Genomic DNA, 576,716 nt, shown 5'->3' with positions numbered 1-576,716 from the left:
ACTTGTAGCGCTTCCAGATGCAGTAAATGGCCCGAGTGTGAGTCAAAGTTTGAAACTTTTGATGCCGCAAACTCCAGGTGCAGCGATGCAACAGGTACTAGTGCCCAATACAAGTAACATCTTGTTTCAGGGATTGACAGCTCAGCAATTGAGTGAATGGTTGGACAGTTTAAATACACCTCCAAATACATCCAAAGGTTAAGAGCAGATAAATCGAGTAAGGTTAGCTACAGAACTAACAGAGCTAGTTGGGGGAACAATGGGAGTGAACAGGTTAGAATCCTACACAGAAAAAGACCTGAGGTACTTGTGTCCAACGATTACAAGGGAGGTGAGTAAGATAAATCAGAAATTGGCAGATCTGGCAGAAAAACATGATATTGAGATTGAGAAAACAAAGGTCAGCAGGAATGAAGGCTCATTTAAAAGAATTGTTGCAGAGTGCTCAGTACTGGGGAGCCTTAGAGAAATGGGAAGGTAGACGGGCAAAGAAGAAGGATAAACAGAAACGAGACTCACAAGAAGGGTCTGAAATTGTTCAGAAGGAAAAGGATCCAGTAAAAATTATACCAATGAGAGAAATTCCATGAGGGCAGTTTGTTCATGTCCTGTGGCACAGGAGCGATATAATGTCTTTCACAAATGGTTACCCAAAACTGAGAGAGAAACCGGTTGAGTGGTATAAGCAGTCAGACAGGTTTGTGAAACTCTCTAAATGTCTGTGGGAAGACTTGAATACATTGTTGGAAATAGTGGTTCTGGCTGATTTGTGGGTTGAATGCAGGAGGGCAGTGGATTAGCCGACAAGTGAACCGGAAAGGAATGGAGTTACAGGTGCACCCTCACCTGAGGTAATGACACATTATTATAAGGTGATTGAGTTCCTGAATATGAGAATTTCTCCTAAAAATCTTGATTGGCAGAGAAATGACAGAGCAGGGTAAGAAACTAAGAAGTCAATACACACCTACTATGAGAGATTGCTGAAAGCATTTAAAGAGTACAGCGGTAAGGAAGCAATTGAGCCGAAAGACATGTTGCATTTTGTGTTCAGATTCATCGAAGGGTTGAGACCAGAGGTAGGACAGATGATTAAAAGTAATTTGATTTGTTGGCAAGCGAAGCTGATTGATGAAGTGTTGCAGTATTCAAAATACTGTAGTGATGAGATTGAATTGATTGTTCCAATGTACACCTGAATGATGTGGGCTTAAGCCTTGTACTGTTCATGTCTGCATGGCAATGATCAAGGCCCCATGACCCAACCATTTTCCAAGACATCACAGGCGGGGATTAGGTCACGCTGTTTTGAGTTGAGATTGGGCAGATTACAGAAATAGGAGGCTGAAGGCCCTTTGCAAAGGAAGAAAAGAGGGTGAATCATTCAGTGACCATGTGGTCTGGCATCAAAGAGTAATGACACTTGAGTCACAAGTTGGAATTTTATGACTCTGTGACCTTGGGCCTCATGCAGTAATCACACAGACTACACATAAGACAATTGTAAGGAAGCATGCAATTTGCAGCATGTTATTTACAGCAGCTAACAGCTTCAATGCTGAACCACTGCTTCCTACTAAACCAGTGCTCCTGCGCTGATTGCAGTTAGACCAACCATGTTAGGACACAAAAGTCCTCTGCATGTTAATGGACATGCACCCATGCCCCAACTGTTTAACCATACTGATGGCTGGACCCTTAATGTTGATTTTTGTTGTCGTAGGCAAACACAGATTATGCATGTGCATCGTGACATAGGCCTGTCTCACAGATTGGTGCCTTGTTGGATCTTGAGGGGCACCCAAAGTGCTTTCTCCATAGTGTTAGAATGCTACTGCTTTTGCCAGGAGCTAAGTAAAATGAGTGTGATGGTGGCAGCATACCATGGAAGATCATTGTCAATGTGCAGGACTGAGGTGGTAACCCATGTAGGCCAGGAAAGGGCCACCATGAACATTGCCATTTAAAAGACTGCCCAGTGGTAAATGACGAAGATTTGTGTGGTAGCGGTGTGCCAACCCTGTATTCCAGGATATGCTGCTGTGGGAAAGACTGACATAGGTAAGGGGTGACCCTGTATGCCAGAAGGGCCACCGTAGAGAACTTCCTCATGCTGATGGGCTGGAGCCCGTGAACAGTGATTTGTTGTGGCCCCATTTGTCAGAGGAGGTTATCAGGAGCTTCAGGAGTGAGGATGCAGTAGAAGCATTGTCAACCAGGCAAGGGACCCAGGAGAGGATTGTCTTAGCCACACCCCATTGAGAACAAAGTATTACTTAGACCGCAGGAGATGCCGCAGGAAACCTCTGGGCACTGCATGAGCATGACCATCAGTGAGAGATCCTGCAGCCGCCGAGTCCAGTCACCTAGTCTGTTGTCGCCTGACTTACCTTAACTGGATTGCAGCCACTGAAACCTCTTGCAGACCAGACACACTCCAGAACTCTGAACGCTTCCCTCCTGCTGACGTGGGTAAGACTTGTTTCAGGTCTGTCTGCCCACGGGAAACTTGCTGTTAGTTGAAGTCCGGAAGTGCTGGGACACTATTTACTTTAAGTTAGAGTCATAGTGGACTCTTGAGATTCAGAATACATGTGAAGCTTATCCTGGATGTTGCCAATGATGAATGGGGAATAACCACAATTGCTAACTTGAGGAGTGAGTTGGACATGGACCCGCCAATGAAACACAGGAGCCCCGACCTCTGGGGAGGACTGTGGAATTGTTTGTGAATATCGTATTATTCCTTTGTGTGGATAGGGGTAGAAATACAATTCTTTCCTTTTTTAATAAAAGGAAGTATTGGGCTGGGCAATGACTTATTGCTGCAGCTGTGCACATTTTGAGTTCTGAGCCCTGATTCACTAATCTGTATCGATATCCCGCCCTTCTCCCCCAGGGAGTCTTGGACTGCTTGTTCAAACTTACTACTAAGAGTCAAGTGCAGAAGCAGTAGCTGTCTAGTTGCTCAGAATCCATATTAGGCTGGGCCAAGAAACATCAGGAGTAAAAGTCCTCAACCAAGACAGTTGGGTGCAGCAACCACTGCTTGCCCTTTGGTCCTCTGAACAGGGTTCTGACAAACCACAAGAGAGGACACAATTTCCAACCCACTCTATTCACTGATCCTCAGACCTGCACTGAGACTTCAAAGCTGCCCTTCTTCCCAACATAGTTAAAAATGTGTGCTTCATATTTTCTCCCGTGCTCCTCCCAACAGCTAGCCCACTGGCCACCTAGTGACCTCTGTACCATAAAATAAAGGTGAGCATTGAAGACATAAGCAAATTAGCTAAAGTATCAATTGGTTCACCATATTTAGCAGTGTAATACACTAAACTTAAACAATTCTGCAACAAAAAAGTCTTTAACATGCAAAAGTGTTACATTTCAGTGCATTCAATTACATCTTCTGTTGCGTAACATTTATTAGAGCTAATAGTTTCTAAACAAGAAACATACATGCTCAGTAATGAACCATTAGACCATTCAAATTGTCATGTTCATCTTTTATGTGGTCTATGGTATTATAATGGAGAAACATTATAATCTATTGAAATATCTATAAGAGGCATTAATGTATACCACACATCCTGAAATGTATTTGTGGTACTTTCAATTGTGACAGTAAAGGGCAAGGATGATGTGCAATCCTGCACTAGATCGGTATCTCTGTCTTGTTCACTTAGGGGTAATTTCAGAATGATCGTGGAGCAGTAAAGGCTGGATACACCAAGTTGGTCTTAACTATCCACAAGTTTACATTCAGACTTAGCCACTGAAGTGGAAGTCAAAATCCTTCAGTTGGGCAAGGTCGAAGTGTAAGGCTTGCAAGGGTCCCTCAGAGCTGGATAAATAGTTGTCAAACTCCCATGGAATCCACTGGCTTTGGCACCAAAAGTTTAGTGTGGGACAAAGCTAGATGTCATTGGGAACAAAACTGATTTGCTGGACAGATAGATCTGCCACCTCAACCCAGTCCAATAATTAACCCTCAAGCCTAGTCGCTTTTTGAGTTCTCAAAATTCTCCTTCTGGGCATAACTGAAAGCTGTAATACTCCTTTTTATAGCAGGGCCTTCTAATATAGGGGAAGACTTCACAGAAGAACAGATGTTGCCTGACTCTCTAAAATCACTTCCCTATTTAGATGACGTCTCTTGCCCTCTGTCATGCTTCCAACTGGTTGTCCCTCCTGCTTCTGCAAAAGAATCTATAGGGCCCTGGGAAATTATGGGGACAGTCTCACTTGGCATCTCCAAGTCAAAATTGTTCATCATGCAATAATCTAATTGTAAACAAATAAAACATGCATGGAAGATGATGGCATTGTTTCAAAACGTGGGCATAATTCACATTTACATTTATCTTTAAACATTTAAAAAAGCCTGACATTTACTAACTAAGAACATATTATTGCAGAACAAAGAAACATATGTTCTTTATTTACAGTTTACACTTTTTAAAACTGGAGAAACGTGTCTATCCAAAATTCACAGATCAAAAGACAAAATATTTGGCTAAAGCAAAACTCAAGATTCATCAAGATTCTCCTACTGCAAAACAGAAGCTTGGATTCTTGTCAATTTAGATGATAAAACATCCAGGAAAAAACTCTGAGGGGCATATTTATACTTTTTGGTGCAAACTGCGCTAACGCAGAAAATGTTTACTGCCGGCTTGCATCATTCCAAAGCGCCAGCCAGACGCAAAATTTATGGGATGCCGCAAGCCGGCGCTAAGTTTTTGCTAGTGTTGATAAAAAAGACACTAGCCGGCTGGGGGTGGGGGTGGTGGTGGAATTAGAGGAGATGGAGGTTGAGCGTCAAAGAATGATGGTAGGCTGGTTAGAGGTAAAAAAAATGCCTCTAACTAACCTAGCGTCATTTCCTGACGCACAACCATCCATAACACATGACTCCTGTCTTATAAAAGACAGGAGTCATGCCCACCACCCCAATGGCCAGCACAAGGGACCAGTGTCCCCTGGGCATGGCAATTGCACCCAGTGCCATGCAGGGGGCCCCATGTCATGGCCCTCAAAGCCACTTAAATTTATTTTACAAATACTTACCGATACTTATCCTACTTACCTGGGATGGGGTCCCATCCTCTGGTGTCCCTTTAGTGTGGGTCCGGGTGTTCATGGGCCTGGGGGTGGGGGTGGGCAACTGTGGCCCATTCCATGGGGTTTACCCATGGAAACGGGTGCACAGGTCCCCTAATGCCTGGTCTGACCCGAGCGTTAAATAATGTCACTAAGCAAGCTTAGCACAATTATGTGGGCCCACCTCCCACCCGTGCATCATTTTAGCATGGGGGATAAATATGGCGCTATTGGCTAAGCATAATTTTTTGGATGGTAACGCCTACCTTGCATCTCATTGACGCAAGGTGGGTTCACACATCCAAAAAGTGGCGCTAACTCCAATATTTTGATGCTAGACGTTTCTAGCGTCAAAATATATATAAAGTTTGCGCCGCATTTGTGTGAAAAACAATTAAGCAATGGCGGCACAAACAAAGAATAATTATGCTACTAAGGGTCTCATCTACCAGAAAGTGGTGCAGCGTGGCGCTGCACCAAATTTGGCAGCTTCAGAAATGCTGGGATGTGCCAACATTTAAGAAAATACAGCACACCCCTGTGTTTTCCCTAGTGATTGTGCTAAATTTAGCTGCCTAGTGCCAACGCAGGCACCCTTGCACTATAGTGCAAGGGTGTCTGCATTGCAGAGAATGATTATTTATGTGCAGGAAGGTGTCCCTTCCTGCACATAAACAATCGATAATGGTGATTTGTTACTTCTATGTGTACTGTTGTATGCGGCACACATATAAGTACCAAATCGTCATTATTTAATGATTGTTCATGTGCAGGAAGGGACACCTTCCTGCACATAAACCATCATTCATGGTCTTTTGCTCTTTCTATGTGTGCGGCACTATGCACCCTAGGATGGTATTATTTTTTGGCACTGCTTCAGGTTTAAAAATCCTCGTAAATCTGGGGCAGCGTCAAAATGCAATGGGTGTTGCAGTTGAATGCCCATAGCATACCCTTTCACCCAAAGTGTTGCGTGTAAAGGGGCCGTATTTGCAAAGCGGCTTTAACCCACAAAAATTGGCCTAATGCCACTTTGTAAATATGGGGCAGAGCACTGCGCCACCGGAACATCAGCAAAAGTTATGTTCCAATGGCGCAATGCCCTTGTAAGTGAGGGCCTAGAATCTTTAACCTTCAACAAAAAATATACTCTATGCAAAACGCAACTAGTGCTGGAATGCATTTAATTGAGGTGAGACACTATAGCTTGACTTCAAACCTTGTAGAGAGGCTTGAGGAAATTCCAGTTAATTATGCATACACTCTGATCACTTCCATGGGCCATATTTGATATGATCCATTTTGAATGTTAGTGCCATTATTACAAAATACATCCTGTATCCCAGTAAGTTTAGCATAACAAGAATATGCACCTTTTAGATATAAATGTATTCCCAGTTTTTATAGCACAAACAATACACCAGAGGGTGACAGACCACTTTATGGCATGATTAATAGGCTAGAAAAACTCATACCACACTAACAGTAAACAGCACATTTGAAACATACATTAAACAATTAACATATATCAACACATCAATAATAATACTGCATGCATACACATTTTGAAGTTGATGAAATAGAGGCAGATTCCAAGATAACATACAAATTAACCAGGAAGGAAATTAGCGCACAGAACTACATTCTGTCTTAAAATAATAGAACCACATGTGAAAACGCAGTTGAAAGAGAAACTATGGGGGTTATTACAACTTTGGAGGAGGTGTTAATCCGTCCCAAAAGTGACGGTAAAGTGACGAATATACCACCAGCCGTATTACGAGTTCCATAGGATATAATCGACTCGTAATACGGCTGGTGGTATATCCGTCACTTTACCGTCACTTTTGGGACGGATTAACACCTCCTCCAAAGTTGTAATAACCCCCTCTGTCAGTTGTTTATCAGTGTCTTGGAGGAGGAATTAAAGTTAAATTATGGGAAATTGATTTTCATATCTTCGGGCTGTTCCTGAGATTCTTTACTCCATGAAGTCAATTCTTTCTATGAGAAAAGAATCAGAGTTCCAATGTGAGTGGCTTCCCTCCGAGATGCTAAAGGCCCGTTTCACACAGATACTTATGTGCAGTAAAGTTACAAGTGCAGATTCTCCAACTAAGGTTTTAACACACAGCTAAGAGAAGTCAGTGTTGATTTTATATACCCTTACAATAGACTTAACATGAACACGTAAATGTAGTTGTCTGTTGACAAAGTTTAAATAACTCAGTGCATTTCTACATAGACTACATTCTAACCAATCCAGCTACCCAAGCCACAATTGAATAGAGGTAGAGCTTTGAGAAGGAAAGATGAGAAACTATTATATTTTGAGGGGTCTTAACTTGAGGAGATGAAAAGACATCAAATGCTCAATGTTGTGCAAAATCTGTTGCATAAGTGGCTGTCCTCCAGGAAGGAAAGCTAAGATAATGCTGAGGAGTACCGAGCATACACAATTGGAGATGTTGGAGTGCATGAGAGAGTTAAGAACTTCCACGTAGACACTGAAAACAGTTGTAGACAAAAATCTTGTGATACACCTGTCCAAGGGAAGAGGCGATTGTGGAGTAACATTAAACATTACATGGACATGTCAGGCCTTGTTTGTAAGTGGATATCCAACCAAGAACCTTGTATTTTTTTTTATCCTTCACATTAGTAAGGAAAGTGCTGTAGCTCACTTTATCAAATGCTGCTGAAACTTCTAGGTGGAGCAGAAAAGACAGCTGTTATACATGACGAGAAGGAGAAGGAAATCATCCACGAACTGAAGAACAAAGGTTTCCTAACTACATCCAAAGCTGAAACTGGATTGTAGGTCATACAGGAGTTCAAATCCCATAACAAATTGTTTCAAGTTCTTCACTACACAGCTCCCCTAAATTAATATAGAAATAAAGATCCATCATTGGGCAAAAGTTATTTAGGTCTTCAGGATTGCTTTGTGGCTCTTCATAAGTGGAGTAACCCTCTAGTTCCTCTGTGAGAGTTTGTAGACTTAAAAATAATATATTCAGAGTATCTGAGTCATACCATAAGACTTACTTCATCAAGAGTGTGTACTTTGACTGATAGGTGTGAAAACAGATGATAGAATGATCAGACAAGTCAAATGGAGAAAAGACATCTATTTTCAACATGCCTTCTCCATTATCATTAACCACCACTATCTCTCCATCCATTTATAATAACAGAGAATGTCTTTCACTCTAGAAATTGCAAGCAGTTTGAGACTCATAATCATCAATAAATACTTTATTAAGTTTCAAATTGTTAAAACCATTAATATCGAATACAGATAAAAACAACCAAATACATACAAAGTTATCAAAATCAATCAGATGGAAATACAGATAAAAATCAGCAAAGAGCATAGAAAATTATTACAAAAACAATATATCACAAGTCACTAATCATGGGATTGCTAAATATGATGCACAGTTTAAAAACAAACAACAGAGCAACAATTCTGGATGTTGTTAAGTAACTGTAAGATCTTTGCATAAAATGTCTTCTAACTAAGAATATCCTTAAAAAACGAAGTCTCTGTTGTTTGTAGATTTAAGAAAACAAAATAAAGTCCATAGGGTCATGTTTAGAAGTTGAGTCAAAAGGCAAGGAGCACGATCCACATCAAAGGACCGTCCCTTAAGTACGCTCAATAAAATACATATATATATATACAAGCAGGGGCCGAAAAAAAGTGGGGGTGAAAAAAGTTGTGTTTCCACTGTTAATTCAATTACGAACTTTAGACACGTCTACAGCCCGAACCTGTGGATGAAATTCACCAAATTTGGCAGACAAGTAGCTTTCGGTATGCAGATCACGCTTTGCTTATTTAGTGTAAATCTGTTCAGTAGTTTTTGAGATAATAAAGGGATAATACATTTTTATATCTTTGGTCGCAATGACGTCACGAAAATAAAATACATATATAAATATACAAGCAGGGGCAGAAAAAAAGTGGGGGTGAAAAAAGTTGTGTTTCCATTGTTAATTCAATTAGGACCTTTAGACACGTCTACAGCCCGAACCTCTGGATGAAATTCACCAAATTTGGCAGACAAGTAGCTTTTGGTATGCAGATCACGCTTTGCTTATTTGGTGTAAATCTTTTCAGTAGTTTTTGAGATAATAAAGGGATAATACATTTTTATATCTTTGGTCGCAATGACGTCACGAAAATTTCACAAATAACTTGCAAAATGTGTATATTTTTTCAGGAATATGTGTGTGAAAAGAAGCATTGCAATTGGCTGACCGTAACCTAATTAAAAAGTTGTGGCTCCCGTTTTATTTCATGGGACAGGGTCCCCCGGGGCAGAAATCCAAATTGAAACTGGCATAATGGGTCAGGGTGAAGGTACCATGACCCCAGGAGTGTGATATAGGTGTGTTTTAGGGGCAAATTATGGGTTTAAAATTATTTTGTGTTACCATGCATGATATTTGGGAACATTCACAAATTGTTATGAATTATTCGCAAATATTGAAAAATTAAAAAGAAAAACCACAGACTCATTCATACACTAGTTAATTAACTCATACAAGCGCTCAGAGACTCGTGCGCCCACTCACTCACCCACTCAGAAACTCATGCATTCACTCACACCCACAGGCTCACGCACCCACTTTCAGGCCCACTCAAACACTCACACACCCACTCACAGATCCACTGACAGATATAGGCCCTGTGGCCAACCTTTGCTTCCCATGGACAAAGGATGTGCATGGTGTGGGGTTAGGTGGTTGTAATGGCTTGGCTGCAAGGCCTTTCTGCAGGCCAGGCCATGCGCCCAACCCCCACTGCACACGTCGAAGGCCGTGTGCAGCAGGGGTTGTAACAACATACAGCAATCAAAATTGCTTTACGTTAAAAACCTATAGAAATTCACTGAAAATAACAAAGGTTACAGAGATGTTATAGTTATGTTCTGAAGTTACTGTACAATACCATAGAAATTCAGCAGTTATAGTTAGAGGTATTTGAAGTAACTAAAACTCACACACTAAATTAACTATAACTCGTGCCATGCACAGCTAATGACTCCAGATATTATATCATTGACAAGGGCTTTTATGGCATCTTTGATATTATCACTGCAACATTTGCAATTAAATTATTGATAAGAAAACTGTGCATGGCACGGTTGCGAGCTATAATTACCTTAGTTACTTAAATGAACACTAACTATAACTACTGAATTTCTATGGTTTTGTACAAGTGAATTCAGAACCTAAGTATAACTTCACTGTTACCTTTGTTTTTTTCTGTGAATATATATATATATATATATACATATATATATATACATAATCTTCAACAGATGGAACAATAACCATCCGACGGCTGCACCAATCCTATTAGTTAACTCCCGACCATTTGAACAAAGTCATATTCAACAATGCCGAATTCAATTGCATCAAATTTATTTCATGTAATGGTTTCACAGAGTCCTGCAATGAAATGTCAACGCGCTCCGGCAGAAAGCCTTCTACTGGACAAATCCGGCCAACATGCCGGCACCATTTATATACAAGTTAAAATCCATCATTTATTTTCATAGCATTCTAATGTGAACTACTACAGCGGCCATCTTAAAACATGCAAGAACCTAAAGTTTTAACTCTGCAATCTTAACATAAATTGCTTTCAATGGTTTAGACATAGAGGCATCATATATACCATATATATTTCATAAATATATAATACATATCCTTAATTGGATGTGATAAAAATCCTTAATTAGATGTAATACAAATAAAGTTATATGTTTAATACATGTTTTAGACCAGTGTCATCAATTTTTCTGATCACCAACCATCACTCTAATTAATCAAATATTTATGGGATATATTATCCAATGTTGGTTTTTGTATATAATATGAATATAAATATTTCAAATATTGCAATTATTATAAATATTACAAAATGCTATAAAATATTATAAATAGTTAGTTATAAAAAATTAATTGGTACATATGAACCAATTAGCAAAATAGCTATTGTTCTATGATTCAATGTAAAAATGACATCCAGTGTGGTTATAATTTGCAATAAATAAGATCTTATTCATTATTGAATTCAAAATGTAAAACCAATTATAAAATGTAAATTATATCTCATATACATAACTAAATACAATATCAAGCTAGACCCCATTGGAATTTAATCTTCTGTGTAGTTTACATCTTCAATGTCAACCTATACTTTAACCCCTATGCGTAATCGGTGAATTCATTGGACCATAAATTTACCTTATTCTATCATGATATATTGCATGGATATCCAGAAAGCAATAAATTTGTTTTATAGATTAAATCTTCTCTATTTTGATCTATATTATAGGTTTCCTAATTTATGCATGTATTCAAAATAGAATTAAAAAGAGGCCACAGACTAAAGTGCAAAGTACTGATTAAACAAATATATTTGGAGACACATACATATTCCTAAGGTTTCTGCAAAATCACTTATATCATTTATAACATTAAAATCACCCCTTGTAAATGGCAGTTATAGAGATAGTGTTGTATCCACAGTTATATATGAACAAAGTTCACAACACTCTAGATCCCTCTACTATTATTAAGTGAATACAATAAACGTTCTGTATTTTATCTAAGATGGACATAAAGTTCAGCATCAAGATTATGTCCCCAAGGAGATTCAGAACCCAGTAGTAGAATTATCTTCGATTCCATTTGTCTAAGCTCCAATGTTCTTTGTCCAGTGTTATTTTTAATAGATTTAATACCATAAAATGATAATGTGCTGGAATCCCCTTTATGTGTATCCCAAAAATGTTTGGCCACGGAATATGTTCTATCTAGATTTTTAATGGCTCTAAAATGTTGTACAAATCTGACCTTTAACTTGTGGATAGTGCTGCCAACGTATTTTTTGTGACATCCACATTCAACAACATAAACCACAAATTCAGTGTCACACGTAATACGATCCTTGATATCACAATAGCGACCATCAAAAGTTTGATATCTTTCCATATTTTGTGCATACTTGCAAGCCTTACAATGGCCACATTTCCAAAATCCCAAACTTTTTTGCTCAACCAGGATGTACTTTCTTTCGTAGAGAAAAAACTTCTAGTTAAATGATCCCCTAGTGAGCGAGCCTTACGGAAAGTTATGGACGGATGTGGACCAATACTGTCCCTGATAATGGGATCATTCTGCAGGATGTGCCAATTCTTCTGAAGTATGGTTTTCAAGGAATCATGTTGTTGATTATATTGCAAACATATTCTAGGAGACGATTGTTTCATCTCACAAGTTGTTGTTGAAGAGTAACTCATCTCTGCTTTTATTTTTGACTCTATTCTGTGCACCCACCAACATTTTAAGAGGATAACCTCTATTTAAAAATCTTTCCATCATGGTCCTAACTTCCAAATCAAAACTACTCTCATCTGAACATATTCTGCGAGCCCGCAGAAACTGGCTATATGGTATACTCCATTTTAGTGTTGTGGGATGCCCACTGTTAGCATGTAGGATAGAATTACATGCTGTGGGTTTGCGATATATGGTGGTCTCTAGATGATCATTCCTCACTTCTAGTAAGAAATCTAAGAATTCAATAGTCTCTCTACTAAAAGTGGCTTCCAAATGGATGTTAAATTGGTTATTATTTAGTGTGTTTATGTATTTCAAAAATAACTGATCAGTACCATCCCAAATAATAAACAGATCATCAATATAACACACCCACAGCACGACTCTATCCATATAGATATTGTTATTTTCAGACCATGCTACCTCTTTCTCCCACCAGCCCATATATAAATTGGCATACATGGGAGCCGTCCCTTGTATTTGTAAAAAACAGTCATTATCAAATAGAAACAGGTTATGGGTTAAACAAAATTGTAGCATGGATAAAAGCATATTAGTGTACTCAAGAAATTCAATAGGTCGTGTTTGTAAAAAATATCTACATGCTTGTAACCCATATTGATGTTTGATAGAGGTATACAAAGAGGCCACATCCATGGTGACCATTAGATAATCTTTATGCCATAGAATATTATGTATCTTAGCCAGAAAATCATTAATGTCACGTAGATATGATGGTAATTCAGTGACAAAGGTGCACAGAAACAGGTCTAGATATCATAAGGTATTTTCAAGCAGCGATTGGTTCATGCTAACTATAGGTCTGCCTGGGGGATGTAATTTATTCTTATGGATTTTGGGCAGAAAGTAAATACATGGAATTTTGGGATGGTCAATCTTCAAATATATGAAGTCATCATAGTCCATAAGTTGTTTGGTGTACCATTCATTAAGCATCTCATGATATGTCACTTGATATTGAGTTATAGGGTTGATCCGCAGCTTGACATAATGATCTGTATTCAACAATTGTCGGTAAGCTTCTTTGGTGTAATCACATGTGTCCATGATAACGATGTTACCGCCCTTATCAGAGGGCTTCATAATAATGGACGTGTTGGATCTCAGTATATTTAAATCTTTCCAGTCTTTCTGAGTAAAATTTGGTCTATTTGTTGTTTTAGATGGACCTTTGGTGTGGAATTTATGAATGTCGCTAATTACTAGCTCATGGAATGTATCAATCAAATTTCCACTCGGTACTGGAGGATTAAATCTGCTCGACAATTTCAAATGACTGGTATCATGAAGATTCGTGACAAATCCCATCTCATTAAGTGTGGAAGTGTTGGTGTTAGTATCATCATAGGTCAAGCATCCAAGTTCATTGCTCTCCTTAGCTAGATCATTAATGGCAATCAATTGTGTACTATCGGCAATATTAAATCCTGAGACTGGAGCCCTTCTGTTCACATTATCTGCAAATAGATTTTTATCCTTGTTAGAAAAATGTTTGATTAAACGTAATTTGCGAACAAATTTAAAGAGCTCAATTCGTGTACCAACATAGTCCCATTGGATATTAGGACAGAAGCTTAAGCCTAGATCAAGTATGCGTATTTGATTGTCTGTAAATGTACTGTGAGAAATGTTTACAACAGTACTCTTATACATATATACATACTATATACATAGATAGATAGATAGATAGATAGATAGATAGATAGATAGATAGATAGATAGATAGATAGATAGATAGATAGATAGCAGAGTCAAACAAAATATCAAGATAAAAAAATGTTTTGACCGTGCGAAGAATGTTACCTTTGCAAGAATGAGCTCTGCATTTAGGGTTTTTGGGTCTTAGATTCGAGTCATAGTTTGTGATTTAACAGAACTAATGGTGAGATCCAGTGAGTTCATATATTTGTTAAATATATCCAATAAAATTTGAAGTTCTCGGGATGTCCAAAAAAATTAAAACAGTGGCCTCAGCATGTAGCAAAGCTGGGATATACCTGCCGCCTGCCATGGGCAATATTGTGTCTCCCTGCAGCTCAAACCTGTTCCAACTTATTCATGTAGAAGGTAAATAAAAAAGGGGCATAATTCACCCTTGCCTGACCCCCTACTAAGTAAAAAGGGCTCAGTGAATTCTCCCTTCAGTCGATATCTTACAGAAGTGTTTAGGGTAAGGTGCAAATCATGCAGGAAAAGAATAACATTTTTGTCAAACCCCAAACCCACCATTTCCACCATTTTAGACTGCAATATGTCTCCATTGAGCAGATGAAATTCAGGGCTTGGGGCCGTAAAGACAAAATGTATTGCTCCTGATCTGGTCTCAGACTACTTGCTAATTATAAGATACAAGATCAGGCACTGATCTACTCTTCCCTTTCCTGGTCTGAAGCCATACTGAACTTCAGAAAGCACATGGCGATCTTTGGCTAAGGTAATTAATCTGGAGAGTACCATTTTCCCTAACACCTTAACCTCTGACTCTATCAGAGAGACTGGGTGATATCACTGAGGGTCATTTCTGGAGCCCTTTTTTAACACAAAAACAATAACTGATTTGGTCCATGACGCAGGAAGTTTGTGTGCCTAAGGGCCTCATTAAGTATAATGGTAAGCAGAGGGGCTCACAAAAAACATTGGCCTTAAATACGTCCATCAGTGCCCCATCAGGGTACAGACCTTTATGCTAGAGAGAGCAGGAATTATATCTTTGACTTCATCCTTCTCAAACAAAAGTAGAAACCATTGTGAGGTGGCTAGAAAGAAAGTGTGGTCAACCTTCCCAGTTTCTTGAAGGCAAATTACATTACATCTCCTCATTAGAGACAGCCAGGAAGTATCATACGTAATGCCTGTGATGCCTGAAATTTTCCAGGAAAGGATGCCAAGTGTAGCTGAGGAGTAGTTGAATGGATAGTGCTCTCCAAAGCCGATGGGGCCTGGGCAGATGTAGAGGATGTTGACAAAGAAGAAAGTCAATCATTAGCCAAGATTGCTCAGGGATTCAAAGGCATTCACTGTAGGTACATTGAATGTAACCCTGCTTGAATGAGCTGGATGAATTTAATGGGAAGCACTACTAAATGCTGCAGAAACATGGCCAACATCACCAGCACTCACATGTAGAGGTTTATAATCGTAAGTCCAGAGGAAGAGGCAATGTGCCAGAGTAGGTCTGTGCTGTGATAGAAAGTCCTTTAAGATCCGACTCACAAGGAAAGCATTGTTGATATTGATGACTATAACATGCCCGTTCAAAGTCTTTGGTCTCCTGCCCAACCATGAGACCAGTCTAACCATGTTGATGAGATTAAAAAGTGATGGCAAAAAGCCCAATTGTCCATGAAGCCAGTAAACAACCTTATTTCTTAACTGGTAACTACAATCTGTGGTCCCAGCCTTAAAGATGGGGACATTGGCCAAAACAACATCAAGTGGGGCAGCTGCCGGAGGGATAGCTAATCACAAATGATCAGTATCAGTGACCGTCATCCCCCTTTGTACACAGAACACCATCTCAGTGGGTGTTCACCTCGTGCTGTCTTGTACACAGACAGTGTTCAGTCACTCGGGGGACGGAACAGACACCAGTGCAATTGACTTTACCTTTTGATCCCTGTGCCTTGTGTCAAAAACATCAGAAAGATGCTTAGGCCCCAGATGAGAGGGGCTGAAAACAAGGGTGGGTGCAGCTACGAAGACCGCATTATTTCTGGGTGCCACAGTGCTAGCAGGAGAGATGTAAGGGGCTTTAATAGGTTTCTCAAGAACCCTTTCTAAATTGGACAAGTATGACATTGCTTGAAAGTTTTGACTATGTGATTTTCATAGTTCAACATCAGATTACACAGTTATGTATAGCATGCCAGGTCAGAGAAACAATCAGCTCTGGAGTCCAGAGGTAATACCTTAGTATGAGCCACAGCCTTATCTCTCCTCTTTCATTTAGGTAAAGTACCAATATCATGAGTGGAGTCAAAAGGCTGCAGAGTAATCAGATCAAGAGTTTTTACAGCACAGGAAGCCTGGGGATTAATGATGTACCAGATGGAACAATTGAAGAGTTCTTTGGAAGGGAGGCAATGGGGGGCGAGAGGCTTTGGGAGTACCAGCAGCAGAGACAATGATACTAACAGCCAACCCAAGTTCCTCCTCAACAGTGGTAATCTCCTTTGTAATGGCCTCCATCACAGGCCCAGGAAAAGTCAAAATATTTGATCCACTGTGAGCCCTCTTGCAGGTGAAGATTTACGATTGCCGAATAAATAGCTGACAAAATCCTCCATGACAGGTTGTTAAGAAGAGAAAGAACTTAGCTTAAAAATGGTGGAGATTGAGTCCCTCATTTCTTCAGAGACAAGAAAGAGGGCCCAACCCAGCCTCATCCAGGTGCAGACTGACAGAGACAGGTCTGCTCTTGGCCAGTTCCCAGGTGCATCCTGCATGTGTCCCATTCTGCGGGCAAGGTGTTGGCACTTTATGCACATGTTGAAGGGCCCTCATTCCAGGCTAAGCAGCAGGTAATTAATAGGCCTTTGAGTCCCTGGGAATTCACCATCTTTGCATTCTGCGCTGCAGGCAAGGTGTTGGTACTTATGCACATGTAGAAGTGCTCCACCTCCAGGCTAAGCAGCAGGGATTATAGGCCTTTGAGTTCTGCCTAGCCCCAGGAATTCACCATCATTGCATCCCCTTGAGACTCATTCCAGAGAGTATCCTTAGTTGTCACTGTGTATTTTTTGTTTTTTTTTCCTAATTATTTATCCTTTCGTTGGAAAATTGCACAACAATTTGACAGTACTTAGCTTAGTATATGCTAGTAGGCAGACAATAACTGCCCAACACTAATCTCCAGTTAACTCCATCTTCCCCGGAATGGTGCAAGATGTACCATGTTTTATTAGGGTGACTTAAGCTCTGTTTCATATGCTTCTAATTGATTTCCTTTTCATTACCTGTGAAGAATATGAAAGGTTACACTGATTTCAGTCACAAAAATGAGCATATAAAGTTGTTTGTCTTCGTTGTTCCAATGGCATTGTAAACGCCGACACGATGATCATCAGATAATCATTTAGACACAAAAAAGTATTTTCTCTCCTCCAGAAAAATGTATCTGATCATTTCTGTTACTGAAAAACAGCAGTTAAGAACTGTTATCATTTCATTCAATATTTGTCAATTATTGCACTTTTTGCATTATTCTGTGTAGTTTGGAGAACCGATTAATACAGATGATGCCTGGCCCATCTTCAAGCTAGGAGTCTATCAAGTCAAGGATATTTAATTTGATACCGCTATCACTTAGTATCATTTTGTCTGCTCAGTTCAATTGCAAGCACAATGAGTGAATCTTGGCAGTGTGTGGTCACTTTTGACTTTGTTACTGGTTTTGATATAATATGCAATTGAGGGGGTATACAGTTATAGTTTCTATATGTTTTTGTTTGCTCTTCCATTGATTACACATCACATAATGTAGTCCACTTATGGTTGCAACATGCCTTCATGTCATCAGGGACAACATAATCAAGCAATGCTTTTCTTTTATCAATATATTCAATTCTTCCTTTTAACTTCAGCTGAACCAATAGAACTCAAGATATACATTACATTAGTTTTATTTTAAAAATTATCAGTTGAAATGTGGTCCTCCACTAACTTTGAGCTCTTATGGAGAACTGTGGCCCGAGTTCTGCACTTACCTTAATATTCTCCCCAGTCTTTTGCACCATGTCACTGTCTGCATGTGTGTGTGTGTATGTACTTTCTGCTTTGACCATGCCCTCCACTGTTCTCCCTAGACTTACAAAGCATCTTCATGGATGTATTTCTTTGCTGGCGTCTCAATGAGGTACACATTATATAACAACTAACTCAGGTGCCAAAATTGGCAGCGCCGAGCTCTGTCATTTTCACAACGCAGGGATGCACCATATTTAATTGAATACGGCGCACCCCTGTGTTGTTGTCTGCACTGGTGCTAAATTAAGCTGTCTGTGCCAATGCAGCACCCACTGAATGCCTCTTCCACACAAAGAGCTGCTTGTGAAAGGGCTGTATTTGTAACTTGTAAATACGGCGCAGGGCATAGCGTCACCGGAGCGTCACTAAAAGTGAGCCTCGGGTGGCGCTAGGGGCTCTTAAATATGCCCCTCAGTTTTCCAACTCACCCTTCTGCCAACCCTTTCAGGAATAATCTGTGATGCAGTAGACATTCATTATTAGAACTCAAAGTGTGTCTTGCTGTCTCAGACACTACTTTCTGACCTGCTACGGCACACTCAACACACCATATTATATAAGTGGAAACCTTTACAAAATAATTTTACTACCTTTGGCCACTTTTTTCATCATGTTAAATAAATAAAAACAAAAACTGTCGCCGTCATTATGAAAGATTTTCCACCACTGATCCAGAAATGGCTCAGAACTCTCAAATAGTTTATCATGTAACCAATTGTAATCACCTATGCCAAACGAATGGGCTTCACATAATCAAATTCCAAGAATGTTACAGCAGAGCTCAGTGCTAAGTTCACATGAATGAAAGCCTGCAGCCCGAAGTTCTTTGAACAACGCTAAAGAAGTTCCACGTGGCTATGTCTGCCGACCTTAAAAATCTTTTTTTTAAATTTGTTAACTTAAGTGGATGTTACACTCTAGTAAACATCTAATTCTGTTAACAGGAGTCCACTGTCAAAGATATTGCCAGCGCACCCAAATATTCCTTCTGCATTATTTAACTTAACTAATTTATTTGCTTTCATGTTTGCAAAATATCACCGACCTGAACCTTATAAGCTTCATTTACAACCCTCTTCTCCACCTTTTTCTCTTTGCATATATTTAGCTTGTCCTTTTTACCTACCAAAATGTAAAGGAAATAAAAACTGCGCAGGAGAAATTAATTTACTTTCTCAAAAGAAAGAATGCATACTTTGTGTTACTGGACTGAGGCGGTTGAGCTCATGACCACACTCGTTTTATCATTTCTATACAGCATGATGTAGTTTATATGTCCTGACACGTGCAAAAAGAAAATTAAAACTGAAATGTTCCATAGCCTACACTTGTAAAATGGAAAGGTTTCTTAATTTGAGGCCTGCCACACGGTAAAGTCGAATACAGTAACAGCGTGTGAGTGCATTTTAAAGTAGTACGCTTTAGCCAAGCAAAATAGTTCTTACTCATGCATGCAGTAGCCTTGCAGTGGCGCCTTCTGTGTAATTAAACCATGACTTTTCCGAATGCTCCCCGTGAAGAGTGTCAAGAGCATGACATTACCTTAAACGTTGCGAGAGTCTAGTTTGTTCTCTGTTCCTTAATTAGAAATGGGATAAGAGCCCAGCATGTTGTCATTACTCTGACAGGTTTACAGTGGTTTTCAAACTACTAGGAAAACCGTTGAAATACTAGAGAATTATAATAGTATTTCTTTAGAACCCGTATTTGCCATTTGCAGTAGACTCACGCTGGGCATTTTCCCATTTAAAAGCTTAAGAGACTCAGATGATCCAGAAAATACATGTAGGATCTGCCAAATTACATGTGGAACACTGTGATGTTAAACATACTGTACACAAATCATACGCATACAAAGTCTAGTTGCAGCCAATTCCCATGCAAGGTGTGCTACTGGAAAACCACATGCCTGACAATAAAATCCACAGATTTCACAAAAATATAAAATACTTATCTCTATACTGTATAAGTTCCATGTGTGTTAAGCAGAGGGTGGTCACAATAATTTAAAATAAATTATTTCAGTAAATAATAACAGAAGAATAAGCAGAAGAAGTAGCAGCATACCAGTCAATCAAGATCTCGCTCAATGTAAGCTGTTTGAATAAATCTAGTTATCACTACTTCTGCCTGATTTAGGAAGTCAGCCAATGCCTTTCAGAAGTGTATGGTATTGGATACCTTGAGTCAATACATTACAGAAGGATCTCTAAACAGACCTAATGCATTTCACCTTCATTATTTTCATGGATATTGAGAGAAATCAGATTGTTACATAATAACTCAGAACAGTAAGTTTATAATCAAAATATTTAGTTTACAAAATAATGTTATACAATTGTACATGTCTAGAAAGTAACACTGGAATGTTTCTCAAGGATTGATGAAGATTTCCATCATACACAATGAGAATAAAAACAACAGATGTCTATAATGTAACTCAGATCCCTGATTTGGAAAATATCCTGTTGGTGGTAGCTATGAAAATACACTTATACATGGGGTAATAGCCCTTTATACCACCTCCCTATTCTGAGTAACATGGATGAGCTAAGAGGAGAGATATGTAAAACATGACCATACCAAAATTACAGGTTTACCCATCACCCTCTCACTCTTCCTTAGTGCACCTTCACCATCGTAGATCAATGAGGAAAGTCACACTTGATGTCAGACAGGTACTAAAGTCCATATTTATGGGTAGCTGGTGTAGGGCAGCACTGCAAGTCTTTTTACTGTGCTGACCTACGCCAATGTGAAAGGGCAGGATTGGACTGTATTTGTGAAATATGGTGGATTCCTGTCCTTTCTCCATGCTCTAGCGAACAATTAACTGCCTAGTACCAATTTAGGCACCCTTGACCCAACCTAGAGAGGCGCTTTCCTCTTTCCATGCGTGCTGGAAAATGCAGCACACATAGAAAGAGGAAAAAATTGAGGACAGACGAAAATATTTCTTCTCGTTATGCCTGCTTTGGAGTTGCCCCAGGTTTATGTGTTTGAATAAATCTGGGATAGCAGTATAATCTATGGGTGTTCCATGGGAAAACCCACAACAACGCCCTTGGAATACCTCCCTGGCGCAGAGTAAGACAACGCAGCAACTTGCACTGCTTTGTCTTACTCCATATCTTTGAGGCCTTGCAAAGCCATGGTTGAGAGGCTTGTGCCTCCAGAGGGTCAAAAATGTGACTTTGCAGTGGTGCAAACTTCTCATAAATATGCCCCTATGTTACAAATCCCTCTGATCAATTTTTATCTGGCAACCTAATCCTATGTAAAAAAAGAAAATTTTCGAATGGACAAAAAATTGCCTTAAATTCCTTGATTGATGACCGAGCCACACATAGGACAGGTGTCTCTAGGTGGATGGTCACTCCCGTCATCTTGAGTAACAGCATGTGAAATTGCCTAATATTTTCTTTGCATAGTATCTCTACGTTTTGCAAGAACTAAGCATAGCATACTATACACAAGTAGGCTTCTTTATGAAGTTTTTATGAGAGTATTTATTTTGCAATTCTTTTCATTTTATGAGATTCCATTTTTCACACTCCATCTGCATGTGAAATCAAAAAGATGAACGTAAAAAATGTTTTGCAGCAAGAGAAAATTATGTGTTCATCTATATGTTTCCTTTAAGTCATGTTTAGAATGTTGAAAGAGTCAAACAGTAGTCCTGAGTCTAAGCAGATAGATTTTATGTGCATGATTTTTTAGATCAAGTGGGATGTCACATTCAATAATTTTTAAGAGTATGAAGCTAGAAGTAGGGATTTAGGACCCTTTCACACTGTTTTATGTTCATTGCATTTTCATACTTTGTATGCAATAGCGATCCGAAATACATGAAATGGCACATAAAAATGAAAATCTTTTATGAAAATTATGATACTTGGCAAATTGATTTTGACATATAAACATTTTGGAGATTTATAGACAGTATTCTCACCCCCAACAATTTATACATTTTCCATGACTTCCACACCAGACTCAATGAACATAGGCCAAGAGAACATAGAACTCCCACAGTTTTAGTTTAATAGTGTCACAGAGAATTCAGGATAGTGATTTATGAATATGGGACAGACTTCTGAACATGGTGTTGCAGCCGAAGAAAGCCCCCAAACCAAGTGTTTTTGACAATTATTATTTTGTTGAATCATTTGTGACGCATTAGGAAGATGTAGCTGATATGCTTTGACAGATGGAAAATGAAAAAATTATAGACAGTGTGTCAGTTGACTAGAGTATATAAAAAAAGTAAAGGAAGGGTCTAGAGGATTTTGTATTGTGATACTAACATGATCCATGAATCAAACGTTCAGGTTCTTTTGTAGCAGCAATTTATTTAAGAGCAAATTCATGAGTTCATGTTTTCTAGAACCTGGAATTCAGCTGTTTACAAAATTTAATATTTCAAAAACATCCGATCTCTTTTAAAGATCCTTGCATCTAAGCAAAAAGATCTACCGAAATCCAATTACACCCTTGTTCTTGTCACTTGCTGCTTGTGTGAAATGCTATTTGCATCAGTACAAGCATGATAGAATCTGATTTAGCATTACTTGTGCTTTGTTTCTGTGATACAAAGTGAAGAAAATTTACCACATTTCAAATTTAAAAGAAGTGACTACATTTGAAGCACAATCATTTTGTCCCATTTTTAGGTCGAGTCTACCAGAGTGTGCCGCTGGCTTGTTGCAAACCACCTATTGTGGGCTTACCAAGAATTTACAGGGACTTAGAACTACTCACCAATTGCTTACCCTTATAATTGTCTTTATTATCACTCTCATTTTCTTGCTTCCTATTCAATGGCTTTTTTTGTCCCAATTTCGCCATTGTGTGTTTGTTCCTTTGCTGCAGCATAGCCTCTTTACTAACTCTGTGATTGACTGATTTCTATCCTTCAACTGCTCACTTTTAGCCAACTACTTTTGTTTTTTTGTTAAGCACTCTGTAAGAGTGCATGTGTTTTTGAGCTGTCTCCCCACTATGCTTCTTTTCTGCCATGCTCCTTGTTTCTCTCTTGCACATTTTTCTACATTCACCCTACACTCCTTGTTGCTCTCTCTAGTGTGCTTCTCCTCGCACTCTGTGTTTTTCTATCCTTTTTATTCTCTAGCCCCTTTCATTCATGTTGCTCCTTTTCTCATGCGATGCTTTCCCCCTCCACTGCCCGCCTTTAGTTTAATTTAATTTCTCCCCTCCTGCATATTCCACATTGATCCCCCCATTCGCTCTTCCTTGGAGGCCTAAGTCCCCCACAGACCTATTACTTTTTTAAAAACGTTTTAACAAGGTCAGCAGCTGATATTTGCAGCAAGGCCACCCAGCAGTGTATTAAGTACTCTCAAGCTAAAATAATTATTTTATTTTATTTATCAAACCACGTGGCATCAATCATTTTGAGTAGGTGAAAAAACAAATCAAAGAAAATGGTTCTGGCATTGTGACAAGGATGTGCGCATGCATGGTGACATAGGTGTGTTTTCATCATCATTCATGTGTGCATCAGCACCATGCCTGCAATCACTTCATAACACTTTTTTATCACTTTTTTCATTTTGTTACTCTGGGTGTGGCACAGTTATGTAAAAGTCATGGGTTTACCAAATGGTTGTTTTACCCGTGTTGCTCATGGATCACGATTTCACTGTTAAAATCACGAGACACACGTTTTTCCTTGTTTAGGAAGCTTTTAGTGAGATGGGAAAAATGTGTTTACGTTCAAGTATAAAAATGTTTAACATACAGTGTCAGACCTTCTCCAGTAAGCTACTGTTCTTAAAGCCCAATGTGCTAACAGAAATGCAGATTGTTTTTACTTAATAAATAACACTGTAAGCCTTAATCATTGTGTGGTAGAATGTGAAACACAACTATAAATTGGCTGATGTCCCATTGCCCATACACGTACTTTCTCTGCCTAATTTAAAGTTGGAGAAACTACTGAGTATTTAGTAACAGAGCCACTGTTAGCTCCACCACTGAAAACTTTAGCCACCTGTGACAGGGATTCCAGCTTTAGGATGCTGGAAGGCCATCCTAATTTATGAGTGGCATTCCCATTCTGATTATCCTGCCTGTGTCTGCTGTGCTAGGCATGCTGGTTCCAGGCAGGAAAAATCAGAAATTACCATTGTACATTGGGAGAAAACCTCCAATGTCTCAGTGTCATTGTAATTCTACTTCTGTGAAACAAAACCAGTTTTGAGCAAGCTGCTATAACACCCCACCTATCATTACATTTCACTTAAAGTGCTCCTCCATATTGTCGGAAACACTTTCACTGATAATTTATTGCCAGCAAGGCAGAGACCTTTAAATATGGCAGACAGCCTTAAAGAAGGGTGGCAGAGGTGATACCTCTGCCACACGTTCATCTTTGAGGCCTGCCACACAAAGAATAAGTTATGCATGAGTTAAGTAGGTTAAAGAGAGCGCCATCTTCATTTGGAAGATCTACAATACTACTATCTACTTTGTGTATGAGAAGAATTCAAATGTGAGTTCAGGTAGAATTAACTCAGTAATCATGAGAAGGATTAAACATTTGACAAAGTTAGAAAAGAATAGGAGCAAACTCTCGTTCTTGAGCTTCTTCATCAGGGGCTGTATGGAAAATGCCAATATTAGTCACATCTTTTGAATAGTTAGATTGAGAAGGAAAAATGTTGTATTAAATTAAAGAGTGATACTTAAAATAACAGAAAGTCTAGCATTTTCACTTGAAAGAAAAAAATTTAACAGGTTCATATTAACACTATTTTCAAAATAACTTTCAATAACAGTTTATAGCCATAGATTACCCCCTTTGATGTGTGTGTTGGTCAACTGCTGACACTCACAACCCCTCCACAGTGCATCTGTCAGCCATTGACCGACATTGGAGAGGGATTTAAAGGTATTTCCGATGCTTGCACTGGAGGTTTCCTTTAATATTGTTCAAGGGTGGGGCTGAATTTGAATCTTTTCTCCTCTGCCCCCACTCATTGCCCTGTCTATTTGTGACATTAGCGTGCCTGAGGCGAGCTGACAATACAAACCCCCACTGGAGCACAGAAACAGCAGGTAAGAAAACTTCTCTTGTGTCCGGTGGTGTTTTCTCTCTCCTCGATGCCTCCCCAAGTTTGAGGGAGGAATTGGTGAAAAGCAAAGAGTCTCCCCATTTTAGTGATGCCTTTCACAAGCCAATTTCTGCTTATGGATCACAGATGCCCTGCGGTACATGAGACACCAGGAACTTTTTGGGGAATCAATCACCTTGGCACAAGGGCAGACCCCCACGGCCATAATTTTTTATCTAAGAAGTTTGTTTTCTCTGGGGGCACAATCACACCCTCAGAAGAAATCTTTATACATAAATGATTGAGTGGGGGGTCAGCCCTTTCTGCATATGGCGCGACCCCGAATGGCATACATTTTTATGGCCACAGGTATGTCCGCTTTCTCTGGGGCTTGGGGTTGCACCCCACAAGGGAAAGCAAAGATCTCCATGGTCACAAAAATGAAAATGACATTGTGTAATGTAACTGGTGGTCATGTGAAGTGCACCAATACTTTCAGACTGAGTTAGCATTAGATAAAAAAAAATATGGGGATTGACCCCTTTTATAAATGGGCCAATGCCAGGGGGCATATTTTTTGGGCTATAGAGATGTTTGCCAACCCCTGGGGAAGCAATTGCTCCTTCCATCCCCTCAACCCCAGGGAAAACAAATGGCTTCATGGCCCAAAAAAATAAAAAAGAGTTTGTGTAATGTAACTATTGGTCATGTAAAGCACACCAACACCTTTGTATTGAGTTTGCACTATATAAAAAAAAGAAATATGGGAATCTTCCCATTTTACATGTGGGGGACCCCTGGACAGGAATATTTTTTTGGTCATGGAGGTGTTTGCTTTCCTCTGGGGGTGCAACTGCACCCCCCAGGGGAAAATAAACATTTCCATGGCTAAACAAATTAAAATGAGCTTCTGCGGTGTAACTTGTGGTCATATAAAGCACAATAATACCTTCAAGTTGAAGTTTGGGCTATCTAAAAATTATGAAAACAACACCATGATGGTTGGCCCTTTCTGCATATGGGCAGAAATCAATGGAACATATTTTTTTGGGCCATGTCAGTGTTTATTTTCCCCTGGAGTGCGCAGTTGCACCCTCCAGGGAAAAACAAAGATCATCATAACCAAAAACAATTATATGACCTTGTGTAATGTAACTGGTGGTCATGTAAAGCACTCTAATACCTTCGGGCTGAGTTTGCACTATACAAAAATTTGAAAAAAAAGTACTACAGGGGTTGGCCCTTTCTGCATTTGGATCGATCCCCAGGGGCATGTTTTTTGGCCATGGAGGTGTTTGCTTTCCCCTGGGGGTGTGCTTGCATCCCACCCCCAGAGGAAAACAAACATCTCCATGGCCAAGAAATTAGAATTACCATGTGCAAAGTAACTGGTGGGTACATCAAGCACCAATACCTTCAGGCTGAGTTTGAGCTATATACAAAAAATTCTAAAAAAGTAACTATGGAGTTGGCCCTTGCTGCACATGGTCCTGCCCCACGGGCATATTTTTATTTGGTCATAGAGATGGTGGTCATGTAAAGTTCACCAATACCTCTGGATTGAGCTTTCGCTATAAAAGGCTTTGAATGGAGAAAAAGCAGTATAGTGTATGATGGATGGCCCTTCTGACATATGGGTCACCCCCCTCGACTGGGGGCATATACTTTTTTTTTAATGAGCGTGAAAGTACACATTTCCCAGTCAAATGTTAGGAGGTTGGCCCTCCTGATACACAGGTTGACCCTCTTTGGGCCCTTACGATCCCCCAGTAATTAAGTCTTGCATTAGCCATGACAAAATAAGCACCAGCAAATAGGTCTGGTGAATGTTGCCAGCCTTTTGGTTTGGCTTTGCAAGTGGTTGCTTATGTATGTTAATTTGCTAATGGGAACACTTTATGTAGTGCCCCAGCCTAGTTTTTGTCCCTGCCTAACTCTGATATGTATTTGAATAAGTTCATTTCAGGGTCTGGCCTTATAAAACTTTACAAAAAACACAACAGTTCATCAGTACAAGCCTGATAAAAATAAACACATATAGGGTACTAATATATAAGACAATTCCTAAAACAATTACAGTAAAGTGTATTCAATATGTGAAAAAAGGTCATACTGGAAAATAGTGAATTAGTTAGCAGTACTAAGGGCAATTAATTGGAAGTCGTAATGATAAGCCCAATCTCTTTCTTTGAAGCCAGACTGAATTCAATTAATGGCTAAACCAAAAATTATAAATGGGCTAGTATCTGTCTGGAAAATTCGAAGAGCAACTTCAAAATGTCTCATGCCAAAACCTAATACAAGTCCTCCTTGGTCTGTTATGAGCTGGACAGAAAAAAAGCACATATTCAATATCCTCAATTACATCGTTGCAGGAATTACAAATTCGGGATTTGATTGGATCACATTTCCAGTTGCAAGTAAACTTGCTTATCTGTAACATGCCCAACCTGAATTTTATAAACAGTGTGCGGGGCTGGCATAGTTAAATTGTATCCATATATGGTTCCATGGTATTTATTGGGCAGAAACATGTCTGTCAAATGCCCTGAGTTAGAACTACTTAGATAAAAATTAATCTTGTCATTCTAGAATGCCTCTTTTACAATAACTGTGGTACTTTTATTGGTTGATGTATGATCACTCCAGTAAATACTCAATACCAAACCATTCTTTTTTATGATTTAATGTGAGACCTTGGGAATTAGGTGTACCTCTCCCAGGTAAAAGATTTCTTCTGTGGTGGACCTGTAATGAGATAACTCTAGGGTTGACCACAGTCTTACCTAAAAAGCAGAGGTTTTACAAAAGCTAAATCTCCAATCCTTTGAATCCTCTATCAAAAAATAAGGGAATCATGGGAGGGGAGTACTCTGGAGCAGACTAAATTAAGATCTTAAAAAATGGTTTTCTAAAGAGGTCGGCCCCATAATGTTCGCCAACACCTAACCTCCAAATTTCTATCCCATAGAGGGATGCAATTTGTGCCTTGCACGATATACTTCAATGGCTGGGGAAACAGATTTGGGGAATGCGGCCTAGGATCTATTAAAGACCACAGAAGCTCTATGTAATAGGGTCAGTTCAATTCCCTCCAGTTATGAGATTTATCTATTCTGACACCCAGATAATCAAAATTTTCAACTACTTACAAGGTCAGCCTCTACATTCAAAATACACCTCTATAGGACCTAGTTGAGTAAACACCATAATCTTGGTCTTCAAGGTGTTCCTGGAAATCACAAAAATCTGCCAAATTATTAAGCAGATTCTGCAGTCCAGCCCGAATGCAGTAGCTAAAAAAAGTGTCATCTGCTAATAGAAGAGCTGGGACAGGAGAGGTACCCAATTCGGAAGAGTCATGTACACAAGAGTTAAGGTGTTTGATAACATTGTTTATGTACAATGAAAACAAGGGTGGGGCCACCACACAGTCTTGACACACCCCGTGCTCAACAGTGTGCAATCTGTGAGTTCACCCCTCACTGCAAATGGACAAAGCTTTCCGTATGGGGTCTAATGACAGTAACTAGCCCTGCAGGGTTGACTTCCATTGAAGCAAGGGTGGGCCTTGGCCATTGTCTAGTAACTAAATAATTTAGAACTAGCAAAAATAATTTGAATAGTTCCAAATTATACCTGGCCAAATTGTCATGAAGGCCAGGTATAAGTGGTCCTTAGAAAGCCTTAGAGTCTTCCATGCAATAAAGTTCCTATGAGAGATCTGATCAATCATACTCACCTTGGGGAGGAATCCTGCCTGGAAAGGGCATTTTTTTTGTTTATTTGTATCTCACCTAAAATGTTCTCTGATTGATGCCAGTCCCATAACAAATGAACAGTGGCTAGAGTGGGCTCACCCCTTGTACTTTGAAGTTTTCTGGGGTATTGTGTTTGTGGCAAGGTGAAGGAATACTTTAAGCCTTATTACAATTTTGCAGGACGGAAAAGCCTGACCACCAAAATCCCGACGGGGAGGTTGCTGCCACTGTGGCTGCCTCGCTGTCGGACCCTTTATGAGTTTCAAGCTGGGTCAGAGGTTGGAAACCTCAGTTTCAGCCCACTGGCCCTGCAGGAAACAGCCTACAGCTGTGTCTCTGGCTCGCAATAGAGGCAGCAGCAATGCTGTAGTGCGCAGGGTTCACAAGCACCTTCGCTATGTTCACTGTCTGCAAAGCAGACAGTGAAAATTGTGACGGTTCTGGCTCACAGAGAACGAAGTCGTAATCCCAAGGGCAGCGCTGCTTGAAGCACTGCCCTGCAGATTAGGACCGCCATGACTGCCAGACTTCTGAGACAACTAATCCTGGCAGTTCTGACGGTCCAACTGCAGCACAATCGCCTTGGTTGTAATATGGTGCTTGGAATTCCGCATTGGCGGCTGTCCAACCACCACCACAAACCTGGCAGTCATGAGACTGCCAGGTTCGTAATTAGGCCCTTTGTGTTTTTAGAGTCTTGGGAGAAACTGCATCAATCAGATAAGTGTTGTTTTTCTTTTGTACTGTCACACACACCTACCCATCGAGAAGCATTTTTACACTTTATCACACACATCTCAGTTGCACACACCCACAGATTTATTTAGAACCATACAATTCCTTCTATTAGGGAGAAACTTTTTTTTGTTTTTTGAAAGAAGGTTTCAGACAGTGGAGGACTGTTGTCCAGGCCCTAACTCGAGTTATGGAGGACAATTTAGTGCAGCTCCAAATTCCACAGTTCACTAGTGATGTTGGATGTAAAGTTGATGCAGCCAATTCTTTGCTGATTGACTGCACCCATCTGTTTTTGGATGTTGATAACCTTGGGCAAACTTTGCAGCTAACAATTTTGTGTGTCTAGGGCACACTTGTAGACTCCTTCTTCACTTGAATTGAAGGCATTTATGAACCTTAAGCTCAAAATGCACAAACCAAGCTTGCAGTCCTACTGGTAACACCCATCTTTGTACCGTACATGAGCAGAAATTGTTTTTTGCTAATGCAGTGTATATTACAATTCAATGACAATTCTACTGCATTGCCCCAAGATCATCCAGACCTTGACAGTTTGTACAAAGTTCTGCCTGTCATGGAACATTTGTCTTGCAGGTTTTCAGAGATTTATATTCCTAAAAAGAATACAGCCATTGATGTGTTCTTGATCCTGTACAAAGGGTACCTACTGTTTAAACAGTACATTGAGAGCAAAAGAGATCATATGGTATCAAGTGTACATGCTGTGTGAGAGCTCTACTGGCTATGTAAAAAACATGACTGTTTATAGAATGAAGGACTCCACTCTAAACTCTGTAGGTGTCCATCCTATGCTAGGAGTCACAAGAAATATTGTATGGAAGTTTATCCAGCCATTCCTTCACAAAGGTTAAAACCTTTATGTGAACAACTTCTATAAAGGAATAGAGCTGTTCAGTGAGCTGTACAAAACTAGCACTGTGGCATGCAGTCAGTTTGTTGTCACCACAAAGGATTCCCACAGGGGCTTGTTTGTAAGAATCTCCAAAAATCCCAGAGCAATGAGTTGTGCTCCAATACACTGCTCACATTCAAGTTCTCTGAGTGGCATAGTGTGTACATGTTCACTACGACTTATGATGAGACCATTTCCCCTGTCATTGGTTGTGGCCAGATGGCAAAAGATCACAAGACCACCTATATGCTTGATTACAAAAAGCACATGGGAACTATGACCAGGTTCTTCAGCCATACAATTTGAGTCATAAACCTTATATTTGGTATAAGAAGCCGTTTACCCATCTGATCCAAATGGCACAATACAATATGTGTGTTGTCTATCATCAGACTGCCACAGGAAAATGTATTCTTTCTTTGACTTTCAGTTGACCGTCACTTAATGTCTTACTGCTTTAGAAGCAGCAGCCTCCACTTCGTATGATCTGGAGGACATGGCAAGGCTGCAGGATCAACACTTAGCCAACCACATTCCTACAGCAGCTAAAAAGCCATGACCATTTAATCACTGAAGTGTCTGCTCTAAGCAAGGAAAGAGACAGGAGAGTTGTTACTGTCCCCAGTGCTCATCTCAGCCAGCCCTGCTTTTCCTGCTTGCTTTATGTCGTACCATACAGAAGTGAAGTACTGGGAAATTAACTGAGGTGGAGCTGCCACAATATATGCCTTTCAAAGGCTATCCATGGATACCTTCCTTCCATGGGCCACTACTTTACTGGCAAGCAGCTGTAGAAATATTTTTTTATTCTACTTGAGGAAATTGTGGACTTACTTATGGCCTGCTCGAGGACTTTATCAGCCATCAGAGGGTAGTAGGTATTCTGTTAGCTGAATGACAAGTGCATTATGGGCACCACAATCAAAATAATGGTAGACGAGCCATAAGCCATGTTGTCATGGAGTTCCCTGTGGGTCAAAAAAGTAGTCTTGCCTAGTTTTTGAAGTGCTCCTTAGGGAACTTAGGTGGTCTTTCCCAGCACATTTGCCATAGTATCAAAAGTAGATATGCTTACTCAGTTTGAGAATGCATGCCTTGCATGGCAGTCTCAGTCACCTCCAATTTGAATTCACAAACTCACAGGAGTTGGGTTTAGCACAGTGAGTGCACTGGAGGCGCTTGAAAGACACATTTTCTTGCAACGTAGGGTATTAGTAAAGGTTCATTTGGCAAGTACACAGGATTAATCAGGACTTTCAAGGGGACAGAGGCATGAATAGGAGGGGAAAGCTTAGGATAGTTGTGCTTTAACATGGATCTCACAAAGGTAGAAGCAAAGAATCGAAGTAGTACACATACACATGCCATCACTTCATCTTCACAAATGGGCTCAAACCCATCAGCACTACCCTCACCTTGATATTGAAATATTCCCTCATTCAACTAGGCTGAAGGCCCCAAGACATACATAATACAACAGGCAGCCTACTCCCTCATTTTCCCACCTCATACACACCCTGCACTAAAAACAACTTCATTGGCTCCCCATCCATATCCTTCAAACTCCTGACACACATATTCATAGCCTTGCAAAATACTGGCTCAGCATACCTCAAAACTGCCTCAGATTTTTTAAACCTTCTAGAGATCTTTGCTCAGCTGGACTCATAATCACACACATCCCATGCACATGCAGCACCAGAACTGAGAGAAGTGACTTCTCCTAATTTGCTCTGAAAGGGCAGAATTACCTGCCCGACACATATGCACTGTCTCTAAAGTTATTGCATTCTACACAAAGGTGAACACTAGGATCTTAAATTAGGTAAACCCATGGATCAGCCCTGAATTATCCTGGGTCAGCGATAGGACACCCCCCTGAATGATATTGTGCTTTATGAACACATAATAGATGACAGAGAACTCTGCACCCAATGCTACATTTAAGAGTGAGATCTGTCCTTCTTGCCTTGTTCATCTCCCATCAAAATATAGTAGAAGTTCAGTTTGCCATATGAAAAGTGTATTAAAATCAGAGCACTGCACTTAACATTTCACAGGACCTATGCCAGGTTCTCATTTGCTACCCTGTCTGTCAAACACTATTGCTCTTTGAAGAAAGGATGTACTGTTTAAGGAACTTAGGTATCCTTTCCTTTCCCAGCATGTTTGCCTTAGCTTCAAAGGTAGATATGCCCTCTCATTTTGAGGACAATGCACCTTGCATGGCTCTCACTAGGTTATTTTATTTGTGAGCCCTTGTGAACATCAGTTTGGCTAAAAACACACATTTTTCTCACATTTCTGTAACGTTCTGGAATCTGTGAGGACCCACAAATTTATTGTAGAACATTCTGGAGTCTGTGGGGAGTCATACATTTCCTATCACCCATCAATCCTCAAAGCCTCTCAATAGCAATGCTACCTCCTTTGTGTGGGTAGGTCTAGTGCCTGTGACAGTAAAGGGCTCCATAAGGTAACATCACAGTTTTTGCACTGAAAATGCACCCTTATTTTGGAAATGAGCAGCTGTGGCTTTTGGCCCCTAGCTGAGCCAGCAATTTGGCAAACTGTTAGAAATGGCAATCAATTTATACCCTGTTCATGTAGGGCCCCACACTCTAGTCATGTAAGGGACGTACACAGCTCAGATAACTACCAGCTCACCCCCTTGTTAGTTTGGCACAAGAATTCAAGCTTGTCTCAGAGGCATGTGCGAAGTATTTGTACAACCACACACAGTAACACAATGAAAACACCACAAAAGAACACCAGACCAGTTTAGACAAATAGCTAGTGTTTATTTAAATCAAACAAAACCAAAATGACAAAAATCCAACATACACAAGTAAATATATCAAACTTTAAGTTAAAAAGAGTCTTAATCAATAGAAATGAATGAATGCATTGCGCCAAAAGTAAAGCCGCAAGGGCGAGCGTGCATCGGAAGAGCTAGAAATGTGGCAATTTCCAGACAAGCAGCCTCGGGTCCGTGTGGTGATGTTGAAGATATTGTCGGCCAGGGACGATGCGCGGAAAATCTGGACGCACGGCATCAATGAATCTGTGCTGAACTGGCGATGCGCTGTTTTCACTGGTGCTGTGTCGAGTTTTCAGCCATGGTGCAGGCGCTGAATCAATTTTTCTGCTGCACGGCTCCAGTGCATGGATTTTCACCTTGAGTTCACCAACTTCTACTTTCAAGGGCCTAGAGACTGAATGTGGCACCACTTGGCAGGGTAGAGGTCTCAGCAAGAGAACCCAGATGCTGACAGATGAAACAGGAGGGAAAGCTCATTCCAAGCCCATGGAGCAACTTCACAAGCAGGATTTCAGAAAGCAAATTCCAGTTTTTCCCTCTTAAGGAAGAAACAGCAGCAGCAGGCCAGCATAGCAATGCAACAGGCAGAGTGGCAAATCCTCCTCAAGCATCAAGCTCTTCTCCTAGGCAGAGGTTCTTCTTGATCCAGAAGTAATCTAAAGTTGTGGGGTCAGCAGTCCAATATTATACTCATGTCTGGAAAACTTCAAAGGAAAGTCTTTGTAGAGAAAGAGACCGTGCCTCTTTCTTGTCCTGCCACAGACAAACACTAGGGGGTTGGGGATTATATTGGAAGGGGACAGACACACCCTTTCAAGTATAGGTGACAGCTCCTCCCTCCCACTCTAGCCCAGGAAGACTCATCAGGAAATGCAAGACACACCTCAGCTCCCTTTGTGTCCCTGTCTAGAGGGAATACATAAACGGCCCACCTGTCAGTCTGGCACAGACGTGTATTCAGTAGCCAGACAGAACCACAGAATGGTTAAGCAAAAGTGACATTTTCAAACTTACAATCTAAAAAACAAGTTCACTAAAAGATGCATTTTTAAATTGTGAGTTCAGGGACCCCAAACTCCATATCTCTATTTGCTCCAAATGGGAAATTACACTTAGAATGTGTTTCTAGGCAAGCCCCATGTTAACCTATGGGAGAGATAAGCCTTGCAATAGTGAAAAACAAATTTAGCAGTATTTCACTATTAGGACATGTAAAGCACACAAGTACATGCCCTACCTTTTAAATACACTGCACCCTGTCCATGGTGTACATTGGGCCTACCTTATGGGTGACTTACATGTAGGAAAAGGAATGGTTTGGGCCTGGCAAGTCTGCATAATTGCCAGGTCGAACTGGCAGTTAAAAACTGCACACACAGACACAGCAGTGGCAGGTCTGAGATCTGTTTAAAGGGATATTCATGTGGGTGGCACTATCAGTGCTGCAGACATACTAGTAGCATTTGATGTACAGGCCCTGGGCACCTCTAGTGCACTTTACTAGGGAATTACTATCAATCATGAAAAAGTCAATTACCAATCTAATTTAGACAGAGCACACTTGCATTTTAGCACTGGAGCAGTGGGAAAGTACCCAGAGTATCAGAACCAGCAAAAACGAATGACCGCACAGGATCCAAAAACAGGAGGTCAGAAGCAAAGAGTACAGGGAAACCACACCAAGAGCTGCCAGGACTTACACAAAAATTAAGCAAACCTGCACAATTTTAAAAACTAGAGTACCTGGGAAATCCAGTGATGAATGGCTTATCTGGCGTTCACTAGGTAATTTTACCCAGAAGCCTCTGCAAACCTCAAACTTTGAAGCACATATTTTCCTCACATTTCTGTGATGGAAAGTCCTGCAATCTGTGGAGACCCACAAATTTTCTACTACCATGAGTCTCCATGGTGGTAGGAAGAACGGTACCCCACTGATAAGAACGATACCCCACTGGTGTGAGTGGCCCATGAGGCCATGACACAAAAGGCCCAAAAGCACTCCTCTGAAACGTAGCTGTGGTATTTGGGGCTGTGCTGTGGTGCCATCCAGCAAACCTAGGAACCATTGACATTTTTGAAAACTAGACAACCAGGGTGGTGTGCTTTGCATGGATCCCCAAGGTTTTCATACCCACTATGCCCTACAAATCTCAACCTTTTCTTGAAATGATGCATTTTCCTTACATATCTGTGATGGAAATCACAAAATTCCTACCACCCAGTGTTACCCCACTTAATGATAAAAATGTCTGCCCCACTTGTGTGGCTGGGCTTAGTGCCTGCGACAAGAAAGGATCAAACCTAGGTAAATGGGAGTCCTGACCAAATTCCAGATAATGAGTCTTGCGATAAAAATACTACCTCACTTGTGTGGGTAGGCCTACAAATAACAAGATTCTATGGTCTGAGATAGATTCAAACTTTAAAAGAGAGACATCATTAGTTGGGTCAAGTTGCTACCGTTTTCTTGTTTCCCTGATGACAGCCTAAGGAGTGAAAGGATGTTTTATTAGGTGGCATCTGATTCATTAATTGTGGGACTGCATAAACCCAAATATTCGCAGAGTGTCTAAGAATTTGTGTTTGTCCTATGAGTGTGAATCATTGTACATAATATCAGTATTGCTGTTGAAATATATGTTATATGTTAGTGAATGTTTGGCTCAATTATTTTTTTACTTACACTGTGCTGTCACTTGGAGCATCTGTATTGATTTCGCAGTTGGATAGACTAGTTGGCTATTGTACTCATATTTTGACCCATTGTCACTCAATATAAAATAATGACTACTAGCGAAATTGTGTTGAAACTTGCCCAATTGAATTATGCTGTCGTCACATTTCAAATGATTCCTAGGGGTACACTGTTTTCTATGAACTACACTCAGTCATGTTACCTAGGACAGGCTGCAGGCACAAAATGGCAAAGGGTAGGAAAATACTACCTTTCTAAGAGTGGCACCTTCAAAATTTTAATTTAAAATCTGACATTACAATTAAGGAGGATTTTTTATTAAAATGTAATAGATACCAAACATGAAATGCTCAGTTGTTCCCAATCAAAGGTTATCAATTATTAGATGAAAAAGGCAGCCCAATGTTATCCTATAGGACAAGTTAGACTCACAGTAGTGAAAGATGAATTTGAGAGTTTTTCAATTCCAGGACATGTAAAAATGAAACGTACATGTTTAACCTCTTAATTACAATGCACCTTGCTCTATGGGCTACCTAAGGCCTACCTTAGGTCCAAGTCAAATTGGCGATTGCAAATAAAACTGCATTCAAGCTCTAATGGCAGGCATTGAAATGTTTGAAGAGACTACCTAAGTTAGTGGGAGGCTATTAGTGACATTTAATTTACAGGCCTTGGGGATAATGTATACCCCACTACAGTGGACTTAGGCATAAATTAAATAGGTCAATAAGGTGTAAGCCAATTTTACCATGTTTATGGGAGTGGGCACAAGCACTTTAGCAATGGTTAGCAGTGGTAAAGTCCCAAGCCAAAGAAAAATGTGTTTGGCAAAATTGGAGGTAAATAGGCAAAATGTTTGGAGGAAGACACCCCTAAGGCTGACCATTAGTTGGTGCCATTTCTAGGGAAAAAACAGACACTTTTATCCTTAGCATTTTTTTCCTATTTTTCAAAAAAACTCAAAATGTAGCTACATTTTGCCTGTTTTCTTGGTCGTCTCCAGTGTAATTCACAAACCCTGGTCACCTTTAAAATCCCCAGGATGTTGGAAAAAAAGGAAACAGATTTGGCTTGAATATTCTATTTGGGCAGAAAGTTGTGGGGGGCCTAAGCCCAAACTATGCCAAATAGCCAAAACAGGGCTCAGCTCTAGAGGCAAAGAACCAGGAGTTAAGGGGTTAATAAGCATTATTACCTAAAGCAAACCCATCCATTTCTGCAAGAACTAAAAATAAAAAATACATAAAAATGTCATCATAATATTAGATAATCAGACAAACTACCGACAACCTTTTTGTTCAGAAACCCATCCCCAGTTAGCCCAGTCAAATCCCATCATCAACGGAACCCTTGTGAGTTCCGAACTTCAATATGTTCTTACCCACCCAACATGTCATGTGTCTAAGCACCAGGTTAACCCTGCCATGCTTGTGGTCACAAATAGCAAAGCCTTATCAATAAAAAAGAAAACACAAATGGCAGCAATTGGTGCTTGATGTCCTTCAATGTGCTTGTTTGGTATTCTGAGTACTGCACCTCAGCTCACTAAGCATATTTATACTACGTTCGCGCTGAATTAGCATCATTTATTTAGGCGCTAACTCAGCGCAAACTAAACTCCATATTTATATTTTGACTCTAGACCAGTCTAGCATCAAAATATAGGAGTTAACATCATTTATTGGATGCGTGAAGCCACCTTGCATTAATGAGATGCAAGGTAGGTGTTCACATCCAAAAAATAGCCTAAGCCCCTAGTGCCATATTTATCCATCCATGCAAAAAAGACACACAGGTAGGAGGCAGACCTAAAAAATGGCGTTAACCCTGTTTTGTGTCAAATCTTAATGCCTGGGTCTGACCAGGTGTTAAAATAAAGCACTACATAAACCATTATATAAGGAAAACTCACCAAAGGAACATTTACTACCTCCAGGACAACATGGAAGTTGTACTGCTCCAGCTAGGCACATGCCACAGACGTGCGCAACAGCAGTTGTTCCCTCCATCTTGACAACAGCAACTCCAAACACCACAACAGCACCCATAAAAGCAGCACAGAAGGCAGGAGAGGATATCTCGGCCTCAGTGAGCAAGATATCATCAGGATTTACCATCTCATCTGGGAGTCCATTCTGCGCCTGCTGAACCACATTGCACCAGACATCACAGCCAGGCTGCAAACTCCCTACAGCATACCACTCATCACAAAGCTCCTCACTGGTTTACACATGCTGGCGTCTGTATCTTTTCAGACAACAGAGGCACTAGTGGTTAGTGTCTCACAGCCATCAATATCAGTTTACCTGCCTAAGGTCCTATTTGCCATCATCCACCTCATACCCCCACAACATCTGCTTCCTAAACACCCAGCAACTGCAGCAGGAGACCATGCAAGGATTCTATCTGATTGCTGGGTTTATCCATGGGCTGGGTAAAATGGACTGCATCCGTGTGCAACTGGGCCACCTGCAGCTACGGAACACATCTACAGGAACCTAAAACACAGAAATTCCATAAATATGCAGGCCATTGTAAACCACTGTGGGCTCTTCTCCAACATATCAGCCAAGTACCCCGGCAGCGTCCATGCTGCTTATACATTCCAGAAATCCTCCATCAACCAGCAGTTCCAGGATGGACAATATGGCAATGGCCTACTTGTCGCTAAGTCAACCAACCAAGCAATACACACACAACACACCAACCCTATAGGAAAAACAAAATCTACACCACAACAAAGACGCATGGGTATGGGACCACAGACTTACTGGAAACAACACGTGCAACATGCTGCAGTACACAACAATGATTGGACATCACAAACGCAGACACCACATGTACCTAACACAGCCACACCACGTGAAGGACAGGAAGAGATATGTACGCTTTACATACAGAAGAAGACCACAAACCACTACAAGTGTCCACTGGTTGACTACTAAGTATACTTCACACACATTAGACCAAACCAACAATAGCTCTGCCATGTCAATGGCCTATTGCATGAGCATGGAAATAAAGTTACACTTAGGCACATCCCCACCTCATTCAAGGTATGCAAGATTCAGGCACAGTCCACATCAAATCACACCCAAGTGGTGTGAACCACAAGTACATCCCATTTACACATGGCTAACATACTATAGGCTGCACACACATCTGTCAAATGCATAGACTTGCACACATTAGAAGACTAATGTACCTGCCATTATAGACAATTAGGCAGAATCATGAGAAATGGTGACACAACTACTCAACTGACACTTCACTTGCCCCTCTTAGTGACACATAACCCCATCATGCCTCTACTGTAGACTAACAATAGTACACCATGGTGCAGATTCACTGCCAAATTGGAATGTACATGAATGACATAGTAGACCCCTGTAGGAGTATGGAGGACATGACTGACCATACAAGCACTGTACTAAGTGACCCGACAGAAATATAGCAGGTCCCCCTCTTAAAGTTTGCACTGTGCATGTGTAGTAATTCTGGCAGAAAATCAAATTACTGTGAAGATAGGACATACACTGGTACCAAATGTGATCATAATGCCAAAATATGACCCTTGGACACCTGGACACTCAGCATGAGTTTGTTGACCAGCAGAGGTCACTTGTAAAACTTCCACCTCAGTAAGACCGCCATTGTGGTCTAAACCCTGCCCGCCCAATTAGGAGTTCACTGCTTGGCCTGTCAGTGGAAACATCATTTTCCATATGCCGAGCCAGCTGGAAAGAGGCCCAAAACATTGCAGCCAGTTTGTAAGTGATCCAACTGCAATGTGGTGCTGTGGTGGGTGCAGCAGCACCGGTAGTGGTTATTATGGCATGTAATCTATGCATTGGAAAGCGCTACAGGACTGTCCATGTGGGACCCGGCACTGCCAATGTCAAGGGCAGGGCCATCCAGGGGACACCTGACCCGCCATGCAAAGGCTGGCAGAATAAGGAGTCCAAATACAGAGGCAGTGCTGCTTGCAGCGCTGCCCTGGCAGATTAAGACTCCTGGGACTGCCAGGCATTTGGCTGGTGGAAACCAGCCAATGTTGGCGGTTCGAACATGGTGGGTCCACCACAGTCATAATGTGGGGGTCATACTGCCACAACCGCAGCTGTCCAACTGCCACTGTGAGTCTGGCATACTTGAGAACACCAGATATGTAATAAGGGGCAAGATAGTTGACACAGCTATCATCTGCCACTAGGGCCCACTAAGTGTTGCACTGCATGCATAATGCCACATGCTGACATCAACGGAATAGGCTGGCTTTGTAGGGCAACTATGCTGGCCACACATTAGGCACCATTGTGCTGCAAGGAGGTGGTAGCCTTCATCTAATTTGTGAACCCGGCCACTTAAATGGACTACACATAACATGTAACATACATGATGAGCACACGTATTGCAATCCAGATTGTCACATACAAGTCCTTGAGGCAGTACCCAAGAATGACATGTAGATCAAAACATTCAAAATTTCCCATTTCACGACACCTGGAACATACACAACACCACAAACACCTCTGAGTCACCACTCAAATGGCAACCAACCACTGCCATGGAATATGCATGGTCCCTCTTAACTCTACACTAAATTTCTCCTTCTTATCTTTGCAGCTGACCAAGGTTATGACATACAGCTGTGGGTCATGACCCCATTTGCTAATCCAGATACCAATGGACAGCGTGCCTACAATGAAGCACACTGGAAGACAAGCAATGTGGTGGAGAGGAGCTTTAGTCTCCTGTATGCATCCCCGCTGGTATGCAAGATCATACTGGTATGTGCTATCCTGCACAACATGTGTGTCAGAAACAATATCCCCTGGGATGGACAAGTAGATGTCCACAGTGAGGAGGAAGAGGATGATGGGGATGAGGACCTTGAGGGGGACCTACCAAACACAGAGGCAGGAGTCCGCAGGAGAGAGACAATTGTTGGTAATTTCTTTGCATAGTCAACCAATAAAGTACTCTGTAAACACCCCAATTAAATTTTGTTCAACAACACAAATCTTGGTCTCCTCATTGTCTAATGCATATATTTTTGAAATGTGACTCTAACCTCAGGGAGTGTGTCACAAACACACAAAACAACAAGTATGGTATACAAATATTTGGTGATGTAGGGAGTCCTACTGATTCCAACTCACATATCAGTGACAGCCTAATCCCTAGCATGTGACTTCTGAAGGACAAGATGTATGCACCACTACATATACTGTTACATCACACAACACCATCCCTAACAGGTAGCATGCCAGGGGGCCACACATAAGGTAGGGGCTGTTAGGAAATTGAAGTAAAGTAATGTCAGAACTGAATACTGTCACAGCATTATGTGAGAGCAGCTTGGCCTGCACTGTACATGTGTGTCAAGGGGGATATCATAGGAAATGTTGCTCATTCAGTAATTGCCCATGGTAATTAGTCAATTTTGGAAGCTGAGCCTGCACAGTGTGTCTATGGGAATATGTACTGGCATTACAATTGTCCGCATCCCTGACACATGGAGGACTGTAAATCATGTATGGCAAATACACATTGTCTGGGGAATGGTCAATGGCTTGGCAGTAAAATGAAGCAGCTAAGGGTACTGAATCCATATACAAACACATTACAGATTGTATGGATCATGATTTACAATAAGAGAATGCATCTGCCAAATGATAGTCTAGCTGGAAGGTAGGCAGAGTGTGTGACACACCCATCTACATAGGATGCACAATGGCCACACAAACAGGCTTGATTCGCACATGCCCACTGCTAATAATACATACATGTTGACAAATGTATGGGTGTCCATCCTAGGTAGCAACAGGTATGCCATTGTTCACAGCGAATGACCTGTGTCTGAATGTCGACACAGTATGCCTCGTACAACAACATAACACAGCACATAGCAATACTAACAACTCATTGTCACTTACATGACAGCTCCATTGCATGGTACCAAATATAACTAATGTAATGACCTCCGATTTCTCAATCATGTGTGGCATGTGTGTATATCTGCAGCATTCTCCCATACAGTCAGGGACTCACATCACACTGAGTGGGAGTAGACATAGCCATATTGTCAGAATCTGGCAAAGGATGAATACAGCACTAAGGAGATTATACATCTCAACATCAGTCAGTCATGGTAAGAGTCAGCTAGGCTGTGGCATGCTGGGAAAATTGCATTACCATGTTCAATGGTGGATGTGGATGAACATCTCTGAGATACCCAGAACTTTGTGCTGATACAACATGCCATGTCACGTGGAGACTACTCAAGTGCTGTGCCATGTGCAATGTCATGTGTGTCTGACACTCATTCCATCTCACTAATGATACCAATGGGACAATGACAACTGAGTTGAGAATTGTAGGAGGAGAGAATATTTTCATGTAATACAAGTCATATGTAGTATCACTGGACAATGTAGCTGTAGAAGATGTGTACAAGGTGCTAGCAGACAAAAGACTGGGAGCTATTGAGGACACAAAGATACCTCACCAGTCTTGGTAGAAAAAAGGGATAATGACCAGACAAACACCAAAACAGACACTGTTAGGCACCAATGTCTACATGTCAAACTCTAACTGATGCACAGAAAGGGTGAGCATGTCAGTACATGATTATGACATGTGTGCCACCACCATACCATGGTAATTGCCCTTCGCATGGTACCAGAACAGGAGACAGTCACATACAATTCAATCTTAACCATATCATTTGTCCAACCTTTAAGTCATGGCAGTCATGCAACCCCAAGCAGCGTGAACATTGACACATCTTTTAAATCCTAAACATCCATACATGTCCCACATGTCTAAGCACACAATCTCTGTACCTGAGAGGAGAAGGCTGACATCTTGTACTGCATTGGAATTCATCACAACCAAGGCTGTATGTCCACAATTGTGCATGTCTCCATCCACTAGGGAGTGTTCACAGGCTTAAAATTAGATATCATAAATGGTAGAGATGCCAGCTCAATAAACCCACGCACCACTTCTCTGACAACATCATTTATGATAATGTCAGATGCTCAATGCACGTGCACAGAGGGCAGAGTGAAATGGACCACCATCAGCCTGCACCTCCACATGCAAACATGGTTTTGTGTTGCCACACACACTCACATAGTGATGGAGATGGGTAGGCCTGCTACCTATGCTACACTGCAATACAGTGGTATGGCATTGTATGTGACAGTCATGACTGAGATTATGTTGACAGTACATAATACACAAATGGAGGCAGGCAGACAGATCCCATAGATCTCAGCAAACATGTACTACCATAATGGGACAGCCATGGAAATGTGAATGGATTGACTATAAAAGCTATTGAAGCAGCAACATAATGGCATAGGTGTCAGAAAACCTGTGAGATTATGAATGTACCTATAAATTATGCACTGACATACAGTACATATGTGCCAGTGATGTGACAACACAGGCAACAGTGAAAAGGACAACTTCTGTCTATGCAGGGAGATGTCAATGTGAGGTGGCATATCCCCTGACACAGCAATGTTGTGATGTATGACACAAACAGCATTACATATGTCCATACAGACACATGGAATAATGCATTCTCCACCAACATAAGTGTCCATAACATCGGCAGCAACTAAGAAGCATTAGAAAATACATAGCATATGTGTAGCTGGCCTATAACTAGGTAATTAAGACAAGTAACCAATGAGTAGGCACACATGCACCCTCAACTTGACAGGGGATAGGTGATGTCAATGCAGTCCCAGTCCACTGCATAATATCATAGTATTTGATATAATGGTTGACATATGCCTTAGCATGTGAATGACACAGGGCCATTATAACAATATGTATGTAGGTATGTAGACATATATTACCCACAGACATAATGATGTACTCCAACTGCTACTCACTAGTCATACACAAATGTGAACACATAGCACACTTGTGCCAACATACATATCGACACAGTGTAGGACACATGAGCATATGCCCTAATCATGAGTGAGTGCCTACAGCTGCGTTATGGTAACACGTATTGGTTGCACATACCAATGACAGCACAATTACATTCATGCATAGACTTGCACATGTAGTCAAAAAAACATATACCACATAGTAGTACAGGCAATGTAACATGTGAAATCACTCAGGGTGCATTCAAGGGCTTCAATGGAATAAATTACGCTATTCTGATATGTGTATAAAAAATGATGCTAATGCATCAACACCACACGCAACATTGCGAAAAAGACACCTTGGCCCTGAGTGGCAATTCAATGTTACCATTACGCTCAGAGCAGCATGTAGGAAAATCGTCGCACAACTCCCATGTGTCAAAAAAATATACACATGAAGCAAAAAAAGAGATGCATACATCCAGGAAGTGATGTACAAGGACATCTTGTCTGAAAACATGGTACAGGAAGTGTAGTATCACTTTCACTTCACAGTCTGTTCCCCATTGACTCTGTGTGGTTGCGTTTTGAAGGTGATGATGGATTAGTGGTGTGTTTGGAGGTCTTGTTGTGTCCCTTGTGCTGTGTCCTGTGGTTTTGTAGTATAAATTATAAACTTACTTCTCATTTGTATTATTGTCATTATTATTGTCATTGTATTGTGGGTTGTCTGTTTGGGGTAGTTTAGTTGTTGAAGTAGTTTTGGGAGTTTGGGGTAGGTTTTGGGTTTAAGTTTCCTTTCTCATATATACATAAATTTTTTCACATACTGTACCCTTTTGTTATGTCTGGGAAGGGTAGGATGAGAGAATGACTTCGGATGAACTGGGGGGGTTCATCTGGTTGGTAGGCCCTTACCTGCCCCTCATGTTGAAACTGGATGGCAGGGTGATCCTGGGCTACCCCAGAGAGGCAAGGCATCTGCGGAGGGACAAGGTTGTGTAGCATCTAGGGAGGATCTTCCAAACTGGACGCAATGAGCACCAGCTCAAACATCGGTGGGCATATCTGGTGGCAGGGGAGCAGGATCTGCTGGAAAATTTGGGGATCGAAATTGGCGGAACTCTTGGTAAGTCACCCATTGCCATTCAATTGGCTGCATGTAGCATTTGACTGACAATAGCAGATAAGTTGGAGTGCTGCTTTTAATGTTTGTGAACATGTTGCATGCAACCTGTATGAGGAGTGTCTGCCCCAATTGAGGCCTGCAGATCAAATACCTTAAAAGTTAGACCATGCAGGACACATGTATGATGAACCCTGCATAACCATCACAAAGGGGCATTAGTGAGTGCCCCAAGCACAACCTTTGAGCTGCCATAGTGTTATGTGATTGACTGTAATGCGGCGCTGACCAACCATTTTGCCCAAGTAGTCAGTATAAAGTGACACAATTCCTGCATTGCACCACTTTTGCAAGGCTTGACACACATCATGACTATGACAGCAACAATGTATGCAAGGGGGCCGTTCTGGCGCAAAGGGGGCCTCCATATTAGCAAAGAAAAGTCAATGAGACTGCTGCACCCCATGTGTGGCAGATTTCCTAATGCCTGCTCTTTGCTGCCGTTAAACATAAGCTCCCATAATGATCAATGGGCCCCTTGATGCGTAGCAGGACTCGGGTATATGAATAATGAGGCTAATCCTGCAAAGTGCCACACTGCTGTCACACATTTCTGACCCTACTCCCCCTAACTACCACCATAGTGCACAGTCTATTGGAGACGGTGCACACATGGTGGTATCAAGAGTGCGCTAGGGCCCGCACTTTAACAGGCCCAGCACTAGGTGCTGCGCCACTTTCATATCTTTGGCCCCAAGTGTTGTTGTGCATGCACAGCGCAGCTTTTTCAATTATACATTTAGGAATTACGTATGTGCATTAAAAAGGCATGAAAGGGTGTGTAACAATGAGTTAGGTAGAGCAAAATACAGGCCTCAGTGTCACACAGAAAGTATGAATTCCAAACACTCTATAGGGCTGCTGAGTGTAGGTGTGAATTCTGTGCATGGAAATGCTTGAGAAGGGCCTGTGTACTCTGCAGGTGGGTCCATGATCTGTAGCAGCTTCTGCTGAATGCACCATTGGCCTTCACATGTAAATGTGATGTTGGACCACACTGCCAGTATGCTGTCACTTGACAATGACTGCACAACCACATGGATGTGAGTAAGGGGTGTGCAAAGGCCCACAAGGACAGTATGGATGCAATAGGTGCGGCAATACTGTAGTGCTATAGGCCTCTTCATGTGATTTTGCAAGGCCATGTTATGGGGCCTGACCATGTACAGGGTCCAAACTACTGGCAGCTCCATTTGACCTGTGCATTTTATACCAGAGTCAGTATTGTACATTTAACTATGTTGTCCATTTGCATTAAGTAGGATTTACACTAAGCAATGTTCTACATACATGTCTTACAGGTGGACCTGCCCCTTACACCATCAGAGGAGTGGTGAGATTTGAAGACCCCGATGCATCCAATAAGTGCCTATTTGTGGTTCCTGTTACCCACTCCAGGGTTTGGTGGGAGTCAGTCAGAAGAATGGAATGCAATGAGTGATGTTATCTGGACCAATGATAAGAAATCATAGGAGGATGGATGGTGACATCATGGGGACGCTATGCCCTGCACCGTGTGTACATGGTGGCCTTAGTACACATTTTGTGGCTTCACATCAACTTGTCAATACGGCCCCTTCACATGCAGTACTTTGTGTGAAAGGAGTGTGCAATGGTTGCACATTTCCTAACATTAGAGGCTGTAACAAATCCTTCAAACACACCAAGGTGTGGTTTAACAGGCCACAACAGGCTTACATATATGTTGATGTGCCTTCCATACTTTGCTCTTTCAATGGGTGAGGCATTTGGCAGCACACATCAAACGTGCAGAGTCCCTTTGTAGAATGTGTCTGTGTTGGAAGGTATCCCTCCATGCACAAAGACTATCTCCCCCTCAACGCAGCCAGCTAAGCACTATGGGGTAAAGGTAGCTGGTTCAAGGCCTCGAAGCAAGATTATTGCCTGTGTTTGCACAACCTTACTCATATCAAGGTACCATCAGTTGTACATGTGGCCACAGCATGGGAAATGCAGCTGGAACCCAGTTATGTAGGCTCAGGCTGGGTTTTATACATGGACAGATGATGGTAGATGTACTACAACATAGAATACCAGCTTTGAAGTTGGCAGCGCCCCTTGATGGGTGCTCAGGCCTTGGGATATCACCAAAGTTGTTGAGCTGATGGATTGCATACACAACCCCCCGTCAGCTCAGGGAGACAGGAAATCCATACATGTTGAGACATCTGATGATCAAAGTGTAGAAGAGAGTGATGTTTGCCCGTCTATAGTCGGTTCTTATCAGCTGTGGCCTGTCATTATTTAGAATGGATTGACGTCATCCCAATGACATGTACAAGATACTGGTGCTGTATGATGTAAACTGAGGCACATGAGGTGCAAAACAAATTTTATGAGACATGTGTGTAGGACTGTATGTGTACTCAGTTGTAGCAGTGCATGTTACAAATCTGTACATACTCCACCTAAGGCTGATACTGATGGTTGCTTGTCCTCATTTTTCAGCTGCCAACATGACCAATGAGGAACAACGTCAGTTCAACGGCAGGTAACAAATGTACCGCCACTTCCTGGAGGTGCACACAGGTTATCAACACATGGCATGCCGTTTCCATTCGGAGAAGGCAACTGGGGAATGGCAGGAATTCCCACACAGGAGACCCACTCAACCACCCAAATCAAAAGATGGAGCAGGCCCATCATCACAGCAGTGGCTCCCAGCTGCACCTACCCCATCCACCTCTGCAGAACAGGTCGCCACCCCTACACGAGTTTTGTCACCACCAGCTTCTGCTTCCTCACAATTGGACATGGACTTACACCGGGATGTGACTCTCATAGTACAGCATTTAGACAGGTTAGAGGAGGCACTGGCAGAGGACCAGAAAGTCCTCAAATACATCACGAAAAAGATTAAGAGATCACACAAGAGAACATACACTCTGATGGGCCATCTCCCAGTACCTTTCCCTCCCTTTTAAAGTTGCACCATATTTAATTTTGGGTTTTATATAGTTAGTGGTAGGTCAGTGTAGTGTAGTCATTAGTTAAGATAAATGTGGGTTGTTGGGTAGGAGGTCATGTTGGGGGTTTGTATGTGTTTCAATATAAAAAAATAAAAAAGTAAAACGATTTTAAAAATTAAAAAACACAAATAAATAATTGTTGTCCTACTTGTTTCTTGTTTCTTAAGGGGGTGGGGGGCCAATGTTTATAGTGTGGTGTTCTATGTGTAAGTTACGTTTAGCTCTCTCTGTCAGCACCTGGAGTCTCTGGAGAGACTCCTGCTCCGACAAGTGGTGCCATATCCAGTCCCTGGGCCCTTGAAAGGAAAGCTGGTGGAAATCCAAGGAAATCAACTTCGGACGACTCCGGACCGAAGCCGCTGCTGAATCCGGTAATGCTGCTTGCACCCAACGCCGTGACCTTTGCTGGAACGCGACGCTCTTCGCAGGCCCGACGCCGCTGCAGCCCCGCTGAAATCCGCGACTCCGTGGAAGTCGCCGCACCACGTCGTGACCGACTCCGCTCGAAGTGCACGGATTCAACGTTTCGCACAGACGCCGCAATCCCAGACTTCGCGCATCGGCTTGTTTTCACTCTTCACCAAAGGTACTGTACTTGGGGGTCTACACGACTCCTTTTCCGGCGCCGCTGGTGTCGGCTTGTTGGGAACGACTCCGTCACGACGCCGTGTTAACATCTCATCGAAGCATTTTTGTTTCTAAGCGCTATTTTTTAGTTTAATCTTTCAAAATTCATAACTTGACTTGTGTATGTCGGATTTTTGTCGTTTTGGTCTTGTTTTGTTTAGATAAATATTTCCTATTTTTCTAAACTGGTGTTGTGTCATTTTGTAGTGTTTTCATTAAGTTACTGTGTGTGTTGGTACAAATACTTTACACCTAGTGCTCTGAAGTTAAGCCTACTGCTCTGCCAAGCTACCAAGGGGATAAGCAGGGGTTAGCTGAGGGCAATTCTCTTTTACCCTGACTAGAGTGAGTGTCCTTGCTTGAACAGGGGGTAACCTAACTGTCAACAAAAGACCCCCTTTCTAACATTGGTGATCAGCGTTTGGGATTTGGACTTGTATTTGTACTTGACATACAGTAATTAAGTGTACACTACTGTTTGAGTTCAGACCACTACGTGACCACATACTACTAGTCTTGTGATTTAAATTTTTTTCTATTTGGACTGTTTTTGCTCTGCATTCAGTTTCTTTTTTCGCTAATCCGGTGATTGACTTTTCTGGAACTTCATTTGAGAACTTGCTTTTCTGCATTTGGAACTTTGCACTCTTTTAACCCTTTATCATGTCTCTACTTGGAGATGCATCAGTTGAAGCTGTTTTTGACCTGAAGCAATTGGATAGTTATAACAAGGCTCAGCTAAAGCAGTTTTGTAAAAATGTTGGTTGTCCCATTAAGAGCTCTTCCAAGAAGGATGAGCTGAAAAAGGCGCTGAGGGCCTGGGTGAGAACCAGAAGCACTGGAGGGCACACTGAGGATGAGGAGGAGGATGAGGATGAGGAGGGAGAGCAATCAGTACATAATGGTATAGTGAGGGACCTGTTATTCCCAGGGAGAGAGTCTCCAGGGCAAGTAGCAGTGTGTCCTCCAAGGGTCTGACACCTGAAGAGTTACAGGACAGACAAGCAGAAAGGGAGTACCAATTGGAGCTGAAAAAGCTCAGTCTAGAGATGGAACAGAGAAGGCTGGCCATTGAGGAAAGGAAGTTAGCAATGGCTCATGAGCTCAGTTTAAAAGAGATAGATCAGAGGAGTCAGCCCAGTAGGGATGGTGGTAGCAATCCTACAGTGCAGCCTGAGAGAAGGGTACACATCCCAGAAGACCTTGTGAGGAATTATAAGAGGGTGGATGATATCTACTTGTGGTTCAAGGGTTATGAGTCAGCTCTCCACATGACCCTGGTCCCTGAAGCTCATTGGGGGGCAGCCCTGTGGAAGCATTTTGAGGAAGAGGGGAGGGACACAGTGACAGCCTTAGGGGATGCTCAGAGTCTCACCTACCCTGTCATGAAGGAGGCCTTACTCACCAGGTATGGTCTCACCTCTGAGCAGTACAAGGAGAAGTTTAGATCCTACAAAAGAAAGGAATCCCAAACATGGTTGGAATGTGTTGATTCTTTTTGCAGGTCACTGGATGGTTGGGTGAAGGGCAGTAAGGTAAACACGTATGAGGGGCTTTGCAATTTAATTGCTTGGGAGCACTTGTACAGTTTATGTTTTCCAGAGCTGCGCCAGCACCTCATTGACAGCAAGCTGACTGACCCAGGAAGCTTGCGCAGGAAGCGGACCGCTGGGAGAGCACCAGGGTCCAAAAGAGGTATGGGGGAGACCACACCAAGGGTGGGCAGGGTCCCTCTCAGAAGAAAGGGGGGTAAGGGCAAACAGGGGGAGTTCTCTAAAGGGCCCCAAACTGATTCCCAGGGTAAGGATTCCCAACCCCCCAGTGAAAAGAAGCCATGGTTGTCCAAAGGGAAGCCAGCGGCAGGTGGTCCCCCACGTAAGTGCTATGCATTTGACCAGGTGGGTCATGTGAGGGGGGACACCAAATGTCCCAAAAGTACACCAGCACCCACTGGTGCACTGTCCCAGGGTTTGGCCAGTGTAGCGCTTGGGGAGGAGTTGGTGTCAGGTGGGTGGGAACCAGCAGAAATGGCCCTTGTCTCACTAGGGGACAGTGAGATGGTCCAGAGAAACCTAGTGCCTGTTAACACTAAGAAGTACAGGCAATGGGTGACCATCAATGGACAGAGGGTGGAGGCTCTGAGAGACACAGGAGCCAGTGTGACTACAGTAAGGAGTCACCTGGTGTCTGAAGAGCAGATTGATCCCCTGGTACTTCACCAAGTAGTTGCAGTAGACAACTCTGAGCGCCTCTGCAGAGTGGCGCAGGTTCCCTTTGAATGGGGGGGGTCTCAGGTTCCTGGAAAGTAGCTGTGAGTCCAACCATGCCTGTTGATTGTTTGCTAGGCAACGACCTGGAGGATTCCCCTTGGAAGGAGGTGGAACACAGATCTCACTTGGAGATATTGGGTCTGCCTGGGTGGGCATGCGTATCCACCCGGTCTATGGCAGCCAATCAGGGTAGTCAAGAGACCCTGGAGCCTGAAACAGTGGCCCAGGGGACCGCCAAAGAGAGGAAGGGAAGGGGGCACGGGAAACCGGCCCCAGAAGTTCCCACGGTCCGGGAGGAGGCAGAGCCTGAGGGTGATGCCCCGGAGCCTACAGGGGAACAGGTGGCTGAACTGGGGGAGGTCCCTGAGCTGTCGCAGTGGCAGCAGGAAGGGGGGCCCACCAGGGAAGCATTCTGTGCAGAACAGAAGTCACGCCCTACTTTGGAGGGTTTGCGTCAGCAGTCGGCAGACCAGGCGGCTGGCAAGGAGCCAGGATCACACCTGATTTATTGGGAGGATGACCTCCTGTATAGCGAGCCTAAGGTTCCTGAGCCTGGGTCAGCCCGTGTGCTGGTGGTACCCCAGTGCTTCAGGGCCTTCCTACTGGGGTTGGCTCATGATGTGCCTTTAGCTGGACATTTGGGGCAGGACAAGACCTTTGAGAGGCTTGTCACCCACTTTTACTGGCTCCTTATGCGCAGGCACTCAAATGCACATTGCAGGTCTTGTCAGACTTGTCAGGCAAGTGGCAAGAGTGGGAGGAAATGTAAAGCTCCCCTCCAGCCTTTGCCTTTTGTCAGTACTCCCTTTGAACGGGTAGGAATTGACATTGTGGGGCCTCTGGATCCCAAGACAGCCATGGGCAAAAGGTTCATCCTGGTCTTGGTGGACCATGCCACACGGTACCCAGAAGCCATTCCTCTAAGGACGGTCACTGCCCCCGTGGTGGGACGTGCCTTGATGGGAGTTTTTACCTGCATGGGGTTCCCCAAGGAAGTGGTATCTGATAGAGGAACAAACTTCATATCCACTTATATGAAGTCTCTGTGGAAGGTGTGTGGGGTAACCTACAAGTTCACCACCCCTTACCACCCCCAAAGTAATGGTCTGGTTGAGAGATTCAACCGCACCTTGAAAGGCATGATTCAGGGCCTGTCAGAGCCCTTGAGGCGTAAGTGGGACGTCCTCTTGCCATGCCTTCTGTTCGCTTACAGGGAGGTGCCTCAAAAGGGACTTGGCTTTAGCCCCTTTGAGCTCATCTATGGCCACCCTGTGAGGGGACCGCTCAGTCTGGTGAAGGAGGATTTGTAGAAAGCTCCTAGTAAACCACACCAGGATGTATTTAGCTACATGCTGGCACTAAGAAACCATACTGCCCGCTTCTGGAGTCTCGCTCAGGAGAACCTGGAAGCAAGCCAGGAGGATATGAAATGGTGGTACGACCAGAATGCCACTCTGGTTGAGTTTCAGCCTGGACAAAAAGTGTGGGTCATGGCACCAGTGGAGCCTAGGGCTCTCCAAGATGAGTGGACTGGGCCTTTTGAGGTGGTGGAAAGAAAGAGCGAGGTCACCTATCTGGTAGACTTGCAATCCCCCAGGAACCCTTTGAGGGTCCTACATGTCAACCGCCTCAAACCACACTTTGAGCGAACTGAGCTATCCATGCTCCTAGCGACAGATGACGGGGTGGAGGAAGAGAGTGAGCCTCTTCCTGACCTCCTGCTGGCAGGAGAGAAAGATGGGTTTGTGGAGGGAGTGATCCTCTCCCCCTCCCTGACTGAGGAACAGCAGAGGGACTGTCGCCACGTGTTGGGACAGTTCGCCTCGCTGTTTTCCCTGATCCCAGGAGTCACACACCTGTGCACACATGATGTGGACACTGGGGACAGTGCACCTGTTAAACATAAGGTTTACAGGGTGACTGACAGGGTCAGGGCTTGCATTAAGGAGGAAGTCTCCAAAATGTTAACCCTAGGGGTTATTGAGCACTCCAGCAGTCCTTGGGCCAGCCCAGTGGTATTGGTCCCAAAGGCTGCTGCTCCTGGTGCCACTCCGGAACTTAGGTTCTGTGTGGACTACCGGGGTCTCAATGCGGTCAGCAAGACTTATGCACATCACATCCCCCGAGCTGATGAGCTCATTGATCGGTTAGGAGCTGCCAAGTACCTCAGTACGTTTGATTTAACATCTGGGTACTGGCAGATTGCCCTAACTGAGGGGTCAAAGGAGAGGTCAGCATTCTCTACCCCAGATGGGCACTTCCACTTCAATGTGATGCCCTTTGGGATGAAGAATGCCCCTGCCAACTTTCAGAGGTTGGTCAACCAGGTGTTGGCAGGACTGGATGAGTTCAGTGCCGCCTACCTGGATGACATTGCTGTGTTTAGTTCCACATGGGAGGAACACCTGCAACACCTCTGGAGAGTGTTAGAGGCCCTGCAGAAGGCAGGCCTCACTATTAAGGCGAGCAAGTGCCAAATAGGGCAGGGTTCTGTGGTGTACTTAGGACACCAGGTGGGGAGTGGCCAGGTGGCACCCCTACAGCCTAAGATTGACACGATTCTGGCTTGAGAGCCTCCCAAGACCCAGACTGAAGTGAGAGCCTTTTTAGGTCTCACAGGATATTACAGGAGGTTTGTTAAGGGAGATGGTACCATTGTTACCCCCTTAACTGAGTTGACTTCTAAGAAGCAACCCAAGAAAGTGATCTGGACAGAGGCTTGCTAGAACGCTTTTAATGCCCTGAAGGCTGCCATGTGCACAGCACCTGTCTACTCCAAGGAGTTTGTTGTGCAAACAGACGCCTCAGAGCATGGTATTGGAGCAGTACTCTCACAGCTTAATGAAGAGGGCCTAGATCAACCCATAGCCTTCATTAGCAGGAGGTTACTACCCAGGGAACGTAGGTGGAGTGCCATAGAACGAGAAGCGTTTGCTGTGGTCTGGGAACTGAAGAAGCTAAGACCCTACTTGTTTGGGACTCACTTCCGAGTTCAGACCGACCACAGGCCCCTCAGATGGTTAATGCAGATGAGGGGTGAGAATCCAAAACTGTTGAGGTGGTCCATTTCCCTACAGGGGATGAACTTTACGGTGGAACACCGTCCTGGTACAGAGCACGCCAATGCTGATGGTTTGTCCAGGTTCTTCCGCCTTAGTGATGAGAACTCCCATGAGGTTGGGTAGTTGCTCCCCACTTTTAGCTGGGGGGACACATGTTAGACTTTTCATCCTTGGCGTGGTCTCCCTTAACTTTTTGCCTCTGTCCCCCAGGTTGTTGATGTGTGCTGGACTCTGATTTTACTGTTTTTGTTACTCTGGGCACTTTACCACTGCTAACCAGTGCTTAAGTGCAAGTGCTCCTGTTTAAAATGTGTACGTAATTGGTTCTCCATGATTGGCATATTTGTTTTAGTGTTAAGTCCCTAGTAAAGTGCACTAGAGGTGCCCAGGGCCTGTAAATCAAATGTTACTAGTGGGCCTGCAGCACTGGTTGTGCCACCCACACAAGTAACCCTGTAATCATGTCTCAGACCTGTCACTGCAGTGTCTATGTGTGTAATATTACCCTGTAAATTCGACTTGGCAAGTGTACCCACTTGCCAGGTCTAAACCTTCCCTTTTCTTACATGTAAGGCACCCCTAAGGTAGGCCCTAGTTAGCCCCAATGGCAGGGTGCAGTGTATGGATAAGGTAGGACATATAGTAATGTGGTTTATATGTTCTGACAGTGAAATACTGCCAACTTAGTTTTTCACTGTTGCAAGGTCTGTCTCTCTCATAGGATAATATGGGGGCTACCTTTAAAAATGATTAAAGTGTAGATTCCCCTAGAGAGTAGATGGACCTGTTGAGTTTGGGGTCCCTGAACAATTTAAAAATACATCTTTTAGTTAAGTTGATTTTAAGATTGTGCATTTGAAAATGCCACTTTTAGAAAGTGAGCATTTTCTTGCTTAAACCATTCTGTGACTCTGCCTTGTTTGTGGATTCCCTGTCTGGGTCAGTTTGACAGTTGGGTTGTTTTTCACCTCGCACTAGACAGTGACACAAAGGGAGCTGGGGTGTAACCTGCATTTCCTGATTAGCCATCTCTGCTAGGAGGGAGGGGTGGAGTGGTCACTCTCATCTGAAAGGACTGTGCCTGCCTCTGACAATGCAGACTCCAACCCCCTGGTGTGTGTCTGAGGCCTTGCCTGGGCAAGGCAGGATTTCACAAGTAGGTGTGAGTCCCCTTTGACGAAAGGTGACTTCAAAGACTAAAATGGGTATAAGAAGGGCACCCAAATCTACAGACTTTAGAAACACTTCTGGAACTAAGAGGAACCTCTGCCTGGAGAAGAGCTGATAGCTGAGGAAGAAGTGCTGCCCTGCCTGTGTCTGTGCTTTGTGGAGCTTTCCTGCAGTGCTGCTTCTGCCAGAGTAAGAGGGCCAAGACTGGACTTTGTGTGCCTTCCATCTTTTGAAGAAATCTCCAAGGGATTGAGTTAGAGCTTGCCTCCTGTTGTTTGAAGTCTCAGGGACAGCAAAGACTTCTCTCTGCCAGCACCTGGAGTCTCTGGAGAGACTCCTGCTCCGACAAGTGGTGCCCTATCCAGTCCCTGGGCCCTTGAAAGGAAAGCTGGTGGAAATCCAAGGAAATCGACTTCGGACGACTCCGGACCGGCGCCGCTGCTGAATCCGGTAACGCCGCCTGTACCCGAAGCCGTGACCTTCGCTGGAACGCGATGCTCTTTGCAGGCCCGACGCCGCTGCAGCCCCGCTAAAGTCTGCGACTCCGTGGAAGTCGCCGCACCATGTCGTGACCGACGCCGCTTGAAGTGCACGGATTCAACGTTTCGCACAGACGCCGCGATCCCCGACTTCGCGCATCGGCTTGTTTTCACTCTTCACCAAAGGTACTGTACTTGGGGCTCTACACGACTCCGTGTCCGGCGCCGCTGGTGTCGGCTTGTTGGGAACGACTCCGTCACGATGCCGTGTTAACATCTCATCGAAGCATTTTTGTTTCTAAGCGCTATTTTTTAGTTTAATCTTTAAAAATTCATAACTTGACTTGTTATGTCAGATTTTTGTCGTTTTGGTCTTGTTTTGTTTAGATAAATATTTCCTATTTTGCTAAACTGGTGTTGTGTCATTTTGTAGTGTTTTCATTAAGTTACTGTGTGTTTGGTACAAATACTTTACACCTAGCGCTCTGAAGTTAAGCCTACTGCTCTTCCAAGCTACCAAGGGGATAATCAGGGGTTAGCTGAGGGTGATTCTCTTTTACCCTGACTAGAGTGAGTGTCCTTGCTTGAACAGGGGGTAACCTGACTGTCAACCAAAGACCCCATTTCTAACAATACGTTAGATAGTTTAGTTGTATGATAAGTATAGTTAGTATAGGTTAGTTTAGTCTAGGGTAGGTCTTAGGGGGTCATTCCGACCCCGGCGGTCCTTGCGGGAGCACCGCCAACAGGCTGGCGGTGCCCCGCAGGGCATTCTGACCGCGGCGGTTTGGCCGCGGTCAGAACAGGAAAACCGGCGGTCTCCCGCCGGTTTTCCGATGCCCTCAGGAATCCTCCATGGCGGCGCAGCTTGCTACGCCGCCATGGGGATTCCGACACCCCATACCGCCATCCTGTTCCTGGCGGTTCACCCGCCAGGAACAGGATGGCGGTATGGGGTGTCATGGGGCCCCTGGGGGCCCCTGCAGTGCCCATGCCAATGGCATGGGCACTGCAGGGGCCCCCATAAGAGGGCCCCACAAAGAATTTCAGTGTCTGCTCAGCAGACACTGAAATTCGCGACGGGTGCAACTGCACCCGTCGCACCTTCCCACTCCGCCGGCTCCATTCGGAGCCGGCTTCCTCGTGGGAAGGGGTTTCCCGCTGGGCTGGCGGGAGGCCTTCTGGCGGTCGCCCGCCAGCCCAGCGGGAAAGCCAGAATGGCCTCCGCGGTCTTTCGACCGCAGAGCGGCCATATGGCGGTTCCCTCCAGGCGGGCGGCTCCTGCCGCCCGCCGGGGTCTGAATGACCCCCTTAGTGTTTTTTTTAGTAGATCCATTTTATAATAAATATCCTGTTATCATTGCAACCAGTTTGTGTAATTAGTGTGGATCTCAAGGTTCTCCCCATGTGTATACTGGCTAAATTGGGGAAATGGCCTATGGAATCCATCCTGCCTACGAAAGCCTCATTTACTATGTGTACTCACTATAGACAACGGAGCTGTCACATTGATTAGAACATCACATCTACTAGTGCAGGTGGGTCTGGTACTTCAGCTGTTAATGTTGTGGTCATGCATAGGAATGTCAGGAACTGTGGCACATCTGACAACAGCCTCAGTTGGAACTCTATCCTGCAAAACTGACCGGTGGCCATCACTAATGAGGTTAGCTACCTCTGTATCACACCAATGAGTACTTCTGGTACTTCCCGCTGACAATATTGCCCTAGAATTGTTTTTCAGCCATACCTGCCATATATGGTGAGGGTACCATATATGTGTTCATCATTTGTGACATACTCAGTGAATTGTTTGTAGGTGATGGGACCAGCATACACATTTGTCATGTTAGGAACCTTGTGTGTAGCTTTGAGCCCCCACGGTCCTGCAGTCTTGTACTGACATTCTGTGACCATTGACATGGATTCACACATTACAATAATTTAGCAGAGTTGATTGTGTAGTAGGTGTTTATTTACAGGTGGAAGTGTTGTATTGTGATATTTACAATATCCAGGTCAGTGACCCTGTTTGTGAAATCCATACATTTGTGACACAAAAGAAGTCCAGGGTTGAGGGACATATCCAGAAATGTGCTTTAGCATCGTGTCAGTCAATGTGGAGGAACAAAAGTTGCCAATTGGTAAGTGAGAGGCAATGATAGTCCATAGCAGACAGGTCACAAGTGTGACTGGTGGGGTCCTTGGTGAGGGAAAGTATCAGCTGAGTGTCGTCGGCGTAGGAGGTGATGTTGATGTTGTGTTTGCGTACGATGTCAGCGAGGGGGCTCATGTAGACATTGAAGAGAGTCGGGCTGAGCGAGGAGCCTTGTGGGACGCCGCAGATGATCTCAGTGGGGTCTGAGCGGAAAGGTGGGAGGTAGACTCTTTGGGAGCGGTTGGAGAGGAAGGAGGTGATCCAGTCCAGGGCCTGTCCTTGGATCCCGGTGGAGCGGAGGCGGGATATTAGGGTTTGGTGGCAGACGGTGTCGAAGGCAGCCGAGAGGTCGAGGAGGATGAGGGCGACTGTTTCTCCATTGTCCATCAGAGTTCTGATGTCGTCTGTGACTGAGATGAGGGCGGTTTCTGTGCTGTGATTGGCTCGGAATCCGGACTGAGAGGGGTCAAGTAGGTTGTTGTCTTCCAGGAAGTTGGTAAGTTGCTTGTTGACGGTCTTCTCTATGACTTTGGCAGGGAAGGGGAGGAGCGAGATGGGGCGGAAGTTCTTCAGGTCGCTGGGGTCCGCCGTAGGTTTCTTCAGTAGGGCGTTGACTTCTGCATGTTTCCAGCTCTCGGGGAAGGTGGCAGAAGCAAACGAGCTGTTGATGATGGTCTGGAGATGCGGGGCGATGATGTCGTTGGCTTTGTTGAAGATGAAGTGTGGGCAGGGGTCAGAGGGGGCACCGGAGTGGATGGAGTTCATGGTGGCATTGGTCTCTTCCGTGTTGATGTGAGTTCAGGCGTTGAGGGTGATGGCTGGGGTTGTAGGTTCTGTGGTGGTTGGCTGGGTCTGGTGTCCGAAGCTGTTGTGTAGGTCGGTGATCTTACGATGGAAGAAGGTGGCGAGGGAGTTGCAGAGGTCTTGTGAGGGCGTGATGGCGTTGGCGTTAGGGTTGGAGAGCTCTTTGACAATGTTGAAGAGTTCTTTGCTGTTGTGAGTGTTCTTGTCCAGTCTGTCTGTGAAGGAATTTCTTTTGGTGGCGCGGATCAGTTGGTGGTGTTCGCGGGTAGCGTTCTTGAGGGCAGACATGTTATCTGCGGTGTGGTCCTTGCGCCAGGCTTTCTTGAGGGTGCAGCAGGTTTTTTTTAGATTCCCTGAGGGTGTCTGTGAACCAGAGAGGTTTCTTGGTGTTGGTCTGTCTTGGGAGGCGTCTGAGGGGAGCGAGGTTGTCTGCGCAGTTGGTGATCCAGTGCGTGAGGCTGAGGGCTGCGTCGTTGGGGTCGGTGGAGAAGGTGGGTTGGTTGTCGCTGAGAGTGGAGAGAAGCTGTTCCGCGTGGATTTTGTTCCAATGTCGGTGTGGGATGGATTGTGTGCGGAGGTGGCGAGTCTCGCGTTGGAAGGTGAAGTGGACACATCTGTGGTCGGTCCAGTGTATTACGGAGGAGTGGCTGAAGGATACGTGGTTGCTGGCGGAGAAGATGGGGTTGAGCGTGTGTCCGGCGATGTGGGTGGGGGTGTTCACCAGTTGCTTGATCTGTTGCACCTCTTCATCTTCCGATGTGTGTGGTGTCTCCTGTGCCATTGGTGGTGGTGGTGGTGAGGTAGAGGGGGCCACACACACTTCACTTCACTGTTTGAAGATGTGGAATCCCAATTCCCAGCAGCTGTCATTTGTGGAAGAAAAAATGGCATCACTACAGCAAGGAGGAACTGCTGGTTTTTCAGAATAGCAGCCACATCCCAGTGGTAGGCAGCTGTGCCTGCCCTGAGGGAGGCCACTTCAGACTGAATGGAGTCCAGCTTTTTGTCTGTCATGTTGCTGCCAGTTTGGGAGGGCAGTTGTTGTGGCCTCTCCCTAATGGCAGCAGCTATGTCCGTCAGACACTGCTGGACTCCAAGCAGTGGGGAGTGTGTGTCTCATTTGGCAGCTGTGTGTTCATTAGCTGTCACAAGGCACGTGTGCATTCCCTCCAGGCTGGCTGCCACGGTCTCCATCCCCACCTGCAACTGGTTGGCCAGCTCCTTCAGGGCTTGTACCATTGTCCTCTGAAAGCTTGTCTCTGGGTCCTCGGAGTCCCAAGCTGTGTGGGTGCTGGCAGGTTGTAATATATGGGTGTGGGGTGGGTCATCTGGGATGGCTACTACATTGGATGTCCTCCTTTCAACTGGAGGTGGTGTATGGAGGGATACCAGGACTTCCTGGATGGTCTCTTGGCAGATGGTTGTCAGCTGGTCATCCAGGTCATCGGAGAACTCCAGGACAGGCAGATCAGCAGGAGAGCCATCATCATCTGCAGTGAGATGGTGTAAAATCGTCACTGATTTGCTATTGGTGATTCAGTGACAACTTGCAGCTCACACACTGTTCTTGTACATTATGGCTGCAATTGCTCAGCCCTTTGCCCCACCTGATTGTCACGTCATGCGAAGCTAGGTGGTGCAATTGGATGCGTCAGATTTACAAGCTGTGAGGTATTTCCTTTTGGTGGCTTGTCGCCATCTTGTTATTGTGGCCCCTTCCTATGCGTCCATTTGCATGGTTGGGCCTTGCAATGGGTGTTGCAGTGGTCAGGCCACAGCAGCACACATTGCAATTTGTCCCTGTCCCAATTTTCCATGTTTTTTATACGCCAGAGCCACACCAAAACCGTACCAAACCCCAGGGATGGCCTTACCAAGGTGCTACATTGTTGTTTGCTTTGCTTACTCCTCATGTTGATGTATGTGCACGTATGCTACATTGCACAGCACACATGGACCTAGAAGACTGCCCTTTCAGTTTCTGGTTGTGCAGGGAGGTGCTCCCTCCTGCACAACTATGGTCTCCCCCTCAACTTAGCCATCCTTGCACTATGGTGCAAGAGATGCAGCATTGTGGCAGTGCAGACAATTTGACACTAGCACCGGGTGGACCCAGGGGTGCGCAGCATGGGTTTCATTTGTTGATGTGAACATCATTTTCTACATGAAATAGCCAGTTGACTACTGTTGAACTTAGATCAGGGCTTCAAGCTAGTTTGATGGAGATTTTGCAGTCAATTGTACTGGTGCATACATGGTCCCTCATTACAAGTCTGACAGTCCTATGACCACCAGACTGCCATTGGCTATATGAGCACCGCCAACAGCACAGGTGGAAGTGACACATGTTGTTCATGGGGTAGGCCCCATTGACCAATAGCCTGGAGCTGGCAGGTTTCTGGCAGCTCACAGACTCGCAATACCACCTGTCTTGTGACACCAGACCAGTATTACAATCAGCGCTACCCTCCAGGTGTGTTCCCGCTTTTCCGACAGCCTTTGCATAGCAGTCAACCCCAATGCAAAGGTTGGTGGTTATATGGTGTGGTGTGTCCCTGGGTGCCCCTGCACAGCCCATGCACCTAGCATGGGCAGTGAAGGGGGCCCCATGCCCAGGCCCTTTGCGCTTTCCACTGCCTGATTAGCAGTGACAGTTGCAGAATGTGTTGTCACACCCAATACACCCCAAGATTGGCGCAGACTCCATTTGATCCATCAACAATGTTGTGATAACTGCCCCACAGAGCTGACATGAGGATACAGATTTGCACCTGCCATCCCAGTGTGTTGCTCATACTGCCAACCGCAGAGGGTACACTGACTAGCAGTCTTACTAACACCAGACTTGCCCATGCACCACCCCCACCCGTCAATGTGAAATTGTACACCATGATGTTCACAGACTTACACCATATGTTGTGTTTGTGTGATTGTTTCTCCATTCCTATGTGGCTCACATGGTTGTGTCAGAGAAGTGGGCTCAGCCTGTATGTGTAGTGACCTACAGATTGCAATCTGAAGTTCTTATTTTCTCAGTTCTGAACAGCGTCAATATGTGTGGCTCCACACTACACTGGGTTGTGCCATGTTTCCTGTTATACAGGACCACCCTGCAATTCCCCCAGCAGCTGACCAGATTACTTTTCCCTGGATCCAGACAGCCATCCTTACTGCATGATGGAGAAGTGGCTGCCTTTTAAGGATGTGTTGTTTATGTGAGGCAGGGTGGTGCTTTCTGCACATGTCTGAGTAATGTTAGCTAAAAAGCCTTTTTAATGTGTGCTGTAAGATGCAGCACACATATGCTTCAGCAATGGGACAAGGCAGTTACAAAGGGTTACTACAAGTGAAACCACCATGACGTAAACCCAGAAATGGTATTGACTGACTTCCTTGTCTCTGGTGTCTTAGTTGTCTTGGTAGGGTTTGCTTTACTATATGCAAGGGATGTTGTGATGACACACCCACAAGCACAGTAATTAGATGTGCCTTCAATCCTATGTGCTGCATATGTACATGTTGGTATGTAGTCCTGGTGATTGACATATGTCCAGTTTGTGTATGTGTTGTGGTGCATGGAACATTCAAGGTGTGTGTACATGTGTTGCTTATGTTTGAATGGTGCAACTTGGTTCATGGGCAATGTGTCCCTCTGCACTCCTTACACATGCATTGTGTGTGTCCTATGTGCCTCCTCCTTCTTGCATTTGTTACATTTGCATTTATATTTCGCATGCTACTTACCCTGCATTTGTGGTGGTTCCTGTTAGTCTGTGCTATCCTCTCCTGCGATTCCAGTGACCCATTCCTCCAAGATGACGCTGCAACCATCTCCTCCATTTCATCCAGGTCCTCTTGTGGTGCTGGATTTCCACCTCCAACTTGCATTGCTGCCTTTTTGTTCCTTGCCATCTTCTCCTTAGTCCTTCACTCACTATCGTTCCACCGTTTTCTTCCACTCGGTTACAATTTTCCTCACCTCTACCACACTGTAAATGTTGTCAATTGTTTCCTGCCATAGTGCCTCTCTCCTACCAATTGACAATTTGGAGGTTACAAATAGCTGCTGCTGATGCTCTGTCACCTCTCTCACAAGTATTTCATGCTCCTCCTCACTAAACTGACACTTGCGCTTTTTCTTCTCCTTCCCCTGGGTCTTCTGTGTGTCATCCTGGCTAGTTCCTGGCTGTTAGGTGTCTCTCCTAGCCTGTTGGTTCCATTTTCCCTCTCCTTAGCAATGTTTTCTGCATTAGCATCTAAAGTTGATGCAAATGCGGACTCAAAATGGTGCATATCCGTTTGCAACATATTGACGTCCCGAAAGACAAGTTAGAGTCAATTTTGCAGCGTTAATATCAGTTTGCTTTACGACAGGGTGCAAGGGTTAACGTCAAACTCTTTGACTCTAACGAGTTTTTAGCACCATCCTGCGTCATAGTATAAATATGATGCCCGGGTGGCGCTAAAAAATGGCACATGCCAGCGCTAAACTTTTTGACGCAAAACTGCATTGGCACAGTTTTACGTCAAAAAAGTTTAAATAATGGCCTAAGAATCCACTGCTAAGCAACGCTTGCTTCAGGACAGAGGTCGGATTGAATCATTGTGTGATTTAATATTCTAGAAAGCGTCCCCAAACGTATTCAAACTGTAACACATAGTAATTCAGTCTATAAATAAGTCTTTCAAACTAAGCCTTTTTAAACATGTCACACACATACCTCCCGATAGCGAATGCTTCCCATATCTGCAAGTGGGACACTGGGTACTCCAGGGTGAGATAAAAGAAGGGGTTCCGGACTGCTAAAACCAATTGATACACGCTCAAAAGCACAGACCACAATAAACACACATCACCCGTCAATGAAAAAAAAAGGATAGACAACCGTTCTCAACCCAAGTTGCTGCCGCAGATGAAGTAGGAAAAAAGAACTAGAGAGGGATTTGACTGACAAAGAGTGGAGTATATTTTATGACAGAACTTGTATAGCTGCTTAAAGTTGCCACATAAAAGAAACCCTGCACGAGCTGATGCCGTACTGGAATCAAACCACCAAGAACCTGGCGGAATGGGATAAGCATGGAGACAGGAGCTGTTGGAGGGGGTATAAATTGCCTGGTCCTTTAGCAATGTCCAAAATTAGGAAAGTACTGGAACGTATTCTCAGAGCAGTAGAAATAACGCCTGTATCTAGCGATAGACTCAGTGATTGCCCTGATGGAACTGAGAGAGAGTAATTTAAATATTATATATCTAGATGTGAAATGCTTACAATTAACAAAGCCGCATTAATAGTTATAAAATATTATTCATTCTGAAATGTATTCTAACATACCTATAAACGTGAAGAATTATTACATGCATAAACTAATGTCGACTGTAAGAAATAATTGCTTGTACTATGATCAGTTGAATACGTTAACATCTACGAAGATTGTATTTATTAGCATCCATAAGTCTTAAGTTAGCGTGAGTCGAAAACTAGCTGTGTAACTCTCATATTAAAGCATATTTTTCTGTTTCTCCAGTGTGCTGACTCGCAAAAGGCCATGACCCAGCAATTGTTCTTTTCTCCGTTTTATGTAACATTGCTAGTTTTTCTCATCCGCATGCTAGCTGCTTTAGTATAAAGTTATACGCTTTGCAACAAAATATGGACACTTTCAAGGACATTGAACCACGGAAAAGAGAACTCTTGACCCGATGAGTGTGCCAGAGAATGAAGTAACCCCGGATGTGCCACCTACGAAAAACGTCAATTATGAAGACCAATCAAAATGTTATAATCTATCTCGAAATGACAAATGCATTACTTAATGTATAATTTGATAGGTTACAGATAGTGGGGTGTAGTGACTATCCAATAGAATTTTGGGGGAATGTATTATGAAAAAGGGATAAAAACCCATGACACAGGAGACTTGGGGTATTAGGTAGGGAATGATATTGATTGCATCCAGAAACTCTGTCACTCTATTTGGTGACTTGAGACTTAGACAAAACCATCCTCACCCTTAGTCGCTCCATTACACTTTCCTCCTTATGAGGAAAGTGTCCCCTGCCCTTAGACTAGATAGACTGACGGCGATCTAACTGATGTCCTGAAGACGAAGACTGATCCTGTATGCTGACCTATCCTGAGGAGGGTAATTATGACTGTAACTATTGAAATTCGTTTATTTGCTTTTCCTTTCTAGGTACCAACTGCTGTGTATTTTTGATTAGAGACCTTAGTTAGATGTTTTCCAAATTGATGTTCTAAATTGTTTTGCATGAAGCCCAACATGCTGATGCTAATTAGTGTCTAGATGAGGCATTCACCTTGACTGACGTAACTGACGTGACTGACGTGGTGCTATGCTGAACTAAGACATATATGAGGTCCTATGCATTTTGACTTGTTTACCTTCATATTACTATCTTATGTTTGTGATCTTTGTATAGTTGAAACCTTATCATAGTTGCCACATTGTGACTATGTTCTTTTGCTTCTTGGTTTTGAGATTAATACATCTGCTATTAGATTGTAATCAATAGGGAATAAAATTCACAAAACTTCAATAAGGTGTGGTTATTCATGACTGAAAGGTCATGGTTGCGTCAACGATCTTAACTAATGTCTACATTGAGATATATTGTGGTGATATATGTTGACAATATTATTGATATATTGCTTGATATATTGATCAGTTACCTCATCTTACGGTGTCTCACCACTGGGTCCAAAGATTCATCGGCCTAAAACGAGTCCTAAAATGTATAAATTAACATAGAAGGACGCGTTAACAGTTCTGGTAGCAGAGCGACGGTTTGGCCCTTGGGGGCCCTAGGACGGAGTTTCATTGTTTAATTTGTTTTTCTGTGATAATGCAATTTGGAGATATGATGGGTTGCTAAGTTCCCCATGGCTTTCCCGGGAATGTTCTCGGCGCCATAGTGTGCGTGGTTAGGGTCTTTGCGCTTGCCTAAGCTTATGCATCTTGCAGGTGGTTGTGAAAAATGTGTGTGTATTTAGGCCAAATTAAGTGTTGTTTAGCAGGAGTGGGCGTACTCCACAGTATGAGAGTAGGGAAGTTTGTGTACTTCATGTGAATGTAGCGCTTGTTGCTCAAAATTATCCATGTGGTTGGTTGTTGTGTACGGACCTGTTGAGGTCTAAGACTCCGGAGTATGATGATAAATGTGGTTCATGTTGTAATCTGTGCGGTTTAGTAGGTCAATCGGGCGTGGTTGACAAGTCGAGTTTGAGTTATAATGCATGTATGAAACCTTCGATGGAGATTTGACAAATTCTAAAGTGCACTAGAAGGAGTCATTGACAAGTCGAGAGTAGAATTTGCGGGTCGAATTCTGCTTGCGTATGCGGGAACTGAGAAGGAGAGAGTAGCGGCCGAGGCTTCAAGTGAAATCTCTGTAAAGTTCTGAAGCGAATGTGTTACCCTTCCTGTAGTAAACCAGCAAATTTGTGTTGTCATTTTAAGGTGCTCGCAATAATTTGCATTAGTTTGTGTGAGTTGTAAGGGTCAGTGAAGAGCAGACAAGCCGCATGACTTTGTCAGCTGCAGTGTGTGTGAGTGTGACATCAGTGGTGCCGCGCTGAGATAGGTCAGATGTCGAGAGGGGTCGCGCACGGATTGGCTGCCGTCCGTGAGAGGCAATAGGTTGAGAAAGGGCAGGTGAAGAGTGTCCTGGGAAGTAAGCCATATCTGATTGAATACAAGTATAAGAGATCGCAAAAATGAATTTTGTCAAAGCATTTAAGAGTGCTTTAAAGGGAGATGTGTATATTGTTGCAACCAATGGAGAACCCACAACACCTGAGGGTACTCCGGCTTATACGGTTATGGAAGAGAAAGGTGTCACACCTTGTTTATGGATGAAACAGTGGCGCAAATTAACAGAAAAAGAAGGATGTTTAGCATTTCCAGAGCATGGGAGGTTTAATCCAAAGGTACTAGAAAATCTGAGGTGGATGTTAAGTACACAGAAGCCACCTCCGAGACCGGCACAATACGAGGCTTTGGCGATTTGGGACTTGATGGCCCTTAAACATAGACAAGAAAGGTTTCAGAGAAGGCTGAGAAGGGCAGAAAAATAATATGCAGAGGCTAGGTGGGACAACGAGAGCAAAATGTGGAGAAGGGGAATCGTAGATGGGTTGAAGTTATTCCCAGCAATAACCCAGGGAGAAGAGACACAGGGAAATAAAGCCTCCTGTAAAACCGACAAAGATTCAGGCAAAACTAAAGAAAATAAAAGGTCCTGGGAAGAGGAAGATGATTCAGATGATGAGGAATTTATGGATAGATTGTTACATGATCGTCCGCCACCATATGCGGTGAGTGACAATACTCCAAGTACTAGCTTGGATCCTGGGAACCAGACGCAGGAAAAGGGAGTTACTGATACAGTACAGACTAGTGATACAGCTTTGATACAGAATGGTGTCAGTGTACCCACTGCACCAGACTTGCCGATACAGTTGCAGCCTCCACCGCAGATAAAGAGAATCTACCCTGATGTTCCAGTGCTTGAGACTACTACAAACTTGATAGTGCCGTCAGACCCGATATACACAAAGCCAAAGTTAATACAGATTGAATCGACTCCAAAGCTAATGTCTCAACCACCACAGTTGATACCAGGGTATAACCCTATAGCGGGACCACCGTTAGTACCTGTACCGGGTACACTGGAGCAGACCTATGGTGTTGAGGCCCCAAGAAGTCTGGGTCCAGGTCCGGCACCTGCCGCTATATCGTTACCCCTTACTGTTGGTCCCCCCGTACCATTGTATGCGCAAGGTAAATCAGGGATGTGTGATCAGGGAGTGATGACTCAGGAAGCGATAAGAGGAGGGCCTATGAGAACACCCCAGATAATGGCCCCTGGAGAACAAGTAAATGAGCCACTGAGACCCTTAATGGACCTTAGTCCAGTAGGGGCACCTCTCGAAGCGATGCGTCAAGCAGGATTAGGAGTTTTAACTCCCCAAACCATGAGCACAAATACCTCACACACCCCAATGATACATGCAGGGAATATTTCACTGCAGGGTTTTACAGTACAGCAGTTAAATGAGTGGTTAGAGAAAACTTGTACCTCACAAAAGACTGCAATGACTACCATTGAACCTGAGAAAGAAAAACAAGATGAATACTTGAATTTTGTATGACTAGGGGCAGAAGCTGCCGAGTTAGTGGAAGGAACAATGGGAGTAAATAGGTTGGAATCATACACTGAGGCAGAATTGATGTACTTATGCCCCAAGATTACCAAAGAGGTAGGCAAAGTACATCAGAGATTAGCGAATTTGGCAGATAAATATAATATTGATATCGGAAAACACTAAGCATTTGAAAAGAAGTTACAGATTAGAATTTGACTCCAAAGATTTTGAACACATGAGATCTGCAGGCATGAAGGCACATCTGAGAGAAATGTTGCAAAGTGCACAAATTTGGGGTGCATTGGAGAAATGGGAAGGCCGATGGGCAAAGAAAAGAGATAAGGGAAAGGGAGACAGTCCAGGGTCCAATGAAGTTAGGACGTCACCTGACTTGGGATCGGTAAAAATCTTACCTATGAGAGAGACAGCTGGTGGTGTTTTAGTACATGTGCCGTGGTCTAGAGGAGCTATTTTATCTTTTACGAACGATTATCCTAGATTAAGAGAGAAGCCGATTGAGTGGTATCAACAAACGGACAGGTTCGTGAAACTTGCAAAGTGTCTCTGGGAAGACTTGCATACTTTATTTGAGATCATTGTTCCGCCTGATTTGTGGCTCGAGTGCAAGAGAGGGGTAGATTGGCCAACGAAGGAGCCGGCAAGAGATAAGGTGACTGGAGCACCTTCAGAAGAGGTGATGAAATATTATCATAAAGTAATTGAGTTCTTGAAACAAAAGGTTTTCGCCGAAGGTGACCGATTGGCAGAAAATCGACCGGACCTCTCAAGAGGTTAAGGAGTCAATACATGCTTATTACGAGAGATTATTGAAAGCGTTCAAACATTACAGTGGTACTGAGACTATCGAACCGAAGGACATGAATCACCTTGTGTTTAGATTCGTTGAAGGGTTGAGACCAGAGGTTAGCCAAATGATTAAGAATCATTTGATTTGTTGGCAAGCTAAACCGATTGATGAGGTGTTGCAGTATGCTAAATACTGTAGTGACGAAATTGAGTTGAAGCAGAAAAAGTTGAAAGAAAAGGTGATGGTGATGCAGATAAGGGCTGCACAGGCAGGAATACAGGGAAATGGAGTTCAGCAGATGATACAACAACAACCGCAAATGAATGGTGTGTTTCAGGCACAGCCGAGAGGCAGAGGTCGAGGGTTTGTGAACCGTGGTTCGGACATGAATAATGTTGTTATACAAAATGACGGTCAAGGAGTGAAAAAGATGTCACCATGTCACGCGTGCGGGGGCGTGGGGCATTGGAAACGGAAGTGTCCGAATATGGTGCAGGATGGTGCAGTTCAGCAGAGCATTAATGTTGGTACATTACAAAATTCACGAGGTCCAAAAGTGAGACATCAAAACCCGAATTTTCAGAATAATTTGGTACATATGCAAGGGGTACAGCCCATGCAGCAGATGCAAATGCCGCGTTTTCAGTCAGTACAAATGCAACCAGTACAGCAGCAGATTCCTATGGTGCCTAGACAGCAAATGCAATTACCAATGGCTCCGATGGGACAGCAACAGGTGATGCTTACTCAGCAGGTCCCAGGCCAGGTAACCAATCAAAATAACACTGTACAACAATTCCCATTAAGAGGTGAAAATGGCATGAATGAGGATTGGTCAGATGATAGCTCAGACAGTGAGGAGTGCAGGCTTGCAGCATCCCTAGAGGTGGATCAGAGAGGCCCATATGTAGAGGGAAAAGTAATGGGCTATAAGGTTTCATTTTTGGTCGACACAGGAGCTACACGCTCTACATTTCGAAGTGCAGAAGTCCCGAGATTACCTCTCTCAGGGCGTACTATACGAGTGGTTGGAGTAGCAAATCAGTACCTGACTAACCCGATTACAGATCTGGTGCAGGTTGAAATTGGCAACTTTCAAGGGCTGCATAGATTTGTTGTATGCGATTCAAGTCCAGTATCCTTACTAGGAAGGGACTTACTGTGTAAGACAAAATGTTCAATTACCTGTTCCAACGATGGAATAGAAGTACAGACAAATAGTGACGATGAGGGAGATGAGAGTCAATTCATAGAGGAAGGAGGAGAGACAAATGAAGACTACCCTTTGATTACTTTGTTCCCAATGCATACTTTGATCGACCTACCTGTCGAACTACAAGGGACCGTGATAGAGAAAGTGTGGGATTTGACTGGGAAAGAAGTAGGATTGCTAAAAGGAGTAGAACCAGTCAAGGTTCAGATAAAACCGAATGCAGCGTTCCCACAAGTGTCACAATACCACATGACCCAAGACGTCCTCATTGAGGTGTCACAAATAATTGAGGATTTTCTCAGACAGGGAGTCCTGAAAGAAGTCTTGAGCAGTCCATGTAACTCTCCCATAATGGTTTTAAAGAAGCCCTGTGGAAAAGTTTGAATTGTGCAGGATTTGAGGAAAATAAATGAAATTGTGATAAAATGCTGCCCTGTGGTACCTAACCCAGCGGTAATAATGTTCCAAGTTCCCTGCGATGCTGAATGGTTTACTGTGGTAGACCTATCACAAGCATTCTTTTCGATACCTCTTCATGAGGACAGCCAATTTTTGTTCAGTTTCAAATTTTTGGACAAGGTGTACAGTTGGTGCAGAATTCCTCAAGGGTTCTCAGAGTCACCATCCATCTTCAATCAAATATTGAAGAAGGACTTGGAACCGCTTGTGCTGCCTTTTAATTCGACTCTTGTGCAGTACATTGATGATTTGCTAATTGCATCCAAAACCAGAGACAGTTGTAAATATGATACCATTGCATTATTGAATCATTTGGGAAAGAATGGACACAAGGTGTCACCCAGAAAGTTACAATACTGTCAAAAAGAAGTGAAATACCTGGGACATTTGATTGAGAAAGGGTCTCAAAGAATATCAAAGGAAAGAATAACAGCTGTTTTGCAGATGAATCCCCCAACAACAAAAAGAGATGTCAGGATGTTTTTGGGAATGGTGGGCTACTGTCGTCAGTGGATACCCAACTTCTCAATCATCTCAAAGCCTTTAATACAACTGACAGGAAAAGAAGTCAAGGATGAGCCATACACAATAACTCTGACAAAAGAAGAGCTTGAATCAGTTGTAGAATTAAAAGAATGCATGTGCAGGGCACCAGCATTGGGAATGCCTGACTATGAGAAACCTTTTCTGTTGTTTTGTCATGAACGTGATGCTTGTTCTTTGTCTGTTTTAACACAGGTCCACGGAGATGCAAATCGCCCTGTAGCATATTTTTCAGCTACCTTGGACCCTGTCGCAGCAGCCTTACCGGGTTGTTTGCGGGCAGTTGCAGCAGTTGGTCAAAGCCTTTCACAATGTGAAGGCATAATCATGGGATACCCTCTGACAGTAATGGTTCCACATTCAGTTGAAATTCTGTTGACACGAACTAAGACACAACACATGACAAATGCACGTCTCACTAGATATGAGACGTAACTCTCCCATAATGGTTTTAAAGAAGCCCTGTGGAAAAGTTTGAATTGTGCAGGATTTGAGGAAAATAAATGAAATTGTGATAAAATGCTGCCCTGTGGTACCTAACCCAGCGGTAATAATGTTCCAAGTTCCCTGCGATGCTGAATGGTTTACTGTGGTAGACCTATCACAAGCATTCTTTTCGATACCTCTTCATGAGGACAGCCAATTTTTGTTCAGTTTCAAATTTTTGGACAAGGTGTACAGTTGGTGCAGAATTCCTCAAGGGTTCTCAGAGTCACCATCCATCTTCAATCAAATATTGAAGAAGGACTTGGAACCGCTTGTGCTGCCTTTTAATTCGACTCTTGTGCAGTACATTGATGATTTGCTAATTGCATCCAAAACCAGAGACAGTTGTAAATATGATACCATTGCATTATTGAATCATTTGGGAAAGAATGGACACAAGGTGTCACCCAGAAAGTTACAATACTGTCAAAAAGAAGTGAAATACCTGGGACATTTGATTGAGAAAGGGTCTCAAAGAATATCAAAGGAAAGAATAACAGCTGTTTTGCAGATGAATCCCCCAACAACAAAAAGAGATGTCAGGATGTTTTTGGGAATGGTGGGCTACTGTCGTCAGTGGATACCCAACTTCTCAATCATCTCAAAGCCTTTAAAACAACTGACAGGAAAAGAAGTCAAGGATGAGCCATACACAATAACTCTGACAAAAGAAGAGCTTGAATCAGTTGTAGAATTAAAAGAATGCATGTGCAGGGCACCAGCATTGGGAATGCCTGACTATGAGAAACCTTTTCTGTTGTTTTGTCATGAACGTGATGCTTGTTCTTTGTCTGTTTTAACACAGGTCCACGGAGATGCAAATCGCCCTGTAGCATATTTTTCAGCTACCTTGGACCCTGTCGCAGCAGCCTTACCGGGTTGTTTGCGGGCAGTTGCAGCAGTTGGTCAAAGCCTTTCACAATGTGAAGGCATAATCATGGGATACCCTCTGACAGTAATGGTTCCACATTCAGTTGAAATTCTGTTGACACGAACTAAGACACAACACATGACAAATGCACGTCTCACTAGATATGAGACGTAACTCTCCCATAATGGGTTTAAAGAAGCCCTGAGGAAAAGTTCGAATTGTGCAGGATTTGAGGAAAACAAATGAAATTGTGATAAAATGCTGCCCTGTGGTACCTAACCCAGTGGTAATAATGTTCCAAGTTCCCTGCGATGCTGAATGGTTTACTGTGGTAGACCTATCACAAGCATTCTTTTCGATACCTCTTCATGAGGACAGGCAATTTTTGTTCAGTTTCAAATTTTTGGACAAGGTGTACAGTTGGTGCAGAATTCCTCAAGGGTTCTCAGAATCACCATCCATCTTCAATCAAATATTGAAGAAGGACTTGGAACCGCTTGTGCTGCCTTTTAATTCGACTCTTGTGCAGTACATTGATGATTTGCTAATTGCATCCAAAACCAGAGACAGTTGTAAATATGATACCATTGCATTATTGAATCATTTGGGAAAGAATGGACACAAGGTGTCACCCAGAAAGTTACAATACTGTCAAAAAGAAGTGAAATACCTGGGACATTTGATTGAGAAAGGGTCTCAAAGAATATCAAAGGAAAGAATAACAGCTGTTTTGCAGATGAATCCCCCAACAACAAAAAGAGATGTCACGATGTTTTTGGAAATGGTGGGCTACTGTCGTCAGTGGATACCCAACTTCTCAATCATCTCAAAGCCTTTAATAAAACTGACAGGAAAAGAAGTCAAGGATGAGCCATACACAATAACTCTGACAAAAGAAGAGCTTGAATCATTTGTAGAATTAAAAGAATGCATGTGCAGGGCACCAGCATTGGGAATGTCTGACTATGAGAAACCTTTTCTGTTGTTTTGTCATGAACGTGATGCTTGTTCTTTGTCTGTTTTATCACAGGTCCACGGAGATGCAAATCGCCCTGTAGCATATTTTTCAGCTACCATGGACCCTGTCGCAGCAGCCTTACCGGGTTGTTTGCGGGCAGTTGCAGCAGTTGGTCAAAGCCTTTCACAATGTGAAGGCATAGTCATGGGATACCCTCTGACAGTAATGGTTCCACATTCAGTTGAAATTCTGTTGACACGAACTAAGACACAACACATGACAAATGCACGTCTCACTAGATATGAGACGATTATACTGGGGTCACCAAATGTCACAATAAAGAGATGCACTGTGCTGAACCCGGCAACCTTACTTCCCAATGAAAATACTGAAATCAAAGATGGGGAAGAATTTGAACATGATGGTCTTGAAGTGACTGAACTCTGTACCAAACCTCGCCCAGACATACAGGATACCCAGTTAAAAGAAAATGACTGCATTATGTTTGTTGATGGGTCCTGTCTAAGAGATTCAGCAGGAACATTGAGAGCCGGTTACGCAGTATGTACCATAACTGGCATTGTCGAAGCCTCCTGGCTCGAGAAAGTGTTTTCTGCACAAGTGGCAGAATTAATAGCTCTTACTAAGGCATGCCACGCAGCTGTAAATTTGAAAGTCACTATCTATACTGACAGCAGATATGGATTTGGAATTGTGCATGATTTTGGCCAACTCTGGTCACAGAGGGGTTTCATGACCTCCTCTAGTTCTCCTGTGAAAAACGGTGAACAAATAAGAGATTTGTTACATGCGATTCAGTTACCTCTCGAAGTTGCCGTGGTGAAGTGCAGTGCTCACACCAGATCACAAGATTTTGGGGGTCATTCTAACTCTGGCGGGCGGCGGAGGCCGCCCGCCAGAGTTCCCCCCTCCAGAATACCGCACCGCGGTCGTAAGACCGCTGCGCTGATTCTGGGTGTTCCACTGGGCTGGCGGGTGACCGCCAAAAGGCCGCCCGCCAGCCCAGTGGAAAACAACCTTCCCATGAGGACGCCGGCTCTGAATGGAGCCGGCGGAGTGGGAAGGTGCGACGGGTGCAGTTGCACCCGTCGCGAATTTCACTGTCTGCAATGCAGACAGTGAAATTCAAAGTGGGGCCCTCTTACGGGGACCCCTGCAGTGCCCATGCCATTGGCATTGGCACTACAGGGGCCTCCAGGGGCCCCACGACACCCCATACCGCCATCCTGTTCCTGGCGGCAGAGCCGCCAGGAACAGGATGGCGGTATGGGGGGTCAGAATCCCCATGGCGGCGCAGCGAGCTGCGCCGCCATGGAGGATTCTTTTGGGCAGCGGAAAACCGGCGGGAGACCGCCGGTTTTCCTCTTCTGACCGCGGCCAAACCGCCGCTGTCAGAATGCCCTGCGGGGCACCGTTAGCCTGTTGGCGGTGCTCCCGCCAACCCTGGCCCCGGCGGTCCATGACCGCCGGGGTCAGAATGACCCCCTTTGTGTCTATGGGAAACAGCTATGCAGATCAAGTCGCAAGATTTTGTGCATTGAACTGTATATCGTTTAAAGAGCAGTGGGAATTGTTACCACAAACTGAAAATGACACAAGTTTAAGTCTAGCATTACGAGTGGTTGATACCTTAGACGAACTGAAAACATTACAAAGTCGTGCTAGCAAAGAAGAAAAACGTTCCTGGCAGAGAATGCAATGTGTACAAAGAGCAGATGATCTATGGGTTTCAGAAGAGGGGAAATTGGTTCTGCCAAATAGTCTTTTATCACAGTTTGCCCGGCTCTATCATGGCCTGGCACATCTGGGAAGAGATGCCATGATCAGGTCCTTTAAGATTGATTGGTTCAATCCAAAATTCAGACATGCCGCAGAAATCACTTGCCACAGGTGCGTCATCTGTCAACAGATGAATGCTGGAAAAGGAACTGTGGTAACTTTGAGCCATATTGGGAGAGCTGGAGGTCCATTCAACAAAATGCAAATGGATTTTATCGAAATGCCTGTTTGTGGAGGATTGAAGTACGTGTTGGTGATTGTGTGTGTTTTCAGTCATTGAATTGAGGCATATCCCACACGTAGGAATGACAGTCTTACAGTTGCAAAACTACTACTCAGGGAGCTGATACCAAGATTCGGGTTTCTGGTTTCTATAGAATCAGATAGGGGGAGACACTTCGACAATGAGGTGATTAAACTCCTGTGTGCCGCACTCAACATTGAACAAAAGCTGCATTGTAGCTATCGCCCTGAAGCATCAGGACTAGTAGAACAGATGAATGGTACTTTAAAATCAAGAATGGCAAAAATGTGTGCAGCTACAAACATGAAGTGGCCAGACGCCTTACCCCTAGTGCTGATGACTATGAGAAATACCCCAGACAAGAAGACAGGATTATCTCCCCACAAAATTCTCATGGGCAGAGCTATGAGATTACCAGCAGTACCTACAAATGCACTAGTGAATATTACAGATGATATGGTGTTGGATTACTGCAAAGGTTTGGCTGATGTAATTCGCTCTTTTTCTCACCAGGTGGAAGCTAACACGTTGCCACCGATTGGCGATCCAGGTCTCTCTCTGCAAGCTGGAGATTGGGTGGTTGTCAAGAAACACGTGAGAAAATCGTGTCTTGAGCCGCGTTGGAAGGGGCGGTATCAAGTAATATTGACGACTACCACTGCTGTGAAGTGTGCCGGGGTTCCCAACTGGATACATGCCAGTCACCCGAAAAAGGTAACGTGTCCTGTTGAGGAGGAACTTGAAGTTTCCGGTACAGCAACTTCAGGAAGAGAAGTCTCAGAGTCAGGGATCAGTCAAGAAGTAACTGAGACTACTGAAGAGCCCACTGAGAACAGCCTCGTCCCTCAAACTGTCAATGAGTTCGAGAGAGGTGACAGAGTGCCTATCTCAGTCGAGGCAGCAGGAGAACTAAACCAAGGAGAAGTTCTCCCAGAAGTAGACGAGTACAGGTTAGAGTCCGAACCCAACATAGAACCAGAAGACGAAAGAGAAGGAGAAACTGTAGATACAAATCAAAACGTGTCAGAGTCTCCCGAACCAGTTGCAGGTCCGTCAAGAGGAAACACCATATCACAAGAGGAGGGTGCTGTCCAACATCCTGAAGGAAAACATCGAACCAAGACACATAGAGGCGATAATTGGCCAGACAAGTCACATCCTAAAATAAGAGAGGTATCGAATGACACAATAATAGAAGAAACTGATACTTCACAAGCAGATGATCTGAGTGAAGGAGAACAACAAGGTGAACGAAGGTTAAAAAGAAAAAGAATAGCGAACAGAAGATATACAGGTCCTGAATGGGCATATGCTACAACATCTGAATGGCAACAAGAATTCCTAGCATTCTGTTTTGATCGAGAAGTACCAGGCCAGTATTACGGTACCTGAACAAAACTCAAGGAAGACTTGGCGAAGTCTGAAAAATTTTGAAAACTAAAAAGAAAGAAACTTTAGAAACTACTGGAAGTGACACTAAAACCGGACTTGACTTTTAAAGAAACCTGATTACGACAAGCTGCTAACCTGAATTGACGAAAAGGGTCCTGGAGTGAGTGAAGACGATGTAATATACGCAGAGTTTATCATCAAGTTGATTGTTGATCTGCTATACTGATTCTATACAAACATGGCTTACAATAGAAATAGTAGCAAAGGGAGTAGGGTGTGTGGTTGGTTAGGTCTTATAATAGGTGTTGTATGTGCAGTAATGATTGTGGGAGTGATTGTGGGAATGCCATGGAGAGAGAAAGAAACTATTAATGCAACTTCGAAACCTGAAACTACCACTACTAAACTATCACCGTGGGAGAGATTTGAGCAAGATGCAAGACATATGCATGAGGGAACTAATGCAAAAGGGGAACTTTCTACTAATGTCTTCTATCGCTTAATTAATGAATATGTGGAAACTATGGATGCGAAAGATTGTAATGTATGTACTAAAATTCCTTCGTCTGTACAGGAGGGAGTTACTTATCATAGTCTCCCTCTTACTTATGGAATTAGTTGCAGCTTGCTATTAACAATATTCTATAATCAAGAGCATGTGCAATACTTTTATTCAAACTTGGATGTTGTGTTTTCTTTTGTGCCTGTGATTGAATTCCTAAATAGATTAGCAAAAGAGCATGATATAAAAATTGTTAGAGGATTCTTTGAGCCAACACTTACATTTGGAACTGCTTATGCACATCGCAACAATTTGACTTGCTTATTGTCTCCTGTAGAGAAAAGCTTTTTAGATCACACAGATGATAGACGCAAAGCATTGAAAGAAAGATTAGAAAAAGGACTAGAAAAACATACTTATGCAAATGATTATGCTTACACTGCAATCAAAACGCAAGGCAAATTAGCTATAGATGCATTACACGTAGGTAGGCTCGGTGTATATAGACCAAAATCTGATCAAGACAATTTGTTTGTGGGTACGAGTGAATGCAGACATGTGTTTTTGTTTCAGAGTAAATGGACCTTTATGTTAAATGGACAAGATCCAGCGATCCCTGGAATCTATTATATCTGTGGACTAAATGCTTATTACCGTCTCCCTAAGGGATGGTATGGGACATGTTATTTGGGAATAGTATTCCCAAAGATATACCAAATTGATGACTTAAAACAAATACCTAAAACGTCTGAATTACAACATTCTAGACAAAAATGAGAATCAGTGGCGGCTGTCATTGGTGATATATTTGGAGCCATAATCCCATCAGTAGGGGTTATCTTGAATTCTATGAAAATTCAAAAGTTGTCTACTATAGTGGATAACATGCTGACAAATTTTACAGGAGCCATACTCCTAATGGATACTGAACTTGCTGCAGAAAGAGCTATGACTCTTCAAAATCGGCTTGCTTTAGACATTCTTTTAGTAAAGAGTGGATGTGTCTGCAAAATGTTTAATGAGCGTCATTGTTGCTCATTCATACCAGATAACAGTAAGAAAATTAGAAGCATACTTACTAACCTTACCAGAGATAGTACAGACTTGAAGGATCTGAAAGAACCTGGTGTTTGGGAGAAATTTGGGAAAGGAATTGCCCGAGTGGGAAGCTGGTTTACCAACATTTGGAATGGGGTACTTGCAAAAATTATGATGGGTCTATTAATTGTTTTGGTTTGTCTATTAGGATTATGGGGGGCATGTAAAATCAATGACAAAGTAAAAAGAAGTTGGACTAAAAGAGCCCGACGAAATGAAGAAAGTGAAAGAGAGAAAATGTTCAATGAAATATGGGAAAGTTCTCATAAAGGGCAAGATGTTGAAATGAGTATTATGCGGAAGGTGAAAAATTAAGAAAATAAAATTGTGTGATGACGAGCGTCATCAGAGGAGGGACTGAGAGAGCGTAATTTAAATATTATATATCTAGATGTGAAATGCTTACAATTAACAAAGCCGCATTAATAGTTATAAAATATTATTCATTTTGAAATGTATTCTAACATACCTATAAACGTGAAGAATTATTACATGCATAAACTAATGTCGACTGTAAGAAATAATTGCTTGTACTATGATCAATTGAATACCTTAACATCTACGAAGATTGTATTTATTAGCATCCATAAGTTTTAAGTTAGCGTGAGTCGAAAACTAGCTGGGTAACTCTCATATTAAAGCATATTTTTCTGTTTCTCCAGTGTGCTGACTCGCAAAATGCCATGACCCAGCAATTGTTCTTTTCTCCGTTTTATGTAACATTGATAGTTTTTCTCATCCGCATGCTAGCTGCTTTAGTATAAAGTTATACGCTTTGCAACAAAATATGAACACTTTCAAGGACATTGAACCACGGAAGAGAGAACTCTTGACCCGATGAGTGTGCCAGAGAATGAAGTAACCCCGGATGTGCCACCTACGAAAAACGACAATTATGAAGACCAATCAAAATGTTATAATCTATCTCGAAATGACAAATGCATTACTTAATGTATAATTTGATAGGTTACAGATAGTGGGGTGTAGTGACTAGCCAATAGAATTTTGGGGGAATGTATTATGAAAAAGGGATAAAAACCCATGACACAGGAGACTCTGGGTATTAGGTAGGGAATGATATTGATTGCATCCAGAAACTCTGTCACTCTATTTGGTGACTTGAGACTTAGACAAAACCATCCTCACCCTTAGTCGCTCCATTACACTTTCCTCCTTATGAGGGAAGTGTCCCCTGCCCTTAGACTAGATAGACTGACGGCGATCTAACTGATGTCCTGAAGACGAAGACTGATCCTGTATGCTGACCTATCCTGAGGAGGGTAATTATGACTGTAACTATTGAAATTCGTTTATTTGCTTTTCCTTTCTAGGTACCAACTGCTGTGTATTTTTGATTAGAGACCTTAGTTAGATGTTTTCCAAATTGATGTTCTAAATTGTTTTGCATGAAGCCCAACATGCTGATGCTAATTAGTGTCTAGATGAGGCATTCACCTTGACTGACGTAACTGACGTGACTGACGTGGTGCTATGCTGAACTAAGACATATATGAGGTCCTATGCATTTTGACTTGTTTACCTTCATATTACTATCTTATGTTTGTGATCTTTGTATAGTTGAAACCTTATCATAGTTGCCGCATTGTGACTATGTTCTTTTGCTTCTTGGTTTTGAGATTAATACATCTGCTATTAGATTGTAATCAATAGGGAATAAAATTCACAAAACTTCAATAAGGTGTGGTTATTCATGACTGAAAGGTCATGGTTGCGTCAACGATCTTAACTAATGTCTACATTGAGATATATTGTGGTGATATATGTTGACAATATTATTGATATATTGCTTGATATATTGATCAGTTACCTCGTCTTACGGGACGAGTTAACAGAACTATCTCTGTCAGGCGGAGATCATCATTGCTATCCGAGCCAGAGAATACTGCTGAGTCAGAGAACCTCGCTATCTTGAAGTGTTCTAGATTATTCCAGCCCAACATTCAATACTACTTCCAAGTAGGGGGAAAGAGGATACATTAGGATCAGCACAGCAACTACGAAAAGGATTGGTGAAGGTGAGGACAACCAAAATGCATACCATTGTCTCAACACGGCCATTAGCACCTTCATAATAAACCATATAGATAGGGTCAAACTGCCCTATAGGGCAACCAGGCAGTGCCTGATGTACTGGTCTCACAGATCAGTGTGTTGGGCAGTTTTTTGCAGTTAATGAGCATGTTTTATGGCCAGTTGGGCCGTTTTTCCTGCTGCTTTCAATGATATTGCTACAAGCAATGCCTGCGGCAAACACAAATGCAGGCAGTCTCCCATACTTTGCTGCCCAAGTTTAAAACTAAATCTGATTTGCAAAAGTGGGCCAGTTTCTCAACTATCTTGTTCGCTAATGGTGACCATATTTAATATAGTGCCCGGGCCTATTTTTTGTTCCAGCCCGACCCTGCATTTGGATAATGATAGCTGTTCCTTTTACTGACAACTTTCAAAGCACCTTGCATGCCATTGGTTGTAGGCGATGGAATGTGTTCGAAAATGAAGTGAACAGATTTGAAACTAAACATGTCACACATCCATGTTTCATATGGGCGTAAAGATTTTGTCCTCCGATGTCACAAAATACCTATTTTTGGTACTGCTAAGAATACCATATTCTGATGAGGAAGGCAAAGTTAAGAAAAACAGGAAGATAGTTTAGCAGTGCCATCCTTGCATTCTGGATTACTTCGTATCTATACTTTTAACTTCAGACCAGATTCTGGGCCATTAATAAGGCAACGAAGGTCAGTCCCACAGAATATGTACTATATTACTTCTTTGTTCATTACGTCTCCAGCAGGCCAAGGTAAAGTGGAATCTGTCATCTGAAACCAGTCAGGGCACTAGGGTTGCGTGAAATTCAAATAATCTGCTTTCACTTAAGTGTGTGAAATTTGGAAAAATATGCAAAATTACAGGTAACTATGCATAAATAAATCTGTCATTTAGTGCTATATATTGGTGTAAAATTAGGCTAAATTACACATAACTAGTAGTAATTGAATGTTTTTTGTATATTGTATTTATTAACTAGTGTTTTTGCTTGTGCTTTTATGGTTACAATTGAAACTAATAAAGTCTATTTGATTGACACGTAACTATGAGAAAGCAGAATCATAATTTAGTGCTTAATATTAATGTGAAATGTGTCCTTTTCGTTAATTTTTGACTCAAGGAGACATTTTATGCTACATAAATAGCATGCAAAACACAATCACTGAACAACAGTGACTCGTGTTCTGATTGTTCGTGCAGTTCACATGGTAAATATTTGCCATGAATGGTGTAATGATGCACTTTTGGGTTCTATGAGGGACCATTGTTGTTGGTGTAAGATCTTGTAATACCCAAATTTTAATCTTGCCTTGCTGAGCCCTCTATTGTGGTGTTCAAGAATGTCATTCAAATTGTATTATTGGAATTGAGTCTTGAGTTGATTTTCCACCATTGCCTTAGCGTGGACATCTTTGGCAAGGAACATAAATTATCAGTAAGAATCGAAGAGGGTGGGTAAACGTTATCATACAATAGACTATGAACTCAGCACCTTCCTTAGACACTGACACAGTTGGGTACATCTACAGATCTGTGAATTGGGAAGGTCAAACGCTAATCTCATGTTGTAAAATGTTTAGAGACCTTTGTTAAAGAGTATGCTGTCAATTTTCTCAATGCCTCTGTTCATTGATTGTTTCAAACATATTGCTCTGCCCCAATAAGAATCCCAGCATTTTGCTCGATATATGCCAACACATATACCCTGTGCATTATTCCCAGGTATTTCTGGGCCTGGTGCCATGTGTCACCAATTTTTCTTAATGAAAAAGGTCTGTGAGCAAGTCTACATGTGACCTTTTTGTGCTTTGCTGAAAAATGTGACCACATTCTTATTTTCCTTGGTTTTCTACAGGTCAAAACTAACCTTTAAATCAGCACTTTTTGTAGTCCCTAGGTCAATGAACCCATATTGCAAAATGTTATTTATTGTGGTAAATAGTTTTGAAACATGAAATCTATTGAGAGTTTGGGAACCTTGTTACATACCACAAAAGTCCAGAGCACTTGGTTAATAGATCTCCAATTCATTTGCTACAAGATTCAACCATTCTAACTCCCAAAGCCTACCCACTGTATAATGATATTATGGGCAGGGTATCTCACTGTTGCATAATACCCTTTGATTTTCTCACCTATAAATCCTGATTAAATAACTCTTACTCTAGATCTTCAACCTGGAAGTGTCACTTTCCAATAAACAAAGTCAGAATTGCTAACTCTTCATCCACATTAAATGTTCCTCTAGCACTGAATTATACATGTCTTTTGACAGACATATATTTTTCTAGGTCGTATTTGCTGTATGTAGTCATTGAGTAAGCAGGAATGAAAGGAAGACAGAAACTTCAGATGCTACAAAATCAAAAAGACAGATTCCTCCTCTAACCCTCCGTCTTAGGAAATCAGAGCCCTGAAATAACTGAATTGGCTCTGGATGAACCAGAGTATTAAATTCAAGGTTTTGTGTAAAATGCTCAAAGCCTACAGGGGTAAGAGACCAGGAAATAGACAGTGGTTAGTCCTCTATTATATCCAGGATTAAAATGTGTGGGCCAGGAATACAGTCTTGATTCCCAGCATATCAACCATATCTAGAAATACAGAGTAAAGAGTAGATCATATATCTGTAACTATACCAGCCAATATCTGAGAAACCAATCTAAACTATCAATTTTCACAACTGCTTTAAAGATCAGACTTTTCAAGGTCAACTTAAACAACCATCAATTGAACTCAAGGGGCCCTATTCTATTGGACCAGGCCCAGATCCTCTACAATCGCAGGCCCCCAGCTAATCCTAACTGCACACAAATTCTAACCGGGAGACCTTTCAGGATTTAAAAGCCTCCCTTGCCTTACATGTCCCACAGTGAGCAATAGCCTCTGACTTGCCTTTTTCCTGTTTCAACTTAGCTGAACACCGCAGCTCTGGCTGCCCTTTGATGAAGTTCCTCCTATCCCTGGAGGTAGTTTAGAACTCGCCTGCCAGGCAGGTGTCAGGAGCTGGGTAATACAGTCATTTCAGACCAGTGTTGGGAAACATCTGATAGTTCCACAGGTTTCAAAAAACCGTTTGAAGACAACTATCTTGATCAGACGTTTTGAAAGTTACATGTCTGCTAGGAGCAAGGTTCCTTTTCACATAATAAATTCCTCTATTTCAGAAAACGTGTAACTAAACCTTTGTGTGGCCTGCTATGGAGGTATGGAATTTCTCCATGGTGTTTTATTATGTTGGGAACATTCTTGCCTTCCTTTCAGCAATAAGGATTTTCACTTCTGTTTCTATTCAATCCGAGGGTGCTGGAATCTGAGTTATATAGGGTGAGATTATATAGATTGCAGGTTTTAGATTCTACAATTTTAGATTTAAAAGTCACCCTCATTTTAGAAATATCTAGCTCATAATGGGGACTTACTTTGTGGGTATCGCTTTTGCATTTTTTTTATGTTATGCTTAGCACTTGGATCCCCATGTCAGCTTTAAGTGCACTTTATAAAAGCCTAAAGAATACAATTAATTCAATGCATTAACTAATACTGTGGCATCCAGTCATGGGAATGTGTATGTATTCCCAAACCAGAGGAGAAGAGTCGGTCCAAGCGGAACTTACATTCAAACACGGAGTGCTTGAGCCCTACTGGAATTCTAACATGGCATTTTATCAGGCCTGTCTCCAGCTCTGAACTGGAACTGAATCCTTGGAGCCTTGCCAGATGCAGTGAACTCGGAGCACAGCCACCTGTCCTTTGTGTGATACTATTTTTCTGCATGAGTAAGACGATGCCTAAATAAACCTAACTTAACCCAGCAAGCATGTGTATGTTTTTAAACATGTCACAAATTCAGACATGCATGACTGAAGGGAGCACCTGGTTATTTACATATTTTCAGATATGCTATATGTTCTTTGCAGAAGGGATTTATTTTTCTGAACCATAGGTCACTGGCTACAGTTTATCTTAATTTGTTGCTAGTAAACAGTTTTTTTTTGTTTTGCATCATGGAACAGTCTGAAAATGGACTTATTGACTTATTAAACAATTCAAGGAATTAAACAATTAAAGTTCCGCCAGTACTCCCAAATAAATAAAATGTAATGAAATAAGCAGTAGGTCGCACCAGACAATAAGTTTATTTTTTCAGGCAGGTCCTGCTAAATCACTTGCCTTATAAAGGTGCACATTTCAAATAGTATCAGTGATGTGTACTTCACATGTGGAACATTGTCCCTTCCAATACTTTCTCAGTCTTATTTTTGCTACTTAACTTTAAAAGTGTGCATTGGTTTTCTAAAAGTCAATGATGCACACAAAGGTGTAGACATTTTAAAAGGACGTTTTCCAACATATATGGGATAAAGAAGCCTCTGCCATACATTATAAGAATATTGCAAGTCACTGAAAAGTTATGTAACCATATACAGAAACGAGGCCAAGCCCCTTCAAAAGGTCATAGAAGTCATGGCGATCTTGCAATATCCTATAATATAGGGCAAAGGATGTTTTGTTCCTTATAGTACATAGTCAAAGCATTACCCTTTGAACAAAAGGCCTAAATCCTACTTCATATGAGCGAATACAGCTGCAAATGCAATCAATAAATGAAAGAAGAATTAAGCAGACCAATATACTAGGATGTTGTTGTAAACACATATGGAGTTTAACTAAGCCACTTTCAAGAACATCTATATTTCACAACTTGAGATAACTTTCACCGATTCCTGCTTTCGTGTGAGGAACTATAGCTATGCAAATAATAAACACGCTGTTATAAACAGCTCTTTTCTGCTATTGGACAGTAATTTCTGGTAAACCGTTCAGAAGATCGGATAAGCGACTGCTTATTTTTACAGTTTATATATTAGTTGCAATTTTCCTCATTCTCATTCTCTTCACACTGGCTGATGGCTCTGATAACCAGCACTGTGACTTCACACATGTTTTATATCTGAGTAGCTCCGTCATTTTCTTATAACAGATAACTAGTAATGTTGCGACTATACTGAGATAAGAACAACAGAGACAGTTTATGTACAGGGATTACAGAATCCTATGTATTGTAATGGGATATTTGATTTTGCTGTTATTTAGCAGGTCATTGTTTGTGACTCCCTGTGATTGGCTACAAACACCAGAATGGTGGCCTGCAGGGAGCAGAAGACCACCATCCCACATTTACATTCCGGAAATTAAACCATTAGATACTCCTTTTGAGGTCACCTGTCACAATTCTCAGATGGGAAGCTGTCCAGTGGTACACCTTCCTCTTTCTGTACGGGATACCACCTCTTTTGAGGTGTCAATAACTGTTTTGAGGCATGTTGCTGGGTGAGACCTTATTCCCTCTTTCCCTGTGTTTAGGATCTAATAATACCCTGCCCTGCCTATAGGGATATGGGTAGGAGGAAAGTCAATCCTCCCTTCGAAAAATTTAGATTGCCCGGTATTGGCCCAGGGTCTATTGCAAATTATTTGACTACAGTTATGGGGGGGGAATTAATTCTGAAATCAGACGAGTGGAAGGACAAATAGACTCTGCTAGAGGCAATCTTTAACCCCAACTGTGCAAGTGTTAAGCTCATGTGCCCAATGCATAAATTCATAGAGATATGATAAAGCCACAGAAGCTGCAGAATATTCTAGGGACAAGTGGGGGAGTGGGGATTCACACACCTGCAGTTAGGAATCCCTGTGTATGTACAGACCAAGGGCTAGATTCAATTGTCAGGCACAGTGAGGTCCCAAGGGCACCTTTGCTCAAAAACAGGATGCAAGACCATATGGCAGAAATTGGAGAAACAAAAGGTGGGGCATGAAAAACTGACTAAAAAGGTTGAATTTGAAAGTACTAGAAAAAAAAATGTTCTGGGAAATCAGTTGGGAAGAAGTTGCCTGTGATGGAACCCAGTATACCAAGGTGCTGTTGTAATTGGTTGTCATTTTGTAAGATAACTTAAAAGGGTATTGTGCAACTATATTCAGGAAATTAAAAAAGATTGAAGATAAAATAAGTGGAATCAAATGCCTTGACTAACAGGCAAATCGATCTCCAGATCCCTCTTCCAGCCATTCTGCCCTACAGCTCCTACCTGCACTTTCTTCACATACCTCTAAACAAACAGAACTTTAATCTAAATTGAACTATTTTCCCATTATTGGCTTATTGATGGCTGGGAATAGATCTGCCACACTCCAAAGTAGTCAATTTAATCCAGATGAGGATCCAAGAATGACTTCCCCGAACATCCCCCAGAATGCACACCATATACGTTGATCCTGAAAGATGTCCCATTCCTATCTACTGCTAACAAGGAAGATTTTATTGCATTAAAAAAGACAGCCTTTTGGCTTAAATCTAAGGCAAAGATAAGTGTTTCTTTGTTGAGACATTCATGGAAAGGAAACTCCAGAAATCTGTATCATTGTAAATTTGAAAAATCTCACTATTGTAAAGCACCTTCTAAAGCATTTTTTATAGCTTGTAATCTTCACAGGACATTATTGAAGCCTTGCCTTTAGGGTAGTTTTACAGACCACTTCCACCCACTATATTAAATGTTGATTATCCCACGGCTCAGAGCACTTTTAATATTGAGACAAGAAACAGTTTTGAGGTTATATCCTCTTTGGATAGCCAGGATTGACTCTTTACTGATCCTGTTTCCAGGCAGTGTGAGGATCTGTGTCCAATGGGAATGGAGAAGACATCAGTTAATCTGATCAACAAAAGGTCTGCCACTGGGGCCCTATTCTACATTATCACTAAAACAAATAATATTGTCAAGATGCTTTTGTGGAACATAGCAGGTATTCTTAGAAAGCTATTTAACTCTGACTGGTTAGCAGTGATTTTGATATAATCTGTGTGAAAAACTCCTGGTCAGCTGATGCATCCAGTATCCAGGTCGCTATTTATTTTTCTTCAAATCATCATATTGGCACCACCAGCAACGTGTTAGGCAAAAGGTGAGGTGAGGTGGCGTCCTTTATAAAATCTGCAGGACACTCCTGTCCCCCACCAAGGTGCAAGTGGGGTGTGGTGGCACTTCTGTGTGACTATTGCGACACCATTCCTTTTCCTTCAGGTACATTGGAGAGGCTGAAGAACTAAGTTACTACAGTTATCTGACGCTCACAGTTCACTTGCCACTACTCTGAGCGGTCAGTGAGGTCCTGAGTGCCAGACCAAACCAATTTCCTGCTGCCTTTGTCCATCGTCTGTTATTCTGCGCAATGAGGACTGGCAAGATCCGCAGTGCATCAAAACCTGTTAAAAAATGTTGGCCAAAGGTAAAGGCCATTCCCACACATCGATTGGCCTAGCAAGTGCACATCAGACACTTCCAAGCCAGTGCCCAAAAAACAGAGGACGGAAAAGATTACTGACTTCCTTAAGCCTCCCACAGGAACTCCTGCTCACGTTCGCTTATCAGTCAGCATGTTGGCTGAGATTTGCCCTCCATCGCCAGAAAAGGCACCTTTAATCCAAAATGGGCCAAAGCAACTGGAAATCCTTGCTGATGTGCACGTATCTAACAAAGATATGTGCTCGATGGGGGTCACCCTACAGCACCATTGAGGGAAACAATATTATCCTCCAGCATGTCTCTCCACAGAGCTCTCTTAATTTCCCATGTGAACCATACCAAGCAAACCCCTTCACAAGAAAATCTCTGGATTCCTCTGCCTTATGGCAAGACCTCTTACTGAGCCCATTCAAGTGCAGCCAAGAAGGCCCCATTGTGCTTTCTCCATTAAAGATCGTAGGGCCAAATAAACCTGACCAATCTAATTTCTGTTTTCCAGGGAGTGTAAAATGTAAAGGTAGGCCAGAGCTTAACACAGATTCATCCCCTCATAAGGACCATAGCAATGAGGCATCTCTCTTCAAACTCGGCAGCAAGTTGGGGACCTCAGCACAGATTCCATCACCTCAGCAGGCCCTCTCAAAGTATGTTAGGATGACCCCCAATGTCCAGGAGGCCTTAATGACATGGGGCACAATGCATTAGTGCCACTGCCTGTCTGGGCACCTTTGTTAACTTCAATGGAGGTGATATCCTCTGCCCTTAACTATCACTCAGAAAAGCTTGACCTCCAAGCCGACATCCTCAGTTCCCTCGTCACTCATATTGTCGGCATGGATCACAAATTGCAAGATCTTACAACCTTATCAAACAGGTGCAGAAAGACCCTGACACAGCATACCATTCTTGCAATGTTCCCCTGTTTTGGATCATCAAACTACTTTGTTATCCTTTGTGGTTGAAATCTTGGCTGTCGTCAAGCTCTCAAAATCCTCTTTGGCATCAGACCCTGTCACAAAATCTGACAATGAGAACCTTAAGCAGGCAAACTATGGAGCAAGTCAGCACGGGAGGGTGAAGGACATTTTTGATCAGAAATTAACTCTTGAGTCCTGCCATGGTGCAGTGCCGGATGCAGGAAAAGAAGATGATGGGTCTCCTAAGCAAGGAAACACTGAGATTTTACTAGACTCTCTGGTCTATAGTCTTTCACAGATCTCCCTTTTGAGGTTCCAGGATGGAACCACCCAAAAAGCAAAACCATCTATGACCAAGAGAGAGCGCAAACGCCTCAGGAAGGCCAAGAACAACAGGGAGAATAAAGAAATAGCTCCTATACTATCGCCCCTAGGATGCTCACAGTCTTCAAAGGAGCACAATGACCTACTGAAACTACAGCCACTGTCCCCACTCTTCCAACAAAAAGAACCACACAACCTTTTGCAATCTAAAGAGCTCACATCACCACAGCCCATCTAAACTGAAAGGTCAAACATGGCTCACGCAGCTCCTGACAGTACAGACTTGCCAGTAGACACAGTTCCACCGTCACCCAAGGACTTAAATGTAGAGGAACAGAGTAAGGTGCCTCCTCATAACAGCTCTAAGGACCAGGGCAACCAACAAATGGGCCTTATCCCAAGGCAGGTCCTCTTTATTCAGCTTCATGTAGCAACCCACCCCTCCGGCCCGGCTAAGGTTCAGTCTTGTAACCCCAGCCAAATTCAACATCACCTTATTACCCCACGCCGTGCAGCCATGGTAGGCCATTCACTGAAGTAGTCACTCCTGAATACACTTGAGACCTGTTAGTAAACTATGGCGCGGAACCGCCAATTCAATGTTTATGTCAGTTTCCTTAGATTTTCGCTCAGGCCTAAGACAAAGATCTGCCTTCCGCTTTGGCCAAAGATCAGCTCTCTAACCTAGACCAAGTCCAGCAGCACACAAATTCCCTCTGCAATGCAGTTTTGGCAAACCATTTGAATCCTGACAGTCATTTCTGAACATCCCCATGACTTGTCAGTGAACAACGGCCTGAAACTGCTTTCTTGTCCCCCATGTAACACCCCATGGAATAATCCTGCTTACAGCCACCAGGAGGACCATAAATGGTACAGACCAGTTTGGAGGCAGAAACACTGAGGACTGAGATGATTCCCCACTATAAGTCCAGAGGAGGGCACAACATCTTAAATAGGGTGGCCATCTTAAATCTGGTCCAGGCCAATGCTAATCTCAACCACCTTCAATCAGATCAAATCGAGCATATTCAATATAAGGCCAATTCAGCATCACCAGGAAAAGAAACAATGGTGGTCACCTGGTCTGATAGTAGGACTGCCGCACTAGTATGGCAAAACAGGAACAGTTTTGTAAGATGGGGCATCGAACTGACAATGACTCTATTAGACCCCTATCAGAATCCCTTTCATCCAAAACAGAGTCCATTCACGAGGAGTAACAACCAGAGCACCGGGATGCTAAGGGGACCAATTGGCCTGCTCAAACTGTCTCCTAATACTCCCCTGAATTTTATGATTCAACAAACAATGACTCCAGGTGCACCAAGTTACATGAGGCAAATATATTTAGCTAACAAACCACGTGCCTTGGGAGGGGACAAGATGGAGGAGTGAATCTCAAGCAGCCACGACCCCAGCTTATGAACTCTGTGCACTTGGAACATAAATGGCCTAAGCAATAAGGTGGAAGAGGAAGATTTCATCAACCATCTGTTAAAATGAGACATAGTGCTCTTGCAGAAAACATGGTCAGAGCAGCTGACTCCCATCACAGGCTTTAAAGAATATCACCTAGCTGCCAAGAAACTAACAAAGGAAGGTAGAGCAGCAGGTGGAATGCCAACATACGTTGGATCGCATCTATTATGGTAACATGCTCCGATTGATTTGGCTCTTTCATGGGCACAATGTGTTAAATTTACTGCTCTAATTACCTCACATTTAGACCATAGGCCCTGCCTCTCACTGCGTAATGTGTATATATCCGAACAAAAAAGGCAAAACGGGGAACCTTGAAGTTTTAAATGATCTAGTTAAATATTTATAACACACGTTTCACCATGCAAGGTTGGTCCTATCGCAGGACTTCAATATGCACCTATTAGGAAGTAACACCAATTATAATCAATCTTCACTGTTGAGTGTGAATAATAAAATACCCCCGATAAAAACATGATCCCACAAAAATGATCGGCTTGGGAAAGAATGCATCACGGCTTGGGAACGCAGGGGTCTGTACACACTCAACAGCTGACTCCCTCAAGACCAACCAGCAGCCTTTTCCAGAATCATAAACAGGTCCTCTTCCGCCCTGGATTATACCTTTGTTGACTTGGAGTTACTTTGAATGGTCACTCACTACAGTATCCTGGACAGAGTAGACAGTGACCATTCCGACCAACACATCGAACTGCTGTTAAATTTTCCCAAAGTGTCTTATGCTAACGATCTTTTGACTGCGCCAACGGCCTATAATATAAGGCGTTTGACATGGAAAGGAGTAGATACTGAGTCCTTAATTAGTTTCATATTCAAATTTGTATGACAGTATTACCCTGTTTATGATCTGCATTTAATACACTTCTGGGAGACTTAACTACAACACTCCAGAGTTGCTTTGCAGCAATCAGGGAAGAAAAATCGCAAAACCATCAAGGGAGGAGCCACATGGTTTACCAATGCCCTTCGGCTGGAAAAAAGAAAACTATACAAGGCTGTCAGAAAGCTCCAGCAGCATTACCCAACTGTCGGCCACGATTCCAGACAACATATTGTAGCCCTTAGACTACAAAAGAAGAACAATATCTGGTCTGGGGAAACGGCCTTACCAGACCCAAGTTTGGTTGAAGCTTCTTCACGCATGCAAAACAAAGAATAACCCAAGCTTTTGGGCTGAAATTAATCCCCTTGCAAACATTAGAACCAGGCATCATCATGCAGGAATTATGGAAACAGAATGGTCAACTTTTATTAAGGCAGCATTATCCGGGGACCAGGAAGTAAGAAACACACTGCCTGCCCCGCCTAGTGTGGAACGTGCTTCTTCAACTTTAATCTCAATCCCCAATGGAACACATTGGCTGCCCAAAGCACAACTGTAATTAACCCTCAAGAAGTTGAGATCAGATAGGGCTCCCAGCCGGACTGGTCTTCCCAACCCTTTATTCAAGGAAGCCCAACCCTTCTATGCATCGATCCTTACCCCACTGTTCAATCCGGCTTTTTCCACCAACGTTATACCACTGTCATGGAAAGGCAGCATTTTGCATCCCATACAGAGAGCTGGTTTGAGATCAGACCCAACAAACTATCGCTTAATTGCCATGCTACATGTGGAAGTCAAGATCTTTGCCTCTAACCTACTAATATACTTGGAAGTGTGGACTTCTGCTTTCAATATCATCCCAAAAGCAGAGACGGGTTTTAGGGCAGGAATTAATACCTTGATCAATCTTTTAGCGGTCTCTCTTCTTGATGAATCAGCCAAGAGAAAACACATACCACTTTATGCCTGTTTCGTTGACTTAAAGGCCACCTTTGATAAGGTGATCAGAAACCTACACACAGATACCTGGGTTCAGGGTTGACATTGGAAAAAGCAATGGAATCACCCAGAAGAACCCTACGCATAATGGCCTACAACAGGGATGCATGCTCGATCTGGCCTTATTTAACAGCTACATGGTAGACCTTAACTCCAGATTAGCAGAAGTGGCAAGTGGCCCCCCTAAACTAGTGAACAAACAATACACAGATGACATATCTCTTATAGGAGGGCTTTATACAGGCTGGTGACCTCTAGGAACTTGGTCTTTGCAAGGGACTAGAGGCCCTAAGATACCCCTTGCTCCCACACTTATAAAGAAAATGACCACTGTAGCGCTGTTAGAAATGGGGTCTCTAGTTGGCAGTCGGTTTGCACTGTGTCCAAGTAGGAACCCTCACTATAGTCAGGATAAGGGAGATACCCACTCAGATAAACCTGGCTGACCCCCTTGGTAGCTTGGCATGAGTAGTCAGGCTTATCTCAGAACCAATGTGTAAAGCATTTGCACATAAAACACAGTAATAAGTGAAAACACTAGTTGCAGTAAAACAGCCAATATTTATCTATATAAAAGAAGACCACATATGATAAAAATCCAACATACAATAATAAAAATATGAATTCTGCAAGATTTACTCAAAAATACAGTTCCTGGAAGTTGATAGCTCCACCTGGGGCTATCACGGCATTGTGATCAACAAAACCAACAGTTCAGGCCGGCTGCAGTGTCATGGGCCAGCTAAGGTGTTGGCATTACCTTGGATTTTCAGGGCGTCGTGATCCTCGTGGTGAGCTCCAGAGAGAGGCGTTACTGGTATGGCTGTGTCGGTTCCAGAGTCGGTGCAGGAGTCGTTGGGCCCTTGAAGTTCACATGTGTTGCAGATCGAACTCCGGGCTGATGTGGTCAGGTGTGCCGGCGTGGATGGCGTCGGGGCTGTGGTGTGAAGCGGGACGATGCGATGTGTGGGGCCCACAGGTCACAGTGTAAGCAGCACTCAGTGATGGCCTCCAGCTACGTTTGTGAAACCAGGGCTGCGGAGTGAAGTGGGGCAGTGCAACGTGCGGTGTCCACAAGTCACGGTGCAGGCGCGGTGTCTTCGTAGGGGAAGCAATGTTGGTAGAACCAAGCCAGCGGTGCGGGATGGGACGGTGCTTAGTGACCCTCACGAGCACTGTCCACAGGCCACAGTGCAGGCAGGGATGCCTTGTGATGACACTGGAGTCGATGGTGCTGGCATCGGGGAACCGGGGCTGCGGTGCGGGATGGGACGGTGCTTTGTGCTTTTCACGAGCGGTGTCCACAGGCCACGGTGCAGGCAGCGGCACTGGTGTCAGCCCGAGCGGCATCGTCGGGGAGGCCCAGACTGCGTTGTGAGCAGGTGATGCCAGAGTGCGGGGTCCACAGGTTGCAGTGAGAGCAGCGGCTCAGTGAAGTTGTCTGATGTCGGCGTCAGTTAGACCAGGGTCGCAGTGTGAAGCGGGGCAATGCGACTCCATGTGGCGTCGGCAGGTCACAGTGCAGGGCAGAGACGTCGTTGGCGGCATTACAGTGGTTTCTCCTCTTGAACAGCACAAAACACACAGTTCCCAGTGCTGCAGGTGGAGGAAACTGAAGTCCTTGGTGTCCCTGAGACTTCCAAACGGAGGCAAGCTTTACTCCAAGCGCTTGAAGAACTTTCTCAAGCAGGACACACAGTCAAAGTTCACATTTTGCACTCTTTTCAGGCAGAAGCAGTCACTGCAGGCCAGTCCAGCAAAGCAGCACAGCAAAGGGACAGTACTCCTCCTCCAGCTCTTCTCTTTGGCTGAGGTTCTTCCTGATTCCAGAAAGATCATAAAAGTCTGGGGATTTGGGTCTTCTTCTTATACACTGTTCTGCCTTTGAAGTTGGCAAACTTCAAAGCAAAGTTTCAAGTGTTTGCATGATCCTTCCTTGTCCAAGCCAGGCCCCAGACGCACACACCAGGGGGACAGAGAATGCATTGTGTGAGGCAGGCACAGTCATTTCAGGTGTGAACAACCACTCCTCCCTCCCCTCTAGCTCAGATGGCTCATCAGGATATGCAGGCTACACCCTGCCCCTTTTGTGTCACTGTCTAGAGAAGAGGTGTGAACAGCCCAACTGTCAAACTGACCCAGACAAGGAGTCCACAAACAGGCAGAGTCACAGAATGGTTTAAGCAAGAAAATGCCTACTTTCTAAAAGTGACATTTTCAAACAGACAATTTATAAACCGACTTCAATAAAAGATGTATTTTTACATTGTGAGTTCAGAGACCCTAAACTCCATATTTTTATCTACTCTCAAGGGGAATTTGCGCTTTAAGGATATTTAAAGACAGCCCACATGTTAACCTGTGAGAGAGATAGGCCTTGCACAGTGAAAACCAAATTTGGCAGTATTTCACTGTTAGGAGATGTAAAACACACTAGTATATGTCCTACCTTAGACATACACTGCACCCTGCCCCTGGGGCTACCTATGGCCTACCTTAGGGGTGCCTGACATGTATTAAAAGGGAAGGTTTAGGCCTGGCAAGTGGGTACACTTGCCAAGTCGAATTGGCAGTTTAAAACTGCACACACAGACACTGAAGTGGCAGGTCTGAGCCATGGTTACAGGGCTACTAATGTGGGTGGCACAACCAGTGCTGCAAGCCTGCTAGTAGCATTTGATTTACAGGCCCTGGGCTGCTCACTAGTGCACTTTAATAGGGACTTACCAGTAAATCAAATATGCCAATCATGGATAAACCAATCAAAAGTACAATTTCTATAGGGAGCACTTGCACTTTAGCACTGATTTGCAGTGGTAAAGTGCGCAGAGACAATAAACCAGCAAAAACAGACCTGAAAAAATAGGAGGAAGAAGGCAAAAAAATTGGGGATAACCCTGCAAAAAGGGCCATTTCCAAAAAGCACAATAGTTTTTTATGATTTTCTCATATGATTTTATACCTCTACAAGACTATGACATTGTTGCAAGCTGTGTTGGTGATCATAATCCACAGAGTGCTTCTTCCTCCTTGAATTTGTCTGACAATTATAGCGGAGCAGCTGGTCAGGAACTAGTCTAAACAAAGAACAAGGGTGCCAGAATTAAATGAGAAAACGTTGATAAGGAATGTTTTTGAAAGAGCTGGTACAAGATCGTCAATATACTTTTAGGATTGTTTGATCTCTCGTGATGTGGATGTGCAGAATATCATTAAAACTTTTAATCTAGTTTCTTCCTCAATCTCATCAAGGTTGTGCATTAATAAGGCAGCTAAGCACAAGTGTACCCAGGGCTGGTATAATCATGTTTGCACTGCCATCAACAAACATCTGAAATCAGTCATTTCTAGACCTCCATGCTCCAAGGAAGATATCATTTCTGTCAAAAAGCTCAATAAGAAAATCCTTGCTAATAGGAAAGCAAGATCAGAGCCAAAGCCTGGGAGGACCTGGAAATGGCAGGGAAGCTAAGGGATAGTGCAGCCATTTGGAAAGTGGTCAATTATCCTTTTTTTCCAATCATCAACGATGTTGATCAAATCCCTTATTCCTGTTAAGACCTGGATCAATCACCTCTCCAAGTCCATATCTAACATTCCAAGCCGTGCAGAAACATGCTGTGAACAAGAGGCTTTATTTCAATTCAATCAGTGTATAAGAGTGCAACACGTAATCACGATGGGCCCGTCAGGTAAAGCTCTGGGCCCAGATGTAGTCCCTGTGAACATACATAAGGAAGATAGTTCAATCTTGGCCCCAGTATTAACAGCCATTATTAAAGGAGTTATTCTAGGACATTCAGTCCCACCCTGGAAAGTAACAGTAGTTGTCCTGAATAGAAACAAAGAACTGGAATCGTCCTAGTTGCTACTGTCCCATTTCTCCTTTAGATAGCTCACTTAAGAGTTTACGCAGAATTTTAGATTCCAAACTGAAATCTTAGGTGGATGATAAACAGATTCCATCTAGGATACAGTTTGGCTTTCATCCTGGAATGGGCACTGTGCAACAAGCCCTCATTTTTCAACTGATCTTAGGGAAGTATGTCAAGGCCAGGAGTGGGTACATTCACTTAGCATTTATGGACCTCTCCTGTGCCCGTGACTTGTTCATTTGTTCAAAACTATGGTGCATTTTGGGAACATAGACGATATGGCGAGAGCTATCCTTTAGTTTAGATATGTTAAATCTATTTTCAATATCTGGGAGACTCAGGAACTTTTTTCCAACCCTGATATCATCAATGCAGACTCTAAATGAGAAGTTAAAACATATTTTTAATTGATGTGCTCAAATACTTTGTAGTGACTTCAAAGCATTGTAGTGCAGGTCAAATTCTACCCTCACAAATTCAGACTCAGGTCCTCAGTTTTTTCTATGTCTTTTTACGAACACCAAGGGAGAGTTTTTTATTAGATTTAGTTTTAACATCATTCACTTTTAAGTGGCCTTTCCAACACAAGGTTTATGGGTTCCTTTACTTCCAAGTCGCCCTTGTGATACTGCATCTAAACTATGCACTTTGTACTTCATGCTTTTTTACCCTTTGTATACATGCTCATTGACTCACTTTTTACTTCCGGTTTTCTGAGAAGCTAATATCAAATATTATAACCCTGTTTTTCCTTTTTTGCAACAACTTGGCTCTGCTTACATATGCTTTGCTGTTGTTCATTTTATAAGACATTCACTGGCAATTAGGAAGAGCTATGGGGTCTTGTTCTGAGAGCATTTATCAGTACTTTGGATATTATTAATTTTATGTAAATGAATTGTCTTATTGATGCATTTTATGTGTGTTTAAACTTTGCTTTTATGGCTTTTTAGGGCCAAAAAAGATTATGACTTACTGACTGCCTGAACTGCTTGATGATTTGCAGCCACAATTTCAGTCGGAAACCATTGATACTTCTCTTTGTCATATGCAGCTAGGAGGAATGAGTCACAAAATCCCTCTTGTGATACTGCAAGGTTTTTTCTATTCATAAAGGCTTTATCTGGATGAAAAACACTGATTTTGCAAATCAGAGGATTTGCGACTACAACATCAGGCCCAAAACACCTTGTGGTCCTAAATCTTCATAATTGTGTACAGGTACTTGTATCTGGTCAATGACAGGCTCTGGTCGTGTGCATTACACATTCTTGTTTATAATCTGCTGAACACTGAATACATTCTCCAACAACTTGCAGGGCGAAAATCAATTTCCTACTGCATTTTTAGACCAAGTCTCCATCCAATCAACTGAACATCCTAGATTATATATTAGGGGGCAGTGCTTAGTGAATGATGTAGGATAAAACAGATATGACAATACCTTGACTATGTTTCATATAAACGCTTATTAGATAATGCTGTAGTGCACGTTTGATATATTGCAATGATAATGCTTTCTTATTAGGTTATTCAACATTTACTTGGTGTTTAACCATATCAGCATTGCAAAAGTGAGCATCTTTAAACTTTAAAAAGCATTAAGGTAGGGTTGCTAGCGCGTCTGACCTAAATAAGTAGACTTACAAGGGGACGCAAATAGGTTGATGAACCTTTTAACTCGCAATTAAGATGATCCCACCATAATTCCAGTGTATGCAAATCAATAATCAATAACCAATACACAATATGAATAATCAACAATGATCAATGACATTAATAATCAATAGAGTCAGTAATTGTCACACACCATGACCTTTCAGTCATGAATAACCACACCTTTTAGTAAAAGTTAGAACATGCTAAAGTCATGGAGATTAATTTCAAAATCAAATGAAATACATGCAAAAAAAATACTGGCTGTCCAAAGTGGCGGAAGAAACGCAATCTAATCAAAGCTTGAACTACAACACATTCTAAGGTTATGGTGCAAATTAATAACAAGGTCAATTGCATCAATGTGATCACATACATTCGAGTTCAGCAGAGAAATTCATCAAGCATTATTCCCTATTAGCAGAATTTCATTAGTTAGGATCCTTAACTAACACCAGATTAGCATCAGTATGTTGGGCTTCATGTAAAACAATTTAGTAACACAAACTTGGAAAAACATCTAACTATGGCTCTATCAAAACAGTGGAGTTGGTACCTAGAAAGAAAAAGCAAATATGCATAACAGACACATAGGGGGTCATTCTGACCCCGGCGGTCCTTGACCGCCGGGGCCAGGGTCGGCGGGAGCACCGCCAACAGGCTGGCGGTGCCCCGCAGGGCATTCTGACCGCGGCGGTATGGCTGCGCCGCCATGGGGATTCAGACACCCCATACCGCCATCCTGTTCCTGGCGGTTCGCCCGCCAGGAACAGGATGGCGGTATGGGGTGTCGTGGGGCCCCTGGGGGCCCCTGCAGTGCCCATGCCAATGGCATGGGCACTGCAGTGGCCCCCGTAAGAGGGCTCCACAAAGAATTTCAGTGTCTGCTGTGCAGACACTGAAATTCGCGACGGGTGCAACTGCACCCGTCGCACCTTCCCACTCCGCCGGCTCCATTCGGAGCCGGCTTCCTCGTGGGAAGGGGTTTCCCGCTGGGCTGGCGGGCTGCCTCCTGGCGGTCGCCCGCCAGCCCAGCGGGAAACACAGAATAACCGCAGCGGTCTTCTGACCGCGGTGCGGTATTCTGGAGGGGGGAACTCTGGCGGGCGGCCTCCGCCGCCCGCCAGAGTTAGAATGACCCCCATAGATACGAGTTATACCTCTCCTCAATTGGATCAGCAACACAAGATAGTCTTCGTCATCAGGACATCAATCGATCAGCAAGGCATCAGGGTTCAGCATCAAAGTTCAGAAAACGCAAAGCCTTTATGCATTAAAGTTAAACACGTCTCTTGTCAAGACGCATAAGAAAATATTGACCTTTCGGTCAACAAGAAAATGAGCAATGAGTCCATAGCAAATGCTTAAGGCAAAAATGCAAAATGCAGAATGCTGAGTTCCTCTCAATGCAGTCTCGTTAAATTAAAATCACTAAAACTATTCCCCAAATCCCTATTGGTCAAGGGATCGCATGTTCGTGCTTTGTCCAATAAAACTAAAACTCAAAATCTATGAATTCTACCATTACTCCGTTCACATGTCGTTGATTGGTTGTCCTGCAATGTCCTCATCATCCGGCTTGTCAGGTGACAATATTGTTGGAGCTTCTACTCCAGTCAGTGTCTCCATTGTTCTCCTCCTGAGAAAGTCAGTCTTACACCCATTACTCACATAATGTTACATTTAGCAAGAACAGCATCTTCTAGCAGTCGGTTCTCATGAGAAAGGATTTCAGCTATGAGCCCATTTAAATAATACAATGTAAGATCACAGTTTAGCTCTCTAGGACAGCCATTTATTAAATGTTTAGAAATACAGCTTGACATGAGGCCTAGCAAGAAGGCCAAGACCTTCGCTAAATTAAGGCCTACAATTAATAAAGAATACACATAATGCATAACCTTTAATATGACATATTACTATGTTAGTCAAACATATATTCAACATTTCATAGCATTAGACTATTAATACATTGGCGGCCATTCATCGTAATCACATTTTCAAATGTGTGCATTATTTTTCTACGTTACTATATTTTCTACACAAACCCATTACTCAGAATACATTAAAACTCATGAATAATTTTTATTAAAACACCTGCGCTACAAGGGTCATTGTTTAAACTTTGGACTGATCCGTTAAATGTGATAAATATGGAGATTAAAGTCAATTTGTTCCCTGTTGTATGCAGATGAACTGGCTGAAGAGCAAATCTGGGCGGCCTTCCACGGACGTAAATTTGATGTTTCAGAAACTGTAATTCCACTTGAAGACTTTTTTATTAGAGACTGGAACATAAGCATTTATTGCAGGGTGTGGTCTAACAAAACTAACTGGTGTTTCTCTGCTCTACTGAAAAAAAAATTAACCACCACAGTTTGTCCGAATGCAGTGATCACTTTACTCTCCTGGCATGTTTTTGTTGTTACACAATGATAATATCACCATTCACGGATCTCAAAAAAGCATGTCTCTCCTATCAAGGTTATAGTCACAAATGAGGCATGCACATCTTTGATGGAAAATAATCTTTTGAAAATAGGTTTGATAGCTCTTCCAGATTTTCTACTACATTTAATTTATTGTGTTACTTTTGTCAGAATTGATCATTCTTCACCGCTACCACAAAAATGTGCAGATACTGGTTTGTTGCAAACTTTAGCTAACTGCCAGAACTAGAGCAGCCTACAGTAGGAAGAACAATGGTGTTCATCAAGTCTGGACATCGGGAACTGCTCCCTCTGCCTTTCTATTTTTCTTTGATTCAAGGCCAACTAAAAAAAAAAAAATGTTGTCTTCCATGGTGGCATTTTTGTTATGGCTTCCAAATCATTGTAGTGACTGTTTATCTGCTAGTTGGAGTGTAACAGTGCACTGAACGTCAGTATTAAACTGGTTAGTTGGTTCGATGCAAAGGACACATTTAAGAAAAATCGTTCTGATTAAATTGTTATTATAACAATCAAATATCAGATAAAAAGGAAAGCACTAAATAAAATTGCAGTAACACTTCAGTTCAACTCATATTGTTTCGGCAAAATGTTGGAAATTGACTTAAAAAAAGGTTCGTTTCTTGCAGTCCTGAAAGACACAAATAATACCAATGTAAGTGTGTCATATTATTTCTACACCATAAATAAGATCTCCACAAGATTGCTTCTAGTAGGTGGCTAGCTTGAGAGACAGATTCTTCCAACCCACTCAAGGGGCTGGTGACTAGGCCCGACTGAAAGTTCAGCTCTGAACTTCTTCCAGAAGACTGATTGGTACGTTTTTTTCTAATTAAAAACGGCAGTGCATTGAAAGAATATGGCTTCCTCGACCACTACCTTCTACCACCTGTTTTACCCTTCTTCTTCTAGAGATTGAGTAGTTTAAGCTCTGTTGATAATTATAAAGAGAGATAGCTTAAAGGCTGTCACTGAGTTGGTTTCTTGTTGTGCTGTTGAGTGCATCTTGGTGAGCCAGTCAAAGGACCTAGATGTCAGTCCTGCTACTTACTTGCACCAATATTTGATTGAAGCGGCCCTCCTACTCGGACCATAGATTGCTCTTGCAGCTGCATTTTGAATATCCTTCAACAAACAAATAGCTCTCCAGTAAAACTTAATACTGAACTGCTAAAATCCAGTGGCCGGAAAAACAGTACTGATAAGAATCTCCTTCCTTGTAGGTTCTTATTAGAGTAAGATGTAAATTCTTTATTAAGTGGGACCTTTAGTTTGAACTCAATGTTCTTTCAGATACTAATTTTCCTTCGAAACATTATGTTCATAAAAGGGCTTGCACGTTTTTCACCAAGTAAGGTGAAGAACAGGGTGTCACAATATATCCAGACAGACATATGAAATGCTCTGGGAATTGTTGATCTAAGCACTGTCATGGCTGGTTTGAGAGCCAACCAGCAAACGAGTATCCAGATTCTAATGTTTCAGAGACCACTCATGGATCATCATGAGCCCAGTCCCTCCCCTCTCTATCTTCACTAGCACCTGGGTGTCTTTAGGATGCATCTGGAAATCCAGTTGTAATAATCTGATGACGCAGACTGGTTGCAATGTAAACCTACTGAAAGTAGATATGAAGGAATAAACTATTGCAGTTCTCCACAAATCAAGTGATTAATGAAGGACCCAAATCATATGTGTGGTGCTTGGCCTTCAGAAAATGGGTTCATTCAAGGAGCATCATGCCACAGAAGCCCAACAAGTCAAGAACACTCTGACGGAGCCAGCAGTTCTAAAGGTGCTTAGACTTCTGAGCACCCCTTTTTTAAATGCCCATTTAAATCTCTCCATAATGTCATTTTCACCTGTTTCTGATTCAGTGCCTAAATGGAAACGATAGAATACTATTCAATATGTTCCCTGTATACAGTACAGAAAGTCAGAAATCTCTGAAACTGCTTATGCCCGATCCCTTTCAATTGTTTTTAGCAAGAATGGGTGTTGATAAGTCACCCTGAAAGTATGGAGATTGGGCCTTATTAAGAGAAGAGAATAACATTACTTAATAATTTTAAGGAAACAGTGACAAAGCCATTTTAGGGTGACAGTTTCATGACTTTAAAGACAGTTGGAGACATGGAGACTGGATGCAGCGGCTGGGCAAGAATCGGTATCTATCCTGCACAACCTTTTCGAAAGTGGCCCGTCTATATAGTAGAAACTAGAGAACAACACAAGGAAGAATGTATGAGTAACACATATATAATATAGCTATTTCTTAGTCTATAAAGAACCATTATCCAATTGCATTGTGTTCTGCATTTAATGCTCTGGTGCAAACCACAGCATGTGCCTGCAGAAGACCTAAGCACATCATATGATGTTTCTCAATCATGGCAGTTGCTTATTTTTCTATATTAAACATTACTATCCTTTGGGGAGGTGTTTTTTGAGCATTGGGAGCTTGATATTTGATGCCTGAAGTTTAGTTTTCATATTCATAGATACGTCATAAAGGTAGTGATTTTATAGTAGTTCAGAGAGATTTTATATGAAAAATGGTGAAACAATTCTCAAAAAATGGTCTCTCATATTACATTACTAATGATGAGGGCATTGTCTAATAATAGGTTTGAGAATTAATATAATAATGGTGTCTTCAAATTTTGAGTAGAGAGGAACTTCTGGGGAACCTGTTCTTTTTTTAATAAGAGTATAGAATGAGAATACTTTGGCTTCTCAGAAGCATAAACTGGCCTTGTTGCCTCTCTGGGCTGCCAGCTTTCATCGTCTATCAAATCAAACCAAATCAAATCAATGTTTATTAAGCACAATTACTCACCCATACGGGTCTCAAGGCACTAAGCGGGTTTGTCCTCTGAGATTCAGTTGAAGAGCCAGGTTTTAAAGTCCTTCCTGAATTGGGGATAGCCATGGTGACTGCCTGAGGTGCAGGGGCAGGGTGTTCCAGCTCATGCCCTGAGGTAGGCAAACGATCTTCCACCAGCCGAGGTCTTCCATATGCGGGGTACGATGGCTAGTGCTTGTTGAGCAGAGAGGTCTGTGGGGAGTAGAAGGCGATGTGGTGTTATGGGGGTCCAATGCCATTGAAGGCCTTGTAAGCTTGAACGACGAGCTTGAAATGAACTCTCTTCTCAATAGGGAGCCAGTGGAGGTCTCTTAGGTGAATGGAGATCTGTTCATGGCGGGTAATGTCCAGGATGAGTCTGGCGGAGGCGTTTTGGATGTGCGGTCATTTCTTGAGGTTCTTTTGGGTGGGCCGTCATAGAGGGCGTTGCCATAGTGGAGTCCAGGTATGTGGCAGTCCTTTGGGATCCATTTGTAGATCTTCCGGAGAAGTCGGAGTGTGTGAAAGCAGGAGAATGCGACTGAGTTGACTTGGAGCGTTATGGTGAGTGATGAGTAAAGGATGAAGCTAAAGATGCGTACATGATTTTTTGGGGTGGAGAGGGCCAAGGGTCAATGGCCACCAGGAGTCATCCTGGGCTGATGTGGATGGTCCCAGGATGAAGAACTCGGTCTTGTCTGAGTTGAACTTGAGGCAGCTGTCCTTCATCCAAGAGGCGATGGCTTCCATCCCATTGTAGAAATTCTTCTTGGCGGTAGTGGGGTTTTTGTTCTATAAGATGATCAGCTGGGTATCCCCGGTGAAGGAGAGGATGTTCAGTCCATGGTCCCTGACGATGAATGCAAGAGGGGCCATGTATACGTTGATGAGTGTGGGGCTCAGGGAGGTGCCCTGTGGCACTCCACAGCTGATCTCCGTAGGTTCTGACAGGCAAAGCGGGAGTCTGACTCTCTGTGTTTGGCCCATAGGGAAAGTGCGTATCTATTCTAGGGCCTCTCCACGGATGCCAGCTGCCTGGAGCAGAAGGTGAGGTGTGGGACCAAGTCAAAGGCTGCCGATAGGTCAAGTAGAAAGAGGACTGCTGTATGGTCACAGTCGAGGAGCAAGCAGATGTCATCTGTGGCAGCAAGGAGGGCAGACTCCATGCTGTGTTTGGTCCTGAAGCATGATTGAGAGGTGTCCAGGATATTGTTGTCCTCGATGTACTTACGGAGCTGAGCATTGATGGCCTTTTCAATGACCTTGGCTGGGAAAGGCAGTAGAGAGATGGGGGGTAATTCTTGAGGTCCACGGGGATCGGCTGTGGGTTTCTTCAAGAGCGGTTGGATCTCTGCGTGCTTCCTGTCCACTGGGAAATTGGCTGTCTCTATGGAACCGTTGAGGGTATGTCGGAGCTCAGGTGCAATTAATGGGTTGGCCTTGTTGAAAATGTGGTGAGGACAGGGGTCCGTAGGGGCTTCAGAGTGGATGCTGCTCATGATGGTGAGAGTCTTGTCTGTGGTGAGGGTGGTCCAGCGGTCTATGGTCTGTGGTGGTTTGATGGTACAGATCTGAGGGTTGTTGGAGGGCTTGGGGGTGTCTTGGGATCAGAAGCTGTCATATCTGTTTTTAATTTTCCAGTGAAGAAGTTGGCTAGCCTGTCACAGCGGTCTTGAGATGGAGGGATGCTTGCAATTTCTGATTGGGGTTGGCAAGCTCTTTGGACATGGCAAAGAGCTCTTTGGTATTGTGAGCAGTAGCGCTGATGTGGTCCTGCAAGGCGCCTTTCCTGGTGACTCTGATGAGATAGAGGAGGGATTTGGTGGCCGCTTTGAAAGACTTGAAGTCTTCCAGGGACTTGCTGTTCCTCCATTTTTTCTCTAGCCATGTGCATGTGCGTCTGGATGCCTGGAATACAGGGGAGAACCAGCTGGCCTTTTTGTGGTGATTTTTAGCTGAGGTCTTGCGGAGAGGTGCTAGGCTGTTTGCACATTTGGAGATCCATTGGTGGAAGTTCCGTACTGAGATGTTAGCATCTGCTGTGAGGGGTGACAAGTTGTTTTAGACCTATTGTGAGAAGGTTGTTGGGCAGGGAAGCGGTGTTGGTGTTGACACTGTTGTCAATATGGTAGTTGAGGTTGCCAACAAGGAAGTAGTTTGAGGAGGTGAGAGCATGAGGGGAAATTATGTTGATGATGGAGTCACTGAAGGCTGGACGGGCCAGGTGGCCTGCAGATTAGGGTACCATGGAAAGTTGACTTGGGTGTGGCATGTATCTGGAAATGGAGGTGCTCCATGAGGGAAGAGTGGGTTTGTGTATGATGGCCAGGCTGCTGCTTGGGCTAGAAGGCCAGTCTCTGTGAAAGGTCGTAGAGCTAGGGATCGTGGCGCTGGGTGAGTTCCAGGCGCAGATGGGTGCAGAAGGGCTTCAGGAATGTTCAAAGTATTTATACCCCTTAAAATGCTAAACTAGTGTTAATTATTACTATGGAAGATTATCCAATAGGGACCTCCTAAAATGTAGCATATTGCCAGTTTTTATATGTTTCCATGTTCATTTATAATCACCACATTTCTCTTACTGTCACTTGTATAAATTTCACATATCATTTGCATTAGATTGACTTAAAAAGTATTGTGAATTCAGATTTATTGTGTGTGCTCTCTTGGGTAAAAGGACGGAGAAAGCTCACTTTAAATCCAGATTTACTGATAGGTATTATTCGTACATTCTTAACTCAAACTTTCTGCAGGTAAGTTCAGAAGAGATTTGTGGAACAATACCTGTCTGTGTATCTTGGTTTAATGATACATTTGCATACCTGTGATTATCCTTGGAATAAGGGAATTATTCTAGTTGTGGCCAGGATTTACCCCTGACATGCAGTACAGTGCCATGTCGTAGCAACATTGTAAACAATTGTGTCCCACTGTTGTTATATCACAACACTGTCTTCCTTTGTATTCCCTCATCGTGCCCTGAGTCTTCAGATACCAAACAAGGCAGCAGAGTAGGCGCCTGACACTCTAACTTGCCATTTGCTGACCCTCCCTTGTCTCCATTGACCTGAAGGAGGCAGGAGAACACGGATAGTGCTCTTCCTCTGAAAACTGCAACATTCTTTCCTAATACAAAATGGTAGAACAAAAATGGACAGATAAAATGATGTTCACTGATGAGAGGCTATCAAAGAGCTGCTGCCAGTGCAGCACCCACACTCCACTCTCAAAGTGAGAGCAGATGTCCACAGCTTTGACCAAGGTCCTCTTGGGGAGAAACATCCACATAATTAACAGTTATCCATTTTAGATTCAACTCATGCTGGAAGAAATTGTTTACATAATATAATTTACTCGCAGTAGCAATTTTTTTAATTATATTGATTCATCTTACATAGCTGAAATGACATCTCCACCATCCCTTTTGAGAGTGCAGGGTCAGAAGTTAGCATATTTGAACATTGCATTTGATATTAATAGCAAGATATAATACATTTCAAATTGTTTTCACAAGACACAAAGTATAAATAATGCTAAATTCAGTTGCAACTCCAATATTTCACAGGGCCAGACTTGAAACCAAAATAAGTAGTGGCGAACATGTTCAAACGAGACCCACACTGCAGGTCGCCATGACTAGAAGCTGACCATGCGGACAAGGTTTGGATATGTCAGCCCCTTCCTGCTTCGAAACCAGCACATTCCCTGTAGTACACCAGGGAAATATTCGAGTTCCAGAACAACCATGCCGCTGCATTTAAAATATTCTGCAACTACCAAATGGTTCCCCATTGAAACTCAATATTGACCTTGTGTAAGTCAGTGGCCAGATGAGACATTGCTGAAAAGACACATCAGTTGAAATAAATAGCATTACAAGTGTACAAACTGGTGGTGAATTCGATGGTACCCACAGCAGAAAAAAAATATATATGTATTTTGGGAAATAATTGTCCAGCAGGTGTGTGGTCAAAGGTCGCGAAAGATGAAAACAAAACAACAAATGGCAGCCCATCAAAAAGATGGTACGAAAGACAACAGAAAGAACACTCACTGATGTCACAGCAGCTTACAAAAGAAAAATCACAATACAGTGCTATGTTTCTCTCACCCATAAGTTGTAACATAGCATTAATACAGGCACAGAAGGCCACTCTATCGCCATCGCTAAGTAGCAACATATCACTGATAATATCAACACAGAATGCCACATATAAATACTGTATAGATGTAGATTTGCCAACCACAGAATAGAGTACTGCACTACACTGTGAACACATGTAGTGATCTTCACTGATGGTGTCTGCGGTGTCTCCCATTTTACATTGCTTGTTTTCCTAGGGACAGAGAGAAATGTGTCCAATTGGCAGAAGAAGGGCGGTACTGTAGCATAAACACACAACATGCTTTCCTTATGCAATGTTCCCTCCAGGAGAGCAGAGAGGGTGATAATCATACACATAATGTCCATCATCATCCCAGACCAACACACCACAAGTTACAAACCAAGAAGTACTCCTTTCTAAATCATCCTCCTGTTACTCAAAAAACTTGTAATTACATGCTCGTTTAAGATCTGTTGGTTTGTTCAGACAACATTCGTAACCAGTTCCATATATCATTAAATGTAGGAAAAGTCTACATTTAAAATTCACATGGAAAAAAAGGAAGCAAACACACACACACACAAACAAAATGTGAAACGGTGAATCAAATATAAAATATTAGAAGATTAAATTATTTCTTGTTCACCGCAACAGTTGAGTACCTCCTGCACATTATATCTTGATTTCATTCTTGTTACTCTTGTTACGAATTAGTAAAATAGTCACATTCTTTGGATATATATCCTTTCTCGATTATTTCCACTTTGCCTTATTTCAAATTCTCTGCCTGTGGACCATTTTATAGCACAGAAGAAAGCAAAGATCTCTTCGGACTAATTTGCCGATTCTTATCAAAATAGGGACGAAGTCTGATCTTTCTACCTCTGCATAATACCGATGTTCATGGATCCCCAGTGCTAAACTTAGGCAATCATGCACACTCCTTCTTTTTTACTTGCCTACTAACGTACCTTGGCTGCACGATGAAGCGCAGTCCAATCCCCCATTTTCCCGCTCTAAAGTTCTTGCTGGTCTATTTGAATCACTATTTCCTCTTCCATCCTCTTAAAGATAATATCAATACTTCTGAGATTGGCAGCCGTTGTAGATTTGTCCCTTTTATACATTCTTCGCCCAAACACTTTGGCCCTAGTTCTCATCTTACAATCGTCAACCGGCCGAGAGGGCGGGAGCGCATGGACTGTACTGAATGGCTCAGCAATTACAACTCCCTCTCCGCTGGTCCACTGTCTTTGGTCAGAAACAGTTACACGTAAGATTCTGGCCTTAGAGCTCCCTTGGTTGATTTACTAACATATCTTCTTCCTGCATCTTAATCACACAAACAGATGGTATCTGCTTTAAGACAGTTTATTGCTGATGTTTTAAGGATGTTCTGAGTAGAGTGATGGTGCTTTACATTATCTTTTCTGCTACAAAATAGCGTTTCCTCATGTCAAAAGTGTATTTAAATCCGTCTCTCATAGTGAGATAGGTGTGACTGGGGCCAAGGTGAGGAGGTGGGAACCCACCGATTTATAAAAGCTATATGAAAAAAGTTGAGCCTCGTACTTCTGCCCTCAATGAGCACCAAATACGATTTTTGATTTCCTCGGAGGCAAATCTTTAAATGGCGTTCACAATGGCAGAACTATGAAGAGTGCACAAGTTGCGGATTAAAGTATTCAACGCTGCACAAAAATAAAATCAGGCTGCAGCACAGACTGTAAACACAAAGCTACAGCAAGATCTTTCAAATTAAAGGTCTGACCCTTAGTTTCTGACACATATTGTCAACCATTTACAAAAGGAAATTTGATAACATACACTTTAGAATAAAATGCATCGACCTACTTCCTAAAGGCATGGACGTGTTGTTTTTGTTTCGTAGAAACAGTGGAGCCAGTTGACTGAAAACAGGTCAATATAGATTTCTAAGTATATGCAATAAAAACCTGATTGATACCATTCTGGCTCTGTACTGCTCCTTTGGAGCAAAACTGTATCTAAAGGAGCTTCTTCACTAGGAAGGTGATGAACGTTACCTTTGTATACATTGCCACCTGGATTTAAACCATTTATTGAGGCAAGTCCAATAGACTTTTTTGAGATATAAAAACCGTGTTTAAGGTGAGACGATGACGCAGGAGTAAGGAAGTAGACTATCGAGTGGCCGCCAAGCAGTAGGAAAGAATTAGGAAGGCTGGTGCTGGCAAATATGTTTTTGACTTCTCTTCTGTTACTAGATAGCGCTTTTATATCACAATATTATCATTTAAGCCCCCTGAAAGGTACACGGATGGCTTTATGCGTGAAATACCCCATCATAGGTTGTGAGAACTACAACATCGCCAATATCTTATCTACCTACTGGTGACCACCACTAGATTATATATATATATATATATATATATATAGCTGTTTCCCATAACTACCCAGTGTAGAGCATATATATATATATATATATATATATATATATATATATATATATATATATATATATATATATACCACACTGGGTAGTTATGGGAAACAGCCATTACAACGCAGCTGTTACCCTGACTAGCCTGACTAGCCTGACTAGCCATTACAACAATTAACCTTGTAATGGTATGCTTGTTAAGGGCTACGCCTGGTAATACTGATGAAGGCTATCAGCATCGTTAGAGGAAATGGAAAGATCCTTCTGCTTCCTCAGAACAAACTGCACTGTGCCTTATGAGTGAAGGAAAGGGGGATTGGGCCTGGGGGTGGAGGGGTACTGTTCTAGGGAGAGGCAGGGTGTGGGAGTAGGTTTTAGGGTGGGGGGACGGTTTTCAGGCTTGGAGCAGGGGGCACCATTAGTTTAATGTTTTGTGCGTGGGGGTGGGTGGGTTCTGTTCTAGGGAGGGGGCAGGGGTAGTGGGTTAGGTTTTAGGACTGGGGATGGTTTTCAGGCTTGGGGTGGGGGGAACCATCAATTTATTGCTATGTCCACAGAGGGTGTACTGTTTTAGGGAAGAGGATGGGGAGTCAGGGTTAGGTTTTAGGGTGGGGGGACGGTTTTCAGACTTGGGGTGGGGACACCATCAGTTTAGCACTATGTCTACAGGAGGTGGGGTGGGATGGACACTGTTTTAGGGTGGGACAGAGGGTGGGAGGTTAGATTTAAGGTAGGGGACGGTTTTTGGGCTTAGGGCGGGGGATAGGACTGTACTAATTTAGGGTTAAGGGCGAGGGATGGTATTTTTTTTAATGACTGGGGGTATCGCACTGAGACCTTTACCACGCATATGCCTTTAAAACACATGCTTTTATAACGTAATTCGCTGTAGAGGTATGTGTGAAGAAAGATATGTGCAGTAATGATAGTCTCGTTATAACGCATGTGTGGTAATAAAAAAAAACATTTTTTGTTTTGCTAGTATATTTGGCACCGTTTGATGAATCGTCATGAAATATTCCAAGAAAATGTTATGCTCACTTCAGCATCTGTCTGGAAAGTTTCAGGGTGATCTGACAAGCGAGGGCACAGAAAGGGGCGGATCCCGAAACTCTTTTTTCCAATTCATTTTTCCATAGGGATTTGGAACAGCGATAGCACTGGACTGAATTACACCAAATTTGGAAGAAAGGTAATTCTTGGTACAGAAAGAGAACTTTTTGTTATTTGATGTAAAACCATGGAGTAGTTTTTGAGAAATTAAACAAAATGCAAATGTGTATATCTAGGGATGTGAAGAATTTACAACCCCTCTGATCTCATGCTGAGATCTGATTGGCTGTCAGCACTTCAATAAAGAAGTGTTGGCAGCCATATTGGAATTCGGCTTGAACCGAGTCCCAGACAAAAATGTAATAGGAAGAAAAGGGGCCAGGGTACAGACACCCTGACCCTTAGCTCTGGTGGCGGGGTCCCAGAGGTATTTTATTTTTTGAATTTATGGCAGGAGTCAGGGCAGATCAGCAGATCCACTGAAATTTTGTTTTAAAAAAATGAAGCACGGGCTCCCACGCTTAGTCTTTTTTAAGCCCCCAGATTAACCAAGTCCTGGGGCATTGTTTATTTGTAATGGGAGAAGCACCCCCATAACCCTGGGGACCACCACCTCCCTGGGGCGATGCAGAAAATATGTGTGGGGGAGGCTGCGTGTCCCGGGGACCACCACCTCTACAGGGCTAAAAGTTTTATTTGTGTGGGGGAGGCACTTCGGCCTCCCCCACAGCTGTGGGCTATAATAAAAATAATGATAGGGGGTCCTTTTGGGACCTCCATGCCCCAGGGACCATCACCTCCCTGGGGCATTATTCATAGAACAGGGGCCGTGTGGCCCTTCTAAAGGAGACACTGATGGCCAGGGGATTGCCACCCCTCAGGGCAGGCTCCTGCTATGTCCTGGGGTGCCCACAATCTGGGACATAGCTGTTTGCTTTTGCTTGGTGGGAGGAAAAGCAAACATAACTCTAATTTCAGACAGCGGGACCTGTCAAACAGGTCCCGCTGCCAGAAAGCAGAGTTTTGACCTGTCATCCCTGCATGCAGATATGTGTGCAGGGAAGAGAGATGAAAACTTTGCTCCAGCAAGCAGGGAGCTGCTATACAAAGCAGCTCCTTAGTCGCTGGAGCAATTCCGGCTCACGCAGGAGGTGGTAACCGGCTGGGACCTCCGGGGAGGTCTTGAGACTCCTCCTCAGTCCCAGATAGCCCACAAAGGGCAAAAAAAAAAAATCAGGTGGGATTGCAAGGCAGGCCTTGAGACTTCCCCCCGCAGTGGCATATAGCCTACACAGGGCAGGAAAAAATGAAGAAAAAAATATATTTATAGTGCAATGGTGAAGGTCACAGACCTTCACTCTGAGAGTTGAGGTTTCGACCTTCAGGTGTATCCATAGCCAATTCCATCCTTTAATTGCCTTTGAATTTCAAATGTTTAAGGCTCATACTGAAAGGTGATCCTACTCTTTCTAATTGACAAATACATTTTTCTTTTCAGTTTGTGCAGAAATATCTTATTCTAAGTATATCATTTATCAATGCCTAAAAAACTCTCTATCTCTCTCAGACTCACTCTCTATCTCTCTCTCCTTTTCAATCTCTTTCTCCCACTCACACACCCATTCAGATCTTACGCAGCCACTCACAGACCCACTCAGACACTCACACACCCACTCACAAACCCACTCAGACCCTCATGCACCCACTCACAGCCCCACTCATACACTAAGGCATTCACTCACAGACCCACTCCGATGCTCACGCACCCATTCCCAGACCCACTCAGAATCTCACACACCCACTCACAGTCGGGGGATGTGGAAGAAGGCAGGCCACTGAGTCAAAACAAGGGTGACCAAGACTACCGCTGGTGGGGGAGATCAAAAGAAAGAGGCTAAAAAGCACACCCTCACGGGAAAGATGGGAACCAAAATAAAAACAAAGAATCTTCTTCAATCCCCAAAAACCGTATCCAGTAGGGTGGGTCTTGAGACATCTCACAAAAGTAGGTACCAAGGAAAAAACTGATACCCTCATGCACCCACTCACTGCGGCAAACTGCTGCCGTGCACGGCCAAAGGCAGTGCGCAGCAGTGGTTGATTAACATATAGGTGGTCATTCTGACCCTGGCGGTCTTTGACCGCCAGGGCGGAGGACCGCGGGAGCACCGCCGACAGGCCGGCGGTGCTCCAATGGGGATTCCGACCGCGGCGGTAAAGCCGCGGTCGGACCGGCACCACTGGCGGGGTCCCGCCAGTGTACCGCGGCCCCATTGAATCCTCCGCGGCGGCGCAGCTTGCTGCACCGCCGCGGGGATTCCGACCCCCCCTACCGCCATCCAGATCCCGGCGGTCGGACCGCCGAGATCCGGATGGCGGTAGGGGGGGTCGCGGGGCCCCTGGGGGCCCCTGCAGTGCCCATGCCACTGGCATGGGCATTGCAGGGGCCCCCGTAAGAGGGCCCCTACATGTATTTCACTGTCTGCTGCGCAGACAGTGAAATACGCGACGGGTGCAACTGCACCCGTCGCACAGCTTCCACTCCGCCGGCTCGATTCCGAGCCGGCTTCATCGTGGAAGCCTCTTTCCCGCTGGGCTGGCTGGCGGTCTGAAGGCGACCGCCCGCCAGCCCAGCGGGAAAGTCAGAATTACCGCCGCGGTCTTTCGACCGCGGAACGGTAACCTGACGGCGGGACTTTGGCGGGCGGCCTCCGCCGCCCGCCAAGCTCAGAATGAGGGCCATAGTAATGAAAATTACTATACATTAAAAAAAACACTGAAATTCACAAAAAAAGGTTACAGGGACATTATAGTTAGGAAAGAGGCTAAAAAAACACAGAAATTTACTTAAAAAGCCAAAAGTTACAGGGGTATTAAAGGTAGGCTCACATTTTAAAAGTATGAAACAATAGAAATTCACCAGTTATAGTTAGAATTGTCTCAAGTAACTAAAACTCGTACCCTAAGGTGACTATAACTTGAACCCCACCATGCACTGCTAATTACCCCACAAATTACGTCACTCATGACATCTTTGATAACATCATTGGTAATATCAATGTAATATTTGCAGTAAAAGTTTTGATGAAAAAACTGTGCAATGGCGGTGGCGCAAGCTATAGTTACCTCAGGGCATGAGTCCCCGTCCTCATGGTATGAGATATGAAACATAATCTAATAGAAGGGGTCTTGGTAGAGTTACCTTGACTCTATGGGTGCAATATAGGGGTCTGGAAGAGACCCTTGATGGACAAGAAACTGCTCTAAAACTATTATTTGTCCACATGTGCAGATCCGTCGCGGGGCTCAGACCCAGACACTCACACACCCATTCACAGACCCACACACTCACATACCCAGTCACAGACTCACTGAGACAATCACAAACCCACACAGATACCCACACCCGCAGTCATAGACCCACTCAACCACTCAAACACACACTCACAGACACACAAAGACTTTAACACACCCACTCACAGACCCACTGAGACACTCACACAGTCTCAGACCCACTGGGACACTCAAACATCCAGTCACAGACCCAAACAGACACTCACACACCCAGTCACAGACCCACACAGACACTCAACACCCAGTCACAAACCCACTTCAAAACTCACACACCCACTCACAGACACACACAGACACTCACACACCTACTCACAGACCCACACAGACACTCTCACTCCCACTCACAAATCCACTCAGACACTAACACACCCGCTCACAGACCCACACAGACACTCACACTCCCAACCACAGACCTATTCAGTGTAGAGAGCTGGGAAGTGGTTGCACTACCCCCCCACACACTTTTTTCCCAGAACATAATGTGGTTTCAAACTGTAAGTTCCCTTGGCACCAGCTAAACAGTTTCCCAGGACCAAATCTCTTCCTAAAAACTGTGATTGCCACTTCACTCACCCTTATAAGTCCCTAGTAAATTGTACCCCTAGTACCTATTGCGTGGGTACCGAAGAGGGCCCTACAGAGCTGCAGCACCAATAGTGTCATTCTGAAAGGTCCCCCCATCAGGCTCATGCAACTGCCATTTCAAGAGCATAACAAGGCATGCCCAAAGTTGCAAACTCAACATGGCACTCATCATGGGAGCCATGTCCAATAACACTGCATGCAATATAGGTAAGTCAACCCTCTGGCAGTCCTTACAGCCCTAAGGCAGGGTACCCCTTAATGGATGTGAGGGCATACGTGCATGAGCAGATATGCTCCTACTGTGCTTTTGCCAATACTGAGACATAGTAAGTGTACATAGAAACCATAGTAAATGCATGTTCTGTACACTGGTCACTACAGGTTTCTCAGCTACATAATGGCCTCTCTGAACCCTGGGTTATTTAGTATCAAAATAACTCCGAATAATAAACCCTTACTGATGCCAGTGTGGAATGTATTATAAAATGTGCCCAGAGGGCACCTTAGAGGTGCCCCGAGTAAAACCTAACACCCCTGGCATGGTTGCTGACAGGTCTTAGCCAACCTGTCACCACAAGACACAATTGTGGACTCCTGGGGTGAGAGCATTTGCTCTCAGGAGCCAAAAGACAAAGCCTTTCTTGGGCAGAGGTGTCACACCACCTCTCACAGGCAGGCAACCTGCTCCAGTGGTCAACTTTAAAGGCCTTGGCACCTTTGCAATCTGACCCCTACTTCGGCTGCTAGCAGCAGAAGGCTGACCAACAGTTCTACCTCCAATTTAGGCTGGAAAACCAGTAGGAAACTTAGCAAGGATAGGGGGAGTGGCCACCCTCAGCCCGCACTACCTCTCCGGTGTGGCAGGTGAGGTCACCATTCTATTTCTTTTTCTCCATTTTGGATAGTAGGAAAAATATCCAATCAGGCTCAGGGATGTGTCCCCTTTCCACAGGAAGTGGTCAATTAGTGGTGAAGTCACCCTAAGGTAGGTGGCCCATTGACCCCTACCAGATACTCCCACTAGCGTCCCCTAAATTCAGTATTTAGAGGGCATCCCCTGATCAAGATCTCAGATTCAACGGACACAAGAAGGCCAGGACAAAGAATACCCAAGGCATGAGAACTGAAATCCTACTTGTAGGAGGCTAGCTCTCTATACAGTCCTCCCTGGCCCTGCAGCACCAAACCAACTGTGCCGTAGGGATCCTAACCCCGTACAACCTCTACATTCCAACGGGACCCATCGGGCTTACCACTTTGTTTTCAAGTTGTCCCCTTCTCCATATGGCAGCAGCTCCAAGACATTCAGCCGCTACTCCCGCTTTAATCAGGAACCACCTGAACTTCTCTGACTGGCTCACAGGACATCTCGATGACCTCGACCTAAAAATAGAAGGTGACACTTGTGAGAACATTGCCTGATTTTATATGCATTTTTACATTTTTTTCCCATAAATTCCAATGGTGCGTAATTATGCACAAAAATACTATTTTTGCTAAACGTTGAAAAATCATGAAAAAATAAGTACTTACTGTAAATTAATGATCTTGGTCTTAAAAATTTTATAAAAATCTGTAGAATTTTTGTAAACTGGTCTTGAGTTATTCTTCCGACTGTGTGTGTCCACATTTATTGATGCTGTGAGTACAAAAAATGCTTAGCACAAGATAAGCCTAACTGCTCGCCCACACTACCACAAAAACAAAGCATTAGGTGGTCGTCTTTTTACCTCTGGATACCAAAGTGAGGTTGCTTGGACTCTGTGCACAGGGAACACCATTTTCGTACTAGATAGAGAGCCAGCCTCCTTCATTTGGTGGATTGGATGAGCGGTGGGATCTAAAACTACATTTGATACCACTTCATCAAAAAGTGATCACATGAATAACTCGAAAAAATTGTGTTGCTAATTTTTTACAATTGAGATGTTTTTTTTTTAATTGTTAAATTAATTGCTAGGGCCCTGGTTAGGTCCCTGAAATAATAACTAGAGATTTAAAAGACTTTAATTTAGTTAGGACTTAGAAAAAGATTCAATAGTTGTTAAAAAGTCCCCAACTTTAGTAAGATAAAATGTCTGATGAAGAGAACCAGGTTCAGGAGCTTAGCTTGACCTTACCCCTTAGATGGAGTATAACTATACCCAGCTAAGGGTTCTCTGCAAAGCATGCCAAATTCACACTGGTTCTCATGCTACCACACAAAACCTTAGAAGGCTTGTGGCAGAATATGAGACTGAAAATCCAGTGGAAGAAAGAGAATCCTCAGGAAATCAAGAAATCTCAAAAAGAAGCTGAGGATGAGGTTTGATCCTCTGCCTCAGAAGTAGGAGCCCCCTAGGAGGAGGACCTGGCTCTAGAAAGGTTGACCAGATGATTGGCTTTCGAAGATCAGCTTTTCAAAATAGAAATTAAAAGAAGAGAGTTGGGCTTGGGCCCGATCTCTGGTGGCAGCATACAAATAACTAGGGAGAAATCTGTTAACCTAAAACTCCCCAAAGGAGTTGCCCACCTGACACAGAAGGTGATGGCATCATCAAATGGTTTTCTGCCTATGAGAGAACCTGCATAGCCAGCGAAGTAGGTAGGAAACATTTGGGGTCTCTATTGTGAGAACTGTTCTCAGGTATATGTAGGAATAGACTCCTGACATTGAATGAGGCAGATGTTAAGTCTTAAGACCTCATGAAGGCTACCTTGATTGAGGTTGCTGGACTTACCACTGAAGAATACAGAATAAAATTCGGGGAGACTCCAAAAACCCAGAGTCAGTCCTGGGTGGAATATGTAGACTTTTCAGCAAAAATGCTGGGTGGATTGTTAGAAGGTAGCCAGGTACACGATTATGATGGGCTTTACAATGTAATTCTGAAAGAACATCTGTTGAGTAATTATTACAATGAGAAACTATACCAGTTCCTGGGATACCTAATTCCACTCTCTCCTCTAGAGATGGGGAAGAAGGCAGGCCACTGGGTCAAAACAAGGGTGACCAAGACTACCACTGGTGGGGGAGATCAAAAGAAAGAGGCCAAAAAGACCCCCCCACGAGAAAGATGGGAACCAAAATAAAAACGAAGAATCTTCTTCAAGCCCCAAAAACCGTATCCAGTAGGGTGGGTCTTGAGACATCTCACAAAAGTAGGTACTGGGATAGCACTAACTAACTGGGATACCACTAACTCATGGTGCTCTGACTGTAAGAAGACAGGGCACCAAACAAAGGACATGGCCTGTCCTAAAAACAAACCCAATAGTAAGCCCCCAGAGGTTCCAGTCTAGCCATAGGGAAAGATTCCTCAGATGAGGAGGTCCTCTTAGCTTTTCACTGGAAGGTGGGGCCAACAAGTGAGTTGCAATTTCCAGAGGGAAATAAAAACTTCCACCACCTACTGATGAATGGAATTGCTGCCACTGCCCTGAGAGATACCTGTGCCAGTCACACTGTTGTGCATGACAGGCTGGTACCCTCAAACCAGTATATCCCAGAAGAGACTGCCAGGGGAAGGGTTATTCCAGGGGAGGTCACTGTCAGATCTGTGGCTTTAGTGCCCCTAGAAATAGCAAGGTCCCTCAGCTGGAGAAGGGTGGTAGTCAGTACAGACCTCCCCCTTGATCGTATCCTTTGGAAATTACCTCCCAGAGTATTGTCAGAGCCCAAAAGGGCAGCTGGTCCAGTGCCAGCCATCTTCCACGGATTCTGGAAGTGCTGTCTCTGTAGTGAGAGCAAGGAGGCCCCAAAAGTGAAAGGGTGGATAACTTTTAGTCTAAGTTCCTGTGAGCAAAAGAGATTCTGCTGCAGTGAGGAAGAACTCCAAAGTTGGCACTGGTGAAGCCCAGTCTGTCCCTCAAGAAGCCCTGACGCGTCAGGGAACAATTAAGCTTGTGTTGGTGGCTCCTCAGCTAAAAGAAAAGAATGGAAGAAGGGTGCTTGCTACAGGATGTAGTAACCCCTCACTCTAACACAGAAGACAGGTGCCCAGAACCTGTCTAAGAAGCCTGTAAGTTAAACCTCTACCTGTCAGTGAGGAGCTAAAAGTATGGTTCTGTACACCGACAGCTATGAGTGGCCTCTGCTGGGTGTTAGCTTTTATAGCTGCACTATCCTTGGCATGGTGGTCAAACCCCATGTCAAATAGCAAGTTAGACCCCTGACCCTGTTGGTAAAGGTGGGGTTACTTAATTTGTGGGTAACCTCTTTGGGTAAGTTGGGGGTTGCCCTGGCTAATATAGGGCTAGCAGAGGTGGACACCTCTCTGTAGGAGTGTGGTTCACTATATGGTGTAAACAAAAGACATTCACCAAGCAGAGAGTCCAAGTAACCCCACTTTGGTATTCACAGGTAAAGCACAAACCACCTAATGCTCTGTTTTTGTGGTAGTGTGGGTGAACAGTTAAGCTTATCTTGGAGATGTGCTGAGCATTAGTTGCACTCTCAGTATCAATAACTGTGGACACACACTCAGAAGAATGGATCGAAACCAATTTACAAAAATACTTCAGATTTTTATAAAAATGTTAAGACCAATATCGTCAATATATATAAGTACTTCTTTTGTTATGGTTTTTAAAAAGTTAGCAAAAACTGTCTTTTTGTGCGCAATAACGCACTGTAGGAATAAATGGGAAAAACTTTAAAAATGGATATACAATCAGGCAACACTCTCACAAGTGTCACCTTCTATTTTTAGGCCTGAGGTTGTTGAGATGTCCTGTGGGCCAGCTGGAGAAGTTTGGGCAGTTCCTGGTTCAAGCGGGAGCAGAGGCTGTAGGTCTTTGAACTGGGGCACAGCGGATAAGGGGACCACTTGGAAACACATTGCACAGGTGGACTTAGAGGTAAGTCCAGTGGGTCTCTTTGCAAGGGGTTAGGGACTCATAGAGCACAGCTGGTTTGGCATTGCAGGGGCCGGAGTGGACGGGTGTAGTGCAGATTGGTCAGCCAAGAGTCATGCGTCAGGGAGCCTTCACTCTGAGGGACTGGAGGTGCTCTGAGGGTTTTTAGAGTCCTTCGGGTTTTCAGGCAACACCTCAGTGGCGATTGTCGAGTTCTTTGAACAGCAGGCAGGGTGAGGTGCCTTTTTCTTCTTGCAGGGGGACTTCTGTTCTCGTACCTCAGGTCTTCTTTGTTCCTGGTCTTCTTGTGTCCATTGAATCTGATCTGCAGGTCTAGGGATGCCCACTAAATACTATATTTACTGGGTGTTAGAGGGAATACGTGGTAGTGGCCAATGGGCCGCCTACCTTAGTGTGGCTACACCCACTATGTGACCACTTCCTGTGGGAAGGGGTCACATCCCTAACCCTGATTTGGATATTTTCCTGCCATCCAAGATGGAGGAAAATTAAATGGAGGCTGCCAGTCCTGAGGGTTGGTGCAGGCTGAGGGAGGCCACTCCTCCTATTCTGACTATGTTTCCCTGCCAGCTTTGCAGCTCAAAGTGGGGGAAACATGTTGGGTGGCCATCTGCAGCTAGCAGCCCTTGAATGGCTCAGATTTAAAAGGCAGCAAGGTCTTTGAAGCTGACCGCTGGTGCAGGATGCCTGCCTAGGGAAGAGGTGTAACACCCCCACCCAGCAAAGGCTTTGTGTTCTGGCTTCTGAAACCAAAGGCTCTCACCCTAGGAGTACAGACGTGTGTCTGGTGGTGGCAGGCTGGCTAAGACCAGTCAGCAACTATGCAAGGGCTGGTAGGTTTGGCATGGGGCACCTCTAAGATGCCCTGTAGGTACATGCTATTATACATCTGGCACTGGTGTCTGTGTGGGGTTAGTATTCTGACTTGTTTGATACCAAACAACCCAGTATTCAGAGAGGCCATCATGTGACCAGTGTCCAGCACATTTATTTGCTGTGCTTTCCCTGTAAATGTACTGTGTCTTAAGGTTTTGTAAAGACACCTACTTGCTAATGCACATATATGCCATCACATGCATTATAGTGCACCCTGTCTTGGGGCTGTAAGGTCTGCCAGAGGGGTAACCTACTGTTCAAAATGGGGTCTCTGGTTGGCAGTCAGGTTATCCCCTGTCCAAGGAAGGACCCTCACTCTAGTCAGTGTAAAGGAGAATCACACTCAGTTAATCCCCGCTCACCCCCTTGGTAGCATGGCACAAGCAGGCAGGCTTAACTTCAGAGTCTAGGTGTAAAATATTTGTACCAACACACACAGTAACTCAGTGAAAACACTGCAAAATGACACAATGCAGGTTTAGAAAAATAGGAAATATTTATCTAAACAAAACAAGACCAAAACGACACAAATCCAATATGCACAAGTCAAGTTATTGATTTTAAAAGCTAAAGAGTCTTAGGCCATCATTCCGGGTGACGGAAGCACCGCCAACAGGCTGGCGGTGCTTCCTTGCCCATTCTGACCGCGGCGGTAAAGCCGCGGTCAGAAAACCGGGTCCGGCGGTTTCCCGACGGATTTCCCCCGGCTGGGCGAATCCGCCATGGCGGCGCCCCCTTACCGCCATCCTGTTTCTGGCGGTTTTTACCGCCAGGAACAGGATGGCGGGAACGGGTGTGCAGGGGCCCCCTAACAGGGCCCCAGCATGCTTTTCACTGTCTGCCTAGCAGACAGTGAAAAGCGAGACGGGTGCAACTGCACCCGTCTCACACCTGCAACGCCGCCGGCTCCATTCGGAGCCGGCTTCAGTGTTGCAGGCCCCTTTCCCGCTGGGCCGGCGGGCGCTACCTTAGGTAGCGCCCGCCGGCCCAGCGGGAAAGTTGGAATGGCCCCAGCGGTCTTTTGACCGCGGGGCGGCCAAATGGCGGTTCCCTCCAGGCGGCCGGCAACCGCCGCCTGCCGGGGTCAGAATGACCCCCTTAGATCCTTGAGAAAACAGTAAAAACACTGTTAGTATTGAAAACTACCTGGGTAGTGTCAAAATAACACTCACGGTCGATTGTGCATCGAAAAAGGTTAGCGATGCGTTGATTCCTCACCCGCAAGCGAGACCATGCGTTGTTTCTCCTTCTCCGGTCGGCGTAAGTCGGTTTTCCTCTCCGGAGGAGATCAATGCGTCGATCCAGGCAAGCACTCGGATCCAGGCAGGCGTTGCATCTTTTTTCCTCACCCAGCGAGGTTTGTGTCGAAAATCCTGCTGCAAAACCGCGCTATGTGGGTTGCAACGTTATTAGCCTCCGTCAGCGGGTGTTGTGCGTCGTTTCTCCAGCTACATGCTTTTCCAGCTGCGATGCCGGTGGAGCACCGATTTCTGCCGCCAAGCCGGCGGTGTGTCATTTTTCATCCACGTCTCAGAAGGTGCATCAATATTTTCCCCACACGGCGGTCTGGGCCTGGATTTTCAGTCTTGGTCTGCCAGCTTCACCTTCTAAGGCCCCAGGAACTGGATAGGACATCACTTGGCAGGGCAGGAGTCTCAGCAGAGAGTCCAGGTGCTGGCAGAAGTCTTTGATGGCCCTGAGACTTCAACAACAGGAGGCAAGCTCAAGACAAGCCCTTGGAGATTTCTTCACAAGCAGGAATGCACAACAAAGCCCAGTCTTTGTCCTCTTGCACAGGAGGGCAGGCACAGCCCTTTCAGCTGACAGTGACCACTCCTCCCCTCCCTCCTAGCACAGATAGCTCATAAGGATATGAAGGCTACACCCCAGCTCCCTTTGTGTCACTGTCTAGAGAGAGGGGCAAACAACCCAACTGTCAAACTGACCTAGACAGGGAATCCAGAAACAGGCAGTGTCACAGAATGGTTTAAGTGAGAAAATGCCTACTTTCCAAAGTGGCATTTTCAAACACACAATCTCAAAACCAACTTTACTAAAATATGTATTTTTAAGTTGTGAGTTCAGAGACCCCAAACTCCACATGTCTATCTGCTCCCAAAGGGAATATACACTTTAATCATATTTAGAGGTAGCCCACATGTTAACCTATGAGAGGAATAGGCCTTGCAACAGTGAAAAATGAATTTGGCAGTATTTCACTGTCAGGACATATAAAACACATCAGTATATGTCCTCCCTTAAACATACACTGCAGCCTGCCTATGGGGCTACCTAGGGCCTAACTTATGGGTGTCTTACATGTAAGAAAAAGGAAGGTTTAGGCCTGGCAAGTAGGAACACTTGCCAATTCGAACTGGCAGTTTAAAGGTACACACACAGACACTGCAGTGGCAGGTCTGAGACATGATTACAGGGCTACTAATGTTGGTGGCACAACCAGTGCTGCAGGCCGACTAGTAGCATTTGATTTACAGGCCCTGGACACCTCTAGTGCACTTTACTATGGACTTACTAGTAAATCAAATATGCCAATCATGGATAAACCAATTAATAATACAATTTATGCAGAGAGCATATGCATTTTAGCACTAATTAGCAGTGGTTAAGTGCTCAGAGTTCAAAAGCCAACAAAAACAGGTCAGAAAAAATAGGAGGCAGGAGGCAAAAAGATTGGAGATGACCCTGCAAAAGGAAAAAAGTCCAACACCTACCTATAGTGCATGATGTGTTAGTGGGCATAGCACTCTTGGTGAGTGCCATGTTAAGTTTGCAACTTTTAAATACCCTTGTAATGCACTTGAAATGGCAGTGTGCATGAGGCTGGGATGGGGCCTCTCAGAGTTGCACAATTGGTGCTGCAGCTCTGGAGGTCCCTCTCCAGTACCAATTCCCTATGCACCGGGATACCATTTACTATGGACTTACAGTGTTGGCTGAATTACCAATGTATAGTACAGTTTTCAGGAAAGAGATCTGACCATGGGAACCTGTTTGCCACATCATTTTCCATGCAAAGTTGGGGGGCTACTGTGTCAAAAGAAGTCCTTTCTTACAGTCTCATCCCAAGGAAAGGAAAAAAGCAAATGGAAAACTTTCTGATTGTGGTCCTAACACTGTTGAGGTGGGTCACCTTTCCAAAGGAAGTGACCTGGACAGTAGGATGTGAGGCAGAGTAGGCCCTGCAACCATACTGGCTTCTCCCTTGCTCTTCTTCACTGTACAGACTAGGAAGACTCTACCAGATTTGGCTGAATCTCCTGGCATATTGGCTGGGTGTGTACGATGCAGGGTTCTGATTCAGTGCCCACTCCATTTTGCCTGGAACATGATGTATTTTCAAACTGTATGTGCCTTAGGCCCCTGCTGAACAGGTTTCCAGGGCCAGAACTCTTCCCTCAAAAACTGTACTGTGATTGGCACTCCATCCACCCTTGTATGACCATTGTAAATGGTGCCCCCAGCACCTAGGGCACTGAAGTGGGCAACTAGAGCTGCAGAACCAATTGTGTCACTCTGAGAGGCCCCCATGCCAGCCCAATGCACACTGCCATTGCAAGTGCATGACAAGGTGTACCCAAAGTTGGAAACTCAACATGGCACTCATCATGGGTGCCATTTCTGCTAACACTTCAAGCAATATAGGTAAGTCACCCCTCTGGAAGGCCTTACAGCCCTAAGGCAGGGTGCACTATAATGCATGTGAGGGCATGTGTGCACGATGTGGATATGCCCCTACTGTGTCTTTGCCAATTTTTAGACAAAGTAAGTGTACAGGGAAGCCATAATAAACACATGTGCTGGACACTGGTGACTATGAGTTCCCCTGCTACATGATGGCCTCTGGGTTATTTGGTATCAAACAACTCAGATTAATAAACCCTCACTGATGCCATTGTGGGATTTATTATAAAATGTACATAGAGGGTACCTTAGAGGTGCCCCTGAAAAACCTAACAGCCCTGGCATGGTTGCTGACTGGTCTTAGCCAGCCTGCCACCACCAGACACAATTCTGGACTCCTGCGGTGACAGCCTTTGCTCTCAGAAGCCAGAAGACAAAGCCTTTGCTGGGAGGAGGTGTTGCACCTCTTCCCCCAAGCAGACACCCTGCCCCGGATGTCAGTTTCAAGGGCCTTTCTGACTTTGAAATCTGACCCCCTCCTCCACTGCTAGCAGCAGAAGGCAGCCCAATGGTTCTACTCCCACTTTAGGTGATAAACCAGCAGAGAACTTAACAAGAATAGGGGGAGTGGCCACCCTCAGCCGGCACTGTCCCTCACGTCTGGCAGGCGAGATGATCATTCCATTTCATTTTCCTCCATCATGGATGGTAGGAAAAATAGCCACTCAGGATCAGGGATGTGTCCCCTTCCAACAGGAAGTGGTCCCATAGTTGCTGTAACCACCCTAAGGTAGATGGTCCATTGGCACCTACCAGGTACCCCCCTCTAACACCTCCTAAATGCAGTATTTGATGGACATTCCCTGACCAAGAACCTAGATTTGACAGACACAAGAAGACCTGGACAAAGAAGACCAGGTGCACGAGAACTGAAGTCCTGCTGCACAGAGAAAAATGCACTAAAGCCTGCCTGCTGTTTCAAGGACTAGACAGTTGCTGCTGAGGTGTCACTTGGAAACCTAAAGGACTCTCCAAAACCCGAAGCACCTTCAGGCTTCTGAAAATTTCCAAGAACCTCCCTTGGAGTGATTACTTTTCTGCACCCTGCATGCAAGGAACCCATGAAGTCCTGTTTACTGACCTGCTGCTGATCAATGACTCAGACACAGCAGTCGGCCAAAAACTGCACAACAGCTTCAGAGGGCCAGACCTGCCACCATGCCAAGTTTGGTGACACTAGTACTCTCTAGGGCTATGTCGCACCAGTACCCAGGGTGCCAGACCCTCAACATTTGACACCCAGAAGCAGAGTCCACTCTGGACCTTCCAAAGCACAGAATCAAGCACCAATAGAGGGACCTGAGATATACCCCCTGAGTGGCCTTAAATACCTACAATCCACCCTCAACGCTGCCTGCCCCTGACCGCGAGAAGTCCAAGATGCACAACGCCTGGCTGACCTATCTGCACTGCTGCGAGCCTCCCTGGCCCCTGTGCCGACAAACCAGCTGTGCTATTGTGGTCTGCAAGCCCTTGCAACCTCACACTCTCCAAGGGGACCCAGGGGATTTACCTTTAAGTCCCTCTGAGCAGTGTATTTCCAAGTGGCCCCCTTCTCCTCTATGCGATACCTCCAAGACCTTCAGCTGCAGCTCCCGCTTGAACCAGGAACCGCCTGAACTTCTCCTGCTGGACTCTTGGTCCTGTTCATGACCTCGACCTGAAAACAAAGGCTGACACTTGTGAGAGCATTGCCTTATTTCATATGTATTTTTTTAATTTCTCCCATTGATTCCTAAGATGCATAATTACTCACAAAAATAGTAAATTTTATAAACATTGAAAAATCATAATTAATAAAAGTACTTACTATAGGATGACGATAATGGTCTTATTAATTTTATAAAAATCTATATTATTTTTGTTAATTGGTCTTGAGTTATTCTTCCGAGTGTGTGTCTTCATTTATTTATACTGTGAGTACGACAAGTGCTTAGCACATCTCCTGGATTAACCTAACTGCTCACCCACACTACCATAAAAACAGAGCATTATGTGATCTGATTTTTACTTTAGGATACCAAAGAGGGATTGCTTAGACTCTCTGCACAGTGCATGTCATTTCATAAGCTATAAAGAGAGCCAGCCTTCTACACCCAGACACTCACACACCCAGTCACAGACCCACAAAGACACTCACAAACCCACTCACAGACCCACACAGACACTCACACCCCAGTCACAGACCCACTCAGACACGTACACTCCCAGTTACAGACCCACATAGACACTCACACGCCCACTCATAGACCCACTCAGACACTCAAACACCCAGTCATAGACCCACTGAGACACTTACACACCCAGTAAAAAACCTACACAGACACTCACACACACAGTCACAGACTCACACAGACACTCACACACCTAGTCACACTCAGACGCTCACAGATTTAGTCACAAAATCACTCAGACACTTTCACACCCACTCACAGACCCACACAAACACACACACACAGTCACAGATTGACACACACAGACATTCACATCCCCAGTCACAGACACACTCAGACACTCACACACCTAGTTACAGACCCACATAGACACTTATGCAAACACTCAAAGACCCACTCAGACACTCACACATCCACCCACAGACCTACTGAGACACTAACAAACTCACTTACAGACCCTCACAGACCCACACAGCAGACACACCCCAGCCACATTCCCACACAGACACTCATACACCCAGTCACAAACCCACACAGACACTCACATGCCCAGTTACAGACCCATTCAGACACTCACACACCCAGTCACAGACACTCACACACCCAGTCACAGACCCACACAGGCACTCACACACCCAGTCATAGACCCACACAGACACCCACACAGAGTCACAGGCCCACTCAGACACTCACAAACCTAGTCATAGACCCACACAAACACTCACACACCTGCTCACAGACCCACTCAAACACTCACACATCTACTCACAGACTAACACAGACACTCACACGCCAAGTCACAAACCAACTCAGACACTCGCACACTTGCTTCCAGAAATGCAGACACACACTCACTGAGAGATCCATGTAAACACTTGCACACCTATTGACAGACCAATTCAGACACTCATGGATCTACTTACAGAGCCACTTGTGTACTGACAAACACACTCACAGACCCACTTAGACACACACACCCACTCTTAGATTCACACAGACGCTCAATGTTAGAACTGTCACCCTTTTTGTGGTTTCCCCTCACTTTTTTCCCTCTGACCTCCTGTTTCTCCTAAATCATGTTTGCTGGCTTTTAGGATTCTGTGCACTTTACCACTTCTGACCAGTGCTAAGTTGCAGATGCTCTGTACTCTAAAACATGGTGCCTTGGGCTCATTCACAATCGACATATTTAATTTACTTGTAAGTCCCTAGTAAAGTGCATTAGATATCCCCAGGGCCTGTAAATTGAATGCTACTATTAGGCCTGCAACACTGATTGCACCACCCACTACAGTAGCCTTCAAACATGTCTCAGGCCTGCCACTGCAGAGCCTGTGTGTGCTGTTTTAAACTGTCATTTTGACCTGGCAAGTGTGCGCATTTGCCAGGCCCAGACCTTCCTTTTTATTACATATAAGCCACCTCTAAGGTAGGCCCTGGCTACCCTCAAGGGCAGGGTCCAGTGTAGCATGCCCAGGTAGTGAAAAACTCTTAAATTCTTTTTCCACTGCTGCAAGGCCTATCTCGTCCATAGGTTAACATCGCGACAGCCTTCAATTATCTTTTTAAATGTAATATACAATTAGAAGAAGATAGAAATATGGAGTTTAGTGTCTCTGGACTCGTTATTTAAAATCACAACTCATGGTGAAATTAGATTTTAAATTGTTCGTCTGAAAATGCAATTTTTAGAAAGTTGGCATTTTCTTACTTCAGCCATTCTGTGCCTTAACCTCTCTCAGAATACACATCTGGGCTGGGCTGTGTGACCGCTACACTTTGTGAATTCCCTCTAGACAGCCACAAACACAGGACACTCAGCTGCATCTTCATTCTTTTGCATACTGATGGGTCTTCCTGGACAGAGGGAAAGGGAGGGATTGGCACACTTCAATAGATGATTTCCTGTCTCCACACAAAGGACTAATTACCCCATACTGATAGCCTGGTAGACAGGGCTAGAATGAAAGGGACACTTCAGAGAGCGTCTTTGAAGTTTTACCTACATCAAAGACCATTTTTGGTATAAGTACTGGACCCTAACCTCACCAGATCAGTTCACTTTGGGGCCCTTTGGAGACTCTGCCACTAAGAGGAGCTGTGCCACTATGCCAATGCTTTGCTCTGATGGCCTGCTACATGCTGATTGCTGTGCTGCCAAACACTTACACTCCTAATGACAGACTGACACTCACACAGCCCCGCACAGAGCCATTTGGACACTGAAACACCCACTCAAAGATCCACTCAAGGACACCCACGCCCACTCATAGATTCACACAGACAGTCACACACTCACTAAGAGACCTACAGAGACACTTGTGCATCTACTTACAAACACACTCTGACACTTACAAACTCATACTGTAAGTGACACAGCCATTCAAGCAATTACACATCAACTGAAATATCCTTAAGTATTGCTGGTGTGTATTAAATCATTGATTTTGGTTTGTGAATCCGCCTTAGATCCACACATTTGAAGGAGATTTTAAAAAAGGAATTGAAAACATAAAGGAACTTATCTTTGGTAAAAAGATTGTCTCTGAAAAGAGTTGTTGTGTTTATGATCTGTAGGTGATAACTACACATAAAACAGGATGCAATCTTTCAGGTTCTCGAGGAACACCCTATTGCTGCCTTCTGTCAAATGAACTTCATCATTTCTATATACCATCCATATCAAAGAGTAAATTATTGTGGTGTATAGAGCCCATGTCTTGGTCTCTGGGGGGATGCAGAAACAGGGTTATTTACATGATTTCTGGATTTGTCTATCTGTGGAAAGAATTTAGTTGAACTATTTCACTTCTGCCTTTGGCAAATGTTAGAGAACACCAAGGCAGTGTGTGGGAAAAGTGTCATAAATTTACCAAATGTGTTATTCAAAAGGATTTCTGGTCCAACCCCAGTAACTGTGTCTAGGACATTGCCACCAAAGTGCACAATAATGAGGTTTGGATGCTGGCAATCAATAATGCATTCTACCAAAAGCATAAGTTGATGTCACTTTAACCCTCTCTGGCCAACCCAAGTAAAATTCACATTAGATAAAGCCAGGTCTCTGTCAATGCCACTCTTTCTAGCACGTTCTCTGGCCCACAACACAAATTTGTAGTGCACAATCCACACTCTGAGCTTTTTGAAGGAAAGCTGTAGTAACACATAAAAGAAGGCTGCAGCTGAATGAGACAGATTTAAAATGAAAGACAGGTAAAGTGGAGGATATCACCTAAAAGTTAGAAGATCATTTTTGACTATATGGTGTAAATATGCTGATGGCTAAAACTAGGTAGTGATACTGAGATAAAAGTAAGTATATGTGGGATTAGCTTTGGAGAAATTAAACAGTAATGATGTTTGGCATATGCTTATAATTCCACACACTCAACTACACCTGCTAAACTTAGTTTTGAAGCTGGTATGCTGTTCCCAGAGAGTTTTCTAAATTTTTGACCTAGTGCTAGCAGAGAATGTTTCAAACTTGGTCACCATGGAAACAAAGCTACAACTGCATGGGAAAGGGAACAAAAAAGACTAGACTGTTCACATGAAAGGAGGGTCGTATTAAAATAAATGCTGAATACGGAATGTTTGGGTTCAAAGTTTTCCAAAACAACTCAAAAGAGAGTGAGAAGGGACCACTACCTGCTTACCTTCCCATGTCATAAACCAAGCCCAACAAAAGCAGGAGTTCAAAAATCAGATTTTATATCCCTGTCAGAATCGCATGTTCTTTTTAACAGGCCTCTCAAGCACCGACCTAGCTGGTGGCAAACGTCATCATTGGAGTCCCACTCCGGGTGCCTAGCGCCTCTGGGGTGTGCTTCTATGCCTGATTACAGCAGAGCAGGTTCCAGGTTTTAGTGTACCTGAATTCTGAAATGTGCAAACAACTTTGAGGAATATGTGGTATTTAAAATTGTCTAGAATGTGCCCTTAGACCAATCCCTTTACTTTATTATTTTTGCCCTCTGATATGTTTTAAAAAATGTGATGTGATTGGAGTAATCATGTACCCCTACATCTAGAATACGGCTGAGCATTGCAGCAGATACACCGATCCGCCAAAAACCCTATCAATCTGGGCTTCTTTACAGGAGTCTTATTAAGGGCTAGAAAAACCTAACCATTCAGAAGTAATATAACAAAGGTGAAATATGAAAGGAAGATTGTGATTTGTTTTCTATATGGATGTTACTAAAAGCAAAGTTGGAAAGGTTGCTATTAATGGTTCCTTTGTATGAGAGTGGTACGTCATTCTTGTGCTTCAATGTTCACATTTTCAGTGACACAATTCTAACTGATACTGACACAAAATAAATTACAGATCAGCAAACTCACTCAACAGGTATGTGAATTAAGGTGTATTATTAAAATGAAAATATATTTGAAGGCGTATGTATGTATATAAGGTGAAAGAAAGTGTGTAGGATAAAAGGGCAGGTGTATGATGATATTAAGGAACACATACATTAATTCACCTACAAATGCAGCCACTGACATAGCTATTTAGAAAACCATGAAGCCACTCAGTGTGCAAGTGAGAGAGTGGCAGAGAAATTTCAATATTCAATCAGAGAAGTACAAATTACTTATATATGTTGTCTAACACACTTATGTGCACATACAGTTAATTACTACAACAACAAGTAACAAATCAATACAGATACTTGTATAGGCATTAAGTGATGTAAATAGTCAATAAGACGGTGAGTTATTCATTAATATAGTCTGATATATATTCAGTCATACACCCACAGAAGCACAGATACAGTCTCACAGATGTATACTCAAGTACAAACACACCTAGTCACCCATGTTTGCTGTAACTCATAGATACATATTTATCATGTATGCATACATTCTGATGGTCTTACGGTGTATATTACACAGAGTCTAACCACCACACTGTAACACTGAGTTACAGTTCAAGAAAACTGCTTATTTACTAACCACTGATATAAGCAGATAGTAACTAGGTGACTGAGAAAAACAGAAATAAAACCAGTGACATACACATTAAATGATGCATACATCAATGTACATATTTATTCATACTCCCATGCAGGTAGTATCAGATTAACGGAGAGACATATGTAGCTATACATGAAATGAGGCGTCACTGAGTGACAAACAGATGTATATAACCATACACTTCACTTAGGTAGACATCCTGTTGCATACTCATGCAGTTACCGATATATATATGTGTGTGCATATATATATATATATATATATATATATATATATATATATATATATATATATATATATATATATATATATATAAATATATATATATATGTATATATATATTTACTAAAACATAAGGCCATTTATAAAGCCAATCACACAGCGACAGAAGCATTTATAGATCCAGTAACACATCTACAGAGCACTTATGTATATGTCAGTAAGAGAGGTACTTGAATACAGAGTTAGATATTCCTACTGCAAATGCTGGAAGACTATTGTATGTCAGTGGTCAAGCTGGTACTGATAAATGCTTTTTAATAGAAGTTCTCACTGCTTTCCTAAAGAAAACTACAGAGTGTAATTTGTCATGAGTAGTAACAGCACCCACTGGAGTAGCTGCACACAACAATACTTTAACTTACACCAGTCAAAGGACATTCTGTGTTCAAGACACTTCTTCATGATGAAACTCAGAATACTTTGTGAAGTATTGGAAATGTAAGCATTTGGTTAAACTTTTAATACAAAGAACTACTTAGGAATATGCAACAAGCAACTGACATTGAATGTGCAAATATTTTCAAGAATATTACCAGGAGAGATAGCCAGGTCCTTGGGGATAGGGTCCCCAGGGGTCAAAATCATCCCAGGGAGAGGAGTCGCTCAGCCCCCTCTCAAAAAAAAGTAAACACATATTAAGGCCAGGCCCTGGGGATAGGGTGCCTGAGCATGAAATCAGCCCAGGGAAGGGGGAAATACATTTTAAGACCAGGGCCTGGGTGATGGGGTCCTTGGGACCAAAATTGGCCTGAGGGGCCATGTGCCCCCATCGCAAATAAAAAATAAAACAATTTAAAAGTGGGCCCCAGGGGGTGGGATCCCCAGGGTCAAAATCAGCCCACGGAGGGGGGCGTGCATCCACCTCCCCCACTGAATAATGGTGGGTCCCAGGGGATGGGGTCATGGGGCCAAATTCATCCAGGGGAAGAGACCCCCTCCTAGGCACTGACAATTTACACAACAAGGTAGTACTTACTAACTAACCAGTATAAAGTTCTCCATTTGGGTAGACATGTTTTTCAAAACTGTGGAATCCTTTTGGATAAACGAGCAGGTGAGCTTCCATCCTGGCCATTATGCTTATTTCACAGAAATGAAACCTCAACAGAAAGCACTTATATATATAAACATAGCAGTTACCCCAGCTGAAGCTCCCGTTCTGGAAAGGACAAATCATCCTAACCCCTGGGCTTGGTGAAGGCAAAGCTAGTGTGTTTACTTGGTGATTTCATTTTGAAAAACGGTCTGAAATCCTTCTTGGAGGTGAATGCATCTTTGATCTATTGGAGAGCAATCTGTTTGCGTCTGTGATGAGTGGGTTCTTCCTTGTTCTCTCCTGGTAGAGCAGTGACCATGGTTCTCCCTTTAAATTGCTATGAGTATGCAAATGTGCAAATCACCTGGAAGCTCTGCCCTCTTGGCCCCACACTGCCTGCCTTAGTAGTAAGCAAAGGTATTCCCACATTTTGCCCAACGATAGACAGCTTACAAAAAGGGCCCCCAGTGCGTTTGCCACCAGTTTTGGTAACACGTTCTTGATGCCAAGGAATATGAGGACATTTCCATAGAACAAGGAAGCATTTACCTCACATAGATAAAAGGAAGGACCCTGGTTTGGTGGAGAGTCACATCTTCGTAGTCTTGTTGGGCTCTCTATAGGAGTATCATGTTATCATAGAATTCTGGAGAAAGATGCATGAGGAACAATAATATTTCCAAACGCACACAAGGTCCATGGTGACATTTCCTTGTGCTCCATTATGCAGCTGTAGTGTAGAATACACACTGGACCTTTACCCAAGGAGGCAGAAAGAACTCAATTTGGATAGATATTTTTTGCAAAGCTATGGCATCTTGATGGATAAAAGGGCAGGTAAGGTTATTTTGTGGCTGAGTCACTCACACAGCTACTTACACACACAGACAGACACTCACACACTTACTCACAGATGCACAGAGTCACTCACTCAGACACTCATGCACCCACTCACAGACCCACTCAGAGGCTCATGAACTCACTGACAGACCCACTCAGACACTCATGCACCTACTCATAGACCCACTTAGACACTCATGCAACCACTAACAGAAACACTCAGACATTCACTCACCCACTCACAGAACCTCTCAGACATTCACACACTCTCTCACAGACCCACTCAGGCTCACAACCCCACTCACAGAGCCACTCAGAGAGCCATGCACTCACTCACAGATGACCTCAGAGACACATGTACCCACTCACATAACTACTCAGACACTCACTCACTCACTCACAGACCCACTTAGACACTCACACACCCATTCACAGACCCACAAAGAGACTCATGCACCCACTCACAGAACCACTCAGAGACTCATACACTCACTCACAGACCCACTCAGAGACTCACACACCCACTCAGACACTCATGCACTCACCCACAGACCCACTCACAGGCACATGCACTCACTCACTGACCCACTCAGACACTCATGCACCCACTCACAGAGACACTCTCAAACCCAGAGACTCCCTCTCACACACGGACAGTCTCACACCCACTCTCACACCCACATAGAGCCTCTCACACTTACTCTCACACCCAGACAGACACTGTCACACCCACTCTCACACCCATCAGATGGCCATACACTGATCAGAGTCAAACCATTTAATCAGTTTTCAAGGGAAAGCAATCTAACTATATGTAACTGGTGAAAGCTGTCTAGCTCTAAACACTGACCAAAAACTGGCCCTGTGTGTGAGCCTCCAAGGATTATAGAATCCCCTAATTGTATGTGCTAAGTTGCTTAGTTTAGTCCTGAGGTCCAATTCATGTCTATGATGGTCTTCTTCTCTCTAAAGCAAACTCCTACCTAATTATAGAATTTTCTTCGATCAACCGTGCTGTACCCAGTGTGTCAGTGCTTCTGTTTCTCAACTCTCCTTCCAAAAATAAGTACATTAAATTTGACGAATTTTACCACAAATTATGTTTTGCTGTTGCAGTATTGTCTAATATCATTTTGTTATCTGATTACATTTGTGCACTTTTGATCTCCAGTTTTGGTGGTAAGGTGTTTCTTTCATAAGATGAACCCCCATATCATCTTCTAGCGGCTATCTTTAAGGTCACTATTGGGATACATTTGCAATGAAACTTCATTAATCTGCTCTAGGTTTACCCGCAGCCATGTCTCACAACAGAGGGTCTCGATCCCTCGCAACTACCTAGGTGCTATTCCTGTCAAAGCCACCTAATTCTACTCTATATTCCAAATGACAAACTTATGTAGTCTTGCTTTGAGTGCTCCAAATGAACAAGTGGTCATTATTTACAATGCCATACTTATGGGTCCCTTTTTTTAAAAATGTGTGTAAAATAGGTATTTGCCATGACACTAGCAGCATCTCAACAATCAGTTGATAATGGTGTTCTGGATTCAACTAATGGGAGGAGTACTCAGGCCCATATTTATACTTTTTGACGCAAAACTGCGTTGGCGCAGTTTAGCGCCGGCTAACGCCATTCTGAAGCGCCATGCTGGCGCCGTATTTATTGAATGACGTTAGCCGGCGTTAGCCACCGGCGCCGTCTGGTGTGCGTTAAAAAAAATCGACATACACCAGGCAGCGCCGGCGTAGGGGGATATGGAGCTTGGGCGTCAAGAAATGGGGCAAGTCAGGTTGAGGCAATTTTTTCGCCTCAACCCGATTTGCAACATTTTTTTTCACTCCCAACCCCCATAGAAATGACTCCTGTCTTAGCAAAGACAGGAGTCATGCCCCCTTGCCCAATGGCCATGCCCAGGGGACTTCTGTCCCCTGGGCATGGTCATTGGGCATAGTGGCATGTAGGGGGGCACAAATCAGGCCCCCCTATGCCACAATTTTTTTTTACAAAAAACACTTACCTGAACTTACCTTAATGTCCCTGGGATGGGTCCCTCCAGCCTTGGGTGTCCTCCTGGGGTGGGCATGGGTGACAGGGGGTGTCCCTGGGGGCATGGGGGGGCACCTGTGGGCTCCTTCAGAGCCCACAGGTCCCTTAACGCCTGCCTTTTGCAGACGCTAAAAAACGGCGCAAAAGCGGCCGTACGTCATTTTTTTGACCCGCCCACTCCCGGGCGTGATTTTTGCCCGGGAGTATAAATCCCACGCACATGCCTCGGAGTCGATTTTTTAGACGGGAACGCCTACCTTGCATATAATTAACGCAAAGTAGGTGTCCACGCTAAAAAATTACGCTAACTCCATGGACTTTGGCGCTAGACGCGTCTAACGCCAAAGTATAAATATGGAGTTAGTTTTGCGTCGAAATTGCGTCAAAAAAAATGACGCAATTCCAGCGCAAACGGAGTATAAATATGCCCCTCAGAGACTGATACTAATGCCAAAGTAGTTCCTCATTGCACTCATCTGATTGGCCAGTTCAACTCTAGGTTTTTCTATTTCAATCTGAATTTTTTACTCGTTGGATTTCATATACCTCTTCCTTTGTAGACAAATACAAGTAGGGAGACAAATCACCATTGTGATTGGAAGGAGTTTGTTCAAAGCCTGGCAGATACAGGATATCTAGCAAAAGTTGGTGCATGTTGCATCACCCTAGTTAGGGTGTACGGCCACGTATACACTACAAAGTGCATGTTGTTAATGTATGGTCAAAGCCTCTTCCTTTCCCTGTCCGAGTTATTAGCGCCAGTAAGTTTTTCTTCATATTTTATTGCACTTTTACTCAATACCCACTGATATCGATGCTTTGTGGAGGACAAAGTGGAAGAACCCACCTTATCAAATGCCACTATGTATTCGTTGACATTGCATGTTGCTCTTTTTCGCCCAGGTCCCAACACACATCTGGGCAATCGAGATGCCATTACCCGCCTTCATCCGATGAACGAAACAATTTGAAAATATCCTATGTTGTGTTTGAAAACCTGAAGACCATGGTGGCTGCTACTGACAGCTGTTAAAGACAGGAAACATTGCAAGAATGAAATGTTAACGCGATACTCTGAGACCAGCCAGAGCCCTCATTTCTCTCACCTCCTGACACTGTAGTGTCGGAAAGAAGATCCCCCTACTTCCTGCTATCAATGCCTAAGTGAGATTGATAGTTAACATTGGTCGGGTCGTGTAAAGACAACAAAAACGTTTTGTTTCCCGTGTCCTAAATGATGCAGGTACACAGTCTGAAAACATGACATACCAGTCGTTGTTCATGTTGTAATTAGTTCACATCAATAGGTGTTTTTAGAAAAAGGTTGCCTTTTAGTGCGGATCGGAATGTGAAGACAAGGGTTACTTTGCCACTGGTCACACTCACCAATCAGAAATCTGCATGATACAGTGAGGTCAGGTTCTGTAGATTAGCCGGACACCATATCTGATGGTTGCTTCTTCAAAAGTGGTCCTGCATTTGAAAGGATATGAGATTATTGCTTCTGTCTCAAAGAAAAGGAAACTCAGCATATTTCATATGATTATTATATGCACATATCTAGGTAGAGCAATAACGTGTTACCTGCTTGGAACACAGCCAAATACTATTTTTTATGAAGTTTGTTTCTGGTTTGCCCTTTATGTTTTCACGAGCTTGGGCATCGATCTAAATGTTTTTACTGTTGCAAGAACAGAATCGCAGCATGCTCGTGCACCTTTTGACTTTTCATATATCTGCAACTCAATAATTAGTTATCGTGGGTCTACTTCGTATGTGTAAGAAGTGTAGGAGTATTATGTTAAGGGTTAAACTATGCAAATAGAAATGGGATACATGAAAGGCAGCAATATCTCTTAACAGCAACAAAGAATTCGGTAATATCACATGATAGGCGTGTGACATCACTTAAGAGCTAAAGTTGCAACTCCAAGAAACTCTTCAAGAATCTCCAACGCCCTAGTAAGATATTAGAAGTATATTTTTCTGGATTTGCCTTCAGTTTACCTTTCAGTCATCGGGGGCATGTTGCGTGTAATTTAGTTTACAACTAGTGCTTTTTAAGTTGTCAGTAATATTCAGTAATAAAGTATTCTTGATGCCTCTCCACCGCCCCTCTCGGTTCTTGTAGTTGGGAGAATGGCTATGCTACTCAGCAGAGCTGACACAGATGAGGGCAAATTACTAAGGGAATTCGCCCTTATTTATACTTTTTTAATTCCGCATTTGCATCATTTTTTGACGCAAAAGCGAGGCAAACTTACAAAATACAATTGTATTTTGTAAGTTTGCGTCGCTTTTGCGTTAAAAAGCATCACAAATGCAGCGCTAAATAAGTTTAAATATGGGATTTAGTGTCCATCTGCTCCAGCCTTAACCGGCAGGACCTAGTGCCTCACATGGGCACTACTAACTAGAAGAACCATACCAGGTCACTGGCATGTCAGCCAGCTCACCAGAGCATTCAAGCCTTGAAGAAGGGGCACAAGCAGCGCACTGAGATATCTGCATTCAGCTCAATGGAACTCTCACTGGGCAACGTGCCGGCACTTAGACGGGAGAAGGTCTACAAGGTGAGTCAAGATCACTCATCCTAGACACCAGTTCTGACATCTCAGGGTACCCATGTGTTGCAAAATAGCAGGTGTTCCAGCTGCCAATTTAAGAAGTCTCCAGTTTATCAATGACTAAGAAGCTGATTGGTTGAATAAACTCTGCTGTAATTCAAATAAATGATTGACACAAAGCAAGGATAGTGCAGAAGCAGGCACATCACCTCACCCAGCTACCTCTACCAGGTCATTATCATCAGCTCAACACCAAAGCTCTCAAGCATGGTTCATTATAAACAATATTTGTAATGGGGCACAAATGAGAGCTTTGTAGATGCGGCTGAAGGTTTATCACCTTGACTGTGTGTGGGTTAAAAAGCATTTTCAATTAAAAAGAATAATTTTACCTACCTACTGCCTTGGTGATCTTCTCCACTCCTGGCACTCCATGATTTAAAGTGCGGGACCCCAGCGTCAACTCCCTTTCTGCTTTCATGTTGCTGGTAATATTAACCAGGATGAGTGAAGTGCCAAGATTGGTTGAAGCAGGCTGGCTCGGCGCTTATTCAGGCACCAGGGTCTGTGCCAGCTCTCCACCCAGCTGCCTAATAAAGGTCAGGTGGAGAGGTTTAAAGTGTGCATGTCAGGCTGGTCGTCACAACACAACCAGCCAAACTCACATGTGCACTTTAATCAGGAGTAGACACTACTCCTCCCTTCTGCTGTCAATCAGTGGCAATGGCCCACCCCCTCACTCAGCTCTGTCTGGCCACAACTAAAAATAAAATAGTTGTATTACCATTTTATTTTTCATGTTTGCTGCACTCGCAGCAAGGGGCGGATGTTCTGTGTCTTAATGGAGAAACCATTTCTACTAGAATATAGGAAAAAGACAGGTAGGTATATCATTTTACCTTATATAGCAATATAATTAATTACATGTAGACAATGAAGCCTAAAATAATACAACTTAAAGAAAATATATCATTGTAAATGTAGTAAAATTGTAAAAATAAGAATATTTGCTATAAAACAATTAAACATTATTCAAACCATTAATCAAAATAAATTACATGAAAATGTTTATTAACAATACAAATGCCATAAACATATAACAAACACATGTAGCAAACTATATTGGAAAAAATAGATCAAATGAATTAAAATAAAACCTTTCATGTAATGTAATTTAGCAAATAATTTAACAAATATTTAAAAAAATCTTTAAAAATTATAATAAATATTTCCACTTATATCTAAGCAACATAGGGAATGTACTGGAATTTTTATGTGCCAGATTTACTATCCTCCACTCCACTCTTGGCAACAGCGGAAAAGTATTGGACTCTGGTCTTTTGAAAGTAAAAACAAAACATTTAAATATCGATGAAAAATAAACATAAATACAATAATAAATTGATTAATTAAACACAAAGCAAAATTAACTTTACAAAATACAATTTTATATTACATAGAGGAAACAAATAAGTTTAAGAAACAATATTAGATATATTTTAAACTTAAATACTTCCTTCCCTTTTTCCCTAAAAACACAAAATGACAATGCAAATTAATTCAAAGAATATAAAAATGAAAAATTATTAACATAAAATTAATCAATGAAAACTTTGAATTAGAACAATTAAAAATATAAGATCATTAACACGTCATAAAATAAAATTATCAATTAGTAATCAAAATTCAACAAATTCAAAGACCATTAATCGATTATTAAATGTACATAATTATGAATTCCCTAGAAACCTAACATCCAACTAATAAATTAAAAATGTCTACTTAAACTTGAAAAATAACTTACACTGTAGATAAAACTCACAAATGATAATAACAGAAATAAATCATAAATATTACTATAGTAATAATATCTTGTAATAGTAAAATAAATAGTATGTATGAAACAAGCCAAACATGTTATTTTATCCAGCTATTTGAAATAAAACAATACGATAGGCAACTACATATTACAAAACGTATTAAATACATAAAACAATATTCTTCTTCTTGATATTATGGCCCCTGATATTTTTTATATCATGGTATTCTGGCCACCATATTTGTGTCTCACAATATTTTGTAATGAAGATTTTGGTAAAACACATCTACACATATGTGCCTGTCACCATAATTTACTTTGGGTTTTATTTTCATTACAATCAAGTTTTCCTTTCAAACGAATGAATACCTTTTTGGGACTTTTTCTGTTTCAAACAAGTTCCGTGTACTATTGGTTCTAAAAAGAGAAATGCTTGAAACGTAGGTAGCTTTCACAAACCTCTGTCTAGGCCTGTAATTATGCCAGATGCCTAAATGTTGTCTACTTTTTAATGATAAGTTGCAAGGCATTGTTATCCTATCTTGCAAGTGATTGTTCTTGTGCTCCTTTACTACTAATAGTTTCGTATTGGTTGCCTTTTGATGCTCACATCAAATTGGACTAAACAGTTCCATCTTGTAGGGTTAGCATGTCAGTATGGAATTCTAGAAAATGTGTGTTGGCATTTCCCACCATGTCACAATGCCACCTATTGATGCCTACACCTTTTAGGGTTGAGCCTCTGAAAGCAGGTGCTAACTCATGCATATCGCTAGTGAGACACTGTTGTAGCTAGAAAAGGACTTGGATCCCATCTGTTGCTTACCATTTGTTGGCTTGCATGGCACTCTATTTTACAGCCTTGCAATTTGTCACTGGAGGCCGTCATTTCTTCCATTCCTGTCCATGGAGCAGGGACCAAGCACTGATTGATTCAACTTACTATTGCCCATCCACTGCTCCGGATTTGATTGAGGTACCATATCGTTCTTTTAACTTCCAGTGTCCTGCAAGCCGAAGGTGATTGACTAGAAAAAATTTGCCCAGCTGGACAAATAAAATTGCCACATTGTATTTTCTATAGTTAACATTTTTTTATTTTGCAAAGTCTCCTTTTATCACTTTGCACTCATATTTTGCTTTTGCTCGTGGACACTGTTCTCAAAAGATGACTATTATCGTGTTCTAAATACTGCAAAGTGACATTGTTTCTTTAAGTGTAATTTTCTAAATTATACTTTAACACATAATCATACAGTACAACATAACCCACCTCACTCCAATCCAATTCTCCACTCTCCAATCCAATCCACCCCACCCCACTCCATCCCAATCCATCATACACCAATACACCTAACCCACCGACGCCAATCTGCCTCCTTCAATCGAAAACAATCTGCCCCACTCAAATCCACATCAATCTGCCCCACCCCAATCTAAAACAATCTGCCCCATTCCATTCCAAAACAATCTGCCGTGCTTCTATCTGTCAAGTTCCAATCCAAAAGAATTTGCCCCACTCTAATACAAAACAATCTGCCCCATTCCAATCTGCCCACTCCAGTCCAAAGCAATATGCCCTACGCCAATTCACTCCACTCTAATCCAAATCTATCTGCCCCACTCTAATCTAAAACATTCTGCCCCACTTAAATCCAAAACAATGTCAAATCCACCCTACTCCCACCCCACCCCACCCCAATACACCACACTCCAATCTGTCCTACTCCAATCCACCCCACTCCCACCCACAACAATCTGCCTCACTCCAAATCAATATGCCCCACTCCCGTCTGCCCAACTGCATTCCACAAATCTGACCAACTACAATCCAAAACAATATGCCCCACTACATTCCAAACAATCTGCTCCTACCAATCTGACCCTGTACAAACCAAAACAATCTGCCCAATCCAATCTATCCAACTCCAATTCAAACCAATCTCCCCCACTCCAGTCAAAAACAACCTTCCCCATTCTAATCTAAACAATCTGCCCCATTCCAATCCCAAACAATCTGCACCCTCCAATCCAAAACAATCTGCCCCACTCAAAGTCCCCACTCCAATTCAATCTGCCCCTCTCTACTCAACCCCACTCCAAACAAGCTAATCTCACACCAATCCACCCCACACTGCCTCACCCCAATCCACCCAACTCCAATCTGCCCCACTCTGATCTGCCCCACTCCAAACCAAAACATTCTGCCCTACTCCATTCTAAAGCAATGTGCCCCACTTCAATCCAAAACAATTTGCACCACTCCAATCAAAACAATACGTCCCACTCCAGACTGCCTCACCACAGTCCTAAAAAACTACCCACTACAATCCAAAACAATCTGCCCCACTACAATATTTCCCAGTACAAGGCAAAACAATCTGCCCCAATCCAATCTGCCCCATTCCAATCCAAAACATTCTGCCCCAATCCAACCTGCCCTGCTCCAATCCAAAACAATCTGCCCCACTCCAGTCGAGAACCATCTACCCCACTCTAATCTAAAACAGTCTGCCATACTCCTAACTGCCACACTCCAGTCCAAACCAATCTGCCCCCCTCCAATGCAAAACAATCTGCCCCACTCCAATACCCCACTCCAATCCAATCTGCCCCACTCCAATCCAATCTACCATACTCCAATCCAGTCCACCCCATGCCAATCCACCCCACTCCACCCCACAACATCCATCCCACTCCAATCCGCCCAACTCCAATCTGCCCCACTCCAATTCAAAATAATCTGCCCCACTCCAATCCAAAACAATCTGCCCCACTCCTATCCAAATCAATCTCCCCCACTCTAATCTGTCCTACTCCAATCCAAAACAATCCGCCCTACTCCATTCCAAAACAATCTGCCTCACTCCAGCCCAAATCAATCTTCCCCACTCCAATCCAAAACAATATGCCTCACTCCAGTCTACCCCATTACAATCCTGAACAACCTACCCCACTGCAATCTGTTCCGGTCAAACCAAAACAATCTGCCTCACTCCAATCTGCCCCATTCCAATCCAAAACAATCTGCCCACTGCAATCCATGGCAATCTGCATCATTTCGAGCTGCCACATTCCAATTCAAAACAATCAGCCCCACTCCAGTCCAGAACGCCCTGTCCCACTCCAATCTGCCCCACTCCAATACAAAACATCCTGTTCACTCCAATCCAAAGAAATGTGCCCCACTCCAATCTGCCCCACTCTAATCCAAAACAATCAGCCCCACTCCAGTCCAAAACAATCTGCCCACTCTCCATTACAGAACAATCTGCCCCACTCCAATCAAAACCATTCTGCACCACTCCAATCCAAAACAATCTGCCCCACTCCAGTCCACAACATTCTGCCCCATTCCAATCTGAAACAATCTTCTCCACTCCAGTTCATACAAATCTGATCCTCTCCAGTCTGTCCCACTCCAATCAAATCCAATCTGCCCCAAACCAATCTGTGCCACTCCAATCCAGAACAATCTGTCACTCGCCTGTCCAAAACAATCTGTCCACTCCAATCTGCCCCACTGCAAACCAAAACAATCTGCCCCAATCATATCCAAAACAATCTGCCCCACTCCAATCCACCCCACTCCAGACCACTTGCACCAATTCAGTCCACCCCACCCCAATCCAATCCACCCCAGTCCATCCCACTTCAACCCACTCCATCCCAATTCACCCATTCCAATCCCCCACAATCCACCCCACACCAATCCAATCTACCCCAATCTACCCCACTCCAACCCAATCCAATGTATCCCACTCCAATTTACCACAATCAAAGCCACTCCAGTCCAACCCACCCCACAACAATCCAACCCACCCATCTCCAGTCAAACCCACCCTATTCCAATCCAACCTACCCCACTCCAAACCACTACATCCCAATCCAACCCACCCCACTTCAATCCAACCCATTTCAACCCAACCCACCCAACTCCAATCTAACCCACCCAATCCAATCTAATCCAATCCACCCACTCCAATCCTCCCATCTCACCTCAGTCCATCCCATGTCAATCCAATCCACCTTAATCTACTGCAATCCAATCCAGTTCACCTTGATCCACCCCACTCCATACCAGTCCATCACACACCACCTTAATCCGCCCTGCTCCAATTCCATTCACCCCACTCCACACCAATCCACTGCACTCCACACCAAGGTAACCCACCCCACTCCAATCCAATTCATTCCAACTCCAGTCCAATCTATCCCACTCTAATCCAATCCACCTCACCCCACTCCAATCTACACCATCAAGTCCACCTCACCTTATTTCAACTACTAAACTCCATTCCACTCCACCCCATCCACCCCACCCTACTCCAATCCACCAATCCAGTCCACCTCACCTCAATCCAACCCACCCCAGTCCATCCCACTTAAAACTCACTCCGTCCCAATTCACCAATTCCAATCCCCTACAATCCACCGCACACCAATCCAATCTACCCCAATCTACCCCACTCCAATCCAATCCAATGTATCCCACTCCAATTTACCACAATCAAAGCCACTCCAGTCCAACCCACCCCACAACAATCCAACCCACCCGTCTCCTGTCAAACCCACCCTATTCCAAGCCAACATACCCCACTCCAAACCACTACATCCCAATCCAACCCACCCCACTTTAATCCAACCCATTTCAATCCAACCCACCCAACTACAATCTAACCCACCCAATCCAATCTAATCCAATCCACCCACTCCAATCCACCCATCTCACCTCAGTCCATCCCATGTCAATCCAATCCACCTTAATCTGCTGCAATCCAATCCAGTTCACCTTGATCCACCCCACTCCATTCCAGTCCATCACACACCACCTTTATCCACCCCGCTCCAATTCCATTCACCCCACTCCACACCAATCCAATCCACTGCACTCCACACTAATGTAACCCACCCCACTCCAATCCAATTCATTCCAACTCCAGTCCAATCTATCCCACTCCAATCCAATCCACCTCACCCCACTCCAATCCACCCCACTCCAATCCACACCATCAAGTCCACCTCATCTTATTTCAGCAACTCAACTGCAATCCACTCCACCCCATCCACCCCACCCTAATCCAATTCACCTCACCCCATTCTACTCCAATCCGCCACACTCTAATGCAATCCTACCCACTCTACTTTAATTCCCTACTCTACTCCAATCCACCCCACTCTACTTCAATCCACCCCACTCTACTCCAATCCACCCCTCTCTACTCCAATCCACCGAACTACACATCACTTCACTCTACTCCAATCCACCTCACTTCACCCCAGTCCACCCCAATCCAATTCACACTACCCCAGTTCAGCCCACCCCCACTCCAATCTAGCCCAATCACATCTACCATACTCCAGTCCATCCCACTCCAATCCAGTTCCTCTTAATACACCCCACTCCAGTCCAATACAGTCCACCTTAATCTCCCCCACTCCTGTCCAATCCACCCCAATCGACACCACTCCAAACTCTAAACCACCTTATCTAACCCACCCCAACCCACACCAATCCTATCCATCCCACACCAGTCCAATACACCCCACACCAATCCAATCCACCACAAATCAATCAAACCCATTCCTATCCAATCCACCCCTCAATCTAATTCACCCCACTCCATTCCCATCCACCCTCAAATCCAGTACATTCCATTCCAATCCACCCCACCCCACTTCAATCCATCCCATCCTACCACATTCCAATCCACCCCCCATTCCAGCCCACCTCAATCCAATCCACTCAATACAATCCACCCCAGTCCAGTCAAGCCCATACCAGTCCACCTCAGTCCAGGCCACCTCACTCAATCTATTCCACATCACTCTAATCCACCCCACTTGGCTCCAGTCCAGTCAAATCTGCCCCACTCCAGTCCACTCCAGTCTTCCCATTCCAGTCCAGTTTAATCCACCCTTCTCAATTCCACCTCACACAAGTCCAATCCACTCCATTCCAATCGACTCCACTCCGGTCTGACCCACCCAACTTCAGTCTAACTCACTCAACTCCATTCCACCCCACCTCACTGTAATCCGCCCCACTCCAGTCTAATTCACCCCACTCCAATCCACCCCATCTCAGTGCAATCCACCCCACTCCAGTAAACTCCACCCCAATCCAACCTACCTCACCCCACCCCAATCCAATACACCCGACTCCAATCCAATACACCACACTCCAGTCAACCCCACTCCACCCCAATTCAGTGTAGGCAACCCCTCTCCCAACCACCCCCTTCACTCCGCCACACTCTACTGAAATCCACCCACTTTAGTCCAATCCACCCCACTCTGGTTCAATCCAACCCATTCTACCTAATCCAATCCACCCCACTCAACTTCATTCCAATCCACTTCACAATCCACTCCAATCAAATCCACCTGACTCCTCTCCACCCCAAGCAAATCAAATTAATCCAATTTATCCCACTCCAGTCCACTCCAATTCTTCCCACTCTAATCCAGTCTAATCCACCCCACTCAAAACCATCCCATCCAATCCACCTCAACCAATCTAATCCACCCCTCCCTATTCCTATCACTTCACTCAAATGTTCCCACCTCCACCCCCACCCCAATCCACCTTAGTCCATTTCAATCCACACCACACCACTGCAATTCACCTTACTCTACTTCTATCCAATCCACCCCACCCCACTCTACTTCAATCCACCCCACTACCCCAGTCCACTTGAAACGACTCCACCCTATTACAACCCATGGCACGTCACACCACAATACTCGCTACGCTCCTCCTCTCAACTCCACAACACTCTGCTCCCCCACTCCACTCTACAACACCCTGCTCCTATTAAATTAGTTGTGATTATGGTGATGGTTTTTCAGGTACAGAACTAAAAGGAATACTCCCCATCAATCAACTTAGGGTCCCACTCTATTGTGCAAACAGTTCAATTGCCTGTCATGCTGATAAGAACTATAATGATGATACACAAGTATGAACACCTCAGTCAACACATCCCCAGTGCAGAAGGTTGAGATGTTTCTCAGAAAGTTTCATATGAGCAGACCAGAGAAAAGCAAGGCAGAAACTGAACATCTCCATTTTGGTCATTGCAGCAGAGGTTTCAGATAATGACAGTCTAGAAGAGAGGTCTTCAAACTGTGTGGTGAGCTTTCCTGGGGAGACATGGATGTGTTCCCATGGGGGTGCAAATGGCTCTGCAATTACCAGTAAAAGAAGACAGCCTGGAAGCGGGAAAGGCACATTTCTAAGCTATCTTCATTTACATGCAGCAGTTAAAGTCCGTAACAAAAGTGTGAGAATAGTACTATTGAGTGGCATGGGACAGGATCAGTGAGTGTGAAGACACGCCCAAAGACATGACTAAAAAGAAGAAATTTTTATTTTTTATTTTTATTTTTTATTTTTTTTTCACCTTTTGGTAACTGCATAGAAAAACACACACTCACCTCAAATTAACAATACGTGCAACTGAAACCAATCATAGGGAAAGATACTCTTTTACCTTTTGAAATCTCAGTTGGCTAATGTGATCACTGCAGATGTCTTTGTGTGTGACCATAGAATCACAGAAATAGATTCTGATTGGTGCAGTGAGAAACAGTGACTTGTGTATAGCGCTACCAGGCCCCAGTCTGTGACAGAAAACACTGTGAATGTAATTATTTTACATTTGTATTTTACTGTATAAAATAGGCTGCTGCAAAATAATACTTAAGATAAAACAAGTGTTTTAAAAGTATACATTTTAGTGATTAGCATTCAGACTATACTTGGTGTAAATATTTTAATGCTTCTGCTTTTAATGGACACATATATTGCCTCTCAAAAAGAAGGACTTTTTGTCACCATGAAGTTGAGTGACTCAATTAATTAAAATCTACAGTGGCTTCAAAGCAGCCTTTATATTTGCTGATTAACCATAGTACACATTCATGTTTCTCTCAGGTAGTGGGCACCTTGGTGAGAAGGCATTTTTCTTCTTTAGTTCTCTACTATCGTCTTCACAGCACAGGAGCCACCCACATCCCCACCCTCTGTGAGTGGGCACTGGACCCCAGTTATGGCAGCCTAGAAAGATTTTAAATCCAGAATGCACATTCTTGGTTTTTCGTAGTAGTCATATTCTTGTATGGTTCAGAAAGAACTGTACAAAGGGTCTTGAATGAGCAAAGATGTTGTGAATGAGCAATCACATCCTAGTTGACTTTATTGCTCACTTCAGTTCACATTTTGGACATGTCTAAAATAAGAGCTACTTCTTCCAATGAGCTGTACATGCAATCTATGAAGGTGTTGGTGAGCATGCTGGGCAATTCAAATCCTACTTTGTTTCTACGACGATGAAAGTAAGAAAACGAGTGCCCTTGGCAGAAGGATTTAGAGGTTATGGGAATGTCCTTGGGGAGCTTGCTTTGCATTTTATCACTACAGCTTCTAGAGTCAAGGTGCTGTCCTCAGTCAAGTTATTTTATAGACTTTATTTTTTTACATGGCTTCAGTAATAATAAATGTTCCAATGTTGTTTTTTTCAGGCAGCAGAGATGGCAAATACTCCTGTCCCTGTGACAGTTCAACGTTTTAGCCAAGAACAAAGAGTGATCAAAGGATAGGTGGCAAAGTCCATGCCCCAGGTGAGTTTCAATTAGGCATTGATTCAAAGTTTTGAAATGGATTCTAAATTCCCCTCATCCTTTCAAGCAGCCATGAGACTGTTCTTATTGATCTATGGAGCCTGGGAATGATGACAACTTACAAAATAAAATGATACCCAATTCAGAGTAGTCGACAAAACCTCATTGTACATGCCCAATAATGTTGATTGTCCTTTGGGCAATCAAGTGACACTTTATTACAGAAGTAATGAAAATTAGCTACATGAAGATTAGTCTTTCAATCATTATTATATTGTGACAATATTTCGGAGGATTAATAAGAACACAGGGCCAGATGTAGCAAAGATATTTACCTATTCTGTGTCTATGGGAAAATGTGTTCGTACTTATGGCCCAAAGTGTTTGGTGATCAGTGATCCAAAGTACTTGTCATGTATGCCAAGGGAACCTATAACTTTAACAAGGCATTCGAAAACTCAGACTTGTTTTAGTAGGTAAAGATTACAGTTCCGGAGTTGTTTTCGGTACTGCACATGTAAGATATCCTCCAGTTCTGGTGACAGTTCATACTTTCAATTGACAAAATGAGGCCCATATTCATACATTTTTAGCGCCGCATTTGTGCCGCTTTTTGACGAAAAAGCGGTGCAAACTTACAAAATACAACTGTATTTTGTACGTTTGCGCCGCTTTTGCGTAAAAAAATGACACAAATGCAGTGCTAAAAAAGTATAAATATGGGCCTGAATCTTCAGGGACAAACTGCAACTCCTTTAAGGAGGGTATTTTCAGTAAGGTAATGTTAGAAATGGGGTTTTTGGTTGGCAGTAAGGTTGCCCTCTGTCCAAGCAAGAACCCTCACTCTAGTCAGGGTAAGTCACACACAATCCAAAATTAGCCTGTGCCTACCCTCTGGTAGCTTGGCACGAGCAGTCAGGCTTAACTTAGAAGGCAAAGTGTAAAGTATTTGTGCAATAAATCATAGAATACCACCATATAGCACCACAAAAATACACCACACAGTGTTTAGAAAAATATATAATATTTATCAGGATAATTGTAGGTCAAAACGAATAAAGTTGCAATGTAAATTTGTAGATATATCACTGAAAAGTGATATAAAGTGTCTTAAGTCTTTAAAAAGCAAACAAAGTCTCTTTCAAGCACAAAGTACCTGGTTTGGAGTGGAAAATCTCCTCAGAGGGCCACAGAAGAAGAGATACGTTGAAAAATGGTGTGTGCGTCGATTTCTCCCCAGCACACACGGACTTGCGTCGTTATTTTTCACGCGGGGAAGTCGTGCGTTGTTTTCCGGCGCTCGGACAGTCTCTTTCTATGGATCGCGGGGATTACCAGATGTCCCGGGTCTCTGCGGGGATTTTCCTGCTTGTCTTCTGGCTGCGCGTCGTTCTGCAGGGCTGCGCGTCGAAGTTTCGATCTCACGGCAGGTGTCGCGTCGATTTCTCCTCTGGAAGTCGGGCGGCGTTGTCGTTGCGAGGCCGTGCGTCGAAGTTCCGGTCGTCCCGAAGGCGTTGCGGCGATCAGCGTCGGTGTGCGGCGTTTTTCTCGCCACGGAACAAGCTGTGTGTCAAAAATATCGGTGCACGGAGCATCCAAGTGAAAAAGAGAAGTCTTTTTGGTCCTGAGGCTTCAGGGAACAGGAGGCAAGCTATATCCAAGCCCTTGGAGAGCACTTTCACAGCCAGACAAGAGTTCAGCAAGGCAGCAGGTCAACAGCAAGGCAGCAGTCCTTTTGTAGAAAGCAGACAGGTGAGTCCTTTGAGCAGCCAGGCAGTTCTTCTTGGCAGGATGTAGTTTCTGGTTCAGGTTTATTCTCCAGCAAGTGTCTGATGAGGTAGGGCAGAGGCCCTGTTTTATACCCAAACGTGCCTTTGAAGTGGGGGAGACTTCAAAGAGTGGCTAAGAAATGCACCAGGTCCCCTTTCAGTTCAATCCTGTCTACCAGGGTCCCAGTAGGGGGTGTGGCAGTCCTTTGTGTGAGAGCAGGCCCTCCACCCTCCCAGCCCAGGAAGACCCATTCAAAATGCAGATGTATGCAAGTGAGGCTGAGTACCCTGTGTTTGGGGTGTGACTGAGTGAATGCACAAGGAGCTGTCAACCAAGCCCAGCCAGACGTGGATTGTAAGGCACAGAAAGATTTAAGTGCAAAGAAATTCTCACTTTCTAAAAGTGGCATTTCTAGAATAGTAATATTAAATCCGACTTCACCATTCAGCAGGATTTTGTATTACCATTCTGGCCATACTAAATATGACCTTCCTGCTCCTTTCAGATCAGCAGCTGCCACTTCAACAATGTATGAGGGCAGCCCCAATGTTAGCCTATGAAGGGAGCAGGCCTCACAGTAGTGTAAACACGAATTTAGGAGTTTTACACTACCAGGACATATAGCTACACAGGTACATGTCCTGCCTTTTACCTACACAGCACCCTGCTCTAGGGGTTACCTAGGGCAACATTAGGGGTGACTTATATGTAGAAAAAGGGGAGTTCTAGGCTTGGCAAGTACTTTAAAATGCCAAGTCGAAGTGGCAGTGAAACTGCACACACAGGCCTTGCAATGGCAAGTCTGAGACAAGGTTAAGGGGGCTACTTAAGTGGGTGGCACAACCAGTGCTGCAGGTCCACTAGTAGCCTTTAATCTACAGGCCCTAGGCACATATAGTGCACATTACTAAAGACTTATAAGTAAATTAAATAGTCCAATCAGGTATGATCCAAAGTTACCATGTTTAAAAGGGGAGAGAGCATATGCACTTTAGCACTGGTTAGCAGTGGTAAAGTGCGCAGAGTCTAAAGGCCAGGAAAAATGAGGTCAGAAAAAGAGAAGGAGGAAGGCAAAAAGTTTGGGGATGACCCTGTCAAAAAGCCAGGTCCAACATGACCCCCTTCCAGCCTAAAGCCAGGGTAGACTAATCAACACTCTGATGGACTTCCCTGCTTAAGGCGATAGAACATGGACAATGGCCCACTACTGCAGGGGCACTCGCCAGTTCTACACCTTTCTGAACTCAGTGAGGCTTCTTTGTCTATACTCTCGGGGCGACTGATCTGGCCCATGGGGAACCCTTCTCATCACCTGAGGACCCCATCTGTAAAGCTCCTAACTTTAATTTGCTTACAGATGCATCCCAGTATGCAGACAGTACCACCATGGCCAACAAAGTGATGTGGCCCATTCCATTCCTTGGGTCTGACTTCTGCCCCCAACCCAGGGAAAACTCTGCCCATAAGGACAGAAACCAACAGATGCCACTGACAGTTGTCAGTGTTATGAGCCTGGCCCCCGACCATCCACTGCTAGGTGGAGACCCTGAGGGGGGCCGTTGGCTGAACTTCTCCTCCAACTGGGGGGCTGGTAGGGATTCCAAGGGATTCCTGTAGCATCCCAGAATGGGGGGCAGTAACCCCAGGGGTCTTGCACCCCTTCTCCACTCTCACCAGGTCAGGGGCGGGTCCCTGATACTGGTCCCTCAGCCCAGGGTCTGTACCCTGAGGCTGAACAGAGGACAGGGGTGAATCCTTCCGCACCGTGCCTTCCCATCTGGGCTTACATACCCTCCTCTGGGGAGTGGTACTGCCAGACATCTGAACTGTTAGGGCACCCTTGGGGGTCGACCCTCAGCTCTCCTGACACTAAGGGAAACTCATTCCCCAGAATGCAGTCAATGGGCAGCTGGGGATTAACTATGACCTGCCTCTGGGTCACCTCCCCACCCCACTCTAGGGACACCCGGGCCATGGGGCGGAAGAAATCTTCCCCAATGGCTGGAGTCACTCTACACACCTGTCCGGTGTACTGCTCTGGTGACACTAGTCTCTCCACAATCATGGTAAGACTAGCCCCTGTGTCTCTCAGAGTGGTGACTGGGACCCCATTCACTCCCACCTAGTGGAAGTGACGACTCCCACCCTCAGGGATCACCAGTTTACCCTCTGAGTCCACCTCCCAACTAAAGGAGATGAAGGCATGGTCTACGACCTGCCCCTTAGGACTACATTCCCCTAAGGCCACATGGGCCACCCCTGTAGAGGTCCCAATATTGGGTGAGTTCTTTGGACAGACAGAGTCCTCCTTCCTGTGTCCTAGCTGGGAACACTCAAAGCAGCGGGGTTGGGAATGGGATGCTTTGGGCCACTGCCCACCAGAACCCCCACCCTGTTTCTCAGATGGGGTATGGGAACCCTTTCCTCCCCCCTTACTCTGGGACTCGTCTGGGTCATCTCTAACCTCCCCCTCACTTTCTTGGGGGGAACCGGAACTACCCTTCTCGGGGTCACTCCCAGATACCTTTTTGGACACTCTGGTGCTTGCCCAGAGGTCCGCCTCCTCAGCAAGCTTCCTGGGATCAGTCAGCTTACTGTCTACCAAGTACTGGCGCAACTCTGTAAAAGTAGTATTGAGCATATGCTCTCTCAGAATCAGGTCATATAACCCTTTATAATTATCTACTTTGTTGCCCCGCACCCATCCATTCAGTGCCTTACTGGAAAAGTCAAAGAAATCTACCCAGGTTTTTGTGGCTTGTTTGGTGCTGTCCCTGAACCTCTGACGGTATCCCTCAGGGGTCAGCCCAAACTTGGCAAGTAAAGTGGCTTTCTGAAGTGGGTATGTGTTTTGATCAGGTTGATCCAATGTGAGAAGTGTGTCACTCCCCAATGGCGGCACATAACCCCACATAGCTATCCCCATTGCCGTTCAGGAACCTCGTGAGCCCTTAGTGCAACTTCATAAGCAGCTAACCATTTATCTATGTCATCTCCCACCACAAAACTGGGCACCACATTCTTGGGTATACGAACCTTCTTTTCTCCAGCAGGTCCTGTCAGTATGCTGCCACCATTATTGCTGGATTCAGACTGTCTCGCCTTGATCTCCAGCTCCTTGAGACTCAGTTCATGAGCCAACAATAGTTTCTTTTCAGCCAAAGCTCTTTCAGCTTCCACCTGTTTGGCTGCTCTTTCAGCTTCCGCTTGTTTGGCTGCCCTTTCAGCTTCAGCTTGTTTGGCTTCTCTTTCAGCTTCAATTTGTTTGGCTTCTCTCTCAGCCCTTCTTTCCTCCTGTTGAGCCTCAATTTTCAGTTTTGCCATTTGCAATTGGAACTCCCTTTCCTCTCTCCTTTCCTCTGCGGTCAGGCTTTGCACAGAGACACTGCTCCCTGGTCTGGAAGGGGGCACAATTGCAGTGGTAACATCATCCACAGATAGCAACAAATCCTCTGAGGGGCCATTTTCTGGCTCCTCTTCCTCATCATCCTCTTCTAAATGGGCTTCTGCCCAGGCCCTCAGCGCCACTTGAAAGTCCTCCTTTTTGGAGGCCCCTTGGGTGGGTACCCTCATTGCCCTGCAGAACCCTCTTAATTGTTTGACCGTATATGTATCCAACAGGACTAGATCAAATTCTCCCATTTGAGACCCCGTCAGAGACATGTTGAGTGAGGATTTAGTTTTTGAAAATTGTCAGGAAAAAAAGAAAAACTAATTTTGCAAAAAGAGATAAAAATCAAGTTGACCTTCAACTGTGGGTAGGTAGTGAATACTTAGCTACTAGGAAGGCTAAAAAAAAACCTCCTCCATATTTCTTAGGTGCTCAAGGCATGCACAACTGGAATTATGACACACTACATGCCCCAGAACAAAACAAAACTCTCTAGAGATGGTCAGTGGTTCCTTGTATTTCAGAATCTTCTTAACCTGTTAGATGCGGGCGCTGCACAAACACAAGTCCTATCCTCACCGCTGATCACCAATGTTAGAAATGGGGTTTTTGGTTGGCAGTCAGGTTGCCCTCTGTCCAAGCAAGAACCCTCACTCTAGTCAGGGTAAGTCTCACACAATCCAAAATTAGCCTGTGCCCACCCTCTGGTAGCTAGGCACGAGCAGTCAGGCTTAACTTAGAAGGCAATGTGTAAAGTATTTGTGCAATAAATCATACAATACCACCATATAGCACCACAAAAATACACCACACAGTGTTTAGAAAAATATATAATATTTATCAGGATAATTGTAGGTCAAAACAAATAAAGTTGCAATGTAAATTTGTAGATATATCACTGAAAAGTGATATAAAGTGTCTTAAGTCTTTAAAAGCAAACAAAGTCTCTTTCAAGCACAAAGTACCTGGTTTGGAGTGGAAAATCTCCTCAGAGGGCCACAGAAGAAGAGATACGTTGAAAATGGTGTGTGCGTCGATTTCTCCCCAGCACACATGGACTTGCGTCGTTATTTTTCACGCGGGGAAGTCGTGCGTCGTTTTCTGGCGCGCGGACAGTCTCTTTCTGTGGATCGCGGGGATTACCAGATGTCCCGGGTCTCCGTGTGGATTTTCCTGCTTGTTTTCTGGCTGCGCGTCGTTCTGCGGGGCTGCGCGTCGAAGTTTCGATCTCACGGCAGGCGTCGCGTCGATTTCTCCTCTGGCAGTCGGGCGGCGTTTTCCTTGCGAGGCCGTGCGTCGAAGTTCCGGTCGTCCCAAAGGTGTTGCGTCGATCAGCGTCGGTGTGTGGCATTTTTCTTGCAGCGGTACAAGCTGTGCGTCGAAAATTTCGGCGCACAGAGAGTCCAAATGAAAAAGAGAAGTCTTTTTGGTCCTGAGACTTCAGGGAACAGGAGGCAAGCTCTATCCAAGCCCTTGGAGAGCACTTTCACAGCCAGACAAGAGTTCAGCAAGGCAGCAGGTCAACAGCAAGGCAGCAGTCCTTTGTAGAAAGCAGACAGGTGAGTCCTTTGAGCAGCCAGGCAGTTCTTCTTGGCAGGATGTAGTTTCTGGTTCAGGTTTCTACTCCAGCAAGTGTCCGATGAGGTAGGGCAGAGGCCCTGTTTTATACCCAAATGTGCCTTTGAAGTGGGGGAGACTTCAAAGAGTGGCTAAGAAGTGCATCAGGTCCCCTTTCAGTTCAATCCTGTCTGCCAGGGTCCCAGTAGGGGGTGTGGCAGTCCTTTGTGTGAGGGCAGGCCCTCCACCCTCCCAGCCCAGGAAGACCCATTCAAAATGCAGATGTATGCAAGTGAGGCTGAGTACCCTGTGTTTGGGGTGTGTCTGAGTGAATGCACAAGAAGCTGTCAACCAAGCCCAGCCAGACGTGGATTGTAAGGCACAGAAAGATTTAAGTGCAAAGAAATGCTCCCTTTCTAAAAGTGGCATTTCTAGAATAGTAAAATTAAATCCGACTTCACCAGTCAGCAAGATTTTGTATTACCATTCTGGCCATACTAAATATGACCTTCCTGCTCCTTTCAGATCAGCAGCTGCCACTTCAACAATGTATGAGGGCAGCCCCAATGTTAGCCTATGAAGGGAGCATGCCTCACAGTAGTGTAAACACAAATTTAGGAGTTTTACACTACCAGGAAATAACTACACAGGTACATGTCCTGCCTTTTACCTACACAGCACCCTGCTCTAGGGGTTACCAAGGGCAACATTAGGGGTGACTTATATGTAGAAAAAGGGGAGTTCTAGGCTTGGCAAGTACTTTAAAATGCCAAGTCGAAGTGGCAGTGAAACTGCACACACAGGCCTTGCAATGGCAAGCCTGAGACAAGGTTAAGGGGGCTACTTAAGTGGGTGGCACAACCAGTGCTGCAGGTCCACTAGTAGCCTTTAATCTACAGGCCCTAGGCACATATAGTGCACGTTACTAGGGACTTATAAGTAAATTAAATAGTCCAATCAGGTATGATCCAAAGTTACCATGTTTAAAAAGGGAGAGCATATGCACTTCAGCACTGGTTAGCAGTGGTAAAGTGTGCAGAGTCTAAAGGCCAGCAAAAATGAGGTCAGAAAAAGAGAAGGAGGAAGGCAAAAAGTTTGGGGATGACCCTGTCAAAAAGCCAGGTCCAACAGGTAACAAATCTAAATTTGGGATTGAGACAAAAATGTATTTCACTTTTACATACCATGAGATCACTGTTTATTTCTGGAACCAACAAAATATCCACATGGAGCAGAGAGACTTACTCTTTCAGCGGGCCCTGGCAGGAGACTTTGTTGAACCTTAGTGGCTGGAATGGTACTTAGTCCAAAAACCTGCATCATTTCTTGGGCGGGCCCAGATGCGCTAGTTAAGCATGGCCGCTTCCCTGTGGCAGGTAATGCACAGAGCTGAGATGTTCAGCGGGTCCTGACAGAGGACTTTACTGGACCTTAGTGGCTGGGATGAAACTTACTCCCTCAGCCTGCATTACTTCTTGGGCGGGCCAAGACATACTAGTGAAGTGCAGCTGCTTTTCCGCAGCGTGGAATGCATAGAGCAAAGATACTTACCTGTTCAGTGGGCCCTGGCAGGACACTTTGTTGGACCTTAGTGGCTGGGGTGGGACTTTGTACCCCGGCCTGCATCACTTCTCTTGTGGACCTAGACATGCTAGCTATGAGCAGCCATTTCCAAGCAGTGTGGGATGCATGAGGGATGTGCCCAGGCTTGCACCCTGGGGATTACCGGGCCAAGATGGCTCGTTTTAGCCCGTCATAGGTCGTTAGAGGCTGGGCTAGGCCCCATCTCTTGGCTTGTGGTATTGGACTTTGTGGTAGCTTAATACTGGCAGTGTGAACTCTTGAAGCGTGAACCCTTGAACTCGATTATTGATTTTTGTTTTTGTTAGGTTTAAGTCCCTGGCTTGGGTGTGGTTTGCGGTCTGCAATTTATATCTTCAATTTAGGTCAAACTGGAAACTTCAGTATCTTGTTATTCACAAGTGGGACTATGGGGGACTGTTGGGAACAAAAGATTACACAAGCAGGGAGCACAGACTTGCAAAAAATCATCCCTGCTCAACAATTGACAATTTCTTGAAAAGGACTGTTGACCTGGTGGCAAATTAAAATAACCTTGTCGAGCAGCGCCTCTCACTGACAACAGATAATCTTTTGACCTCCCTTTTGACATCTCTGTCAGATTTGCCCAGGCCAATAGACGTTTCATCCCCTGAGCTTCCGGCACAGGCTTATGATCAACCTAATGGGCTTCAGGGGCCTAGTGATGGGGGTTGGGGTCACCCCTCCTTGTTCAGCATGAAGCTTGTAGTACCAGGGAGGACTCAGACTGTGCTAAATTTGCTGGCGGCAGAGAGACCACCTAAGTGGCGTAAAAGATTGCCCAAATCAAATTCAAGCAAAACTAAACAGGTGCAAGCATTAGGTGGACAGCCTGTTGCAGTACAAACTCCCCCTTCCTTAGCTGACCAATGGGACCTTTTAAGGAATCATTTAACTGATTTATTGAATGTTAAAATGCAGCCTATATACAAGTGTATTGCTGACATTGGAGCCTCTCTAACAAAAATTAACTTAATTAATCAGCTCAGAAGGAGGCAATGCAAATCAGGAAGGGGTGGTAACATTGGCTAATTCTGCTACTGTGATCGAGCCTCAGCCCCCAGCTCTTGTGGCTTCATGTCCCACTGCAGAATCAGTCCATCAGATATCAATGCAACAGGCGCAGGAATCCCAAGAGCTAAGTAGCAAGAGTTTAAGGGTGGCCCCTAGTCCTCTAATTGAGGCCAAAAGTTCTATAGATACCAAGTGCCATCCTCAATCTGTATCTCAAAGGGTAGGACCCTCAGCTCCTGGATCAAATGAGGGTCCTCAAAGAAATAGTAATACCAGGGCCGTAAACCTTTTACCTGTTATTGATCTTCCCCGGCATCATGACCTTATGTCGTAATACTGGCTAATGTACCCTGGTTATCCACAGGTTCTTTAGAATTGACAGAATCCCTTAAGAATAAGGTCCTGTTTTGGCTAAAACAAATGGTAAACCGTCAGCGCGACCTGTCTAGCGAGAGCTTCTTCTTAAAGAGTGTGGGTAGTATTGGTCCCTTAGAAAAAACTATCCAGGTGACACAGTGATTGTGAATTTTCGTAAACCTGTCATAGTAGGGGGCATTTTAACTCAAGCTCGGATTGGGATCATAAGATCATGTCCTTTGAAGATATTATCGCTTGGGCACTTTTATAGGCATTTGCACCCAGCTACTGTAAGGGATAACTGCGTGAAGGGCTCAATCTGCACTCAGGACAGCCCCCCATCACATTTTTGGTTGCCACGCTGGAACCGCTTCACAGTTTTATCTGAGCTATGACTAAATACTCACTCCAACTAGGAGAGACTATTAGGCCATTAAGATCATTAGGTCAGGGTGTGACTACTTTAGATTTTAAACCTCTTTCCCAAGATTTTTATATACTTCATTCTGACATGTTAACATCTAATGAGGCTCGTCAGAGTGTGTTCCTCTTGTCTTGGAACATTGTGGGGATCCGAAATAAATTGCAAAATGAGGACTGGCTGAATTTTATCAAGAACTATGACTTGATTTGCTTTCAGGAAACGCAGGCCTTCGAAATATATATATATATATTATTGGTCTCAAATCCTTCTGTATAAACACGATCCCGTCTGTTGCTGGCAGAAGGAAGGGGGTTTAGAAATCCTCATGGCAAATTCAGTAAAAAATATGGAAGTTAAACTTTTACAGTAACCGTTGTTCCAAATTATAAATCTTTGTTTACCCAGTCAGTTCAGCATTGTTTTAATTCATTTCTATTTTAATGTTTTTTTTGGCCCATCCTGTTTATATTATTGAGGAGTTGGACAAGCTATTCACACAGTATGTTGATAAGGGATACATTTTTAGCTCAATTGTGTGGGTGGGCAATTTTAATATCTCTAAATGCCCCCATGACGGGAACATATCTGTGGATTTATTGATGTTTAGGAGGTTGACATGGGCCATTTCATTCATATGCTTTAAGGTGAAGCTCTTAACCAGTTGATTTTATCTTTAAATTTCATTTTTTCATCTGACAATCAACCTTTTTTTGAGGACAGTTTACCCAGCGGGCTTACGTGTCACATTTCGGAACAGGAGTGGGTTGATCATTATCCCATAGGTTTTAATCAAGAGGAGGAGGAGGAGAGGGAAGGACATGAATGTGGGTATAATTTTTATGGCGAATGGGTGGCTGATCTTGCAGGCTTGGCCTCAATACCTTGAGCTATGAGGAGCGTCGCAAATGGTAAGGCCCCTGGGCCAGATGGGGTTCCAGTTGACCTGTATAAACTAACTTGGAGTTCTGGCCCCTATGGTGACAAATGTTTTGAGAGCAGCAGTGAAGGGAGACCTGGTTGTCTCTTGAAAAGAAGCAATAATTGTCCCTATCAATAAAAAATGCAATCAGAAATCACCAGCTTGTTATCACCCAATATCATTGATCGACTCGAAGATGAAGATTCTACGTAGGGTCATTCTGGGAAAGCTAGAATCCTGGGCAGAGGAGAATTCATTTTTTAGCCCTGTGCAATATGGTTTTCGACCAGTTATAGGGACCTCAGAACAAGCCTTGAATCTTACACTCATTTTGGGTAAATATGTGAAGGCCAGGAGAGGTGTATTGCACATGGCTTTTATAGAACTCTCTTGTGCCTTCGATATGGTAGACAGGGAACTGCTGTGGGACATGATGAAGCATGCAGGCATTGAGACCCCACAACTAGTCCTTATTAGGCAACTCGACCAGGGCTCCCCTATGTGACTCTGCTACATCTTAAATGGAGATTATATGGACCCCATCAGGGTGATTAGGGGAGTTAGACAGGGCTGTACACTTGCCCCTTTTCTTTTTTTATTCTATATAAAGTCTCTAGATGTAGCACTATGCAAATGTACTGAAGACACCCCTAAAATTGGAAACCAGCTAGTGCTGATATTGCTGTACGCAGATGATGTGGTCCTTTTGGCATGTACAGCAAATGGCCTTCAAAAACATTTAGATGGTTTTAATGATTTTATGTGTATTCTTCAATTCAAGGTAAATCATGGAGAGTCTTTTGTAATGTAATTGTGGTCGAAAACATGTTTACAACTAAAACATTTAATATTGGGGGGAGGTAGATGGAGAAAACACCCATTTTTAATTTCTTGGGCATTTTATTTGATGTAAATGGGAGAGATTACTAACCCACAAGGCACACAAAATGGAGGCGGTGGCTGATGCCATATTTAGGTTCGTGAAAGACTTAGGGCAGAAGCCGGTGCAGGATTTGCTTCAGCTCATAAAAGTAAATGTTTGGCTGTTGGCACTTACGGTGCTGGCGTTTAGGGCTATGTTGCACCTAGCACACTTCCGACCATAGAAAACAGTTTTTTGTGCAGATTTGTAACTACCCCCAGAGCTACCCTGATCTTTATCGTACATGCTGAATTAGGAGTGGGGTATATACATGACTGCATCATTCTGGCCCCTTTACTTTTATGGCTAAAGATATGTAATACTTTCAAGCCCATTTTTCCAGGAAAGTGCTGATTGACTGTTTACGGCAGGATAATATGGTGCTAATCCTATGGCTGGCTTATTTTAAAACTACCTTTCACAGTCTTGCCTGTGGATATTTATTTGATGATCCTGGATGTATTGTTGCTAACTCTAAAGCAAAATTGAAGGAGCTTTACGAATCTGTTAGGGAGAAAACTAGATTTGAGGGCATTCTAGATAGGCCTTCATCCATGACTTACATGCAAATTAGTACAACATCTAGTGTGGAGCCATATTTTCTCCGGGTAAGTAAACCAGAACATAGATTTTATCTCACTAGCTTAAGGCTAAATATGGTTCACCACCTAGTGGCATTTCCAGCAGGTGGCTCCTGGCATGTTTCCTTACCACCTTGCCCTTGTGATGGGCTTACTGAACAATCTACTCAGCACTTTTTACTGTTCTGTACACTATGTCATTCTCTTAACTTGCGATTCCTGCACCCTTTATTATTAAACAAACACTTTGCATCCTATAAAGAGGGCTTAAGTTATCTTCCGAGTTTCTCCTCTGTTGACATTTGGTGTGCTGTTCTGGGATATACTATTGCTGTGTTTGCTATAAGGAAATAATATGTTGCCTTTTGGAGACCGGGCTTCTTCTTAACGTTAATTTTTGCTGCTATATATATATGCTATGATGAATTTATGTGTAATGAGTACTGTGAATGAACTGATCAGATGTTTTAGGAGTTTCAAAATTTGTTTTAATCATAGAAGGTTTCAACTTTTGATGTGTTTTGTTTTATCTTGTACTTTTATGGTCATATGTACTGACCGACTGGCTGTAAAAATACAATGTTGCATTGCAGAATAAATTGCTGCAAAACGGTACACTAGTGCATGAGCCCTCAATAAACCTGTTTATTCCCGAAAGAGACTTTACTTTCAGTTCACAAAGGTGACAAAGAATTAAACCCTATGGAATGTTGGTGAAAACATGTTAAGAATATCAGCTACCCAGAAGGTTCTCTGATTCACTAAAGTGCATTAGGCGACCTTTATCTCGTGTTACCTTGTCTATTGCTTATTTTACCAACTAATTCAAATAGAAATAATATAACTGGTTAAGTGAAACCTTATTTCTGAGGAATGGAAGATAACATTCTGCACCAAAAGCTTACATAACTTTCATTCACAAAGTTCCAGTAGCATGAGAGCTCATCGGGTCCCTGTGAGCAGTCAGGGTGTGACTTTTATGGACCTCACACTGAGTAGCAGTTTGTCTTTTATCCATCACAAAGCTCATGCGTCTAGCCTTCTGCTGGGTGATAAAGTCTTGCACGTCATTCAGCACACCTTGGTGCTAACATCTTTGGAATTAAATGAGTTATTTTAAATGTAGTTTGTGGTATGAGACAAGAAGAAGCGTCTTCGTGTCATCGTCAGATATTAATTTTCGTTTTTAACCTAATTTGAAGGAGGCAAATGTGGGAATGGAGGAATTTGAACCAGATTAAACATGGTTATTATATTTTCTTAGCACACTTTATGGATAGAAGGACCGAGCAAATGGAAAATACGCCGTAGGAAAATAGTGTAAATAAAAGCTTCTTATTTTAATAGTTGATGTTGAGTTCTGACTAGATAGGAGCTGAGTCTGATCTGAAAGATGGTAAGATAAGAACACTTAAAAAGTAAAATATTGATATTTAATAAAAACAAGTGATTAAATAGAGAAAATAAATGTGTTAATCAAATGATACGTTTCCGAATAGTGTAGAGCTCCAAGTAGCATAAAAGTTTAAGATCCTGGCTATTTGCTGCACCGGAGATTTAGTGATGTTGTGATGTAACATGGCATTCATTAAAGGAACAGTGGGAATAATTATCAAAAAAAAAAAAACCTTCAGGGGTGATTGAGAAAATCAGACGAACACATTATCCTGATTAACTGGCATGTTAATAATCAATTTAATGTATTGAACCACGAGCAAAGAGGAGCTGATGAGGGATGCATCTACAGGTGAGTGAGCATCAAAGTGATCGAGGGGTCGAAGACAGGGCCGAGGCGGTGGCTTGGCTCTGAGAGCTCGTGCACGAGCCGAGCTATATAATGTTTGGCATGTAAATATGTAACAAACATGTACATATAGTAAAAGACCCGTTGGAGCATGCTGCTTTAATGCATTAGAACATGTCAGTACATTGAGTGGCAATTAATGAGATTCTAGTGATTAACTATTCTGCCCTGCCAACGGTGCCATTAGTGAACCACGAGCAGCAGCTCCGGTGCCATGTGCCCCCCATACCGGGCCTGCCCTCCTAGTATAATATAAGGCCTAATAAACCACGTACAAGTAAGTATATGCACAGCGCACACCCTGACCCGACGTATGTCAAGTGTAAAGCTGGGATTGCACAATTTGACACAGGCAGCTGAATATCAAGAAATGCAGGAAATGGCGAAAAAGACGAAAACACTCCTCCCTCCTCGACTAAAGGAAGAGAGGGGTAGGTGAGGCTCCAGACAGGCCGGGCTCGGGTCTGGCCACTGTACACACAAAGAGGGGCCGATGAAGAGCTGCTGCAATTAAAGCAACAATGGATTGGAATGTGAGGCGAGTAATTACCAGTGCAAGAGAGTTTTGAAAGAATCCCACTCGCCATTTTTGCGCTTTAATCAAGATTTGCTGTAGCCAGGTGTCAGTCAGGTCCTAAGTGACAGCTGTCCTGTTAACCTCACAGGTTTTCAGTGGTGCCAGATGTTCCCTCACAGGGCACCACATTCACTTTCAAACATAAGTGGTCTCATTGAACATTCCTTCTCCACTGTGCAGAAGAAACCCCAGTGAGCAGTGCTCGATTTGCAAAAGAATACGTTTCGGGGTCCATGGTTTGTTCAGAAGCTTGCGGCCCGCATTATCGAAGGTCGGGCGCTGAATACCAATGCTACTTAGTCTTGATTCCAGCTCAAGGCCTCTTTAATCCACCACCAGGCACCTCTCTGCCTCTCCTCAATCTTGCAGGTTCTATTTAATCCCTAATTTCTCCTGTTCCCATTCTTTTTTCGTCTTTCTCTTCCTCCTCCATTCTCCCTGTTGTTTTTTTTTTTCTCTCTCCTGGTGGGTCAAAGTCTGCTGAGAACAAATAGGTGCCAGTCCCCAAAAATGAGTGCTGGTGGGCACCACCTGCAACCACCGGGTCAAATTAAGCAATGCCATTAAAGAAGTTACCCCTGAATACACCTGCTTCGTAATTATACAAAGGGAACTATTTTACAGTCCACTTACCAGTGTAAAAACGTACACCTTGGCACAGTAGCACTAATGTGGGTATCGAACTTTCCCAGAATCAGTGTAACAACGGCTGCTTCTAATAGCCTTACAAAAAGGCAAAATGTGTGCTATCAGTGTCTACAGAAAGATAAGGAAATGGTTAGTGATTTTAACTAACTGCCGCAAATTATACACCTGTGAGGGTGGTTTTACGGTGGTGGTGCTTCTGTTTGCTGTGAGCGGTGCCTATGTGCCAAAACCTTTATTTGCACTGATAAGTGGGGCAGGACTTTAAACCACCTCTGCAAGCTGTCAATGACTGCAGTGTGAAATAGGACATATGAACTTAGAAACACGTTTGTGTGTGTGTGTGTGGGTGGGGGGGGTGGGGTGTTTTGAGACTGATCTGATAATTTTTCTTGTCATTGTTCTGTAAATGGAAGGTGTTACTGTAGCCCATCTCAATGGGACTCTATTATGAACCTCGGATGGATGATTCGGGAGCCTGCCTAGATTACTCTCTGAACCCTGCATGTTATATATAGAACTCAGCAGCAAACACTTAAATCACTATTTCCAGCTCCTTTACACTGAGGAGTGAGGCTGTTTACTGAGCCTCTTTACTAATAGTAAGGGAGCTATTCACTGACGAGTAATGGTATGCAATGGGTCATTTCTTTGCAGAACTACAGTTCTATATAAAAGGTAGTCTTATCTGTCTGCTGGTGAGGGTCTGCAAAATGTGAAACGTGATGTGCTCTCCTGAAGGATTTATGACCTGTATTGATCAGAAGCCCCCATTCTACTCTACCATGTTCAGTACAGACAGATGCACTAGACAGTAGGGTTGAACACTAGGGCACCTCTTTAAACTGTTGAGGGGTGTACACAGGGAAGAGTTTGGTATTCGGAGGATACCAAGGTTCTCCCATTGTTTGACAAGTAGGTAGTTTAATGTATGCATTCCCTCACAAGAGTAAAGGAGATGTCCCTTGGAACAGCCTACTCACAAGCCCAAAAAGGGGTGCATATAGAAGTAGCCCTTCAGCAGTATACCTCAATGTACATATGCCTCTCGCGATCTGCAACACCATTGGCTAAATGTTGACGACCATGCAGAATGTGATGAGGGACCCCAGAGTCAACCATATCTCACAGATATTCGTTGTCTTTGGACCGAATGGGCTCCCTTTGCAGGGCTTGGGCTCCCGGGGCCGCCTGTGATGTGATGCGCGCACATTTGTGAGGTGGTTTTATAAAAGGTAGCAAAGCTGCACATTTAATGCTATTGCAGGTGACCATAGGTCCAGGGAGTACATGGTCTGCCCCGGAGCCGCGACTCTCTCTTCTGGCCTCACTATACATGTCCTGTTTGGGATGGAGGGCCGATCTAGGAAGCATTCCACCATTAAACTGTGGAATCTGACCACTTCCACTGGCTCCGCTCTCGCGTTGAGCTCGCTTCAGTATTGGATCGCTTTATACACGGTTCCTGTGCTGTATCAGCCTCAGCCATGCACACGGCAGAGGGTCAGCGCCACCCTGCGCCCTGGACGCAGGCCCGCTGGTGAAGGCGCCCCCTGCCGTCCGGCAATGCCCCAAAGTCATCTCCACAGCTCGCAGATACTCATCTCCGCCTGTGACGTGTGGTACACCAGACCAAAATAACTCCTGCATGAGGCTCACATAACGAACCTGTACTGAACACCGTGATGCTGAGTGAATCATTTATAAAACCCGGCACTGGCCTAAGTAGCAGACGACTCTCTAGGTCAACGTGGCTTTGATCCACTAGGGTAACTATCTGTAAAAGAAACGGAGATTTGGTTTGTAACAAGTTTTTTGTTTAACTCAAAACTTTAGAGCAGTTTTCACTGTGAGTTGAAATAACAGCCACGTTGTATACACGTGCACTAATGTGTCTTTCCTGGTATGTTTAAATACATTTATTTCGAGGTTGTGCGGTGAAGAAAACGATTTTTCTTCACACTGGAGCAAGTTTTACAAACGGCGACTGGCATGTATGTCACAGTTGAGCACCCTTGTACTCTCCTTCTTATATGTCTATTGTCTTCACCAAATGTTTCCTGCCCTTTCCTGATTATTTTTGTTTTTTGAAAATCTTATCAACCTTGGCCTGTTCTAAGGGGACCCGTTTTGGAATATAAGACTGCTCCTTACTTCAAACCCCCACTATCAATCTCCACAAGCGGACTCCAAATGCAGTCCCTTTCAGAACAGAAGCCCACCCACCCCCTTTGCGCAGCATCCTTTCCCCAATGTAAAGTCGCGCGCCTAGCACAATCCTTCTGGGCCGTGTTCAGAGTAGCCGTGGTTGCACACCCACCTCACTAGTGCACACGCGGCCTAAGTGCAGTCCCGCTTTCCAGTGTGTGGAAGTCACCATCTATGAAACAGCATACCTCGCGCCTGTACAAAGTGCCCAGTGGTCAGCAGCAGTCCATCTCGTGGTACAGTGAGGACATCGATACTGCCCCGGGGTCTTGTCTACACGCTGGCAAGTGGTCTACGCATCCAAGAGAGTACTACAGCAGTACACTATTGCGGGTGTTGTGCAATGCACTCCACACACTGCGATACATATAAGGGGCAGTCTTCACCATCGAGGGCTCTGTATCTTCTCTCGTCCAGAGGGAGAGAGCAGCAAACCGTGTCACCTCCTGTGGTACTCTACAATGAGAGAAAACACTGAACTAGATCTGTGCGAGGGATGTTGCCCAAGCCAGTGGCGTGATACAGGTCTCTTCCCTTCTAGGAGTCCCCTACCTCTTCCAAGGGGCCCACACTCAGCCCACTGCCAATGAATATCTATGATATATGCGAGACTCAGGTGCCCCGCTTCACATTCTGCAGGAGTCCGGGGGTCATCATTTTGCGTTACGCACTGTTCCCAGTATGAGAAATGTCTGCACAGAAAACAGTTATGCTAAACCTACCGTCACTTCCGAGCAGAGTTGTGAAGTAGTGTTTGCAAGAGACTGCGACCATCAGTCTTGGATATCGAAGAGGCATGGCATTGTAATATCCCATTTAATTGCGATTAAAAAAAACACGAGTGAAATGCGAAGTACTTCAGATGACCACAGGCGATGAGCTGCATATAAACAGTTACGCCCAGTGAAATGTCATTTGGAAGCGCCTGGCAATGTTTGACTTGGCGAGACGCTGAGTACATGTGGAGGGCGGCTGCGTGGCTCTCGGTTTCCTAACCCTGCGCTGTGGAAAGTTTGCCAAGGAAACAAGTGATTGGCTCCCACACGAGTCACTGGCTCTGCCTCGCCTCTCGCCGGCAGTGGAATCTCGCACTGTGTAATTGGAGCCCGGGACTCGCAGCACCCTGCCCCTGTTGACAGTCCGGATGAATGAGTGGATGCCCCTGTTGCGGGGGTTACACACGGCATTCCCCACAGTCTCGTCAGAGCTGCTGTGGCGAGCGCCAGTGACAGACACATCCCTTGAAGTGCGCTGAGCTGGAAGTTTAGACACACTTCAGCGCCAGGCTGTTTTTCAGTGGTCACATTTTCCTGGGACGGCTCCGGGCGCGGTCTGCGACGCAGGAGCGCCCTCTGCTTAGCTCTCTGTGCTTCTCACCGGAGGGAAGCGACAGGCGCAGGACTGATGCGAGAGATTGCTTATCTAGGATTGACTTTTATCACTTCGAGACCCATTTCCTTTTGCAACCGGTGATAGTAAGCAGGTACATTACTTTCCGTGTTTTTGTTTTCTTTTCGAAACCGTCGTTCTCTTTGGACTGACTACAAAGTTCGCTTTCCCTGTGATCTGAAAAAAGGCCAGTTTTCCACGGCGTGGACACGGGGATGGGTATTGTGCATGAGTTCATACTAACTTTTATCTTATTTTTGGAGTTATGAAAATGCTGAGAGGCGGCCGTCCTGGTGCTTTTGTATGTATGTATATTTGCCAAAGACGCACGCATTGTCGAATTCGGTCTATTTGAGGTCCTTCTACGTTCGGAAATATTTCTAATACACAATTATTTTTTGGTCCGTCAATATGTCCCACTCAGACATGATTTGTGTGCGATTTGGCTGGAGGTAAAACTGCGCCAGGCTTACCTAGACTAGAGTTGGTGGATACATTATAATTTATTGAAATATGATTTGCTGATCACGAACCTGAACAGCACCGCAGAGGTAGACTATTTTTTGCAGAATCCTGACGCATTGCTTCAAGCATTATCCTGGTGTGGCGACGCCCTGTGAAAGAAGTGCTCACTGCGGTGTGCAGGTGACATTAGCGCTTCTTCCCTTGCCTTAGCACTAACCGCCGTTTGCCATTTGCACTGTCCTCGGGGGTGATGAGTCACACGATTTTCTTGGTGGAGTCATTTTAACAAATCTATGGTTGTGGCAGAAGTTCCGAATTAAGCCTCATCATCCAGGGTGTGGGTTTTTTGACAACAGGGTATTGAAAGGCACCGTCGCATGCTCCTTTTTATCTTCCGTTGTTTAGGTTTTATAAATTGCGTGCTTTTAAAATACAGTTATAGAGCCTTCCTCTTGTGCGATCCGTATAGAACCCTGTAAATAAAAGTTAAGACGCAAGTCTGCTCTGGTTGTTTAGCTTCAGCTTGTTGATCAGCGCTATATTTAGTTAGTATAGAATGATTATTAGAATTAAACAGAGCTCTTAACGAGTTAATAGTTCAACCTTTTCACCACTGTTCTTGGTGAATTTATGTTGAATGATCGAAATACCTTTATCCCTCCCATTGCGCAAGTTAACCACCCCGTGTCCTGTCAAAAGAACTGGAGCGATCCCCAGGGTCACCACACCGTCCATTGCATCAACTGCCCCTGACAATGCTGCCTGACCAGACCCGGAGACCACTGGTCACCTCCGGGGCTAATCAAACACGTTGTGCCCGTGCAACCAGCTCACCAGGGGAATGCGGGTTCCTGCGTCTGAAGAGTAGGGTGTTTTTCTGCTGTGTGGTGATGCGGACGGTCCCGTTAATGTGCTCTTCATAGATAGGGACAGACCTGGTTTGGCAGGGACGTGATCAGAGTTTGCAGCCGGGTCGCTCCCTTTTACCTGACTGGTGGTGCAAGTGCATGTGACAGTTCTTTGACTTTTCAGGTATGTTTGTTGAAGGCTACCTCTGTCAACAGACATATATGTTACCCTGGGGCGACACAGCGTCTCATCAGAGCAGTGGTGTGCTTGTGAAATGGCGGCAGTGTGTTGCACCTCCTCAACATAAGCCATGCAGATGCACAGAGTGAATCACTGCTGTTTTAGGCCAAGCCTCAGGATAGACACTTGTCTACCTGCACCTCAGTTCAAAGGCCTTTATATCTCTGTGCACAACCAACTCAGTGGAGGCTGGCAGCTGTAGTCAAGTGGGGCCAGGGAGAAAGGTAGTTAATCAGAAACAAGCAAAGAGAACCACAGACAACAAGGCAGACCTATCTAGGCGCTAACAGCGAAAGAGGGAAAAGTAAGAGAAGCCTATGTAGATAGCTTCACACTAGATGGACATGAAGAAGCTGAAAACCTACATTGCAGCAGACACTGATCTTGTTACCAGCAGAAGTCACGGGGCAGCTTCTACCAGTGGAAGGAACATGTTATCAGGATGAAGAAGGGTGCATGAGAGTGTAAGTGGAGAGTGGCTGATGAATCAAAGGGGGACAGACAGGAATGTACAAAGGTAGCTGGGGAATGAGTTTGCAAGGGAGAGAATACAAAGAAGTGGTAGAACGAAGAAGAGGAGGGACTGAGTGGAATGAATGGGAATGAGTTAACAGCAAGGGCGGCAGTTGGGAATAAAGGGGCAATTACGTTTTTGTGGCAGCAGGAGGGGAGAACAGATAGCAATGGGTGAGAATCAGTGGGTTAAGGAGGAAGCAGAGGAAGTAGCCAGCCAAATACATGACAGAAACGTCAAGACAAGGAAAGGTGCAGTTGTTTCTGGTAAAACCAATGCACATCATTAGCCACGAGGCAAAAGTAGGGACTGTAGAAATACCAGAAAAGCTCGAGTGAAGAAGAAGACATAGGACTAAAGAGAGTCAGAACAGCAAATAACACTTAGGATGGAGAAGTAAATAAGGACATGCATTCTGCAAATAGGATATTTTGAGGAAATTGTGTATATTAAATCAAAACTGTGAAATTAAAACCCAATATTTAGTGATTTTGATAATAGAGAATGACCTGGATTGGCCACCTTTTATTAAGGCAGAGTGGAGTAAGGAGCATGCTAAGGTTATATGTGGAAAATTACACGGTATGTATAAAGTAGATAGGATAGGAAAATAAATGATTCTTACAATGAATAGCAGAATCAAAACAACTCACACTCGTGGAATGTGAAGAGGAACAGGGACTCCGAATTTAACTCACTAAAGATAAAACAATTCAGTTTACACTGCTACATTTTCTAGAACACTTGTACAGTAGGAAAATCTGGCTAACCGTCTTTCATAATTTATCATTAAGGAAGAAATAGAACCTATTTGGAGTTCAGTTTTGTGAGCATTTCATTGGTTATAGGTGTCAATGGAACAGCAGAGGAAAGGCTCAAGAAGTGGAAATCACTGTAAAAATCTATCCTTAAAACAAGAAGAATTCTTGGGATGCTCTAGTAACATAGGCAAAGGACAGGTCTAAGCTGATCCATTTCCAAAAGAAAAAATCCAGAAAGTCGAACTATGTAAGGTGTGGTAAGTGTAGGTATCCAGCTTTTCATATTGCCCTTAATACTTTTCTTAACCCATTTCTCATTGTGTTTAGATGTGACTGAAGAATAGGCTGACAAGTTGGGACGTTTGTGCTGTTCCCAGGTCTCCTCTTCCCATAGTTGATGACTTATACCATATACAGCAACCTGCCAAATGCCGGCCAGTTGAATTAGATATTCTACATCACACAAAGGTTTATGACATAAAGAGATGGTGTCATGAACTCAGACATTTCTGTCCATTCACCCCATAGGAATAGGAAGGTTGTAGGCGACTGATGAAAGTTAGTTGCAGTTTGCAACAGTAGCTGAACCGTAGGATAAGGGATGGCTAATACAGGACTGTCAGCCATGTCTCCGTGACGGGGGCTCTTTTGTTCTTTTCTAAGGGAGGGAACATCCCCATCGTTTCATGAAGAGAAGTCCTGCCAGCATATCTAATTGAATTGGCGACCAGGGAAAGGACAGAGGCAAAACAATGGATGTGACATACTGAATAATTAAGAGAAACCTTGAAACACCTCTACACTGAAGAACAGTGAATTCACTAAACAGTCTTAGGATGAGAGTCAGGTGTGTAAAATATTTTAGGAACTTGCTGATAGTTGTCAACAGAATTTCACTTAACATTTTTGGGGAGTGAGGCATAACATTCCATCGCTAAAATGTTGGAAGGCATTTAACGTTTTAAAAGCCTGTATCATTCCATGGATATGAGATTAATAGGAAATGCCTTGCACAAACAGTGAATAGGAAAGCAGGGTACATGGCAGAATCTCCTATTTCCTGAAATTTGCATTGTGACACAAAATGGGAGGATGTGCATCCAGTGGGTTTTACATTATATCCAAACTAGCGACTGCTAATGGATTGTAAACTCTTGAGGCATTGTAGGAAAACACCTTGACATTAGTTTAGATGTTCCAGATGTGTAACTTATCATTCAAACACATCACCGTCAAGGGAAATCTTTGATTTTGCCGACGCAACTATTTGATAGTTTTTTTTTAGTTCTCTGAACCTAACAACGCCAGAAAGTGCTTAATTGTAGTGCTGAATGCCACAAACAAATAAAGTAAATGTTTTTTAATGTTGTATTAAGTGCTTGATACAAATGGCCAAATGTGTTATAGGCAAACAGAACATTAGTTTAAAAGTTCTAGAAAGAGGCTTTGGTTACTATAATATTGAGCAGTAGGGTACATTTAGACATGGTGTAGACTCTAGATTTATGAGGATGGAAAACAGTTAAAAGACTGAATAACTATGACAGTACATATTTGCCATTAAGTGTGACATTGTTATGGGAGTGAAAACAAGCATGGCAATTATAGTGCGTTTTGGTAAAACAGCTCCCCCTCCACCAGATGCAGCCATAAACAGTAGAGAAGATACACAACTATTGCTCTATAAATGGAAAATCATATACTAGATATAACTTATTGGTTATTGTCTGCTACAAGCCCACTGCCCTCCTTTTTATGCCTATGCAATATTATTATACTTTGGTGTAATATTTTACAGTAAATCCCATTCGAGTGCTGGAAATGGCCATTCCTGAGTAATTTCCTGGCATGTTTGAGAGCAGCCATAAACGTTTAAGGTCGCGGGTTGTGGGTATTCTCAAACTCTTTTCCACCCTGGAAATGGTCAGATATTTACTCCTGCACAGGTAGGAGTAAATCCTCTTTCAAAATGGGAAGGGAAATACAATACTCTTAATATTGGCTGCGTCTAGACACATGGCTTTTTAATGGATTTGCCATGCAATTACACAGAAGTAGTGACAATTCTGTATGCTTAAGTGTAGGTGGGAAGACCTGCACGAATACAGAAACAATAATTTATCAAGGTTTTCCTGAAGGTTGCACGAACAACTGTGATTGGCACAACTATTTAGCATACACGTGCTGATTTATGACTTTTTTCTGAGTTTGTCCATATTTTAGGAAAAAAAAACATTGTAGTGCTCTGAATGTAATGAAAAGGTTATTCTTTATTATAGAATATGTCAAAAATATAAGCAAAGGGATACAAAATATGCAATAAGATAAGGTGACACCGCTCAAGGTACAAGTAAGAGCATGAGTGACCATTATTACCAAGGCCTGCTCTAGAGCCGGTGGTGCCCTGTGCAACAGTTGTCCCCCCCCCATGACCACCTCCTCCGATTCATTCCTTGCCACCTGGGAAATGTGCCCCTCATCTCTCCATAGCCCTCCTTTCACATACATGTGATTTGTTTTAAAGTGCCTGTAAAGGCTGGCTTTACTAATGCACTCAGCTATCCACATAAAATATATTTCTGTTCTTTGCAGCAGGCATATTAACCCTCTATGCTACTTTATGGGGAGTCAAAGCTTCCACTAGACAAAACTCCCAGCTCTCTCCTTAGCAGGAACATTAATGACAAGAGGTATCTTGACATTTTAATTGTTTCCTGAAGGCTGGCCGCACAAGGAACTTTTCAGCAGGTGCTTTTAAATCTCAAGTTTTGTAAGTCATTGCCAAACACGGTGCCTCCCTGAGGTCCGCTCCCCCAATTCAGGTCAGCACCCAGTGCGGTCGTACCGCTCGCCACAGTCATCGTTCTGTCGGTTAGCATCGTGTACATATGATGATCCACCAAGTGGACTGCAAATGGCAGAAAGCATGAACAGCAGACAGTTCCTGCCAATTGGAAGAATGATGGTCCTCCGCCCTAGCATGACTTCCCAAGGTGGAGAGATCCCACATCATGTCTCCCTAGTTCAAGGAGCCAGGATCAATTGTGACCACCAACATAGACACTGATTAAAAGGACATTCCTTAGTCAGAGAGGTGAAAAGCAACCACCACTGCAGTTGAAGATATAGGGATGGAGTTTCTTGATTAGTGCCTCAAAGACCTGAGATATGAGACACCAGTAATGATGCATTGGATTGCCAGTACAGGATGCAGAGATTGACAGACCCAAAAAGCAGTGAAGATAGATGGGGCCATGTGCCCATGTAACCACAATCACAGATGTTGTGCATTATGTGAGCAAATTAACAGGCAACAGAGTTGATTTAAACTATTCTGCCAGGTCCACAGGCAGAACATTTTTATCCAGATCACTAAAGGAGAGAGCTCCATTAAAGACCCTTTTCTTCGACAGCACCTGTTGACACTTGTGAAGGTTGAGCAGAAGTCCATGATGAGTTAAATAGGATTGAAGAACATCCAGCCCCTTCAGAGCATTGTCAAGGCAGGCAGAAGTGACTCATCCATGAATGGTAAAAGAGACCATCCCTGAAGATGGAACAGTGAAAATGAGGACACTAACTTAGTGAACATGTGAGGGACAGGTAGCAGTCCAAAAGACAATAACTAGGACAAAAAATGTTTCCTATGAACACATGCTGGAGACACCTCTGATGATTCAGCACTACAGGGGCATACAGATAGTCATCCATGAGGTCGCTGGTTGCCATGTAAGCCTCAGCCCATATCCAACCTCCCATTGAGAGGAATGATCTACTGCAGCAGAAACAACAAAAGTTGCAATTAAAGTGAGCACTAAAAATGCCAAAGGACAGAATCAGAGGAAGTGCCAGGCATCAGAAAAAGATGTATCCCCAAGTTTTCTTATATCCTTGTTAGATTCACATGGACCCATGGGAGGGAGACTCTTAAAAAGATGCAACAACCTCTGAAACCATGAGATATATATTTTGGAATACAGCTCCTGTTCCTACCGCCCCACAGACATCACGTCTCGCTTGCAGGGACAGGGAGATTTACAGGCCAAATAAGAGAATTCCTTTAAATGACAGGCTATGGCATCACTTCCCTATGGGACCAAGAGGGTTGCTACAAAACACAGTCCACAGACAATATGACCCATTAACCCACACAAATCCAAGAAACTCTTACCTGGAACAATGTTAGACTCTTATATGTGCTTCCGAGATTGTAATGCCAACTAGAGGCAGAAACAATTACCATACATGCATAGGAGCCATCATTGAAATACTGTCTTTATGTGCATGTGCAGGGCATAACCACTACTCCCCACACAAAGATCTAAAAGCAAGCACCACAAGAAGCAGGGATAATGGTAAACCTATTATTACCAGTACAGTGGGGCTACAGACAAACTCTTGTGCCCTCATGGCACTCACACAAGTGTATAGTGAGGAACACACCCCTTGCACCACAGAGACACACACATGCCATCTCCACATCACTGATGGCAGGGATCAAGTCAAAATTTCTGGAGGATGAAATTGAACCCCATTATCTTGGGCAGGAATCCCAAGGGCCATGGCGATCTAGCCCAATAGGGGCTGAAAAAAGGTGTCAAGTCTTCATCCTGTTGGAGACAGAAAATGAACAAGAGGAATACTGAGAATGCTAGTAGGGTAGGCAGGCTTGGCTTCCAGGATACTTCCAAGTTTTTTTTGTTTTATTTACTGTGCGGAGGATGATGCATTTTACCTTGTCATGGGGCCTGGCCTACTATGGATCCTGAGCACCTGGGCCAAGTACCTCTTCAGAAATTGACTCTCAGGAATAGTGTTGTCCGAGCAGTCCAAGGCTTCCTCAGGGAGAGTTTGATACAGGGGGTGAAAATAGGCTCCTAACTCAAAATACACAGAGGAGCAGCAATATATTATTGTTAAGTCAAAACCTCACTTTTAAGAAAAAACAGAGAAGCATTTCATTTTATTGCTACTGAGACATAGGAAATACAACATTGGTAAAAAACGTTGACAGTTCCCCTGAGGTCAGGGCTCTATTGTTTCTTAGGCAGTCCCATGTGTCCCACTCCCTCCTTATTCTAGAAATAGTGGTTATTTGCCATTTACTATAGGAAACATCCAGAGTAAGGACCACTAGTAGTCTGAGCCAAAAGAGTCCACTCTTACTTTATATTAAAATCAAATGTGTTCTCGCACCCATGATATATCTAGCAAGTACATTTTCCTGCGGTCAACTGGCCTGAAATCAGTCTTACCTCCCCTGCAGGATCAGAGGGACTGGAGTTCTTGAGCTTGCCGCCTCTGTGGGTGCTGGAGCCGGAGTAACTTTTTCAATTAAGTCGACTGCAAGCTGCCCAGGAGGTCTGCACTCTGCAGTCCTTAACTTCATCAACTCCAGTGACCAGATGTTCTTGGTGGCTCCTCCTAGCAGTCTTATGTCCGTCCCATGGGGGGGGGGGGAGATAAACACTGGTCCTAATGCTGATCCATGTTCTGATGGTGGCCTTGCCTCTCCAGTGATGAACCCAATCAAGTCACACTTCTTGCTGATCCCGGTGACCCATTCTGGTATACGGGGGGCACCATATCTCTGCTTCATAGAGCTTCAACCCAATCGTCAGCAGATTCCTACACAGAGACTCCTCCTGCATGTGAGGTTTCCGGCTCACGATCGCACAAGGGCTGCGGGTCACTCTGAAGTCAATCTGTCCAAGGTGGCCCCTCCTGGTGTACTGGGTAATCAGTCCCTCACTGCACAATGGCTGTGGCTGTACTGGCACAACAATGATACAGTTCACTTTGTGGTAGCCCTTCCTGGCATACAGGGTCACTGACTCTTCATTGCACACAGCCCTGTGCTGTTTGGCACAGCAATATACACAGCAGATATCCTCTGGCATACCTGGGTCACCAACTTTTCAGGCACATGGACATTGGCATACGTGGGTCACCAACTTTTCATGCACATGGACATTGGCCCACTTGGTGCAGCAGCCTTCTCCTCATACCTTGCAAAAGAAGTCCACTTAACAGGATTCCCTACTGAACCTCGCTACCTTCAATTCTTTCCTTTTCCTCACAGGGCACACTAGTATTGGCAAGCAAGCTGACACATGTGCTCAAGGCTCCAAGGCAGGTGGTCTTGAATTCTCTGGGCGATGTCCCCTCATCCAGCTGGGAGACTAGCAGGACTTGGCACCTAGTCTCAGTAGCAAGCATAAGTCTTGAAGAGCTTCTCCTCACACAACCCGTCCTTCTGCTTGGCAGTTGACAATTTTTGTGGTTTCAATTTCCCTTCTTATGGTCCATTTCCAGACATCAAATGTAATTTAATTTGAAAGTTTATGTCGGGGTCTGCTTCCTTTTGAGGTTCACACCTGGATGTCAAGTCACAGTGATATGTATATCCAAAGTCTAGCCCAGGGCCTCAGCCCTTTGCTATATGATTCTCTAATCAGACTCATCTCCTTCCTGAGATGGGCCTACGCCCCTCCTTTTTTCCTCTCTCTGAATCAAAGAGCACCTTTTAATGTGTACCGGGGGGGCGGGCTTGCCCTTCTCTAGTGTGTCCAACCCAGCTTACATGGGTGAAGCAATGCACAAATCTGTCTGGGGGGATTCCTCTACCTCATCTCTTCCTCATTTGTTCTTGTTTCACCATACAGCCATGGGTCACGCAAATTGGAAACCAGAGTAATTTACACACACTGTATCGTTTGTGTACTGCATGACTCAGGCACATATACACTTAGCACCTGCATTTAACATGCACACACTGTACAGTACTAAAACCTTCATGTATTGTACCACTCACCGGCAAACATACACCCAGCACATGCATTTAACATGCACACACTGAGCAGTAATGCAGAATCCCAGTACCTTTCACAAGCACACATACATGAAATACATGATGTAGGCATAGTGGTGAGATAGGCACACAGCAGCAAAACTATGAATGAGTGAACCTGTAGGTCTCACTCCAGAGACACAGATAAAAAGGACCTGTTCCCTCCTACTGATCAGTATACAGTATGCTGACTGCACTGTTTGTGCAGCTAAACTCCTGGTAAAAGCAACAGCCTTTCACCACTCCAAGGGCAGCGCTTTAGGCATCCAACCAGGTCAAAAAGAGCACAGTCAGTGAGCTAGGCCTATGTTATGGCATACATGCATGATCCATATTTGCCTATGACAACAAAATCAGCATTAAGGATTACATCAATACAGTCGGGGCACTAAGGACAGGGATGAACATCCATTACCGTGGGTAGGACTTTTCTGTTCCAAAAGTTGCCAAGAATAAAATAAGTCCTCCACAGAAGACCGACATTCCAGGAGACATTCCTCATCCTAAGCTTAACATTGCCTAACTTATTTTCATTGTTCCTCTTGCTGCCGGTGTAGAACACATTCTGAAGCACCTTCTTTTCTCCAATGATCACATTCTTGATTTTGCAAATTATAGAGCATAAACAAAGGTTGATATGGCAGTCGAAATGAGTGGTGGCCGATATAGAAATCAGTACAAAAATTAAAAAAAGGCAAAGGCAACCAGCCACATAACTATCCTTCTCAAATTCCTATACTTTTCACAAACTGGATCTAATTTAAGTGCAGAACAAACTAGTGCACATCATTCATCAGAAGGGCACTAACGTGCACAATATTATTATACTTTTCTTGGCAAACGCTAGTTGATTGCTGTTCATCTCATTAAGTGAGAAAGTTTTGCATGCCAAGAACTTTCTTTCAATGCATTATCTGTCAGTTAATACAGGGAGCAATTAACCTGGCAGTTAGTATGTGGGGTTATTGCTAAAGGGACAATTAGCAACCGTTCTGCATGACTTGCTCTGTGTACATTATCACATTGCAATCAATCAAAAACCCCAATAATGTTTACTGCTTTCTGGATTTATTCTGATCCTCATTTCCTCTGCCTCTGCACTTTCTTGATTGATGTTTTTACTGCTGATTGCTACTCTTTCTCTTTCTAGAAAATGTCAATCGTCGCCAGCTGCAAAACAAATACAATTATAACCCATGCGAATGTTTAAGGGGTACACGCAGGAGCTGCATGGTTTAAGACCATGCCAATAATTAGAAATATAGGAAACACGGGTTTCAATGTAACCTAAACCAAAACTGTCTGTATTCAAAGCATGCTGGCATACTTATAACCTCTGTCATTGCATTAGTTTAGCCAAAGTGGCTGTAGCCGTCCTCGAAAGGGTTGGACTGGCCTATAGGGCAATCAGGCAGTGCCCGGTGGGTTGGTCTGACAGATCAATGTATGGGCCAGTACTTAGCAGTTTGTGGGCCTGTTTTATGGCCAATTCGGACAATTTTCACTTTTGACTTCCCTATTATTACCACTAACATTACATGCAATGGCCCATACCACCAAAATACCCATATAGCGTGTTATTAAAAGTTCAAAATTGGCCTACTTTGCAAATGTGGGCCACATTTTAGCCATCTGATTGACTAAAGGGGGTCACTTTTATTTTTGTGACCAGGCCAATAATTTTGTCTCATTCCCACCCTTGTCCTGGGAAAAAAAAAAACGATGTTGGTAAAAATGCCAGACAAACTTTAGAGGGTTTCCATTCACTGCAGTTTGGGCGGTTATTTTCCTGCGGAGGTGATGGCGACGATGGGGGTATCTCTATTGGTGTAATGTTCCCCACCTATGGTACAACAAACAGATTAATAATACTAGAGGTGTAGATGAAGAATCTGCTATTTTTGTCTGATTCTCCAACGAAGCCCACCTCTTTTCAGGTCTTAGTTTTATGGAGAGAACTAGGCTCAAATTCGGTGTTTTAGATGAGCGTTAGGTATGCGATTAGTATTTATTCATTACATTGTTTTTCTGTGAATTTAAGATTACGTGTTAACACTTGCAGTAATAACCATTCTGGTGAAGTTTTAGGTGTTTAAATGTCAGCGTTTTGCTTTCAGTACAACCCTTTTAGACAGTGAAGTCAAGCAAATAATTTTAATTATTTGTAAGTTACCTGGGTCAGTCCATGGGCAATGCATGCATCCTAATTACAAATTGTTGACCATGCCGGTAAATGATAAGTAATCTATTTAACTGCTCCCACTTGTATGTAATCAGCAGTGAAAGATGACTGCACTCTAAAAAAATACTGGCAATATCAATGAGCGCAGTAATGATGTAACTCTCATTCCGTGTCTTTAAAGTTTTTTTATAAAGTACAGTTAAAGCACACCTTATGTTAAACTTGTATTTTTGTAGCACTTTGCACATATACCCACCCAGTACTTAATTTGTAAAAAATCGTAAGTACCAGGGCGAATCTCAGGAGGCATGGAAACCTGCACCATCCTTTTTTTAAAAAAAATATGTTTTTATTGTTTTATCAGCCAAATGGCAACATTCGAGTGAGTTACATAAAAAAGAAAAAGAGTTTACATTATGTTTCAGTATGCTTATTCATAGTGATTATTTTGTTTGCACATACTGCGAATCCCATACAAGTCCCCCATTACACAGCTGAAATATTACAGAGTTTATTTTACAATACGCTATAGGTTCGGCATGTGCAAAGTTATTGAAGAAACAAGAGAGAAATAACAGGAAAAAACTAGAGATAAAGGTTAGAGTGGTTCTGGCGAGCACCGGTATAGGGGGTGGGCAGAGGGGGGGGGCAGGGAGAGCCACGCGCCGGGGGCGAGAGTGGTCCCCATGAAAAGCCACGCACCATGTCTGCTCTCCCGGTCCAGTGAGAACCTGCACCATCCTTTGCCACTGCCAGGGCTGCCAGTACCAACACAACTACCAACCACTGCACTCCTACAAATGTAACAATTCAGACTATTCAAAACCACCTAAAGTTATAAGAATTATGGGGAATAGTCGGAATTTTCATTTTTATTGTAGATTCTATTATTATACACTCTTGCTGCACTCATTTCAAAATTAGATGGCTGTACCACCTTGTGGAGGATTGTCATTATTGCCGGTGTTGAGAATTAAGTGCTGGTGCTGAGTACCAGTAACCAGCGGGTCAAGTTAACCACTCTACCCACCATGTCCCTCACTCTGTTGTCCTTAGATGAGATTGATATAATTTGGCTCTCATTGTACTTGCCTAAATTATTGAATCTTTTTTAGGAATTGCTTAAAGTACGTGCCAACTGCAGCAAATAATTCATGAGTTAATGTCTGATTACCAGGGTTGCATGTAAGACATTCATTACTTTCTGCTTCGTTGTAAAAAGAAAAGGTTTAACCTGTTAGGTGCGGGCGTCGGCCACTGGCCGACGCCCACACACCCTCCCTGGTGCGGGTCACGACCAGTGGCCGACACCAGGAAGGGTATCAATAAATGGATTTATTATTTTTTTTAAACCCCCCCCGGGAGACACGGAAGCTTCCGTGTCTCCCCCCGCCCCCCCACCCGCCCCTTTGTGACGTCAGCGCGCCTCGCGGCGCGCTGACGTTGCAAAGGTGTTTTCCCCATCAAAGCAGGAAGCAGCCTTGCGGCCGCTTCCTGCTTTGATGGGGAAAACGGCCTTTCTCACGTTCGGGAAGGCCTCGTAAGAAAGGGGAGTGTCTCCCCTTTCTTACGAGGCCTTCCTGAAAGGGTTTCCTGGCCCCCGATCGCAGCACAGCTGCGATCGGGGGCCAGGAAACCCTTTCAGGAAGGCCTCGTAAGAAAGGGGAGACACTCCCCTTTCTTACGAGGCCTTCCTGAAAGTGTTTCCTGGCCCCCCGGTCGCAGCTGTGCTGCGATCGGGGGCCAGGAAACACTTTCAGGTTTCCTGGCCCCCCGATCGCAGCACAGCTGCGATCGGGGGGCCAGGAAACACTTTGAAAAGGCCTCGTAAGAAAGGGGAGACTCTCCCCTTTCTTACGAGGCCTTCTCAAACTGTTTCTGGCCCCCGATCGCAGCTGTGCTGCGATCGGGGGCCAGAAACAGTTTGAGAAGGCCTCGTAAGAAAGGGGGAGAGTCTCCCCTTTCTTACGAGGCCTTCTCAAAGTGTTTCCTGGCCCCCGATCGCAGCACAGCTGCGATCGGGGGCCAGGAAACACCACTAGACGCCAGGGATTTCACTTTGGGGGGGCGGCCCCCTCGGAAAACGGGCCGCCCCCCCCCGGGGGCATAATTAATAAAAAAAAAAAAGGTAGGTGCCCCCTGGGGGGGGGGGGGGGCGCGATCGCGCCCCCCCCCCAGGGGATTGTTGTTTTTTTTTTAAAAAAATAATTAAAAAAAAAAAAAAAATGACAGGGGGTCGCCCGTGGGCAGGGTGACCCCCTGTGGGGGCAATTTTTTTTTTAGATGTTGTAGGGTTTCCCTGGGGGCCATTTTGGCCCCCAAGGAAACCATACAACAACTAAAAAAAATAGATCTATATATAGATCTATATTTATATATCTATGTAGATAGATATATCTATGTACATAGATATATCTATAGATATATCTATGTACATAGATATATATATATATATAGAGGTAGATCTATATATACCAAAGAGATTTATAAAGTGTGCTACTCACCTGTGAGGGTCTCAAGGCGCTTGGGGGGGGGGCGGGGGGAGGGAAAGGGGCTGGGAGGTTCACTGTTCGAAAAGCCAGGTTTTGAGGCCCTTCCTGAAAAGAAGTAGGTTTTGGGTCTTGCGAAGGTGGGTTGTGAGGGCGTTCCAGGTTTTGGGTGCAAGGTAGGAGAAGGATCTGCCCCCGGTGGTGGTGTGTTTGATGCGGGGGACAGAGGCGAGAGAGAGGTCAGCTGAGCGGACGTTTCGTGTGGGGGTGTGGAAGGTGACTCTCGTTGAGGTAGGCAGGGCCTGTGTTGTGGAGTGATTTGTGTGCGAGGATGAGGATCTTGAAGGTGATCCTTTTGTCAATGGGGAGCCAGTGGAGGGATTTGAGGTGTGGAGAGATGTGTTCGTGTCGGCGGAGGTCGAGGATGAGTCGTGCTGCTGAGTTCTAGATGCGTGTAGTTTGCGCTTGAGTTTTAGAGTGGTGCCGGCGTAGAGGGCGTTTCCGTAATCAAGCCTGCTGCTGATGTGTGCGTGAGTGACAGTTTTTCTGGTCTCTGTGGGGATCCATTTGAATGTTTTTCAGTATACGGAGTGTGTTGAAACATGAGGAGGTGAGAGCGTTGATTTGTTGGGTCATCGAGAGGGAGGAGTCTAGGATGATGCTGAGGTTGCGTGCGTGGTTGGCGGGGGTGGGTGCAGGGCCTAGCGTGGTGGGCCACCATGAGGGGTCCCAGGTGTTTTTGTGTGGGCCAAAGAGGATTATTTCGGTTTTGCTTGAGTTGAGTTTCAGGTGATTGGCTGTCATATATATATCACTTTTGTCAATATGTGTGTGGTTTCCCTGGGGGGAAAAGGGTCCGACTTGTCTAGTGGCAGTTTTAGTGCCATAAAGAAGCGCAGAAGGTTTATATGCCTACTGCAAAGAGCAAATCTGTATTTTATGTAAATAGCTGAGTACATTAGCAAAGTCTATGGAGAGATGAAGGGCACTTTTGCTGGGTGGTAATGAGGGAATCCGAGGAGGAGGGAGTGGGAGCACCAATAATGATTGTTGGACTGGGCGCAGGAGGTGCTAAAGACTGTGACGAATGGTATGTGACAAGGTGTTTTTTGAGTGTCTTGAAAGTACGTGCTGATTGATGGAAGAAGCGCAGGTAAGGTGGCCTCTACTGTTGCACGTATCTCACACACCATCGATTTTGTGACTGTCTACGTAGGCTAGTGTTTTAGAGCAACAGTTTAGCCAATAGCAGAGATGGCATCTTGATGGATGACTGCTGCCTACACTCGGGTTATAGAGGACCGCTCTGACATAGGATCAGAGACTGAGACATCAGATACTGAGACAGCATCTGAGGGATAGGACAATGGCGCAGACTCTGGGAGTGATTTTTCAGTCAGAGGAGTCCCATTCGATAACTCCTCTTCCAGTACATTATGAGGGAGGTGATGAGGACAGTCCTGCTGTCCCTTCGCAAGCTGTTTGTGCAACTGGGTAATAGTGGGTTAGGTCAACCCAGAGAGCAGGTGAATGCGGCGGCAAGCAGAGAGAGAGTGCTCTCTTGGGAGCTCCCCAATTTAGTTCAGCCCCAAATTCCACCACCCAAATCATATTGTGGAGACATCAAAATTATCCATGGCAAAACAAACTGGTTTTGTAAGGCAGGCACCTGTGTTTTTGGTCCTGGATTCGGCGGCCATATAGAGAAACACACTAAACCCAAACATTTCTGGAAACTAGACATTCGGGGGAGTCCACAGAGGTGTGACTTGTGTGGCTTCCCCAAAGTTTTCTTACCCAGAATACCCTGCAAAGCTGAAATGTTGAAAAAAAACTCAATTTTTCTCGCATTTCTGTCACACAAACTACAGGAATATGCTGGGATCCACAATATTCCTACCACCCAGTGACTCCTCACCTGTCCTGATAAAAACACTACCCCACTTGAGTGCCTACACCTAGTGTCTGTGTCAGGAATGGATCACCCCAGGGTCAACAGCTGCCTCACGTAAGGACCAACATTGACCGTTGTGTGATCTATTCCTGTCGCAGGCACCAGGCCTAACCACACAAGTGAGGTATCATTTTTTCGGGAGGCTTGGGGGAACGCTGGGTGGAAGGAAATTTGTGGCTCCTCTCAGATTCCAGAACTTTCTGTCACCGAAATGTGAGGAAAACTTGTTTATTTAGCCACTTTTTGAGGTTTGCAAAGGATTCTGGGTAACAGAACCTGGTCCGAGCCCCGCAAGTCACCCCTCCTTGGATTCCCCTAGGTCTCTAGTTTTCAGAAATGCACAGGTTTGGTAGGTTTCCCTAGGTGCCGGCTGAGCTAGAGGCCAAAATCTACAGGTAGGCACTTTGCAAAAAACAGCTCTGTTTTCTGTGATGTGTCCACGTTGTGTTTTGGGGCATTTCCTGTCGCGGGCGCTAGGCCTACCCACACAAGTGAGGTATCATTTTTATCGGGAGACTTGGGGGGACGCTGGGTGGAAGGAAATTTGAGGCTCCTCTCAGATTCCAGAACTTTCTGTCACCGAAATGTGAGGAAAACTTGTTTTTTTAGCCACTTTTTGAGGTTTGCAAAGGATTCTGGGTAACAGAACCTGGTCCGAGCCCCGCAAGTCACCCCTCCTTGGATTCCCCTAGGTCTCTAGTTTTCAGAAATGTACAGGTTTGGTAGGTTTCCCTAGGTGCTGGCTGAGCTAGAGGCCAAAATCTACAGGTAGGCACTTTGCAAAAAACAGCTCTGTTTTCTGTGATGTGTCCACGTTGTGTTTTGGGGCATTTCCTGTCGCGGGCGCTAGGCCTACCCACACAAGTGAGGTATCATTTTTATCGGGAGACTTGGGGGGACGCTGGGTGGAAGGAAATTTGAGGCTCCTCTCCGATTCCAGAACTTTCTGTCACCGAAATGTGAGGAAAACTTGTTTTTTTAGCCACTTTTTGAGGTTTGCAAAGGATTCTGGGTAACAGAACCTGGTCAGAGCCCCGCGAGTCACCCCATCTTGGATTTCCCTAGGTCTCTAGTTTTCAAAAATGTACAGGTTTGGTAGGTTTCCCTAGGTGCCGGCTGAGCTAGAGGCCAAAATCTACAGGTAGGCACTTTGCAAAAAACAGCTCTGTTTTCTGTGATGTGTCCACGTTGTGTTTTGGGGCATTTCCTGTCGCGGGCGCTAGGCCTACCCACACAAGTGAGGTATCATTTTTATTGGGAGACTTGGGGGGACGCTGGGTGGAAGGAAATTTGAGGCTCCTCTCCGATTCCAGAACTTTCTGTCACCGAAATGTGAGGAAAACTTGTTTTTTTAGCCACTTTTTGAGGTTTGCAAAGGATTCTGGGTAACAGAACCTGGTCAGAGCCCCGCGAGTCACCCCATCTTGGATTCCCCTAGGTCTCTAGTTTTCAAAAATGTACAGGTTTGGTAGGTTTCCCTAGGTGTCAGCTGAGCTAGAGGCCAAAATCTACAGGTAGGCACTTTGCAAAAAACAGCTCTGTTTTCTGTGATGTGTCCACGTTGTGTTTTGGGGCATTTCCTGTCGCGGGCGCTAGGCCTACCCACACAAGTGAGGTATCATTTTTATCGGGAGACTTGGGGGGACGCTGGGTGGAAGGAAATTTGAGGCTCCTCTCAGATTCCAGAACTTTCTGTCACCGAAATGTGAGGAAAACTTGTTTTTTTAGCCACTTTTTGAGGTTTGCAAAGGATTCTGGGTAACAGAACCTGGTCAGAGCCCCGCGAGTCACCCCATCTTGGATTCCCCTAGGTCTCTAGTTTTCAAAAATGTACAGGTTTGGTAGGTTTCCCTATGTGCCGGCTGAGCTAGAGGCCATAATCCACAGGTAGGCACTTTGCAAAAAAACAGCTCTGTATTTTGTGAAAAAATGGGATGTGTCCACGTTGTGTTTTGGGGCATTTCCTGTCGCGGGCGCTAGGCCTACCCACACAAGTGAGGTATCATTTTTTTCGGGAGACTTGGGGGAACATAGAATAGCAAAACAAGTGTTATTGCCCCTTATCTTTCTCTACATTTTTTCCTTCCAAATATAAGAGAGTGTGTAAAAAAGACGTCTATTTGAGAAATGCCCTGCAATTCACATGCTAGTATGGGCACCTCGGAATTCAAAGATGTGCAAATAACCACTGCTCCTCAAAACCTTATCTTGATCCCATTTTGGAAATGCAAAGGTTTTCTTGATACCTCTTTTTCACTCCTCATATTTCAGCAAATGAATTGCTGTATACCCAGTATAGAATGAAAACCAACTGCAGGGTGCACCTCATTTATTGGCTCTGGGTACCTAGGGTTCTTGATGAACCTATAAGCCCTTTATATCCCCGCAACCAGAAGAGTCCAGCAGACAAAACGGTATATTGCTTTCAGAAATCTGACATCGCAGGAAAAAGTTACAGAGTAAAACATAAAGAAAAATGGCTGTTGTTTTCAGCTCAATTTCAATATTTTTTTATTTCAGCTGTTATTTTCTGTAGGAAAACCTTGTAGGATCTACACAAATGACCCCTTGCTGAATTCAGAATTTTGTCTAGTTTTCAGAAATGTTTAGCTTTCCGGGATCCAGCATTGGTTTCACACCCATTCCTGTCACTAACTGGAAGGAGGTTGAAAGCACCAAAAATAGTAAAAATGGGGTATGTCCCAGTAAAATGCCAAATTTGTGTTGGAAAATGTGGTTTTCTGATTCAAGTCTGCCCGTTCCTGAAAGGTGGGGAGATAGTGATTTCAGCACCAGAAACCCTTTGTTGATGGCATTTTCAGGGAAAAAACCACAAGCCTTCTTCGGCGGCCCTTTTTTCCCATTTTTTTGGAAAAAACTAAATTTTCACTGTATTTTGGCTATTTTCTTGGTCTCCTCCAGGGTAAACCACAAACTCTGGGTACCATTAGAATCCCTAGGATGTTGGAAAAAAAGGACGCAAATTTGGCGTGGTTAGCTTATGTGGACAAAAAGTTATGAAGCCCTAAGCGCGAACTACCCCAAATAGCCAAAAAAGGGCTCAGCACTGGGGGGGAAAAGGCCCAGCAGCTAAGGGGTTAATGCCTTGGGAGTCAGTAGTTAAAATGAAAACAGAGAAGTGCTGGTACGCATTATCCACAGTCCCCCTGTTCTCAAGAGAAGGGCTGGTATTCTCCCATTATATGCCTTGCAACAGGTGCAAAGAAGTGTGGGTACTCTTTCTTCTACATGAAAGAAGTGCAGGTACACCATACCAGACAGTACCTTCTCTTTTAAGGCATTGTTATCACAATCTAAAAAGGCCAAAATTCGAGTAGACCGTTACTTTTTTGTTTTATCTGTATTCAGAGTGGCCAGAAAGGTCTAATGATCGCTAATAGAAGAGGTTGGATAACATGTGCACAAGCCAAAGGCCTTAGTTCAGTGGTTCCCAGCCTGTGGTCCGGGGACCCCTGGAGGTCCGTGAAGCCTCCTCAAGGGGTCTGTGACTGCTTAGAAAATTAAATATTATTAATAGATTAGATCCTCAGCTTTCAGTAATGACTTTGTGGGGGATCCCCAGATTCCAAAAATGATTCAGTGGGGGTCACCGGGTTCCAGTAGTGATAAAGTGGGGGTCCACAGAAGTCAAAAGGTAGGGAATCACTTCCTTAGCTCACAGTGAGCTCATAGCTGAAGTGGGCTGATCCACCATGTATGTGATGGCGGGGGAAGCAAAAGGTGAATAATGGTTGAAAAGACCAGTGGATGAAGAAGGCTGTCGAAAGCCCCACTACAGATATATAAATATTATGCATTATGGAAAACACTGAGCTGTCAAGATGGCCAAGCTGGCCTTTAGGCCAAACTTTAAAAGTGCTGCACTGGAGTTGAGAAATGGGTTTCAGTACAGCTAAAGAACACTCCATGAAGGCAGTAATGAGGCAGTCACAATCTGTTCAGATCCACATTGGTAATTCGTTTGAAGTTTGAGACTGTACATCCACTTTCACGCACATCTGTATGGCTATATAGTCTACAACCGGTCCCTTCTCAAGGCGAGTGACCCTGAAAATATATGCAGGCTTTGATTTCATGCAGTGGGTGAGGGGCGGTAACAGGAAAATTGCATACATCCACTAAGGAATAAAGACAAAAATCACTTTACCTTAATGTTTTCATTTTTAAATCGGATTATGCCAGGCCCAGACTTTTAACTGATCAAACGAATGTTCTGATCGGAAGCAGATGGTGGGCGAAGACACTATGATGCAATGCTGAGTGATTTTTTTTGTAATCGAACCACCTTGTTGTTATAACCAGTTTCCAAAAAAATTGGAGTCGACATATTCCTAATAGATGACCTTTGTTTGAAAGATGACAGCAACTCTTTCATTTGATTCTTCAACAATAAAGAGGAGTTTGTGCATTCATGCACTTTTGCTCTTTTGCCTGAACATGACCTCCGAGTCAAACACTTCCGTGACAGACTTGTCTCTGTGTGCATGATTGCTGTTTCACATGCTTTTGGTGTCTCCGGATGAAACAATGTTCTCTAACCACTGTGCCCACAAAACTGAATTTATTTTTAAGGCGATAAACATCAACTTAGAACAGTCTCCCGTACATAAATATCTTTTCAATGTAGAACAATGTTGCTTCAGTGTGCATTTAAAAGTATATCTTAAGTACATCTTGAATGCTTGTTTAAGCTTGCCTAACGTTGATGTTACAGAGCAATAATTTAGCTTCTCAGTTGTTCGGCATATCTTAGTGAAGTGAACATATGTAGTAATTAATGTATTTGCATAAGGCTGAATTATTCCGCAGTTCATTAAATGTTTTTTTACCTAAAGTCATGTATGTTTCATCACTAATTGTCAAATTCAGGTAGTTCTTAAAATACAAATGTAGTTATTCTAATTTTTAAAAAAACACTTTGGTAAAATCCGTATTTTATCTGAAAAGCAACGCTTGAATATTGGTTGTATGGCAATAGCTCCTGTGCCATTGTGGGACGCATATTATTTTTTGATTTTGATATGACTTTTTAAAATAGAAAAAAACTCACAAGTGTTCCTCACCAGAGTTGTCTCCAGTGCTGGGGCTTCTTTTACAATTCGTATGTTATCAAGATGGTGTGTCATGACATCAGTCATGACATCAGCCATATGGCCAATGAAAGCCTTTAGCTAATGTTAGCTTGTAGGCTAGTGGGAGTGCTAAACTGGTATATCATCAGACTTCTCTGGCAAGGAAGAGGTTAAGCTTAGCAGTTATATTTCGAGAGGAACACACTTTAAAGTGCCTACATTCTGTAGATTGAGCAATCATTGCGTTATTAGCCACATATTTGGTAGATAGGAAGGTTCCTTTAAAATTTGATATACTAATAAATGCATTTTATATCCTGTGGCCATAGAGGAATTCACTGCATCTTTATGAAAGTTGTGTGGACAGGCATGTTAAAAAAAAGTACAGAATGCAGCCTCACTCGTTTCATGTGGATAGATGAGCCCAAGCATTGAGTAATGTCAGAGGATATCCAAGAAGGCGAGACTAGCTTCTAATGGTGTAGACTTAATACTAAAAGCTTGTCCTTCATAAAGTGCTTTATAATGTCCGTCTGTTATTTCCAACTACTGTAATAACAGCCACTACATTTGTCCAACTTAATGACACTGAATTTTCCAGCCTCCAATGGAATTAAGCCAGCCTTCCATGGACTGGCAGATCATTGCATGTTTCCAAGGTGATCTACGTGCAATATGACTTCTATTCATTGTTTCTCTTGATTGGACACTCTCTGGGATCTTTTGTATTAGATGTTCACATACCAGTTGAACCCAGTTTTGCAACCCTATTAAAGTTCTCAGTTCATAGCATTATTGACAGTAGTGCACGTATGGCAGATTCGAAACAGCGACTTTAAAAGTGCGAATGTGGTATTATTATTAGTGAGTTGCAAAAATAGCATATTTGGTTTGTGCATGATCATGTGATATTTCACAAAAGTTTTACATTACTGGGCGGGTGTAACTCGCAGAATTTTGTGTAGTGTAATCCCGTGGAATTACCTGAGAATTCTATGATATTATGTGGAATTATGCAAAAAGAGTAATTCTACATTTAGGGCTATTTTTTAGTGCAAAAACGCCCCTCATGTCCAAAATAGAAAACGAATACCGAGCGTGAGCAGACACTTGCACTTGCTAAATATGCTTTTGCAACAGGATTTTTCCCCCAAATTACACGAGGAGGATTATTCACGTATTTATCGGTAATTCTGATTGAAACAGCAATGCAGAATTTAGGAAATTACTCCGATTACTCCTGTGTAATTGACATTTTAGCACTGTGCTTAAGTGCAAAATGCATCCTTGAATACATTTTAGACTCAAGGATGCATTTCACAAAAAAATATATTCTAAAATGGCATAAGAGCAAAGAACAATAGTCCCTCCGGTTTTGATTGTTTTCTTTGTTTGAGTGGCCTGCATTAGTTAAGTCACATGGCATAATGGTGCAATTTCAGAAATTTGACAAGCATATCATGAAAATACACCAGAAAAATTTAAATTTGCCTTGCAAACGTGTTATTAAGACTGATTACATCAGCTGTGTTTGTGAAGTTAATGCTTAAAATCCACTGTACAGCAGACTGCTCTTAGCAACTTTCTTCATGCTCACTGAAGATTGTCCAACAAATTCTGCGTCCTGGAACTTCTCTTATCTAAAACGGTACACCTGACAATGTTTGTGCACAGTGACCAATTCAATTTATTGCCTTTTACAGCTGTTATCATGGCTATTTTCTTCGTGGGAGGCTAGAACATACATCATTTTATGAGACCACTCAGACTTCTTGACTGTCAGTCTTTTGTTAGTGTGTGAAATTCTGTAAGTACTTAGAATTATCCACAGCGTACAAGCTCATCTTTACAGTCTGGTCACAGCTTTGCAGCGCTCTGCCATAAAACCTGAATCATGCAAGTGCACCTGACGGAGGCCGAGCACTCTACACGTCCAAACATACATAACATAGACTGGTCTACTTCGTAAGGAGATCTTTATACATTTATTTTCATTTTTTTTAACTCTGCACCTCCCCTTGTGGTTACTTCAAAGAGCCGTACAGTTCGAGTTAATGACCAGGGTTATTGAATTGCAGGAGTCCTGTTGTCTATAAAGAGTTAACTCTATCTGATATTTCCATCTTGCCCACCATCAAGTTGGTGGTCTGAAAAAAAGCTGCTAAAAATAACGATTTTAGGAGTTCACTGAAATATAGATAGTTAGGTTCTCTTCTCCAATGTGGGTCAGCACAGCTTTGACCCCTGCACTCCTAGGCATCAGCCTCCATGCCTTTGCCACTGAAAGCCTGAACTTCTTTTATAAGTAGGGAACAAGAAACTTGCTTAAGCCAGGCGTATGCTGTCAATAACTTGTGACCAGCCCACAAATTACTACTGAGCTAAATATGATCTTTCCACGCCCTGGGCTGCTGGAGGTTTTTAATTGCCTGCACCTTGGGTTGGAACACTGATCAACTGACGACAGCAGACCTGGACCAACGAGGTCAGTGCTAGGATATAGACGAACAATTAACTTCAATATTAAGATTTTCTCAAAAGAGAATAAGTCACTCTTTCCTCTTAAAAACAATAATAAACAATATAGAGAAACATGAATACTAAAGAAAACATTATTTTTCTAACATCATTATTTTGAAATACACTTAAGAGACCACAATGCCCATTTTTATACCTTTGGTATTGAGGAAATATGTAATCACTGATATTGCCTTTGCTGATCCTAAACTGAATGTAATAGTAAGTAGTATACCAGTTTAGGTTGAGCAAAGGCAATATCAGTGCAAAGTGCCTTTGCAGTCAGTGTCAGAACAGCATGAAGATCATTGTAGGTCTTATTGAGACCATGCAGAGGACCATTTTGAAAGGGAAAGTGGGTCCTTGATGTGCACATTTGTCATCCTGCAGCTGTTGGAACTGGTCCCTCTATTCATGTATCTGTTAGTATGAGAGACTAACAGATACATGAATAGCAGCAGTACTAGAATGTTTGAGGTGCTCAAGGACTGCTTTGACCTGCAGAACAACAAGGATGTCCTAGCAGTGTGATATACACTCACCATTGCTTTGCAGGTTTTCACCTTGGGCATTGGATTATTTTCAAGAGGCTAGATTTATGGTATTGCATTCAGTTTTGAAGGTGTCTTCCTGAATGTTGTCTACACTTTTGGAGCTGTCATGGGAGGTGTAGCATCCCGTCCTTAAGGCTAACTCGTTAACATTGTGCACAGTTGTGAAATGTTCATCTAGAGCTTTGTTTGAAGTGCCCAAAGACGTACTGTTATCCACTCATTTTCCCACCATGGTGTCACACATCATAGCCTCCTTCCCACAATGCTGGGCTTAATTTTCTAGTGGCTTCAGACCATAAGATCCGTTCTAAAAGAGGCCACTCAGATTCCAGAACCCAGCATTCTCGGGTGTTCAGGGTTTCATGTGTATCTAGTGCTGATAGCAGTCAATAGGGCAAGGCAGTGATATAGAAGTGGATTCAGAAAGCAGAACTTTTATCGCTGGGCCCGCTGGGTGCTTCACAAATGGTACCCCTTTGACTCCCACTTTACATTGTTATAAGAACTGCCTTATAGGGTCACCTAAGCCATGAGGCCATGAGTTCTCTGTAATATTTGAAAACACTGAAGTCTGGAACAATATTGAGGAATTATGCAATGTCCTTAACTAATATAATTGCTTTCTGTGCAAATGAGGGAGTAGTTCTGTGTTTGTGACATGTGGCTAGGCCATGGGCGAGTTTTCTTTAAGATTAGCATGACAGCTGCTTTGTCACATCAACATATACTTTCTTAAATACAAGTATAATCTCAAATATGCTAACATCCAGGATTTCTATGTAAAAAAATAACCTCAAACTCCCTTTACATCAGTCACTGCGTTGGGCACTGCATTAGGTACACAGTCAATGCATCAGGCCCTGAGTTATTCATCCTGGCATCCACCCCCTTTATTTGCAGTCTTCGATAACAATATATTTGCATCAGGAGGTAATAATTGCGTGTAACAGACATAATCTGTGGAAGCTTTGTAAAGTATTGAGAATGGCTCTTCATCACTTAAGTCATCCAAATGTATCATCACGCTGCCAACTAAAGAGCTCCGCTCTGTCTCAAATGGTGCACAGTTTCAGTCCGCCTCCACATGAGTTTCTGCGTGTAGTATATTGTGATTTTATATAAAAACTGAGAAAAAATCAAGGATAATCCATTTAGAAACGAAGATGGAAACATCGATGGATACAATTATGGAAAACCGTAAACTGAAACAAACGAGTAAAATGTCACACAGGTGAGAAAGTGCGTGTGTCCCTGAGTGCGTAAATGTTTGTGTGACTGTATCTCGCCATGAACAGTAAAATAGATAAGCACTGTATTGTATTTCAAATGTTTTTCTATAGCTCTTACTACCCCTGATGATGTGTTAATGTGATTTTTCGGTGAATAACACTCTACTCGCGGAACGCCAGTGTTACTGATTAATCAAATTGTTTGGTATTTAATGTTTGGTCGCTAGTACTTTTCAGACGTGGTTTAAGTTAGCAGGTTTTAGATGTATTGTTCGAACTCTTAGGTATTTATGATATCATCTATATTTTTCCTTGTCCATCAGGACTATGGTTGTTCGCCCCGTGCTTTTAATCCCCACTCACTCTTTCTCCGATATTTCAGGATAGAAACTCTGACCCAACTTCACTCGCAGTCCGCCATGTTTGGGACAGTGAATTGGTAGAAATGCTGTATGTGCTGCGTTGCAAGGTGTTCTAGTCTCTTCTTTGTGTTTACAGTCGATGCTCAGTACGTTACAGATCATTTAATCAAAGGAGGGCGATGGTAGGGTCATTGTTTGTGTTGCTGTATTTTATAGGATTAGGTCCAGATAACCTCTGTGCCCTGTTAATCACCCGTCACTTTTCCCTGGATTGAAAGCAGACCCCCTCTGCTAATTGCGGGTTTACATAAATGGGTTTTCTACAGATTTGTTAGTAAATGTTGAGCGCCCCGGGAGATTTGTTTTGAGTTTGCACTGAAAGTTGTTGAAAGAAAAGGAGACAAAGGGCAATGATTCGATTTCAACTTTGTGTAAAATGTCCTGACATGTGTGCGGTTGATCAACCGTCTTTAGTTTAAATAACTGCATACAAATGGTTACATTTCAACAGTTGAGCTTCTGGGTAGAATTTACACAAAACAACATTTACATTTGCCCATGTATTACACGCCTGTGCAAAGGACAAGTATTTTTTCTTAGTCCTCTCTCAGAACATAAACCGCTATAACAACAGTGAGATTTCATTTGACTATTCATGAATGAACCAAATCTAACCAAATCATATTTGTAGACCACCTCTTAATGTATTTACACAAATTGTTTGCATTGCATTGTATCGGGGACAGTCTTGATTGAGCACTACACTGGAAAGTGTACTGACATAAATAATGAATGACCTCACTATCTGTTTATGAATTCCCTTTGCTCAAAATAAGACCACCAACCAAGATTTTATTGTGGCATAAAAAAGGAAGACATCCAACATGCTATGGCAAGCTGAAGAATGCCCCCACCGACGATAATACATACTGAGTAAGATTCCTACTTCGAGAGGTCATGAATTGCTGCATTGTGTGCATGTCGTTCTGGAGAGGCATGGATATCTGTGACCAATTACTTTAGTTTCTAGGCCTTTGCTAGGTACTGGGGAAAACACATATGAATTTGCCCCTTCGTGGATAAAACACCATTGCAATGTTTAATTTATTTTGGGATGAAGCTCTCAGTCAAACAGGAACCATCCAAGTGATGAGGCTCAATTTATGTTTATGATACAGATTAAGGGCCATGTGCACAAAGGAATTTTGCGGCCAGAAACGGGTCGATTAGCAGAATCGGGCCACTTCCACCCACAAAGATGCTCTTTCATATGTAAAATTTGTATTTAGCGACTCAGTAGTTAGAAGAGGCATGTTTATGGCGTTCCTTCCAAATTCTGAAGTGCAGTGTTATGCATGAATGTTTTGTCACCCAATTACCGATGCAAAAATACATTTTTTACTGACACCTTAAGGGTGCTGGTAACCATTTGCAAATGTCAAGGGGTCCCTAAGGGACCCCTTCTCCTTAATGAATGTTGTAATACATATTTTTTACGACCTGGCAGGGACGAATGCCTACTCCTAAAAAAATGAAACGTAAACGTTCATTTTATTTTTACACTCACATGGTGGTCTGCTGACCCCTGCAGGACACCACTGCTGTGATGGCTGCAATTCATAATGGATCACAAACTGCAGCCTACCTCATTAATATTCATTGGGTAGGTCAGTTTGTGACCCACAATGAATCACTAAATGATTGTGGTTCACACATTTGGTAACATCAATTTCCTAATTGCAGTTCACTGAAAATCGTAATTAGGAAAGCACTGTTCCTAAATTTTGTACATATGGCTTTAAATGCTTAATATCAGGCGGCATGATGGCCGAAGTCTATTCAATTGGTCACAAAAACTATGATTTTGAGTCGCTATAAAATGATTATAAAGAGACTTTGTGATATGTGATTGTGACTCAGAATGTTCTACACCAAGGTGGGCTTCTTTTTTTTATATTAATTCTGCACATTGTTCTAAGTATTTAAAAAATAAATAAATGTTTATTAACTTTTTAATATTCATACTGTACAGAGTTTAGAAAGAGCTGTATTCTGCTCGTTGTTCTGAGGAAATAGCTCCCCTTGTTTCAAAAGAGTTCTCACCTATTGCATAAAGTTTAGTAGCTTGTGAACTACCACTAAAAATAATCTGCAATTATAGTGGACCCAGCATTCTTTAAATACTGTTTTTTGCCTGGCTCGTTTGTGATACAACTAAAATGTTATGGAAGTTGATGTGTTGACTTGAAGAACTACGCAGTTTTAAAACATGCTTTCTTGGGCAAAATAATGTTCCACTGAAGGAAAGCTTAAGGTTAAATTATATATGACTCTCTGGCTCTTCTTTTCATTATGGTCCAGTTTTATTGTCTAGAATGGGGCATATGAATGAGACACTAGCTGAAAACAAAAAGTAGGCTTAAGATGTATTTCCTGGTTAAATGACTCGCCTCTTTGACATGCTGCTTTTATTATACATAATGAAACATTAATATTTGTTTAGAAACAGCGAACAAATATTTAACTGGTTCAGTAGTGAATGGGCTTTAGATAACCAGACTCAGGTCTGACATTGTTCTAAGCAGGTTTTAAAGTCGAAATACAATATACCTAGCTCTGTGCGGATGGTCTTAACCAATCTATGCTTTTTTGTTGTTTTTAAATTGCCTGGTGGAGATTTGCACTCAGTCATGCATTGTCCAAGAGTGACCCACCTAAGATCTATATTTTGAAGTTTATGGGTTTTGATAAATCTATCTCAAATCTAAATTTGAATCTGTGTTGCTAAAGAATAATCCACATGTGAACAATTATTGCTGGTGACTGAGTTTTATTATAATATGTTATTTGGTTTCGTGGTTAAATCACCATGCTTCTCCCAAAAGATCTGTTTTCGATTTTGGGATGAAATGTCCCTTTGTTGCCTGGATGGAGAGAGAGAGATCGTTCACATCCTTAGGCTGAACACAAAATTAAGCTACGCAACAATGTTGTTCCTACCCTGTTTCTATAGTGCAGAGGTCTTCAAACTGGGGGACGGGTACCCCTAGGGGGGCCTTAAGAGATCCCAAGGGGGGCACCAGCCTCTAGCCAAAAGAAGCATTATACAGAAATCAGGGCTTTGTTTTAAGCAGAAGCATGTTATTGCATCTTTAAAAAGATCTTTACAAATCTAACAGTACTTAACTGCAATGTTTAAATAGGTCTAGACATATTTAAACATTGTGATCTTTATAAAATAATTGTGAAAAATTCTGTGGGGGGCCCAATGATTTTTATTTTTCAACTGGGGGGGCGCAGCAGTAAAACGTTTGGAAACCCCTGCTATAGTGTCTTACGTTTAATGTTTATTCTAACCACTATCAAGGTGCCCTTGTAAGCACTGACCACTAATGTGTGAATATTACAGGTGCGCACATGCAAGAATACACACACATAGGCAATTATTTGAGGTGCATTAGGTCTAAATAGAACTTTGTAATGGATCTTCCGCCTTACCTGAACTACTTCCTTCAGCTAAATCAAAATGTTACAGGATGGAAGTTTCTGGCATTGTTTTTTACAGCTAAGGTTAACCTTCGTTGATTTTGTTTTGTCAACAGGGCGGTATTAAAAAACGTCTCGTCCATATTGTGTACCACTTTATTAGTGCACGTTTTCTCTTACAATATCCACATTCCCAACAATCCCATGGCATGTGGTCACCCACCACCCTATTGAGCCAAGTGGTAAGACTAAAACATTCTCACTAGAAGAGGCTGGTGTTTTTCCCTTTTAAGCTCCATCAGCTGCTGATACATCTCATAAGATCACCTACAGACCTTTATTGTAAAAAAGGCAATTAAAAGAGATTGGTCTTTCTTTCCTCTTAAGCTGCAGCTGCTCTAGGTAGACATAATAAGAAGACAAACAGACATAATTCGTGGCTTGTTGTATTTTGTATCCGAAACAAGCAGAACTCCACTAATCGAAAGAGATGGTCTGTTCTAACATCTATTGTGCTGTTAATAAAGGCATCGTGGTGTCAGAGAGACAATATTGTTTAGCACCATTAACTATTACGTTGGATAAAACAATCGTATGCTATTTAGAGTGCTTTGGAAGTGTTTTATAATGCCATATTAAATACTATGCACAAACACATTATTTCCCATCTTAAATGTCATGGTGGGCTCTTTCTAAGTATTTTTTCATGCTAATTTGATTCCACCATAACAATGCTCATTATCACTATGGTCTATGATTACAGAAAGAAGAAAAAGGATGGACCTTTCTTATTTTGTAGCAAATTGTACAGCACCATCCGGATTCCACAGTTAACATGCTTAAACAGTGAGTTTGAGTACCAGGGGTGTAACACAAGCCCCAGCAGCCACTACAATGCAAGGGGAACCAAACCTTTCTAGGGCTCCCCATTCAGTGAGATATGAGAGAAGCAGAGGCCCCTCATCACATTCTGCAGGAGTCCCATCATTTGTGTGACACTACTGTTGAGTGCACACGCTACTCATTTCCAATGTTTTGCTTGCTTAGTATGCACAGCGCTGTGCTCAACTTTTTGATGGTTGGCCACAATGGACAATCCTCCCAGCCAGTACTTTGGTTAATAATTAACAACAGCTACAGGGCCTAATGAGCAGACAAATGGTAGAGTAAGCTATAGAACAATTGTGATTATAATTACTAATTATTGACACTAGCCTAAAGCGTAACAATCAAATGTGTTTTTCGCTGAAATATATCACATTTGATTGCTTGCATTGTTAGTTGCAATCATGTCATGTTGTCAATGCAGTTCAAGAGTTGGGAAATTGAATCAACAGCACTAAAACACAATACTTTACATTTATTGCCTTGATACAACTAGTAAGGCTTAATGCACATGGACTGCGTGTGATAAGATAACAGTAAATAAATAAATAAATAAATAAATAAGCAAAATCCTGTTTGGAGTGCAGTGCATTCCTGTTTTTTTGCAACATTTGATGTTGAACCTATTGGAGGGGAAGTCAGTCTTGCTCAGCTACCCACTACTGAAGTGACTAAAACAATGAGTGAAATGAAGATGGAGGACAGCAGCTCAAATCGCTTAACACCCACTGACTCAAATTCTCATTTCAAGCAATCTGGCCAGGTGTTATTTTTCACTGCACACTTTGTCCTCATTTACCTATTTATCTTTCATTCTGGCTCCATCTTTCTTAGTGGATCTTATGCTAGTCTGTGGGATTTTAGGTTAGCATGTCTGCACTGTACTTTACAGTGATTAAATTGAGCCGGTGTTGCCGGTGGGGGGACAGCACTTATTTTTGAGGACCAGCACTTATTTCTCCACATTGAATATTTCCCCGAGACCAACAGAAGGGAAAACAAGCGAAACTAAAAGAAAGAGAAAAAGAAACACTGAAAATCCATCACAAAGGGAAAAACAGACGCCTTGTAAGAGCGGAGTAAGTGGTAAGGAAGTACCTGACAGTGAATTAAGGAGGCCTAAGATGGACTCTGGGCTGTGCATCCTTGCTGTTCGCTCTCTGACATGTTATAGCGCCGGCCAAGGGTAGCACCTTGGGCAACGGCACTTATAATTTTACATATAATGCACTGTACTCTAATACCTTCTGCCTTTTGGGTGCTATGAGCTGGAGTGCACGGGAATACATTTGGCTAACAATCAGTTTAGCTAACTCTAACATTTTTCTAAGGATCCAAGATGATGCTACCAATGGGCATGAGGTTCCCCAAAGTGAAGGCTTCGAGGCAGGAGGCACAAACATTAGTAGTGCAAAGGTCTGATGCGCCAACATAACATCGATTACAACCCAGACGTATACGAGACTGAAAATCTGAAAACTGGTAAACAGTAACAAGCAGAAAAAATAGCTGCCTATTTCATACTGTGCAACGTTTTGAAATTGCTAATGTGCCATACACCAGCTTATAGGGAATTGTGTAGAGTGTGTGGAATTACACAGAACTTTATAGCATTTATATTACCATGACAGCCACAGGTAAAGAGATTAATTTACTACCTTATTAAAATATATTCTAAGAATGAGAATTACCCTGAAAAGGTGCAACAAGATGAATAATGCTATAAAGTGTTGATTTTGTTAATGGAACTTGTTAAAAAGTCTCCATCTAGTTTTACAAGCAGGCATTATATTCTTTCAAATAGGACGACAGCTGCGTAGGTGTATAAATAACACACGAGGCAGCTATTAAAATAACCTTAGCCGCCTGGGCAATGTGGACAGTAGGAAGGTGTTTGTTCTCTTAATTTGTGCCTCTCCTGTAAAACCGGCAAAATGAAAGGAACAACCACTCAGAGGAAAAGCATAGACACTGTAAAACGCAAAACTGCCAGCAGCTTGATTTGTATGCTCCTGGTAGTTAACTAGATTGGGTTACCAACATAATAAATATTGTGTTTAGGGCTTCTTTTTGCCTTTCCTTTTGCTGTTGCTATTAGTACTCTCCTTTTTCCTATTGGTTCTTGCCGAATTCTTTGAAAATATTGCACTTGCTTTAAATGTTTCTTTTACATTTTGCTTTCAGACGAAAAATTAACTTTTATTTATTGACAGGGCTTTATATAAACGAGAAACAATAGGATTAATTTGGGGGTTACCAAACTTACTCCAACGGTGCTGACAGCTTTCGGCCAAAGGTTTGTCTCACCCAGGCTATTGCAGTCATTAGATGAGGCAAATCATGCTGTTGCGTCCACCTGGGAGAATTGCAGCTGGCAAAGCTGACCTGTCCCATAACTCTGATGCCGCTTAACACGAGGGGAAAGTTATTGGGAGGATGAATCCAAATACTTGCCAGGTTAGACACACTCTTTCCAATTCAAGACTTGTGCAGGATCCCTTTGTCCTTCAACATAATCTTTTATCACGTTCAAGACTGGCTTTAGTGTGGTGCTGACGTGAAAGGGGGGAACTGGGAGGGGGGCAAAACTTACAATTTAAAAGTACCTGCTGCTGAGTTCCTTGTGCATCCATCTTTCAGGCAGCAATAAAAATGTCAAGATAACTTTTGTGATTAATGTTCCTGCTAGAGAGAAAGAGAGATATCTTTTGTCTTCTGGCAGTTTTGACTCATAAAGTAGTTCAGGTGGTTAATATGCCTGCTGCAAAGAACAAATCTGTATTTTGTGTGGATAGGTGAGTGGATTAGTAAAGCCAGCTGTTACTAGCGCTTTAAAACAAATTAAATGTATGTGGGAGAGGGGCTATAGAGAGATGAGGGGCACTTTTGCCAGGTGGCAGTGAGCGAATGTGAAAGGGGGTCATGGGTAAGGAATCACCAAAAAAGATTGTTGCACTGGGTGCCACAAGCAGTTAAGCTGGCCCTGATGCCACCAGCACTAAAGCCCAGCCCTGATCATGTCATTCCTTCAATGTGAGACACCCTACTTAACTGAAACATTGCAGGATCACATAACCAGTTAATAAAATTAAATCTGACACCCATAATTATCTAGACATTCGCAAAGTTCTTAAATTCATTTACAAAAAATCGGAAAGCAAGGGTCACAGTTAAACAATGTCAGAAAAATGAGACGTGATAAAAACTTCCTGTATGAATGACAAACACTACTAGTGACACATTTCTTTCTGCTGTGCTAAAATAAGTCTTTTTCTCATGTTACATTCATTAGAAGAAATATTCATTTTTCTTCAACCCTTGTTATTCTTATTTTATAAAAATACTAATGATAAATGATCTAGTGATGTTCATCTGTCAGAACCAGTCATATTAGTACCACGTTGCTTATCCCTGTAACCCCTGTATTTTAATGTATGCACGTGCGTGCGGGAACACACACAGGACACCACACATACCAATACAATAGAAGCAATCAAAGATGTTCTATAGGGTGTGATGAAACAAAATAACAATACATATAAAAAATGCAAGCGACCCTCCTTAGGCACACACAAATTAACACACAATTGAAAATTCAGAACATTAACTGAAAATGTGCCTCTAACCTCAGCATATTCAAGTGAGTAAAGCAGTTAGTAATAAATAAGTTAAATGGACTAAGAATTCACCAAGAGATCAGTTTCAGTGATTGTATCCTGTTAGAAATGGGGTCTTTGGTTGGCAGTCAGGTTATCCCCTGTCCAAGCAAGGACCCCCACTCTAGTCAGGGTAAAAGAGAATCACCCTCAGCTAACCCCTGCTCACCCCCTTGGTAGCTTAGCACAAGCAGCAGGCTTAACTTCAGAGTGCTAGGTGTAAAGTATTTGTACCAACGCACACATTAACTTAATGAAAACACTACAAAATGACACAACACAGGTTTAGAAAAATAGAAAATATTTACCTAAACACAACAAGACCAAAACAATTAAAATCCACAATACACAAGTCAAGTTATCACTAAAAATGCAAAAAGAGTCTTCATGTAATTTTAAACACAACGCTAACGCTGATAGCGTGAAAATGTACCTTGGGTGCGTCAAAAATAATCCCACACGGGCGAGTGTGCGTCAAAAAGGGCTTGCGATGTGTCGATTTCATTCATGAGGAAGACCTTGCGTAGTTTCTCCTTTGGTCGGGTCAGCGTGCATCGTTTCGCCTCTCCACAGGAGAGAGATGCATCGATCCGGTCAGCACTCTCTGGTCCGGGCAGCCCGTGCTTTGTTTTTACACACCCAGCAGTGTTTGCGTCAGAAAATCAGCCACATGAGGGTCTGAAAACCACGCAGCGCGGGTTGCGATCTCACCAGCCTCTATCAGTGATTCAGTGCGTCGTTTCTCCAGCCGTGGGCGTCGATCTTCTGGTCGTGTTGCAGGTGAGTGTCGATTTTCAGCCATGAAGCCGGTGACGCATCAATTTTTCAGACACAGATCGGAGTTGCGTCGATCTTTTTCCCGCACAGCAGTCTGTGCGTGGATTTCTCACTTTTGGGCTGCCAGCTTCTCTTCTCAGGGCCCCAGGAACTGGATAGGCTCCACTTGACAGAGTAGGAATCTCTCCAGAGGCTCCAGGTGCTGGCTTTGCTGTCCGTGAGAAGTCAAACAACAGGAGGCAAGCTCTAAATCAAGCCTTTGGAGATCTTCACAAGAAGAAAGGCAACACAAAGTCCAGTCTTTGACCTCTAGCTCAGGCAGAAGCAGCAACTGCAGGATAGACTCACACAGCACAGTCACAGACAGGGCAGCTCTTCTTCCTCAGCTCTTCAGCTCTTCTCCAGGCAGAGGTTCCTCTTGGTCTCCAGAAGTGTTTAAAAGTCTGTTGTTTTTGGGTGCCCTTCTTTTATCCATTTTGCCCTTTGAAGTAGGTCTACTTCAAAGAAAAGTCTCTCTTGTTTGTGAAATCCTGCCTTGCCCAGGTAAGGCCCCAGACACACACCAGGGGGTTGTAGACTGCATTGTGTGAGGGCAGGCACAGCCCTTTCAGGTGTAAGTGACCACTCCTTCCTCCCTCCTAGCACAGATGGCTCATCAGGAAATGCAGACTACACTCCAACTCCCTTTGTGTCACTGTCTAGTGAGAGGTGCAACCAGCCCAACTGTCAAACTGACCCAGGCAGGGAATCCATAAACATGCATAGTCACAGAAATGGTTTAAGCAAGAAAATGCTTACTTTCTAAAAGTGGCATTTTCAAACACACAATCATAAAATAAACTTTACTAAAAGATGTATTTTTAAATTGTGAGCTCAGAGACCCCCAACTTCACATGTCTATCCGCTCCCAAAGGGAATATACACTTTAATCATATTTAAAGGTAGCCCCCAAGTTAACCTATGAGAGGGACAGGCCTTGCAACAATGAATTTAGCAGTATTTCACTGTCAGGATATATAAAACACCTTACTATATGTCCTACCTTAACCATACACTGCACCCTTCCCTTGGGGCTACGTATGGCCTACCGTAGGGTGCGTTGCATGCATGTTAAGGGAAGGTTTAGGCCTGGTAAGTGGATACACTTGCCAAGTCGAATTTACAGTTAAAAACTGCTCACAGAGACACTGCAGTGGCAGGTCTGAGACATGATTACAGAGCTAATTATGTGGGTGGCACAAACAGTGCTGCAGGCCCACTAGTAACATTTGATTTACAGGCCCTGGGCACCTCTAGTGCACTGTACTAGGGACTTACTAGTAAATCAAATATGCCAATCATGGATGAACCAATTATTTACACATTTAGTATAGGAGCCAATACTCTGTTTCTTTTAGATTTATCAGAAGAATTTCACACCGTTAGCAATGGAATATGTTCTAAATTTTTGCAGGTGTTAAGTATGAGCAGTTCTCTTTTGATTGGTTTGAATCATTTTAAAAGATTCACTTAGTAAAACTGGTTGCCTCATTTAAATATATAGTGCACAGGACTTCTCTTTGTCTCTGTTAATGTTTAACATGTTTGTGGGTGTGTAATTTGTAGCACCTTCCTGAAAATGGAAAATGAGCAAACAGAAATAACAAGAGGATTCAGAAGCTGTTAGATTGAAGTCAGTTCTTGGATGGAGTTTTTAAATTAAATGCTTTTAATGTGAAGTTGATGGCGTTAAGTGGTGGGTCAGGCAGAGGAATATTAGAAATTTCCCCTTATCCTTTCCTAGCCTATTGTTCTCTGGGAGAGGCTACACTCACAGGTAATTAAGAGAGACAGCCCCCCCTGCCTTTGTACTTTTGTTTTTGCGTTGCTTCTAATGGGAGACTCCTACCTCCATCTTGTATTCCTGCTCCCACTTGACAAAGACCATGATTGAATAATAGTTGTGGAAATAATAAAAGTACAGAACTGCCCAGATCAAGTCATTGAACGGAACTGCTGTAATACACAAAATCTGTCATCAAAATGGTTAGAAAGAAGATGCAGAGCTGACTAAATGCTAAGGATGGACCTAAAGGCACCCTTGCATGAAGAATATGCTACTCTGAAGGAGATGGTGCTGTGAAGGATCTTAGCCGAAATGAGTTGAAGACACCTGCAATGACTTGCTTTTCTGTTCTCAAAGTGATGCCTGGTGTCTGTGGATTGTTCACATAGTGTGAGCAATGCCTAAAGAAAGAAGACTCGATTGGATGTGACTACCACTGGGAAACTGAGTTCCAGAGACCAGCCACCACCATCCACAGTGGAAACTATAAAATACTACAAGAAGAGATCAGCAGAGGAGACCATACCACCTGGGTACTCACTAGTATGACCTGCGGAGGCCATTGAGCTTCTTTGGATAATGTATTTTTTGACTAGGCCAGAGGAAGAACCCCAGATTCACGGTCATCATGACTGCAACCACTACAACTATAGCACTGCAACCCCAGCACTGTGTCCTTTCATCTGGCCCTGACAGTGCTACAACTCTTCTGTATTGCAGGCAACGGTGCTTGATTTGCAAAGTCAGAAGTCATCAGTTGCTAGGAGTAACCTCTCACTGCCTCATTGGCCATTCAGGATGAGCTTCTGCGGGTGCTGCCGCACATGGAATCTGCTATTTGAACTGTTCCAGCAAGGGGCAGTGACATTGCAAGACAGGAGGAGCGGGAAGAGTGTACATCTATGTGGGGATTGACTACCTGTACTGTGAATGAGCTAAAGTATGGAAGGTTGCCCCACAGGGCCAAGGGCCAATATACTCTACCATTTTATACTGTCCCTGGAATTACCAAGGGTACTGTTCCCATGAGTGTCTTTGAGAAATAACTTCTGTTTGTTATGTGTAGTGATTTATGTATATGTGTTAGATGAAAGTATGATTGTAAATTGAGGTACTAGCTGGAAGGTGAATTATTGATCACTAGTTGATGCTTATTGAATTCTCAGTCTCAAACTCCATTCCACCCTCCTGAGAAAGTCTGTGACTTCCCAAATTTCCTACCCAAATTTTGAAGTGGTAAAGTTATGTACTTGGTGCTCCATTTTAGGTTCAAGATTAAGGTTAAGCTCAAGGATACCAGTGATAAAACATTCTCATTGTTACAAACTGAGTTGAGTGCCCCCCAACTGCCCGAGATGCCTGAAAAAGTCCCCAGGTCATCCCAGTAAATAATATTCTTGCAAGTGTGACTTGTATGGTGTGTATTAACAAAGAATCACCAGAAGACCCAAAAATGCCTAATAGGAATGGATTATGAATGCTCAGTATTGGTTAGTTGAAAAGACGTTGCTAAATCCCATTACTAAGTGTTAGTGTGAGCAAGGTGCTCACATTCCAAAATGGTTGCTTCAGGGTGAGGCCATAACTTTAAAAGTGGCAGAGACCGTATTGAGTATGGATTTTCAAAAGTGTCATCCTCTTTGAGACAGGCCCTCTGCTATCAGTGATGTCTATTTGGGGGGTTGCTAGGATTTTGTCTTGGGTGAGAAATAACATCTTTATGAAGGGATGTGCCACTCATTCGATGGATAGAACCCTGTCATTCTTACTGGTTAAAAATATTCTTTAAAGAGGAGCACTACACAGCCACAGGAAAAGTCTCATCACTTATCAACCTAGCTGAGTACCAAATCCCACATGAGCAAACAAATCAGCATCAAATAATTTCAAAGTGTGATATTTTGAGGAAATAGCACCTACATTGCCAAATGTCACTGCAGAAGAGATTCCTAGGTTAAATCTTACCTAATAAATCATTCATTTCCGTGCATAACAACATGTGGAATGCCCTTTCAGTGTCCAGGTTTGCAGGACTAGCTGTTCTTTCACACAAAAAAACAAAACTAAACGCTACTTACAAACTATGGGCCAGATTTACAAGAAAGTGACACGTCAGCGGTGATGCACCACTTTTAGTGTGCCCCCTGCGCCCTCTAAGGATACCATGTGTGCATCATATTTGCAGTACGGCACACCATCGCACATGTTAGGACAATAGCGTCAGTATTTATGATGCTATCATTGTACCTTTCAGGATTAGCGCCATAAATTGCAGCATTGATCCTGCAAAGCAAAGAGAGGCCCATTGAAAGTAATGGGCGCATCATTTTAATGCCTGTTCTGAGCAGGTGTTAAAAATGACACTAAAAAAGGCACTGTGAAATGTATTTTCACTGTGCTATTTTCACTGGCCTCCCTGTGGGGGAATGCCCCCCTTGCATACATTATGCCTGGCGCAGGCAAACTGTGGCGCAAGGGGTTACAAAATGGTGCAATGCATGCATGTAAATATGGCGAAGGAGAATCGCTTTGTTAATGCCACATTAGTGTACAAACAAATGACACTAGCGTGGTGCTAAAAGGCGGTAGGGCCTTGTAAATCTGTCCCTTTATGAGGTAGATATTTTTCTTTCAGCAGTCATGTAGTTGCTCATAATTCCTTCTGATTGTTTGGTATCCAAGTAATAAAGTTGTCTTAGGTCCTGGGAGGTCACTGTCTTTTGAATCTTTGGTTTTATGTTTTGGTATATTGTTATGCATATTTTGTTTGAAAGTATTATTTTTTGTGCAGAGCTATGATGCCCTGGGGACAATGTGTGCTTCAGAATTAATTTATAAATAGAAAAATAACACAGTCTTCTGTATTTCGGCAGCCCATCCTGCTTTTGGCGCAGAATGGGCTGGCATGATCCACTTATCAAACCTACATGGCTACTATCTAGCTACAGCATCCAGCAGAGTGGGGTCAGTTTGAATATTTTCACCAGGTGTATTGGATTAAAACTAAAACAAATGATGGGCTACCTTGCAGGATGTAGCAAGGAAATCCAGAGACTCCCAATACTTCCATAATTATAGATATTTAGCTGCCTGGGGACAGGAAGGGTCATGAAGACTGGGGCTGCCCCTGTGTCCAGTCCAGAACGGGGTGTTAACAATGAGGGTTGAGTAAGCAGTATATAGGAATAGGGCTGCTTCTGCAGTTGTGACCCATCGCAAGTGTGGTCATCTCTGTTTGCTTATAATTTGCTAATGGTACTCCCCCACATGTTGCTGGCCTCTATGTTATTTCCTTCTTCTTCCTAAACTATCCCTTTATTTGCTTCGTAAAAAATAATTTTAATGTAAAGCACTCAAACGAATGCCCATACAATATTATAATTTGAAGGCAGAGAATGAAGCCGTCCTTTCCCTAACAGACCTCCATAAGAATCTCTTACCACGCTTTATAGAGGCACCGCCACTGTCTGAATCTGCAAAAGCCCAGATTTCTCTAAGTTGTCATTAGGGGCAGGAAATGTCGCCAGCCTCTGGAAACACAGAGGACTCTTCAAGACGACAAACTGAAATGTTAATTTTACATAGAAACCTTTGTCGGTGCTCTTCTCTGCAGCTATGCTCGCATGTTAGTAAATCTTTTCTTTTAACACAGTCCATAGTCCGTTTTCCATGGCACGGTTTTCAAAACAATGATGAAGGAAATGTTGTTGTGGCTGCTTCCAATTTACACATTTGAAATCCTGCCAATAATTAGATTCTTTTGTTTTACGAATAATGGAAAATTAATGAAAATGTGTTTCATTGAAGTCTTAAACATGATCCATGTGTGGATGGTTACCAAGTTGACCATTGTTTTAGGGAAATCTAGTGTTCCCAATTTACAGAGTAATTGCTATAAATCAGTTTTAACACCAGGAGTTTCAAGTGTTGAAATAGTAAAGGCTTTTGGCCAAATCCTGTTTAATGGAAAATTCGTGTGGTTTTCTGTGGAGTAGTCTCCTGAACTCAAGGACGTCACTTAGGGGTCGCCAGGCCTCTTGCCCCTTGTGACCCCTGACACTACCTTTGCACCCCTGGGCTCAGAGGGGGGCAAGATCAGTGTCTGGAATAAAGCTGCAGGCCGCCCTAATGGATGTCCGTTGGGGCGTAATTCTCCTTCTTTTCTATCAAGTTTTTATTACACTAATAGTGAAGAAAAGTACATTTTTCACATTTATTGTAATAAAAATGTAGCGCAATTAGCTGAAATAGACTTTCCTCTGGCAGCTGAGGTAAGTAAAAATGCTTATAAGTGTATGCTGTTGCGTGTTTACAGGTGAGCGTATGAATATGCCACTGTGTATGTGTAAATTTGTGTGTATGTGAAAGTGAAGATCAAAGCCTGTGTGGTGTCACTTCTGCTACGGCTGGAATTTTGGTGAACTGACGTCTATGCCCGCACCGCAGAGTTGCATGAAGACCTTTGTTCCATTAGGCGGTGTGAAACATATATATAAATAACAGTGTTTACCAGCAGCAGTGTGTTCATGTCTGATAGACTCATGCAAGCATAAAAATCTGCGAACCGAACTGCAGCTCTATGTAAAACATGCTAGCTTGACAATACACTTAAGTAGGAGATTTGCTTTGACGAACACAAAAATATGACTGCGTTTTAGTTATTAGGACTTGCTTGGTTTAACTGTGAATGGTTTCCCAGTCCTAACTGTAAATCCTAATTTCGAAACACCCCATCAATTCCTAAGGTGTGTTCTTAGGAGTATGCTTTTAAACTAAAAAAAACTGTTGACAAAAAGATAATCAGAATTATCCGACGAGAAACCAGTAGAAAACAAATTTTACCTTATCATATTTGATTCTACGAAGTCAGACGCATTGAAACATGTCTGCCACAGATATAAAATACTTACAAGTCAATGGGTGGGGCGTTATTTATATTTAAAATAACCACTTCGCCCTTACCTTTCATAGATCAAATTATTTCCGACACTTTCCTCAGTCACTCGACCCTACTACAGCAATTATAGTATCAGTAACACGGGGTTTTCCACTAAATTAATGTATGATTCATTACTTGAACTAATGGGTACGTAATGAACATGCACAATGCCCCCTTAGTGAAACAATACAACGACTCTTCCTAAGAGAAAAATATGTTTAGAAACTTACTTCCATAGTGCAATTTTTTTCAGTTCACCATTTCTTCCTAACATAGTGTTTCACAATTTCTACTAAATCATAAATGTCATGTTAAATAACACATTAAGAACCCAGTGGCATGTTCAAAAGGCAGTAACATTACAACCTCGACAGAACTTTCTTACTTTTTTGTTCAGTTTTAGGAGCACTTGAAGACACATATATTTCCTCATGATCTGTCTTGTCACTTTTTATTGTGACCCTTAGTCGAAGGGATTATTATTACGTAATCCACACAGTTTAATACATGAAACAATATTGAGAGCAATAACGGCACTGCCTATGGTATAGATTAAGTGAGTTACACACTTTTATAGTTTGCACAGCAAAAAAAAAAAATCTGTCTGCGGGTTCCTGGCCAACTAAAAATACTGGTTGGATAAAAGTCTGTTTCTTTAATGGACATATCTTTGAAGATATATGGAAGGAGAACTACAAGGAGCAATACAGTACATTTACCAATTCTTAGCTATGCCACATGAAGGGCTGGTTACTGCTTCATTACTCTTCCTTGTCAGAGTCACGACACAGGAAGGGCAATTCCTCTGACGCTCTTATGATTATTATTGACATCTTTCTCTGAGGTTGGCAGTGAATCTCCTGAATGTGGGGAAGCAGGGCATCCCTTCACTTTCACCTCACTATTGTGGAACCATATTTCAAAGGCCTGCATATTGGGAGCAGACTAAGATGGTCATACCCCTGTGTTCCAAAAGTTCCTCAAGACCATTCTTTTTCCTCCATTTGGTTCCATGTCTGGTGGATCATTCCACTCATCAGTTTGAAGGAGTAAATAAGTCCGTCAACACCATCTCCTTTTCTAACGGGTCTCAGCAGGTAATTATTCCACTGGTGGCATGGGGGATACTGCCCTCGATGGATGATGAACACCTAAATCCATATTATGCTGTCTCTGTCACCAATTGTATTTGCTTTTCTGTCTGCCTCCTGAGAGCAGTTGCGATTTTGATTCTCCTCTCCTTTAGAGTGTAATTTCCTAAGGACCAAGCCCACATCTACCCCACTGCTACTTGTATGTTAGAAACTGCATTTGAAAAGATCCAACTTGATACCTTGTTGGTGGTGAGAAGTGTTGGGGCGCTCTTCAGCACATCAGTTGAGCTGTGTGTTACTCCCTCGTGCTGGACTGTGAACAGTTGACTCACTTATGGGTTTCCAAAGGGCAATATGCATGCCTGCATTTTCGTGATACTAAGGGCTTTTTTTTCTTTGAAGCTATGGATACAACACTTATCTTTCCTTGAGGTACAGAAAGATGCATAGCTTTCATAACTGCTTCAGGTGCAGTGGCACCAGAGTCCGGAAGCCCGAGTGCTCCACTGAGCCCTAATCATTGCTCTATTTTATAATTCAGACAACAGACAGAGGTTCTATTTTGTTTCTCAGACTAGGGTCCATGAAATACAGGCTTCGCTACTGGATATGGGCACTCTGCACTATATTCTTCCGTTCCTTTTGCAGATGGACCAGGTGGACCCCCTACAATGGTTGTTTGCACATGGTGAAAAAGTTTGGCAAGGGGGTCAATCCAAGGTCTGTGCTCTATTGGATTCGGGTGTGTTTACTTTTCTGCTTAGCTCGGATTAGAACTCTAATAATCAGTGAGACAATCAAGTGGCAGAAAACTACATCAGCACACAAGAAGGAACCCTCTCTCCATCTCTGGACATGCTGTCACATTCCCTTCTCTTCAGATTGCAAAAAAAACTGCATTTAATTTGGCCTTCAAATTCATTGCTTTTGTAAGATTGGCAATCAGACACTCTTGGCATGATGTTGCCTCCATTTCTTTCATTTGTCCTGAAGTTTTAGAAGGATTATGAAGTGGGTGAGTCAAATTATCTGTTTGCCTCCACACAGGTTAACCCCTTTCTATCTAATTCTTACAAATAAGTGGATGCAAGAGGATTTTTTGAGGAGTCATTCTAGTATTACTTATCTGCCACAAATATATGCACAATAACATAGACTCGGATGCTCCATGAGAGGATTTTTTATTCCTACTTCTATTTGCGGTGTGCAGGAGGGAAAAGGGGTGGGGCAGCGTGTGGCGTGGAGGGTGGAACCCCCCCCCAAATTTTTTTTTTTTAAAAATTACCTTTTTTCCCGTGCCGCACCATCCGCTCTGCTCCATCTGCTCAGGCTGCAGGCACAGGCTCCATGCCTGCCCTGCGGCCAATCCTGATGCTGCTCAAACAGTGTCAGGATTGGCTGGAAGCACCCAGCCAGGGCACTCCCAGGCAGACTGGGAGCCTGTGGAGGCTCTCTCCAGCCCGGCAGCCCTGGAGAGAACACACTGCACATGTATGTTTGGGCGGCCCGAGAAAGCCGGCCAAACATACATGCTAGGTGAGGGTGAGTGCAGCACTCCTCCTCCATCCACGTCACACCCTTGGCCCTACCCACATTTATAGAAACAACATAATAAACTCTGTTTATTATATTGTTTCTCTAAAAGTTTTGCAGTTTCTGCTGCTGGTGGGGGGTGATGCTCCTCAGCCCTAGCACAGGAGCCGCCTCTGCCTACTCCATCTAATGACCTTCCCTAAAGATGTCAGAAAAATAAGATAGTACACCTCTTACATTTGCTCAAAGGTAAGATACCACTGAGCTATTTTTACGAGATTTTGTGTTAGAAAAAGTTCATATAAAATGTCATTATATTGAGAAAGGACTGTTGCTGGTTTTTATTTCATATATGTCTGTCCTATATAAGAATAAATAAACACGAGGATACTTAGGGCATTGACAATTATGAGGATTTCCATCCATTTTGGTTAACATGTTTCAGTTTACACCTACTAGTTTACGTATCTATAGTCGTTCTTCAGGAGTCTATTGTTTAACCTCAGTACCTTCCTTTGTCAAATATTAAGCTTTAGTAAGATTCCGTATCTTCCAATCCTGTACCTACAGATGAAAGTGCAATTAATAAACTTGTAAACCTTTACAAATAGTTTAAATATATTTCATTTGCCATTACCACACTTGAAGGTCTCCACTGCTCACAGGAAAACATAGTGAAATCTTTTCTCACCAATGTTTATAGTAGTGGCGGCCGGCAGCTTTAGGAGGGAGGGGGGCAGGTGGGGCACACACACACACACTCATTCTTTCACAAACAGACACGCACGCACGCACATCCATTAACATCACTCATACCATTCAAACATGCACGCACCAAACATTCATTTTAAAACATTACACACACTCATTCTTTCACACATGCACACACACACATCCATTAACAACATTCATACCATTCAAACATGCACGCATGCATTAAACATTCATTTTAAAATATCGCACACATACACACACTTACCTTCAGCCTCCAGGACCCAGGAGGGTTGGGACTGCTGCCTTCCCTCATTGGCTGACCTGAGGTCAGCCAATGAGGGAAGGCAGCAGTACCAGCCTCGTCACAGAGTGGGATGGGGTCAGTGAGACTGCTGACCCCACCCCACTCTGTGACGCAGTGTCACTGATTGACACTCGCCCTGGGTGCTTCAGGGCTTAAATGGGTGGCGCTTTCCTCATCACCAAGGGGAGGGCCTCGAGGCACCTTTGCTGGGCAGAGGAGGTCATGCCCATAGGAGCTGTGACCTCCTCAGCCCAGCAAAGTTCAGCTCAGGCAGCCAGGAGTCTGCGCAAATCGCTCGGGTCTGCTCCTGGCTGCCTGACCTTTGCTCAGCCTGACAGACACTCTTCATGAGGGGCAAAAGGTGGGGGGGCGTGGCCCCTCCGGCCTAAAGGATGGGCCACCACTGGTGTATAGCCTAATTGGTGTCTCAGGACTGGAGGACTCAGCATCTGGGTTCAGTCCTTGATATACAGTGCGAATGTTGCAAGAAAAATGTGATGTTTTCAGTGTTTAGTCTTGAGAAACCAATTAAGCTATACAGATAGAAAGGGTATTTATTGGTGTAAGTGTAGGGATAGGGAGAAGTGTAGAGGTAGCTGTGGGTGTAAATAGTTGTGTTTGTGTGTGTGTGTGTGTGTGTGTGTGTCTTCTGCTCTGTCCGGACTCTGCAATGGCACATTTGAAAAGTCACCAGCAAAAACCTATAATGACTGTCACCAGCAAATACACTCTTAAGAGAATTGTAGATAGGTTTATTTACAACTGGGTGCCTGTGAGTGCTGCATGCAAAACGCTTCTTGTACTGTAATAACAACGTTGCATTACTGGGAGAATAAATTATCAATCTGATACAAGGTCACCAGTACTGTTTACATTAGTTCATTATATTTATCTAACTTATTTATCTTGGGATCTGGATATGTCTGGTTTGAAAACTAAGTTAAAACATGGTCTTTCCTTAACTCCATTTAAACCATGTGCTTTGAACTACTAAAAAATGAAATACTTAACCATCTGGGCTTATGTTAATTCAGTGTATTTATTGTTATGAAGATTTGCGGTGTTGTGGTTTCTTTCACTTTAACTTTTTTCTTAGTGTTTTTCTTTGTGCACTTCAGTGTTTAAAAGTAGACAATCTGCTTATGTAAATACACGATGGTTTGTAACTGTGGAGAAACAGTGTGTTTTCGTTTTTTGTCATGAAATATGAGCTCTTTATGGATTGTCACTACTCCGCAGTGTTTCATAACGTTTCTTGAAAAGCTTTCTAATTAGTCAGTTATATCCACGAATAAACGGAAAACAACATTCTCATATTAATGTTACGTTCAAATGCTTTGTTAGAATTATCATAAGAGAACAGAAGAACAAAATATTGTTTATGACAACCTCGATTCAAACAGATGCAAAAAGTTGAATTGGGTGAGCATTTAAAAACATTAGAAGCAATTGTCCTGGTGCAGTAAAAAAGCATTAACAACCCTGTGCCATTGAATCATAGTCCTTCTCTCCAAAGTCTAACATATCTCCTAGAAATATGAATCCATATTTACCACCTCCCTAGTCCACCTCCAAACATCACATTAGTCCAGTCAGGCAATGAATCAGTTTTGTATTATCTTTAATCAGCTATAGAGACTACCTTGGAACCTGTATTGCACTCACACAGGGCGGTTTTAATGTTACCTCATACAAACCGACACACTGCTTGATGTGCTTAGTTACCTTTAATTACCTTTAAACATTTCACATTAACCAGGCTCCACTAAGTCGCGGGGTTCCCACCCTAATTCCTGTGTTAATCAATGGGACCTGGAAACAAGTCAATGCATTCTACTCATTGATACTCATGCACATGACGACTGCTTGTAGGACGCTCATAGTTGTCCACACCCCAATATAATCTACATTAATGAATCCCATGTTTCATCCACCTCCCATCCGTCTTGGATTAATATCATCAGGGATTTCATAGGGTACAGTCATTCATGTCAACACCCATCAACTTTTCAAGCCTTCCCCTTTCATAACAGAGTGACAGGCAGGTGGCTGGGACTATAAATCCCACCATCCTCCTTTTGAGTCGAAGGGATTATTATTACATAATACACACAGCTAAACCCTATCTAACGACAGCGCAGTTCACTGGCAATCTCACCAATCATATGATGTATTCTACATTTTAGTGGTGTCCCTCATGCTACATGTCATCAATACGTCACGCCATATGCATTATGTTGACCAAAGTACTAATAGTTTCAATGTAGAAAGGTGCCACGAGAAATCATTTTAACTGGGCATTTGTTAGGACAATGGTGCAAGGCTTGCTGCATTGGCGCATGACAGAAAATTCAGCGCCGATGCAGGAGGCAACACAGGGGTGCCCCGTATTCTATTTAACATGGCGCATCCCTGCAGTGTGAAAATGACGGTGGGTGATGCCAAATTTGGCGCAGCGATGCACGCCGTTATTTTCCCATAAATCTGGCCCTCAGTGTTGGAAGACCTGATAATAAATGTTAGGCTGGGAGCGTACCCTGGCCTACCCTTGATAATGGGGGTTCGGCACTGGTGCAAAAGGAGTATGGCCTGTACAAAAATAAGAAATACCTGAAGAGAACACCAGGTGAGAAGGCTGGTTTATCTCAAAAGTCTGTCAAGCTCATCATTTGGGATGTCCTATGTAATGCGAATAGGCAGTCAAATATTTCCCTCTCTCTAACTCCTGCCACAACTTCCCTAGGTGAAAGTGATGCACGGTGTAATATTGCCACAGCTGACTAGGCCGCAACCATTAGAAGTGCAATAACAGTCCAGCCAATCACTCTTCGATGTGTGTCTTATCAAAAAGTGTCAGTGGTTAAATCTTTGGTCTTTATTCTTGTGTGTCTCCTCACTACGATAAAAACAAAGTGTAAGTAGTTAACTATTTGCAATGAGTTGGCATATTGCACTGCTATAAAACGTACAGCAGCGTCATCAGTACTAAAAGCTGCCTTATGCCAGGACTCCACTGTAATATCTTACCTTTTCATAGGCCCTTGGATATCATTCCTTGATGCTAGCCTTTTACCCACTGTCCCGATAACCCTTATGTATGGGATACACACTGGACATCGCCATGTACTTGAAAATACCAGTCTTTCACTAAAGTTTTGCAATATGTCCTTTCGGTCACAGTAATATTTGAATACCAACTAAAATCATAAACCCAGGAAATTCAAATGAGACCCTTCCTTTGCGGGAAGGTCGTAAAGTTCTGCAGATGCTGACAAATTATTCTAGGTGTCAACAGAAATCTTTGCCTAAATTCATCCTCCTAGGTCAGCCAGCTGTGGTACTGCCAATCAGCAGTCCATTGGGGCATGGCATACCTTATTAGGTAACTTATTTGTCAAAATATAGTAGACATTAGCATGCCATTTGACACCACACATAATATGAAGTCGTGGCGAAAAAGAAACAATGTAAAATATCTATGCTTGTTGCAAGAAGGTTCTGGCTTTATCCTGGATTCAGATTTTATTTCTTGGCTCAGGCCCTGACCTTTCTCTGGATGCGGTTGTTAAGGAAAAACAGGATAAGCCCTGTCACACAATTTAAAATATGTTACCGGTCTCTGTCTGCTTTGTTTATTATATAAAACTAAAGCAGTGGAGGTAAAGATTAGCTCGCAAACTCTAAAATATGATTTTAATGCCTATCGACTGGTTCCTTCGTTTTTATACTCGTATTTATTCCTATTTACGTAATATGATAACAACCATTTATAGCAACAATGGTAAATTACGAAATAGTTTCTTGAACATAGCATCCTAGTAATTGTTCTCTTTTTATTGTGCGAGGAATTTTCTGCTGTAGTTTATTAATAAGAAAATGATGCCAGAAATAGAAGATCAGGAATAACAATCGAGAGTAGGAAAGGTTTGAGACAGATCCTGTTTTTACATTCTAACCTAATTGTGGACATTTCCATATTGTGGTTACAAACACAACTTTAGAATATATGAAAATCATTGAGGGCTTCTGTGTTTCAAATGAAGTTCCTTCCCAATACCTTTGACGTGGTTCACTGCTCCCTTTCACACTGTAGCCATCAGGCAAAGATTATATTCCTGATGTCATTGTTTCATAAAGGCACGTGTGGAGATCCATTTGGCTCATATTTGTCTCTACCACTATCAGTTTCTACATGTTCCTACTGGTGAACGCAATAATGCATAGCATATTATCCAAAATATTTTCAGATCTATGAAGTCAATTCATGGGTTCCCATGCACAAGAAGAATGGCATAAATAGCCAGAATATCACCAATTAACTCCACTACATAAATCAAAGGGAGAAAGACAACTTCCCTGCTGTAACAAAACAAAAAGTGCTGGAGGGACCTAAACTCAAACTCGGTGCTGTCAAATGGCCATTATGCATTGAAAAGCCTCTTACAACAACTTAGGAAATTGGCTTCATGTTTGAGCCAGACCTCATGTTGAGTTTTTAGTGTCAGGATCTTGATCGGTGCTGAAAAATCAGTGCAAACGGCACCATGTGGCATGCCAAAGGATGCTCTTCTCGAGTTGATTTTGCTGCTGCTCAGGTAGATGTTCCACCTGAGTGGCAGCTTTCTCACTGTGAATGGTCACAACTACCCACGACTGTTTGCAGTGAGAAAACCTTGCCTCGTGCCCTTCTAGCACCTGAAAATCACACTAATGGATGCCAATTCTCGCTTATACTCGCCAACTTACCATTAGCGAGCCAGGTGCGAGAAAAAACTCTGCACCAACATTTGGCAGGAACTCTGCTTTGCAAGCAGATTGTGAAGTTTTCAAAAGTCCACCAATTCTGCTGGTGGAGCAGAATTTATCGCCCACTCCTATGTATTACCCTCATAACGCTGTAGATAATGGCACAACTACTGTGAGCATGTACCTGACCATTGCGTAAGGCAGAGTCTCAAGCTGCATCATATGGTGACATTTTGTACATGGTCCATTCTAAAATAGTAAGATAACTATTGCATCATATAGGTGAGGCAATGATGGAGTAATATATGTGAATCAATCTTCTTTGGCATGGGCACCAACATGCAGGCATCAGTTTCTCTGCAGTTTTCGGTATTTCTGTGGGGTCTCTTGCACTAATAGTCTATTTATGACTATCATAGTCAATATTTCCAACTGAGAGAGGCCGACAGAGTTTTATGAAACCTTAGGTATGGTGAATGTTAAGTGTTCTTTCCTCTGCATGCTTTGGCCCCTTCTGTGCTGGAGGAGATGTTGTTTTTCCTTTGAAAGTCACTTTATGCCTATTCAGTATTTTTTAGATACTTTCTGCTGCGTTCTAAAAAATCAGCTGCTCTCATACGTCTGTTCTCAGAAAATGTGTTAGACATGTTCAAATGTACTTGTATTGATTAATTACATAATTTTTTGACTTGTTTGCTTATACAGCCTTTGCAAAAGTACTGTATAAGAACCATTTCAAGAAGCGAAATGACAGTGACTTAAAAGGGCCATTGTGACTAAAGATGAGAGATCCCTAAAGCCCCTTCCGTCTAGCAATTGTTCAGGATGTATGTTTGCTGTAGCAGCTTGGACACCGTCACAGTCATGGTACCACAATGCATGTTCGCTTATACCATGTGTTGCAGTTTGTATATTGCTCCTTCGTCCTCTACTAAATTTACTTTTCAAACCAAATGTTTCATCTTTGGAATTTGCTGTAAAGGAAATAAAATGACCACATTATCCTATATATATATATATATATATATATATATATATATATATATATATATATATATATATATATATATATATATATATCTTAAAGGATGGGGTGACAGGGAAGGTCAGAAGCTGATAATCAGGTTTTCTTTCTGTTGTTCAGTGCAATGGGTTCATTTGTACTGAGCATACAGTTGACATCGTTTCATATTACCCACAGTCAATTGCCTCCTACAGAACCGTCTTTCAGCTTACATTTGTTGGATGAGGAATAAAGCCATTTTGCTCATGGTTCCTCTTAGTTCCAAAGTGGCATATCATTTGTACAGCTGTGCCCTGTCAAACTCCATTACTAACACTGACATCAAAAGGAAGCATTTATAGCTTTAGTCTTATCAGCGCTTTTAATCGTGGATACAGGCCAAACTTAAAGAATGGCGAGATTAAGTTAAAAAGTTGATAGAGCATGGTTAAAGTAACAAAAACACGTATTAAACAGGAAAAACGGTTTTATGTGTATCTTGTCAAAACATGGTTGGGTTGCATTTGTTGCACTTTTTTCGTAAGTGTTTTATTAAAACTCACAATTCTCCTATTTCTATCCGCAGAAAAGGATATATTTATTCAGCAGTTCAAACATTTATCATCATGGACACAGAAAAGCTGATGGTTTGGTGCGAACATTTCAAACCACGTCGCCTCTACACAATGCTGTCATTGCTATGGATTACGATGCTCCCGTTTGCTGAAACATTGAAGCAGAATATTCCGAGGTTAAAACTTTCATACAAAGGTATTTGCTTTTTTATTTGTATTTTAATTTAATAATTGAATGCTTACACGTATCGTTTAAAAATGCATTTTAAATCCTAAAATGTTTGATGGATAGATGATCAGCCAACGGGTAATTGTTTATTTAGTCTGGTTTTATTTCATATACCTCATGTTGTGCCAGCTTTGAGAGCATGGAGAACTCAGATGCTTCCAGTGATTTAAATATTTTGTTGCTTGTTATCATATGATTTTGATTAACCCATGTAGGCAAGCATATGCATTTATATACTTGACACCCTGGCACCTGTTTACAAACTGCGTTCTGAAGTATTTAAGTAGTATTACAGTCGTGTTACTCATGTACTGAAAAATGCTGTTCACTAAACTATGGGCAATGTTGTCCACCTCCACCACTCCTGTCTTTTCTGTGTGGAGGTCCCTACCTCGTGTACAGAGTTCTACTCACATATAGGTCTGTGCTTCAGTAATAAATGTGGGAATGACAGGGAGGAGTGGCTGAAAATGGGGAATAATTACACCTAAATAGAAGAGTGTTAAGATGTGACATGCATATACAAACACCCACCCACAAAAGTATAAGCCCATTTCTTTTAACCAACTCCACTTCTAAAGTTGCTACAGCCAAAGAGGTCCCAAAACAGTGTTAAATAGATATATGTTCTTATTGTTTTATTTCACAATTACATTTTAATGTGTTGGTAAAGAATAAAAACTAAACTATGAATATACACGTTGCACATATATTATATTTAAATACATATTAAATAAAAAAAATTGTTGTGGTTGTTTTTTTTTTTTTTTTTTTACACATTATTTAAGTCTGTGATGTAGCATTCTATTAGTTTTAGGTCTAAATTAAATATTTAGTTTAATAGACCACTTTACTTGGCAGATTTATGCACCTATATGTGAATAGTTTTGAGTAGTAATGCTATACCCGTGGGTGAAAACATGTATGTCTGCATCTAGACCTGTAGATACTCTGCCAGAAAGGAGGACTGTGGTGCTGCTGAAATTACTGCCACTCTGCTGGACTGCTGCTCTGAATGACTGCTGCCCTGCAGTGCTGATCTGCTGCCGGCAGAGGAGTAGCTTCTGGGGAGGTGTTTGGTGTGTTGTGCCCCCCCTAATAAATGTATTCTGTAGTACATAGTTGGGAATAGGTGCTTTCAGTCCAGTCAGGTTTGCAGAGGAATTTTACATGCACAACAGACCAAAACACACACACTCCTCTCTGTTTTGAAGGTATCAAAAAATGCTGGCTCTTTTGCAAAATATTTTGTTTTAAGTACTGCTAATAATCTGCACTGGTGTCCATTTCTACTGCCCCCCAAAAGCCCCCTCAAGTCCTGCTTCTCAGATACTGTATGTTAACATGAAATGCCAGGTTGATTGTTGGGAAATATGAATGTCACCCCCCAACCTTACTGACCAAGCTACTCCCCTGTTTGCCTGCTGCCCTTTTGGCTAAGTGAGAAGGACTGGACCAGCATCTGTTGAATCCAGGACCCCATATTGGCTCCTAGGGTTAGTTGGCTGACCTCCTGACTACAGCCTCATGGACATAAGGTTCCAACAAACTTGAACCCAGCACCATCTGTGAGTACTACCCTGCCAAATGGTGGCACCCAGTTCCGGACCCACAGAAGTGGACCTCAAGGTGCTCTGTCAGCCCTTCTTTGTAACCAGCATGTGGTTTTAATGGAGCTACTTTGTTTTTTATAGGACAGGTCACAAAACCGAGATGCGTGTTTTGCTTAAACATGGTATTTCAGTAGCCTTCAACATTAGCAGCTGTGACTCAATGGTATGAAATATTTATCCATGTAAAGGACATTGGAGGAGCTTTCCCTTGGCTAAGGGCGGAATTGGCAACTTTCATGTAACCTTTGGCCTCATATCACAATTATGTATTCACTGTGGGGCTACTGAAGATGTTACATACACCACAGGTAAGTCTTACCATGCCCAGAGATTTCACCTGCTTCAAGAAAGCAAATTATGTGGGTTGAATTCTGGGGAATACATACAAAAATGCTCAGGGTAATTCTGATTTTGCATGTTTTTTCCATAAAAAACTTAATCCTCATTACTCTTTCCCTTTGAAATAACCAGGACACTGGTAACAGTACATTTGTGCAGAGACTATATGAAATGTTATGGGTCACTCGTAGTGAGGACCATTCACTTTACATGATCCATCACAAGGCACATGAAAAATGTATGTTCACATGCAGACAGAAAAACTCACCTAAAGTTACCTTTTCATACACACATAGCAACACCCAGACAGACACCCCTACTTATGGATCAGTATAAACAAAGCTGTCCAGACACACATTTAAGCACACTTGCAAACGTGCGCAAATGTTAAAAGCGTATAGTCACCCATGTAGAGAGAGAGCGCAGAAGCAATCACAGACACAGTTAACAGTCATAGAGACATATGTAGTCCCAGACAACACACAGATAGATGTATGCTGAAATACAAGTGGATGAATGAATTCATTCGATTTGGTGGTTGGTTCAGTGGATACATGATTGGGAATCGTTCAATAGTTGTGGGTTCATATATGGATGATTCATTGTTCTTTTTTTCTGTTGTGACTGGATTTAATGTCGCTCTTAAATTGACAGTTTACCCAAACTTATGATGCACCATCTGTTATGAATTGTAGGGAATTTGATCTCTAAAAAATGGTGCACAAGTCGTGCCAGATTAATTTATCAATATACTTATACTCATTTTGTGCTGAACCGAAGAGCCGCTGAAAACACACGAATATTCTTTTAATCTGATTTGAGTCAAATAACAGCAGCTTAAAAATATGTATGACTTTATAGGACTATGAAAAAGAAAAACATGCACCGCTCTTCTTTTGTCTACTTGTTCTGTGAGATGCATGCAATTATAGTATATATTTGACCCTCCTTGGAGACTATTAAGGCAGGCGCCATCAAAGATACTCATCAGTGATAGGAACATCTCATAGAGTCGACCTGGGGCAAAAAATACTTCCATACACCAAAATAAAAGTGGTCTTTGTTGGTTTAGATAGCTAAAAAAAAGTGTCCCATTTTTAGGTCAACCATAGCAGCGTGCAAGCGCTGCTTTTTAACATGTTGTTATCTGTTCTGAGGTCTTTAACTATGCCCATCACTTTCATTTGTTCCTGGGCCTGCCTTTCAAAAATCCCTTGATGTTGTTGGTAAATGCCTTACATTTGTCCAGCCTTGAGGCTGATGTGTTACCTCCGTGCAGACTGATCCTGTTATATAGATTATTGCACGATCAGCCATATACTTTAGTGTGGGTGCACTACCATTTTGTTTTGTCTCTCCCCCTTGCTTCGCTCTCCATGACAGTCATGGCGCTTTGAAATTTGATGCTGCACAAACTCAGTCAGAGGTATTGGAGCGCTGTGCATGACTACCAGCTACGAGCGACAGTTCCCAGAACGCATTATGATCCTAAAGGCACGCACAGGACTTGAAAATAGAACTCATATTGATAGATCCTCATCTTGAGTCATAACATTAGGACAACAGAGCAGCTCTTCCCATTATTTGAGAAGGCTTCAGGAAGTATTTTGTGCAGTAATTAAGTTTAAGAGTAGAATTTCCTTAGAGGTCAGGGTAAGCTCTTTGATTTAAACAGTGGAAGTCTGACAAGAGCAGCATCTGCGGGGGTAAAATTCAGCTTGGGGCTTATCATGCAAGTTCAGATTGACTCCTAAATGCCTCTCAAAATTCTTGTTGCTCACGAAAAACCAGGGACACAAACTCTCCATGGGTATACAGGTAGGGATCTCAGAGAAACATAGCTGTTATGGTCAGCATTTTGTGTAACTGAGCATGCTCAAAGTTGAAGAGACCTCAACAAGATGTCTTCTTGATTCATCCCAGAAAGAGTTCTTTATCAAAGCTAAATTACCTTCCATGTGATGCTAAGCAATCTGAGTTGTGCAAATCCATCATTCTGATTGCAAAAGCGCTGCAGTGTCATAAAACAGCGCTTGGCTGCTACTGCCAACTATGTTTGTGGGAGGTTATATAAATGGAATTTACATATGCTTGCTATTGTAGGGTTCTCAAATAACAAACATTATTGCCCAACTTCAATTCCCGATATGCATTACAGACGGGGTGGGCACTTTTTCACGTACTTTTAACTCCAGCATTGTTCTGGTGGGGCAGGCATCTCAGCATGAATGTTACTGCAGCCATGCCATGTACATTTCTTCGATGAGCTGGCGCGCGTGCATATGAATATGTATTGTTTCTGTCAAAATACTCTCCTGTTTTCTCCTTTGGACAACGTGTGCGCAATTAACGGTATCTGGAAGTTGCTGTATAAACAAATCCGCCTACAGACCGTAGACTCTGCAAACTCTTAGCATGCTTACACTAGTGGAAAGAAAAATGTTAGCAGATGAAATTAACCCATGTGAGACAGACAACACATGTAGAAGTAGATTTTATTCAAAACATGCTGAATCGGTGACTTAGTCTAATGCCTTATTCGCAATTGCTTCCCTTTTCTTTAAAATAGTTTGGCACACGTGTTGACTAATGTTGTGCTTTATTTCGTGTGATCTTCAGAATTATAAAAAAAAACAGTTGACTTTCCAAGATATATTGTAGGACAAAGTTATGAAAACACAAAAACAATAGTTTCAAAAAATTCAATAGCTCTTTGAATGGCATTCTAGCAAATAATTATTTTGCACAGGTTACATAGATTGTGTTTTCTTCGCTGTTTCTCCAACCTAACAATGAAAGGAGTCTCCTTTTTTAGGTCGAGCATAGCCGCATGCAAGCACTGAGTTTCGACGTGTTTTTCTGATACAAGTTTTCATTGGGCTTACATGATGATTGTATATGTCTTATTAATCTCTCCTTACTGCAATTATGACCATGATTCACACCAACGGTTTGAACACTTGATATGTTTGGGTGACGATTCTAGTTTATTTCTCTCGATACTCCTCCATGGCTATATTGTGTCTTTTTTTGCAAATTGTGTTAGCCATCCAGCAACTCTGATGGTTTAAGATTGCTTGTTGTATTTTAGTGCCCTGCTTGTTAAGACTTATACCTGCAAGCTTAAGTTGAGCACCAGCATGTCAATCATATGCCATGCGGCTCGTGTGTTACCTTGCAGAGATCAACAAAAACACAGTATTCTGGATAACCTACCCCCTTGCTCCACAGTAAACAAACACTCCTGTTTACACAATTTATGTAAATAGAGATTAAAATAGTTTGAAGGCAGTCTGCAGACTAGTAGTGTGTTCTTGCAGCTGTCAAACCAATTCTCCCTGCCAACTAAAGTGTTAAGTAGAAAAATAGCTCTGGAATGGTTTATGTGCTCTGCAGACTATACTAATGATATATAATATAGTTCTGTTGTAGCTGCTACCTTTACACACGTTTACCAGATGATTCCATGCCACTGAAAAGCACTTCTCAATTATAATAAGTTAAAACTGTTGGGATGAAAAAGTACTCCACAAGGTAATGGACGTCTACCCTTGCCCTGACTTCCCAACTGTACTAATGTCTGGATCTCTAATGATGATTTTTGTTGTCATGGCCTAACACAGATCATGAGTCTGTGCTCCATGACATAGGCCTGTCTCACAGATTGCGATCTTGTTGGTCTAGCAGGAGTGCCTAAATTGCTACCCTGACAGAATAGAAGGGCTGCCTCCTTCACCAGGGGTTAATTAGCCTGGGTGCTGTGGTGGCAGAATACCATGTAATGATCAGTAGGAGTGAACGAATCCTTTCAACCTGTCTCACTGGAATGAGGCCTACAGGCTCACTCATTCAAATGTTCTGCTGCTGTGTGCTTAACCTACCCTCTGCTTATATCAGTTTTGTGTGTAGTGGAGTGCAGCATATGAATGGTGTATCTGTGCTGGGTGTATGTGTAACTGTAAGTGATATAGTACAGGGATGATGTAGTACTGTGCAGTGCGTGCATGGTAGATGCATGTGGGGGGGTTTATGTATGCCTGTGAGTAGTACAATACATGAAAAGTACAGTGCATTTCACTTCACAACCTCACCGCCCTCAAATCAGCCATGCGCAAACACCACCAGCTCATCCGGACCACCAAAAGATCTTTCTACAAAGAACGAATTGACAACACACAACAGCAAAGAGCTATTCAATATCATCAAGGAACTCACCAACCCCAAGTCCTGCTCCACCGACCCTCTCCATTCACAAGACCTCTGTGACTCCCTCTCCATCTTCTTCCACTGCAAGATAACAGGCATTCAAGGAAGCTTAGCAACAACGTTCCCCCACCACCACCACCGACATGGTCGACCCCATCGTACCCTGCTGCACCAACATACTGAGCACCTGGACCCCCTCCAATGATGAGGAAAGCGCCAAAACCATTAGCACCATCCACTACAGCTCCCCCGCAGACCCCTTCACTCACTACATCTTCAACAAGGCCAGCCAAATCTTCGCTGCCCAGCTCCGGACCATCAACAACAGCTCCTTCGAGACTGCCATTTTCCCGGAAAGTTGGAAACACGCCGAAGTCAACGCCTTACTCAAAAAGCCCAAAGCCGACCCCGAAGACCTCAAAAACTACTGACCTATCTCCCTACGCCCCTTCCCCGCCAAGGTCATAGAGCAGATTGTCAACAACCAACTTTCCCGCTTCCTGGAGGACAACAGCCTACTCGACATCTCCCAATCTAGATTCCACAAAAAAACACAGCACCGAGACTGCCCTCATCATCTGCACCAACGACATCAGGACCAGACTCGACAAAGGTGAAACCGTTACCCTCATCCTCCTCGACCTCTCCGCAGCCTTCAACACCATATGTCACCAAACCCTCCGCACATGCCTCTTCGATGTCGGAATTCGCCACAGGGCCCTGGACTGGCTCACCTCCTTCCTCTCCAAAAGAACACAAAGAGTCCGCCTCCCCTGTTCCGGTCAAAGGCCACCAAAACCATCTACGGATTCCCCCAGGGATCCTCACTCATCCCCACCCTCTTCAATATCTACATGGCTCCGCTCACCAACATTGTCCGATCCCACGGCCTCAACATCATTTCCTATCCAGATGACACTCAGCTTATCCTCTCCCTCACGAGCAACCCCGCAACCACCAAGAACAACCTCCACACCAGACTCCTCGCTATTGCCAACTGGATGACAGCAAGCCACCTCAAGCTGAACTCAGAAAAAAGCGAGATCATCATCTTCGGCCGCAACAAGTCAGCATGGGATGACTCCTGGTGGCCAGCCACCCTGGGGTCACCCCCAACACCCACCACCCACGTACACAACGTCGGCTTCATACTAGACTCTTCACTCTCCATGACCCACAAGTCAACTCTATCTCGTCCTCATGCTTCAACACCCTTCGAATGCCCGCAAAGACCTTCAGCTGGATTCCCGTAGAAACCAGAAGAACAGCCACTCACACCCTCGTTAGCAGCAGAATGGACTACGGCAAAGACTAGAAAAAACTCCAGCACATCCAGAACGCCTCAGCACGTCTCATCCTCAATCTCCCTTGTCACTAACACATCTATGCCCACCTCAAGGACCTCCACTGGCTACCCATTGACAAAAGGATCATCTTCAAAATCCTAATCCACGCTCACAAAGCTCTTCACGACACAGGACCGGCCTACCTCAATGATCGACTCAACTTTCACAACCCAACATGCCAGCTCCGCTCTGCCAACCTCGCCCTCGCAACAGTCCCTCGCATTCACTGTACCACAACCGGCGGCAGATCCTTCTCTCAGCTCGCAGCCAAAATCTGGAACTCACTCCCTGCCAAACTATGTATGACCCAAGACCTCCTAACCTTCAGGAAGTGCCTTAAGACCTGGCTCTTCGAGCAGTAGCACCCCGTGCCTTGAGACCCTTTCGGGTGAGTAGCGCTCTCAACAAATATATTGATTGCATTTATGTATGAGTGCCTGAATCTATGTGTGCTATGAGTGCTACAGTACATTAAAAATACAGTGCTGTGCAGTGTGTGCATGTTAAATAAATGTGCTTGTTGTATGTATGCTTATGAGCAGTACAGTAGTTGTAGTTAGAGGATACAGTACTGTGCAGTGTGTGTATGTTGTATACATGCACTGAGTGTATGTATGCCTGTGGATGGTACAATACATGGAGGGGCCTAGGTTCCATTTTGGGTGACCCAGGACTGCTGGGTGGGAAATTGGAGAAGAGGTAGAGAAATCCCTCTAGACAATTTTGTGTATTGCTGCATTTATGTAAGCTGGGTATTAAACACATTAAAGAGGGGAACACCAGGCTTCCCCATACACTACAGAGTGTTCTTTCATTTAGTGAGAGGTCACACAGAAGGGGCCTGGGTATAACTCAGGAAGGAGTTGGAGTTTATAAGAGAATACTAAAGAGTAGGGCTGGGGCTCTAGACCAATACTTTGGCACACATACCACTGTGGCTGACATTCATTTGTAAACTCTAGTCACTCCCATGGACTGTGTTGTGGGGTCACTTCTGCTTTGACAGACTGCTTTTCAGAGGAAAAGAGAACAGAGAAGTGAACACTTGAAAAGAAACTGACCTCAAACATAAAACTTCAAAGACTCAGGCGGTCATTCTGACCGCGGCGGTCGGCGGTCGCAGCCCGCCATGCGGTCACCACCAAATGGCCGCTCCGCGGTCAGGAGACCGCGGATGCCATTCTGGCTTTCCCGCTGGGCCGGCGGGCGACCGCCAAAAGGCCGCCCGCCGGTCCAGCGGGAAAGCCCCTGCCACATAGAAGCCGGCTCCGAATGGAGAGGGCGGTGTTGCAGGGGTGCGACGGGTGCAGTAGCACCCGTCGCGATTTTCAATGTCTGCAAAGCAGACAGTGAAAATCTTCATGGGGCCCTGTTAGGGGGCCCCTGCACTGCCCATGCCAGTGCCCATGCCAGTGGCATGGGCAGTGCAGGGGCCCCCAGGGGCCCCACGACACCCGTTCCCGCCATCCTGGTTCTGGCGGTGTAAACCGCCAGAAACAGGCTGGCGGGAAGGGGGTCGGAATCCCCATGGCGGCGCTGCAAGCAGCGCCGCCATGGAGGATTCCCTGGGGCAGGGAAAAACCGGCGGGAAACCGCCGGTTCCCCTTTTCTGACCGCGGCTTTACTGCCGCGGTCAGAATGGCCCTGGAAGCACCGCCAGCCTGTTGGCGGTGCTTCCGGAATGAGGGCCTCAGATCCTAAATCACATTTCATGTCTGGAAAAGGACTATAACAGGGGGAGTTTGAGGAACTTCAGATCCTTCACACCTGCCTTTGCAGGTAAAACTGATTGTGGGCCTGTCGTCCCAAGGGAAACTTGCTGCTAGTTAGTGCTGAAATGCTGGAACACAGGTGACTTTATATTACAGTCAAAGTGGGGTCTTGAGTCTCAGACTGCTGGTGGGGCATAGTCTAGATGTTACCAATAGTGAACGGGAAATAACCACTATTGCTAGAGTGAGCAGGGAGTAGGACAGGGAACCGTCAAGGAAACACTAGAAACCTGACCTCAAGTGGAGACTGTGTAATTGTTTGTGAATGCCGTATCTTTCCTTTGTATTGGTTGTGGTAGAAATAAAAAACTTCTCTTTTTTCATAAAAGTGAATATTTGGCTGGACAATGATTTATTCATGCTGCTGCATGCATTTTGAGTTGTGAGCCTGTATCCACCTCCACCCCAAGGTAGCCTTGGACTGCTCAGACCACGCTAACCCAGAGAGTCAAGAGCAGAAGATGTATTTGGCCCAGTTGCTAAGGATCTGCAGTAGTTTGAGCATAGGGACTTCAGGAGGGAAAGCCACGTGGTTGGACCCACTAGCCCCTGCATGCCACGTGGTCCTCTGAAAGGGGTTCTGCCAAATACTTTGAGGCATTGTGACATGTGTTTCAACTGAAGCAATTCGACAAATATCTTGTGATAATGATTTCTAAAAGAAAGGTCAGGAAGGAATAAGCTGTGCCACCTGTCCTCACCAACATTTACCCCTGTTCATTATATTGATATCTGCAGAATTAATGGTTGAGTTGGAACTTGCAGGATGTGACACTCTAACATACTTGCTGACACTGCACACAAATTTTACCAGCCATAGATCAGCTCGCTGAGCAATGTTTAAGCACATGGGCAAAAAGCATACTTGTAATTGGTTGTGCAGGGCAGTTACATGTTCATTGCATTTTTGAATAAGGTTTTGAAGAGGAAAATATATGCATATTACAGGCCTGGCAAATTATGTTTTTGGTGATAATCCAGATGGTCCACCTTGAAGCTTGAATATTTCGATTTGCTAGCGCTGTGCGTTTGTGTCTGAGGTTATGGATGTGCAAAACCTGTGTAATTTACTGTAGTTTAATTAAGCAAAATTATGATAAAATTATGCAACATTATGCATAATTGCCCAACATGCATCTTGCACTAGAAAATAAGCCAAACGGTCCTTTTGGGTAAAAATTTTACTTGAGAATGTAATTTCATCAAGTGCAAATCACAGTGCCTACAGTTTTGATTTCTAAACCCTGCCTTCTTCTTTATGCATTGCTTTATACAGCATTAATGTTAAAGCCAAACCTAAAAACAAGGTATTATCAGATATCTGGTGAAGACTGCTGCGAAAACAGCCATTCCACAGTATTTTATTACCTTAATAACTTGGCTTAATATTAGGGATTGAATTCCGAATGCTTGATTGCTTTGACTCAACCAGGTTATTTTTGTTACTTTTGGTTTTATTCTATGCATGTCTACTTTATATCTCTCTGCACCTTGCCTCTGTTTAAATAGTATTTTCACAGAAACGTTTCTGAATTTTACCAACCGATGTTTTTTTAAGGTTATGCAGTACTGAATTAAATTGAGAAAATTAGATAGGTATTTCCCCTGACATTACAGTTGTGATTACTGAGGGTTCTGTTGTATTTATAATCATAGTATAATGTTCTGCTACGACCCACGTCACAGTGATAGATAGAAAACTTGAATTAAAGTCGATCACCAGTAACTACCCTGGATAACTTTCCAATCCATTGCTTTTAACTCATTTGTGCCATTGGTGACAAGCACCAACTAAATGCAGATCTGTGTCGGCGCCTGTCCACAAGGGAAGGTCTAAACTGAGCACAAGAGAACATTACGTTACGCAGATACAATGTGTCAAGCATAATTTGGGTAATATTGTGTTATTCTTCTTATGCAAATTTACCAACATTAGCCAATTATGCCTCGTCGTGTAACTACACTCTGTTTCTGTTACACATTTACTACAAATCTTATCAACCGTGCCCTAGCGGCTGTTCTTCTCCGTGTTTTTGTTTTTGGAACATTTTGTAATAATATGAAATGCATTGTGACATCTAAAGTAGATGTGAGGAAGCCATTTGCTCTAAAATACAGAATCTAGGGCCATAATTACAAATACGTTTTCCCGTAGACGCAGAATGAGTAAAAACCTTTTTGACACATATGGTCCCATATTACAGTTTTACGTTTTGCTTAATTCTGCGAAAGGAATTTACGAGAAATTCGCACACCGCTAGCCTAGACCAAACTGGTTAGGAACGTGAACCTGACTAATTGATTAAATCATTCCACTCCCAATTTTGTTTCCTCGTTATGCTGTGCTATCTCGTGTTTTATTATGTCCTTTTATGTAATAGTAAGGTATGTAATTAATTCCGCAAATGTTACCTCAAGTTACCCACGACTAGGAAGGCTACAGAGTTAGAAGCCAGTTTGGGGATAATAAGAGAGAGAGAGAGAGTCAGACATTTAATTCTCAGGGAGATATAGAGAAAGACTTCCAAAGTGTTTATGTGAGCACTTCTGGCAAACCCTCAATGAATAAGAGATTGTTGAATGGCCCAAACATTGTTAGATTTCATGGTGGAACCTTCTGTTACAGAATCACGCATAACCCAATCCAAAACAAATTCGGTAATTTTTAAATCGAGTTGAAGTTGATGTTCTTGTGCACTAGAATCTAAAACCAGGCAAAATGTTTTCCAAAAATAACACTGGGAAGAAACTATTTCTTTAGTTTGTTTGCAGAGCTGACTCAACCGGAGAAACATTTACATTCTGCTTTACAGATGGATTAGAAATGGTGTGTTTTCAGGACCATACCCTGAAAAGCTGGCCTTTTCTGCATGATCAATGTCTAAACTGAGCTACCGAATAGTATGTGGAGGTATGAGCTTCCCCTATATGAGGTGAATAGGTTCCCAGCAGTGTACCAGATTAGTGTAGGCACAGAGGGACGTTCTGATTGGTTGAGGACATCCTGTCAGAATTGCTAAATCAGTAGTCCACCTTCCGTCAATTCTAGAATGGATTTTCCGGATTGACCTTTCTGAGTGGCTGCCAGGAATCGATTTATAGTGGCCCTATTCTTTCTCACTCACCCCTCTTCATGACAGGATGAGCAGATAGGCATTTGTTCATCGGTTTGGTTTGCCAACAGCTGAAGAACCCGAAAGCATTTTCAATTTCTTTTCAGGGTGCAGTAAGCAGAAGTACATTTTGGGAAAAGGTAGGTTTGGAATATGGGACATATTTCAGTTTACCATGATACAAAAAATCGCCTAGCCTTACTAGGGTACCATGCAGGGAAACCGGGTCAGCAACCATACACAGCTTTTGGTCGATGGTCTAGGAGAGGAGGAGAGTTTCCACATCCTCTTCATCAAGGTGACTGGATAGGATGCAGCTGGCACTGGACACATTTTAGGGAAAGGCATTTTTATTTTTTATTGTCAATTATCTAATTCACGGCACACTTCGTCTTTTAAAGTTTTGTCATGGTTCACTGTTTACTTTGAAACTTAAACTACTTCACATATGAATTTAATTTAATTTACTTCAATTCGTTTTTGGTCACGGTCTGTCAAATATGAGGAATGTTTTTTCGCAATACAAAATAATAGCACTGGCCCTAAGCAGACAACAAAAACATATTCAACAAGGAAAAGGTAAATTAAATCGTTAAATCATAGTGAAGTGTAAAAATTCAAACACGTTTCTAGGAAACATTGACATTTTTCTCATTCAAATTGCAATAGTAGGTAATAAAAAAGAGAACAAAAATGCTATGGAAATAAGATTTGAGACTGAATCCTTTCAGTGCATGATTTCAAAAATATGAATTTAAGGCCAAAAATATAAGAAGCTTATTAGTATTTTTCTGACTGGGGTGATTTGAGAAATGTGCAGAAACCATTAAATCTTTGGAATGAACCAACAAATAAATTGCTCACCAAACTCACATGGATTTAATTGAAATTAGAAACATATGCAGTCAGCTCATGTAGAGCTATTTGACAACTCCAAGGCTTTCATGCTGCTTGATTTATTGAAATCCACAGCACATATCTATCTTTGCTAGCTATTCAGTCGTTTAGAGAGTGGTAGCAGGTATGCCTTCTATTAGTCGAATAACCACATCAAAACACTTTCATTACTTCCTGAAATTACTTTGAAACATTTGGTTTCATGTTAACTTTCCTCTGAGTAGAGATAAAAAGCTAACTACTGAAACTTCTAGACTTCCCACATGAAGTAGCTTGAAGTGATTTCAAAGGCAAGAGAAGTAGTTATAAACTGCTTTCCAAGACACAGGTTTTAGCTTTCAGATGCGTTTAACAATATTGGTAATTGTCCGTATTATTCGTGGTGACCTTAGCGTCATGCAAAATAATTCAAACTGAGCCAATCAATGCAGCAACCCAGTGGGAGGGCTAGACAAATCACAGCTGATGGAGACCTTTTAGTTTGATCTAATAGGATATAATACTGTGAAATTGACTCCGCACAGCGAGGGTTCATTGGAGTCATACAACAGGCGTTTATAATCTTAATATAAGTGAAATAAAGTAATCTAAGCGACGGATTACCTAAAAAAAGGTGATAGACACAACCCTTAATAGATAATGTACTTTACTGTAACCCAGGTGTAACAATTACATTTTGATTAGACCACGTGGCCCTGAAATTTTTCTTTATCCACAAGTCCCGAGATCAGCACGTTTCAGCTATGTCAAAAGTTATTAGGTGTTCATAAAGACATCATTACTGATTTAGATAAAACAGGGGATATTTATTATTTTTCTTTCCCTAATGCTCTGACTTAAATGTATCGGCTGAAGTTTTCTATTACTGATTAAATAAAATCAGTAACAGCATGCAGAATGTCTTTTGAAAGGGATGTTACGGTGTTCTACTGCTTACATTTTTCAAACGCTGATGTTATAACTTAAAGGACTGTTTCTTTCACCATTCCCTATTCACATTCTTATGAGCATTTATTTTATTTGAGTCATATGGCTCAGGTTAATCCTTTTGGGGTATTTGCTAATTTGCATGTAGATATTTGGAAATCAAGGTCTCTAAAGGTAATCAATATTCTGTATGTATGTTGTATATGTATAACAAGAATGTTGGAAATTGGCTTACTGGTCGGAAGAGGTATGCACCCTGTCTAAGCAAGAACCATAATCCAGGTCTGGGTAAGTCACAAGCACACACTAAATGGACCTGTGCCCACCCCCTGGCAGCTTCTCACAAAGCAGTCAGGCCTAACTTCAGAGGCACTGTGTTAAGTAGTTGTGCAACACTTCAGATAGAAAAACTGTGAAAACACGTCACAAAAAGATATCACACCTGGTTATAAAAATAGAGTTTAATGTAGTAAGTGAAACAAGACAAAACTAACAAACATCCAATAAGTAGAACTTGAAATATGATTTTTTAAAGAATAAATTGTAAAATAGCGCTTAGATACATAAAGCGCAAACCAGGGAAATTCAGTCTTGCCGGACCAGGACAACGCCAATAATTCAAGCTGACTGGGATGGAGCGCAGGCTGGCTTCAAGGACAACACTGGGCCCATTGAACAAAAGTAAGTCAGTCCTGGTTGTATTGACATTGAAGGTGCAGGGAGCAGGCTTAAGTGATGCACCAATGCTAACCCCCATAATGGTAGTGATGTGTTGATCCTTTTCACACATTAGCAAAGATGAGTTAATTTTCTCCACGCAGCATCAGTAGTAATGCGTCTGGTCCGAGATGGAGCGGTGCTGAAGGCGATGCGCAGAGGTCGATCCACGCATGAGAAGTGATGTGTCGCCTCTGATACATGCAGTGGGGGCTGATGTGCTGGTTCCATGCCACACAACAGGGCGATGTGCTGGTTCTGATCAACAAAGTGGTGGTAATGCATTGATTTGACTGGAGCAGCACTTTATGTCCACTTCGAAGGGCCTAGGACTAGATTGGCACTACTTGACAGGGCAAGACTCACATTTGGCAGATTTCAGGTGCTGTAGCAGGTGAGTTGGAAGTCTTTTGTGTACCTGAGATTTCAGAAAACAAGAGGCAAGCCAGCAAGCCCTTCGAGTAACCTTGGTTCTGAACTGGAAAGATGGAGGTCCAGTCCGTCTCTCTCCCAGGCAAGGAGAGCAGCAGGTCAGCACAGCAGAGCATGAGTCCAGCAGAGCAGCAGCCCAGCAGAGTGACAGTCCTTTCAACAGCGCAACAGTCCTTCCTGGCAGAGTATCCACAGGTCCAGAAGTGTACTAAGTTGGTGGTGTCTGAGGTCTAGTACTTTTACCCAGTTGTGCCTTTGAAGTGAAGGAGACCTTCCCTGACTCCAGACTCACTACAGAGGGTACGCAGTCCATTGTTTGGTGACAGGACAAAGCCTGTGGATGGTCCATCAGTCACAAGTAAGCTTCCTTTGTGTGTGGCTGTCTATAGGAATGCACAAAGCCTAGCTGTTACCCACCCCAAAAGTTTATTCAGAGTTAGGCAGAAGGCACCAAATGTCTAAGGAAATAAAATGCCAACTTTATAAAAAGTGGCCTTTTCAGAATTATAATTTAAAATCTGATGTCGTCATAAGTTAATTTTAAATTGTGATTCCTGAGACACCAAACTTGGGGGTCACAGCTCGTCCCAATTGGAATTTACACATATAAATGTAATTAGGTAATCCAACCGTTATCCTATGGGACAGACAGCCCTTGTAGTAGTGAAAAATGGATTTAAGAGTTGTTTTACTACTAGGTCATATAATATTTGAAAGTACATATCCTCCTTTTCTAATGCGCCCTGCCCTTGGGCTGTCCAGGGCCTACCTTAGGGAGGGGGACATATATGTATTAAAAATGAAGTTTTGGACCTGGAAAGACAGTTTATTTGCCAGGGTGAAATGGCAGTTTAAAACTGCACACACAGGCACTTCAGTAGCAGACGTGAGACATGTCTGAAGTTCTACTGAAGTGGGTGGCACAATCAGTGCTGCAGGCCCAATAGTAGCATTTAATTTACAGGCTGCGGACAAGTGTAGTGCATTTTACTAGGGACCTATAAGGAAATTGAATATGATAATTGTGGATATGTGATTTTACCTTATTTTAAGCAGCGAGTGCATGCACTTTAGCACTGGTTATCAATAATAAGGTGCCCAGTGTCCTAAATCTGCAAAAATTAGTTCAGCAAAACAGGAGGTCCGAAGGCAAAATGTCAGGAGAGACCACACCAAGGATGCCAGGTCTAACAAAGAACCAAGCCAAAAGGACAGAGGAGCTCTGCACAAGTCAAAGCAAGCATACAGCCAATGATTGATAAGAGAGAAAGCTTGTTATTAGATTGTTTCTGCATTGTGATGTAATGTTTTTCAAAGAGAAGTGCCTTCATCTCTTTCCTAAATTGGATCAGTACTGGGGGGTCCTTATGGATATTTGAACAAATATGAAATTAACATATATGTGTGTGTGTGTGTGTGTATTTAATAAGATTTTGTGACTTTTTTCTTCCATCATATAAAAAGTTTTTCATAATTAAAATAGTAGTTGAGCATGACTCTTTTAGCTACAATAAAAATGAATGGAGTATGACAATTTAGTAAATAGTTTTCTTTTGCATGGCAATTAAGTAAAAAAACACATAATTCACCAATTATTTGTGTGATCATTAGATACACAGACTGCCATCAAATCTGTTATATTAATGTATGTGTATGTATATGTGCACAGACAGAGTTTGTTGACACCATGCCCTATAAGTATGGGGTCAAGGCTGAGGAACACCACATCCTTGAAATTAAGGGCCTCATTTACAACAAATTGGCGGCAGTTTGTTTGCTCCGCCCTGTGCCCTCCTAACAACACCATGGTGGTGCTGTATTTACAATACCATGGTGCTCGTTAGCACATCTGTGTCAGAATTTCTAATGCAATTGTGGTGCTTTGCTGTGCTATCTTCAAAAATAATGACACTGGTCCAGTAAAGCTTGAAGAGGCTCGTTTAAAACAGCCTAACATCACTCAAGGGCAGGTGTTAAAAATTTATGATAGAATGACGCAGCAAAATCTTGCGATTTCACTGCACCATTCCTGCGGGCCTCCGAGCAGGGAAGTGCATCTCTTGCATGCATTATACCTGGTGCAGGTATAATGTGATGCAAGGGTTCACAAACTGGTGCAATGGTACTTTTAACGCGTCCTTTTATGTCAATTTATTACACATTAGGACTCGTTTTAGGCCAATGAATCTTGTAACCCAGTGGAGAGACACCGTAGGACGAGATAACTGATCTATATGTCAAGCAATATATCAATAATGTCATCAATATTTACCACCACAATGCACTTTACTTTGGATAAAGACATTAATCAAATTGTCGACGCAATCATGACCTTTCAGCCATGAATAACCACACCTTTAATAGAATTTTATGAATTTTATTCCCTATTGATTACAATCTACAAGCAAAAGAGTTAATCTCAATACCATGAAGCATAATAGCATAGTCACGATATGGCAACTGTGATAAGATTTCATTAACGCAAGAATCACAAACATCAGAACATAGCACGGCGTAAACATAGATCAGAATACAGCAAATGTCATATACGTGTCAGTTCAGCATAGCGTAATGTCAGTCATTTGTCTATTTGCGTCAGTCCGAGTGAACTCCTGTCCTAACCACTGATTAGCATTAGCATGTTGGGCTTCATGCAAAACAATTTAGAACACCAATTTGGAAAACATCTAGCTATGGTCACTATCAAAATGAGCATTTGATACCTAGAAAGGATAAGCAAACAGACAAATTACAGATTGCATTGTCATAATTACCCTCCAAAGATTAGTTCAGCTCACAGGATCAGTCTTCGTCTTCAGGACATCAGTCAAACGCCATCAGTCTAAACTCGACTAAGGGACAGGGGACACTTCCCTCATAAGGAGGAGAAGTGTAGAGGGGCAGTCTATGGTTGAGGATAGTTTTAATAAGTCTCAAAGTCACCAAACAGAGTGACAGAGTTTCTGGATGAAATCAATAGCATTCCCTACCTAGTTCCTTGCGACCCTTCTGTGACATGGGTTTTTATCCCTTTTTCGTAATACATTCCCCCAAAATTCTATTGGACATTTACTATATCCCACTATCTTTAACCTATCAAATTATGCATTAGGTAATTCTAATTGTCACCCCACATTTATTCATAACATTTTGATTGGTCTTCATAATTGACGTCTTCGGAGGTGCCACATCCGGGGGTTACTTCATACCTTGGCACGTCTTCTCGGGTCAGCAGTTCCATTGTCCATGGTTTAAACATCCTTGTACATTACATTAATCTACATGTGTTTCAACTTTGTATACAAAACTTTAACTAAGGCACCAAATAGGCGGTTGAGAACGGAATTATAAAGATACATTCATCTTCCAAGTTGAAGAAAAAGAACATTTGCAGGGTCATGGCCCTTTGCGAGTCAGCACACTGGAAAACAGAAAAATGCTTTTAATATGAGAGCTAGGCAGCTAAAACCCACAGCTCACGCTAATTTAAGGCCTATAAGATTTTCAATATAGATGCAATATCATAAATGTTACTATAAACTTGATTAACCATAGCATGAACAATTCTACTCATTATTATTAGTTTGCGTATATATTGGTGGCCACACATCGTGGTCATAATTCAAGTGCACGTTTAAGCAAAATCAATATTATTGTCGTTTTCTATGCAGCATCGTTAAGCATTGATATAAGTATTTCATTTTAATATATGTATTATTTAAACTACGCTCTCTCAGTACCATTGTGCCAATTTGTAAATATGGCATGGGGTGGGGGACTGTTCTGCACCACTGTAGCTTAAAAAATAATGGCACTACAGTGGCACAATGGGCTTGTAAATGAGCCCCTAACTGTTTAGCATGGCCATCTGCTCAACCGCATTCTCTATCCTGTATGTGTCTCATATTTCACAAACGTCATGGGGAAGGAATTTTAACCCTCCTACATCTCTTGATCATATTTCTGAAGTTTTCTGTTTGGTTATGTTGACAGAATTAATTTGATCCTGCATCAGGTTAGGGCAGCACTCTTCAGGTTTATTTTGCTCATTTTCAGGTTTTGAAACATTTGTCATCTAGTGGCGCTATGATGTTTCAATGGTGCTTACTACTGTTGTAGAAATCAAGTTCAAATTGTGCATGGTTAGAAGCCAAGTATATGCAAATGAACATCAGAGTTGATTTTTGCTTAGTAGCGACAACCGTAGTTTCATATATTGCTGTCTACAGGGGCAATTCACAAGATGCTTACTTGTTGCCTCATACATGTCTTATCAAAAGGTACACTGTTCCAAAAAAGTGACACCAGTGACAAGTATGGTTCCTTCAGAAGCAAAGGCCCTCAAGTCTCATCATTAGGCTTGCTCTACACCAGACTGGTGCTGCAATGTCTGACGGGACCCCCGTTGGGGTCACTAAGCCAAACTTCTGTGCAGAACCAAAAAAGAAAAGTGGAGAGAAGAGAGTCCCTTTAATTAGTGTCAGAGAGAGTCAGTCAAGGTTAAAAACAGAAAAGTGAGTTTAAGGGAGTTGATGGCCCTTTACTCTTACAAAAAGGGGTTGAGAAAACTATTTCTAATACCACTCTAAAAGTCAACATGTTTTATGCCTTACCATGTCTACACAGGTCTAATGGTGCTTCTTCAGGACTGGAATAAAGTCTTCTCCAACAAAACTAGACAGACACAGTGTTCAATAATTGGAATACTTTTGGCACAGGTATCTTATAGTGAGACTCTACTCACAGGATTATTCAATAGGCTCCTACAAATGAACCATACCTGAAATCAAAAAATCAAAAAATCAAAAAACAAATACATTTTTAGTGTGATACTTAATAGTAACAAAATCGCAGTCCCCATTATTCTGGGAAATATAGACAATTAATGTGATATCATAAAAAACTTCTGGAACTCTACAGTATTTAGAGCATTCTCAAAGGAAGATAATCATTAGGAAAATCCTAATACATGTACACTTAAATTATTTTACATATGTATGTATGTAGAATTTACTTAAGGTAAAACCTAGCCAACATATAGCGGAGGGTTAAAAGCAAGAATAAAGTTGTGATGCATTTTTCTTCACAGCGGCAAGTCTTCAACTCTTTCCTAAACTGGAGCAGTGTTGGGATAGACCAAATGGCTATGGCCATGTAGTTCCAGATCCAGGGTGCATAGATGGAAAGGACTGCTGCCTTGTTTTTTTTCTTTTTTATACTTTCTAGTAACCAGTCTCTGTGGCGGCTCCTCTGTTATCGCGGAGGAGTTTTGCACCCCCGCGAGCAGCAGCAGCTGCAAACCTTTAACAATAAAATGATAATAAACACAGTTTATAATTGTTTTGTTGTTAAAGGAGCAGGGCCTTGGGGGATGACAGGGACAAAGGAGGAGTGCTGAGCACTTCCCTCTCAGTGCGCAATTATGTTTGGTATGTCGTCTCGGGTCTGCCAAACATACATGTGCACTCGGCTCTCTCGAACCCAGCACTGGAGAGAGTAGGCACAGGCTCCCACTTTGCCTGGGAGCACCCAGCCAGGGTGCACTTGCCAATCCTAATGCTGCTTTCATGCAGCGTTAGGATTGGCAGAAGGGAAGGCTTGGAGCCTGTGCCTCTAGTGACCAGGAAAGTGGTGCCGTGGGACAGCGAGACAGGTACATTTTTTTTAATTAAATGTTTATTTTGCTTGCCCTCCCCCACCACCGCGTGCCGCCCCGTCCCTTCACAGAGCCGCGACTGACCAGTCTGATCATGACTTGGCTGTGGGCATGCCAAGAGCCATCATGGACATTGAGCATGTCGGCAAGGTGTGCGTGGATGCTGGTCATGATGTCTTTGCAAATGATGAAGCTGGTTTTGAAGATGGTGTGGGCTGGCATGGGGAAATCATGGAGTTCGATCAGAATGGGGATAATATGATCTTATTTCTTCTGGCTTTGGAGGAGATGTGTCTAGGAGGATAGGATGTCCTTAAAGGTAGTGGTGGGTAGTAAACTCTACTCCCCCCGCAGAGTTTGCTGAGTTTTGCCACTCCGTTCTCTGCTTGAAGCATGGAGTTTGGCAAAAACTCTGCCTACCGCTGCGTGGCGGAGTTTACCTGTGCACAGCACCTACCCTTATTTTGTGACATCGATGCTTCTGGTCACCCTTTGGACATTATACAAAAGCACAGTGACAGAGCCTCAGCAACATGTGCCATACTATGCTTTAGTGGGGTGTATGCGGAGGAAATGCATCATTGTGCTTCCCAGAACGCCAGTTCAGCCCCCACTATCCAAACATGATCATACTTGAGCTGTCAGGAACGGACCTGCTGTTACGTCCATTTCAATCCAGAGCCTGAATAACCTTTCACCGCCCGTGCCTTGAAGCCCAGATCACACCACTGTGACCGTCGATACCGGACTCCAACGCCCAGGTAGAGCACCCTCAAAGAAATAATCTCCGCTCGAGTGTGTTAACAGGAGCCCGTTAATTGTCTGATGATCACGTACAAACTCATAGTCAGTGTTACATGTCTAATGAAAAGAGGAAATTATTATTTTTGTAGTGACGATGAGAGGACGGATAGCATAGTGTTCTGTTAAGGATAATATATTCCTTGTTCGTTTTGATTATGACAGCAGAATACCACTCCCTTATCTTGATGGAAACTGACTGAATAAAGCACTTTTCCCTCTGGATAGTGGTGACACCTCAGTATCTAAGTTGTGTTGATTGTTACATATTATGATGCCATAAGGTATATATAAATGTTTTCTGTTGTTGGTAATTAAACTATCTTCCCTCCTTTTTAGTGATCTGGGCATACTGTTGCACCATTTGATATTCCCATCTCTGCTTTTGAAACTTAACATGTTTTCCAAACAAAGTAAAGCCTATTTTACAGAGCATTTTATACCTCTCTGCTTGCTTGTTCTAAGTGCTGTAAAAAGGCATTCAATTAAGTTGCCTTGGTTTAACAAGCCCAGAAGGATGTATCACTGAGTTCACCATACCTGAATTAGAAACTTGTGAGGTCTTTCTAAACTTTCGAGTACAACCAAAACAAAAAATTCTAGAATGGCCGATAAAATATGTCCCCATCAGCCCATCCACACATACTGTAACAGAGCAGCAGATGTTCACTTCGCCTCAGCTGACTATGGATATTCCATTCACTGCAAGGAAGTGTCAGAAAAGACCGGAAGTCACATATTGGAACCCGATTAAATACCGATAATCTGCCCTGGGACAGCAAACAGTGAGACAGAGAACACCTGAACCCAAGACTCCCTCCTACAAGCACAGCCTTTCGATAGAAATGTATTGACAAGTACTCAGCAGAGGGTATTTACTGTGTATTATTTATTTTTCTGACAAACATGCTTTCATATATATATATATATATATATATATATATATATATATATATATATATACTGCAGTGAAACATAAACAGCAACACTAGCGAGTAGTGTGGGGGTAATGCACGAGTGCACTGTTTGAAAGCATCTTATTAGAGACAATGATATGCTTTGATGACCCCCGACTTTTGCATTTCTTCCACAAAATAATTTTACAAGAGTCAGAGTGCAGTGTTGCTTTAAACAAGCACACACATTCAGGTAAAGTGTGCACTAGCCATTAGTCACAGCCCCACACACATAAAAAACGGTTTCATCCGCTGCTTGTGTCCCAATTAATCGTGGTATTTTCTAAACTCCTATGACTGATGTACTATTTTGCATGCTCGACGCCGCTCTCAAAATACAACACATGCTTCCACCCTGTTTGTAAAGCACGCTCTGAGGCAAAGGGCCAGAAGTCTCCTATAAGGACAGTTTCGCACTACATTTCTCGGTACCACATCAGAGGCTGTCAAATATTTTAACCCTCATTCACCACTCTCCGTGAACTGAGGGATGGTCTTGGCAATGTTGTGTTCAGTCTACCTGAAACGAGGTGTTACATGTATATAAATGCATTTATAAGACTGGATTATTGAAGAGCCTCGGAGCTTAAGCTATATCGGTTATCACGATGGCCAAAACACTACAATTGTATGTAAACGCTGACATCTTGTGGCTGAAGATGGGGGCGGGCATTAGAGATTTCATCTGTATATTGATTACTTACACCATATAAAAAGTCATATGGTATTTTGGGGGCTAAGTCCTTAGTTACTTTAAGGTGGGCAGAACTCTGCAGAGTTTTTATGTTACTCCGTGGAATTCTGCAGAGTAGAACTCGCCGGGTCCTGCCCACCCCTACTTAAGAAGAGCCACTGTGGAATCTGGGAGGCCATGGAGTAGGGTGTTAGCATCATCTAGATTACAGGGTACAAGGGTCTGAATAGCAGTTCTGAACCCACTTTCTTTAAGAAACATTTTCACTTTGTTTAGTGGAGAGAATTGGTACCAGGTCATCTTTGTGCTTTTTTGGTAATGTGTTCTGTAAGGGTAAGATTGGTGTCCAAGGTGAATCCAAATGATTTCACAATTTATGAAAGTTCATCAAGGTTCATGCCATTAAGCTAGGTTTATACTATTTCTTGCACATTGTTCCTGGCAATAACCAGCATTCTGTCTTGATTAGGCTGAGCTTCAGGTGGGTGCTGGGCATTCAGGTCTTGATGATGTGCAGGCATTGTTGGAGGAGAGGATGTCTGGAGGAGAGGAGGCTTTCAAGTAAAGTTGTGTGTCATCAGTATATTGATTACCCTTGGTGCTGCTATCTGTAAGAAGGGTACCAAGGGACCCTATGTAGTGCCTGAAGATAACAGGAGTCCTAATTTAACAAAGTGGTTTTGATTAGAAATGTAGGAGGAAACTAATGATCAACACTATCACTGAATCCCATTGCATCTCTAAGATGTGGATGAGGGTTAGATGGTTGACTGTGTCAAAGGCAGTTGAAAGGTCTACCCATATTAGGAGGCAGTGATCTCTTTCATCTATGAAGAGGATGGCAAAGCGTACAATGTGTAAGGTAGCTGTCCCCATGCTGCAGCATGATCCGAAGCCAGATTTGTAGTGATACAGGAGATGGTTAGAGCCAATGTGATCTTGAAGTTGAGCACAGACACATTTTCAATGATCTTCCTGATGAAGCATAGGTGAATGTTGAGCTAGTAGTTGGTAAGGTTATCAGGGTCTAATAAAGGTGTCTTTAGAAGTCAGTGGATTCACCCATGCCACTTAAGGATCTCCTATGGTTCCCAGTGAGGGCCTGGTACCCTCCTCTTCTATCGTTAATGTCCAAGCTATTATTCTCAGGCACATGATACACAGTAAACAGGCATTCCTGTCCTACATATTCCTCCTAACTCTTTTAACTAATAATCTTTATTTCCCCCAGGCGGTCGGATTCAAGCTCCCTCAGGTGGAACCTAGGCTAACCACATTGCTTGTAAGATTTTAAAGTGGTGAGAACCTGCTACGAGGGAGTTGCTGGTCAAGAGCTTCACTCGAACTGGGCAAGACACATATAGACTCACACAAGCCCTACATTGGGAGGGGAGAATATTTGCTGAGAGAGTGTTCCAGAGTGATGAAACATAAATTGAATCTCTGTTCACCAATAATATCAGGCATAGAGGCATCTCCTGACTTTACTGCTGCAATTTAGATCTCGCTCCTGCCAAAAAACATGCCTATGTGACACAGTGGGAAAGGGAGCTGTGGGTAGAGATCTTGCAAGTGACCTGTAAAGTTATACGGCTGAGGGCTTCCAAATAAATGCATGTGCTGAAAAGGCTGTGGTGAAGAAAGCATATTTTACAATTGTGGTGGACATGCCAATTTGTTTTGCCCACCATACGTGAACTTCAATTGAATTGCAGTGCCCTGATGAAGTTAGTGCCCTGATGAAGTTCACGTATGGTGGACGAAACACGTTGGCTGTTTTTCTTTGGTATATTGAAGCAAACAAAAGCTGCATTGGAGCACCGTACTTGGATGATTCTACGTTTTCTTGAAATTTTGTTTGTGCCCCTCCATCTGTAATATATGGACACTGGACGCATTTGGTCGCACCTTTGGAGCAGCAGGGGCCTTGGTTGGGAGCACGACATAAAGAGATATATGGGACAAGGGGGAGATATGGTTGCCTTGGCTCGCTGTTCCGGTTGGATGACATTTGTAACCCCTTACAACAGTAAGCCTCACATATATAATACTCCCAAACCCCAATTTATAAGCTTAACATTGTAATGCTGGCTTTAAATAATCCCTACCTTTATAATGTTTGAAATCAAATTGCCAATACATTATAGACAATCCAACGTAAAGATGCCCAAATTACTTTGACCGAGATAAAAAATAAGAAGAACCTACACAAGTTATATAAACTTGGGATAGATGCACTTATAGCACTTTCACAACAACTATATACCCCCATATGTAAAATGAAATTGCAATGTTTTCAATACTACGTACAAGCATTGTGTGGTGTGGGCACACAGTGGTATCACAATAGTTAATCCAATATAACAAATAACATAACATATGTTCTCTCCCTTCATTATGTAAATTTATATATTTCATGTTAACTTGTTACTCAAAAATATCCTCAATCCAGCCCAAGTAGCCAACACTGTATTGAACCCCTACTCCTCACCCCAGTGCACAGATATATAGCTCCTTTGCTCCACAAGCCAGCTCTGTAACGAAAAAAGATCAAAAACTGAATTAAAACCATGCTTATTTTTTCAATATTTTCCCAACACCATCAAATGCTGAGACAAAATACAGAGAAATAATGATATCATTTCAAATGTAGATATAATTCCTCACTACTGTTCAATCCATTTGGTTCTTTAGTACCAAAGGCTATTATATACCTAGACTCCAAAGTCCTCAGTTTCTTTTCACTGTCACCTCTCCTGATACATTGTATTTTAAATCATCAACTTTCCCAGCATGTACCTCATGAATATGGTGTGCTACCGGATAAGTGTCATCTTTATTTTTGGATTGCTCTTATTTGTTGCAAAATGTGCTTATGGACTTGTAACTTGGTACTGCCTACATCGAGTTTTGGACAGCTACATTTCAATATATACAATACATACTCACTTTTACAGTTGAAATGCCCATTAATCCTATGAGCTATTCTGTCACCTACCTCTATGGTCTTAAAGTTTTCACCATTTTTACACGCCTTGCATCTCGCACATTTGACTGTTTGAGGCAAGTGTTACTCTTTTCTCTTAATCTGATAACACTTCTCACTAGTACATCTCTCCTCTCCGGTAACTAATCTGCGGGTGTTTCCTTATGATTGCCCCTATAATGAGATCAGTTCGTTAGCAGATCCCTCTTTGTGACAGCAATGTCAGCTCCCACAGGAGGTGGGGGCCTTGAGACTCCCCTGCAGACCCTAACACTGTCACTGGATGACCTGGGGGCCCCCAGGTCACTGGGGCGAGATTGGCCTGAAGAGGGAGGCCATGCAGCACCCCTCACTAATAATAATAATAATAATAATGTGTTTATATATATATATATATATATATATATATATATATATATATATATATATATATATATTTAGACTGTGCCCCAGGGGATGGGTCCCTGAGGCTGAGGTCGGCCTGGGGAGGGGGGCCACACCTTAATGAATTTTAGAAGGCCGGGCCCCAGGGATGTGATCCCCAGAGCTGAAATCGACGGGTGAGGGGGCATGTGGACCTGTAGCCAACTACCGCTGTACATGGCCAAAGGCTGTGCACTGTGTGGGGTTGAGTGGTTATGGATATTGGCTCCAGGGACTGGCCACAGGCCATGTGGCCAAGCTCCGCTGTGCACAGCCGAAGGGGTGCGCTACACAGGGTGTGTTGTTATAGGGGTTGACCTCGGGGCCAGGCCCTGGGGTCAAACCCTGCTGCGCATGGCCAAAGGCTATTCACAGTGTGGGGTTGGGTGGTTATAGTGGTTGACCGCAGGGCCTGGCCGTACACAATGCCCTGTGTCCAACTGCTGCCACACACGTCCAAAGGCTGTGCTTGGTGGTTGTTGGATTAACGTATAGTAATGAAAATTACTTCACGTTAAAAAAGCCATAGAAACTCATTTAAAAGATGAAAAGTTAGAGGGACTTTATAGTTAGGCTCACATTTTAAACATACAAAACCATAGAAATTCACCTGTTGAAGTTATATCAAGGAACTATAACTCATGCCCTAAGGTAACTATAACTCAGGCCCTCGCCATGCACTAATTACCTCACATATTATAGCATTTATGAAATGTTTGATAACATCATTTATCATATCAGTGTATTATTTGCAGTAAATGTTTGACAAAAATATGGTGCATGGCAGGGGTGCAAATTGAAATGGTCTTAGGGCACAAGTAATAGATGCTTGAGAAAACTCTAACAGGTGAATGTCTATGGTTTTGTATTTTAAAATGTCGACCTAACTCTCTCTCTCTCTCTCTCTCTCTCTCTCTCTCTCTCTCTCTCTATATATATATATATATATATATATATATATATATATATATATATATATATATATATATATCTTTCAAACAAATCCCGGAAAGCAGGTGCTTCATACAGCGGCCCTGGAAGGGCTCCGAGAGGCCCTAATATATCCTCCAACACTCCCTTAGATATCAGGAGAACCAGGACACCTCCAATGTGAAAATTTAAATTTATTTCAGCACAAACATCCAACGCGTTTCGGCAACAGCCTTACTCATGGATAAGTCATTGCTGGAGTGCTCCACCAATATATATATATAAAACATGTTCCATTTCTCACTATGTCATGTTTCATCACTGACCAGGAATCATAATCCACCCACCTTTGAAAAACTAATTAAATGTGCCATTAAATGTGCCAATTTGTATGATATTAATCATCATGTCCTTGGAACATCCTGCAGCAGAAAATGGTAGGAAGAAGATGTACCCACTGAACCCTGCCATGTACTTGGGAGAACAGCAAGAACAGTGCAGAGGTTGGACATTTGGAAAAGGTGGCTCTCAGGAGAGTGCGACATTTAGAGCGGGAAAGCACAATGCAGCAGGTTCCGTTAAAGGGTGCGGTTGGCCAGGTTTTACGCAGCTGCAAATGTCAGGTGGGCTGGTGAACCACCTCAAGGGATGGTGATGACATCTTCCAAGGGACACAAGACCTTAGAAATGCATTAACATGCCCATAAACTTTTGTTTTCTTCTTTAATCATGAATAGCAATACATTATTTGTAGCTACTGGCAGTTTAAAAGAACTATATTCGGCATCTTTGTTCGCCCATTGTTCGCCACACAGTCCATTATACGCATAACAGCCACCCAAACCATAACTCCCATAACAAATTCAGGGCTCATGAACTCACCACGGATGTGACAGAGGTAATTACAATGTTGTAAATAATCTTATATATGTAAAACATGTTTTTGGTTAAATATGTGAAGGTTTTTTACTATATTGTCGTTTTAGGTGTTACTTAATGGCCTAAAATCGTATGGTCATAAGAATTGCATTGTTGTGCGAGTTATGGCTTGATGGCTCCTGCTGCATGGCTGATGCAAATTAAAAGGTTTTTGCTAGTCTAAATTTGCAATCATAGCTATGGTTTAACTGTGGGATCAATTGCATTTAATGTCGTTGTTTTAAAAGGCTTTACAACCAATCCTAATTGGGATTTGACTTTAACATTTGCTTTTTTAAATGAAAACGCATGTGCCAAACTCACACATATGCTTTTTATTCAAATGGCAAGATTTTGTCCACGGAATATTTGTTAGGAATGTTCATCACTACATCACTTGGCAAGAAATTGGGGTCATGTTTTGCATTTCTGAAGCCTGAATCGTTGATATGACTCCTCCTTTAAGAAAGCTTGAAAGCTTTTGCTCCAAATCAAAAACGGAATATTGGGTTACTTTTAAAGTCAGTTTTCAAGAATGTTAAAGCAATGCCCTGAAAAAATTATAAAGTGCGTACAGAGTGTGCGCAGCTTGAGCTCTACAACATTGATAACGTGCCAAGGGTGCGAACAGCGTGTTTACCTAAGGGGTTCAGAACTGAGAACATTTTAACATCTGTGCTTGTCTGCAATACTGAAATGTAGTGTTCCAACTTTGACGCTGGCAAGTACGGATTATTTCAGAAAGGATAGTCTACGGTGAAATGTGGATTAAATATTTGTCTAGTTTTTAAGGTTTACTAAAAGGCTCTTTATAGCAGAGGCCTAACGATAATGTACTTGTTGAGATGAACAAGTTTTCATGCGAGCTTAGATTACTCACGTTTCTCCACACTTTGGTAAAATGGTAATAAACTAAAGCTATTTAAGCTTCAAACCTCAAAATAGAAAATTATAGACATCAAGGACAAGGCATGTAAAACGTTTGTAGTCATAAATGCTGGTGGTCACCCAGCCACTGCTGCAAATTATCGTAGCTAAATTACTTGAATCTGGCTGTTGTGGCTATGAATTGGGATAGGCCATTTAGGCTCAACAAGGGAAGATACTTATGACACCTTTGGGGATAATCATTAGTTTTTCAACTTTTACTTGTTATGTTTAAGTTCTAAACAAGTGGCACCCACTTGTGTTGAGGATGGTACAATGGACAATGAGATCACATGAAGTGGTCCTTATTTATTTGCTGGTCTGGCTTTCCCCACATGATCAGGGCTGAGCTGGCCATTTTGCTACACTTGCTTATTGAATCAATCAATCAGGAATTTGTAACGCGCACTACTCACTGTGACGTTCTCAAGGCGCTGAGAAGGGGAGGGGGGAAGAAAAGAGGGGCGGTGCTGCTACTGCTCGAACAGCCATGTCTTGAGAAGTTTCCTGAAGGTAAGGAGGTCTTTGGTGTGGTGCAGGTGGGTGGGAAGAGTGTTCCACGTTTTGGCGATGAGGTGCGAGAATGATCGGGTCGGGGTGTAGAAGGAGAGTCGTCTGTTGAGGTATTCTGGTCCGGTGTTGTGCAGTGCTTTGTGAGGAGTTTGAAGGCGATTCTCTTGTTTACTGGGAGCCAGTACAGGTTTTTCAGGTGGTCTGTGATGTGGCAGTGGCAGGGGATATCCAGGATGAGGCGTGCAGAGGTGTTCTGGATGCATTGCAGCCTCATCTGGAGATTGGCCGTGGTTCCTCCATAGAGGTCATTGCCGTAGTCCAGTTTGCTGCTTACGAGGGCTTTGGTGACTGTTCTTCTGGTTTTGGTGGGTATCCATTTGTAGATCTTTCAGAGCATGCAGAGGGTGTTCAAGCAGGAGGAGGAGATGGTGTTGACTTGCTGGGTCATGGATAGTGAGGGGTCCAAGATGAATCCTAGGTTGCGTGCGTGGTCGGTGGGAGTCGGAGCGGTTCCAAGATTGGCAGGCCACCAGGAGGGGTTGGAGCCGAAGATGAGGACTTTGGATAATGGGGAATTGAGTTTGAGGCAGCTGCTCTTCATCCATTTGGCGATGGCCTTCATGCCTTCGTGGAGGTTGGTCTTGGTGGAGTCCTTGGTGAGGGAGAGGATCAGCTGCGTGTTGTCGGCATATAAGATGATGTTGAGGTTGTGGGATCGGGCGATGTTAGCGAGCGGGCCATGTAGAAGTTGAAGAGGATCGGGCTGAGAGACGAACCGTGGGGTATGCTGCAGGTGATTTTGGTGGCCTCCGAGCAGAATGGGGGGAGGAGGACTCTCTGGGTTCTGCTGATGAGAAAGGAGGTGACCCAGTCCATGATGAGCTACAAGCTATAGGGCTGCTTTCAGAGCAGAATGAACTTTTGTGACCTAACCTTATCCCCATGGCCATAATTCTTGTTGTAGCCTTCTGCAGTCTGGGGTTGGTTTGAAAAGTATTACCTAGGTTAATTTTGGTTACTTTTGGTTTCAGTCTGGCCCTGCCCAAGGTGATGACTTGGTGGGTAAGTGTGTGCATTGGTAGTACACTGCTGGACACTTTGGGCCTTATTTACAAGTCCCTGGCGCAACTGTAGCATCAATTTTTTGTGACACTGTGGTGGCACAAGCAGTCCCCTACACTGCCCCTCATTTACAATCTTGTGCAATGGGGCCATTGAGCCTGTTTGTAAAGCCCTGCCCTACATTACACCTGCACCAGTTTTAAAGTATGTAGGGTGGCCATTCCAACATTAAAAGCCACGCAGAACTGCCAAACTGCCACAGTGAAATTTACTACATTACACTGCGCCATTCAGAGCAGACGTTAAAGTGACGCTGGGCTTTTTAACATTAGCCCCCCCCCCCTTCGAAGTGCTGTAGTAGCATCAGATTACTGACACTACTCCAGCACTGCATCACTTTTGTGCTTAAAGATGCACCAGAATTTCTGGTGCATCTGTGGAATCGTACACCATGGAATGCTGTATCATAAATACAGCACTGCCATGTCGTCATGAAGGGGTCTGGGGCTAATGCTAGAAAACTGGTGCATTGTGCCGATGCACCAGTTTCTAGTAAATGAGGCCCTTTGTTTTTTGGATTGAAGCACCAGATGTACACCTCCACAATGCAGTATAGATTTATTTCTAATCTTGGCCATTAGGACTTCTGTCCTGTAGTATGTGATGAGGACGTAGAAAACTACCCTTGTCTAAATATACTGTACCATGTTATCAACGGTCTCAGTTGAAAAACTGGACCACATTTCTTTCCTCTCTGAAATTTAGCTATCGCAATAAAAACTCATTTTGTAACATATACTAACAAAGTTCCTGTTTTAAGAAGGCGTTAGTCTGACAAGAAAAGTCAGTGCACCACTAATCACATAAGACAACAGACTATAAACATGTCTAAGGGAAAATAACTGTGGTATTTGCATCACACTTGGGGCTTTAATTTTGGGCACGTGGGTAACAAGAGCTGCTCAGAAAAAAAGCTATTAAATAAATAAAGTGTCAGCAATGTCTTCAAGTGACTGCCAGAAACCATGGTCTGTGAGTAATAAAACATGACACGGTATGTAGTAAAGATGAAATGATTGTGGCCATTGAGAGAAACACCAATCAAGGCATGCCACTGAAGCTGCTGGATGTGGCTGTTAATTGCAGCATGGAGATATTTCTGTTGAGAAATTCCTTCTTGTAAAAATAATATTTCAAACAGGACCCCTCAATATGTAAAGTGGCTGTATGTTTCAATAAACTGATTACAGGACCGCCCTGCATAATAGAAATATCGCATGCAAGGGCTGCCTTGCTTCTTCGATGTGTGTTCTAAGAGAAGTGCCCCCCAAAAACACATATCTATCTATCTATCTATCTATCTATCTATCTATCTATCTATCTATCTATCTATCTACATATGTACATATATATATATATATATATATATGAGCTCACATAATTTACTTCTTGATTTGTAATAAAAAATGAGGAGAGTGAAGGGCTATCTGCATTCCAGTGTTGTTCGTTTGATTTATTGGAGTATATGCATTCCACATAAATGTTCATGAAACTAAAAAGTTGAAAGCATTCTCTGGATTCGTAGCAAGTTGTGGCAGATTGCCATGCAAGCCCTCGGAATGGCCGTGCCATGCCTTGACGTCACCGAATCCAGGTGTCTGGAAAAAAGGATATAATGAAAAAAAAACTAGATTGTTTTATTTCTGATATTATGAGTGAAATGTATTCACAGGAACATACCTGTTCTACACCCACGTTTGCTTGTTGAATCAAGTGGAAGGAAGGTAATACATGTTACTATACCATCAAGTGATGATTTACAAAAGACATTAGCAAATGGTATTTGAGATAATTATTTCTTTGAGTTGAAGATGAGTGTTTTGAGCTGCAGGACTATCGTTCTCTGTATTCAGAACTTTCTGCAGCTTCGCCTGCTTTGATCACCCTACCTAATCATATGGCATTGGTTTTTGCTTAGCACAGATTTTAAGCTTTTCGTGGTTTACAAAGGATAGATTTCAAAAGAATAAATGAAGTAATGTTTTACGTATTTCTTGAAAAATAAGCAATTGTGAAAAGTTTCGGGGATCGAATTACAAACAAGAAAGACAAACATAGAATGTTTGCCGTTTGCAAAAGTATTTTTCAAATAATGACAGCAAGCAACAGTAACTCCCTCAACGAGACAGATGCATGAAGTCGTGGTCTTGTTTCCAGAAAAACGAAAAGAACAAATTGTCCTTGGAGGATATGGTCTACATCACAAGGAGTTCGGCTATGAGGTGGTCCATCTTTACTATTTTAATATGAGTCTGCAATCCTAGCTCAAATTTTGAGCATAAAAATTAGCTACTCCTCCGTAAAATGCTTGGCTCAGACAGTAACGGACTACTGCAAGGTGGTCAGTGCAACATGTTCCTACTTGATAAGCCATTCTCCCATCCAGGATTTTACAACCAACTTATGTCTGTAATACCCTTATTATAGCCAAAAAAAACTCCATCAATATGCAATGCACATCTGTAATATTTACATCATGTGCAAAACCATCAAAGTATAGTCAAAAAAGTGTCCATTGGCTAGCCAAACCATTCTATTTTATGAAATGAACTTTTTCAAGGAAAGAAACACACCCTATATTAGCAGATCTTAGGGCCATATTTATACTCTGTTTGCGCCGAAATTGCGTCGTTTTTTTTGACGCAATTTCGACGCAAAACTAACGCCAACTAACGCCATATTTATACTATGGCGTTAGAGGCGAATAGCGCCAAAGTTCCCGGAATGTGCGTCATTTTTTAGCGTGAACCCCTTCCTTGCGTTAATGATATGCAAGGGAGGCGTTCCCGTCTAAAAAATGACTCCCAGGCCTTTACGTGGGATTTATACTCCCGGGCAAAAGAGACGCCCGGGAGTTGGCGTGGCAAAAAACGGCGCATTTGCGCCACTTTTTAACGCCTGCTCAGGGCAGGCGTTAAGGGGCCTGTGGGCTCAAAATGAGCCCACAGGTGCCCTCCCATGCCCCCAGGGACCCCCCCTGCCACCCTTGCCCACCCCAGGAGGACACCCAAGGCTGGAGGGACCCACCCCAGGGACATTCAGGTAAGTTCAGGTAAGTTTTTTTTTTTTTTTTTTTAATAATATTTTGTGGCATAGGGGGGCCTGATTTGTGCCCCCCTACATGCCACTATGCCCAATGACCATGCCCAGGGGACAGAAGTCCCCTGGGCATGGCCATTGGGCAAGGGGGCATGACTCCTATCTTTACAATGATAGGAGTCATGTTGATGGGGGATGGGCGTCGTTAAAAAATGGCGCAAGTCGGGTTAAGACGATTTTTTCGACGTAACCTGACTTGCCCCATTTTAAGACGCCCATGCGCCATTTTCCCCCTACGCCGGCGCTGTCTGGTCTACGTGGTTTTTTCCCACGCAAACCAGGCAGCGCCGGTCTGATTGCGCCGTCTAACGCCATTCCATAAATACGGCGCCCGCATGGCGCTTCAGAATGGCGTTAGACGGCGCAAAACTTTTTGACGCTAAACTGCGTTAGCGCAGTTTAGCGTCAAAAAGTATAAATATGGGCCTTAATCTTTTAAGTTCTGCAAACCCCTAATGAATCATTACGAGAATCCGGGGGGCCTAATGAGTCATTTTTGGAATTCAAGTTCACCCAGCCAACTACATTTCTAGGATTTGAACCTAAAAACAACACACAAAAAATACAAAAACTTCCGTACACCAAACAAATGCTCAAATATTGGAATATTTGGTTTAATTCCCAATCAAATCTGGAAAAAGCTCTCAATGTTTCAATTATATTTTGTAAGTTTGCTGCGGATTTGCGTAAAAAAAATGACCAAATGCAGCTCACGAAAAATATAAATATGGGCCTTAGTTCTTTAATTGTATATACTTTATTCATCTGAATGTATTAATTGTAATCATTTTTAACTTTATAAAACAGCTGTGGGCCTCCTTAGCAGACCTCGAGTAGCCCCAGGAGTACTCTGACCCCAAGTTATGAACCACTGCCCTAGATTACTTGTCATAGTAATAGATTCAGGTCTGAAATCCTTACCGATTAAGCCTGTCATCTATACTGCCACTGACATCATCCACAATTTTCCTTAACCTCCTCTAATCTAGAATTGCTTCATCTGGCACATTGGTGTTTCGGCTATCCTAATGCTTTCTCCCAAACAGAATTAGACAAGGTGAATAGAAATTAACTTTCTTTAGGTGTGATATATTGATATCAACATACCCCATCTCCAACATGTGTAAGACATTGTACAGAGATCTGGTCATAAATCAAATCATCACAATGCAATAATATCCCAGTTTGCTCAGATACTTATCTCTTGCTCACAGTGTTTCATGTCAATCATATATCTACACATACGCCCTCAAACACAAATGTTTATCAAGATACCACTGCATTTTCACCATATTATATACATGAATGGCAAAATGCCATCCCTCACAAACTGTGACATTTACAGATCCTTGGGAGTTAGATCCCAATGTTTACTTACAGTGACGCACAAGTAGTACCAAATAAAATATAACATACAGCCTATCCTAAGGAAACTGCACTGGGTGCTTGGAGAAACAATACATAATTTCAAATGACTATTGACAATATGTAAACACTGAAATTCAACTCACCCTCTGTATGCACACAATAAATAAGCTTTCACCAGAGCAAGATTAACCACTTAGCTGCTGCCCCTTCTACACCCCCCCCCCCATGCTGAGCCCTTTTTTGGCTATTTGGGGTAGTTTGCACTTAGGTCTTCATAACTTTTTATCCACACAAGCGAGTCACGCCAAATTTGCATCCTTTTTTTCCAACATCCTAGGGATTCCAAAGGTACCCAGATTTTGTGGGTTCCCCTGGAGGAGACCAAGAAATTAGCCAAAATACAGCAAAACATGTGTTTTTTTCAAAAAATAGGAAAAAAGGGCTGCTGAAGAAGGCTTGTGGTTTTTTCCCTGAAAATGACATCAACAAAGGGTTTGTGGTGCTAAAATCACTATCTTCCCAGCTTTCAGGAACAGGCAGACTTGATTCAGAAAATCACATTTTTCAACACAATTTAGGCATTTTACTGGGACATACCCCATTTTTACTATTTTTTGTGCTTTCAGCCTCCTTCCAGTTAGAGACAGGAATGGGTATGAAACCAAGGCTGGATCGTGGAAAGCTAAACATCTCTGAAAAGTAGACAGAATTTTGAATGTAGCCAGGGGTCATTTGTGTAGATCCTACAAGGTTTTCCTACAGAAAATAACAGCTGAAATTAAAAAATATTGAAATTGAGCTGAGAAAAAACAGCCATATTTCTCCATGTTTTACTCTGTAATTTGTTCCTGCAATGTCAGATTTTTTAAAGCAATATACCATTCTGCCTGCTAGACTCTTCTGGTTGTGAGGCTATATAGGGCTTGTAGGTTCATCAAGATCCCTAGGGACCCAGAGCCAAAAAATGAGCTGCACCTTGCAATGGGTTTTCATTCTATACCGGGTATACAGCAATTAATTTGCTGAAATATAAAGAGTGTAAAATAGGTATCAAGAAAAACTTTGTATTTCCAAAACGGGCACAAGATACGTTGTTGTAAAGCAGTGGTTATTTGCACATCTCTGAATTCTGGGGTGCCCATACTAGCATGTGAATTTCAGGGCATTTCTCAAATAGATGTCTTTTTTACACACTGGCTTACATTTGGAAGGAAGAAAATGTAGAGAAAGATCAGGGGCAATAACACTTGTTCTGCTATTCTGTGTTCCCCGAAGTCTCCCGACAAAAATGGTACCTCACTTGTGTGGATAGGCCTAATGCCCACGACAGGAAACGCAACATGGACACATCACATTTTTACATTGAAAACTTACGTGTTTTTTGGAAGTGCCTAGCTGTGGATTTTGGCCTCTAGCTCAGCCGGCACCTAAGGAAACCTACCAAACCTGCGCATTTTTTAAAACTAGACACCTAGGGGAATACAATATGGGGTTACTTGTGGGGCTCTCACCAGGTTCTGTTACCCAGAATCCTTTGCAAACCTCAACATTTGGCACAAGAAAATCCTGGAATCTGAGAGGAGCCACAAACTTCTTTCCACCCAAGTTTGACAATAAAAATGGTACCTCACTTGTGTGGGTAGGCCTAGTGCCCATGACAGGAAATGCCCCAAAACGCCACATGGACACATCACATGTTGCCAAAGAAAACAGAGCTGTTTTTTGCAAAGTGCCTAGCTGTGGATTTTGGCCTCTAGCTCACCTGACACCTAAAGAAACCTACCAAACCTGTGCATTTTTGAAAACTAGACACCTAGGGGAATCCAGGATGGGGTGACTTGTGGGGCTCTCATCAGGTTCTGTTACCCAGAATCCTTTGCAAACCTCAATATTTGGCAAAAAAATACTTTTTCCTTACATTTCGGTGATAAAAAGTTCTGGAATCTGAGACGAGCCACAAATTTCCTTCCACCCAGCATTTCCCCAAGTCTCCCGATAAAAATGGTACCTCACTTGTGTGGGTAGGCCTAGTGCTCGCGACAGGAATAGATCACACAATGGTCAATGTTGATCCTTACATGAGGGCAACTGTTGACCCTGGGGTGATCCATTCCTGATGCACGCAGTAGGTACAGGCAATGAAGTGAGGTCGTGTTTTTATCAGGACAGGTGGGGAAACACTGGGTGGTAGGAATTTTGTGGATCCCAGCATACTCCTGTAGTTTGTGTGACAGAAATGCAAGACAAAATTGAGTTTTTATTCAACATTTCAGCTTTGCAGAGTATTATGGGTAAGAAAACTTAGGGGAATCCACACAAGTCACACCTCTGTTGGCTCCCCCGAATGTCTAGTTTACAGAAATGTCTGGGTTTGGTATGTTTACCTATATAGCTGCCAAAACCACAGGTAGCTCCCTTACAAAACCAGTTTGTTTTGTGATAGACAATTTTGATGTAACCACAATACAATTTGGGCTGTGGAATCTGGGGCTGAACTAAACTGGGAAACTCCCAAGAGAGCATTCTCTCTGTGCTTGCCGCCACATGCACCTGCTCCCTGGTTTGGGCTAACCTGCTATTGTCCCGTTGCACAGACTGTGCTTGCGAAGAGACAGCAGGACTGTTCTCATCACCTCCCTCATAATCACTGGAAGAGGAGTTATCGAATGGGACTCCTCCGACTGAAAAATCACTCCTAGAGTCTGCACCATTGTCCTATCCCTCAGATGTTGTCTCAGTATCTGCTGTCTCAGTCTCTGACCCCACATCAGAGCTGTCCTCTATAACCCAAGTGAGGGCTTGAGCAGCAGTCATCCAACGAGATGTCATCTCTGATACTGGCAAATCTGTTGCTATAAAACACTAGCCTACCTAGACAGTCACAAAATTGTGGGTGTGTGTGATATGCGTGCCACAGTAGAGGTCACCTTACCTTCACTTCTTCCCTCATTCAGCACGTTCTTTCAAGACACTCGAAAAGAGACACAATATTACTTCACCTTGTCACATACCAATTGTCACTGTCTTTAGAACCTCTAGCGCCCAGTCCAACAATCATTATTGGAGCTCCCACTCCCAGGACCTCCTCCTCTGATTCCCTCACTACCACCCAGCAAAAGTGCCTTAATCTCTCCATAGCCCTCCCACACATACATTTTATTTGTATTATAGCACAGGTAATGGTTGACTTTACTAATGTACTCAGCTATTTACATAAAATACTGATGTGATCTTTGCAGTAGGCATATAAACCTTCGGCACTACTTTATGGCATCAAAACTGCCACTGACAAAACTCTGATCCTTTTGTAGCAGAAACATAATCACAAGACTTACTTGACTTTTTTATTGCTGCCTAAAAGCTACAGTTGAAACGCGTCAGTTGAAATATGTGCATTGCTTTAAAGATGCAAGCTGCAACTGCAAGACAACTGCTGGTAAATATATATATATATATATATATATATATATATATATATATATATATATATATATATATATATATTACCACCAATTCTTCTGACCACAAGAAAGGTCAGGACACTTCCAGATGAATGTAAAAAGTTTTACTAACACACAGATTCTTCCTCCCAACGAGTTTCAGCCGTAGCCTCAAGGCTCTAAATTGCCTGCTAACCTAAAGCAAGGATGCACAAGATTCTGACTCTCTGTATCAACACCTCAGACTGATCAACATACCACCTAACAAATAAATAAACCACATAACTAATCAAAGCAGATCATCCAGTCTTACTACTCTCAGAATGCTGAATGATTTAAAAACCCTTGCCAAGCCTTAAACTCCCCTTTTTTATATGTATTTCATGCCTAAGGTTGTCCCTAGGTAGCCATAGGGCAGGGTGCAGTGTAATTAAAAGGTAGGACATGTACTTCTAAGTTTTACATGTCTTGATAGTGAAAACTGGCACATTTGTGGGGCCTACCCCTCTCATTGGATAACATTAGGGATTCCTTATTACATCTAATAAGCTATAATTCCTGATTGTGAGGAGGTAGAACTACCATTTTTTAATACCTATGGAATTGTAATGATAAATCCTCTTGACTGTTAAACTTGGATAATTGTTACACTTTTGAAAATGCTACTTTTAGAAAGTTTACATTCTCCTGCTCTTACCTCTATGTGCCTGCAGCCTGTCTCTGATCTCTTGTCTGTGGTGGGTGACAGCTGGGCTTTATGTATTCCCTTTAGACAACCACACACAATGGGAGCTTAGGTGTGACTTGATGGTTCCTGATGGGCCACCAGGACAGGATGAGAGAGCTGGCCACACTAATAGACTGAGTCCTGTCACACAAAAAGGGCTGCATACCTCCCTGAAGTGAGTCTGGCACTAGGACAGAAAGGGAGGACCTCTGTGCACTTCAAAGACTCCTCATGCCCATCCACTTCAGTAAACCTCTGGACCTGTGGATTCTCTGCCAGTTAGAAGGACTGCTGTGCTGCTGCGGACTGCCACTCTGCAGGACTGCTGCTCTGGAAGAACTGCTTTCTTGCTGTGCTCAACTGATGCCTGCTGCCCTCCTTGCCTGGTTGAGAAGGACTGGACCCACATCTCTTGAACCCAACACCCAGATTGACTCCAGGGGCAGGCTGACTGTTCTCCTGTTTTCTGGAGTCTCAGGGGCATAAAAAACTTCCAACCAACCCAACTGGACTCATCCTGTTGTGAGCCTGACCTGCCACGTGGTGCTACCGCAATCCTGGCCCTTTGGAGGTATCTCTTCAGGTACTGCTCCAGCAGAACCACCTCATCTCCACTGTTACATGTAAAACTGGCTCATTACCTTTGGAACCAGCACTCCTTCAGTGCAAGGCTCCAGCTTCCCTATTGAAAGCAGCCTCAATGACAACCCCTGCATTGCAGCAACTGCACTCATCGGATTAAGCACATCGCCTCTACCTCGACACAGCTAGTTCCTGCACCAGAACTCCATTACATCTCAGTTCCAATGCATCGTCACTGCTGCATGAGGACCTTCAATGCACTGCCTCGACTGAGTGGGGAAAATTGATGCAATTCCTCGACGGCGTGGTTCCAAACCACTGCAATGCTCCTGCACCAGGATTTTAAGGTACTTTGGCTTAGCAGGCCCAACTGGGTCCCTGCAGCTGGCCCATGCTGGCTCATGCAACTAGGGCTTGATCACAGGTTAATTTATGATGTCTTTTGTGACCTACCCTGACTAGGATTATGGGTCCTGCTTCATCTCTGTGCATACCTCTGTCAACCAGAAAACCCATTTCTAGCAAGCATGTACCTCTGGTACAGCCTTCAAAGAATAGTCTGCTTGGGTACTGTTCCAAAATGGGATAATAAAAAAGCAACTAACTCATAAATCTAATTAGGTGATAAACGCTTTAGGAGCAGCAGATGCCTCAAGATCTGCATCCAGTACAAAACTGAAATGCCTAATAGATTATGTGAAAGGAAACTATGTTGAATAATTTTACCTCACCATTCCTTTAAACTCTCAGGGGGTCATTTACAATATTTTGGCACAGGGCAGTGCCACAAGCTTTCTGTTGTTCTACCCTACGTCATAAGAAAAGGGCATGAATGTGTGGTATCTACTAGATAGTACATATCTCTGTCCTCTTCAACTACACTGGCACACAATGGGAGGCCATGTGCCAATGCAGGCACCCTTGCACCATAGTGCTAGGGTGTTTACGTTGTAGGAATGATTATTTTTGTGAAGGAAAACCTTCCTGCACAAAAACAGTCAATGGAGGAGTTTCTTTCCTCCTCTGTCTGTCCTCCTATGTGTGCTGCAGAACAAATGAGGAGAAATAAAGTTGTTTCTTCACGTTGCTTTTGACACATTCCTAGGTTTACAGATCCTTGTAAATCTGGGAATGCATCAAAATCCATGGGTGTTGCGTGGGAACACACACCGTAACGCCCATGGAATGTTTCATTGATGCAGATTAAGGCAAAGCAGTAGCTTGCCTTACTCCATATCTACAAGGCCATGAAAAGCCACACAAAGTGGCTTTGCGTGGCCTTGTAGATGTGGGTCTTCAGCCTGCACTGCTGATGCATCAAAAAAAGTGACATACCGATGGCGCAAGCCGTTTGTAAATAAGCCCCATAATTTTAAGGATTTCTAGTTTTTAAAAGTCTTTAGTAAAAAAGTTAGAACTTGCTCTAGATGTAGTTAAGAACATTAAATTCCAAATGAAACATAATTAAATCAACATCTGTGCCTCAAAGTCTCTCAAGATATGGAGCTGTTCTGGCTGTCAGCAGTCATATGATAATACAATGTAGCTAGCTAGCATGAACCTCATGTGGATTATTGTTCTTATTAGGTTTGTAGATGAGAATATAGGTAACTTGTGTTTTCTTGGAAGCATCTACTGTTTTGCAAATTGCTTGTTAATTTTGGAATGAAAGAAGACTTTGCTCCTCCTGTTGATACCTACGTATGGGAAACGGGGTTGGAATTATTAAAGATTCAATTATTATTATCATCACTACAAATGAGGTACCATAGATCTGTGTCGTTTTATCTCTCTCTTATTTAAATAATTTGATAAATGTTTTGTGGGCATGTACTATTCATTTTGAAACATGGTTGTAAATATGTGTGACAATTAATTAAAATTCAATTTTTAGTGTGAGGATAGTTATTATGTACTGCGTGGTAACAACCATGGAATCAGAATTCTGATATGGGCCCACCAATTATGAAATCCTTTCTCAGCACTGAATTTGCTTTCAATCGTCAAATTTCCTACATTCCTCTTTGCACGTACATGTACTTTGTGGTTCCCCTGGGCTTTGATTAAATGATACTAGCTTCCTCCTGCAGAGATGCCAATTATTGGCCTTCCTGTAGTTTGAAGAGCTTTCTGATTTTAGTATACCTATGCCAACATGAAGTATCCCCTCCCAATTGTTAGTTGGCATTGATAACTGTGGACCTGTGTATGAGTATGAACTATGGTTAACTTTTCCAAATAAGTTACTCAACATAAACTGCAGCTAGAAAAATCTTGCGAAATCCAGTTTTTTTCAGCAAACGGGGGTTTGCAACTATTGTAAATTTTTCGTAGTTGAGGGATAATTATTCAAAGTTATGATATTCAAAGATATAAATATATGAAAACTCTTTGCACTACCCGAGTATTATCTGCCTAGAAAATTCTTCATGCGGTATCCTGACTATTTTACTCCGTGCCGTTAACATCGTTGTGAGCTACTTGGTTCGATGCAGATTAAGCCTATGCACATTATATAGATCTGAAATATTCAATTCTGTCTATCTTAACTTACTTGTAGAGCACATAAGAGCACCGCATGCATATGTTCACCGCAAAGCTGTTCCTATTTTTCGCAGACCTGCTGCTATCCAACAGCTGCATTCCGTTCCCAGGCTCGGCGGAGGGGCTGCATTTTCAAACCTTGCTGCTAGATGAGGAGAGGAGCAGGCTGCTCATTGGTGCCAAGGATCATATCTTTCTGCTAGGTGTGGGTGACGGAACCCCAAATCTGAAAAAGGTTAGTTTGTTTTGCGCGGCCTGTATGCCTGTTTATTGATATCGCCTGTTTATTATTCCTGGAACTAAAATCTGTGCGAGCAAAGCTGATGATCTCTAGGAAGTCCACGTTGTTGTCCAAGCTTTTTTTGGTTTGTAATAGGAAAATAAAAATTAAGATAGTACATTATTTCGTAATATTCGTCTATCAAGAATGCAGCCTTCCGAATGCCTCTATAAATAATTGCATCTTTAAATTTATCAATTCAAACTTCACAGTCCAAGAAGGACTCCACGGACAGTATTTGTAAAATGCAGTGTCATTTGGGAACGAATATTGTAATAGCATCCGTCCTGCCTATGGTTGCCACATGCCATCAGTCTATTGCTTGAAATGAAATACTGCTGAAAGCCTACACATGCATTAATGCATCATTCCCATGGCCAACGCAAGTGGTCACTTTCAACTTGGTCACATGACAGATGCGCGTGGTTCTCAGCCAGCACCAAGATGTGATGGGTCCACCTAAAGGGAGAGCAGAGCCGAAGGCATGTCCCAGTAGCAAGTGAGTGTCGGAATGCACTATTTGTCTGCGCTGTATTTAGACTCAGCTTTGCTTTGGATGTGTGCCTTCTGGCTTAGCTCCAATCCTGCAGTGTGTGAATCAACCGCACATGTTGGTACTTCAAGGAGCTGAAGCGTGCTCTTTGTTCCATTGTAAATATTCTTTGTAAATATTGTACTACTAGATAAAAAGATAAAGAGGCCAATTCAGAGGGTAAATAGCTCATTTATTAACTCACGAAATAAATTTATAGAAACGCTCTTGCTAAAACGTATTTGGAGAAGATTTGCAGAAATCTCACGGTTAAGAAAGACACATGTGAAGATGTTTCAGGCTAGTGTAATTTCATCATTGTTTATACTTTGGCGCTAAATTCTTCTCACAGAGTGGAACGTCTGAAAAAATGATAGTCTCAATCGTTCTTAATTTCCATGGCTTCTGAATATCTAACTATTGTCATTAACATTTGAGTCTTAAGTCTTGTGCAGAGAGAGGAGAGAACGCAAATGACAGAGAGAGGCAGAATGAACTTAAAGTATTCAAAGACAGAATGAGAAAAGTGGGTAGACAGAATGAAGGCAAGCAATGCAAGGAGGAAGAGAAAGAGAGATTAAGAGAACTAGAGACAGGATTTTTTCTTCCATAGGGCTTGTTTACAAAGTTCATCATTTTTATAGCGACATTCTCCAAGCTGGCTGTCTCACTTTCTCAAAGCGTTTGGGAGTAGCCCTTTCCTAAGTCAATCTATTCTAATTTACTCAAAAAATGGCATCAACAAATCTTGAGAGTTTTCATAGGCTATGTTGTGGCTATTATGCCACACTTTTTACTTCCTGTGTAGATCATGACTAAGTTCTTGTGAATAGTACCTCTCCTCTGCTCTCCTCCAACAAAGATCAGCTTTAACTAGTAGTCGGAGAAAGCACATTGCAGCCTTCACTTGGTTGTCTGTGCCAGTGGTCTCATGAAACCCACCTCCCAAGGGGTGGGGGGTATCTCTGCATAAAACCAAGCATCATTAAGACAAGTGTCTTTTGGCGCAGAAGAACATAGTTGATCTCCTTAATAGACTGACTGCCAATATACAAATAACAATGTAAGAATGAGGTCAGTTCACATAAATAAGAAAATAAATTCCCGAAGTGCTCATCAGAAATATATGAGACGATGAACTACTTATGACACAGAACTTAAAATAAAGTGCCAGTCAAATTAGAGGGGAGATTCATATGACATGTTCACATAGTTTAAATTGTTTTTAACATAGTATAGCAAATTATGAGGCAAGGTACACATTGGTGAATGAAACAGTGTAACTAATTTTTTTCTGCAAGAGACAGTTGTTGCATTTTCATATTTGAATACCAATGGTCAAAAACATTAGCTGGCGTTGATAATGCAGAAGGCATGATACACCCGTGGAGTATCCTAAAAGCCACAAAAAGTGCCATAGTGCTCTGCTTTGCAATATCAGTCAATGAGGCACCAACAAAACAAAATAGATTTAGTGCATAAATCAAAATCATACTGAACCAAAACCTATAAAGTGCTCCTTGTATCACTCCACAACACCACGTGTCTCAATTTAAAAAAAATAAAAGTAGTAAAAGAAACCTTCTATTGTGATGCCCAAGAGCCAGAGGTAATGGTCACTTCCAATTGGTAGCCAATCTTTGTAGCAACTAATCTTCTGTACCCTGTAAACTCTATGAAATTGAACACGTTATAAAACTACATTCTTCATGGTCAGACTGGGTTAAGCCTTGGTTAGAAATCAAACGACACTGGTAAACTCCTCATCTCGTAGAACATTTTTGGCACTGTTGACATGATTCATTCATACATTCATTGAATTGTCCTCAGAAGCTGCAGTGACTTGTGACTTGTGGAAAGATTCTGAAATGGATCTTTATGTCCTTACGCAAGAGATGGCAAGAGTGAATTTGGGCTGCTGAGCTGCTCATACACAGAGCATGATGTGGAGAACCCCATTGGCTTTCATTTTCACCATCAGTGTTCAACATAGATATGCACCATCGAGCACAGGTAATGGATTAAATGAAGGTGTACTACCACATGGGCATCAACAACACCGTAATCCACATTCAATGTGAGAAGAAATTGGAAAGCACAGGGAAAGTCACTAAGGCCCATATTTATACTTTTTTAGCGGCGTATTTGCGTCATTTTTTGACGCATAAGCGGCTCAAACTTGCAAAATACAATTGTATTTTGTAAGTTTGTGCCGTTTTTGCATCAAAAAGCGGCGAGAATGCTGCGCTAAAAAAGTATATATATGGGCCTCAGTATCTTGAGTACACAAACCATCAGATGCACAATAGCTTCTTGTGTTTGAATGGATATAAGCTTAAGATCCTTGTCATTTGTGGGGCAGAGATGATTACGTTTGACTGGTTCCTTAATGATGAGCCCCATTGATCTACACCAATGAAGTAAAACTACTAATCAAGGGCAAAAAGCTTTAACAGTCTAGCTAATCACTTTAATTAAATGTGTTAATTCCTTCATAACGATGATCATTGGGTGAAGCTTATGTTATCCCTGATTTGGGCATTCTTGGAATGTGGTCTATATCATACTTCCCAAAAAAGTATCAATAGGATACAAATACTTCAGGATAAGGCAACCAGATCAAACCTGCATTTTTTTTAATCATCGGTCATATATGGAATCTGGCACCCCATACTATTCCAGCAATTACATCTCAGTCAGTACTGCTACTGTAATTCAGTAAAAGATTTTTCGAGTGCCAAAGGCATAGTCGCAGGTTCCTGGTAGTCCATATTGCTAAAGTTTGAAATTCCCTGATTTTGAACCGAAGGGCAGTATCCGAACAAGTATTGTCTGGTCTTTGCCTGAGGACCTGATTTTGAAAGGGGTAATAATAGAAAGTAAGGTACATTTTATTATTAAAAACTATGTTTCTGATGGTGATACATCTTTATCTCAGTCCAAGCGTTTATCATAATCGTAGTCCTATATACACATACAAAGTAACATTTTTTCTACAAGCATACACTCAGTGTAGAATCACCGACTAATAGTACTTTACACAGTTACAGATTTTCAAACTTATTGCATAATCTTACTTTATCTTGATACAAATATATTTTTAAGTTTATAAGGAAATCATGCTTCACCTTCTCACTCAGTGCTAGAATACGTTTTGTTAGGCAGTATCTGAATAGCCAGTGTGCAAATGTATATAATTTCAGTTGACACAATGTAGGGCAGAAATGTATCGGTTAGCATCTCCTGGATGTGACCAATCACCTTATTTGGGCAATAAATGTAGGTCTGGAGTTTTGGATAGTTATGGTTTTTGGACTATGAAGTGGACTAGGATCATATCCAAGTTTTGTTTTAACTGCGCTTAAAGCAAACCAAACGTAATTAATTTAAAGTATAACAGTTTCATATTTTGTTGGAGAACTGTATCAATTGCATTCAGATTCACAGTTTCCAGTTTCTTCTCATGTGACATTCTTTTTGACAGATTTATTGGCCTGCAGCTAGAGAAAGAGTCGAATTGTGCAAACTGGCCGGGAAAGATGCCCATGTAAGTATACCCGTGAACATGTTTTGTGATCAACCGACCTGCATTACACACTAGTCTTCTGCAAGAGGCACTTAAAAGTAATAGACAAACTGCACGAGCCACAGGAGGAGACATAAAGAACCTTTCTACTGTTATCTCCACATCGCCAGTGCGTGCCTGTTGCTGCCAAGTCGGAGTGCCTCCTGCGCTCCCAGACATTCCAGCTGCCAGCAGGACAGATGCAACGCATTGCATGTTTTGTCTTATTTAGTGTTGATATAAAATATACATAATGAGATGTCATTCACTGACAGAAACAGAGATTATTATCGCGGCAGTGCGCAAGTTTGGACTCAAGGGAACTCGTGAAAGTGAAGACAATCATTAGATCCGCATGTAACAATGTTATGAAGTACATATCTTAATTCTGACCGGTTTTAATATAACAGCAAGTTACATTGATAACTATAATGCATGCATGTGAACTCGGCATCTGATTCTGTTTTTTTGCGTTACCCGAGAGCATACGCATGCATCATATCAAATTCACATCCAAAAGCAGATGAAAAAGCTAACCCATAGACTTATATTTACTGACATTAAATAAAGGTTTGTCGAATTTCCTGTGTATCGAGGAATATATACTTACTTGGAACATACTAAATGCTGTCATTCTGCAGTAGGGTATCGAAAGTGGGAGGCTTCCTTAGGTCTCGACATATCAGATCCTCAGATACATAGCATGTATTTTCCTTTTAACTCCATCTTTCACCTTATTTGCCTTGCAAAATTAGCTAACGATATGTAGGATGGATTAAGCTCCCCTAGGTTCAACAACACTTCTGTCATTGTTTGCTGTTATCTTTAGCCGTGTCCACACAATTATCTAGTAATCCCCCCAGCCACCTTCTACCGGTAAAGAGGGGGGCATCTGATCTCTGAGTGACAGTCAACTGTGTCAGCCTGCTGTTAGGGCTTCCCATATCCCGCTGCTGGAAGGAGAGGCATATATTGGGCACGAGGGGCAAAAGGAAGAACAGCATCCCAATATGGTATCCGTAAGTGCTCTATAAATGTAATTCATCCATCCACCTACTCATCCAATGTTTATTAGCCCGTATCCTACGTCCATGTCCAGGAGAGCAGAGAGGCACAAATATTTCAAAGGTTCCTTGATTGAAACTACAAGAAGTGTATAATTTTCACTAAACGTATGCCATAAACAAGGGGCAATTGATGGGGAACAAAGCTCTTTGACTTTCTTTCAAGTGTCCTTAAATGGGATGAATCTTTAAGTGTTTGATTAATGTAGGAGACAAATTGAAGGCTAAGGTGAAATATTTTGTTTCTAGTTCTGCATTTTGAAAATTGCATGTTGGACATTTTGAACAACACTTTATGAACTTCAGACAATATATGATTTTCAGATACCGTCAGATACTGACTTCAAGGTCTTAGATTAAATTGTTTGCTTAACTTTAGGTATATATTTTAAAACGTTAACAAAAAAAGCTTTAGCTGTAAGACCAAAAGGCAGCTCAAATGAAATAATTTCATTAGAGTTTTTAGGTTTTGGATACTGCCAGCACAATTCTGTCAAGTATAATTTGCTGTATATGGTTAAATGTTGAGGTTTGTGTTCACTTGTATTATAACTAGTATTGAATATGATATTTGTTTAATAATTATAATTAGTACTGCCCAAGATATGCCAAAGGTCCATAAATAGTTGCAGATGAAGGGTTATAAGAGATTGACAACGTATCCTTATTTTGGTGTATACTTATTAATATGTCAAGATACATGAGTATTGAGGAATATATCGACTTGTTTTACATCACTAAAGACCTTACACATTCAGTAGAGGAAAGGAAATGCACTTATTCATCTAATGTTTCAAAATTGCCATCATAGAGTTAAGTTGACATGTTAAGAAGAAAATGGTGCCTAATAAATTGCAAAGGTAGTTTGACTACAATTAGATGCAAAGAAAAGACTCCCCCTCCATCCATTCAGTATTCATCCCTTACTTAGCAAACAGATATTTAGTCAAAGAGCAATGTGAAACGTTATGCGTTTAGACAAGGTACTATATCAAATATTAAATACGTAACAGAAGAGACATTACAAGCTTAAATCAATAGTATTGAAGCTTCACAAATATTCACAAAGTTGCCCCATGGTTTAGTGTCTTTTATAATTAAATACTGCTAATGGGTGCCTTATCAACAACAAATCCAAAGGCCTGATTCACAAAGAGCCTCTGCAGTTGCTCCAGATGCTCCACAGTTGTGGTGGGCTCTCCCATTGCAGTTTCTCATTGCAGAGATTCCACATGAGTGTGGAGATTCGGGGATGACTACAGAGGCTCAGTAATGACTGTGGAGGCTCTTTGTGAATCAGCTCCCAGGTTTGTTTCATTGAATTGTTAAATAAAAATCAAACATAAATGCTTGCAAATGTCATATTCAGCTGCCAAATATCATTCTTGCTGATTTTGTCATTTTGGACTAGTGCTAGATGAGAACAATAAGGTGAAATAAGTGCATTAGTGTTGCCATATACCAGAAAAGACCCTGGTCAAGATGGTACTAACAAGCCCTAGACAAGATACTAGAGAAAGTGGCCACCCACTCCAAGTTGTCACCCACCTTCTTCCTGATACAATCATCACATGTGGCCTGAATGTGCTAAGTGTCAGTCAATCTTCTATTGGATTAGACAGTATTTCACTGAGGTGCTCAGCTCTCATTTTTCTTCCCAAAATCTGGAATCCTCCACATCAAACCTCAATGGGCCACTCCATTATTTGTTCCTTTTAGGTGGTCCTGATTGCTTCTTTAGCACTTTTGAATATGCCAAATAGGAGTAGGTGATGTGTGGTAAAGATACCTGTTTCCACACAATGCAGATTTTGATTTCCCATTGTTAGCTGCTTTGAATCTTCAAAGACATACCCTGGAATACAAACAATACAAGCAATACAAACTTCTGTCTTGTGGCACAGGAGGATCCTCTACAAAAAAATACACCAGTAGATGGCTTTAGCTCTGATGTCACAGCTAGAACACACATTCCACTTCTACCTCAACGTATAGGGCTAGACTGGAAAGTCTATCACACTGAACCTGTCATCAAAACATCTGGTCCACCAAAATTTGGAACAATTGTGAGTATTGGAGTTCATAGTTTTAATACTAGCAATACTATGAATGACTTGACCTATAAAACCTCTGGAATAGTTACGTTTTTAATTCTAATGTTAGCTTCCCCTCTCATAAAGTAAGAGAAATATGCAGTCAAGCTGCAGTCCAATTTTTTAAAACTCTTCTTTATCATCCAACTACAAACGTCTAATTCTTCATCTAAATACTGAGAGGGCGGAGGTCTGGCTCTGTGACTTCACCTCCAAAGAGAACCTCCCAGATACGTGCACAGCCTCCTCTTGCACTCTGACCTATTACATCATGTCTAGGGGTGGGCAGAAGTCATAGAGTTTCACTCAATGGAATTCCGCAGAGTTCATGAAAACTCAGCGTGATTACACAGAATTCTATGAACAGGTTGGCGGAATTTGGCCAGAATTCCACATTACAAGCTTAACATGGAGTGGCCAAAGTTCCACCATCTCTGCCAACAGAGGGGAATTTATTGCCCACTGTTGCTCGTTTCACCAAATAAACCTCTTATCTGACTACAAGGACTCTGTGTGTGTGGCTTCGTTCCTACATTTTTGGCGACAAAGGCCAGCCACACTTAAAGAGGTGAGCGAGGATGCGATCGGAAGCGGACCTGTAAAATCGGTCGACACGTGCTGCGTGTTTGGTCCCTGCACGCATTTGCTCCTGGCACGCTGCAGACCTGCACTGTTTTTTTTTTTTTTCTTCTCTTTCTCGTTGGTACTCCTAGACGGTGTCACTTACCGTGAAGTCCCCATAGACTGGTTGGGTGTCTTGAGGCCCCACGTTGAGGAGCACGATGGTTGGAGCTCCTTCCCTTGTCGTGTGAGACTCACACCGGGGAGCTGGCACTCTACCAAAGGAAGGAGGAAGCAAAAACACAACTCCACGGTGATTGGAGATAGTCGGTGTGGTGGCAAGGGAAAGAACCTTAGCAACCACCCTGGGAATCACGTCTTTTGTTGTTCTTTCCTCAATGTGGCTGACATAGAGGAAAGTCCCTTAGCAACCACTTGAGAGACTACATTACAAAGGCTTTTGGAGTGTTATCTTTTAGTAATTGAAGATGTCTTCTGCCATCAACATTCCTGCTCCATTTTTGGACTACAAAATCAATCATCTGACCAATGGGAAGAATGGATAGATATTTTTGAGAACTATGTTGTAGCATTAGAGTATCAAAACTTCTCTGCGCACAGGAAAAAGGTGTTATTGACAGGTACTATTGGCAAGGAAGCTCATCATATATTTAAATATTTGCCGGAGATCTGCAATGATGATGGTCAACTGCTAGGAGATGTTTATGAAGAAGCAAAGCTACAGTTGGAGAAGAGGTTTGCTAAAGAAGAAAATATAGTAATGTCACGTTATAAATTTTACACTAGACCACAAAAAGAGGGTGAGTCGTTAGAAGACTTTGGGCCTGATTACAACTTTGGAGGAGGTGTTAATCCATCCCAAATGTGACGGATATACCACCAGCCGTATTACGAGTTCCATAGGATATAATGGACTCGTAATACGGCTGGTGGTATATCCGTCACATTTGGGACGGATTAACACCTTCCTCCAAAGTTGTAATCAGGCCCTTTATTTCTAGTCTACGTGAATTATCTGTAAAGTGCAAATTTGGTGCAATGACTGATGAGTTGATTCGTGATCAACTCATTGTGCAGTGCAGGAGCAAGAAAACCCAGGAACGCCCGTGGGCAGCTAAGAATCCCTCTCTCAAGGATGCCATTACTATTGCAAAAATAGTGGAAGAATCAGAAATTTGTATGCAAGAGATTAACAAGAAATGGAGTGGTAGCCCAGGAAGCGAAGAAGAGGTTGCAGTAGTCACAAAGAAATCAAACTCTTCTAAACAGCGTGGTGCTACATCAAGTAAACAAGGGATCAGGAGTCCAGCTTTGTCTAAATCAAAATTATGTGCAAGATGTGGGAGTTCAGCTCATACTAGGGATGCTAAATGGTGCTTCGCTGTGAATAAAGAGTGCAGGAAATGTGGTTGCAAGGGCCACTTTGCTCGGATGTGCAAGGATGTCTTCAATTCAAGAGTTGCGGTGGCGGATTTGGCAGAAGAGAACGGTGTTAGTGATTGCATCTTAGTTGTCCAGGCTCCTTTATCAGAAAGAGGAAGGGAGAACAGACCTAAAGGAATGTTTACTATTGCTGATAAGAAAGTGGAACTGATGGTGGATTTGGGATCACTATATACTATTGTACCTAAGTCACTGTGGATCGAGTTATGGCATAAAGTTCCTTTGCTACCTAAAGACATAAACCCCAGAGGATATCAAGGGGTAGAGATTGATGTGTTAGGTTATTTTATTTCTCAGATAGAGTTTGGCAATCTACGTGGCTTTGTCTGGACCACCCATTTTAGGGTGGGGGCATCAATTTGACTTGCACATTATCATTGATCCTCATTCTGACAGAAAGATTCTAGTGGTTGAGGATGAGGGTCTGGAGAAAATTCTTTAAGACGCTAAAGCCATTTTTAATGAGAAGCTAGGAGAACTAAAAAACTATGTTCATAAAATTGTACTAAAAAAAGATGCAGTCCCCATGAAACACAAAGTGAGGAAGGTGCCTCTGGTAGTTAGGAATGAGGTAAAAGAAATGTTGCAGGATATGATGGACCAAGGTATTATTGAACCGGTTGAGGCCTCTCCATGGGTCTCACCAGTCGTCATCACAAAAAAGAGTGATGGCAAGCTCCGTTTTTGTGTGGATTTACGTACCCTAAATCAATTTGTCATTACAGACTAATTTCCTCTTCCTAACATTAATGAACTCTTATCTCTACTCAAGGGTGGGAGGTACTTTTCAAAGCTGGATATGAGGAGTGCATACCTCCAGATTAAGTTACACAATGAGTCTAGAGCACTCACTGCCTTTATAACAATGGAGGGTATATTTCAGTTTATTCGGATGCCCTTTGGGTCGTCCTCGGCAGCGAGTGTGTTTCAAAGAATTATGTTGAATTTGTTTTCTGGAATGCAGAATGTAACTTACTTTCAGGATGACATATTGATTTTTGGTCAGACAGTAAGTGAACATAACACTGTTCTTAAGTAAGCTTTGAACAAATTGGGGGAGGCTGGTCTGACCTTGAGGAGAGACAAGTGTAAATTTTTGTTGGAAGAAATAGATTACTTAGGGCATACTGTTTCGGGAGAAGGTTTCAGTCCAAAAGAAGATTTTCTGAACGCCATTCGCTCCACACCCATTCCATGTAACAAAGACCAATTACGTTCTTTTATGGGGTTGATAGAGTATTATAACAAGTTTGTAGAAAATTGTGCACAAAAAACTGAAAGTTTAAAGTTATTACTGAGGAAAGGGTCAAATTTCAGGTGGGGAAGAGAACAACAACTTGCCTTCGAATCAGTCAAGAGAGACATTTGTGAGGCAGGTATTTTGTCTCCTTTTGACACTCGTCTGAAGACTGTGTTGACTGTGGATGCCAGTGCCTGTGGCCTAGGAGCAGTGCTTGCCCAAGTATGTAAAGGAAAAGAGATGACTGTAGCGTTTGCTTCCCGCTTTCTGACGGCTTGTGAGGGAACTATTCAGTGATAGAACGTGAGGCATTGGCCACTGTGTGGTCTGTGGAGCATTTCAGAACGCTTCTTTGGGGTATCGATTTTACGTTGCGCTCTGATCACAAACCGTTACTTAAAGTCATGAGTCCTGGTGGGGCAGGTAAAGGTTCTGCTAGACTAGCTAGGTTAGCAGCCAGACTACAAGAGTATCGATTTACCATGAGTTACATTCCAGGTTGGGAGAATGCTCGAACAGATTGTCTATCTAGGCTACCTTTAGACTCAGAGTGTGAAAGTAAGACATTGAGGACTGGGGCGAAGGTACATTTTCGGCGGATGAATGGACTACGTCTATGGAGAAGGATTTGGTTCTCAAAGGGGTTGTGCGAATGATTGTAGAGGGAAAAAGGAGGGACAGTACCGTTGGCCTTCGTTGAGACCCTATTTAAAAGTGTTGGATGAGTTGTCCATGGTAGACCTGAACCTAGTTATGAGAAATGACAAATTTATTCCACCAGTGGGCTTACGGAAAAAAAAATTGTATTGGCACATGAAAGCCACCTTGCCCAGACCTTGACCAAGAAGAGAGTTAGAGAGTACTTTGGTGGCCAGGTATGGACAACATGATTTCTAAGTGGGTCATAGATTGCACAACTTGTAAAGAGATTGAAAAAAGGTTGAAAGTTGGTGTACAAGGAGTTCAGGGGCATATTGATGATCCCGGTTTACCCTGGAGTACACTGTGTTTGGATTTTATAGGTCCTATGCAAAGTGTGGAGAATTTGTACAGAAATGCTGCCGTCATGGTGGATGTAAACTCAAGATGGGTAGTGGTAAAGTTTATGCAGAAAATTAGTACTAAGAGTACCATAGGAGTGTTGAAGGAAGTATTCACGGAAGAAGGTTTTCCTAGGGTTATAATAACTGATAATGGTACCCAGTTTACCTCACATGAGATGAGGAAATTCTTGGAGAGCTGTGGGATTATTTACAGGCGCACAGCCCTTTACAATCCACAAGCCAAAGGAATGGTCGAGAGAATGAATCGATTAGTGAAGGGCACCATGCTAATGGGTATTCAGAGTGGGAAAGATGTCAAAGGAATGGTGGAAGAGATGGTTTGGGCTCATCGCACTACTGTGAATAGAGCTACGGGGACTTCTCCTTTTGAGAGGATGAGGGGCAGGAAGCCATGTTTTAAGCTCATACCAGCATGGTTGACGAGTGGTGCTGTATGTGATTTGAATGGAGTGAGTAAACCTGTGAGGGAGAAAGACATAACAGAGGGTGATTGGGTTAAGATCAGGCATGGTAGAGTTGTCCGTGGCCTTTCTAAATTTTGGGGTCCTTTCAGAGTTAAGAAGGTTGGTGTAAGTCATGTGGAGTTGGAGAATGGGGATAAGTGGAATATGAGGAAAGTGGTACTCTACCAAAGGAAGGAGTAAGGGGGGAGTGTCAGGGTTGACTCTAATTCAGAGATGTACAACAGTTTTATGATGATTAGCGATGATGATTTAGTTTCTAAGTCAGATGGAAAGGGGAGAGCAGAGCATCAGTTGCTTGTTCCGGGAGTCAGAAGTTCGGAATTTGAGAACGTGAGTCCTGAGTCTGTTTCTCATGATGAGACTTTAAATAGTGGTCGCAGTCAGAGGACACGCAGACCACCATGTTATCTACAAGACTACGTACAATTTACATAAATGGGTTTTTAATCCTGTTGGGTTGCGTTTCCCCTAGGAAGATTGTATCCCTTCCTCCATTGGTACATTTAGTTACGTTTGTTTAGTTCCCTGGGTATCACCTTTATTCATCTTTATGAAAATTGTATCCCCTTCTGCATTAGTACATTTCTGTTACATTTGTATTCTGATCCCTGTGTGTTGTCTTCAGCTAAGTTTTTATTAGAGAAAATGTGAAAGGAGGAGGATGTGTAATATTCTCTGTGTTCCTTTAGCAACCCCGTTGTTAAGGAACGCAGAGAATGAGAATGTTGAGGGGCGAGTTCTGAACAAGTCAGTTGGTGTTGGCTGGCTTGGAAGGAAGTCGCGTTGCTCGTTTCACCAAATAAACCTCTTATCTCTGACTACAAGGACTCCGTGTGTGCGGCTTCGTTACTACACATATCCATGCTTTACTGCTTTCATGTCTCTTAGTGCGTACCCTGTGCCCTTGTGTGCACCGTGCTCCCCTTTTCCATTTCCTGCCCCCACCTCCTAGGCTCTCTGATGCTTGTTCATTGCTTCTGCTGATTTTTAACAGTCGTATAATGTTTGTGTATTTTATTTCTTTTGAAACAATTCTTCTTTTGCAATGAACGTTTAAATTGACTACAAGAGCATAACATTTGGACGGTCGTTTTGTCATTGAACAAAAACAAAAGTTCGTTTAAGTGAACACCCAGCGTAATAATAAATTTAGATTGAAATGTTTAATATACATTCCAAACATTGGTGTAATGGAAGAGGGCTGAAAATCTAGTCAGACATCGTAAACCAGTGCGAATAATCCCACAACATGCAAGTTACACTTAAACGCATTTCCTGGAATGCCTGTTCCAAGTATGCCATTGTTCCAACGCTGTCACAATAACATCACTCATAACATCTGCACTGCCACACACTAGGCTTACCGTGGAATTGGCAATGCATGCCCTTTTTTGAGCATTTTTCATGTTTAAAAAATAATTACCTTGGCAAGCGCTATAGAAAACACAGCCAGTACAATCACTGGTAGAGGTTGCATGTTATATGTTTTTACTGTTTTCATCCTAAATACAATGTTGAAATGCATTATATCCGCTAAATTAAGATTTGGATTTATTGTTTTCCATTCTATTTGTGATAAAGTTCTTAAATTATTGAACGTCATAAATGTTTTTCATTATAACGAGTCAGCGTGGTTTAGCACATGCCCTGTAGAAAATAGATTTAATGTATTTAACTTAGTAGTTATTAACTAATCAGTCATGTTATGTCGGTCAATCGTAGTATGCATCCAATGAGATTAAGATCAGTGATACATTATATGTATTGAATAAATGATGTTTTCCTGCTTTTGACATGCACAATTTAGTTTGTGTTCTCAAACAAACTGTCAGTGCGTAAATGCAGGTTGGCATAATGTTGTCTGAAAATGGAAATACATACAGGTTCAAATTAGAAAATGCAGATTCTTTTGAAAATTGTCTGACAACTAACTTGCTATATGAGTAAAAGAAGATGTTTTTTAGAGAGCATGATTATTTGGTGCACCCTTTTCGTTCTGATAATTTCTTAAATGTTGTTCTTACTGTAGAAAGAATGTGCAAATTTCATCAAAGTTCTTCAGCACTATAACAAGACTCACGCCTACGCCTGCGGCACGGGAGCGTTCCATCCTCTTTGTGGTTATGTCGAACTTGGAACGCAGAAAGAGGTAATTCTAACCGAGTTTCACACATTCAAAGACATGGAAAGAAAGATAAATTGCGTCACCCAAACAGAGCAGCCGTCACTTCCTATAAGCAAAAGGAAATCTATTTACGTTCATAGAGCATATAAATTTGCGTGCTCACGCATCTGAGGCCAATAAACGTAACTATGTCTTACTGCAAGCCCTCGGCCCAGAAATAGTTAATATAAAAAGATGGCTGGAAAAGATGCTTTAGAAAAGATTTATTGTGTGATAAATACATTTAGTCCAGATGTTTGATTTTAACAGGCCTGTAACCCTAGTTTCCTCGTCTTCCTGTCCTTGAATGTTTTCTGTGGACATCAATGCTGCGAGCTACACCTTTCAGGAAGGATGGGATAACTGTTTCCCTACTATCAGCACTGCCAAGAGACTTCTTGTACCTTGGTCAGAGGTTAACGGTCCAGGGGTGTGGAGCTCTCAGCCTGGGAACGCAACTTGCATGTTTAAAAGCAACACATTTAGTCAAGATAGACCAATTCGGATTTATTTGCTAAACCCTTTTTCACTCTGAAGAAAACGTGTAATTTATTGTTCTAGGTGCCATTTTATTTTCTCACTTATGTTCTTTATGCAGTTTTTATAAGACAATACCGGATATTCCTGGGCAAGAACATGTGTCAAAAACAGGGTAGCTACCACATTGACAATGATGGTCTACTGCTTCATATTTAAATCTGGACATTTTCCAATAAGGAGGCACATAATTCACACAATGATTAGCCAGACTAGTGGTGTTGTGAAGGGAAAGTCACTATTAACAGCCTCAGCAGACATCTTTCATCTGAAAACAAACTCATTTATTCACAGGAAACTCTTTTCCGGCTGGACACACACAACTTGGAGTCTGGCCGACTGAAATGCCCCTTTGACCCGCAACCACCGTTCACTTCAGTAATGACAGGTGAGGTCCGTGTTTTACTGGCAAGTATAGAGTTGGTGTCCATTCCATGTTCGCTTTACGCATATTTGAAAAACGTGATTTACTGTAAGCCGCTTAGCAATCAAACGTAACGCCTTTTTTTTAAGAATGCTTAAAAAGCTATGAACAAACATAAGGGGTGCCAGGAATGATACTGAAACACGTTAAAGAAGAAAAAGTGCTGCTTGACCTTTGTCTAAGACTTACAACATGTATTCAAATTCAAATACAAATCAGGGATTTGTAAAGCGCGGCTGGTCACCTTTGAGGGTCTCAAGGCGCTGGGGGGGTAGGAAGGGTACTGAGGATTAATGGAAGAGCCAGGTCTTGAGGTTCTTCCTGAATTATGACGGGGTGGGGGATTGCCTGTGGTGGATAGGGAGGGTGTTCCAGGTCTTGGCGGCGATGTGGGAGAAGGATCTTCTTCCAGCTGTAGTTTTCTGGATGCAGGGACGTTGGTGAGGTCCCGTCAGCGGAACGGAGTTGTCTGTCGGGAGTGTAGAAGGAGAGTCTGTGGTAGAGGTAGGCTGGTCCGGCGTCGTGTAGGGCCTTGTAGGCATGGGTCAGGAGCTTGAAGGTGATTCTCTTGTTGATAGGCAGCCAGTGTCGGTCTCTCATAAGGGCAGAGGTGTGGCTGTGTTGTGGGTGTTCTTGATGAGAGGGGCGGAAGCGTTCTTGATGCATTGTAGTCTTTTTTGTGTCTTGGCAGTAGTACTGGCATAGAGTGCATTACCGTAGTCGAGGCGGCTGCTGACGAGGGCCTGGGTGAATGTTCTTCTGGCTTAGGTAGGGATCCATTTGTAGATTTTTCAAAGCATGCGCAGGGTGTGGAAGCAACCCTATGAGATGGTGCTCACCTGTATGTGTTTCTTTTATTCTTAATTAGGACGTCTTATTAGGATAATTGTTCATCCTTCTAATTTGCATCTCCATAAGTCTTCAGGCTTCTAATTAGGAAACAAGTTCACCTTTGTCCACGGGATGTCCCCGTTCAGCAGAAGGTCTTGTTTGGCTCATAGTGTTGTGAAGTGTAACATTGTGCTCTAAATGGCTTGCCCTTTTATTTCAAGAAACTTTATCGACCTTTGTTCAATCTTTCTGCATATCTATATTCACAAATTACCCATTACATTAGTGATAAAAGATACATATTTGTGATATTTTTTAGCACTTTCTGTAGGAGAAGATATGTGTGACTCCAGTGCTAGATTCACTTACTATCGCCAGATCCAAGTATTCACATGAGGTGGCCTGATTCATGGATGGATTCATTTCACAAATCCAGGGTAGTCATTTGAGCTAAAATTACCTTTTCTGTAATCATTTCTGTAGTGATTGTTTACCTTGACAGTTTATCATATATTGACTTTCGTAGACCACTGTTGCACATTGCTGTGATAAAGAATGTATCTCCAAACCTCTTGAGCTGTGCAAATTGTGCACATTACACATTTAGATGAAAAAAATGTACAAGACCCTTTCAGTGTTAGAGTGATGCATAAATTATGCAAAACACGAACGAGAACTCTTTGAAGTTCCCAAATTTAGGTGGAGAGCAGCTCCAATAAGGAGCACTCTCCAACACCAGTGACACTCTAGATTTGCACACCTCAAATTTGTAAATGGCTTTTGTCATTTTACAGCTCGGTGAGGATGACACCCTGTCAATCTTATGCTTAAAGATTTTGCTGTACAAATGTCAAAAGACTTTGTCCCTAGCTAGCTTCGCGTGGATAGCACTGTGCTGATCCTATGCTTAATAACTTTGCTAGATAAAAAGACATTTGAGGTGAGCAAATCTAGAGTGTTGCTGGTGTAGTAGAGTGCTCCTTATTGGAGCTGCTCTCCACCTAAATTTGCGAACTACCCAGAGTTCTCGTTTGTGTTTTACACACACACACACACACATATATATATATATATATATATATATACATATATATCAATTTATATATTTTTATAAAGAAATGGCATGTGTTTACTGAGACATTAGCTTTGATATGCATTTAATTGAGCAGATGTGAATAGCAGCTAGGCTGCAACATCTTCTAAAAAACACATTCTTTAGTAAGACCAATGTACCAGAATGCAAGTGTTTTGTAGGCTGGAGATAAATTAGTGATTCACTTGTCCATAGTAAGGACAAATAGTCAACAAGGCTTCGTTTCTTGCATGATTAAATGTCCATAGATGAGGTTTATAGTATAATCATTAACATTGACGTGGTAACAACCTTAAATAAATTCTTAGTTGGAGTTTGATCTATATGTTTACGGAATGTTTCATAAAGGCCCTTTAGTATTTTCCGCATTGACACAATATCATGGCTGCACCTATAAATTATGCAGGAGGGACACTGCTTTGTACAAAAGTAACTCCAAGACATCTAGGGCCCCATTTACGAGGCCAGTGGCACAGGGCGGCGAGGCATGTGTCTTGCTGCGCCCTCCTGCACCACTGGGAAAGGGCAGAAATACCCTGCACCACTGGGAATGGGAAGAAATGCACTGTATCTACAAGATACGTCAAGTTTCTGTCCTCTCCCCCTGCACTGGTGCACAAATTGCTGCCTAGCGGCAACGCAGCCACCCTTAAGAAATACTGAAAGGATGCCTGCCCTGCATTGATGATTGTTTTGGTGCAGGAGGGGTCACGTTCCTGCACAAATACAATCACGAGGTGTTTTCCTCTTACTGTGTGTGCTGCAGATTGCAGCACACATAGTAAGAGTAAAAAAGGGGAGAAATAAAGATAATCCTCCCCGTTGGCCATTCGTATGCCAACTCTGAGGTGGTGTAGAAATCTGATACATTCCCAGACTTGTAAATTTGGGAATGCATCACATTACTTCATCTTCCATTGGTGGTGTGTGGGAACACCCTATGTAACATCCATGTAACTCCCCTTTCATGCAGTGTTATGCGTGAAAGAGTTCCGTATTTACAAGGCCACAAAAAGCCATGCAAATTGCTTTGCATGGCCTTGTTAATAGGGGCTGGCACAATGCTCCACTGGAGCATCAAAAAAGATGATGTTCTGGTGGCACAGTGTGCTTCTAGGGGCTCGTAAATGAGGTCCTTAGTGTTTCTAAAATCTTTACTGTTCTATATGAGTTTGAATATTGAGTAGATATGAGGTACCTTTGTTGACCTGCAAGAGCGATACAGTACACAGTGTATCCCAATACACTAATGTCTCTGAAATTAAATGGCTAAACAGTTGGACCTGGTTTCATAGAATGCCATAGGTAGAATGATTGCATGTATCTTTATGTATGTCCATAACATCTACACACATGGCATGGAGCAAACACTTTTCTAAGACAGTGGTTGCTGAAATGGGAAGCAAAGATGCTTAGAGCTACACCTGAGCCCTCACCTCAGATTTGGGTTGGACTGATTAATGTAATTTTGGAATAAACATCTCTTCCACATCACTACTGAACCAAGAACCAAAGGAGTAAGGTTAGGCTACTTCAGCATATTAAATATTTTATCTGCTGGGCCAGCATTACAACGCCTTATAAAGGGAGCATGCCTGTTCTTAATCATATGTAGCCAAGCACTTCTCTTTATGACTTCTACAGTTGTAAAGAGGACTGCTTGGATTTGTCACACAATGTTTTCTTTAATTCGTATTTACATATCTGGCTGCTATTTTGTTAATCCCATTTTATTCCTTATAGATCAGTATATTACTTGAAATGGCCACTTGTCAAAAGGTTAAAGTAGAGCTAAATGTAAGTAAGGTAGTAAGATTTTAAATTAACTTTAAAAAACCTTAAAAAGCCACTGAAGAAACAAAGATTAAAGGGGAGTTATAAGTAGGTTTTTAATGAAAAAATAACATGTTAAAACCAAAGAAAACACTCAAATTCACCAGTTATACTTAACTGGCTGAAGTATAGCTTGCACCGAATAGATTTCAGATGTCATCATTAATGCAATATTTGAGTTCATAAACAGTGTATCATAGCAGTGCTTCTGCCTTATGTGGAAGGGAGGTTCCCTCCAGGGCCTGGCCTGAGGCCAACTCCTTCATCTAACACACTTCTGGCAGCCAAACCCTGTGGGCATACAATGCCCCACAGTCCCACCACCCCATGTTATATTTTTGAAAACATTTTTACAGGTCTGGCACTAGTCTCGTGGGATCACCTGAGGAACAGGAGTACAGCAGGAACCCAAAATATAATATATATAAATATGTTTAATTTTGACACAAGACCCTCTCACAAGGGTGTCAAGGCATCCCTAGCCTACGCACTTATGCTCTTTTTAAATTTATTTTTCAGCACTGGCCGGCCGAGTCCCAGAGACCTGTAGTGGCGACACAAACATTTCTGGTTGTTGCCAGCAAATCAGAGTGTGTGGTTCTGTAAGACCAGTCTCGGTACAGCAAAGGTGTGTTGGCCGATAGGAAAAAAAAGGCCAATCAGAGTGCTTTATTTTTTAATTTCGATATGGTTGACGGCACTAGATATTGGTATTTGTGTAACCTTAATTTCTCAAAACCTCAATTTCTGAAAAGTTTACCAATGTCTTTCAGCCATTTTTCATAACAGGATGGAGTGGAATAGAGCAGAGTGGTGTGGCATGGCATAGAGTGGTGTGGAACAATGTAGACTGGAGTTGTGTAGGGTGTAATAGAGTGGCTTGGAGTTACGTAGCATGACTTGGTGTGTTGTAGAGTAGACTGAAGTGGAATAGAGTGAAGTGGTATAGAGTAGAGTGGTGTAAAATGGAGTGGTGTAGAGCGAAGTATGGTGGAGTGGTGTAGAGTGGAGTGCCATAGAGTGGGGTGGGGTGGTGTACAGTACAGTGGGGTAGAGTGGATTGGTGTAGAGCTGAGTAGAGTAGGGTAGCGTAGAGTGGAGTAGAGTGAAGTAGGAGAGCATAGATGGTTTTGGAGTGGCACAGAAGGGAGTAGAGTAGAGTGGCTTGGGTTGGTGTAGAATAGAGTGCATAGAGTTACATTGGGTAGAGTAGAGTGTCGTAAAGTAGAGTAACATTGGGTGGAGTGGGTAGAGTAGCACAGAGTGCTACTATGTGGAGTGGAGGGGGTTTGAAATAAAATAGAGTGGTGTAGAGTGGAGTGGTGTAAAGTGGAGGTGCATAGAGTGGCATGAAGTGGAATGGGGTAGAATTGAGTGGATAGAGTAGTGTGGACTGACACAGAGTGCAGTGGCATTGAGTAGAGTGGTGCAGAGTAGAGTGCAGTGGTATATAGTAGAGTGGTGCTGAGTAAAGTAGAGTGGCGTAGAGTGCAGTGGTGTAGAGTGCATTGGCATAGAGTGGGTCAGAGGAGAGTAGAGTGGTGTATAGTGAACTGGGATAGAGTGCAGTGAATTAGAGTGGTGTAGAGTGGAGTGTATAAGAGTGCAGTGGCATAGAGTTGAGTGCTTCAAAGTTGAGTAAATGGTGTAGAGTGCAATGGTGTAGAGTGCTGTGGTGTGGAGTAGAGTGGCCTAGAGTAGAGTAGCATAGAGTGAAGTGGTGTAGAGTGGTGCAGAGTGGAGTGGCATTTAGTGGAGTGGCATAAAGTGCAATGACATAAAATGCAGTGGCGTAGAGTAGAGTGGTAAACAGTAGAGTACAGTGACATAGAGTGCATTGGTAAACAGTAGATAGGAGTACGGTGAAGTGCAGTGGCATACAGTGCAGTGGCATAGATTAGAGTGTGGTGTCATATAGTGCAGTAGAATAGAGTGCAGTGATGTAGAGTACAGTGCCATAGATTAGAGAGGTGTAGAGTAGAGTAGTGTACAGTGCAGAGGTGTAGAGTGGTGCAAAGTAGAGTAAAATGGTGTGGAATAGAGTGGCGTACAGTGCAGTTGAAGAGTAGAGTATTGTTGAGTGCAGTTTCATAAAATGCAGTTCAGTGGTGCACAGTAGAGTGCAGTAGCATGGAGTAGAGTGGTGTGGAGTAGGGTGTCAGTGAGCAGTGCATAGGTTTCAATGCCCTAAAGTGGTGCAGAGAAGAGTGCAGTGGCACAGAGCGCCACAGTATAGAGTGCAGTGGCATAGGGTAGAGTGGTGTACAGTAGAGTGACGTAAAGTGCAATGGAATAGAGTGGCACAGAGTGCAGTGACATAGAGTGGCACAGAGTGCAGTGGCGTAGCCAGGGCCGGCTTTAGCATTGATGGCTCCCTGTGCAACAGTCTTTTTTTGGCGTCCCCACCACATGACCACCTCCTCAGGTCCCTCACTACCACCTGGCAAATGTGCCACTCATTTCTCCATAGACCCCCTTTCACATACATTAATTTGTTTTAAAGCACTTCTAAAGGCTGGCTATACTGGTCCACTCAGCTATCCACACAAAATGTAATTCTGTTCTTTGCAGCAGCCATTAAAACCCTCAACACTACTGTGTGGAGTCAAAGCTGCCCACAAACCTCCGATCTCTCTCTCTAGCAAGAACATTAATAAGAAGCGGTATCTTGACATTTTAATTGCTTCCTGAAGGCTGGACGAACAAGAGACATTTCAGGAGGTGCTTTTAAATTGCAAGTTTCGTAAGTTATTGCTAAACACAGCACCCTCCTGAGGTCAGCACCCTGTGTGGGCGCACCGCTCTCACTGCCCTAAAGCCAGCCCTGGGCGTAGCATGCAATGGCATAGGCTGCAGTGATTGATAGAAAAGCAGACTGCAGTGATTCATAGTAGAGCTGAGTTGTATAGAGTGCAGTGGCGTAGAGTAGAGTGGTGCAATGTAGAGTGCATTGGGTTAGAATACAGGGTAGGGGGTGGGAGGGAGAAGAAGCAACATGGAAGGGTATAGGTGGGTGGGAATAGAAGCTACATGAATGGGATATGGGAGACAGACAGGCGAGGAACTGAAAATCTTATTGGACAGGTGAAGCCTCTCATAAACATATGATTTTTAGTATTCATGGTAAAAAAATATCTTCAGAAGTCAATAGAAGGAATGAAAATTGGAGTATCTGCTAAAAGAAGCTAACTCAAGTGTTGAGTTTTTCCTGTCAGCAGAGGTTAACCAAAGGATGGATTGTGGTCACTGAGGCCCGTATTTATACTTTTTTGTGCTGCATTTGAGCCATTTTTTTACGCAAAAATGGCCCAAACACAAAATATAATTGTATTTTGTACATTTGCTCCACTTTTGCGTCAAAAAATGGCACAAATGAGGCACAAAAAAAGTATAAATACGGGCCTGAGTATCTGTCAGCTAAGCAAGCAGACCCTACGCATTTACTTCATGTGTGGTCATGGCATATGCATCTTTGAATTGTGCTATTGCTACCGTGAAGAGAGGCTGCCTGTTTTGTTAAAAGCAGTGTCCTCTAAGATTGTTGAGCTGCCGCATCAGAAATACTCTCAGACATAAAATACGAAATATGTTTAGGCAATCAAGCACAAAGCAGGGAAAGACGCCCTTACCTCTGTAGTGCAGTTTTAGGGCGCCACAGATTGATAATTATTTACCTTATGATTAGTCCGAGATTGGCGTACATTACAACACCGAATTGGGAGAGGAAAGTGGAAGAACATTGGAGACAGATACTCTATTATATAAAAAAAATGTATATTAGACTTTTGAGAATTCCATTTTAGGCACTAAAGTGGCTCCAGGCCAACAATTTCTGGTATAGATCTTCTGCTCCAACATTACAATGACTGACTTTCTGTTTCAACCCTCAGTGGGTGGCATATTGCAATAGCATTTAGGCACACGTTAGCACGTTACTTGGGCCTATAGCTTGGCAAGTGGGACTTTAGCAACCATTGTAGCCCCGGCCGTGGGCAACAATGCCCTAAGAGCATAAAAATCACCAGCAAGACCACAAAATGAAACATAAAGAGCCTAATGTTGTCAGATGAACAAGCAATTTGGTAATCCATGAGACATTCCTTTATGTTTATATTTGCCTTTAAATTAGAGATACACTGACATGTATTATAGCTATGCTGGTAAAAAACATGACTGGTGCAATACGTGTTTGTAGATATATAAAAATGTGTGTAATGCAGTCGCAGAATGTAACACTCAATATTATTTTTTATTTCCAGATGGGTATCTCTTTGCTGGAACAGCTTCGGACTTCCTCGGTAAAGACACGACATTCACACGTTCTAATGGACTCCCCCATGATCACCATTACATCAGAACAGACATATCGGAGCCTTACTGGCTCAATGGTAGGAGGGAAAGGCTATCATTTCCAAACTCATTTATGTTAATAGGTTGACAGAAAAACATTAAAACTCTTGTTCTGCTTTGCTCTAAAGCAGTTGGTGTCCTTGTTATTTGCCTTCTGTATGCATATTGAGTTCAAAAGAAGACGCTCTCAGTTTAGAGTTTATATAAATATTAATTACAAATGATTGAAGATAACATGGGAATGCATCACTCTTCCTGTAATGTTCTTAATGTTTTATTACAAGTCAAGTAATCTATGTCACATGTGCAGCACGTTAAAATGACAACATGGAATGCATTGATTCATCTTCAAACTTTGATCGACTGCTACCTTACTATGATATAAATGTTTAAATTTCATGCCACACATTTCCATCTAGCATGTGGCGCATATGCGACGCACAGATTTAGGCTGCGGTTGTATCTTATTGATTTTTAGGCTTTGCTGTTCTGTTGGCCGGTTAATTTTGTGTTAGACATTTTATGTTAAATGTTTATAACATGTTTATATAAAGTACAATAGAATTAGATTAGAATCAGGCATACTGCACATAAACCTGTTCTGAGGTCTATTTGTCGGTTCTTGTTCGTGCCAAGAATGTTTGGATCGAGATAATTAAAAATTAATTACATGAAATAAAATGGAAGGCGTAATGCAGATTAGCTTTAAAATGTATGGTCCAGAGGAGTCTTTTGATTTATATAGAATGATAGAGTAGAAATAGTGAATAACAGTGATATATATCACCAGTGGATTCTGAGTGATGAATAGGCAGCAAAGGGAAGCTTGAGTTGTGTATGAAGTCACTGAGAACTTCGAGGTGAAAAGCATCCCCAATACTTTTATCCATGTACATTTACGTTCAACTCCCCCACTTAGCTACCCCTAGATTCCACAGGTATGCAAGTTAGAGGAGCAAAGAGGAAGCCGTATTAAACATGACATTAACCATTCCAAGCCCTGATCCAGTGATACACCTTGTGTGCAATCACCCATCATGGCACCCTCTCACTATCCCTCTCCTCTCCTTTCAAACTAAGAAAAGAATCCCTGGCATCTTGCCACCCTTCCACACCACCTTCAATATTAATCCTCCCTTGCCCCTCATAAATATAAAAAAGACGAATTGGAATCTTGGCACTGCCCCACCACCCTCTGTACCTTACCTCCCCCACCCTGCCCAAAGTTGATACTTGCTCTCACATTGTAGGCAGAAAGCTGGCACAGTACTCACACCAAAGATGTAAGTATCGATTGTAAATGCAGCATGTTTTTTCTGAGTCATCATGGGAGAGGAGGGACCCATTGCTGAGAGTAAATGTGTCAGCTACTGCATGCAATGGGCAACCTGCATTTCCTTATCTGCCTTTGGTCTGTAGAACCCAAAAGAGACTGGTGAAGATTGTTGAAGGCAGGTGAGACCAGTAACTGACATTTTGTTCCTTTGCTTATGTCTTTGGGTGATTGAAGGGGAATTAAGCTCTTCTCTTTATGACCTAACACCTTCCCACGTTGCTGTTTCATGGCAGTGAACAAAATGGATCTTAAAACCTTGCCACAGGGCTTAGCAAATCTCCCCACTTCCATACTTAGCACCTGGGAGTTAGATTGTTGTTAGTCTGTGAAGCCCAATCAAATAATAACTTAGAGTCTCTTTTCTTACCAATCACAAAAATCATCAATTTGCCATTATTGTGTGTGTTACCATTCCAAAACACTGGAACAATGGATATAAAAATGGGTATATTGACGAGCCAGCGCTTGGATAGCTGAGGGGCTTTAAGCCCTCCTGCAAGGTTCTGATGACCTTGACTTAAATCTATGAACTGCAATTGAAAGAAAAAAGAGAACATGTTTATAATATTTTGCCATTAGCATACATCAAACATTCTACATTGGATATTAAACTTTCATAATCCCGGTGCACCTCTCCTTGTTTAACTCTATTGATTAAACAATCGACTTAAAAAGGTAATTGTTCCCCCTAAGTCAGGTTTATGTATTAAACTGTGATGTCAGTTATTCAAACATGGCATTGACTTGTCCCACAGACTAATCAAAATGACGCTCAAACTATTAAAATGTTCTGCCATTGTAACTATGGTCCCCAAATGTACAGAATATTTATATATTGCTTTATTTCAGTACCTAACAGAAGCTAGAAGTTATAACGACTTGCTTATACAAGTGAAATAAAACCGTCTCAGTGTAGTTGCTATTTTGGTAAATATATTATTTTTATATCTGCCTTAATTATGTTTTTGTCTGGTCCTTTTTACACAGTTTCTTATAAACATCAACTTATGTACGCCAAAACTTCAATATCATCATATTGTTAGTTCCTAAAATTAAATGTTGTATGTGATTTTGAATATCTGATACCTTTCAAGATAAGAGATGCTGGATGGTGTATTTCATATCTATTTACATCCTCTGAAACTATAAAATAATAGTATGTCGTCGGCCATGAACAATATAACTCATAAGCATTATTTCACTTAAGCGTCCACATTCTTACTATAAAATGTAGGCCGTTGTTTTATGTCGGCAAGCACTTCTAATGTGCTGATAAGAAATGTGGTATATGACATCAGCTAACTAGCACCTCGGTTTAACTGCCGAAATTGCCATGTTTCTATGGGTGTCTTTGAAAACTTGTCTCATTAACATGACATCACAGCAAACAAATGCCTTTTAGAGAGTGTCGGCATTGCTTGTTTTGGACCTTTTAAGCATTAAAAGGCTCTATGAGGAGTGAAAAAATGGCCTATAATTCCCTCAGAGTCGCCAGTTTAGATAATAAAGCATATTTCATTGCATGTCTAGCAGCTGCTCTTGAACCTCCCAGTGCAAGCGTTTTCTGTGAGGAATTCTTTGCTTGAAGGAACATAAGATTTGGTTACTTAAAATGTAACATGCTTCAAAACATGTTACAATCTCCAAACCCGTATATGAACACAATGACAAAAATTTGATGGATTTTGCATGGCATGACTTTGCTGTGAAATTATTTATGCACCATTCATTATATGTACATTAATCATGACTAGTGTACTCACATTCATCATCCACTGATGAGATACCCAAATCTAGTGGTGTCTGCTACAAGAGAGACCCTCCACATCTGGGGATTTGCTAATTATATGCCCTGGCAGGATGTTGCGGATGGAGCACATAAAAGTCAAAAGGTCTTGCTGCAATTTGCCCTTTTGTGAGCAAGGTCAATAAATCTAAAATATAATTTATTAACAGCAGTAAAGAGCTGAACAGATTCAATTTCAAAGACAAATGCTCCATAGTTTTCCAGAGAAAGAATACAGTCTAAACTATAAAAATAAGAAATGGCACAAATCTTTTGGTCTGGCTTTCATGCTGTTAAGCATTCAATCACTGGCATGCTGAGGTGGTGGTAGAGAGGCTGTAGCAGTGATAGTGTTGGTAATGATTGTGGTGCTGATGTTACTGGCGTGCACGGTAATGGTGAAGACATGGTGTTATTAGTGGTGGTTATGGTAATAATGATGGTGGCTTATTTACAGAGTGCACAGTCACCCAAATTCATTATGGTATCAAGATTGTCATAGAAACATAGCACCACCCTGAAAGAACAGTGCGGAAGAGCAGAACCAAGATTAGGCAAATGAATGGGTCCTTTTTAAGGATCTAAACATTAGAAATTAAATATAATTCACTTGAGTCCTGACAAACCATGAGAAAGTAGCCACTTCATTAAACAAAAAGATGATGTCTATATTCAGTGACTGTGTGTGATTCAGCATATTTTTCAGATGTTAAATAGCCCCAGATGCATTGTAATGCAATCACTTTCACAGCCAACAGAGTAATACTCACCTTGGTCCAGCAAAAGGACACTGTGAACATTTCAAGTCTAGTTCATCGTCTTTCAAGTAGCTACACTGTCGAACCAGACCTAAAACTGAGCCCAGCATAAGGCCACTAGCTGGAAAACATGTCCATATCATGGTGGGATTTGCTGGTGCAGCGCGGATCGGAGCAGCAGTTTTATATTCCTCTAAAGCAAAATTATTTAACTCAACCTTTCCCAACGATAGTGCCTTTTTCAAACTGCAAAGCTGAGACAGAGCTAACCTTGCTAAGCTTTTCAGAGCTGACCTGTCACTAAATATTGCACTAACTCAGAGAAATATTAATCGAATTCAGTCTGCAGGTGCAAAACCGCAACCTCTGCGTCAGCAAATTCCATCATGATAAGGCCTCAGATCTAGTCAGTTCTCTGACTGCAATTGGCAGGGTAGGGCTTGTAACGAAGGTGGGAGTGGTCCATACTCAAAGTTACGAGTTTTCATTTAAAATGGACAGTGTTAAAAACCTCAATTTTGAAAGTACGTTTGGAGAATTTTGTGCTTTAGGGAGCTTTCGACATAACGATATAGGAGTTTGTCTCTAAAAGGGCTTTTCTAAGTAAAATGGACATGGGTCATAACATGTTTGTGTTCAGTAAATTACTGTAGTGGGAAAACTGCTCTCTCGGCGTCGTTGATTTGTGTACTGCATATAGCATTGGCACATGAAATTGAAAGTAGAACAAGCCATTAAATGCTCCCATTGATACTCATCGCGAGATTACCGCAATACAATGCTCACCTGAAGATTCCTCAATGAACCTACACAGAAATATCACAATGTAATCAGGAAACTGCAGCGGCCCGGCAAGTTACTGTACTTTCATCAGATCACTGAAAATGTTAGAACTAAGTAAAGCTTGCGTCTGTGTTTTTTACTTGCTTTCCTGTTTTTTGTGTGTTTAGGCTATAGACTTGTGAGTGGTGCAAGCTCTTTAATCAAGCTGTTCAAAAGGTCATTGGCTCGAATAACATTTTGTACATTTCTTTATAGCGGCCAAATTTGTAGGGGCCTATTCTGTTCCCGACACTTACAATGCAGACGATGACAAGATATACTTCTTTTTCCGTGAAGCTTCACAAGAAAGCATTACATCGAACAAAGCCATATTTTCTCGAGTTGGGAGAGTTTGCAAGGTGAGACTTATTTTTAACGTAAATGACAACTGCATCATAACTTGCTCATAATGAATAGGTCTGTTATTGCTTCTCATCGACATATACTTTGAGAACTTTACCTTTGACCCAAAAGCAATGGTTGTTTCTACTTTAATGTTGTGCAAGCATTCTTAAAGCTGCTCCTATTTTCTTCTTTAAATACATCTTTCACTCTTTTTCTTAAGTGATTATACGTCATAATATGTTGAATAGATCTGTGAGTTTATTCTTCCACATAACATTGCAACAGCCATCCAAATGCACAAGTATCCCATAATTATGAACACAGTTACCCTGACCAACCTGTGGTGTAATAGTTGGACATTTGGGGCGATGTAAAGGGACCGCTGTCCGAATTCGGGAAGATACCCCCTATAGTGAAAAACTGGGCAGTCGTTTGAAACGAATGCTATGTCTTTCACTGCTGCACTCTTCCTGGTGCAGGAGTAAACCTCTGAGTACATTCCTGTACTTTGCAGAACAATTTTATTCTAATTAGGTGCACAGTCCAGGTTTGCGGCTCATGCCCACCCAATGGCAGTACACCAGGCCCGGGCTGTGATTGACTACTGTAATATGGAACCATAAAATTCCAAAAAGAGAGCATACAATAGCATGTCCATGCTTTTTCTTATTCTAGACACATAGCACATTAACATTTATTTGCCACATTTTATGAACAGTTTTAAGATTGTATTATTCCCTCTTCAGCAGCTGACAGTGTTTTGATTACTTCACCAATATTAGTTCAGATAAACTTTAATAACAAAGAACCCACAAATATCCTCAGATGAATTTTTCAAAGGCAGGTATAGCTTTGGATATTTGCTGGTCAATTGTAACCTCTGGCTAATCATATGATTATTCAGGAGAGGCACCAGTCGACCACAATAATCACCTGCATACACATTTAAAAAATACAAAGGATTGTCTTCCTCTTATGAAAGTACATGAGCAGGGCTGGCACCAGGGTTATGGGGGTAGCAGTATTCAGTGAGATGTGTGGGGACTTAAGGCAGAGACAGAAAATGCCCACCCCTATGGGATCTGTCCACCAAGCAAGGCATAAAAAAGTATTCTGACAATAAACTTCCAAAGGTATAGCTTGTTTTAGACAACAAAAATCATGTATTCAATGTACAGGGAGTTTCCTACCTGCATGTTTTGGTCACTTTGCCTTTTTCCTGCCTAAGACCATCAAGCCTTAGAACCAGACATAAAATCATTCAGTATCTCTAGGTAACTCTAAGTAGAATTCACCAAAGGGTGAGTATTATGGAAGAAATTATGTCAGCAGATGTGATTCCAAATTTAGAATTTCTTCCAGAAATTAGAGGACATTATGGGCCTCATTTTGAATTTGGTGGATGAACATTACCTCTGCCATCCTGAGAATATCAGATCCGGCATACTTGGGATGACCACTGACTCTGCAGTCATCACTATACATTGAACATAAACACCATGATGGCAACTCCTTTCTGTGGACTAAAAATCTGGTGTATAGCGGCCGTCAGTTTGGCTTACTGTGTATGAATCATTTGTCTTTTTTTGTTTGTTTTTCAAAAACAAATTCCCAAAGTGGAAGACTGTTTTTGGAGTACATGGATTACGCTTCACGAATTGTGGCCCCTGGGATATGCTTTCCTTACCTGGATCATGCAAAAGACCAACAATATACAAACCAACATATAATTCAATCACTGGATAAGGATAAAACATATTTTGTACCCTACTCATCCACTGTGACATTGATCATCCCTAGACGCCCTACATGTATTCCTTCAAATCCCCAATTTGTAGTTGCCTCTTCTAATCTTATAACTCTGTTGATTGTTGTACACTGTGGCATTTCCAATCAATTAACTTAAATCTGTCATGTATGCCCGGGGCGTGTGAGACTATGCTTGCTGTTGCAACTTAACTTAACTGTATGATCCTCTATTTGATTCTATGTATGGATGGTGGTTGGTAATTAAAGCCTCATTCCAAGACCACCTTCCTAGTGACTGTCTTGACAACAAAAGTGCTATGCCTCTTTTGTGAAAGCCCCAGAAGTCTACCAATGAACCACATGGAATCCCAAACCTTCCCATAAGGGCCCTAATCAGTGTAGCAATTTTTGGGCATAGCTTAACCCATTTTTGGAAGTTACGAACACGTAAGGTTTCAATATTTTTCTGCTGTTTGTTGAATAATTGACATTCAGTGGCTCGTGACTATTGGATCACAGTCACTCTGTAATTGTTAGGTGGTCTTAGTGGTGTTAGCAAAGAAACTATCTTTCGTAGAATTTCGTAGTCTTTTGGTGACTGGGGCTACTTAGTTGTATGCAGCTTTGCTTAGTATCATGTTCGAAAGTCCATGAATCCCTACCCCATTGTCCCTACATCGCAATCCCCTCGTTTCTGACTCCCATTGATCCTATTTCACTTTTCCAGCAGCTTGTTTTCCTGTCCCGGTGCCTATGTTCTGGCTGTTTTGGCTGAAGTACATCTATTTCTATGTCACTTCGTATTCCATTTCCAATGCTCAGTTCACTACCTCAGCAAACGTTCCTATCTCCTTTTCTTAGCGTCTATGTCCCTCCATTCGTGTGCCCACATCCACATGACTCATTGTCTGTGTTGTCTTCCTAGGTTTTTTGTCACAATGTTTTTGCCCACTGTTACAGTGTTTGTGACCCATTGTGTGTGCCACTCTCCCTGTGCCGTTTACACGGCCCCAGTGTCGGAGTTTTTGTATGCGGTAGTATGTGTTCCCAGGACTTAGTGCTATTGCTGTCATGTGTCTACCTGTTTATACACAATGCACTGTGCTCTTATGTCCTGCAGCTATACATGTTTTATCGTTAAGGGTTTCGACTGATGGGTTGATTCGGTATGGGTATGTGAAATGGCAGTTGGAATCTTTGAGTATTGTGGTTGTATCGTGTTGTGGGTTATTTAGCTGCTCGTACACAGGTGTACAATTCCCGCCTTGAGTGTGGTTCTGGGTGTTGAGGATCCCTGTATACCATGGTGCCATCTTTCCTCTTGAACTGCGCTCTGCATGTTCACATATGTGTGACTCATTTTGTGAATGGTGATTGTGGTGTCATGTGTCCTCCTGAGCATTCAGAGCTGAGAGGTGTGCAAAATGATGGTGGTGCTAGGAACTTCTGAAATTTATTTTATCTTTGCATGTTTTCGTGTTCTTTAGTGCTGTCTAATTCAGAAGAGAGAATTATGTTCCTAGTAGGTTCTGGTCTGTGCCCATGTACATTCCTATGTCCGAATGTGTTGTAAGTTCATATTTTACATCACTTGCTAAATTGACTCTGAATGGCATTATGCTACTCTTTTTGCACCAGCACTCAGTGTGTCCTCGTTGTAGTGTTTGTGATGGGGTAATCTGAGTTAGTTCTCATGTATATTGGGGGTGTGTGTGGGCATGATTTGAGAATACATTTTAAATGGTGTGTTCATGAGTGTGTGTCTGCCACGTTTGCCTGTGCTGCGTTCCTGCTTCTTTATTTTGTCTTTGGGATGTTTATTTGCAATATGTATGTACTTTTCCATCCATCTGTTTGCTTTCGTTTCATATGTTTTGTTTTGCTATATTAACTAAGAATGGGCGGAGGTCCCAGAGTTTCACTCTTCAGAATTCCGCAGAGTTATCTATAAACTCAGTGAAATTCAATAGAGTTTCGCATGTGTCAGAATGCCACCTGGTCCTATTCTGCAAGGACCTACGGCTTAGGCTTTTACCAATTACCATTCTCTTAAGTACTCGGCCATCCCCTCGCCATGCTGCTTTCTCTCCACCGCTCTGTCCCTCTGACCTGTCACTGCTCTCCCTTTCTCAGACATACTGCGTGCCCTGATCCTCAGCAATACGAGGAATCCTATTAGGCAGTGATCTCTCAGTAACACCACAATCTATTGGTTGTGTGGGGTTGTGGTGCATGCTGGCATAAGTTTAATATTCTACAAGGTATTGTCTGTCTATTGTTTCAGTATTTCTGGGTCGCAAAGAATCCAGTCCCCTGGCAGAACATATTCTGGGAGTCGGCGGCAAGTTGGATACACTCATGATGTATAACCATACCTATGATTGGAGGCTTGTCAGCAAAAAAACAAATCACACTTCCCTACACACAATTCTGACACGCTCATTGGCTGTGATGTTTCCACGTGCCTCTGCAACATTTACATATTGTCAGAAATGTCTTCACTAGTGTACCCGAAGTTTGGGGTGGATGACGTTTGTCGGAGTGGGTTAGATTTAGGTGTAATTGAGTTAGTCTTGGCTTGTATGTGAGGAATCAGCTTGAGCGGCGGGCGATATTGTCCAGGCATGCCCAGCTGTTACCTCCCACATGACGATACTGGAATGCGAAGGCTGAGTAGAGTGCAGTGAGTGATAGACTCTAGTGATGGTAGTATCCCCGGTCGGGCGAGGGTGCACCACACTAGGAGCAACAACTCAAAGAGTGCGCACTCTGCCTGGACTGTCGGCTCATGTGCAGCTGGACTTTACCTTCCAGAGTGGCATATGGTTTCTACCATGCCAGTACAAGGCAATCGTTTCCTATTCAGGTGTAGGGGTGGTTCCCCTGAGGCAGGGTTTTGCCTATTTTTTTAAAGCAATTGCAGAGTTCGCTTGAAGTACACCCACACAGACACTGCTAGTACCGCAAGCTAGCCTGTCACTCAATTTGGAACACGCTTTCCCATTACCTGCCCCAGCCTTTGCTCTGAAGTTGGATGGAGGCGGAAGCGTAGCTGAGGCAATTGAACACTCAATTTGGGGTGGGTGAGGAGCCCGGTGTGGCAAAACTCTGTGAACTCCACTAGCAAAGCGGAGTTCTCTGCCTCCCCTAATATTACCCATGTGACAGTGTGTTTTCCAGAGGTCACTGTGTTCTCAGACATTGTTCAATCAAAACAAAATTTCAATCAAATCAAATAAAATCTTTAAGATTTTCGTAGACTACCATTTGAATTTAGAACATAGACTTGTTTTAATATATGCAGTGAGCCCCATAATTCTATCTATGCGTTTTAGGAGCGTATGAAACTTGCACACATCTGAGTTAATCTTCAACACTACTGTAGTTGAACAAGTTAGTTTAGGCATTGGGTTCTATGCATATGGAAACTGTCTAGATGGTGTTAATGTGCACCTACGTGGCACCACATTAGATATAGTCTGTGCTCTCCTGTTTGGTTCCATTTAGAGCACCAATATGATTAGAATTACGGTACAGAAACGCACCATGTGGAGTTTATGTCACCCTTTGCATTTAACCAATCTACATTCAATTGAAAAGGACTTCACAATTCCAAGTAAATGTTTTTGCCCAGATGAGTATGTGTGATGAAAAAAATAAAGGTATTTTATTACATGAGATGAATTTATTTAGTGGTATTCACCATTTTGTGATGTACAGCAAGTTTGAAATGATCTCACACGAATGTTGCTCCTTAACATTGCTTTGTGGATGTCTTCTAGTACTGGTCCTGAATATATGAAGATATCGAAGTCAAGGCCAAGAACCTTTTGTATTTGAGTTTTCCACCTTTATAAACATTTAGCGAGAGAGTGGAGTACTTAGGGATGTACAACCAAGCACCTTAAGGGAGAGACTTAAAAGGGATTTCATATTAAAGGCTGTAACACATCACAATGATTCAAAATGTATCTATAGTATTAGATTAGTTAACAGATGTTATTAATGAGCAGTAGCTGATGTATGTTATAGCAATCTGTGAGATACTCTGTCCTCAAACTAAATGTTCAAATATAATTTACCTGCCTATGTCTCACACATGGAAACAGAGTTGATGGGCAACATGATAGCACAACATTCCTATTTGTTGGAAAATGTGTTACTGGTCGAGGGGGATGGAACCCTACACAAGGATGAACCAAAACCTCTATCAAACCCCAAATATACTTGCACTTTACCTTCTGGTACTTTGGCCTCAAAAGCAGTCGGACTTACCTTAGAGGCAATGTGTAAAGTACTTATGCAGCACTTCAAACAGTAATAAAGAGAAAATAGACTGAAAACAGAGCAAAAGAAAAATCCCATACCAAGTTTAAAAAACTGAGTAGAACTTACTAAAGAATTTGAGATCAATACAACACAAATCCAATCAGTATGCTGATTTAAGTGATATTAGTGCCTAAAAGCACAAAGTACCAACTGTGGTTGATTGGTCACGCTGGACCAGGACAAAGTCACAAGTTCTGGCAGATTGCTATGGAGTGCAGGCTGGATACAGGGGTCAAGTTAGGCTCGCTGAATAAGCGTACCTTAAATCCTGGTTGTGAAGCATTGCAAGATCCAGCTTTGAGGATGCATCAACAATGCTTTGTGCACTGGCAGTCCTGAATAAGTTGCAGGGCTGCAATGCAGAGTCCGTCATTGACAATGCCGTTGCAAAGGGGCTTGCGATTCAAAGGCTTGCATAGAGGATATGTCGTGCAGTGGTAATTTCTAAGGAGTCTTCTGGCTGTGATGCAACGTCTTATATCGGAAATGCTTTGGGCAGTGACAGTTCAGAAGCGGAGCTGCAAGGAGATGCATTGCGCTGTGTCACATCTGCCCATAGCACCATATTTGGGCTGGCAGAGCACATTCAGGTCCTCTTCCCGGGATCCAGGGCAAGGGTGGGGGACAAGACTCGCAGCAGGCTGAGTCCAGGTGCTGGGTTCAAGATGGTGCTACAGTTCTTCATCAGGAAGCATGGCAACAGATCAGTTCTTCCAACAGAGCAGAACAGCAGTCCTTCTAAGCCCCCCACAGGGCCGAAGGTGTACTGAAGAGTTGGGTCTGTCGGTCTATTATTTATATCTGTTGCCCACATTGAAGTAGAAGGTTCTAGAACTTTCCACCCGAGAGGTGTTTAGAATTTCCTGCCTTCCTTCTCTAGCCCCAGGTTGTCTTGGGTCACAACATATTATTGTCAAACTCCTTGTGACTGTGCTTAGGTAGAGCCATTGTGTTCTCCAAAGGCCATGCTCCTCATGAGGCGGGACATCCTGGTGTGACTATGCCAATTTATCCAATGTGGTACATCTCAGACCTGTTGTGAACTGCATGTTGTTCCTTACCCTCTTTCACACCAGTATATGGAGTCCCCATTTACTCTAAACTGTTGCTTGCTGCAAGCATCCAAAAGTAAAATTAAAACCCCATTTTCAATCCAATGCAAATATATGCATATATCAGTCTATATTAAAATTAGCCTTATTAAAGGCTGTAAAATGACTCCTATTGAAACTGTCATTTGAAAGACATAGTAAACATCAAATAATTATTTTTGTTTCAATGGATAAGATGTAGTCAAGCTATCGTCACACAGACATATTAAATTGTGTTTCAGTTGTAATCGGAAATTTGCAGATCTTGTGGACCAAAGGGACTCTTGGCCATTCTCTCAGTTAAGAACTTAACAAAAACATAATTGGTATTATTTTAATATAGAGGATATTTCTAGAGTCTTCAAGACTGGTTCAGGTACACACAGGGTTCTTTGTGACAACTGGCTGACCTTCTCAGGAGTGGTAACAGTTCCGAAAATTCCTCTTATTAACTTTCAATTTAAATTGGAGTTTTCCAATGTGCAGCAGAGTTCTCCTCCTCTTTAGACCTTTCAGCTCCAGACACTTCTACCTTTGGTAGGTAGAATCTGCAAGAGACTGACATAACCTTGAGCAAATATCTAAATTCTATGGGGTTGGGTGGGCCTTTGGGAGTACTTCATCCACATCTCAGGAGAAAGTTGATGGAAGCAAAGAATCAGGCTGGATAGGAAAGACATCTCTCCTTTTAGATAAAACAAGAACCCTTCCCAGGGAAATACAGATTACTACTTTATTTTGTAAACTTGCTTAACCTAACGTGCATTGGACTCAGCATGATGCCTTAATGGGTTCAGGCTAGCATGTAGCAGACTGTTGCCAGATATCACTTTCTGTGTGAGCAAGGAGGCCTTTACAGCTCCTTCTCCAAATGTTCATGCACAGAGACCCCCCCCCCCCCATGATACCCCCAACCCTACAGGGTCTGTCTCAAAGGTGTGCAGTCTGTCATTGTCATACTCCTTAAGATTTCCTAACTGTGAAGTGCTTGTGCACACCTTCAGGTTATGGAAAGATGGGGCCCTGTAGTGACAGTTTATAATATCAAAGGTTGTCTGATTCATTTAGCTCTTTCTTGAAGGAAATATCATAGATAAGGCATTTTGAGAATAAAGAGGGCATGTAAGTGCATTATGTCAGGCACCATTTGAGAGTCAATGTTTTTTTTTAGGTTGGACTGTCAGACTGAATAAGATAACTGATGGACCTGACAGCCTTAGGATGGTCACCCCTAACTTTTTGCCGGCCTCCCTCCAATTTTTGGACACTGGTTTTGCTGGTTTTAGGACTCTGCGCACTTTACCACTGCTAACCAGTGCTAAAGTGCATATGCTCTCTTCCTTAAAACATGGTGACCTTGGATAATATTCAATTGGCTAATTTTACTTTACTTATAAGTCCCTAGAAAAGTGCACTATATGTGCCCAGGGCCTGTAGATTAAATGCTACTAGTGGACCTGCAGCACTGATTGTGCCACCCACTTAAGTACCCCCTTAACCATGTCTCAGGCCTGCTTTGCAAGGCCTGTGTGTGCAGTTTCACTGCCAATTCGACTTGGCATTTAAACATACTTGCCACGCCTAAACCTCCCTTTTTCTACACATAAGTCACACCTCATGTAGGCCTTAGGCAACCCATACGGCAGGGTGCTGTGTAGACAAAAGTCAGGACATGTACCTGTGTAGTTTACAAGTCCTGGTAGAGTAAAACACCTAAATTCGTTTTGCACTGCCCTGAGGCCTCCTCCTTTCATAAGCTAACATTAGGGCTACCCTCTTATATTGTTTGAGTGGTAGCTTCTGATCTGAAAGGAATAACAAGGTCATATTTAGTATGGCCAGAACGGTAATACAAACTCCTGCTGACTGATGAAGTTAGATTTAATAATACTATTTTAGATACGCCACTTTTAGAAAGTGAGTATTTCTCTGCACATAAATCCTTCTGTGCCTTACAATTCATATCTGGCTAGGTTTAGTTGACAGATCCCTTGTGCATTCACTCAGACAAACCCCAAACACAGGATGCTCAGTCACACGTGCATTCATCTGCATATTGAATGGGTCTTCCTGGGCTGGGAGGGTGGAGGGTCTGACACTTACATGTCAAAGGACAGTAGCCTGCCCTCACACAAAGGACTGCCACACCCCCTACTGGGACCCTGGCAGATAGGATGGAATTGAAAGGGGACCTTGTGCACTAAGCCACTCTTTGAAGTCTCCCCCACTTCAAAGGCACATTTGGGTATTTAAACAGGGCGTCTGCCACTACCAACTCAGACACTTTTGAGGTAGACACTCTACCTTGGAGACATTTCTTGGAGAAGATAACCTAAACCAGAACCTGAAACCTGCCAAGAACTGCCTGGCTGCCCAAAGGACTCACTTGACTGCTTTTCTGAGAGGGACTGCTGCCTTACTGTTGCCCTGCTGCCTTGCTGCTCTCTGTCTTTGCTGAGAAGTGCTCTCCAAGGGCTTGGATAGAGCTTGCCTCTTGTTCCCTGAAGTCTCAGGACCTAAAAGACTTAATTCCTGCAAGAGATCTCCCTGTGCGGCAAAAATCGATGCACAGCCTGCAAGAAACAACGCACGGCCTGCATTGCAGTGAGAAAATCACCGCACATTGAACCATAATGATGCAGCCCAACTTCGTAAGGAGAAGATCGACGCAGTGCCAGCGTAACAATCGTTAATTTGATGCACGGCCCACTGGATCAACGCAAAGCCAAGCCAGAATGACGCAGCCTGACTTCCTGAGGGGAATCAACACAGAGCCTGTCGTGAGGTAGAAATTTCCATGCAACGCCCACTGGATCGACACAGCCCCTGTGACCTCATCCTGCAAGCATCGTCCTTGGGGCTTCCGAAAACCCTGCAACCCAAAGAGGATTCCAGTCTACGTGCTGGAAATCATTGCAAAGCCTGCCCTGCGTGAAAACTCAACAACGCATCATTTGCGTTGGCTGTAAAAATCGACACACACCTCCCTGTTTTCCACGCATCCCCTCCTCTGTGGTCCCTTGTGGAGAATTTGAATGCAAACCAGGTACTTTGTGCTTGCAAGAGACATTTGTTGCTTTTAAAAGACTAAAGGCACTGTATATCATTTTTACAGTGATATTTCAACATATACTTATTGAATCTTAATCGTTTTGACCTGCATCTTACCTAATAAATATTATATATTTTTCAAAACAATGTGTGGTGTATTTATGTGGTGTTCTACTGTGCTATTGCATGATGTATTGTACTAATACTTTACACATTGCCTTCTAAGTTAAGCCTGACTGCTTAGTGCCAAGGTACCAGAGGGTGGGCACAGGATAATTTGGATTGTGTGTGACTTACCCTGACTAGAGTAAGGGTCCTTGCTTGGATAGGGGGTAACCTGACTGCCAACCAAAGACGCCATTTCTAACAGTAACCTGCTATAACTTTTCTTAGGGATGTAATGTTAGTCATTTCGCATTATGAATTAGCCATTTTAAGTCAGACCGAAAGGGATTTCAGCCTAGAGCCCTGGTTTTCTATCAGTATCCTTCTCAAATATCTCTATCTTGCTTCAGACCACAGTCACTTTAAATACCAATAAAATTGCACATTATATAAATATGTTTTTGTAAAGAAAACCAGGCTGCATTTATTTTTCTCAGAAAATGTACAGAGAAAACATTCAGAACAAACACTTGAGTAAATTTCATTTATTTAAAAAATAATATGAATTTCACATAAAAATGTACAGAGCTGGACAGCTAAAAACTCTTTTCCAACCTCTATTTGTCTTGGGTTACCTGGAAGGGGGTTGATTCCTCTGTTTGAAATCAATGATTTGAGTTCCATTAAATTGGTTAGTATTAAAACTTTGAAGCATGAATCATTTTCTGGATTCACATGCTGTGCATTATTCCGCCAGCTCGTGTTGGATCCGGATTTGACTATTTTTCCCTTTTTCTTTTTTCTTTTCTTCTTTTTATGCATCCTTGCTTGGTCTGTCCCCTGTGTGATGTCAGACGGTGCCCCGAAAGTTCCTGTGCGCGGTAACCATCTTCAGTTTATTTTTTCCACCATTGGGTCTGGCAGCATAAGGAGAAGCTCTGAAGTTTTTACCAAGTGTACTGAAGAATCCAAAATAAAACAGGAGTTTTTGAAGAAAATTGTCGAAAGACAGACAGGGGAGAGCGAGAGAGAAAGGGATTCTTTTTCCCCCACATCACGGCAGGTGACTCTGACAGATTTCTCCACATGGACAGAGGATGAAGCAAGGAAGGGGTCATGGAGAACACCCCTTTTAAGTTTTGCCTGAATGCCACCGCAAATGTGCACAGTGTGATCTGCAAAAAGTCTACAACCTTTGCCTCCTGAGAGACTATGGGGACGAGGACTGTGAGGCCTGTGCCACGTTTGTGCTGAAGGCTCTTAAAGCTTGCTGAAAATGCAGAGAAGAGCATCACACAGCAGTTTTCAGCCAAAAACCACAACCATCCCTTAAGGACCTAGGCCCCTCCAGCAATGACGAGGAACAGGCCAGAGATGCACAATCAACCCATGGGGGATCAGACATAGAAATCCTCGAGGGGGACGCTGAGAAGAAAGTTAGGGGTAAAGAAATCAGCAAAGGACTCCAAGAAAACACCTGAGAAGGTAAAGAAGACCTCTGAAACCCCCACAGATGTGGTTCCCCAAAAAGAAGTCACACTAGACAGCCCGGACGCAAAATGGTGAGGGCCAGTTGTGAAACAAACAGGACCACGGATCCCAGCACAGGGAGCCCAATAAAGGCAGAACATCGAAACAGACTAAGCCCACCGTGGAGTGAGAACCCTCGAAGGAGACCCTAGACCTTCGAAGGAGGGACAGACTGCTCCAAAAAATAGGGCATCCTCGACTCAGGATGTCGAAAAGGCCTTGGAGGTGGACAAGAAAAGGCGAGGGCTGGAAGCTGAAATGGCGACACTTCTTCAGCACAAGAAGGAATTCAACGAGGAGCTGAAGGAATTCAGAACACCATGCACCCTCCACGACCAGAGACGTCAAAGAGGAAGAGACTGCCTTAGAAGCTCCTGCAACACCAGAACCACGAAGGGAAGAGACTGAGGAAGACTTCTGAGATCCCAAAGGGGAGGAAACAATGGGAGTTTTCAAGGAAGACTGGAAGGACCTTGAAACAGAAAGCCCAGAAGAGGAGGTTGACAACTACCCCTCAAGGTCTTCACCCCCGGACAACATCTCTTTCTACAATGGCCTCATCAAATGAGCTGCTGAAACATATGGAGTACCCTTGGAGGAGGAGAAAAGAGACTGATGCTTCCTCTTTGAAACCTGTATGCCTAGAAGTAAGGGAAACGTGTATCTTGCTATGTTACCTAGCACACTGGACCAGGGCAAAGAAGCTTTCAGAGAACCAGCCTCCAGTAAAGGTGTAACACCAAGAATAGAGAGGAACTACAAACCTTTTTCAAGGGATCCCAAATACATTCAAAGAAACAATGAGAAATACCCCATCATTGTCACTATGGCCAGAAGGAGGAGTAATGCCAGTACCTCCACAGGACCACCTCTTGAGAAGGAAAGCAAAAGACTGGACATGGTGGGGAGAAAAATGGAAAGAGAAGCGGCAACACAATGGGGGATAGCCAATTCTACTGCCCTCCTCAACACATATGGTCACCAACTTTGGCACAAGATGGAGGAGCTAATGTAAAAACTCCCACAGGAAGATAGGAAAGAAGCGTTTTTTCAGGAGGGGAAAAATATCACCAACATTTGTTTAAAACCAGCATTGGACCAGCAGAGAGTGCTAGCAGACAAATGTGTAGGGGCAGAGCCCTTAGAGCACATGCCTGGCTCAGGATCTCAGACTTTAAACCTGAAGTCCAGGTCTCAATTATTAATAAGCCCTTCACAGGAGAAGCCTTATTCAGAAATGAAGTAGACAAGTCCTTACAACAAATCAAGAAGGTCACAAGATGGAAAAGGCTAGGGGTGCTCTACAATACAGGAGTACTTTCAGAAGAGGAAGCACACCCATGAGACCCCCAGGAAGAGGACCTTTCCCAACAGGACAACAGCAACAAGGCCAAGGCACCACACAACAGGCTGCCAGCAATCTGGATATTAGCAATGGCAACACCCCGCAAGGCAGCCATTTTGTAGTAGAGAAAGGGCCAGAGGCCAAACCCCCAGAGGAGTTGGAGGAACCTCAAAGTGACTCAAATTCACCCTGAGACCCACACACAGCACCAATGGCAGGCAAAATAGTGTATTTCCCACAAGAATAGACAAAGATAGCAACCAACAAGGGGGTTTTAAACGTGGCACATCACGGTTACTGTATAGAACTAACAAGCCCACCAATACCAAGACCACCAAAGGGGAAGAAGTATCAGGAAAAAGAACTGATATAATTAAGAAAGGAGGTAAAAAAGCCTCTACACACACATGCAATAGAAAGAGTAGCAAAAAGGGAGTTAAACAATGAAACTACTCCCCTTACTTTCTGGTGCCAAAACAGGACCTCACACTAAGACCAGCCCTGGACGTCAGATTCATCAACAAATTAATCTACTTGCAACATTTCAAAATGACAACACTACAAGAGGTACAGGCAATCACAGAGCAAACTTGCCTTTACCAGAGATGGCAATCTCTAACAGTGGGATAGTCATGAAACTAATGGGCATGATGGCATCATGCATCCCTTTTATAGCCCATGGAAGACTCAACATGCTTTCATTCCAGGAATGGCTAGGCAACAGCTGGTCACAAGCCACTGGGAGTTATGAGGATATAGTGGTTGTAACGGAGAGAATACAGGGAGAGTTCCAATGGTGAGCATCTAAAGACATAACCAAGGGGAGACATTTCAAGACAACAACTCCATTGGTGACAATTACAACAGATGGAGTGGGGAGCACATACAGGCAACTTGAGAATTTGAGGCCAGTAGAACAAGGCAGATGCAATAAAGCACATTAACTTCCTACAGATGAAGAGAATGCTACTAGCCCTGAAAGCCTTTCAAACACAAGTAGCAGGGAAACCCATATTAATTCAAGCAGAGAATACAACAACAATGTTCTACCTGAACAAACAAGAAGGCACAAGGTATTTTACCATAAGCAAAGTAGCCCAAGAGATATGGAAATGGGCGATACCACAACGGAACAACTTACAAACAGTCCACCTTCCGGGAAAAGACGACATAGAGACAGACAGACTGTGCAGACATGAAACCAGCTCACACGAATGGCAGATAAAACAAGAAAGCGAAGAAAAAAATCTTCAGGATTTGGGACACACAAGCAATCAACATGTTCCTATCAGTAGAAAACAGAAAATGCCAACTCTTCACCTCCACGTTTCAACACCACCACCAGTCACAAGCCCTGTCAGTAAACTGGTTAGGGAGATTTGACTACACCTTTACTCCGATTCCTCTAATACCAAAAGTACTGGAGAAGGCCTGGCAACCAGAGATGAATCTCATCCTAATAGCCCCACAGTGGGTGAGACAAACCTGGTATTCAAATCTACTCGAACTGTTCAAAAGACAAATGATCATGATCAGGGTGGAGCGAGACCTGCTCACAATGAAAAAGGGGTGAGTGTTCACCTGGAACCAACAACACTCAATCCAACAGCATGGCACCTGAATACATACAATTTTGACACCTAAACCTACCATCTAAACCTACCACCTAAACCTACCACCATGGAAATACTGAAAGAGGCTAGAAATCCAACAACAAGACAATGTTATGCATCAAAATGGAAAAGGTACCTCCAAAGGTGAACAAAGAACAATACCTTGGAGACAATATCTAGACAGAAAACAGTAATAACCTATATCGATACACCTGCTGGACTTCAGGATCAACTACTCACCTCTCAAAGTACGATTGGCAGCAATTGTGGCATACACCAAGGGAGCTTTGTGTAAAAAAAAATTCAGTGCACCTGTAATAAAATGTTTCCTAGATGGATCCAAAAGAATTGCCCCCTCCAAGAAAAGCACAGACCCCAATGTGGAGCGTGAACACGGTATTAACACGGTTGATGACAAAACCATTTGAGCCTATGCACAAAGCAGAGCGTCAGGTTTACCACATTAAAAACTGCCTTTCTGATAGCAATCACAGCTCTACAAAGAGTAAGCAACCTTCAAGCGCCAATTATACAGGAACCATTCATGCAAAGTCACAAGGACAAGGTAGTCCTCGGGATAAATCAACAATTTCTACCTAAGGTGGTGATAAAAATCCATATCAACCAACGTTTCCAGTTGCCTGTATTCTTTAAGAATCCACAGACACAACTGGAAAAGACATTTAATACTCTTGATGTAATAAGAGTGCTTATATACTACCTAGAGGAAACCAAACAGCTTCACAAAAGAAACCAACTGTTAGTTTCATATGCCAAATCCAGCAAGGGGTCACCCATCAGAAATTTAACTATTGCACGATGGATCACGGAGACAATACAAACATGCTATACCTCAGCTGGCAAATATCTACCTCCTAGCCCTAAAGCACACTCAACAAGAAAGAAGGACAGAACACTAGCATTCATGGTAAATGTGCCCATAGACACTATCTGCGTAGCAGCAACATGAGCATCCCCATACACATTCACAAAGCATTACTGTGTGGACATACAAATGCTTAGGGAAGAGCAAGTGAGACAGAAGGTATTACAACATCTGTTTGTGAGCTGATCATTTCACCCCAACCAACCCAAGGAAGAGGAAACCGCTACATAATCTAATGCACAGGATGCATATCCAGAAATGATTCATGCTGCAAAACTAAATGGTTACTTACTAGTAGGAGTAGTTTTGCAGCCTGAAGACTTTTCTACATTCACATGCGGCCCACCCACCTCCCTGAAAATGAGAATGAGACAAACAGGTGGGGAAAAAGTCGTTTATAAAGATAAACTGTTTTTTAAAAAAAAGGTAAAACAGGAAAAATAAAAGAACAATAATAGAAAAGGAATCTGAAGGTTGCTACCATGCACAGGAACCTCCGGAGCAGCATCTGATGTCGCACAGGGGACAGACCAGTATCCAAATGGTGGTCGATGATGCCCAAAAAGAGGGGAAAAAAAGGGAAAAACAGACAATTCCGGGCCCAACCACTAGATGGCGGAATAATGCACAGCATGTGAATTCAGAAAACTCTTCAGGTTGCAAAACTACTCCTACTGGTAAGCAACCATTTCCTTACCATTTGTTGTTATATGAAACAATCGCTCTCTGAATATTTCTTTAAGTTCTTGTCTTTTTTGCCTGACAACTTTTCAGTCTGTGGCAGTAATAAGAATAGGCACTATGTTAACTGTGTTTTTATGGTATGCCATCTCTCGTGAAGATATCCTGTTACTGTAGCTGATGTGTGAAGCTAGCCTCTGGAGGGCTTCCTTAAACAGACCGGTCTTTAGCTTCTTGTGGAGTTCAAGAAGGGAGGAGGAGGGGTCTCTGGTGTGTTGCAGGAGGTCATTCCAGGCTTTAGGGGCAATGTATGAGAAGCTAGGACCTCCTGGTCTGCTTTTGTCTATGCATAGGGTGTGTACTACTGAGAATCTGGCAGAGCAGAGGTGCCTGGAGTGATGGTGGAACTGTACACAATTGTTCAAGCATGGAGAACCTGTGTTGTGTAGTGCTTTACACATGTGGTTAAGGAGTTAGAAGTGTGCACACTTGTGTATCAGGAACTGTTAGAAATGGGGTTTTTGGTTGGCAGATAGGTTGCCCTCTGTCCAAGCAAGAACCCTCACTCTAGTCAGGGTAAGTCACACACAATCCAAAATCAGCCTGTGCTCCCCCTCCGGTAGCTTGGCACGAGCAGTCAGGCTTAACTTAGAAGGCAATGTGTAAAGCATTTGTGCAATAAATCATACAACACCATAGTATAACACCACAAAAATACACCACACAGTGTTTAGAAAAATATAGAATATTTATCTGGATAATTGTAGGTCAAAACGATCAAAGTTGCAATACGAATTTGTAAAGATATCACTGAAAAGTGATATTAAGAGTCTTTAGGTCTTTAAAAAGCAATAAAGTGTCTTTCAAGCACAGAGTACCTGGTTTCTGGTGGGAAATCTCCTCAGAGGGCCACAGGAGAAGAGATGCGTGGAAAAAGGGGTGTGTGCGTCGTTTTCCGCTCAGCACACACAGACTTGCGTCGTTCTTTTCCACGCGGGGAAGTCGGGCGTCGTTTTCCGGCGCGCAGACAGTCTCTTTTTGTGGATCGCGAGGATTACCAGATGTCCCGGGTCTGTGCGTGGATTCTCCTGCTTATTTTCCGGCTGCGCGTCGTTCTGCGGGGCTGCGCGTCGAAGTTTCGATCTCACGGTAGGCGTCGCGTCGATTTCTCCTTGGAAGTCGGGCGGCGTTGTCCTTGCGAGGCCGTGCGTCGAAATTTTGGTCTCACGGCAGGCGTCGCGTCGATTTCTCCTTGGAAGTCGGGCGGCTTTGTCCTTGCGAGGTTGTGCGTCGAAGTCTCGATCGTCCCGAGGGCGTCGCGTTGATCAGCGTCGGTGTGCGGCGTTTTTCTCGCCGCGAGACAAGCTGTGCGTCGAAATTTTCGGCGCACGGAGCGTCCACGTGAAAGGAAGAAGTCTTTTTGGTCCTGAGACTTCAAGGAACAGGAGGCAAGCTCTATCCAAGCCCTTGGAGAGCACTTTCACAGCCAGACAAGAGTTCAGCAAGGCAGCAGGGCAACAGCAAGACAGCAGTCCTTTGGAGAAAGCAGACAGGTGAGTCCTTTGAGCAGCCAGGCAGTTCTTCTTGGCAGGATGTAGTTTCTGGTTCAGGTTTCTTCTCCAGCAAGTGTCTGATGAGGTAGGGCAGAGGCCCTGTTTTATACTAAGTTGTGCCTTTGAAGTGGGGGTGATTTCAAAGAGTCTCTAAGAAATGCACCAAGTTCCCTTTCAGCTCAATCCTGTCTGCCAGAGTCCCAGTAGGGGTGTGGCAGTCCTTTGTGTGAGGGCAGGCCCTCCACCCTCCCAGCCCAGGAAGACCCATTCAAAATGCAGATGTATGCAAGTGAGGCTGAGTACCCTGTGTTTGGGGTGTGTCTGAGTGAATGCACAAGGAGCTGTCAACTAAACCTAGCCAGACGTGGATTGAAGGGCACAACAAGTTTTTAGTGCAAAGAAATGCTCACTTTCTAAAAGTGGCATTTCTAGAATAGTAATATTAAATCCGACTTCACCAGTCAGCAGGATTTTAGATTACCATTCTGGCCATACTAAATATGACCTTCCTGCTCCTTTCAGATCAGCAGCTGCCACTTCAACAGTGTATGAGGGCAGCCCCAATGTTAGCCTATGAAGGGAGCAGGCCTCACAGTAGTGTAAAAACGAATTTAGGAGTTTTACACTACCAGGACATATAACTACACAGGTACATGTCCTGCCTTTTACCTACACAGCACCCTGCTCTAGGGGTTACCTAGGGCACACATTAGGGATGACTTATATGTAGAAAAAGGGGAGTTCTAGGCTTGGCAAGTACTTTTAAATGCCAAGTCGAAGTGGCAGTGAAACTGCACACACAGGCCTTGCAATGGCAGGCCTGAGACAAGGTTAAGGGGCTACTGAGGTGGGTGGCACAACCAGTGCTGCAGGCCCACTAGTAGCATTTAATCTACATGCCCTAGGCACATGTAGTGCACTCTAATAGGGACTTACAGGTAAATTAAATAGTCAATCATGGATAAACCAATCAATAGTACAATTTACACAGAGAGCATATGCACTTTAGCACTGGTTAGCAGTGGTAAAGTGCTCAGAGGTCAAAAGCCAACAACAACAGGTCAGAAAAAATAGGAGGAAGGAGGCAAAAAGTTTGGGGATGTCCCTGTCAAAAAGCCAGGTCCAACATGACCCCCCACCAGCCTAAAGCCAGGGGAGAACAATCACTATCCTGATGTACTTCCCTGTTTGAGGCGACAGAACAAGGACCCAGGCCCACAACAGCAGGGGCATGCTCCAGTTCTTCGCCTTCCTGACTCCCATTGGATCCCTCTGTCCATACTCTCAGGGCCCACTAAGCCCATCCATGGGGAACCTTTCTCCTTTCCTGCGGATCCCATCTGTGCAGCACCTAACCTTACTTTGCTCACAGATGTATCCCAGGAGCAGGATAGTACCCCCATGACCAACATAGTGGTGTTGCCCACTCTACCCCTGGGGTGTGACACTTGTCCCCTCCCCAGGGATAACTCTGTCCACCCGGACAGCAAGCCACAGTGATTACTGACAGCTGCCAGGGATGAGAGCCAGGCCCCAGGCCTCTCAAAGCTCTCCAACCACTGTGGCTGTGGAGAGTGGGGGGCGGTAGCCCCAGGTGCTGGGCACCCTTTAACCACTCTCCCTTCCACCAGGTCAGGGATGACAGCCTGAACCTGGTCCTCCCCTCTGGGGCTTTGTACCCTCCCTCCTGGAGCGGTACCCCCAGAGTCCAACATGGCCAGGGGGCTTACAGAAGTCGCCCTGTACCATTCCTCCACCAGTGCAGGGCTGTTAACCTGCCACTGGCCCTCCAACCTGGGGTCTGTACCTTCAGGTTGGACTAGGGCCCGGGGTGAGGCTTCCCTCCCCCTGCCCTCCCTTCTGGGGTCCAGCACCCTCCAACTAGGAGTGGCCTCCTCAGAAGACAACATGGTAGGGGCACTGTTATCAGTAGCCCCTCCCTCCAGGTCCGGGGGGACACCCTGAACCTGGTCTTCCAGCCCAGGGTCTGTACCCTCAGACTGGATCACCGCCTGGCAAACCAGGACTTCCTGGGAGGCACACCTACCCCCCACCAGGTCAGAGTTTAACCTCTGCACCTGCCCATTCAACTCAGAGTCACCACCCTGAAGTTGAACAATTGCCTGGCACGCCAGGACTTCCTGGAGGGCACACTGACCCTCCACCAGGTCAGAGCTTAACCTCTGCACCTGACCATTCAACTCAGAGTCACCACCCTGAAGTTGAACAATTGCCTGGCACACCAGGACTTCCTGGAGGGCACACTGACCCTCCACCAGGTCAGAGTTTAACCTCTGCACCTGACCATTCAACTCAGAGTCACCACCCTGAAGTTGAACAATTGCCTGGCGCACCAGGACTTTCTGGGAGGCACACCTACCTCCCACCAGGTCAGAGTTTAACCTCTGCGCCTGGTTCCCCAACCCAGGGTCACCACCCTGAGGTTGGGCAATTGCCTGGCACGCCAGGACTTTCTGGGGGGCACACCTACCCCTCACCAGGTCAGAGTTTAACCTCTGAACCTGGTCATCCAACCCAGAGTCAACACCCTGAGGTTGGACAATTGCCTGGCACAGCAGGGCTTCTTGGGAGGCACACCTACCTCCCACTAGGTCAGAGTTTAACCTCTGAACCTGGGTATCCAACCCAGAGTCAGCACTCTGAGGTTGAACAATTGCCTGGCACGCCAGGACTTTCTGGAGGGCACACTGACCCTCCACCAGGTCAGAGTTTAACCTCTGAACTGGGCCATTCAACTCAGAGTTACCACCCTGAAGTAGAACAATCGCCTGGCACGCCAGGACTTCCTGGAGGGCACACTGACCCTCCACCAGGTCAGAGTTTAACCTCGGAACCTGGTTCTCCAACCTAGGGTCACCATCCTGAGGTTGGACAACTGCCTGGTACACCAGGGCTTTCTGGGGGGCACACCTACCCCCCACCAGGTCAGAGGTTAACCTCTGAACCTGGATATCCAACCCAGAGTCACCACCCTGAGGTTGAACCATTGCCTGGCAGGCCAGGACTTTCAGGGAGGCACACCTACCTCCCACCAGGTCAGAGTTTAACCTCTGAGCCTGGTTCTCCAACCCAGGGTCACCACCCTGAGGTTGAACCATTGCCTGGTATACCAGGACTTTCTGGGGGGCACACCTACCCCCCACCAGGTCAGAGTTTGACCTCTGAACCGGGTTAGCCAACCCAGAGTCACCACCCTGAGGTTGGGCAATTGCCTGGCACCCCAGGACTTTCTGGGAGGCACACCTACCTCCCACCAGGTCAGAGTTTAACCTCTGAACCTGGCCATCCAACCCAGAGTCGACACCCTGAGGTTGTACAACTGCCTGGCACGCCAGGACTTTCTGGGGGGCACACCTACCCCCCACCAGGTCAGAGTTTGACCTCTTCACCTGGTAAGCCAACCCAGAGTCACCACCCTGAGGTTGAGCCCTTGCCTGGCATCCCAGGACTTTCTGGGGGGCACATCTACCCCCCACCAGGTCAAAGTTTAACCTCTGAACCCGGTTATCCAACCCAGAGTCACCACCCTGAGGTTGAATCTTTGCCTGGCATGCCAGGACTTCCTGGGGGGCACTCTCACCCCCCACAAGGGACACGCCGTCCCCAAGGGCCACACAAGAGTCTGGTTGGCGCAGGTCTCCCGACCTCTGCCCATCCGGCAGAGTCTGGGTTTCCCCCAAACCAGAAACGGTCTCACCTGGGTCATTCCTGGGGGGCTCTGCTCTCAGAGCTGACCCCTGACTTTCAAGATCCTCCACTGGGGTCTGCCACCCCCTCTCAACCCTATGTCTGGACTTCTGCACCCCCCCACTAGGAGTGGTACTGCCAGACACCAGAACTGTTGGGATGCTGTCTACAGTCATCCCCCCAAGTTCTTCTGACACTGCGGGGCTTCCCTCAAAAGGTGGCCCTACGGTACAGGTTAGGCTCTGAGACCTACCTGGGACACTACAATCCTCTCCCACCTCACTTGGTCGGGAATCACCTAGACCACTCCCTTCAGGAGCACCCCCAAATGCCTCTTCAGACTCTCTGGTACTCACCCAAAAGTCTGCCTCCACTGTAAGTTCCCTGGGGTCAGAGAACTCACACTCCACTTGGTGTTGGCGTAGCTCTGGAAAATAAGGACCAAACATATGCTCTCCAGCAATTACATCACTCTGCCCTTCACATGTATTAACCACAGTACCCTTCACCCAACCACCTAGTAACTCAGCCTTGGAAAAGCACTCTATATCACCCTCTTGAGACTGGTGAGACAGTTTCTGTCTGTCCCTGACACTCAACCCAAACTCTTCTGGGATGTCTCGACACTCTATATCCAGGACGTCCACCAGGGGGGAACCCTTTTCTCTGTCACTCTCTGCTAGAGTCAGTAAAGTGTCCCTCCCCCCAGTAGGAATATGACTCCCTGTGCCAGTTCCCCAATTCTTCTCAGGGACCCTGTGCATAACGGGAACTACCTCATACCCTTGAACTGCCTGGGGTGTGTCAACTCCCTTCTTCAAGTTGGGCACCACATCTCTGGGCTTGTGCCCTTCTTCAGCAGTACTAGATGCAAGATTTTTGCTGCCACCATCTGAACTGGACTCAGCCCTTCCGGCCTCCAGTTTCAGCTCTTTACAGCTCAGCTCTTGAGCTGCAATCTTTTCTTCTTCCAGGGCTAAGAGACTTGCTGCCTCAGCCCTTTCCAGCTGCTCATCTAGCTCTTCAAGACACCGCTCTAGAGCCATGAGCCATTCTTTTTTCACTGGGTCTCTTTCCTCATCTGAGTCGTCCTCCTCCTCCTCTGAGGGGTACTTAGTCATTTGGTTTCTTGCTGCCTCTCTCTCTGCCCATCTGTCTTCCTCCCAGACTATGTAGGCATGTAGCATCTCTGCTTTAGTAGATCTCTTTGCTACAGGAAGGCCACATTCTCTGCAAAGCTTCCTTAGGTCAGCCTTAGTGAGGTGGTCAGTAGGCAAAAAGAAGTAGGTAAGCGATCCCATTCTGATAGGATCTTACCAGCAAAAACCAAAATCCAAAGTCCAAAATATCAATAGTATATCCAGGAGGACATCAGAGACCAAAAGTCAAAAAAAGATTTAAAAAAATCAAGTTGACCTTCAACTGTGGGTAGGTAGTGAAATACTTAGCTACTGTATGTCACTGCACAAACACAAGTCCTATCCTCACCGCTGATCACCAATGTTAGAAATGGGGTTTTTGGTTGGCAGATAGGTTGCCCTCTGTCCAAGCAAGAACCCTCACTCTAGTCAGGGTAAGTCACACACAATCCAAAATCAGCCTGTGCTCCCCCTCCGGTAGCTTGGCACGAGCAGTCAGGCTTAACTTAGAAGGCAATGTGTAAAGCATTTGTGCAATAAATCATACAACACCATAGTATAACACCACAAAAATACACCACACAGTGTTTAGAAAAATATAGAATATTTATCTGGATAATTGTAGGTCAAAACGATCAAAGTTGCAATACGAATTTGTAAAGATATCACTGAAAAGTGATATTAAGAGTCTTTAGGTCTTTAAAAAGCAATAAAGTGTCTTTCAAGCACAGAGTACCTGGTTTCTGGTGGGAAATCTCCTCAGAGGGCCACAGGAGAAGAGATGCGTGGAAAAAGGGGTGTGTGCGTCGTTTTCCGCTCAGCACACACAGACTTGCGTCGTTCTTTTCCACGCGGGGAAGTCGGGCGTCGTTTTCCGGCGCGCAGACAGTCTCTTTTTGTGGATCGCGAGGATTACCAGATGTCCCGGGTCTGTGCGTGGATTCTCCTGCTTATTTTCCGGCTGCGCGTCGTTCTGCGGGGCTGCGCGTCGAAGTTTCGATCTCACGGTAGGCGTCGCGTCGATTTCTCCTTGGAAGTCGGGCGGCGTTGTCCTTGCGAGGCCGTGCGTCGAAATTTTGGTCTCACGGCAGGCGTCGCGTCGATTTCTCCTTGGAAGTCGGGCGGCTTTGTCCTTGCGAGGTTGTGCGTCGAAGTCTCGATCGTCCCGAGGGCGTCGCGTTGATCAGCGTCGGTGTGCGGCGTTTTTCTCGCCGCGAGACAAGCTGTGCGTCGAAATTTTCGGCGCACGGAGCGTCCACGTGAAAGGAAGAAGTCTTTTTGGTCCTGAGACTTCAAGGAACAGGAGGCAAGCTCTATCCAAGCCCTTGGAGAGCACTTTCACAGCCAGACAAGAGTTCAGCAAGGCAGCAGGGCAACAGCAAGACAGCAGTCCTTTGGAGAAAGCAGACAGGTGAGTCCTTTGAGCAGCCAGTCAGTTCTTCTTGGCAGGATGTAGTTTCTGGTTCAGGTTTCTTCTCCAGCAAGTGTCTGATGAGGTAGGGCAGAGGCCCTGTTTTATACTAAGTTGTGCCTTTGAAGTGGGGGTGATTTCAAAGAGTCTCTAAGAAATGCACCAAGTTCCCTTTCAGCTCAATCCTGTCTGCCAGAGTCCCAGTAGGGGTGTGGCAGTCCTTTGTGTGAGGGCAGGCCCTCCACCCTCCCAGCCCAGGAAGACCCATTCAAAATGCAGATGTATGCAAGTGAGGCTGAGTACCCTGTGTTTGGGGTGTGTCTGAGTGAATGCACAAGGAGCTGTCAACTAAACCTAGCCAGACGTGGATTGAAGGGCACAACAAGTTTTTAGTGCAAAGAAATGCTCACTTTCTAAAAGTGGCATTTCTAGAATAGTAATATTAAATCCGACTTCACCAGTCAGCAGGATTTTAGATTACCATTCTGGCCATACTAAATATGACCTTCCTGCTCCTTTCAGATCAGCAGCTGCCACTTCAACAGTGTATGAGGGCAGCCCCAATGTTAGCCTATGAAGGGAGCAGGCCTCACAGTAGTGTAAAAACGAATTTAGGAGTTTTACACTACCAGGACTTATAACTACACAGGTACATGTCCTGCCTTTTACCTACACAGCACCCTGCTCTAGGGGTTACCTAGGGCACACATTAGGGATGACTTATATGTAGAAAAAGGGGAGTTCTAGGCTTGGCAAGTACTTTTAAATGCCAAGTCGAAGTGGCAGTGAAACTGCACACACAGGCCTTGCAATGGCAGGCCTGAGACAAGGTTAAGGGGCTACTGAGGTGGGTGGCACAACCAGTGCTGCAGGCCCACTAGTAGCATTTAATCTACATGCCCTAGGCACATGTAGTGCACTCTAATAGGGACTTACAGGTAAATTAAATAGTCAATCATGGATAAACCAATCAATAGTACAATTTACACAGAGAGCATATGCACTTTAGCACTGGTTAGCAGTGGTAAAGTGCTCAGAGGTCAAAAGCCAACAACAACAGGTCAGAAAAAATAGGAGGAAGGAGGCAAAAAGTTTGGGGATGTCCCTGTCAAAAAGCCAGGTCCAACAGGAACCAGTGGACTTCTTTTAGGTGAGGTGTGATGGGCCTAGTGTGGGATACTGAGGGCTGGTCTGGCTCCTCCGTTCTTGATGATCTGTAGTATTTTGGTTGTCCTTAAGTCCAATCTGCTAGTGATGATGGCTTCGGTGACCATTTTCCTAGTGGTGTTCAGTAGCCACTTGATGATTGTGAAGTAATTTGAATCTGAAAAAAACACATAGTTACACTGCCAGTCACAATATTAACTTTTAGTGCAAATGTTTTCATCTATCTTCAGTTACATTTGGCAGCTTATATTTGAATTGGCTGAATAAGGATGAACCCGCTGTGCCTTGTTTTCCTGAATAGCGTTTGCCTGAACCCGTATGCGTGCCACCTCATGCACCCTGGTTCCGTGCCTTGCCATTGCTTTGCCCTCCAGCAGTTCCTTCTCTTCGTGCCAGGACTGCACTTAAGATAGTCGTTTGAATAGCTTGCTTGCGGGTGCAACGTTATAGCCACATTTTTAGAAATCGTTCTCTGTTTGAAGGTTTATTTAGTCTGTTATAGGGCAGCATTTGCAATAAGTAATGGATCGCTCCAAGATGTTTGGATTATGCGAATGGTTAAGTGCTTCTATGTGCGTAGCATGAAACTGTTCTATTTTTTTCGATACATTTTGCTTGGACATGCTTCCAAACGAGAAAGCACAACAGACATTCTTCATATTTGTCAAGATTTTTTTTTTTTTAATGAGAAATGTGCGAGCATCTTGATTTCCTAACACAGTCTCACTCAGCCCAGTTGTCCTAAAATCACCATTGTTTGAAGGCTTCCAGTTAACTTGAGCATTTTACTGCTGAATGTATTTGAGCATTCATTTCTGATTATGTTGCTTTTAAAAAGGGACGTAAAAATGAAAATGGGCATGCATTGAAAATAAAGTACATTGAAAAGTTGTTATTTTGCACTTTGGAAATATCTCATCAGTTGTGTTTTTTGTTATTTTAGATTGGATTTATAGATATGCAGTATTTCCCCTTCTATGCTCTTAGGCAAGTCTCATTAACATTATCATAAAGTTAACTATTCTAATTTCTTTTGCGAAGAATGATTTAAAAGAAGTGATTTTATTTCATTATTATTACTTTGTTTTAAATGGCTCTTCCTTCAGATTGTTATCACATGCAAACAGATGTCGTGAACAGCATTATGTCCAGTTCAATCTGTGATTTTTTAAAGCACACCTACCCCCTCTTGTGTACGCAGGTGCTTGTAGTCAGGGAAGAAAGGAAGCAAAACATGACAAAAAAACATAACGTTGAGTAAATAATTTTATAAGTATTCCCAGCCATGTAGAAGGACCTTATAATGCATGGGTGCCAGGAAGTACCAGAAAGAAAAAAAAGCTTGATTTCCTTTCTGCTCTTGCTCATTCATGGATTTCACGTAGAGTCTCTTTGGAACAATTAAGAGTTGGGAGGGTAAATGGGAAATCTCTGCTGAAGATATAGGTTCTATGCCACTTAGGCCCATATTTATACTTTTTGACGCAAACCAGCCCCAGCGCTGATTTGCGTCAAAAAAGTTACCGACGGCTAACGCCATTCCAATGCGCCAGGCGGGCACCTTATTTATGGATTGACGTTAGCCGGCGCTGTGGCCTGGTTAGAGTAAAATATCATGTCTCTAACCGGACTTGCACCATTTTGTGATGCACAACCCCCATTGAAATGACTCCTGTCTTAGGAAAGACAGGGGTCATGACTCCCTGCCCAGTGGCTATGCCCAGGGGACTTCTGTCCCTTAGAGTCTAATGGATTATGTCAATGGATTTAGATGTATGCCATAGAGACACTGAAAATAAAGTAGGCGCTTCATTAGAGGCTAACTCGGAATTGCATCTGTGCCCAAGTGAGAAGCTTGGCTGCACAGTTTGATATTAGCCGGAAAAATAGACAGGATCCTTTAGTCAGACTGAGATTTCCTCTATTCTGACGTGGAGCACACTAAAAAGGTGCAAGTTGTAACATGTCAAGTGGGAGAAATATTATGGTAGTGTCTTCCACAATATCTTTGCCTGGAAAAAACTCCTACCGAAGTAGTGGCACGTATAATAGATGACAATGAAAGGGAAGAGTCATCTATGAAACCCATCCTATATACTATATAGATTAGAATTGGACATGCGTCTCATTATCATGTTCAAAATGAAGAGGTCCATTGGTCCTCCAGTCCATCCAGCAACATGACCTCAGGTTTACTTATGTTCAGTTGGAGCGAATGTCTGCTCATCTAGTTCTGGATTCCACAATGCACTTGTGAAATATCTGAATTATCATCCACAGACAACCATCCACTACAGGCATATTAGTATAGCCTTATAATGAGATAAAGCAAGCAAGTGACTCGACATGCACAGTCAAACATCAGGGAGAATGTGAGGAAGCCTCAAATTTATGGGAACTGCATGATCAGGCATTCCAAAATCTCGTCAATCAGGCAGCTTTTAGCTCTCTGTATGTGAAAGCCTTTTGTGAAAAGTATCATTGGGCTTAGCAGTGCCCAGTCATCAGCATTGGTAGACTTTATTGTCACACATTTATGCTTGTTTCTTATTTATTGGCTTGCCTCATTGCTCTTGGGTTTGTCCTTCCCATGAAGTATATCTGTCTTTAACCATGCTTTCAGATTTTCTTGCCTGTGTTCTTTTAATATTCACATTTAGGGAACACCGTTTTAAGTTGGGCTTAGGAGCGGGCAAGCACTGTTTTTCGACATGTTTTAATATATTCTGGGGGCTTAAACCACACCCATCTCATACCCATCACTTTCATTCGTTCCTGGACCTGCCTTTCGAAAATCCCTTAATATTGTTGGTAAAAGCTTTATGTTTGTCCTGCCTTGAGGCTGGTTTTTTACCACCCTGCAGACATGTTACTTGGATTATTGCACGATCTGCCATATACTTTAGTGTGGGTGCACTATTATGTTCTTTTGTCTTTCCACTTTGCATCGCTCTCCATGACGGCCACGGCACTTTTAAGTTTCATGCAGCACAAACTCGATCAGAGGTACTGGGATAGATTATTTCCAGCTGTTTGGTGTCGCGCTGTTTATTGAATAAATGTTGTCGGCTTTTCCTCATGAAAGGTCTCCAGTTTATGCACATGTTGGCTTTGTCTCCCCTACCCCATCACACCAGTCGCCAGATACATGCAGTGCCTTGAATCTTACGAGTAACGCTGCCTCATAGTTGGCATCACTTTTGGGCGCTACACTGGAGGACTTGTCGGGACCAGTTCTGATTATTTAAATAATTGTGGCGGCAGGGTTAGTCTCTGCACAGGATAGCGATTCACTGGTTGCCCTTTTCTAATGGTGCTGTCTCATTTGCCGAACATGCGGTGAAGCGTAAACTTTAAAACTGTTTCTCCTTTGTAAAATGTTCCGCATTTCAATGCAGGTCGAAGGGAAAATACGTGTTCTATGCATAACTCCTCTTCAGGGGTAGTAAGCGCTATGTAAAGTCAACGCTTTTCCATGAATGTGGCACTGTTGTGTGTTTTATTGGACAGTTGGGCACCAGCCTTCTCTTCATATTTTGTGGTATATGTAGGTGTGTTACTTCTCTCCAAACCTCTACATTACTTTGAAGTCGAGGGATGGATAATTCCTTTCCACATCTATAGACTAAACTATCAAAAACATTCCCTGGCAAATGTGATCATCTTAATCACAAGCTTTTAGTCCAATCAAGCTGTGTTTTCTGAGATGTGAAGCAGAAGAAACACAATAGGCAAAATGGCATCATATTGAAGATGCATTTATGAAGCGCTTCGTACCTCTGACAAGGTGCTAGAGCGCATGCCGTGAAAGAGTGGCACGCTGCTTCATATGTCAGTAGCAGCCACACTGTTACAAATTAATTGCATTTAGATAGTTCTTACTACTACCCCTGACAAGGCGTTGAATGTCATACAGAATGTACTGACTGTCCAAGGCAATAGCGCTATGCAATATAAAACAACAAAAGTAAAAAAAAAAAAAAAAAATTTCAATACCAAGAGGTCTAACTTTCACAAATGCGATACTGATTGCATTGTAAATGATTGTTCTTTTTTTGTAAAACACTTCATGAAACTGTTTGTGTTTTTTTGACTCAACCCTGTGCTGCTAATCCCCGATCGAATACCCGTGCCGGTCCACTGCTTCCTCTTCACATGCCCCTCCATTTCATCACTAACCCTTGCGTTTCTTCAAAAGGATTCATTTAATGTAACATCCTTGACGGCAAGCGGTTACCATTTACTGCTGTCCCCAACAACCAATTTCTTGCATCCGTGTTGCCTCCTTATTGTTTCATCTTGGAAGCACAGAGCAATATGAATTAAAAGACTAGAGTTATGCAATCTGGAAATCATAACCACCTGTAATACTAGTATAGATAGTCGCAGTACCTTGCCGGCTCTTTCAACCTTACGAGACATGAGTAGATAATTTCTAATCCAAACAGTGCACCATGTTGATGTCCCTACATTTAGCTGTGAAGACTCTAACCTAGTACTACGCACTAAGCACTAACCAGTAAGTATTATGAGCACAAATAAAGTCGATTTAAAAAGTTGGACATTTTGATTTTCATCTACTTTTCAAACAGGTTGCTGTCTTCCATCATTCATAAATCTCACTAGGGTACACCGGAAAATCCACAGTAGATGTACATCTTTAAGAGTACTGTTAGTAGCCAAACCTTACTCACAGTTGGAAATGTCGAGTAAGGCAGATGAATACAATAATTTGAAATGTGAAGGCCTATTTCTCAAAGAAAGTTGAAATGTGGAAACTAGTTGTATCCATCGGGGAGCCCCTTCTCCAGCAACCCACAGGTTGTGGGGTTATTTTCTCCCATTCCAAACCCGAGTACACATTTACCTTTGTGCTTCACAGTGAGTATGTTCTTGTTAGGCATTAGTTTGTGGCTGCAAACTCACGAGTCAATGGGTCATCTCCGAGTTAATCAGTCTTCCTCCCATGCAATGTTGACATCCCGCTCTTTCTAGCAAATTGTCCACTTGTAATGTTAAAAATGTAATAGTCATTAATTTCTAAGGTAACTGCTAATTGCCAATTCCCACGACTAAAACATCTGATATGGCATATGGAAGTGGAGTAAATTGTAATATTATGTGTGAGGACATACATTCACCAGTACGAATTTGCATTTTGTGAACGGAAAACATGAATTTACTCAAGTAAATTGCCACCTTTTTTCTTGGGGCCCTTATTTTTTTTCTTACGGATTTTTTTTTCTCTATAGAGGAAGACTCTCCCTTTAACCCCCCCACAAAACTGGAACTGTTCTCTGCTCACCACTAGTTTATTTCACAGCTGAGAGTGGGCACGCAAATATACACAAGCTTACAGTTGTGTGGATATTCCATGAATTTTATATGGGCACACTCTCATCACTCCCCTGTTCCCACTCCTAACTCTAAATGTACAACAGTGGAAGATATGTCCTACTAGTCGACTTCCACCTTCGTAAATGTACTTTACAATTCTAATGTTCCTCGTATCACATTTATGTCAAACTGAAATTTTGAACTCAGAATTATAAGGGTCTATATTGTGCACTCGGTTTACACTGAGGTATTCAAACACCTTTGTAATTCAGGCGTAACATATTTAATGATCCTGAGTAAGGAACTCAGTAACTGTTCTTGTAATGGAGAAAAACTGGTACTAAATATTTACCTGCTAGGAACTCTTGTGAAACACAAGTTACAAACAACTCAAGATGAACAATTAAATAATAGCCTTAAAAGTGCATATTGGGTTATAGCATTTATGTTGATTTGCTCCACAGAGAAACTCCTCTGATTGTATCTCTGATCAATACTGATTTCGAGAAGCGACTAAGGCTTTGTCTTTTTGTCATTTGCAAATCAGATTAATCAATGGAGGTTCGGATGCACCAACAATAGGCATGTTTGAGTCCTTCGGAATTCAGATTGATTACTAAGTGTTTGTTTTGTTTCCCTTCATTCTCCATGGCAGAGACTGAAAGGTCATTCAGACGGAATTCACTGAAGATACACAAAGTTTGTTTACTGCCACAAAAGGGACATTCTGTTTTTAAGTAATATTGTAATACGACTAAGCAAAGCAAACATGATTTGTGTGTGGAAATAGTATATGAATGTTATTACTTGTCCTCGTTATTCCAACAATGCATATATTGTTATATAATTCACTGTTTACTTTAAAGTACACATCTAAAATGAACATGTATGTTTAATGTTCGTAAGGGAATGTGACTTCAGGTGACAATAAGGTGTAGGCCAGTTTTACCATATTTAAAAGGGGAAGTACAAGCACGTTACCATTGATTAGCAGAGGAAAAGTGCACAGAGTTCTACAAGCCAACAAACACAGTTGTCAGCAAATTAAGGCAAAAATCTGGGGCGACCTTGCAGAGAGGGCCAGGTCCAACATTCAATGACAACACACGTACAGACGTTTAATGCTATCTATTACGTTTAATTGAAAAAAAGGCAGAAGGGCATAAATTCAAATGAATAGTCTATTAATGATTACATCGCAGACAAGTCTAGTTATCATCATAAAAAAACAAGTTGTATTTTTTGTAAATTTATCAGTCTCACTTGTTAGACAATTACTTCATGGTAAAATGATTCAACCCAGTACAGATTGTCTGGATAAGATGATTATTCAAAAAAATTTCATTCTAATATGCCATATGCATACTACATTAAAACAATAGCTGAAGCAATGAGCAGCTATTGAAAGCCGGGCCAGGGGATACTAAAATGATCTCTACCGTATTCAATCATGTATTTGTGGTTTGTTAACGACTCAACTTTTTGGCAAAGTATTTTTGTAATTTATGGACCTTGTACCTCTCAGGAAATACTCTCTTTAGAAAGTATACTGCCGGGTGACATGAACTCTTCAATGTCCTTGTGCAGCATAAAATGCAATGTAAGTACCTAAACACATCCAACAAAGCCCTAATGTTTCAAGAATTTTAGGTGTTGCGGTACTCAACAACACAGACTACCTCCACTCAAGAATTCTAGCACACAGTGCCTTTGAAAACACACTTATAATTTGGCTTTCCCTACTGAAAATGCTATAATACCCCTGATGGCCTCATGCGCTCAATAAGGTACCCACAGCATATAAAGAGCTGTCGGCTCAACTGCACTCTGCATCCCACCAATATACAGAAAACACATTAGTGCCACTGAGAAATGTTCAGCCAATCACCAATCCAGAAAAAATACTCACAAGTTTCAGCACGTCTGCAGCTAGCCCTAAGACAGACAATAAACTACTAGGATATCCAAAGGCATAAAACAACTCATCCTACCACTAAGATGCTGCAGCAAAATCTCCTTTTTTCTGCAAGGTCACCCCATCTTTTACACCCTATTACACTAAACCTCTTTGTTTTGGCTTTTAGACCCTGTGCATGTTACCACAGCTAGACAGTAGTAAATGGCCTGAGCTTTCCCTCAAAAACATGAGCTATACACTAAAACTCTCCATATACCCTATTTAACTTCCCTGTGTGTCCCTTGTAAATAGTGCGTTAAATGTTAATTGTCATATGAAAGCTACTTACAGTACTAGCATATATGACAAAAATATATTTCTGTCAGAAGCACCACCGTGCTTCGGCTAGGCTGCAGTTTAAATGCACTGCAGTAACAAATGTCCAGTGCAAACTTCTTTATCATGTAGAAAAGGTCTATTTTTTGTATATGCATAGATCACCCCAGTGTCTTGTAAACCCCAAAGACACACTACATATTGAAGTTTATGTGCCCTCGCATTTGAAATAAAAGCCAAAAGCTTTTTGACTTTGTAGGCATGGCCTTTCCCTAATAGGCCTTGGTGGGATTCAAATTGTTATTTTTTACCTCTGTTTAGGAAAGAGCTAAAAATGCTTCAAATGTATTCCTTGCTTTTTAAAAAATGACTTAATGATGAAGTCATATTTTTGACAACTTAAGCAGAAAGGTAGCTTTGTAAAATGTTCTTTACAATGCCTGAGTCATAACTGTCTTAAAACCAGTTCTGCCACTCATCACACCTACAGAGCTGGAATACACATCCTTTGGCTGAAAAGTTTGGAAAAGCTTTCCTCTGGACCCAGGAAAGGTCAATGGAAGTTACCCGTTGACCACTTAGCAGAAAGTAACTATCTGGGAGTGGACAGGAACAGTTGCCAGAAAAAAGAGCAGCTTTAACATTACATCTTTTGATTAAGAAATGTCAAGGCAGTCTTCTGTTCATACTCCAGCCCATCCTAGATGGTTAGGCTCCAGAGGGAAAGCTAGTTTTGACCCTGTCAGGCAGGGGAGTGGCCAAGAGGCTAAAGACAAGGCTGCATGGTGGTTGCCTTGTCCAGGGGCTACAAGATAACTTTACAGTAATGCAAAGAGGAAGAGTTGGAAAACAAAGTTGGGAACTACATGACAGCTGTTACAATTTGGTAGTAGACCTTCTCCAATCACTGGCTAGTGCGCAGGATAAATCTGATTCCTCAACCACCACCTCATCCTCAGAACTTTCCTGGACCTGGGAAGACTCCATCTGAAGAAGTCAGTCCTGCCGGAAGAAGAATCCTGACTTCTGCCTATTGGCCCCTGCTGGAAAACAAGCTCATAGGAAGGCTTTAGGGCCCCTGAATCTTGTTGGCACTCATGGGCTTGAACTGCTGTTCAAGGTTCAGGTGGTCGTGGTTATCCTTTTCAAGGATGAAAAAAATCTGAAGGACTCCAGACTACAAAAGGCCACTGCTGAATAGAGAGAACTAGGCCCTGTAGGATACCTGGCTGAAAAGAGACCTGGTGCCCAGAAGTCTGAAGCTAATGGCTGCAGGAGTGACCAGAAGAATCATTCTCAGCAGTTGGAGAGTATGGCCTTCATTACGAACCTGGCAGTCTAATGACGGCCAGGTTTGTGGTGGTAGTCGGACCACCACCAATGCGGAGGTCCGAGCGCTACATTACGACCGCTTGGAAGCTCTGCAGTCGGACCGCCAGCACTGCCAGATTTCATTGTCCCTATGGCCTGGCAGTGTTGGTGGTCCTAAATCAAAAAGGCAGCACTGCTGTGGATTACGCCTTTCTTCTCCACTGCCGATTACATGGCGGTAGCACTGCTATGAAAAAGCTGTTGGAGAACGGGTGCAGGGCCCCCCTGGCCAGCACGGTTGCTATGATCACTGTCTGCTTTGCACACAGTAAACATTGCGAGGGTGTTGGTGCATTCTGCACACTATAGCATTGCCGTTGGTTCGATTACAAGCCGGAGACAATGCTGTAAGCTGTTTCCCCCTGGGCCAGTGGGCAGAAACTGTATTTCACGCCCGCTGTCCCAGCAGGAAACTCGTAATGAGCCCAGGGGGAAGGCAGCCACTATAGCGACAACCTCCCCATCAGCATTTTGGTGGACAGGCTTTTCCGTCTGCCGAAATTGTAATGACCACCTATGTCTGAAGGCAAACCCTTTGACTGGGACATCCCGCTGAGAGGTTTTGACCTCTGCTCCATCTCAGTTGCCCTGAAATTGTAACTTCGTACTGATCCACAGCATACTATCAGCTTTTCATCATGCTCAGCCTTTTCTTGGTGCTTTACTATAAAAAATTTGTCACTGCTTGAACATAGCACTCACGTCTCTGGAATTGCCTACTGCTAGTACCACTGGTAACAAGTGTTGGGTAGAGATTTCCTCAAAATTGTGTTTTGACCTAACCAGTAGGTTTATTGAGCTGACAGAGGTGCTGCTCTCCCAAATTAAAAAGCACATTTCTAAGAACTACATAATACAAATTCTTAACTCAGACAACCACATATCAACAAACAGGCTGAATCAATTAATGGTGTTTCCAGAGCTGGACGCAAAGGCATCGGGAAGCAGAATTCACTGCAATTCTCTACAAATGGTAGTTCATCCTACACCTGTTTGCATAACATAACATAAATAGAGACATATATGGACCACTGTGTTATTCCATGCAAGTTTTGGTCTCTCTCCTCCATGCTGGTAAAAAGTTCAAGATGGCATTTTATGTTTTATTTATCTTCATTTGCTTTTGCCTAATAATGATGTATGCCCCTCTTTGTGTCTAAAACATTTAAGTCTGTCCTACACTAAATTAATCCAAAACCGATAAGTAGCTAGCTACACCCTAAATACTGAATTGGACTAACATCAATATCTCTCACTTTGCTTACACTGTCTGTTTTGCCTGCAAACAAATATTACATTCTGTATTTACAACTTTGTTTCTAACAGAAAAATAGCATTGTACTATGAACATTTAAATGTTTTTTTAGTGTTTTCTAGGAATGTATGTCTGTCATCAGTGGGGGCTACTAAACGTATTTATCATTGAAAAGTGAAATTAAATTTGAACTTTGCCGAAAAGCGAACATAGAATGCAAAATACATACGTTATCCGATCGCTCTTTTGCAAATTGCTACCATAAAAACTGTATAACTATCGGTCATAGTAGAGAAATTTTAAATAAATATTTTTATTATATTTTCTTGGGTCTCTATAAAATGTGGTGACATAAAATATCACGACTTGAACTTTACCTGCACGTGTGTTGTATACATTCAAGATATAACATAGTAAAAACGGAGAAAAATTAATTCAGACTTTTCAGTACTTTTGTAAGTTATCGACACATACCGATAATACATGTTTAATACACTTGAAGTATGTTAATTTGTTTTTTCTAAATAATATTTATTTTTCTTATCTTAGAATGACGTAGGAGGCCAACGCAGTTTAATCAATAAATGGACAACGTTTCTTAAAGCAAGACTGGTTTGCTCAATCCCGGGATCTGATGGGGGTGACACATATTTTGATGAATTGCGTAAGTTATTAAATTGATATCCTGACTGTTTTTTAAAAGAGCCAAGCTTTTCATTATTTCCAGTCTCAGTCATAAAACATTGTAACATTCTGTTCTTTGTGCAGTCATTAATATGGAATTGCTAATTTATATGGAGCAGTAACAAGAAATCTTTATAAGTACAACAGAGTTTTCGTCTCTCTCCAAACCCCTGCTCAAGTGTGTTAGAAGTGAGTCCAGAGCCTTTTTCCATTGGATCACAATGTAGTGAAGAGAATTTCCAGGATATTTTAAAACATCTTAACCTATTCTTTCTAAGCAATAGCCTAAGCGTATTTATTATATTTGGAAGATATTAACGACAACGCTTAGTTGTATGATTCCCTGTTGTATGCTGTTGGAGATCAGTCCTTAATATTTTATGGACAGTGCCTCTGAGGCATATTAGGACGAATAATGCACAGTACAAAAATGGCAATTAAGGTATAAAATGTATTGAAAGTGTTTTGTTACTCCAAAGAACCTTATATCGCAACTACTTTTCAGTCCTGTTATACAATACATACCTATACTACAGTGCTTTATAGATGAACCACATTCAGCCATTAATTAAAACGATCTAGACCATTTATAATGGTTTTTTTTAATGGAAAACGAGCTAGTGGACGAATTCCCTATACATCTTTAAATATCTACTTTAGTACATTTTGTAATTTTGCGGAATTTCGCCGTCCAAAATATTGTCTTCTGAGATAATGGAAATATCAGACCAGCTGGTCCTAATAGTTTCATTTCGTTTTTATTACAGTGAAAAGTTTTAGAACTAGCAAGCTGGGTCTCGCCATTATTATTATCTACACTGCATTCCTCTGAGTAGGACTGCAGTTTTTAATAGAGCCGCCAGGAATCTAGTGGCTGACGTTTCCTCCACTAAGTAACTGCTCAACCACAGAGCAGATTTTGCTATCATATGAAGTTTGCTCAATGTTGCTGCGTAGTCTGTTTTTCATTTTCATACCATGGAAGTTACTGTGTATATAACTCATATTTAGTAATATTATGAACAGTAGTGTATTTAGGTTATTCAAGACTATTCATTTCAGTACCAATCCAGATCATTATCTCCCTGTAAGTATATCAGAATCAGATAAGTGAATCATCTGGAAAAAGTGGATCTACTTACAGTAGGGACATGGTTCTTCAACAGAAATACCTAGCCTGCAGTTACCTACATTTTGGGAGAAAAATCACCCCAGTTTCGATTGGACCAACATGTGTTTTTAAGGTCTTGAGTGATTAAAAAGATAGCCATGTATCTTTGGGCATAGTGGCAGTCCAGCAGTGGTAGTGGCTGGCGAGAACATGCTGCCTCACAGGAGTGCACACAATACTAGCATGTCTTGTGTTTGAAAACCGTAGTAGCCTGTATAGTAGGGACTGAGATTCATGATTAATCTCTACCAGAACACTGAAATCATTGAAACTAAGGGGAAAGCCATTTCACACTAGCAGCCTTTATGTTTAGACATGCCAAGAGCAGTTCATCTTGTGAGGGGTTCTCAGAGTGTAGCAAGGGAGGTGCACTGTTTGGGGTATAGGAAGAGTGTTGAGGTATGGTGATTGAGTGAGGCACTCATAGACTTCATTTTTGGAGATTTCCAGGGCACTAAAGTAAGCATTACTCCAAGAATCATGCACCAGCCATAATGTTGAAAAAACAACAAGCCACAACCTTGAGCCAAAGCTTATATGGTGCATATGTTAGTGATGGCTCTGGTACTAGTGATGAGACTTGGTGTAATTAATACTGTGTGCACCTGCCTTATTTTCGTTAGGTTTTCATTTTTGAAATCCTTAGAATTGCAGTTGTTAAAAATCAGGAGGTTAGTTAGCCAGTCGATAAAAGTGATAGTCAAGGAAAGGGTTACCTTAAAAGTAGGGTTAACTGATACTAATCTGTGAGAGAGAGGACTATTAGTTGTGGTGGCTGAGCGACTTCACCAAGTAATTATATCACAATTTTGTATAAAATCCAGTTAAGCTACTTTACTTTAAACCTTAGCTTTGTGCTGGTAGCTATTGTATGGTGCAATCAGGCTTCAAAGTAAACACGAGTAAAGCATTTACCAGTACCAATACAGTTAATAAGTAGAAAATATAACACAATAAAAATCCCATTCCAATTTATACAGCTATTACACATTTTAATTTTAATGAACAAAAAGACATAAAAATTGCTAAATTGGACCAGGAGAACCAGAGAAATATTTTTTATGAGTTATAGAGTTTTCTAGTATAAAGCGGCATCAGTGGGTACCTGGTCTCCCTAGACTGCGTCAAAGTCTAAAGTTAAGGCTGAGCAATATAGAGCCTGAGCCAGCTGCAGGGACCAGGTTTGTTCCAGTTAAAAGTTTACTTTCTGACTCTAGGCCTGATTTAGAAGTCTGCGGAGGGGAATACTCTGTCACAAATGTCATGGATATCCCCTCTGCCATATTACGATCCCATTCTATCCTATGGGGATCGTGATACGGTGGATGGGATAGCCATCACATTTGTGATAGAGTATTCCCTCTGTCAACTTCTAAATCAGGCCCTTATTCTTTTTCCTGGAGGAATCTTCTGTTTGGCAGGGTGGACTGCCAGCTAGATCTGATGAAATACACAATGACAGTGGGATGTTGCTTGCCATTGATCTCTGTAGGTTCCACCGCATTGGGCCTTGAAAACTTTTCTGGAAGTGGAGATGCTTTCAGTGAGGCAAATCATTAAGTTGAATCAGTCTGACAATGCAGTGTCCCGTGATGTGCTCTGGTGCTTTTAGGAAAAAGATTCTAGGTGCACACTTTTACAATCTATCTTGAGGGTCAAAGAGTATACTCTAACACCAGCTAAGGCTCCAGGACCTCTTTCGCAGCACATGATAGCATAGGACTCAGTCACCAAGAAGCCATCAGCATGGCCCAGGAAAAATTCGTTTGGAACTGAACCTGTAATAGGGGCTGTCCTTTTGGAGCTTGTACCGTTGGTGGCCACATCCCCCTAGCCATCATGTCAGAAGGAGTTCACACCTCCTCCCAAGCTAGGCCCTTTAGTTCCCTTTCCTGAAAGCAATTCATACCTCCCAGCAAGCTGCCGGTTGAGGATTATCTGGGAAAGAGATACTAGAGGCTTTAGGCACACAAATGTCAACTTTCTAATTTTTTCAAAATTGTTAACGAAAAACCAACTTTCTAATCATATTGGATGTTAATCACCTATTAATTTGAGACATTGAATCATGAGTCTAGCTATTCTCAAACTGGAGTTACACATTATAATATCAAAGTGTTATAATGCAGACCCATGCTTTTCTATGGGAGAGCTAGCCTTGTCACAGTGAAAAAATACTTTGTAGATTTTCCACTGTCAGGGTATGCAAAACTTAGGAACATATGCCCAGTATTTAAAATACCAATCACCCTGCCTATGAGCCCTTGTCTTGTAACTTAAAGAAGACTTGCCAGTATAAAAATTACATTTTAGGCCTGGTAAAACGTGTATTTTGCCAGGTCAAATTGGCAGATTTAAAACTGTCATGCTAGGCTGCAGTGGCAGACCTAGGATCATGTTTTCACTTTGTCACTGTAGTTGTGGCACAATTGGTGCTGCAGTTCACTAGCTTACAGGCCCTGGGATTTATAGGCAAGTTAAATATGCCTATCAGATATATGCCAACTGGGGTCCGAGTACCTACACAGGTTGCTGGACATCTGCACCCCACTGTTCAGCTTCAGTAAACCAGCACTAAATCTCCAAAAATAAAGCCCAGCAAGAAGTGGGAGTAATCCTGCAAAAAAGGACCTTTCCTAATACATTCCAAAGAACAGTTGCCTGACTGCTGATATAAGTGTCACTGCTGGGTATCCTTCTTGGTTGCCTTTTGCAAGGGGCCTGATGGAGTGGGCTTCCATGATGACTTTGACTTGTATGTGTCTCAGAATACAAGACATTCAGATAAACAGTCCCAAAGTAATCTCAGAATTTCCTCCCTGCCCAGGGTACAAGGGAACAAGGGTAATCCTTCATATTAGCATTTCTACTTGGTGCACGAGACAGGCAGGTGAGGCCCAATGATATCCTTTTTTCCAGGTGTGTTTACATTAAGAAGGTAATATTAAGCATTACCAGGGTCCCTCTTAGTGTGCAGGTGAGTAACAATGGATTTCTCTCCTTGGGGGTCAGGGTGTCCATGTGGCATCCATCTGGCCTACCATAGTTGCAGGAGCCCAGGAGAAAGTACCTTGTGGCTTTTGGTTTCCCGAGCCCCAGGAAAGGGAGCATGAGGGGACATTGCAAGCTCAGAGCTCGTGGGATGTGTCTCTGCCATACCTTCACCCTTTCACTCTGCCATGTTAGGTTAGAATCAGGAAGCAAATACCTCCATCCAATTTTAACATGGTGCATGTTTGTTAGGCTACTGTAGGGCGAGACAGGGAGCCCACCTTCACCTCATGCATGTATTCTAAAGGGTTGTAGAAGGCAGAGCCTTAGTAAAGAGCAACTCTTGTCTCCTTATGAAAAGGTAATGTTTTCATGTATTTTTGACAAATACCTTTTGTCTCATATAACTAGCATTATATTAGAGAGTTCATTTTGACTTCTGTGGGCAGTCCCACACATGGCACATTTACCCCACCTCTGCCACCTATCAAATCTGGAAATCCATGCCCACAGGGCCTTTTTTGTCAATGAGGCCTCTGCTAACTTGGTGCACTTTCATCTGAACTGAAATGTTAGCACTTTGTTTATTTTCAGAAGCAGTCCTCAAAAGCAAAGGCCCTGACATGAAGGGAGATTTCGTCCTGCACATGCATTCACTGAGCCTCACATGAACATGGACAATATATATATGAAGGTCCTCTGAAAATGGGCAGATGCTTTAGATGTAGATGTACGAAATTACCATTTTGTGAGTGGTGTACCCCCAGAATCTTATCCTCTGTTTTTTCGGACTGTAGAACTTGTTGCTCCAGTAGTAAAGTGCATATGCTACCCCTTTTCAAATGGCTGCATTGACACAACCCCAGTTGTCATACTTAACATACCTATACATCCCTAGTATATGGTACAGAGTGTACCCAGGGCCTGTATATTAAAAGTCACTAGTGGACTGCAGCACCTATATTACCATCTACTGCAATGGCAATGCAAACATGATTTTAGGCCTATCTTGGTAGCTTGACTAGAGTTGTTTAAAAACTGCAAATTGACCTGTCAAATTAAACCCTTTTGAGAGGTCTAAACCTTTCCTTTAAATATTAAAACGTCAAACCTAAGTAGACCTTATAGCCATAATGTATGAAGAAATTTAGTGTTAAACGTGTACTTATAGTGATTATCACTCAAAACATATTGTCAGCCTAACAAGACTGGCTGTTCCATAGAGACACATTGAGATGCACTATTAACTTTAATAATGATATCTCTGTACAGGAAACATCTGGAAAAAACATGCAAGAATGTTTCGTAATAAGTTTTTAAAAACCCAATTCACTGGCGAAGTCAGACTTTTCATAAATATTAAGAAAGAGTTAAAGTTTTCTGGCCTAAAGCTTCTGGAGGCTAATTTACATTAATCTACACCTCCAGCCCTTGTGAGTACTCAAGCTCCGAATGAGCGGTTTAAACTGCTCCCAGAGCAGATACAAAGAATTGCTTTTGGGGAGTGGTGTTTTCTGTTCCTCTGGCAGGCTGACCATTTGGGCAGTGACCAGGAACTTAATTTATTTTAAATTAACCTCCCATGTCACCTGGATCAGATGACACCAGGATAGGCCCTTTTTTGTTTCTCCAGTCAAGCCGGCAGTAATCCCTTGGGGAAGAGAGCTGTCCCAGAACTGGTTCAAAGTGACCACAGAAGAAGGGTGGCTGATTTCATTGGCTGCACCTCTGGGGTGGGCACACATGCTCTTCACAATAGCAGAAGGGTTTCAACATCTTGGATTTAGGTAGAAAGAGGCATTGTGATAGTGTAAATCCTCTGACAGGATCAACCCTTGGTGATGTACCTGCCTCACATTCCATTGCGACCTGCCTCAAATTGCGTCTAGGTCCTGGCCTACTGTGACCAGTTGACCATAGTAGACTCTTAATGCTTTTCAGTGCTATTTTGACTAGAAACTTTGAAAATTCCTATCTTGAGTTTCCCTTATTGCATTTTTGTCCTTTTGATTATGGGTGAGGGGTGGAATCTACTCTGCTGGTGGATTTCACTGAGTTTTGGCACTCCGCACTTGAAGTGGAGCACGGAGTTCGGCAATCAAAACTCTACCAGACAGTGGCGGAGCCGAGTTCACCAGAATGCCACTCACCTACCCCTGGGGTTAACGTACTAGTTCTTTACCGTGACACCACCAGCGCTCAATGTGCATGAAAGGAAAAGCTGTTTTTGACAACCCATTTGCTTGCTTGCCAGGCTAACTCATCTGGACTGTACTTGGTGTATGGCTCAAACCATTCTGGTGCAGGTGAAAAGACTCTTGGTGTGGTAGTTGTGGAGACTGTGCATTGGCGAGTGGACAGTACACATACCTGCTTGACCCTGGTCTACAGTGATGACATAGCAGGTGACCACTTGTGTCATATAGTAACATGGTGAGATTTCTGCGTAGCCTCTAACCCGTCCTCGCGCTGCTGAGATTGTATGGAGAATGGCTGACAGCTACAGGGGAGGAGGGGACGTGTGCCCAAGCAGTGCATGTACTGCCAAGTGATCTGCCAATGCTGCTGCTGCCCTAGACTGTCCTGACTCTCATATACATTTGTCATAGAAGGGGCAAAGAATTCTGAATGGAAATTGCACAACTGTTGATGTGCTGAATGCAAACCTGGGAGAAGAACGGGTCCAACTCCTCAGGTCCCTGGTGGGTGTAGGGGTTCTGGGTGGAAAATTGAGTTTTCTGCAAAGCCAGGAGGGCCCTGAAGTAATTCAGGACAGTAGCAGGCATCTGACAGCCGGATAAATAGTGAAGGGGCTCTATTTTGTATCTGACAATGACAAATTTACTAATGTTCACACATGTCTGCACTAACAGGCGGCAATCCGCCGCATGCAGAACTCTGCAGAGTTTTCAGATAACGCTGTGGAATTCCACAAAGTAGAACTCCATGAGCTGCACTCACCCCTGCTTTTGATGTCACTTTATGTATCAAAATGTGTTCTATTGTTCTAAATGGGCTTGGGATTTTTTATTGTGTTGCATTTTGACTGTATTGCTCTTTTGGTACTGAATACCTACTTTACACATGGCTTCTAATTTAAGCCTGTATTCGCTGTGCCATAGTCACTGGCGGTGTAGAGCTCAGGTTAATTTAGTGACTTTAGTGGTTCAAAGAGCAAGGATTGTGTTTATTATTTAAAGTGGGTATTCACACCCCTTAACTAAGAACCCAATTTCTTACATTAGTGACCTAGGGTCTGGTGGCAGATAAGCCTCTAGGTCAGAGGTTTCTGGCAATAGATTCAAGCCATCTTACTGGTTTTCCACCTATCTCTAAATAAGGAAGATGGCTCTAGTGAGGACTTATTTTTTGCTTTTGACTGTACTTTTCTTCAGCAACTAAGGTGGACATCATGCAACAGAAAACTTAAAAAATCTCACTATGTTCACCTCATTGATGTGCATTTGGTGCCTGACTGCTGATGTTATTTCATCATTTTACATAAATGGAGAGAGTAATGTATGATAATACCTGCTTGGATAATTCAGTGTCCCTGACATATCAGTAACTTAAGTGTCTCCTGAAACATTAGTGACTGAAATTCACAGGGTATTTCTACTTTAGTGTAAGTCAAGAAGTAACAAAGAAAATGTTATTTACAAATGTTTATCTTCAGTTTCTCATGCTGCTTTCTCAAATAGTTGAGTTTTGTAAATAGGGACATAGTTTAGTATTAGTATAAATGTAGGATTGCTTGCTCTGATCCTAGCAAAGGAAGATACATTTTTCTACTATGATCCTATTGTTCTTGGTAAGTTATTTGTTCATTAGGAAATGCATATCAGTGTGCATGTTTGATATATTTGTCCTTTCAATATGTCTTTGGATATTTTAATTGATGTAGATAAGCAAACACGTTGTTTACTTTCCCATATGTTCACTTGCAGCATGGCTACTGTTGTTGAAAGCAAAGGATATTAAAACTGTGTTTTGCAGTAAAAAAAGGAAACCATGCATTACAGTGACTGTGATTTATTCACCACCAGTACATTTACAATGATTTATATAAATATGTATTTTTTTCTACACAGAAGACGTATTCCTACTTCCAACCAAAGACGAAAAAAACCCTGTAGTGTATGGAATATTTACAACTACAAGGTATTTTATGCTTCAAAATTATACATTCAGAAATGCATTTTCATTTAATTACAATGATGCATGTATGTATGTGTACACTATTTCTATAGCTGGAACCGAGCCGAAAGGCAGTGGAGTACTGTACTTGGACAAAGTTTAGCTTATACAGGTGAGAGTAATGGAAATACAGGAGCTGTTGATTAGTAAAGCATTGTAATGTAGTGCCCTTTACAGAGGTGAGTCTTCAAAACATCCTAAACTGCACCAGTGTTGAGGCAATGTTAAGAGATTCAGATATGTTGTTCCAATTCCTGAGTGCATAGATGGAAAAGGTCAGTTTTTTTCTTTTTTACAATTCTTAGTCTTCAGTCTGATGGTGACCTGGTGGTGGGTATGTAGAGAACAACCAGAGATGGTGTGCTTGTCTCCATGATAAGCAGTAGTACTGGTTGCGATGGTTGTGTAAATGATGCAGTTGATTTTGAAGATGGTGCAGGCTGGCAAGGAAGTCAGTGGAGTTCCATCGGAGGGGTGACGGGACATGATGATATTTCTTCCACCTTCCATAATGAGATCTACTGTGGCATGTAGGATGCCCTACGGGGTGCCTGTGTGAAGTCTACGAGACCACTGAGCGGGTCATTACTACTATTAAGATGAGAGAGTACAAGGGCTTGAGCAGTAGTTCTGAACTCACTTTGTGGAAGGAGCAGTTTGACTTCTTTAGAAGACAGAGCTGGTATTATACTGTCTTTTTTTTGTCGAAGTGCTCCTTGAGGGAAAGGTTATGCTTCAGGGTAAATCCAAGTAATCTGGCATTCAGTGAGAGCTCAGGTTCAAACTCGTCAAGGTTCATGTCATTGAGCAAGGTTTGTACTCAATCTTTTTTGTTGTTCTCTGCAAATAATAATACTCTGTCTTGCTGGGCCTGAGCTTCAGGTAGGGGCTGAATATCCATTTCTAGATGATGTTCAAGCAGTGTGTGAAGCCTTGAAAATCTGAAGCAGAGGAGACTTTCAAGTAGATTGTGTGTCATCTGCAAATTGGTGAACCTTGATGTTGTTTTCTGTGAGTAGAGCCCCGAGAGACTCCATGTAATGGTTGAAGATAATAGGACAAGTATGGAATGTAAGGAGGCTACATATGTGATAGGCATTTGTTGTGACCTGGAGATTCCCATGTATGTTGGATTCTCTGCAGTACTTATATCTGTGGGATCACAATCCATCTGCAGATGATGTCATGCTGGTTTTATATAAACAAGAAGCTCACAAACTGTGTTTGTGATCACATTTGAAAATGGCTGCCCACTGTTCCATTCTTAAAGCTGAAAGGAGTACGATGTAGTTGTGAAAAAAACATTATTGTTATTATGATTATTATTATTATTATTACACATGCTTGATTCCTACAAACATGCTCCAGTGGCATATGACTTATCTGCAGGGTGTTTTTAATAGATTCCCAACAGTTCAATACTTCTTTCAAGTCAAAGTCATTACTCGGCTAGTAGTAATTATATCAGGAGAATTAAATGTAATTTCCTTTATTTTAATTCCAATATTATGATATCAGATTTGTTTATACTATTGGAAACTTACTTGATAAATATCAGTAAAAACTAATCAACATTTTATCATTAAAACATTATTTTCTTTTATTTTTAAACAACCCTAGACCAGATTTGTCTTCTGCTCTTAGGATTCCGCTATCGATAAGATGTTGAAAAAATGTTATATTTGAATAAAATCATGTACAGTAGAATTTGCATTCTGAGGTGCATGGGAATGTGTCTAGTTCTTACATAGAAGAAAGATGTGCTCAAATCGATTTAACTGTGCTCTTCTGAGGTATCTTGTCAAAGGGTAAAAATGCAAATAAAGTTGGCCAAATAATAATTTTAAAAAGTGTGTTTCAAAACTGCAATAATTATTCTATTTAGGACACATGGGCCTGAATAATTAGAAATTAATGTGATGTTTTACAGCCGACTCTCAGAAGTAATACACATTGTAATTTAATTGCCTATTGACCAAGATCAACAAATTAAAAATGCTATTTGGATGCCCATCAAGGGGCATTAGACAAATACTTTTCACAATAAGTGTGGATAAAGAGAATAAAATCACCCACCCAGAAAACAACACAGTGTATAAAATATTGTATTTAGGATGTCATTACCTTCATCACCTTCCTGTACCCACAGGCTAATTCCACAAGGGTACCTGTAACTAGTGGTAACAGAATGCCTTTGTTCTTCAAACTCTTCTTGACAATCGTCCAAATATGTAGCCTCGGGAGACTGTATTAATTTCCGGGACTCGTCCATCATATATTGATCTAGTTCCTACAAAATAAGTCACTTACAGCCCTTGGTATCATTTATTCAAAAGATAGCAGTATGTACATGAAAAGTTTAAATGATTCAAAGGCTCTTTACAACAAACTCATTTTGAACCTATTTGATGTCTAAACAGGCCAAGACAGCTGTTTGTCTGAATGTCCTCCTATATATTGTAATCTGACTGAGGGATATAGTCAGTGGTGCTGCAGTTACACTTCTCACCAGAGTGACTTTACAAATTTAAGCATGCCCATATCTCTACACAACTATTGAGTGCTCTTGCAACTGTTCACATTATTATAATTGTTGCATAAACCTCATGCTTTCTCATATTTCCTCTTCTTCACAAATACATCTAACTTAGGGTCTGATTTAGATCTCGGCTGATTGAGTACTCCATCACAAATATGATGCATATCCGCTCCACTGTATTACAATCTCCATAGGATATAATGGGATCGTAATACAGCGGCCGGGATATCAGTCACCTTTGCGACAGAGTATTCCCCTCTGGCAAAATCTACATCAGGCCCTTAGTCATTTAGGCCCATATTTAGAATTTGTTTTTGCACCGCATTTACGTGACTTTTTGACGCAAAAGCGGAACAGACTTACAAAATACAATAGTATTTTGTAAGTTTGCAACGCTTTTGCTTCAAACAATGACGCAAATGAGGCGCTAAAAAAGTATAAATATGGGCCTTAATGTCTTCTGCCTCAACAGCAAGTTGACAAATGGCCACCTTGCTTCAGCTCAGGCCAGCGGAATGACTGAAGCTGACTCCTAGTAACATATCTCCAGTCAAAGTTCTCAATACTGTCCCTCATAACACCACCTTGTTCCATCCTTGAACCAGTGTGCCCCTGTGCAGTGTCTCATAATTGATTTCTCCCCCATTCTCTCCTTGCCCTATAATCCTCCAACCCCTTGTATTTCTTGGCTGTATGGCGATGTGGGGCAGGTTTCCAGATCCAGTACATTTTACTACTGGTACTTCCTGTAGCTGAGAACTGCCACTGGTGTTGAGCTGAGGGTGACGTGGAGGAAACAGTTTCCTGACTTCAGCTAACTTCAGAGGCAAACCTTAAAACTTTATTTAGTGTTAATTCATGGAGAGGAAGAATATATTTTTTATCTTTACTTTTTTACCACAGGAGGCTAGAGCTCAGGAATTGATTAAACTGCTCGTACTGTTGCACATTTTATGCAATTCAGGTCTATTCTAGACTTAGGGGCTCATTACGAACCCAGCGGTTCAGACCGCCATGCCAGCGGCGGTGGAAAAGAACGCCACTGGCATGGCGGTCTGAAGCGCCATATAATTAACACAGGGAGGGCCGCCTGTGGTGGCCCGCCACCAGCGCAGGCTACCGCCGACAGGCAGCCTGACGATGGCGGATTACATTATCTGACAGGGCAGCACTGCAAGCATCACTGCCATCTGGATAATGTACCCTGTTTCCCCAGCCTTTCCCTGGTGGGCTCCCCCGCCAGGGAAAGGCTGGCAATAGGGGTGCTCCGGGGCCCCCGTGCAGTGCCCCGCAGCACTGAGGCATTGCCGACGGCTCCATGTGGAGCCATTTGCAATGTCCCGGCCCTTTATTCTGCTGGGCCAGTGGGCAGAAACACTGTTTCCACCCGCCAGCCCAGCAGAATGTTCATAATGCGTCCGGCGGGGTCTCAAGGGGGCTGGCGGTCTATGGAAAGACTGCCAGCATGAACACAGAGGTGTTTACCATCGTGTTCATAATGATCCCCTAAGTTTCAAACCATACTGGGTGTACATTAATCTAGGGCACTTTTCTGCTGATATCAACAAGAACATTAGAGATGGCACCATTGTGAACTCCTCACTGAAAGCGTCATGGCTAATAACTTTAGGTAATGTGCTGATAATGTGCTTCAATGCCAGTTTGAATCACAAACAAACACAGGCTACCTGTCAACAAATAAATATATAAATTAAGCCTTTAGACACGATTGGCTATAGTCTTGTGCTAAACAGCTGACACCGGTTACAGTTGCCATATAAAAATAGAGATCTATTTTCCAAGAATCCATTTTAACATAAAGCTAAATAAATAAGGGGGGAAGTATATGTAGACTTTTAATAGAGGCATTATATAGACAAAGGGAAAGCATGCAATTTGAACAAGTCCTGGTGACACTAAAGAATGGACTACAGTTGTGAAGTTTAGAAGTTTCAGTAATACATCAGGATTGCTTCGCTCTAGGGATGGAATTCTCACTATGTAACGTCACATGGACAAGTAAGCTAGATGAGAAAATGTCGAAAAAACATAATTATCTTGACCACAAATGGGTACGACATGTTTGTTGCAGTTGGATTTCTTTGTAAATCCATGGTATCACTCACCAGGTCAGTATGGCTGGAATACATCTCTGCAGTTTCAATGTGTCCTTCACTTATTCAGCTAAATAACAGTTGCCTCTATGACTTTTGACCTTTCATATCCACCAGACAAAAAAGTTATCTTCATGTATCATTATTTGTTTGATATGCTCTTTGTATTTTTATCACATTTAGCAAGCTTTGCGGAATTTAAATGAATACGTTTTTAGTAAGCGATTGAATTAGATGAGTAGGACACATTTTTCCATGTATGTAATAGTCAAAATAGAAATATTTAAAATGTAAAATGTTGCTGTCTTCATGCTTTTTACATTGAAATTACATCTTGGTTGTCTCATCGAACTTTTCAGCTCAATATTTAAAGGCTCTGCTGTGTGTGTTTATAATATGGCTGATATCAGGGCTGTTTTTAATGGGCCTTATGCACACAAAGAAAGTCCAGACCACCGATGGGTCCAGTATGAAGGAAGAATTCCATACCCTCGTCCTGGCACAGTAAGTAATATGCTTCACATTTCACGCTTGCTCCAAGAAAGCACTCTTCAAATGACATAATTTGCTGCATGTTTGATTTTTCCACCTCTTCTGAAAACATTTGTGTGCCAATATGTTGCCTAAGAAAATACTGTTGGTGATAATAGTTGAATACGAGGGCCCAGATTGACCAAATAGTCATATAGCGCAGTGCAACAGCCAAAAATGCTGATCTGCATTGTGTGAGAGGAGAGAGCCTTTATGATGTAGTGCAAGGGTGTGTGTGTGAATCTAGCATAGATTTTGTACTGGAAGGTTAGCCTTACAGTACAAAATACTATGCGCAGACACACTTTAAAACTTTTCCTACATTGTATGTGTGCTGCAAGTGCAGCACGCATGAAAAGATGAAAAAGAAAGGAGAAATAAAATAATTTCTCCTTTTAACGCATGCTTTCACATGGCCTTAACTTTTGGTGCGAAACCCTGTCTACTGTTTGTAGATAGGGTTTTGCATCAAAAGGCAACGGTGGTTGCATGGAAATGCCCATGTACCACCCATGTAGCACCCCCTTGGCACTAAGTAACCCAAAGCAGTGTTTTGCACTGCTTTGTGGTAGATTTAGGGTACTTTCCAGAGCAAAACAAGTTTTGCACTGGAAAGTTAATAGTTGAAGAAAGATTTTGTAGTGATTTTCATCCCTTTTGTGATGCCAACGTGGTGTAAAATCTTAGAAAATATACCCCTATGGATCCTATTTTACAAAGGCATTTTGGAGAATCTACAGTAGTACTCATGTAGTACGTTTTTGTATTCTTACATACCTATGTGATTGGCCCAAACATCTAGCATGATAGCAAAATGAGAATATTCAGTGAGAATTCATAGTTAACTAGGGCATGTGGAAAAAGAGTTGGATGTTTCAAGGCATATTCACAAAGAAATTTAAGAGTACATAATAGAGTATTCCTGTAATACAACTTCACATGTGCATAAGTGCTTTTATCAATCTACTCCTCTAGATATTCAATTTATGAAATAACATAAAATACAACAATAGGTTTCATTATCACTACTGCATTTATCTTAGGGCCTGATTTAGATGGAATTCTCTTGTCACAAACATGACGGATATCCCATCTGCTGTATTACGATCCCACTATATCCTATGGAGATCGTAATACGGTGGACAGGATATCCATCATGTTTGTGACTGAGTAGTTCATCTGCAGAGATCTAAATCAGGCCTTTAGTTTTTACAGTGACTGATGTTTTTATCTTTTTGCATCATAGTGTGTAGCATGAATTGCTGAGGGGTAGTTATAAATCAGACATACGAGTCAATTGGGGAAAAAAAGTGAATTTCTAGATCCTTTAAATTAGGTTACATTAGGATATGTATTAATCTAAATCGACTCCAAGGGCCTGATGTACTTGTATTCGGTTTGTAAAAAGTGATCGCACATTGCAGTCACTGCAATCATAGGAAAAGTGGTCTGCACTGCACAGTAGACCATCATCCTTATAATTGCATTCCTAAACTTAAACCCTTTCTTAAGGCAGGTTATGTTTCTTAAAGGAACCAGTGCTCCTTTTTAAATAAATAAATATACTTTTCCAACTTGAGAAACTACAGGGGAACAACGTTTTTTTAAGGCTGCCTACATGATTCCTAATAGGAAATAGACCCTGAGGGAACCACAACCCTTTGGAAATCAGCTACCACCCCATACCGGGTGTCTAACACATCAATAGTTTGCAACTGAGGCCCCAAACCTCAATTGTGAGTGGTGCCGGGCTGTAGAAATAAAGTTTGTTTGGCACTAAAATTATGTGTGACTTTGATTTTATTGATGACCAATTATTTCAGCTTACATTAAAATAAAGTATTTTTAGCTCCACAATTTTTAAATTGGTGTAATGTGGTGGTGCTTGCACTATATTTATTATGTCATTTAAAAAATATATATTTTTTGCTGCCAGGCGCTGTATAGGAAATAACAATTTTGTAGGTTCAGTAGGAATGGAAATTATAATATTCACAGTTTATTTAGAGAAAACTATACAGTTTTTCCAATTTGGTCAGAGTGCTATGTCTCATATTTGATATTATATGGATGAAGTCAGAGCCCATCCTCTGTGAGGATGAATGTCTTATTGCATGTTTCTCAAACACGCTAGATCATATTTCACTGCCTACAGAAGATGCCTCATAGCAAAATGCCCATTCTATGTCATTTCCTTAAGCTGAGGCTCCTTAATGTCCACTTCCATGTCATCTCAATTTCTCTGTTTGTCAGGCATAAAGGGCAATCCTTATTTTTTTGTCTTTTACCACCAAACAATATTTCCCAAAAAGATAGAGGAATCCAAGGAGAATGCACATGTACCACCAGATAAACAGTTCTCTTGGTGCAAATGTGTCATTGCCCATATGCCACCTTGACTCATGGGCTTTTACCCAGTAACTGAAGGACATTTTTATTCCTTCAAGAAAGATGTATGCTATTAAGGAAAAGTCTGTGTGTCTCTGTGATCTGCCTGTGAAATTAAGAGTCTACCATCAAATGAAGCTTCACTCCTGCAGAGGGCGCTTCTGGTGCCCATCATATAGACATGGTGCCCAGTCTTATCTGTCACTATTTCACAGGTTGATGGTTTGGCATTCTTCCTTTATAGACAAATAGCATTTACATGATAGTAACCCCTTCTGATTTTTTGTAAGTATTCAGGAATGGAGAAGGTTCTTCTAAATGCAAGGCAGAGAGGCCTTCAGATAGGTCATTAGTTTATTGTTTTTCCTTCCGAAAGCATGTTTATTATTTGAATGAGAGTTTGAGGTGAAGGATGACTCATATTTGGTCAATGACTTCTCTTTCTCATGCATTGTTTAAGGTATGCTAAAGAAGACCTTAGCAAAACAAAAGGATGATGAACGGAGTGTTGAAACTTTTCAAATACTCACTCCCAGTCACAGATCTTTGTTCAATCCATCGTTCTTTTGCTCACCATGCCACCCCAGTATGGACCCAGCCATATACAAATCATTCTTGACCCTGTTCCCCATGGGAACAGTCCAACCTGAATTGCCAGGCCAGGTCCTCCCCGGATCGGAAACAGGAATCCTGGGACCGGTTGCTAAAGGCAACACCCAGGGAAAAAAGAAAAAAAATAAAAAATAAATAAAATGTTAACACATTTTAGGAAATAGAGATAATTGAGTACATACATTTTGGATGAGTAGCAAGATGGCGCCCATGTAATCAGCCGTGGCATGGCTCAGTTCTTCCCCACTCCAGTGAATCTAGGAGAGACACTGAGATGCTGAGGAAATATTGCAGGAGGCACGCAGAGCTTTAAGGAGACAGGAGAATCGATGTGTGGCTGAGTCTGTGCGACCTCTCAAGTGTCTGTACAGATACCGCTACAAGAACCGCGAATATCATCTCAGAACGAGAGAGTGGAGATTTTGAGCAATAGCAGCCTCTGTCTTGTTGGAGCTGGTGCTTGTGACAGGCTCAGCGGGCCCTGTAGGCCCGGCAGCCAAGTGGCTGCCTCTGGTACTGTACAGTCTTACTAACTTGGCAGCCAGATGACGGGAAGGAATTGCCCTCCACAATGCCACCAAAAACACTGTGCAGCATCCAGTAGTGGGATCGGAGGGAGGATGGCTCATTTGGAACCTCGATTTCTGATGCTACACGCTCAAAACTAGAACATGGGGGCAGCAGCCAAGGCAGGCTAAAAGTCAGCACAAGGAAGATGGAAGCCCAGCAGGCTAGCAAAAAATCTTGAGAAGACAGAGGGAACAGAGGTAACTGGTGAGAACCAAGGTTTAGGCCTGCAACCCTCCATAGAAGACTTTGCTGTGGTGGGTGGCCAGCATTTACAATTTACACTATCTGATTCTCAGAGCCTGCAGCCCCCCATCACTTCCTGTGCCACCTGTGATGGACACACCAGCCAGCCTTGACCTGTGGCAAGCCATGTAGCAGGTACCCAACTGAGCCGCTTGGCTGGTCCAATAGCTGACATTCAAGGCCCTAGGCACCGCAGGGTCACAGTCGAGGGATGTATGCTATTCATCCTGCCCAGCGTCTGAGTCACAGGTCAGTGTGAATTCTACTGCAATAAGTAGAGAGGGGCCACTTTTAGTAAATTCAGGCATAGGAATGGTGGACCTTAATCAGATATCTGCTCCTCCCGCTTTGCCTGCCCCCATCCCTCAGACATTGACACCGCCTCTTGCAGCAGAGCCCTCATCAAGCCCGCCAATGGCCTTGCTCCCATTATCTGCTCCTACTGTTTCTGATCTTACAATTTCAGGGTTAGAAAGGGGACAATAGATACTTGAAATCCTGGGCCCCTCTAGTACAGAGATGCCGGGCCCAACTGGCGATGTCCTAACAGTTCCCTCTCTGGATAGTGACATTATTATTGGCAGCACAGGCAGTGAGATTAAGTCTGGTCCCTGTGAAGGCAGTGTTAGGAAAGGCACTGGAGGACTTAAAGCACCAGACAACTCTCTTGACCTTGGGGATTTGTTTTTTCATGGAAGGATAGCTCAGAGGCTTCTGAACCGGGAGATGTAGAGTTGGTTACTAGTTCCTCTGTCTCTGACAGCAGCAGCTCCTATAATGAGACACCCATGACTGTTAAAGGATTAAATTGCCATAAGTAGGAAAAACGCTTAATTCAACTGTCAGGCCGGGAAGAATCCAACAATGTCTGCACTTAAATGGGATTACTCAACCTTGGAACAGGTTTAGCCCGAGCTGCATCAGATTTCAACCGAGGTGGTTGAGGAGCCCCCATTAAAATCAATCTATGATACAATAAAGCAGCATCAGGAGAAAACTCCAGCATATGGTCGCAAGGCCAGAATGGCCATTAAGAAATTGCAGGCTACTGTTAGGAAAATTTCTAAGGCCTGCACAGAGATAGGGGAAAGGAGTGCTACTGTTACAGATCACACCACAATGTTAAAGACAGATCTTTCTAACATAAAAGGCCATACGGAATCTCAGGCTTTACAACTGTCTGACATCCAGTGGAAACTGGAAGACTTTGAAAATAGACAGGGACTTAAAAACCTCCTGATTCCATGCCACAATTGCTTTTTAGTCAAGTAATTAAAGAGTGCATTTCCAGAACTTTCTGTCTGGAACTGGGAGCATGAGATATAGCGAGCTCACGGATTCCCCTGATGCAATGGCCGAATCAGAGGCTGAGCCAGGATGGAGAATCTGCTAGGCCTTGGAGCATCATTGTCTTTTTTGGTAATTTCTTGCTCAGCAAAGCAGTATTTGAGAAAGTGTGACCTGATTCTAAGAAGAGATTTGATAGATATAGCTTCTTTGCTAGGCCTGATTTCAGTCATGTCAACCTGAAACACATGTGGAGGTTGAGGCAGCTAATTATGCCCTGCTAGGAAAAGGATGCAAAGGAATATCATATGAATCCGGCCCAGCTTAAAATCATCTTTGGTAATAAGACGCAGGTCTTCACCTTCAAGGTCAAGAGCAAGGAAGAAGTGTTGGTTTTAAGTAACAAGTATGCTAGAGGCCGACACTCGTTATGGTATGACAAGAACCTTTGATAATGATGGTTACATGTATTTCTCTCACTATTGGGCTATTTGGTTAGTGTGACGGTTGGTGTCTGGGGTGGGGAGGATGGGGAGTACGGGCTTCATCACTCAGGCCTTTGGTTTGATTACTTGTAGAGATTGGGGAGTAGCGGAGATAGGGGTTGGGAGCAGGGGCTAGGGACTGGTGTCAAAAGGATGAAGGGTGAAGGGTGAGGAAAGGTTGGGGCTCTGGGCTGGTGGGGTCATGTGGTGGGTCAAGTGGGGCAAAAACCACAAAAGGAGTATCTTGTATCAGATGTTTGTGCTCGGTTTGAGACAGCTGAAGCTAAATTTGTTTTGGGATGTAGTAATTAGCCTGCAGGTCTACTTTATATGTAATAATTCAACTATGGATTTTCTGCTCTAAGATTATGGATGAACCAGGTAACTGGTTTTCAATATGACAACCAGTCCTAAAATCTGTGTAGCCTCAGTTAATGTTTGTAGACTGAATGATTACAGGAAAAGGAACAGAGGGGGTCATTACGACCTCGCCGGTCTTTTTTCAAGACCGCCGAGGGACCACCCTGCGAAAGACCGCCTGTACAGGCGGTTTGCCGCTCGGCCTATTATGACCGTTGGCAGCTCTCCGTCCCTTTACGGATGGAGAGCCGCCAACAGCCATACTGGCGGGAGGCGGGGAAGTGGACAGACAACCGACAGACCAACAGAACACCACCCAGCGAATTACGTCCTGTGATTCGCCGTGGCGGTGTTCTGTTGGCGGTGTGGTGTCGGCGGAGCTGCCCCCATGGCTCCCGTCCCCTCCTGGAGGATCGACGGAACAGGTAAGTTGATCTTCCGTTAGGGGAGGGGGTGGGAGGGGTGTTGGGTGTTGTGTGCGTGCATGGGGGTGTGCGTGTGTGTATGTAGAGGGGGTGTGTGAGTGCATGTATGCTTGCAGGGGTGTTGTGTGTATGGGAATGAGTGCGTGTATGTCTGTGGGTATGTCTGTATGGATGTGTGCGTGTATGTTTGAATGTGGGTGTGCGTGTCTGACTGTGTGTGTGGATGTTGGCATGTATGTCGGGGTGTGTGCGTGTGTGTGTTGGTGGTGCCTGCATGCGTGTCGAGTGTGTGTGAGTTATGCGCTGTTGGGGGTCGGGGTGGGGAGGGGTGCCCTGCCACCTTTGGGGGTGGCAGGGGAGGTGGGGGGTGTAGGGGAAGGAGTCGGGGTGGGGAGTGAGGGAGACCACTATCAGTGCCAGGGAACGAATTCCCTGGCACTGATAGTGCTTACCGCCATGGATTTCATGGCGGTTCAAACCGCAGGAAATCCACGGCGGTAAGCCGGGTCAAAATACGGAACGGAGAACCGGCGGATGACCATGGCGGTAACCGCCATGGTCATAATCCCATGAGGGGAGACCGCCAGCCTGTTGGCGGTCTTACCGCCGGTTTTCCGCATTCCGCCAGGGTCGTAATGACCCCAGAGTGTCTTTGATGTTGAAGGTGCTTCAGGCATATGTAGTTTGTATTCAGGAGACCCGTATGGATGGGTCAAGGAGGAATCTGCTGGAATTCCCAAGCTATAGTTTGATCACTCATACTACGCAAGGTACTACTCTGCGGGGGTGACAATTTTGGCCCGTAGAAATGTCTGCATAGTTAAACGTAGCAGCACTGATAAATATGGCAGATATGCAATTGTAGAGGGCCAGCTGTTCACACACATCTTTATCATATGTTCAGTCTAACGTATGAACCTGGACGATCTGAGTATGCTCTATTTCCTGAATTTAGAGCTTGTTTTATGATCAGCCCCTATTGGTTTTTGTGGTAATCTAAATTTTTGTTTGAGCTCACAGTTTGGAGATTCTTATCTAGGAAGGAAACCCAAGTATTTCCAAGCCCTTCAACATTTATTACAGAACTACAGGTTTATAGATGTTTGGTAGAAGTTAAAGGCCCCAAAACCTGTATATACTTTTTTTCAGCCCCTCATAATGCCCATGCGTGGTTCAACTATTTTTTCACTTCTTCTGGCCTGATTAACAAAATTTTAATTGAAATATTTATGCAAGTTATAACGGATCACAATCCTCTGGTAGTCGGGATATCTGTTGTGGGTATTGTTACCCCCTTTCCAAAAGTGGACTTCTAAGAGAGGGTTACTTTCAAATGCGATGTACACTGAGTGCATGAATAGTTCGATCTCTGCATTTGCTGAGAACAATATAGATTCTGGCACTTTGGAGGATGTGTGCGATGCTTTAAACGCAAGACAAAGCGGGGAAACACTCAGTTTTAATTTAAATCTTCAAAAATCTCAATCTATACTTATCAGGGACAAATATAGGGAACTGGCTGAGCTGGAAGGATAACTCATCTTGGCAGTTGCAAAGGAGGCAAATACTCAGCAATTTCAGCATAAAATGCTGATTGGCAAATCTGCTATTAATGAAATGGCTGCAAGTAAGGGGGCAGATTTTATTTTTTTGCGAAGCAAGAATTCTATGAATATAGTGAGTGGGTGGAACATCTCTTGGCATTAAGGACCAGACAAAGGGCTAGGCCAGAGGAGATAAGGGTCAGGAGGGGGTCAGATACATACCATGCCAATGGAAATTGGAGAAGTTTTCTTTTATTTTGTATTTTTAAAGGTGTTAAGGGGATGCCTCGCTCCAGAAACTTGGGCCAATCCAATATTGTAGTATTTATAAAGAAAGGGAAGTCTCCCCTAGAACCAAGTTCATACAGCTCTATAATGTTATTTATTAGCGATGTGAAGATTTATACCAAGGTTCCAGCCACAAGGCTAAGTCGAGTCATGACCAAGATAGTCTTCCCCAGGCAGCATGGGTTTGCTCCAGGGTTGCGGGATTCCAGATCTTATCCAGCATGTCATTAGACTATTTGATATGACATGTGTATCAGATGATATAATTGCCCTATTCTTACTGCACGCCAAAAAGTCATTCGACAAGAGGTCATGGGATTATCTCTGGGCCGTATTAAAAGACAACAACATAGGAGTAGGGTTTATAAATGCTATGCGTGCTGTTTATGCTTATCCCAAGTCTAGACTTCAAAATCTGGGCGGGCTATTGGACCTAATTAGGATTACAAGAGCAACAAGATAGAAGTGTCCCTGCTCTTGCCTTTTGTTTGCCCTGTATATAGATCCAATGATAAGAAGGATTGAAGCAAACCCATTAATGAGACCTATGAGGACACAGGGTTATGACAATGAGATACAGTACGATGTGGACGACATTGATATTGTGACACCTGACCCGGAAGGGCCTCTAATTGAGCTGACAAAGGAAGCTTCAGAATTCGGTGAGCTCTCGGGGTATAATTTGAATTATAACAACACCCAAATTCTGATTAATTGGAACATTTAAATTGTTGATGATCAGATTATGGATTGTGCAATGTATCTGGGGTTATGGTTACTTCCGATCTTGGATCAGGTGGTTGTGCTCCTGTAATAGAAAACATGAGGAAGGATTTCAGGAGGCTTGATAATCACCATCTGTCCATTGTGGGAAGGGGTAACATGGTTAAAATGCTCTTTCTCCCTAATGTATTGTACCTTTTTAGTGCAATTCCCCTCTCTTCAGAAAAAAGTTGGCTTATGGTAAAAGAAGGGCTGGCCAGCAGTTTTATGTGGTCCTATGCTAAGCCCAGAAGAGCATTAAAATTCTTAATGCTTCCAAGAGAAAGAGGGGGTTGGGCAATTTCCAATTTCAAGTTCCATCAATGGGCAGCAGCCATCCAGTATAAGAAATCTCTCATTGGTGTGAAGCCAAAGGGGGGATTCATTAGTGGGGGGGGGAGCCCCCTCTGTGTATGACCTGCTGACAGGGAATAAAGCTAGAGGCTGTTTCTGAAATAGTGTTAGCTTTAGCCTTTATAAAGTAGCACATTCAAGGCCTAATTGGCTGTCTTTAAAATCTAGGTCATTATTAGACTGTACATTGGTATTGACCAACTTAATTATTGTTCCCCATGTGGAACTCTCTGCTTTTGCCCTCTTTTTTCTCTGATTCAAGCTGCAATTTTTGGGAGCTTAGCAGACTTGGGAAGCTGGGGGATTTCTACAATGTAACAAATGTAATTTCGTTTTCAGGACTGCATCCGAATATGGTATAGATAAAAGTTTTTTTTTTCAAATACCTTCAGATACATGCTTTTTTTTGTTTAACAAAAGTATGGGCTCTACCAGTCGGTCTACACATTCATTGATGGAGCTCATGTTTAACACTGTTTAATGCACTCCTAGTCAGATTTATAGTCATTTGGGAGAGCTGATGTCAGACGACTTAGACAAACAGTTGTTAACATGGCAGACAACAATAAGGGCCTTATTACAACTTTGGAGGACGGTGTTAATCCGTCCCAAATGTGACGGATATACCACCTACCATATTACGAGTTCCATAGGATACAATGGACTCGTAATACGGTAGGTGGTATATCCGTGACATTTGGGACGGATTAACACCGTCCTCCAAAGTTGTAATAAGGCCCTAAGTGTTGGCAGCATAAATTTCTATCAGTTTTTAATCTGTATCACACCCCAGCAAAAGTTTTTAGCCGGGGGGCGGGGGGTGTTATGGATGGAACTTGCTGTCCATGCTGCAGAGAGAGAGAAGTAGATCTTGAGCACATGTTCTGTTGCTGTCCGGTGCTCGTTTGTCTCTCTCTCTCTCTCTCTCTCTCTATACGTAGAGAGAGAGAGAAGCAGACCTCAAGCACATGTTCTGTGGCTGCCCTGTGCTTATTCCTCTCAAGGTTGAAGTGGCTTAATTTCTAAGGTTAGTGCTCAATTGTGAAATTGGTTTAACCCCCCCCCCCAACTGGTATTGCTGGGTATGGACGATGATATTAAAATAGGGAACTCTGGGGATATTCAGAATTTCTCTTCTTTTCAATGGCTGTACTCCGTATTTGTGTTGCTGCAGCTTGGCTCAACCCACCTTCACCCACATTTGGCCAATGGCTGGGGCGTCTGCTCTCAATAGCCAACTTGAAGATCAGCTTATGTATAAGGAAGGGTAAGAAGAGCAGGAAGAGGGGGAAGCGGATCTAGGGTAAATTGCAATGTTGGGCATGGGGATTCTCATTTGACACCCGGTAGCTTCTATCTGAAAATATCGTATTTCATGATGAATTTTAATTTATTGTAGGTCCCTCTTTGGGAGGCCTATTTGCTATTTTAAGTCTGGCAATATAGTTGCATTAATATACTGTATAATGATTAATATGTTCTGATGAGAAATTTATATGTGGCATACTGATTAAAAGTCTGGATCTCTCTTTTTCTGTCTTCTATCTATTATATTTATTTTGCTCCTCTTGTGTAGAAAATAAAGAATATAATAATAAAATAAAAGAGTACAGACATGTAATGAACTTCAGGGCTACCAAGAGTCTATTTTTCCTTTCCTGACTAGGACCAGGCAAACTTTTTTCACATAAAAAATTATGAAAACTCTACAAACCTTGAGATTTGGAGGGCATAAAATTATGTGTGATTTCTGTCCATGCAGACTGAGTTTCACACAAATTATCTCACATGAACAGAAAATCTTCAGCTAAGAAACATTCTCACCTTAAACCTGCCTTGTGTTCCTATTGGTTACAACGATTTAATGGAAAGAATTCTGTGGTGCCTCGTTGCATATGGATCTGGCATTCGGGTAAAAATTAAGAAATAGCTTTCCATGGCAGGAAGCAAATGTTCTGAAGTTGGGCATTGGTTGCAGTGTTGCCTCTCCATGTTATTTTAAAGGGCCACTAATTCTTATTCAGAGAGTTGTCCCTCGTGCCTTCTTTACTTTTTGCTAAAGAAGAGTCTCCTGAAATGAATAACAAAATCTAAATAGATACATTTTAAAGAATTTAAAGAGAATGAGATTCTTGAGTTCAGAAATAAAGTCAAATTCAATGACTCCAGAAGCATCACTTTTCCCCTCATTAATAGGGTTGGACCACTTTGTTTTAGTTTTTCATCCAATTTTCACACAATATTCTCGGACTATTTGATCATGCAATTTTGTGCGACGGGTGCCTCCGGCAAGCTGATTTGTGCAAAAAAATGCTCACAGAAGCAGTAAAGCCACAACGGCAAGAGAGTTTCTCCAATGAACCAGTCTCTTGGTGATGTCTTTGCAACTTCTAAACAGAAGTAATGAGTTGCATTCAATTATCACTTAAGACACCAGTAGGTGCAATTCATAGAATTTTGAAAAACAAATAGATATTCAGTAACCGCTAGGCTAATGCCAATCAGGAATTTAAATTTCAGTTATTTGAAGCTAGACAGCCTCATATACAGTTTTTTGGATGTCCATCATTGCAAGGCTAAAGAATCGAAGCCCCAAAGCTTGATGAAGTTAGTGTTGCACTCTGCAGTAAAAAGGTAGGTAAAACGCTGGTTCGGGATAAAGAGTTTTCACATTTGTGACCACTTAGGTATGTGTCTCTAAAAGAGGTTACATTTGTATATTGGATAAATCAAAGAAAATATTTAAGTTGTATTCACTAGAATACAACTCATTTGTAAAAGTGAGAAATATGAGCCAATTAGACAACTGAATGATCTGTCTTGTAGGGACTACTAGTACTCTCTTGTGAGGAAGCTGATTATTTGTTTGGGTGCATGGTAGTCTACAATAAGTAATAATGTCACTACTCATTAGGTCCAATAAATGTAATTCTGAATACAACACCTGGTAGCTATGGCATGAAGCAGATAGGCTTACCTAAAGAAAACAAGTAAGCACTTAGATGTACCAAAACAGTAAAAAAGTCAAAAACACAACACAATAAAAACTCCACTCCAATTGATAGAAATGGAGTATATTTTAGTTAACAAAATGACCCAAAAAATGACAAAATAATCCGATAAGGGGAAATGCAGACATACATTTTTGAAGTTTTAATTAAAAATTGTGACAACTGAAGCCAACTGGTTGCGCTAGACCAAGACAAGGATAAGTTTTGAGGCTGACTGTGATTGAGCATGGGTTGGATACACAGGTCTGCTTGGTCAAAGTTGGAAATTTACCTTCATACTGAAAACAATTGAGAGAAAGGGAAAGTCTTCAGCAGGGCAATGATAGAAGCAGAACCTGAAGATGGGCACATCAACAATGCGTTGTCGAAGGATAAGGTCTTGGTGTAGCCACAGACAAAGGTGAGAAAGTCCTGAAGTTCATGCCCAGGAGGCCGTTGAAGTTGATTGGAAGATGCTCGGTGTCAGGCCCGGTGAAGATTTCTACCTTTGGACATTTTTCTTGAAGAGGAATTTCCTCACCAAGGCAAGGCAAGGGAATGGAGCCAAAGAGGGTTTGGGGTTGCCAGTCAGCTTTGGGCCTACTGAACGGGGTTTGCTGATGTGGAGAAGAACATAGCAGAAGCTGCAGTGAAGCCAGGCCTATTGGGGATTCTCCCTCTGCTGATTGGATGGCAGGTTGGTCTTGATGTCCAGTCAGAAATTTAACAAAAAGTTTTCAAGTTCCAGGTTTTTAGGTTTAGACAGGAGAACTGCAGTCTGACACCAGCCAAAATTGCCCAGATCTAAGGTGCAGAACTTGAGGGTCAGGGCTCACTTCAACAAGAACCACCAGCAGGGTCAAGGGGAGATCCAGTTGAAACTAGTCAGCTGAGGTCTTTCAGGAAACTGAGATTCTTGAGGCTTGCGTGTCCCTGTAGCTTAACGGGATGTCAAACAACTTACCTTGGAGTCCACTTATTTCCCTAACATATAGGTGAGAGGAGGTCCAGACCTTAGGGTTCTTCTAACAGTTCTCAACAGCAAGTTATTCTTCTGCCTTCCACAGGTCCAGTGGTGTTCTGAAGAGGGTGCCCAGGGTGGCACATTTATTCATGGCACTAGCCTATGGGTGGGGAAACCCCTTGCCCCTCAATAATCAAAAAAGAAAAAGATTCCAGGGGTAACCCTACCCACATATGCACCAGTTCCTGTGTGCCCTACTGCAAACAATCACACAGTGCCATTCTCTAACAAAAATCACGATGTAAGAACCTTTCTTACCTTATACAGAGCTCCTCCGAACACCATAGAGATCTGGATATGGAAATGAGCATCCCCTCCCCTATGGTCACTCAAAACCAGTTCTGAGGGCAGTTCCTCTCCCGCTGGGATTGGTGTCTAGGTAGCCAATAGAACAAAAGAGGGGGCTGGCCAGAAGGACAAAAGTGAGGGCAGGCCAGGAAGACAAAAGAGGGAGCATGGCCTGATGTTGGCTCCATCTGTGACACAGTAGGCCTCTTTGAAGATAATTAAGATAATTAAGATTCTGGGCACTGGCAAGTTAATCATACTGTCAGAATACCCTTTCACACACAATGCATTTGCCTCACGTCTGGGAGCAAGCTCACACCTCATCAATGAGCTGTGCAGCTCATGGGTGACAGTTCATGAAAATAGGCTTCTAGATGCTTCAGGCAGGCAAAAGGATGACAGCAAGGTTGCTGGCAGCAGGCCAGTAGTCATGTTTTTCACAGTCACTCTAATGGTGGCATAAGGTGTGCTGCAATCCAATCGTGACATATAACTTACAGATCCTGGCTACACTTGGTAACGTATACTAAGGATGTATAGGTGAGTTAAATATGATAATTAGAAGCATGGCCAATTGCAACATGTTTTTAAGGGTCAGAGCACATGCACTTGGGCCTTGTTAGCAGAACTCTAGCGCACGGAGTCAAACAGACGTATCATCCCAAAAAGTGGTGATTATCATGCAAAAAGGAGCATTTTCTTACAAATCCTTTTGAGTAAGAGACTCTTTGAAAAAACATCTCTTTTTGTATGATCATTCCTCTCATGCCCCCCTCGAGTTTTTCTAATGATGCTGCTTGTTCTTCGACTATGAAATGCACTGGGCCCCGCTGACCAGGCCTGGTGCCCGTGCTCTGACCCTCAAATGTGCATGTGCAATTGAATAATCTCTGATTGGCATATTTAACTTACCTATACAATCCTAGTTTATGGTTCAAGGTGTACCCAGGGCTAGTCTGTTAATGGACTGCAGCACTTATTATATCACCTTTACAGTGACAAGGTAAAAACATGACTCTAGTTCAGCCAGTCGGGCAGCTTTAAAATACTAACCGGACATGGCAAAATAAAGTCCTTTTGCCAGACCAAGATCTTCCTTTTTCATATTTATAATATGTTAAGTCAACCCTAGGAAAGGCCTTAGAAGCCTACAAGGCTACGTGTTAGTATACATGTTATACTTTACATGTTCTTACTGTGAAAACTCAAAATTGTAATTTTCACTGTAGCAAGGCCAGTGGCCATCTTGGCTCTCATGTAATTTCACTAAGTGCTAATTTCCATTCAGCACCACCAAGTACCTAGCACTCCAAGGTATGAAATTAACCATCACATTAAATCTGAATTAATGCTGAAGTCATTTTGAAGGTAACTTTTAATGCAACTGTGACTTTAGAAAGTCACCACTCTCTTACCCCACACCTCTAGCAGCTGTGTCTGCTAAACAATAGCCATTGTCACCCAAGGTATCTGCCAAGAATTGTGAAGTGCTCCCAGGAAGGGGAACAAAGGGTCTGCTAGAAGCAGGAGGTGTATCCTCTTCCTGCCAGGATGCCTCAAGGGTGGTGGCCACAGATGGCCCAGCTTCAAAGAGGGCTACCACCCATAAGAGGCAAATATAAGTCCCATCTGTGCCAGTGTGCTCTTTTGTGTGCCTAGCTAGTTAGGCATCTCCTCCAGAGGGGGAAATTCTGTTGCGGAACCAGTTTTCCAGGTGAGATGGTTCATTACACTGAACACGCCTCAGGTCTGAGGGAAAAATGGTCCTGGATCTTGGAATTTGAATGAGGGATGCACTGCAGGATTGGTTAATGACAACCCCAAAGGAAATGATGTAAAAGTGGGTAGGCTTGCACCATGTGAAAGGAAGCCCCATTAGCTAGTGAGGCCTACCCACCCACAAATTTGAGATTGGAATAAAAGTGGCATCCCTGGCCTCCAGCCTCAGAACTCTGCTGGAATCTGTAAGAACAAAAGAAGACCTGCACTTGATGAACCTGTGGACAACAGAAAGGCTGCACCAAGGTAGACTGCACCTGCTGCACCTACTGGACCAGGATAAGACTTCAGAAAGAGAAGGGCTACTCCTGCTGCTATATGGAGATAGACCTCAGGGGATCCGAGGCTCCCACTTGTGCCTGGGATCAATTAATGTAGTCAAATTTCTAGTTGGTTAGCCTCCTGTTAAGCATGACGAACACAAAACCTGAAGAAGCAATGAACCTGCCAAGTGGCCAACTGGCCATCTCCCACTGGACTTGCTCTGGACTCTGTTCCTGTAGCCAAGAGATTGAGCCCTAGCCCCCAAGATGTCCCTCTCAGGTCCTGGAGCCTTGGCCAGTGCTAGTGGGTTCTCTTTCTCATCACATGACTGCAAGTTGTGAGCCAGAGATAAAGTGTTTGAACACAGAATCCAAGGCACATAAACTATTGTTGCCTGCTGGTTTGTGGGGAGCCTCAATTGCCATCGAAAATCAAGGTTTTTGATTTGACTAGATCCTGTTTATGACATAGGACAAGGATAAACAAGGGGCATACGTGGTACTGGTCATTATCATTCTGATAGAGAGCTTGGAGTTTTAAGTGCACTACCAAAAAGTGACCTAAGAACCAACTCAGAGCTTAGTTTTTTTAGTTAAAAAATATCTTTGAAGGCCTCACATAACTGTTGTGGTTGTTAGTTACAACTTGCAGCTGAAAAAAAACCAAAATCAGCTTGGTTCTGACGTCTTGTATGGCAACTACACTGATTATTCAAATATCACAAAATGCTCATTACCTTTAGCAAAAGTGGATTGAGGCAACATGGCTCAGCAGCCAGTTCAGAGGAAAAAAGGGGCTTTTTAGTTCACAGATACAATTTTCATGTTACTCTGTGAAACATTGGATTTATTTATCGGCTTTGATATGTTTCTATTCTATGAATGTCATGTCTCTAATATCATCTACATTAATACACAGTGTATCCTTGGTGATTAATAGTGACATCAGGTAGCTGTAGGTTATTGCACCTCTGCCTGCTGTACTACAAGGTTTTTCTACATACCTTCCACCCAAATCTGTTAAAGGAGAGTTGAGGAAGCTTCTAACTCTTAATGCTATTGTATTGACAGTTTAGGGCATGAAGATGTATGGTACGTGTGGCACAGTACTAAAGTCCCTCTTGACACGCTTGATGTTCTGGTGAGACTACTTAATAATATTCTGCTAATAAAACAATCTTAATCTTTGCTCCCAAACCTCGTGATAATACTCTTATTCCCAGCTCTATTAAACAAATCTGGATGATGTTGTAAAATCCTAAATTTAAACCTCAATGAGATCTTTGAAATCGTACATCTTAAGCTAACCTATATCTATTAGCTTGAAACCTCACTTTTTCCACTTGCACTGCACTTAATTCTCCTGCCATGCCAATAGGGTCTAAGATTTCACTGCTAATGAATATTATGCTTCTTTTCAGGCAGGTTTCATGATGCAAGCTATCATCAGTGGGGGGAATGGGCTTCAATAGTCGCATAATTAAATTGAGAGCTTTTGAACAACATCCTGTGACGTTACACTGTGTTTGCACTTCTGCCTTGATGTTCATATGCTAGTCTGACTCCTAAAGTCTTTCCCAAAGGTGAACATGATCTGAACCCAATGGCTATCCATTAAGATACTGGGGGGCATATTTATACTCCGTTTGCGGCGAATGTGCGTCAACATTTTTGACGCACAATCAGCGCAAACGTTGCCCCATATTTAAACCCTGACGCCCGAGCCCGCAGATGATAAAAATCCGTAATGTGCGTCATTTTCTGGATGCGGCAACCCGCCCTGCGTTAATGATATGCAGGGTAGGCGTTCCCGTCCAAAAAACGACGCACACAGCCGTGCGTCGTATTTATGCTTCCGGGCAAAAATGACTCTCGGCCGGGAGGCGGAGCAAAAAAATGACGCAAAGCCCGATGTGCGTCAAAATTTAACGTCTGGGTCAGGGCAGGCGTTAAAATGGGGCAAACACACCTGTATTTAATCAGAACACACAGAACAAACAACAGAGCAGCAGAGCAGCAGAGCAGCAACAGGGAGACATGGAGGTGATTTTTATCCAGCGTGCATGTAGACGCAGAGCCCTGCAGCAACAACAGCAGCTACAACAACAACAGCAGGGACCCCAAAGGCAGCGCAGAAGGCAGGAGAGGATATTCCGCCCAAAAACAACCCTGCATGGCCTCAGGGAACACGACATCATCCAGAGGTACCGGTTGAACTGGCAGGCCATTCAGCAGCTGCTGAGAAATATTGAACAGCAGTTGGCCCCAACTTTGGTGACACCCCACACAACCCAACAGAAACAAAGCTGCTTGCCGTACTTCACCTGCTGGCAAGTGGCTCGTTTCAAACAACTGGTGCCCTGGTTGGTGGAATATCACAACCATCATTCTCCGCATTTCTGCCAAAAGTACTGGATGCCATCATTCGCCTGACACCCCTCCACATCTGCTTCCCTAACACACTGCAGAAGCAGCAGGAAACAAAACAGGGGTTCCACGCCATCAGTGGCTTCCCACACGTCCATGGTGCAATCGACTGCACACACATACGCCTTGTGCCACCTGCTGCAACAGAACACCTCTACCGCAACAGGAAGCACACACATTCAATCAACGTGCAGGCCATAGTTGATCACCAAGGATTGATCAGCAACATTGTGGCTAAATATCCTGGGAGTGTACATGACGCATTCATCTTCCGTCACTCTACCATCAACCAACACTTCCAGGATGGACGGTATGGCAATGGACTACTTGTTGGTAAGTACAAAAATCCAACTTAGATACACACTGCACAGCAACCCTCTAGGACACACAACACATACACCACAATAGCAACACCTAGCCAGGAACACACTGAGGTCCTCACATCACTAGCCATGTTTCTGAGGTCACCATTGAACCTGTCACACATTGGGATTTACTCTACAGCTTAATGTGAAGACATTAATGAGTGTGGTTGCCTAAATGTCACCTTGCAAATTGTAAGTGTCACAATAACCTGTACATTAATACATTGCATAATTCTTAAGGTATGGGATGTCCAGGGTACTTTCATATGAACGTGTTAACTACACTTTCATTTTTAACTCTGCATGGAACTATCATCTCACCCCCAGTGAAGACACACGGACACCTGTATCACAAGTCACAATGCTAGGGAGGGCACACTGTACTGAAAATCCCAAAACATACTGCTGACAAACGGTTAGCTAACAAACACTCAGCCAAGGAAAAAACTCAATGCAAAAGTTTTAGCCTACAAGTTTAGGTTGTCACATTAGTACACAAAAGAGTCACAGACAACACAAGACAACTACTGCCATCAAAGGTCTGTACAAGAGTGCCTCCTACATCTACATGATCCCATTCTGTGTTTTTCTTTCAGCTGATCAGGGGTATGGCATCCAGCCTTGGCTAATGACACCATTTGAGAACCCGACTACTGCTGCAGAGCGGGCATACAACGACGCCCATAAGAGGACACGCAGCATTGTTGAGCGGACCTTTGGGATCCTCAAGTCAAGGTTCCGCTGCCTTGACATCACTGGCGGTAGCCTACTATATTCCCCAGAGATGGTCTGTAGGATCATACTCACTTGTGCCATATTGCACAATATTTGTGTAAAAAGGAACATTCCCCTCCTCGAACCAGACCCAGACATGCCTGAAGACGACGAAGAGGAGGATGCTGGCCTGCAACAGGAGGGGGAACAACCAAACACGGCTGCTGGAGTGCGTAGGTGCCAACAGATTGTAAATAATTTCTTTTCATAATTTCTCATATCACCACTTATTGCACAATTGTAAATAAACACAGATAACAAACACCACATCATGGTTTGGCCTATTCATTTCTGCCCACCTTTAGTTTGAAATTGCTGAAGAAGAATGTCGTCTCATTGAGCAATAATGACATAACACTCATCACACAAAAAATATACACCACAAATGTCTGCACAGAGGCTATGATGTTTCATGATACATTACCATCCACAGAGGCCAACAGGAGTACAAATGTGGCAATGACACATGCCTGATCCAGACACCTGAGACATTCTCTCACTCAGCACAAAAATGTAGCTCATTTGAAAGTCTCATTACACGTGTTCAGTGACAGGGTGGGACCATCCATGTGTACGTGACCATGTCCTCAATGGCTTCTCTCAATTTGTTGCCACAAACAATGCCCAATTGGAACAAGATTAGCTGCCACTAACTCATGAGGAGACCTTGAAGTTACAGTGACAACATACACCCAGACAGTTGATAGTGGATCTACATTGGACCACACATATAAACATATGCCATCCAATCAACCAAATTTTTGCAAGCAGCCGATCACAGTCGTGTCCCAGTTCTAACCTAGCAGGAAGAATGAAACATGCCACTAAACCAGGTAATGCATAAAGGGCCACATACATCAACAACCTATTTGTCATCAGCACATGAGGAACGCCGAGATTTAGCAAAAAATTTCAGTGCAAAATGGTATGTCAGATTGCTCCAAATAATCAATAGGGCAAACGTCAAATGGGCAAATGGGATTATTGAATGGCTAACAGTGAATCATACCCTATGGCCTTCCATGAGCCTGCTGCTGCAGGTTTAGCATAACAGAATAAATGAAAGCCGTGGATAAATTAGCAAATCTGGAAGGGCAAACCCTAGGGTGCTGGGGGCCTAAGTCCACCTCTACCACCCCCCAAATATACAAGAATTATGTACATGTGAAGTAAAAACATGCATAAGGCGCATGTGTGGCCTACATGTCAAATGTAAAACACATATAAGATACAAAAATCATTATTAGGACATGGTTAGCCCCATAAAAAGTGTAAGTGATAATTGCACTACCTGTTTGGACTATAGATAAATGGATTACCGTGATAAATGTGGACACATTTTTGCTAAGGAATACATCCTGGTATCCCATTCATCATTTGAAATTAGCCATCAGCAATTACCCAAAATATGTGTACAAATATGGGTAATAACCATTTTGAGCAATCATTAATATTATACTGTGAATGCCTTCTATACATCCAATAAGGGACATGTGTCATAGATAACCACAAATGTGTATCACTTAGCACCGTTTGGTCATGACAAAATTCCTTTCACAATTCGAAAAAATTAAGACATTTTTGTCAAAATGCGTCATATTTCCACACATACAGCATGGGCGTCATCATTTTTTGATGTACAGGAGTGCACAGAAAGCAGAGTAAAAAAATATCCTATTAAAAATAATAGATTAATAAGCTGCATTACATGGCCACCATATTTTCTATGATGCGTCATATTTCCACGCATACAGCATGGACGTCATAATTTTTTGACGTACAGGAGTGCACAGAATGCAGAGTCAAAAAATATCATATTAAAAATAATAGATTATTAAGCTGCATTACATGGCCACCATATTTTCTATGATGCGTCATATTTCCACGCATACAGCATGGGCGTCATAATTCTTTGACGTAGAGGAGTGCACAGAAAGCAAAGTCAAAAAATATCCTATTAAAAATAATAGATTAATAAGCTGCATTACATGGCCACCATATTTTCTATGATGCGTCATATTTCCACGCATACAGCATGGGCGTCATAATTTTTTGACGTACAGGAGTGCACAGAATGCAGAGTCAAAAAATATCCTATTAAAAATACCGTATTTATCGGCGTATAACACGCACTTTTTCTCCCGGAAAATAGGGGGCAAATGATGTGTGCGTGTTATACGCCGATATAATGTTACGTTTTTTTTTTCTGAAATGTCCTCTTAAAATGAGGTGCGTGTTATACGCCGGTGCGTGTTATACGCCGATAAATACGGTAATAGATTAATAAGCTGCATTACATGGCCACCATATTTTCTATTATGCGTCATATTTCCACGCATACAGCATGGGCGTCATAATTTTTTGACGTACAGGAGTGCACAGAATGCAGAGTCAAAAATAATTTTCATATTTGGTTCTCATATTTGCCAGCGAATTCCATTTCAACTCTAGAACTGTAAACTCAGCCTCACACAAATGTAAGGGAACAATGTAGAAATTATTTTTGACTCTGCAATATGTGCACTGTTATGCGTCAAAAAATATGACGCACAATCTGTATGCGTGAAAATATGACGCATAACGGAAAAATAAAAACGGCGGCCATTTTATGCAGGAATATAATAGGATATCCTGTTTACAGAATCTGTACTGTGAGTGTACTTTCACTTTCCCTTTGCAGTCTCAGATTTTTCTAGACTGTGTGGCCGTGTGAAAAGTGTTGTCCTGTGTTTTAGTGCTTTTGTGTCCAGTGTACCTTCTCTATTGTGCTTTTGTGATCATTGTCTTGTTGTCTAATATTGTCTGAGTCTGTTTTGTATACTTTTGTCAAATCCAGTGTTTCTTTTTTTTGTCTGTGGGAGTCTGTTCTGGTAGTTTAAATTTGGGGTTAGTTGGGCTATTTTTCTTAAGTTTTCCTTTTCCTTCACTACTCTACCTTTCCCCATTTCCCCCTTTTCCTTTTTGTTCTAAATTTTGCACCTTTGTAATTGTAAAGATGTCAGGTAGGCCACGGCTTGCCAGGATGGGTGAGAAGGAATTGGGGGGATTTATTTGGCTTGTTTGCCATTTCCTCCCACTCATGCTGGAGGCTGGGGGCAGTGTGATACAGGGGTATCACACAGAGGCATGTAAAGTCCGGTGGGGGAAGGTGCGCCATCACTTTGTCCGGGTCTACGGTAGCATGAGGAATGACCATCAACTCAAGCACCGCTGGGCTGATCTGATATCCAGGGAGCAGGATTTGCTGGACCACCTGGGAATCAGGATTGGTGGCCATGTTGGTGAGTACAAATCAATTACATGTGAATAATTGAAAGCTGTGTGGGGACATGTGATGATTGTTACCCAATCTGCTAGATAAGTAGCTGACTGTGTGTAATGCTTGTGTAATGCCTTTGTGTCAGACAAGCAACACGTTAATGCCTCTATTTGAACTCTACAGGTCATAATTGCCAGTGAAAAAGGGATGTTGAAACATCATACCTACAGATGTAGACGCCATAGCTAGACAGAAATTTGTAAAACCATTATGATGCTATAAATGAGTGGTGCCTTCACGTCAATTGAAGTTAGCTATGTTCTCCACACATATGTCACATGTGTGTCTGGTTGGTGTGTGTTGAAAATGACCACATAGCCTGTTTGAGTTTGAGGGGTCATGCAGTCCTCAAGTAACCAGCTTTTGGATGTCTCTCTGGGATGCACATGATGAGATGAATGCACCCCGATATTTTTGGGGCATACTAATGGAGGTGTATCTTTGACACCACATGACTGTCCTGGCCACTGCATGTGTGTAGTATGGTGTGTAACTGTAGCAGGAGACTCATCCAATGTAAATGTTGATTAAGAAATCTGCCATGCAGTATGAGCATGTGTCAAAGTGTTTCATTACGCAGGTCATATTCTCACATTGTCATTGTAACTGCAATTGTTTGTCAGTGCACGGAGTCTGAGTATATTCTTCCTTCCATGCTTTACAGGTGGACCTGCACCGTACACGTGGGAGAGGTGGCTCATTTTGAGGACCCCGACACCTACAGGGAGTGTGGCATGAGTGCTATTTTTATTGTTTGCTAGTGATGCATGATGGACTACTGTGTGTTCAACAGAATTCAAGGTTTGATGCGCTGCCCGTTCATTGGTATTGTTGCATTAGTGGGATTTCAAATATCACTTCAGTTTCTGTAGACCAATGCTTATCCATCTCTCAGATTTAGGGGCTGTTGGTCATTCCATTCGGCCCGCTATGGGGAGTGGGATGAGTCATGTGGAATACATTGGTTAATGTAAGAGTTGCTCTGGGACTTGACTTGGACTGAGTCTGCATTTCAGACTGACATTCTCCCAGATAGCTTCTGCAAAAGGCTTGTCTTAAATATGCAGCTTCCTAGTTGAGGATGGACTGAGTACACTGTAGGTTGGATCTTCCGGGGGCATGTACTTCCACAAGTTGAACTAGAAGTGTGTGGGACTAGAGTGCAATGGCCTAGGTGTTCATTCTACTCATGATCATGGGTGTTCTTGCTCCTTTGTGTGTGTGTTTAAATATGCCTCACTGGTAGTATGTGATGTTGGCCTAAGTCAGTGCATTTTGACATGTGTGGACCTTGGATAGGACAATGTTTGGCTTACTGCAATTTGTTGCTAGCCCTTCATTGGTGTTGTGTGTGGAGGCAAATACTTGTTGACCTTTCTATACACTCCTGGGTGTGCATTGAATCTGGGATTGTTGGTTGTTCTTCCCACCCCACCCTCAAAGACTGCCATGTGATTGGGAATAGGGTACCTAGGTCTGTAGCAGCCAGTATGTTACACATACTTGTGACCTTTTGCAACTTTGTTTAGAACCTAGTGTACACATTCGGTTATGGCACTTGAGTTCAATATTTGCAAACAACAATTTACAAATGGCATTGAGTGACGGTTGTGATAGTTATCACATAGAGTGACATATGTAGTGAAGTCAGTATGCGGAAGAGGTTCAGCCATAATGTCAGCTGCATTAGCCATTATTTGGATGAGAAGTTTAGGCAGATGTCACCCATCATGTAGAGACATGGATATGCTAGGTGTGAGATGGCCTTTTGTATGCAGGCTTCACATGTACTTCCTCTGAGACTTTCAATGAACTATGTTGTGACAATCGCTGTAACAAATACAGTACAAGTAATGTGCAATTGACCCATTGTGCTATTCCACCCAATGCATTTCCTATGGTAAATAGTTGCCATATCTCTTCACAGCTGCACACATGAGTGCCGCAGAGAGACACCAGTTTGAACGGCGTGCAATGCGATACCGGCACATCCTGCAGGTGCAGTCGGGGTTCAGGAGGATGGCCCGCAAATACCAAGCTGATCGGGCCACTGGGGCATGGTGGGCCTCACCACAGGGTGGCCCTACATTGCCCACAACAGCCACCACCACCACATCCACCAGGTCCCCCCAAGTGGCCCCAGCAACGGCGGGGACAGTTGACCCTGCCTCGTCAGCACGACCTGGACCCAGCCATTTCCAACACGCAGGACAGTCCAGTGGGCATACAACTACTGCCACACCGTCCACCTCGGCCAGCACACAGACTGCAGCAGCCCCTCCTGTAGGCCCAGCGGCATTCCTGGCATTAAGCCGTAAAATGGACAAAGTTATTTCAAAGGTGGACAAGCTAAGCCAGGATGTGGCATATATTAAGAAAAGGGTTCAGGCCTACCGAGGGCCAACCTCTAGGACTTTTTGCATGTTTTACATTTACCCTTCCCCTCTCTCCTCTTTCCTTTTTGTACTGATAGTTGGGTTTTGGGGATTAGTGTTAGGTTAGTGTAGGTTGTTAGCTTAGTTAGTGTTAGGGAGGAGGGTGGGGGTCCTTATTCTTTCTATTTTTCTTTTTTGTGTGGGTGGGTGGGGGTCAATGTTAGGATTCCTGTTTGTTATTAAAAAAAACAAAAATAAAAATAAAATAAAAAATAAAATAAAATAAAACACCAAAAAAATATATGATTGTTTAGGATAGTATAGTATGTGTGTAGGTTAGTATGTGTTGTCCTGCATGTGTCCTGTCTCATAATGGTGGGTGAGGGGTTGATGTTTAGATCGATTCGTTATATGTGTAGAGTAAGTTTAGCTTAGGTTAGTTAGGGACAGTTGTGGGTTAGGAGTAGTCAGGTTAGATTAGTGTAGGTATGACTTTTCCCTTAGTTGCCTCTGGTGTGAATACATAGGAATAAACATATAGTTAACCCTTTGCATTATGCGTTAACTGCTACTTTATCATGGCCTTGACATCAGTGTAGGTGAATGTTTTTCTATGACATTTGTGTCCTATGCTACCCACCACAGAAAATGAAGGTTTAACATGGCCGCTACCCCTGTGCTAACTTGGTAAGTATCCACCATTTGGGAGACCCACCATTGGTAGTTTACATCGATCACCAAGGATTTGTGTTGATGAGTAGGTATTCTACATCACAAAGTGTGCTTCCAGACTTGGTATTGTGGGTAATTTATTAGGTCGGACTGCAGTGTGATGTTCAGGGAGATCTTTGTAGGTGAGGTGTTGTTAACACTCTTGTCTTGTTGCCTTCATTGCTGACATAGATCATGTGTGTAATAATTCAGCATGACTTCCCTTCATGGAAGTATACTCAGAAAGGGTGATTGATGCAGTGTTTATTTGTGTTTGCTTAGATTATGCTGCATAATTTCATGTTTTAGTATTGCATGGTGCCTACATTTATCAGCCACCATTAGTTGACTTGAATTGCTATAGATGGAGCATTATTCTGTCCAATACAGCATGATTGTGTGGTTTGTCCCTTCATCAGTTATTCTCCTCAGGATGGTAAGGCTATGAGGCAATCCTGGCCACTCCACAGATGTATCAGACTACATGATGTCAGGACAGTTGTATTGACAAGCTACATGGTTGTCACACAGGCACTTTAGAGTTATCTACTGCACAGTTGATGTGTCAAATAACACAGAGACATATTAGGTGTGCAAGTGCTATTTATTGATAGGTGCTGTAGTGCAAAATGTCCATTGTCCATGTTTGCTGAGTCCGTTCTGGTGCATTCTTACATGGTGATCCTACAGAAGGGGTGTGGATGATGCTCCTGACATGCTGGGGTGATGTCACAGACAGTGCAGAGGGACAGGATTTGCCGAATAGTAGGAGAGAGACATTCACTGGCAATGGTGACAAGTCATACAGTGGTTAGCAGAACAGTCATTGAGTGTAGTTGTAGTGAGACTGGCATTTGACAAAACGTAGGACCTTGGTCAAAGTAGGCCATGGTGCAGGGACTAGTGCTTCCGGGTACTCTTCAGTGAGAATGTGATCTGTTCCATGTCTTCTTCTTCTGATGTGTGTGTTGCCTGGTTTGTCCTTGTTGTTGTTGGTTCTGAAGGGGCAACACACACCTCAGTGTTAGAAGATGTGGAGACAGACATCCTGGGGGCTGCTCCCTGTGAAGTTCTTAAGGGCAGTACTGCTGCAAGGAGGGCCTGCTGGTTTTTGAGAATAGCAGCCACATCACGATGGTAGGCAGCCAGGTCGGCCCTGAGGGGTTCAATGTTGCATTCGTGCACGCGTTGACTGGATTGCAGTTGTAGGTGTTGTGTCAACTGTATTACAGCTGTGCTGATTTCCTTCTGTGTTTTCGCAAGTTCCTGCAAGAGAGATGCTAGGGCTTGCATAGCAGCTGCCTGATCTGCAAATGACGTCATGCACGAACGCACTCCCTCAAGGCTGGCTGCCATATTTTGCATCCCCACCCGCACCTCCTTGGCCAGCTCCCGCTGTACACCAACTACAGTTCTTTCAAAGCTGGTGCCAGTGTCGTCAGAGTCCTCAGTTGTGTTGGAGCTGGCAGGTCTTACAATTGGGGTGGTGGGTGGGTCTTCTGTGATGGCTGCTTGTTCTGTGCTCCTCCTTGTGACTGAAGGTGGGGTCTGGAGGCTTTCAAGGACCTTTTGGATGGTCTCCTGGGAAATGTTTATGGGCTCGTCATCCATGTCATCAGGGAAATCAGGGACAGGCATATCGGCAGGAGATCCATGTTCCTCTGCAATGAAACAGGGTACAATTAGTGTGTCTGTGTTGTGACAATTTTGCCGTAACATGTAAGCCTTTTGATGACTTTACTTTGTGCTCTGGTTTGGTATTGGTATCTGCTGTCCTTCATATGGGCATTGTTATAGGCCTATGGCCCACCTGTGTGTCACATGTATGATATAGAGTCATCAGACTTGTCTGCCTAATCGCCTCTAGGTGTTGCTTTGTACCAATTAGGGAATAGCCATCTTTTTGTCCTACTCGTCCCTCCGTGTATATCTATTCTTATGGTGAGACCTTTCACTGGCTGTGGGTGTTGTGATTGCCCTGGCAGCACACTTGCCTCTCAGGACCTGCCCCAAAATATTTTTATTCACATTGACCTAATTGTAATTGTTATGTGTCATATCCTATGCATGGCAATGTTACGATGTGATATGGATGTAGACATTGTTGATGTTTCCAGCTGATGTTGGGTAATGTGTGTTTAATTGGATTGCACTGTTTATCGTATCAATGTCCTATTTGGTTCTCAGACTGTGCAGGTGTGTTTCAGTGACCAGTTGCATGTGTCCCCTCCTCAATGTTGTTGTCTGAGCAGTATGACATTAGTTATGTTGCCTTGTTAGCCAGGCACGTGAGGGACCCTGACATATGCAGCATGTGTGTGTCCCTAGTGCTGTGTGGCTCCTATTGCTGTTTACTTTGGCTGATGTATGTGTCAACTATGGGCATTGGCATTTGAGTGTACTGGTGCCTTTGTCTTATTTCTGGAAATAGTTGCAGATGTCATCCTCACCCCCTAATTTAGGTATGTATGTTCCATGGGGAGGTTCCTGCCATTAGCTACTATAGCTGCACAGAGATCAGAGGTGTTAGTGTCAACTGTTGTCGCAGTTACATTGCAGTTGTTGTTTTGGCTACTGGATTACTGATAGGGACCTAGTTGATGTAGGATACATTTTGACTGACGAGTGCCTGGATGAGTCCGTTCTGGTGCATTCTTACATGGTGATCCTACAGAAGGGGTGTGGATGATGCTCCTGACATGCTGGGGTGATGTCACAGACAGTGCAGAGGGACAGGATTTGCCGAATAGTAGGAGAGAGACATTCACTGGCAATGGTGACAAGTCATACAGTGGTTAGCAGAACAGTCATTGAGTGTAGTTGTAGTGAGACTGGCATTTGACAAAACGTAGGACCTTGGTCAAAGTAGGCCATGGTGCAGGGACTAGTGCTTCCGGGTACTCTTCAGTGAGAATGTGATCTGTTCCATGTCTTCTTCTTCTGATGTGTGTGTTGCCTGGTTTGTCCTTGTTGTTGTTGGTTCTGAAGGGGCAACACACACCTCAGTGTTAGAAGATGTGGAGACAGACATCCTGGGGGCTGCTCCCTGTGAAGTTCTTAAGGGCAGTACTGCTGCAAGGAGGGCCTGCTGGTTTTTGAGAATAGCAGCCACATCACGATGGTAGGCAGCCAGGTCGGCCCTGAGGGGTTCAATGTTGCATTCGTGCACGCGTTGACTGGATTGCAGTTGTAGGTGTTGTGTCAACTGTATTACAGCTGTGCTGATTTCCTTCTGTGTTTTCGCAAGTTCCTGCAAGAGAGATGCTAGGGCTTGCATAGCAGCTGCCTGATCTGCAAATGACGTCATGCACGAACGCACTCCCTCAAGGCTGGCTGCCATATTTTGCATCCCCACCCGCACCTCCTTGGCCAGCTCCCGCTGTACACCAACTACAGTTCTTTCAAAGCTGGTGCCAGTGTCGTCAGAGTCCTCAGTTGTGTTGGAGCTGGCAGGTCTTACAATTGGGGTGGTGGGTGGGTCTTCTGTGATGGCTGCTTGTTCTGTGCTCCTCCTTGTGACTGAAGGTGGGGTCTGGAGGCTTTCAAGGACCTTTTGGATGGTCTCCTGGGAAATGTTTATGGGCTCGTCATCCATGTCATCAGGGAAATCAGGGACAGGCATATCGGCAGGAGATCCATGTTCCTCTGCAATGAAACAGGGTACAATTAGTGTGTCTGTGTTGTGACAATTTTGCCGTAACATGTAAGCCTTTTGATGACTTTACTTTGTGCTCTGGTTTGGTATTGGTATCTGCTGTCCTTCATATGGGCATTGTTATAGGCCTATGGCCCACCTGTGTGTCACATGTATGATATAGAGTCATCAGACTTGTCTGCCTAATCGCCTCTAGGTGTTGCTTTGTACCAATTAGGGAATAGCCATCTTTTTGTCCTACTCGTCCCTCCGTGTATATCTATTCTTATGGTGAGACCTTTCACTGGCTGTGGGTGTTGTGATTGCCCTGGCAGCACACTTGCCTCTCAGGACCTGCCCCAAAATCTTTTTATTCACATTGACCTAATTGTAATTGTTATGTGTCATATCCTATGCATGGCAATGTTACGATGTGATATGGATGTAGACATTGTTGATGTTTCCAGCTGATGTTGGGTAATGTGTGTTTAATTGGATTGCTCTGTTTATCGTATCAATGTCCTATTTGGTTCTCAGACTGTGCAGGTGTGTTTCAGTGACCAGTTGCATGTGTCCCCTCCTCAATGTTGTTGTCTGAGCAGTATGACATTAGTTATGTTGCCTTGTTAGCCAGGCACGTGAGGGACCCTGACATATGCAGCATGTGTGTGTCCCTAGTGCTGTGTGGCTCCTATTGCTGTTTACTTTGGCTGATGTATGTGTCAACTATGGGCATTGGCATTTGAGTGTACTGGTGCCTTTGTCTTATTTCTGGAAATAGTTGCAGATGTCATCCTCACCCCCTAATTTAGGTATGTATGTTCCATGGGGAGGTTCCTGCCATTAGCTACTATAGCTGCACAGAGATCAGAGGTGTTAGTGTCAACTGTTGTCGCAGTTACATTGCAGTTGTTGTTTTGGCTACTGGATTACTGATAGGGACCTAGTTGATGTAGGATACATTTTGACTGACGAGTGCCTGGATGAGTCCGTTCTGGTGCATTCTTACATGGTGATCCTACAGAAGGGGTGTGGATGATGCTCCTGACATGCTGGGGTGATGTCACAGACAGTGCAGAGGGACAGGATTTGCCGAATAGTAGGAGAGAGACATTCACTGGCAATGGTGACAAGTCATACAGTGGTTAGCAGAACAGTCATTGAGTGTAGTTGTAGTGAGACTGGCATTTGACAAAACGTAGGACCTTGGTCAAAGTAGGCCATGGTGCAGGGACTAGTGCTTCCGGGTACTCTTCAGTGAGAATGTGATCTGTTCCATGTCTTCTTCTTCTGATGTGTGTGTTGCCTGGTTTGTCCTTGTTGTTGTTGGTTCTGAAGGGGCAACACACACCTCAGTGTTAGAAGATGTGGAGACAGACATCCTGGGGGCTGCTCCCTGTGAAGTTCTTAAGGGCAGTACTGCTGCAAGGAGGGCCTGCTGGTTTTTGAGAATAGCAGCCACATCACGATGGTAGGCAGCCAGGTCGGCCCTGAGGGGTTCAATGTTGCATTCGTGCACGCGTTGACTGGATTGCAGTTGTAGGTGTTGTGTCAACTGTATTACAGCTGTGCTGATTTCCTTCTGTGTTTTCGCAAGTTCCTGCAAGAGAGATGCTAGGGCTTGCATAGCAGCTGCCTGATCTGCAAATGACGTCATGCACGAACGCACTCCCTCAAGGCTGGCTGCCATATTTTGCATCCTCACCCGCACCTCCTTGGCCAGCTCCCGCTGTACACCAACTACAGTTCTTTCAAAGCTGGTGCCAGTGTCGTCAGAGTCCTCAGTTGTGTTGGAGCTGGCAGGTCTTACAATTGGGGTGGTGGGTGGGTCTTCTGTGATGGCTGCTTGTTCTGTGCTCCTCCTTGTGACTGAAGGTGGGGTCTGGAGGCTTTCAAGGACCTTTTGGATGGTCTCCTGGGAAATGTTTATGGGCTCGTCATCCATGTCATCAGGGAAATCAGGGACAGGCATATCAGCAGGAGATCCATGTTCCTCTGCAATGAAACAGGGTACAATTAGTGTGTCTGTGTTGTGACAATTTTGCCGTAACATGTAAGCCTTTTGATGACTTTACTTTGTGCTCTGGTTTGGTATTGGTATCTGCTGTCCTTCATATGGGCATTGTTATAGGCCTATGGCCCACCTGTGTGTCACATGTATGATATAGAGTCATCAGACTTGTCTGCCTAATCGCCTCTAGGTGTTGCTTTGTACCAATTAGGGAATAGCCATCTTTTTGTCCTACTCGTCCCTCCGTGTATATCTATTCTTATGGTGAGACCTTTCACTGGCTGTGGGTGTTGTGATTGCCCTGGCAGCACACTTGCCTCTCAGGACCTGCCCCAAAATCTTTTTATTCACATTGACCTAATTGTAATTGTTATGTGTCATATCCTATGCATGGCAATGTTACGATGTGATATGGATGTAGACATTGTTGATGTTTCCAGCTGATGTTGGGTAATGTGTGTTTAATTGGATTGCTCTGTTTATCGTATCAATGTCCTATTTGGTTCTCAGACTGTGCAGGTGTGTTTCAGTGACCAGTTGCATGTGTCCCCTCCTCAATGTTGTTGTCTGAGCAGTATGACATTAGTTATGTTGCCTTGTTAGCCAGGCACGTGAGGGACCCTGACATATGCAGCATGTGTGTGTCCCTAGTGCTGTGTGGCTCCTATTGCTGTTTACTTTGGCTGATGTATGTGTCAACTATGGGCATTGGCATTTGAGTGTACTGGTGCCTTTGTCTTATTTCTGGAAATAGTTGCAGATGTCATCCTCACCCCCTAATTTAGGTATGTATGTTCCATGGGGAGGTTCCTGCCATTAGCTACTATAGCTGCACAGAGATCAGAGGTGTTAGTGTCAACTGTTGTCGCAGTTACATTGCAGTTGTTGTTTTGGCTACTGGATTACTGATAGGGACCTAGTTGATGTAGGATACATTTTGACTGACGAGTGCCTGGATGTAAGTTTGACGTAGTGGCCTTCCCACCTGTCGCGGCTTTCCCTTAGCTCCATTGTTGTCATGACAGGATGCCCCCATGGGACTGTTGTTGGTGCTGTGTTTTGTCGTGCCCCAGCTTCTGTCTATGCTGGGCATGCCCCCCTGCCGTGCCCCTTTACCCATGCCACTTCATATATATGCTGACTTACATGCATTGTGTAGTAGGTATTCCCCACCCCGGTTGCAGTTATCATTATTGCATTATAATTCCCCATGCGACTTACCCTGCATGTGCGTTGTCTCGTGGTAGTCTGCGCTGTCCTGTCCTTGAATCCCTGTGACGATCTCCTCAGGGATGACGGCTGCGACCATCTCCTCCATGTGGTCCAGGGCCTCCTGGTGTGCTGGACTCCCACCTCCAGTCTGCAGTGCTGCCTTCCTGTTCCTGGCCATTTTTTCCTTTGTCCTACGTTTGCAGTCATGCCAGCGTTTATTACACTTGGTGACTGTTCTGCGTTCTTCAGCCACACTGTTGATCTTGTCCACAATTTGTTGCCATATGGCCTCTCTCCTGCTGATTGGCAACTTAGAGGTGATGAACAGTTGGTGCTGGTGTTCCGTCACCTCTTTAACCAGGATTTCCTGCTCCTCTGCACTGAAGCGACACTTTCTTTTTTTTCTATATATGTCTTGGTTCCTGTATGGATCATCCTGGCTGGTTCCTGGTCTGCTGTCATCTTCCTGGGGTCTGTTGTGGCATCTGGGATCCATTTTGGCTCTCCTCTGCTGAAAGGGCAGTGTTCGCGGGTAAATTTTACGCTATTGCGTCAAAAAAAATGGCGCTTTCCGGGTTGCGCTGTCGTAAATCGACCCACAGTCATTTGCGTCGCGTTAACGTTGGTTTCCTTTACGACTTGACGCCACTGTGTGCGTCACGAAATAATGACTCCCACCTGTTGGTTGCTCCGCCGTGCGTCAAAGTATAAATTTGACGTCCACACGGCGCATTGAAATGGCGTTAGCCGGCGGTAATTTTTTTGCCGCAAAACTGCGCCGGCGCAGCTTTGCGTCAAAAAGTGTAAATATGGCCCTAGACATCTCTGAGTGGTCTGAGTTGTGAGCGTTTAAGTTCCACACCCATATGTAGTGGAAAATATTGATGCCTGTTTTTAGGATAAGATGTTCAGTTGCTACACATTTGTATCGCCAGCAACATAGTTACCACGTTTCTTTTTTTCCTGCTGTAGCCTTCCAGGAGACTAACCTGCGCTGTGCTTCGGTCTATATTGCTTACAATTTAACGTTTTGGTTTCGGGTTAAATGGTTAATGACCTAAACAGCTTCAGTTCTGTTTTGTATGATGTGAACAGCAGTTCAATTGCATAGCTTAAACAAACATATGATGGACATACAACGTAAAAAGCAACATATAATTGGAGGAAAACAACTTGTGATAGTTTTTTTCTTTTGTATCTGCAAATTTAATTATAAACAAGGTGATACAATGGTCCGAAGTGTGACAATGCAGCACTCTTGTAGTTTAAATGTACGGTAATTTCAGCAGGTAGAAAGAAACAATGGCTATATATATATAAAAACCAACTGGAGGCCACACAAGTTCCAGTACTTATAGTCAATTTAAAAAATGGGAACAAGAAAGTCATAAGTATAGATGCTGTTGACAATTGGACCCACTATCAGTTATTTATATGGGGGTCCACATCAGGAAAGTGTCAATTACATTTAGCTTGTAGCAGAACAATGAGATGAAGAAAATCAAGTTAAACTTAGCAGAGCATGAGAAAACTGTTGTGGACCCAAGTGAAGGGAGTCTGCTCATCTTCTACCAAAATGAAGCAAGGTTGAAATCAATCCAAATCTAAAGAAGCATTGACACCCTCCCAGGTCTGGGTTGCAATTCTATACTAACAACACTGGACACATAATGGCTGTAGAATGCCACCCAAGTGAAGTTATGAAGTGGAAGATTTTCAAGTCAGATCACTGCCAACATAATAGTAAGAATATGGGGTCTTTCCCCAATATATTGGGCCCGTATTATACTGAACCCATTAATGCCTGGAAACAGACAGTTAAGACTGTCTCTAGCCAGATGCTATAACATGAGTGATTAAGGCCAAGTGAAATGTGTGGCCTCACCTGCCATGGACGAAGCAATTTAATAGAAGTATGTATTCATGCGGTTCTGGTAAATTCCCAAGAATACTAGAAATTTGACAAAGTTGAGCAGTGAGCACGATCAGAAAAAAAGACAGAGATGAGACCTTAAATTATGGACAAGTCAATTATGCCAAAAGACAATTTACTGAAAAGAAAATTCACCAAAAGCCAATGGCATAGCTTTTCTAAGGTAGCAAGCAACCATAACTGTCCTTCAAACGACATGTATGAGTCCACATTTGGTGTTAAAGAAAAAGAGTGATGTGGCAAACCCAGGTGATGGTACCAATGAGGCACACCACAAGTACTCTGCAAAGACAATAACCACAGTCGTAAACAAAGGGAACAGAAATTCCATCAATAGGCATCACTAGAAAAAAGGAAGGAGGTAGAAGATGGCTGAGGTGAAATGAGGTGAAGAATTAAATATTTTAAAGGGCAAGGAAAATGGGCATTCCAAAGGTTATATTGATGAGAAGGAAACGGGGACCAACCTGTATTCTATAGCTGTTTATGAGTATATTCTAAAGAAAGAAAATAAGTAATTAAATAAATACTTATTAGTGGGGCAAAAATTACCACTGTCAATAATTAAAACATACATTGAAGTTCCATAATATGGAACGAACAATATTTACATTCATTATACCATATGCGTATGTATTGAAACGTTAGTAAACATCAAAGTAATTAATCAACACCCTGACAGTCTGTCCACTTAGTGCAAGTGAGCAGTGGTATAATGAGTCTCCCATCTCTCACAGCTATTCACTGGCCTGGTCTGAATGGGGCTGTGTGAAGCATCCAGGGCCCTTGAAGACCTGGAGGCCCGCCTGGACCACAGGGGCTGCAGGGACCTGTGTTACTCCCCTGTAAATGAAGCAAACAAAGAAGCATTTGAGGATATTAAACACCTGTCAAAAACGTGCTAATGAATTTGGCAAAGAATATTAGTTTGTTGTCAACTTCAATTCAAGCCATATTTTCAGGTCCACTGCACTTCAGGAATATACCGAACCTGTTAGTACAAATGTTGTGTAAAGGACTCGCCTAAGAGGGAATAGTTTAATAGAGGACAAGAAAGTAGAGACGCGCTGCCCTCAGGGAACATAGCTGTGGAACAGCTGGACGATTTTAAGATCCACTTCAGACGTTGTAATGAAGTTCAATGGAAGTGTACCCTGATAGGGGCGATTCCTGTATGGAGGACAAATAAGTGCCTTTGTGTGGGAAGGATCCTTCATCTGTACCTGGCCAGGAAATGACACGATTAGCCTTTATATAGTCCAAAGAAAATATATGGTGTAGTAGAATTAAAAACATGGAAAATGCTTCCAAGAGGAAGAGAAGGGGGTATGCGCAAATGCACATTATTATAACCCTACACATTGTAGCCTCTTCACCTTTATGAACCCTACATCCAGGGCTCTGAAGTGGACATGGATCTAAAATTGCAGTGTTGCATTTTGCAAGCACCGCTACATGTGATGTTTGACTTTGATTGTCCCCAATGAAAACCTTTGAGAGTAATGCACAAAATTCGCAACTACTCCTTTTTCATACTTTCCAAGTACTACTATTCACAATATTGTTATAGGAGGTGTAATATTTTTTTACAGAGTTTGTTGTGGTTAGGAAAGGTCCCGTAGACATGGGCAATAAGCTGCCACAAGTTATTTTGTTTAGTAGTATGGTTATTTTATAATCGAATTAGTATGGATATTAAATACTGTGTGAATTTATTGCATTAGGGCTTATGCTGGTGCAACTGTTGTGCTGATTTTGTTCTTAGGTATCTATAGTTAGTTTCACAATATTTCCAAATGGAAAAAGTGTAATAAAATACCTTCGTATAAACAAAGGTACAATACCCTTCATATTTCCAATGCCTAGAAACTATTTAGAATGCCTTTGTTAATAGAGGTCCCTTTCTCCCACATTTACCCTCCTCCGAATGGCAACTCTGTTAGTGTTGGGTATTCTCCTTAAATTGGTTTAGCACGGATTAGTAGGCCTAACCTAAAAACAATGCCATATAACACCCACAGCCTTTGACAAATGTTGGCAGCATGGCCTAGCACACCCTGCTGACAAATGAGCCCGAAAGAGTCACCCTATGAAAGGAATGTGTATTCTGTATGATCCTTGCACTGAAGGCTTTATCTCAAAGTCACAATGCAGAGGTGCATTTATCAGGCAGTCTGTCAGCAATGATCATTATCGTGCATGTTGTGTGAAGGCCTTTCAGTGGTTGAATGAGTTTAAATGTTTGAAGATAAATTGATACTTCCCTGCATGTCTGCCCTTCTGTCTACATATCATTTGTTTAAATTCTTAGCTGTGACCAAATACAATGGTATCTCCAAAAAATAAAGAAAATGTACGAGATAATGATCTTTTGCAGCGTGTGCGCGTGTTTATAGTTGTGAGTCTAAATTTAAAGCCATGATTTCCTAGGCCTAGCACAATAGCAGTACCACTGTGCTAAAGGAGAAAAGATTGAGATGTATATTTCGGCATATTTCAAGAATTCTTTGGAGGAAGAATTTTATGTAGGAAATGACTTTACTTTTCTAATGCTACTAATAGAAATATTGTACTGCGACAGAATAATAACTTAACTATTTGATTGTAAGAGCATGACTATTATGTATGTATAATGGCGTAGTGTAATAGAATTTGCCTACCAATATAAAATTCACAAACTTTTTGCATGTTTCTTTTGAAAGAAAATTAAACGCAAATGTTTTGGTTAACTGCAAACAAAAGGATAGAATGATAACTGCATGGGGAAAAGAATGGTGAGGTGGGAAAGATTTAATATAGACTAAGGAAAGCAAATCAAAAGATGGTAGTAAGGCTGCAACACAGAGAAAGGAGTGATTTTTATAAACTTTGAAAAGGATGCTTGTGGCTTAGATACAGCTAAGAGAGAACACAATTAAATACATTGCTGAAGGCACTTCCAGAAACAATTATGAACTTTAAAATGATTGCGGGAATGGTTCGAATATTTCTTTTTGCGCCAAATTAATAACACATAACCGCCAATTAATTAGCAAATGCCAGAAGTTTTCTTAAACAAAACATTCCTAGAAATTCGTTTTAAAGACCTCAAATACTTTATAGGACTTCTTGTACATTTTTGCTGAAAATCCTAATTTGCAACAATTTCTAACGGTTATGTTACTGCAGCTCAAGCACAGACAAAGGTGGGATGGCCATAATCCAAAATATGCCATATGCAGAAAACATGCAGGTTCAGTAAGAACTGTAGGAAAAATAGTAGCAGCACAACACTCAAGAACAGGAAAAAGTACAAAATTCAACAAATTCTGGAGCACATCAGAGGTCGCCCCTATTATAGAGTCACTTTGACAGGTTCACACCAAATATAGAGGTACAGCATAGGTTCTAAATTAAATCATTTTGTATTGTCAGATGGATTACCATTTCCAATCTGCTCTCTCGCTTCGAACAAGTTAAAAAGTTGACTTTGTTTGTTACTCAGATCAGTTAAGCCTACAAATTGAATGGTTTACAGATTTGGCCCATGAAGTAATTAAATTCAATTACTTATCAGAACTCATACTACAAACCAACATGAGCCTTTTTTGTCATTTGTATACTGCGCTCAAAAGTGCTGCTTACTAGGTAACTTGTTATTCACACACTCTAACCAAACATTTACTTCAGTCTGGTCCCAACCAATCGCTGGGTCCTCCACCTTTGACCACCTGAAATCCCTGTCGTACTCCAGCCAAGCCATCCCTCCATACATATGGTGGGCTTTTAGTATTTTGTTTGCATAGCATATCATAGCAATACCTGTTTCAGGTTTCTTCTCTAGCATGACGGACATAAACACATTCAAACCAAACAACCAATTTGTAATGCTTTCTTCAATCTTTGGCTTTTTATCACTAGATGATGAAGCTTTTGAATCCTTGTCTTTTGTTTCCACATCCCTTCTCTTAGCCCTGATCAGGCTGAAAATATCCACAAATTCTCCTTTCCATATTTTTTCTTTAATGTCAGTGGCCACGTGTGCAGCTAACTTCCCCGGCCTAGATAGCAATGTGTCCCATCCCGTCCCCTCAGCAGACGCAAGTGTTTTTATGGCACTAACGCCCTGTTCATTAGCCTTACCCTGCTCTCTTTCCACCGGAATATTCTGCGACAGGAGCCCGGTGCCTGGCTGACACAAGGGCTTGGAGACATCACCTGTAAAGAAGGAACATTACGCTCTTTCGCCAGTGCCTCGACCTGGCGCTTAAGTTCTTGCACTGAATTCTGCAATGAATCACTAGCCCATGGTGTCGTAGGGGGTGGTGGGGCGGCTGTTGCATTAATATTGGTTAACATCTGTGACACCGCCAGCAAGACTTGGGTCGTTGGGTCTTGTGATGCTCCTGGGAGGGCAAGTGCGATCTGCCCCTGCTCTGAGGTTGTGCCCACCACTGGTGCCACCACCTGAGGATTGGGGGATGTTTGGACGGGTAACTCCTTAGGGGGTGCTGCCAAGGCTGCTAGAGATCACCGTATGTTGGCCAGCCTAGATTCAACCCTTAACGTCGGTCCAGGGGTTTCCGTCACCCCTCCTGCGCAAGGCGCAGGATTGACCATAGAGGGTGAAGCAGTTGCTTGAACAGGGACCCCAACAGTGACTGAATCAACCATAGTAGGGGTGGTGGTAACTGGATGTGCGGGCATGGGTTGCTGGACTGCTGTGACCTGCTTTTTATTCCTCCGTTTGACTGGAGGAAAAGCTGCGTGTGGGGCCACATGTGTTAGCCTAGGACGGGAAGGGCCTTCCCCACAGTCATCTCCCTCTGAAGGGGCATCCCCCCATCTGAGTCACCATCTCCCAATTTTTCTAAGACCAATTTTAAAAGTTGGGCCAACTCTGGATCGCTTCCCTTCCTCTTGCCCACCCTAGCCCTATTAGAAGCCATAATGTAAGAGGCCGGGAGTAAACGACAACCAGTAAGTACACACCCACACAATACCAATTTAACACAAGCCTTGTGCTGGTTCAAATAGTCCCAATATGGTACCAACACCCTGTTAACAAGGCAATTAATCTGAAAATACATTTGTGTGAAAACAACACCAATAACAACAGTGAAAGGCAAAGCTTACTAAGTTCACACGCTTGAAAATTAAACTTCAAATAACTTAGTGTTAAAACAACACCAATAGCATCAGCAAAGGCAGAGTTTTAAAACACCATATGCACACAATTAGTTTACAGTCCCCAGATGCACAAGAGAAAAAAGGTGAGCTTAATAAAAGTACAAATACTGTTGCAATAAATTACATTCCAAGCAAGCAATTAGTGTTAGGTGCAGTTTCCCAAATACAGTTTCCCAACAAAATTCTTATCAGGATCCTCAACTTAAAAAAGGTAACCCCCCAACTCATTTGTGCCGCAATTGTTTTAAATGTTTACACACAGGCTTAGGAGGACACGCGTCCAAGCCAGAAAGCAATAAAAAAAAAAAAAAAGAGGGGGTGTTAGCCCTAGCAGGTGAAAGCGCGCACAGATAAATAGTTAACTCCTAAAAACAGAGCCCAGCCACCATGCGCACACTCACCTTTAACCTAATTTCAGGGTCCGGTTACGCGCAGCACTCTTAAACAAGCAGCACCACGCTTCAATGCCTCACTGCCGTTTCCTCCAACTCCTTCAAGACGATAACCAACACGAATCTGCCCCGGCGCCGGCTCCTCCAATTCCTTCAAGAATCCAGGTGCCGAGTGTCGAGCAGGATCCGTCGCTCAACAAGAAGGCCATCCGTTCAGGCCACCGTGCCAAGAAGAAGAAGACCAAGCCTTCTGGGGGGGGGGGGCGCTTATAAGCCCCCCACTGGCGCGCTGCGTCCTAAACCGGTCCGGTTCCAACGTCGCCCCGACGCTCACCTCCTGAGGCGCTACTTCCGCCCACATGCCACGCGAGGTGCGTAGGCGGAAGCAGCTGGCCAGCCCGCGCACTACTAGTGTGGAAGGTACAGCCCCCGGCGTCCCTGACCCCTAAGGGGCCGCGCTCCCCCCCCATGTTGGGGGGCGCTTTTCCAGAGTCACCCTATGAAAGGAATGTGTATTCTGTATGATCCTTGCACTGAAGGCTTTATCTCAAAGTCACAATGCAGAGGTGCATTTATCAGGCAGTCTGTCAGCAATGATCATTATCGTGCATGTTGTGTGAAGGCCTTTCAGTGGTTGAATGAGTTTAAATGTTTGAAGATAAATTGATACTTCCCTGCATGTCTGCCCTTCTGTCTACATATCATTTATTTAAATTCTTAGCTGTGACCAAATACAATGGTACCTCCAAAAGATAAAGAAAATGTACGATCTTTTGCAGCGTGTGCGTGTGTTTATAGTTGTGAGTCTAAATTTAAAGCCATGATTTTCTAGGCCTATCACAATAGCAGCACCAATGTGCTAAAGGAGAAAAGATTGAGATGTATATTTCGGCACATATCAAGAATTGTTTGGAGGAAGAATTTTATGTAGGAAATTACTTTACTTTTCTAATGCTACTAATAGAAATATTGTACTGCGACAGAATAATAACTTAACTATTTGATTGTAAGATCATGAATATTATGTATGTATAATGCCGTAGTGTAATAGAATTTGCCTACCAATTTAAAATTCACAAACTTTTTGCATGTTCCTTTTGAAAGAAAATTAAACGAAAATGTTTTGGTTAACTGCAAACAAAAGGATAGAATGATAACTACATGGGGAACAGAATGGTGAGGTGGGAAAGATTTAATATAGACTAAGGAAAGCAAATCAAAGGATGGTAGTAAGGCTGCAACACAGAGAAAGGAGTGATTTTTATAAACTTTGAAAAGGATGTTTCTGGCTTAGATACAGCTAAGAGAGAACACAATTAAATACATTGCTGAAGGCACTTCCAGAAACAATTATGAACTTTAAAATGATTGTGGGAATGGTTTGGATATTTCTTTTTGCGCTAAATTAATAGCACGTAACAGCCAATTAATTAGAAAATGCCAGAAGATTTCTTAAACAAAACATTCCTAGAATTTTTTTTTAAAGACCTCAAATACTTTATAGGACTTCTTGTACATTTTTGCTGAAAATCCTCGTTTGCAACAATTTCTAATGGTTATGTTACTGCAGCTCATGCACAGACAAAGGTGGGATGGCCATAATCCAAAATATGCCATATGGAGAAAACATGCAGGTTCAGTAAGAACTGTAGGAAAAATAGTAGCAGCACAACACTCAAGAACAGGAAAAAGTACAAAAATCAACAAATTCTGGAGCACATCAGAGGTCGCCCCTATTATAGAGTCACTTTGACAGGTTCACACCAAATATAGAGGTACTGCATAGGTTCTAAATTAAATCATTTTGTATTGTCAGATGGATTACCATTTCCAATCTGCTCTCTCGCTTCAAACAAGTTAAAAAAGTTGGCTTTGTTTGTTACTCAGATCAGTTAAGCCTACAAATTGAATGGTTTACAGATTTGGCCCATAAAGTAATTAAATTAAATTACTTATCAGAACTCATACGACAAGTACTTTTTATTTAGGTGGTTTCTAAAGTGCTACCATGTAACCTTCTAGCCACTCCCCTTGAGTCAAAAAGGTTCCTGTAAAAGTCCTCAAGTTAGAGATTGTATTCAGCGGGCGTTATACAAGAGAGCATTCAATATTGTATTAAACTTTGTGCTGACACTTCTGATCAGCGGCCATTTTTCCAACGAATTTCAGCAGGGCACATTCAAATGCCCAGGCCTTCTAGGTCAAATAAGTTCCAATTCAAGAGAAACATCACTGAATGTATTTTTGATTCATGTCTAACAATACCTTTTAAAGATAAATGAGGTGTTTACACCTGAGTGAAGCTTGAAAGTATGGGTCATATTTACAAGTGGGTTTTACTGCTGATGCATCACTTTTTGTGATGCAACAGTGACACAGACTGTGGATCCATATCTCCAAGCCCACGCAAAGCGACTTTGCATGGCTTTTTATGGCCTTGTAGATATGGAGTAAAGTAACACAGCTCATCACTGTGTTGCCTTATGCTGCATCAAAGAGGTGTTCTGTTGGTGTTGCGGTGGGTGTTCCCATTCAACACCCATGGATTTTTACTCATTCCCCGATTTTTTAAGGATTTCTGAACCTGGGAATGGGCCAAACGCCTATGCCTCCCCTGGGGAAGCATAACAAGGAGAAATAACTTTATGTCTCCTTGTTTTGTCTTCTTTCTATGTGTGCTGCATTCTGCACACACATAGAAGGAGGAAAAAACTCCTCCATTGATAGTTTTTGTGCAGTAAGGTAACCCTTCCTGCACATAAACAATAATTCCTACAAAGCAGACACTCTTGCACCATGGTGCAAGGGTGCCTGCATTGACGCATAGCAGCCAATTGTGCTCCAGTGCAGTGGAAGAAGACAGGAGTGCACCATATCTCATAGATGAGGCCCATTCCTGCCCTTTTCCCCAAGCTTATTATGTTGGCCACTTAGACGCATTCAGTACATTCAGTGTAAAATATTTTGCTTATGGATTAGAAAATACATCAACCAAAATTTAATCTACATTTCTTTCTTCCATGCATTTGGCTATTACCTTGGAAAGTATCAAAAATTGTTTACAACCCATAATAATTGTGCAGTGTAACAACAAGGAATGGACTATTATTGTTTTTTTTTTCTGTTGTGGATTGGAAGTTTTTTCCCACCAGGTATACAATGAATAAGGTCCATCTGATTGTGCTATGTAATAACAAGGAATGGACTTTTATTGATTGTTCTGCTGTTTCAGTGGTGTATTGGAAGTATTTTTCCACCAGGTTTACAGTGAATAAGGTCAATGTTTCCATTTTAAATTTTCAACCCTGATGAAAGCCTTCCACAAATATTGGTGTATCTACATGTATGGTTACTACAATATTGTAAACCACTAACATTTATTGGGGTACTGTCAACATCTAATGGTTTGGCAATGTGTGTATTATTTCACATCAGATGCTCCTGCACATTTTACTTTGAATAATTGGACCCTTTCCCACTGTCCCTTCATCTATGACCTTTACTATTTTTATATTCTGGTTATGAGCTCAGAGGATTTGCTCTGTAATAATTGCTATTGAGTATCTTTAAATTGGAATTTTAAATAGTTTTTTCTATATACTGATATTAAAGTAAGATAAATATTAATGAACTGCTTGTTAGCAATAATCCGTTTTTCTTTACACCTATTTTGGAAACATATGCTGCTTATATATTGATTTTGGAATTATGTTACATAAGAATAAGAGATCTTAACACAGATGTGTTCAGCTCACCCTTTCCATCTTCTGATTCTCCATCTAAGATAATTTGGTTTTAACTACCTAGGCAATACCATTGATGTGATTTTAGTTTCTTAATTTCTCCTTCAGGACAATTTTGTTTATCTTAAATATTATAAAAAATCTCTGTTCAATTGTTTCTCAGAAATCATAAAAGCAGAAATACAATAATATGTTAATTGAGAACATGCAGGTGCATGTTAAAATGTTAATTAAATTAAGACAAATTACAATTTAATTGAATCACACAGGTGTATAGCATTTAAAAGAAGAAATAAAACACGCCAATGAAAAACAGACAACAGGGCAATGCAGCATGCACAGAAAATAGAGTGCTGCTTTACACTGGTAAAATTCATACAATTTAAGATTAGGCCCTGGGTCCTCTACCTGCCGGGACCTTTTTTATATGTTTAAAGGGGGGGCATGTGGCCTCCTGTCTGATCCTTATTAGGTCCTGGGGTCTCCATCACCCAGGGCCTTAAGTTTTCTGATGGGGAGGGGTCCAGTTGGCCCTCCTCCCCGAACCTCGTTAGGCTACGGGGACCACACCTCTGAGGCCCTTTTTCCGAATTAAAGGGGAAGGGAGCCAAGCGCCCCTCCTCCACGAGCCTCATAGGGCCCAGGAGAACTCATTCCCCAGGGTTTTTTTTTTAATTGAAGGGGAGGAGGGGGCCGCATGGCCCCCTCAGCCTATTAAGTCCACAGGGCCCCTAACTCCCAGGGCCTTTTTTTAATGAAAGAGGAGGGGGTCATGTGGCCTCCCTCTCCAAACCTTGTTAGGCCATAGGGACCCCATCACCCAAGCCCCTTTTTTAATTTAAATGAGAGGGGGACACAATCTTTGCCAAGACTTGTTTTGACATGGAGATCCGAATCCCAGAGCCACTCATTTAAATAAAGGGGATGCAACCACGCGTCTCCCCCTCCCAAGATGTAATGGGCCAGGGGACTATATCCCCTTGGGCCCACATTTCTACAATATGGAGGCCCTGTTGCCCACCCAGGGCAACCACATACACTTGTAAATGCTCCCATCAAAAGAGAGAAAACACAGGTTTCCTTGCCTGCACAGATGTGGGCAGGGAAACTGCTATGTCCCAGAATTGGACTCCCCGGGACATAGCATGTGCACCAGCCCTGGGGAACAGGGTCCCAGGGCCATTAATGCCTCAGGGAGGGGGCTGCACAATCTCCCTTCACATTTGTAAGAATTTCAGCCTTGGGCTGGGCTCCCCAGGGCCTTTAGAATCTTGGGGAGGGGGTCACAAGGCCCACTGTCTGGTTCAATGAGTTTGGCCCCAGGAACAGGCTCCCCAGGGCATCCTATGGCTCGGGGATGGAGGCCAAATGTACCCCTTCCCATTCACATTGTTGTCAGCCCCTGTGGTGGGCTCCTCTGGGCCTCTGATGACTTGGGGATGAGGTTGAGTGTCCCCCCTCCACATATAAAATGTTTTCAGCCCCAGATGTGGGGGAGCCATATGACCCCTATCATTAATTCAAAGCAGTCCTGCCCTCCAAATTCCTTTTTTTTAACAATCCTGTGGGAGTTCCACTCGACCACCGCAATTTTTGCCAATTCTTTTTCTTTTTCGCCTCCTGGGGGGTCCCCCTCGGTCCTCCAATTGGGCAGAGGGCTTCAACTTATCCCTACCCTGCCCCTTATATTTTTTCTTTAAACATGTTTGAGACATGGGGCTAAGTCCCCGAGATCTATTGTGGCTGCCTGCAACATTGCTCTCATGTTGCTAGCAGCTAATCAAAGCAGTCACTCGTGCGAGATTCTGACTTCCATGGGAGTGAGATGGCCCAAGAGAGGTAAAGCTCCCTGGGCCAATCAGAATGCTCTAATTTTAAATTGGTGCTCCCGCAAGAGTCTTTTGAGCCCAACAATTACATTTCAACCTTAATTTTTCAAAAATACTTTGTGGATTTACAAAAAATCACAAAAAGCTTCTGACCAAATGTTTTGTAATTCCATTCACCAGTTTTTGCTGTAGTCTTACCTAAATAAATCTATGGAAAATGCATGGGGATTTTCCACCATCTCTCCCCCATGGTAAATCCCTGCTTGCTATTCACCTCTGTTCATTGGGCCTCTTACCTTTCTACTCTCCCAATATATTGATCTTTAACAATTAAGTTCCTAAATGTTCAACACATACTTATAAATATCTCGGTGGCTCTTTCTATAAAGTGCAAACCTGCATTGTTAACCTACAGCTATCCCTTTCACAATGCAGGTACATTTCCCATTTTCTTTTCAATTTGATTCATTATTTATTTATTATAAACCATGATTTATTTTATACTACACTAACAGTCTGTGATAAACATCTTAAATTGGGTGTTATAGATAGGTTGCTGTTTTTTATTGGTAGTATTTGTACACAAAGTACGTAGGTGTTTTAGCCCACACTGAGCCGCTAGGCCCACTGCCCCACTGCTAGTACTTACTTGATACAAAATGCAATTTACAAACCTACAAGTGTAAATCTCTACCTCCAACTCTCCTAGCATATCTTTAGAGAGATCTTCACACATGTAGGTTTACTACTTAGTAGCAAATGTGGAAGAGACTGGGGGAGAAGCTGGAAAAAGGTAACTACTTACTGTTAAATTTGAGGAGTTGGGGGCAAACACCCACTGACAAATTATTAGCTACATTGCTATTCACGAAGTGCACTTTTAAATTTGCTATAGCCACAAAAGACCCACAACAGTAGATAATACTTTCCAGTTCAGATCCTGTATTCAACTATCTTAATTTTGAATTCAACATTTAATTTAAACAAATTCAATTCAAATTATTTCTATAGATTTATTTTAGAAAATTACTTTGAAAATAAAAGTGGTTTTATTTCCTTATTACATTTTAAAAAATACAAAGTTATGCATATAATTATTTACATTGATTTAATTATTTATTGCATTGTTTTTGTATCATAAAGCCATAATAAATTCATTTATTTTAACATTATTTACTTTGAGGTTCTACTTCCATGATTTTTCAGGGGGGGCGTTGTGGTATCAGTGATTGATCATGTGTTGTGCCGGACTTACTCCAGGTCTGAACCAGAGTACATTTTTTACTGTTTTGGATCCTTTTGACTGTGGTACCATCGTACTTGTAACTTTGGCTCCCCTCTTGTTCAGAGATAGAGACATGTAAGCCTACATTCTGTTGTAAACTTTCACTCTGAAATGGTGAATTGCCAAGTTGGACTAACATGCTCAGTCTTGGTTTGCTGCTTTTCAAATGATGTGTGATGGATTGTAAGAAAGCTTAGATTACATTTTAGAGAAGAAGTGACATCATTGCATTTCCCATCATCCATCTGCACAGGAAGTGAAATCACTGTTTTCCCACATATACCTTCTTTACAAGAATAAACCAAACAAGATTTATTTTCCCATCATCATCATTTTGCACACTGCACACTGCACTGCCCTATGCACGTTTCCCATTACCTACATAATGGTGGCTGAAGCAAAGACACATGACAAATGTGTGAGGTGAGTGCATCACTATCGCACCAAAGGCATTCCCATCTGTGCCTGTCCATGAATATACCATACCCTGTGCCAGGAACCCTGGTTCTCTTCCAACCATCCCCAACCCTGTTGTGCTCCTTCACTATTTCAACCCAAATGCCACTTGCCACTCTGCACCACTCATCACGGCACCTCCTGTAAGTTTACATGCACTCTTCCACTCCCTGCAGTCTCCAATCCAGGACCAACAGCACCCAGTACATACCAGTTCACAGTCACACGAACCAGCAACCCACTCATGCTCACACAGAACCACACCCACCCACACAACATGCCACACTCACACAATTGTATGCATACTCTTCAACACCCCGCTTTCGCCACCACACTGCTTGACCACACCAATGTCTCTGATCTAGACATCGCTACAGCCATCCCTAGCAGCTTCAAGATCATTAGGCAGGACCATCAGACCAAGCCCAGTGGCAAAGTCGCCATCATATCCCAAGATACCATCAGCTGCACCACCTACAAAGACAACCCCACCAGCTACATGGAACACCTCATATTCAAGATACACATCACAGCCAACTTCTGCTTGGAAGTAACCCCTTGTTTACAGATCACTTGGACCACACATAAATTTTTCTCTTGTCCAATGACATCAGCACACACATCAATACATTAACACCCTCTCCTAAGCTGACGACATGCAACAGATACTCTACTTCTCAGACAAAACCCCCAACACAAGAAACAAGTGAATCACCTGCACACTGAAGTTGCTAATTGAAAGGTCAACTATCTCAAGCTCAACAATGACAAGACAGAAGTAGTGATCTTCAGCATGGGACTTCAACTGGTGGCTGGCAAACTCTGACCTACAAGTACACCCAGCACCCATGCCAGGAACCTGGACAAGACCAAGCAATTCAACACCATCACTGCATCCTGCTTTTGCACCCTGAAAATGCCGAGGAAGATCTTCAAATGACTTCCAAACCACACCAGAAAATCCATCACTCACATCCTCATCACCAGCAATGTGGGCTATGGGAACACCCTCTACACCAGGATCACCAAGCAACTCACTAGAAGACTACAAACCATCCAGAACTCAGCAGCAAGTCTCCTCCTCAAACTCCTACACAAAACTCACATGACACCACATGTCAGGGAGCTCCACTGGCTCCCTGTAGACAAACATGCTCTTTTCAAACTCCTCACACACACACATTCAAAGCACTACACAACTTAGGCCCCACCTACTTGAACAGTTGCATCTCCTTCCACCAACCACCTAATCAGGTGTGCTTCACAGGACTTCTACTTGCACATCATACACATACACAGAACCTGACCTGATCAGGAAGATGGGGTTTCTCTTACATCACTTCTAAAGAGTGGACTATTCACCATCTCCACATCAGAGCTTCCTTCTCTGTTCTTGAATTTTACAAGAAGTTGAAGACCTGGCTTTTCAATTAACCAATCTACCCAAGGCAGGGTAAAGCACCAGGATACCCACATGGGTGATACTGCCCTTTAAAATTACCCATAACAATAGCCAAAGGTCATAGATTTACTACAAAATGTAAGACTAATTTCAAACGTGTAGATTTACCTTTGTGAATTTAATGACAAAGCCTACCTAAAACATTTAAACAAGCCCATTCACATTTTTTATTTTTTCTGCTTTAACATTGCAAATACACTAACTCTTGGTACTGATTGATAGCAGCTATTGGGTAAGAGGTATCTCCACATCTGGACTGAGTGCAGCAAAATATTATTGACCCTGAGCCAATCAAGTAAACCGACAAGTGAGGCATGGACCTCTATGGCTTCCATTGGATGTAGCCACTAGCAAACAATGTTAAGCAAATATACTTCAAGTTTGAGGAGCATGTCCCTATTAATTAGAATACTTCATAGTTCTAGTGATAATATACATACTACTTGTTTAAGATAGAGTCTCGACTTTGTGGTGCAAAATAGACACTTAGGGGTTGAGTCACGAAGTTATGCATGTTAAAATGACACACAAGCCTTTGCATATACACATTTCCCATTATATGAAAGTCCTAATTCAATGTAATTCAGCATGGAGATGGCTTAGTGTTTTGGAAAGGTCAACAGAACCTCAATATAATATTACAGTATGATGTGTTTAAAAGTTATGTGATTTTACTAGTGAATTAATTAACTAATGGTTAAAAAAACGTGTATTTGTTTTACTGTTTTTTGACAAGAACAAAATTATTTTTATGTCTCATTATAGATGACTTTAGAGTGGGCGTTGAGTCAGACCCCTGGTCATAACTGGATGGCTTTCTGGTCTCGCTTCTTGATTTGATAGCTTTCCTCCTTGTTCTTCAGTTTTTTCAAAATAGGCGCTTTTACGTCCCACAGTGTCCTGTTTGAATGAGTTCTGTCCTTTTGCTGCTCTTTAGAGAGGACACTTTGGCCTATATTTAAGAGGGTCTAGCACCATTCAAACGACCCATTAGCGCCATTTATTTTACACTAATGTGTAGTTAGATGGCCAAAAATGTTGCACCATATTTACAAAGTGGCGCAATAAATTCATTGCACCACTTTGTAACTCTTTGTCGGATCCGACTCGCAAAATGCATTTCTGCATCGCGGAGAGGCTTTTGCGCCTCGCAAACGGCGTTATTCACCGTTTGCGAGGTGCAAACCCTTTCCTAAATCTGGCCCTTAATCCCTGAATACAGTGATTTGTAAGACATTCAAGTTCCTTACTATACAATAAAGATGTTAGGGTTGTTTCAGTTCTCTGAGTGATTCCTTCATGCTCGTTTAGTTGTTATGTAAAGCTATCATTTATTTTTAGGGTGGAGCCTACGAGTGCTTGCAAATGGCTTTGAGACTGACTGTCACTGACAATTTGTTAATTCATAAAGGCATGCCTGGCATCATTTTCCTTCCTCTGTGAGGAGCAGGGATCTAGCACTAATTAATTCAACTTAATGAGTGCCCATCCGCTGCTCTTGATGTGATTGATGTACTATTTTGTTCTTTTTATCTTATAGTGCCCCGCAAACAGAAGGCTTGTGACTGGCAAAACCTTGCCAAGCAGGACAAACAAAATTGCAAAGTTTTTTTTTTTTAAAGCTAACTTTCTTATATTTTGCCAAGTCATCTTCTCTCACATTCCACTCATGTTTTCTTTTGTTTTTTCTCATGGGCACTGTTCGCAAAAAATGACAATTAACATGGTCAAAATATTGCAAATCGACAGTGGTTTCTTTATTATGTGTAATCTCTGAAATTATGCTTTAACACAATCATGCAGTACACCCAAGCCACTGCACTCAAATCCGCCCCACTACTATCCACCCTAATCCAACCCACTTTATGCCACACCAGTCCACCCCACCCCAATCCAGTCCACTCTAACCAACCCCACTTGAATCCTCCCAACCCACCACAATCTAATCTGCTCAACTCCAATTTCCCCCTCAAACTAAAAACAATCTGCACCACTCCAATACAATCTACCCCACTCAAAACAAATCAATCTGCCCGCTCAAATCTGGCCCACTCCAATCCAAAACAATTTGTCCCGCTCCAGTCAAAACAATATGCCCCACTCCAATCTGCCCAAATCCACAACAATCTGCACCACTGCAATCTGCTGCACTCCAATCCAAAACAATCTACCCCACTCCAATCTGTCCCACTGCAATCCAAAACAATCTGCCCCACTGAAATTCAAAACAATCTGCCCCACTCCATTCCACACCTCTTCAATCCAAAACAATCTATCCAACTCGAGACGCCCCACTCCAATCAAAACAATCTGCCCCACTCCAATCCAAAACAATCTGCCACACTGCAATCTGCTGCACTCTAATCGAAAACAATCTGCCAGACTCTAATCTTCCCCACTGCAATCCAAAACAATCTCTCACTACAATCCAAAACAATCTGCCCCACTTCAATCTGCCCTACTGCTATCTGCCACACTGCAATCCAAAACAATCTGTCCCACTCGTATCGCCCCACTCCAATCCAAGACAATCTGCTCCACTCCATTGCACCACACTCCAGTCTGTCCCACTCCATTCAAAAACAGTCCGCCCAACTTCAATCTGCCACACTCCAATCCAAAACAATATGCCTCACTCCAATCCACCTCACCTCAATCCAATCCACCCCAATCCACCCCACTTCATCCCAATTCACCCCACTCCCATCTAATCAACGGCACACACTAACACAATCAACCCTTCTTCAATCCGCCCTAATACAATCTGCCCCAATCCAAACCAAAATAATCTGCCCACTTCAATCCAAACCAATCTGTCCCTTTCCAATCCGGCCCACTCTGATCTGCCCCATTCCAATCTGGAACAATCTGCCAGACTCCAATTTGCCCGACTCCAATACAAAACAATCTGCCCCACTCCAATCCAAAATAATCTGCCCTACTTCAGTCCAAATCACCCTGCCCTACACTAGTCCATTTCAACCTGCCCCATTACAATGTGCCCTACTCCAATATGCCCAACTCCAGCCTGTCCCACTTTAATCCAAACAACCTGGCCCATTCCAACCTGCCCCACTACAATGCCAATCAACCCACTCCAATCCAAAACAATCTGCCCTATTCCAGTACAATCCAACTCACCTCAATCCAATCCTACCCACTCAATTCCAATTCATGCCACTGCAATTGACTCCACTACTACCAAGTCCACCTCACATCAATCCAGTCCAGCCCCCACCCCACCCCACACCAATGCAATCCACCCCAATCCATCCCAGTCCAATCTACCCCACTCCAATCCAATACCTCACACCCCGGTCCACCACACCCCAGTCCATTCCAGTCCATCCCATCCTACTTCTGTCCATTCAACCCCACAGCTGTCTGATCCACCCGACCCCAATTCAACCCACCCCTGCCCACTCCAATCCAATCCACCCCACCAATCATCCAACCCCATTCCAATCATCCCACCCGACTCCAATCCAAACCACCCAACTTCAATCCAATCCATCCCACTCTAATCAAGTCCATCACTATCCAATCCACCTCACTCCAAAGCAGTCCACCTCACTCCAATAAAATCCACTTTAATCCACCCCACTCAATCCAATCTAGTCCACATTAATCCACCCTATTCCAGTTGAATCCACCGACTCCAAACCACCTTAATCTTCAACACTTCTATTCAGTACAGCATTCTCCAATCTGTTCCACTCCAATCCACCCCACTCCAGTCCAGTTCACCCCAATCCAGTCCAATCCTCGCCAACCCAATCCAATCCACCCCACCCAAATCCCGACTACCCAACACTATCCAGTCTTCCCCAATCCAACCCACCACACTCAATCCAAATCACCCCATAACACCCTAATCCACTCCACTCATTCCAGTCTGCCCCACTCCAGCCTACCCCTCTGCATACCAAGTAAATCTACCTCACCTCAGTCCACCCCACCCCACCCCATGCCAATCCAATCTACCTCACCTCACTGTAGTCCACCCACCACAATCCAATCCAATCCACCTTCTCCTGTCCACCCCATTAACCCCACTCCGATCCATCTCACTCTACCACAATCCAGCCCATCCCAGTTCAGCCCACCACACTCTAACCCAATCCATCCACCCTACCCCACTCTAATTCACCCAATTCCAACACAATCCATTTCAATCTACCCAACTCCATTCAACTGGAATCCAATCTAAAACACCCCACTATATTCCAATCTACCTCACCCAAATCTAATCCAACCCACCTCAATCCAGGACACCCCACCCACCCCACCCCAACACACTCCAATCAACCCCACTCCAGCCCTAGCACTCCCCACTAAACTACCCACCCAATCCAATTAAATTTACGCCACTCTGATCTACCCCAGTCCCATCTACATCGCCCTATTTCAATCCACCCCACACCAATCCACCTCACTTCACTCAAGCCACCCCAATCCAATCCACCCACTCCACTCAAGCTACCCCAATTCAATCACTTCCAGTCTCCTCCATTCCAATCTACACCACTACCTTAATCCACTCTATCCCACTCCATCCTACCGCATGCATTGCACCACTTTGTAAATATGGCATGGCGTTTTTGGCCTTCAAACACCACATTAGCGTCAAGCAAATGGGCCTAACTATCTTGTAAGTGGGGAAAAGGCTTCCTGGGCAAACTGCCTTACAAAACTACTACCTCACTAACAACCAGTTAACTAACCAATGCCCTACCCCCACCCACCACCAGTATCTCATTGTATTTGAAACTCATTTCAACCTTTCAAACCTTAACTTAACCCTCCATCCTAAGACTGTAAGTATTAACTCTATGCAACAACATGTCTTAACCTTGAACTTCATGCCTACCCTTCTTTTCCTGTGTTCTCCAATGACAAGGGCACTCTCCCTTCTGTAACAACACAAAAGGATGAAGGACGGAGTGCTGACAATGCAAACACTCACCCCCAGTCACAGATCTGGGTTTAATCCATCGTTTTTTTTTCTGCCCATGCCATTCCAGTTTGGACCCAGCCATATGCAAATCAGTCTTGACCCTGTTCCCCATGGGAACAGTCCAGCCCGAACTGCCAGGCCAGGTCTTCCCTGGACTGGAAACAAGCATCCTGGGACCGGTTTCGGGGTTTCACCCCTCATCAGCCAGGCTAGCTTGAATCCAGTGGCATGGGAAGCACGGGACCCACGTCTGGGCATACCCTTCCCACTTAGGGCAACATTAGCAACACAAAAGAATGATGGACGGAGTGCTGACAATGCAAACACTCACCCCCAGTCACAGATCTGGGTTTAATCCATCGTTTTTTTGCTGCCCATGCCATTCCAGTTTGGACCCATCCATATGCAAATCAGTCTTGACCCTGTTCCTCAAAAGAACGATGGATTAAACCCAGATCTGGGACTGGGGGTGAGTGTTTGCATTGTCAGCACTCCGTCCATCATCCTTTTGTGTTGCTAAAGTTGCCCTAAGTGGGAAGGGTATGCCCAGACGTGGGCCCCTTGCTCACTGTGCCACTGGAATCAAGCTAGCCTAGCTGAAGAAGGGTGATACCCTGAAACCGGTCCCAGGATACTTGTTTCCGGTCCAGGGAGGACCTGGCCTGGCAGTTCGGGCTGGACTGTTCCCATGAGGAACAGGGTCAAGACTGATTTGCATATGGCTTGGTCCAAACTGGGGTGGCATGGTGAGCAAAAGAACAATGGATTAAACCCAGATCTGTGACTGGGGGTGAGTGTTTGTATTGTCAGCACTCCGTCCATCATCCTTTTGTGTTGCTAAAGCTGCCCTAAGTGGGAAGGGTATGCCCAGACGTGGGTCCCTTGCTCACTGTGCCAGTGGAATCAAGCTAGTCTGGCTGAAGATGGGTGATACCCTGAAACCGGTCCCAGGATGCTTGTTTCCGGTCCAGGTAGGACCTGGCCTGGCTGTTCGGGCTGGACTGTTCCCATGAGGAACAGGGTCAAGACTGATTTGCGTATGGCTGGGTCCAAACTGGGGTGGCATGGTGAGCCAAAGAACGATGGCTTAAACCCAGATCTGTGACTGGGGGTGAGTGTTTGCATTGTCAGCACTCCGTCCATCATCCTTTTGTGTTGCTAAAGTTGCCCTAAGTGGGAAGGGTATGCCCAGACGTGGGTCCCTTGCTCACTGTGCCACTGGAATCAAGCTAGCCTGGTTGAAGAAGGGTGATACCCTGAAACCGGTTCCAGAATGCTTGTTTCAGGTCCAGGGAGGGCCTGGCAGTTCGGGCTGGACTGTTCCCATGAGGAACAGGGTTGAGACTGATTTGCATAGGGCTGGGGCCAAACTGGGGTGGCATGGTGAGCAAAAGAACAATGGATTAAACCCAGATCTGTGACTGGGGGTGAGTGTTTGTATTGTCAGCACTCCGTCCATCATCCTTTTGTGTTGCTAAAGCTGCCCTAAGTGGGAAGGGTATGCCCAGACGTGGGTCCCTTGCTCACTGTGCCAGTGGAATCAAGCTAGTCTGGCTGAAGATGGGTGATACCCTGAAACCGGTCCCAGGATGCTTGTTTCCGGTCCAGGGAGGACCTGGCCTGGCTGTTCGGGCTGGACTGTTCCCATGAGGAACAGGGTCAAGACTGATTTGCGTATGGCTGGGTCCAAACTGGGGTGGCATGGTGAGCCAAAGAACGATGGCTTAAACCCAGATCTGTGACTGGGGGTGAGTGTTTGCATTGTCAGCACTCCGTCCATCATCCTTTTGTGTTGCTAAAGTTGCCCTAAGTGGGAAGGGTATGCCCAGACGTGGGTCCCTTGCTCACTGTGCCACTGGAATCAAGCTAGCCTGGTTGAAGAAGGGTGATACCCTGAAACCGGTTCCAGAATGCTTGTTTCAGGTCCAGGGAGGACCTGGCCTGGCAGTTCGGGCTGGACTGTTCCCATGAGGAACAGGGTTGAGACTGATTTGCATAGGGCTGGGGCCAAACTGGGGTGGCATGGTGAGCAAAAGAACAATGGATTAAACCCAGATCTGTGACTGGGGGTGAGTGTTTGCATTGTCAGCACTCCGTCCATCATCCTTTTGTGTTGCTAAAGTTGCCCTAAGTGGGAAGGGTATGCCCAGACGTGGGTCCCTTGCTCACTGTGCCACTGGAATCAAGCTAGTCTGGCTGAAGAAGGGTGATACCCTGAAACCGGTCCCAGGATGCTTGTTTCTGGTCCAGTGTGGACCTGGCCTGGCAGTGGTCCAGGGAGGACCTGGCCTGGCAGTGGTCCAGGGAGGACCTGGCCTGGCAGTTCAGGCTGGACTGCTCACTGTGCCACAGGAATCAAGCTAGCCTGGCTTAAGAAGGGTGATACCCTGAAACCGGTCCCAGGATACTTGTTTCCGGTCCAGGGAGGACCTGGCCTGGCAGTTCGGGCTGGACTGTTCCCATGAGGAACAGGGTCAAGACTGATTTGCATATGGCTGGGTCCAAACTGGGGTGGCATGGTGAGCAAAAGAACGATGGATTAAACCCAGATCGGTGACTGGGGGTGAGTGTTTGCATTGTCAGCACTCCGTCCATCATCCCTTTGTGTTGCTAAAGTTGCCCCAAGTGGGAAGGGTATGCCCAGACGTGGGTCCCTTGCTCACTGTGCCACTGGAATCAAGCTAGCCTGGCTGAAGAAGGGTGATACCCTGAAACCGGTCCCAGGATGCTTGTTTCCGATCTAGGGAGGACCTGGCCTGGCATTTCGGGCTGGACTGTTCCCATGAGGAATAGGGTCGAGACTGATTTGCTTATGGCTGGGTCCAAACTGGGGTGGCATGGTAAGCAAAAGAACGATGGATTAAACCCAGATCAGCACTCCGTCCATCATCCTTTTGTGTTGCTAAACTCTACCTTCTGTAACCTCCTGGAAAACTTTCCAAGGCACCGCTACCTAGAAAAAGACTGTCTACTAACTTTTTCTGCACCCCCCCCCCCCCAACGGCTGTCTTCCACAGGACTTCCAGTGTTTCTCCTGATATTCAGTACCCACACAACTACCTTCTTCAACTCCAATAGATATAGCTCCATTCCTACCCTTGAGAGGTGCATGCCATTGCTCCTGAAAAACTCAATGCTATCATACTGGACATCTCAGTGGCAAATGTGGCTGAATCCAAGCTCCCTGCAAAAATGGTTCATTGCCATGTTTATCTTCCTGCGTTCCCTTTCCACTACTACTGGCTTTGTCACACCCTTCCACTACCTGTGAGGCACAGACTTTGTCCAAATTAATAAGCAACCACAACATTGAGCCTTCAACTGTCTTAAATCTTGCTCCATAGCCCTCATCAAAAACACTCCCTTTTCCAAAACAAGGTCGTTCTCCCACTAATGGAGAACCAGCACATTTGGGCATGTTCCCCTGACTAATATAGTGTTCAGACAAGAAATACGCTCTTGCCATCTCATACCCTCTTTACCCTGCCATGTGATAGAAAACAAGTACCTGTTGAATCCCAATATGGACTCAGATTCCCTCTGAGCCTCCTGTCACACCACCCATTTGATGAAGGGATGTTCTACAATCCTGATAAATAACTTCAACCGTTGGTCCTGCAACAGAACCTGGAACAGCAACAGTGGTAAATATTTACATAGAAAACCCCTAGGTGCTGCTTTCCCCCTGCAATGAGCTCAGCTATCTCTGAAAGCAATTCAAAAACCAACACTCCAACAGCATGATGTCCTCCCTTACCCAACCGTGACCACCACTTCAGTTGCAGCACTGATCTGAAACAAATGTGTTCTGTATTCAGTCGGGGGAACCCCAAATTCGTGAGGGCCTTGCGCAGAACAGAAAGTAACTGGAAAGCAGAAACTCTAATCCGAGACTGCTGCTGAAATCTCTCCCTGACCCCTGGATCTTTGCGCAACTGACTTGTCACTCAAAGCCACCAGGCACAATTCCAATGCCGGGAACACTTGAAACATTACATTCCTCCCAGGGCTATCTTGTCTGTCCTAGTAGCTGTGCAATCTCAGCTCCAACTTGCCCTCCCTCCTTGAGCCATCCTCCCACCTCAATCCATCCTTGCTCCTGTGCACCAGCAACTTGTCCACCCTAAAGGCCCCAAAAAGTATCCAGGGCATCAAAGTAGCAAAAATGTATGCCTCTTCATCCACCCGGTATACCTGACGCAAGTGTTGAAGAATTAATCGGAAAAGATTCCTTCACAGGATAGGAGACTGTCAAGCTCTGGCCACGGAGACACAGCGTTGACTCAGGCTGCTGATTCCCATCTCCAACTGGGCACCGAGTCCTGGTCATGAGGTTCACGTGACCAGTACTGAGATGTACCGGGAAAAGGGGATTGGATGAGAGAGAAAGATGATGGTCTAACACAGGCTATCGGATAATGTGCGTTGGAGGACTTGTCCAGATGATTGGGATCCTTGGCACTTCCTGTAATTAACAGTGACTGATTATTATGACCTTTCACAGTTACTCAGTATATGTACTAATAACTCACCAAGTATAAATATATAACCACCTGTGTCAAACCCCTTCCCGTGTTTGATAATCCCTCACTCTCTAATGACCTATGGAATGCAACTGAACGAATCTTGTAACAGAAGACAACATCACTATTAGATCTATAGACTATTAGATAGGTAGCCTCCCCTATCTTTGGCCTCTGCTTCCTGTGTTGTGACTGCGTGCTGGACTTTGTTTTTGCTGGTTTTTGGTATTCTGGGCACTTTACCACTCCTGACCATTGCTAAAGTGCAAGTGCTCTCTGTGTAAATTGTATGTGTAATTGGCTTTTCCATGATTGGCATATCTGATTTACTAGTAAGTCCCTACTAAAGTGCAATAGAGGTGCCCGGGGCCTGTAAATCAAATGCAACTAGTGGGCCTGCAGGACTGATTGTGCTATCCACATGAGTTGCCTAGAAACATGGCACAGACCTGCCACTGCAGTGTCTGTGTGTGCACTTTTAAACTGGCAATTTGACCTGGCAAGTGCAATAACTTGCCAGGCCCAAAGGCTCCCTTTTCGTACATATAAGACTTCCCTAAAATAGGCCCATGGTCAGGGTGCAGTGTATGTTAAAGGCAGGACATGTACTTATGTGTTATACATTTCTTTACAGTGAAATACTGCCAAATTCGGTTTTCTCTGTTGCAGGGCCTATCTCTCCCATAGACTAACCTGGGGGCTGCCTTTAATTTTTTTTTAAGTGCAGTTTCCCATTGGGAGCAGAGATATGGGGTCTGTCAACTCAAAATTAAAAAATACACCTTTTTGGTAAAGTAGTTTTTTACATTGTCAGTGTGAAAATGCATCTTTTAGAAAGTGGGCATTTTCTTGCTTAACCATTCCATGACTCTGCCTGCTTGTGTATTCCACGTCTGGGTCAGTCTGACAGTTGGGCTATTGTGAATCCCCTCTAGACAGTGATACAAAGGAAACTGGGGTGTAGCCTGCATATCCTGCTGAGTCTCCTGGGCTAAAGTGGGGAGGGAGGAGCTGACACACCTTAAAGGGCTGTGCCTGTCCTCACACAATGCAGTCTCCAAACCCCTCATGTGTGTCTGAGACCAGGCCTTGACAAGGCAGAGACTTTCCTTTGAAGTTTGCCTACTTCAACGGCAGAAAGGAGTATAAGTAATGGACCCCAAACCCCACATTTTTAGTACACTACTGGATCAAGAGGAACCTCTGCCAAGGAGAGGAACTGAAGAGCAGGAGGAAACGTACTGCCCCTTTGCTGTATGTGCTTTGCTGGGTTGGCCTGCAGTTGCTACTTCTGTCTTAAAGATGGCAAAGACTGGAATTTGCTGTGTATCCTGCTTGTGAAGTTTCTCCAAGGGTTTGGACTGAGCTTGCCCCCTGTTCTGAAGTCTCATAGCCGTGAACGATTTCCTCTGTAAGGCACCTGGACTCTCTTGCTGAGAATTCTACCCTACCAAGTGGTGCCTTATCCAGTCCCTGACCCTTGAAAGGAGAAGCTGTTGAAAAACCAAGAAAAACCATGTGCACCGACTTTGGATGGTTCCCGAACTGATAGCGCTGCCGGATCCCGTGATGCCGCCTGCAACAGAAGCCGTGGTCCCTACTGGAGTGCGACAACCCCGACCGACACCACAGGCCTAAAGCCACTGCAGCCTCGTTGTAGTCCACGACTCCCTGAGTCCCTAAGTGCTGTGTCACCGACGTCTGTGACACCCTACTCCGCCATGGTGCCTGCAGCCTTGTGGTGTGACCACGATTCGTGAGGTCGCCCCACAGCTTCTTGACCACCAGACATCGACCTGCCAGAAGTGCAAGGAACTGATGCCACTAGTCACCTAACTATGTTAACCTAGAATTTACCAACCAAGCCACCCGTGTCCCACCACCTACCTAGAATATAGTTGAGAGGGCACGCTTTTGGCATCTACTTCTGTTCTTGGTTAGTTGACTGGGCAAGAGTCATGAGACAAACACCACAATTGTACAATATTGATATTTTTCACAATTGACAATGCAAAGGTGTTAATTGCACACCAGTATTAGATCTAACACTTCCTTGTTAGTTATTCAGTAATAACATAGCATGTGTAACATCTGTGTTAGTAGTGCTATAGTATTAATGCATACTGTTATCACAGTAATGTAAGATTAAAGCATGCATATACGTATTTCACAATCAGAGCATCAGTAGCCTTGCACATTTTGTTGTCCTGTTTTACATATCAAGCATTATGACGCAATGCACTGCAGTTTAATGCATAACCAAACATCCCATGTGTTGCAAGTTCTAAGAATCACCCTCTCAGTACCTCTCAGTACCATCTTGTCAGGAAATCCGCTCGAGAACCATTTAGGAAAACACACAAACAAGAAAATACAGGCCAAGGAATGATAAGGGCAAGAGTGGCGCTCATTCAAGAGTGGTGCTCCCAAAGAGCAAAGAACAAATGCTGCAGAAGAAATTATCCAGGTAAGAGTTAGCACTTTAAATTCTGCACGCACATCATGTTACCGCTTTTAATTTAGACTAAAGTATTGTTTTCTTTTCCCACAGATACGCTTCTTGCCTGCAAAGGCAGAAGGCTGGGACTGCAATGCACTGGGGTGCCGAGGACTCCAGGAGGGCAGGTGGTCCGCACGTGATGCTGCACCCAAAAGTATCTCTTAACAGCAAGCAGAGATTCCAGAATGGGTTTAAATAGCTGCTGGTCATGCCCACTGAATCGCAGAGGAGCAGTCTGCCCGTGCCATTCTTGAACCAGCCAGAACAAGCCCGGTGTCATGAAAGCTGGATCCCATTAACTACGACAAGCCTATGTCAAAGCAACAAGATGGTCTCAAATAAACATAGTACCTCAACAAGCATTGGACAATGTAACAACATGCTCCCCCCGTATACAAGCATTAGACACTGTAGTGGATTATCATGGTTCTAATAAGCAGAGTACTGTTAAAGAAGGGCACTTGAGCATCCTTGCCCAGTTTCCCTTCTAACGGGGCATAGTCCCACAACAATTTGCCCATAAATACAATGTCTGCCAGCTTCCCTGCAACCACCACTCATGAGGGCACTGTCTCCATCAAATCCAGTATAAACTGTACCACATCCTCTGTTCTGTGCCACCCTGGTGGCCTGCACTGTTCCCCTGATGCCAAGAACTCCAACCAAGCTTGACTATAAGCACTTCTAGTTGATTCAGCTAGTGAGCCTAAAATTGGTTATACCATCCTTTGTTGCCAACTCACTACTGCTCCTCTGGAATGGGTATCTTACATCTGTCTTCTTCCTTGGCCAGCCCACAGAATCTCTCCCACTGAAAATAAGACAGAGCATCCGTTATGTCATTTTCCACCCCCAGATCATGCTGCACTTTGAAAGAGATGTTATGCCTCTGGCAGCCCAGCATTAACACTCACAACAGCTTTAATACCTGCACATCTGTGGCCGACTGTCTGTTCAATACCTGTACTATAGTCTTTTTGTCAACCCAGAACAGCACTCTTCAGTCCACCAACTATGCTCCCCACAGGGTAATTGCCACTCCGAAAGAGAAGGGATCAAGGAACTCAATGCTACTGCCACCTGCCTTCCAATGCTTTGGCCATAGCTCCATACACCAGCGGCCTTAACAGAAAAGGCTGAAATCCATTCCTCCATACGCAACCGAAAAAATGTGTACATCCCATGCTAGATCATCCTGTGGGGCCAGAGGAATTCCATTGAAAGATTTCAAGAAAAAGGCCCACATCCTGAGGTCTTTGTTGACCCCAGCAAAGATATGTATGTGATGGTATGGCAGTGTACCCCCTTCAAGAGCCAGGCCTAATTTCCAACAGGATGTTCCCCATGCCCTGACCATCCTACAAGCAAAATTTAAATCACCCAACAGTACCTATATTTCTCTCACTTTTACCTTCTCTTTGGCCAACATGTCTACCAACAATTTTTGCATGGTCTCCTTTTTGTCCTGAGGCAGCCTTGTCTCCATCTTTTCTGCATCCAGTTCAACCCCCAATAAAGACAACACTGTTTGTGCCCACTGTTTTCTCTGGGGCAAGCAGTACACCCAGGTCACCATTGAGCTCCTAGAATCTTCCCAATGCCTGCTGGCAGTTTGCCAGGAGCCCCCACTAACAGTAAATCATCAAGATAATGAGTTACCAGACTATGGCCCATTTGCCATATAAAGAGCCACTGCAGAAAAGAACTGAAGCACTTGAAGAGCTCACATGATATAGAGCATCCCATTGGCAGGGCTTTTTCCACATACTATTTATTGTCAAATTGCATGCTTAAAGCTGAAAATCATCCGGATACACCAGAAGCAGACAGAAAGCTGGCTTCACATTGAGCCTTGTCATCTGTGCCCCATACCCTGCTGTCACAACTCAAAGACATGGCCGTGTCCACCGAGGAATAGGACACTGAAACCACATTCCTCAACCCCCCTTCTGGCCATAACAAATGCTGAATTAATCAAAACTGCTCTTACTCTTTTTTTTAGGGTTCTACACTAATAGGGAGCATAATCATGTTCTCTATTGATCAACCCTCAAATGGGCCTGCCATTCTCCCCTCCTCAATTTCTTTATCCAGTTTCTCTCGTACTGCCTTTTGGATTCTTTTGCAGAGCACAGGTTATCCATATACTTCCTCACCCGGGGGCCTTCATATCCCAACTGAAACACCTGTCAGGAACCCTCCCTCAATATCCCTGCTTTCCTGATTGATCATAGAACCACAACCAGTATGCCAGACTGTCTAATCTAACTAGATTATGAGCCTTTTGCCCCAAGTCCCTGTGCTCCATTGCCCCCACATTTGTTAAACCGATGCTTCCTTGAACTCTGTGAACTCTGATCGCATAGGCTGCAATTGCCCTGCATTCTGTCCCTTGTACCCATCACCAAAAAAGTGTACACATGCATGGTTACCTGCACAATTGGAGCACTGATGCCTGAATTTGCAGTACTCACGGATATACATTTGAACCCTTCCTTCTTGCTACCCTCTTTCCTTATGCCCTGCACGCTGTTATCCCCTACACTCACTCCACTCTTCTCTCCCTTGTCCTCCTGACCCACCCCTGCTGCCCCTATCTCTTTTGTGGGACTGCTTGCTGTAGCATCCGTACACTTACCAATGTCAGTGACGCACTTACCCCTGTGCAACCATTCCCCCGCCACACCCTGCAACCAAACCTGTGGATACCAACTCAAGATCCATGCTCACCTCAAGGCCCTCACTTGGCTCCAGGGTCAGTCCCTGTGTAGAACTTGCCACCTCACCAGTGGCCTCCTTGCTTCTGATGCCACCCTGTGCTAGGTCTGTAACACAATAGACAAAGCATTAACAATACCCCCACCCTTACCCCAGCTTCGTCCCCATCTTACACCTCACCTTCTTCTAAGCTTTCCTGATTATCTACAAGGGACACTCCCAATGTGACAACTGCCCCGACCCAACTTGGGGGTTCCTCTTTCATTCCGTGCTCTGAATGATGGTCTATCCCTAGCTGTCAGGCAACACCTGGCAGCCAAGGGGGCTCATTCAACCACATCATCCTGGAGCCAGTGGTCACCCAAGGCCTACCTGCTGTTGGAGTCAACAAGGTCATTCTGGACCTGCTTCTGCTGGCTGTGAAGGGATCCTCCACCGGGGTCCCATAAACCGTCCTGGGCCCAACCACCTCTTCACCTTGGTGTTTATGAGACACTCCAAGCTCTCCTGAGTCTGGAAAAAGGCAATGCTCTTCTACCTGTAAAAAAGAAGACAGGACTGGTGTGCTGGTGCCCCACTCCCTAACATCCCCTTTGTTGCCTTTGTCAGGGTCCCATTACAAGCCACACTATGGGGCCCTGAGCTCTGGTTTCACTACCCCCAGCCCTGGTTTTAGGGGCATTGTGTGCCCCAACTCCTGGAATCCTACAGGTGCCCCTTGCACATCTCCAGAAATTACCTCCCTGGCCTCCCCCACATCAAACCTGCGATGCTGCTAATTTTTATCAGAGGCACTGGAGGGTTCTCCCAATTGTTTTCCCTCTGCAACCATCTCCGATGTTTCCCAAATGCACTGCCCTCCGTGTGCATGAAGCCTTCAGCTCTGTCAGCGCGGGAGGCACTGCTGCGGCCTCCTGCCTGCTAAACATGCCTCTCCCTGACCCATACATGCACCTGGGGTGTGAACGGTCCACCCCATAATCTTGACAGGGAGGTGCCACTTCAGATAATGTGGTCGCCCCCTTCAATGCTGCTGCTTTGCCCTAACTGTCTCTCCCCCTGTGCAACACCAATGCAGGCCATGGGGTGTTAGGGCGACCACAGCTTGCTTTTATATAGCTCCTCCTGCCACAATGAATCCCCCACCCTCGTGCAAGACTGCCCACTGAGGAGCAGAGCAGCCCTGCTTCCTCACATGAGGTGATGCCACCCACATTTTGTGGGGAGGCAAAAACGCAAGGACTGATGTGGCCATGCAGTCAGACACCCGCCTTGTCAGACTCACTACCACATCACTCCCTACTACACTAAGGTCCATGCAATCTGATTCATAGTGCAGTCACATAGCCTCTGCCACATTATCCTCGCTGAAAGAGATTGAAGACAGAAAAAAGGAAATTCAGGCTTTCCTAAACCATCCACCATGTCACCAGAAAGAAACTAAGGTCACAAACATAGCCCAATACATAGGAAAATTGAGCTACTTTGGGCTCTCACTAATCCCAAGCCCAAAATATTGGGAAGTGGAGTCATTCTTGACTGTGCCTTCTGTCAAAAGACCCCAGGGGGCAGACCTTCCCTGCAGTCGGCTGCCCCCCAAATCCCAATTCATACAGCATCCTTGCTTAGTAAGTGGTAAATCCCTCCCAGTTCAAACGTTTGTGTGTGTCACAGGGCAGAGCACAGATGCTGTGGAAACAGTTGGAAGCATGAATACCCAAAAGTAGATAGAACAGTCCTGTTGACAGGTAAACAAAGGTATTCACAGATAGGTCCAGTTGGCGTTTCTCACCATTACATGTGCAGGATTTGAGCTATGACTGAGAGAGTGCACTTCTAGCTAGATATCTCTACCTCTAGAAGCTTTTAACAATGAGAAGAGCTGAAAATTAGCACTCTTTTGTCTTGGAAGGAGCAAGTGAAATCTGGGGTTTTAAAGGCTGTATTCATTCTACTCAGATTGACAGTTTTATATACTGTTTTAATTATTATCTTGGTCATCAGGAGTACATGGAAGCACCATCTCCACCTTTAACATGTGCCATAGCTTCTGCTCAATTGACGTTTTAGTGAGCCACCAGATGTTATTTTACTCATTTGGTGTAGTTTCACTTTTTGGCAGTGTCCCTGCCTTGAACATATAACCTTTTGGAATAATGGGACTTAGTAACTATCCTCACTGGTCGGTTTATTGATAGATGCCTTTCCTCCATTCACCAACTTTGATTGCACTTTTGCTTGTGAAGTTCATCGTTGAGCATAAACATACAGTATTAGTCACCACTCCTGTCTTTAAAAGCTACATGGCTCCTGCTTGTGTTACCAGCTTTGATTGATGATTCCGAAGGTTATTTTGCCCCTTGTAATAGTTTCACTCCATAGCCTTGCCAATTGGCCTGGGAGGCATGTGTGTGCAACATGTCATTTTTAAAAATGCATTTATAATGCATTTTTTTAAATTGCACATGCTTCCCACCAATTTGGATTTTGTGGTAATTATATTTCCTAATTGGCCAATTTGCATAAGTGAGGTATGTTTTTCTTAGTAAAGGCTTATTGTAGGTCAAAATAAAATAACGCTGAAAATCGAGTGATGACTCTGCAGTGTTCCTCCTTCTACAGCTAAATTCTTTATGAGGTTTTCGATCTCAAATGTTTATATTAATTAATTCACTTGGCAAACATAAAAAATGTTGTTTTTCACTTAAACCATAACTCATACATTTCAAATATAGATGACAGAAATGTCTGGCATGAGATATCATATATGAGACAGTTTGTTTTTGTAATGCCTGAGTATTGTACCATGATAACAGATTTATTGTGGGCGTTGTATTATGCCTACAAAAGAAACACACGTTTCTATTTTATGATCAGTCACAGTTACGGTCCAAAAAAAGCTAGATCCCTACAATTATCCAATGTTGTTTTGGATCCTAAATGTTGTTGTGGTTATACGCAAATAGAGTCACCGGAAAAATATACATATATCTTGCCTTGGTGAACTCATGTGGGCATTCTTCGAACAGAACATCATTGCCAGGCTGCGTATTTCCTTTCATGCATCTTCAAGTAAACATGGCAAGATTACTGGACAAAGCGTTTTTTTATTATGTCACATTAGCCCAAGAGATTCAAGTTCCTTTAATTTATTTGTGGCTTGATTTTTGGACCGATAATGTTGTTTTTCTTAAGAAAGATCAAACAGCTAAAGCTAAATAATTTTGGAGACATTGGGAGAGTAGTATGCCATGTGAGAAAAAGAAACGGAAAGGAAATGTTTCAATTGTAAAGTCAAAATAAAATTGAAGAGGAAATTAGACAACTCTTTTTTTTAGCTGGAAAAAATATATAGTTTGTGGATAGTTAAGGGAATACAAAATTATTGTTTCCTGGATGAAGCAAAAAAAAGTAATTGAGATGTCTGGTTATTTCGTTCATATGTTTATTTTCTCTATATCACTTGATAGAAGAATCACAAATTCTCGGGAATCTCTGTAACAGAGGACCTTTCTGACTCTGTTGATGCCCATCCTTTATTTTACTCTCCCCCATGCTAATTATCTTTATGTTATATTTGTTAATGTTCTAATGAAATCATATATTGTCAATCCCTAACAGCTCTGTCTGATAGAGTTAAAAATTAGGGGGCACATTTACAAGTCCCTTGCGTCGCCAGTGTGTCCCTTTTTTTGATGAGCCGGTGGTGCAGAGTGGAGACCCATATCTATGAGGCCAAGCAAAGCCACTTTGCATGGCTTTCAGGGCCTTGTAGGTATGGTGTAAGGGAATGCAGCACAAGTTGCTGCATTGCCTTACACTCCGTCATGGGGGGGTGTTCCATGGGTTTTGATGCGTTCCCAGATTTATGCGGCAAAGCAAACCTGAGAATGATTCAAAACCTCATGCGTGCCCAGGGCAGGCACAAAATGCAGAGAAAATTCTTTATTTCTCCTTGTTTTTCCCTCTTTCTATGTGTGCTGCATGTTGCAGCACATCGAGAAAGAGGAAAACGTTTCCATGGATTGTTTTTGTGCACTGCCACTGGGCCAAATATTCAGGTTCCTCCCGTTATGTTTTTCTCTGCAGTAGAAGACAAATAATCCATTGGGACTTTGTGGAGAAGCTGTCCGACCTTATGTAGCCCTCTTTGCTACAGTCTGCGTTCTTGCCCTGCTGGAAGAAAATGAGATCTAAAAAAGTGACTAGGTCTAAAAGTAGAAATCTTCACCGGGTGAAGCCGCAAAAAGTATTCAGCTAGTGAGAGACTTTCTCTGGGGATGAAATTCAAATTTTCCCTGCTTGGAGCGTTCTCACCAAAAGTCAATGGCTTCACCTATGACGCGGCATTGTTTGCAGAATTAGCCTGCTGCCTTCACCAGTTAAGGATTTTTCACGTCCATAGCAGAGATGATGTTTTAAGGTAAAACTTTTCACCAGAACAAACTGGTCTCTGTATATGACCCATCATGGCGGGTCTTAACTTTTGGTTTTGTCCTGGTCAAGCACAACCAGATGACCACTGTTGGTGTTTAACACTATTTGGTGCCGCTTTGAACTTTAAACTTCAAGAATTTATAATTCTGATTCTACTTATTAATTTGTTGTTATTTTATGTTATTTTTTTCTAAATTTGTTTGGGATTTTTCTTGTATTAATTTTACACTTTATCACTGCTGCCCAGAAGGACTGCACTGCTGCTTGATGGACTGCCTTTCTGTTTAACCCCTTAGCTGCTGGGCCTTCCCCCCCCCACCCCCCAGTGCTGAGCCCTTTTTTGGCTAATTGGGGTAGTTGGCGCTTAGGCCTTCATAACTTTTTGTCCACATAAGCTAACCACGCCAAATTTGCGTCCTTTTTTTCCAACATCCTAGGAATTCTAATGGTACCCAGAGTTTGTGGTTTCCCCTGGAGGAGACCAAGAAAATAGCCAAAATACAGTGAAAATTTCGTTTTTTCCAAAAAAATGGGAAAAAAGGGCTGCCGAAGAAGGCTTGTGGTTTTTTCCCTTTAAATGCCATCAACAAAGGGTTTCTGGTGCTGAAATCACTATCTTCCAACCTTTCAGGAAAGGGCAGACTTGAATCAGAAAACCACATTTATCAACACAAATTTGGCATTTTACTGGGACATACCCCATTTTTACTATTTTTGGTGCTTTCAGCCTCCTTCCAGTTAGTGACAGGAATGGGTGTGAAACCAATGCTGGATCCCGGAAAGCTAACCATTTCTGAAAACTAGACAAAATTCTGAATTCAGAAAGGGGTCATTTGTGTAGATCCTACAAGGTTTTCCAACAGAAAATAACAGCAGAAATAAAAAAATATTGAAATTGAGCTGAAAACAACAGTCATTTTTCTTTATGTTTTACTCTGTAACTTTTTCCTGCGATGTCAGATTTCCGAAAGCAATATACCGTTTTGTCTGCTGGAATCTTTTGCTTGCTGGGATATAAAGGGCTTGTAGGTTCATCAAGAACCCTAGGTACCCAGAGCCAATAAATGAGCTGCACCCTGCAGTTGGTTTTCATTCTATACTGGGTATACAGCAATTCATTTGCTGAAATATGAAGAGTGAAAAATAGGTATCAAGAAAACCTTTGCATTTCCAAAATGGGCTCAAGATAAGGTTTTGAGGAGCAGTGGTTATTTGCACATCTCTGAATTCCGGGGTGCCCATACTAGCATGTGAATTGCAGGGCATTTCTCAAATAGATGTCTTTTTTACACACTCTCTTATATTTGTAAGGAAAAAATGTAGAGAAGGATAAGGGGCAATAACACTTGTTTTGCTATTCTATGTTCCCCCAAGTCTCCCGATAAAAATGATACCTCACTTGTGTGGGTAGGCCTAGCGCCCGCGATAGGAAATGCCCCAAAACACAACGTGGACACATCCCATTTTTTTTACAGAAAACAGAGCTGTTTTTTGCAAAGTGCCTAGCTGTGGATTTTGGCCTCTAGCTCAGCCGGCACCTAGGATAACCTACCAACCCTATGCATTTTTGAAAACTAGAGACCTAGGGGAATCCAAGATGGGGGGACTTGTGGGGCTCTGACCAGGTTCTGTTACCCAGAATCCTTTGCAAACCTCAAAACGTGGCTAAAAAAACAAGTTTTCCTCACATTTCAGTGACAGAAAGTTCTGGAATCTGAGAGGAGCCACAAATTTCCTTCCACCCAGCGTTCCCCCAAGTCTCCCGATAAAAATTATACCTCACTTGTGTGGGTAGGCCTAGTGCCCGCAACAGGAAATGCCCCAAAACACAACGTGGACACATCCCATTTTTTGACAGAAAACACAGCTGTTTTTTCCAAAGTGCCTGCCTGTACATTTTGGCCTCTAGCTCAGCCGGCACCTAGGGAAACCTACCAAACCTGTGCATTTTTGAAAACTAGAGACATAGGGGAATCCAAGATGGGGTGACTTGTGGGGCTCTGACCAGGTTCTGTTACCCAGAATCCTTTGCAAACCTCAAAATTTGGCTAAAGAAACACGTTTTCCTCACATTTCGGTGACAGAAAGTTCTGGAATCTGAGAGGAGCCACAAATTTCCTTCCACCCAGAGTTTCCCCAAGTCTCCCGATAAAAATGATACCTCACTTGTGTGGGTAGGCCTAGCGCCCGCGACAGGAAATGCCCCAAAACACAACATGGACACATCACATTTTTTCATAGAAAACAGTGCCTACCTGTGGATTTTGGCCTCTAGCTCAGCCGGCACCTGGGGAAACCTAGCAAACCAGCGTATTTTTGAAAACTAGAAACCCAGGGGAATCAAAGATGAGGTGACTTGTGGGGCTCTGACCAGGTTCTGTTACCCAGAATCCTTTGCAAACCTCAAAATGTGGCTAAAATAAAACGTTTTCCTCCCATTTCGGTGCAAGAAAGTTCTGGAATCTGAGAGGAGCCACAAATTTCCTTCCACCCAACGTTCCCCCAAGTCTCCCGATAAATATGATACCTCACTTGTGTGGGTAGGCCTGGTGCCCGCAACAGGAATAGATCACACAACGGTCAATGTTAGTCCTTACGTGAGGCAGCTGTTGACACTGGGGTGATCCATTCCTGACACAAGCACTAGGTGTAGGCACTCAAGTGGGGTAGTGTTTTTATCAGGACAGGTGAGTCACTGGGTGGTAGGAATTTTGTGGATCCCAGCATATTCCTGTAGTTTGTGTGACAGAAATGCGAGAAAAATTGAGTTTTTATTCAACATTTCAGCTTTGCAGGGTATTCTGGGTAAGAAAACTTTGGGGAATCCACACAAGTCACACCTCTGTGGACTCCCCCGAATGTCTAGTTTCCGGAAATGTTTGGGTTTAGTGTGTTTCTCTATATGGCCGCCGAATCCAGGACTAAAAACACAGGTGCCTGCCTTACAAAACCAGTTTGTTTTGCCATAGATAATTTTGATGTCTCCACAATACGATTTGGGTGGTGGAATTTGGGGCTGAACTAAATTGGGGAGCTCCCAAGAGAGCACTCTCTCTCTCTCTCTGCTTGCCGCCGCATTCACCTGCTCTCTGGGTTGGGCTAACCCACTATTACCCAGTTGCACAAACAGCTTGTGAAGGTACAGCAGGACTGTCCTTATCACCTCCCTCATAATGTACTGGAAGAGGAGTTATCGAATGGGCCTCCTCCGACTGAAAAATCACTCCCAGAGTCTGCACCATTGTCCTATCTCTCAGATGCTGTCTCAGTATCTGATGTCTCAGTCTCTGATCCTATGTAAGAGCGGTCCTCTATAACCCAAGTGCAGGCAGCAGTCATCCATCAAGATGCCATCTCTGCTATTGGCTAAACTGTTGCTCTAAAACACTAGCCTACGTAGACAGTCACAAAATCAATGGTGTGTGTGAGATACGTGCAACAGTAGAGGCCACCTTACCTGCGCTTCTTCCCTCAATCAGCACGTTCTTTCAAGACACTCAAAAAACACCTTGTCACATACCATTCGTCACAGTCTTTAGCACCTCCTGCGCCCAGTCCAACAATCATCATTGGTGCTCCCACTCCCTCCTCCTCGGATTCCCTCATTACCACCCAGCAAAAGTGCCCTTCATCTCTCCATAGCCGCCCTCCACCCTTCACATACATTTCATTGGTATTATAGCGCAGGTAATGGCTGACTATACTAATGTACTCAGCTATTTACATAAAATACAGATTTGCTCTTTGCAGTAGGCATATAAACCTTCTGCGCTTCTTTATGGCACTAAAACTGCCACTAGACAAGTCTGACCCTTTTCCCCCCAGGGAAACCACACACATATTGACAAAAGTGATATATATATGACAGCCAACCACCTGAAACTCAACTCAAGCAAAACCGAAATAATCCTCTTTGGCCCACACAAAAACACCTGGGACCCCTCATGGTGGCCCACCACGCTAGGCCCTGCACCCACCCCTGCCAACCACGCACGCAACCTCGGCATCATCCTAGACTCCTCCCTCTCGCTGACCCAACAAATCAACGCTCTCACCTCCTCATGCTTCAACACACTCCGTATACTGAAAAAGCATTCAAATGGATCCCCACAGAGACCAGAAAAACTGTCACTCACGCACTCATCAGCAGCAGACTTGATTACGGAAACGCCCTCTACGCCGGCACCACTCTAAAACTCAAGCGCAAACTACACGCATCCAGAACTCAGCAGCATGACTCATCCTCGACCCCCCCGTACACGAACACATCTCTCCACACCTCAAATCCCTCCACTGGCTCCCCATTGACAAAACAATCACCTTCAAGATCCTCATCCTCCCACACAAATCACTCCACAACACAGGCCCTGCCTACCTCAACGAGAGTCACCTTCCACACCCCCAAACAAAACCTCCGCTCAGCTGACCTCTCTCTCGCCTCTGTCCCCCGCATCAAACACACCACCACCGGGGACAGATCCTTCTCCTACCTTGCACCCAAAACCTGGAACGCCCTCCCAACCCACCTTCGCAAGACCCAAAACCTACTTCTTTTCAGGAAGGGCCTCAAACAAAACCTGACTTTTCGAACAGTGAACCTCCCAGCCCCTTTCCCTCCCCCGTCCCCCCCCCAGCGCCTTGAGACCCTCACAGTGAGTAGCGCGCTTTATAAATCTCTTTGATTGATTGATATATATAGATCTATCTATATATATATATATCTATCTACATAGATATATCTATAGATATATCCATGTACATAGATACATCTACATAGATATATCTATATATATAGATCTATTTTTTTTAGTTGTTGGATGGTTTCCTTGGGGGCCAAAACGGCCCCCAGGGAAACCCTACAACATCTAAAAAAATATTGCCCCCACAGGGGGTCGCCCTGCCCACGGACGACCCCCTGTCTTTTTTTTTTTTGAAAAAAAAAAAAAATCCCCTGGGGGGGCACCTACCTTTTTTTTTTTTTTAAATGCCCCCGGGGGGGGGGGCTGGCCCATTTTAGAGGGGGCTGACCCCCCCCCAAGTGAAATCCCTTTTCATCTAGTGGTGTAAACAGTTTCAGAAGGACTCGTAAGAAAGGGGAGAGTCTCCCCTTTCTTACAAGGCCTTTTGAAAGTTTTCATGGCCCCCTGATCGCAGCTGTGATGCGATCGGGGGGCCAGGAAACCTGAAAGTGTTTCCTGGCCCCCGATCGCAGCACAGCTGCGACCGGGGGCCAGGAAACACTTTCAGGAAGGCCTCGTTTCCTGCTTCGATGGGGAAAACAACTTTGTAACGTCAGCGCGCCTCGCGGCACGCTGACGTCACAAAGGGGCGGGTGGGGGACGGGGGGAGACACGGAAGCTTCTGTGTCTCCCGGGGAAAGAAAAAAATAATAATAAATCCTCGGGTGCGACGCACCCGAGGATTTATTAATACCCTCCCTGGTGTCGGCCACTGGTCGTGACCCGCACCAGGGAGGGAGTGTGGCCGTCAGCCACTGGCCGACGCCCGCAGTAAAAAGGTTAAGGGAACACTGCCTTGCTATCTGAAGGAGGAAGATTGGACCTGCCTGCCTTAATTCCATGATACCCAGAGTGATTCCAAGGGTGAGTTGGCCCATCTTCTGTGTGGGCTACAGAAACACAACAAGCTTCCAGAGTCCCCCTTGCAACTGTCCAGCTAACCAGAACCAACTAGCCTGAGCCCTGTGGATGGCTTCTGCTAGAGTAAGTCTGCTGGAGTGTATCCTAATTACCAGGAGGTGTCCCCAGGTCCTAAACCCTTCTTTGATACTAGTGAGAACTCAACAAGTAAAGTGTGAAAATCATGAGGTTTGGATTTATTGTGACTGCAAACGGTATTCACGCCAAAACTCTGCTGTCCGTGATGACTGCCAAAAGAAGCTCCAGTGAGACCTGCTCTTTACCGTACTTGTCAATGTGAAACCTCATTGTGTGCTGCATAAATACTATATAAATAGCCTCTAAATTAAACCTGACTGCTTTTTGTGCCAACTGATTAGAGGGTTAAGCACAGGTTTATTTAGAGATTTTCGTAGTTCACTCCAACAAGGATTGTGATTATTACTTGAAATGAGTTCTCACCTCCATCAGCTAATTCTCCAATTTCTTAAAGGGAGGAATGAATGGAATAACAGCACATTGTGCATAGAAAATGTAATTCACCATCACCCCAACTTACGTGAAAATTAAGACAATGTAATATAAGCCCTCAAGGGCCCTGTGAATGATTTTACATCTATGGCCCTGTGAATGATTGCATGGTTGTATATCTATCAAAATGGAGAATGCTAACACTCAAATACGAGACTTGTGGGTTCATAGTACAATTGTAATCCCAAGATTCACCTTTACTGGGGTGTTCATTCATTCCTTTATAAAGGGACTTTGGTTGCATGCATGATCCATTCGATTAATTCTTTTTTAACCCTGCATGATGGCAGTGTACGCAAGGAAATCACAGAACTCTCTCATTGTCAAAGTGGTGTTTGCACTCTATAGAAGGTAATCTTAAAGATTCCCTTGTACCTCAATATGCAGGGATAGAATTAACCATTTCACACTGCTTGAGGCTGAGGGAATTCCTGTAGATTGCCTGGCCTACCACATATTAGCATTAATCTGCTGGGCGAATGGCTAGGAATTTCCTAAATTCCAAGTTGAAATATAAAAAGGGCCTCTGCCAGCGATGACATGGCAACCTCACTGCCACCCCAGCACAATGCTTTCTTCATGACAGGTCAGATTTGGCTGGCCAATGCTGCTAATCATTCCAGACATGGCCGGTGTTTAACAGGCCACTCCCTGTGGTTGGAATAGCACCATAGGTGCCATACCTACCCTCACCACTGACTTTTAATTAGCAGCTGAGTGGTAAATGGCAGTATCTTGTTGGAGGAAGGGTGCAGCCTCCCTCTCGCAAGGTCTAAATCAGACCCAGAGTTAGAATTCTTAAGAATATCCCATCAGTTCCAAATAGGGTGGTCACATAAGATTAAAATAGAGTGGCTAATGGTGCAAGCAGGATCTGAGCAAGAGTATATGTATCTTAGTCAGACATTGTTTAGTACACACCTTGGTAATAAGAAACTCCTGGCAATTTAAGTGAGCAAAACTATGAAATACACTTCCACTAAATTTCACACCCTATGGGCCAGATGTAGCAAGCAGTTTTGCCCATTTTGTGTCTATGGGAAAATGTGTTTGTACATATGGCCCTATATGACATACAGCTGCCTCTTTTGGGAGTGCATACACGTATATCAGCTGACATTGACTTTACCATCTTTGCTGAAGCTACAGTTTGAAAATGTGACATTTGAAAATATAAATTAACTCAATCACTTCACAAATTTGTGAGGTTTTTTTAGTTAATGGTAAGACATTATGGTCCTGATTTAAATTTTGGACATACCTATCCCACTGTCAGTTTTCTGTCAGAAAACCCATCCGCCTCCATGGCTTTCCACCCAATTTAGATGGAACATAGGTGAAAGTGCACCTAAGTCCTGCTGACTCCACCAAGAACCTCCAGCTGTCTAGGTGGCAACACTTGTAATAGGGGCTGTTAGCAGAACTCCACCACCTTTTCCACCTAGCTAATTTGGATGTGCCTTTCCACCACCTGAGTTGGTAGATTGGTGGGGAAATGGGGTACAAACCTACCTTTTTTTCCCCATTCCACTTTTGTTTTCGACTGACCATGAATGGACTTCAGTCACTGCTGCCACTGGACCACAGAGAAAATAACACCCTTCTCCCCTTCGCCCGGCTTAAAGGTAGGGAACACACATTGGCTGTGTTCACTGTGTGGTCACCACATATGAGCTCAGGACCACTGCAATCATATATTTATATGTCACAGTCATTTTTTTAAATTACTATGCCATGCATGTCGGGAGCAAATTTGTTTGGGATGTGGATGGGGACACACTAATACATGACAAATATCACACACATACAGAACTGTTATTTTGGTGTCAGTATTCTTGCCAAATTAATGCTGGCACCACATTGATGTTACATTCACACCCATCGAATATGTCCATATGTTCACATTGCAAGGCAACTTGTACCAGTGATGTTGTGCTTCCAGCTGTGCATGTGAGAGTCATTACGTCTATGTGTGTGTGCAGTTTGATCGGCTGGTTGAGGCAGAGGGAGCTGAAGTGGGTGTTGTGGTTGTGCCTGTATGTGTTCCACTTGAATGTGGTTTCCATTTTATTGTGTATGTTTGGTGTGTGTTGTGTTGCTGTGTGCAACATTCAGGTGAGTGTTGTTGTGTGGTTGTTGTTGTTGTGATGTGTGTACATTTGCTTGTGTGTGAGTGTGTTTTTGTATATGAGTGTCTAGTTGTGTCAGTTGTTGTGGCTGTGCATGGGTGCAATATCAATAATTTGTGGTGTTGTGTCATGAATTTATGACAATGTCTATTTTCGGTATGTAGATGTTGTGTGGTGTTGGAATGGTAATGATATTAGTGTGTATGTGGTTTATTGTGTTTTGTGCAGGGGGACACATATGGCTAAGGTACAGTGTGTGTATGTGTGTGTGTGTGTGTGTGTGTGTGTGAGAGACTTACCTCTATTCCATTGCCACCACCATTGTACGATGTCCATTGGGTCCAGCAACAGGCTCCCTCCATCAGCAATCAGCCACCAGTACACAGCCTGCAGGACTGTAACATCTAAGTTTGGTTGGCGGTAACCGGCCAGCCTGATGGCTAGGAAGACCAGTCCATCATGGCAGTCTGCGGCTGAGCTGCAATACATCTAAATACGGCAGATGTAACACCATTGACTTGATTGTATTTTTGGGTCCACCGCCATGGAAGATTGGCAGTGTTAATGCCAAGATCTAATTCAGGCCCTATATATTATCTATGCACATGTTATGAAGGTTGCAGTGCTAAAATGTTGACAGGGAACAGAGCCTGAAATCATTACCCAGACATTAGTGCCACATTAATTTGTGTTTTTCTGCAGTGTGATCACCCTAAGATGCAGGTTTTTTAGCATTTTATGTCAGTTTATTTAGGTGTTCAAAAGTACATTCATGAGCAACATTGGTTTATGTCAGTAATTTTAGGAGTGTCATCAACATTATGGATTGATAGATGGACTGGAACAGAACAGAGTTCTAAAAATTAGAATGTCAATGCCTTTAGTAACGTAGAGCAAGCCAGGGCTATAAGGTGCTATCCCAGGCTAACCCTAATCAATGTTATGCATTATGTTATGTTATGAGGATTTGTATAGCACGCTTATCACCCAGGGGGTATCCGGGCACTGGATGTAAACACTGCCCCTGGGGCCTTGGTATGCACAATGTGTCCCTGGTGCCAGATGCTCGCTAATCATATTGTATTCCATGATGCTGTGCATATTTCCACTTCAGTTCCGCGCCTTGTAAACTCTGCCCCCTCCCAATGTCAATGATGTTTCTCTACCTCACATAAACTTCACTATGTAGCAACCCCTATCCCTTCTGCTATAGAATACAAGCTGCTGCCCCGTGTCAAGGCCTGTGGAATAACGTGAACATCAATAAAAACAGCAAACAAATGCCTTCGTTGTAGATGTTGGCTTAACTGACGTCATGGTCCTCACAAGGAGCGCAGGTTTCTGAAATGAATCCGAGACTGACTGTAGCAAGGCACCATTCCAGACAGAGAGTTACAGAGGGGATCTCAGGAACAAGACGTTACAGTGATTGCATAGCTGCGGAATGTGAAGTGAAACCAATCCGTTAAAAAATACAGCATTTATTTGCTTCAAAAGTGGGACACGGTGTGATGTGGCCTCAGAAAAAGAATTCATTCTTGGGTTCTGAAGAAACAAATATTCCTCAAAGCAAAACTGATTGAAAACAATTCTGTGTAATGGGGTGGTCAAAGAAACAGGCTTTATAAAGCATGTATAATCAATATATTTTTTATTAAAATTTCAGATATGGGTGACAGCTTTCGATTGAAGATCAATGTTTTACCGCTCAGAATATAACACACAGACAGCAGAAATGATACACATTACTGAAATGTCGCAATCTCTGGGGCAAGACACTGATGAGTGTGATAAGATATTTTTTTCTGTGGCATTTGCAGCCATCTAGTATTAGCAGAGTATTGAACTCTAATTTTACCTCTGAAAGGGGTCTGTCATTATATGCATACATAGTACGTGTGTTACGTTAAAATAAATAACTTGGGGAAAACTACTTTTTAGAAGAAAAAAAATCTTTAGAAAAAACAATTCAGGAAATGGCTCAACTCCTAAAATCAACAGCAGCAACGAGTATCACTAATAACGAGAGACTTCAAGGCATTATTCCTTCTGATGAGCTCTCCCTTTCAGCCAGAAGGACATCTTCTCATGACATCAGCTTGTCATATTTTTGGATGCCTTTCAGGATTCTGTAGCTTTTTGCGGTTCTTTGATTTAAGATGGATTGATTCCTGGCTCACATTGTCGCACAAAAATAGTGAGAGGTTCCGCTTCCAGGCCAGTGTTCAACATTTTAGATGTCTCAAGTAAAACATCTACGGTCTCCCTCATGACCATGAGACTTCCTGGGCCGGCGGTCGACATTACTGGGCCCTCTAAAGCCAGCTGCTCAAGAAAACCGCCGCCAGGATTGTATACAGAAGAGATATAACGATAACCAATCAGTGGCGTAACAATTCTGGAGGGGGCCCCCCTACAAAAAACATTGAAGGCCCCCCTCTTGACTCACCCAGGAACTCCCAGACCATGGTGCTGCATTGAGGGAGCCCTCTGGAGCTCGCCCCCCGCACATCAGGGGCTGTGGGAGCCTTTGTTACATCCAGTGTAAATAATCCTCCTGCTGCCCTGAAATTAGAATTGGGATTGCAGGATAAGAATTTTAGGCCCGTATTCATACTTTTTAGCACCGTATTTGTGCCGCTTTTTGACGCAAAAATGGCGCAAACATACAAAATACAATTGTATTTTGTAAGATTTCGCCGATTGTGCGTCAAAAAACGACGCAAATGCTGTGCTAAAAAAGTATAAATATGGGCCTTAAAGTCTCAATATGCATCAGGGCCTTCAATGAGATTCTGATATAGGACGCCATTAAGAACGAACCACCGGTATTGCTTTGGATGTGATGGAAGTCGGTATGTCAACTAAGTAGACTACAGTCTTCCAGGAAACAAATCTTTGGAGAAAATTGTGAAATTACATATCAAGGACTTAACTATAGAAAAGCTGAGAAAAAGCAGCTTTTCTAATCAGTTAAGCAGGACCTTGAACTAACTTTGGTTGTGATGAAAGTGTTAATTTTGTAAGATTGTACTAACAGGGATCATCCTTTCCATATGTAATGTGAAGTGTTACTATTTTACAAGATAGGATATCCTTGTTTTGCTATTCCCTTGATTATGTGTGTAGTTATGTATGTACAATGCACTTTGAAGTGCAGAGCATATCACCTTAGCGTCACTTGAAAGCGCTGAATTACATTTTGATTAGTGTAATGGCTTAGACTTCTCTGTTATACAATTTGATGTTGGCCACTTAGTTACTGGTGGCTGGCCACTTAGTTACTGTTGGTGTTGATTTTCTGTGTGGCTTCTACTTTCGATATGGGTAAGTACATACGGCACATAGAGCTAAATGTATTGTTGCACTGGACAGTGAGCATCTCCGGTTCAATATATGTGACTGTGAAAATTTGAATCCTTGGTAGGCCTGGTGGTTCTGTCATATATGGCAGCTTTGCGCTTCACTGATGATGAGCTCAAGAGCAGTATCCTTCTGCATTGTGCTGACCCTATACTCAAGACATGGGCTTGTATTTCTACTTTTTTAGCGCCGCATTTGCGTAAAAAATGACGCAAATGTGGCGCTATAAAAAGTATAAATGTGGGCCATGGTTTTTTAACTTTGGGGCATATCTACAAGAAAGTGGCTCATCAGTCCTGTTGTTAGTCCAGCCCCCCTAACAACACCATGGGTGCGACGTAGTTACAATAGGGCGTACCATGGCGAATGTTAGGGCAATAGCGTTTGCACTTTGCAGGATTAGCACCAAAAATTATGGTGCTACTCCTGCAAAGTCAAGGGAGGCGCATTAAAAAACATGGTAGTGTCACTTTAACACCTGCCTCAAGCTGAAATTAAAAATTACGCTAAAAATGACAGAGTGAAAGCTTCTAACTTTCACTGCGCCATGCTGCATTCTACAGCACACAAAGAAGAATGTAAAGCCCACATGAATTGTTTTCGTGCAGGAAGTTGTCCATGGCGCTTGTAAAAAAAAGGCCCCTTATGTTTATTGCACAATGGGTAAAAATCTACTTGAAAGTTAAGCTTTCTCTGTTTTGACCCTCTTGCCATGTCAGTTAAGGTTCTCTCAATTCACGGTCACATTTCGGTTGATTGCAGCTGTGAATCTGGCATTATCTTCAAGGAATCATTCATGCACGCGCTAGTTGTGAGACCACTCAATGTGACCCACACTGGGTGCCTTTGGTTATTTTTTTGGATTCCTGAGAAGCGGTGTTGATCTGCCTAGGAAGGCTAAGCAATACATCTTGGTGAGTTGGGTAGGCAATATGAATAAACCCATACTTCAGTTTGTAATTTTGCAAGGAATAGTAACAAAGGTAACTTACACTGATAAGAAAGTTTACACTTTTGAGTAAATGTACTCTTCCCCTTGATATTCACAAACTGCACTTTTATAGTGGCTTAGACATTTGGAGAAAGTTACACCTTTATAAATACAGCACTGCACAGACCAAACACCCTCCAATAGAAAATAATGGAGATAGGGCTAAAAATAAAATCACATTGCAAATAATGTTAAATTAGATCAAAATATTTAAAATAATAACGTTTATTGATACGTTATTTTTTAAATCTGTAGCATTGGTCTTACTAGTAAAATGTAAGTTACTGCAAAAGTACAGTTTGTCTATGCTGAAAAGTAGTAAGCCTACTCAAAAGTGTAACCTTACTTAAAATTGCAGTTTGTGAATCAGGCCCTTAATCTTGCACCTTCTTTATTTACTGGAAAGCTGATTCCAAAGGGCACGGATGCTTAAACTGGTAACTGCATGTTTTTGTCCTCATACAGGCAACTGAGCCTGACTAAGTTTAAAATCAGTTGATCAAATGTAACAGAGAATATTTTATAGATTATATAATATTGAATACAAAGGTAATTCCTAAAAGAAGATAGAAATATGCCCAATCTTGAATTAATACTTTATTTCCAAGTAAAGGCAGAACTATGTAAATAACTTCCTTATATTTATGAGCAAGTAAGAGATTGTATCTAACAAACCAAGAATGCAAAAGGTAAATTCAAGCTTTAGTGCATTTATATAAACTTTGTCTGGGGGCATGGAAAGAGAGTTTGAGCCTAATTGATGAATCGAATGTTCGGACGTTTAAGAAATGAGCTCACTGTGGGCTACAAATATATGTTTCACGTGAATTCGACTTAAAACCTTTTATTTTGTATGTTCATAGCAGAACCAACAACCAAATGTGCATTTCTGTCTACCTTAAGTGGTTCCCAATGCATGTGTTTAAATATGAAACCACCAGAGGGAGCTGCAAACTCAGAAATGAGAAATGTTCCATGTGAGCGCTAGGATTATTTAGAAGTGAACGAACTTTTGATTTACATACACTAACCCTAAGCTATCCTTTGGCGTGCCTTTTCTTAAGGCAGCTTTATTATTACAGTTTTTATATTTTATTTCGTACTGTTAAAGGGACTTTGTCGTATGATTGATAAGCGTTTTCATATTGGAAGGGGGTGAAGACTATACTCATTGAGATCCGTTCAGTAAATTGCCGGAGGTAGCGGAACTGGCATCACACGCCATTTGACTTTTACTTTTTACTCACTCACATCAGACCTTCCAACGTCACCTCGTGCCACAATACGCAGGCTCCATCCCACCGTCACGCGGTGGGGAGCCGGTATCACTGTGTGCGCACAATAAGCTGAAAAAGCACTTTCCAGATAATTGTTTGGAGGTTCTACTTAGCCAATGTCCCTTACCAGGTGTGAAACCTCACCAGGACATCAGTGACAGCTCCAAAAGCTTTGCTTATGGTGTGGGGTGGAAGGGCTGTGTGGTCTTAAAGGCAGTGAATCTAAGAGCCCCGGGCTGTAATCAGCACTGTGCCTCACCCCATCTTACAGGTCTGCCACACACTTCCTCATTCTCTCACATAAACACAGTCTTACCCACAAGCATGCACACAACACACATTTAACATCATTTTTTACTCACCGCAGGTGCCAGGCAGGGTCACATTGTTCCAGTTAATTGTACTCCATTCTTGATCACACTAATAGTGAATAATGTAATATTATTATTAAAATTGTTATTCACTATTAGTATGATTAAAAAAATGACAAAAACAAGGAAAGTGGGGGCCATCGAATGTCCATAAAGAAGCGCTGCCGCTGTGTTCCTGACACAGATTTTTCACACGTCTGACGCCAGGGGTCGCACATGCAACCCCAGGCTTGCCCTAAATGACGTCCATTGCTGCGCCTAATTATGTAACCATTAACCTGCTAACAAGACACGTGTATAGGGCCATATTTATACTCCGTTTGCGCCGAAATTGCGTCGTTTTTTTTGACGCAATTTCGACGCAAAACTAACGCCAACTAACGCCATATTTATACTATGGCGTTAGAGGCGAATAGCGCCAAAGTTCCCGGAATGTGCGTCATTTTTTAGCGTGAACCCCTTCCTTGCGTTAATGATATGCAAGGGAGGCGTTCCCGTCTAAAAAATGACTCCCAGGCCTTTACGTGGTATTTATACTCCCGGGCAAAAGAGACGCCCGGGAGTTGGCGTGGCAAAAAACGGCGCATTTGCGCCACTTTTTAACGCCTGCTCAGGGCAGGCGTTAAGGGGCCTGTGGGCTCAAAATGAGCCCACAGGTGCCCTCCCATGCCCCCAGGGACCCCCCCTGCCACCCTTGCCCACCCCAGGAGGACCCCCAAGGATGGAGGGACCCACCCCAGGGACATTCAGGTAAGTTCAGGTAAGTATAATTTTTTATTTTTTATATTTTTTTTTGGTGGCATAGGGGGGCCTTATTTGTGCCCCCCTACATGCCACTATGCCCAATGACCATGCCCAGGGGACAGAAGTCCCCTGGGCATGGCCATTGGGCAAGGGGGCATGACTCCTATCTTTACAATGATAGGAGTCATGTTGATGGGGGATGGGCGTCGTTAAAAAATGGCGCAAGTCGGGTTAAGACGATTTCTTCGACGTAACCTGACTTGCCCCATTTTAAGACGCCCATGCGCCATTTTCCCCCTACGCCGGCGCTGTCTGGTCTACGTGGTTTTTTCCCACGCAAACCAGGCAGCGCCGGTCTGATTGCGCCGTCTAACGCCATTCCATAAATACGGCGCCCGCATGGCGCTTCAGAATGGCGTTAGACGGCGCAAAACTTTTTGACGCTAAACTGCGTTAGCGCAGTTTAGCGTCAAAAAGTATAAATATGGGCCATAGTTTGTTCCATGGTACTTTGGCAGATATAATCCAGTTACTCAAAACACAATAGCAAACATGTTGTTATAACCCTCTTTAGTACATTTTACAGGTGACATCCCAAATGCCATACAGTGGTGTTCTCACAATTCAAATGGTACATGGTGTATACAATGGTTTACGCATTCAATCATTTACGGAAGGAGAGTAACACCCTCATTCTGCAGCGGGTATGTTTTATGTGGGTGTCTGCTCAGAGCTGCCTCGAACTTAGCTTAAAAGTCACTACACTTGGTTGTATTTAAATTGAAAATAAAGCTCTGCTCCCTAGGCTTCTCAAATACGCACTTGCATTTTTCCTTGTGAAAGTGCTTTAGGGATATCTACACACCAAATATACCTTAAAATATTTAGACCACCCATGGGCTAGTAGAATCCAAGTGCAAGGGCCCGCCTACTAATACTGGGCTTCATGTTGTTGATTAGTAAACAATTGCATTTGGTTAACTTATTTTACCTATTTTCAAACCCATGCTTGTTTTGCGGAGTGTTGATTTTTTTTTTTCTCTGTTGAAGAAGAAAATATGTGGCCCACAGAGTATCACAAAGTGAGCCTTTTGCGTTCGTACTGAGGAAATGACATCAACTCAAGGACAGCGAATGGTGTAAAAATACTTTTACTGTACAGCATGGTAAAAATATATCATGTTCTCATTTTATGCAACATTTCCTCTTTTCAGTGTCCAAGCAAAACCTACGACCCGCTGATTAAGTCCACCAAAGACTTTCCAGATGATGTAATTAGCTTTATAAAGCACCACCCACTGATGTACAAGTCCGTGCATCCTCGCATGGGAAGGCCGGTGTTTACAAGGCTGAATGTGGACTACAAGCTGACACAGATAGCTGTGGATCATGTCATGGCAGAGGATGGTCAATATGATGTGATGTTTCTTGGAACAGGTAAAAACAAAACTCGTTTTTACTTCTACGTACTTTAAAAAACCTTAAATACATTAAATAACAGTGTTATTAGTACAGTTCAAAGAGAAATTAAGCTTTTCAATTGTGTTATGTGCATAACATGCATAAACAGATACAATTGTCAAGCAAACAGTTGCGAAACCTACGTTTGATAACATACGTGATAGCCCAAGAAACCTTACCAACCCTACTGACCCACCTCCACACTTTCTTTCTCATACTAGATCCATATCCCTCGCTTCCCTATACCTACAAGCACCATTCCGTGACGGAATGTGCTTCAACTCCTCTTTGTACAGTGGTCAGCTTCTTTGCAGCTAGATTTGCATAATACACATACGTACACTCGTTTCACCTTTAATTTTATCTTGAATCACACAGGAAGAGGTTAAGGTTTTTAGCTGAATATGAGAAGTCACTTGAAATGTGTGCAACGGATCCAAAGTGCTTCATTACAGATTCCCAGTTTGTTTTTTCCTAAACCAGGTAGACTATTGGATCTAGAGGAAATGCAACAATGCTAATTATATATGTATGAAGCCATGCAATCTACATTACGATTATCCATAGTATCTTGTAAACGTCAGTAGTTTCTTAGTAACTATATATTTTTGAGTAGTATAATTTTAGGTGCTTATTTACAAGCCCCATGGCACAGCATAGCGTTGCAGTTGACCTTGCTGCGCTGCCCTGCGCCATAGAGAAAGGACAGAAATGAGGCGTATCTACAAGATACGGCACATTACTGTCCTGTCCCCCTGTACTTGCGCACAATGGGCTGGCTAGTGCCATTGCAGGCACCGTTGCACCACGGTGCAAGGATTGTTTCTCTGCAGGAAGTGACACCATCCTGCATGAAAAAGGTCATGGCGGCTGCTGCACACTTAGAAAGAAGAAACAATTGGGGAGAAATAAAGATATTTCTCCTCCTTGGGTAAGAATTTGAAACATTCCGCGGTTAACAATGCCTTGTAAATCTAGGAATGAGCCAAAGCCCATTAGTATTGCATGGGAAAACCCACTGCAACACCCATGGAACGCCTCCCTGATGCAGAGTAAGGCAATGCAGTGAGTTGTGCTGCATTGCCTTACACCATATCTATAATGCCATGAAAAGCCAAGCAAAGTGGCGGCTTTGTGTAGCCTTGTAGATATGGCCCTTCACAATGCACCATTGGGGCGTCACAAAATGTAATGCACCAGTGGCGCAGGGGCCTTGTCAATAAGCCCCTCTGCTTTTAAGGTAAATTAGAAAAAACAACTTTGTTAGATTTTTAGTTCAACAGTTGTTTTACGGGTGCATGGATACACATCCTCTCATTATGAGTGGCCTGGAGCAGGTTCAATATTTATCATACTTGGTAAAATCCAACGCCATAAAAATCAGAAATTATTGGGCGTAATAGATTACACCTATTATATGTTCTTTCGAATAATGGGGAATTACATGCATATGTTGTTGCACACTGAACCATAATCTGAATGTCTTTGTAATTATTGGACACTTTCCCCAGTTAATTTCAGAAGGTTTTACCTTCATGCAGTTTTCTCTCCATTTCTTATAATTGCAATGGCAACCGGAATCACTACACATACTGACATTCACTGGTCCTTTCGTACTGAATGCCACAGTACCACTTCAGATGGCCATGAATATAGAGAATTAAAATCCATAGAAGATAAACAACGTACATGTTTGAGCCGTTCAGATGGTGATACACAGATCCTGCGTATTGCTTGATCATAGTCCAGCGGATCCAACCCACAACATTTCCCATACCCAAAGTAGGTCTACTCTGCAAAAAACTGTTTCACGGAAGCTCCTATTTTACATGATGCTCTCTTGCATCAAGACACTTGCAGTACATAAAATATTTTAAGAACGTGGGTGCATACAAAACACATGGTCATAAGATCTCACACCGTTTGCTGCATATCTCATGGTCTGACCACAAGTTGCTGTTTTTCTCTTATGGTTATTCACATTTATTCACCACTTTTACTCACATTTAAGTTAGAAAATGGTCACAACTGGGTATAGCTTGTTTCATGCTTGACTGGACGATGCGCTCTTCATTGCTTTGTCTGAAAAAGTAGCTGAGAATGTAGAGACTTTTCCTAAAGCCTTCAAAGCTAAAGTATTGGTTTCCCTTAGTTTTAGTTCCAAATGACAGATTAACAATGGACTTTTCCCTGATATAACATGATATAACCAAGATATCTGAAAATTAAGGCAAACATGTAGAAAATCAGAGAGAAGATGGAGGAAATCAGCAAAGATCAACCACAAAGAAACTTTCCTTGGAAACCAGTTGTATCTATTAAAGGTAACTAGTAGGGCCACAGAATATCATCTCACTCAGTTACTCTGCGGTAATCAGCACATCAGAGCTCTTTAACTTGTTTTCCTGTGCATGGAGTGCCACGCCACCTAAAGTATAGGGGGCAAGTTGGGATAATTAATGGGATCAAAACTGAGAATCTTGGGGTGAAAACTGACCTCTCTCACTCTCTGCGTTCCCCAGCACAGAATATTAGTTCTTGTGTATACCTCAATGGGGTATAAGTTCATATCTTTTTGTCAAGGTTAGTCCTGGAGGTAGAGTCTTAGCTAGATGGTTTAGTATGGGCATGCTGTGCACATTCCTCAGTATAGTGATGAAATGGAATGATCTTCCTCCTATTCTGGCACCACTCATGTAGAGGACTATTATCCAATTATACACTAATGGGATATGTGCAACCAAGCTAAAACATGCTATGGTTCTTCATTCCGTTAAAATAAAGAATTTGCCCACGTGTTGAGCAGATAAAAGTGACCAAATCTAAATCTTTAAATGTAAGTTAAAATTCTGTAAAAGGCAATATAAGATCGAAAACTACAGTATCTGCTGGATAGGCCGTTTTTGGATGACTTGCCTTCAGGTATTATTTAAATCATGATACACAGGCAGCTATTTGTAATATCTGGAAATAACTATTATGGGCAAGCAATCAGAAGCAGCCGGCATATTGTGTTGTATTCAACACGTTTGCTTTGTTGGACATTGCTGATGATCACATCCTGTTGGAGAGACTTGGCTGAGAATTGAGAAATGTTGATACTGCAATATTTGGCTTACATCTGTCCTGTGAGAGACCTCATATCAGACTGTGTTAGCATCATCTTGTATAATTCTAGAAAACAGAGCTATGGAGTCCCACCTGGATCTGATGTAGTCTTCTTCTTTTTAATATGTAAATGTTTCCATTGACAAGGAACGTTAGGATCCACAACCTTAAGTGCCTGATATATGTTGATGACACACTTATATTTGCCTACCTAGTATAGCTCCACACTGGTCCTTTAGAAATGCATTGTTAAATTCAAGAACATATGTTCAAATTTAATAAAGGGACTTGGCCCCACACTCTCACACTGCTATCTCATCTTCTCTCACATTCTCCTGGCCAGATATACTGTGGAAGGTGCCTCTTATGTGTATTATGGTCAAGAACATGGGTGTTTGCATGGTCCCCCAGCAATGTGTGTCCTGGCAAAACTTATTCAGATTTAAACAGGCTACAATTGAAAAAGGCATTGAGTCAGTATAAAAATGAAATTAAGAAAGCTAAGGAAAATTTCTATGTAACTACTATTGCTGGCACAACTAACAAGCCGAAGAAAATATTTGAGATTGTGAGAGATCGGGCAAATCCAGATTGTACTAAATAAGCAATTACACCAACTCAAACCCTGTGATGGGTTCTTTTCTAAAGAAAATGGAGTTATTGCTTCAGACTTACTGGAGCTTGAGCAACCCACAGACGAAAAGGAGGGTAGTAATGAGGGATACTCAAAAAGTGATACGGTCAATCTAGTCAAAATTGCAAAGCTGGGGGAGGAGGGATTTAGATCATTGGCCTTGAATATGTATCTTCGGGTTCCTTACTGGACCCAATATCACCAGCTATATGGAAGAATAGGACAGGGGAGCTCTTTCCCTGTCTAGTAGAAATTGGTAATCAATCTTTGAGCAACGGGGTAGTAGTGTTTGCCTGGAAGAAGGGTCTGGTCTCCTGATTATTGAAAAAAACAACAGCAGATTTACATGAGCCTAGTAACTATCGCCAAAGCTCCCTTTCCCAATAAAATATTGAAAAATAGATTAGTAAAAAACTAGCTAGCTACTGGAAAAATAATAATATCCTGGAAACCAAGCAAAAGGCCTTTACGCCAGCACACGGGACAGAGGCTACACTTAATATGTCAGTGAATGAACTAAGGATGATAGTGGTCAGTGTTCAAATCACATTGCTGATTTCACTCTATCTATCAGCTGCGATTGACACAATGAACCACCAAACACTGATCCTGAGATTGAAGGAGATAGGAGTAGGTGGTATCCTCCTGGGATTAATTGAATCCTGCCTGTCCGATAGGTCCCAAGCTATCTCCCTTTCGCCTATCTGCTCAGAATTTAGGAAACTGAATCATGGGGTACTGCAGGGCTCAGCACTGAGCTCCATTCTTTTAAATATATATTTGCGGCCACTGCTGACCCTTATTAGATCTAATGGGTTGTCGTTTGTGAAGTACGCAGACAACACACAGCTAATTTTTGCTTTGGATAAAAAAAATCCCTATCCCAGTAGCAAGGCTGCATAGCTGTTTAAGGGAGGTGAAAAGCTGGTTGAGTTTCAACTCACTGAAATCAATAGAAGAAAGACAGAACTGCTTTGCCATATCTCATCTAAAGGACAGTATCTCCTGCTGAAGGATTTCTGGCCGAGGATTGGATCAGATGACCTTAAACCTGCCCAGACAGTTTGTGACTTAGGAGTTTATTCAGACAATACATTTTCTACAGAAGCACATGCTAGCAGGACAGCCGCTACTTGCTTTGGGCTGCTTTGGAACCATTGTAAGATTGTACATTGCTACCTCAGCTGGCAAGGAAACTGGCAGAACGATTCTGAGCAGAATTGAATATTGCAATGCACTTCTGCTGGGAGCCCCCAATCATTTAATAAAGAAATTATACTGAGTTCAATCAAGTGCAGCAAAAATGGCCTTGAACAAATCGAAGTACCATTCCTCAAAGTCAGCCTTAAAAGAACTACATGGTTGCAGTTAAAGAAAGAGTAACATACAAGAGCCATGTTGATATTCCACAAATCACTGAATTCAGCAGATCAACTGGCACTGTGAAAGCTGTTCAGTTATTATAAGCCTCAAAGGCATCTGCAATCATCTGCAGCCAATTTAAACTGTGTTTCAAAATTTAGGAAAGCGAGGGCAGGGGGAAGATCAGTCCAGGCTAGGGCGGCACAACTATGGAACATATTCCCTGCTCTTTGCATTTCCCAAGATAGCTGTGGACCGCTGTAAACAGATCAAGGGCCTGATTTATGAAAAGTTAGCGCCGCTTTTACCTCATTTTTTTACGCAAATGCGGCACAAACTTACAAAATATAATTATATATTATCAGCTGCTAATTTCTAGAAATATTAGCTAGAACCCTTTTCATTGAAGATAGAGTTGCATAAATAAGATTTGCTTAAGTGGTAAATCCCTTTTACGCACAATGTTTTTGTGTACAACTCCATAGGTTGGGAAAAGATCTAGAAAATGAAGGCTAATGCATTTGCGTTCCCCAGTTGTAAACACATCCATTGGCTATTGATAAAGCATAGCATCCATCCCAATGTCGTGTATGGCCCTTCAAGCAGTAGCAGATGTTGGTAAATAGTTTCCGGGGTGTGTATATAAATATTGAACAAGAAGCAGGATATTAGATATCTTTGGAGATCATCTCACAATGCTGGACATGAAGGGGCACTACTGTCTGACCAACAATGCCCTCGGTTGTGGAAAGATCAGTGAGCAGAAGGTATTTTCTCCTATTTTTGTCCAGTTATAGAAGGATCTCTACACTAGCCTGAAAACAAAAATAGAGCTCCTCTTCTTCTCACACAACATTGATGCTTGACCAAACCCATTACCAAGGTGTTAAGCCAAATTAATCAATACAAATATTGCTGTATAATATCAATGAATTGGCTGTGATAAAAAACGAACCTGAAATGAAATGGTAGGTCCATTAATGCCTCACATATTGACAGTGTTCCAAAATCCAATTTAATATTTTGGTGCAAAATGCCATGCATCTATAACAGTGGTGGTTTGTGAACTTTGGAAGTGGTGGAGTGAAAATGTCTTCCTAAAACTTGAAAAAGTAAACTAGTGGAACGAGCGAGCCTACAGACCTTGAAGAATGTTTGGGGGTGGGTGCGGTATATCCCTATTAATATTTGAAAACTGTTAGACTTAGTATCCTTGCTGTGGTCTCCCATAAGTTTTTGCTTCAGTTTCCAAGGTTGTTGATGTGTGCTGGACTCTGTTTTTGCTATTTTTGATACTTTGGAAACTTTACCATTGCTATCCAGTGCTAAAGTGCAAATGTCTATGTAAAATGTATGTGTAATTGACTTTCCATGATTGGCATATTTGATTTACTAGTAAGTCCCTAGTACAGTGCACTAGAGGTGCCCAGGGCCTGTAAATCAAATGCTGCTAGTGGGACTGCAGCACTGGTTGTGCCACCCACATGAGAAGCCCTGTAAACAAGGATCAGACCTGCCACTGCAGTGTCTGTGTGTGCAGTTCTAAAACTGCCAATTCGACTTGGCAAGTGTACGCACTTGCCAGGCCTAAACCTTCCAGTTTTATACATGTAAGGTACCCCTAAGGTAGGCCATAGGTAGCCCCATGGGCAGGGTGCAGTGTATGTAAAAGGTGGGACATGTACTTATGTGTTTTCTATGTCCTAACAGTGAAATACTGCCAAATTCGTTTTTCACTGTTGCAAGGCCTATCTCTCTCATAGGTTAACATGGGGGCTGCCTTTAAATATTATTAAAGTGCAAATTCCCTTTGGGAGCAGATAGACATATGGAGTTTGTGGTCTCTGAACTCACAATTTAAAAATACATCTTTTAGTGAAGTTGGTTTTTAGATTGTGGGTCTGAAAATGCCACTTTTAGAAAGTAGACATTTACTTGCTTAAACCATTCTATGACTCTGCCTGTTTGTGGATTCTCTGGCTCAGTTTGACACCTCTCTCTAAACAATGACACAAAGGGAGCTGTGGTATAGCCTGCTTATCCTGAAGAGCCACCTGGTTTGGAGGGAAGGGAGGAGTGGTCACTCACACCTGAAAGGGCTGTGTCTGCCCTCACACAATGCAGTCTCCAACCCCCTGGTGTGTCTGGGGCCTGTAAACTTCACACTTGTATAGCGCACTACTCACCTGTTAGGGTCTCAAGGCGCTGTACGCATACCGCTGTGGAACCCCTCCTGGCTTTTCCCTGTGAGGAACCCACTCCTGGACAGCCCCAGGGTGAAGCCAGGCATCCAAGCGCTGTGAGGGCCGTTGTGGAGATTAAGCAAGCTATTGCCCAGAATTACAGAGTGGGACTCATTAATTGGATTAGGCACTGAGGCGAGAATTATCTGGTCCAAGGGAATTGAGCCCAAGACCTGCTGAGGTTGGAATTGAACCCTGATCCCAGGCCAGATCTCTGCATGAGGGTCTGCCGCTCTAACCACTGTGCCACACTTCTCCACTTCTCCAGGGCCTTGCCTGGGCAAGGCAGGATCTTGAAAACTACAGAGACTTCTCTTTGAAGTAGGCCTACTTCAAAGGCAGAAAGGGGTATGAGAAGATCCCCCAAAACCCCTGAAAATTAGATCACTTCTGGAATCAAGAGGAACCTCTGCCAAAGAGAAGAGCAGAAGAGCTAAGGAGAAGTGCTGCCCCTGCCTGAGACTGTGCTTTGGTCAGCTGTCCTGCAGTCACTGCTTCTGCCTGTGAAAGGGGACAAAGACTGGACTTTGTGGTATATTCCTGCTTGAGAAGAATCTTCAAGGGCTTGGACTGAACTTGTCCCCTGTGCTGAAGTCTCAGGGCCATCAAAGACTTCCCCTACAAGCACCTGGACTCTCTGCTGAGACTCCTGCCCTGACAAGTGGTGCCCTATCCAGTCCCTGGGCCCTTGAAAGGAGAAGCTGGTAAAAATCCAAGAAAACCGACTTCAGACTACTCCGGACTGCCGACGCTGCCGAATCCCGTGATGCCACCTGCAACCAACCCTGTGGTCCTCGTGGAGTGCGAGGACCCTCGCAGGCCTGACATTTCTGCAGCCCTGCCAAAGTCCGCGACTCTGTGGAAGTCGCCACACCATCTTGTGACCGCCGGATAACAACTCCGCCTGAAGTGCGCAGATTCAACATTTCGCAGAGATACTGCCTCACCTCCACTGCTGCAGAGCAAGGACCCGACCCATCTTCGTGATGTCTCTGCTCTTTTGCCCCTACAACCCTGGAACTGATGCCACCTCGGATCAAGCGATGCCACATTCCCTACTTCACGCACCAGCTTGTTTTCACATTTCACAAAGTTACTGTACCTGGGGGTCTGCATGCCTCCATACCCGGCGCCATTGGCATTGGATTGCTGGGAACTACTCCTTCATGACACCTTGTTATCACCTCATCATTTTGTGTTTCTAAGCGCTATTTTTGAGTTTAATCTTTAAAAATTCATAACTTGCCTTGTGTATGTCGGATTTTTGTCATTTTGGTCTTGTTTTGTTTAGACAAATGTTGACTATTTTTCTAAACCTGTGTTGAGTCATTTTGTGGTGTTTTACTGTATTACTGTGTGTGTTGGTACAAATACTTTACACCTTGTCTCTGAAGTTAAGCCTACCTTCTTGTGCAAGCTACCAAGGCTGTGAGCGGGGGTTAACTGAGTGTGATTCTCCTTTACCCTGACTATAGTGAGGGTCCTCGCTTGGACAGGGGGTAACCTGACTGCCAACCAAAGATCCCATTTCTAACTAAAGCAAACTGGGGAAAATTGGGTATTTATAACACAATTTACATATAATTTCTTAGAGCCCAGAAGTTCTGAAGGGGCATCTTTGTGTGCAAAGCAAGCATTATTTTTACTACTGGATCGTGAAACTCCCCAAAATCATGACAAATTGGAAGCAAAGCTGTGAACCTTGTTATGTAATTTTCATTAAATGTTAGTTGCAGCAATGTGCATTCCAGGCATTGAATAATCAAGGTATTACAAAGACACCTTGGCCATGGATTTTCAAAAGCATCTTTCTTCAAGTCTTCATCCCATCCAGTCCCTTTGAAGGAGGTTCTCAGTTGGTTGAGGCTCTACATGTAAGGGATGGTGTGAAAAAGTCAAAGGTTACACAAATCTCACAGTCACAGACCATAGATACTACAGCTGGACAATGTTACAGCCTCACACAGCTGTGTTACTGCTCACTTACAAAGAAATCCCATGATTGGAAAGCAGACAGATTACATCAATCGTAGGTGCTCACGGCTCAGACAGTACTGCTGATAACATTACCAAACATTTTCTAATAAAGATAGTAAAACGCCTCCACCCAAAAATATAAAAAAATACGCCCCCAAAGGTGATCTCATGTAGCAGTGATCAAACAATTACATACAAGTGCACATACAGTCACACAAATGCTTTGGCAAACCGAAATTCACATTCACCTGAGTTTGAGAATCATATTGAAAATGATACAGCTAATAAACAAAATAAGTTGGGTCCTAGACCAAACAGAGGTTGCTCTTACTTTACTCAGTGGTAGTCAGTCATCTCATAAAGAGCAAAAGGTAGAATGCAGTCTGGTGGCATTCCAAGCCATGCACTGCACATAGTTGTTTGCAAAAAATGCTCTATTCCACTGAGCTATAACGTCCTGCTTTCTTTTACTTTAGCTGCACCTTCCAGGACTGTTATATATTAAAATATTACCCACAAACTGTTGAGCAGGCAGCTACCCATAAAATCGACGGCAATTCTGAAAGAATCTGCAATCCCCATAGCTCTTCCACACACAGGTGGGAACTGGAGGTCTGGAACGCATCTGTTAAGGAAGGCCATTATAACTTCACAACAAGAGCCACGTGCTCCCACGCTTTCCACTCTCGCCCTTCAACTCTTTCCTGAGAAGCGCACTTGTCATGAAGAGTGGTGAGTGTATCCAGATTAGAACTCTGACAAAATTCCGAAAAGGCCCACGTTACTTCTCAGAAATCTAGTCGCGGCACAGTCTGCATAGTGTTCTGAAACGCAGTGGCAGACAACGCTGGCAATTGGGGCGCTTAGAAACGGATCACAATAAAGTTAGCACAACAAGGCAGTGTGAGACCACAGCCAGCTGCTGCAATATTCCATCAGTGCCCAAAGTCACACGAGGAGGGAGGTAGAGCGTGTGGTCACAGGGACGCCCGCACAGGTTGCAGAAAGTCTCATTAAAGACATTCTCAGGCAAGGGCTTCTGAGCTACAACGAGACGACGGGAAAACGTGCCTTGGCATGAGCTTGAGGTCTCTTCGGTTATTATCAAGTAATTCAAAATCTGTCTGCTATTATTTAAAGGCATGTACATTTGCGACTAAACCACAATAAAGCAACAAGCGCCAACCAGCCTGAAAAGCACATTTTAAATACAGAGAAAGTGACTCTTTGGGAAGCAGATTGACTTCACTCCACAACTGTTTCTTGCAACACATTACTGCTTCGGAAACTCTGACGTGGGGCTGATGTGATGGTGGACCCATGTGATGGTGGACCCACCATCGCAGAAGATTCGTCCCAGCTGGCAAAATAAGTACAAAAGTCACATCGATCCGGCATGACTGGATTGGGTGTCGCTTTTGAACTCACAGGGCCATATAATTAATCAATGACCTGTCGGCTTGTTGTACATTACCGCTCCCCCTCCACGGTGCAATGTTTCATTCCACAGTAGCAACACAGGCAGCATTTGTTACCCAGGCCATAGGCAAGCATTTTACAGACCGTGGCTCCAGCAGACCCCCATAAAGGTGCAGTCTACGCCGACAGGAATAGTAGAAAGCAGTAGCACCTGCAGTGGAGACTTTGAACGTCTGGTTACAGCACAGAAGAACCTGTCCAATGACTGAAGGGCTCAAAATAAAGCCACACACTGATTGGCCATGTATTGAAAGTACCACCCCCACGCTGATGATGTCTTAGAGGTCTATCACCTAGCACCCAAGCCCAATCCAGAATCAGCTCTCATGTTATTTATGTTTGCAAGCAACATGAAAGCAGCACTGTGGTTGGTAGGAACAGGCAAAGCAAACCCTCCAAAGAAGACCTCGGCCTTTGGCTGTAATCCTCTTGATTCCTTAGCATTGCAGCTGTTAGAGAAACCTCAAATACGCATGTCAGGCTGGCCGCAGTAAAATACCAGTCCAGCCTGACATAAACACTTCACTTTTAGTCCTCACAGACCTCCCTGCTGTCAATCAAGCCCCAATCCACCCTCAAGCAGTAAGTTACTCGACCTGCAACGCAATTAGGAGACGCAGTAAAGCAAACGTTTTAAGTTAAAGTCTGTGGGGGCTAAAGGGGAGATTGGTCAATGCCCGTTAGCCCTGAGGAGGGAACTGCCCATGATCACTAACAGTCAAATAATTCTTGTAAATGGGAGGGGGGATGCAAAAACATGAATTGTTGAAATAAGTGCACAGTCCTTGTATGAATTTTACAATTTAATCACTGAAGTTTTTCAAGAAGGTTGTCTTTTGGTATTTTCTGTAACTAGGAAAGATTGTGTTCTAATGTGGGGGGATTAAATAATGGTAAGACGTTTTACAAGGTCTGTTTTCGGCTTCTTAATAGCTCAAAAGGGAACACTGTTTACAAATGTAATTTACAAATGGTCGAATAATGAACCTTACTTGTGCTATATTGGAGTGCTTTGCATAGAAATTAAAAAGTCTCCTAACCTTCTGCTAAACTTTGCACCGTTTTCTTTTCCTTTATTAGACTACGAAAACAATTTGCAATTAGGTTGGGTAATAGAGGACAGATACAGTATTGTGGGCCATGAACAGCAGTTGCATGACATGCGTTTAGGGAAGGCGCTTTCAACGTGACAATGAAATTGACCTGCAAAGTAAAAACAAAAACAATCAGTGTGAATTTTTGTTTAAGACGAGTCATTAGATGGAATAATGTCCCTACAACTCTGATTCTTGTTGGATTTTTTCTTTTCTACAGTTTTCAGTCACAACAGAGGCTAATATTATATTTCTGTCACAAGTGATATTTAGTAATAGTGATGTAGAACAGACGTTGAAGACTGCACGCACACAGGCAAAGGCAGATGCAAGATGTGCAGACAGAAAGAAAACAGGCGGAAAAACTCTAGTGAAGAGATGCTGAGTGATTGGAATATTAGTAGGCAGACAGCTGGATGTCTGTGCCGATGAGATCCACTTTAGTGAATAGCACAAGGCCCTCAGTAGAACATGACAAGTCCTCCTGCACAGCCCAACTCATTGAGCTACAAGAGAGAGACAGCTGCAGAACCTCTTGCCGCCAGAAGGGCCGGCCCCAAATCACATTGACCAGGACAGTGCACCGAGTGGAATGAACATTTGGGGGCATATTTATACTCCGTTTGCGCCGAATTTGCGTTGTTTTTTTCAACGCAAATTCGACGCAAAACTAACTCCATATTTATACTTTGGCGTTAGACGCGTCTAGCGCCAAAGTTCATGGAGTTAGCGTCATTTTTTTGCGTGAACACCTTCCTTGCGTTAATGATATGCAAGGTAGGCGTTCCCGTCTTAAAAAATGACTCCGATGCATATGCGTCGTATTTATACTCTCGGGCAAAAATGACGCCCGGGAGTGGGCGGGTCTAAAAAACCCACATTAGCGCCGGATTTTAACGCCTAGGTCAGGGCAGGCGTTAAGGGACCTGTGGGCTTAGAATGAGCCCAGAGGTGCCTTCCCCTGCCCCTAGGGACACCCCCTGCCACCCTTGCCCACCCCAGGAGGACACCCAAGGATGGAGGGACCCACCCCAGGGACATTAAGGTAAGTTCAGGTAAGTATTTTTTTTTAATTTTTTTTGTGGCATAGGGGGGCCTGATTTGTGCCCCCCTACATGCCACTATGCCCAATGGCCATGCCCAGGGGACATAAGTCCCCTGGGCATGGCCATTGGGCAAGGGGGCATGACTCCTGTCTTTGCTAAGACAGGAGTCATTTCAATGGGGGTTGGGCGTCGTAAAAAAATGGCGCAAAACGGGTTGAGGCGATTTTTTTGCCTCAGCCTGACTTGCACCATTTTAGGACGCCCATACTCCATTTTCCCCCTACGCCGGCGCTGCCTGGTGTACGTCGTTTTTTTCCACGCACACCAGGCAGCGCCGGCAGCTAACGCCGGCTAACGTAATTGAATAAATACGGCGCCCGCATGGCGCTTCAGAATGGCGTTAGCCGGCGCAATTTTTTTTGACGCAAAACTGTGTTAGCGCAGTTTTGCGTCAAAAAGTATAAAAATGGCCCTTGGTGTTTATTGGGTGGCTGGAGGCCGTTGAGATGTGATGGCAGGAGATGTGAGGAAGGTGAGAGGAGGGCGCAAGATTCACGGGGTGCTCAGAATTATACTGACGTACATTAAGGACTGATTACAAAGTCTTTCACACGACCTAATTGAGACCAAGTGGGATGGATGAGCTGCTGTTTGCATAGCATTAAGTCAGGCAGCTCCCTGCTGTGCCCCTCGGAATTTCAGCACCCAGGGCCTGGGACCAGCTTGCCCATGCCCAGGCCGGCCCTGACCACCAGTGCAAAGGAAGGGAACAATCATAGCTCCCCCTCGGGATGGTAACGTTATGTAGTTTAAACTAGGACGAATATGTTCCTGTAACAACAAAGGCAGGAAAAAATACTTTTTTGACACCTAAATAATTCAGAACAGTTTGTATTGAAGAAAAGGGTCATAAGTTGACTTTAAAAAAAGAAATAACACAGCATTGCTGCAAGGTACAACATACTCAGCATGAAGTCTCTCTTCATCTGAACTACTTCAGTAGAGAAAGTACAAAACTAAGGAGCATATTTACTAAGATTTTATACCGTTTACATCACAAACATCAATGCAATTTTTGTTTACCTATTTACTTTTCAGCGCAAAACTTGTTTTGTGCTGGAAAGTACCCTGAAAGTAACGCAAAGCAGCACAAAGTGCTGCTTTGCGTTACTTAGCGCCAAGAGGCCGTTACATGGGTGGTACATGGATGTTTCCAATGCCTTTTGATGCCAAACCCTATTTACAAGCAAAAGTAGACATGATTTTGCACCAAAAGTTAACACCATGCAAAAGCAGGCGTTAAAAGGAGACATTTTTTATTTCACCTTTCTTTTCCAACTTTGCATGCGTGCTGCACTATGCAGCACACATACAACGTAGGAGAAGTTTTAGAGTGTGTCTATGCATTGTATTTTGTACAGGAAAGGCACCTTTCCAATACAAAACCTATGCTAGACTAACGCACACACAAAGGTGTGAGCGTGGCATACTGCAGCTAAAAAAAAGTGCCAACGCAAGGAAGAAGGTGGAGGAGAGGCATTTTTTTGTAAATAAGGCATTCTCCTGCTCTCGGCTTCTCACCTGGCCCGTGCAGCATTTTTCGCTGCTGCACTGCACTGCGAGACCAGTAAATCCGGGCTCAAGTACGTTAGTTGTTAAGTCCTCCAAAACCACTAGGGGGAGTGCTAGTATTATTAAACTAACAAGCACTTATTTTCGTGAGAAAAAACGACTGCCGCTTATTACGTGGCCTTTTAGAATTTTGCTGCGTTTTGAACTTTGCACGTAATAATTATTTTGTGCATAAATATCCTGCATAAAATAATTACCTAGTGAGTATTCGTTATGTTCTTCCCAGTAACACGTCTATGATTTTAAAATGCTTCTTTTTACGTTGTCAAAAATATAGCTCTGTCATTATGTGTACATTCACAAGGTTTTTTTTACAAAGCTTCATATTACCTTCTGATGAAAAAAACAAATTAAAAACTAATTGTATACACTGTTATAAATCTAACCAATGAATTTCCTAATTAAACATTAAGTAGACTTTATTTAAAATCCCATTTTGAACCACCAAAGCAAAGTTGTTTGAAGAGTCTGCTATTTTCAGACACATTGTAACAGCTCCCGGTTTAATTCCAACTCCACTTAGAACGTTTCTTGTTCATGCATTTACGTCATTTTGTTAACACCATGGGCATTTCTCATTTACTGAAATGAAGAGCATGGCCACAGATGTTTAACCCATACCCACCGTCGATCCTGAATCACACCTTCCAAAGGATGGCAGGCATGATCACTCGACTATGTCTCACCCCATGTCACTCCTTTCACAGCATGCATACCTGCAGCCACTCGAGAATATGTTGTCACCCATAACAGTTTCCACAAACGCTAAACTCACACTACTGTAACATAAACGACAAACTTTCTATTCCTCACATCTCTTGACATCACTACTCCTCAAGTACAACATCCGTCAATACATGAGCTCCGCTGCGGTCCATCAAGCACAGGAGAAAAAAACGTCCCACATAGGCCGCATAAAAATTCCACATCCATCCTATCAATCACAGTGTACTGTGTAGATCACCAACATATGTTCGTATCTTGTGAGGGTCATGAAATGCAATATAAATGTAACTACAATACAATAAAGAACAATTAAGCAAATTTGCTAAAAAGCACCACGCTGCAAATACATCAGTGATAAAAGACATGACAAACCAAAACATTCCCAACATCGATTCATGAGAAGCTCACAACGCTGATGATCCCCAAGCCCTGCGAATGACAGCAATGTTCGTTGATTATAGTTAAGGTTTGCCTATCTTTTTGTGGCAAGGGAATTCCAATTGTTACTTTGTGTACAATTACTTTGGGAGTCATTAGAGTGGAACTAGTACATCTGGAGTGCCTTTAAATTGTGACTTCTCAGGTAAATTGGTGAGTTAAAAAATAAATATATATATATATATATATATTTTACTGAAAAGCCAAAGGTTACAGGGACATTATAGTTTGGTTCAGATTTTACACGCACAAAACCACAGAAATTCAGCAGTTGTCGTTAGAAATATTTCAACTAACTATAACTCGTGGCCAAAGGTAACTATTCCTCGTGCTCCCACCATGCACAGTTTTTCCCCAATAATTTGTCTGCTAATGTTTCCTTTATATTTTTTGTTGATGGTATAAAAGTTGTCCTTAGTGCTGTATTATCTGGGGTAATTAGCAGTGCATGGGGAGGGTGCAAGTTATAGTTACCTTAGACCGTGAGTTATAATTACTTGAAATAAGTCTAACTATAACTGCTGCATTTCTCTGGTTTTGTGCGAGCAAATTCAGAACCTAACTGTAACGTTCCTGTATCCTTTGGTTTTTTAAGTGAATTTCTAGGTTTTGCTGTGCATGGGCTTTGGCCCGTGTGGCGGAAGTTGGCCACAGGACCTGTCTCTCTGGGTGTGAGAATAAGTGGGAGAGGGTGTCTCTGCGTGTGAGAGTGGGTATGAGAGTGTCTGTCTGGATTCGAGAGTGGGTGCGAGAGGGACAATGTGGGTGTGAGAGATTCTGTTTGGGAGTGAGAGTAGATGTGAGTTGGGGGTCCATGGGAGTGACATCGAGTGTGAGAGTGTCTCTGTGAGTGGGTGTGTGAGTGTCTGCGTGGGTCTGTGAGTGTGTGTGTTAGAGTCTGAGTAGGTCTCTGAGAGGGTATGTGAATGTATGAATGGGTCTGTGAGGGGGTGCATGAGTTTGTAAGTGGGTCTGTGAGTGAGTGCGTGAGTCTCTGAGTAGGTCTTTGAGTGGGTGCATGAGTGTCTGAGTGGTTCTTTGAGTGTGTGCTTGAGTCCCTGAGTGGGCCTGTGAGTGGGTGCATGGATCTTTGAGTGGTCTATGAGTGGATGTGTGAGTCTTTGAGTGGCTGCATGAGTGTCTAAGTGGGTCTGTGAGTGGGTGTGTTGATGTCTGAGTGGGTCGTGAGTGGGTGTGTGAGTCTCTAAGTGGGTCTTTGAATGGGTGCATGCAAGTTTGAGTTATGTCTGATTGCTGCTCTGAATGGGTGTGTGAGTGTATGGGTGTGTCAGTAGCTGTGTGAGTGACTCTGCCACAAAGCAACCTCACCTGCCATTTTACACAACAAAATTCTACAGCTTTGCATTCAACACCTACCCAAGTGGAGTTCCTTCTGCCTTTTTGAGTAAATGTCCAGTATGTATTCTACACTGCAGCTGTGTAGTGAACCACAAGGAAATGTCACCAGTGACCTTGTGTTTGTGTTGGCAAAATGATTGTTCTTGATGTCTGTTTCTCTAGAATTGTGTGATAACATGAATCCTCCTATAGAGAGGCCAATGAAACTACAAACATTTTAATCTCCACCAAACCAGGGTCCTTCCTCTTATCTATATGAAGTAAGTGTTTCTTTATTTTGGGGAAATGTCCTCATATTTCTTGACATCGAGAACATGCCATCAAAACTGGCAGGAAATGCATTCAGGGGCCCTTTGGGAAGCTGTACATTATCCTGGCAAAAGGCCGAAGACCTTTGCATAATAATTATGTGGACAGTGTGGGGCGAAGCGGGTGCAGCTTCCAGACGATTTGTACATTTGCATACTCATAGCAATTAAAAAAACATGCTATCTAGGGGAGGTGGACCCCATCCCCAAGGGCCCACCACTATTCAATGGGGGAGGGGGACCACGCAGCCCCTCACCCAGTTGATTTTGACTCCATGGACCCCATTCCCTGGGCCCAGCACTATTCAATAATGGATGGTGGCTGCACAGCCCATCTCCCCGTCTGATTTCAGCACTAGGAACCCATCCCCCTTGGCCCGTTCATGTCACCTGTGTGCCCTGTACATCCACTGTGCATGATGGGGACCACAGGGGAAGCCTCAAGGCCCCTGCTGTCCCAGCTGGCTCACGCTTGCTGTGGGAGCCAGCACTACTCTTGCACACATAGAGCTGCTAAACCTGCAGCTCCCTGTGTGCAAGATGGATCATTTCATCTCTTTCCCAGCCTTCAAGCCAGCAAGCAGTGAAAGAGATGAAACTTCTGCTTTCAGCAGGCGAGAATACTTTAACAGCTCTCACCCACTGGAAAATTAGTGTTTTCTCTGACTTGGCAGTAGCTGTCAAAGCTCCCACCAAGTCAGATCAAACATCTGTGTCCCAGTGATGGGCACCCTACTACAAATGCACATTTTGTCCTGCTGAGGAGTCAGTCCCACAGGACATGGGGGTTCTGCAGGACCCCCTTATTACAATACCCCTTTCTGCCCTGGGAAGGTGCTAGTCCAAGGGTTGCTGCATGGCCCTGCATAATATTTACATTAAACGCCAAGGAGGTGGAGGTCCCCGGGGCATAACTAAGCCCCCTGGAGGGGGCACCCCTCCATTTCTTTTTAAAAGGGCATCATGCCCCGCGACCTGGCCCACCCAGGGGGCCTAATTAAAAACAAGCACAGGAATCCTCACTCTTTTTTTTTCATTTTTACCGCAAGTTCTCTATTTTTGTTACTGTGTGGAAAATGTTTTAAATAAGCCCATGGAGGGGGCCTCTCTCCATTTTTTTTTAAAAAGACAGCATGCCTCTGGGACCTGGCCCACCCAGGGGCCTAATTACAAACAAGGACGGCAGACTGTGCTCGTTTTTTTGTTTTTTTTGTTGCCCCAAATTCACAATTTTTATTAATTTGAAGCAAGTGCTTTTTAAAAAAAAGATGCCTTTAGTCCTGCTTTTTGCCCTGCCGGGTCCCTCTGGGACCCAAAGAACAATGTTTGGGGGTCAAGGTATTCCTATCCTGGCCTATTTTCTTTTTTTAACGTTTTTGTGGGACAAGATGGCTGTCAACACTTCCCGGTTGAAGTGTTAGCGTCCAATCAGAGCTCTGCATTTCCCTGCACATGCTTGTTATTCTTCACGAAGACATTGCAGAGGAACCGTGGCCCTAGATATACAAATTTGAATTTCCTTTGATTTCTTAACAACTGCTGAAGAGAATTACATCAAATTATAAAAAGAACACTATGTGGAACAAAATCGAGCTTTCTGCCAAATTTGCTGTAATTCCACCTAGTGGTCCAGGCTGTAGTTGTGTTCAAAATGCCCATGGGAATTAATATGGGAAATTCACTTTTTTTGGCCTCGCCTCCTTTTTCTCAGCTCCCGTTTGACGGATCACCCCAAAATTTTCCATGTGCAACAAGATTTACTAGCACACTTTTTCATAAATTTCATGAAGATCTGTCAAATGGCACCAATGATATAGGCAACTTAAAAAACACTATTCACTCAGGGCCAGTACTGAACAATGGGTTAATACACACACATGCACACACCTTTACATATAGAATTTAAATTTAATAATTTGTAATTCATTGATTGAATAATTGTTTTTGATTCTGATCAAGCTCACATTTATTGCTCTTGCTATCAACTTTACTCATTCACAAAGGCATAGGAACATTTTGCTCATTTTTATGGAATGGTAGATTGAGATGGTGCAGTGCAATTCCCTGGGACATAAGGTGGCTGTGAGGGAGCAGGGACATCCAGGATACAACCAAACTTGTGCTAGGTTTGACCACAACTTGATGCGAAGTACCTATTGATGGCCTGAAAAAAGTCACTGTTTACTCAACTTTCTTTCTAAACTTGTCACACTATAATTAATTTCTGTCTCTCCGCTTATTCACAGGCCTTAATAAAAATACATATGTGATCTGTTTGTTACATAATGTAGGCAAATTTTGCTATTAAAAAGTAATGTTTATCTTTAAAGTTCTTCTCCGTGGTAAGTGGTGGTGCACAAAGGGACCTATATATCCATCCCTATGGGTGGGCTACAGACTCTAGGGTTGGTGAATCTGGAGACATAATTGCACAAATTTGGGGTCATATTTACAAGATAGTGGCGCATCAGCTCTGATGCACCACTTTTCTTGCGTCGCTCTGCGCCCCTAATGTCATCACAGCAGCGCTGTATTTATTATACAATGCACCATGGCGCATGTTAGCACAATTGCGTTATATTTTATGATGCTATTGTGGCGCTTTGCTGGATTAGCACCATAAACTATGGCCCTGGGCCAGCAAAGCAAAGGGAGGCCCATATGTCATTATGGGAGTGTCACTTTAACCTGCCCTAAGGAAAAAGAAAATGGTGCAGTGAAATCTTGTAAATTTCACTGTGCCCTTTTTTTGGGCCTCTCTGTGTGAGAACGCCCCCCTTGCATACATTATACCTGTCACAGGTAAAATGTTGTGCAATGGGTTACTAAGTGGTACAATGCATGCAATATGGTGCACAGTGGGGGCCTCATTATGGTAAAAATAATGACGTTAGGGCAGCAAAAGGAGGTGCAACGAGGGGCTTGTAAATATGCCCCTTGTTTTTCTACACAGAGCTTCGTACCAAGGTTTTGCCCTTTCATGGGTTCCATTAAAAGTATTGAAGTAACGGTGGACAGAATTTGCAATAATGGATGGTAGCTCCCTGTGTGATAACATGGATTACAAACTGTTTTTTTTCTGGAATGGGAAACAACAGGTGGGTTTGAGAATAATGGGTTCATTTTTGCATATTTTTGCCCCTTTTGCAGTAAAGAACGGGCCCAAATCTGCTGCCACTTACCACCTGCAATGATTAAGTGGTAATTTAAGTGGGGCTTTTTTTGTTTTGAGGGTGCGAGAGGAAAGGTAAGGCAGGTTACTTTCTTCTTCAGCTTGGAGGAACCTCAACTTCCTGTATTCAGAAGGATGAGGATGCAGAGGTGTGAGGCTCAGCAGTAGATTCAAGGAGGTCTGCAGGTCTGGTTGCTCCAGGAGAGTCTGAAGTTTGCAGGGCTGATAATTCCAGGCCCTGAGAGATAGGTAAATGGCCCTCGTTAGTATGCTTCCTCCCCCAGAGGTCATACCTCTTTGAGACACCCTTAATGGGGGGTTAAGTGCTATAAATATCAAAGGTTATTTTTACTCAAGATAAGGCAATTCAATGTACTCAGATAAGAAGGCTGGGTTGCCATTGTCAGGCTTCAAACTCACAACCTGCAAACTCCAATCATTTCACTAACTTAACAACCTAACGGCTTATTAAATGACAAGTAAAAAAAAAGTATCAGCTATCTTTTACGTTTGATGAAGGATAGGATGCGTGTCCTTATTGCTTATGACAACATTTCTGGCAAAGAGAGGAGACATACAGTAACCTATGTTTGCACCTACTTATAGATGGCATAGGGACGCCTCTAATAGCATTCCTCTCTGCTGTGTTTCAGACACGGGGACAGTGCTGAAGGTCATCAGCATTTACAAAGAGAACCTGGCTCTGGAGGAGGTGGTTCTGGAGGAGTTAGAAGTGTTCACGGTAAGTTACTGAAAGCTAAACGTGCTTGCCATGCGGGCAGAAAAAGTGGGTGGGCGGGTTAGGGTGTGTGTGGGGGGCTGGGAGGATTAGCATACGTCTGCTGTAGTCGCTACATGTCCAGTGTTGTTTTAAAACAGGGACCAATCCTGATCAGGGATGTTAACATTTTCCTTTCGGAATGCGCACACGGTGTTTATAAACACAGTTTAGTGCATTTCAAGATTCCTTTGTCTGAAAAATATCATCCAGATTCTGAGTCCTGCCAGGACCCCGCCACACAATTGCAGTTCTGTGTTCACGTCTCAGCCGCCTGTCCCAATTTATTCTTTGAACCTCAGCAAATATGATTTGCCCCCGCCGAAGATGCCTTCTCGTTAGAGCAGAGCAGAAGTGACCTTGTGAAAAGGCTGCTGTGTGAATCTCTTTCAGATGGCTGCTTCTGAGAGATAGCGTATCATATCTTCTCAACAGTAGGTTAGAAGGTTACCCCGGTAATTGATCCGTTCTGTATGCTGAATCAGCGAGTCTAAAAGCAGAGCTGCATGCACAATATCTAGCATTGTCAGAATATGAGTTACTCCCGGCTCCTGACAGTCTATCAGAGGCCTACTCCACTTCACAATACATATTTTCTCAGCGCAGTAGAAAGTACATGCATTCCCCACTGTGACTCTGTTCTCTGTGTGCTGAAGAATAATTTCAATGCATTCCAGGAGAATTTTATTGAAATCAAAGCAGACTTTACTCTTGGCGGGTGCCTTCTGCGTGCTTAGGCGTTTTTCGAGTTATGCATTTGATAATGCCACTGCAGCCATAACAGTGATAGCCCCTACGTTCTAGACCAGTGGTTCCCAACCTGTGGTTCAGGGACCCCTGGGGGTCCGCGAAGCCTCCTCAGGGGATCCGCGGGTGCTTAGAACATTTAATAATATCAACAGATGAGGTCCCCAACCCACAGTAATGACTCATTGGGGGTCCCCAGATTCCAATAATGATTCAGAGGGTGTCCCCTGGTTTTCACTACAGATAAGGTGGAGGTCCACAGAAGTCAAAAGGTTGGATACCACTGTTCTAGACGTCTTCAAGGTACGGATTTGAATTTCTTGAGGAGAAACTGTTCAAATAGTGTCACATTTTGATCATAATTTTGTGAAGTTTGAAAAGGCTGATAGCTACAGTTTAGGTGACATATGTATATGTCATGTGTGCTTATTTGTGTTCATTGTCTATGCATCTATCCATCCATCTATCTGCAGTATCTATTTGTCTGTCTTCCTTCTGTGGGTCACTCTTATACTTATGTCTGTATGTATACAACTTTGCTAGCATTATCACATGTCTGCTTGTCTGTCTATCTGTCTATCTACCTGTCTGCTTTTGTGATTATCTACTCAGGGCCGGCTTTAGGGTGGTGCGACCTGTGCAGCTGCACTGGGTACTGACCTGGAGTGGGGCTCTGACCTCATGAAGGGCACACTGTTTAGCATAATTTACAATTTAAAAGCACCTGTTGCAGACTTCCTTGTGCATCCAGCTTTCGGGCAGCAATAAGAAGGTCAAGATAACTCATGTGAATAACGTTCATGCTAGAGAGAGAGAGAGATCATTTGGCTAGCTGCAGTTTTGACTCCAAATAAGTAGTGCAAAGGGTTATTATGTCTCCCCAAAGAACAGATCTGGATTTTATGCTGATATCTGAGTAGATTAGTGAAGCCAGCATTTACCGGCATTTTAAAGCAAATAAAATGTATGTGAGAGAAGACCTATGGAGAGATCAGGGGCACTTTGCCAGGTAGTAGTGAGGAAATCCAAAGAGAAGGTCATTGGGTGGGGGCACCAAAAAAGTTTGCTGCACCTCGCCACTAGCACTAAAGCAAGGCCTGCATGTACCGACCTTCTTTCCATGCTGCCTCTCCTTTTGTCTGTATTTATATACATTTGTCTTCCTGTCAGTCTGTCTGGCAGCCAATACAGGTGTTCATCTGCCTGTCTACCTATCTGTGCATCTATCTATTTGCCTATCAACCTGTCTTATCACCTCTTTCTAAACAACTAATAAACAGGTTGGTAAAATGACTATATGAGTCCGGGGCAACAAACTGTGAATGTTGACTTTGGTAGAGATTCTTCAGGATCCAAAAGCAGTGCAGCACATAGACGCAGGTTCAAGACTAGCTGTGGATGAGCGTGTCTTCTACTTACTGTGTAGTATCACACATCTGCACTGCTCCAGAGTGGTCCCTAACACTGAAGTACGAGTTCAGATGCAAATATGTACATTGATCGGCTCAAGCAATATATAATAATATTCTTATAATTCGTAATGCCTTGCTGCATTCAAACCTCGATTGTTAAGCAATGCACAGTAAACTGTTGCTTTTTCAATAAGATTTTAATGTCATCTGGTTTGTCACCTTGTGTTCCATCTTTTGAACAATTTTTGAATTGCCACTTCTGGTGTAACATTTCGAAACAATTAGGTGCAAGCGTTTCCTACTGTGGTAGCAGGCCCAGATGATCTGCTCCTTTTACTAGTGCATGGGTCACGTTCTTTCGCTAGGTCAGCACATTGCAATATCACTGCGCATGCATGCATGATAGTACTGCAAGGAAGATTGAATGGAAAACAGCACTAAAATGATAGTGAGATATTGCTTCAGTGATTATCTTTGCTCTTTCAGCCTCCATCATCAATTACAAATATGGAAATATCGCTAAAGCAGGTAAAGTGCACGGTTTATAATCCATAACTAATGCATTATTATGTCATGTTTTTCACCAGTTTTCTAGTTGCTCGTAAAAAGTAATGAAAAAACAAAGTATTTTCTAAAATGAATGTACTACAAACAGAAAACGTTCGTTCTAAAGACTGAATACCTAATGACACGAGAAAAAATTCATATGAAATGCTTTCTCCAAATGAACATGGTCCATTAATAAATGGAGTGGGCGCTGACATTTACCTAGAATGCTGTAGAACATTTAAGATGAGCCATGCTAGTTCATAACAGTTTATTTGGATATTGTAATTAATTACGTGCAAATTAGATGTTGTCGTGGCTAACAGGCTGGAATAATCATGCGACATATTGACACGAGTAGGTTTGATTGAATTTGACTTGCCAAGCAATATACTACGCCTGGCTATGCAATTAACACATGCAACTTTGAAGCGCAAATAAATTGTGTAATAAAAACAAAATGAAATGCCGTTCATGTTTCTTTCAAATAAAGTTCAGAAAATAAAAATCTGGATTTTTTAAACCATAAGACACACTAGAGAGCATAAAATATGCACCCATTATACTATCATTAAGTCTGCTAAGGCTGGAGTTACTGATAGCAGGGACATTAATACATCTAGCGGGTGGAAATAATAGGGCCCTAATCAACCTCTTAATAATTAGAAATCTCCAGGGAAATTAACAATTTCAGTCCCATTTCCCATGGTTATTTCTCATTGTCCAAAATCTCTGGGTAACATGCACAGGGCCCACAAATGTACTGCTGACCCCGTAATCCAATCAGCTGTTTAAGGGATCTACAGGCCCTATTGAAAGAGCCTTGTAATCTCCCTATGGCTTACTCAAGACTGAAAACAAAAAAAATCAGACAAACAGTGGGAAGTAGAAAAGAAGCTAGAAGAGTTTCTAATTCTTTGCATAAGCCAAAAGTCTTCTTTCTTTACTGGTTAGATTCGAGCACTGCATCATAACTGTGTACAGTGAAAAATGTAATTGTCTTTTCCTTGTATGCGGTATTGGGTGTTGTGGTAACGTTTTCAGGAGTGCCAGGACACACAGAGGTTACTGTGCTCAAATAATACAAACATTTGCAATACCACGGATCTCGCATTTGCTCGAGTTAGAGCTATTAGCATTGTAAACTCCTAACCGGACTATTCTTGCCACGTAAATTGAAAATGAAAAGTAAAACAGTTTCACATAAGCGAGACGATTCACAGTGCCACGTCCACCATGAGCATCAGTGTGAAGAGACACACAAAAGAAAAAAGAAGTTTGCTTGCAGTCAAACTTATCAACAAAAGTTCAATTAGGCGGGTAACAGAGCCGATAGCCAAGGTGGTAACAAAACCTCCCCAAGGAAGGACAAATGTAAGCCATTTACCAATGTCATTAAAGGATTTTTGAACGGCAAGACCACGAACAAGTGGTAGTGATGGATGCGATGTGGGCATTGTTAAAAGCCCAAATACATACCAACACGTTGGAAAAACAGCGCTTGCGCGCTGCTATTCTCGACCTAAAAAATTAGAGCCTTGTAGCATGGATGTCCTGGGGTTTTAACTTCCTTTTGGACCAGAGCTGAGCATCAGGTACATCCCTTTAGCAGTTGTGTAAATGTGTTACCACCATCCAGATGTGAGTCCAAGGGCTTGAACAGTAGTTCTCAATTCCGTTTCTGTACGAAAGCGACTAACTTTCTTTAGAAGAGAGCTGGAGTTTGTCAGACTCTCTATTTTTTGGCAATGTGTTCCATGAGGATGAAGTCGGTTTCCAGGGTGAATCCAAGTGACATTACCCTCAGGGTAGTGAAGTCAAGCAGTCAAAGAGTTACTTATGGAAGGGGTATAAGGTATAAACTCAAAACACAGTTAAACACATAATCATGATTATTCAAACATTGCCCAGGTAGTACTTTTAGATGATATCATAAATACTTTACTTCCATATACAAGTCCCTTCTTTGCCGGTGGTTTATGATGGTAGCACTGTCATGTAACTGCTGGTGGAGACAGCGTGCAGGAGGCCCATAGGGGCCTCTGCACTGCCCATGCACTTGGTGTGGGCATTGCAGGGGCCCTCCTGGCCAGCCTCGTCACGATGTTCACTGTCTGCTTTGCAGACAGTGAACATCGCAAGCTAGGTTGCCTCCAGGGCGGCCCCCTTCCCGTGGGCCCCATTAACAGTTACCCACTGTGACAGTTGGTGGAAGCAGTGTTTCCACCCACTGGCCCAGCGGGAAACGGCCTACAACATTGATGCTGGCTCATAGTAGAGCCGGGGCAATGCTGGTGCTGCTGGCGGTCCGACCATGACGTTACCACCAGGGTCGTAATGTGGCTGTCGGACTGCCACATTGGCGGTGGTCTGACAGCCACTGCAAACCTGGCGGTTTCAAGACCGCTAAGGTCGTAATGAGTCCCAATGTGTGTGTGCGTGCACATGCGCATGCATCAGGCAGAATGGGCATGTAAATATCCAGGGTGAAATCTGACTGATACCTTACGCACCCAAATAAGGGAGCCTGCACCCAACTATTTACTACATAATACATTTTTAGGCGGGTGAAACAGCCCAAACGCCCCCAGAAGCTCTGCCCCTGCTCAATAGATGAGCTAAATATTCCAGGGCCACAAAAGTAATATTATGATGGGTTGGAGAAATTGAAGAATGCAGCTAAATTATGATGTCTAAAAAGCATGTTGTGATTGTTTCACTAACCTAGTATGGCAAAAACACATAGGATAGATTTATGAAAAGTGGCACTGCACCTAGTACATTGCTACTTTTCTTGGGCCCCTTAGTGCCACCTAACACCACCATGTGTGTGCCGTATTTAAAATATGGCACACCATAGTGGTAGAAAGGGGTACTAGCATCATAATGTTTTATGCTAGTCCAGTGCTTTGCAGGTTTAGGGTAAAACATATTTGGCATTAATCCTGCAAAGCACCCAGAGGCCCATTGAAACCAATGGAAACCTCCTTTTAACGCCTGCTGTGAGTAGGCATTAAAGCTGCCCAAAAAATGGCGCAAGGAAATCTCTTATATTTTCCTGTGCCATTTTCTTGGCCCCTCTAACAGGGAAACGCCAATCATTGTGCCACTTTGTAAATATGGCACTGCGTTTTTGGCCTTCTGATGCCACATTAGCGTCAACAAAAATTACGCTAATGTGGTGCTAGAATGGCTTAGGGCCCTCATAAATCGGTGCCACAGTGTTCAATGATCAGCTGCAACACACCATGTAATTTTGCACTTTGCTAATTTTAAAATACCACAGTCTCCTTTGGAAAACAGGCATGTTGAAGTTGCTATATTAGGAGAGGTAGAGTGTTCTTACCATTGCAATTTGGTTCTGCTTCCTTAATATTTTAATGGAATCTATATGAGAGCATATATTTCATATTATTATTTTTGATCCCAAAAATTTGACTCAGAAAAAGTGATGACCAATCTGTGTATTATTTCCTATTCAATATTCTCACCTTTAAACATCCAATAAAATATGACCAGCATCCTTTTTTACTCTACCCTTCCTACTTATCACTCTTTCCTAACAATATACCTCGGCTCCATAATGCCTTTGAATCTTGAAAGATACATAATGACGACATCAGTAAAGTTGTTGGAATGGAAGATAATCATCCTAGCATCTGCGTATTCTGCTTAAAAAATCTGAAGCTCAATCACTTCGAGAAATCAATCAGAATTCTACTCAGGGTTGTCTCCATCACACATTACTCAATAAATGCCAAAACTGTGTAGCAAATGGACCTAGCAATGATAACCAATTGCTAGGTCGGGATGTAGTGATCAGTAATGTAAACGTTTAACTTCACCACTGCCCATCTATCTTTCCATACATTAATCACACTTTCCAAAGCACACTTCCCAAAGTCACCTGGAGCAAGTATTAGTTGGTCTGTGCCTCCCATCTCCACCCACTTAAGAGCATAATACGGACATTCCCCCTATACATTTCAACAGAAACAGTGAGGTGATTTGAAGTAGATACCAAAAACAAACATTGAAAAGAGCCCCTTTATTGTTACTGTTGTCACTGCTGGACCCCCTAACATCTTTCAACAATCTCAGTACAAGCTAACAAATCACAGTAGCACCTCAAGGCAATATCAATTGTAAAATACTTCAGTAATTTTAATGGTGCTCCGAAAGTCAAAGTTCAGAGGAGATGTTTATTCAAAGCATTTGTAATAATTACTATTTTCACCAGTACAAATAGTAATAAAAAAATAAGCAAGAATGCAGAATGTTAAGAAACAATGCATATTTTATCTTACACAAAGCCCGGATACTGAGAGCACTATCTAGCATGCCATTAGCATTACTCTTAAACAGACCAGGTATCATGACAGATTTACCATGCTCTATTCCATGTTACCAATTTAAAAAGGACTATGCCATGTCTCGCTTCATAAAATAGAATACATTTCCGTGGACAGCCACTATAGATGCACATGATACCTACATCAAGCCAGAATGGTGGACTGAAATGTAATGTCGACATGTTCCCGTGTTTTTCAGCAAATGTTATACGTTACTTCCAAAGATGGGTTTGTCCAACTCGCTCTGCATAGGTGTGATGCATATGGTAGTGCTTGCACAGACTGCTGCCTGGCCAGGGACCCGTACTGTGCATGGGATGGACACTTCTGCTCTAGATATGTTCCAACATCAAAGAGGTAAGTCATAAAGTGCTGGTGTCATACCTCTATGGAACCTCTGTTAAATGATTGCAGTATTGGCCCCACATTTTTTATATTCCATCATGTAGGTTCACTTTACTTTGTTTGGATAAATGGTTTCTAACTAAGGGCCTAATTACGACCTTGGTGGGTGGGATACTCCGTCACTCCGTATTACATGTTCCATTGTATTCTATGATCGTAATAAGGCCCTAAATGTCAAGTTAACTAAACATCACCTGATAATAGAGGTCTTTGGATTTTGTCCATAGGCCTTACATTGAAAATATAATTATACTTCTTTTAAGACTTCTCAATTATTTATGGTACTATTACATTTATAGGATTGTCATTTTTTCTTCATCTTTTCTATAGCTATGTATGTAGAAATCAAACTTAAGGTGGTCATACAGATTTTGGAGTAGCAGGAGTGCTGTTGTAAATCAGCATTGCTCCTGCCCTATCAAACGTGTAGTTCCCCCATTCTTTTTGAGTGAAAGGAATCACTGGATCTAAACCACTGTCGCCTAAATTGGCTCTACAAGCAGAAACCTTACCCTAGGAGTCTATCCTTCAGTGGGTCACTAGGTTACAGTGGTTTACACTCACCCTACTTAGTGTGAGGTGAACATCATTTGTTTACCCCACCAAGACTCCATGCAAGGCATGGCAGTCCCAGGTAGGGTAAACACACAATGGTCTCCACGTGAAGTGAGAAAAACTCCAGTGGAGCTGCCAAAATGGTAGCTCCACTGAAATTATGGAGATTCCCCATCTGTCTGGCAGAGATGTCTATCATCAGCACTTTTGCTCCAAAAGTGAAAATACAGGAGCAATGCAGTATTAGAAATAAAGACATACACAAACTTTAACACCCAGTTATATATTTTATTCGCAGATCCACCTTTCTGCTGCTTTTTAACTTTTCCGATATTGTTCATTTACATGTTCTCCGAGCGTTCCGACACCTGGGCATGTGGATGCTTAAAAAGCAAACTTCTTATTTAGCAAAATTCTATGTGTCTGCCAATTGTTTTTAATCTGAAAATGCGAAATGTATACTTGGAGGGGAGGGGGGTTTCCCAGTAGAGTATGGAAAATTTGTTGTCACATCTCTAATACAATGATGTTGTAAATGTGCCCCTGGCTAACACTGTCACACAAATTCTACTTCATGCATGGTGGACACAGAAGAATATCTAAAGGCAGTAAGGTACTGTCAGGCTAGGTTTTCCCTGGCAAGTAGTTACAGGAGACTCTTTGGCTGCCCCTAGCAGTCAGTGGCAATACCGAGTCCACTGCAATAAGCTGACCCCACCTAATTTTCTTTGCCTCTAAAGGTAGAATTGGGCGAGCGGCCATGGGGTCCCATTGTTGAGTATTAGGGGCTGGATCCAGTTTTGGTACAATACAATACATTATGGAAGTGCAATCAGAGTAGTGTGATGATGCAACACTTTAATGTTCAGGTAATATATAAAATGTATGTAAAAAGTGGGCAAATTAGTGAGAATACACACATTTCAATAGAAAACACTATATTAGAGTAATTACAGTGTAAACTTGTAATTGTGCAGTGAGAATGCTAATGCAGATACCAGTAAAAAACATAAAGCAGATCTTAAAAACCCTATGCAGTGATGAAATGATGGACGACAGTTGCATTATCTATACATTGGTTACCAAGTTCCAATGATTTGTGAAGCTCTAATGTTTACAGATCTCAGAACACTCCTGGGACCGAAGTGCACAGAATCAGATACAATGCATTTTACATACTGATAAAACAAGGTTCTCAAACAGGTAATTTGTGTAAAGCTTCAAAGAAGATTGCAGCTACAATAGAGGGTTGCAATCTTCTTGACAGGATACTTTGCACCTCTGTAATATTCACTAATCTTTATGACCATAAAACTTTGCCAAAATGTAAAATATTATTAAGCTAATGAAAAAGGCCAGGCAGGGTCACCAGCAGCTCACTTATACTGATTCTTTGCTAAACAGTGACTGTATCACTGCTCCCCTTTACACCTGTGATGTGTGAGCACAAATTACAGAATTAAAAGAATATTCAGGTTACCTTCCACAGTGATTGACATCTTGATAATCTACAATGCTCTCCTTTTCTGGATTAAATAATCTTCTCAGAGCAACTTGAACTTGAGTGTCTAAATACTTTCCCCTAATGATATTGGCCTGCTGTGAATGGACTGAAACACCATTGACATGTACAATTAAATTTGGGATAGAAAGCACCATTTATTATTTCTGATTGTCCGTATAGGAGTTCTGTTCGCCTTTAGCGTCCTATTCATTTGGGTCATACTTTTGTAAATATACAGTGTGTTCACCACATCTTGCCCTTAAGATATTTTAGAGGGACACACACTGAACATCCTGCCTTATCCCCAGTAACTATTCCTGGCATTATATTAAATTACACCTATAACCTTGGAATGTTGGAATGCATCTCAACCCAAAGTGGTGCAAGCATATAGCTATTTAACCTACATGACTTATCCAACAAAAAGAAGCTACACTCAAGGTGTCATTAACAGAAGCATCTCCAAAGCTGTTTCCCAGAGGAACAGGGCTTCTGGGGGTCTGGCAGTATGGGTGAATGTATGGTTGAAGTATCATCTCAAGTCTACAAACACCCACTCAAGAAATTTACAACACACTGAATTAACATTTCCCTCAGGCCAATGTCCTTCAATAATATTCAGTGTCTATAATTGGGCGCATCTCAAATGGAACAAAATTCAAATTCAATACTTTGAAGATATTAGGCCACGTTTGGTGCCCAAGGACATAAAGGATCATGTAGATTCCTCCACCTTGATAACAGGAGGAGATTGTAATGCAAGGTTTGAATCTATTGCTGATTTGTCTGTAGGGCAAGAGGATGAGATCTTGGGCATTCCATCCACCCAACTAACACCTAGTAAATGTCCTACTAAAGGTGTTCAACAACTACCTCTGATGATTATCACGAATAGCGTAACAGACACCAATAGAAGAACACAGTCTGCCATTCATAATGTATCTATGACCCAAAAAAATATCTTAGTTTCATTGATTACATATTTGGGAAACAATCCTGTTAGACATTCTGTGAAAATGGATACAAAGATAGAAAGTGATCATACCCCTCTTATACTTCTTTCAATGTAGGTTATTTATTCGAAACATGGAACCACTGGGGTAAGCAAGAATGCCCTAGAATTCAAAACACAGATAACAGGGAAAAATGAAAATGGGATAATGCTACTCTAAGATATTGGTTACTTGAATTGTATACAACTATTCTACCATTTATTAAATCTGCATTTATACCAAAAGTGAGTCAATACTTTACATCTTGGCCCATGAATAGATGATGGAAAATGAGAAATAATTCCTCTCCAAATGTATTCATCCTATTTTCAGGGTGGGGGTCACTCAAAGTGTGTATCATGCAGATTGTATATGGGGGAAAGGGGCACTTCTTGACTCTAAATGTAAATCTAGAAAACAATGTGTAAATCTTATAAAAACATACTGAGGAATCAAAGGGAAGGTTGAGCATTACAGCTCTGTTCAGAATTACAAGAGCCATTACATGGCAAGGATAACCATGCGTTTAAGGCAAATGGTTTGCACATTTTCTGCTCTTTATTCGTGCCACCCCTTGGCCTCATCAGTGGGCGACACAGACTTTGAGGTAGGGAGAACACGGACTTTAGGCCCCAGTGTTGCAACATTCGATTCTTTTGCATCTTTGACAGTGAAACAGTCACTCAAGGTTATAGGTTTCAAAAGAGTGGTAGTGCCCCAGGGCTTGATAACATCCCAACTGATCTTTGTAAAATGGAATCCTTTAATTGGACCACTTATTTCACTCACTGGTGAGCATAGTTATACAAAGTTACTTAATACATTCTACTTGGTTTTAGTCTGAAATTGGTCAATTTAGGGTATATCTAGCCAAGTATAGGCCAATTACCTTAACAGATAACACCCACTAAATTGTTGGCTGCATGTCACTACATCTCATTGAAGATAAGGTGAAGTCAAAAAACATAATTCCTCACGGCCAGGCAGAAATATGAAAACGTATTAGCACCACTCATCAGATATTTAGATGCTAGACATAGCTCAAGAATGGATTGTTATATGTAGGTTTCATGGACTTAACATTTGATAATGTTTGTGGGCTGCTTTAGCTGCACTTTGTTTTCCAGCTGACATACTCAATATCTTAATCTGGCTGCACATAGGCAACTATGTTAAAGTACATTAGGTGACTGCCAGTGCTGTATTTAAGTCTGCCAATCCCTTATCAACCTTGTTTTAATAGCGTGGTGGGTGGTTTAGTAACCCGTACAAATGCCATACCCTTATTAGCAGGACATAAAATCTCTACCACATTGTTTTCTGATTAAACCTTTTTTTTATTGCGTAATCCGCTGGGGAATATAACATCTATTTTATAGTTACCTGAACAGTTGTAATTGACCGTGACTAATTATTATTGTAATTAATTTATGGCCTTTAACCCGATAACTTTCGTGGCAAATTAACTTTGAGTAGTGTTGTTCTGGAGAGTGTCTTGCATTTTGACTAAGGGGAGGATCAGGTACAGCTCCAAATTAATATAGGAGTGATTTACATGATTTTTTACACAAAGGGGAACTGTAAACCTGGATTGCTACTTCGCAAAATCGTCCTTTATTTTTCTTACAGACAAAGCTGTCAACGTAGTGCATATTTTCTCCACAGAGTGAATTCCCATCATTTTTTATTTATATTAAAAATAGTTTTTACTTATTACCACACATTAAAAAAAATATTGTGCTTGCCAAATGGAGTGCAAGTCATCTCATTTTGATTTCAGAAAACCGTGCACAGTGTGATTTGTGGACCTTTGAATAGTTTAATTTGCAAATCATTTTTCTGCATTTACAAGACTAATAACATGTACATTACCTTTTAGGAGAGCGAGGAGACAAGATGTAAAATATGGTGACCCAAACACACAGTGCTGGGATATTGAAGAAGACAGTAAGCATTTTCATGTCTCTACTATTATAGAAAAGTAAATCATTATTTTAAAAAGTATGAAATTATTTTTAAAATGTATACATCGAACCTAGCAAGCAGGTGTATACAAAGAAAAGGTCATCTTTAAACCAGTTCTATTCTTTCCTTCATATATTGTTCAATCGATTGTCCTAAGCATTTGTTTCTAGATATGCACAGGTTTTGCCGTTCACTGTGTCTGACAGAACCCAATTCAGTGCAGTACAGGAAATAGAACATAAATGAATTCATAGTTTTAAATTGTAAGATGTATACTCTTAGATTTCGGTAGGTGAGGTAGTCTTTCCTAGCATTTACTTGATCAAAAAACTCATTTTGACAAACACAGTGCAATATGATTTCAGGTTAGTAGACAATGACACCAGATTTGTGCTAGTTTTGCAAACGAGAAACCTACAAAGTTGAATTCTTACAATGTAATTTAGATATTAGACAAGAGCTCTCTGTTGAAAGTTGGAATGCTCACTATCTCTTCTACCCTCTGAAGGAAAATGGAGCAGGAACATCATTATGATGTGTCTCTTGATTTTGTAATTAAAAGTACAGCAGCAAGTCTGTATGCATAAATCATATCTAAAAAATGATTTTATGTGAATGTGTACAGCTGTTGTTTATTTACAAAATACCACATTCTGTTTGTTTTTTTAAAAAAAACATACTTTGTACCAAATCATATTGCACAGCCATCCAAAGTTTGTGTAGTCATATACTATTCTCAAAAGTCTAAATGTGTCAGTGCACAATAAACAAGGGGACTGCATAAACAATATATTGCTGTGAATGCTTAACCTTCAAGCACAGTTCACGATGCTTGTGTCTTGTATATTAACATACAGTGTCATATTGTGCACTATGAGAGTGAGCCGTATAGTGTACCTAGACACATTTTTAGAAACAATTGGCAATGTCAACGTACCTTGCTTTTCCAATGCTATTTGGTCACCTTTATTAGTTTTGCAAATGCGAGATGCTTTCTAAATGCAAAAGCATTGACAAAAACACTAACAGTGATGCAAGGTGGAGTGATCGATTCAAAGCAGCAGCCATCTAGAAAGGTTAGAAATTAAGGAGATCATATAGAAAGTATAAAAAATAAGGTTTTCATAATGTTACATTTGCCACCACGTCTCATCAAGCACCATGACTGCCATCTTAAAGCTATAAAAACCTTATTTTCAATACTTTCAAAATGGGCATCTCTTTGTGTCCTGCCATCTTGATTTACTTTATGTTCCATCACACAAAGTCTTAGCTATTTAAATGTCTAACAGATACATTTTCAAGATGACCAGTTGCCACTGTTGACTGCCAATTCTGACACATTTCAAATGCACCTGTCAATGTCAAAACCAATAGTGACAGCCAGCAAGGAGTGGGATTGAGGTAGCATGGACGGAGAGAAAACCTTTTGGCTTAGAGCACAGGAGAGTGGAGAGAGAGGTGAATGAGGGGAAACAAAAGTGAAGAATACTGTAGAGAGAGCATCATACAAGGCTACACCAATGTTTGGTGCATACATTAGGACCACACAGTTATCCCCCTTCCATGTGGATAACTTGCAACTGAATGAAAAATGTAAGTTAACATGCAGAAATTACACCTCTCAGTACTGTGCAACTCATAAGCTGGGTCTTAGTGGTACATTCACATCATTGCATTTTGGTTTGTAGTGGTGCACTAGAATTTTGATCTCTGTGGAGGACTGATGCCAGATAGCAGGCACCAAACATGGTGGTGTGAGACTCTAGTAAATCTCTGTTAGAAATTAGCATCATTTGCATGGCAGTCCCCAGATTTGTGCCTTCTTTTACTGAACCTATTTTTGTTGGTCATAGTTTCTGCAATATTTACTCCTCCTAACCAGTGGGAATGTGCTTTGCTCCCCCTTTAAACAGAGCAAATTTGACATATTTTTAATTGGCACATTTAATTTACTTATATGTCCTTATTATATGGCACTACATGTATACAGTACCTATAAATGTTCTGCCACTAGTGGACTGCATCACGTAGTGTGTCACTCATTAAAGAAGCACAATAGAACATGTCTCTAGGCCTGCCCTTGTAGCCTGGGTATCCAGCTTTAGAACTGCCATTTCGCTCTGGCAAAACAAATCTTCTTTATACTTAAAATCACCCCTAAAGTAGGGCATAAATGGCCATAGGGCCGGGTGCTTGGCAGTTAAAAAACATTAGGACATGTATATTTGATGTTTTACATTTTCTGGCAGTGATAACACCTCAAAGTCAGATTTTCACTGTAGTAAGTCTGGCTAGCGAGTAGTAAAATACCTGGTTAAATTATAAAAACCTAAAATGCTTAATTTCAGTTTGGGAGCAACTAGAAAGAACTCATTTTAATAGTAATTAAAAATCCAACTTAATAATAAAGTCAGATTTGATTTTGTATTACTATTTAAGATTTGACACATTTAGAAAGTTGGCAAATCTCTACCTATGCCAAAGAGCCCTTTCTGCCATTGTTCAATGTTACTTGACTGTTGCTAATGCCTCCTTTTGGTGAGATGTGGATTTCTCCCAGACAGTGAACAAAATGCTTGAGTGTGGAGATGTGTTTTTCCACCTTGAGAAGCATGAGCTAAGTTTAAAAGAGTTCTCCCTTGTGAGAGGCAGTTGTAGCTGGGCCTGCCCTTTCTGCTGCACTGCCTGTCATCTTATGTTCGAATTTTCAGAGACCTGTGGTAAAATTCTAAGCCTTGTTCAAATTATAAATGTATTTGCAGTTAATGTAGGGACGGTTAATTTTTGTTGTGAGTTGCTCTTGTTCAATTAACAAAGGTAAAATTCTTTCACAAAAAAAAAACAAACTTGCTGGCACCTCAGACCAAGAATGAATCTAAAAGTGAAGGTAAGATCCCCACCCTCTGAAGGAGGACTTCCTGATGCCTCAAAGAAAATAACTGTAAGACATTTTCTTTCTGTCTTGAGTCTTTTCTTCCAGAAAGTGATTCCAGAATTAATGTCTCAATTATTTAACCTGATATAAAGGGATCTTTGGCCCCTGCTTTGTTGGGAAGTTTGCCTGCTGGAATAGCCTGATTTAGTAGTTATGGATGCTGGGAAACTGGCAAAAGAGGCAAGAGCTCAGCTCTGCAAAAAATAAAATAAAAACGTGGACTATGGTAAAATCAGGGCTAAAGAAGTACAATGAGACCGGAATCATTTAAATACATTTGTTGCTTAACTAGCATCAAGCCTCATGAAGAACATTGGAATTGCTTGAACCTTTCTGCCAATGCACTGCAGGACATCTTGATTTCTTTGACATTTTTGATCAAGTGATATGGACAAAGTCTGGCTATAACCTACATTCAGCTTAAACATTGCCTTGATTTGTATCACAAAGTAGTTTGACAGATCAGACCTGCCGCTAGGTTGCCTTATTCACATGTGAGCCCTCAGTGTATTGTACCTGGAAATTTGCAATGTTTTCAGCAAATAATTAAATCACATGCATGTCGCAATCTCTGTCACTACAAGTCATTAGCATGTGAAATTGCCATTGTTCCTCAAACCATCACATACATATCCCATTATTAATACATACCTTCTCCTATTGATCTGAGGTGTTTGGTTAATTTCAGAAATATATGACTGTTCTCATGGAGGCTTCCTTAAGTCAAGTCACTGCTATAGCAGTGGAGAGAGGCAAGGTTAGGACAGCAGGGGGACACTGCCATGTCTTTATTGCTCAACAGTATTTCAGGACATATGAACTATAGGAAGAATTTGAATCTGCATACATTGTGGTACTTAGGGCAGTTAAGTGCTGTGGGTATATGTATCTGGTTCTGTAGACTTTTCTAGCTTCAGGAGTAGGGCAAGTTACTAATGTGCAGAGCAGAATGGCATTGAAGGTGCTGGTGGATCCAGGGTTTGAAAGTGTTAGTGGATATAAGCCTGACATACCATAGACAGATTCATCAGCAAGAGGTAGAAAGATAAATACAGAATCATGGATTATTTGGCTGTGTATGAGCAAACAATAGAAGAACGTTTGACTGTCAGGCTTTGATTGGTTTAGGAAAACTATTTTTAGGAGACTGATGAAGGGTGCATATGATCACAAAAGATATATTGTAGAGACGCACACATTTTTTGAACCTTTACCTCTCAAAATTGTTTTTTTTGTTTTTAAATTAGGGATTTCTCATGGGTTTGGTAATTTGAACATTTTCTTATCCTAATGCACTTTTATTAATAATTAGAAAATCATTTTAACTATAATGATGTTTGGTTGTTATGCATGCGTTTTACTCTCCATGAACATTTAAGCATCTATACATTTTAAGCTTTGCATTTTGTGCTCTTCAGTTTAGATAACAAAGTGTTGTAAAAATACATTAATGATTAATAATCACATATAATTTTAATGCAAAAAAAATCTAATGGCTACTATTTACTTTTTAGTTTCATAAATAGCTTTTGCTATTCATTTAACATATTTTTGGCAATAGCCTATTGCAGTGGTTATATTATTGTGCATTGCAATTATATTTTCAGAGTGCTATGACCACAGGTCTTTCTCTCCTTCTTGCATTACCTCATTCTACTAAGCAACTATATAGACATTTCCATACCTTTACTCACTGCAATGTACTGTGCGCATGTACAATAATTGTCCTCACAGATTATACATGCCATTCATAGGAAAACTACCTGAGTTCCAGGGTACAACCAAAGTATTTAAATACTCATTGCAAATGATTGTAATATTCTTACCTGCAAATAGTTGTAGCACTGTTAAATTGTCATTCAAATTAGGTTCAGATTAATCTTCCTTGTTGCATTTTTGTTTTCAGAACATAACCATATTGCTGCTGATGAAAAGAAAATTTTTGGGGTTGAGTTCAATTCCACATTTTTGGAATGTATTCCCAAATCGCAACAAGCTTCTGTACAATGGTTTATTCAGCGTTCAGGGGAAGAGCAACAAGAAGAGGTAAATTCATGCAAAATGTACAGCAATCACTGCCAATGATTTGGTATTCATGAGCATTATAAAATAATTTTGTGAAATACTGCTAGCCTATTATGAAAGGGGCTCAACGCATGTGTTTGTGAATGTGTCTGTGAAAATAGTAGGCCTGGGTATAATCAAGTGTCATGTGCATTATCTTTAGAAGAATGCAAGAGATTCTGTATTCATTCCACGCAGTGCTGGCACTCAAAGAAAACTAAAAATCCCTTTATTCTCAAATAATTTCCCCACATTCCTTGTGAGAAATGTCCGATTACCTCCCGGTAATCTTCATTACTCATGGTCCTGTTCTCCTCGTCCCATTCATTACTAATGGAAAAAATTACTATCTCCATGACATAAAAAAGGACACAAACAGTGTTGGAAACCCCTGCCCCAAACCCTATAGCTGGGAGTTCTTAACACATACTTCCCCAGCATTCATTCTCGACTACCAAGCCCTAGAAAACAAAGGCGGACTGGTCGGGAGGCAGGACAATGAATGGGATGAGGACTACAGAACCAGGATTACAGGTGAATAATAAGGCATTACCCCCAGATCCCTCCAGTCCTCATCCCATTCATTACTAATGGAAAATATCAAAGTCAGAAGACCTGGCCTTCATAGACAAAGAACACGATATCACAAATAGATACAACACCATACAGCCACATCCAAAAGTGATGTATTAGCATAAACTAACACATAACAGAACCAATCAGTAGTTTACGGCCTGCAACACTCCCAAAACGGAATTTGTATCATGCCCCAACACATTCTGGAGATGATAATGCCTGACAAATGTATTGGAGGCTGCCCAGGTAGCTACCCGACAAATCTCAGAAATGGACACCCGCTTCAACTCAGCCCAATAATTTGCCACTCCCTGTGTTGAGTGTCCTAGTAACGCAGCAGGAGGATGAGACACAGACAAAGAATGAGCCAATTCAATCAATTGCTTGATCCATATGCTGACGGACAAAGACAAAGCCTAACCCTCCCTCCCCGGGAGGACGCCCTAAAAGACACAATCAAAGAGTTGGTCTTCCAAAAAGACCTTATCCAGCCCAAATAAATTTGCAAGCTCTCTTCACGTACAATGATACCCAAGCCAAGTCCTCCTCCTCCCCCCGGACTCGGCAACCAATGCGGGCAAGATCACTTCCTCAGAACTATGGGACAAGGAAGCCACCTTGGGGACAAAAGCGGAATCCAACCGCAGCACCACACCATTCTCAGAGAAGGTCAAGAAGGGTTTCCTGGCCACCTGAACCCCCAGCTCCCCAATCTAGCTGGCAAAAGTAAAAGCCAGCAAAAAAAAAAAAACATCTTACACATGACCTATCTAGTAGCTGTCAATTTCAAAGGTTTGAAAAGGGCCGACAACAGAGCCTTCAATACGAGACACAAATCCAAAAATGGAAAAAGAGCCTTCATCAGAGTACAAGAAATAGAGACGCTTCATTGCAACCTTGCCACCAGATCTCCCACATCAGCCAGGTTCCCCCAGGGAGAGCGAAATGCTTTAATAGAGGTCCCCTTTGCCCACAAAGTAGAATCTGCCAAACACTTCTCAAAACCATCCCACAAAAAATGCTGCACATCCATCAAGTGACACTCCAAAGGAGACAACTAGAGAGACCCACACTAATGTTGGAAGCTACCCCAATGTCTCACATAAGATTTTAATGTGGAAGATGCACAGGACTGTTGAATAGCCACTACTAAGTAACAAGGGATCCCCCTATGTGCCAATCCCCTTCTTACAGATCCAGAGATGGCACTGGCCACAGAGGAGAGGGGGAGCAAGGCATCATCCATGGGCCCTGAATCACCATAGGTTTGAGAGTTGGGAACCAAGAGCAACTAGGCCAAAATGGCAGCATCACCACAACCCCCCTGGATTCCCACATTAACCAAGCTAGAAACCTGGGAATGAGAGCTATCTGAGGAAAGGCATACAACAGATGGTCTGCCTTGAGGAGGTGAACTATAAAAACTGTTGCCGCCATGGGGCTCAACACGCAAAGCCACCTGCAGACCAGAAGGGAAGTCAGGCCCATCACCCCTTGACCCAAAGAGCACAGCACCAATGCCCTGGAGGATGGAAGAAACACCCTGTTGAGATGGGTGCAAAACTGAGCCCCAATAAACATCAGATCTTGAGATGGGATTAACTGACACTTCTTCAAGTTCGGCAGAAACCCATAAGCCTTGAGAGATGCATACAGCACCTCTAGGTCTTAAAAACCCTGCTCCATCGACAGAGAGTGGATCAACAAATCATCCAGATAAGGGTGCAGGTGTGTGCCGTGGAGACAGAGAGAAGCGACCAGAGGAGCCACCACCTCGGTAAAAACCCTTGGAGCTGACTGAAGGACTTAATGGCAGAACCCAAAATTGATAACGACTCCCCTGGGCACAGAACCTCAGAAACTGCCAGGAGTGAGTATGTACTGGGACATGGTAAAAAGCATCCTGCAGATCCAAGGTGCACATCGGATGACCTTTGACCACCAGGGGGATTATCTGCTGTATCATCTCCATCTTGAAGGGGACATGCCTCACAAACTTGTTCAGAGCCTCCAAGTCCAAAACCAGCCAGAAGCCTCAGGTAGATTTCGCCCCCCAGAAAATGATGTACAACCCCTGGCCTCTTTCCAAAGGAGGGGCTTCCTGAATGGCCTGCATCTTCAGCAGAGTGGCAATCCCCTGAGCCAAAGTGTCTCTCTTCACTAACCTTGAGGACCATGGATTCAGATGAAACCTGAAGCAGAAAGGACCTCTTCAAACTCGATCCTGTAGTCATGTTTCAAAACATCCAACACCCAGGCATCTGAAGACGATTCCTTCCAGGCCTGAAGGAAATGCTGCAGCCGACCTGACACCACAAAATCCTGCCCTGTATAGTTAGGAATGTGGCTTAGGAGGGGGACACTTGGGTTTCTGATCATGGCCTCTCCCTGCAGGAAACATTCCCTGGGAAAAGACAAACTGCCTCCTTAATGATGAACGAAAAGGGGACTTGCGTTTGGAAGGTCGCCTGGCACCAGGCACCGACTTTATAGAATAGGAATGCTTTTTCCTTTGAAAAGTTTGTGAACTCAATCTTCCAGTTCAGCTCCAAACAACACATTCCCTGCAAAAGGCAGCCTAAGGGCGGAGGACTTCTGAGCCACATAATTTCTCCAGTCCTTCATAACCAGATTGCAAAGGGCAACCACACAAGCACCACCTGAGAGAGCGGCAGCTCTCACCATGTCAAAGGCACAACAGAAAGATATTCCACCTTGTGCTCAATATCCTGTAGCAACCCCAGAACAGTCTGAAGAGGGATCCCTATACAGGAACTTAAAATCAGAAATCATCAATTGCACCACATATGTGCCATAGATTCCAGCCCTATGAGGCAGATGAGCACCTGAATGTGCCTTCTTAAGAGACACATCAACCTTTATATCCACAGCATCCTTGATAACTGAATTATCTACCAAAGATGTCCTACCCACCAGACTGACCACAAATGAGTAAATGGGGTTGGAATCTGGTAAATCTTTCTACATATCCTGTAATGCTTATAATTTGGCCCTGAAGCGGGCAGCAACATTTTTTCAGGATCCCTCCACTCATGCTTGAGAACCTCTTGAATGTAGGGGTGAACGTCCATGGAGGCTGAGCTTTGAAACTGACGTAGCAAGGACCCAGATGATATCTCAGGCATCTCCTTCTCAGGGAACCCCATGTTGGCCTTAACATGCTTAGTGAGATCAGGCAACATCTTCCTGGAGACATGCTTCCCCTTTTGCTCATCAGGACCAGGCCCCTTCTTAGTTGATCCGAAAGACTGCAAAGCCACAGCAGGAGTAACACTCTTAGGCCAGCAGAAATCCCCCACCTCCATCAAGGTCTCCCTTATGAGCCTACACAAATGTGCACCCTCAGGTTCAATGCTCCCTTTTAGACCTGATGGGTGAAGGAGAGGAAGCTGAGGGCAAAACAGAGGAAGAAGACTCCACTAAATGCTGCTTCTTAGAAGAATGCTTCCCCATGGCCTAGCACAGAAAGCACCTCACAATTTTACCCAAGAAGCACTCACACCATCAGAACTGGCCAGAATTGCACAAAACAGCCTCTTTGCGGTACCTGCCCCCGGAGTGCACTAGATGAGGTGTCCAAGGTACCTGGAATGCAAGGAACACTGTCCCTGCAGCACCAGCGTGGGTCTAGCCCACCTCATGCCAGTGCAGGAACAGGATGTCATAACAGGAACTCAGGCATCCCGATAAACTGAGCCCAGCCACCGCTTCCAAACTCCAAATATGGAACATCCAAATGTACTACCCATGCTGCCTAGCAGCCCAGGAGACATACTGACATACAAGAAGTGCACCCTTGACCCCGAAAAACAGGCCTGACCATTGGTCACCCAGGGCTTTACCAACACGCGACTCCCTGCCAGCACGACATGCAGGGAGATGCTCCATGAACTGCCAACTTCAGCAGCAAGCTGGAGGGCGACTGAAAACCAGCACTGATGCCACAGTATCCCTGCCTGGGCAGCCCCATCCACTCCTCATTCCATTCCATCGTGGTCAGAAAAAAGAATAGAATAAATGCTGGGTAAATATGTGTTAAATAGTCCTGATGGCAGGGGGTGCGGCAGGGGTTTCCAGCATTCCTTGTGTTCTTTTTTCGGTCATGGAGATGCTAATTATCTCCATTAGTAATGAATGAAACGAGGACTGGAGGGACCTGTGGATAATGTAACTTAATCAATAATATAAGGGAAACCTCAGAGCTTAACCTTTCTTACCTTGCTAGAAAATGTACATAGTAACTCCTGTGGGAGGACAACCACCATGTTTATGGAACTAAATGCTCCAAGCAGCTGCAGAATGTAACACAAAATCAGGAATTGATAAAAACTATTTTCTATGCCCCTTTCACCATGAATACCAAAGTCGCCAGCCTTGTGGTGGGAAGGCTGCTGCCAATGATCGTGAGCTAGCAGAATCTCCATTGGTGCTCAACACACACCAACTTGAAGATCCTCCAAACCCCCAATGAGGCCTATATGCTTTCTGCTGTGAAAGGCCCCAGCCCATAAGTCGGAGGAAGTATGCAACCAATTAAATACACCAGCTCTAGAGCAGGATCTCTTAGGCACAAATTCAGCTATTTTTGGCGAGTAGAGTATAATTATTTTTCTATTAGTTTATTATATTTAGAGCTGCAATTTTGCAATCTGCACTCAACAATAGTTTATCTATGTGCGAGACAGAACATACACATCCGAAAAAGTGTTTAAATTAGCAAGATTTCATTATGATTTCTAAATATAATTTAAACGGGGACACGTCCTTTAAAGATCCAATATGTCATTATTGTACACTTCTCTGTAAGCGCCTTTATGACATATTGTTCTGTTACTATACACATGGCATTTTCCAAGTATTATGCAATTTTCTCTCATTTGATGGTGGTCAATGGTTGTGGATGCGCACTGCGGACAAGGGTGTTTGTAACATAACTAAATTTACTGTCATTTTTAATATGTCTGTGCTTAAAATGTATCTGTCGTATGATGACATTCAGAGATTGCAATGTTGCAGAAATCACTTTTTCTGCTTCCTAAGACTAAGCAACATCGTTTTATACACAATCTTTTTAGAACTATATATCCGATCTGTGAATCCTTGTGGTCAGGGTAAAGAATTTGACTTCTGCTCAGAAGAGGCCGTAGAGGTACAGGAACTTCTGTGTCAGTAGAGCTAACAAGTGACATCCTGTGCGTTGGCCTGCGTGGGAGGCGACTTACTTAGTAATTAATTATCAAAACTGTTCATAGCAGTTTCTGAGCTATGAACTAGTTCTTCTATCTTGCACATATAAAGAGAACTATAATAATATAAAATTTACCATCAGTCTGTGTCACTGATTCTTACATTACCAATTAAATATCAAGAAACCTACCATTTTGGTTATCTATCACCATACAGGGAAAAAAGGAATTGGAATGAAGGCTACAAACCTTTCACTCTTTATGGGTCATGTAATATTGTGTTATTAGATACAAAACAATCAATTTTACATATCAATGACAGTGAATATTGTTCTGTAAACTGCTCATTTGTGAACACTGGAATTAAGAAGTCTGTGACTACATTGGGAGCTCCACATTATATCTTCACCATGATACACACTGCAGCAGCAAATACACACAAAGAATAGCGACGGCGGTTGTGTTCTGGCACTGTATTGGTTTTACATAGCACTAGCACTTTACTATCCCTTGCAAGGCCTAAAGCTCTTGCCATTGGTCTGATTATAATATTTACACAGTTCTTCATTCCCATGGTAAGTAAAAATCAGTCACCTATTTCTATTACTTTTTCTGGATGACCCTCGCTGAACATAATCAGATTTTGTTTGTAATGTAGGATGGATTGTAATCTACGACCCACTGCCCCAGTTCATGATCTATATGTGCTCAAAACTCAACTTTAAATTGGTAAAGTCAGAAGTCTTCTTTTATTTGCCTGCTTGACGCTATTTACAGAGCTCTCTACCATTAAAAACACATAGCAGACTTTAAAAAAAGCTACTGTATGATTTAATAGGAATAAACTAAGGGCCATATTTACAAGCCCCATGTGCTGCCGGTGCGTCACTTTTAGTGACTCTCCGGAGGCGCAGAGTGCAGACCCACATCTATGAATCCACGGAAAGCCACTTTTCATGGCTTTTCATGGCCTCATAGTTATGGTGTAATGCAAAGTAGCCCAAGTCGCTGTGTTGCCTTACTTTGCATTAGGCAGGCGTTCCATGGGCATTGCAGTGTGTTTTCCCATGCAACATCTATGGGGTTTAATGCATTCCCAGATTTACAGGGCTCCAAAAACCTGGGAATGCGTGAAAACGTGCGCCTTCCCAGGGGAGGCACAAGGAGAAATGTCATTTTTCCTTGCTTTTAGAGGAAAAAAAAAGGAGAAATTAAAACATTTCTGCAGCACATATACAAAGAAGAACACACCTCTGTGGATTGTTTGTCTGCTGGAAGTTGCCCTTTTCTGCACAAACACAATCCTGCCTACAACGCAGACACCCTTGCACGGTGGTGCAATGGTTCCTGCCTTGGCGCTATGCGATACTTGTGCACCAGCGCAGGAGGAAGGGACAGAAATGCACCGTATTTTGCAAATACGGTGCATTTCATTCCTTTCCCTTTGGTGTAGGGCAGCGCAGCAAGTCACTTCCTGTGCTGTCCTGTGCCACTTTGTAGTAAATATGTCCCTGAAATTATGAAATACTTGTTCATTTTCATTCTGTTATAATGCATTGTCCTTAACTGTATAACTGTAAAAGTGTTATCTAATCCGATCGTGTTGCTGTGAAGGTTGCAGCCAACTTTGTTCGATCTCTGTATTTTACAAAGCATTTCTGAAGGCAGTGAATGCTGCTGTGAAGCCCCTATCTGCCCACTGACAGCTGCCATGGGCTTGGGCGACTGAAGCGTGATGCAGGATCAGTGCACAATGATGGCGTTATCCAAACATACAAAAGGTGTTGACTTTATCTGCTGTCAGAGCGTTCATATCTCTTCCCTGGCTGCCGTTTTAGTCGCTTATCTTTCAGTAGGGAAAAAGCTAAAACGTATTTGTCAGCTTGATAGATGTCATTAAAGAATTTAGGACTCCACTATCTTCCATGTGGAACGCTCAGAGAGGGGAAAAATGCGACCGACCTGGAATGATTGTGGCTAAGTATGAAATATAATGTCATTCTCAAAAGATTCAGTTTAGCCCATTTACTTTATCCATCCCTTTCAGTCTTCCACTACTCTGTGAAAATTGCAGATTTTTTAATACTTTTTTCTTTAATCAGCGTCATTAAGTACAAACTCACAATCTATGCCGTATAATGCATTTTCTTCACTTGTCTCTGATGTAGCTAATATTGCTCATATTCATGTGAAGAGGTAGGATATGGCTGAAGAACAACCAGTCTTGTTTCACAAATAATAATTGTCTGACCTTATAATTGCTATTAATTTAGCTTTCCATACTAATCCTCCCTTAACCTTAGTATCTTCCGAACAACCCCATGGACAAGCATGCCTTTACCTTACACCAATCATCCTGTGAAAACTGCATGCTCAGATTATTCGATGCTAATATGAACTGATAAACTGATGTAAAGTTTCCTTGAACTTGCATGGTGATATCTATCATGCAGGCGTAGCTCCTCCATATGGGCGGAGGAGCATCGCCCCCGCTAGCAGCAACCTCTGCAAATCCTTTTACACGGAAAGGATAATAAACTCTGTTTATTATCCTTTCCGTGCAAAAGGGGTGGGCACCCCAGAGAGCATGTGTTGTTGGCCAGCCATCTCAGGCCGGCCAAACACACGTGCTGTAGGCTCTCTCCAGCCCAGCAACACAGTTGCTGGGCTGGAGAGAGCCTGCACAGGCTCCCAGTCTGCCTGGGGTGCTCTAGCTGGGCGCTCCCAGCCAATCCTGATGCTGCTTTGAGCAGCGTCATGATTGGCACAGGGCAGGCTGGAAGCCTGTGCCTGCAGAAGCGATGGGAGAGGAGAGGCGCGCAGGAGTAAAGGTAAGTTTAAAAAAAAATATTATTTTATTATTTTTTTCCCATGCCCCCCGCGCCCCCTGCCCAGCCACGTGAGCCGTCCTGCTATCATGTCCTTTTCTGCTCTCCTTCGTTTGGGATATTTTTTGTTTTTGAGCAGCATCAGGCCGCATGCCATATACACAAGAAAGGTTACACTGTGAATATTACAGGATGCACTGTGAATATCTGACAGTAAACTTGAAAAAGGTGCTTCATGGTATGCTAATAACTTTGGCACCAATTAACTAGTCGGCATGAAGTTATCAAACAATTACTGAAAGTGGCTAATTTCCATAATGTTGTTTTGTGCAGGTCTGTCTAGCGGCGAGTGGGAGTAGTAGTATGCTTTATTGTTTAAAGCTTATATAAAACTATGTAGAATAATTATTTTACATAAAACGTATCGCAGAATCTTGGTTAAAAAGGAACACATTAAAATCGACGCTCCTTAAAATGAATAAGAGTTAAGTATTTTCCTTCCATAGCTTGATGGCCTGCCTCACGAATTCTTCAGGTTTATCCCTCGCCTTTACAGTACCACCCTTAAATCAAAATAATACCACCTCTGATAATGTTCTAATGCCTTCTACATTAAACATTGGCTTTAAGTTTTGTTTTCATACGTCAAATAGGGTTGGCTATAGGCACAATATTTTTTTTCAATTGACTCTTCGGCTGGCTTACACATCCTACATAACTTATCAATACAGCCCTTACATTTCCAAGTGCCAACAAAACCCTTAAATGTGAGATTGTGAAACCTAAACTGCATAAATGTGATCTTCTCCTGAGGTCTGCAGATTCAAATCGAAATAGGGTTGCCTTACCCTAGATGAGGTGTCTATGGTTTATCTAATGTGATTAAATCTGAAGGCTTCATCAATGTCCCTACTCAGGGGTAAGCTTTTCACTCCCATTTTTAGCAGCAGTTTACGCACTGCTCTTGACATAGATACTTGTGTCACCATCAGGGGGAGCTTATATTCTTCCAGTAGGTCTTCCAGTCACCTTTCTGAAAGGAATGCTCCTCCCATAAATGCAGTAAATGCTTTGGCGATAAGTGATCTTGAAGTGTTGGCTCCTGCCTCCTTCACCTCTATGAAGTGCATGCTCTGGTTAATGTCAGAAAAGTGGAAGGTGTGTCAAACCTAGCTCTAGCCTTATACGGCACAAAGGGTTTGAATGCCTTAAGTGAAATAGCTTTTGAATGCAATTCATGAATGTGCGATCTGCTTTGCATAAAATAACTGGTCCTCATTAAGGCCCCTTATAAAAGAACAGGGATAATCTTGGCCTTTAGAACATTCAGTAGAGGGCCTAGCTCTCCTCCCATGTAGAGAACAGAGGGCTGTTTTAAAGCTTAATAAATCAATGTCTTTCTGTTTTCAAAGTTCTCCACGTGATATTTCCCAGAAAGATTATTGTCTAAGTCAAATCATAAATATGGATATTCCCCGATATCTTCTATTTTAATGGAACCTATATTCCAAACAAACTTTGAACTTGAACTCTTTCGGCCAAAGGACTTTACCTTTGTTTTGTTGATTTTGATGCAAAGGTTGATATCTTGATGATATACTTAAATTCAATTAAGTTGCCTTTGGAGGCCAATCTGGGTGGTCGCCAAGATAACCAAATCATCAGCATAAGCTTAAAAAAGGACTTTGGTTTGCCCTAGCTTTGGTGCATCATCTAGGCTGTGAGTGAGTATATCAGCTAAGTCTGATATATACAAATTAAAAAGAAGAGGGGCTAGAATGTAGTCTTGCTTTAAGCCATTGATGGTGGGATTTTTTAGTGAAATACCATGACTAGCTGAAATCTTCACTCTAAGCCATGTATTGCTGCAGAGCTCTATTATCAAGTGTAAAATTCCTAGGGGTGTGGGGGATACCCAACTCCTGAATCTTCCTCCACAATCTGGTTTGGTTCACCTTATTAAAGGCTGTTAAAAAGTCTATGAAGGATGCAAAAAGGCTGCTTTTATGGGCATGTGCTTTCTTCACACTCATAATCCGGGCTATAATATTATCAGCCATGCTGTAGATAGGGCGGAGGCCTAACTGATGGTAGGTTAATCGTTTTGCTCTTTTCCATCTATACCAGCAGGTGAAATAATAAGTGTTTAAGAAATAATTTCCCATCTGCATCTAGCAGTGCAATGAGTTGATAGTTGCTTGGCAACTTTTGAGGGCCTTGTTTATAAACGTTATACAAGATTACTCCTTTCCATTAGGGTGGAACCAGTCCTGAGTGTGTAACCAAATGAAACACTGGTGGTAGGATCGATCCCCATTTGTTTGTAGGATTCAGCTTCATCAGAGCAGTAGGGACCCCATTAGGACTCGGAGCCCGCAAAGATTTACACAGTTTGTAATTGTTTCATTGTGTCTACTTGACTGATTCTAAGTTGGGACCTGTCTTCTTGATCTGCTGAACCCTTCACGCCTGTGCCAAAAATCCCATACAGCACATTCAGGTGCTTTTTCCCTTGACTGTATGATATATGATTGCTGGTCAAATCTACACCTAACTTGGCATGAGGCTAAAATTGAGTATGGCCTCATTGTGGTTTAGTGTTTATACTTTCAGCACTTTATCTTGACTTTCCACTTGACACTCAGCACTTAGCCTCATAGCGCAGCATGCTTCCGGCTGAGCTGAGATATTCTGCAATTTGCTTCAGAGGGACTTTGTGTCCCATGTAAATTCACACCGGAGGCACCATTCCAGACACAGGGGAGGAGGCAGTCACACCCTGATACTGCTACATAGTGTGGCATGCTTTCCGCTATTCTGGGACACTCTGCTCCTTCCCTCAGATGGACTTCAAGTCCAAGGTGAATTTGTGCCTGGATGAGCCATTCCAGATGCAGGTAGGAGGCAGCCATACCCCTGACACTGCTAAATAGCGCAGCACATTTCCTGCTGTGCTTGGACACTCTGCACTTTGCCTCATAGGGGCTTCGAATCCCAGGTAAACTTGCACCCAGATGTGCTTTTCCAGATGCAGGAGAGGAGACAGCAACAACCCCTGATACCGCTTCATAGTGTGGCATGCTTCCTGCTGCGCAGGACACACACGGGGTGCACCTGGGTTGGGCCTGTGCAAGGACCAGGCCAAGAGCAGGCCTGTCTTCATCCATCATCACCCAAAAGAGGCTGGTCTAGGCCACTCCTTTTGAATCTACTTTGTGGTGACTCTCCAAGGTGTGGATTGGCAGTTTAATATTATTATTTTCTCTTAATCTCTGTTATTCCTTATCTATGTTATGATGGTGCAATTCAAGGCCCCCTCTGCAGCAAAGACTGGAACAAATACAACCACATGGATGGCTATAGAAAGGCAGTAAGCGCTTTCAGCAAAGAAATTGAATATGCAGAACGTCCACTATCTTCTAGTATTGCACTGTTCCCTGGGTTTCAGTTATCTCCTGAGATAATGTCACAGTCTAGAACTGAGCCCACACCCACTATTGCATTGGATTCCCTGCCACAGTCAGCCCTGCAAATTTTATATACAGTGCCTCATGCAGTTATCATGCCCGCTTACTTTGGTCTGTCAGTATTGCCTTACAATAAGCACCTCCGGCCATACAGAAAAGATGATAGGGCATGGAAAGCGATCCCCTAGACTCTCAAACTGTTTCCAACTCTGCCATTGGGTCAGCTCTCATCACTACACCTCCACTTGGGACCTGGACATATTTCATGGAAGACTCTTGGACAGTGTAAAGGGGTTGATGGAAAAACTGCTCCTACCTATCCAAACTGGGAGAGATTGAATACCTTCTGCAAAATATCAGGAGCTTGCACTCTGCTGGTCTAAGTGTCCATTCCCCCTACTCAGGGGCCATGAAATTGGTTTCCTTGATACCCAAAAGCAGCCAAAATTCACCTTTGAATTGTGCCGAGCATAACATTGCAGGTAGCAGTGCACCTATGTTGCACCATACTCAATATGATCCTGAACCGTCTGGTACGGAAGGGCTACCCCCATTAGAAAGAGTATCAACCCAGATTAGCCAGCCCTCACCTCAATTAACTGCCCCTGAACTCTAATGTGACACAACTGTCCAAACTCCCTTCACCCCTCTTGGCTCCCAAGGAAACAGGAGTAGAAATGACATTCAAGGCCTTCCCAATTCAGTGACCATAAATCTGCCTCTGGCTTGTTGCCTATATGTGTAAGTAATGGTCAATGTTCCTTCTCCTACAATTGAGACTCCTGTCCAGCTAAAGAATGATGTTCATATTTACAATTGCTAGAGCCAATCAAATTTTACTGACAAGAAAAGTAGGATGGATTGGAATAACCATGAAAGCACTTAAGGGGGATTGGGTCATTATCAATTACAAGCGACCCAGATTTATGTGAGGGCACCTGTCAAGATCAGCCTTGATTACTCCAACTGGTGGGAACATTGTGCATCTCCCACAAGGCTATTTCTACTGCCATCTATGTAGAGTTCAAAAGTCACCCGTTGCTAATTTTGTGAACAGTTCCCATAGCCCACTGCATATTCCTTTGTCTAAAAGGTTTCAGGTCTTGAGCACATTCCAGGAGATTGACTGACTAAACACTTCCGAGTAACTTCCTCCATCCAGTAACTTGGGCAGATATGTGAAGAGATTGTCTGACCAGGTTATGTGGCCACTAAGGCCCATATTTATACTTTTTTAGCGCTGCATTTGCGCCCCTTTTTGACGCAAAAACAGCGCCAATTTACAAAATATAATTGTATTTTGTAAGTTTGTGCCGTTTTTGCATAAAAAAAATGACGCAAATGCGGCGCTTAAAAAGTATAAATATGGGCCTAAGTCTTTGCTTCACATGTATGATTACACTCGTAGTCCCTGTTCCTGGTTATTGCCATCAGCCAGTTGTGCATGTTAATTCAGTCACATGTAGCCCTCCCGAGTTACCTCTGAGAGTTAACCATCAGGTCAAGAAATGGTGGAAAATATTTGGGCTCCAAAATAAACTGACCTCTCCAGATTGGCTTCACATTACCTCTGTTTCAGACATATTTTGCGTTCAGGAAACCTGGTGTGTGGACCCAATACATGTTGAAGGTTTTGCTTCCTACTTCTTAGGTGCTATACCATCCCCAGCAGGGTGGGCTACAGGGGGATTACATATTCTAATATCCAACCTGTTACCTTTCACCATTAGAAGGTCGGTGTCAGTTTTACTTCACTCTCAACTTCTTTGATTATCATTTAAAAGTGGTCCTGACTTGGTGCATGTATTACAAATGTCAGTCCAGTCACGCCTAATAGTGTTTGTCTGAGTAGGGCAGGATTGATTCATGTAGCGTGCTGCAACAACTGGTTCAACTGGATAAGGTGGTGGATCACAATAGGCTAATGTACGCCTTTGGGTAGATCACTAGGTCACTCAGTACATTACTCACACAACCCTCAAAACCAAGCAAAACAAGGAACAGTGGGTGGTTTGATCACTTGTGTACCCAGGCTTGCCAGCTTCGGAGAACTGCGCTGCATAGCTCCCCTAAGGACTATTCAGTTATCAAGCATTTACGTAAGAATTACAGCCAGGTGCTTGCTGCTAGGAAAAGGGTACTCCAAGAGGAGGCGTGATCAAATCTGCTCGATGCTGCTGAGACAAAGGATATGATATGTTTTGGAGCACGGTTCAATCCTCCAACTTACTTTTCTTGTGAAGCATAGGTCACCCACTTTTCATACATTTTTTATTCCAATCAAGGGGATATTTGGGCAGCAAGGAGAGAGAGGGAGTTTTGTAGGCCCCATTTCCCTTTGCATATGACTCTGGAGGAGGTTCTCCTTGCTCTAAAACAGAGTGGAGGGAGGAAGGCACAAGGACCTGATGGGGTACCAGTTGATGCGTGTAAAGCATCGCAGGACTTATGGGGACCCATTTCGACTTGGATACTTAACACAACCATCATGGGTATAATTCTTTCTTCTTGAGCTGTATCAGTTATAGTACTTGTCATCAAAAAGGGGGATAAATCTGACCCTAATCTTATTCCCCTCTTAGACTCATCAGCCGAACTGGAGGCCAAGGTAAATTTACAGAGACTAGAGGAGTGGGCAGCAAATACATCTATCTTGTCAGAGGTACAGTTTGGATTTAGTAAATTTAGTAGAGGCCTGTGTAGAGTGGAGCAGTGTGTGAATTTCAACCTGCTTACTGGGAAGTACACAGAAGCTAAGACAGGGTCCCTTTATATTTGTTTTGCTGACCTAAGCAGCACTTTTGATTTGGTAGACCACTCGATCCTTTGGTCTACCCTGACTTCCCCTGGCGCCCCAGGAGAGTTAGTCTGTTTTCTTCCACAACTGTATGAAATCTGTCTGCTAAGGTCCGGTACAGCCCTAATGGGAAATGTTCTCCTCCATTTAGAATTGAGAGGGGAATCAGGCAAGGTTTTGTATTGGGACCTTTTCTGTTTTCACTCTTTATTAATGAAGTTGATAGCACCGTCCAGGCTATGTATGCTAACTCCCTACAGTCGCTGGTTGTTTTATTTCTGTGTTGTAGTATGTGGACGACACTGTCCTATCTAGGATGCCCATTGGCCTGCAGAAACTGATGAATGCATTTGGGGACTTAATGGAAGCTAGGAAAATTGTGATCAACAAGTCAAAAACATAAACAATGGTCTATGGAGAAAACGTGCAGAAGTGCAGGTCCTTTTATATCAGGATTCACCACGTGCAAAAGTAAGATAATTTTGTTATTTAAGGAAAGTAATGACGCATGGTCGCAACAGATTTTAAATATTCGATTGAAGATGAGTCAAATTTGTGAGAGAATTTTCAGGTTCTCTCATAAACTTGGTAGCCACTCTGTTAAAGAAATGATTGACATACATAAGCGAGAGCACTGTCTACTCCTACACTTGGGGGAGGGCATAGGGCTATGCACCTAGTAAATTCCTCTTTGATGAGGAGAATTTCTTTCTTAGGTGCTTGATATGTTCATCAGCCTCTGCGTCATCTTCATTGTTCATAAGGAGGGATTGCAATTCTTGGAAGACTCGCTTTTATTGAAACCTTTATTACTACGGTTCTCTTTTTGGGCAAAAGCTGAAACATGTTCTACAAAATCTGTTATTTTAGATTGCTTAGCTGTAGATCATGCGTTCAGAATCCCCTGGCTTTCCTATATATATGATTTTTTTAAATTACTGTTCAATGTATCTGTATTGAACGACCCCCTTATAATTTTATCCCTTGATAAGAGCATAATTAAGGCTTCATTTTTAAATTATCGACTAGAGTGCAGAATACATGAAGTATTTAGGAAGCCTGCAGTTGTTTCATATGTCGATTGACTTTCAGGAGGGATGTCCATTTTATTTGTCCTGGGTGACTGATATCCAGTATCGTTTTGTTCTAACTAGGTTGCGATTGGGAACAATACACCACTTAGTTACCTTCCCTGAAATGAAAAAGCGACCATTAGATATGATCCCCTGCCCTTGCGACAGATTATCAAAGCAAAGCACACAGCAATTTATACTATTCTGTGGTTTTTATGAGAACTTAAGGAGAAATTATTTCAAACCAATTTTTATTGCACAGAATATCAGCGCCTACAAATGTGCTTTACACCACTTGTTTGCAATACTGCACTCTTTATATGGGGGCAATACACCTCTGGAAAAGTATTTTATTGTAGAAGATAATATAAAGGGGGAAAAGATGTTTCTATATACAATGTTTTTATCTTTCACTGATGTGTTCTTATGTTTCATATTGTTTGATGATGCATTGTTATGTACTTTTTTGGCCATTATGTGCCGAATAAGGGCTTTGAATTGATTCGACTTTCCATGCACACAACTAAATCTGTAGACCCAAATTTAGTAAAATAACCAGTCCAATTCTAGAGAGGTGCAGTTTTCTTGTCATCCAGTGGTGGATGTTTGGACCTATAGGGGGTCCGTGGACCACAGAATTGTCAGGGTCTGTCTTCAACATGAATATTTATGATTTATGCTATACTGGACATGATCCCCCTTTTGCTTTAAAAAAATTAAGAAGTATGTAGGAGGGGAAGGGAAGCTTCCACTTAAATCCATGGGCAGTGACAAGGCCCAAAAGGTTCACAATGCCCTTGAAATATCTAAAAGTATTCGTTATTTGTCATTGTTGGATCTGTAGACCTCAGGACAGGATCAAGACCCCAGGTCGTGATGAAGTACTGCAGGCCCTGCAGTAGATCTTGGGGTCTGTGAGCCACAACAAATCTCCCCCACTCCCAGACCTAAACTCAATCAATCAATCAGTCCATTGTAGAGTGCACAGCTACTCCAACAGGAGTGTCCTGTGGATGCTGAACTGTCTTGCAACTATGCAAGATTGGCCTTCAAGGGGCACTGAGTGTTTGGCTGCAGACCACACTCTGCTGCCAATTCAAACATGGGAGTTGGATGTAATATATAATCAAAGCAATTGCTAACAAAACTATGCTAAAGGTAAGTTAAGTGTGCTCAAAAGATAGTAACATTGCTAAACAACCCTCACAAAGTTTCTGGAAACAACATAGTTAAAGTAGCAGTAAGGTTAAGAAACAAAAGCGAACAACCACAAACACTTAGAAGATATGGTTTTGTTACACAAACTATAACTCTTACTCAAATGCACTGCTTATACCCTCACACATGTTCTCATATGATGTGCACTCTGCAATCCCTCTGTACGTTTCAGAACATTTCAGAGATAGCAAATGGTCAGATTGACCCAGAGAAAAGTGATTATAGTAACTCAATTTGGAGCAGATATATGAGGCCACTAGATTGTTAAAGTAGAAAATGCAAGAGTTTTTTTAACTTGTGTAATAAGTAAGATCAAGAGCTGGCAATATATTTTGCGTACTCTTTCAAAGTCACTTCATGATCAAGTGTAGCTTTTAGAAATGTGAAACTTGAAGACAAAGTCAGAAGTGCCTCAAATTGGCAGGCCTTGGGGGTCATAGTTCAAGGTTTGATGTTATCTTTTAGACCTGGCATCCTTGGCATGGTTTACCCCCATAACGTAATGGTGTGTCTTCAGAGCTCTTGTTTTTGGTGACTTCATTTTTGCTGGCCTTATGACTATTAATCAGTGCTAAAGTGGTTGTGCTCGCTGATTAAAATAAGTCAGTTTGGATTATACCCAATTGACATATACAATTTAATTGTAAGTCACTGGTAAAGTGGTACAACCTGTTCCCTGGACTGTAAATTGAATGCTAGTAGTGGGCCTGCAGCACTGATTGTGCCATCCACTTATATAGCACCTTAAACATTTCTCAGGCCTACCATTGCAGCCTGTGTGTTTGTGGTTTTAGCCTGCCATTTCAATCTAGCAAACTAAATGTTTTGCCAGTCACAAACCTTTATTTTAATACATATATGTCACCCTTAGGGTAGGCCCCTACCAGCCTAGAGGCAGGGTGCAACATATTTAAAAACATAGGATATGGACTTTTACGCTTAAATGTCCTGGTAGTAAAAAACTCTTGAATTCACCTTTCACTACTGCAAGGCCTATGTCTCTCCTAGGATAACGTTAGAGTTACATTATTACATTTTGTAAGTGTAATTTCCAAATGGGAACAGGTAAACAGTTCATGTGTGGTGTCTCTGGAATTGGGATTTAAAATCCTAAGGTATGATGAAGTCAGATTTTAAAAATACAGTTTAGAAATTGTCAATTTGAGACCATTGGTATATTCTCACCTTAGCTATTGATTGCCTGCAGCCTGTCCCTGGATCATGTGTCTGAATGTAACTGACAGCAGAGCGTTGTGTATTTCTCATAGACAGCCACACACAATGGGGAGCTTAGGTGTGACTGGATGGACCATCAGCTGCAGGGTGGGAGGGAGGCGCTAGGCCCAGCCCTACTTACACTTGAATAGGAGGTGGCTGTTGACTCACAAAGGGTTGCATACCCCCTGAAGTTAGTCTGGAACTAGGGCCAGGAAGGAAGGACATCTGTGCACTTCAAAGACATGCCTCTAGTAGCTTCTCCCCACTTGAAAGACACAACTGTGTATAACTACTGGAACTCAGACACCAACTCTTCAGTACACTTCTGGACCTGCAGATATTCTGCCAAGAAGAAGGACTGCTGTGTTGCTGCAAGGACTGCCACTTGGATGGACTTGTACTCCAAAGGAACTATTGCCCTGTTGTGCTGACCTGCTGCTGTCTTGCCTGGGGAAGGAGAACTGAACCTCCCACTTCATCTTGAACCCAGGACAATAGAGTGACTCCAAGGGCTAGTCTTATGGCCTATTGTTCTGAGCCTCAGGGACATAAAAGGCTCCTCAATATCCTGTACCAGCCCTTGGAGGCAGCTGCAGAGGGTTTATGACCCCCAATGGGTGCCCCCCAGGACCTGGACCATTGTTGTGGCTCAGCGAGCATAACGCAAGCCTTTGAGCTCTTCATGAATGCAAATGGACCCATTTGCATCAAGGCCTCACCACTCACACTGGTATTCCATAGGAGGGGCTGTCAGTCTGACTCTTTGCTCTCCAGAATTGACTGCTCATGGGAGACCACCAACCTGAATCTCCAGCTTATCTATCTGCAGTGCCCCACCTGCTCTTCATGCCACACCAACAGCCTCCTGTAACACTCTCCTTGCTCCATGTAGACCTCTCCAACCTGAACAGGACTCTTGACACAATCTTGAGAAGGAAAACTACAGTCGGACTAATGTAGGGACAGTATTTGAACTGCACTCCATCACATTTCGTCTGAAAGTGTGATTTTGACTCAGTGCAGCGTGACCAGATGACCGAAGCTGGCGCTTTGTGCTTTTTGCTACTATATTCACTAAATGCATTACAAATTTAAATCTCTGGTTCTATTGGTATGCTTTTTGTTATTTTGGTTGTGTTTTAATTTTTTAATACAGCTTTATATTTTTAACCTGGTGTGGGATCCTTTTTGTGTGATTCTTTCACTCTGTTACTGTTTGAAATGTTGTACAAATACTTTAAACATTGACTCTAAGTTAAGTCTCACTGCTCTGTGCCAAGCTACCACGGAGTTGAGCACTGGTTAATTTGGGGAGTGCTAATGCCTTTCCCTGACAAGAATTATGGATTTTACTTGATTAGGGGTCACTCCCAAGTCAACCAACACCCCAATTTCTCACATTATCCATATAACAAGCAGAAATATCTTACTGATAGTGACATTTAAAAACTGATGACCACTTTATAGTTGTACCACTTCTGCATAACCCAAATATGCCATTCTGACAGTGTCTAGAGTCACATGACTGTGAATGGCTTGTCTGAGGTGTGTTGTGTATTCATTCCAGTCATGGGGACAAAAGAGGCCTGGCTGTAGAGGGACTATTGGCCAGATCTACACGAAAACCGCACATTAGTCCTGATGCACCACTTTTCTTGCACTCTCCTACCACCACCTAATGACACCATGGTAGTGCCATATGTACAATAGGGTGCACCATGGCACTCGTTTCTACAACAACGTCATAATTTATGGAGCTATTGGGGTTCTTTGCTGGATTGGCACCATAAATTACGGTGCTAGTGAAGCAAAGTACTAGGGAGACCTATTGGTTATTATGGGCCTGTCACTTTAACGCCTGTCCTGTGCAGCTGTTAAAAATAATGGAAAAAATGATGAAGTGAAATCTTGTAGATTTCACTGCGCCATTTTTTTGCTACCTCCCAGGCCCGTAATGCCCCTCTTGCATAAATTATGCCTGGCGCAGAGACATAATGTGGCTTAAGGAGTTACCAAGTGGCTCAATGCATGCATTGTGCCACTTTGTAAATATGGCTAATGGGAATGGCCTCCTTAATGCCACATTAGCTTCAGAAACAATGATGCTAGTGTTGCGTATGGAGGTGGAAGGGCCTTGTAAATCTGATCCTATGTTTTCCTGACAGGATGGCTGTGGAGGTGTTGTGCCCTGCCCTGATTATAATTCAAAGGAGCTTGCCCACAGCACACACATAAGAACCACAAACCAGGGCTGCCCTTGCCTTTTCCACTCAAAACATTTTGGAGCCACACATTGGGGAAGGGGAAAAAACTGGCCAGAACCAGTTTGGGAATAGGCCAGGAATTGCCCACCCCACCGTGCCAACACAAGCACACAAAAGCTGGCAGTGGGTATATTTGTGGCACCTTCAGAAACCTCTCATCAGATCACTCCTAGACCTGGTGAATATTCATCAGAATGCCCTGCTGTCTGAAGAAGGAAGTCTGGAACTTCTTGTCTTGACCCCAGGATTTCCAGACGTGACTCGAAGGGTCAGTTGGCTGATTTCCTGTTTGAGCTACAGTGACACAACAAGAATCCAGAGGCCTCTCTGAAAATGCCCAGCTGACCAGCATCCAGGTGGACATGTCTAAGCCCTGCTGCTGGCCTCTGCTGGAGTGTGTTGTGACCTCAAATGGTGCTTCCCAAGGTCTTGGACCCATGGCTGGCATTAGAGTGTACTCCTCCCGCCTCTCATCTGAAAAACCTGCACTACAGATAAAAATCAGGAAGTTTAAGACTTTGCAAGTACAAACAGGCTCCTCATGTCAGCAACGGCCACTACATCTCCTACCAACACAAAATTCTGGCAGTGAATTGCCCTTCATGCCAAACAGTGATCGCCTGTGCTTCTCCCCAGCACGAAGCTTCAGCACCACCTGATCCTTGCTCCAATTTACATCTTGTTTTGTGTTATCAAAAAATGAGACCCTAAAGCCTTTTCTTTTGCACTTCATGTACTGCAGCAAGATTGTAATAAAAATCATTTACTTTACTTTCTCTGACTGCAAAATGAGAGGAGCTTATAAACATCAGTCCCCATGCTAAAAAAAGAAGGAGACTGTCTGACAATTGACCTCTGTCTTTGAAGCATAGTATTTGTGACAAGTTAAAAACACAATAGAAATGCATTTTTATATATTGCTTGGAATTTTGTGAGCCACTGAAAATCAGTGACCCACCAATGGGTCACGACACACTATTTGAAAAACAGTGATTAAATGACATTGTGGTTCACTCTGATAAGGTTTGTGTTTATAACTAGAATGGGTCTCTCTCTCTCAACGAATGATCCAATTTCTTACAGAGCCCTGCTGCACCCAACATAGAACCTGCAACGGTGATACATTGCTTGCCTTATAAAGTTGCCTTAACTCCTATGGAAGCTTTAATTAACTCCTGAGGAAGTGTACTACATTTGGGGATAACATCTCTTTAGATTCTATAGAACACATTGTACAGCCTTTCCAAAGATGGTGTGGTATTTTCATCAACAAAAATAACGCTAGCACACTCGACTTATACTACGTTAGAAGTAAACCATTTACAGAGCGACATAGAGGGTGGAAACCTTAATTTTCTAACACAAAACACTCATCCTGGAAGGACACTTATTCTTAAGCCATATGCAGGTCATGCTGTGCTCCAGCAATTCCAGCTGCACTCCAGTCTTCTGTGCAATTCCGCTTAAGGCTATTCCATAAGGCATCCCTCTTGCCCAACAGTAGAGAGGGTGAGGAGGGCAAGAAAGGAGATCCAGACCCATTGGAAAAATAGAGAGCTAGCTGCAGGGCTGGCCTTAGGACCCATAGGAGGGACCACAGGCAGTGTGCAGTGTTAGATAAGGTGCAGCAGTGTCACCTACTCCCATAAGCAGTTTCTGAGCCATGTCCAAACTGCCATATCATGCCTGGTAATTGTAGTGGCTCCTCAGTAGGGCATGAGTGCACCTGATGCCTCAAACCTCTGCTCGCCTGCCCCCACATGCCCTGCTTGCCACACTTCCCAAAACACCCCGGGGGCTCCCCAAGCCTCCCATCACAGCTGCAATATCCTACAGCTGCAGCACTGAGTGGCATAGAGTAGGGTTGTAGCTTCATAGCATCATCCACAATGGAAGGATACAATGTTATTTCAGTAATGGCCACTCTGCAGATCAATGTTGTGAGGTAGATCAGGTAACTATGTTTAAATTGGTAATAGCAACACCTATAGTCATGCCTATTATTTACATTGCTCACAAACAGCAAATGAATGCCATGAGGGACCATGTATTTTGAGCACCTACGTAATGTCTAGTTATTATTCACTAGATGCTCTGTACATATTTAGAATATGTGTAAGGAACCTAATTGCAAGTTTTTAATAATATTGTGGTGTTTCTAAATGTGATTCAAATAAAAGTAGCCACGTTAGATCATCTCGTCAGAGACTTAATATAATTGTAAGTAAAATCAGTAATAACACACCTATCCTCTGCAATAAGTAAAAAATCTTTGATCACCATAATATATTGATTGAATAATGTGTATTGTTGAATTAATTGTTTTGGGTTTTGTCATTATCTACTGTGGTTTCACTTCCTATGGATTTGCTAAGTTTTCCAACAAAAACGTTTCTATTGTAGGTAACAACTAGTGATGGGTGTAGCTGGCATATTTCTCTCAAATGTAATTACTCATAACTACTACAAAATTATTCGTAATTATGCATAATTATGTGAGAAGAGTATTCAAGCATTTAGCGCTATTTCTTTGTCAAAATTACACTCCTGCATCAAAAATGGGCCTGAAAATGCATATTAAAATAAGAAAATGGCACTAAATGTGACAGGATACCGACAGCAGTAGCAGCAGTAAGCAGCAGCCACTTGATCTCTCTTAGGGGCCACATGTACGAAATACAGGTTTTGCGACTCGCAAATTGCTAGTCAGAGCGACTCACAATTTGCGAGTCACAAAACCTTATGTACAACAGTGTCAATGACACTGTTTGCAATTCGCAAGGGGGTCGCAAATGACCTACTCATGAATATTCATGAGGTAGGTCGCAATTTGCGACCCATTGGGAATGGCCGCCCTCACAGGGATGGTGGCCTGTTGGAAACAGCAGACCACCATGACTGTGACTGCTTTTAAATAAAGCTGTTTTTTTTGTTTGTTTTTTAAAGCAGCCCGTTTTCCTTAAAGGAAAATGAGGTGCATTTCAAAAAATGAAAAGTTTTCTTTTCATTTTTTTCAGAGCAGGCAGTGGTCCTTAGGAAAAATGTTTTCGCTGCCATTCACAAAGGGGAAGGGGTTCCATGGGGATCCCTTCCTGTTTGCGAAACTGGTGCTAACTGCGTAGTCACAAAACAATCACACATGGGACTGTGACTCGCAGTTAGGAAGGGAATACCCCTTCCTAATTGAGACTCACAAACCCTTTTTGCGATTCAGTGAATAGATTACTGAATCACAAAAATGGGTCTGTGCATCCCAAATTGCATTTTGCACGTTGCAAACAGCCTGATTAGACATTCGCGATGTGAAAAATGCTTTGTACATGTGGCCCTTCGTTCGTTGTTCCTGTGCACCTACTGTAGGATTTTTGCTGCAAATTATTCCTAATTACTCAAACTGGCATAAATACATAATTTCTGTAATTTGGAATCAGAAGAGTAATGCTTAATAAATGAAATTACTCCGGCATAATACAAAATTCACCCCGGCCTAGGAACAAGTTCCCTACCCATTTCATCAACATATTTTGTGCCTCCTGTAAAATCTGACATGAAATGTCCAATCTAAAAGCTAGACGTATATGCAAAATACAGTGATTATATTGGAATGTCATATGAGAAAGGTCTGCAAACGTTTCGGTTCTGTAAATCTTGCTATGGAAATTTTCTGTTTAGCTAGTTGGACTGCAGGGATTGACATAAGAAGAAGGCCTAGGTTCTCAAAGGTTTAGCTTGGTTTAGAGTTAGAAAAATAATTATAAACTGACCGCAGTATAATTTAAAATTCTGATCATTATTTTTGGAAGTCACACTTCTATTTCAAAACACAAATGATCAGATCTGAAATTAAGTAATTTTCAGAAAACACATTAAGAACCAAATTGTATCTAGACAGTCTTCAAACAGAATTGCTTTTTGACTACCATATTTCTAGTGCCTATTTATACTTCCTACTATTTGAGTGCCCTTTCAGTATTTTAAATTTGACTCTTTATTTAGCACTGCCAGTGCAGGCAGTGTTTGTTTCAAGCTCCTCCGGAGTGTACTTTAACAGGACGTTTACTGATGTTTATAAGCTGGTCAACCAAGGAGAAAAACGTAAAATATATCATCCAAAGATCTGAGATACAAGCATCAGCTATACAATGATTCACGGTTCTAAAACTTCACAGCCTATCATTGATGTGTTAGCTGCTATAGTTCATTGAGAAAGGGCACTGAATTATGTTATTAGGGACCTTAATTATGATTCAGTTTTACCTGCTTTTTATTGAGCATATCCGAATTATTGCTTCCGTTTTAAATACCTTGAAACAGCAAAATGAAGCCGGGAGATTAGAAAGTAAACGCTGTGATGCTGCGTCCTTGAAATCAAGGTCCTTACCACTCAATAATTTATTTCTAGCCACAACAAGGCTCGATTGAATTGTGTATTTTTAATATTCCTTGGGGATAGGATAGTGAAATAAGCAATTCTTATTCTTTTCTGTGATTTGCAAGTTTTAGAAACGTGCAGGACACCTTATGTATATAGTAGGAAAAGGCAGGTCTTTGCAAAGCATGCATGTGTAGATCCGCTTCTGCTCTCGGCCTCATACCTCAAAATCTGACGAGGACTGTGTTCCCTAATAAACATGTAAGTAGCTGCTAGGGAATATAAAAATGAACTTTAATGCTCAGCTTTCAGAATTTTGCAATTCTATTAAATCTACTAGTGGTAATTTGTCAGCAGAAATGTCATGCTTTCAATCATTTTCTTAACAAAGGTATCTTGCCTGAGCCCAGAACTACTATCCGTGCAATTGGCATTCATTTATATGAGCAATGTGAGTGTTTGGTCCCCTGATAACCGCATGTGCATGTTTACTTTCTCAATTGGGAAATATTAACTAGCCCATGGAAACAGTTTAATGCATCAAGGGATCACATGAGTCCCATGATATGCATTTTCAGCAACCCACTTGAGCAGGGTACACCTTGAATTGAGTAAGGCAATCAATAATGGTGACTTGTTACTTCCATATGTGCTGCAAAGTGCAGCACATATAGAAGTAGCAAATCGTCATAAGGGACACCTTCCTGTACGAAGACAATTATTCATGGCCTTTCACTCTTTCTATGTCTTCTGCAGAATGCAGCACAACTGGAAAAAGCAAAAACAAGGAGAAATAAAAGTATTTCTTCCTGTTGCAGCATACTATCGCCACCTTCTGGGTGGCGTTACTTTTTGGCACTGCCTCAGATTTATGTTTCCTTGTAAATCTGGGGCAGTGTCAAAACGCAATGGGTGTTATTTGGGTAGGCCCATAGCAACACCCATTGCACGCCCCTCTGCCGCAGAAAACTGCATAGGGGGGCCCATACAAGAAGTGGCTTAACGCTGCCTTGTAAATATAGCAGAGAGCACAGCACCTCTGGAGCGTCACAAAAAGAGACGTTCCAGTGTTGCTAGGGGTTTGTATATATGACCCTAAGTTTCTAAGGTTGTCTGGTTCCCTCAGTAGGTTTTGCATTTCTCATTCCTATTCGTCCTATAGCACTTAAAAAAAAGATAAATCACTGTTTAAATCGCAACTAGGAGAAACATTATGCAACAGCTTCTTATTATTAAAATAACACTTCTGAAGGGCCAGAAAGTGCAATGCATTAATGTGTGCAGGCAACCAGAAGAGTTCTGTGGCACTCAGAGACTCAAATGAAATCACTTCTTGCCCTAACCAGATTCTCCATCAAGGAATGTATTTTAAGATTGTTGTCAAAAATTGCATGTTAAAGTATATAGGTCAAATAACGTCTCCACTTTGATAATTTGACACATCTACTGTATGTCTAATTCTCCTTGTGAACCTTTCCCTCAGTGGGACTAGGTCTCTTCATGTTTTGTCTTACTTATTCTTCACTACAGTTGATTAGTTGATTCATTTTATCCACATCTATACATCTCACACTTCTTCCCTTTGTCACTTATTACTATGGAGTATTATCTATCTATCGTTCCCTCATTGTCTCACTTTCTGTCCACCTTTGCTGTGCCCCTTCTCCTCAATTTGCTGCTATTTGTCTCCTACTCCCCCTCGTCCTCATTTTGTCTCTCCTGTGTTTCTCAATCCTTTTCTGACATCCCTCCCTTCACAGTGCAACATCTGCTATACATGAGGGGAAAGATACATTTTACATAAATGCAATGCACATGAATGCTTTTACGTTTTCATCTGTGCAAATATCAGTCAACATCTTTTGACAGTTGTTTGTTCTTCTTTTTATATTTCACTATGGCAAATTTTCTTAGCTTTTTAACACCCATGAACGCCCACCGAGTCATGACTGGAAGCGATTTCTATGATTTCAACCTACACAAAAATACAGTACCAAACGTGCATCTAGTATCCAAATTACAAAATATTTTAATTGATTTGCAAACAAAAACATAGGCAAGAATCAAAATTGTAATTGTAATCAGAGGGGTCGAGCATTTCAAAATGTAGATGTATTGCTAAGTGATGGTGTGATATGTTGGACTCCACCAAATCATTTTGTCTTTTTTGCTCTAAACGCAAGCTCTTGTGTTAGTAATCAGTTTTTGACCAGTTCTTCAATTGGGCCACCAGTCGGTCATACTAGATTCCTTTTGGTGTACTTTCACTGCTCCCACAAATCAAGATAAGCATGCCAACTTGGGGGCATATTTATAAGCACCTAGCACCACCTTGTGCCATATTAGCATATTTTTTTTAATGCTAATGTGGCCCAACAAGGCCAAAATCCTCATGCCACATTTACAAAGTGGTGCAATGCATGCCTTGTGCCACTTTGTAACCCTTTGCGCTACATTATGCCTGAGCCAGGCATAATGTATGCAAAGGGTACATTCCCCCGTTGGAGGGTAAATGGTGCAAGGAAATCTAAGAGATTTCCTTGCATCATTTTTTATGGCAATTTTAATGCCTGCTTAAAGCAGGAGTTAAAAGGGGGGTTCCATTATTTATAATGGGACCCTATGTACTCTGCAGGAGTAGCGCCAATATTTTGGCGTTAATCCTATAGAGTACATCAATAGCGTCATGACACTATTGCCGCCTACACTGCGCCATGGTGCACTGTATTTTAAATACAGTGCACACATGGTGGTGGTAAAGGGCGCAAGAAAAGTGGTGCATGCATACTTTTTAAATCTGCTAATATTCTTTGTTTTCCTAAAGAGTGTCAGACCCTCTGGATTCTGCAGACCACAGGTTAAGAATCGCTGCAATTGACATTAACAAAGAAATAGGAGTCTAGAAAAGGGTACATTTATGAGAGGCTTGTTCAACATTGAGTCAGTTTTAGTGATGCCGCAGCGGCGCAAACCTGACAACCATATCTATGAGGCCAAGCAAAGCCACTTTGTGTGGCTTTGAATGGCCTCATAGATATGGAGTAAGGCAGGGCAGCACAAGTCACTGCGTTGCCTTACTCTGCACCAGTGAGGCATTCCATGGGCATTGTGGTGAATGTTCCCACACAGTACCCCTGGATTTTGATGTATCCCCAGATTTACAAGAGTGTTTAAACCTGGGCATGCACCAAAACCTTATATCTCCCCCGGGGAGGTGCAATGAATAGAAATATCTTAATTGTGTCTCGTTTCCTCTTTCTATGTGTGCTGTATTTGACAGCACACATACATAGATGAAAAGGTCTCTCAGGATTGTTTTTATGCAGGATGATGTTCCTTCCTGCACAAAAACAATCCTGATGACAACACAGACACCTTTGCATCATTTTGCAAATGTGCCTGCAATGGCGCTAGGCAGCCAAAACGGCCCTAGGGTAGTTGGAAGGAACAGGAATGTGCCTTGTCGCATAGATATGGTACATTCCTGCCCTTTCCTTTTGATGCAGGGCAGCGCGACAACATGACTTGCTGCGCAGCCTGCACCAACATTTCTTAAGTTTGGCCCTCAGTATTTTAAATCTCTTGCATGAGATCCTTTCTGTGAGACCAAGATCAAATGCAGAAATAAACAAGCAGCCTTGTAGGAACATGTATCCCTGTGAGGAAGTGCTCTCAAACACCATATTTACCTTTTCATAACATAGGCCCTCATTAGAACCCTGGTGGTAAATCCCGCTTTCCGCTGTGCTGAAGACCGCCAACATACCGTTGCGGCAGTGGAATTCCACTACAGGTATCACAACCCACATGTCGGAATCCGCCACAATACAGACACCCACACAAGTCCGCCACACCAAAGGTCAGTGATAAACTGGCGATACCAAAATCTACACCGTCAAGCCACCAACAATACACCCACACTATGATGACCCACGAATCAAATCGGCGGTCTTTCAACCGCGTTAATCCATTGGCGGTACACACTGCTGCGCTCAAAATCCACACACATTTACAAAACACAACTACATTGGACAATTCGAAATACACACACCTGATACACATACACACACCCCACCCACACACCCAATCCAATATAAAGCACACACCACATTACCCACAAACCCTTACAACCAAAAATCTGAAAGAAGGCCAGACAGAGAGATTAGCTAACACAACACCAGCATCAACAGACACACAACACCATCACTCATACAACATCCATGCACCTCAACCAACAGACACCAACACATCCCCTCACGCATCACAACAGACAGTACCCCACACATCACCCACACCACATCATGGCACCTCAAAGACACCCCAGGTTTTCTGAGGAGGAGCTCAGGGTCATTGTGGAGGAAATCATCTTGGTAGAGCCACAGCTATTCGGATCACAGGTGCAGCAGACATCCATTTCTAGGAATATGGAGCTATGGCGGAGAATTGTTGACAGGGTCAATGCAGTGGGACAGCATCGAAGAGCACGGATGACATCAGGAAGAGGTGGAATGACCTACAGGGGAAGGTGCATTCCGTAGTATCCAGACACCAGATTGCTGTACAGAGGACTGGCGGTGAACCCCTACCTCCTCCCCCACAACTAACAACATGGGAGGAGCAAGTCTTGTCGATCATGCATCCTGAGGGCCTCGCAGGAGTAGCAGGAGGACTGGACTCTGGTAAGTCATATCTTTACTACCATATCCCCCCACCCCTCCAGCATGCCATCACATACTCCCACTCGTACCCTCACCCCCATCACTCCATCAACTCCATATGTCCCCAATCACAACCCACACATCTCAATACCAAGGCCCTGCATACAACATCTATGCATGGACCACCATCAGCAAAGCATGTCCAGTACCGAAACCCACACAGACCCCAAACCAACTATCACAAAAGGGCTAACACAATGACGCAAGCACAGGATTAGAGGGTACCACACCCAATGCACAAGATGGCACACACAGATACTAAAATTATGCATTTACACCCCAACAGGACCCATACCCAACGTCACCGGACAGGAGGTGCCAGACATATCCAGTCCCCCCAAGTAGAGGCCCACAGTGATGACAGCAGCTCTGCACACCTGGATCAAGATGACCAGCCCGGCCCACCAGGTACCTCCGGAGAGTCGGTTCCCCTGACACAGTCACAAACCACCACAGAGCCTCCCCCCTCAGTAAACACCACCACAGCACCCACCCCGCGGGCCCATCCCTCTGTCCCCAGGACACGTCAATCAGCAGTGTGTCCACCACCACATGGAACCCAGGCAAACCCACCAACCCAACACAATCAGGGACCTGGGGTCAGTGGCAGTGGGCACGCGGTTCAGGGGACAGAGGCACAGGATAACAGGGAAGCTGGGAGGACTGATGTGCGACAGGGGGAGGACAGGCCCAGGGAACCCACTCTCCACGAGGCACTCTCCATCATCATGGGAGCATACCACCATTCCCAGGAGACCATGGGCACGGTAGTGGCCAAGTTTCAGGAGACCCAGCGGATGCAGGAGGAACACTACCTTGGGATCAGGGAGGACTTGAAGTGCATTAACACCACCCTGGTCACCATTGCAGGGGTGCTGGGAGACCTTGTCAACACCATGAGGGACATAGTGGCACACAAACGGGCCCCTGACACTAGCCTGGACGATGAACAGCCCTCCACCTCCGCCGGCGCTAGTGGACAGGAGGCACTGCCAGAGGACCAACAGGCCACCAGGACCCCACCCCCTGCAGAAGGAGAACCAGCCCGCAAACGGTCCCTGAGATCCAGGAACAAGACAGAGAACATTGTCAAGACCCCCACCAGGAAATAAGACCCTCCTGAGTGTCACCCCTATGTCCCACTTTGTCATCCTGTCCACCTTAAACTGCCATTGCTCCACTTCCTATGCCCCATTGGACAATGCACCTGTGATACAAATAGACTGGACTCTGCCATGGACATTCATTCACCATCACCCCAGCCCATTTCACACACCCCTCCACTTATTTGCACAGAAATAAACACCCTTGATTCACAAAACAATCTGGAGTCAGTCTGTGCTTTCACAATGTGTAATTGCAAAATCTCTGGACTATAGCAATGTCAAAGTTCTTGTTCACATACCAAGGTTACACAGCTGTAGGCCAGGAGTAAACATAGCAGAGGACACACATTGGGAGCCACATCTGTGAAATGTAAAGCCAAAGTGACAAGTCAAGGGTCCATTCACAGAGTGAAAAAGGCAGATTTCTGCTAGCCCCTCAATAGTATGAGATGTTGGAAGCAGTTCCATCTTCTTACTTGTGTCTCACTGGAAGTATTGCATGATAATGTTGTTTCGGTTGTCTACATCCTCTTCTTCTGCCTCCTCTTCTTCACTATCCGCAGGCTCCACAGCTGCCCCAAGACCAACATCAGGCCCATCCTCCTGCAGAAAAGGTACCTGGCGTCGCAAAGCCAGGTTGTGCAACATACAGCAGGCCATGATTATCTGGGACACCTTCTTCGGTGAGTAGTATAGAGATCCACCTGTCAGATGGAGGCACCAGAATCTGACCTTCAGGAGGCCAAAGGTGCACTCTATAATCCTCCTAGTTCGCCCATGTGCCTCATTGTAGCGTTCCTCTGCCCTTTTCCTGGTATTCCTCACTGGGGTCAGTAGCCATGACAGGTTGGGGTAACCAGAGTCACCTGCAAATATCGAGGGACAACAGTTAGACATCCTCCAAACATTAGAGAATCTCCCATAACCAGACACCAAATGGAACTGTGTGGGGACTTTAGGCTAACCTATTAGCCACACACGGTGCCTCTGGAGTTGCCCCATCACATAATGGATGCTGCTATTTCTCAAAATGTAACCATCATGCACTGAGCTGGGATACATGGCATTCACATGGGAGATGTACTGGTCTGCCAAACACACCATCTGCACATTCATAGAATGGTAGCTTTTGCGGTTTCTGTACACCTGTTCATTCCTGCGGGGGGGGACAAATGCCACATGTGTACCATCAATGGCACCAATGATGTTGGGATATGTCCCAGGGCATAGAAGTCACCTTTCACTGTTGGAAAATCCTCCACTTGAGGGAAAACGATGCAGCTGTGCATGTGTTTCATCAGGGCAGACAACACTCTGGACAACACGTTAGAGAACATTGGCTGGGACATCCCTGATGCCATGGCCACTGTTGTTTGAAAAGACCCACTGGCCAGGAAATGGAGTACGGTCAGAACCTGCACTAGCGGGGGATTCCTGTGGGATGGCGGATAGCTGGCATCAGGTCTGGCTCCAACTGGGCACACAGTTCCTGGACTGTTGCACGATCAAGTCTGTAAGTGATAATGATGTGTCTCTCTTCCATTGTTGACAGGTCAACCAGGGGTCTGTACACTGGAGGATGACGCCATCTCATCACCTGCCTCAGCGGACGTGCCCTATGGAGGAGAACGGTGAGCAGAGGGTCATCCAACACTAAGGTATCACAATGTGTTTTTGCAAAAATATTACAAATTCGCCATGTCCCTTTGTCTGTCCATATTCCTTTGCCTAAATAGGTGTGTTTTGCCTGCCATGTGGCCCACTGAAATGACAGCTGCCTGACCTGTAAGGTCGGACAAGGGGAAATGAGGGAACTGCGCTGGCGTTGTACACCGTCGCAGTAGGCGGTTGAAGACCGCAGCACAATTCAGCATTGGTTAAAATTGGGCCCTATGGGTTCCAGGAGCCAATGACGATGTACGCCAGCGGTGACAGTACGTACCGCCGCGGACGTGGCCGACATGTTCTAACTGTTCCCTCACTTGATACCTGAACTTCAACAGAAGAGGACCTACACTGCAAATGCTGCTGTGACCTGTGTCTGGAGGCAAATATGGCTACAGTGCCTGGGGAAAGGGCCCCTGTCTTCACTTCGGAGGAGTTGGAGAAACTGGTGGATGGGGTCCTCCCCCAGTACACACAACTGTTCGGTACTCCAGACAAACAGGTGAGTACACTGTGAGCATGGTGGATGGCACATGATTGTATGGAGTGTCGTGGATGGAAGAGGGTGAGGAGGGGGACAGGCCAGCATGTGAGGATAGTGTGTGTGTATGTATGTCTGGGCCAGGGTGGGAGGTGTTTAGGCAATGCGTGAGATGAACAGTACGGGATAGTAACATCCATTCTAACTTCACTTTTCCTCTAGGTCAGGGCCCACCAGAAGAAGGGTATTTGTCGTGCCATTGCCAAGGACGTCCGGACCCTGGGGGTCTACCATAGACAGTGCACCCACTGCTGGAAAAGATGGGAGGACCTGTGCCGCTGGAGCAAGAAGACGGCGGAGGCCCAGCTGGGGATGGTCTCCCAACGTGGAAGGGGTGCCTGTCGCACCATGACCACCCTGATGTACTGGATCCTGGCGATGGCCTATCTGGAGTTGGATGGGTGCTTGAGGGCAACACAGCAGCCACAAGGGGGTGAGTACAGTAGAATTCAGCTGACTCAGTGTACTTTACGAGGTGTCTGGCTGGAGGAAGTGGGCTGTGGGTTCCCCTAGGCCATGGCGAACTTGGTAGGGTAGGTCCCTTGTTAGCCAGGCTCTGTGGCACTCCAACCCCAATAGTGGTAATAGCCATCTACACCTAGTCAGGCTCCTGTGGGTTCCAGGTGTGCAGCAAATGGGCTTAGGCATCGTCCCCCATGGGCATGTGGATTTCCTAAGAACGGCAGTGGTGTTGCATTCATTGAACATGTGTTTCTTCTGTCTCCCCCCCCTTTTTGCTTTGCCAACCTGTTCTTGCGTGCATTAGCATCATCTGGCGGAGGAGCAGTGGCACCGCAGCAGGAGGGAGCTGCATCCCACATGGCCCTGGAGGGTGAAGTAACGGAGTCTGAAGCCACTAGTAGGATGGAGGGCAAGAGGAGCTCCACAACGGGGAACAGGAGCATACACCAGCGACAGCGACTTCTCCTCTGATGGGAGCTCCCTTGCAGTGGTGGGCACCACTGTGCCCACCGCATCAAAAGGTACAGCTACCACCCCCCCTACCAGCACCGCCCCACCAGCAGCCTCTCAGCGTGTGTCCCGTGTCCACTCACCTAGGAGGGTGGGCATCTCCTTCGCCCCAGGCACCTCAGCCCCTGCCCCAGTCAAACCTGCTGCCCTCAGTGAGGAGGCTATTGACCTCCTGAGATCCCTCACTGTTGGGCAATCTACCATTTTGAATGCCATCCAGGGCGTTGAGAGGCATTTGCAACAAAAAAATGCATACCTGGAGGGCATTCATTCTGAGCAGGCGGCCCAACAGAGAGCATTTCAGGCTCTGGCCTCAGCACTGATGGCAGCCATTGTCCCTGTGTCCAGCCTCCCCACCCAACTTCCTCCACCCAGACCCAATCCCCTGTACCTCAGCCTATCCCAAGCACACCATCAGACCAGCATGCACACTCATCAACACACAAGAGTGGACATGGCAAACATAAGCACCACACATCCCACAGGCACTCACAAAAACACCATGCTCATGCAGACACAGCAACATCCACTGCCTCCACTGTGTCCCCCTCCTCCACGTCCTCCTCCTCCCTCCGTGTCTCATCTCTACTCACACCTGCATGCACTACATCCTCAGGCACTACCTCCATCACCAGCATGCCCATCACCACACACCGCTCACATGCAATCACCACCCCCACTACCATTCACACATCCCCAGTGTCCTCTCCCAGTGTGTCTGTGAGCTCTCCTCCCAAAGTACATAAACACAGGCACACACCCACCCAACAGCCATCCACCTCATCCGGCCCATGCACCTTCACCCAAATTCAGCAAACGTACACCTCCTATAACCACTACCTCTTCCTCCAGTCCCAAACCCCCTCCATCTTCCTATCCCAGTGTGTCTAGGAAACTTTTCCTGGCTAACATTGACCTCTTCCCTACACCTCCCCCCGTCCTTCCCCTAGGGCCAGGCTTTCCAGGTCACAGCCCAGCACCTCAGCCACGAAATCCCCAAGCACAGTGGTGCCAGCAACTCCGGTCTCATCGAGTGCGCCATCCATCTGGGCTGCCAGTGTGCGACCTAGCCAGGCCATTCCGCCACCTGCCAAGGTGAAGAAGGTGCCCACATTCCGGAGGGAGAAGCAGCACCTACCAGCAAGCAAGTGCTCCTCCAAACCAAAAGGGGAGAGTGGCAAGACACCAGCGGCAACTTCAAAGGTGGGAAAGGGACACAAGCCGAAGAGCAGGTCAGGACAGGGCACGGTGGCTCCGACTGAGGGACTAGAGTCAACACTTCTGTCAACCGCTACAACAGGCTGTATGGCGGTGGAAACCGTCACCTGCACCCCCACCAGCACAGCCACCTGCACCGCCACCAGCACCTCCACCTGCACGTCTGCTGCCTCAGCAACAGTCCCCAGCATCATCCCCAGTGGGCAGCCATCTGAGGCTGCAGGAGATGTCCTGCTGTGTCACTCAACAGGTGCAGACACATGCACCACCGCCAGCACCTCCGCCACAGACACCGCCGCAACCACCGCCACCAGCCCCGCGACGTGCTCACAGTGCCACCACAGCTGACATGGCTATCATCGCCACTGGGCAGCCATCCGAGCCTGCAGGAGACATCCTGGACCCTGCCCAGCTTCCATGAAGCATGACTCTCATCACTGTTTGCACCTGTAGGTGGCAGGCGAAGCCGCAGCAGGGTGGGGTATGTCTCTGCCTCCATGGCGTATCATGCTACCTGTTCCCATGCAATCATATGGCACACACACCCATGTGAGGGAATGGGACCAGCCACACTGCATGTGAAACACTCTTGGCATCAAGCCCCCTCCAGAACCAGTGGAGATTCACATCCACTAACCCAGTCCTTGGCAGGATGAAGCCCTCTGGGCACCAAGCCCCCTCCAGAACCAGTGGAGATTCACATCCACTTCCTCAGACCTTGGCAGGATGAAGGACTCTGGGCACCAAGCCCCCTCCAGAACCAGTGGAGACTGTTATCTACTTGTGAGACTGTGGCTTTGCACTCCCCAGGATAGTGCAGTGGACAAACCACCCACTATTAACACTTGTGAGACTGTGGGTTTGCACTACCCAGGATAGAACAGTGGGCAAACCACCCACTGGAAAGACTTGTGAGACTGTGGCTTTGCACTCCCCAGGATAGAGCAGTGGGCAAACCACCCTCTGGAGAGACTTGTGAGACTGTGGCTTAGCACTCCCCAGGATAGAGCAGTGGGCAAACCACCCACTGGAGAGACTTGTGAGACTGTGGCTTAGCACTCCCCAGGATAGAGCAGTGGACAAACCACCCACTGGAAAGACTTGTGAGACTGTGTCTTTGCACTCCCCAGGATACAGCAGTGGGCATGGAGCCCCCTCGTGGAGCAGTGGCATCGTGAGTTCATCCGGCTGAGGTGCCCCCCTCCCCCTGGGGTGCCTGTTTCATTTCAATATGATGCCCCTGCAGTGTTCTCTCCATTTCAAGTCAGGTATCTTGTGTGGGCTTTGCCCATGCATTATGGGACACTGATCCACGGACTATGTTTGATTAATATCCGGACTAGTTTAGTTGGTGTACATATTTGTATATAGTGATTTTTGAACTTGAACTATCTGATTTTTATTGATTACAATCATTTAATTTTGTCCTTGCGTTCTTCCAGGAGGCAAGGGGGTGTATATGTAATGTTGCTGCATGTATTTGTGTGTATGGTGTTGTGGGTGAGGGTGGGGGTGGGGGTATTGCATGTGTGTGTCACTATCTTTTCCCTCCCTCCCCCCTCCCCTGTGTTGTAGGTGCAGTACTCACCGTGGCCGTTGACGGCGTCTTTCATGCTCCTGAAACAGAAGGAGGAAGACCAGACTGGGCAGGATGTGTAGTTCAGGCTCCATGGCGTCCTGGTTCCTCATTGGGTTTCAAGTCCTGTTTCCGCCGTGCTTTTGATCGCGTTGGTACCGCCCCAGAAAAGGTGGCGGATAGGCCTCTTGTAATAGTGTGGGCGGTACATTATGTTCCACCTGTCTGTTGGCAGTTACCGCTGCGGTGTTTGTTTCTACCGCCGTGGCGGTCAGAGTGTTAAAGTGGCTGTCTGTGTTGGTGGTTTCCGCCATGGTCGTGATTCCATTTTTTTCCCGCCGGCCTGTTGGCGTTATTACCGCTGCTTTAACACCGACGGCCAGGGTTGTAATGAGGGCCATAGTGTTTTAGTTACCATTATTTAGGATTTTACCATTTCGTTTTGACATGAATAATGATTGCTATAATTACTCAACATATGTTTAACTTATGATTATATATTTTTGAAGTACTCACCGCTAAATTACTTTCTACTAAGCACTCGATCACAAAGCAATTAAAACAGAAATGCAGTCTGGGGCAAAATCTAAAAACTTCACAAAAATCAATAAAATGTAACACTGAGCAGCAATTATTACGGGCATTCAGGGTAAATGACACAACGATAGCATCAGCAATTTTAAAAAACCTATTCAGGGTAAATATGTCACATTGTAAATGTCTTAAAGTTCAACAGTGGTGTTACGAATACTGCAGCAATTGTTTCTAGGTTGTAAGGTTGCAAGGTCGTAGACAGGGAGTTGTCTGTCCTCCATCCATTTTAATTAAAGTCAGTATTTAACAGGAATTACAGTCCGTGGTGTGCAAGACTGGCTGGAATAATATTGTGCCCAGAGACAGAAAGTGGATTTTACACATATTGATGTTAGAAGGGAAAATGGTGTCTTAGGACTGTACCGGAATTTATGAGGACCAGACAGATATTTTTCTCACATGGAAATTTTAATAACGGGACTTTGATTTCAAAGAACTAGGCACAGAGGCACAGATTTAAGAGGGCCTAGCACCTCCTTGTGCCACATTAGCGTCATTTTTCTTTGCGCTAATGTGGCCTAACAAGGCCAAAATCGCCACACCAGATTTACAAAGTGGTGCAATGCATGCAAATTTCGTTGCGACATTATTTGAAGCATTTTTAATGCCTCCACAGAGCAGGTGTTAAAATGCGAACAGTAATTTAAAAAGGGTAACTCCCAGGGGGAACAAAGAACTCTCCACCACTCAACACACTACTCAGACACTCATTCACTTCAATGAACAATCTTAATAAAGGAATATCTGGAAAAATATTTATTAAATAATCCCATATAAAACAAAGACATGGGGTTATAGGTAGCATTGGGAAGATTTAATTAAGGGTGTTATATTTTTGGAGAAGGTTTTAGACACATGGGGAGTGTAGAAAGATTGGGAATTTATGTATTTTTCGTTTATCCTTTATTTTTGTACAGACATGAAATGAATGTGTTGAGAGAATATATAATCATCCTGAGGAAGGTGGTGGAAGGACTTTGAAAGACCACCGAAACGCGTTGACGCAAGTTGGATTGCTGGACCCATTGGAACTGGCCTAAAATAGATTAGAAATGTGGTGCACAAATCAGTTGACCAGTTAGCCAAACTTTGGACAGTATTAGATGATAGACTAAGGAGGATGTATTGTGTTTTGTCTCCCAAATTATTTACTTTAGCCTAGATTTCTTCTAGTGGTCCCTGGTGGGGCTCGTGTGATTTTTTAAAGAGTTTATGTCTTTGTTTTATATGGGATTATTTATTAAATATTTTTTTAGATATTCCTTTATTAAGATTAATCAGTGGAGTGAATGAGTTTCTGAGTACTCTGTTGAGTGGTGGAGAGTTCTTAGTTCCCTCCGGGGTTACCCTTTTTAAATTACTGTGTCACAGTGTCCTGTCCTCTCAGGGTGATAGGTTAAGGCTCTCTCCCCTTGTTTTTGGAGTTAAAATGAGGCACACCATTGTTTATAAAGGGCCTCAATCTGCTTTGCAGGATTAGCATCAACATTTTTGATACTAATCCTGAAAATAGCCAAACTAGCGTAAAAAATGTTGACACTAGTTCCCTAACTACTGCCATGGTGCGCTGTATCTTAAATATGGCACACACATAGTGGCATTTCATGCAGCGCCACTTTTCTTAAATCTGCCCCATAGTTTGTTCTATACATGCAATCGTTTTACACATATGCATGGAAAGCAGTACACATTGTGCCTAGAACACATTCTACAATGGTGATGTTTCTTGAACTGAAACTTGGAGTTCTGCCCATACATTAATTAAACATTATCAGACTTGCACAGGAATGAGGATGGATTCACAGGTGGAACACGTGTGAATTAAGAGTGTATTTAGAACTTCTGTTTCAATTACAATAACTAAAAATAAAGCTTTGTAAATGCAACAAGTGACTGTATAACGGATTCATGTTGCTTTCGAAAATTGTTGCTTAGCTGACCTGTATAAATTGTAAAAATATGTTTGCAGTTTGAAATTCTCAAAGACTTATCAGCATCCGATTCTTGTTGCAGATAATTAAGACCATCACACATATATATAAAAAGCATAAAAAGACTTATCAGCATCCGATTCTTGTTGCAGATAATTAAGACCATCACACATATATATAAAAAGCATAACAAGAGATTCTAATGAAGACACTAATATATGGGAAGTTTTAGAACCCTATTTGATCTCATTCCACTACTGACTCTCCAATGAGTAAGTCCTTACTTAACATTAACCAGCTTTTCAACAAAACAAGAGAGCATTTTCAATCAACCACTAGATGGCAGAATATATACAAAATGCAAACTCAAAGTATTCAAATTGCAAAACTATTTTTTCAAGCAAGCAACTTGTTCAGTCCACAACATAAACTCTAAAAGAGACATATTTACAAGAAAGTGGTGCATCAGTCCTGGTGCACCACCTTTCTTGTATCACCCCTGCCCCACCTAACGACACCATGGTTGCGCTGTATTTACAGTACTGCACACCATGGCGGTCATTAGGACAATAGTGTCAACATTTTTGACACTATTTTGGCTCTTTGCTTCACTAGCATAAAAAATGTTGATGCTAGTGCAGCAAATTAACACAAATTGGTGCATCAATTTAAAGCCTTCTCTGAACAAGTGTTAAAAAATGAAAGAAAAGATGGCGCAGTGAAGTGTTGTAAATTTCACTGCAACCTTTTTTTGGGCCTCCTTCCATCAGAACGCCCGCCATCCATACATTATGACTGGTGCAGGCATAATGTAGCACAAGGGTTTACAAAGTCGTACAATGCAAGCATTGTGCCACTTTTTAAATACAGCACAGGAAAAAGGCCTTCTTAACATAGCCTTAGCATAAAAAAAATGATGCTAGGGTGACACAAGGTGGTGCTAGGGGCTTGTAAATAAGTCTTTATGTCTGGCTTTCTCTTTGCACATTTTATAGTACTGTAAGGCCCATATTTATACTTTTTTTAGCGCCGCATTTACATTATTATTTTATGCAAAAGCGGTGCAAACTTACAAAATTCAATTGTATTTTGTAAGTTTGCGCTGCTTTTGCGTCAAGAAGCTGCACACATGCGGCGCTAAAAAGTATAAATATGGGCCTAAATCTCTTGCTCTCTTTCAGCCATTTACTCATTCTCTGTCTTAACTCAGAACAATTTTGCACTCTTGTGTTTTTTATTGGAAGCAATATATTCACAAACTTTTTAAATATACTTTATATGCTTATTTAAGGTGACAATAACTCAAACACTATGGCTCATTTTGTTGTAATTTTGTGTGTTTTCATATTTTTTGTATATTTCTGCACAGTGCAGTCCACCTGAAGTATGTTTCTAATAGGTCAGTTGGGAAATCAAACACCAGTACTTAATTTGAGTTAGTGGTTGCATGTGGAGCCAACTTGCGTTCTTTTTTGAGGGACGGGCTTTATTTTTAATCATCAGACTTTAACCCAGAACAAGAGAGAGAAAAGAAAAAAAGAGGAGAAAGATGAAAAACAGTGGCACAGTCAGAAAGCAAGGACGCAAAGGAACCCACAACAGTGCAATTTAGCAGTAGAGCTAGTATACTGATTGATGAACGAGGCATGTGGGGAAATAAGAACTAGAAGAACTTAAGGGCAGATTTATGGAAAGTGGTGCTGCACCGAGTGCAGCACCACTTTCCCTGCACCCCTTAGCACCCCCTTATCACCACCATATGTGCGCCACATTTAAAATACGGCACACAATGGCGCAGGGTAGGGGGCAATAGCATCATTTTTCATGACACAGTTGATGTACTCTGCAGGAGTAGTGCCAAAATATTGGTGCTACTCCTCCAGAGTACATAGGACCCCATTCTAAAGAATGGAAGCCCCCTTTTAATGCCTCATCTTGAGCAGGCGTTAAAAGTGCCATAAAAAAGGCACAAGGAAATCTTATAGATTTCCTTATGCCATTTTTCCGGCTCCCCTAAAAGGGGAACGCCCCCTTTGCATACATTATGCCTGGCGCAGGCATAATGTAGCACAAAGGTTTACAGAGTGGCGCAATGCATGCATTGCGCCACCCTGTAAATAATGGGTGGTGATTTTGGGCTTGTTGGGCCATATTAATGTAAAAAATAATTACGTTAATGTGGTGCAGGGTGGCACTAGGGCATTATAAATATGCTCCTCAGTATTTAGTGATCCCAACATTTGATTTTAGGTGGGCCTCTTTGGAAAATTTGGGCCAGACACTTAGGGGCATATTTATGAAAGGCTTCTGCCACCAGAGAGTCACCTTTTGTATGCTCTGGTGGCGCAGGTCTCTCAACCATATCTATGAGCCATGCAAAGCCACTCTGCATGACTTTACATGGCCTCATAGATAGGGAGTAATACAAAGGAGTGCAAGTCACAGCATTGCCTCATTCTGCTGCAGGGAGTTGTTCAGTGGGTGTTGCAGTGGGTTTTCCAATGCAACAACCAGGGATTTTGATGCTGCCGCATATTTACAGAATCACATAAACCTGGGGCAGCACCAAAACCTTATACATCCACAGAGCAGTTGTAACAAGGAGATTTTTTTTTCTCCATGTTGTTTCCTTTTTCCATGTGTACCGCAGAAAGAGGAAAATACCTCTCAGGACGGTTTTTGTTCAGGAAGGTGTCCCTTCCTACACAAAAACAACCCTGCATGCAACGCAGGCCCCTTGCACCATGATGCAAAGGTGCCTGCATTGGCGCTAAGCAAACAATTGTGTGACAAGACAGGGGGAATGAAACGGAATGTGCCATATTTCAGAAATGCAGAGCATTCTTGCGCTTTCTCATTGACGTTGGGTAAAGCACCTTTTACAGCCTTGCGGCGCTGCCCTCCACCAATTCCCCATAAATATGGGCCTTATTTATTTACACATAAGCACTGCTAAACACTTTTAAAAGTGAAAAAGAACACATCCAATTATGAGTGTTATAGAAATGTTTTATGTTCAATTATTTGTAGATCTGATTATTTGTAGATCCCTTAAATCAATGCAGTCTGTTTGCATTTCAATTAGAATAAACCTGACAGATATACTTTGATCACAAACATCTAATTGCACTAATTTTATTTTAAAGTTCATCTGAATAATTGTTATTCTTTGGAGCCTGGACTAAAAGTTCACATTATTTTTAGGATTTTTTCAGTTTGAAATTTTACAGAATTTAAATATTACCTACCGTTCTATTTTTAAGCAGAAGAGAGTGTCTCTGCTATTTTTATTTTGTATGAGTATCAACAAAAAAAAGTGTGAATGATTCAACGGCCATTGAATATTTTGGACCAAAAGAAAAAAAAAAAAAACATGCTCATATTTATATTTTTTTTGCACCACATTTATGTCATTTTTTGACACAAAGGTGGTGCAAACTTACAAAATATAATTGTATTTTCTAAGTTTGCACCGCTTTTGTGTCAAACAATTATGCAAATGTGGCGCAAAAAAAGTATAAATATGGGCCTAAGAGCCTGATCCAAGAAATGACAGCCACACATTTCACAGGGGCAATATGCCCCTCTAAACCGACCGTCTAAAGTGTGTGAGCCTGCATGTCCTTATTTGTGATCAGGACCTGCAGGAATGGTTCGGGCCAAAAAGTAAGCACAGATACTTTGCTCACAGTTTTACCCCAGTCCTTTATGTGTAGCAAAGTACTGGATATAGGGTTGCCAACTTCTCTAAAAGGAAAACGCCAATTTAGGTCCCACCCACCTTTAACTGACATGCAGTTTGGCGCCACCATATATTTTTTATTTTTTTTACAAATGCAGGTGCAAACATGTCCAAATGACACATTACAATGTAGTAACAACGTTTTCAGGAGTTCAGTTCATAATCTTTATTCGGCTTTACCATAAGTAAGCCATAAAAGTGCATAATAGTATACAATAAAACAATAAAACATAAAACAATGAGCTCATAGAAGTTATAAATAAACAATTTTAGATAGTTATAATACGACTGATACATAAAACGAAATTTAGAGTGCAATAAGACTTTTCCTGATATGTATAGCTTTTAAGATAAAATTTGTTACCCTTTAGCATACATTCAGGGAGTCTACGGCTAACAGGAGTTTTAATGTTTCCTGAAGAGTTCTTATATTAAATACATGGAAAAGTGGTTTAAGATAGGTGGCTCTAATAAATTCATAGAATTTACAGAATAAAACGAAGTGCAAGGTGCTTTGTTTGCTAACTGCGTCACAGGGGCATCTGTCTGACTCTAAAGGGCAATGCCTAGTATGGGGAAATGCTACTAAGTGGGTGAGCTATACCCAGCCTAAGTCTGGTTAACACGAACCTGTGCTGCATGTTGGTGACCATGGAAAGATAGCCAAATCTACTTAGATCCAAAGAGAATAATAAGTAAAAACCAACAATGGTTTTAGTAGATTCAGTTAGCTTCCTTGCGTCTGCCTTAAATTTCATAAAAGTGTCATTGATGGATTTCTTTGAAAATGACAGCACGTCCTCTGAATTATGTGTTACAGATCTATTGAAAACAGATTTAAAGGAGAATTCAATAAAAGCTATCCAGGGTATACACATGACATTATCCAATTTTATACAGTCCAGTATAAGGTCTTTAGTGAAACCAGTCGCTTCCTTAGATCATATACTATGCCATAAAAGCAGGGGGTCTCACCTGTAGCACATCTTCCAAATATTTTAAACCCATTTCTTGGTGCATGATCCAATTAGAGGCTGAAGTGGGTAGACAAAGCATACGTTTTAAGAAGCAATTCTCTTCTATTTGTATGGGAGCACTTTTGGTGTGGCCCCACACCCCAGCACCATACACAACCGTAGAGACATTTCTGGACATGTAGATATCCAGCATGATGCCTATGGGACAACTCCCTAGTTTGCTAGCAAATCTGAATATAGCACCTGAGTTTCATCTACGTTTGTTCCTCCCCGAACAGACCAGCTGGTCCCACTTACAGTTGCTAGCGGATAATACCCCCAGATAGTTAAAGCAGTCAACTGTACTAATCTCCATATTCTGGATGTAAAAGCTTCTACATTTCTTAGCCTTCTTACCACAAACCATAGTAAATGTTTTGGATTTATTGATTATCATATCCTTAAGTGACATAAACTGTTCAAAACCACACATTCACTTTTGGAGCCCTATGGGTGTTCTGGAGATCATGACAACATCGTCTGCATAAAGCAGGGCAGGCACTGGGTGACCGGCCACATACGGGGTGTCGGCCTGTAAACCCTTCAGATGGTTGTCTATCCCATTAATGTATAGAGAAAACAGTAACGGGGCAAGGACACAACCTTGGCGGATACTTCTACCTATCTTGAAATGGGAGATACATTCACCAACTTGGCCGAATCAGACTTTACATGTCAGATCGCTATACAGGTCAGCCAAGAAGTTGATGATATACCTGGAGGCACCTATCTCAATTAGGGCGGACCATAAAAGAGCATGTTTAACTAGGTCAAAAGCACTACTAAGGCCTGAAAAGCCTACATATAGTGCACCTTTCTATGCCTTGGTATACTTTCCTATAATTAGGTCTAGGTTAACACATTGCTCTATGGTTTCTAGGCCTTTCCTAAAACCATACTGAACTGGTCATAACATGTTATTTTCTATGACCCAGTCATTTAGACTTTCCAATAATATTCTACTACAAGTTTTCAAGGAGGAGTCCAGCAGTGAGATTGGTCAATAGTTTTTAGGGTCGGTCTTATCTCCCCTTTTCTAGTCAAAATTGGTACCCAGAAGGAGATGTTATATTTAAAAACGTCCAACAGAACACCATCTGGTCCTGGGGCCTTGCCTTCAGCTCTGGCAAGGATAGCAGACTGAACCGCATCTGTTGTGAGCTCTAAAAAATTAGGTTGGCCCTGTTTATTCTGCCTGATTAAATCTACCGACCCAGTCCCTTCCCTGAAGACCTCTGAGTAATGGGCCACCGATGTTGCACAGTCTACACTGGATTCCTGCTCTGAAGGCATCTATTCTGAAAGAAAGGTGGCATTAATGGTTTCCCAAAACAGTTTAGTATTATTAGACTCTGTCACCAGGGCTAATTTGTACCATGCCTCTTCCCTTAGTTCCTGTTTCCTTTGTTCCTGTGTCTTCTTTAAGCTTTCTCCTAGCTTTCATGCAGGCCTAATCGAACCCCCCCCTTTTTATGCAAATGTCATCTATGATGTGGACTGTGGGTCAGCAGCCCCTGTATATAAGCGGTAATAGTCCCAAAACATTTTAATAACCTGGGGACCTCAATATCCTCCTGTAGGCAATAACCTACTTCCAGCTGACAGCCACATATAACATCCCGCAGAATATCAGCAAGCACAACGTCCTCCCCTTTCGGTCTCACCCCTGTGGTTCTATGTACTTAGATCTGACTCAGGGTGGTATAAAACATATCTCTTACGCCCCAGAAGGACGTAGGAAGAATAATCGGGTCATGATCACTAAGAAAGGTCAGCACTGTATAAAATGTGTCTGTGCCATTTAGAGCGAAAGATGACAGGATAATGTGGTCTATAACAGAGGTTGAGTTGGAGCCCCTGTGAGTTGGAATAATTTCGTCGAAACACCATGCTTGCGTTCCATAAGCGCTAGGTCATAGGTGGACAACATCAGATTAAGGGCTTCTCCATACTCATTGTGAGAAGAATTATCATATCCTGTCCCAAAGGGGGTAGTAAATCCACAAGACCGGCGGTAGGTGTGTGTGCAAGGCTGAATATTAAAGTCCCCGGCCCAACTGCTAATGGGATTGGAGCTGATGGATTTTAGAAACTTGTCTAGGATTTGGTTCAGGGCATGGGCAAACCTACATCGGGTGGTGTCAAAGATGTTATTGTAGTAGTTAACTATGAACATATCTACCTTATTCTTGTATTTCAGCCACAAGAGTTGAAAATGTGTGGTCTCCATTGAGATCTTTTTTAACCACTACAGTGAGTTTATTAGAAATAAGCACCAAGAGCCCCTTCGTGGCCTTCCTAGATGTTGATGGTGTAGCTGGCAGTGAATGTGAGGTAAATCCATGCACAAAGATGGGTGTAGTACACCAGGTTTCTTGGATGCAAAGCAAATCTAGCATGCTGATTAATAAACCCCTCTCTTCAGTCACAGTTTTGCTGCATAGGCCCTGCACATTCCATGTAGCAAGATAGTGGTGCCCGATTGTGTTATTGACAGGTTCCTGGGTCCATGATTCTTTTCTGTCGTACCTTGCTGCAGTTGGAGCTACCTCAGTTGGTTCCCCCTTCCCATTTTATATTATATCCCTGATGTCCATCTCATCCTTCTCCTGCAGGACGAATGGGAGCCTGATAGGCTTGCATCTATCCTATGGTTGGTTGTTTCCTTTACCCTTTGCCTCATCCTCTCAGGGTCTGCAGACCCCTCACTCACCAGTCATTTGTTTTCTGATAATGAACTTAATATCTGATATTTATTACTTATGGGTAAAGGGGTGGTAGCGTGTGCATTATTAGTGAGAGTGGGGCCTGGGTATGTCAGTGTATACCTTGGTGGTATACTGGACACAGATCGATGTCCAGACTGGCCTGGTTGTAAATGTCTATAAAACACACCTAGCAGGAACAATTCAAGGGAACCTCTATCTATGGGGTGAAAAGAGGCCCTGCACAGGATGTCCCTACCTATCCAGGGGTCTCTGAAATCAATGATTACACAATCCCCCCCTTGTTCTTTCCCTAGGTGGCCCACCCATCTACTCTCTGGGATAGGATTATCTGGTGGAGGTAATTCATTGAGAAAAGATTGTTCTGCGCTAACCAATGCATACCATTGTTCTTCAGGTCTCCTTGTTGCTCTGTCTGGTCAGCCCATAGAGGGGGAACTTTGGTCATGGTAATTACATAGGGACATGTGTCGGGGGTAAATTGACAATAGGCAGTTCTTCTGTTGTATAGAGGTGGGTGGGGCTATATTTCAGGTGATTCGAGGAATGGGGTCCTGCAGCTGAATGTTTAGGTCTCAAGTGAGGGTCATCTTGGGCGGAACCTGGTAGTCTGTCCTTAGAGGCAATGTTCCACGCACAAGGGTGATCAGAGTCTAGGGTAAACCTTGTTTGCCTAGGGTGAGCTGTATTTAGGGCTTTCCTAGCTTGGCCTTGTAAAGGGGCCCCAAGATTAGTGTTTGTTACAATTCCTTGCAAGTCTAATGTATCTGTGCCCCATGAAACATGCTAGTGGCCTGGTACATTAGAAATGGTGTTCCGTGCCACAGGGTTAATATGGTTAGGGGACAGTGTAGGTGGAAGGGGTTTCTGGCAGATCTTCAGAATTTTACCCACCTCCTCCTCCAATTTATCCAGTTTCGTAAGGATAGGTTTAAGCAAATTATCAAGGAGGAGTGTGAGATCTTTCCAGTCAGTGGGTACCCTATTTTTGTCCATGTTGGAAAATGGGTTATTAGTAAGGGCAGGTAGGTACCTACACCTAGCAACAGGCCACTAACCTCCACCTAGGTACAGTTAGGTCTCAGTAAATTAATCCCAGCTCAACCCTTGGTAGCTTGGCAACAAGCATCAAGGCTTAACTTAGGAGACAAAGTGTAAAGCATTCAAATATCACAAAACAGTAATCAAATAAAACACAGGAAACAGTTTAAAAATCCAAAACCAATTTATAAAAATAGTTTATATTTTTATCTTTAAAAAGACACAAAAACGATTAAAATCGGTTCAGGGGAACCGGAGATATGAATTTTTAAAGAATTATTACTTTTCTAGCGCTTAGAAACAAAAAGCGCCAATCGGGTCATCTGGTTGCACCTCGACCGGGGCAAAGTCAAACTTTCAGGCCGACCGCGATGGAGCCCTGCTCGGCTACAGGTCGCGGGAGGCCTCGGTTAAAAAGTTACCTTCTGACTTAGGGGGTCATTCTGACTCCCGCCGGGCGCGGTCACCGCGCGCCCGGCGGGAGCCGCCAAAATACCGTACCGCGGTCGGAAGACCGCGGCGGGTATTTAGAGTTTTCCCCTGGGCTGGCGGGCGGCCTTCAAAAGGCCGCCCGCCAGCCCAGGGGAAAACGACTTTCCCACCATGAAGCCGGCTCGTAATCGAGCCGGCGGAGTGGGAAGGTGCGACGGGTGCTACTGCACCTGTCGCGTATTTCACTGTCTGCTATGCAGACAGTGAAATACAAGCGGGGCCCTCTTACGGGGGCCCCTGCAGTGCCCATGCCATTGGCATGGGCACTGCAGGGGCCCCCAGGGGCCCCGCGACACCCCATACCGCCATCCTGTTCCTGGCGGGCGAACCGCGGCGGGTATTTTGAGTTTTCCCCTGGGCTGGCGGGCGGCCTTCAAAAGGCCGCCCGCCAGCCCAGGGGAAAACGACTTTCCCACCATGAAGCCGGCTCGTAATCGAGCCGGCGGAGTGGGAAGGTGCGACGGGTGCTACTGCACCCGTCGCGTATTTCACTGTCTGCTATGCAGACAGTGAAATACAAGCGGGCCCTCTTACGGGGGCCCCTGCAGTGCCCATGCCATTGGCATGGGCACTGCAGGGGCCCCCAGGGGCCCCGCGACACCCCATACCACCATCCTGTTCCTGGCGGGCGAACCGCCAGGAACAGGATGGCGGTAGGGGGGTGTCAGAATCCCCAAGGCGGCGCAGCATGCTGCCCCGCCTTGGAGGATTCTGACGGGCAGCGGAAAACCGGCGGGAGACCACCGGTTTTCCTGCACTGACCGCGGCCAAAGCGCCGCGGTCAGAATGCCCTAAGGGGCACCGCCAGGCTGTCGGCGGTGCTCCCGCCAACCGCGAGCCTGGCGGTCACAGACCGCCAGGCTCGTAATGAGGGCCTTAGTCTTTATTTTGAAGATTTTCTTCAGCGGGACGAACCTGCCAGTCGAATCCGACCTACTGGAGCCCTTGTCCGGATACGCGATGCTGGATTCCTCGGTGGAGATTTTTACCTTCGGACTTAGTCGTTTTTTCGAGGTGAAAATCCTTCGACCGGGGTAAACCTGGATCTTGATCCGACGTCCATGGAGCCCTTCTCGGATACGATGGCTGGGAGGTCCCGGTCAACTTTTTACCTTCGGACTTAGTCTCTTTTTCGGAGATTTTTCTTTACCGGGACGGACCACCAAATCAGGCCGGGTCGCGGTTGAGGCAAGCCGGCTAGAATTTCCGCGGCGGGTCGGTCCCTCTCTGGAGCTTTTTTACAAAATTTGTCAAATCTTCTCCAAACTTCTGGGGCTTCACCCAGATGTTCTTTTAAGGTTCTTTTGGGGTCCACAGCTCACCCCAAGGGTCCAGAAGTTCTGTGATGGTCCTTGGGGGTGCGGACTTCAACTCCCAGAATGCACCTGGCGCAAACTCCTTTTTGGCCACTGGACAGTGGTCAGCTGGTCACTTTTTCAGGAGTTGATGCAGGGGACTCTGGATAGCAATTTTTCACCTGTAGCAAACAGGGAGTCCCTCCTTGAACCAGTTGAAGCCAGGCAAAGTCCTTCTTGTGGTGAAGCCCAAGTGTGCAGCTGGTGCAGTCCTTCTGAGTGCAGGGTCCAGGTGCAGGCCAGGGGTCCAGCAGGGCAGTCCTTCTTCTCCTTTAGTTCCTTCTTCTTGAAATTTGGTGGGGATCTCAGGTGTGGGTGCAGGTCTGCCAGTTGTATCCTTGCTCCTGGGTGAAAAGCAGGGGGGGCCCTGGTTCTCCAATCAGGGACAGGGTCGTCCCCCTGTGATGACCACTTCCTGGGAAGTGTGGCAAAAATCCATCCCAGAAGGCAACAGTCTCTAAAAATCCAACATGGATGAATCTGATTTTTGGAGGTTACATCTGGCTGAGCCCACCCACTGGTGTGGCTAAAAATCATAAACACACCCCTCTCCTGCCCTCTCCTAATCTAATCAAGGGGGCACCTAATTGTCTGGGGTTGCAGGATGTGGGGATGTTGCTGGGTGCTGCAAATGTCCTTCTCTGCCTTTGAAGACCAGTTTGGCAGCCCTCCCCCTTCCTGCCTCACCATCTGCTGAGGGGAGATTCTCTCCCCCAAGCACATTCCTTTGGGTGAAGCCAGGGCACTTCACACCTCATCAAGGCAGCCTGGCAGAAGCTGCTGCGGGCTGGCCAATCAGAGCACAGCAGCAAAAACAATGCAGAGCTGAAATTGGCAACTTTTTAGGTAAAGTCTAAACTTTTTACCTGAACAAGTTATATTAAATCCAACAACTGGAAGTTGTGGGATTTATTACAACAATTAATTTGATACCAAATTCTTGGTATGTAACATTTAAGGAGACTTTAAAATTTTAAATAAAGTCTGCCCATTCTAGCCTATGAAGGCCATTTACGTCAATGAGGGAAAAACAAATGTGGCTGTTTTTACCTCACCAGGGCTTATAAATCTATTTTTATAAAGTCCCTGCTTATAGTTACATGGCACCCAGCCCTAGGGGCACATAGGGCACACCTTAGGGGTGATTTATATGTAAAAATAAGGTAGTTTAAGACTTTGGAAGTACCTTTAATTCCAAAGTCGAATTTGCATATAACTTTAATTTAAAAGCAGCCAGCAAGGCAGGCTTGCTTTTAAAATGACACTGGGCACCGCAGCAGTGCACCTAGGTGTGCACCACCTATGCTGTGGTCCCTAAACCTACATGCCCTGCCATATACTAGGGACTTATAGGTAGGTTAACTTAGCCAATTATAATTAGCCTAATTTGCATATCCATTTTACACAGAGCACAGGCCCTGGGACTGGTTAGCAGTACCCAGGGCACCATCAAAGTCAGGAAAACACCAGCAAAAAGAGGAAAATGGGGGCAAAAAGTTATGGGGCCTCTGCAATCAGCCCTGTTTTCTCACACAACCCCCCCCCAGCCCACACGCCCAGGAGACTCAGCCCAACCCTGGGAGAGTCTTCCTGGCTTGTTAGGCGAGGAAGACAGTGAAGAAAACTGGCTGTCCCTTTGCAGGGCCTACTCTGCCTTAAATCCTCCTGTCAGGGTCACTCCCTATGGGTAGTGAAGCCATCCCAACAGTAAATGGACCCAACTCAAACTGAAACTTTCCTCTAGGGGGGTCTTCCTCCTTTCTCTCTGCCAACTTGGGTAGTGAGGTGCCCACCTCCCCTACTCCAAACTTTGCTAGGGCAACACCTAGCTTACCCGAAGAGGTCACCCAACACTTGAGCAACCCCACCATGACCAATAGGGTCAGGGGGCCTACTTTGCTATTGTCCCTGGGGTCTGCCTCCCAGGCCAAGTACATTGCTGCCAGGAAGGCTAGCACCCAGCAGAGGCTACTGACAGCTGTCAGTACCCAGAACCACACCCTAAGCTCTCCACTGACAGGTGGCTGAGCTGCTTTAGGGGCTTCTTTGGGGTCCTGGCGCTCCTCTTGCTGTCTAGAGTGGGGGGCTACCACCTCCTGTGGCAGACACCCTCCTTCCACTCTCCCTTCTGTCAGTGCAGGGGCAACACCTTGCATCTGGACAGCTGCCTGACTACTCAGGACTTCCTTGGGGTCAGGTGAGGCCTCACCAGTGCCAACTCTGGGCTCCCCCCTTACTGGGGCAGAAGGCCCTTGGCTCCCTGGAACTCTCTTTAAGAGTGGCCTACCCTTCCTTTTCTTCTTTCCTTTTCTTGGGGACCCCTGTCTCCTAACTGTAGGGACTGACTCCCCAGGACTTTGGGTTGGGGGGGCGCCCTGGGCGACCACCCCATCTGTGACCAGACTCACCTCTGGGAGGTCATTGCCCAGGATACAATCTAGGGGAAGGTCAGCACTGACTACCACCCTAATCCAGTCAAGGATACCCTCCCTCTCTAGGGGCACTATGGCTACAGGTTTGGAGGTGACCTCCCCTGTGGCTATCCTGACTTTCTTTGTCTTTCCTGGGACATACATGTCTGGGGTCACTAACCGGTCACTCACTATAGTGTGACTGGCACAGGTGTCTCTCAGGCCAGTGGTAGGGATCCCATTCACTTGAATGTGGTGGAAGTGCCTACTCCCACCCTCAGGGATTACCAGCTTACCATCTGGTCCTGTCTCCCAGCTCAATGCTAATAGGACTTCGTCATCTGAGGAATCCTCCTCCATGGCTACACTGGACAGCCCAATGCTAACCACCTTCTTTGGACAGGCTGCATCTCCTCTGAAGTGACCTGTCTGCTGACAGTCAAAGCAAGCCCTACTGTCCAAGAGCTTTTTTAACCCTGGTTCTCCCTGTCTCTGCTTGTCGGAGTGGGAGTGGGATTTACTCTCCTCCTTCTTAGGGTTCTGGGGTACAGAGGGAGTCTCTGTGGTGGGCTTACCACCTCCCTCCTTAGGTTTTTGGGGACCTGTCCCCCCCTTCTTGGAGTCTCCCCCCTGGGACTTGACAACCACCCTGGTTCTCAACCACTCATCAGCTGCCTCCCCTAGCTCTCTAGGGTTGGTCTGCTTAGAGTCCACTAGATGCTGGCGTAACCTTTCTTGGGTACAATTGGTCAAGATGTGCTCTCTCATGATCAGATTGTATAACCCCTCATAAGTATCTACTTTGTTACCAATAATCTAGCCCTCTAGTGCCTTTAGTGAAATGTCCACAAAGTCAACCCAAGACTGGGTACTGGCCTTCTGGGTGTCCCTGAACTTCATTCTATATTGCTCTGGGGTCAGACCAAACTTCTTGGCTAAGCACCTCTTCATACTAGGGTATGAATCTGCCTCCTCCCCCCTTAAGGTCAGAAGCCTATCCCTCCCTGAGTTGGGGACCAACTCCCACAAAAGGGAACCCCAGTATTGAGGCCTAACCCTTCTCATTTGGAGTGCCCTCTCAAAGGCCCCCAGCCACTTATCTATGTCATCCCCCTCTACATAAGCAGGAACCACCCTCTTGGGTAATCTGGGGCAAACTCCCCCACCCATGGACACCTCAGCTTCTTTATCGCTGCCTCCATCTCTTTTCTCTTTGTATGCCCACTTTTTCTTTTCTAGGGCCAGCTTGTCTGCTTCCAAAGCTATGTATGCTAGCTGGGCCTCTAGCTCTCTTTCTCTGATGGATGGGTTCTCTCCTCCTGAAGGGACCCCCTTCCTACCACTAGCTTTGGGTCTGCCCCTAGTGACTGTATCAACTGAGGACCGTTCTTCCTCATCCTCACTTAGGCTCAGATGCCTTCCCTCCCTTGAGTGGTTAGAGTTAGCATCCTCCCCTTTTTCTCCCTCCTCTGGAGCTTCCTCTGACTCTACCTCTTGGGCCTCAGCCCATGCTGTCAGGGATTTGATCAGGATTTGCTTCCTGAGATCAGTGGTTGCAGGCAACCCTCTTTCAATACACAACCCCCTAAGCTGGACTACTGTCAGTGTGGGTAGGCTAGCCAGATCAAGCTCCATGGTTCCCTAGTTTTGTGTCAACAAAAACTTTTTGCAAAAATTGGAAACAAGAATTTAGAAAAATTACAAAAATTCAATAATTGAAATTAATCCAAATTAAAAATTAAAAACAATTTTTGCACTAGGACAATTTAAAGGATTTTTAATTTGTTTTACTTAAAACTGTAACGTGATATTGAACACAAGTACAGGATCCCGTCGCTGCTTCCAAAAATGTTGGAAAATGGGTTATTAGTAAGGGCAGGTAGGTACCTACACCTAGCAACAAGCCACTAACCTCCACCTAGGTACAGTTAGGTCTCAGTAAATTAATCCCAGCTCAACCCTTGGTAGCTTGGCAACGAGCGTCAAGGCTTAACTTAGGAGACAAAGTGTAAAGCATTCAAATATCACAAAACAGTAATCAAATAAAACACAGGAAACAGTTTAAAAATCCAAAACCAATTTATAAAAATAGTTTATATTTTTATCTTTAAAATGACACAAAAACGATTAAAATCGGTTCAGGGGAACCGGAGATATGAATTTTTAAAGAATTATTACTTTTCTAGCGCTTAGAAACAAAAAGCGCCAATCGGGTCATCTGGTTGCACCTCGACCGGGGCAAAGTCAAACTTTCAGGCCGACCGCGATGGAGCCCTGCTCGGCTACAGGTCGCGGGAGGCCTCGGTTAAAAAGTTACCTTCTGACTTAGGCCCTCATTCTGACCCTGGCGGTCTTTGACCGCCAGGGCGGAGGACCGCGGGAGCACCGCCGACAAGCCGGCGGTGCTCCAATGGGGATTCCGACCGCGGCGGTAAAGCCGCGGTCGGACCGGCACCACTGGCGGGGTCCCGCCAGTGTACCGCGGCCCCATTGAATCCTCCGCGGCGGCGCAGCTTGCTGCACCGCCGCGGGGATTCTGACCCCCCCTACCGCCATCCAGATCCCGGCGGTCGGACCGCCGAGATCCGGATGGCGGTAGGGGGGGTCGCGGGGCCCCTGGGGGCCCCTGCAGTGCCCATGCCACTGGCATGGGCATTGCAGGGGCCCCCGTAAGAGGGCCCCTACATGTATTTCACTGTCTGCTGCGCAGACAGTGAAATACGCGACGGGTGCAACTGCACCCGTCGCACAGCTTCCACTCCGCCGGCTCGATTCCGAGCCGGCTTCATCGTGGAAGCCTCTTTCCCGCTGGGCTGGCTGGCGGTCTGAAGGAGACCGCCCGCCAGCCCAGCGGGAAAGTCAGAATTACCGCCGCGGTCTTTCGACCGCGGAACGGTAACCTGACGGCGGGACTTTGGCGGGCGGCCTCCGCCGCCCGCCAAGGTCAGAATGAGGGCCTTACTCTTTATTTTGAAGATTTTCTTCAGCGGGACGAACCTGCCAGTCGAATCCGACCTCCTGGAGCCCTTGTCCGGATAAGCGATGCTGGATTCCTCGGTGGAGATTTTTACCTTCGGACTTAGTCGTTTTTTCGAGGTGAACATCCTTCGACCGGGGTAAACCTGGATCTTGATCCGATGTCCATGGAGCCCTTCTCGGATACGATGGCTGGGAGGTCCCGGTCAACTTTTTACCTTCAGACTTAGGCCCGTATTTATACTTTTTTTAGCACTGCATTTGCGCCGCTTTTTTAACGCAAAACGGCGCAAACCTACAAAATACAATGGTATTTTGCAAGTTTGCGCCGTTTTTGCGTCAAAAAACGACGCAAATGCGGCGCAAAAAAAGTATAAATACGGGCCTTAGTCTCTTATTCGGAGATTTTTCTTTACCGGGACGAACCACCAAATCAGGCCGGGTCGCGGTTGAGGCAAGCCGGCTAGAATTTCCGTGGCGGGTCGGTCCCTCTCTGGAGCTTTTTTACAAAATTTGTCAAATCTTCTCCAAACTTCTGGGGCTTCACCCAGATGTTCTTTTAAGGTTCTTTTGGGGTCCACAGCTCACCCCAAGGGTCCAGAAGTTCTGTGATGGTCCTTGGGGGGTGCGGACTTCAACTCCCAGAATGCACCTGGCGCAAACTCCTTTTTGGCCACTGGACAGTGGTCAGCTGGTCACTTTTTCAGGAGTTGGTGCAGGGGACTCTGGATAGCAATTTTTCACCTGTAGCAAACAGGGAGTCCCTCCTTGAACCAGTTGAAGCCAGGCAAAGTCCTTCTTGTGGTGAAGCCCAAGTGTGCAGCTGGTGCAGTCCTTCTGAGTGCAGGGTCCAGGTGCAGGCCAGGGGTCCAGCAGGGCAGTCCTTCTTCTCCTTTAGTTCCTTCTTCTTGAAATTTGGTGGGGATCTCAGGTGTGGGTGCAGGTCTGCCAGTTTTATCCTTGCTCCTGGGTGAAAAGCAGGGGGGCCCTGGTTCTCCAATCAGGGACAGGGTCGTCCCCCTGTGATGACCACTTCCTGGGAAGTGTGGCAAAAATCCATCCCAGAAGGCAACAGTCTCTAAAAATCCAACATGGATGAATCTGATTTTTGGAGGTTACATCTGGCTGAGCCCACCCACTGGTGTGGCTAAAAATCATAAACACACCCCTCTCCTGCCCTCTCCTAATCTAATCAAGGGGGCACCTAATTGTCTGGGGTTGCAGGATGTGGGGGTGTTACTGGGTGCTCCAAATGTCCTTCTCTGCCTTTGAAGACCAGTTTGGCAGCCCTCCCCCTTCCTGCCTCACCATCTGCTGAGGGGAGATTCTCTCCCCCAAGCACATTCCTTTGTGTGAAGCCAGGCCACTTCACACCTCATCAAGGCAGCCTGGCAGAAGCTGCTGCAGGCTGGCCAATCAGAGCACAGCAGCAAAAACAATGCAGAGCTGAAATTGGCAACTTTTTAGGTAAAGTCTAAACTTTTTACCTGAACAAGTTATATTAAATCCAACAACTGGAAGTGGTGGGATTTATTACAACAATTAATTTGATACCAAATTCTTGGTATGTAACATTTAAGGAGACTTTAAAATTTAAAATAAAGTCTGCCCATTCTAGCCTATGAAGGCCATTTACTTCAATGAGGGAAAAACGAATTTGGCTGTTTTTACCTCATCAGGGCTTATAAATCTATTTTTATAAAGTCCCTGCTTATAGTTACATGGCACCCAGCCCTAGGGGCACATAGGGCACACCTTAGGGGTGACTTATATGTAAAAATAAGGTAGTTTAAGACTTTGGAAGTACCTTTAATTCCAAAGTTGAATTTGCATATAACTTTAATTTAAAAGCAGCCAGCAAGGCAGGCTTGCTTTTAAAATGACACTGGGCACCTCAGCGGTGCACCTAGGTGTGCACCACCTATGCTGTGGTCCCTAAACCTACATGCCCTACCATATACTAGGGACTTATAGGTAGGTTAACTTAGCCAATTATAATTAGCCTAATTTGCATATCCATTTTACACAGAGCACAGGCCCTGGGACTGGTTAGCAGTACCCAGGGCACCATCAAAGTCAGGAAAACACCAGCAAAAAGAGGAAAATGGGGGCAAAAAGTTATGGGGCCTCTGCAATCAGCCCTGTTTTCTCACAGTCCATGATAGGGCCCAGGTGACTATCAGCCCCCCTTCTGCAATGTTTCTTTCTTTTTATAATATGTTACTGGCTTGGTGATGTGGGGTTATTAGTTGTGGGGGACATAGGTTCTATCAAGGAATCTCCATTCATCAGAGCCACTGTGTCAGCTAGGGGTGGATAGCTGGTGTATATTCATGTGGTGCTAGGGTTCCCCCTATAGCCTCTCCCAATCCTGCTGTCCCCAGAGATAAATGTCTTTCCGCAAGGTCAATTTCTTATGAGATGACCCCCACCGCTCTAACTAGGATGGAGTCAATTGCTGTGCGGCCGGGTTCCGTGTCTACCTTTTGCCTCCCCACCTTTCTCTTAACAATGATGGATATAGATTTACCACCTCCTTATGTAGTTGTATACTATCTATGGCTTAGTACCTGAAATCCAGAGATTATGGTGCTAGTTCTGGCCTAATTGAAGTTTCAGACCCTGTAACACTGTATGCCAAAATAATAGCAAAGTTTAAAAAGTCATTGTGTATATGTAAATATAAAGCTGGGAGGTGTGATTCAGCCTAGCCTTCCGCCCTGTGTCCAAGTGCAGAGTGATGCGCGCAGTGGAAGCGGGAGTCCCAATTATGGCGCCTTTGGCGCTTCGGAACGTTGTGGGTGGCCTCCTCCCTCTAGTTGAGCTGGTTTCAGGAGTTATCATCCAAGTGAATGGTGCTTATTTTATTCACCCCAAAAGGAAAGATGACTATATAATGACTCAGTTACAACCTGTAGTCTTCGGGTTGCTCTCCGGTTCTAACTATAGTAAGATCACCTATGTAGCTTTGTTATCAGGGACGTCTACTTTCCAAATATATCTCCTAGTAGTGTAGGTGAGGAGGTTAAGGCACTGATTGTAGAAAGTTATCTATATCCATCAACTCTCAGGATCTAATAATGTAGCTTGGCAATAAATGCATGTGCTACAGAGGCATATGCGTAGTCAGTTGGTTATGTCTCAATCATCATAAAATATCTTAGATGGTTAGTTTGCCTGCTGCAGAGCCTTGATTATAACTAGCAGCTCACGTTTAAGTCATAAGGCAGTACAATGTTTTGTACTGTTTTTTAATAGATGTTTTTGCACCCTGAAATTCACAATTTTATATCCTACCAAGTAATATGAGGCTTATGCCTTTCCTAAAATATCTATTTGTACCCAGCAAGGCATAAATGGTAATCTTTGGAGGATTAACTCAAACATTCATGCTTCATGTAGATTACATTAGTACATATCAGTTGAGTAGTAATTAGCGACTATTATTAAGTGCTAAAAATAACTTGCCTTTTGTAGCGCAGTTTATATACCACCTCTATTAGTATAATAATGCACAATCACTTGCACACATATGTTACAACAGATTTTTTCCCTGTGTGTGCAAAACAATACCTTATTTGGGTTTTAACAACTGATTGTTAGTGTTTCTCCTTGTCCTTCAAATATCATCACAAATATTTTCATTAAAAATCCTTTGTATGTTTTTGGAGCGCTTAAAAAACTAGGGCCCTGATTTAAGCCAAAGTGGCATAGCGCGGTGCTGAGCCAAAAATAGCAGCACCGTGCTGTGCCACTTTTTGAAATGCAGGGATGCACTGTATTTACAGGAATACAGTGCAGCCCTGCGTTTCACCTTGCGCTGGCGCTAAGTTAAGCTGCCTGTGCCAACGCAGGCATCCTTGAACCATTGTGCAAGGGTGTCTGCGTTGAAGGGATAGATTGTTTATGTGCAGAAAGGTGTCCCTTCCTGCACATAAACAATCTAATATGGCGATTTGCCCTTCTATGTGTGCTGCAAAATGCAGCAAACATAAAAGTACCAAAGTGTCGTTTCGGAATGATTGTTCTATCATGCAGAATACAGCACACATGGAAAAGGCAAAAAACAAGGAGGAATAAAAGCATTCCTCCTCGTTTTGCCATGCTAACGCCACCCCTGGGGTAGCTTTAGTTTTTGGTGCTGCCTCAGGTTTACGACAACTTGTAAATCTGAGGCAGTGTCAAAATCAATGGGTGTTGCGGTGAAACACCCACTGCAACACCCATTGCACGCCCCACTGATGCAGAAAACTGCGTTGGAGGGGCCCATATTTACAAGGAGACATAACACCCAAAAAAGTGGCAAAAAAAGTGGCAATCTTGTAAATATGGAGCAGTGTTTAGCACCACCGGCGCATCACAAAAAGAGCCCCTAGAACTCTTATTGATTTATTTCTCAACCAACATGTTTGTTTTTGCTTTTCCTGAGGTTCTGCTAAGTCTGGAGGAAACACCTATTTCAGGACTCAACTCTTCACAAAAGCCAATCCTGATTTCACTGTTTGGGTTGTTTTGCGAGAATAAAGCTAGCCCAAATTCCCCAGGGACATGCTTAAAGCTGGTCAAAAATTCTGAAATCAGAGCGACCGGATTCAGCAAAGTAAATGTGTTCATTCCTCCTAAATCTAAAGGAACAACAACTGTCGAAGTGGTAATTTGCTGTTCTGTAACACATTGGATTCAATAGGCACATAGGTGAAGTGACATGAGACTGATGTCCTCAGACTTCTGACTCTACCCCATGTCACCGAAGAAGCACAGTGAGAAGTATGGACCACTATGGACCTGTAAATGTCAAAGCAAATGTTTTTCCTGCCCCTTTGCTCACGCCTTCCTTTAGCGGTGAAGTACAGAGTCCATTATGCAGATGTGGATATTTATGTCACATGCTTCCATTGCACTTTTTCTTAGGGCAACTATACACTAGGATTGGGCGACTGTATGGGAAGAAAATGACTGGCCAATGTCAGTGCGTCACAGAGAACAAGTGAAGTTTTGAAATCTGCACTGTCCACATCTTCCAGATGTACGCACAAAATTCAGTTTAGGCACATGGAGGCAACTTCCCGTATGTGCAGATCCTGTTAGCACAAGCACTAGCACTGACAAGAAGTGAACCCCCCTTATTTTCTATACTGTCTGTCCACTTCTCCTTTATTAATACGTGTTTTACTATGTTGTATTCCCAATGCACAAGATAGAGACCGTTTGAGGTTTTCTCGAAAACCATATTTATTAAATTAAACAGGAGCATTGAATATACATTATTGCATTTTGTTCAAGGAAAAGAGGAATAAATCATTGTAGGCCAAGAAAGAATGTAGCACGTGTGATTGGTCTGTGTTCTGTTTCATCTGATGTTGTGCCCCTTGGTACTGCCCCCCACCCAATAGGGTGGGGATTGTAGGCCAAGAAAGTATGTAGCACGTGTGATTGGTCTGTGTTCTGTTTCATCTGATGTTGTGCGTTTTCTTTTTAATCCAATAGCTCCCACCGGAGGAAAGGTTCATCAAGACTGAATATGGGCTCCTGATTCGAAGTCTGCAAAAAAGGGACTCCGGCGTCTACCACTGCAAGGCGAAAGAGCACACCTTCGTCCACACCGTGGTGAAGCTGACTGTGAAAGTCATCGAGAACGAGCAGATGGAAAACACACAGAAACTGGAGGAGGAAGAGGGGCGTGTCAAAGATTTAATAGCAGAGTCAAGGCTGAGGTACAAAGACTACATCCAACTTCTCAGCAGCCCCAGCTTCAGCCTTGACGAGTACTGCGAACAGATGTGGCACAAGGAGAAAAGACGGCAGCGGAACAAGGGTGGGGCCAAGTGGAAGCACGTGCAGGACATTAAGAAAAGCCGCAATCGAAGACATCACGGAGAAAGAAATCACCCCAGTGCCGTGCCGACGTAATGCGCGCAGCATCTGGAAGTGGACTTGTGCTGGAGAGATACGCCTCTCTTTTTCATACACTCCTCATATCAATATCGCTTTATGAGGAAACCAGGAAAAGCATTTTAGCCATAACAAGACTCTACAATAGAACCGCGTCCAGTAGCAGATGGGAACATCTGGAGACTGCCCTTGACAATGCATTTTGCGAATGCAGAGTTTAACATTCAAACGTTTAGAGTAGACAAGTTAACGCTGTCCTGAGTGTATTTCTTTTATGTGGGTGATGCTGACATAACGGACAATGAGGGCTCTATTTATTGAACAGTGTGTTTTATAGGTGTACAATTGTTTTCTTTTATTAAATTAAACCTTTCTTTTTGGAAAAAAAGTCTTCTCATTTGTCAAATGAAAATCGAAAACGATGTCAATCTTTCCCTTCTTCATTTGGTGTCATGGAGAATTAAACGTAGCAAATAAGACGCTGTAAACCAGACGGCCATTCCACAGCTCAGGAGTGCACACGATCATAACTTTCTGGAAAACTGTTTCCCACAATTAGTAAGGATTCACCAGATTTAGTGTGTAGTAGATCCAATATAATCCATTCAATAACAGTATGTATTGATCAACTTGCTTTAAGTCGTATAATAAATATATCTTAGACGTGGTTGCATTGGACGTGGGCGGAATGGGATACATGCATAGGCTGTGATTCATAAAACCAGTGCTTTAAATGGGCCAGTACTGTCTGGTACTAAGTACCGGCACTTTTTTAGTTTGAGAGGGAGAGTACCGGCCCATCTCAAGAGAAACGTAATACTTTTAATTGGAGAGTACAGGCACTTCTCGGAAACAAGCAGGTACTGTGGCACAGAGTACCTGAACTTTAATTTTTCCATTTCAAGCACTGCATAAAATCACAGTAACTCGTTTGTGATTTGCAATATAGCTCTTGGAAATGTGTGCCCACAGTTTTGGAGCTCACATGTCCTGATTTACTTTCATAATCAAGAAGTAGCTAGGTGGCTACTAATAGTGTCTGCGATCAGCCTCGTGGCTGGTGAAAGAGGGGGCTGTAATTCCAAACCATCTCTGCAGATCTAGACTTATTTGGAACCCCGTCTCTACCACAATCACATGTAAGATGACAACTTACTTGACTCACCCTGGCAGATCTCCAACATTCCTCCCTTCTTCTAAGGGCTTAGCCTGCTGACCCACCATAACTCAAGTGGGTATCGTTCTAACATAACCAGCATAGAAAGAGGCTAGATTGAAATCCCATTTTATAAGCATTTGCAGAGCTAATCAGTGTCACCAGGTTACAGAGTGGTACCCTGTGCATCTGTTTCTTACTTTCTTCATACTTAACACAGTTGAATGCAGCATCCAAAGACGAGCACCTCTATAGGCAGTCAGGCACTACACAAACTCTCGACATTCTTCCACGCACAACCCCACGTGGTGCAGCATGTTACCTGTATGTAGGGATAGCAGGAAGTACAGAAATGCTAGAATACAATACACTGCAAAGTATTAGCATTCTACCCCCAATGTAGAGATAGAAGTGCAATTCTATACTTCACCACTTTACGGATAGCATAGTACAGGGTCTCCAATTTGAAGAGGGGACATATATGTTCTCTAGACGTATAACACCTTCTCTTGTGCCAGTCCTGCATCCGTTTAAGGCTGCCGTAAGGGAAGGAGCAGAGGTTGCAAGCACAAATTTAAGTGCTTCTGCGTGTGAACGAAGACAACATTGAAATAAAGACAGCCACACTCCCTGGCACGCCCACATGAAAAAATTGTGACTATGGCAGATGGATGTATACAAAGCAAAATCTGCTCCCTCCCATCTGTGCTAAATTAATGCAGATTCTGAAAAAACTCTTTCAAATATTTTCCTTAGCGATTTTCATGAGAACTACCCACTCAGTCTGAGATGTTGGAGCTAACTATTGTTTTAAAATAATATTTGTTAAATAGAGGACATTATAATGAATAATCACAGCTGACTATGGCTGCAAGCAAGTGAAACTGCCAATATTGCTGACTAGAGGATCCTTACAGTGTCCAGCCAGTCAGAATGTAATCCCCTTTGTCAGATCGATAGCCCTTTCCCAGGTAGCAATAAATCATAATTTTACGCCAATTTTACTCAACGTCGTTGTCCCTTCAACCCCCTACCCCATCTCTGTAAGGAAGAACTTAATTATTGCCTTTCAGGGTAACAACCGTCACCATCAGAGTCCATGCAATATACAATGCACAGGAGTACATGCAATACACAGGAAAGTTTTCCATCCTTTCCCCCACCCACATAGCAACATTTTATCTTGCTTCTGTTCGTCTATCACCTTCAGTCTAACGGGCGCAGAAGTGTGTGCTATGATACCAAACCAGTCTATCTTGGTGTAATCAGCTCATAATACCCTCTTGACTGACATATCCCAACAAAGCATGTCGGTTCTTTAAAACTCCCAAGTTTCTCTATACCCTCCTTGGCACATAAGAACTAAAACATACATATTTCAATATTAGCATCATCATACAATTTATCTTGGACTAACTTAACTCATAAAGCATGAACAATCACTTAAATTCACAATATAAATGAATACTTTCAAACCAAAGTTATTAAGCTTTTGATAATAAGTATACATATTCAATCAATCAATCAGTAATTTATAAAGCGCGACTAATCGCCCGTAGGGTGTCAAGGCACTGTTTGCGGGCGTGCCGCTCAATCGAAAAGCCAGGTCTTGAGGTCCTTCCTGAACTTCTTCAGTGATGCGGTCGGTCTGAGTTTGAGAGGTAGCGTGTTCCATGTTGGGGCTGCGAGGTAGGAGAAGGATCTTCCTCCTGCTGTGCTTTTTGGATCACGGGAACAGCTATAAGGGCAAGCTGGGAAGACTAGAAGTGTCTCTTGGGTATGTAGAAGGTGAGCCGGTGGTGCAGGTATGCCGGTCCTCGGTTTTATGTTGTGTTGTGCCTTGAAGGTGTGGATCAGGAGTTTGTATGTGATGTGCTTGTTGTCTGGGAGCCAGTGTAGGTCTCTGAGGTGGGAGGAGATGTGGCTGTGTCAGGGGATGTCCAGGATGAGTCTGGCTGCTGCATTCTGGATTCTTTGTAGTCTTGATTGCAGTTTCTTAGTGATGCCAACATAGAGTGTGTCGCTGTTGTCCAGTTTGTTAGTGATGAGTGTGTGGGTGATGGTCTTCCTCATGTAGGAGGGGATCTACCTGTAGATCTTTTGAAGGAGCTACAGGGTGTGGAAGCATGATGACAAGACAGCTTAGACTTGGTGGGTTATGGATGGAGCAAAGTCCAGGATGATGCCCAGATTGCATGCATGGTTCATGTTAGTGGGGGCATTTCACAGTGAAGTAGGCCACCATGAGTCATTCCAAGTGAAAGGAGTGGAGCCGATTATGAGGATCTCCGTCTTGTCCAAGTTAAGTGTGAGACAGCTGGCTTCCAAACAGGTGAACTGCTCTCATCCCATTCTGTAAATTTCTCTTGGCCTGTATAGGGTCGTCGGACAGGGAGAGGATCAGTTGGGTATCATTGGCATAGGAGACGATGTTTAGCTCATGTAGTTTGATGATCTTGGTTAGTAGGGCCATGTAGATGTTGAAAAGTGTTGGGCTGAGTGATGATCCTTGGGGTACTCCACAGCATGTATCTTTGGGCTCTGATGTGAACTGTGGTAGTCTGACACTCTGTGTTGTGCCGGTAAGAAAGGACCTGATCCATTCCAGTGCTTCACGGTGGATACGATTCTCATGGAGTCTGGTGTAGGGGGTGGATGGGGAGATGGTGTTGAATGCGGCAGAGAGGTCATGGAGGATGGGTGCGACCATGCCTCCTTGGTCTAGTATGGCATGTATGTCATCAGAGGCCGCTAGAAGTGCTGTGTTGCTCCTGAATCCAGATTGGGATGGGTTTAGGATTTGGTGTGTCTCGAGGAATTAAGTGAGTTGCTGGCTGACAGTGTTTTCTGTTACTTTGGCTGGGAAAGGGAGCAGAGAGATGTGTCTGTAGTTTTTCAGCTCCCTAGGGTCAGCAGTGGGTTTCTTGAGTAGGAGGTTGATCTCGGCTGGTTTTCAGTCTGAAGGGAAGGTGGCGGTCTCAAAGGAAAGGTTGATAGTTCGGCAGAGCTCAGGTGTTATGGTGGCACTGGCCAGGATGAAGATGTGATGAGGGCACACATCCAAGGGTGCTCCCAAATGGATTGAATTCATGAATCTTTAGGTGTCCTCTTTGGTGATGTGGGTCAAGGAGTTCAGGATCCGGTATTGGGCTGGGTCCATGGTGGTATTTGTAGGTGCTGTGGGGGTTTTGGCTCTGGAAACCTTTGTAAAGGTTCTAGATTTTTTGGTGGAAGAAGGTGGTGAGTTTGTCGCAGAGGTCTTGGGAGGAAGGGAGGGATGAGGTATCTGTCGCGGGGTTTGTGAACTCTTTGACAATGTCAAAGAGCTCTTTGCTGTTGTGAGCGCTGGTGCTGAGGCATTCTTGAATGGCAGCTCTTTTGGGGGCTCTGATGTTCTGATGGTGCATGGTGACTACATTCTTGTAGGCTACGTGATCTTTGGTCGATTTGCTGTTCCTCCATTTCCGCTCTAGTCATCTGCAGGAGTGTGTGGACTCTTGCTAATCTGTTGTGAACCATTTAGGTGATTTGCTATGTCAGTTTCCTGCAGGATTCCTGAGGGGGGCTACACTCTTAGTGCATTCCAATAACCAGCAGTGTAGATTACGTGCGGCTTCATTAGCATTCACTGTGTCTGGTGGGGGGGGTTGCTGAGAGCATTGGTGAGTTGTGGTTCTGTAACTTTGCACCAGCATCTGCATGGTGTGTAGTATTCTTCATGAAGGTAAAGTTGGCGTACTTGTAGTCGGTCCAAATGTGTTTAGAGGTATGAGAGATTGTGATGTTGTTCCCTGATGAGAAGACGGGATTGAGGATGTGTTAGGCTCTGTGGGTGGGAACTTTGACAAGTTGTTTGAGGCTGAATGTTTTGAGGTTGCCCAAGAGGTTTGTGGTGTTGGGGTAATTGTGGATATCAAGGTGGAAGTTGAGGTCGCTGAGTAGGATGTAGTCAGATGAGGCAATCACTTGGGAGGTGACAAGGTCGGCAATGTCTTCGCAGAATTAAGGTCATGGTCCGGGCAGCCAGTAGAGGAGTGTGCCACAGAGGGAAGAGTTGGAGTTGATCTGAATCTGGAAGAGTAGATGTTCATGGGTTGGCTGAGACTGTGACTCATTGGTGGTTGTTAGGCAGAGGGTGTTCTTGTAGACTATGGTGATGCCTCTTCCAGGCAGGTTGGCTCTGTCCTTGTGGATGATTTTGTAGTTGTCTGGGATGGCCGTGACGATGTCCGGGGCCGAGGTGGGGGTGATTCATGTCTCTGTGTGGAAGGCGATGCCCGGGCAGTCGAATTGAGGAGGTCCCAGACTTCTACTGTGTGCTTGATGAGGGAGTGTGTGTTGAGGAGTCTACACTTGAGGTGGTCTTCCGTGTTTGTTTCGGGATCGTGTTGTGGTCAGTGGAGGTCATGCGCAGCATGAAAAATGTCCATGAGTGTTCTCCGGGTCGGCTAGGTGGCAGTCTGAGGATCTTCCTGGTTCTTCATGAGTTGAGGATTACAAAAGTATTTATTAGACAAAATAAAGGGTCAGATGAACAAAGCCGATTTCTGGATGTAAACAGTTTGATTTTCAGAATCTGGCCGTGACCGCAAAAAGTATTTTCTTATGCAAAAAACGAAATTTCAATTCAGTAACATGCTACCGATTGGAATTTAGGATTGTAACCATTCCATTCCATTGAAGGGGTGTGTTTAGGGTTTCCCTTCCAAATACTATTTTGGATTGTAATGTATTAATGTTTTGAGACTGAATTCCAGTCACTAAGCAGTCATCTTTTTCCATCTCCTCAAAGGAGGTGGTAAGCCATTCACAAATGGGATGGGGTCCCCAAGAGACCCCTTCTGCTTTGTGAATGTTGAAAAAACATTTTTCAAGAGTACGAAGTGCTGCCTGCTCTTAAAAAAATGAAACTTACACTTATTTATTTCAAACAACCCAACTTTCCTTTTAGGTAAATAGGTTGTGTTTAATAACAAATGCTTTATTTAAAAGCAACCACAAACATAGTAGTCTACTAACCTCAGCAAGCCACCATCCCAGTGGTGATTGCAATACTTAGTGTGTCGCCATTTGCGACCTAGATCATTAATGAGGTAGGTTGAATTGCAACCCACAAAGAAATGGTAATTTGGGAAGTAATCTATGAGTACATAGGTTAATTTGCAAATTATGATACGAAATTGGTCGCAAAATACTGGACGCAATTTGAGGTTAATATTTTGCAACCAGTCCTTAGTACATCTGGCCCAAAGTACTTACTATTGCAAGGTGACAGCACAGAAGTATTACTGATCTAAATCACCGATGGGTTTGTGCAAATCAGCCTGGCTACATTAAGATATGTTGCAATAGAAAGCCATGTGTTAAAAAATGATGGTTATGTTCTTAAGTTGTTTAAGATAGAGGAGAGAAAGTGTTCTGTCCCTTGAGACTTTGGAACCAATTATGAGAGGGGCAGGGGGCTCCCCATCTGTCAAAGGAGGTGGGGTAATAACCTCTGCACCAAAGTGGATTACCTCCTACCACATTTAGGGAGCTCCACCATAATAGTGGAGATTCCTGTAATTCCTGTAGTTTCATAAGGAGCTTCTGGCACAGTGACTCTGCTGAAGGCACTAAACATTTGCTGAGTGGGAGTCATTTCTTATGCTGCAGTTCAGTAAACGTTTGGGTCTTACAAAAATAAACTCCCAAAGTAGAAGTTTTTTGTTTTTTTTCTCCAAAATACTAATGAGTCTGACTCTCTAGGAGTTTTCTCCCAAGGTGTGGAGCAATTTTTTAAAAAACTTTGGGACCGCTGGGTTTTCTCTGTCAGGCTGGAACAGGCAAAAGGGCATCAAACCAGCCGCTCTAAATAGAGTTGATGGTCTGATGTATTTGCATCGATGGCCCCAAGCTCATCAGGCTGTAGGTGTAAGATTTCTGCCAGCAGAGCCAGAGGAGGCATCGCTGGCAGAAACATGACAGTCCATCAGACACTAAATTGAGCAGGCAGACCATCAATTTTCTGGACAGGGCACCTTTGTGATGGAGCTCCCTGTCAGCCAAACCCTAAATAACCCACTAAGAGCCTGATTTAGATCCTGGCAGAGGAGTTACTCCTTCACAATGGTGATGGATATTGCGTCTGCCGTTAGGATATAATGGGATTTGTATGTCAGCGGATGAGATATTCATCACCATTGTGACGGAGTAACCCTCTGCCAGGATCTAAATAAGGCCCTCATGGCCAGATTTGAGAAAAGTGGTGCTTCACCCAGTGCAGCACTACTTTTCATGAGCCCCTTAGCGCCCCCCCTGATGCCACCATGTGGTCGCCCTATCTAAGATATGGTGCACCATGGTGGTAGTTAGGGGAACTAGCATCATCATTTTTAACACTAGTTCAGAGCTCTGCAGGATTAGAGTGAAAAATGTTGATGCTAATCCTGCAAAGCCCATTGAGGCCCATTGTAATCAATGGCATGCCTCCTTTTAACGGCTGAAAAAGGTAGATGAGGGGGAAAGCCAAAGGTAGTCACTTGAGGGGAGCAAAATTATTTTGGCTGATTGAGATGCAAATGTTGGAGCTCTCATACAGCTTCCAGTATCTGTAACTTCCAGAGTAAAACTGATGGCATCAACAGGTAGTGGGTGTCGTCAGGGATGGTGGGTCAATTGAATGCGTCCATCTGCAATCCTGTGCTGGAAATGGAGAAGGTAAATGCTGCTCAACCTTTTGCCTACACCCTTCTGTCTGCTGTTAATGACCTAGGAGAAAAGATAGCTGTGCTAAAGCATCCTTTACTGCTGCAGCCCATACTGGCATTATCGACTTCACTCAAGGACCCGCAGAAATGAAAAAGCATGTCTTGTATAGGCAGTGCTGGAAAGATCACTATGGATTTTTTCCATTAACAGCAGGATGGGAGAAGGAAACAAAAGCTGAGTTAGCACTTTGGATTAAATATGGATCTGCACCACAGTAACAAGCAACTCAACGAGAAACTGATGGTGTTCATATCCTAACACTGACATATATGGAGACAGAACCCCAATAGGAGTACTTGAGAAGCAGCATACTCAAAGTCTAAGTGTAGGTTCTCAAGAAGGCAAGTATGTTAAAGGTATCCAACAGACAGTAATGTTGCTGGATGCATAGACTGTGAAGTAAACAGTTGTCAGTAAGCAAAATCAAGATACTAGGTGAGATAGTGTCTTTACACTGTGATGCAAATGCTATCTGCAATGGAATCAGAGAGCAGATATGGCAGTAGTAAAGCAGAGACCAATAAAAATAATCCTACATATCTGTCCCACAGACCATTTTAAATGAATGGTGAAGGTTAAGATTGTGATGAAATCAGACATGCTTGGGGCTTTCAGACGAAGGAGATTTCTGATTAAATGAAGGCAAGTTGGAAGGGTGGGGAGAGAGCCCTATAATCAGGGAAATGTGGAGAATGCTGTATGTTCTTTCCTTCTCATGGTTTTCTGGAAGACGAGAGCTCCAAAGAGAGCACTAATCGGGTGCAAAGGGTCGTCCTGGAGGTGGAACAATCCTGATGGGTTTGTCTACAGATTACAATTACTCATTATCGCTGATGGAAGAAGGGTGTGGTGTTGAAATCAAGCAAAAGAACTCGCTAAAATGTAACCATTCATCACTGAGGGTGCTTCAAAATTTGCGTAACTGTGTGAAATTTTGGCAGAATTATATGCAATTGCATGAAAAGCAAATCTGGCACTTCATGCTACATTTTAGCACAAGATGGATCTTCATTTCAAATTTTGCCACAAGGGTGCACCTCAATAAGAGCACTACAAACAACATCTGTACACATTCTATGGTTCCTGTGTGTTTGTAGTAGATTTTCTTGCCACAAATAATGCCTTCACAGTAAATTATTGCCACTGATTGTGCCTGATTGCACAAAATGTGGTAGAGGTATAATTTTCTGAATTTTGTGAAACTATCGGAATGCAAATTTCCAAAAATTATGCAAATTATGTCACATAATTTAATTTCTTCCAGGCTATTAGTCACTCTTCAGCTACAGGTGTGATCTTGAAGGGGAGAGACACAGTGTTAAGGTTACCAAAGACGTTGTCCTCAGGTGAACAAAAAACAAAGAGCAGAAGCTAAGCAGAGCCTTCAGTCAATTTATAAGCTAATCACTACTCATAGGTGTAAGAATGTGAGTTGTTAGTTGTAAGAAGTGGAAACAGCACTCAGGCAACAATCACTATCCTTGTCAGGGTCAACACAAAAGACACTAAATGAATCTGTGCTTAATCTTCAGGTAATTCAGAACAAAAGCTTAGGATAGAATAACTGTGGAAATTGTTTGTGCAACACACAAACATGAATAAGGTGAAACCATAGCACAAGAAAAATCCCAAACCAATTTAGAAATATAAACTAGATTTTAATAGATAAAATGGTACCAGAACAACAAAAATCCAATAAGCAGAATCAGGGATGTTAAATTTTAAAGTTTTTAGTGAAAAGAGCACCTAAAAGCACAAACACCACTTGCGGTCATCTAGTTGTACTTGACCGGGGAAAAGTCACAAGTTCAGGAAGACCGTGATGGAGTGTGAGCTGCATACAGGGACCAGGTTAGTTAGAGGAGTACTGTTCACAATAGCGGCGGCCATGAGGAGGAGGCTTCATGCCACATATGGTCTCTGCTGTAGTGTAAAGAGCAGGTCAGATTTGTCAATAGTCATAGCTGTAGTGTGAAGAGCCAGTCAAGTTTCACAGAAGATCATTGCTGTAGCTTCGTGTTGGTGGTCATTGTGGGCTGTTGTAGCTGTAGCATGAAGTGTAAGTCTCACATTTCTAGTCACCATGGACAGTGTTTGGCGTGAGGAGCAGGTTTCACCGGAGCTTCATGTTGCCAGTCACAGCGGGTGGCAGTGTCTTGGTGCAAAGGGCCAGTTCACAATTGCAAAGAGTCTGAACTTCAGAATTTTCACCTTTTCTTGCAGGAGGAGCTTTCACTGATTCCAGTGAAGAGTCAAGTACCTCAGGAGCACAGCTTGGGCATCAGGACCCACTCCAGAACAAATGAGCAGCATAGGACAGGTAGATCCAGCTGCAGCAGATCAGCTAGGCAGTTGCAGGGAGGCACCTGAAGCTTTTTGTGTTACTGTAGATCACACAGGGGTCAGCCTGTCCACTCTAGTCACTCTAGGCAGCCTGGAATGAAGGCAAGCAGGTCCATTCTTCCTTCTCAGTCAGCAAGTCCCTGAAGCAGCAGCGTAACCCTTCTTCTGAATCTTCCAAAGGGACAGGAGTGTTCTGATGAGTGGTTCAGGAGGTCCAATATTTATACCTGGTGCCAGCCTTTTTGGGGCTCCCTGTCCTACTCCCACAACTGGGCCTATAACATTCTTTTCCTGGTCCTGGCTCTAAACTGTCTGGGAGCGAATAAAGGCAAGACAGGTCTGGTGTCAGGTTTCTTTGTGTGTGCTGTAGTGTTTGAAGTGTAATTGAGGCTGGGCACAGCTCCTCCCAAGTCATCCTGTCAGGATGACCCATCCTGTCTATACCTAAGCCCCCTTTGTCTTACTGTCTAGGACAATACCTAAATCCCAACAGCCATTCAGTCATGTGACCCAGAACATTGGCAGAAAGACACAGTTGGCTGAGGCAAGAAAATACCAACTTTTCAGAAGTCACATTTTCAGAATTGTGACCTTACCCATGAAAAATATTTTAACTTACAATTCATTTGAGAGTAAACAACATATCTCAGGTAGCTCAATCTAACATTAGTACTTATTAAATGTAATAATGTGTTAGTCAAAGTAAGAGATCCGCTTTACAACAGTGAAAACAACTTTAGGAGTGTTTCACTTCCAGAACATGTTAATGATAAATACATGTCATATTTTTAAATACAATGCACCCTGCCTTCAGGGCTTACCTTGGGGGAACACTTATAATCATTGCAAGGGAAGGTTTAGACCTGGCAAAAGGTTTATTTTGCCAGGTGGAAATGGCAGGTTAAAACTGCTCCATAGGATTCAGTGGATTGCCTGAGACATGGATTTAAATTGCTCCTTTAGTGGGTGGCACAATAAGAATTGCTGGCACACTGGTAGCATTTAATTTACAGGCCCTAGGTACATGTAATGCTTTCTTTCTAAGAACATACAAGTAAATTAAGGCCCGTATTTATACTTTTTGACGCAAAACTGCGCTAACGCAGTTTTGCGCCCAAAAAATTGGCACCGGCTAACGCCATTCTGAAGCGCCATGCGGGCGCCGTATTTATTGAATGGCGTTAGCCGGCGTTAGCCGACCGGCGCTGCCAGGTGTGCGTGAAAAAAAACGACGTACACCAGGCAGCGCTGGCGTAGGGAAAAATGGCGTTTGGGCGTCCCAAAATGGGGCAAGTCAGGCTGAGGCAAAAAAATCATCTTAACCCGATTTGCGCCATTTTTTTTGGGCGCCCAGACGCCATTAACATGACTCCTGTCTTAGCAAAGACAGGAGTCATGCCCCCTTGCCCAATGGCCATGCCCAGGTGACTTATGTCCCCTGGGCATGGTCATTGGGCATATTGGCATGTAGGGGGGCACAAATCAGGCCCCCCATGCCACAAAAAAAAATAAAAAAAATACTTACCACAACTTACCTTTTCTTCCCTGGGATGGGTCCCTCCATCCTTGGGTGTCCTCCTGGGGTGGGCAAGGGTGGCAGGGGGTGTCCCTGGGGCAGGGGAGGGCACCTCTGGGCTCATTCTGAGCCCACAGGTCCCTTAACGCCTGCCCTGACCCAGGCGGTAAAAAGAGGCGCAAATGCGGGGTTTTTTGCCCCGCCCACTCCCGGGCGTGATTTTTGCCCGGGAGTATAAATACCACGCACATGCCTGGGAGTCATTTTTTAAGACGGGAACGCCTATCTTGCATCTCATTAACGCAAGGAAGGTGTTCACGGAAAAAAATGACGCTAACTCCATGAACTTTGGCGCTAGACGCGTCTAACGCCAAAGTATAAATATGGAGTTAGTTTTGCGTCGAATTTGCGTCGAAAAAAACGACGCAAATTCGACGCAAACGGAGTATAAATATGCCCCTAAATGTGTCAATTAGGTGCAGGCCAGTTTACTATGTTTGGATGAGTGAGCACAAGCACATTAGCAGTGGTTAGCATTGGTTAAGTGCACAGAATCCTAAAGCCAATAAAAATGAATTCAGCAAACAGGAGGGGTGACGGCAAAAGGTTTGGAATGCCACACCAAGGATGTCAGGTCTAAAATTAAGGAAGGAAAAGAACAGAAGTAGATGACCTTAAAAGTGTTACTAGAAAGACTCAAGCCTCAGTTCACAAAATATCTAAGTACTTTGGAGCCTTGACCACTAAAGTAAATGATTTGAAAGCATGATGGAGAAAATTGAGCCACCAGAAGAACGGGCAGCACAAGTGATAGACGATGAAGTGAAGTGACTGGGCAATATAAACAATGGAAACTATAAGACTTTGAAAATGGACAACAAAGGAGGAATCTAAGAGTTTTGTGGATTTAGGAAGGCTTGAAAGGATCACAACGTGGCAAATTTTGTCATGCAGTTCGAAGAGCAATCCTAAATAAATAGAATACGATTTCAATACACAATTCCAGCATGCACATTGATTTCCATTACAGGGGAAGCAAAAAAACAACAAACAGCTTAGAGCGCGATCCTGTGTAATCAAGACCAATACTTACTTACATAGGAAACTTTCATTTCTGTCAGCAGATTTTTTGAAAAAAGGAAGCCCTAGCTATTCTATTAAAGATGATGACTGATCTTTTGCATGCTCTGACTTTTATCACAGTACAGTTGAAAGTCATTTAAGGATAAGACAGAAGATTGCAGTATGTTGTTGCTGAATTTCCTAGGCAAAGCCATTTTATATTAAAGGTTTTGAAGCATAAATAGCAATAATTTTGTATTTTTAAACTCAAAGCACAAGAACTGCTGATGCATGGAAGGGACAGTCAGTTAATCAGAGGAGAAAGTGAGACTAATTAAAATATGAGACTGGTTAATTTTGCCCTTCAACACAACACTAACATTTGGTAGCAATAAAAATTCATGAAATGTCTAGGTTTCATATTCTGGTGGGGGAGTTATTGTAAGATTAAGGAGGTACAAGAGGGGCGGTAGACTACAGTTATTGTGGGAGGGTCCTCCGATGGCTATAAACACAGGGGGGGGGGACTGAGGAAAGAAAGATGATGAATTTGAGGCTTGGAAATGGGCAGTGAAGTGGTAGAAGAACATTGGGGAGAAAAATAGTACAACAACAACTATAGTGATCAGTTTCAAGTAAAGTAAATAGTACATCTTTGTAGGATTCAAGATACATGAAGTATAAGGTTGATGTTATCCTAGAAATCAGAACTATGAATTACATTTATGAAGCCCAACATAAGAGAATGGTTGCAGAGGAACTGAAGGCTGGTAGGGCTACAATTTTATGATTCTAAGAAACATAAATCACTATGAAAAGTTATGGCATAAGAACCACAAACTTGTGATCTCTACTTTGCAAAACCCAAATCAAATCAAAGTTTTCATCACCCAAGGTGATACCAGTTAGTGTCTGGAAACCAAATAAGTTCAGTCAAGGCCAGGGAGAAATCAAAGTAACCCTTGAAGGACCTATATTAAATAAAATAGGGTCCACTAACAGAAGTGGGTATTCTGAAGTTAAGTCAGTGACCTCAATTTCCACATTGATGACCCCAACGACAATAAGATCACTTACCTCCTCTACAGTATGAGCAGCCTTAGACTAACCCAGATTGTCCTTGACCCCACGCACATTGCAGGACACTTTCTTGACCCCATCTTCACCTCCAATAACCGCATCAAATACAGCAACATCACAGAATTCAAATGGAACAATCACTTTGTCATCCACTTCAGCATCCCCCTTGCAGTTGAAGCAAAATTACATAGACCAGCTGGGTCGATGGCCTTAACACTTCTAACCCAACTGTTACCACCAACCTGGAACAGTAACTCAATAACCTCAACACCTGGATCACAAACTGCACAGACAACATTACCCCCCTATTAAGAACAACAAGCAGAGGAGATCCTTCAAAAGGGCCAGCTGGTACACCCTAGAAATCAAATCAGCGAAGCGTGACAGGAAACAGCTGGAGAGGAGATGGCACATCACCAATGACACCTCCGACAAAGCAGCCTTCAAGACCTCCCTCAACCGCTACCACCGCCTAAAACAAAGGGCAACAAAGAAGCAGGGGCGTAGCTTGGTCAGTAAGACTGCGGGGGTGTGAGCTTGAAATTTTCTGACAATCATGCTGGCATATCATGTCAATCATTATAAAAGAAGCAGTGCATGAAGGGAGCTTAAAGACTAAAAGAAAGGGAAACAAGTGTAAATTTTGAAGGGTACTTAAACTTAAAACATAGTATTTTGTAAAATAACCAAATTTTAAGACCTTCAAAACAGAACTAAGAGGGTATATTTATGTTTTTTTGCCATAGTGAGTACTTAAAACAGACACATTACCAAACTCCCCTGAAAGCTCCTGTACACAACTATTTATTAAATAAGACATTTATTAGAGGGGTGTAACACTCTAAACACCCCTCCAAGAGCCACACCCCTGCAAAGAAGCCAGTCCTAACACATGCATCAAAACCAGCACCAACAACAGCAAGGAGCTTGTCAACATCATTAAGGAATTCTCCGACCCAGTTACCAGTGAAAACAACATAATTCCCTCACAAGATCTTTGTGATACCCACGCCAACTTCTTCCATGACAAGATAGCAACCATATACAGAACCTTCAACCCCTAACCTACACCTGTGGACTACCTCAACAGATCTGCCTCCACCGCACCTTATACGAACCACAGACTGAACTTGTGCAACTACCTCACCACCAAAACACCACCTCAAACATGAGATTCATCCATTCAGGAGTTCCCACAGACCCATGTCCACATCATATCTTCAACATCCAAAACTAGAGGATCTGCCAGGAACTCAACACCCTGCTTAACACCTCAATCACTACAGCAACATTTCCAGATGCCTGTAAAAATTCCAAAGTTAAACCAGTACTCAAAAAACACTCCGCCGACCCCTGTGAACAAAAAACTACCATTCAATTTCCCTGCTCTCATTCACAGCCAACATACTGGAAATGTCTATCAACAAGCAATTCATGTCACACCTGGAGCAGAACCAGCTACTCTATGCTTCTCAATTAGGCTTCCTCAACAATCAAAGCACCAAGACCTCTGTGATTGTGGCCACCAACGACAGAATCCTCCTTAACCAAGGAGAAACAGCAGTTCTGATCCTCCTTGACCTCTCGGTAGTCTTTAAAACCATATCCCACCACACACTAATTGAAAGACTCCACCACATTGGCATCCAAAGGGATGCACTCAGATGGATCACTTCCTCCCTTCCTGGTAGAACACAGAGGGTCTGCCTATCACCTTACACCTCCAAACTCAATTATATTATTTTTTGTGCTGTCCCCAATGGCTCATCCCTCAGCCCCACGCTCCTTGATGCATACATGCCCTGCTGGCCAACATCATCAGAGCTCACGGTCTCAACATCATATCCTATGCAGATGACACTCAAATCATCCTCGTACTTACTGATGACCCCACCACCGATACCAACTTCCACAGATGCATGACAAGCGTTGCCCACTGGATGAAGAACAACTGCCTGAAACTGAACATGGGCAAAACAGAAGACTATAAACCCAGAGAATGACTTCTCAAATCCAATACCCACACCCACTAATCACGTCAGGAACCGCAGAATCATCATTGACAACAAGCTCACCATGAAATCACAGAACAACCTTGTTTCCTCCACCTGTTTCCTCACTCTTTGCATGCTATGAAAGATCTTCTAGTGAGTACCCTACACACAAGATGCACCATGCCACAGGCCCTAATCACCAGCCAACTGGTCTTTGGCAACACTCTCTATATAGAAATCACTGCACACCTCCTACAGAGACTGCAAACCATTCCAATTGCCAAACGCTGGACTCATCCTCGACATCCTCCAATGAACCCACATCACACCCCACCTCATGCAATTCCACTGGTTCCCCATACAGAAGAGATGCCAATTCAAGCTACTGACCCATGCACACAAGGCCCTACACAACCAAGGACCCTCCTACAATACCCATTGCTGAAGCAGAAGTGGAGGATGCTCCTTCTCCTTCACCGTAGCAAAAACCTGGAACAGCTAACCCACATGTTCAAATTGATCTCAGCAGGAAAATGGAAAGGTGACAGAAACACCAGCAACAGGATTTGTTGAAATAAAGCTATCTTTCACAATGATAAATGCAGGCCATGTATCACATTTATTTAAAAAAATAGTGGGGGTCGTTACGACCCTGGCGGTCAGTGTAATACTGGCGGCAGTACCGCCAACAGGCTGGTGGTACATACCACCACTATTATGACATTGGCAGTTTGGCCAAAGCTGAACCGCCAATTTAACACACCAACCGGCACGGCCGTAATGACTTCCAGGCTAGAGACTACATTCTCCAGCCCGGCGGCCGTCACTAGGCCGCCCATGGCGTTATGACCCCACCCACGCCATGGTTTCCGTGGCTTCTGTACTGCCATGAAAACCATGGCGTAGGCACTATCAGTGCCAGGGTCTCACCTCACCCCCTTCCCAGTCATCCTCCACCCTCCGCCTCCTGACCCCCCTGACATACACACACCTACACGCACATACATACACACTCATACACACACACATACACACATTCACCCACGCATGCATACATTCATACACACACACAGCAACACTCACAAACATACATACTAGCACACACGCAATCACATGACACAACATACAAGTACACTCACACCGATTCATGCACACACGCATTACACATGCCTCACACCCCCATGCACACACACACAGTCACACACACACCCACTCACACTCACAACACTTCCCATCACCCCCCCTTTGGAGAACCCGACTTACCTGCTTGCAGGTGGTCCTCTGGCAGGAGACAGGATGTGGCACTGCTGCCAGCAGCAGCATCCGCAGCAGAACACTGCCAAGCGTATCATGGGACATGATACGGTCGGCGGCATTCTACTGGTGTGGCGCTGCTGCTGGCATCTTACCTCCATCCGCTGCCATGACCGCAGCCAGAATTCCATCAGCCTTCTGGTGGAATTCCGGCTATGGTCATATATTTGGTGGACGGTTGGTAGCCACGGCGACGGTATGTTGGAGGCCGTCGCTGTGGCGGTAGGTGGCATTTGCCGCCAATGTTATAATGAGGGCCACTATTTATAAAAGATTGTACCCTCTGACTTTCTGTTATGAAAATGTATTTAATGTTGCAGGGATGAAAAAGTCAATTTCATGATGAGAAACGTGTACCCCTGCCCTCTGTGCCCAAATGTATTATTGTCTGGATTCCAAATGGTGATTTTTTGTTATAGACAAACACCGTTCATGCATGTGTGCCATGACATAGGCTGTCTCACAGATTGCAGTCATGTTGAACCTGGAGGGGCAGCCAAGGTGCTACCTTCAAAGTGGTGGAAAGCTACTGCCTTCACCAGGAGTTAAACAGCACAAGCCCGGGGGTGGCAGCATACCATGTACTGATCAGTAGTAGTGAGCAGGTCCTTTTTATTCTGTGTCACCGGAGTGAGGAATATGCAGGGGCATAGCTACAGCAGGTATTTGGGGTGTTACACCCACCTAAAAAGTTTATTCTGTAGTAAATCGGTGGGTACAGTGCTTTCAGTCAGGTAATGTGAAGTGTCTGTCGAATTTCACCTGGGATTGTTACATGTCCACAGTGACAAAAACCCACACCCTCTCTTGCCTATGTGTTGAAGGCCTTAAAATGTTTATTAGTTTGCAAAATATTGTGTTTTAGGTACCCATAATAGTTTTCACTCCTTTCCTTTTCCACTGCCACTTAAGTCCCCCTCATGTACTGATTCTCTTATAGTGTGTTTTAACAAAATGTCACAGCATGCTTGTCAGGAAATCTGAATCTCTAACCCCCCATCATGCCCCTGAGTCTATGGCTTACTGACCATTTTTAAAAGATCTGCTGCTGTGTGTTTAACTGCTGTGTGTTTAACTGACCCCTGGCCTACATTAGGTTTATTTGTAAGTGTGTGCATTATGAAAATATGTTGAGTGCATGAGCACTCATAAGAGGTACACTACACAAAGGGTGAAGTGTGGTACAGTGCACAAATGGTAAATGTGTGTGTGCTAGTATGGTGTGCTTTTCAAATAACATACTCTGCTACAGTACAGGGAGAGTGCAGTACTGAAAATTGTGGGCAGACTAAGGGCCTGATTTGGAGTTTGGCACATGGGTCACTTTGTCAAAAACGTGACGTCTGCCATATTACAAAGTCCATAGGTTATCATGGAATCATAATACGGCAGACAGGTTATCGATCACATTTGTGACTGGGTAACCCTATCCACCAAACTAAATCATGCCATAAGTGCTTGTGCTGTTTGTAAGAATGCTGGTGGTAGCATGATAGATGAGGACAACAATGCTAGTCAGTGAAGTGTGCTGTGAATGCACACTGAGTGTAGAAGTGCTTCCACTAGTCCATAATATGGAGGACCTTCAGTTCCATTTTGGGGACCCCAGAACTGCCTGGTGAAAACATCAGGAGTAGAGGAATCCCCCCAAGACAGATTTGTATATTGATGCTTTCCTGTAAGATGGGTGGGACAAGCACTGGATGAGGGGAGAGCTAGGTTCTCACTGTGCATTTCAAAGGGTCCTTTGATTCAGTGAAGGATCACAAGGAAGGGGCCTGGACACATCTCAGGAAGAGAAAGATGGAGTAGATAAGGTATTCAGAAAGAGTAGTGCTGAGGGCCCAGGATTAACTTTTTGATGCTCATATCACTGTGGCTGATATCCAGGTGTGAACTCTTGTCACTCACATACACCTTGTTGTAGGTTAATCAACTTCTGAGTCCTTCCTGCTGTGACATACACCCTTCAGGAGGAAAAGAAAGGGGAGAGGTATCAATTTCATAGAAGCAGAACCCCATCATAAAACTTTGAAGTCCCAGGCACTAAATTACATATTGTGTCTGGAAAAATACTGTAAGAAAAGCAGCCAGGGGTGCTTTATGAGGAAAGGAAGCTATGCAAGACATCTGCCTGTAACCATGGCTAGGGGCTAGTCAGCCTGCTGGGTGAAGGGACACCCTGGAGACTAGAGCACCAGCACCTGTCTGCTTGCCAAGACCGGTGTGCCAGTGAGGAAGAGGAGAACTTTAGAGGGAGAGAGGTACAGAAGAGAACTGTTAGACCTGAGAGCCTTAGGGTGGTCGTCCCCCAACTGTTTGCCTACCTCCCTCCATTTTTCTGATCCTATTGTTGCTGGTTTTAGGACTCTGCACAATTTACCACTGCTGACCAGTGCTAAAGTGCTTGTGATCTCTCTCCTAAACATGGTAACATTGGCCCCTACCCAAATGGCATATTTAATTTACCCATAAGTCCCTAGTAATGTGCACCAGATGTGTCCAGGGCATGTAAACTAAATACTACATGTGGGCCTGCAGAACTGATTGTGCCACCCACATAAGTAGTCCCTTAACCATGTTTCAGGCCTGCCATTGCAAGCACTGTGTTTGCAGTGTCATTGTCACTTCAATTTGGCATTCAAAATTACTTGCCAAGCCTTAAACTCCCCTTTTATTACATATGACTCACCCCTAAGGTAGGCCCCGGTAGCCCAAAGGGCAGGATGCTATATAAGTAAAATGCAGGACATGCACTTGTAACTTTTACATGTCAGGGTACTGAAAAACACCCAAAGTCATTGTCACTATTTTGAAGTCTGCTTCTCTCATAGGCCAGCATTGGAAAGGAATGGTGCTGTCATCGTTGGTATGGTTGGAATGGTAGTGAGAAACTCTGCTTACTATTTTAGAAATTACACTTTTAGAAAGTACTTACTGCTCTCTGTGCTTTACAGCCTGTCTCCAATCCACGTCTGGTCTGTGCTGGTTGAGAGCTCCCCATGTGCATTACACCCAGACAGCCATAAACACAGGACACTCAGCTGTATCTGCCTTCATCTGCCTACTGATGGGTCTTTCAGGGCAGGAAAGGTAGAGGGGCTCTCACATACACTTCAAAAGCTAGTGGTCTGACCCCACACAAAAGGACTGATACCCCTCACACACACACAGACAGATCTCCTGGCAGACAGGACTGGGTTGAAAGGGAAAATGGTGCACTTCATAACCACTCTTTGAACACTCCTCCACTTCAAAGGCACATTTGGGTGTGTATATATACTGGGTTTGTGACCCTTTCAAATCCGACACTTCTTGATCAATGTCAATTTGTCCTCAAACCCCGCACCACATTAATGATCAAAGGCTGCGCCCCGGAAATCAACCTATCACCTTGCCTGCAAGGTAAGAATTGATGCACCACCTCCGCCGCACTGAAAAAATCTATGCATCGTTTTACTTTCCAATATCTCACGTCCTGTGCATCCCAAAGCAAATTAAGACTTACTTAAACCTCTACAAAGTAATATATTGACTTGTGTATATTGGATTTTTGTTGTTTTGGTCTTGCTTTATTTGCAATTAATAATATCTATTTTCCTAAATTGGTGTGGATTAATTTTTGTGGTGTTTACACTGTGTTACTGTATGAGTAATTGCACAAATATTTTACAAATTGCCTTCTAGGTTAAGCCTGCCTGCTCTGCTCTGGGTTAAGCTTCCGGAGGGTGAGCACAGGATAATATAGGTTATGTTGTGATTTACACAGACTAGGACTGCAGTCCCTACTTTGACAGGGTGCATAGCTCTGCCAACTAGATACCCAATTTCAAGCAGGAGACCTAGTGTGAGGACTCCCTATGCGGGGTTTAAGGAATCTCTGCACTGATTGGGCTGAGGCTGATGTGACAGACCGCATTGGTAAACCCCTATGGCAGGAGTGGCTGCCGTGACCTGAGCTAGAGGAGGGCAGAAATAGAAACCCACTCCCTGCACTGATCAGGCCATCCCCCATGGTCCAAAGTGATTTGCCAACCACATATGCCAGGAGGGGCTGCTGTTAACTGCATGAGAATTGTGGCCGGAGAAACCCATCCCCACACTGACTGGAGCATCACCTGTGTGCCAAAGTGATTTGGCAAACCCCAAATAGCAGGAGGGGCCGCTGTTGAGTGGATTGAAAACTGTGGTGGGAGAAACCTTTACTAGCACTAATCAGACCAGGGCCCACGTGCTGAATTGCCTTGGCGACCCTGTAATAAAAGATGTTTAGCATGCCTTGGCGACCCTGTAATAAAAGATGTTTAGCAGCAGATCCACAAGTAAGGAAACTATTCATCATGGCTTTCCTAATCCACTTTGAGCGGTTGTCTGACTTTCAAATAATTTACAAATATCCCAAGAGCACTATTTTCATTTGTAACAGTGGTAATTTTTCATGAGTAATCACGTTAGATGCATGGTGGGGGAGAAATGTTCTCTCCCATATCACTATTTTTCTGATGGGGAAATCAAATCCACCATGCTCTTTGTAATTATGGCAGTATTGGGGTGTATTGTACAGTGCATTCACACCTTTAACCTTGCTGTTTTTGTCTTTGAGGGTAAGCATTTAAATTTGTTTATGAAACAGTTGATAACATCTTTTAATAGCCAGAATCTTCTTTCATTGTGGCTAAATGCTGCTTCCTAACTGCCACCCCTTCCCTGCCCATCCCCTGTGAACAAATATTTCCCTCTTTAAACCTATATCTACTGCATAGGACAATCTACATACTGGCAGTGTGTTTTAGAGATAGAAACATCTTCAAATACTGAGAATCAAGATTTTAGGACTTGAAACAATAAACCCATTTTGACAAATTAAGATGTAAATCACAAATATAAAACCTTTGTGAACTAATTTCTTAGTACCTTGGCCCCCCCTACATCTTCAACCAAGCCAGCATCACCATCGCTCCTAGACTGTGTCGCATCATCAACTGCTCCATCACGGCCACCACCTTCCCGGAAACTGGAAACACGCAGAGATCAACCCTCTATTGAAGAAGCCCCCCGCCGTCCCAATAGACCTGAAACACTACAGACCTATCTCACTGCTGTCCTACCCAGCCAAAGTCATCAAGAAGGCCATTAACGTCTAGCTCACCGAATTCATCAAGACCAATCACATCCTGGATCCCAGCCAGTCCAGATTCAGGAGCAGCCACAGTACCAAGACAGCACTCCTCGCAGCCACAGATGACATCCACTCCCTCCTTGACCATAGTGAAACAGCAGCCCTCATCCTCGTGGACCTCTCCGTCGCCTTCAACACTGTCTCTCACACCCCCCTCTGCACCACACTACATGATGCTGGCATCCGCAGCAAAGTCCTCAAGTGGATCTGCTCCTTCCTCACAAGACGAACCCAAAGAGTCGGGCTCCCACCATTCACTTTGAAACTGAAAGAAACCAGCTGTGGCCCCACAGGGCTCCTCCCTGAGCCCCACCCTCTTCAATATCCACATGACCCCGCTCGTTAACATCGTCAGACACCATAGACTCAACATCTTCTCCTATGCGATGACACCCAGCTGACTCTCTCCCTCACCGATGAACCATCAACAGCCAAGAACAACTTTCACAACAGAATGAAGGCAGTCGCCTCATGGATGAAAGACAACTCTCTCAAGCTCAACTCCATCAAGACTGAGGTCCTCATCCTGGGCTCCACCCCCTCTGCTTTGGATGACTCCTGGTGGCCCACAGGTCTTGGGACCCCCCTCACCCACTGACCATGCACGCAACCTCAGCATCATCCTCGACTCCTAGCTCTCAGTGACCCACCAAGTCAACGCCATCTCATTATCATTCTTCCACACGCTTCACCTGCTTCAAAAAATCTTCAAATGGATCCCCACTGGTGTAAGAAGAAGTCACCCAGGCTCTCATAAGCAGCAAGGCTGACTACGTCAACACACTCTATGTCAGCCTCACCAAGAAACTCCAAACAACACTCCAGAGAATCCAGAACACTGCAGCTAGACTCATCCTGGACATTCCCCGCCACAACCACATCAATGCACACCTGAGAGACCTCCACTGGCTTCTGGTCATCAAAAGAATCAACTTCGAGCTCCTCACACACCCATGCAAAGCCCTACACAACACCAGACTCGCATACCTCAACCACTGACTCTCCTTCTAAACGCCCCCACCTGACAGCTCTGCTCCGCCCAGCTGGCCCTCACCTCCACACTAAGGATCTGTAAGAACTCAGCTGGAGGAAGATCCTTCTGCTAAATTGTGGCGCAGACCTTTACCACACTGCCTCTCCACCTCAGGAAATCCCCCTTGCTGATCCAGTTCAGGAATCATCTCAAGTCCTGGCTCTTTGACTGATCTGTATTCTTCCTATCAGCGCTATGAGACCCTTTGAGTTTGATTGACCGAGTAACCGCCAGTGCTTACATTTCATGCCACTTTTCACTAAAGCCAGCACTGCTTGACATTCTTCAGAGTGCTCTATCTAACTGTTCTGAAAGAGACTAATAATTACTTGGTTCATTCTCTAAGTAGATAACAATTTCACTTTTCAAAGTCAAGTACCATCAGAATTGGCCATGTATATGTTTTGCACAACACAAGAGAACCAGCACAATAATGAATAAATAACACCCCCCCCTTTAAAGTAATATTATTAATAATAATGTCATTAATTGGAAATACATCCAACTGAAAATGTACAACTTAAATCAGGTAAGAATATATCTCAATCTCAAAATCAGACATTGATATTAATATAAGATGGTGTGCAGCTTATCCAGAATCAACTTGTCTTTTATGTATATTTCTTTAAAATGCAAATGAGTCTGTCATCCTTTTGATTTGGTTGAATTATTTCCAACCAAGCCCACTTTACTGTTCTCGGCAGAGCCTTATGTATCTAACAAGGGTACATCAAATTAAAACATACACCCTGAAATTTAGTAAGAGTCCAGGACTGAAAGTACATGAGAAAGCAGCCATGATGCAATGGGGCCTGCAAAAAAGGAGTCCCATCCACAACCTGCTGACCTTCAAAGTCACACACAAGCCAACATTTAGTGATCCATTTCCACATCCCTGCTCCAGCTGCCACCCTGTGACCTCCAAGGGTGTCTGCTCATGTCTAAACCCTCTAGTGGAAGATAGAAACACAACACTAACTGACAGCCAATAAAAGCCAATGCCTGATGCACAGAAGCTGGATCCATTGTCCTGTGACTAACTTCAGGTACATGCTCAGCTGCATGACTAGAGCTTTGTGGACTCTGCTAGTTAGAGCAGATGACTCTGTCTAAGGACACAAATGGCACCTTTCCAGAGTCAGCCTCCCTTTTTTTCTGTTTTTTAGGTCTTTGATAGGCATAGAACGTATAGTGTTAAGAGGTGCTGTAATTCAACTAGTTAGTTTATAGATATGAAGAGATGTTGCTTAAATGAAAGTTATTGAAGTAGATTGTATAATTTTGTGTGTTTTTACTGTTTTAACTGGAAGGGTTTGTGCCAGTTATATCCTTCTATTGCTGAAGCATTTTTTTATGAAAAAAAACCTCTGTATGTCTTTATGTTGTTTCAAGTTCAGTGATTGTACAGCAAATCTATGTAACTTAAAAAGCAAAATAAATCATTTCCTGCTGAGAGACCTTGTGTACTTTGTCTAAATCTATGTGATACATCCTTCAAGTGTGATTCATTATAACACTGAGAAAACATAATTTGGTAACTTTTTCTGTGGCTGTACCACGCAGGTAACACTGCTGCTTTGGTCTCCTCTGCCTTCCATCCAGGCCCATTGTAAGAAATTGAATTATTCATTTGGGTGGTTGACTATCCACCTCAAGGAATAATCACAACCCTTGTCATAATGATCCCAAACTGAATTAGAAATATAGAGTAAAATGTAATTAACAAAATGCAACCAATTTAATGAAAATCCAATAAAGTGACCTAGAGACATAAGAGTAAGAATAGCACCAAGAAGAATACAATGTCAATGATAGTCAATGGTTGAGGTAGACCAGGACCTGGATACAATTTAACACTGACTGTGATGGTGCACAAGTTGAATACACCTACCAGATTAATTCTGGTCAAGGATTGTATCTTTCGATGTTAGTACCTTAAGGCCCAATCCATCACAGGGGTACACTCCAGAGGCTACCCAGGACCTCTGGGGTGGCACGTAGACACTCACTGGGTGTCAGAAAGAGGCCAACAGCATGGTCCAGTGCAAGTCCCGTCACCACCAATCAGATGGTCAGGTACAGTAAAGGCATCTTGCAACTAGTAGTATCCCTGTATCTTTCACTGGAGATCCCCTTATTACCACTGGAGGTCACTTCTTTGTTCTGGGTATAAGAGAGAGCAGGCCCAGTCCTTCAGGGCTCTTCCTAGGTCGCAGACAGCATGTTGAGTCCTCTTCTGATCTCCCTCAGGTCAAGGAGCATTCATAAGTGCATAACTGGAGATGCCACATTTAAGCCTGGCATGAGCTACTGGGTGGGAATAACTCATGATCAAGCCCTAACCAATAAAGTACAGGTTCCGGGGCCAACCTTACCCAATATGGACATTTTCAAGATGGCAAAGGTTTTTGGCCACACTAAACGTGGGTGGTAAGGGTTTGTTAGGTGGGTGTACCGTGATAATCTTAGAATCATCCCCCATCTAACACTAAAATCTAGTTTGGGCCAGCTCAGTACCCACAATAATCCCAGAAACAGAAGTCAGGCAGAACAAAGCAGGGTATTCCAGGTACCACACAGTGGATACATATTAATTGTTTTGGTATCATATATACCTTCCTTTCAAGTGCACCCCAGCGTTACATGTAAAAACCCAGCTGACATATAAAGCAGGATTTGACTTTCAGGCAGGGTTTTTCACTGTAATGTCAAAAAGGATGCTCACAGCTCTACCCTGCTTATTCTGCCTGGTTTAGAGGAGTACTCTCTGCCCATTCGGGTCAGCCTATTGTTTGCTCCTGGGAGGTACTTTGCACCCTTTTCACATCTATTCAAATACTAATTACTGTCTGGCAGAAGTGAGAGAGCAAATGCAAATGTACCCTTCAGGAGCCTCAGACAGGCAAAAGATAATTTTATAAAAGTTACATTTTCTTAATATGGATTAAAAATCAGAATTCTCCAGTTAATTGGATTTTAATTAACTATTAAAAATAATGGTTTAATTATTTTTCCTGCAGGTCCCATTCCCACAATATAGTATAGATTTTAGTTCCAACTTACTGTCTGAACATGTTAACATTGAGTTTGTACATGTCCTACTTTTAAATACCATACATAACACCTTGGCTTGTGGAGAATAAGGTCTAAATAGGGATGAGTTATTTCTATCTAAAGGGGATGTCAAAAGGGTTTATTTTGACATGCTGAACTGCAGTTTACCAGGGGTGGGTGGAACGTTTTATTCTGCCAGAGGATTTGTTGGAATTTAGGGCCAGATGTATCAAAAAAACAAATAGCGAGTTGCAATTTGCGAGTCCTTCCGACTCGCAAATTGCAGCTCGCTATTTGGTATGCAGAACGGTGTCTCAGACACCGTCTGCGAGTCAGTATGGGGTCACAAAGACCCACCTCATTAATATTAATGAGGTGGGTCGCAAATTGCAGCCCCATAGCGACTATGGGCACTCGCAAACATGGAGGCCTGCTGTCAGCAGACCTCCATGTTCGTGACTGCTTATAAATAAAGCAGTTTTTTTTTTTTAAGTGTAGCCCGTCTTCCTTAAAGGAAAACGAGCTGCACTTAAAAAAAATCCGAAACCTTTAGTTTCGGTATTTTTTCAGGGCAGGTAGTGGTCCCTTGGACCACTACCTGCCCTGAAAAAATAATTTGTGGTCCATTCACAAAGGGGAAGGGGTCCCATGGGGACCCCTTCCAATTTGCGAGTGGGTTACCATCCACTTCAAGTGGATGGTAACTGCGACACCATTTGCGACCGCATATGCGGTCGCAAATGGTATTGCATACCACTGCGAATCGCAAATAGGAAGGGAACACCCCTTCCTATTTGCGACTCGCAAAATGCATTTCTGCATTGGAAACTCACATTTGCAACTTGCAAATGGCATTTTTTGCCGTTTTCGACTCGCAAATTGTTTCCTACATCTGGCCCTTAGTCACTCCGCTTTAGTCATGTAATGTGGAGTTCTGGACAAAGTCTGCCAATGACCGTGTGGAGGAATTGTTTTCCTGCAAGGTTCTAGAAATGTCTGCTGGTGAGTGTGAGTAAGATTTGGAATCCCCCAAAGTGGTTGTGCATGGTCGCGGTGAGAGGGCTGTTTCTCAAGTCGATTTACTGCCCCTTGAGTAGATTTTCTGCATCAAAATCAACTTGATTGGCTGTGCACTCTTGAGTACTGCATTGTGCCGTTCACACTGATTTTTCAGCGCTGCTCATACTATGGCACTAAATTACAGTGTGTCATGCATATTTTCTGTCTGTTGGCAGAACTCTGCAGATTCTCGAAGAGTTTTATTGTAACTCCGCAGATTTCCATGAAGTGAAACTCCAGAAGTTCTGCCCAACCGTAGATTTTTCATCGCTACTTTCAGGTTACACTGGTAGACCTGAAGCCATGTTTGCACTGACACTGTAGTGGATGTCAGAATAGGTTCTGCAGTCCACTTGTGGCACTTAGGCCCATATTTATACTTTTTTAGTGCCTCATTTAAGTCATTTTTTGCAAACTTACAAAATATAATTGTACTTTGTGAGTTTGTGCCGCTTTTGCATCACAAAATGAAACAAATGCAGCACTAAAAAAGTATAAATATGGGCCTTAATGTACAGGCCCTGGGCACATCTTGTATCATATACTATGGACTTATAGGCAAGTTAAGTACAACAATTAGGAATAACTCACTTTAACCCTGATTAAATGGGGAGCACATGAGCTTCAGTACTGGTCGGCAGGGTGAAAAAGCGCAGAGGTCTAATGCCAACAAAAACAGCAAAACACCAAACACGTGGGAAAACACTCACAAAATGCAGCATTCCATACAACTGTTAGTATTGTTTTATTGATATCTAAAGAAATCTGTCAAGTGTATTTTTCAGAGTCTAATTGGGGGTGTTCCTAGAAGGTAAAGACTGTCCACATACAATAATATGACTCACTGCCAGTCTCCCAGCTTGGAGGAAAATTTTAAGCATAAGCTATTTAATCAAGGTGATTAAACAAATACATCGAAAATTAAGGAACAGATAAAATACACACTTTATGGAGACAAATCATTGTTTAAAGTTTCTTACTTGGACCCTTATGTGACCACATCATTTTCTGATTCATTTTTTTCCATTGTGTACTTTGGTCCCACAATACATTTCACATACATACAGCAGCCATGTGCTTTCTGAAGTAGACTGAGATTTTTATAGTTTGACGGCACCCATTTGTTTAGCAATACACCCCCACAATTCTCTTAGTCTCCCTCCTTCTATGATCTAATTGCAGTGCATCAGGTTTGATCCTATATCTTTGTTTTTGCTAGAACAATGTGGTTTGCTTGAACATCTTTATTGTGTTTTATCCCATACAACTTAATCAGTAAACAACAGTTAGCCATATTCAAAAGTTTACTAAATCCTATAATCTCTTAAGCAGGTTAAGGAGGTCAGTAGAGTTAAGAAATAAGAGGACAGTGACAGAAAAAGAAGAAAAAGAAACAACATAATTCACCACTGGTTACTGACTAGTGCGGATGCATAGGTACACGTACAGAGTTGGATTATAAACTCAATGGTCTAATATCATCATTCAGGAAAACACCCACAGATAAAAGCACGCTGGAACAGATGAATCAAACCTGTGGTTGTTGCCAGTCACATTGAAAGAAATGGGCCGCTAGTATCATAGAACTGTTGTTTTTGGTATTTAATCTTATATATCAGTCTTGTGTGTTGCTATGGTAGCCACAGCATATAAAAAAACACAAAAAGGTATGGGGTTCACTTATAATGAGGAGCTGTATCCAAGGAGATTTTCCTGGAGCTCCTTGGCCTCACTGGGTATACGAATGAAGTGTAAGTGCTGTGAAGTGGGGATGGGGGTGTGTTTCCTTTACGGACTAGGTGGTCTCACACACTATTTAGTGTCATGCTTCATCGTTTGACCACGTAGCCCCACCCAGGTAGGTCAATGCCACCTGGGCGGACACAACCTCACCGTCAAAGGAACGGGAGGGAGTGCGTAAATTATTATTTTCTGGAATTAGTGGAATCCAGCTAAACTAAGGAAAGGTATAAAAACACCTAAGCAGTTACCAGTGTGAAATCTACACTTTTAATAATGGTGTCTGCTGGTGTGTTTAAAAACAAGGATGGGACACATTAGTGAGAACAAGGACTCACTGGGTCACCTATCTAAAAATGGCCGACATGTTTCTGCCCTCTACAAAGAGCCAAGGAAGGTCTGGGGGCATTCTTCAGGGCTTAGGATCCCTTAACGTCATGCATTGCAGAGACAGACATCCCACACTCAGTAAGAGAGAGGGTACAATAAAGTGAGAAATGATGCAGCCTACCTGAAGCGAGGAACTACCTAGCGTGGGCCTAAGGAAAAAGAAGCATAATTAACGTTTCGTGACACACAGCACAGCACAGCAAAACATACACAGGGGTGACACAGCAAGCCAAAGTCATGCAATGTAGAAAGGAGTAACATGTATCTACAAAGAACATAACATCTTAACCCAAGTCTAAAGGCTACTTGCCCCCAGACTCCAGGAGGGGGAGTGTCCCCTTATAGTCACACTCTAAGGGAAGGGAAAAGAAGTAGGCAAGGAAGGCAGTCAGTATAAACAAAATAATCACAATTCTGTGGAGGAGTGAAAAGTGAAAGGTCAGTTGGTACACTCCGTAAGGATCATTTCAGAGGAATGCCTCTGTAAGATAGCGAGATGGAAAGAAAGCTTGTGTCAAACATAGGTGCAGTTTAATGGGTACCTGCAGAAAGAGAGTGGTAGGCAATATGCTCAAACCGGGATCAAAATGCCAAGCAAACAGTCAAATCCCATAATCCTTGCATACTTAAATGCCAAACCGTCTTTGCCCCGGGTCGGGGAAACGACCGTTGGGTAAATTAATGTACAAACACTATATAACAAGCAAACACACAGCCAGACAATATGGTGCTTATCTGTAGCGAGGCAGAAGATCTCTGAGGAAGGAGAGGAGGAGGTGCTCCGGCACAAACTTTGTCAAAGGAGGCGCTCGCTAAGCACCTAATCCATCCCCTCACTGGACCGCTTGAGGTACATGGTCCAGTGTGGTGGCGGATTAAGTAATAGTTGGCAATTAAGACTTAACGAGGTATGCCCAGCGCATCCTCATCCAAGCTAGCCACGACCAGTTTACCTACCTTCCATCCCCGCCACCTTCATCTAATGATGTCAGCGCCATTTGCTTCCAGCGCGACAATGGAGAAAAAAGGGGAGTTCCTCCTGCGGCCAGGGGGGATTGTTGGTTAAAGGGGCATCAGGGGAAAAGAAAGGGCTTTCCTTTTCCTCAATGTCTCTTTGAGCATTCCTGCTGCCCGCTAGACACCAAGGATTTATTTATGTGTCTATTACTGTACATGTGGGGAGAGTGGGCCCTTGAGCAAGGGTCACTCCCCTTAGGGAGGCATATTGTTTATCGCTGTTTCTGCCCCCCTTGGGGGCAGATTGGCCTATTATTTGCAGGGTGATCTTCTCCTAAGGGGGAAGAAGCCACTTGAATGCCAGGGATTGTTTTTGTGTGTATTATTGTTTTGGGGGCAGCCCCTTGGGCAAGGGCCGGCCCCTAAAGTGGGCAAAGCACTGTTGGGCAGTTCTGCCCCCCTTTGGGACAGATCAGCATTTTTTTTTAGGCCCATCTGTGCCCAAGGGGGGCAGAATCCTCTTAGTGCCAGGGATCTTGTGTGTGTGTTTTGTGTGGGAGGACGGCCTCTTGGGCAAGGGTCGTGCCCTAAAGGGGGCAATATATTTAAAACCATTTCTGCCCCCCTTGGGGGCAGATCGACCTATTTTTTAAGGCTCATCTGCCCCCAAGCCAGGGATTGTTTTTGTGTATGTTCTTATGTGTGGAGGGACAACCCCTTGGGCATGGGTCGCCCCCCAAAGGGCCTTTGTTTTTAGGCCTATGTGTCCCTGAGGGGGTCAGAAACCACTTTGTGCTAGAGACTTGTGTGTGTGTGTTTTGTGTGGGGGTTAGCCCCTTGGGCATGGGTCACTCCCCATGGGGGGGCATATTATTTACACCATATCTCCCCCCCTTGGGGGGCCTATTATTTTGAGACTCATCTCCCCCCAAGTGGAGCAGACGCCACTAAGGCGCTAGGGATTTTTTTAGTTTTGTTTTTTTGTGTGTGGGGCGGCCCCTTGGGCCAGGGTCATCCTCCAAAGGGGTTACGCAACTGTTGATCATTTCTCCACCCCTGGGGGCAGATTGGCCTATTTTTTTTTTTTATGTCCATCTGCCCCCAATGGGGGCAGAAACCACTTAGCACGAGATATCTTGTGTGTGTGTGTTTTGTGGGGGGGGTTGTCCCTTGGGCAAGGGTCACCCCCCAAAGGCGGCACAGTACTGATGCCCATTTCTGCCCCCCTTGGAGGCAGATCGGCCTAGTTTTTTTGGCCCATCTGCCCCAAAGGGGGTCAGAGACTCCTAGACACCTGGGAAGATTACTAAATGTTTGATAGCGGACTGTTTGTCAACTGGCGTAGTAATTGCATTTGTGTTTATAACAGTTTGTTTCTCCTTTTTGTTCTAGTTCAAAGCTTTTGCTTCCTTTGCTGTGACTCGTTGCAGTTTTGGCAGTGGTTGACCTGCAGATTGTGTAGTTGCATGTTTTAGGTAAGAAAAACAATTGACCTCAAAGGAATATTGTTGCCATGCATGAATTACATTTTTATAAGTGTTGTATTAAATGCAGGATTGTGTGTGAAATTGTCCTTTGATCTGTGCACAATGATATTTGTTTTGTCTTATGTCTAATTTTCTTTTATTTTTTTATTTTTAGTGGGATATCATTGGTGATTGCTGTGTCCGTGCAGGGTAGTTGCTGGTGAGTCTAGCTTTTTCAGGCAAGTGAGTGGTGTGGTGTTTGAGTACATAACACTTTGTGATAAAGCCACATTTGTTTATTACTTATCATAGTCAGTACTGGTTGTTTTTGGCAATCTATTTGTTCTTACAAAGGACCATGGCTAGCCACAGGGTGACTGCTAAGCAGGTTGTTGTTAAGCTTTTTGAATTCTCTGCTGATCATGATTATTAGACTGACTCTGCATCTGAGGCAGAGGAGAAAGAGAGAGATTCTGTCAGTGAATTTTCTGTCATAGAAGAATATTCTGACAAGAAAGCCACCCTCAGTGCATATGAAGGGCCTGTTTTAGAGGAGGACACAGATGTGCCAATAGTGCAGCAGCCTGGGGCTGAAAGGTTTCCCATTGGAAGACCAGAACCCTGGGTTGCCCCAAACATGGAGCAGCCACAGTTGCCTGCCTTTACTGGTCTCCCAGGGCGTAGAGTGAATACGAAAAACTTCTTGCCTGCCAATTTCTTTGAGTTGTTTATGGACAATGTTTGTTGAGCTCACTAACTTGTGTGCAGAGCAGTAATTGAGGGACAACGCTGCCAGACTTAGGCCACAGTCTAGAGCTACTCAGTGGATTCCCATAAATTTGGAACAATGAAAAAGTTCTTGGGTTTGACTTTTTGATGGGGTTGATAAGAAAGCCGTCACTGGCTTCTTATTGGTCTACTAGTCCCTTGATTGCAACAGCTATATTTCCTGCAACCATTGACTCGTAATCAGTATTTGCTTCTTCTTTGGATGCTGCATTTTGTTGACAATGCTTTAGCCTTGCTACGAAATCACCCTGATTATGACCATCTTTTTAAAATTAGGCCTATCCTTGATCACTTTGTAGATCGTTTTTCAGAGGTATATGTTCCAGCCAACGAAATAAATGTGAACGAGTCTTTGGTCTTGTTTAAGGGTCGTTTGGTTTTTAGGGAGTACATTCCTAGCAAGTGGGCACGGTATGGAATTAAATTGTATATGCTGTCTGAAAGTAGTACAGAATATGCTTATAATCTCCAGGTCTACACTGGTAGGGATTCCAGTATAGACCTCCATGGTTGTCCTCCCACTTTTGGAGTTAGTGAGAACATTCTGTGGGAACTTGGTAGACAACTATTTAAAAAAGGTCACCATTTGTATGTAGATTACTTCTACAGTGGAGTGCAGTTTTTCAAGGAATTGTTCAGAGTGGACACTGTTGCTTGTGGCACAATCCACTCTAACCGGGAAGGCTATCCAAGGGAGCTTGTCTGTAAAAAACTTGAGAAGGGACAGTGCAGTGCCTTGTGCCATAATAAGTTGCTAGCTCTGAAATTTGCAGACAGGAGGGGTGTGTACGTGCTAACTACCATCCATGATGAGAGTACTTCACCTGTGGCTGTTTGGGGTCAAGTTGCTGAAGTGCGCAAATATGTGTGCATTTTAGACTACAATAAGCACATGGGTGGTGTTGATAGATTAGATCAGAGGTTGGAACCTTACACTGCTGTTCGTAAGTCTTACGTTTGGTATGAAAAGTTGGCGATGCATTTGTTTTATTTAGCAACTTTTAATACTTTTATTGTGTTCAAGGATTGTTCCCCTGAGTCTAGGATGAAATTTGTTAAATTTCAGGAGTCAGTGATACAGAACCTTGTTGTGCTGGCACATGCAAGAGTTCTTAGAATAGATTTGTGGAGAACGTGGATGGATTGAAAGATCGCCACCTTCCTGATCAGATTCCTCCCACTCTCAAAAAAGACTTTCCCGCTAAGAAATGTAGAGTCTGTGCCTGAAGAGGTATGCGGAGGGAGACTCGGATGTACTGCCCAGATTGTCCTTTAAAGCCTGGGCTGTGTGTGGCCAGCTGTTTCAGGAGTTACCACACCAAAAATAACTTTTGGGAAATACTGTAAGCGTAAGCTGCCTGTTTTATATATTCATACGTTCAGTTTCAAGGTTTGCATTACTGTCATGTATTTAGTTAGAGCTTTTGTGTTTGTAGTTTTGGACTTATTTATAATTAGTTAGTGGTTTCTTTGTTGTTAAAAAAAAGTGATGACGGTGTGCTGGAGTGGCACGTGGCTGGCGGTGTGCGTGGAGTGGTGCTTGGCTGGCAGTGTAAATAGTTACTTGCTGCTGGCCTCTGCAACACACTGCTAGACAAACGCCAGTCCACACACTCCCATCAGCTGGTGTGATTGCTGTGTCAGGCATGTGTGCGTATAGAAGTGATGGGGCCTTGAATGGCACTGTCTGTTGATGCAAGTGTTGTAATGTGCTGGGCCTGCGGCCGGCGACGTGAATGGTCTTGTGCATGTCATGTATGAAAGGTGTGTGAATGGCATGTGAAGCGGTTGGTGCCTTGACCCGGCTTTATAGCTCACGAGCTGTGAATCATTGGTTCCGCTTTTTGGCCTTTCAGTTATTAACAGTGCATTTTGTTTTTGTGAAATCTCTTGTTAATAAAATTTGATCTATTGGACCATCAATCCCTCCTGCCAAATCCAACCAGTATGTGTGGTAAAAAGTTTAAAAACTGCTCCGCTGTATTCAGGTGTTGAAGCACACCCGTGACATGCTAGGTATCTCGAATGGGGCCTCGTTGATGAAGCATGCCACCAACTTGGTTGGTGTGTGAGGGGTCTTTTTAACATAACCTAAGTGTGTTTCTTTTCGCAATTTTAGTGTTTAGAACATCACGGAAGGAGGTGGACACAAAAAAATGATCTAATACAAAACGAACTGTTTTTCTCGGGGGGGAGAGTGTCATCTGCGTTTTTGGTCCCAGGTGGGGTGGTCATCAAGGGAAATCTACCAAGCCCAGACATTTTTTAAAACTAGACACCTTGAAGAGTCCAGGGACGTGTGGCTTGCATGGATCTCCCGACATGTTCTTACCCATACTCTCTGCAAACCTCAAACTTTGCTTAAAAAAGCATATTTTCCTCACTTTTCTTTATAGACTCACTGTGCCAGTACAAATTTCCTACTACCCAGCGTTCTCCTCAGTCTCCCAAGTAAAATGATACCTTACTTGTGTGGGTCCCCAAAGCAGAGTCAGCCTCAAAATATATTAAAAAATGGTGTTTACCAACTCTTCGTGCTTTCTCCTCAATCTCTGCACGTTTTTGGCATTTTCATGTTGCAGGCACCTGGGCTACCCACACAAGTGAGGTACCATTTTTATCGGAAGACCTGGGGAAACGCTGGGTAGAAGGAAGTTTGTGGCTCCCCTCAGATTCAAGAACTTTCCATCACCGAAATATGAGGAAAAACTATTTTCTTTGTCAAATTTTGAGGTTTGCAAAGGATTCTGGTTAATAGAACCTGGTGAGAGCCCCACAAGTCACCCCATTCTGAACTCTCCTAGATGTCTAGTTTTCAGAAATGTCCAGGTTTGCTAGGTTTTCCTAGGTGCCAGCTGAGCTAGAGGCCAAAATCCACAGCTAGGCACTTTGCAATGAACAGGTCAGTTTTCTTTGAGAAAATGTGATGTGTTCATGTTGTGTTTTGGGGCATTTCCTGTTGTGGGCACTAGACCGACCCATACAAGTGAGGTACCATTTTTATCAGGACACTTGGGGGAATGCTGCGTTGATAGAAAGTTGTGGCTCCTCTCAGATTCCAGAACTTCCATCAACGAAATGTGAGGAAAAAGTGTTTTTTTTACAAATTATGAGGTTTGCAAAGGATTCTTGGTAATAGAACCTGGTGAGAGCCCCACAAGTCAACCCATTCCGGATTCCAGTATGTGTCTACTTTCCATAAATGTATAGGTTTTCTTGGTTTCCCTAGGTGCCGGCTGAGCTAGAAGCCAAAATCCACAGCTAGGCACTTTGCAAAAAACAGGTCAGATTTCCTTGGGAAAATGTGATGTATCCACGTTGTATCTTGTGACATTTCCTGTTGAGATCACTAGGCCTACCCATACAAGTGAGGTACAATTTTTATCGGGAGACTTGGGGGAATGCTGGGTGGAAGGAAATTTGTGGTTCCTCTTAGATTTCAGAACTTTCCATCACCGAATTGTGAGGAAAAAGTGATTTTTTTGTCAAATTTTGAGGTTTGCAAAGGATTCTAGTTAATAGAACCTGGTGAGAGCCCCACAAGTCACCCCATTATGGATTCCCCAGGTGTCTACTTTCCATAAATGTATAGGTTTGCAAGGTTTCCCTAGGTGCTGGTTGAGCTAGAGGCCAAAATCCACAGCTAGGCACTTTTCAAAAAACAGGTCAGTTTTTGGGGGGAAAATGTGATGTGTCCACGTTGTGTTTTGGGGCAATTCCTGTTGCGGTCGCTAGGTCTACCCACACAAGTGAGGTAGCATTTTTATCAGTAGACTTGGGGGAAAGCTATGTAGAAGCAAGTTTGTGGTTCCCCTCAGATTCCAAACTTTGCAACACCGAAATGTGAGAAATAAGTGTTTATTTTTGCCAAATTTTGAGGGTTGCAAAGGATTCTGGGTTATAGAACCTGGTGAGAGCTCCAAAAGTCACCCCATCCTGGATTTCCCTAGGTGTCTAGTTTTTAGAAATGCACAGGTTTGATAGGTTTGCCTAGGTGCCGGTTGAGCTAGAGGCCAAAATCCATAGCTAGGCACTTTGCAAAAAACAGGTCAGTTTTGCTTGAGAAAATGTAATGTGTCCACGTTGTCTTTTGGGGCATTCCCTGCCACGGGCACTAGGCCTACCGACACCAGTGAGATACCATTTTTATTGGGAGACCTGAGGGAACGCTGGGTAGAAGGAAATTTTTGGCTCCCCTCAGATTCCAGAACTCTCCATCATCGAAATGTGAGGAAAACGAGTTGTTTGTTGCCCAATTCTAAGGTTTTTAAAGGATTCTGGTTATAGAACCTGGTGAGAGCCCCACAAGTCACCCCATTCTTAATTCCTCTAGGTGTCTAGTTTTCAGAAATGTCCAGGTTTGCTAGGTTTTCCTAGGTTCCAACTGAGCTAGAGGCCAAAATCCACAGCTAGGCACTTTGCAAAAAACAGGTCAGTTTTCTTTGGGAAAATGTGATGTATCCATGTTGTGTTTTAGGCCATTTCCCGTCACGGGCACTAGGCGTATCCACATAAGTGAGGTACCATTTTTATGAGGAGAGTTTGGGAATGCTGGGTGGAAGGACATTTCTGGCACCTCTTGGATTCCAGAACTTTCCATCACCGAAATGTGAGGAAAAAGTGTTTTTTTGCCAAATTTTGAGGTATGCAAAGGATTCTGGTCAATAGAACCTGGTGAGAACCCCGCAAATCACTGCCATTCTGGATTTCCCTAGGTGTCTACTTTCCATACATGTATAGTTTTTCTAGGTTTCCCTAGGTGCCGGCTGAGCTAGAGGCTCACCACCAAAAACAGGTCAGTTTTATTTGGGAAAATGTGATGTGTCCACGTTGTGTTTTGGGGCATTTCCTGTTGCGGGCACTAGGCCTACTCACACAAGTGAGATACAATTTTTCTCAGGAAACTTGGGGGAATGCTGGGTGGAAGGAAATTTGTGGCTCCTCTCAGATTCCTGAACTTTCTATCACCGAAATGTGAAGAAAAAGTGTTCTTTTTGGCAAATTTTGAGGTTTGCAAAGGATTCTGAGTAACAGAACCTGGTCAGAGCCCCACAAGTCACCCCATCCTCGATTCCCCTAGGTGTCTAGTTTTAAAAAATGCACAGGTTTGTAGGTTTCCCTAGGTGTCGGCTGAGTTAGAGGCCAAAATCCACAGCAAGGCACTTTCCAAAAAACATGTCAGAATTCAATGTAAAAATGTCATGTGTCCATGTTGCAGTTCCTGTTGTGGGCATTAGGCCTAAACACACATGTGAGATACCATTTTTATCGGGAGACTTGTGGGAACAGAGAATAGAAGAACAAGTGTTATTGCTCCTTGTTTTTTTCTACTTTTTTTCTTCCAAACGTAAGACAGTGTGTAAAAAATACGTCTGTTTGAGAAATGCCCTGTAATTCATATTCTATTATGGGGAACCGGAATTCAGAGATGTGCAAATAACCACTGCTTCTCAACACCTTATCTTGTGCCCATTTAGGAAATACAAAGGTTTCCTTGATGCCTATTTCTTTTTATTTCACCAAATGAATTGCTGTAACAAGGAAAACACATTTCAAGATGCAGTTACCTTTATTGGCTCTAGGTACCTAGGGTTCTTAATGAACCTACAAGTCCTATATATCCCCACAACCAGAAGAGTCCAGCAGACGTAACGGGATATTGCTTTCAAAAATCTGCCATAGCTGGGAAAAGTTATAGAAGAAAATGTGGACAGAAATTGCTCTTTTTCACCTCAATTTCAATATTTTTTTATTTTAGATGTTACTTTTTGTAGGAAAACCTTGGAGGGTCTACACAAATGACCCCTTGATGAATTCAGAATTTTGTCTACTTATCAGAAATGTTTAGCTGTCCAGGATCCAGCATTGGTTTCAAACCCATTTCTGGCAACAACTGGATGGAGGCTGAAAGCACAAAAAATAGAATGGGGTATGTCCCAGTAAAATTCCAAAATTGTGTTGAAGAGTGTGGTTTTCTCATTCACATCTGCCTGTTCCTGAAAGCTGGGAAGATGGTGATTTTAGCACCACAAACCATTTATTGATGCCATTTCATTTTCAGGGACAAAAAACACAGGCTTTCTTCTGCAGCCCTTCTTTCCCATTTTGTTTAAAAAAAATGAAACTTTCTTTGTATTTTGGCTAATTTCTTGGTCTCCTCCATGGGAACACACAAACTCTGGGTACCTCTAGAATCCTTATGCTGTTGGAAAAAAAAAGGATGCAAAGCTGGCGTGGGTAGCTTATGTGGACAAAATGTGAGGTCCTTTGCATGACCCTTCCCAAATAGCCAAAAAAAGGCCTGGCACCTGAGGGGGAAAAGGCCTAGTAGCGAAGGGGTTAAGGGGGCTCTCTCAGGCCTTTATCGTATGCCCACATTTATTCAAACCACGCGTCCTTATTTGTTCTCAGCTGCAATTTAAACCTGAGGGGTCGCTCATTTGACATTCAACAAAGTTACATTATCATCGGCTCATATAATCCGGCGAAGCATTTTTTTTATAGTGGGCTTATTTTAGTAGGTAATTGTGCAAAGAAGAGGGTTCCCAGTCTTGTTATAGCAGTTTCAGTTTATGCAAGAAATAATGGCTCCGCTGCAGATGCTGCCAGAATTGATGTCTGCATAAACGGTACTCCGCTATGAGTTTCAAAAAGGATTTGAATGTGCTTTCCGAGTATACCTGGCAAATATAAAAAATCATGGCCCATATTTATACTTTTTGACGCTAAACTGCGCTAACGCAGTTTAGCGTCAAAATATTTAGCGCCGTCTAACGCCATTCTGATGCGCCATGCAGGCGCCGTATTTATGGAATGGCGTTAGCCGGCGCTAGCAGACCGGCGCTGCCTGGTGTGCGTGGAAAAAAACCACGTAGACCAGGCAGCGCCGGCGTAGGGGGAAAATGGCGTTAGGGCGTCTTAAAATGGGGCAAGTCAGGTTGAGGCAAAAAAATCGCCTCAACCCGATTTGCGCCATTATTTTCGACGCCCAGACGCCATTTAAATGACTCCTGTCTTAGTAAAGACAGGAGTCATGCCCCCTTGCCCAATGGCCATGCCCAGGGGACTTATGTCCCCTGGGCATGGTCATTGGGCATAGTGGCATGTAGGGGGGCACAAATAAGGCCCCCCTATGCCACCAAAAAAAATTAAAAAATATAAAAAATTATACTTACCTGAACTTACCTGAATGTCCATGGGGTGGGTCCCTCCATCCTTGGGTGTCCTCCTGGGGTGGGCAGGGGTGGCAGGGGGGGTCCCTGGGGGCAGGGGAGGGCACCTGTGGGCTCATTTTAAGCCCACAGGCCCCTTAACGCCTACCCTGACCCAGGCGTTAAAAAGTGGCGCAAATGCGGGGTTTTTTGACCCGCCAACTCCCGGGCGTGATTTTTGCCCGGGAGTATAAATACGACGCATTTGCGTCGCCATCATTTTTTTAGACAGGAACGCCTTCCTTGCATCTCATTAACGCAAGGAAGGCGTTCACGCCAAAAAATGACGCTATTTGCCCATACTTTGGCGCTAGACGCGTCTAACGCCAAAGTATAAATATGGCGTTCGTTTTGCGCCGAATTTGCGTCGAAAAAAACGACGCTAATTCGGCGCAAACGGAGTATAAATACGGGCCCATGTATCAAGCCAGATTTTCCACAAAACAAGGTCTGCAATCTATTGTGTCTGTATTAATGAAGACAAGGGCTACAGAGTGGATGAATTCTCTCTCATCTAAGCTTCTGTGTGTTGCAGACCTAACCTGTATTGTTTTCTTTATTTTATGATGAGCTGGGTCACTCAGAAAGTTTATGCCCGTCTATCACGTAGAAGAGCACTTACTTATAGGTTTTTGGCATCTGGATCCATGAGATGACCTTTAACACGTTGGAGAAAGAAAAGACACAGTTATTAGAGAGGAAGCACAAAGAAAAGAAGAGCAACAAGAAGCAACAAAGAGATAACATTTTTTAAAAAAAACAGAATTTTCCTCTTCAGGATTTAAAACTGGATGAGGCAGAAACAGAGAAAGAGTAGGACAACTGGGAGATGACAAAGTATCCAAGTAAGGACGACACTCCAGGGAAAGGAGTTTCGCCACCACCGAACCTGCGAGCAGACCAGATCTTGAGCCAACGAAATGATGGAGGCACCGATGATAACATTCTTGAATGGAAAAACATTATCACAGACAATGGGAGGCTCCATAGATGGTCGCAGAGCCTCCCAGACCCCCCAGAAAATGGAAAAGCAACTGGCTCCTGCCACTTCCCAGGAGAGTATTTGTTGACTCAGGTGGGTGCCTGGATCTGAGAATGGAAACTGGTGTAAACCAAATGCCTAAGCTATTACTAAAGCTAGGAGAAAAAAAGAAAATAATGTGACTGCAAATTTGCTATTTTTGAAAGGCAGTTTGTTTTGACTCTAACCTCACAGTCTCCTCAGAATAAATGTGCATTTAGAAAGTTAGGCCATTTTTTCCCTCATTTTTAAAATGCTTAATTCTTGGTGATGTAGCAGAAAGTTTAGTATTGTCCCATGTGTCACAGTGACCATATTTGCAGGAAACTGCATGCATTATGTTAATTCAAGTATTAATAGTTTGCTTGTAAAGTGATGCATTGAGAAACCATGTTAGTGTGCAGACACCCTAGTTTCATGTTTGGAGAATGAATTTGTCATCATAATATATTTTATTGAAAGCTAATAGCCTTCAATAAAACAATATTCAATTGTTAATAAGAACCTTTTACATTTGTTTGCAAATGTAGAGACTTGTAGCACTGTGCCATATTGACAGAAGTGTATTAACAGAGTTATCTCATTTAAAAGTTAATGTAACATGAATGCTAGTGGAAGTTCATTAATGTTGAATTTATAATTTGCATGATTGAAATGTGTTTTTGCATGATTTAATGTGCTGTTTTATTTAACTTGCATTACCTAAGTAAGGCTTGTTAGGCCCTGCATTCATGACTGTGCAGAAAATGTTTAGTCATCTTGTTAACGTGAATCTTTCTTCCAGATTTTGTTCTCACAAGAGTACTAGCTTGGTAATAGATATCTATTCTTATACACATAGTGAGCCTGGGAAGTTGCCTTTGATTACTGAACATCCAGGACTGTGGACTGGCAACATATACAAATATTAGTTTCACATGGAAGAATACAGCTGGGCACCTTTCTTATGAGAATTCTGAGAAACTTGGCAAATGTGGCAGTCTGAATTGCATGACAATTTTCTTTTTGATGCTACACCTTTGATGTCATGGGGAATGATGGACTGACAAATAATCTTGCCCTATGAACTTTAATATCCTGTTTTCCAACTTCATTTTTGTTAGAGAAGAACCCAGAAGAAGCAGAACCTTTTCCCGTATTCTTCACTGCATGCTGAAGCCACCTGGACTCTGAGACATACAATTGTCTTTGCCCTTGCCCTTTGAAATGCCTTGTTGAGACTTAGAAATCTTCCCCTGACCCAAAGGAATAGACTTTTGACTGGGCTTCTGAAATTCTGGTGACTTTCCTTTTTACTTACCTTTGGCCTTTTTAAGTTAGTGATCTGTTGCCCAAGTATTTCTTTTTCCAAATTCTTTTTGTCCTTTCTGTCTTTTGCTGCATGTGTTCCACCTATCACATGTTAATCCCTTAATACCTGATTGGCTAATCTGTAGGGTTTCTCCTACCTAAAATAACTAAACCTAGATAATTTAACTTTCCTTAATGTTTATTAGAACTGAGCAACTCTAGTTTTGTGTACCTCAGGTAACTCTGCTGATGTTCTGTATTGTATTTGTCGAGTGTTTTGTTTATTAATGTCAGTTCCCCTGAATCTATTTCATTGCCTTGGTCAACCCTTGGTGACTTTGTATTGCCATGAGGTTAGTTGTTATGCACATACTCACACTTATTTTTGGCTATTTATATTTAGATCTGAGGCCTGTGACCCTTCATCGAGTCACTTGGCATTTCATTCCTTTTATTATTTTAGTGAGGCATCACTTTAGTGGAGATGTTTTATTATTCTTATCTATTGTCCTTCTCTGCAGAACTTTGTTATTCATTGCTTTGCATGACATTTCATTCTGTGCTCACATTAAGGCTGCATATGATATGTTCGTGGGCATCACCAGTCCATAGAGCACAGTGTCTATCTTATACAGAAAGGGATGTGTTGTAACATCAGGGCAGTTCCTAGAATAATTCAATGCTTATTAAAAAACAAAGGGCTGCCTTAGTATCCTTAGAGGGGACATTCCAGTCAGATTGCCATCTTATGCTGCCCTTCACCTTTGCAGTTTGAGCAGAAACTTGGTGCTTCCTCTTCTGTTGTGGAGGAGGATTTCCAGCAGACTAATCAATCTCTCCTTTAGCTTCAACACATGTATAGAGCTTTTGCTACACTCCCAGGACAAGATGGGCGGATTAGGGCTATCACTACTACTTGCTCTCATGTAGGAATCTTAGTAGTGTGTGTGTCTAGGAATATTGATAATACTATTGTGACAAATATGGTGGGACTGTTTCTATGTTTCACTTTCATGGTCACCGTTGTAATAGTGTCTGGTTTCATTATCCTCATAATTGCACGTCATGCCTTTTTACGTAGAATGCATTTGCTTCAATAAATTCTATTGAACCAAAATATTTTTCTGCTTGTCATCACATGTATGAAACGTGTGTGACTGAGTAAACAGGATATGACCTGTTTCTACCATGACTTCCCTGAGGAGTCTGATTGTTCTGCAATGGGTGACCACAAATCACTTTTACCTACGGTATTTGTGAGGTGCTGCTAGCTAACCAAAAGGGTTAGGCCGACAGCTGCCACACAGTTTGGGATCAGAATCAGTCCCCCATGCTTGGTGGTGCTGCCGCCCAAAACTCAGCAGTCTCGTTATTTTTTTGCAGCTCTTTGCGTGGAAAGGGCGTGCAATGTGTGTTGTCATAGGTGTGTCACCACAAGAAATATAGCATGATGATGCTGACTCAGATCTAGGTGTCACCTAAAACCTGAGGCAGTGCCAACATCAAACCCCACCCCAGGGGTGGCATTTTCAGGTTGCAGTAAGGAAATAGATTGTGATTTGACCTCATATGAATGTCACATCTTTGCATGCTGCATACTACTGCGCACACAGAAAGAGCTAATTGCCCATGAAAATAGTATATGCATAGAAAGGTGTCCCTTCCTCCACAGATTTATCCACCTCCACAGGGCAGCCAGCCAAGCACTTTGGTGCAAGGTTGGAAGTGCTGGTGCATGGCTGCATATATGGCGTCGGTGCCGGGGACAACAAAGGGTTACCTTATAACATATTACACATGGTGCGTTCCTGCATAGTGAAAATGATGCAGCACAGTGCTGCCAATTTTGGAGCTGTGTTGTGCACTGACACTTACTCATGAAAATGGGCCTATGTGTTGCACTTCATCTTTACTGACACATGTCAAAATGGCTGGGATGTCCAGGCATTATAGTGCTACCATGTTGTCATTACATCTAACCCCATTGTGTTGCAAGGATGTGTCATATCCCCTCTAGTGATAGCACACTGCTATGAAGATGCACTACACAACACATGGTACAAACATACTGAGCATCAGTTAGGAATCCAAATTATATGTCCCAGGTCCTTGAGCCAATACCCAAGATTGTCATGTCCAACAACACAGTGCTAGTAAAACTTAGCACAAGGCCAGGAACTCACACCATACCACAAACACGTTGGAGTCACAACCAACTCCAACTAACAACTGCCATGCTACATACTAAACCTCTTGCAAGCTTTAACAACAACTTACATCTTTTACCTTTGCAGCAGATCAGGGTTACAGCATACAGCATACAGCCGTGGGTGATGACCCCATTTGCAAATCCGGACACATCAGCAGAGCGTGCCTACAATGAGGGACCCAGTCAGGCACGCAATGTGGTGGAAAGGACATTTGACATCCTCAAAGCAAGATTCAAGTACCTGGACCTGACAGGATGCAGCCTTCTTTATGCCCCACACATTGTGTGTAATATGATTCTCACATGTGCCATCCTGCACAACATATGTGTGCGAATGAACATGCCATTGTACGCCAGGTTCCTGAGGAGGATGGTGCTGATGATATGGAAGAAGAACAGCACAACACAGCTGCTGAGGTACGCCGGTACAGCATATTGTTGACAACTTTTATACATAAGAACCACTGAAATCACCATGTTAAATTTGTAAATAAACAGTTCACATTTACAACCTGCTTTGGTCTATTCAATCTCCACTACATATATCATAGGAATGTGAATTTACACTCAGGGAGCACATAATAATTATTAAACTGGCACATAATGTAGCAACATCATATGTGATGTGTTAGATTGTACTGCCACCATCACACACATCACTTACAGTCTTATCACTGGTATGTGACAACTGAAGGACACAATCCATGGACCACTACATATTTTGTACATTCACGTTACCAACTTGCTTATCAATAGCCCATCACACCCAACTACATCATGTCCTAATAGGATGTATGCAAGTGGCCCATACATGAGGTATGGGATGTCAAAAAATTGAAATTAAGTTATGTTGGAACTGGACACTGTCACATCTCAGTGTGAGAGTTGCAATGGCTGCATGGAACATGTATGACGAGGAGGGGGACTTCATCGGTAACTATGGTCATCATGATTTGCCCAGGTATATTAACCAATGGAAAAAGTTGAGCCTGCACAGTCTATCCATGGTAATCTGTCCTGTCACTGCCATGAGGCACAACCTTGACACAGGGTAAACATGACCTCAGCCTTTGAACAGACACGTCTGTGGAATGCACATTAATATGGATGAGAACATATGCAGCTAGGGCTCCAGTTCCACAATACAAAAACAACAACCATTGGTAAATGCAATGAGTTAAATCAAAATTGCATCAAACCATATTCTGGGTGGAATGCAGGCACAGTGTGTCATACACACTATGTACCAAAGATGTGCACATGTCAGACACATATGCTGTCTTCACACAGGTCTCCAGAAACTCAAAATCTAAATACGGAGACAGATGTAGGGTTATATTTCTGAGGTAACAATAGTTCGCACATCATCAACAATGTCTGACCTGTGTATGCAGCTTTAAATAGTATGCTCTATATGACAAAATCACTCACCACATACCAAAACACAATACACAATCACAATTCAGAACAATCGCATGATACTGAATGGCAAACATACGTGGAGATACTTTTGTCACACATGCATATATATGCAGAACATGCAAATAATTGCATGGACTTCCACATGTGGCCATACCCCATATGCCACATTGCGGCACAGCCCATGTCATATGTATGGTTAATCTGTGTGCATTTAAGGTCAATGCAAAAAGCAATGCATTCAGGAAATGGGCCAAAAAATATGATGCAAATGTGTCAAAAACATCTGCAAACGTTAAGAAAATGACACATGGGCCCTTAGCGTGAATTGTACGTTCACACTCCTTTTAATGCAGCCTTCTGTGAAATCGACGCATAAGTGTCATGCGTCAATGTAAACGACTCATGTGCATTATTCATCTAAAATAAACCACGCATATGCCAAATGCTTCAAATAAAAACACGCATAACTGAAAAATAGGACGCACACACCCAGGAAGTGATGTAATAGGAAATCCTGTCTACAAGCATGGTACAGTGGTTGTAGTTTCACTTTCTCTTTACAGTCTGTGCCTTTGTGACTGTGTGTGGTTGAACGTTGGAGCTGGTGGTTGATTGTTGGTTGTGATTGGAAGTTTGTGGTGTCCCTTGTGCCGTGTCCTGTTGAACTTTTGGTGCATTTTGTCCTAGAAGTTGTGGTTTTGTGTAGTTTTTGTCCAGTTTTATATATGTACTGTGGGGTGTCTGTCCGGGGTTGTTAGTTAGTTGTGGTAGTTGGGCTAAGTTAGTGGGGTAAAGTTTCCTTTTATTTTGTATAATAACTTATAGTGGTCATCTCTGAACATCAGTCAACATGTCTGGAAAGGGGAGGGTGTACAGAATGTCTGCAGATGAGCTTGGTGGGTTTATTTGGCTGGTTGCACACTATCTGCCAATAAGGCTGGAAATGGGTGGCAAGGTGATCCTCAGCTACTGGACAGAGGCAAGGCGGCTGCAGTGGGGCAAGGTGCTCCACCACCTGAGACCTATTTACCAAACAGGCCAGAATGACCACCAGCTGAAGCATCGCTGGACAGATCTGGTGGACAGGGAGCAGGATCTGCTAGATCACCTGGGGATCGAGATCCACTGAACTGTTGTTAAGTGTCCAATTGGCATACCATTGACTGTTCACTTTCAATGACAATAGCAGATAAGTTGGAGTGCTGCATGTAATGCTTGTGAACAGGTTGTATGCACCCTGTATAAAGGGTATCTGCACCAGTTCAGGCCTGGAGTTGTCATGTCCAACAATAATATCAGTGCAGGTCAGATGTCTGATAAGTCCTGCACAACCATCATGAAGGCATACATTTAAGGGCCGATAGCATCACCTGTGCACCGGCATAGTGTTATGTATGAAACGCCAAGGCACCGCCACCCTACCATTTTTACCAGGATTGTGTCAACAAAGTGGCACAATGCATGCATAGCGCAACTTTGTCAACATTTCACGCACATGACCCCTGCCTCAGCCTTTATGTTTGCAAAGGGGGTTTACCCGTCTCAGGGGGCAATAAATATGGCACATTTGATTCCATGAGACAACTTTGCCACATCAGTCCTAAAATAATCAATGCATGATCATTGCAGACTTTTAATTGAGCTGCATTTCTATTGGAAAGCGCCTCTGGGTGCCTTGCAGGACAAGCTTAAGTACTTGAGTTGTAGATCTTGCAAAGCGCCAGGGAAGTGCCATGTATTTACTACACAACTTCCCCTCATACCATGTTGCACTGCCCACACATGGTTTTGTCAGGGGTGTTCTAAACGGTACACATCATGTGGGGCAGCACTAGGGGCCGGATTCATGAGAGGCTAGCACCACCCTTGCATCATTGTGTGATGCATCAGCAGCACAAAATTAACCTCAAACACATGATTTGTAATTTAGCGTTGCTTATGCATCGGAAAATGACGCAAAGGTGACACTCAATTTTCATTACTCAAGTCCCAGGTGCTGCACCACTGTTTTCCTATTTGGCCCTTGGTGTCATTAGGCAAGGCCATGGAAGGGTGATTGAACATGGATTTGGAAAACAATACTGGCAGTTCCATGTTCCAGTTCATGTTCTGTCACAGACAGCCTCTACCGCCCCTATACCACACACATGTGCAGAGTCTGTTTGACTGGCCTACAACTCCTCACTGACAGTATGAGGCTGTACTATCAGCTCCATTTCTGCCACATCACTCACTAACCTGCAACTCCAGATACATCCTCTGACCACAGAGCAAATGTGTCTGTTGAATGCTATGTCTATGCACATGTACTTCTCCCTCATTGGATTGACAATAGTGTACAATGACAACAATGGCAGGCCAACCACTATTTGCAATACATACATGTCACAATGCAGTTAATGTGCAGGTAGATAAAGCAAATGCACATGAGTCCACAGCCATAGCAATTCCTTAGGTGTGTCTGCCTTGTGATGGCACACACATTTAACTCTGTTCATTGCAAGGTGTGTAATGCAAATCCCCAACATGTTACAATACCCACACAATCCAAGAGTAGTAGCGTGTCTGTGAGCTATGATGATGACATAATTGTTTCCTACATCTGCTGCAGGCAGAAATTCCATGGTGTGACAATGGTCCTGCAACCGCTAAACCATAGCATGACCCTCATATGGAAAATACATGATCAAACAGTCCCATTTTGCAATGGAGGTGCCATGCCCACAGACAGCTGCATGACAATGCCACATATAAATGTTGCAGGGTGTAGCACCACAGGAGTCTCTGGCCCAGTGCTAGTGCTCAGATGTGTGGCTCTAACTCACCTGAGTTTCTATGTCATTGTGTGATCGTAGTGGTGTGTTTGTTGCACTGATTTCCACTAGGATGACTAGCTCACTCCTCTTAACTAGTTCACACTTAAATTTGTTATCCACTCGCAGTGACTATAATTTGACACTAAGCATGCTTTACCATTCATGTCTTACCACTGGACCAGCCCCCTACCCGATTGGTGAAGTGATGCATTTCGAAGACCCAGGTGTATCCAGTAAGTGCAATAATGTGTGTCCTATGAAGTAATCCAGGGTTTGATGTGAGTGAGTCATGTGTGTTGAATACAATGCAAGATGTGATAAACTATCCAATGATCAGGTATCATACTAGGCTGGATGGTGATATCATGGCCCATTTTAAAGAGCCTCAAGCACCACCAGAGTGTCATGTCTTGTGAGGCTTGTGGTGAGCAATGGCAAGCACTGTGTATACAAGGTGGTGACAAGCCAAATGTAGGGCCATATGTAACTAAAAATGACAGAGTGCAACGCTGTGAGGAAATTGGCAGTGGCGAACTCCGTCATTTTCACAACCCAGGGATGCGCCGTATTTAATCGTGTACAGTGCACCCCTGTGTTGTTGCTAAATTTGCAGCCAAGCTCAACGCAGCCACCCTTTTGCCATGGTGCATGGATGGCTGCATTAAGAGGTGAGTAGTTGTTGTGCAGGAGGGACACCCTCCTGCACAGAATAGTATCTCCAAATGTGATTTGCTCTTACTCTGCGCGTTTGCAGAGTGCCAGACTCATAGAAATAGCAACAAACAAGGGGTCGTGCCAACTTTTCTCCTCATTGCACCCTCCTAATGCCACCACTGGCATGGGCTTAGGCAAATTTGCTCTGACTGAGGTGTGAGTAGACTTCAATGTCTGGGGCAGCGTGATAAGTTGCAATAGGTGTTGCTGTGGCACAACCACCACAAGACCCATTGCAGTTAGTCGCAGTCCCAGATTAACAGATTTGCTCACACCAGAGTGAGTGCCAAATTCAGCACACCTCCCAAGGGGGGGCCTTAGCAAGGTGCAATAAGGATGAATACTCTCATATATCCTCTGATTGGGATCTTTTAATGGCTGATGCCTAAGGCAGCATCATCTATTGTATGTCCTCTTTCTCGGTTACTGTAATGTGTTGGAAGGTGTCCCTTCCGGCACATGACCAACTCCTCCTCAACGCAGCCAACTATGCACCATGGGGCAAGGCTCCCTGGATTGATGTATGTTAGTAATATGTGCCCAGGCAACACAGGGGTGCACCATATTGATCATAATTTGGTGCATCCCTGTATTGTCATGAAGGTGGAGGACTTAGCTGGCAATTGTCCCCCGGCATGGTGCTCTGTCTTTTGCACTCCATGTATGTTTCACTTTAGTGGAATGTCATTGGCTTGCATGCAGGTCAAAGCCCAATGTGTGCAAGCATGGAACTGTGTGTGAAAGGAATAGTAGTGGCAGATCCCGTATTGATGGGTGTCTACACCTGAACACAAGAATGTAGATGTGATTGACCTATGGATACCAGCTTCCTAGTTGGCAGCCCTCCTAACATATGGTCCACTCCTTGACTTCATGTATGAGTGGTCAGGCCTTGTTGGATGACCAGGACTGTTGAGATGATGAACAGCATGGCTATCTCCCTTAGGATCAGAGGGAAAGGAATACCAGATTTGTAGGTTGATGGGATGTTCACAGTGTAGGTGACAGTCATGTTGATCAGGCATGTTGGTCAGGCTTACATGTGTACCTATCAGCTCTGACCCCTTACGGTTACCAATAGCATCCCATCCTCCCAATGACATGCCCAAGGTACTGGTGATGTATGGTTGGAAATAGACCCAGATGATGAGGAAATTTGGGCCTGATCAATGCAAAGTTAGCGCCACCTTTGCATCATTTTTTTACGCGAAAGCGATGCACAATTTTACTTTATTTTGTAGGTTTGCATCGCTTAGCATCAAAAATATGATGCAAAGGCAGTGTTGAGGTTACATTTATCAGGGCGTTTGTCTTTTCTGAAATGTGAGTTGGAGTGCATGGTTAATAAGATGTAGCAGTGTAAGCTAGTAATCTGTATAGACTCCACACAATGCTGACACTGATGGTTGCTTGTCTCCATATTACAGCTGCCAACTTGACCAATGAGGAGAGGCCTGAGTTTCAGTAAGGTACTGCCACATCCTGCCAGTGGAGTCTGGGTACAGAAGTATGGGTCGCTGCTTCCATGCTGAGAAGGCTGCTGGGGAATAGTGGGCATTCCGACATGGGGCCCCGTCACTGCCTAAAAAGGCTCAGCAAGCTCCAGGCTCATCAGCAGTTCAAGGGGGCACAGCTAGCACCACCCCAACGACATCAGCTGCAACACTCACCACAGCAGCGCAACAGCCCACACCACCTGTTGCCATTGCTACACAGTTGCTACAGGATCTGCAGAGTGACGTGCCCCTCGTTCTCAAATGTTTAGACAGATTGGAAGAAGAGGTTCCCAGAAATAAGATGATGTTGAAATACATCAAAAAGAAACTAAAAAAGGCAAAAATGTGACTACAATCTGATCTGCCCCCTCCAAGTTCAGTCCCCTCCCTTACGATGTTCTTAGCTATTTTATTGTGGGTTTTAGAGGGTTAGTGTTAGGTTAGTGTAGGTTTATCGATTAGTTATGGTAAG

The 576,716-nt window shown here is 43.2% G+C and overlaps 1 protein-coding gene across 1 annotated transcript; it reads left to right on the top strand.

Annotated features, from left to right (window-relative positions):
* The first annotated feature begins 167,351 nt into the window (after positions 1-167,351).
* SEMA3D (semaphorin 3D) lies at positions 167,352-525,564 on the top strand. Its single transcript, XM_069228712.1, has 18 exons — positions 167,352-167,789; positions 219,303-219,487; positions 262,643-262,803; positions 266,865-266,927; positions 276,925-277,044; positions 277,891-277,984; positions 286,037-286,165; positions 291,046-291,188; positions 327,278-327,392; positions 335,666-335,735; positions 340,784-340,928; positions 425,109-425,331; positions 446,587-446,675; positions 449,357-449,398; positions 453,968-454,125; positions 459,104-459,171; positions 464,034-464,173; positions 524,779-525,564. Exons 2-18 carry the CDS (start codon positions 219,343-219,345, stop codon positions 525,199-525,201), a joined length of 2,328 nt encoding a protein of 775 aa, XP_069084813.1. The 5' UTR covers positions 167,352-167,789; positions 219,303-219,342; the 3' UTR covers positions 525,202-525,564.
* Positions 525,565-576,716: the final 51,152 nt, after the last annotated feature.

This window comes from Pleurodeles waltl, chromosome 4_1 (assembly GCF_031143425.1).
Source record: "Pleurodeles waltl isolate 20211129_DDA chromosome 4_1, aPleWal1.hap1.20221129, whole genome shotgun sequence".
Lineage (NCBI taxonomy): Eukaryota > Metazoa > Chordata > Amphibia > Caudata > Salamandridae > Pleurodeles > Pleurodeles waltl.
Note: the sequence above shows the minus strand (reverse complement) of the source record. Positions and strands in the feature narration are given on the sequence as shown.

Bases quoted from the DNA above. Each gene is read 5' to 3' on its own strand.
- SEMA3D (XM_069228712.1), top strand. From the start codon at position 219,343: ATGGACACAGAAAAGCTGATGGTTTGGTGCGAACATTTCAAACCACGT. The intron at 262,804-266,864 runs GTTAGTTTGTTT...TCTTTTTGACAG, and splicing joins GAACCCCAAATCTGAAAAAG to ATTTATTGGCCTGCAGCTAG. The intron at 454,126-459,103 runs GTAAGTCATAAA...ATTACCTTTTAG, and splicing joins TATGTTCCAACATCAAAGAG to GAGAGCGAGGAGACAAGATG.